At 40.4% G+C, this 498434-nt stretch overlaps 2 protein-coding genes and 2 long non-coding RNA genes across 13 annotated transcripts; 1 reads left to right on the top strand and 3 right to left on the bottom strand.

The window, feature by feature from the left end:
• Positions 1-15781: 15781 nt before the first annotated feature.
• Positions 15782-130625, bottom strand: GNG2 (G protein subunit gamma 2). Of its 2 annotated transcripts, XM_031679044.2 has the most exons (4): positions 130422-130625; positions 114639-114679; positions 38854-38969; positions 15782-16599 (listed from the first exon to the last, which is right to left on the bottom strand). In XM_031679044.2, the coding sequence occupies exons 3-4, from the start codon at positions 38938-38940 to the stop codon at positions 16471-16473; spliced, it is 216 nt and encodes a 71-aa protein (XP_031534904.1). In that variant the 5' UTR covers positions 38941-38969; positions 114639-114679; positions 130422-130625; the 3' UTR covers positions 15782-16470. The 2 variants fall into 2 exon arrangements, with proteins under 2 accessions (XP_031534904.1, XP_072819157.1); XM_072963056.1 differs by lacking the exons at positions 114639-114679; positions 130422-130625 and adding an exon at positions 93833-93917.
• Positions 130626-141967: 11342 nt separating this feature from the next.
• LOC140696925 (uncharacterized) lies at positions 141968-143239 on the top strand. The gene is made up of 3 exons (XR_012073606.1): positions 141968-142065; positions 142681-142799; positions 143182-143239. It is a non-coding gene; the product is annotated as an uncharacterized lncRNA (long non-coding RNA).
• A 39336-nt stretch (positions 143240-182575) lies between these two features.
• LOC140696926 (uncharacterized) lies at positions 182576-208514 on the bottom strand. The gene is made up of 3 exons (XR_012073607.1): positions 208408-208514; positions 198786-198878; positions 182576-182694 (listed from the first exon to the last, which is right to left on the bottom strand). It is a non-coding gene; the product is annotated as an uncharacterized lncRNA (long non-coding RNA).
• A 571-nt stretch (positions 208515-209085) lies between these two features.
• FRMD6 (FERM domain containing 6) lies at positions 209086-421212 on the bottom strand. Of its 9 annotated transcripts, XM_072963054.1 has the most exons (17): positions 420807-421053; positions 420446-420545; positions 301041-301142; positions 294382-294456; positions 244396-244641; positions 238384-238474; positions 236278-236381; positions 235230-235306; positions 232841-233027; positions 228163-228318; positions 224899-224964; positions 223937-224005; positions 221352-221526; positions 216671-217006; positions 215797-215928; positions 214188-214279; positions 209086-212085 (listed from the first exon to the last, which is right to left on the bottom strand). In XM_072963054.1, exons 5-17 carry the CDS (start codon positions 244492-244494, stop codon positions 211801-211803), a joined length of 1869 nt encoding a protein of 622 aa, XP_072819155.1. In that variant the 5' UTR covers positions 244495-244641; positions 294382-294456; positions 301041-301142; positions 420446-420545; positions 420807-421053; the 3' UTR covers positions 209086-211800. The 9 variants fall into 9 exon arrangements, with proteins under 9 accessions (XP_072819155.1, XP_072819153.1, XP_031534902.1 ...); XM_072963052.1 differs by lacking the exons at positions 301041-301142; positions 420807-421053 and adding an exon at positions 421195-421212 and having other exon boundaries at positions 420446-420542; XM_031679042.2 differs by lacking the exons at positions 301041-301142; positions 420807-421053 and adding an exon at positions 421195-421209.
• Positions 421213-498434: the final 77222 nt, after the last annotated feature.

Below are 498434 nucleotides of genomic sequence, written 5' to 3'. Positions count from 1 at the left end.
GAAGCTGCCTGTAACAGTCTGGGCCCCTGGCTGCACACTTTGACCTGGCCCTGATCTGCTCCTCCACTTACTCACTTAGGAGTCAATTAATTGTGGACTTTTAATGACTCTTCCCTCGGCTAGCAGATAAGCTCCCCGACCGAGGGGATGGTTTCTGCCTTGTTCACTGCTCCATCCCCAGGTTCTGGTGTATGGTACCCAGCATACTGTTGGCATTTAATAAATATGTGTTAATTGACTGAGTAGATGAATCCTTTCACTCCTCTGCTTAAAACCCTTCAAGATAAAGCCCCACCGGCCAGCCTGGTGCCTGAGGCCCTCTGTGTCTGAAGCCTGTCTCCATTCCTTCCCATCCTCATCCTGTCAGTCCCACAAAGCTTAGTGGATAAGAGTTCAGATTTTAGAATCAGAGGGCCTGGGTTCAAATCCCAGCTCTGCCACTTACTAACTGTATATCCTTGGGAGAATTATTAAAAGCTTTCTATGCCTCAGTTTCCTCATGTATTAAATGGGAATAACAATAGTGCTTACCTGGTAGGCTTGTGAGGATTAAAATTAGCTGTACTTATTCATCAACCTATTACATATATTCACATGTATACATATGTGTACATGAATTTATATGCATCAACATAATCTACACATATTGCATATATATGTGCATGTTAATTATATTAATATAATTAAGTATATTAATTCATTTGTGCATATATGAATTGATACACGAGAACCTGTGTGTGTGTGTGTGTGTGTGTGCACGCGCACACGTGCCCACAGAGTACTAGCAACAGTGCCTGGCAGACAGTCTATGCTGTGCTACTTTACACACCCTCTCACACTCAGTGCCTGAACTGTGCTGAACCAGCGTTGGTTCCTCAGTGCACCATGACCTCTCTTCTCCGCACCTTTGCACTTGCTCCTCTCTCAGCCTGGAATAGCCTCGTATTCTCCCTTTGCTTGGAGAAACCTTCCCGACCTTCAGGACCCAGGGCAGGTCACCACCTCTGGGGGGATATGGACCACCCTCCCTCCAACTGGTGGTGTGCATTTTCCTCCCCGCATCCCTGCGCCATGTAATCAGCTCCCATCTGTTGCCATGGGAGGCCGTGAGCTCCTGGAGGGCAGGGTTTGTGTTCCATTGCTTTGTAGCCCGTATCTAGCACCATGTCCCAGCTCCAGAGGTGCTCTAGAAATATCTGTTGAACAAATGTAAACAATCAAAATGATTTATAGGCAGGGCTTGTATATACACATGTACAGGTGGGCCGGTGACCCCTGTGGAGGTCCTGGGTCACCCACAGGAGAGGAAGGAGGGCCCAGGGTAGGGCCATGGTGCGAAGCCCCTCTATTTCCGGGTGGGGGGTTATCTGGAAGGGACAGGGCTAACAGAGGCGTGTGTCCAGCCTTCCAGGTGAGTGTCCTAGGCACATTTTGCTGTTCTTAACTCTGCAATGCTCTATCTATTCTAGTCATAGATTTACTCCTAATTTGACTGTGACCTTGGAAAACAAATTCTCAAAACTTCAGTGTCCTCATCGCTAAAACAGAGACCCAATCAGCTGCCCGGACTGGGCTGATACGTACTGCCTTCCCTTCCACAGCAGACCTGATGGCTTTTCACTGTGACGGTTCCGAGTGCGCAGTGTCCAGGCCTTTCTGCTTGTTAATTTGGGACACCCACCCTGAACCCTAACTACACAGTAAGCATAAGTGTAAGGTCATTTCCTCTTTATGTTCATCTTTACTTAATATTAATAATTTGCATACCACTTTCTGATTTATCCCCTAATCTGATTTATCCCCTAATTTTACCTACTTTTTTGCTAAGTATTTTTATTTAAATTGACTCACTTTTTGCTTGGATCCACTTTAGTTTTGTTCTAAACCAGAGTATCCTTAAAATCATGAATTTTATAGGCAAGCAGAACTTTTTAAATACACCTGAAAATACATACACTACTGTTTCAATGTTTGATATTCACCCTAGTACTGTCGACAACCACCTTGGGTAAAGGTGTGCGCGCCACCCTTTGGGGATCTCACAGACCAGCAGTCCTTAGAGTAATCCCTGGACCAGCCACATCAGCATCCCCTGGGACCGTGTTAGAAATGCACCTTCTGTGTTAGCTGATGCTATGGTAGTAATCGTTTGGAAATCTACATGTATATCAAATCAACATATTGTACACCTTAAATTATACAGTTTGTATGTGAATTATATCTCAATAAAACTGGGGAAAAGTTTTTAAAAATAAATGCATCCTCTCCAGCTCTGGATCCAAGTGTCTAAGGGCGAGGCCAGCAATCTGTGTTTTAACAAGTTCTGCAAGTGATGTGCTTAAGATTGAGAACAGCTGTCAGGGAACTTTGTGGGCTCTCACGAGCTGACGGCGTCTCCACAGGAGCTTCTAACGCAGACCCTTCCCTGAGGCTCGGCTCAGCCCCGCCTCCCATCAGGACCATTCGTCTGTCCTTGGTCCACCACCGAGACCAGAGCGACAGTGCGACACACACTGCTTTCCCTGCAGCTCGCACGGCTGGATCCCCACAGAGGCAGCTTCTTTTGGTACAATTTCCTTCCCACTTCTATTGTTTCCCGCCCTTTCAGGCGTTGAGTTGATTAAATTCAGAGGAAGAAATAGGTCAAATCCTCTGTTCCACAAAAACTAATTACCTTCTCTGTCCTCCTCGTTCTGTCCGTGAGGTGGGGGTGCTTGTCCTTCGCTGACCCAGCTTGGTCCTCTCTGTGGCCGATGACCCTGTCTGCAGGGTGGGTGACACGAGGCCCCCTGGGTATCCACAGGTACTCTAAGACACTTTCTGGTCCTCTGACGAGAGCCTCCACCCCTGGAGGGAGAGGCAAGGGCCTTGTAAGGATCTCGCTCTGCTCAGCCGCTGACCCTGCAGCACAGGTACCACTGCTGCCTTCACGGTTTCCTTCATCTCTCTTCTCCACTTACACCCTCCTCCTTGCTGACCTCAGCTATTTCGTGGCTTCAGCTGTGAAGCCTAACCCGTCTGTCCAAACCCCGCCTCTTGGAGAAGCTCGAATTCTGCACTTCCCTGGCTAGCCCCATCCTCTGGACCTCACAGCCAACCCTGCGAAGCTGAACATAAAACCTCTTCCCTCTAGCCTTCCGGATTCTCAGCTGGGGCCCTGTGACAAGAGATAAATTAATGAGAAAAAAACTAACGAGCTTATTCTCAGGTATACCTCATGTGTACGTACATGGGAGACACCTGGGGAAAACGAGTACCTCTCCAAGAGGTGGCTTAGAATTCAGGCTGAAATACCATCTTCATTAAAAACAAACAAAGGGTGCGGGAAGGCCAGTCATGGGGAGCGATGACCAGGAAAAGCACCTGTTTGTTATGCAGATTCAAGTCCCCGCTTTCTCCATGGATTAGAGTCTCCTGTGATTGAGGGTCACCCTTCTCTTCCCAGTACAGAGAGGGAGACACCCTTACAAATGGAGAGCTCCTTTGTAAATGTCAGTGTCCCTTACAGAAGGGTAGCTTCTGCTCTGTTGTCAGAGCTGATCCAATGTCTGCTGGGTTTGTTGTTGTTGTTGTTTTTAAAATACTCAGCTTAATCCTTTGCCCAAAGGGGCACTGTCCACAATGAACCCAACCTGTTCTCTTGTATTTCCCATCTCAGCTAACTGAATCAAAGCCTACTGTACCTTCCAAGCTTGAAAACCTTCTCTTCCTTATCCTCACACGTAGTGGGTCGTCAGAGCATGCTGATTCTCCCGCTTCATCCTCTTTATTGTGGCTTTTCCCTCCTCTCCATCCTCCTGGCCACTTTCTTTGTGAAGGCCCTCAGTCTGTTACTGCTGTTACAGCCTTCTGGGGGGAGTGGAATCCTAAATAACAAGTAGAATAATTAGCATGTTTAGCACGTTGCTGCTAAAACTTTTTCAGAGGCTCCCTTCCACCTCCAGAATCAAGCTCAACACCTCTGCGAACAAGGGCCTCGAGCACCTGGCCCCAGACTTCCTTTCCTCCCTTGTTTCCAAAGCACACTGGACTCCAGCCACACAGAACCGTCCCCACCCCTACCAGCAGGGGGCTCTGCAGCCTCCCTGCCTGGGAGACCTCCTCGCAGCTCCTCCTTTAACAGTTGGAGGGTTCCCAGCATCCGCGGAATCCTGGCTCTCATGTCAACCCTGTGCAGGTTCCTTGGCTTTTCTCTGCATCCAGCCAAGCCTAGGCCCTGTTGTCTGCACCTGCAGGAGCTCTTCAGTGAGGGCAGGGCCTCTGCAGGGCTGCTCCCTGCACGGAGGATAGGGTGGTCTCTCACTCACCCTGGCTGCTCAGCGCCCAATGTAGATACTCCCGTAAAACCAGCACTCAGGCAGCGTACGGAGATCAACTTTTTTCCTGATAAGTGTGGGGGAAGAAAAAGTTTTCCTTAATCCCCTTAGGGTCCTTGGCTGGGTCTCAAAACTATACTGACAGATTAACAAGAGAAAAGCACACTTTTTTTTTTGAATTTTCACATGTACATGGGAGTCTTCACAAGAGAATAAAGACTCAAAGTGACCAAACCAGGAAGCTTTTATACTTGTTAGGTAAAGAATCAATCAATTTGAGAAAAATTGACAAGACAGAGGAGTTCCGGATAGGGATAGTCCAACTTGGCGAGCAGTCCTCATTTTCCTCAGCAAGAATAAGGGTTAGTTTAACAAGGTTTGTTTGCAGATTCGTCTGGTGCCACCTCTGGGCTGACAGGAGTCTATCTCCAGTAAAGGGAGAATTTCTTGCCTTTAGGCAAAAAAAAAGGGGGGGGGAGTTTTTCTGAGTGCACGGCTTCTTAATTGTCTTTAGTGAAAAATAACTTCTATGTCAATGAGGCGTATTTTGGGGTGACATATTCTGGTTTATTTCACTGGATCCCTTACACCTGCAGGGTTCCCACATCCGAATACGAAGAGTTATAAACACGGCTCCAGTCACCCCAGACAAATCTGGAGGCCCAGAGCAGGCCCAACATTTGAGTCACCAGGTCGCTAGCTCTGCCCACCTCCCAGGCCCCTTAGACAACACTCAGCATCTTAAGAAGCCTAGAACCCAAACCAGTGATCCCCAACCCCCCAGCTTACTGTCTGTATTAACATGTCACTTTCTCATCAGCATAATTTTACTAGTCCAGAGACTCTTACCTTGGAAAAGCAAAGTGGTAAATCTTTGTTTCATTGTAGAAATTTCTTGCAAGTCTCAAGTCATCAGGAGACAGTTTACTTGCCAGACTGGCTTTACTTGGCTGTGTTCACCAATGCTAGCCCATTATACCATAATCCTTACACAAGCCTAACCAGGCAGGCCTCCCTGATCTGCCTTAAACCAGACCTCAAAGTCTTAATCAATCAAACCTTGCCCTTCCCCTGTCAAGACACTATCAGATTTCCTTATGGAGGTAAACAATGAACACAGCTTTGCCATAGAAACAGGTGGCTTGAAAGCCAGCATTCTACAAGGCTGTGTGTTCCAGGCTTCTCCTGCCTATCTAGGCAATTGTCAGTTTGCATTCAAAGCAAGTTTTGTTATCTCATCAAGTTCGACGATAAAGAAGTTCTGTATCTTTAGATGTTAACACCCATGTACAGGGAAGGGAAAAACTTGACCTAACATTGAGGCACTGCCCCGATTACTTTTGTCTCTAGATCAAAAGCTGCCTTTGCATGCGTGAGGTCTTGGGTTCAATCCCCAGTAACTCCATTTAAATAAATAAATAAAACCTAATTACCTTCCCCACAAAGAAAAGCCGCCTTTGGCTTCTTCCTGGCGTCAAAACCCACCTGAAGATGTAAACGCCATGATGAGATGCCTTCTGAGTACTGACCAGCAGAGGGTGCTCTTGAGAAACAGGACTCCTTTAGAAGCGTGTTCCTGTCAGGGACTGGAAAATTCCCACACAGGAGGCACCACTTAATTTTAATGATTGTAATTAATGGTAAATGCAAGCAGAGCTTCCACAGGACATAAACCAGAACAGCCACGGAGTGATAGAGAAGCCAAAGGCGGGAAATCCAGCGGGAGAACCTACCCAAAGTGGTGCTCAGAAGAAAATGTAAAGCCTCTGTTCGGGTTTTGCCTTCTTACAAAGACTCCTACGGTAACAGAATTTCCCCCCAAGTAATTCTGAAACCTGCCGTATTTAGGTCATGCTATGTTGAAGTCCTTCAGAACTTTTTACTCTGGGTTCCTGAGAAATTATTCTCAATGTTCATGCGGAAAGTCACTCTAAAACAAGAGTTGGCAATTTTTTTCTGGAAATGTTAGGCATTTTCACTTTTATAGTTTGAATAGTTTCTGCCCCAACTTCTCAAATCTGCTGTTGTAGCTCAAAAGCATGTCTAGTGGAGGTGCAACGGGCTTCCCTCCCTCTTTGTGAGCGAGGCCAGTTTTATATCCATTTGCAAATCCACACTGGTATTCCTGATCTCGAAATGTCTCTGCTCTGACGTTTGTATTGACCCTATTGTAACATCTGCCTGGTTTCCTTCTCAACCATGAATTAAATAAAATCTTTGACATGTGTTTATTTTACACCTATGTGAGTCATGATTTTTAAATTTTTGGTCAAAATTTATTTCTTAACATGCTGTGTAACTGTGAAATTGAATTCAGGGATGTCTTCCTAGAAAACATTTGAACAGCAGCCAGAGGGACAGCATAAAACACTTTTGTCTCCCTCTTTTTAAGTAATCTCTTTACTCAGATTCTGCTCACAACTCTGCCACTAAACAGCTATATGGTTTTAATGACACTTAAATTTTCCCAAATGAGGGGTTGGGCTCGAAAACTCGACAAGGCAGGCTTTCTCAAACTCTATGGTCTAAGGAATCCTTTTCACTTTTAAAAATTATTGACAAACTTCTTGAATTATTAAGACTTTGGTTTAGGCAGATTATATCTATTGTTATTTACCATATTAGAAATTAAAACTGAAAACTTTTCTTAACATATGCATTTATGAATTCATTGAAAATAACAATAAGAAACCTATTACATGTCAACATAAATAACGTTTTCCAAAACAAAAAATATCTATAATGAGAAGAGTGGCATTGTTTTACAATTTTGCACATCGTTTAAATAATCAGCTTAATAGAAGACAGCTGAATTCTCATCTGTGTGTGTTTGCATTCAATCTGATATGACAGCAGTATCATGTAGCCTCTAAAATCTGCATTCTACACTCATGAATGAGAGTAGAAGAGGCAACTAACATCCTAGTATTGTTATAACAATAGTTTGGACCTAGCGAACCCCCTGAAAGGAAGGATCTCAGGGACCCTCAAGAGTTCCTGAAACACTCTCTGAGAACTGCTGTAGTAAAGTGAATAAATGCAGGTGGGAGTAGTGATTTTGGGGGGGTGGGATGTACCAGTACCTCATGCCGACCCCCTTCTGAAAGTGACGGTTGCTTTCCCAAGCATTCTGGGAACAGTAAGCTTTTCTTCATGAGTGTGAGGATGTAAGTGCAGCAACACGTGTGGCTCTGTGTTCCAAGCTGGAGTGGGATGCTGCGGATTCTTGGAGTAGGGACAGGAAATGGGGTGGGGGGACTGGGGGAAGGAAATGAGCTCCATTCTCATCCTTTCCCAAGACGCCAGCTCTGGGTGAGAACTTGAAGCTGCATTTTCAAGAGCCTTCCTGGGATTCTTTCCTGATCCTTTTCTCCAAGAAGCCCCTGGAAGTGAAAGGGTGCAGAATCCTGTGAGTCCACCCCCACCAAACCCCCCAATCCCCTACCTCTTGTTTATAGAAAAGCTGACATCCCCCAGGCCTCCCTGAGTCACAGAAGCCCAGGCTCAAGCGGTTTATTAGGACATGCCTGCAGGCACTGGGGGATGGCAGTGACTCTGACCACCTATCTCAACGATTAACTGAGATTATTCCTTCATTTCCCTTTAAAACATTTCATGGCTGAACAGAATCTTTGGAGATGGTTTTCTGGGGGGATGGGATTGCAGGCATTCTGATTAAAAGCAGCTTTCCTTTTTGCTACCAAGGCTGTTGGCCCCAGGATCACACCCCTGCCCCTCCCTCGATTAGAAACCAATTACTCTTCTCTAAGTCCTAGGAGGCAGCTGCAGAGGAAAAAACAAGAACTGATAGAGCCCACCCAGTCCAAGACGGCGGAGGATTTGACCCAGTGGACCTGGAGCCTCGTTATATGCTCATTGTAACGTATTAGCACGCTAAATGACACATCCCCAGCGCCATGACACTTGATGATTACCATGACAACCAGAAAAGTCCACACAAGGACTGAAAAACTCGAACAAGAACTGATTGGCTCCATCGCACCTGGAAGGAGGACAAGATGGTGGAAGCCTCTCATAACAGTCCACGTGGCTCGACCCCAGTGGAGCTGTCCCGACTGCCCAGCTTGCCTAACAGCTCCCGACTCGAGCACCTTTTCCTCTCAGGAGCGCTTTTCTTCCATTTCCCCTTCTGAGCAATAAGATCACTGTTCACTTCATCCCTCTGCCTCTGCTGTGCGAATTCTTTCACAGTTGGTGGCAAGACCTCACACTTTGGCGGGCCTCCTAATTTAGGGGTCCCTCCATCTGCTAACAGAAGCCTCCACTGCCATTCACGCACCCTGCTTCTGACCCTTGGAGGGTCATGGGGCTCTGAGATCACAAGGGAGCAGATGCTAGAAAGGGAGGGATTTCCCCCTCCTGCAAGTCCTGAAGATAAAAGAAACCCTGGACCTTCCCTGATAAATCGCCCTTCTTGGTTTTCCTTGTGCAGGAACTATTTTCCGTGCCAGGTGAATACTTTCTAGGTCCCAAATGAATACAGTGAAGAAAAGGTTAAGTACTGTCAAGGAAGATTCGCGGGTTTCTTCATTCTAGAAAAATGATTCAGAAGATTGAAGTTTACAAACAATCTGCTTATTCTATAAATAAGATCAGATTCAGAACTTTTCTTATCACCTCCCTCTGAGGTACTTGCACTCCAAATTGTACTATAAGACAGTAAATTGGAGGTAAATTTTTGCAAATCAAGACAGATGCAGGTCCATGTCCTTGATTTCCCACTTAACAGCAGCAGGGACTTTGGGAAATGTCAGCCTTTCTAAATTCCTTGTCTATAAAATGGAGGAGAATTAGAGCGCCCCCAGTGCAGAGCCAGTGTCAAGGGCTTGGATGCAGTTAGTTTACTAGGGCTGGTGGTGAGGGTGATCTCAGAAAGCAGAAATGTAGGAGGAAAGAAAATGAAACAGATATGGAGGAAAAGCCAGTATGATGTGTTATTGGGCTGGTTACTATTCTGGTCAATTGAGACTCAGGCTTGCCAGAGACCCTCTGAGAAATCCTACGAGTGTACCCCCGAATCATCCTCTGAAAGGTGGGCGCCTGAGATATTTATCCAGACTCTCATCCTCATTGGTTGTGGACTGCCCACCCCCCCGGGGGAAGAATGAGTCATCACTATAGCTGTGGCTGAAATCAGAAGTGGGTCACTGGATGTGACATGAGTCCAAAGATGTCTGCTCTGGGAAATCAGTAATGTCCATGTTGTAGAGTTACTGTGAGAATTAAATGCAAGGGTGTCTATACAATGTTTAGCATCATGCTTGGCACATAGTTAAGTGCCTACTGAGTGTTCACTCTATGTTTGCTGTCACTGTAATTATCATCATCACTGTCATGATTTTTACCTTTGCACTTTCTTGAATGAAAAGGACAGGGGTACATTTATGGCTTAGGGGACTCCAGGAATGACGCATAGCCCACAGCCGGTCTCCTTTATACCATGATTACCTTGCCCTGTGGCCAACTGTTATGATTATTATGGGTTATTATAGTATTTTTGCTTCCTCCCTTTGTGTGTGTGTGTGTGTGTGTGTGTTGTCAAAATTTGGGTACAAGAAGGCATATTCTGTCATTTGCATGGGGTGGAAGAAAGGCTGCTCACCATCACTCTGCAGCAGCCCTGGCCAAACTTCCCCGAAATGATGGGAAGTTTCTCTGTCTCTGACGTCCATTCCACTGGGCCCTAGCTGCACGTGGCACCTGGGCACTTGAAATATGGTTAGTGGGGCGGAGGAACTGAATTTTTTCATTTTATTCAATTCTAGTTAATTTAAATCTAAATTTTAAAAGCTACATGTGGACACAGTGGAGGGCAATTAGAGATGGTGTTCTCAGTGGATAATGGAATGGACCCCTTCCCTGGGGCTGAAATTAAGGTAATGCAGTCAGCAGTGTATTTCCTCTGGCCCCTGGGCCCACAGGGGCCCCAAAATCTCACATCCAGGTTGGAAAGGGGCAATATCTTCTAGGCCAAGGGGCTGCCAGCTAAAGAGAATGAAGTCATGGGGCCCTTGAGCAGGAATTAGTCGGAGGAGAAGAGGCCACAAGCTCCCTGCAGCTTGGTCCAACCTTCCATGCACAGAGCTGACTGCTGACCATCGTGCGGGGAGAGCTTGGTTCTCGCTGCCTGTGGCAAGCTCACTAGACCAGTTTTTACAGTTATGCCCCTGCCTTGTCCCATTTCTCTGCGGGCATCTGTCCCGTGCTCAACCCATCAACAACCACTGCAGAGTACTTACTGTGTTCCCAAGTGCTGTGCTAGGTACTGAGTCACCGAGGAGCATTAAAGAAGGGCCTGTGCAGCTGGTGTTCTCTACTCCCTGGAAAACTATAGCTTACCCCGAGAGACCAGATTCTCCCCTCTTTGGATTGGTAATCCACCTCTGCCCTCCTCCCCTCAGCTTCCTGTGTCCTAGAACTTCTCACTGTGAGATAATTACCATTTATGTGTCTGCTTCCTCCACTAAACCACGAGCTCCACAAAGGCAGGGCCCGCGGTGTCTACCTTAGCATAAGCCTCCAACATAGTCAAATGCTAAGTTGTTTGGCACCGATGATAAGGGTTGAACAAGGAAAGTGACAGGTTAAGTCCCCAAGTCATTGACAGACAGCATGGAATTCAGACTGGGCTCAAAAATGAGATTTGTTTACTTGGGGAGTTGAGTGATGGCTTTCCTGAGGAGGTCACCTCCTAAGCAGATGCATGGAGGTAGGATAGAAGATGTTAGATTTACAGGAGGCAGGATGAACCAGGGGAGTGTTTAGGAGAAAAAGTAGGAATAGTTGTGTGGGCTTGACTTCCCAGGGCCTTGCCAGCCAGGCAGTTGCAAGTGTATCTGATAGGTTGACAGAAGCACTGGGAGCCAGATTACTCTGAGATGCTAGGTGTGGTGAGGTCTGAGTTACATCAGTGAGTCTGGCAAGATGTGGTTGGCACCAGTTATTTTTGCCCTTTACCTTTCTCTAGTACAAGTACTTCAATGTCCTTGGAAACTCCGTCCTGCCCATGTGGTGCAGTGACCCTACCTCTATGCCCAGGTTCAGGGATGAGTGGGTACATGAATAAGATCCAGCCAACAAAAGTCTTAGGAAGTGTCTCAGGGATACAGCCAGAGACTTTCACTGGAGCTGCTGTTATCTTTCTTCGGTCATTGTTAAACGGGTGAGATGTAAGCCTGGAGCTGCTGACACTCTCCTGATGCTTCAGGGAAAGAGCCTGTATGAGAATTAAACCAGCACAGAGGAAATCAAGAGTCAAGAGAATAAAGAGATGTCTGATGAGATCATCTGAGCACCTGGATCCAGCCGAACCTGAAGTGGACCCTATTTCTGGGCTCTTCCGCTTTAGCCAGTTTCAGCTAGGTTCCTGCCACCAGCAACCAAGAGAGTCCTGCTTATGAATACTCAGGGGTAAGTGGGATGGCTTAGAGTGGGAGGAGATGAGAGTCGGGGGTGACAGCGGTGGGTCACGAGGTGAGAAGGAGTGATCTAGACTTTTCCTCTCCTCGAAAATTGTGCCAGTGGGGCATAGTGATTCTTCATCACCTCTTCCTTCCTGATGCCCTTTACCTGCCTTCTTTCATTTGGCTTAGACAACTGTGTGAATCAGGTACACCTGACCCTTTTATAGCATGGAGAGTTAAAGGACTTGGCTAAGGTCACACAGAACCCTGGGGCTTCGTTCTCATTCTCTAGCTTATGCTGCATGGGCTCTTGCTTGTGCTCAGTATGCACTGAGGTCACCAGGTACCATCTCTCTGTCACCTTGGGGTGGAGGTGCACCCCGCCTCCAGCTTCTTTCATCATGGACGTGGAGAAATAGTAGGAGTTCATACTGAGGAAAGGCCCGGGCGCTCGTGACCCTCTTCATTAAAAATAAATTCTGCCTGAGTCTCCTGGTTCTAAATAGAAGAAAATGTAGATTTGGGGCAGAACCGAAGGGAAAGGGATTTCCCTTGGCAAATTATTTGCAATTTGTGGATTGGAGCTGACCCAGCTCCAATTCCCACGTCATCATGAGCGCTGTCGAAAATGTGAGCAGCTTATTAAAGAACCAGAGCTGGAGGCAATCCTCCCCCGGGGGCCCAACAGAACAGGAGCACAGTTAAAACCCACCAGCCGCCTCCTCCCAGCGTCTCAGGTCCAGGAGCTGCTGAGAGTCTCAGCCACAGGTCACATGTTCACTCCAGGGCAGCCACTTCCTATAGCTGTGGGAATAAGAGTCAGCATGTTTACAGTGAGTTTGTGCCTTTTGTGAGGCATAATGAAAAGCCAGCTGTCGCGAGTACTTAAATTAGTGGCCCTCAGCCTATAGCACGCAGCAGAGTGCATGTTCTTTCGCACAAATGCTAGCAGTTCTGAGTTTGGGGGGGCCCCAGTGTCTGCCTTTTTAATAGGCATTCCAGGTGATTCTGAAGCAGGTAACCCAGGGGCCACAGTCTGAGAAACAGTGATGTAAGTGGAGGAATCCACAGACTCCAAGTGGTCCCTTCATCAGAGGTTTAAAGACGCTTCTGTGGCAGGCACACGTCCCAGGAGATCCAGCATCTCCTTCTTTACTAACAGGAGCGATTACTAGCATCATGTGAGGGACATACAGAGGGCTTTCTTGACTCAGAATATCTCCGAGGAGCTGTGAATGTAGAGTGCTAAGTATTTACTTTCTCCAGTACTCCTTTCAAGTCACGAGAGCTTATGGAAAAGAGCCCTTCTGCGTTCATTTTGTTGTTGTTGTTTTTGTAAAGGAAAAGTCCCGCTGCAGCACACCTACAGCATGTTCACGTGCAAGTGTAGCTCACCTGTCCTCACGGCCCACCCAGCCTGCCAGAGCCTGGATCCTTCCATCAAACTTTCTCTGCCTCCCTCAGGGAGAAAGGCTTTTAAAGACAGTTTTTCCTTCCTTAGGTGCCTCTATTAACCTAACCCTAAAGAAAATCCATGAATTCCTGTTGCTTCATGCATCTTGTTACATGTCAGCATCTTTCTCAAATTAACCACAGAATGGATGGGTGAGGTGGTCCACAGGCCTTCACAATAAAATCAACTGCATATGAAATGAATCTGAAAATTCCATTTATTAAAACAAATACATTGTCCACATGGGATGAAAATGTACACATCACATTCAGGTTCTTCTGCTTTAACATTTCTGTATTCCCTTCTCTTTGAAAGACACACTCCATAGATCTCAAATAGGAAAAATGGGAACAATTCTCGAGCTGGGAAAACATTAATGTATATGTAACAATTCACCATTGCCAGGAGCAGCTAGAAGCAAATATTAAAAAAAAAAGTACAAAATCCCCTAAGACAGCATGCTTGGTTTCTCAAAATTCCTTCTGAGAATAGGAGAGTATGGAGAAATAGTTTTTAATTTTTCCTTGGTAAGCAATCTCTTTCAAATATTATTAGCAAAATTAGCCTCAGTTCAAAGTACTGATTCACAACCTCTGGCTTAAATTAAATAGCACTTGATTTAAAATAGAAAGAAAAAAAAGAAAGCAGATTTAATATTGAGGATGATGAAGACTGTTTTTTTTCTTAACAGAGTTTGCATTATAAATACAATGGTTATTACTACTGTTTAATGAGTTCCATGGCAGATTTTCATTACTATCCAATATATTACATACATAAATTAGGGCCTTGAATGATTGAGCTAAGTTTTCCTATTGGTTAACCTTTAAGATAAGATTATGCTGGTGAAAATGATTGTAAAATTTCTAAAAGAATTAAAACTCTTTAGAGGCATAAGTCATCAAAAAGTTATTTCCCTCTTAACAAGTAAAACTACCAGTAAGTCAAATCTCATATAAAAACTCTGGCATTATAATTCCATAAAGTAGGACATGAAATTATGAAAAAGCTAACACATTTTTCTTAAACTTAATATCTGATGGCTGTGTATTTTCTGCCTTCTTTCCCCTTTGATAAACAAGGTCAAATGCAATTTGGAACTTCCTTAACTTTTAATTACCAGAGTTGTATTCTTAAAAGTTTTAATGCCATTTTAATTGCTCCAAACATCTAGATTTACATGAAAATACAAAGAGGCCTTCTGAGAAAAATAAATGGATTATGGATTATGAAAAGCATCAGGGTCTTATAATAATGCCTTCATCACCACCAAAGGGTGCTTTATTCACAGTTGTTTTTATGTGACCACATACTCCATTCATATTTTGGCTCATTTGAAAAACGTGGTTGGGTTTTAACTGATTCCACAGTATTACTAAGCCAATGGTACAATACCGTAGTTTAATACTCTGCCAAGGTTTTTTCCCCTCTAAATCTTCATCAGTGTCCCATGACTGTAACAAAATCCCAAGGTTTGAACAGAAGTATCTGGTTACAGAAGTGCATTCATACATTTCACAGTGTCTCCCTAGGCATGAGTTTTAATTGGATGTATTGATTCTTTTACCATTATGCTCATACAAGGAGCTAAGGAAAATATTAATCAAGTCTGTTTCAAGATCTGTCCTTGGCATATTAAGCCTTTTTCCCTTCCTTTCCACCTTTTTTTTTTTTTTAATGGGAGGAAGAGAATGGAAAGAGAATAAAATTAATTCAGAAATGGACTTTTGGGATTTCGAAGCAAACAAGGAGCTGTAAAAGAGCCCTCATTTGCCTAGGAATGACACAGAAAAAAGTGAGAAGGACTTCCAGGGCCTCCCATTACCGGTGGAGGAAAGAGCCACAAAGAAATGTCACTTTCAACATCATCTCTTGGGGAGAGAGAACTCAAGTTGCAAGGGCGTTGTAAATAAAGACAGAGCGACTCTAATAAAGCGGAGAAAAACAAAGCAAAGGTTCTACTAAAACTTTTGTTCAGTGAAAACCAAAGGCCATCTCAGGGGCAAAAACAAAACTAGAACCCTTCGTGGTGGAGCTGCTGCGGGGCGGCACCTGCCCCCTTCTCCCTGGTGGGTGAATAGCCGGGATACTGAGAGTAGGGGCTAGTCTGGAGTCGTTCGGATATTTCTCCTGCTACTTCAACGAATGAGGGCCACGTTTCTTTCTCGCTAAGAAGAGCACACAAAGCCTTCCCTCAGTCTATAATTTCTGTGATTCAGGGAAAACGAATTTGCTCTTACTCTGCGACAAAAGCATTTCCCAACTAAGGGTGAATCCTTGCCTCTGCTGCTTGGCGTTACCTGGGCTGCCCTGGGTCCTGAATAAAATCAAAATGCTTTGGATGCTGGAAGATACATCGAGGAGGCCACCGTTGACTCAACCGTTAACTCGGAGGTATTTTAGGCAAGGCTAAGGCTCTGAAGTAACCTCAATTTCCAAGATACTGAGTGTTTTCCTCCCGAGCTTCATGTCTCTCATTCCTTTTCCAAACTTTATAGTAAAACAACGAAACTTCTGAATGGATGTAACATAGGGACATTTTCATGCAGTATTACTCAAAAACTGTCACAAATATATGAAAGCACCAGTCACAACACAGGATTTACTTTTACTTGCAGAATCAAAGCTATCATGTACAAATGTTAGGAATAGTGATAAAAGAACACAGACAACCGGCATTTGCTGTTATTATTACAATGAGGATAAACCACGGGGAACATCTCCCTAAACCCTTTGGGTGATCATCCTTGGAGTTCAGTTTTACACACAAGTCCAGCCTTATCCCTTCACTACTCTAATGGGGGTGGGGGATGGAAGGAGGGGCAGGAGAGAAGGGAAAAAGAAAAAGGCACAACGACAAAACATCAATGCCATTACACCGAACCGCGGCGACACTGGACGACTCAGCTTGTCAGAGGGTATTCTAAAGGCAATATTCATTCCAAGGTCATACATATCTTAGCTCAGTACAGCTGTCTGTTTTAATTTTTATTTTTTTTTAAATATGAAGCAGGAACATAAGGTTTGGGGAGGGAGCGGGAAAGAAATGACACCGATTTTATCTTTACACATTCCCCTCCTCCAGGCAGCTCTGCAGACATCAGATCTCTTAACTCGGGGTGTGGATCAACTTCTTTAAACATGCATAGCCTGGAGTTTCCAGGATGGTTCTCCTCCCTCTCTTTAAATGCTGTGGACTAGAAAGGCGCCCACTTTGCTAAAAACTCTACATCAGTGTCCCTGGAGCCCCGAGGCTCCTCAGGCCCCACTCGAAGACTTAAAGGATAGCACAGAAAAACTTCTTCTCCCTAAATGGGTTCTCTGAAGCCGGAACAGGCGTCAGGAGGGGATCTTCCTTGGCATGCGCTTCACAGTAAGCCATCAAGTCTGCAGCTGCCTTGGACACCTGGAAAAGACGACAAAACAACCAAAACTTTAGACCAGGCACCGACGAAAGCACTGGTGCAGGCGCAGTGAGTCAAGGCTCGGGCTTGGATGTCCAACTGCCCAGGTTCAAGCGAAGCAAGATGCTCATCTTCCATAAGCCTCTGTTTCCTCATGTGTGAAGAAGGGAGGATTGTTGAAAGCAGATCCGTGATTAGGGTGAGGTGAGGGAGGCACGGAGGGCACCACACTGCAGGAGGCGCTCATGGCCAGGGCCATGCAAGTATCAACACCATAGTTGTACAGCCCCTAGAGTGGGTGTCTCCTTAAATTCTGTGTGCCAGGTGGGTCGCTTCCCTCATCCTGGTCCCAGACCTGGCAGCAAGGATTAAATGAGATAATCCACGTAAATCATTTAGTGCCTGGCACAGAGTAAGCTTTCTAGGCATTGCTGTCATGCTGGAGCTGTGCCCCTCTCTTCAGGAACTGTGCTAGGGACGCCTAAAGCCATGCTGATCTCCTCTTTCCCATTTCTCACATTTTTGTCGCTCCTTGTTGGGAGTCGCCTGGGGTACCTTTCCTCCACAGTAGCAAATTTTCACTGCTTAGGGCAGATTTAATTTTGGGAAATAAATGACAAGTCATTTGTAACCACATCTGCGAACTAAGTGGATGATCCATTTGGGGTCAAAAAACCATGAAGTCAATAGTCAGTTTCTTCTATGACATAATACACTTGCTCTGGAATTTTCACTCCAAAATTTTTCCACATCAGCGTACTAGTACAATGGCCTCTTGAAGTGACTACTGAAAAGATAATCCTCTGTTAAGAATGGGGAGATTGTATTATTGCTAAAAAGATTCACTGCCCCTCCTTCTGTGAGGATTACACATACCCACACAATGACACCAGACTTGCTCTGGCCAACGAGATGTGAACAGAAGTGATGTGGGTTACTTTGGGGCAGAAGCTTCAACAACCAATGCATAGTGTGCCATGTTCTTTTCCCTTTGCCACTTTGTCCAACTGAAATAATTTATTGTGAACCAACCTTAGGTGATTCAGAGGTTTTAATAAAACGTAGTGGTCATCCTTCTGATTTGTTCCTTGTCCCAGGATTGAGTTGATTAGAACTTTTGTCACTTAAAGGCTTTTCGACTTTATAGTTTATTGGTTGGAAATGAGAATCAATTGCATCTTCTAATCCCATTAATCTTTGGATTTTTGGACTCTATGTTCCCTTTGTCTCAGACCAGATAGAGGCAATATTCCAGGTAGAGGTTACTTGCAGGTAAAATGATGTGGAGTGGCAGTTGACTGTAATGGACACGTGGTGGAAGAAGTTTATCTTTGTTGTCACAGGCCCCCAAGAATGGGAGGAGAGGGCCTTTTGTTACTGCAGCAAAACCTAGTCTACCCTGACTGATATAAAGAGGTACAGGTATTGATATGTGTGTTATTGTTTCCTCTGTCTGCCTCAGCAAAACCCAAACTAGGTGGCTTAAAATAACCAACAATTATTCTCTCACAGTAAGTGCTAGAGGCTAGAAGTTTGAAATCAAAGCGTCAACAGGGTTGGTTCCTACTGGAGGCTCTGAGGGGGGAATCTGTTCCAAGATCCTCAGCTAGAGCCTGGTGGTTGCTGGCAATCCTTGGTGTAACCTGGCTTGTCAATATCACTCCACTCTCTGACTCCACCTTCACATGGCCTTCACATGGTGTCTGTCTTCACCTGGCATTCTCCTCAGCGTCTATGTCCAAATACTCTACCCACCAGTCACTGGATCTGGCCACTCGAATCCAGTATGACCTCTTCTTAACTTGATTATCTCTACATACACCCTACTTCCAAATAAGGTAACAGTCTAAAGTTCTAGGTGGGCATCAACTTTAGGGGACACTATTCAGCCCAGTACAGTATATTTGTGTAAAAGTCACAATTTTTTAAAATTATAAATCATGTTTTATAGATCATTTTTATTTATCTTTTTTTTCCAGTTTTATTGAGATATGTGACATACTACCTTGTGTGAGTTTAAGGTTTACAGTGTAATGATCGGATACATTTCTATACTGTCAAATGATTACCAAAGGAGGGTTAGTTAACACCTCCATCACTTCACATAATTATTTTTCATTTTATTGTGGTGAGAACATTCAAGATTTACTCTCTTAGCAACTTTCAAGTATATAATACAGTATTGTAATCACAGTCAACAGACTGTACATTAGAACTTACTCATCTTACAACTGAAAGTTTGTATATTTTTTTTGACTGCCATCTCCCCATATTCCTCAACCCTCAGGCCCTGGCAAACACCATTTTACTCTGTTTCTATAAGTTCAGCTTTTTTAGATTCCACACATAGGTAACATCATTCAGTATTCATCTTTCTCTAATATCTCACTTAACATAATGCCCTCAAAGTCCACCCATGTTGCAAATGGCAGAATATCCTTCTTTCTCATGGCTGAATAATATTCCACTGTAAATATATAACACATCTTCTTTATTCATTCATCCACAGATGGGCATTTAGGTAGTTGCCACATTTTGACTATTGTGAATAGAGCTGCAATGAATATGCAAGTATAGGCATCTCTTTGAGATCCTGATTTGATATATGTATAGTTATGAAATAAAAATAAAAATGAAAACAAATAAATATACATACATATAGCAAAAGTAGGACTGCTGGACCCTATGGTAATTTTTAATTTTTTGAGGAAACTCTGCACTGTTTTTCATAGTGGGCCAGGCCAATTTACATTCCCACCAACAGTGCACAAGGGTTCCCTTCTCTCCATATCCTTACTAACACTTGTTATTGCTCATTAGAAATGAGTGTGAAGGGATATCTCATTTTGATTTTAATTTGCATTTCCCTGATTAGTGGTGTTGAGTTCTCTTTTCACATACCTGTTAAACATTTATGTCTTCTTTGGAGTAATGTCTCTTCAGCTCCTCTGCCCATATTTTAATCAGATTGTTTCCTTGTGTGAGTTTTTTAATATAAATACCTTTGGATATTAACCCCTTATCAGATACAAGATTTGCAAATATTTTCTCCCATTCCATAGGTTACCTTTTCATTTTGTTGACTGTGACTTTTGCTGTGTGGAAGCTTTTTAGTTTTGTGTAGTCCCACATAATTACTTTTGCTTCTTTTGCATGTGCTTTTGGTGTCATATCCAAGAAATCACTGCCAAGACCACTGTCAAGGAGCTTACTCCCTATCTTTTCCTCTAGAAGTTTTACAGTTTTAGGTCTTACATTGAAGCCTTTGATCCAATTTGAGTTAGTTTTTGTGTCTGAAATAAGGCAAGGGTCCAATTTCACTCTGTTGTATGTGATTATCCAATTTTCCCAGAACCATTTATTGAAGAGACTATCCTTGTCCTATTAAACATTTTGGCTCCTTTATCAAATATTAGCTGATGGTATATGCTAGGGTTTATTTCTGGGCTCTTGATTCTGTTCCATTGTTCTATAGGGCTATATTGAATGCCATACTGTTTTGATTACTATAGCTTTGTAACATAGTTTGAAATTAGGAAGTGGATGACTTCAGCTTTGTTCCTCTTTCTCAGGATTGCTTTGACTATCTGGGGTCTTTTGTGGTTCCATATGAATGCTATAATTAAAATTTTTTATTTTTGTGAGAAATGCCATTGGGATTTTGATAGAGACTGCACTGAATGGCTTTGGGTAGTATGGACATTTTAACAGTATTAATTATTCTGACCCATGAACACAGTATATCTTTCCATCTATGTCTTCTTTAATTTCTTTCATCAAAGATCTTATACTTTTCAGAGTATGGATGTTTCAAATCCTTGTGTAAATTTATTCCTAAGTATTTTGTTCTTGATGCTACTGTGAATGGGATTTTCTTTATTTCTTTTTCAGCTATTTCATTCTTAGGGTATATAAACACAAGTGATTTTTGTATGTTGATTTTTTTATCCTGCTACTTTACTCAATTAATTCATTAGTTCTAACAGGGTTTTTGTTTTGTTTTGTTTTGTTTTTTGGTGAAATTTTTAGGATTTTCTCTATATAAGATCATATTATCTGTGAACAGAGACAATTTTACTTCCATTACTATTTGGATGTCTTTCTTTTATTTTTTTCTTCCTTGATTGTTCTGGCTAGAACTTCCAAGACTATGTTGAATAGAAGTTGTGAGAGTGGGTACCCTTGTCTTATTTCTGATGTTACAGGAAAAGCTTTTAATCTTTCACCATTGAGTAGGTTGTTAGCTGCAGGCTTGTTATACTTAGAATTTATTATGTTGAGGTACATTCCTTCTATACCAAATGTGTTGAGAGTTTTTTTTTAAATCATGAAAGGATGTTTTATTTTGTTAAATTTTCTTTCTGCATCTATTGAGATGATCATATGATTTTTATCTTTTATTCTATTAGCGTGATGTATCACGTTTATTGATTTGTATACATTTCACCATCCTTGTAACTCAGGGATAAATCTCACTTGTTTGCAGTGTATGATTCTTTTAATGTGCTACTGAATTTGCTTGCTAATATTTTGTTGGGAATTTTAGCATTCATATTTTGTCAGGGATATGGACTTACAGTTTACACTTCTTGTAGTGTCCTTATCTGGCTTTGGTGTCAGGGTAATGCTGGCCTTGTAAAATGAGTTTGGGAGTGTTCCCTCCTCTTCAACTTTTTGGAAGAGTTTAAGAATTGGCATTAATTTTTTAAATGTTTGGTAGAATACATGAGGAAAGCTATCTGGTCCTGAGATTTTCTTTGTTGGAAAGCTTTTGATTACTGATTCGATCTCCTTGCTAATAATTGACCTGTTCAGATTTTCTATTTCTTCATGTTTCAGTCATGGTAGGTTGCATGTTTCTAGAAACTTATCCACGTCTTTTAGGTTATACAATTTGTTAGCATATAATTGTTCACAGTAAGCTCATTATCTTTGTATTTCTGTGATATCACTTGTAATGTCTTTCCTTTCATTTCCAGTTTTACTTATTTGAGTCTTTTCTCTTTTTTCTTAATCTAGTTAAAGGTTTGTCAACTTTATCTTAAAAAAAAAACCCAGCTCTTTGTTTCTCCTGATATTTTCTGTTGTTTTATGGTTTCTATTTTATTTTTCTGCTCTGATCTTTGTTTTTTGCTTCCTTCTGCTAATTTTGTGCTTAAGCTGGTTTTTCTTTTTTCTAGTTTCCATGAGGTATAAAGTTAGGTTGTTTATTTGAAATCATTCTTTTTTCTTAATGTAGGTGTTTATCATTATAGACTTCCCACTTAGAACTACTTTTGCTACATCACATACATTTTGGTATGTTGTTTCCTTTTTTTGTTTATTTCAAGATTTTTTAAATTTCTCTTTTGATTTCTTCTTTGACCCACTGGCTGGTTGTTCAGAGGTGTGTTGTTTAATTTCTACATGTGAATTTTCCTGTTTTACTCCTGTTACTGATTTCTAGTTTCATACAACTGTGACTGGAAAAGATCCTTGGTGTGATTTCAATCTTCTTAATTTTGCCAAGACGTGTTTTATGACCTATCATTTGACTTATCCTGGAGAATGTTCTGTGTACACTTAAGAATAATGTATTCTGCTGCTATTGGATGGAATGTTTTGTATGTGTCTGTTAGGTCCATTTGCTCTGAAGAATAGTTCAACATTTCTTTATCGATTTTCTGTCTGGATGATCTATCCATTGTTGAAAGTGGGGTGGTAATTCCTCTACTATAATTGTATTGGTCTGTTAATATTTGCTTAATATATTTAGGTGCTCTGCTGTTGAGTGTGTATATATTTATAACTGTTATATGCTTTTAATATAATGATGCATTTATCATTATATAGTGGCCTTCTTAGTCTCTTGTTACAGGTTTTGGCTTAAATTCTCACTCTTTAAGTGGCATTACTTGCTTATAAAATATTTTTATTGCGTTTCTATTTTTTTCCAGACATTAAGTTTTCTTTTTTGGTACACGAAATAGTCCTGAGGTAGGAATAGCTATCCTTCTTTTACAGATGAAAAATTTAAGCTCAGCACATTGCATGAGTGGTTCAAAGTTATATAGTATAGCACACAGCAGAAAAAGAGCTTGAAACTTAATGTTTTGCCATTAAGCCGCAATCATCTACATATAAATTACTCAAATGTAGGGCTAGTTCCAAAGGTTGATTTAAATTCTTTGTGCATTTTATGAAATGCTATTATGACGGAATGAAAGGAAACAGGCTGTTCGTTTCTTAACTTCCCTCAATGAAGGCAAAGAACAAGCTTTCAGAATCTCAATTGCTTTTTTTTTTAACTCTTTTGAGCCATAGTCACTATTACACCAAACAGAAGCTTAGCTGCAAGCAGCAGAGACTGAACAATAATAATATCTAGAATTTACTTGTCAACAAGAGATCCAGCACTGTCCCTACTCATTAGCAATGCTCACATGCAAATATGTGGCAAGAATTTTCAGAATCTTGGTACAGAAGGAACTACACTGGGCAAAATTTAATAGCTTACAGTTGCTTATATCTTACATTTGACATTTGATTCTGAACAATTTCCTTCTGAAAATAGAGAATGTGTTTTATCACGTTTCTTCAACTAGACTGCAATCTCCATTGGGTGATGGTTCAACACAATGTCAGAATCCTAGCAGTAATTAGAATAATTGCTAATATTTATCTGTTCTTGCTATATGTCAGAACTGTGCTAAGCACTTTACATGCAGTATTTTATTTAATCTTTATAATAATATTATGGGTCAAAAGCTATTATTATTCTCATTTTTAACATGTGAATTGAGGCTTCCTTAGGTGTTTGCCCTGGTTGTCACAGCTTGTGAGTATCCGAGTCATGAGTCTCAGTGTTCTTGATTTAATTTTTATGAATGCTCTTTTTAACCCATCATCCTTGTCCTTACCTTACAATGGGTCATAGCAATAGTCTGACTGGTGAATCTTCTTGTTTCTGACTATCCCTGCTAATATTTTTGCATACAGCTTCTTTCCCATCTCATATCCCTAAGTTCTTCTGTGAAGATTTCCCCAATAACTCTAGGCAATCTCTCCCTTTTCTATCCTGTAGGTTCTTCTTCCAAAAATATCTCAAATTTTGAAGGAGATCAAGATGGCAGAGTAGGAGGAAGTGGAACTCACCTCCTCTCATAAACACATCAAAAATACATCTACATGTGGAACAATTCTCACTGAAAGCTAACTGGAAACTGGCAGAAAGAGTGCTTTACAACCAAGGCTGAAAAGAAAGATCCACGTGGAATTGGTTAGGAAGGGAAGAGAGCAATCAAATCAGGACCTGTGCCCCAGGGAGGGGACTCAGAAGAAAGAGGAGAGTGCAGGGGCAGAGATCCTCCTTGGGGAGTGAGTGGTTCGAGCTAGACACTGGGGACCCCAGTCCTGGAGATTGACACAGGGAAGACAAGCCTCCTTGGCTGGTTGGAGGTTGGTGAGACTTAACATGAGGGCTGTGGGGAGTCTGAACTCCATCCACTTGGAAGAAACACATGCACATGCTTGTCTGCTCCTGAAGCAGAGTGGAGAGGTCAGACTGAAACTGGTTCATCTGTCAGTTGATTGTAGATGTGGTGGGTAGCTGACTGGTTTCCCGTGACCACCCCAGTGCACCCCAGCCTGAGCTGAGTGAATGCTCCAGCCCTGCTTACTTCACATTGCAGCTCAACACTGGAGTTAGGGTTGCTATGACAGAAAGAACTTGGCTGTGAGACACAGAGGTGGCTCAGACCTGAAGCAGTGTCTGAGCAGGGCAGGGCAGCCATCCTCACACAGTCAGCACATCAGAAACAGCCCTAAACTCTGAAGCTGGACAACAGCAACCTGCACCCTGTCTGATACTGAGAGCCCTAATGGGCTCCTCTTGCTCCAGTACTGCTCCCAAGGGTGCCAGTGCTGGGAGGAGGGAGAGCTCACACTTAAAGGGAACAAAGCCAGCTTGGACCCAACCTTCAGTGCTTCTGCTCCAGTAACTTGGGACTTGCCCCCTCCCCCATTAGGTCAATAACAGTGCTCAGAAGAAGGGAAGCCCTGGCTCACACCTGGCCCCACTCCTAGTCCCTCCACCTTCAACCCTACCTCCTACCAAGGTGATAGCTGCCAGCACACCCTGAGGAAAGACATGACTTATTTTCACATCAAATACAGTTCTCCCACCTAAGCTACTGGGCACACACAGACCGTACAGGGATGTGCCCACAAAAATATCTCAAATTTGTCTCCTTACTGTCATCTCTATTGTGACTACCCTAGTTCAATCCTCCATATTCTTTTCCATGATTACTGATAACCTCTTAAATAAAACTTTTCAAGAGATCTTTTATAGATTGAACATTTGTATCCCTTTTCTGTTCCAAATTCACATGTTGAAGTCTAATCCCCAATGTGATGGTGTTCGAAGGCGGGGCCTTTGGGGTGATTAGGTCATGAGGGTAGACCCCTCATGAATGGGATTAGTGGTCTTATAAAAGAGACCCCATAGAGCTCCTTTGCCCCTTTAACCAAGTGAGGGCACAGAGAGAAGGTGGCTTTCTACGAACCAGGCCCTCACCAGACACCACATCTACTGGCACCTTGATCTTGGCCTTGTAGCCTCCAGAACTGTCAGAAATACATTTCTGTTGTTCATAAGCCATCTAGTGTAGGGCATTCTGTTATAGCAGCTCAAATGGACTAAGACAGGATCCATGAATAAAATTATGGGTGTGGTCTGTGATGTTCAATGACAAAAAAAAATTACATTTTTTTTCACTAATCTCAGATGAAAATCTAACATTTCTTTCCATAATAGATGTAGACAACACAATATAGTAGCATTAACTGCTTCTGTGACTTAGTCACCAACAAAAATCAGATATTTTCCATCACATTACTGTTATTGCAGATATCTTAACATTTTATTTATGTTCTTTCACTTTATAAGTATAGGCTCACTATTATATCTTATATAATTAGCTAATAAAGAAGTATGTCTATTTAACTATATCACAAATGTTTAACTAAAAATATTCTGATAAGCTATATTTTAATAAAATTAGTTTCCTTTGTAATTTAAAAACATTATTTCCAGAAGGAGAACATATGCTTCAGCAGACTGTCAAACAGGTTTAGGGGCACAAAAATTTTTAAGAATCTCAGTTCTAAATAATTTCCCTACTTTTACCACCGTGCCAGGAGTAGTATTCTCCATATTGCAGCTAGAAACGTTATTTTTAAAATATGTGTTGGCTCATATCACTCCCCTATTTAAAACTTTCAATAGCTTCCCTGCTTTGCAGAAAGCCAAATATCATAAAAACAGCCTGTAAGTCCTGACTGCTTCGGGCCTGCCATCTCTCTAGGTGTACGTCGTGGTGTTCTTCCCTCCCACGGAAGGTCTCCTCCAATTTTGTGAGAGCTCCAAGTTCTTTTCTGCCTCAGAGCTTTACACACTCAATTCTCTGGAACATTCTTCTCCTCATCGCCTCACCAGGCTGGCTCCTTCTCTTCCTTCAGGAGCCAGCTGAAGTATCACCTCTTGGCAGAGTCTTCCCTGACCACCTCATCCAAAAATGACTTTCTTCATTATTCATTCTCAATGTACTCCATTATTTTCTTTCACAGAAAAAAAAACTCATCACAGTTTATAATTACAACCCTTGCTTGTTTATTTGCTGTTTGATATTTCCCTTTAGGCATTCTGCTCTATGAGGGCAGGAATCATATCTGCTTTATTTACCACTGTCATCATGAGTGCCGGCACATAGGAGACACTCAAATAATTGCTGAAGAAGTTCTCAAACATAATTTTATTCAACTACTCCATTCAACTAATATTTACTGAGTACCTAGTATGCCAGGCAAACAGACACACACACACACACACACACACACACACACACACACACAGAAACAAAAAAAAGGTTAACTAATATGGCAGACACAGTTCTGGAGGCTTGGAATAATCAGGGAAGAAAATAAACAAAGATTCCTGTCCTTGTGGAAATGATGCCATATTCTAGACCTCTAATTCTGACTATGATGGAGGAACAGAGACCAATTAAACCCTTCTGCTTTAACTCAAAAAATGGAAAAAATATATGAACAAATGTTTTTTAAATGGTGGGCAACAGGCAGCACAGGACAGGAATCCCTGAGAGAAGGGAGATGAGACAAGTCTCAAGAATGCCCCAGCTTTCTGCTTGAAAAGGGTTCTAGGCCCCAGCACAGGGAGGAGCTACCCAAAAAGACTCCAGGAACCTCCTTAAGCTGAGGAGAGAGTCATAGAGAAGAAAGAACTACACACACACACACACACACATACACACACACAGAGCTCTGGAGGCCTTCAGAGGATTCCTTTTGAATACTAATCAGCACATGTGGGAAAAAACTGCTTGAGGTTGTGCAAAGAATTTCAGAAAGGATCAAGTGAAACAACCCCTGGTGATCACACAGGACTGGAAGTTTGTGTCTCTATTGGCCAGAGTAGAAAGACCTCACAACACATGGATGATTAAGTAGAGCCCTAAAAGTGTATCTAGTAATGGTGCTAAATAGGCCTTGGTTAGAGGCTGTTGTGGACCCACCTATCAAAGCTTAAAAAATAAGCCTTGAATATGTCAAAATGTTTCCAAGTAACTTAATTGTACCACACTACAAAACCCCCAAATTTTTAAAGAATACAAAAAATGTCAGTATGCCACAAAATAAAATTCACATCTGGAATCCAGTAAAAATCCAGACATACAAATAAATAGAGGAAGAATCTCTCCCACAATGAGGAGAAAAATTAATTCAAAGAAGAAGACCCAGAATTGACACAGTTGATGAAATTAATAGACGAGGATGCTATTAAAATAGTGATTGTAAATATTGCCTATATAATTAAGAAAAAGAAAGAAAAACATGATTAAGAGACATGAAAGATATTTTTTAAAAAAACCCAAATTAAATTTCTAGAGATAAAAAACAAACTGGATGGAATTAGCACCAGATCTGACACTGCAGAAGAAAGATTAGTGAACTTAAAAACAATAATAGGAACTCTCCAAAGTGATACACAGGGAGAAAACAGCCTGAAAAACAAACAAACAAAGAAAGAACACTGAGCTAGAAGAAAAGTTTAAGTGGTCTAATATACACACAATTGGAGTCTCTGAAGGAGAGGAGAAAGATGGTGTGTGGAGGAGAGGAAAGAAAAAATATCTGAACATATAATAGATGAAAATTTCCAAATCTTATGAAAATTACAAATTCACAGTTTCAAGTTACTCAACAAACCCCAAAAGAAAAAATATGAATCAAACTACACTAATGCTCACCTTAATCAAATTGCTTATACAGTATTTGTGTAGATGGATGGAGAGAACAGAAAATAAAACATAATAAGTAGTTACAGAGAATGTTAGATGGTATTAAGTTTTATAAGAAAATGGAAAGTAGAGCAGAGTTAAAGGGATCAAGAGTGTGTGTATGCGTGTTGAGGGGGCATGAAAGACAGATTGCAATAGTAAGGCTTTATTGAGAAGGTGATCAATCTTTGGGTAAAAGCTTATGCAATCAAGGTTATGGTAAGAGAAATGAGGAGCCACTGACATATTTTAAAGAAGCACTATGGATGCTGTGTTGAGATGAGGACTCCGTGGGAGTTGAGGGTAGAAGCAGAGACTACTAGAGACTATTGCCATGATCCAGGTGAGGGGTAACAGTGGTTTAGAGCAGAGAAATAGCAGCAGAGGTGGTGCCAAGTGGTATAATTCTGAATAAGCAGCATTTGAATGTAGAACCATGAGGATTTTCTGATGAGTTAGAGATACAGTGTGAATGAAAAATAAGAATTAAGGCTAACTCTAAGTTTTTGGACTGATCAAATGGAAGGATGGAGTTGCCATCACTTCAACAACAGGGAGAGAAGTTTTTCGGGGAAGATCAGGAGTTCAATTTTAGAAAGGTTGAAACTGAAACATCTCTTAATGAGATATACAATGCTGGAGTTCAGGAGTGAGATCTGGACTACAGCCATAAATTTGGGACTTGAGGCCATAGAGATGGTACACAAAGCCTTGGGAATGAGCAAGATCACCAAGGGAGTACATTTAGGTAGAAAAGAAAGGATCGAGGATTGAACCCTGGAACACCTAATGTAAGAAGTCGAGGAGCGTAAGAGGAATCCGCAAAGGATATCTGGATGGAGCAGCCTCTGACAGTGGGGGTTACTGAGAGTAAATAAAGAAAGTGCTTCAGGACATAAGGAATCATCAAGCACGTCAAGTGCTGTCAATAGGTCAGGCAAGATGAAAACTGAGAATTATTAGATTTAGCAATCTGGAGTCACTGGTGACCTTGATGGGAGAAGCTTCTGTGGAATGGTGGGAGTGAAATGGGTATAAGAACAAATGAGGCCCCCTCCACCTCCTTCTTTATGAATAATTCAAGCTTAAAAGCTATGGGGGGACCAAGCACGGTAGTGTCCACACTAGGTCAGGGGCCCACAGGGGGGTGTCAGAGCTGGAACAAGGTGAGGAGAGCATCTGTGCAGAAGGCAGCCTGGTGAGGGAGCTGGAGTGGGATGTGAAGGCATCCATGTCAGGCAGAGAGGTTATGGAGGGGAGCTTGGTTCCATATATGGGAAGTGACCAAATAAGGATAAGGGGAGCCAGGTTTCTCATTGACAGTGAGGGGAGTTACAAATACGGAAAGCAGAAAGCTGGAATGAACCCTGTGGTGCAGGGTAGGACCCGGTGGTGTTGATATGAACTTGTGGTTACATAAGCATAGATACATAGATACAGAAATATAAATGTAAAACTGTGTGTGTGTGTGTGTGTGTGTTCTGTAACTCTGTCCACTGAGAGGACCCAGGAGCAGAAACTCTTGAGCAGTGAGCACACTTAGCACCCAGAGCTTGATTCTTAAATACCATTCTCAAAGGAACTAGTGCTCTGTGGAGAAAAGGATGATTCCAGGACTGGGGTAGGGATAATAAGAGGAACTTAGAACATCTTTTTGTGCTGAAAACTAAGAGAGTACTCAAGAAAGGAAGAGGGCATGTCAAAAGAACATAGTAGCCAATGATTTAGTCTGTGCTAATTTAAACATAAAAAATTGATGATGATAGTATCAGATTATAAACCATTCAATAAAAGGGGAAACCACAAGGCCATATTAATATAATTAAATTTTTAAAAATAGAATGTTGAGGAAAGGGGTAGTTATACAGTCTGAAATTCCTTCCCCCAAACTCCAAATACTTATTAACTACAAATGGACAAAGAATAACTGTACATGGAGAAACCTGGAAGACACCACCTTAATCAAGTAATTAAAATTAATATCACCAGTTAGCGACAATTTGAAATCAAGCACCACAGATAGAATGCAGTGAGATGAACACACCACCAGTCCTATGATATTAATGTCAAAGTTTTGTTACTTTAATTAAATCATAAAGAAATATCAGCAGATACACATCACTATATATAACATAGGTAAATAACAAGGACCTACTATATAGCACAGGGAACTGTATTTAACGTTTTGTAAAAACCTATCATGGAAAAGAATCTGAGAAACCATATGTGTATATATATACATATATATATATGTATATATAACTGAATCACTTTGCTGTATACCTGAAACTAACACAACTTTGTAAATCAACTGTCTTACAATTAAAAGAAAGAGAAATATCAGGCAAACCCAAATTGAGAGACGTTCTATAAAATAATGACCTATGATCTTCAAAAACATCAAGGTCATAAGAGTCAAGGAAGTCTTAAGGAACTCTGCCTGACAGGACAGCTAAATGCAACCCATGATTCTGAACTGGGTTCTTTTGCTAAAAAGGGACATTACTGGGATAATCTGCAGTACTTAAATGGAGTCTGAAGAGTAGACTGTAGTGATGTATCAATGTTAACTATACATGGTGATTATATTATGATTAAGTAGAAGAATGTTTTTACTTGTAAGAAATATTAAAGTATTCAGAGGTGAAAGAGCATCTGTTGGCAACTTTTCTCAAATTGTTCGGGGGAAAGCAAAATTCTTTGCATTGTACTTGAAATTCTTCTGTACCCTTGAGATTACTTCCAGAGTAAAAATAATTTTTCTAAAGAAAGGGAAAAGAGAAATTATTAAGAGTGAATACAAACAATTTTTTTTCAAGAAGTTAAGCTGCAAAGCAGAGCAAATAAATAAGGCAGTTGCTAGGGGAGGAAGTGGGGGGGTTTCAAGAGAAGAAATTTAAGTTTTATTTAAGATGGAGAGATAACACTATGTTCAAACACCAATGGAAATGATGAATTGAAGAATCAAAACTGGTGACTGAGAATGGGCAGTGAACTGCTGGAGCACATCCTTGATTAGGGAGACACTACCTAACCTGTTGTGCAACGAAGGAATTTACTTTTGATAAGAGCAAGGATCTCCCTACATTGACAACTGCTGAAACCCCGCTATCCAGCAACCTCATCCAACTAGGCTGGGGCTGAGAACCAGGGAGTGAGGGGAGAGGGAGTCTAGACAGTCCCAATAAAAGCCACCAGACTTGATTTTAGGCTCTGAAAATATAGGAACCTACTCTAGACAGATGCCCTGACAGCTCTGAGAAGTAGCAGTTATCAGTAAGGATGAAAACCAGACGCCAAAATTTACACAGTATGTAAGGCTATAGCTCCGTCTTTATTGCATAATGAAATTGAGACACATCTTAAAATTAATGTTGCAAAATACTTGCAAGCCATGAGGCCAAGAAGCACTGACAGGTCATCATTGCCTACACACGTGGGAAGCTGCCTGTGCGTTAAAAGTATCACTCATTCAATTACTCCTTCAGTTGAGTTGCCTGCATGAATGGAGCCATCCAGGGTTGACAATTTTAATTCGTTGCTTAAAAGGACTTCAAAGATCATACTGGGATGGAGGCTTAAAATGAGAAGTTATTGTGAACATTGACGGTGGCCTGTCACAAGCCTGGCAAGAAAGTTGAACACACACACAAAAAAACAAAACAAAAAAACTGCTACACTTCTGAGAAGAGATCATAAAATGTTCAAACTAGGAGAGACTGACCTGGTATTTGTCTAGAAAGGTCTTCTTACTCAGGTCAAAAGATGCTGGCTACTTTAAAGGCTTTATTTGTCTTTGAATCACTAATGTGGTTCATTGTCTTTGAATCACTAATGCAATTCAAGTAAGGGAAAATGAAAACATCTAGTTCGAGCATCAGTAAGTGCAGAAGAAACCTCAGGCTTCTTCAACATGCCTTGGAATTATACGGAAAATACAAGAGGTGCTACGGGGAGTAAGATCACGAAGGTCAGAAATGGAAAGCACCACGTGGCCATGATGCCCTGGTGTTACCACGGTTCCTGCATCTCTGCTGGTGGCCAAAGGCGAGTCTAGAGTGTCTCTCCACTGTGATGGTGAAGAATACTCAGGACCAAACTCTATTGTGATATTAGAGAAAGTGAATATTCTAAATAGTCTCCCCCCTCCCATTCCTCCAAGGAGATATTTAACTGAGAGTACATATAAGTAGGGTTAAAAAAAAAAATGGGAATAGAAGAATTAATTTTCAAAACAATCATCAAGAAAAATCCATGATTATTTAATTTAGTTTATTTAATAAAAAAAAGAAAGACATTCAAAATTATCATCCAAAACAGTTACCCTTTTAAGAAGGGAGAGCTTCATCTGGCCTGAAAAACTAGGCTATTCAGAAAAATTCATTTCCTAGGAATTTCAAATTATCAAGGTTTTTTTCTTTTAATGAATGTTATATAAGTGGAATCATAAAGTATGTAATCTTTTGCGAGTGTGTGTATGTATGTATATGTTTTTCCATGTAGCATAATTCTCTTGAGATCCATTCATGCTGGATATCAATAGCTCATTTCTACTTAGTGCTGAATGGTGATCTATTGTATGGATATACCACAGTTTGTTTAACCACTTATCCACTGAAAGACACTGGAGTTGTTTCCAGTTTGGGGCAATTTTGAACACTGTTGCTATCAACATCCACAGACAGGATTTTGTGTGGGCATAAGTCTTCACTTCTTTGGTATAAATGCTCAGGAGTGTGACTGATTGATCTTTTGGTAATTGTGTGTACAGTTCTTAAAGAAAATATAAAACTGTTTTCCAAAGTGGCTATGTTATTTTACATTCTCACCAAAATTATATGTGTTACCAGGTTTCTCTAAATTGTTGCCAGCATTTGGTGTGTCACTCTCCTGTTGTTTTTTGGTTTTGTTTTTTTGATCATGCATTCAGTTCATTGAATTATAGTCAGTTTACAAGGTTGTGTCAATTTCTGGTGTATAGCATAATGTTTCAGTGATACATATACATACATACATTTCTTTTCATTCGAAATGTCAAGGTTTAATCGTACTACCTCTCTAGTTCCTAGGTATAATGCACAAGGCTTGGTGCTTAACAAGTATCTGCTGAATTTAAAAAATTATATAACCCTAAAAAATGAAGTTTTCTGCTCAATTATTAATGAAATGCCTGAGTTCAATTTAAATTTTTTGTCTTATTTTCAGCAAAACAAGTGAATTAGGACTGGCCACCTATGAACATAGCCCTTTCCTCTATAAGTCCCTGACACACTATACCAATTTTACTAACCCTGAAAAATACTCTCAATTGCCCTATAAGGAAAATTTAATCTCATAATAAATAGAATGTAAGCATTTTAGGGAAGAGATGTTAAAACTTTCAGTTTAAATGCTGGAAAAATATTTGAAAACACCCAAACCTGGGATATCTGTCCCTCTCTAGAATGAAGCATGGTATCCAACTAGCCCATTTCTCAGTGCAGATTTCCCTGAAGTTCAATTCAGTTATGAGTCAATTGTTAGAAAGATGATTTAGTTCTTAGAAATGGTTACGTCTGGTTCAATAATTACATATATTTGTCAGTTAGAAAATCAGTCTTTTTTTGCTGAACTGTTTTCAAAGGAAGGTATACTATAAATGTTGGCTACTTATAATCTTACGCATGACATGAAACAATTTACATATCCTTAAAATGATCAATTCTGCCCTTCTTTTTGGCATTTCACTATATTTTCTCCTACTACTACGGTTTTATTTGGCCAATGACATTCATGCTTGGGAAATTCCAAACCATACATGCAACCGGAAATGTCACGCAGAATATAGTTCCTTGACATTCTTCGTACATGAACTTAAAGCTATACACTAAAAAAAGTGTTTCCTGACTGCCTGTGTATGTCATCACCAAGAAGTAGATGATGAGGTCTTTGAAGTAGAGGACTATGTAGTCTAGTTTGAAAAATGTATCTGATGAAGGTAAAATTAATTACTAGTAAATTGACTAGTAAATATGATCAGATGGAAAAAGAGACTCATGAATAAGTGAGGATTTCAGCTGATCCAAAATAGAGGGGTAAGATTTGGATAATGTCCTAGTCCACTTGGGCTGCGGTAAAAACAAAACAAAACAAAACAAAAAAAACAAAAAACCCAAATGGGTGGATTGTAAACAACAGAAATTGATTCCTCATAGTTCTGGAGGCAGGGAAGTCTAATATCAAGGTGCTGGCAGATTCAGTGCCCACTGAGGGTCTTGTTTCCTGGCTCATAGATGCCCTTCTTGCCATAACCTCACCTGGTGGGAGGGGTGTGGGAGCTCTCGAAGGTGTCTTTATAAGGTCACTAAGCCCATTCCTGAGGGCTCTGCCTTCATGATGTAATCACTCCCCAAAGGCACCACCTCCAAATACTATTCCATTGGGTGTTAGGATTTGGGGAGGGATATCAGCATTTAGTCCATCATAGATAGAAAAAATGTAAGGGGACGAGTGTTCTCAGTGAGGGACTCAGAATAAGGGGAATGGGAATATGCATAGCACATCCTTGGGACTGTGAGGAGAGCCAGCTGGAAAGGTCTATTGGAACCATTTGGGAGAAGTGAGAAATAAGTTTGACATTTTTCTGTGGAGCCAATTTAAGGAGCATCCAATTAGTTAAAAGGCAATCATTTCACCCATGCTCTTGACCTTAGTTTCCTTTTGGGCTTACATCTACATTACTCATGATGTCAACAATGCCCTCTGTTAAAGGGCTTCCTTCCAGCTGACAGTGGTTCTCACCCCTCCTTAACAATCCACCCCCTTCCCGTCTATATGGGTGGGTTAATTTCTAGGAGCCATGATTGTGCAATGGGGTTCAATTCTAATGTCAGTGGACTGAAGCTGCAGGCAGCTCTTTCTTGGTAGAACAAATATACCATCTAGGAATATGGCAGTGAGACTAAAAGGTATTAAATGCATCTATCTCTTTCTTCGTAGTGTGACAAGTGACGCTGGGAGTCATGGGCAGCCATCCTGTGTCCACCACATGGAACAGACAGCTGAGAAATCTATTCCTCTTGGGAAAAGAAAGAGGCAGACACACAGAGAGAAGCAGAGACATGTCACAGAGCACTTGCAGTGCCCATGGCCTTCCAGTTCTCACTTCCCCTGCTTACCCAGCCACATTTCTGCTCTTAGCTTCTGAGACGCCGTGTATCTTTTATAATCAATCCCTTCTTTCGGCTTAAGCTAGTTTGGGTTGGGTTCTATTATTAGAAACCCAGAGTCCTAATATAGTGATGAATAGATTTACTGAAGTCCTACTGTCCTTTGCTTTTATATGGGCTCTCTCGACTTGTGCTCGAAGGACAAGCTTTCTTTCACCAGCCTTTGCTCAACATCAGTGTATCTTGCTGTTTCATACATCTGAGTGCCACCATCTCCACGACCTCCCTCTGCCCCATCCCCAGTGCTGTTCCCAGCTTCCTTTGGTTTCTCTTTACATTATGCCCTTGAAAGAAATGCTAACAAAGAAACACAGAGAGGCTAGGAGTATCATTTATATATGCCTGAGGCTTATGAACAGATAATGGGTTCATTAGCCCAAATCTCCCAGGATCTGTGATGCAAAGGGATAGGAAACAAGAAGGTTTAAAAATGAATATACAATTCAGAGCCTCTCGTGGTAGGGCTACTCTAGGCAGCCCAAGATATTCTGGAGGCCCACCCTCTGCGTAAGGGACCCTCAACAGCTCCAGTGTCAGCTGTGCCCTGTTTCCCTTGCACCCTGTTGCCTCAGCTGCATTCGACTCTGCCACGTGGACATAAAGCCAATGCCATCTTTATAGCTTGAAGAGGTCACTACTCTTACTGGAAAATCACAAACCTGGGATCTTCAGAGAGAAGACTTTTCCATCAGACAGGATCATGCATAGAAAGTAGGTGGAGAAGCCTGAATAATCAGACGCCTTGAAGGGACTCCTAAGGGCAGATAACCAACTCTAAACTAGCTAGCTGGCAATTGTGCCAACAGTCACAGTTTTAACCAAGAGCTAGACTAAAAATAATCTGACACTTCACCACAGCATGCCTGCCTGGCTCTGATGCGCAGAACAAATGTTGAAATACTGGCTGCTGCTGTATTTGTAACTATTTAAGGTCTAATGACGTCAAGAGGAATTCAGAGATTTGAAAGTGACGATCACCTAGGAACGTAATCATGCGTTGTTTAGTTTACTAGGCTAACACTTTGTCTCTCTCATCATAGGGGTTTACTTGGTCTCTTCAGAAGTAGTATACGAAAGGAATCAGAATGAGGTGTTGGTTTCTTTCTGATGATATTTGGTAATTTATGCTTTTTGGATATCTTACTTATGCTAATAATAGATCTTGTTCAGTTTTTTGGAACCCCCTGACTAGAATAGGAGATCTTTGAGAGAAGGAATCATGTCTACATCTTTATCCAGCTCTGTATCTCTAGGACCTCCCAAGGCCTGGCAATTTAGAAAACACTCAATGACATATCTATTAGAAAAAGAAATACAGGAACAACCAAAAATCAGCAAAAATCTAACCTTATGATGAGGGTCTGGGCAAACTTCTTAAAAGATATAATTATTGAATCTTCTAAGAGTCATTGGAGTTGGAAAAGCAGAAGTGTAGAGAGGAGAAAAGAATGTTCCAGGTGTTCAAAATATCCATCAAGGGAACGAAAAGTGGTTCAATATGGCATTTGGGTGAGAAGAAGGAGATGAAGCTGAAAAGAGGGGCAGGGGCCACAAGGACCCTGCATACTCTGCTAGAGTCTGAATTTTATTTTCCAGGTGATGGGAATCATGAAAAGATCTCCAGGAGGAGAGGAACCTAATGAGGTAGAAAGTTGTCTTTGGCAGCAACATGGAGGGTAACTGATGGAAGGGATGGAGATTGGGTTGAGATGGGGTTGTAGGGATCAGCTAAGTTCAGGTGAGAGGTGATGAAGGTCTGACTATGGCTGAAAAGGTCTGTTTTTGTCCTGTTCTTCCCACTGTCTGCTTTTCATCACCACCAACACCATCGCGTCCTCTTTCAGGATGCAGGCCTGGGGATGCTGAGTAGTAACAGAAAATGCCAACCAAAATAGTGCTTTATAAACACTTTTGTCTTCAGTGGGCCACCCAAAAGGCAAAGTGGCATTTTCCAAAAGGTCTATGGGCAGAACTACCCCCTATCAGAAAAAAAAAAAAAAAAAGAACTGAAAGATTCAATTTTGGGGCCACCTCACTTTTCTCAGCAGGTGCTGTGCCCACCTGCCACATCGTAAATTTTTTTAGCAAGGAAATACAAAAGAAGAGGCAAAGGGAAAAAAGGAGAAGAGGAAGGTAATAAAGGAGCAAGGCAGATGGTGAGGAGCCTTTATCTCATTCGTAAATAAAGAAGAAGAATTAAAGCTGTTACAAGAAGAGGACAAGCTGTTGACATTTTGTGGCCCATTACCAGGACTCGAAATTTACAGAGGAGATTAGGGCTAGATGGAAAAATGTCTGTGGATATTTGCTCAGCTTGCTCGTGAAGACTAGCTCACTCTTCATGTTCTAGCACAGACCTGACAGGAATTACAAGGAGCAAACCCCTTCCCATTGGACCATGGTTCTCAACTTCAGCTATACGTTGAAATTAACTGATAATTTTTAAAAAATACTGATGCCTGAATCATACCCTAAGAGTTTCTAATTTAACTGGTCTACAGGGCTGTCTTAGAATTGGTCATTTTATAGAATCCCCTGGATGATGTGAATGTACAGGTGGGCTGAGAACCATTGCTCAAAGGCGGGGGCCAGCCAAGTTTTTCTCTAAAAGGCCAGAGAGTAAAAATCTTAGGCTTTGTGGACTACATGGTCTCCGCTGCAACTATTCCACCCTCTGTTGTAGTGTGAAAGTAGCTTTAGGCAGTATGTAAATGAATGGGCAGGGCTGTGTTCTAATAAAGCTTTATTGGCAAAAACAGGCAAGGGGCTGGATTTGGCTCCTGAGCCATAATTTATTGACCCTTGGAAGCACATTCCAAAGGATGGCTGGATTGTTCAGGTTGCTGAGTCAGGTATGGACAAAAAAGGAAAAATCTTCTAGTTTAAAAAAGGCAATTGGAAGAATGTTCTAAGTTCAGTAAAATGAAACATGTTTCTGAGTTGCATTTCATAAAATGCTCAGGTCTTCTGGGGAAGTGAAGCTTTGCTAACTAACAAAAATTTATCATCATCCTGCAGTAGCTATCTGTTAGTAATGACATTGTGTGTGTCAATTTGCACTGAAAATCTGCCAACAAAGGCTTTGGATTTAAAGTCGTGGCTCAGAATGCTAGATCCAACTCAAGGCAAAGCTGTCAGGTTAGATCTGGGGAGTAAGAGAAAGAAAGAAGTGAACTATGAACTTCCATTAACGCTGTATGCTGTTTGACTTCTCAGGAAGACCATGTGTGATTTCTGTGTTTTGAAGAAAAAAATCCAGTAAGGTACAAAGAAGAAAGAAAATAATAACCTGTAATGGTGGATAGAAGGATTAGACATGAAAGATAAGACATTAAAACTTAGAACCTACATCAGGATAGAAAAAATTAAATCCAAATAAGAAGGTCAGAGAAATGAGCTGGTGGACTGCTTTTATGGGTTTTATGGGTTCTCCAAACCCCTTGGCTAGAATTCTACCACGAGCCTAAGTTTTGTTTTGAATTCTACATGGAGAACAAGTTTTAATTTATACTGTCATTTTATTCTGAAGAAATCCAGAAAAGGCAAAGACACATTAGAAAAAATGAACTTGTGCCTAATCATTAAGTTTCTCTCCCACCATCACTGGCCTCATCACTATCCAGAGAAGAGTAGTCAAATCATAGAAAGCTGCAAGTCATGCTCCTTACAATGGAGGCTAGATGTGCTGTGTGAGTTACGCCATCCTCACCTTTATCCTGTCGATGTTGGCTTCCATCTTCAGCTGTTCTACCAGTTTCCTGGCTTGTGCTATGCTGGCGGTGTTGTTGCTGGCCATTGGAGTGCTGGGTGGGTTTTTCAGACACACTAGGAAAGAAAACAAGGAGGAAAAGATGCATCAGAGAATTCACCAGCTGCCAAAGGTATAAGGTCATCCTCACTGGGGGATCCCAAAAGAGTGGCTGTAGTCAGGCCTGGCTCCTCCAGCCATCTACACCCCCAATTCAGCACTCAGTCTAGCGGCAGGCAGATCAGAAGATGTGGTTCACTTTTCCGACTCCCTACCTCTGTCCTTCCATGCCTTCTTCAAAGAAAAAAAATTTAAAAAAAAGAATGTTCACTGTATCACAATACGATGTGCCACCACCTTAAGAAAGCAAGTTATTAAATTTAACTTAATTTATGAGATAAGTTCAAAATGGTAACTGGGTGACAATGTGCATCATTTTAGTGTTGTTACGTATTCGGTACTGCTACTGTCAGATGCTGTGTTGAGTGCTCTCAGAGGATGAGGAATGAAAGGTGAGTAGAGGCAGGAATGGTAAACTATACAATCCTTCAGGACTCACGATCCTATATTTGCAATGTTTTCTTGATGGGCTCAAATGCCGATTCTCTCGTTAACTGCAAGCATCTCAGTCTGTTATGCTGCAGAGACACTGCAATTGGAGGTGTGGCTCTTTTGTGTTGTTTATCCACCATCATTTTAAATGGTCCTTTCTTTCCACTTGATTTGAAATATGGCTAGATTCACAATCAATCACATTACTCATAATTCTTCAGGAACACTATAATGTCAAGGGGGAGGGACTGCTATGTCAAAACTGTTAATCACATCAATGAGTTCAACAGTGGTATTCTAAATTAAGTACAACAGACAAACTTTTATAAACATGGAAACAGAACATAAATGTTTAGAGAGGGGAGTTCTGTACCTGTGTAGATGGTGAGATGGTTTCTTTGTCTCTGGCTCTGCCAGAGTGGCTCTCACCCTTGCCCCCTACCCCTTCAAGTCCTATCACAATTTCATCTCTCTTTCAATGATTTCTTGATCCACCATCTCACTTTATTCCTGTTGTTCATCTCTGAAATTAGCTTATTTTATTTTCGGTGCCCATTTCCCCCACACTCTGACCAGGTCTTGATCTCTATGTCAAGGTGCCATATGCTATTTCAGGACCATCTGTGTGAATGTGTCCCTTGAGGTCACTGACGCCCAATAGTGAAGCAGCGTCTGAGAGCTGCAATTTAACTAGTGCGCACAACCAAAGAAATGAGAAGCATTAAACACTGCTTCAGTCAACACCAGTCGAATCTTATTCTAAACACATTAGATTAAAAACCGTGACTTCTGCTAGCTTTGGGGAGTATTTTTATCTAGGGATAAAGTGGGATCAGGCTACCATTTCAAAAAGGAAAGAGGGCATACAGAAAACCTGGGGAAGGAAGAATAACCCATAAGTTCAGTACATGGGTTTTTACTTATCTACTAAAATCAAGAAACAATTTTAATTACCAAAAAAGCAAAAGTCTACAGATTATCTTCTTTGGTTCTTACTTCTTGATATCTAGTACTTTAAGACAAAGTAAGAAATTAGGCATAACTCTCTGTAAACAAAGAAGTCCCTTCTCAGAGACTTATTTTTTAAAAAATGCTGCAAAAGCCACCCAGCCCAACAGCATTTACAGTACAAATTGGGAGATAGTTAGCTATTTCCTCAATTTATTTTCAAAGGTTTTGGAGACAATAAAATGGGTAGGAAGATGGAAAGAATTTTGAAGCCACAAAGATCTCTGAATTCTACTTTCAAATGCTTGAAGATCAAGGGAGTGATCTTGAATGTAAAAACAAAAAAATAAAAGGAGGCTTTAACGACTATGATTTCATCAGCATGGTTAGAGACCCAGTTATCTCACCCCTACTGGTAAATTACATGCTCCCAAATAAAATGAACATCTAAGAGCCTCATAACACTTCACCAGGCCAAGATGGAGCACTGACTTCTCCAGTAGGGTAGCCTAACTCTTTCATTCATCCAAAGATAGAAGGAGCCATGATCTACAAGCCCCTGGACACTGTTCTGTGAAGTTAACGTTTCTTCCAAACTACAGTTTATCACACTAAGATACAGACCATCACAGAATTACCAAATCCTCACCGGACCTGAGGGAGCTCTGGGAGTCTGGCCAGCTATTCTTCTGCCCTTGAATCTAAACCAGATCACACAGTAACCTGTGGCAGAGACCACAGCTTGCTTCTACTACGCCTCCTTTTCATTAGTAATAACAATTTTTTTATTTTTAACAGAGACCACAAGAACCCTGAAGTTTAGTTGGGTATATTTTGGTGAAAGATACATTCCCCAGCCTCCTTTCAGCATGATGTAGTTATATGACTACATCTTGGCCAATGAGATAAAAGCAGAAGTGTCCCTGAAGGCAAGGGATGGGCCTCTGCTTCCTCCTGCTACTGGCCTAGAAGGTATTCATGTTGACCACAGAGTTCCATCTTGAATCCTAGGCTACACTTCAGGATGGGCAGGAAGGAGCTGGGTCCTTACTGATACTGTAGAGCCACCATGCCAGCTGTGAACAGGCTACCATTTATGTGAAGAAAAATAAGCACCTATCTTGTTTACACATGGTGTTTACACACCATGATCGAGGGCTTCTCTGCTTTTGGCTGACAGATCTGCCATTAACTTACTAAATGACCCATTATTTTCACTTGAGTAGCTAGGAATGTCTAGGTCTTGATGCCTGTTTATGTTTCCTGGAGAAAGCTGTGGCTGTCCTGAGGGGGCTAAAATAGACTGTGTATGAGTTTTCTATTGCTGATGTAACACCTTACAACAAATTCAGTAGCTTAAGAAATATAAATTTGTTATCTTACAGTTCTGGAAGTTAAAAGTCTGAAATAGGTCTCACTGGGCTAAAATCAAGGTATTGGCAGGACTATTTACAATAGCCAGGACATGAAAGCAACCTAAATGTCCATCAGCAGATGACTGGATAAAGAAGATGTGGTATATTTCTACAATGGAATACCACTCAGCCATAAAAAAGAATAAAATGATGCCATTTGCAGCAACATGGATGGTTCTGGAAATCATTATACTAAGTGAAGTAAGCCAGAAAAAGAAAGAAAGACACCATATGATATTACTCATATGTGGAATCTAAAAAAAAGGATACAAAGGAACTTGCTTACAAAATAGAGACAGACCCACAAACTTTTGGTTACCAATGGGGAAAGAGGGTGGGGAGGGATAAATTGGGAGTTCGGGATTTGCAGATACTAACTACTATATATAAAAGAGATAAACAACAAGATCCTACTATATAGCATGAGGAACTATATTTAAAACTTTGTAATAGCCTATAATGAAAAAGAATATGAAAAGGAATATATATGTTTATGTATAACTGAATCACTATGCTGTACACCAGAAATTAACACAACATTGTAAATCGACTATACTTCAATTAAAAAAAAAAAACACAGGCTGCATTCCTTCTGGAGGGCTAAGGGAGAATGGTTCCTTTCCTTTTCTAGCTTCTAAAGCTTGCCAACATTCCTTGGCTCTTGGCTTCTTCCTTTGTTTTCAAAGCCAACAAAGGTGAGTTGAGTTCTCACTCTGCATCACTCTGACATCTTCTGAAGTCACCTCTGACTCTCCTCTGCCTCCTTCTTCCATTTTAAGAACCATTGTATCCATACTGGGCCCACCGTGATAATCTAGGATAATCTCTTGGGATCTTTAGGTCAGCTGATCAGCAATCTTAATTCTATTTAAAAACCTAACTCCCCTTTACAGGTTTCAGATATGTGAATGTGGACAACTTTGGAGGTCTTTATTCTACCTATCATGGAAGGGAACCTCTGTGCAGGCAGAGGAGGAAAGTGGGAAGGTTGGGTATTGAGATAGGAAAACAAGAGAGATGGGGCTGGAGGTAAGTCTAGAGATGCTGGGGAGAGAACACATAAAACCTAAATGGATTTACAGAGAAAAGTAGATGTAGGCTTTGGTTTGCACTTCCAGTTTTAGGAAGATACATCCTGTATGTGTTTGGTTTTACCATATGACCCAACAAAGTCTAGTGCCACTTTTAGAATCACTTAATGCTTTGTCCTCTTTTTCACATCCAGCTGCTCTCCCATAAAAGCAATGAAGAAATCCCCTTCCTGAAAAGTGAAAGAACTGCGGAGTCCTAGACCAGTGTTCCAAAGAAGTATGTGATACTGAGATTTATAAGAAATAGATATATTTGACCTATTTGTGGCACAGAGCTCCCAAGACCCTTGGAATCTCCTACAGTAAGACCAATAAAGGTCTTTGGTTATGTTAATGAGGTGACTTTTGGAAAGCCTGTAGGCAACGTGAAGATGGGGCTCTTTGCCAGGAACCAACCATGTGATTGAAGGGTTGGAACTTTTAGTACCCATCCCCCAACCCCAACCTCCTGGGAGGGAAGAAGGGCTGCAGGTTGAATCAATAGCCAGTGACCCATGATTTATTTAATTGTGACTACGTAATGAAGCCTCCATAAAAACCCAAAGGACAGGGTTTGGAGAGCTTCTAGGTGGGTGAAGGCATGGAGATGCTGGGAGAGTGGCCTGCCTAGAGAGGGTATGGGAACTCCGTGTCCCCTCTCCATACCCTGCCCTATGCATCTCTTCCACCAAGCTGTTTCTGAGTTAATCCTTCTAGAATAAACTGGTAATCTAGTAAGTGAAATATTTCTCTGAGTTCTGTAATAGTAAATTAATTGAAACCAAGGAGGAGGGCACGGGAACCTCTGATTTATAGTCAGTCAGTCAAAAGTACACCTAACAACCTGGGCTTGCGACCAGGGTCTGAATTGTGTGTGCTGGTGGCGAGAAGGCAGTCTTGTAGGATCGAACTCTTAACCTATGGAAACTGATGCTATCCCTAGATAGATTGTGTTGGTGTCAGAATTAAGTTAAATTATAGGACACCCAGCTAGTATCAGAGGATCGTCTGCTGGTGTGAAGGGAACTGTCAGGAACCTTACTGAAATATGTATTTTCATAAAAAGAGACTATGGTAAGAAAAAGTTAGCTTATCTCCCAAGCTAGAAGCCTGTGGTTTGTGCTGGCTTCACAGTTGAGTTCACGGTTCTCATCAGACTAGCATCTGTTTAGACAAATACTGTTGTGAGTTCTGTAGGTAAAAACTGGGTGAGGTTTTCCTTTCGTTTTGTTTTATGTCCTGAGAGCATGATTTTGTGACCGTAAGAATAGCCTCTGGTTTCTGCCAGCCGGAGGGTGCAAGTAATAGCTTGCATTTGGTGGCCAGTTGAATACACTGGATTCCAAGACATGAAGTCACAAGCAGTGTTCTCTTTGTCCAACCGTGCCAGTTCTCAGGGAACTTTATCATAAGGGGTCCTGGTCCATGAGAGGTCTTTGTTATCTCAGCCTTTATTGCCTTGTTAGTGCTGGAAAAGTCTCATTCTGTTAATGCATGCCTGGTGTCACAGATTAGTATGTCCAGGACTGGAAGCACCTCAGATTCCCATGAGAGACCGGAGACACTTCACTACATTATTCTTGCTGCCTGTGACAACAAAGGTCTTTGCTTTCTTAGGCTAACTCTGGGAATGAACTTTCTGGATCTTGTGAGGGCTGTATCTTTTGCACTCTCCTTTGATTGCATCCATGATTATGCCATTAAAACGGCTTATTGGTTTGAGTTGCTATTGACATTAATATAAGTTCCTACCCAGACACTGGATCCTTTGAACTGGTCATATTTGAAAGAAAGAAATTTTTTACAAGAGCTCTCATCCTAAATGATTGTCTTACTGGTACTATGGAAAGACGAAATTAAAAAGAACACAAAGAAATATAATGGCTAGCCTTAGGGACTCTCTCAACAAGATAAAAAAAAAACAGACATTAGACTTAGAACAAAAATTAAAGACCACATCCAACATAAATTCCCCTTTAAAAAATCTGGCCTCATCTCCTCAGCAAATTTCCTCATCTCCCTAAACTCCACCTTCCACAGAAAATACCTTAAACACCCAGCTGCCTGTTTTAACTTTCCTTTCCCTACAAGATTTACAGAGCGCACGCACTCTGACCTCTAGGCCCCAGGTATATAGGTTACTACTCGTGTAAATGCTGAAAGCCAGAAGTAAATTTAACAGAAGCACCCGGGACAGGCAGGAAGCTTCTCTTGCCTGTCCCCTACAACTCCTTCTTTCCAGGGCTCTGGAATCAGGCTCTGCCAGCTTTCTATACAATGTCCTTTGCAGACACATCCTGGACCTCCCACACAAAAATCCATATTCCCTAGAGAGCAACAATCTTTTAAATTGCAAAGCCCTTTTACCTCCTCTTTCAGAAGTTCCTACCAAATTTAAAGAGGAATTAAAAAGCTTAGTGGCTTTTTACAACCCTTCTCACAGAGGAAACAGACAACCAGAATTTCTTACAGGCCCTCCTATAAAATGGCCAGGAAATGGATCAGCTGGAGACTAATGTTTAGCAAATATATTACATTATATATTAAATATTATATGTAATACTTGTGAATATAAGCAAAGGTAGAGGCTTTTCCACCTAAGGTAAATTGGTCTAAGGTTAAATTGTGTACTCAGAAAGGAGAACGTTCAAAGGCCTTTACTGAAAGCTTTATACAGACTTTTCAAAGGCATACTGCATTAAGCCCTGAAGCTCCAGAACACAGACATCTTTTAATTTCCTCCTTAATAGGAAAATTTCTCCTAAATTTAAGAAGGCAAATTCCAAATAGTGTGTCGGGGTAGATTAGTCAACCAGCATTCTAATGGAAGCAGCTACCCAATTCTTTAAAGATAGCTTGCAGGACTGCAGGAGAAGAAAAGTAATTATAATTAATAATACTCGATTTGCAACTTGAACCTTTAGAAAAACAAAAGCATAACTCTGAGAGAGACTCAAAGTCCACTCAGACCTTTTCCCATTTGCCTTCAGGAATTTGCAGATATTTTAAAAAATCAAAACATTGAAAGTATAATTGTCTTGAACTTTAAAAAAAAAAAGAAAAAAGAAAAAAATTCAATAGTAATTACCCCAGACTTCTAATAATAGACAAATATACTCCAAAAGTCCTAGGAGAAAACTTATATTCTTTCTTTGTCCCTTGAAAATGTAAAGTGTTTGAAATGTAGACACTCCAGGAGGTAACTAAAATACAGCCCACAACAGCCTGAGGCTGAAGAAAAAGGGGGGAAGGGAGGGAATTTAAAAATACACACTCCTTTAAAAGCTCCCTTGCCCAAATCTAGTCCTCAGTGTTCAGAAGATCACATGTCAAGGCCAAACACAAATTTTAAGTCTTCTGTCCAACATTAATAAAAAGCTTTAGCCACTTGAGAGGGTAGACTTAACCTGTTCTGACTGACAGGGATAGAATTTAAATTCAACTGTTATTTATAAACAAGTGAGTGTTCTTTTACTCTATTCATGGCTAAAATTTTCGAATGAAAGCTATAAAGTATAAATGTATGTGATGTCTGTGTGATATCTTTCTATGTCTGTATGGTATTGCCATACTTAAATTGTAAACAAGCTCTATTTAATTGGCTTAAACTTCAGTTCTTACGAATTAAGTTTAAATAATTCTTACGAATTAAGTTTAACTCAAATATAGAAACTAACCTAAATGTTTTCAAGTTCACATGATGTGGGATAATCTTTGCTAAATAAGTGCTAGTTTAAGTTTGTTGGTTTAATTAAAATAGACATGTCTTCAGCATTATCAGCATTAAATATAATGCAGACAAGCAACTTTTAGTCTACTTGGGTAACTAGTCAAGTAAACTCATATTATCTGCATTGCAAAATTTGTAAATAAGAAAAATAAATTAAAATCATGGCTGGCTGCTTTGATGTCTCATGAAATTTTTATGAGTAATCTCGATATGACTGTTGGGAACAAGTGAATTAAATAAATGTTAGTAGCATAAAAATCTTCAAGCGAACTTTTCAATAATAATTATATTTCATGATGTCTACTTAAATAGTTTCCCAAATCTCTCTGGTAACTTACACCCTTAGAGTTTTAAGTTAAATTAAATGATAGAAATTTATTGAATAGCTAGATAATTTCCAAATGAGATAAAACACAGAAACATTAATTAGTGAACAAAAGTTTACCCACTTCTGGCTTCTTATTACAGAGAAACTAAAGATATTTGGGTTTATTAGTAAGCATATAATGTACCACATTGAAAGATACAGTATGAAGGAACATGTTTCTAGAAATTATAAAATGTATTCATAAATTCGCCAATCCAAATGCTGATATAACACACAGCTCATAACTGCTTACTTCTTGGTTTTTACTAGAAACTAATAAGGTTTCTAAGAATTAAAAATTCTAATTAATAAATGTAATTGAAACTACTAGATATAATAAGAAAAAATATGTGCAGGGAAAGTAGGTTGTGTTTTGGGGTTAAAAAAAGGTATGAGGTATGAAGACACATTTTTGTTAAGAGAAATGAAAGTAATTTTGTTCTAAAGTAAGGCTGATTATTTCACAATGGGTAAAGGGGGGAACAAAGGACAAACTAAATGAAAATAGAAAGTTGGGAAGCAAAAGAGAAAGAGAGAATTTTACCTTGTATAATCAAGCTAGCTAAAATTGAATTGTTAATATAAGGGTTTTAAAAATAAGCTTTATTATCAGTAGTGTGCTTATGTAAAACTAAAACTTAATTTTCTTTCCTTTGCTAAAAGGGCAAGTTTTATTGAACATTTGGTCTGCTCCTGATAAGAGCTTATGAAAGGTTTTTCTTTACCTCTTAATAAAGTAATCTGCCTAGGAAGCAAAGATTTTATGTTGTACTAAAGTAATTTTCTGTGCTTCATGCTGTCTTTGTCAGGTCTTTGATTACCTGAGTCTTAATAATAAAAGCTAAGATTTGCTTAAAACTATGTAATCTTTTGTATTTGCCTTTAAAATCTTTTATCATTTTAATTAAATGGATAATTAAATATTATTTCATAATTATCGATCCTATTTAGTCAAGTATCTAAACCCTTTGATATTTTTGACAAATTTCCCAAAATCAAATTCTGAATGAAGTCTTTTGACCTGGAAGTAACTTGGGATTTTCCAAAGGGTCCCTGACCTAGAATGTCACAAAAGATTTGTTCTCTCTACTTATTAAAAAAAAGGGGGGGGGGAGCAATGTTTAACTAATTAGGCTTAATTGATATGTTAAATTACATGGGAAGCATTGTCAAATAATAACTTAATACTTAGGCTTCTTTATGCTATATTTGTATAGGTATATAAGTGTTCCAAAAATTATTTGAAATTCCTGGAAATCTGATAAGTCTGGTATAATGTTATCACTAGTTATTATCTTAGAATGTATGTCACAGAAATAACCAAATTCCCTTGTGAATAGCATTGCCACAAGCTCTCATTAGATCTTTAACTCTGGCCATTTTAAATTCTTTTGTCATTTACAGTTTATCATTTACACTTTGATGGCGTTTACAAATGTGTTTCATCTTCAGAGAAATTCATGTGAAGGACTCTGAGAAGTACTATAGAATACAAGATTGTGATAACTTTCAGATCATACCACTGAAATGGGTAGAGATTTACAGAACTCTAAGGAAAACCGGATTCATAAAACTGCTAACAAAAGATTAAGATCATCAAGAATTAATTACACGGGACTGAATGAAGAGGATGATTATAATTTTCATAACTTTTTGTTTGAAACATTGCTGATTCTGTACTGTTTTTTTTCCAGATTTAAGGAAAATTTCTTCCCTTTTCTCTTAAGCTACCCATGACTTAGAACAATTTGGTATAGTACACTTTTTGAACAAAGATAAGACATTAACTTTTTCTCCCTACTTGATCCACTGAGAATTCAGAAATTTTCAATTGAGTATTCTTATTTTCATGGCAATTTAATTATTTGCATAAGTTGTACAAGTAACTGTTCTCCTTGTAACAGGACACAATTGGAAACACTGGTTATATTACCAAGGCTTTGACTGGAATGTCTTATTTAAGAGAGACATACGTAGGTTCAGATGTAAAACTAGAAAGCTTTAAGGAACTAAGGTTGACTTTATGAGCCAATAAAGCTCTTTGGAAAAATCAGTCAACCCTGCTTACAGGGTTCCTGGCAGCCTTACCAGGTAAGGAAAGTCACTTCCTGGCGGGCCTGGGAACCTCAGGATATTTTTCAGACCTCAAAAAGAGAAAAACCCAGCAAAATCTATAGGTACTGCTGGCAAAATCTGATAGTAAATCCTCTGCCTGGCTTCCAAGCCTAGAGAGGCTTTTAAGAGTTTAATCTGAGATTCCTTATAAAAAGGTCCAGCAAAGCAAACTTTGCAAGAGTCCATATTGTTAATCACTATTCTAGCTGCACTTATGTAAATAATCAGGCCAACTTTACTGAAACTAGACTTAATTTGTGAACAGATTAGTCTCAGTGTGCCTATCTTTGATAGAAATGGAGGTAATTACAGAGAAAAGTTTTCCTGCCCTACACTTTCTTCTAAGAGTTTTATAGTTTTAGCTCTTATGTTTATGTCTTTGATCCATTTTTAGTTAATTTTTGTATATGGTATAAGGTAAGGGTCCAACCTGATTTATTTATTTTGCATATGGATACCTAATTTTCCCAGCACTATTTATTGAAAAGATTGTTCTTCTCTATTGAATTGGTCTTATTGAAAACCATTTGACTACATATATGAGGATTTATTTCTGGGGTCCCTGTTCTATTCCATTGGTCTATGCCTGTCTTTATGCCAGTATCGTACTTTTTTGATTACTGTAGCTTTGTAGTAAGTTTTGAAATTATGAAGCATGTGATTCCTCCAACTTGTTCTTTTTCAAGGTTCTTTTGGCTATTCAGGGCCCTTGACATTCCATACAAATTTTAGGATGGATTTTCCTATTTCTTTAAAAATTATCACTGGGATTTTAATAAAGATTGCATTGAATCTGTAGATTACTTTGGGTAATACTGACATTTTAATAGTATTAAGTCTTCCAACCCGTGAACATGGAATGTCTTTCCATTTATTTATGTATTCTTTAATTTCTTTCAGTAATGTTTTTTAGTTTTTATTGTACAAGTCTCTTATCTCTTTGGTTAATTACTAAGTGTTTTATTCTTTTTGCTATTAGAAATGGGATTGTGTTCTTAATTACCTTTCCAGATTATGTATCATTAGAAATGCTACAACACTGATTCTTAATGGGGAGAAACCTTTTGCCTTCCACCCCTACCTGAGTTACCTGAGTTGGGAGTAACTGCATGCAATAAGAAGTGTCATTGAGGAGAGGGACTTGTAACTTGTGAACATAATGGGGTAAAGAAAAAGTGTTAACAGAATCCTAAGTGTTAGATGCTTAGGCACCTTCAACAGGCAAGCACGGACACACATCAGATATTCTTTGCTAATGTTTCTGTTTCATTTTACATGTAACCCAAATTGAGCAGAAATTATTTTTCTAAGAGAAAGAAATGGCTTCAAATGTACTGATCTCTGAAATGGTCAAAAGCAAAATTCTGCTGAAAAGATCATACGGATAGAACTTTAAAATACACACACAGACACATACACCTCTTAAAAATTAACAAACAAACAAAAAACCATTTTAGTTAATAAGAAACAGTGATTAATTTCCATACACCACTCCCCCTAACCCCAACAGCCCAGTCTTAGCACTGCCTTCTGATGCGCTGTTATAGGGGCCCAGACTGGCAACCAAGCTAAGGGTGGCTACACATCTGTGAATTTGAATCAGGAACTATAATGCTGCAGATTAATTCTTTCAGAATCCTATGGCCAACATCTCTTTTTAAAATTCCTAAGTTTACCCTCTGGAAATTCCAAATGCGATTCAATCTATTCTCCAAGCCCTACACTAGTATCACAAGGCAGTAGTTCTCAATCAGGGGAGGCACCACCCCATAGGAGGCGTGTGGAAATGGTCTGGGTAACGACAGTAACTAGGGGGCTACTGGCATTTAGTGAGCAGAGGCAGAAATTCTAACGCCCTGCAGAGTGACAGGCAACAATGAGTCATGCTGCTCAAAAGGCCCACAGCACCCTCCATGAGAAAGGACACTCAAAAAATAACCATAGAGCCATGAATGAAAAATCTGCTCCAAGAGAGTGCTCCACCTGGAAAGGTTCAGCTCACTGGGCTTTTATACTTATGTCTTATGATCCCTATTCCCTTCCCAGTGATGAATACGTGTAAAGTGCTCATAATTCTCAGTGCTATTATGGTTTTGGATATTTAGTCCATGTTCATTTGAAAAAAGAGCATAGTCTCTTTTTTGCAATGTGCTGATGGAATGAGATTATGCAGAGTTATATCTGCCAGTGAGCAAAACAAAAAAAAACCAACAAAAAACCCAAACAACACAAACCCCTAGAACAATTACAGAGCTTGTGTATGAGAGACTGGTGGAACTCTGCAAGAATGTTCTAATTATCCCACCTGAATTCCAAACCCAAGATTAATAACACAAGACATCTTATTCTTTTCAACTAATGAGAGTAGCCCCACCCACTCCCGAAAATGAGGGATGGGACTGTTATGGAATAATAACCATCAGATGAGTTTTCTTTTTCTAAAAATAATCCAGTATTTTAATTTCCTTCAGGAGGAACTTTTCTGTTAAGAAACCATACATTTTCTTGTCACTGAGGCTTGGGAATCAACACACAACCCCTTATTTCTGGTGCACGAAGATAAATAAATGTTTTGATCGTGGGCTCTTTGCCTTAGAGACTGTAGGTTAATTGTGGAGAATTCCATTCTGTTCATACTTCAGTGGTGTTTTTGAAAGCGTGGTTTCAGGCAGGCTTACCTATGACCTTTCGTTTTAATTACCACTGTGTGTTTCTCTGAACTGTGTTTTGATATTCACAGGAGTTGCTGGGGGGATTTGATTTATTTGTTTTGTACATTTGCAGGTTAGGATTACACTGGCAATAACACAATTTCTGGGTCTAGAAAACAAATTAGAAGTTTATAGTCTCCCAGTCCCATGGTGATATCTTTATCATTCTCATTTGTCAGTTAGCCCTATCCCTGGTGATTGGTTAGTAGCTCTTTTAAATTAGAGGACTAATTTCAAACTATTCCAATTTCGGATATTTCAGAGTTTCTACAATTAGTCACCTGGATAAATGTCTTTGTTAACCGTTTGTACCTACAACTCAAGATTTAGCTTTGTCATTCTGCCACACATTTTTTGATCCCTACTCTGATTTATTCTGCAGCAATTCAGCCCATCATCATCAAATGGATTCGATTCTATATACTGACTATGGTTAATATCCTTTCCTGTGAAGGGCTTTCAGAGTCTAAACACCAGTGAATTTATGAATAGTGGCTACACCGTGAGTCAAATAAGAATTGTCAAATAGCCTGCCAGGTTTCAGGGCAGTTTTTTGTCAGACATCTCCCTCTAATATCAGTTGGCCACTTTGACTTTAAAATACCAAAATAGCACATTTCAGTCTCTCCAACTCAGCAAACACAAATTTCCTTTTGGTTCTCCAGCCACTAGGGACATTTAAAATGAATAAGGGACTTATTTACGAAGCTCGGTGCTTCTCCCTCAAAACTTTCAAGGCCCTGGGTATCAGGGTGGAATGTATCTTACTCACTCACTTTTCCCCAATCATGTGTTTCAATGATTGGAGATGTCACAAAGATGTCTTTGGGGATGTCACAGAGTCACAGTTTCCTCACTTGCCTTCACTCATTTTTGAGAAGCAGCATGGAGGGTAGAGATGGAGAATGAAAAAGGAGAGGAGTACAGAGCAAAGGGGACTGGGACAGGGAGGGTGTGGCATAGGGTGTGTCCACATAGGCTTCAGCGCACGGAAGGGCTTGGAGATAGAGGGTATGGAGCACTGGCCTCCATGAGGCACTGGTTAGTACAGGATGAGGGGAGGGGAGCAGGGAGGGAGGCACAGGAAGAGAGCCTCCCCTGGGGAGTCTCCGGGAGCTCACGGAGAGCTGGACACCATGATGCTGGCTGAGGTGAAGAATTTATAAACAAAACAGGGGCCTTCCGAGTGACTTTCCCTTCCTCCCCCCCCCCCCCCCCATCTTTTAGTGCTTCACATTTCCGAGAATTCGATTTTACAGGCCAAAAGCTCTGTTCTTTCAGCAAAGGACCAGGAACTTATACTAAAAATGTATATTAGCTTATAAACCAAGGGCCAGCCATGTGCCAGGAACTGAGCCAAGTGCTTTAAAGCCTTATCCTATTTCATCCTCACAACAATTCAAGGGAAGTAAGCACTGCATCCCTAGTTGGAGGAAACTTAGATTAAGTCAGAATGTGAGTAGAAGGGTGTCTCTAAAGCAAGCTCCCCAGGGAAAGATTTTTCTTTTAGCTGTTCTCAATTCACATTTAGAGGCCGCAGGCTGCCCCTAATCTGGGGTCTATGGTATACGATCGGCCATTTTCACGCACATAATAGCGATTTTTATGGTCCGTGTAGCTACAGGGAGAGCTGATGCAGATGAGGGCTGATGTGGAAGCCGTACCAACCAAAGTGCTCCGGGCCAGCAGGGAAGAGAATGAACCAAGGGAGCCATCCACTCGGTACTATTTCCACAAGGTTTTGCTGGGATGGTGCCACTTACCAAATGGGAGAAAGACAAGATGATGTCTGACTTCCGCAAACCAGCATGAGAGCCGTCTAGGCTGTGTAGGGGCTAGCAAGACGCCATACAGCTTCCCTGTCTCACTTGGTGCCAGAAATCATTTGAAATGACAGCTCTCTGCTTTCCGGTAAACTGGAAACATCTTGTTTTTGAAACATCTCCATGAGATGCAGCCTTCCTCTTGGAAAGAGGATCATTGGTTAGCTGCTTTTAACGACCTTGACAAAAACACAGCCCTTGAAAAACGCTGACTCAAAGTCACAGATTTCATGGGTTTTGTAAAATGAAACAGGAATGAATGGGCCATGTTGTAACTTAAGAAATGAAACGTAAGCTTTTACTTCTTATCTGAGCCTTGGAAAAGGAAATGGCTTGTATCCGCAAATGGGTTGGCATTTTTAGATGTTAGATGGGCTTTGTTCGCTCCAAGGAAACAAGATTAGTACTTTGCACAGTGTATACTGGGTTTTCTTTCCTTTTCTTTTTTTAATATGGAAGCCCAGACCACGAATCAGAAGGGCTCCAACAAAAGAGGAATAATGAGCTTGTTTCCATAGAAATGGCTCTGCGAGCCCACTGATGTCTAACACTTCACAACAGGCAAGGCCGATCTGACAGGCAGCGGCCTTCTGCCTCTTTGTAGGAAATTATCTGTTGGTTAATTAATTTCTTTTTCTTAAAAACCCACAGCTTTAATCCTAAATCCTCAGTAGATCTCAAGCATTAGGCAGCCCTGGAGTCCGGGGAGACTCGCCTGCCTGAGCCTCCTTGTCACTGCTTAAATGGCCTCTTAGGCCTACAAAAATGGTGACACCAGATGTCCTTTGGCTGAACTCCCCAGCGCAGCTCCCCCAGTAAGAACTGGACCTCCTGCACTCAGGTTTGTTTGTAATCACTGTGTTGTCTGGAGATATTCCCAGCGATGCAACTGAGAGATGGTACAAAAGTGGGAAAACAGGTATTAGGAGAAGATGATTTGGTCTTTCTGAGCCTCAGTGGTTCAGCGGTCACATGGGGATAACAACTCCAAGACTGCACATGTGCGTCTAATATTTGTGACCACGTTTTGTAAATTTTGCAGTGCTGTAACAGGAGCGGGCATGAATAGAGAGAATGACCACCACCATTTATTAAGTAATTACTAAGCACTGTGGCATAAAAGCATTATACACATAATCGCCAATCCTCGCAAGAAGGAACATGGAAAAGGAAACAGAGAGTAAGAAAGGTAAAGGGAAAAAATCTGCGACTATTAAGTAAGACCTTAACAAATAATCTATAGAGCATGGGAAATCTTTTTCTCAGGGGAAGGTGGGTAAATCTTTACATCCAATTTTGAAATTTCTAATTTGTGTTGACAACCTTAAAGAGATACGATTATTTGAAAATTAACTGTGATGTAAGACAAGTTAACAAGGATTCATTGAGTGTTTCAGTGTGTGATCCAGAAGCACAAGTACATGTTATACTCAGCAAGTTCCTAAGGAAACCAGCCACTGGGTGGATGTGAATGCATCCCGGGCCACCTCAATCATTCTAGGAAGGCACTTTCTTTCGTCGGCTCTAGAGGGAAAGGCGCATATCCACATACGGTGTTTACAAAGGTGTTCTGTGGCCACAGAATAACCTTGCAAGCCTAGTACCAGAAGCCGATTGGCTTCTGCCTCTTCCTTAGGCTGATTTAATTTCCCATCTGTAAAGACCAGCAGAGGGTCCGTGCACCCATAGCAACCGTTTCCATCAAAATCTCCACTGCCTGCTGCTGCTCCACATCACCAGCCCTAATCTTCAGCCAAATCAGCCTGTTCTCTGTCCTCCCAGCACAGCTCCTGCCCGCGGCGGCCATGGCTCTGCCATCTCTCATGTCCCCTCACACGCACCTGTATTGTAGCCCCACACAAGCCTCTTTTCCTCTGAGAAATCTTCCTCGGTGACTACAGCACCCTCCTCGTCTCCTCAAGGCTACACCAGCCCAGGAGCTGTGCTAGCATAATCCAAGCCATTTCTCTTTTAAAAATACAGCAGGCTGACTGATGTTATTCATTATCATTATTTTGTCCAGGCATTGTTCTCATAAATGTTTATTAAACCTGCCATTCTCTCTCCAAAATTGCTCTAAATCTGTCTGTCTTTACTAGTTAAACAGGCATCCTGTTTAACCCAAAGGCCCTTGGACTTGCTGTCTCCCTTCTTTGGGGACTTTGCTGCATCGCCCCTGACGGCTGTCACTTTCTCCTTCTGGCTTACATTCCAATGCCAAGTCTCCAGACTGCACTCTCTAAAGCACCCCTGTCCAGCTCCTGTCATTCGCCTGCCCGTCACCCTGTTTATTTTCTTCAATGTATTATAATAATCTGAAATCACTGAATCAATTTACTGACCATCAGCCACAAAGACCTTGTCAATAGTGTTCATAGTAGGTGCTCAATAAATAACTCTTAAATGAATGGAAGACCTCCACTGCAGCCCCAGCACCCAGCTTTACTCACCCTAGATCCTCAGTAAATGTTTGCTACTCCTGACGAGGAGGACTCGGCACACAGCATCACTCACGTCCCTCGCCACAGCCCCACCAAACAGGCGCTCCTAGATACAGATTGCTTACACTGGCTTTCGTTTGGGAGCAAATAGGCTTACAGAGCATGTTTCCCAAAAGAGCACCTCCCAGACTCTTAACTATCTCTCATCTGATCTTCAAGTATCCCCACATTCTTGGTGGGGACAGATGAGAAGCTTGAGACTGGTCAACATGCTTCTCTCTCCTCACTTTTGGGTTGTTTTGGACAGCATCTACACCATCAATAACTTTTCCCAGTTGCAAAGTTACACAAATACTCAGTCTGAAAGCATACACATCAATCTGATACAGAGAGCTCCTCTGTAACACTGGCCTCTGGTCACCCCCTCGATAAATCTGTGACCATTCAACACAGACAGAAACCCACAGCCTTGAGAATGTAGCCCCGAAGGACTTGTCTCCTTTTCATTAGTTGAGTTTCAAGGACGGCAGGGAGCAATTCACTTTTCAAAATATATATTTTTCTTACAAAAGAAAAACACAGCCATTATTGGAAAGCTGAGAAACACAGAGATTCAGAAAACAAAAATCTCCTATAATCCTACCACCGAAAGTTAACCTTTACTGTAATTTTCAAGTGCCTCTCCCCCACTTGGAGTGCTTATTTCTGGTGTGTGATATCATGCTGGGAAGATAATATTAACTAATATACATAATCATTTGCTGGGCCCTGCGTAAATGCTGACCTTCTGAGATGTTTTCTCATTATTCACACTGTAAGACTTACCCCTTTTTCCCTGGCCCCCTACTTCCTTAAAAGAATGAAGTTATTTTAATGTTTCCCCATTACTCAAGTGTCAAACTTTCCATCATATCTTTTAAGGCTATTACACATCTTTGATATGTAGTACAGAGTCATTTTTTAATCTCTTAATCAATATTGTTTTTAAAACTACTGCTCAAGGGGCATAAAATAAATGGCCATGCCAATATCCCTTTGATTATATGGAGTGAATAAAAGAAAAATGTAAGAAATTAAAGGGAAAGGGACAAGTAACCTTTGCTTTTACTTTGTCCCTAACTAAGGACAACTATTGCCCCTGCTGCTTCAGAAATACCCTGGACTGGAGGTGAGAAGAATGAAGAAAGAGATTCTTCTCCACAGGATGGCTATTTATTTGCCATTTCTAAAGGGTAAAAAGAACTGTCTGAAATGTTGACTTGGGGACCTGTCATCTTACAGATACTATATTTTTTTTGAGTCAGATTTAGCAAGGTATAATGCATACACATTGAAGTTCACCCTTTTTCTCATGTACCGATGAAAGGGTTTGACAAACATGTATACATAGTCTTGAAACCACTTCAACTGTAGATATTATTTTAGGAGCTATTTAACCACCTGGGCCGCTCACTGTCTCCCCTGTCTAGCCTGCCCTCAGAACAAACACTTCTGAGACCAGTTCCCAGGTGCCAAGAGCAGTTTGTTCCAAGAAAGGAAAGGCTGTGAACCTGACTGACCTTACTTAATATACCATGCAGTTATTAAATCTCAGAATTTAGCAGGACCCACAAATTATCTTGCAGAACCATCTTCCCAAAACAGAGCTCGCTTTAATAAGCACTGATTTAATACACTTTAACCATTTGTGACACAGTGTTCGAAAACACCGAGAAGCACACGGAGCCCAGAGTGGCACTGTGTTTTACTGAACAAGTTTGGTCCAGCTTTGGCAGCCCCCGGGGCCCATGAAAGGAGGGCTTTTCTAGAAATAAGCCAGTTAGAAAATGGCTCCTTTGCAAATTTACGCCACTCACCCTTAAAGAGAGGCTAAATATGAGACATTTGAAACCCTCAGAGCCAAGACCCTAACTTAACAGATTAAAACAAAAACAAAAACAAAAACAAAAACAAACAAAAAACAAAAACAAAAACAAAAACAAAAACAAAAACAAAAACAAAAACTCAAGGGCTAGAGTGATTAAATAAATTACCTTAGAAAATGTAGCTATAACCTGGTGTCAGAGCCTGGGTTTAAGACACCTGGCTAGATGCACTTTTCACTGTTTCTTGAATACTTCTAACTTTTTGGTACTCCCTAAATTGAGAGCATTATTAAAGTTCAGATTTCTCACTAAGTTCCCCCCTGCACCCTACACGTGTGGTCCCTACTAGAGAAGCCCTATTAGGAGAATGTGGTGGCGGGGGGGAGTCAATGAAATAAAAATAATACCCTGCTCTCTCTGCTCACCCCTCACCACCCTATGGTGATCACCGCCCAACAGTGAGACATTCTAACTTATTTTTTGTACCATTTTTGCAAAGAATGTAAATAGCCAGCAAATTTGACTACAAAGATTCCTTGATGAGTGAGTTAAGAGTATTTGCTAAGCAGATCTCAATATTTTAATAAGATAGATTTAATGTTATGTAGCAGGAGAAAAAGATAATTGTGTGGATTTCCAAAGAATTTTTTAAGAGGATATCTCTTTTTAATAAATTTGGCATCTTTTGATGGATTATGTGAAGGGAAAGACAGGGGCATGGAAGTAGCAGAGCCATGAGGATGCTTAATGAGCTGACAGTCATGACACTCCAATGTTCATGAAGAAAATGTGAGAATCAGCGTAGGGTATTAGAGAGTGCTCAATTCTGAGGCTGGAGGTCTGGATTCGAGTTTCAACTTTGCTGAGTAATCACAGATGAATCATTTCAACCCTCTGGGCCTCAGTTTTCCTCTTCTGTAAAATGAAAGGATTGAGGTGGATGACTGCTTGATTCCTTTCTAGTTCTTTCTGCTTGCTGTTCAAGAGATGATAAGGTAGCTGCATTTCTGTCACTCTGTCATAGAACCCCACAGCTCTGGGACTCTCTCAACACAGTGAAGTTTCAACTCAAATTCCAAAACTAAATATCCAAGGAAAGCAGGTAAATATGAAGAAAAGCCCTATGAACAAGAGGATGCTGACTAGTTGAAAGCAGGATTTCAAGCTTCCCTTTCTCTCAAGTTCATTTCCTGTCTTTCCAGATTACTCCCACTGTACCCTGATTCCAAGATTTCAGGACACTAGTCCATTGAGCCTGCCACCTTTTCACCACCCCTCAAAACCCTCCTGTTCTCATGTGCCATCTTACCTGGCTCATATCCCATGGTCTCTCACGTGGTCACTCCCTTTAAACTCACAGCAACTCTGCCTCTTTCTCCCTCAATCACACCAGCTGATAAAATTCCCAACCCTGGGTGAATCCAGCTCTCAATCTGTCCTTGAGCAGCTAGGAGTGTTGAGTAAACGCACAACCACAAATTCACAGATACTCACTTCAAGTGGGTCCATAGTGCTGGCCAACTTTTCTTCCACGTTTCCTCAGTCAACTTCCAAAACTTCCAGGCTTTTTTCATACCCATCCTTTCTCCCCAGACCTCTACTATCTCTCCTCTCTCCCCATCCTCATTCTCAGCTGGTGACTTTGCTTCTTATTTCACTGAAAACACAGCAGCACCCAGGAGAAAATACCATATTCTCCCATGACTAATCGCACCAGTTTACCTGCAATGTACACTTCTATGCTCGTAAACTCTGCCTTCCCTTCTCTCATGAGGATGATCTGCTTGAGCCTTTTTTTTTCCTGTCTTGGTGAGGAGCCCCTTCATGTCACTATGGGCTCCCATCTTTTCTTGTCTACTCAAGGACTTGACCTCTGCCTTTTTTTTTTTTCATTTTCTCCTGCATCATCAATTTCCCCCTCCTTTTTATTGTAGCAATCCCATGCTAAAACATCTAAGAAAAACAACAGCACAACCAGTCTCTTGACTCTGCATGCCCTCCCCAGCAAGAAAACATTTTTTCTTTCCCTTACATACGACTTAGGGAACTTGTCTAGCCTCTCTGTATCCACTTTTCTTCCAGTTCTTTCTTGAACTGGAAAGTTCAAGAAAGTTCACTGCAAATAGCCTTTCCTCCATTACTCTATAGAAACTACATTTGTCTAGGTCACCAGCAGGTCTAGCTCCCAGTTGGCCAAACCCAATGGTCACTTTCTCAGTCCTCATCTGACTTGACCTTGGTCTTAGTTTGCTGTGGCTGCTATAAAAAATTACCACAAACTTGATGGCTTAAAACAGCAGCAATTTATTCTCTCACAGTTCAGGAAGCTAGAAGTTTAAGATCAGTTCCACTAAGTGGAAGTCAAGGAGCCAGCAGGGCCAAGCGCCCCCTGGACTTTCTAGGAGAGAATCTATTCCCTGCCTCTTCCAGCTTCCAGTGGCTGCTGGCATCCCTTGACTTGTGGCCACACCACTCCAGTGTCTGCTTCTGTGGTCGCACTGCCTCCTTCTCTTCTGCATGGAATTTCCCTCTGCCTTTCTTTTATAAGGATACATACTATTGGATTTAGGGCCCACCAGAGTAATCTAGAATAATGACTTCATGTCAAGAACCTTAACTTAATCACATCTGCAAAGATTTTCACCCTTATAAGGTCATATTTGCAGATTCCAGGGATTAGAACTTGATATCTTTGGGCGTCATTATTCAGCAACTATAACCTTCTAGCAGCATTTAACACAGTGCATCGCTTCCTTCTCCTTAAATACTTTCTTCACTTGACTTCAGGGATGCGGCCCTTTCTTTCTTGGTTGATTTAATCATTCAAAATTGTGCTAAAAGGCACATAAAATTTACCACTTTAACCATCTTTACGTGTACTTTAAGTGTACAGTTTAGCCAGTGCCTGGCCATGGAAGGCTTTATATAACTTTTTAAAATAATTAATTAATTAGTTAATTTAATGACAGTACTAGGAACTGAACCCAGGACTTCGTGCATGCTAAGCACGTGCCCTACTACTGAGCTATACCCTCCCTGCTAAATAACTATTTAAAGAGTGAATGAATGAATGAGGCATCTATAATGCCTTTGTCCAAAGAGTCATTTCCCAGAAGGGAGTTTGTTTCTATTGATCATTTGTAGACAGGCCTGGAGAGCTTTGGTATTTTGGAAGTTAAAAAAAACCTTATAGGAATTAGCTTTAAAGCAGGTTTCCTGTTGGACACTCTAAACACTGCCCTTACCTGAAGGTTAGGGGATTTGATGCTAAATTCTAAGTGATACTCCCGAGGCTTATTTGTTCCATTTAATTTTAGGCATCTGTATAGAATGGTAAGTATATTAATGGAAAGTTACCTTCAAGAACTCATACTGCATTTTCCACTGTTTTGGGGAACCACCTTTGAGGCAAACCAAAAACAGATTTGCAGATGAAGAAATAATAGATAGATCAGGTGACCTGACCAAGGTCACAGATGGTTGACTGCAAGCCAATTCTTATGTCTCCTGAGAACTAGTACTTTCACTAGAAAACCAGAAAAGAGAATCCCCTTTCTTACTAGGTCTTTCCTGTGAAAATGACTAATTTCTTGGCATAAAGCAGGGCCAAGGATGGAGCTCACAACCAGAACATTTTGCTTATGGTGGTGATGGGTGAGTTAGTCTCATGGCTACTGTGTCCCCCATCACCAAGGAACACGGCAGGTCAGGGCTGAGCAAGCACTTTGTGGTCCCAGAAGAAAGCAAAGCTGACTCTGCTGAAGAGGAATGAGAGTGTTCAGAACATATTTGTACAGTGTGCTAACCAAACACACTAAAGGAAGTACGCGCAGAAAAGTTCGAAGAGCGATTCATGCCTGGTTAGAATGTTATTCACTTGGCTGAGGGTTATTTACACTGTCAGGCATGCTGAGGCTAAGATAAATGGGACAGACAGCAGTGGTGATTACCAGTCTGTATAGAAACATATTCTAGAATTTCCAGAGATAAATGCTTTCATTACTGGTAAGTTTAAAATTAGGATGATACATTTACCTCTGGCTGGCAAGAACAGATCATATCATCCTAGCAGTTTTCCAGAGGCGTTAGAAATCTCCTACAAAAACTTTCATTTATCCATCAATTGGCATCAGAGCAATCTACATCAATTACTACTGCCCGCCTCATCTCTTAAAACCAGCCTCATCTTCTCCATGTGTTTTCTACCCTACTGAGCACAGAAGGATCCAGGGAGTCCCTGCAGCAAGATTTAGTCTTCTCTCATCCAAAGGAATATTTCCATGAAAATCAAACCAAGACTGAGCAGAAAAGAGAGGCAGGCATACTTTTAGTTTCACTACGTGGATATTCGTTAACCTCACCCATACTCTGTTACTTTGGCTCTAGCACACTTACATTTATGACTAATACCTGGTTATTCTTTCGCTTGGAAAAGTAAATTCTGCTGGCATTGCTAGAGAATTCTGTGGTTTATGGATACTCATTTTCAGAAACCCCATGTGTCTTTAAAGGCTGCATAGTGAGTGGCTCTGAATTCTGAGCACCCTCCCATCTTTTCACTTCTTCAGCAAATCTTAGGTGGGCCATACAGATCTGTGCTGTGTCCACCACTGGGGAGTGGACAGGAATGGGAAGAACAGAAGCGGTCAATTACAGCAGCTATTTAAAATAGCTGGAAAAGAAACAACAAATTGCTCTGGATCTAAGCCAGCTTACTCACTGGGCCTGTCATTCAGGTGACTCCCGATTAGGCAAATGAGCCCAATTCATTTTACAGAGATCTAATTAACGCTCTGACATTACAGAGTCATTTGAAATTCCTGGGATTTGGTCCGAAAAACCCGAACGTCAGTAATCCCACTGGCTTGTGAAATGCCTCTATTCTAAGAGTTTCACATATACACAAATGCCAGAATGGAATCTTACCTAAAAGTCTTTAAGAATTATTAAAGTTATGGTTTGGTAAGAAGAGAGTACATGATTTATATGAGACTATGATTCATTCAGTTCATACCACTTTTCTGTGATGGCACAAAAACTGGCAAAAGGAAAACACCCAACAGGGACTTCAGAGGAAATGGTATTTCCATGAAGTGCTCTGGTGTCATGACAGAACTTTATGAATCTCATTACTCAAAGGGGATTGGTTGTCATTTGCTAAGAATGTCAAAAGACTTGGCTTCAAAAATTTTCTGTCTTCCTGGACCTAACAGATCACTCTTCCTTAGCATCTGGGTGGTCTTATTTAATGTAACTGGGCAACTAAACAGAAGTCTTGCCAACCTTCTGGCCCTACTTTCCTTTCAAATCTCAGTGTAATCAAGAGATTTTGGGTTTGCCTACTTAACATGTCACGCAGTGTTTGGGAGCCAGGGATAGAACAGAGAACCAGACACAACCCCAGTTTTCAAGGAGCCCGCACTCTAATACAGACAGATCCATAAACAGGCAATTTCAACATGCTGCTAAGACAGGAGGAAGCCCAGGGTATAATGGAAGCATCTAGGAAGGGCACCTAATCCATTTCTTTTCCAGAGAGAGAGAGAGAGAGAAACAAAAATTAGAGTTTATAGTACTAATGCGAAATATAGTCATCTGTTAAGAATTTCTCTTTAAGTCTTAGGATGGTGGTTGCCAGGGGTTGGGGGTGAGGGATATGGGGAGATGTCAGTCAAAGGGTCCAAAGGTCCAGCAACAACATGAGTAAGTTCAGGGGATCTAATGTACAGCCTGGTGACTGTAGTTAACAATACTGTATCGTATACTTGAAGGTTGTTGAGAGAGCAGATTTAACCTTCTTACCACATATACACAGAAAAAGTAATTAGGTGAGGCAACGGATATGTCAACTAACCTTATCGTTGTAATTATTTTGCAATATATATGTGTATCAAGTCATTGCATTGCACATCTTTTAAAAATTCTTTTTCTTAATAATTTTTTAAATTGAACCTTAAATTCTTTTTAAGCCTTTTTTTGGAGGCAGGAGGTAATTTTGTGTATGTATGTATGTAAGTAATGGAGGTACTGGGGATTGAACCCAGGATCTTGTGCATGCTAAGCACACACTCTACCTGAACTAGTCCCTCCCCAACAATCACTGCATCATACATCTTGAACTTACACAATATTATAAGCTAATTATATCTCAATAAAGCTAGGAGAAGAATAATCTGGTGCATAAAGAGTCCCCCTGGAAAACAAAATAAGTACTCATATAAACTTGTTCTGCAACACCTGTGTAAGGGGCATTGTGATTCAATCTTGACTAATAAAACACTTAAGTACAAAAAATAATTTTTCTCTAGCTAATAAATGCAAAGCACTGAGGGCATGCTCAGTACACAAGTATACGATTAGTTCAAGTCATAGACTTAAAGGCAAACGACATGGTCAAAGTGACAGTGAGAAAGGCAAGGAACTTAATTTAAGTATGTGACAAAGGATGACAACAGAAGCAGAAAACAAAGACACGAACATTTTTCTCCAGCTTTGGACATGAATTGATATTTGATCCTTGGCCACAGGATCAAGACAAACTGACCAGCTGGAATTGCAATTTGAGCCAAAGACACAAAGCATCAGACCGCCTGACTTTGGAGGTCTCATTTGTTTCGTGTTATTCATCCAGTGGCAGCCGGATCTTAATTAAACTAAAGATCCTGACTTAACACAGGAAAATCTGAATGTGAAGAACTTTAATGCTATTAGATTGGGAAAAGGGATGAGAGGAAAGAAGAGTGGGGATGATGATTCAAAATGACCTCAGCTCCAGATAAGCAATAGACATTTGACCCCAGACAAAATTACTTACCATGTGGTTGGACTGACTACTCACTCAAATGCAATTATTTGACCAGGTAGAACTGCTAATGGTAAGGGGGACAAAAAAAAAGGAAGACCAACACAGTCCAAGGAGGAAAGACTCTTAATCCAAGAAAAGAAATCAGTTGAAATACATTTGGCAACTTGGCCTCAACTCAGTGTCTCTACCTCCACTAGCTGCCTCTTTCTGCCTGGAGAAGAGCTTACGAAAGGCGCCCATACACTGGGTTGCTGATCAGGCCACAACTGAATGAGCCTGAAAATAGGGAAATACAGATACCTGGCACCTGTATCCAAGTGTTTTCACAGACTGTTATCTTTTGGTGTCTTTAATACCTAGACTATTATAAACGTTAGTCTACTTTTTTATTGACTTAAAAAATAACAGTAGGTTACAAAAAAGAACACTGCAGAGAAAAAGAAAAGTTGGTAAAGGATAACAAAAATAATCATTCAAAAAATCAGAAATGTCTGACAGCAAGCAGTGTTGCAGCCATGTTCCTGTGTCAGTGGTTGTTTTGGGTCAGTCATGTGCTGGAACATTAAACTTCAGCCTACATTTCTGTCCACTGCACCCCTCCATCTTTCTCCCCCAGATTAGTCCAAAGCTCATGCTAGAGTCAGATATAAGTCCTCAGTTTTTTTCCTGATATATCAATCTACTTTTGCCTATAGTTTCTACGACTTGTTTAGAAGGGAAGAGACAGGATATTTTTAAAAGTTAAGATCTAAAGTCCACTTGCTTTGCTTTTCATGACTTTTCTCTAAATAAACTCATATATAATCTAGTGAAGTAGGGTGTTGGAAGTGAACATAATGTTCAGCTGAGGCCTTCACAAGACTTGGACGACAGCAAAACAACCCAGAGTAATTTATCATGGCCGACACCAGATCTGAGCACTCACTATATACTAGCAGATCACTTTTAAAAAATGGTACCACTTATATGTGGAATGTCAAGAAAAAAATGATACAAATTCTATTTGCAAACCAAAACCAGACTCACGGTCATAGAAAACAAACTATGGTTACCAAAGAGGAAAGGGCAGGGTGAGATAACTTAGGGGCTGGGAATTAACAGATACACGTTGCTATATAGAAAATAGATAAACAACAAGGACCTACTGTATAGCACAGGGAACTATATCCAATTTCTTGTAATAACCTAAAATGGAAAAGAATCTGAAAAGAAAAAAAATATATAGTATGTATTTGTATAACTGAGTCACTTTGCTGTATACCTGAAACTAATACTGTAAATCAACTATACTTCAGTAACATTTTTTTAAAAAAAATGGACACTTTTCATTCCTGATGTTCTGAGATCTCTGTTCTTCTCAAAACCTTATCCAACTTTGAAAATAAAAACACAATGGGTCACTTCCTTGGAGCCTTTCCGTTTTTGGCTCTACTCTCTCCTTGCCTCTTTGGGTACATTTAAGGCTTCAGTGTCAAGTCTTGCAGAAGAGAATTTGAGCAGCAGACCTCCAAGAAGGGAGTGTTCTCTGATTTTCAGAGGAGCGGACTATGAGTGCTTCTGGTCTACCACACTTTGTCTGTGATGTTTATGCCATCAGTTAGGAGGAAGTACAAGCAGACAGAATCTACCCAGTTCTAAGGTCATACTACTGCGTTTCTGTTCAATATTCTGCCAGGTACGAACTGGTCGAGTTACTTAAATACTCAGCCTCCGTTTTGTCATCTGTAAAATGGGAATATTAAAGTATCTAGTTCTTAGGGTTGCTGTCAGGTTAAGATAAGATGATTCATTATGTACAGTGCTAGAATAGTGCTCCACATTATATGCTTAACAGCTGCTGGCTGTTCTTAGGATGATGAACAGCAGAGAGGGGACAAAGTCTGCACTACCAGAAGTAGACAAGAGTGTATGTCTTTTGAAAGCTAAGTGGGACCAGTGTTTACTTTCAGTTATTTACATGTTGGGTAGATCCTCGCTTTGAGAAACACAATACTCAGAACTCTTCAGTCTATTCTTGGGGGTGTCTAGCAATCGAACATAAACGTCATCTATGGGCTTTGTCCTTTATAGAAACTGGGGCCCTCAGGGGCTGCTTCTACCTCAAATTCATTGTGCTGAACCACACAGAACTTTGTTCTGGCATTTGCTCACTCTTTCCTCTTCCTTCTCTCCTCTTATTTGTGATTCTCTCAAGCACCAAAGTCCCTCACCGAGGTAACACTATAGGCCTGATCTTCCTAAATGTCTTGCATTTCAAAATTACCTCTTCCTATGCCATTCTTCTTCATCTATTAACTAATCTCTACTAAAATGTGTTACTCAGATGATGTGCTGCTGATCTCAACTACAATTATTAATCGGGATGACTGATATTTAAATAGAACTTCATAATTTAATATATGTATGTATATGCGTGACTGGGACATTGTGCTGTACACCAGAAATTGACACACTGCAACTGACGGTACTATAAATAAATAAATAAATAAAACTTCATAATTTAATAGAGGTCATCCATGTACGTGATGTCATTTTGACTTCATAGCTGTTTTCTGATGGCAAAGCAGATGCTACCATTCCTATTTTCAGATTTGGAAACTGAGGCTCAAGTGAATGAACTGATTTGCTCTAGTTCACAAAACTATTAAGTGACCCTACATCAGGAACTCACAGCTTCTGATTTGGTCTGTGAAGCTCACCAAAACAGAAAGCTGGTTGTTTCAAGTAAGCCAGCTTAGGAAAACTAAGATGTGAATGTCTGACAGCATGTACCTGTCAAGAAACACATGCTTCTCAAAAGAGACACATGAAAAGGCTATTGAACTGATAATTATAGAATGAAGGTGGGGGTGGAGGATTTGAGTATCTCTGAGCAGAGAATTTTTCTGATTTTTGCTGCCTATTCCTGCTGACCTGTATGGCCAGCCCAAGACGGAGGTGTCCCAGGGTATCTGCTGAGTTTGAAGGAGGAATAAATCTGTGCCCTTAGGAAATCCGGGCCTTTCCTGTCACAAGCAACAGTTATGTTTCATTTGTATCTTAAATTCATATTCATTTTGCAATCTATTCCATGTCTAATATAATTTAAAAAAATAAGATAAGAGTGAAACTTTCACCATTATAATCCTGGTACATGGTTGCATTTTCCTGGTTTATGAAAGTACTATGAAATCCATTTAGCATCCCACAAATGTCTTTTCATTTAAACCTAAATCATATATATATACATATATATTTAAAATATGTATATATTATAAAATTTACATATTAATATATTTATTTAAAATATATATATAAAATATATTTACCAACACAAATTGAAAAGATGGAAATGTATATACATATGGGAAAAAGTGAAACTAACCATTTGATTTCACAGGTTCAAAAAAAAGCTGTGAATCACTAAACCGACTCTCTCCTTACCCCATAGCTCAGATTCAGATTTTCTGGAAGCTTGGTGATCTCTATGTAATTCTAACCTAAGACCCAAGACCAAGAGGGCTACCTCTTGGAATCGCTCCGCCTCACTCTGGGCACCACCCTGCTGGAAAGCCACACGCTGGCTGGCCATGGTACCACTTCGCGGGCCTGCGGCAGAAAGCAGCCTTAGGTTCCAACCATTTTTTATTTAATGCCTATTATTTTCTCTGCTCAGTTGTTATTTTTAAGTAGGGGTATTTTGTGAAAAATAAAACCACCCGGTACATGGGAAACCATAAAGAAAGTTATTTGGCGGAGACGACCGGCCTGCTAAGGAAATGGATGTTGGCCTGTTTAAAGGCCTGTTCTGGGTGAGCGCGGAGAGCCTCTGTGGGGCCCGCAGGCACCTTCCCTCCGCCTCCTCCCCCGCGCAGCCTTGGATGGAAATTAGCAGTTGCAGCCTGTGACTGGGCTCCATTGAGCAGTCCCACCCGCGGCTGGCCAGGAAGCACATACCAGCAAACAGAATGAAAGGGGCCTTTTATAAACAGGAGTCCGTTATTTCTTAAGCAGACTCCCACATAAAGACTGTTTTGTTTCTTACTCTCCAGGAAAAACTGAGCTCCTTCTGAACAGTCTTTGGAAAGGGAGGAGAAACTGAAGATGGGGAGGAGGCTCAACGGAGATGCTACAGGACTACGGAAGCGTCGGAGACTTTCCCGAGGAGAGCGCCAGTGTTTGGTGGCCGTCATGAGTGGGGTCAGGGTGTGCTGTCAAGGCTCAGAGGTGTTGGCTGGTCACAACCGCTTGGGGACTTCTTCCCCAGAGAGGGATCTATCCGTACAAGGCACACGTAGGGGGAATCCTAGTGCCCCCAAAATGCCAGGGAACTAGGTCTTCCCTTTAAGTAAGCTTGATTTCTTGTCTTTTTCCTCTCCTTCGCCTTTTCTCTAAAAAGCTACATTGTATATTTTACAAGATTCACAAGCAATTTTCTTCCCATCATACTATCCTAGTTTGCCTCTCTTTTACTAACAAGCATAATCCTCTAACACTATTCCAGACATTCCTCCAATCTGAGGAGCATGTAGGAAAAGGCTAGAGTTTCACAATTTGACTTATTTGGCTGTCAAATGATTATACACAGATGCACATGGGGAAAAAAAGAAGCTATATAGCAAAGTCTCAATTTATTCTTTATTAATTACACATGTAATAAAAATGCAGGTACAGCTGAAAGCAGGTGGTACCATTTATGCAGAAAATGCTAAGGGAAATAGTACAAAGAAAAACTGATAGGGTTTTAGAGATCTGGATGCATGGAAAAGTGAAGAAAAAATGATGCTGCTTATTACAAATCTGTATTAGTTTCATTAAAACAGAATCTCAGCAGTAGACAGAAGTCAACTGAAGTTAATGCTTATAATTTTTAATGAATTTTTTCATGATTTGAAAACTCCTCCACAAGTTTAATTTACGAGGTCCCATTATATTGCTTAAGAAGAACAGAAACTCATGGCCTTAAGATAATTCACATCTCAGCACCTCTGGTCACAGCATTAATCTCTCTTCCTTTGTTGTCCTGGCTGCAGGGGTGACAGCAATACGAAGGAAGCACTAGTTTAATATCCTGTACAAACCCCACACCCAGAGACTTAATTACCTGTCTGTGTCCTAAGGAAGAAGAGAGTCCCTGGGGGGATCCAATAAAGCATTCTGTGGTTAAGGCCCCCCTTCCAGCAATAAAAAGTTGTCCCTTTTTAAACCATGCTGAAACAAAGGGAAATTTGATAGGAATTATAAAAAAAAAAAAAAACACTCAGTTCCTGCACACCATTCTGTTTATCTGTTCCCTCCAGGGTCTTCAGCCTTCCGCCTCTATTGGAGTCCCATCCTTAAAGGAGGTAATTTCCTTTCAGAGGATATTAATGATAGTAACATTTAAGGCAGGTAAAATGAGGCAGGTACTATTCGAAGTATTTTACTCAAATTAATTAACTGAATTCTCACCCTATGTGATAGGTACTAATATTAACCCCCTTTTACAGTTTTAGAAATGAATGCATAGAGACATTAAGAAGCTACTCGAGGTTATACAGCCAGTAGATGACAGAGCTGGAATCTGAACCCTCATACTCTGGTTTCAGAGCCTGTACTTTTTATACCATACAGCCTTCCAGGACTTTGGATCTAAAAAGGACCTCAGAAATGGTCTCATTTTAGTTCTCTCATTTTATAGGAGAAAGAATGAGATTCAATGAAGTTAGGAGACTTGTCTTGGAATATAATGCAAGTTCTTGGCAAAGTCCAGAGCAGAATCCAGATCACTCTAATCCTAATGAAATGTGTAAATACTGCCCTCTTCCCTCCCAACCCTTAGAAGAATTCAGGTCTTCCTAAGGAGCCCAGTACCCTTTTCAAGATTCCACATTGCCTTTCATGTTCCCATGACCCCAATGACTGCAATTTATCAGGCCTATGTAAATTCATTCTGTCTTAGTTAAGAAAGATCCATATTGGCAGTAACACAGGTAAAATTCATTGTTGAGGCATTCTTGTTATCTTCCACTGTCTAAAAAGGATGAAAGGGAAGGAGAGACTAAGAATCATTCAGGGGAGACTCTTCTAACAGCTCAAAATCCCCAATGCTCACCTGACCCCTTCCATTTATAAGTTCTATCCAAATTAAGTCTTCCTATTATAACTCATGGCACCATGTTCCTGTCCTTCAGAGCACTTCCATCTAATAATTTGTAAATATATCTATAGACATGTGGTTACTTCCTATTCCTCCCCAGCTAGACTATAAGTTCCATAAGGACAGGGGCCATATCTGTTTTATTTGCCTATCAATGTATAGAACTTGGTATATAATAGGTGCTCAATTAATATTTGTTAAAAGAACATATGCCAAAAACTCAGCAACACAATGTTAAAAGATAATCTTAGTCTGCTCCATAACTTGCCTATTGGACACCTGTCTATTCTTCAGTGCCCATTACTTCACACAGTCAATGGACCATATCCATTACTAGGGCAGAACACGTGCTAATAGCCAAGGCCTCAATCAGCAGAAACGTAGCTGGCTTATGCATCTACCTTTTATTCAGGATCCAGGAAGCCACCAGGTTGGCTATATTGTTAAACCTCAATCATCAAACCAGGTAAAAGAAAAGGTAAGTCTAAAACATCTAAATTATGGAATTTATTGGGAGGAAATATACAGCTGGCCCCTGAACAACTTTGGGGTTAGGGGTGTCAACTCTCCATGCAATTAGAAAATCCAACTATAACTTACAGTCACCCCTCCATGTGCATGGTTCCTCCATATCTGTGGTTCCATATCCAAGGATTCAACCAACCATGGATCATATAGTACTGTACTATTTACTATTGAAAAAATTCTGCACGTACGGGGACCCACATAGTTATAACCCATGTTGTTCAAGGGTCAAGTGTATTACTTTTAAGTATTAGGGTAACTTAAAGTATGTGAGCAGAGTTTTCTGCTAAATAACCTCTTTAAGGACCTGCTTGAAAGACCAGATAAAATAATTTTTGTTTGGTATGTTCACTCTTTATATGTAAAGAGCTATTTCAAAAGACCTTAAGGATCTTCCAAAACAAGTTATTCTTTTAGTATTTTCAACATTACTCTTACAATCTTGTTTACACATTATTGCATTATAATCACTTGTATTATTATCCACAAAGAAAAGGTTTGCTGAGTAAAATTAAATGTCAGTCCAGTCACTATCTGAAACAAAACAGTGAATTAATAGAACTTACATCAGCAAAGCTTTTACTCTGAATTATAAAAAGTTTTCTAAATTCTGTTTCCCTGGTGATAATATGTAAGAATTTCTCCCCCCCAAAAAAAGAAAACAAAAAAGCCAGTAACATTTCGTCTTTTAACTCTTTCGCAACGAAGAAAAGAGATTCAAGTCAGTAGCGTTATTTTTGTGCCTAAGGAACCGATCTGCTTTAGTTTCTATTCTATAGCTGGATCCAAGTAAAAGCTGTCTTGTTTTTATGCTATATTAGTGTATTTATTTAGTTAGTTATTTTGAAAAGAATAAATTATTGGAAAGAGAGCCTGCAAAACACAAGGTAAGCCGTCTCTTGTAGGGACTGGGCCAGAGATGAATAATGGCTCTTTTATTTTTAGAAAATATCTTTGCATTAGTTGGGATGGATAGATATTTTAAAAATTTGGATTCAACCCTTAGCCTCATCTCATCCAGATGAAAGTGCAAATCTGCTCTCTTTTTTAAATGAAAAAGATAAAAGCCAATTTTACATTTTAAAAAATGCTCTCTCGGGGTGGGAAGGGATAAATTTAGGAATTTGAGATTTACAAGTGTTAGCCGCTATATATAAAAATTGAGTTTTTAAAAAGTTTCTGCTGTATAGCATAGGGAACTATGTTCAATATCTTGTAATAACCTTTAATGAAGAAAATATGAGAACGAATACATGTATGTATATGCATGACTGGGACACTGTGCTATACACCAGAAATTGACACATTGTAACCAAGTGTACTTAAATCAAAAAAAAAACCAAAAACAAACAAAAGCTCTCTCCTGGGACTTATGTCTACAAAGGGATGCTAAGCAGCAGACTTAGCCAAAAGCTGCTCTGGGCAGGGCAGAGAGAACAGTTCTCTATCAACGTGCATGACTACATCATGGTGACACAGCCAAATCTTATTAGGTCACAACCTTGGCAGCTGTCTTTATACCATCAGATAAAGATGCTTGGGGGATCGCCTCTATCCCACTGTATCCCACTGTTTCCCCCATCACTTCTGGCTCATTACCCTGTTCAGTTGTCTTCTCTTTTCTGGAGAGGAAGGGGAGGCTTGTTTATTAGTTTTTAATATAGTGTGTCTAATGACAAGTAAATGACCAAAAATTCAGATTTGCTTTTATGATTGAAATAAACATGGCTAAATAGCTTAGTGGGATGGTTTTTGTTTTTGTTTTAAAGCCTGATTTTTAGTTTCAAGCAACAAGAAAACTCCCTTGATTAATCTCACATACGTCTAATTAGAGGACATTCAGTATGTGTAGGCCTTATACTATTTGCTGGATGTTAAGTAATAAAAAAAGGCCTGGTTCTAATAAACTCAGCACCAGGTTAAGGTTCCAGCTCTAATTCCCTAGAAGAAACTGCATCTTGCAGGAAGATTCCAGAGCAGATTGCAGTATGCAGGAAACCAGTCACGTCATTGCCATCTGACAAATGGGATGCAATTTTCTTGTTCTTTCCTCCTGAGGCTCAGCAAGTACATCTATTGAAAAATTACTCCTTCTCTACCCCTCTTCCTGGCAGCAGCTGGGTTGTACTGCTGGTATTTTGACCAGAGTATTTGGGGACCGTTTTCACTTTTGATGGAAGAAATTTCAGAAAGGCAGTATCATTTTGAAAGGGTGAGGGATTAGCTGAAGTTGCGCCCACATGCTCAGGCTACCAAAGGTTTAGGCAAAGTCCATTAGGTCTTATGTTCCTAGCCACACCCTCCTCCTTTCTAGACACCCACTGCTCTTTTATTTTTAGAAAATACCTTTGTGTAAGTTGGAGGGATAGATATTTTTAAAATTTGCCTTACTTTTTGCAGACTCTGCTCACCTGGTACCCAAGCCAGCTCTGGACAAAGCTGGCAGTGTATATAAAACCAGATCTCCAGCAATGGGTAAGGTCTGAAATAGATTTTGCTTCTTAAGCCTTATAGCCAAGGACCTGGGGGACACTGGGCACCCAGCTAATGTTCCCTGCATCCTGCCCATTTGGCTGGGCCCTCTGCCAGGCCTCAACCCCCAAAGACCAGACCTTCCTCCCTGAATCTTAATGAATGCTATGAGGTAGAAGGCAGCTTTGAAGCTGGCAGATGGCCCTGGAATCCTGACACTGTTCACTACCTGACATCCCCTGTCCATCACATTGCACCTCTGGGATACCGACACCAACCTGGGTGTGGCCCCAGGCAGTGCTGCCCTGCCCCCACCACACAGCAGGCAGCTGGGTCTCCCTGGGCCCCACTCCTGCTCCTGGCTTCCTCCCCTCCCATCCACACCTGCTGAAGCTGCACCAGCTACAAGTTCTGTTCTCCCAGGAGAATGTGTTTAATTTCATTAATTTCCAATTCTTTTTTTCAGGATTATTTTGGTGGTGAAATTTTAGCACTCTAAGATGTTATAACACTGGTATCCTAGAGACTGAAATATGAAATAATAGCACAGAATAGGTCCCTGTGGGAAGCCAATGTGCAAATTTTCCCACCATGTTCTGCCAACGATGCACTGCTCTCAACTACTCCATAGATCTTCAGGGGGCAAATAATGGAGATGTTCCAGCACCCACTCAATTTCTGTGTTTTCTTCTGGCTAAAATAATAATAGATCTAAAACATGGCTTTCCAACTAAAATTAGCCCTTGGTTAGACACTATCTGCTACCACTCAACACAGGGAATTTCATACAGAAATAAAATGATATAGATAGAATGATGCATGATCTCATTAGCTGAATCGATCATTACTTATTCATTTGGTGCCTACTCTATGTAGTGTGTTGTATGGCAGGGGACAAAGAAAAACAGGAAGAGGTCCTGTTCTCAAGGAATTTATCTTTGAGGTTGACTTTTGTATTATTTTATAGTCCCACTGTATCCTTTCTATTTTAAATGCCTCCCTCTCTGAAAATGACAGTAATTATAGGTTATTCTTACAATAAATATTGTTGTCACTTGTCACCCTCTGTCACCTTCCCAGGAGAATGAAAAAGCCTGCTATCTTTCTACCTGAAAAAATAATCTAGCATTTGGTTCCAAAGTTCTAAGCACATGACCTTTAATTTACATATGTAGGTACCTTTCAAAGAACTAATTTAGAGCAATGCCACTTTTTTAAAAAGAGCAATTTGTCACAAAACATTTTAGAAAAATATTGATTTTTTTTTTGTTCAGGAGAAATTATTCTAAGGGCCTGAAATTCATAAAAGTTTTTTTTTTTCAGTAAAGAAGTCTCTTTAATCTGACTGGGGGGAAGGTGTTGGCAAGGATTAGAGTTTGCTTGAAAGGTGGTATGAGCCCGACCTCACACTGACAAGTCTACTCCAAAAGAGAACAGGCAGCTGTTAACACATGGTATTTACCCGTTGCCCCCTAATTTCCCATTTATCCCAAGTTCAATCTGTTTTCCTGATGCTTCTCCAAATCCCCCCATATCCCACAAGCAGCTTAAATGTCTTTTGTGAATCCATTTATACTCTTTGTTCTATTCATTTTATTTGAGGTAGTAACAGTTTACAAGGAACAAAACACATTATAAGTCAGTCACAATTATCACACTCAAATGCCTTCTTTTCCCTCATCATGGAGCAGAGGTGCAGTACGATAAAATATGTATTTCTCAACCAGAAATTGTCATTCTTTTCCGTAAGCTAGTTAGTGGCCTTTACTGGGCTCTTTTCCTTTAAGGATGATGCCCTTATTCTAAGAAAAGAACAAAGATGAAAGAGAGCTTAGGGAACAGATAACTGAACTGATTAATGTACTCAAGTCCTACACGTGGCCAAAATTTCTTAAAAGCTGAGGCACAATGGTGAATCCTGTGGGTTACAGTTTTCTGACAAAATGCCCCTGAAGTCAAACCCAAGGGGAAAATCATGAAGTGACAGGCTCTCTGGCCCTTGTAGGTGGCAGCGGGCAAGGCAGTAAGCCACGACGGGAGGGCATGTGTATTTTCTGTCCATTTTCCCCATTTTATTGAAAGAGATCCCACTCATATTATCTTCAGGTTTCTTTAAAGCTATGAGTATGTGGGTGAGTCTGGTCAATACTGAAGACCCAACTCAAATCGGTATTATCCAAAAACAAACCCCAAACCATTGTTCGAAAAACATCTGATCAAGTGAACTAAGCCACAGGTCTCCATCTGACAGGTTTCATCTGCCAAGAGTAACATCTCTCTCTGTTACTGGACCCACCAGATCATGGCTACAAATGAGCTCCCTTGAACTCCTTCAGTTAGGTATTCCACTGCAAATGAATGAATTAATTAGTGATAAGCACCTGACATGTGTTACTCATGTGGCCTATTTAAAGCTTTAACTAAATAAAAACTGAGGACATCTCAGTTTTTATGGTGTTACATGAGGCTAGCACTCAAGATGGTTTACCAAACTTCTTGCCAAACAGTTTCCATTTACTACAATCTCTCCTCCACCCTGGGCACCCTTAGCAGGGAAAATTCTTTAAGAAGATTCAGGGACAAAGGATTTAAGCAACAGCTACGGTCACTGTGGAGAGTGTTCTTTCATCAGTATTTCTTTATGCCTACAAAGCTGCCCAAGATGGCAGTCCTCTTCTGATACCCATTTTATGTTGCCAAATGGCCTCTATGCAATGGTACCACCAGGCCTGGCAGCCTCTAGCTGGAATGAAAGTGGTGACAGACATACAGAAGAACAAAAATGGAACCACTACATCCTCAAGAAACAGAAGATGACTGCAACTAAGTACCTTCTGCAAAAGTATGTAAAAAAAGCAAGCAAGCAAATTTTTAAGAAACCTTGAACTTTATACTTGATACAGTGACTCCCAGTATTAGGCACACATATGGAAATTCCTAGCCAAACAGGGCCCAGATAGACCTACTGAGTATGGAAAACTGGGTAAAAAATTGAAATTAGGCCAGAAAGAACTTAGTGTGTCCTATATAAAACTCATTCATACAAATAAAAAACAGTTATTTGGTTATTTGTAGACATAATATGGGCCTAAGGATGAAAATATGTTTGTCAAGAAACTTAATGAATTAATAGCATTGGCATTTCTTGAGGAAATCAGTGGAGAGATTCTCTTCTGAAAATAATCTTGAGAAAGAAAAATAAGCAATTAAATCAAACTGTGGTAAATGCACAGAACATTCTTGACCAGACTAACTGCATCTAGAGAAGTTTCCAGATCAAGATGGTTCTACTCAAGAGTTTTAACGAAAGTAAGGGTGAAATTGTGGAGCTATTGGCCAAAGCACTGTTAAAATCAGTAAATGTGGAAAAACTCCTGAAAATTGGACAAATTATTAAGGTAGTCAAAGTTCATCATATCAAAAGTATGAATAAAGCCATCAAAGGTTTATTTATTAACTCCTGTTAAGATATAGGACAGACTCCCTGGAAATTTCTCATTTTAATTTCTGAACAAAAGAGAAAAATTCCATTTGATGCAGTGATTAAGAGTGGTAAATACAGAAAACCAGCTACATAGAGATACTATATATATAACACTTTTTTTCATATAATACTGACCTTTTCCTGATTATAAAATAATATACATCACTTGAAAAGAATCTGGAAAATTCAGGGAGGAAATATGAGAAATATAAAAAGTATCTGTAATCCCACCATGTAGAGCTAAATTTTTAATGGCATGCTTTCTATTATTTTTCAGATATGAAATGCAACACATGAATGAAAAGGTATTTCATAAATACGTGCAACATTTTTGTTGTTATTGTTGGATCAGTTTCAAGGGAATATGTGGAGTACCTCGATCTGAATATTAGACTTAAAAATGTAATTCAAAGGTTGTAAGCCTCACTCCCACATTGACGTAAAGTTCTGCAACAGAACCAGCAGCCGTGGTACTTACTCCCTTATCTGGAGCACCCCTTTTCTTTCTATCTGTTGCCCCTGCTCCCTACAACCTCTCCAGGTCTCTGCTGCTCCTCATGGTCCCGTGGATGATGACATGGGGGGAAAGTCCACTAATCCTGTGCCGCCCTCCAGATCCCATCAATAGTAATTGTGTTTTTAATTCTTCCCCATAAACCTTATTTTTATTTTCCTTTATCTTCCCCCAACTTATTTTTTAAAATTGGAAACATAAAAGTTGAAAGAATAAAACAATGAACACCCATATACCACCCCCTCTAGATTTATAACCGTCACTTCTGTTTTCTGTCTCCCCACCCACCACTTGAAACTAAACAGCAGTAGACTCCACGTCTGAACATTTCACAGTAGCCTCGTTTTGAAAGCAGAACTATAAGGTTACAGGTTAAGCTAACTCCCAGCAGAATTCACGAACTTCAGCAGTTTTACTGAAATATTTACTTCAGCTTTCCTAAGCAATCTCCCACCTCAAGGAAACACAACAAAGCCAAACCAGGTAACCAAGATGTGGATTACAGCACAGTATCTGGTGCAAGGCTTTTGGAAAGGACTGGCCACATGATGTTGTCCCCCTGTGTGGTGACTTTGGCCTCAAATGAGAATTATTGACATATTGGAAGAAGGAATCTAGGCTGGTAACCCAGCAGGGAATAACTCTTCTCTAGAATGTCAGATTTGGTCAATCGTGCAATTCTGTTCTGAGAATTTCACCCCTGGGGAACTTCTGGTCTGAAGAAGCCCAGCAGCAATAACAATGGTAGGACCTCAACCCACAAGGGAGGCTTTGTCCTGGGTAGGGTGGTAGGTATCCCTGGACAAACCCTGGGCAGCACTCGCTGACCAGGGCAGCTGCAGCAATAGCAGGAAGCTACAGTCTCTCCTTCACCTAAGGGACTCAGGAGATTTCAATGAGGGCGTGTAACACTCTCAGGTCATACTCAGTATTCAGTCTCACCCACAGGAAATTAAGGGATTTGGGGGGTTGAGAGTGAGGGAGGAACATGAGGGGCACAAGGAGTGGGGTGGAGGATGGAGAGGCTCTCAGTCCTGCCCAAGGTACAAGGGAATCTTAGTGCCTTCTTCTTCCTTTTCTGGCCATTCCTATCATATTTCTCCCATCCTTTCTTCCCTCTGTCCCCCAAATTATGGAAGCTAACATTTATATATGACTGAGAAGCAACCGAGCAAAGCAGTTAAGACTTAGCTTGGACTCCAAGCAGTGGTGTCAGGATTCGAACTCAGACGGTGGATCTCCCAGGCCACATCCTTGGCCATTCAGCTCTGTGGCTTCCCAAATCAGGGCACAGGACACAAGGGAATGCCCGGGACTATTCCACACTCCAGGGCTGGGTGAGCATTCCTTTCCCTGCCCCACAACAGAACTTGCGCGCGCGCGCGCACACACACACACACACACACACACAGAGTTTTTATAAAGACAGGAAAGTAGCACACCAAGCCATGGGATACTTTTCGTTTCGCATGCTTGCAAAACATGCAAAACTGACCGGCAGCACTGACAGGCCCCTGGCCTAGTTCCCAAGCCCCTGACCACATTCCCTTCTCACCCCTCGACTGCACCCCTAGACTAATTCTGAAGCTAGGAGTGCTCAACTGTCCAACTCTTCGTTAAAGAATGACTCAAAACTGACTTGAGTGGCAGTGACGCATTTCAGAAATTCAAAAACTAGAGTCCAAAGGGAGGGAAAGTAGGTTGTTCTGGAAGCCCTGCCAGCTAATTCCATGTAGACAGGTGACCCATATTATGTCAATTAAGTGCTGCTTTAGAGGTATGCTGCAGTGGGCTTTTTAAAACATGGAACATTCTACGGTGATGTGGAGTAGGATTAAGGTTTGCTGAATGCACCAGAGCCTCTCCTCTGTAATTCAATGAACAGAATCAGGGATGGACTTTGGTTGGAATCCTCCCAGGTGACTGAAAGGCAAAGTGGGGAACAGACTTCTAAGTCCAGGAGGTTAGAACGGTGGGCCCCGGCAAGACTGCTCAGCCAATGGGGTGGGTGCCATATGCAGTAGCGGGTCCCAGCCCGTGTTCTGCCCACAAAGCCCAGGTGGACAATGAGGGGAAGGAAGTACAAGGCTAAGGATGCTATTGGGCCCTTCCTACCCAGCTTACATCTCTCCCTGTCAGCCCAATGTCCATCACTTCCCCTTTTCCTCCGTTTCTGCCCTTTGGAACATTTCCATATCCTGAATTCCTTTATTCAAACTGCTTCTTTCAGCAAAATGTGTAGGCCCTGTATGATGTGGCCCCAGGCACCTTCTCCAGCCTCATCTCTTGCTATGCCCCCTGCTGGCCACACTGGTCTTAGTCAGTTGCTCAAAACCGCCCAACGCCTTCCCACCTTAAGGCCTTTGCAAGTATGCTACTTGTTACTTTGTTTTCTGCCTAGCAATCTGACCTCATCTCATCCTTTAGATTTCCACCTTCCTGGCTCATTCCCAAACAGAACTACATTTGCAACTGTATTTGTGTTTATTTGGTTATTGTTTGTCTCCTCCCCTAGAGTGACAGCTCCACGTTAATGCCTATTTGGAGCCATGATCATATACCCAGGGCTGATGATAGTGCCTGGCCTACAGTGGGTACTCAACGGTTATTTGTTGAATGAACCCATGAATAAATGAATGGTCTCTTCAACTAATGTGAAATATTTACATCAGCTTACACATTAGTGGCTGATATCAAGGCATTACTTTCCTCAAACAATTTGCACACTCTTTAAAGGATCTTGAGTTCAAGGTGTCGGGCAAAGCAGTAGTGAGATGTTCAGGAGGAATGGTGGCTGGTGGTTGGGAAAAACTGGGGAAGCTGCTTTCCAACACCCACTTACCTTTGCATATATTCCATTACCACCCTCACCAATGCACGGACAGACACCTGAATACATCAGTTATGTCATGAAGGGATGAAGTGGGTACACATCCCCTGTGCTCATACTTAAGGCAGAGAAACCAACTTAGGCTCTGGACCTCTGTGCAGAGGGGGTGCAGCCACCTGGAGACCAGCCATCATGGGCCCCCTTTCACTCTCCCTGATGGTTGCCCTGACCTCACTGCAGGCCTTTTCTCCCTTTCTTTTTGTCACATTTCTCTGCCAAGTGCAACACCATACGCCTTCCTCAAAATCACACAGTAAGGTGCGTGAAGGGAAATAACGCTGACCTTAGAAGGCGGTGGTTTCTGGCACTTTTGTCACCACTGGGAAGAGTATAAATACAATATTTTTAGCAGACAATTCAGTGATATCTAGTAAACTTTTAATGTGCATACATTTTCACTCAAGAATTCACTTTGAGTGGGGAGGATACAGCTTAGTGGCAGAGTGTGTGCTTAGCATGAGTGAGGTCCTGGGTTCAATCCCCAGTACCTCCATTAAATACATACATAAATAAACCTAATTACCACCCCACCCCCCAAAAAAGAATTCATTTTGAAAATTTACCCTGAAGAAATCTCACACAGCACGCTAACATATATGTATAAACACGATTCTTATTTTGTCAAAAAATGGGGGACAAATTCAACTATCCAACAGTAGAAACTGGTTAGATAATTCTGGCACAGTTATTCTATTTGCTATAGTCATTCAACAGAATATTACACAGCTAGTAAAAAGAAAGAACTTATATAATGACATGGAAAAAGATCTATAATATACTATTTAGTGAAAAAAATTTAAATAAACATATTTTACAGTGATATTGAAATGTATGCTATTAACTGGTTTACAGTGATTCAAAATGTATCTTATTAACTCTGATAGTTTTTAAAATAAATAAATATTATTGTGCTATATTAACTATGGCTATAAGGAGTCTACATGGAACTTTAAATTTCTATATTATACATTATTAACTACTATCTACAGGCTTTATAATTGTATTTTACTTAAATACAATAATCAAGTTTATACTTTAAACCAAGATATAAAATTTGTTCTCAAAATATGATAGATCATTATTATTAATTTGATCAAGAAGTTGTCCTTAGACACAGAGGCTGTCGTCAGACTTACAAGGGATGTAGCTATCCAATACAAGGTTTCTAGAAAAGCTGGTCATTTGGACCTTTGGTAGCCAGCCTCTAAGAGGATCTGCTATAATTCCTGCCTCCTGGTATTCACACCTTGTATGACCAATAGGATGTGGCAGAAATGATGATATGTTACTTCTAAAATAGGTCATAAGAGGCTGTAGCTTCTGTCTTGGGCTTTCTCTCTCCTGGGGGGGGGGTCACCATGTTATGAGCAGTTACACCTAGAGGCCCCTGGGGGAAAGAACTGAGGCCTCCTGCCAACAGCCTCGTCAATGATCTAGGACCCAGATCCTTTAGCCCAGTCACTCCTGAGATGACTACAGTCCCGCTGACATCTTAACTGCAGCATCACAAGAGCCGCTGAGTCACAGCCGCCCAGCTAAGCCACTCCTGGATTCCTGACCACAGAAGCTATTAGATAATAAACATTTGTTGTTTGAAGACACTATGTTTGGGTTAATTTGTTATGGAGCCATAGATAACTAACAGAGGACCCAATCTACATAATTTTTAGTGCTGGTTTCCCAGTCTACACATACAGCCTTTTAAGTTATCATTCATGCCACAAACTTAGTTGCACATTGGTTTCTGCTTTGCACCAACCTCAAACTGGTAACAACAAGACACTAAAGTTAGCATAGGACGTTTTGTTCCACTAATGATGAAGGGAGGGGGCTAAATCCAAAGGAGGTCACCGGAGCCTGGATCTGATTTGGTCTCAACCTTCAAATGAAAATCCTGTGCTTTTAAAAAGATTTCTGCGTTTTCAAATCATTACTTTATTGACTCAGGCAGTGACTCAAATGAAATGTCATAAGAGGACACCCATAAGAAAGAGAAAAGGACAGAACAGCTGAAAGAGCTGTCCATTATTTCCTTGTAAGTGGAGTCTCTGATGAAAGGAGAAATGAGCTCCTTTCATATGTAGGTTTAATTCTGCTTCTCGCCCAGTGCAGGTAGGGAAATGAGCTTTCACTGTTGCAGTCTTTTCTGCTTTTATTGTTAGTGTGTGTTCTCACTCCACACCCTTATTGTCAATGGTTTTTAATCCAGCCATAAGCACTGTTCAAATAGTTCTAGGAATGGCCTTTATTTCCTGTTTTTAAATGGCTTACATATGTACTGTACATATTTGTATAACTGAAAAAAAAAACATATACATAAACCACCACCTCAAAAATCAATGAGAGGTTGGGAAGCATGGCCAGCACGTCCAGGGAGAACCAGTCTCTCCCAAGGCACCATTCTCTGCCAGCATGGTCCAAGGAGACTTGGCAGTGGACGCCAGCCTGAGAACAATCCAAAAGCTGCCATGCCTGTGCCTCTAGTATGGCACAGTAATCAAGTCATGGAGTCCCTGCAAGGGGGTCTCCAACAGGCTGCATGTAAAATATAGTCTATACACGTGTTCCTCTGTTTTCACAAATAAAAGGAGATGAAAGTGTGACACATCAAATGCAAGTTCATTTAAAAGCATTCTTCACAACCTAAATGCCCATCAACAGATGAATGGATAAAGAAGATGTGGTATATTACTGTATATAAAACAGATAAGCAACAAGGACCTACTGTGTAGCACAGGGAACTATATTCATTTCTTGCAATGAGCTGTAATGGAAAAGAATCTGAAAAAAATATATATGCATGTGTATGTTAAAAAAAAAAGATGTGGTATATATACACAACGGATATTATTCAGCCATAAAAAGGAATGAAATATCACCATTTGCAACACAGATGGGCCTAGAGATTATCATTACTAGATTACTAAGTGAAATAAGTCAGAGAAAGACAAATATATGACATCACTTATACATGGAATCTAAAAAAAATTATACAAATGAACTTTTTTTTACAAAACAGAAGTAGTCTCACAGACATAGAAAACAAACTTATGGTTGCCAAAGCAGGAAGAGTAGGGAGGGATAAACTAGGAGTTTGGAATTAACATTACATAAAATAGATAATCAAAAAGAACCTATTATATATAGAACAAGGAATTACATTCAATATCGTATAATAACCTATAATGGAAAAGAGTCTGAAAACAATATACATGTATAACTGAATCACTTTGCTGTATGCCTGAAACACTGTAAATCAATATACTTCAATAAAAAACAAAAAATAAAAGCACTCTTTAATTAATAGCTTTCTTAGTCAATGGATATTAAAAGTATAGCTTCTATTACAGAATATCCTAAGATTTGTACAATTTTATTTATAAAAAGACTTTTCCAGTTGACATGCTGAGAATCACTGTTCTAGAGATGCTACCAAGAGGTTAAAAAAAACTCTCGTTCTCCACTGAAATATAACTATTCTAATTCAGTTTCACCCACTCCCTGAATGAGAAAACTTGCTACATTGATTAAAGCAAATCATGCCCTATGCTTAAATTTACATTTACAGAATACACATTTTAAACAAAAAGAAGAGCAGTCTCATTATGCATTAAATATGGTATATAAATGTACCATATCATAATTCCTGGTAGGTAAAAAAATTCCACATGAAATTGTAAAATAAAGAAGGAGGAGGAAAAGAAGAAAAAACAGGGCCCTCGAGGGTCAGGTGGTAAGAAAGGCAGGGAGTAGAAACCCCTGCCTCGTATGGAAGATTCTAGAAACCTCAGGGGACCCTTTTACTGGCTTAGAAAGATGAAGGGAAACATGTCTGTCTCAGGTCTCTGTCATATGTGATGGCACTCTGCCAAAGAACACCCCTCTGTCGCTATAGGTGACACAGTTCCCTTGCATGTTTAGCTTCCATTCTTTCTGAGCTTGTCTATGGTTCAAAGTGAAAAAGTAAAGGTAATTAAAGTGAATCTAACTTCCCTAAATTTATTTTTATTGTATACTTTTAATCTAAAGGTATGTTCAGAAAAACTCGCTAAACCACATAGACAAGGTATTCAGGGTAAAAATCATATTGCAGTTTTAACCCAGATAACTACCATTTTTATTTTCAAGCTACCGCCTCACTATTGTTTTCAATTATGTGGTAAATAACCAGAAATGACAACCACCCACCCCCATTTCAAACATCAAAAACCATAGCTGTGTTAGTAAAAATTCAAAATAGTTAAAAATTGTTCTGCCAACCAAACTCTTTAAAATGAAGTGTTACTGAATCCCAAGTCCCCAGAAAACAATACCAGAGACTTCTAAAGTTGGGAGCGACAGCAAAAGGTAAATCACCATCGTGGACCAACTGCTTTCAGTCCCAGGATGATGGAGTGATTCAGGAGCTCAGCAGCAGTGAGCCAACACCCTGCCCACCCCTGCCCCCCCACATCCCTTCACACTCATGTAAACAAGGAATTTCCAGTGAAGAATAGTGAACAAGATGGCAAAAGAAAAAACTTTTAAATGCAGATGTATTTGCTGTCAAGGTCTGTCCAAACCTATTGTATCCAAACTATCGTGTTCTGTGTGTCCCCAGTTAGCTGGGGGATCAGGCAGATGTAGAGACTGAAGATACTGTCTCTTATTAACAGGCAAAAAGTGCCTCTGAAAGGTAATTTTTTAAAGAAATGAAGTTGATCAAAAACTTGGAAAGATGCAAATATGGCCCCCTAAATTGTATTTGAATCTCACAATGGATGTGGAGGTAGAAGCCTTTTAGAGGCTGGATGTTGGTCATGTTTGGGAACAAGCATTAGTCAAAAGGCTTGAGGTTTGTGTGGTCATTCTTTAAAAGTGGTTTTTATCACTCTCTCCTAACAGGAGGGAAAGGGGGATGTACACAGAGCAGCTGCAACAGTCCAGCAGCCCAGGCACCCACACAGATCCTGCTCCAGCTACCTGGTTGAGAGTGAGCGAGCCAGGACAGTAAATTTTCCCAACGCATCCCTATGGTGGCCTGAGTCACCACAAGTGAACCCCTCTCTATAAAAGGACTCTAACATAGGCTGTGCAAGATGATAAAGCACTTCTATCACTTTCTCCTCCTTGTCCTCCCTTGTTCCCAAGTTTTGAAGCAGAGGCTAAAAGTCCACTTCCCCAGCTCCCTTGCAGCCCAAGTGCTGGCACCTCACCCGAGCTGCTGCTCAGAATCTGATAGGGAAGCTACTAACATGGAGATCTGGGGATGGTGGATGTGGGTGTGATGGCAGCTACTCGCTGGGGGCATCGGTTCCAGTAGCAGAGTTCAAACACCAAGTGTCAGGTGTCAGTTGTGTGAACTGCAGTGTTTGCATCCCATAGAGGCAGTAGTCGTGTCTCCTGTGGACCAACTCTAAGGTATGATTTGGGTGTCATTTCTGACTATTCAGCCTCCATATGTAAAGAATCTCCAGCTCTCCTAGAGATTCTGTTAGTGTTATATATCCTTCTGGTAAATTTTCTCTGTGGTAAAATCTGTCCAACTTAGTTACTACTGCTTTTAACTAAGAATGCCCACAGTGGATAGTTCTGGGGAATAGGACACAGTTCTCTGACATCTGAGTCTTTGTTATGTCCAGCATGGGCTATGTGATTAGGAGTCAGGTCACAGCCACCCTGTCACTGTGTGAGTTCTCCCCAGTGATAGAACTGGTAGTAGCTGTCAGTTTCTGATCTAGTGGGGACATAAAGAAAAATACTGGATACATCGATTAAGATTCTTGCCATCTTCTTAGGATTTATTGTACAGGTCTACAATACATCTTAGAGGGAAAAAGAGAATAAGAGATCTGAAAAACTCCACAAAAGGCTAAATGTCTTGGAGGTCTCGAAATGTGTGTCTGCTGCCATGGGGGAGTAAAAAAAAAAAATTACAATAACCTAAAAACAGGTATTTTTTTCCGCCTAGCCCCACATTGTGACTGTCATTGATGATACTCGACCAGATGTGAACACCTACGTCTATGTTCTCACTAGAACCACACAGAGTTAATTCTTATCCTTCATGGTGATATGTTTTCTAAGTTGCCACAAACTTAATTAGTAAATACCGAAGCATTGCATCTAGGGGAAATACAGGGTTAGGCTCCTGAGAGCTTCAGGTCATGACATTTGGTCAATTGATCAACACATAACCTTGTGTTATGTGTGTTTCTGTTCATTAAGTCACCTTATCTAGTATACACTGCTGATTCCATAGCAACAGCACTGTAACGTAAGACTGAGGAAACCTACCTAACATACGTATCTTCTCCACAAGGCACAACATAGCCTTCTTGTGCTTAGGAACCCTAGACAGCATGTCAGCACTATGCTTCAGGGAACATTTTAAATAGTATAATCACCACCACCAATAACAATAATGTGAAAAACATGGTACTAAATAGACCATGAGAAGAACACTTTGTTTAAAGTATGAGAGCTGAAACAAAAAGGCAGAGTGCTGCTTCGGTTTGGCCTGAGCTGGGAATACACATGTTGAGCAACTCAAATTTTTCACTCCTCTGCTTAAGTCTGTGAGTGATTGTGAAAGTGCTGTTGAGTTTTGATTGGGGGTTACAAATACATTTTAGTACATAGGCAAATTCACAAATAAGGAATTGGCAAATAAAGGAAGGACTGTGCTTTGTTCATAGAAATATTCCTGATGCCACAAACTGCTTTTGAACATTGTGATTACACATCATCCTTTCGAACTTCTGGGTCATGAATGTGGGTGGAGCGATGTAAATTGCAAAGAGAAAACAATGTTCAGTTATGAGAAAATTAATTTGGGGTTGAATTTTCAGGTGGTAATCACGATCCGTAGTGATTTTCTAAATTAGCTATCCATAAAGGAGGTAAATGTTTCTTGCTCAAAACAAAACAAAAAACAAAAAGATTTCTTGTTCCGTCATTGGCAAAGCAGATTAACAAAAATTATACCCCAACAGTTTTTCATCTAGACGCTCTCTACTGCCCCTCACATTTTCATTCAATAGGTGTTGCTTCATTTTGAAACATGGCTACAAACAGAGTACACATATTAGTGACCATTTCTTCTCAACTTCTCTATGTAATATTCACATGAATCATTTCAGATGAGCTCACACTATTCCACTGAGCTGCCGGACATTTTGATTGCTTCCAATTTTTGCTGTTTTAAATAGCTCTACAATAAACATTTTTAAAGAAAAGTTTTCATTTAAAAAAAAATTTGTTTCCTGAGGCTAACTCCCCAGAACAAGTGAAGAAACTGGGCACCCCGATTGCTAGTAATTATAAATTAATTTATAATTAATTAGGAGCCTACAGAAAGTGGTGACAAGCCTCCCTGTTTCCCCAAAGATCCTTCAGCAGTGGCTTTATTTCTTTAATTTGCTAAATTTATAGGTGTGAAATTGCATTTTATTATTGTTTTAGTTTGCTTTTATTTAATTACTGGTGAGGATGAAGAGCTTTTCCTATACTGATTTAGTCATTCCCTAAGTCAATTAACATTTACCAAGTCCCTGCCGGGTGACCAGGAGGCCAGGTGTATGTCAGATCCTGTCCCTGCCCTTGGAGAACCCTACCTCTGCCTGCCTTTATTTTGTACAAACTACCTATTAAAATTCAGCCATCTGATTACTGGAGGCTCTGTTGTCTTTTAAGCTTTGAAAAAGCATTTTACTTATTCAAATTCAGACAATAAATCTTTACCTATTACAATGCCAATACCTTCCAAATTAATTTTTCCTTAATTTTGATGGTTTGGTGGAATAATTTTAATTGTTGAACAGACAGAAATAAGGAGTCATATTCAAAATATTTAATAATTGGCAAAACTAAATATCAATACATCATGTAATAAACCAGAAATACTTAACCAAAATATATTTAACATTCATTTTAGTTGCTGAATTAACTACCTCCTAAAATATTCCTAAGTGAGACATTAGAGAAAATGACTCACCAAAATATTCTAGAGATTTCCAGACTGTTTGTTGATTTTTACAAATTGTTGCTGTGATCTTAAGTTGTTGAAGCTGTCACCTAGCTCACTCAGCGATGTCCCTGCTCAGACCATAGAAGAATCACATCAATGACTTCACCATGATATGGACAGTCATTAAAGCTCTGATATCTTTGTTGCAGCCGGGCATACCACAGAGTCTTCACAAAAGGGATGCCCTGCAACTCTAGGCAGCCCTGGGGCAGAGAGAGCACAGGATGCTGCACACACTTCCACTCACTCGGTGGCTTCTGGAGCCACCAGCCTCTAGCTGGCACTCCTCCCAGGTCCATTAACTCCTCTGTAGCCACTGATGGGTGATGTCATTAGAGACTGTATCGTCTTAACCAAGAGATAATTTCTCTTTACCAACTGAAATGAAAACATTTCAGTATTTTAACACTCAATGCAGCCCTGCTACGATGTACCAGCTGATGATTAGCGCTGGTTACCCCATATTAAATGTTTTACCTGAAATGATTATCCAGACACGTAATCCCTGCTGATTTGACACCTGCTTAGATAAAAGAGCCTAAGCATTCCCAAATACTTAAGACGGTCCACCTGGTAGGATATGGGAACACACTGGAATCATCCTGAAATGCTCCACATCTGAACTCTGCATGCACTGGCTGAATACCTCACCCAAATGAACCAAATACAAAGTCAGCTGATGAGAGCATTTCAATGCCAGGAGGGACGTTTACATCACTTTTATTCAGTTGTGAATACTGAGTTTCTCTTTCTGACAATTAGACAACCAGTAGATTCAAATCTCTTTAAGGCCAAGTCCCTCTGGCTGGGAAGAACTTAGATCAGTTAAAGTTAAGTGACTGAGAAGTTTCTCCCTGATGACCACCCCACCACCAGTGACACAACCTCCCGCCCCCAGACAATCTGTCCCCTCTTCTGGAGAACTTAGAAACAAGGAAATGGGATTGCTCTCTGAGAGTAAAACTATTAAGTCTGTTATGAAAATTTTTCCAAAACTCAGAAATAAGGCAGGATGACTACTGTGCACCCTTCAATGTCACACGAGAACACTGTCTGACAAGCTCGTCCAGCTTCATCTGATACTGCAGGAGCATGGTTTTTGACTTACTGTTGAGATGGGCCTGACTCTGTAAAACTAGATATTCCCTTGTAGAAGATTGATCAATTACAAATGATTTTTTTTTCCTGGCAGAGATGTAAAAATTTGATTGAAAAAATAACCCCAAAGGCTATGCCTTACTGCCCTGTAGGACATTAACCAGTTTTGTACATAATTTGGCACTATTATTCCAGCATTCTTTCTCTCACTTATTATATATACTTCTTGTATTCTTTAATCAAGTTTTTCATTTGCTGTTTGCTTTAATGAGTTAATTAAATCTTTAACATGGGCTTACTATGTATTTGGATGAGATTCATGTTCTTAATTTTTCCAAAACTGACTGTAACAATCATAATTTAATGGGTTGCAGTGGAGATTTGCAAAGACATCATTGAAAAGACAGAATTATGTACTTCTAGACAGATCTGACTAGACTGACAGCAGTGACTCAAATGAATTCATTTCATTACCTGTCAGTCAGCAAAGTTGAATCAGTGAGCCAGCATTGGAAGCTTCATTAGTAAATGTCCATCCATCTAAGCACTGACCAAGGAGACGTGGTCCACTTGGAAGGTGCACCCCTATGTCTTCAGTAGGTAACCAGCCTGATGCCACTAACATACAAACTGTATATCTAGCTCCTTTTCCCCATTTTCATGCTCACTGAGTAGCCTCTGGATTATAAATCGGTTTCTCAGGCACGGAAATGATTCACTGGTCAGGCCAACATAAGTAACCCAGTCAGTTTGTAGTTTCATTTTTCACTGTAAAATAATAAATTGTCACTGGCATGCGGTTTTTGATTCCAGTTCTTTGTGGAACCTGACAGCATGTGTCTGTGTTGTGACTTCAATCAATTCTGGTTCTTCAACCAGATCAAGTTCCTAGGCCTGCAAGCTGTGGTCTACCCAAGAGCACGTGATTCCACCAAGGGAAATGCCAACTGGTTAGAACTCTGGTGACAGTGCTTCTCAAACTATCTGTGGTTCTGGATACGTTTTTCGTTCATTTGTTTTTAATTTCCAATCCCTTGTGGATCAACACTTTAATACAATGCAATAAAAATACATTACCAGGGAAATGCAATTTTTAAAAAAGTCATAGAAGATGAAGGCCCAGTTTTTTTAATCACAGATTCAAGAGAATCCAAATTACTCTGCAGTATAGAAGTTCCTTTTAGAAGCAGAAAAAGTTCTCAATTTACGTGCTCATCTCAGGTCCAGAGACTTTACCTCATCTGGGAATTTGTTAGAAATGCAAATTCTTGGGCCTCATCTCAGAACAACTAAAGCAGAAACTCTGGGGTGGGGCTCAGCAATCTGTGTTTTAATAAGACCTCAGGTGACTGCGATGCCTGCTTTCATTTTCATGAGCGTCACTCACATAAAACGAGTCACAAGCCTAAATGGCAAAAGGGCCAGGCAGGTACAGAAACGTAATTTTGACAAGATGAGGATTATAAGGAATGGTAGAGTCTCTGGCAGACTGTAGCCCTGATGTCCCACATAGAAGCCTTCAAATCCAGACACACACACAAACACACACAAACGCACACACACATACACACAGACACCCCTCTGGTCACATAAAACTTCTACTAGCAAGTGTCGGACCCCGTCTATTACTTTTTCTACATGTGGATTGATAGTAATCTCAGCCTTGATAAAATATGATGAGTTACCTTTTCCCAACAATTCCTTACCCTCATGATATTAGAAATTTAATCCTAAGTGTGTGAAACCTTGGTACTTGTGGTCTTTATTTTGTCACAAGAATCTGTTTCTGTTTTTAATTCACATCATTTTGAATTGTGAAATGTTATAATACATTTTTAATCATCCTCGACTATGTTTTTCCTTTGACAGCTTGAAAGTTCATTCTCACCAATTACTTTTAGAATAATTTTGTGATATTCCAGAAAAAGTGTTCTGTCAACATTTCGAATGAAACTCTTAACTTGGTTAACTATGAGTTCACTTGGTGATGGGTTAGGAAAAACAGGCTTTCAACTCCTACCCTAGCTTTGCTGCTCAGTAACTCTGTGGCTTTGGGCAAGATATTGAGCCTGTGAAATGTCAACAGCAACACCTCCCTCAAAAGCCTGCTGTAAAAAATTAACGAAACAACATAAGCAAATCACCTGTCAATTTCCAGGTGCTCCAGAACCTCACAGCCTTCTCCCTTATTCCCATTCTCAAATGTGGTAGCTCCCAATTAATAGTTGTCTTCATTCCAGGGAGGAAAGAAATGGAGAATAAAACAATCCCAAAAGTGATACATTTCTCCCTTTGTACTGCTTGTCTATGACCTAATTATTTTATATATAGTATTTCTATTCCAAATATTTTTGGGTGAGTTGTACCATGGTCATAAAATGTGACATATGATATACTTTCCTAGTTCTTATTGAATATTTCTATGTGTTCAAGTCAAGAATATATTTTTATAATTTTCTATATGTCTGGGAGAAAAAGATTTATTTTTTCCACTGGCAACAAAAATAAAAATGGATAAATTAGATTACATAAAAATGAAAAAATTTCTGTGCAGCAAAGGACACAACCAGCAGAGTAAGAAGGCAACTCATGAAATGGAAGAAAATAATTGCAGATCATATAAGGGGTTAATATCCAGAATATATAAAGAACTCCTACAACTCAGTAATAAACAACAACCCAATAAAAGGGCAAATGATTTAACATACTTTTCTCCAAGAAGACACAGAAATGGTCAATAAGCACATGAAAAGATGCTCCCAGTCACTAATTTTTGCTTTTGCTTGTGCACTTTTGCTGAGAATATACAATGGTACAGCTATCATGAAAACAGTATGGCTGTTTCACAAAAAATTGAAAATAGATATACCATATGATCCAGAAATTCCACATATAGGTATATATCAGAGAATTAAAAGTAAGATCTTGAAGAGATATTTGTACATGCATGCTCATATCAGCATTATTTACAATAGCCAAGAGGTAGAAGCAAACCAAGTATCCATCAATAGATGAATGGATCAACAAAATGTGATATATATACACACACACACATACAATGGAATATTATTCAGACATAAAAACAAATTCTGACATGCTACAACATGGATAAACCTTGAAGACATTATGCTAAGTGAAATATAGCCAGTCACAAAAAGACAAATACTGTATATAAATTCTTATATGAGGTACCTAGAATAGTCAAATACATAGAGACAGAAAGTAGAATGGTGGCTGCCAGGCGCTGAGGGCAGGGAGGAGGGGGAAATTATTGTTTAACCAGTATAGAGTTTCAGTTTTGCAAGATGAAAAGAGATGGATGGTGGTGATGGTAGCACAATGAGAATGTGCTTAGTATCACTGAACTGTACACTTAAAAATGGTTACAATGGTAAATGTTATGTTATGTGTATTTTACCACAATTTCAAAACAAGAAACCTCAAAAAAAAAACCTGAGATGTTTATTTTCCTTTCTCCACCCTTAATTTTGACATCAATCATAATCATTCTGCCTACTGTTAGTACCATTCTTGCTTTAGTTCCAACTGGGGCTTGGGCTGGGGATGGCCCCGAGCCCCAGGGAAGGGGCTGGTTCAGGGTCTGTGGGCTCAGCCAGAGAATGGCTGAACCTTGGCTGAGATGAGGCTAAGCTAGGGCTGATGGGCAGAAATGCTCTGGGAGAGGGGAAAACACTGGGTTCCCCCAAAGAGCTTAGAGGCAAACTCTTATTTGTCAGCAAAGTTTCAGGACCAGGAGTCTACTGCAGAGATAAGGAAACGTCTCATAAACAAGGTGGGACACGGTCCCTGAAGGTCAATTCCAGAGTTGAGATGGGTTTCCAGAAAGCTGACAAGGCATGGTCAGAGATGGAGGTTTCATCACAGCCACCCTTCCTCCCCTTTCTTTTTCATCCTTCCTCACAGCTGCTGAAGGCAAAATACATCAGAATCTCAAGGTCTTTCTTAATTAGCAGTCTGGGTCACCCTACCTCTTTTACTGTCGCTGAATCCTCATGGCATCATGGCTGGAACCCAGAAGGCAGAGCCGACAATGTCTAAGTGCTATAGTGAACTGTCAAAGAAGGTAGAAGGCAGCTCCTCAAAAAATTAGAACTGCCACAAAATCCAGCAATTCCATTTCTGGGTGCTTATTATAAGGAAACAAAAACCCCACCTTGAAAAGATATCTGTACCCCCATGTTCACTGCAGCATTATTTGGTAATAGTCAAGACATGGAAACAACCTATGTGTCCATTGATGGATGAAGGGATAAAGAAAATGTGATATACACAGACATACTGGAATATTACTCAGCCATAAAAAGAACGAAATCTTGCCATTTACACCAACATGAATGGACCCTGAGGACACTATACTAACTGAAGTAAGTCAGACAGAAAAAGACAAATACTGTATGATCTGACTTATATGTGGATTTTAAAAAATTTTTTATTGAAGTATACTTGATTTACAATGTTAGTTTCAGGAGTACAGAAAAGTGGTTCAGTTATACATATACATATATATTTTCTTTTCAGACTCTTTTTCATTATGTGTTATTATAAGAAATTGAATATTACATGTGGAATCTTAAAGCAAAACAAAACAAAAACCCCTGAATCTTAGACACAGAGAACAGACTGGTAATTGCCAGAGGCTGTGGGGGAGGCAGTTATACTATATGTGTGAAATGGGTAAATGTGATCAAAAGGTACAAACTTCCAGTTATAAGATAAATAAGCCCTGCGGATGTAATGTACCGCATGGTGACTACAGTTAACAATACTGTATTTCATATTTGAAAGTTTCTAAAGAGCACATCTTAAAAGTTCTTAACCCAAGAGAAATAAATTTGTAACTGTGTGGTGATGGATGTTAACTAGACTTATTGTGGAGATGGTGATCATTTTACAACATATATAAGTATTGAATCATTATGTTGCATGTTGTACACTTGAAACTAGTATGCTCTATGTAATTTACATCTCAATTTTAAGAAAAAGAAAAGAAAGTAAGGGACAATGACTCGGCTCTAGCATCACTTGTCTGGGAAGCTCTACCCTGCGGTGGGAGAGGTTGCAGGGTTACGGAGCTGAAGGACTCCGCGATGAAATGCACATTTGTATTCAGTGCACCTCCTGCCATTTTTTGTTATTTTCAACTCAGACAAAGAACTTGCCTGGTCTTTTGTGGCTATTTTGTTTGTTCCTTTGGGCTTTTGTTGGAGCTATTATTTTCACAATTTTCTCTTTCTTTTTTTAATGAGTGATCTTTTCTGCTTTGTTTCATATTACTTTCTTGTATTTTTCACTTTTTATCAAATCGGGATAATGAAGCAAGGAAAGAACTCTTTATTCCCGGCCAGGACTGTGGTGTTCCTTCCTATACTTACCCAACAGACATCTATCTCAGGCCCAGCAAAACCTAAATACAAGGACTATTCTACACTTAAAACTGTTTATGCAAGCCATTCAAAAGAATCACTAAGAAACAAAGAAACTCTCTGTCATTTCCTGTATAATTTAAATATTTCATAATCATTTGTAAGCAATAGTATTACCTCAAAGGCTGGAATAATACCACTCCAAAATTTTCATAATATGAGATCTGTAAGCTAGAATCTGTGGTCTCTAATAAAGGTAACCACAGGACAGAGGCAATTCACTTGAGAAACCATGCCGTAGATGGAAAATAAAATAAGTGAAAAACAATACCCAGAGAGCAAGAACCTACCAAGAAACAGAGTGTTAAGTCCATATTCAGAGGGTCTCTCTGCTGACTGAGCCCCTTGCATGTTGGTCTGCCTCCCAACAACCTCATTTCAAGGCAGGACTTGAAAAGGATGTTACTGTCATGGCAGGTATTTCCTGTTGCCTTCCTTTAAAGCATTATTCCTTCAACACATTGTGGGACAGGCAGCCTCCAACATGGCAGGGCCTACAACATGCTCTGTCTAGCTGGCCCCAATCAGCCCCATCTAGCCTTTCACCAAAGGAGTTCCCAGCCCTCCCAAAATCAGATAAGAGGGGGCCCCAAATTATTTCGTAATCTCCTCAGGGAAGTAAAACATTACAGCTAGATCTATGTCCCTAGAAGGCAAATGGATCTCTGATTTACCCACTTAATTTTTTCATCAGTTAAACTTCTCAATCCATCTCTCCTTCTTGAAGTTACCACTAGAGTTCTGATTCAGCTGCAAACTTGGTTCCAGCTGTATAACCTGCTCAGCTGACACCTCTAATTCTAACTTTCTAACTTTCTCCTCTTCACATCACACCTTCATTTCCACAACTCTCCCTGGGGTTGTAAGCGACATAGCCCTGCTTCCTACATCTATCTTCATTTTCGTTAGCTATAGGAGCCATCACTTTTACAGTTGCCTGACCCTAGGAAGTCTCTTTCCGCACCCCCAAGGTCGTCAAGCCAAGGAAACTCATACATTTCCTAACTGTAAGTGAATAAATGGTTTTGACTCCACTATATCCAGCCCAGATAAAACCTCACTGTCCAACTCTACTCAGTGTTAGTAAACCAGGAGGTATACAACATTTACTCCTAAACTTCAAACGGTCAAAGCTTTTCTCTGATCCTGAGGGCTCTTGGAATATACTCCACAATTTTCACTCTTGGAAGGATGCTTCCCGAGGAGAGACCTCGCTCTAATGTTACCACTTGTACGTTTTAACATTATTTGCTTGTTCCTTTTGTTTCTAACAGTTTCCCCCTTTATCCATTTTATTGTGATATTCTTAGATATTATTCTCAGTTTCCTTATAATTTGTTTAATTAATGTATCATAGTCCTTTGTATTTTAATATATGACCTTTTGTTTTAGGCACATCTGTTTCATGTGGCGTAATTAAGTTCATGTTTGTTATGATTGTTATATTTGGACTATCATCTATCATTCTTTAGTTCCTCTTATTTTTGCTATTTCTTATATATGCTTAATGCATGTATTAACTAAACACTATATATATTTATACACACTCCCTTCTTTCTTTTGAAACATGTTTGAAAGAAAACACTGAATAAAACTATTTCCACTTAAACCAAATCTCTACATAACACACACACACACACACACACACACACAAAATCATGACAATCATCAAATTCATTTTCCTGTTGTTTTCTAGTTATAGCCATAATAACAAACCCCATATCCTCAGCCTTTTTCGTATGAGTGAAAAAGAACACTTGCGTTAACAGCTTCTGCCCTTCCCCATCTTATCTCATTCTCTTTTGGAAGACTGCCTGAAATGATGTATTGTAAAAACTTCATACATAGTAGATGCTCCCTAAATATTAGTTCCCTTCCTCTCTTCCTTTTAAGGTTTAGATCACAATCCTTTTCTGCAGTGGGATGATGTGTTAGGAAGCACTGATCCCTCTTAAGTTAGTGTCTTTAGTATCCCATCTTGAGTTGACAAGGCTGCTTGCGATATGAAGTTCTTGTTTTGGACCCAAAGTGTAAGGTCAGTGACTATTTAGGGTTGGTGGGATATGTGAAAATGTTTCTTTAGCTTTCCCAAATGAATGACATCTTGCCTGGATCATTTTTTTCCCATAAAAAGAACTGCAGATGATTCACTCCCTTGGGGAGTTCATGTTCTCAATTGCGGCTGCATCTGAAATCATTATTTAAATGTTATCTGGACTTTCTTTCCAGATGTTTTAAAATTTCTTCCTCACTGAAGACTGAAAATATTATAAGTAGTAAATGCTTTGATATCTTTCTCTGGGTGTTAATTTCCTTTTATGGGCCAAGTCTTTAATCAATTCTGAAAACAATTTTACCTTAAATTGTTCATTCTTCAAAAACGAATTTCTTTTACTGGCTCAAGTACGTACTTCTACTAGTTTTAAGTTAAAACACTATTTTCAGTTTTCTATAAATGAGTTATTTTGATCTGCCATTATTCATACATGTGTATTTAAGCCATCTAATTTTGGATTTGATTTGGTAGTTAATAAGCATATTTCTTTAATTAACTATTTAGCAGTTATCAGTCTAAACTCTTTACTACTTCTAGAAATGTCCTTAATTTGTGATATTGCAATTTTTACCACATAGCCTTTGCTTCACGGCTTTATATATTCTTTCTTATCATTTGAGTATATTTTAGTCATTTTTTGAATTCTAAGGGAGACTTTTTGGTTGTTCTGTTTCAGACAACTTTAAAGTTTATTGTTCTTTTGTAACTTCTGAAAACCAGTTGGGTTATTTTGAAAATTCTTCTTTGACTTGTTTTTTGAATATTAAGGTTATGCATTTGAAGATTTTTGTTTGAGACATTTTCATTGGCATTTTAGTGAGTTTAATATGAAGAAGCCTATCTACATTGCTACCTAGGCTAATGGTTTCCAAGAGGTAAAAATATTTCTACATGTAAATTCTAGTCTTTAAAAGTAAATACAGGTGTACTGTAGATATTTTTTAAACTGATAATAAAATTCTTCCAATAAGTGATATTCCATATCTACCTTATATCTTGAGATTTTTATCTTCAAATGAGCCTCTGTACAACAGATAAAACTATGCTTCAAAGAAAACTGAAATGTAAACACAGTAATTAGTTTCCTCTAAGATTCTAAATAAATACATAAATCATGGCTAACCCCGAATTAAAAGAAACGGCATACCTAACCGCACAGAGCTCAGAGTACCACCTTCATCTGCCCCACAGTAGCAAAGCTGGAGTGAGGTCAAGTGGCACAAAACTCTTCTTTAACAGTCTTTAAGTCAACTTATTACATCTGTCCCTGGGGACTGGACTTAGGGGATGCTCTGTATTTTAGCCTGAGAATAAGATTTAGCCTTAAGAGAAGAAAAACTATTTATATTTATATTTATCTTTTATCTAGCCATTTAACCAAACTTCCAATTCCAAAAGAAATAAAAACTCTTATGTATTGAAGAATAAATACATTTTAAAAGAATATTCAGTATTTATTTGAAAGCCATTATAAAGTATTTTTAAAGTATATAAAGCAAGACTTGAGCAGAGAGAGACATATTTCCTGGATGAAAAAAACTGAGTATAAAAAAGTTGATCCTTTCCAAATTAATATATAATTTTAATACAGTTTTAATCAGAATCTCCAATGAGAATTTAGATTGTAACAAAATGAGTTTAAAGTTTATATGGAAAAATTGCCAAATAATACCAAGAAATATTTAAAAAGAAGAGTAAAATGGGACTCAGTTGCTTTTCTATATATTAAAACCTAAAATAAAACTATCATGATCAAGATAGTATCATACTGAAACAGGAATAGTAAACAGACACAGGAAATAAAAACCAAGATACAGAAACTGATACAAGTGTATATGGAACAACATATGACTAAGTTGGTATCTCAATTCGTAGACAAAATAAGTGGTGTCATCAGATTGGCTGTACATTTGAGAGAATATAAAATTATATTCATACCTCACACCATATATAAAATATATTCCAGATGGATTTAAAAGATGTATTTAAAAATAAATCAACAAAAGTACTAGAAGAAGAATTAAAAAGGGGTTTATATTAGCTTGGATGATAGAAGCCTTCCTAACACAAGAACCATAAAGGAAATGATATATGAGACTAAATACAAAAAAAAATTTTTTATGGCAAAAGATAATATAAACCAAATCAAAGACAATAGACTAGGAAATAACTGCATCATATGGAACAAACAATATATTACTGTCACTAATAAACTAAGCGCTCCCTACAAACTGAGGAGGCAAATAACCTTTAAAAGACATGGGCAAAGGATATGAAATCACAATTCACAGAAGAAATGCAAAGAACAATAAAAACATGTGAAAATATGCTCAACCTCATCAAAATTCAAGGGAATATAAATGAAAACAGAGTATCATTGCTCACTCAGTAGGGTAATAATAATGATGACTGCAACATGGAAAACCAGTAGCCTCACACTTGCTAATGGAAGCCTGAACTGGTATAACTTCCTTGGAAAGAAATCTGGCCACATATTTTTAAATGTGAGATACACGTGTCCTTTGACTCAACCTCCTGTGTCTCCCCCAGCTCCCCACTTTTGAGATTCAACCAGAGTGAAGCACTGGTATATAAGGATGGGTTACTTAGAGAAAACACAACCACAGCCAAGGGAGACAATGTTAATTTCTCTCCACAGGGGACAGTGCAGTGAATACTATGCAATTATTAACATGAGCAAGTCAGAGCCAACCTATGAGCTGAGGGAATGTCTGTGACATTTGTTGTGAAAATTTAGTTGCATGGTAGTGCTTATATTTTAAAAATCCTCAGAGAGGATATGCACACATATGTGACTGGACTGTATGAAATTGCAGATATTCAACTCCTTTTGATCTAATAAAATGGGAGTCTCCTAGGTCACAACCTAACATAAGTTATTACATATTTATGAGAATGATAAAATGTAGAATGATACACCCAGCATTAACACTGGTAACCTGGGGCGGGGTAAGGGAGGAAAGGGAAAATGAACGACTTCTTCATACATATTTGCACTGTTTCACTTGTTAAAAGTTTTGAAAATTAAAAATAACTAATAAAGAAAAATTTGAGGGAAAAATAGAAAAGAAACAAGATTCTTAGGCTGGCTATGACTTGAAACCCATCTAGGGGCAGAATCTACAGCAAAGGTCCATTTAACTTCATCAAATACAGTGAACAAAAACCAATTTATTTCCTTGTCTCTTTCAAAAAGATGGTTTAAAATAAAAACCCAACCAATTATTTGTTAACTAAAAAGAACTTCAGAATTTGCAAAGAGACTAGTAAAAGTGAAAATTCAGAGAACATTAAGTGTTCAAGTGGAGCAAGGGGAACACTTTAAACTGCTAAATGGAGAATAAATGGGTGTAATCACTTTAAAACAACCTGGCATTATCTAATAAAGTTGAACACAGCATATTCTATGACCTGGCACCTGAACTCCAAAGTCTACATCCTAGAAAAACTCCTGGGTGAGGACTAGGATACGTGTACAGCGTGTACTGTGCAGCATTTTCATGAGAGCAAAAAGCTGGAAGCAACTGGAATGCTCCAGATCGGTAGAATGGATAAATAAAGTGTGGTATATTTCATACAGAAGAAGAACAATGCTGATGTACTAATACTAGAAAACAATGCAAATGAGCGAACTCTAGCTGTACACATCCACCCAGATAAATCTCAAAATAAATGTTGGGTAGAAAAATCTAAGCCAGAGAAAAAGTATGATGCCATTTCAAAAAGAGGCTACGCTAAACAGTTTAAGAAAAAGCAGGGGAATCACAAATTAAAAGTCTAGATGATAGCTTTCTAGGAAGGAGAAAGGAAGAAGGGATCAGGAAGAAGCAAATAGGAGTCTTAAAAAGTGGTACTCATCAATAAAGCTGGGGGAAAAAAAGACAGGGAATGTACGTATGCTTTTTACTAATAGTCTTTAGTGTGTGTGTGTGTGTGTGTGTGTGTGTACTTGCAAATATTCTTTTGATGTATGGTATGTTTCAATCATGCATGCACGCACACATACACTACAGAATCTAGGGCAACGTCTGCTCGTGCCTACAAAGTCCATCCTACTACTGGAGAAGCCACTTAACCATCTTTTCATTGTAGATGCTTAATATATAATTGTATAGCTTTATTTTAGAGTAATACTCAAAGGAACGGCTCTGGGAGTCATGTTTTTCTGGGGCAAGGGTGAAATGGAAATTTCTCTCATGCAAATTTTTACAGTGCACCAGAAGCTGGAGAGACTATAACAGAAAATCCAAGATAAACACACACACTGACATAAAGTTTTTCAAGTCACCTTGGGAAAACTTTGTTAAGTTACAGCAAAAAGCAAAGGTAGCATTTCTAAGGAGAGTTACCTGGGTTTTACTTTCACCCTACAATTTAAACTAAATGACACCAAAACTCAAACCCTGGCTGGTAAGATTTGCAGAAGCTGGCGGTGGGGGGGTGGGGGGACACGTCTTTTCTCGACTACAAATCATTGAATACCCAGAAAAAATTCGATTTATTGAGAGCAGACCAGATGGAGCGCTATTTCTAGATATTACAATGTTGATCCTGATTCACAGCAGTCGAGCAGTTAAAAGCCTTCTATATAAGGCAGTGTTTCAGGTGAAGGAAGACAATTAGAAAGGGAGGAAGTCTGTCCTTTTTCCCATTCTCCACAGCTGCTGGAAACCAACTTTGTTCCTCTGACTGAATCACTGCTAATTCTAAGCTATTAGCTTATTTTCTTTCCCAAGGATTATTTTGAATATTTGGATGTCTACCTTACTCACTCTGTTCTGTCTACTGCTATTAGGAGTTTGGTAAATAATCTGATTTAGCTAAGATGCTTTACTGACAGGATATCCTGTATCTAGTTAACTAAAGCTAGAGGAAAGGGTGATTAGACAATCTGAATGCACATTATTTTTAAAAGGAAAGGAAAAGACAAAAAAGTCAACGAGGCTACAGGCCCTTTATCGTCTCAAGTAAACCAAAACAATATGATACCGAACTACCTCCCCAAATATGACTCATTTACAGATTTGACATTTTTACTTCCTACACTTTGCTCATGACTTGGAAATGCAGGTGCCACATGGGATCATGGATGAAGTAAACAGCTTTGAGTTTTCCCTTTAGCAAACAAAAAATGGGAAATTAAGTTAATTGCTGTTCTTGAGTGTTTTTCCCTAAGCAAAGTTTCACAGATTGCTTTCTTTTTTGAATAAAAGCTTTACTGAACTATAATGCATACCATAAAATTTTACCCTTTTATTTATACAATGGCATATTCATATTTACATATATAAATATATTTTTATTATATTTTATTTCTATATTTTAATATTTATGTATAAATATGTTTTATTTATATATAATTATATATAAATATATTTTATATTTTTATATATAAATATATTTTATTTATATATTTTAAATTTTATATATTAATATATATTTTAACTTATATACATATAAATATATATATATCATTATACCATTGCCTAAATAGAAGGGTAAAATTTTATGGTATGCGCATTATAGTTCAGTAAAACTAGAATCTGAGATTTGCAAATGTTAGCCACTATATATGAAAAATAGATTTAAAAAATTCTTATGTATAGCACAGGGAACTATATTCAATATCTTGTAATAACCTTTAACGAAAAAGAATATGAAAATGAATATATGAATATATATGCATGACTGGGACATTGTGCTGTACACCAGAAATTGACACACTGTAACTGACTGTACTTCAATAAAAAAAAACTTACCTTTTTAAAGTATGCACAATCCAGTGAGTTTTTAGAAAATCCAAACTTGTGCATCTATCACCACTCCAATTTCCAGAACATTGTCATCACCCCAAAAAGAAAACCAGTACCCATTAGCAGTCACTCCCCTCCTCCAACCTCATCCCCACCCCCCAGCTCCTGCAATCATGAATCTATTCTCTCCATAGATTTGCCTATTTGGGGCATTGCAATAAATGGAACCATATATCATCTAGCCTGTTGTGTCTGGTTTCTTTCACTTAGCAAAATGTTTTCAAGGTTCATCCATGTCATGATATGAATCAGTACTTCCTTTTTATGGCAAATAATATTCCAGTGTATAGATGTACCATAATTTTATCCATTCGCCAGCTGATGGACATTTGGGTTGCTTATTTATGATAATGAACAATAGAAAGCCTTGGAAGAAGAAGAAACTGGCCTTCAGCTCAGAACTCAACCCAACCAGGGAGTAATAAAGACAGCTACTGTGAAACCCACATTTATACCCAATTCCTGTAGACCACGTTACTCCTAGAGAATGTTAATAGAAATGTTAGCTGGGTAACATGGGGTAGAACAAATTTTTTTCTTATACCATTAATAAAGAAAGAAGAAGGGAAACAGAATTAAAACATAATGAGTAATATCCTCCAATAGGTGAGCTGATAAACAAATTGTGGTATACCAATATACTAGAATACTACTCGGTAATAAAAGGAATAAATTAGTGATACATAAAACATGGATGTGTCACCATGTACTTACGCAGAGCATAAGAAGCCAGACAAAAATGAACACATGATATGTAACTGCATTTACATAAAACTCTAGAAAATACAGATGCTTCTAGAGTGACCGAAAGCGGACCGGGGGCACCTGAGGATGGGGAAGGGGAAGGAGAGATCGCTATTGAGCACCAGGAAACTTTTGGATGGATATGTTATTTTGATTGTAGTGATGATTTCATGGATGTATGCAGCCAATAATCATCAACTTTAAATGTGTATCATTTACTGAATGTCAATTATACTTCAATAAAGCTGTTTAGAAACAGTGCTTTTAAAAAAGTGAGTATACCTCCCCAAAAAGTGTTTGAAGGTGTGGAAAACACTGCATATATGGTTTCAATTAGTTTTATAACAAGTTAAATTACTCTCATTTTACACACAAGGAAATTTGAATTCAGAAAGTACAGTAATTTCCCAACGTGGTCACTGCTGGTATTAGGCTGAGATCTCTTCTTCTTCTTCTTTTTTTTAATGGAGATATTGGGGATTGAACCAAGGGCCTCGTGCATGCTAAGCTACCACTGAGCTACAACCCGCCCCCCACTCCCACCAAATCTCTTATTCTTAACCCCAAGGTCCGTGTTTTTTTCACTACAACAAACTGCCTCTCACAGTTCCTGTTATATATAGACCCAACTTTTTTTCTGAAATCCTTGGGTCCCATTTCCCAACTTAGGGAATTTTCTAGTCCACAGAAGAGGCTTATGTTTTAGGGTGGTATTCCAAATTTGTTTTCTTTAGCCTATCATGCTATGCTGCCACAAATACCTCTCCAATTATGGGGATTTATCCGATTCAGTTGATTTATTCATTCTCAGTGGATCAGAGTGGTTAATCTGGATTAGACTGAGGCAAGTAAGCCTGGCCCCTAGGTCAAAGGAGTGAAAATAATTCATCTGAGATTAAAAGCAAGCTGGACAAAACCAACAACTGGCTACTCAACCCACTGGGAGTGGATCTTATACTTTTTAGGGACAAGTCACTCCTTTGATTATGGGAGTCCCAGGAAGTTGGACTAGTCAGAGTTGCCCTGAGGTGTCTACCTACTTTTTTTAACACCTCTTTCCCTAAACTTGAACTTTAAGTTGAGGTTGCCATGCCTTCTCTGAACAGGTCAGGCACAAGGTGGGTTTTCTCACCTCAGTACCTCCTCCAGATCCTTCACCACACAAACTCTGTCCAAATACTATCAATTGTATCTGGGCCCATTTGAACATGGGCTATAAACTTGATTAAATAATATTAATGAAAAAGTGAAAGTTGGTTAAAATAATTTTTTTGGTGAGAGCTAGATTTGGGGGAGAGAGAGGTGTTATTTTTTTCATGCAAGACTTTCGTGAAGGTTAACAGTGTTGGATATTCTCCATTTGCTCCTCCAAACCCATCCTCCATCCTTGGAGACTAAAATCCAATTGGACTCAGCAGCAGGCTGCCTTGTTCTTTCTTCCAGTTGGGACGGGTCAATGGGAAGCACAAAAAGACAGGAGAGAGGATAATCATTTCAGGATATGTTTCCCGGTATCTCTGCCTGCAGGGTTATTATAATCTGGCTATACCACTTTCCTGGAGCCACAGCTCCACTCCAGGAGGGCCCTCTCCTCTCAGTCCTCATCCCTTCAGGTCGATGGGTGGTAAAGGAGCCCTGGAGAAGCACACTCTCCCCTGCAGTTTCCCTATACTCTGCCCACATCCTTGTAAATATCCTCTTTATTAAACTCTCTTAAAATTAATCGACTGGAGGATGACAATTGTTTCCAGCACAGCTGACATTTTCTGAGGGCTAATAGTATGCTTGTTCAGAAAATGAACTTACCCCATGTCCTCAATTTTTTTGAAAACACTGACATTCACAGGGTTGATATTAAGCCCAGACAAAGATAAAAGAGTGGTAAGGTGAGGTATGGAGGGGTGTGGTCAAACAGCACCGATTCAATACCTTCCTGCATTGGCGATTTTGTAAGGCAAAGACATTTCAAATGTGAAATCTATATTCACATAGATTTGCAAGATTTGCAAGAAGGCAGCGGATATATTTCTCAGATTTTTAAAACTGAGAGATGTGAAACATTCAGCTTGCTACATCATGCTTCTTTATGCTTACAAATCATATTTCCATGGAGCCTTTGGCCTTTTTGCATATGCTATTCTACTTAGACTGAGGCTCTAAACTACTTTTTTTTTTTTTTTGGTTCTAATGATTAAATATAAAGAAAGGGATGTTTGCTACGATAAAAACTGCCTAAATATAAACAACAAGGTCCTACTGTACAGCACAGGGAACTTTATTCAATAGCTTGTAATAGCCTACAATGAAAAAGAATCTATATGTGTGTGTGTATAACTGAAACAGTATGCTGTGCACCAGAAACCAGCACAGCACTGTAAATCAACTATACTTCAATTAAAAAAAAAAAACTGCCTAAATGGCAACTCTAAGAAAAAGAACAGATTTCAGAGGTGCCATCTGTTTTCTTTCATTGAGAGGCCTTGTCATTTATAGTGAAAAATGCTGTTGAAGTGAAGCAGTGCTCCCTGTGTCATGCACAAGATATAATCTCAAGCAGATTTTGATGAGTTAGAGTTTATATCAAAGATGTAAGTCCACTAAGATAAAAGATGGATCTTGATCACATCTAAGCCCAAAACAACTAGCCTCCCACCCCCAGACTCACCTCAGCTGTATGACAAATCTGTAAAGCTCTTTTAAAGGAAAAACCTAAAATGTTGAACTATTGATATGATGCTTTGTTGATGTTGGCTTAGTCTGTGTTACTGTGTGTGTCTGTTAGCTATAGATTAGGACAGGCGATAGAAAAAAAGGAATTCCTTGAATTAACCCGAGCCAGCGAGGTAAAATCTATCCCTGTGTTTGTTGTGGGTATCTATTAGAACTTAAGAGTATTTGAAAGGGGATACCAAAAGAAAATCCGGGGACACTGGCAGCTTTCCTTTACTTCTGCATAACACCAGATGGCTCTTACAAAGCTCTCACTTCTTATTTTCCCAATGAGTGGTAATTTCATTCTTTCAGCTTTTCCTGGCTCAATGCAGCGTATCAATGAATAATACCATCTTGCATTTGTACAGCATTTTACAATTTACAAACTGCTTTCCTATTCATTATCTCAACTGATCTGTACTGCAGTTCCGGGCAAATATTATAACCTCCATTTTGCATCTGTGGAAACGAAAGCCCAAAGGTATCAGACAGAATTCTTTTAGCAGCAACTTGAACAAGGTTAGGTAAACAAGGGAAGTATATTGGCTCACATCAACTGGATTGATGGACTCCAGTTGTTAATGGGCTCTTTCCTTCTCTCTCTCTTTTGCTTCCCCTCTGTGCGTCAGACTTTACTCTCTCAGCAGACTGAAATATGGTCTTACATGATTCTTACTAAGCTAAGACTAGAAAGGATGGGACCTCTCCTCCCTCAACTTGAGTTGGAAAATTCCAGAGAAAGAATCTATTGGCCTTTGCTGGGTTGCATGTCCACTCTTCAAACCAACTCCTATAGCATGAGGATGAAATACTATGGCTTTCCTCTGGCCAGTACTACCAAAACAAACAGAACATAGACAAGGAATAGACATAGCCAGTGAGGAAACCGTGAGGAGGGTGTACGTACCGCATTAAACCACTTGCCCAAGGAGCAGAATTAGAACGACTTCATAACTGAATCAGACAGCAAGCCCAACCCTCTCCTGTGAACTTCCAGCCTGTCACTACCGGGACCACAAAGGTGTTACCGTGCCCCTCTTTTCCACACAGTCACCAGTGTGGTCTGGTTCAAGACTAAAACTTGAAAAGACTCAGATTCTCATCCTGAGCCAGTCCCTTGTCAGCTGTGTTCCGGGGCCAGTTACTTAACCTCTGGGAACACAGTTTCCTCCTTTGTAAAATAAAGTAAACAATTTTTGCATCACAGGGTCATCAGAAGGATAAAAGAGAGATAACGTACTCCAGATGACTTTGAAAATTATCAAGAACTGCCTTAAGGTTTATTACTAAAATTCTGTATGTAAATCTTACAGAGGCTAGAGATACACATTAACAGTCTTCAGCTGTAATCCTCCCTACCACTCTCAGTTAGAATCACGTTGGTTCTGACATTTTTACTCTTTCCATTTTAAAAAGTATAGTTCAAAAAGAAGCATCAAACGGTGTCACAAAATGAAAAGATTCAGTCCAGAAGAGAAGTTTAAGAACAGATGGTTTAATGGGACTTACCACACTCACCTTTTCAATACAGATTAATCAGGAGATGGAAAATTTCCGGAAGACCCACAAGAAACTATTAACAGTGGTTATCCCCAGGGAGTAGGTTAGAAGTTGGTGTTTGGAAAGAAACTCTCTTTTTCATTTATTCCTGTGTCTACCACTTGAATTTTCAAAAAAATCTTACACATATATTCCTTTCATAATTAAAAAAATTAAAAAAATTAAAAGCTTGGTTATCGCAGAAGAGAAAAATAGTATATACCTAGTATAGTGTCTGACACATAAAAAGCTTTCAATACATTCTTGCTCATTGATCAAACTAGGTATTTCTAGTTACCACCTATCCGGCAGAGTAAAATCAACTTCACTAGAATAAAAGCCAGCTTTCATCTCTGTGAATGTATGTTTTCCATTAGTCATACTGTGAGGAATGCACATCACCAACTGCTGAGGATACTGTTTTAAACTCTTCCACTTTCAAACACCAAAACTGAAACCCCCTTCTTAGCCCCCAGTTATAAAGCACAGTACATCTGGATGACGCTCAGCTCTGTTGCTGCTGTTCTCATAAGCACATTCATTAACATCAGAGGATGCTAGGCTTCTAGGAACCATTTTATGTTACAGCTGGGGGTTCGCACGACATTTTCTAAGAAATTAAAGGTTACACGGCAGCATATGCCAAAGCTAAAAGACAGATTTAAATAACATTTTTAAAAAACGCCGCAACAGCTACGAGGTTTGAATGCTGGGCACTGGCTAAGTGCTATACTGGTTGCCTAGTTACATCCCTGCAAAAGGTCAAAAAAGATGTCTCTAAATCTAGAAGGAATTAAAAACCTCAAAGTTTCACCATTAAACCAAGTACTGTGTGTGAACTCCTACACAGACATCCCTGAAAATAAGTGTCCATCGGACTTTGATCAGATGGCAGTCCTTGGGGGTATCTAAGGAGACAGTGTAATAAAAGATCTTCCTATATATGAAATTTGTTACCACGGTCACATTTCACTAAAGTTATGACATCTGAACTCTCCCCATTTTATCGTACCCATTGCGATCTGCTAGTACAGGATATTAAAAAAGTTTCCAACGTAGTTGTTACAACTTCTATCCCATGAGAGGTGGAAAAAAGTCCAGTGTTTTAAAATCATTAAACTTAAAAAAAATTTTTTTATTGAGATCAACTTTGCAAATTATAGGCCAGTCTCTAATCTAATAACAAAAACTATGCATCTTAATAATGAACAGCTAGTGTCTTAACACTCAGTCCTCTTTCATCTCCTTGAGAATTTCCTCATTAGTTCTGCCTGGCAGACACTTTAAGTCCTAATATTTTTTTTCTCAGGAATGGGACAATATAGAACAACAATTTTGGTCTAGAAATTTAACATGAGTGCATTAAAATGGATGAGACTTCTTCCAGAATTTGAGGATAGGGAGAAACAGTCTTCATTTTTTTCTTCCTCTTGAAGTTCAATCAATTTTTTTTTGAGGTAAAATTCACAAAACATAACATTAACCATGAAGCATTTTAAAGTGTACAATCCAACAGCATTTAGTACATTCACGATGCTGTGCAGTCATCTTGTCTATTGAGTTCCAAGACATTCCTGTTACCCCCAAAGAAACCCTGCACCCAGAGTAGTTGGGATCATCTGGATCTCCTACTTACATTTACTCTGTAATTTCTCTTTGGAAAGAAATGAAAGAATCTGAATTTAAAAGACAGCATAAGGATTCCATCTGCTTTTATTTCTTCTGGAACTTATTTGTTTCCCAAAAAAATCCAGCAGAGGTTCAAACCTGAAAGGAGGCTAGTCTTGACAAGATGAATCCAGGAATGAGAGTCCGAGAAGGAAGGAACCCCAGAAGGCGACTGAGAAGAATATCAGAAAAACTCACAATTCTATCCGAGACCTATACTTTTCAGAAACCCAGATCCTATCTCCATAACTGACAGTATTTGATCTTTTTTTTGCGAAGAAAAAAAGAATTGAAAGAGAATTCCTTGTACCTGCCAACTAGAACAGTTTGGAAGATAGGAAACAAGTAAATACATTATTAAAAAAAAAAAAAAAAAAAAAGACCACCAGCTCATAAAAGTCAAAGCCTATTCTGGGGAAGCTAATGTATTCCTCTTTCAAGAATACTTATAGTCCTCTTTGTCCCAGTGGCTTAGAGAATAAAAATCTCCAAATAAAGGTCACAGAAATGTACGAAATGAGGGCTTTCAGTATTTCATATTTTCAGGCTGGCTGTGTTACAGGTGAGGACAAGGAGGGTATTAGGGAAACAGGGAAGAAGGGGCTACTTAACTTACATCAGGGTAAGAAGCTCACCCTCTACCACTGGGAGTCAGGAAGTACGAAGTTCTTAGAGCTGGATAAGACTCCATCCTAATCCCTTCCCCTAGGGCATTCAAGATAGTCTTCCTAATACTTTTTATCTATTTCTGAATATTCCATGCTGTCTCTTAGGGGGGAATAGTTCTCTTTTGTTATACAAAAGGCAGGATTCAAGCTAAGAGAGCTCCATGGGGCTTGGGCAAACTTGGGTTTTATAATTTCCATACATGCTCACATGCTGAAAAAGATTCAATCATACCCTATGGTCACCTCAATAAGAAAGCTACCAAAGCTGCGGTCATCACAGGCATCACGTAGGAGTGTGTGGATAACACTGGAGAGTGAAAGGGCGGGCTGTGAAATCCAACACTCCATAAATATTGCTGGTTCTTCTAAGTTGATTTTAGACAAACATGTATATGTGGATACAGATTTTCCAAGGGTTAGGTTCACCCTTATCTTCAACCCAAACCCTGGGGGTTATTGTCATTATTTAATCTCTATCTTCATAATTCATCAGTATAACAGTCCCTTTCCATTGGAGCTGCTTTTAGATATCTAGGAGACCAAGGGTCCCAAATTGCCCGGAACTCCAGCAGTTTTAGTACTGAAGTTCCTAGATGCCAGAAAACTCCTTAGTTTTGGACAAATCAGGACGGTTTGTGACTCTACTGCTAGCCTGAAGTTTGGCACTCAGATCTGCATTACTGAAGTGTCTAAAAAGTGGACAGAAGGGGGACTTGACGCAAAAATAGCTGCAAAATTCAAAATCTCCATCAAAAATTGCTGGCTATATTCTACTCCAGAGATGGTTTTTAAAAAAATAACCCAATGATCCATTTCACTCTCTAGGCAAGCAAGCAGTGGTTGCTTACTTTGTGGGGATGACCTATCTAATGGATGTCAGAAATTAAACCATACTTAGAAATTAGCTATAATAAATGCCACTACAGTAAGGTTCTAAAATATTATGCTGTTTTCCCCCCAATTTCCACATTTTAGAGCCTAATAAATAAAGCATAATGCGATAGGCAGCCATAATGGCATAAAATAAAAATCTCACATTTCTTTGGTGCTATTTGAAGACCTGGGAACCTGCACATTGTAGGCAAACTCTCCAGAGTTGGAGAAATGCCAAAAGCAGCACACTCTCCAGAGGCCACACCCATAGTATCAGAAAGTCTGGCCAAGAAAGGAGCCCTTGGACTTCAACCTGTCCCCTTGATCCAATGCCAAATACTCCAAGACAACGAAAAGCCTTCAGTGCCTGTATCTACAAAACAGGATTTGCAGAGTCAAGACAAGAACTTGTTTCATCAACTTGGGAACCCTGACCCTTCTCAACACTATACAATGAAATATGAGGTAATCCTATCTCTGCTACCCGAGGCACACAACCTTTCTGAACAATTCATCTCTTTTACTTTGTAGTAGGCAGCATAAAACCCCCCAAATAGGTCCATGTCCTCATCCCTGGAACCTGTGAATATATAACCTTACACAGAAAAAGGGACTTTGAGTGTGTGATTAAATTAAGCACTTTGGTATGCGGAGGGTATCTTGGATTATCTAGGTGTGCCAAATCTTATTACATGAGTCCTTAAAGTCAAAGAACCTTTCCTGGTTGAGCTTAGAGTTAAGAGGTATGACTATGGAAGAAAGAAACACAGAGATGTAATGCTATTGGCTCTGGCAATGGAGGAAGGGGGACTCTAGAATTCTCCCCTAGACCCTCCAGAAAGGAACACAGCTCTGTCAATACTTTGCCTTTAGGCCAGTGAGATCCCTACAGAACCTAACCTGTAGGACTGTAAGATAACCTATTTGTATCTTTTTAAATCATGAAGTTTGTGATAATTTGTACAGCAGCAAACAAGAAATGAATACACCCTTCATCACTGCCGTTCAATTTGCATAATGCCTTAGCAGTATTTTGCTTTAAATCCCAGTATTTGACCATTTTTTACCTAGTGTTTAATTTGCTTCTCTGTACAGACAAAAAATAGATTTGGTGCTAGAGCAAATATACTCAAAATCCCTCCAAGAGTGCAAAACAATATTTCCTTTTACATGTCTATTTTGTTTAGTTTCTTTCTTTAGTTTGTTAGCACAGAGACCACTTACATAAGGAACTACTTTGCATAACTGAAACCAGTAATTTTGCAAGAAGCAAAAATGCTTGTAGGTAAGCGTGAAAACAACAAATAACCTCTTTAAAGGTGTATAAAGACACAGTAGTTCTCAATGTGTCCTTTGGGCGCCCTGGATGTCACAATGGCTGGAAGATACCACTGGCCTTCTGTGAGCCAAGGACAGGGATACCAAAGAATACAAGGAAGAACTGTCCCATTTCAACACACCAGCAACCCCCATTGAGAAACTCTGCTTGGATTGATTTGAAACATTTTAGGACATTCATCAGTATGAAAGATATCAACACCAACATCAGACAGGGAACATGAAATACTTATAAAACAGTCTTCATTATTAGTAATATTTGGTAGAACATAGGGATGTTTCAGCCCTTACCTGAAAGATAGTAAGTCCTTAACTCCAAAAGAACCTCATTAAGGGGTAGCAAAAGCTATACATGGTCTTATAAGCATACACACATATGCACACATGCCTTCCTTCTAGTAAGAACTAGACCAGAGAGTCTCAACCCTGACTACACATTATAATCACCTGGGGAGCTCTTAAAAACTGTAGATGTTCAGACCCATCCCCCAGAGATTCTGGTTCAACTGATCTGGGTAGGGTCTACATATCAATGTTTTTAAACACTTCCCTGGAGATTCTGATGCATTCAGGACGAAGAACCACTGCTCTCTACCCAACCATGAGCAGCCTACTGGACAAATTCACCTTTGTGGCCACTCCATAGATTTGTATCTGTTCCTCTCTTTCTGTATCTGTAGCTCTCCCAAAAGAGATGGCTGGGGGTTTTTCTAGATGTCCTCCACTCCTTCACTTCTCATCTTTAATAAGCAATTTCATCAGTTCTCCCATATTCAGCCCATCACTTCCAAACCCAAAGCATCTACTGGTCTCCTTTCCACTAGTCTTGCTTTACTTTTTCTCCTAAGAAGGTTCTGATTCAAGTAAATACTAAATACTTGTTGAATGAGTAAATGAATGAATGGCTAGCTTCAGTAAACTAAGTTAGGTTAAGAGAAGGTTTTATATTTTATTTGCATTTTGCTGTAGCCACTAAATAGTTAGGTAAATGAATAATTAACAAATATATGTATTTATATGGATGACTGAAACATTATGTTGTACACTAGAAACTGACACAACATTGTAAACTGACTATACTACAGTTCAAAAAAGTTTAAAATTCAGTGGTAAATTCAAACCACTGTCATATAATCCAATGCGGAAAGGACAGAAGCAGGTAGGGGTATAAGTGAAACAATACTGGTCATGAGTTGATAACTGTTTAAAGTGAGTGACAGGGATATGGAAGTTCATTAAATTATCCTCTCTATTTTGGTATATGCTTGGAATATATCAAAATGAAGTTACATTTTAAAATAGGGGTGGAAATCCACATCACTGACTAGAGGAAACTGTGTACCATGGTTGGGTAGAGCAAACACATTATCACCTGTCTCAGCCATACGGTGAACTTTCAAGTCTACAACCAGATTCATATAGCTCTAGCCATTTTCAAAAGCCAATTCAGCTTCTTCAAGAAGCCCAACTAATATCAAATTGACCTTTTAGTGTTATTGTTATTGCTGCTGGAATAGCCCTTTCAATGTCTACAATCAATCTGCTAACGACAGAGTTTATCCTTCTCTGCCCTAATCTGCTCTGACATCTGTCTTGTACCGCAAACAATCAATAATGTTTGGTGCTATAAGGATACATTCTGTTAAGGCAGTGACCTCAAAGGCTCTCCAAACTCAGGTTTTCAGAAGAACATGGGGGAAATCTGGGTGATAAATCTGATTTTAACTATCCTCAAGGAGAGCCTTTTTTTCCCCTTTAAATTTTAAAGTTATGTCATTATTGCTAAAGATTATGAATGTTTCCTTTTGATCCATTTCACATGTCAAACGCTTTCATCTATAGGATTACTTAAAATTTTTTTCCTCTTAACATTCTGGTTAGATTCAACATCCTAGAAAAAAATATTTCAGAATTCTTACCTCTTCAATTTCCAAAGCCGGAGGCTCACTGGCAGATCTGGCTGTTGAGAAAGCAGAGAAGAAAATGTATTTAAAAAAAAAAAAAAAAGGTGTGTGTGGGGGAAATAACATGATACACAAAAGCTGAAAAAGCAAATAAATGTTTCTGAAAACAGGGTTTGGTGGTGATGGCTGAGTAGCTCTAAGGGCAGAGGGGCTCGCAGGTTCACATTTCTGAGTCAAGAAACAGACATTTTTGTTAACTCTTTTTCTTTGAAGAAACAAGATTTGTGAAAACAGGAGTCCCTTCCTTTGTGTCTGTGTCCCCTAGCCAACAAGAAAAAATGACAACACAAAGTCGGCTTGGGAATGTGTTACAGCGGGCAGAGTTCTTGGTAACAGAGGCTGTGAACCGGTGAGTTGAGTATGAACAAGCCTTCCTCCTGACCTAACTCACCTAGCTCCCAGCAGGACCGAAGTAGCAGATGTGCTCTTGTTCCAGGTGTTAGGGAAAGAGCTGGAGTTCCACTTGTGTGCATGTAGCCCTTTAAGAGGGTAAATGGCACAAGCTAATGATGAAAAAACATCTTTAGCGTACAAAGCTGGACACACCTATACCCCTAGCTGCTAATGACCTCTGAGGATGTGGAGTAGAGTTGGCCTGTTTTTGCCTAGCACGAGTGTGGTTCATATCTGAGAAAGTTCCAATGCAGAGAAGCTTCTTTTCTCCTGAAAAGATACCTAGCACCCAGCTCAAAGGGAATTGCCCAAGCCTCAGGGAGTGCTTTATCACTTCTATTTGTTGTATCTCAGAACTAAGATGTACCTGGCATTTAGAATATTAAGACTGAAGGTAGAAATCAAACTCACATTGGGTCCTAAGACCAAAAGAACACTGGTGTCTCTGGAGATCGCCCAGTGCTTAAGGCTGGCGCGGGCGCTGAAATCTCAACCAAACTGATTATGTTCCCAGATGACTATAAGGGACCATATGTTTTTAAATGAGACAACGTTATTAGAAAACCATTATCTCATGATTAATGACAGCAAAGGGGGAAAAAAAAAACCAAGCCAAGGGCAAAAAACAACCTATTTTCAGAGAATAAACCCTAGGGATAACAATGATTAGTGGGACTTGCAAAATAAGCCTTGAAGGGTGCTCTGAGCCCAGAACTCTCATACATTACTGTGAGAGCACAAATCGGCCCAGCCTTTCTGGAATGTTCTCATCCATAGTGTTAGTGATGTCACTTCTTGACTTTACCCCCCAAGATGCAGAACATAGACAAGGAATTATTACCAATGTGTTAGAAGTAGTCTAAATATCAATAACACAACCTACTAAGTAAAACAGAAAAAGTCCACACAATGGCACTTTGAAACGATAAATACAAAAAAATTTAAATGATGAGGAAAAATACACACAGAATAAAGTTATGTGAAAAGAAAATACAAAATTATACACACAGTAGGATCTCAGCTAATTTCCTAATATCTATATATTTAGATTTATGATATTCTTCCAGTATACTTTCTGTAATATTTCATGTCATGTTCTTCAAATATATCACATAATATTTTCTGCTAAATGCTATACATAATATCTTCCTGGTATACACTTTTCTAGGAAAAAAGACTGGAAGAAGATACCTCAAAATGTAAAAAGTGTATTATTCCTTTTGTACAGAAAGTGGAAGTAACAGAAATGGCTAGATATGCTCCAATGTCTGCTTTTCTTCTTCTTCTTCCATGCTTGTAATAGAATTCTAAGCTAGGCACATACAAGTCAAGGAAAACTGCTTTTCCCAGCCTCCCTTGTCACTAGGTGTGTGGCCATGTGACAGAGTTCAAGGGGTGGCTGCAAAAGTGATTGGGGCAACTTCTGGGTCATGCCCTCCCCTTTTCAACTTCCTCCCCTGCTGCTAATTACTCATGGCAAAAATCCACCTTAGGCCATAAAGCAAGGGAAACATGCTAGGAATGATGGAATAACAAGATAGAAGGAGCCTGGGTCCCTGGATGATCTTGTGGAGGAGAGCTAGTTTATCAGCCCTGGACCACCCGTCTCTGTACTGTTACATGAAAGAGAAATAACTTCTAACTTCTGTCACTCCTGTGAAATCAGGTCTCAGTTACATGCAGTTCAACCAACAACCTAATTAATGGAAGGGGTCACTCTTAGTTTTTCTCTACACTAAGTATTTTGCAAATTTTCAATGATCACCATGAATGACTTTCATCATCAGAAACTGAAGTTAAGCACCGTTTACTGATCTTAAAAAAAATTAAGACAGCTTAGAGTGAAGTTTGGGTAACATGAGCCTTCTTCCCACATATGAGAGGAAAAGTGAAATCTACAGTTTTGAGTAGGAATTACACCATATGTCAGGATACAGATCACACAAAACTCCCTGTGTTTGCATGACCATTTAATCTCACCCCACAGCACTTTATTTCTCACCTTTTGAAAAATATTTTTAATAAGGAAAAGTTGTATAACTTTTCCTATAAAATCTGCAATAGGAATACTCTTAAAAAAAAAACCCCATAAACTCTAGTCAATGTATTATAATTATCCATTTAAGAGAATACCTAGACTTCTTAAATTTTAAAAGTCTTAAAAACCAGTTTTGTATATGCACTAACTCATACCTTTAATTTAAGGGTGTTGTTTGTTCTCCATATAGAATCAAAATGAATCACTCCTCAGTAATCCCATTGGCTTAATAACTCTGTTGACTGTCCATCAGCCAAGTGTAGGCTTTGATTTACCTTCCCCTGGAGTGGTGACAGATTTGGCAAAGCTCACATAACCTCCCTGGTCTCCTCTGTGACCCATGGCCCTGTATTATAAGATAACTGTCCAGGATAAAGGGGTCCTGTCTACTCCATAAAACAGAGAAAAGAGACTTGGTCTACTTGGGGATCAGATCTGAAACAAGAGCCTCACAAAAACCTTACTGGAATAATGCACTGAGGGTCCTTCAAATCTGTAGTAATGTTATGCCAGTGCCAGTTGGCACCTTTCAGAGGCTCATTAAAGCCCTGTGCACCTGCACACAAGACACTTCCCAGGTAGAGACTTTGGAGACTTATATGCAATTATTTATCAGATAAAGGACCTATTTTCCCCCCTCTTTCCCAAAAGAATGCCAAATGGTCCTCTTCTCCCCTGTGACTCACAACACCCAATATTAACATGGTTAACTTACATTCAGTAACAAGGGGAGGATGCCAGAGTTTCTTCTCTTCCCTCTCAGAATGACTGTGCCAGTGTGTTCTCAAGAAACCCCTAAACTCTCTCACACAATAGTCAAATTGAAGCTGACAGTCATCGCTCTGAATTCTCAGTTTCTCTCCCCCTCTTCCCTTTACAGGAACATAAGCAACCCAACTCCACAGGCCTGATTACCATGGTAACAACATGCACTGTGATTAAGAGTGTGTTTGTTTTTTCGAAAATGACTCACAGATTGTTCCCCCAGAAGCCCCAGACACACAGGTTTCTGGCTGGTTTAGAAAATCATCCAAAGTTTTCTTGCAAGTTTCTTACTTCTATTAGCAAGACTGGTGGGATGGAGAGTCATCAAATCAAATATGCTCTTCTCCTTAAGGTTGAAAAAAAACCCCACTTGGTTCCTTAAACACTCCAAGATTAATCAATTTAAAATTCAGGTTACTAATGAAATTAATTTGAGTTTGTACACTGGAGATAATTAATCTGTTCCTAATTTAAATAATTAAAGTATTTCATAATGTAGTTTTAGAGACCCAAATGAAATAATCAGGTGAAATAAAATCAGTAAAAATATCAAATACAATAGCCTAAGTCTGTGCATATTTGTTCCATCACATATACAGTGTTATAAAAGAATAAATGTTAAGTATTAATACCAAGATGTTTTTGAAATAACATCTAAAATGAAGGGATTTATTTTTAAAAGGAAATGTGAAAGAGTCCAGATATTTGGCAGAATTGTGGACTTACTCCCATCTGTTTATCCAGACATATTATTTAAGATCTTCAGTGTACTAAGCACCATTGTTTATAACTGAACATTGCAATAGTGCTCAGGGAAGACTATTTTCTTACTGGAGACAAAAGCCATGGGCATGGCCTAGTCCATCATCTTCTCTCAGATGCTTTGGGTCTCAAGACACCATTCTGGGTAAGTGCTCAGTGAGAGTGACCATGACGTAATGATCACATCAGGCCAAGAATTCACAATCCTGACTTGAGCATCACATTGACTCTCTTCAAAAAAATAGACACTGGTAGTTTTGGTATGTTGATTTCCCTCTGTATGAAACTGAAACAAACCTTATTTTAAAAGAAATTTAAATTATACATTTTAATATAAATCTCTTTAACTTAAAACTGTCTTCTGACGCTTACTTATAATACAACATATAATAAGCACATGCACACACACACACACACAATGACATATAGTCATTAAAAATTACTATCTCCAAATTGCTACACATGTTCTGTGCTGTTACCAATAATATTTTCTCTCTAGAGTCTGATGGGATAACTAGAGTGTATTAATCAGGATAGGTGAGGTTTTACTGTGGTAACAAAACACACCCCTCCTAATCTTTTAAGACAGAAAAGTTCATTCCTCACTCTCACTACGTGTCCACTGCAGGTCAGTGGAGAGACCATCTCTGTGTTGTCGTTACTCTAAGACCCAGGCTTAAGAGCTCAGCCACTGTTTCCACACTTCCATCACTGCCAATAGCCAAGGAATGCGCTCACATTCTGATGCTTATATGCTTCTTCCTGGAGGTGACAAACATCACTTTCGCTCACATTTCACTGGCCAATGCAAGACTTATAGCCACACCAAACTAAAGAAGACAGAGAAGTGCAAGCCTATCCTGAGTTGGGAAGGAAAACAGGACATACTTATGACTAAGCACGTGCATTACTAAACAGTGCAAACTGAGACTGTCACTTAATGAAGTCAAAACACTGACAACTGATAAACGTTTTATATACGTTATGTAATTATCTCCTGACAATTTTGTGAAGTAGGTATTGTCATTATTTCCCAATTTAGAGATAAGAAAACAGAGGCATAGAAAGTTTAAGCAACCTGTCTAAGACATTCTGATTCCAAATCAATGTTCTTTATTTAGCTACTGTGCTCTCCTGTGTATTAAGCCTTTGAATATTATTTTCCTACACTATAATACTTAAGGATTATTTTAAGACTTACAATAAAAAACAGATGATTTTTTAGCTTAGAGATTTTCACCCTTCTTAAATTTTTTATTAGTTTAATTAGAAGAAAATCTGGGGACTGTTCAATATCAAAGTATTTGGGGGGAAAACCTTTCCTTTGGGGAAAAAAAAACTGTTAGTGAAATTACTATAATGCCTATGTACAGAGTGGAGAGTACAGCTTAGTGGCAGAGTGCGTGCTTAGCATGCACAAGGTCCTGGGTTCAATCCCCAGTACCTCCATTTTAAAAAGTAAGTAAATAAAAATTAGAAATAAACAAATAAACCTAATTACCTCCCCTGCCAAATGCCCACATACAGTAACATTCTCAAAACACAACCATCATTCATGAAGTTTTAAAATAAATGGCAAAGGATCAAATTCAATTCTCCAAGGAAAGACTCTAAAATGACAGTTAATTTTTTTCCTGTTTAAGTTTTTCAAAATCTTTTTCATATGGTTTTGTACAGATCAGATAAATACCCTTCTTAAAAAGAGCTATGTTGGCAAAGGTTAGAAATTAACTTTTCCTTTCCTGTTCAAAAATGTAAATATAAGAGTAGGAAGCACTTAATCAGTTATTACAGAAAAGGCATTCCTACCATGAGTACTTCATCTCTTATGATGAGAATGCACAAAAATACACCTAGAGGCAAGCAGTCAAAACACTGTAATGACAGCACCTCCACAGCAATTTCCCCTTTTCACTATTCCTTCCTCACAAACGTAGCCTTCAAAATCAAATACCAGAATGGAAAGTAGGAACCACAAAGAAAATGCTCCATTAATGGAACTGCATCTGCCTCTGGAGTTGAAAAGTGAAATCCTATTTTCAAAACAACTCATAATCAGAAATTTCAGAGATTAGTTTTTCTTCTCTTCCGGTGCTGTAATCAACAAAATGCATACCTCTCTAGAGAAAGCCAGACTTTCATCTGTCTGACAGACACCATACACAGAACCTTGGCCTTTCTTGCTCATGTCTTGGTCCAGGGTGGATTTTATTTAGATCAAATTGATTTAAATGACCAGTCAGGAAGACTCAATTTAATTAATTAATTAATTAATTACTTAGTATTTCTATATTTATTTTAACAATGCAGAAATGCAGGGCTGGTTGCCTAAATTAAATGCCGTCCTTATTGCTTTATGGCCCTGATGTAATTTCTTTTGAAATCACTTGTCACAAAGGTTATCCTTTGCTTAGACTAGCTGCAGCCATTTTGTATTTTCTTCCAGGATTCTTTCTTCAGTCTACCTAGGTCATCACCAGCAACAAAAACAAGTTTTCTGTTTGTGTATCTATGTGTGTGTTTGCTTTTCTCAAAAGGGAATGCCTGAAAATACTGTTCAACAGAAGTTGTGTGATCTTGATAAGTTTTTTAACGCTTCTGAGTCTTCTGATAGCTCCACATATAAGACAGAAATAATAATAGTGGCAGATTCTATTGATGGCCCACTCGATAACCATTAACCCTTTCTTCCTTGCTAATAGAAGCCAGATCTTTACTTCTGGGGTCTGGTGACCATGTTCTTCAGAGAGGCAGGGCTGTGCCATGACCTCACAAGGAAACTTAAATTAGCCAATCCCAGCGGCATTGTCTGCCTGGCCACTAATAGGTAAGGCATCTGAGTTGTGAAGGTGAATTCTGCTGGGGGTGGCTTTTCTGTAACCTTAAAGAGAGGTACATGAGAATAAATGAACCACTTCACTGTACCTCTAGATACTGAAATCAGCCTGTAATTCTGAAATTACAGGAAGGGGAGCTGGCCTAAGAGGCTAAACCAACCTGCTCAGGATGTCAGAATAGGCAGAGAAAGAATTCAGGTTGCTAAGAATATTGTTCAGTTCTGAGTAACTCTGGACTTACCCTCCTTTCAGGAGGTCCTGAATAAATTTCCTACTGTTTAAGCCATTTCGGTACGATATTCTTTTACCAGCAGCCAAAAGCACCCTGATGGAAAAATAGTTCTCATCTCATAGGATTATTTTTAAAAAAACCAGTGAAAAACAGTGATGTGTATAAAGTATCCAGCACACAGCAGCATGAACAGAACGCTGAACAAATACTAGTTCTCAACTTGATCCTTGAGACCTGCTGATCTTCACTCATCCAAATATGAACTTGATACTAATGTAGCTTGGATGACTCTTCTGTGAGGTTTCCCCTGGTTCCCGCAAACAGAATTAAGGGCAGAATTTAAGGGCTTTCTCTACTTTATTCATCTAAGAGATCATACAAAGTACCTAAGGTTATTTTAAACAATAAGATTGGTGTTTAATTCAGACAACAATCCCTGTAGTATGGGCTGCAGTATAGAAAAATATAATTAAACAGAGTATTGATTGTGTATTTACACACTTTGATCAAAATTAAAACCCAATCCAGACCAAGGACTCAACAGCAGCAAAGGATTCTGCATTGGTAGTCTAGTTAGTTTAACTGAAAATCTGCCTTCTGTAGAGGAAAGAGATTTTATAGATTCTTGTGCAGGTGTGTGAGAAAGGCCACATTTCCTCTGGAATGCCACCTCACCCTTATTTCACAGAGCTACCTGCCCCCTCTCCCTCGAGCTGGGGAACCCTCTCCTTGCAGTTCGTCACATGGCTAACTCCCCACCATAATATAGGTCTCAATTCAAATGTCATCTCCTCAGACAGACCTTCAGGGATGACCCAACAAAAGTAAAATCCTTGCTCCCACACCAGCATGCACGCAATCTCTGTCCTTCAACCTGTTTCTATTTTAACCCATCTCAGCCCTTACCACAACTCAATATTTTCTTGTACTGTAATTTTTTTCTGTCAGTGGGGTCCAATCTTAGCTGATTCTGATCTAATTAGTCTGGGTTGAGGCTGCGCCATAGGTATTTTTTTTCAAAGTACGTCTCAGTGATTTCTAATGTGTAGCCAGATCTGAAAACCCTAGGTTTATGTTTACTGGGTCAGTCTCTCCAAACTCTAGAATGTCATTTCCAAGAAAACAAAGGACTGGCTTGTTTTGTTCATCCAAGTGTTCCATGGCACACTGCAGATGTTAAGACTTGCACACAGACTGACTAACTATATTGTAATTTTGTCAGTATTTGTCTGCTTCCTCAGCAGTCTATGAGCCCCTACAATATCGAGCCCACTCTGCAACAAAGAATGAGTGACTCAAGAAAGTTCATTAAATAAAGGAATGATCAACAAACTGCATTTGTGAACCCAAATGTTCTCACACAATAAAGCACAAATATGTGAGGTGATGAATGTGTTAGTTAACTGGCTGGGAGAAATGAATCCTTTCATAGTATATACATATATCCAATCACCATGATGTTCACTTTAAATATCTTACAATTTTATTTGCCAGTTGTCCTCAACAAAACTGAAATTAAAATCAAACAAAAACCCAAGCTGCATTTGCATGCTATAAGGAAGACAAATATGACATTGGGTGTGGCTGCAGTCCTCAAAGAGCTTGCAAAACAAGATTAAAAAAAAGGAGATTGCCATTATCCACACTAGAATGCATTAATTGCTGTGAGGAAAGAACAAAAGATGTCAGAGGAGGTGAAGACTTGCTATTTACTGGGGAAGGAATAAACCCAGGAAGGCTTTATAGAAGAGACAGCATTCGAACTGAGCCTTATAGGACAAATGGAATTTAAGTAGTCAGAGAAGAAAGATGATATGGGTAAAGTGTGGAAAGAGAAGCAGGAAGGTTCTTCGAGGGAGAGGCAAGAACACAAACAACAAATAAGTCCATCTGGAGGTCAAGAGGGCCAGAACTGAGACACTGGCTACCAACATGGGGAAGAGTAGATGGGGTCAAGATCCATTTCCAATGACAATGCAAACGACTATGCAAGTGACTGTAACTTGTTTGGTGAAGAAGATAATGAAACTGAGTTTTTCTAATTGATGGGCAGAGAGAATGGGGTGTCTTTAATACTCATGGAGTCAGGAGGAGCTGGTTTTGAATGGGAAAGGCAAAGGTGAGCACTGATTTGGACACGTGAGTCTCAGTTTCAGTAGGTTGGATGTTCCAGCAAGTTTGTGGTGCTTGATGTGCAAGTTTACAGTAGGTGAGAAAGTAGTATGGAGAATCAGATTTGGAACTGACCCACACAATGACAATGACTGAAATCACAGAAAAGGATCTAAAAAAGGGAGAGGGAGATAGAAGACTCAGATCTTGAGAACATTCATATTTGGGGAGCAGAACTTGGAGTTAATGGAGAAGTTGGGAGCCTTCAGAGAGGTGTGAAGGGTGGCATATTCTGCCACCCTGAAATATGCCTCTTTGGCATAAGGATTATTTTGGGTAGGTTATTTTGGGAAGTAGCAGACACAGGACAAATTCTGAAAACAGACTAGAAGTTACCTTTTTGTAAGGGGAATTTACACTTACGAAGGAAGTCTCCATTTGTAAGGGTACCTCGCTCTCTGTACCAGGAAGAGAAGAATGACGCCCTTGAGATTCTTGTCAATGGAGAGGCACCAACTTAAATCAGCATATCAAATCTTATTCTTATTTACCATGCTTCTCCTGGTCATCTCCTCATAACTTCTCCTCCTCTATTTTGTCTTCAGCTGAAGATAGTATTTCAGCCTGAATTCTAAGCCACTTCTGAGAGTTACTCACTTTTCCCTGGTATTGCCCATGTATCCATGAGGTACACAAGTTAATAAACATCTGCTTGTTTTTCTCTTATTAATTTGTCTTTTGTTACAGGGTTTCCAGAACTGAGAAGGGTGGAGGGAAAACTATTTTTCCACTCTGATAGGTAAGAAGATAGGAGAGGTTACAAAACTCAAAGGGAAGATTTGCTGGCAGCAGGTTTGTTTAATTTTTAATTAATTTAAACATGTAAACTAAGCATGTTTGGAGGCAAAGAGGATCAATAAAAAGAAGCAACCAAATATGTATGTAGGAGGGAGGTAGAATAATTGTCAGAACATAATCCCCTAGAAAGTGAAAGGAAATACACTGGAGAGTCCAAGTAGAGAGTTTACTCCTGGCTGGAAAGAAAGACTGTCCTAATTTGACCTTGGAAGGGAGAAGAAAATGTGAAGACACAAGACATTGCAAGGTAGTAAAGAATGAGGTTGAGTAATTCTGTAGTATATGGTTTCTCCAAAAAACAGAAGCTGAGGTCACCTGTAATGAACAAAGGGCATGGAGGCTTGGGTTTAATGGTTTTGATTGCAAATGCAAAGGGAATAGTAAAAAGTGAAATTTTTTTTTAAAAAAGGATTTTCAAAGAACAGCCATGGCCCTGTTGATGTTGCAAGGAATGTAGAGGAGAGCCTATCACTCCAGTTCCCAGACCCCCCCCCCCCATCAGCTCTACTGCCAGGCGCCTGGGGCAGACAATCATGGGAAGGTCTGACTCTGACAACCAGGATGGCAGGGCGACAAGGGAAGGCCAGAGAAACAGGGAGGAAGGGTCAAGTGACTGGTTTTTCCAAGCCTTTCCATTAAAGGCTTGGCCGTTTACACATATTTGCCAAGATAAAGGCTAATCCTGTCTTATCTTATGCCATGGTATTCAGTGGTACCACTTCTGAGAGATATGTTATCACTAGAGTTTGAGAATTGAGCTCCCTCTGTTTTAATGTTGAATGAAGTCCTCTAAAGATTATCTGAACACTGACTCCCCTTAACTATAGCTTGTTTTAACAAAAGAGTTTTGGAGAACCACATATATCCCTAGTGCTCTTACCTAAAACACCTGCATCTCAGTGCCACAGTGTCATCTTAACATTTGAATCAATTTGAATACAGAAACTCCATATTTCCATAAGGTATTAAATTTAAACATCACTCTTTTCTTTTTAAACAAAATAATTTGGTCTTACGGACCATTTTTAAAGTGACAAAGTATAAAGATTTTCTCTATCCATTTATCCTATGATGGAGGGAAGTAAAATGGAGATTGAATTGGGAGGTAAGGTATTAATCAACTGTGCAGCTCTAGAAAGGTAACAAATTGGGGGCCTATTTTATTGTCCGCCAGGGAGTGGTAGATACAGGCTCATCCCCAGGTCGTTTTTAGCTCTACCATTCTACCATGTTATAGGCCGGGACTAAGTCTTGACACAGCTCTGTAATTCCCCTCTCCCACCTGGGTCTAGAAAAGTCAGTCCCTGGTGCTCTCAGTAACTATAGGATGAATAGATGTGCATATTCATTATCCAACCCCCCTGTACACACACAGAGGGTATTACAAAAAATTAACATATACTCAGGAGCTCTTCAAACCATTCAAGGTCAACATCTGCACCCACACCATAAATCTCAGACATCATTGCTGTTCAACAGAGTCCTCCCTAATCTTCTGCCCAGATCTCCTCGGCTCTATCCATACCCTGCCTCACCAGTGACCAAATCAAGAGTGAAATCTGTGGTGGAAAATGAAACACGGGATTCTATATTTTCAAAAGTGAAATTTAGCATAGAATCACATTTCATTAGTAGAAACTTCTCTCAGAACCTATCGCTGTTGTTTTGCCCCTTTCCAAGTTAATGCTCCCCATTAAAAAGAGTTTGAAAACAAATGTTTCTCTTCCCTTTTCTGAATTTGCTACCTATTGGGCCTTGTTTCTCATGCAGCCAATGAGCAGAGGCTAGAAAGACATTGAGGTGACAGCCCCCAACCCCGTGCCTCCTTTGTACCTGGCCCTCACCTGGCCAGCAGGGTCATTGGTCTACAATAAGGGCTTGAATTTCACTCTAAGGGTCTTGATGTCACCATTCTCAGGATTTATGCGGATTTTCTTTCTCCTTTTTGAGTTTAAAAGTTACTTTTTAAAGCAGAATTTCACTTGGGTAGGATAATACCGGTAAATACCAGGGATTAAATACAAATATCATAAACATGATCTTTCTGACACACTATGTTAAGAGATCCCATCATTTAAAAAAGTCTCCTTGGAAACAATCCAATTAAAAAATGGGTAAAGGACTAAAACAGACATTTCTCTAGAGAAGACATACAAATGGCCAATAGGCACATGAAAAGACACGCAACTTCATTAATCCTCAGGGAAATGCAAATTGAAACCAAAAAGAGATACCAATTCACACCCACTGGGATAGTTACCATTAAAAACAAACAAACAAACAAAGGACCCCAGGAAACAACTGGTGTTGTGAGGGTGTGAAGAAACTAGAACTCTTGTGCACTGCTGCGGAAATATAAAATGGTGCAGCTGCTCTGGAAAATAGGATGGCTATTTTTCAAAAAAATTAAACTGAGTTACCATATGATACAGTGGTTACAGTTCTGGGTACCCAAAAAGAAATGAAGCAGGGACTCCAACAGATATTTGTACTCCCATGATCATAGCAGTGTTATCCATAGTAGCTAAGATGTGGAAGCCACCCAAGTGTCCATCAACAGATGAATGCATAAACAAATGTAGTACATACATATAATGGATCACTATTCAGCCTAACAAAGGAAATTCCAACACGTGCTATTACATGGAAGCATGTTAAATTAATTAACTCTAATTAATTCAAATTTAGTTAATTAATTAATTCTGAAGTGAAATAAGCCAGTCGCAAAAGGACAACTACTGTATGATTCCACTTATATGAGGAACTAGAGTAGTCAGATATATAGACATTAGGTAGAATGATGGTTGCCAGGGGCTGGCGGGGAGGAGGGAATGCGGAGTTAGTGTTTAATGGGAACAGAGTTTTGGTTTGAGAAGATGCAAAATCTCTGGAGATGGATGGTGGCGATGGCTGCACAACGATGTCAATATACTTAAAGCCACAGAACACTACACTTAGAAATGGTTAAAATGGGAAATTTTATGTTGTATATATTTTACTACAATTAAAAAAATATGTCTCCTGGAACCCTTGAGGGAGTGGCAAAGATCAAGAACATGCTAACTTTTCCTGCAAGCCATGCAAGAGAAAAAAATGACATCTGAGTACTTACTACGTACCAGGCAGGCACTCACATATCCATACACAAAAGCAAAAATTTAAAAAATTAAAAATAAAAAAAAACACAAAAAAATACCCTGATTATGTACTATTAACCCCTCTATACAGCAAAGAAACCAACATTCATAAGTTAATGTACCAGGTCAAGGAGTAAGAAGCAGCGCTAGGGTTCAAAGGCAGATTTGTCTGATTCTCAAAGCCTATGTTCTTTTCGCTCCACGATGCTGTTTTCTTCCACCCTCAGTTGTCTTTTGAAGAGGCTCTGTGCTTTGACTCTAGAGCTTTTATACATAAAAGTTGGGCCTGCCTTGTGAAATAGGCTAAAAAAGTCAGTCAACCAAATGCATTCACTCTGTGTCTACCATGAGGCCCACAACTGGCCAAGAAATAATGGAGTCATGTTTCCATTCTGCCATTGACCGTATGGCAGGGGAAAAAACACACACACACATACAGTTAAAATTTCAGTGTTGGCTGACTCCCTCAAAAGCCACTGAATCCTCTGGAGAAAAGCAGTATGTCTTAAATATTCCATACACCAAGAGTAAGTGGAAATAGTCCCATTCTACAGGAGAGGAGCATTTTCACCTTTCTCTTAAACCTCCTACCATCATAGGTAGTGATTTGCTGTTACTCACTCATGTGTGCTTCAAGCTGGAATGTAACAATTAAGGGAATGTTTCAGGCTGTGCAGAAAACAGGCATCTCTTAGATGTTTTCTGAAAGAGAGCAGGGAGCCTCTGGACGCCCCTGTGCCTATGAGCCAAGGTTTCATTTTCTTACTCTTTTGTGAAACACACAGAGAGGAGTAAGGCAGATTGTCCACACATCCCCACACATAGCAGGGTGTTGGCATTATCCAGTGAATCCAGACTGTAGATGAGTAAGTACCAGAGGGTGAGCCCCATCCTCATTCACACAGCCCAGATTCCCAACTTGCCATTTCATTTCATGATAGGCAGTGTGATCATGGAGCTGCAGTTAGGGGCATCCTGAATCCAAGAGCTACCTAAGAGCTCCTCTCTGAGAAGATGATCTTTACATTTTTCACACCACGAGACAAACAGGAACTGGATCCGTGGAGTATGCGGCGTGACTTGTTTTGCCCGCAGATTTGATTAAATTCAATGGATCTGTCAGGGGAGCGCCACTGTTTCAACACCAGCAATATTTCCCCTCTTAGTCATCGTTCAGGTTTGGTTTCATAAGTAAGCTCAGAAAACTAGACATTTTTTCCCTTTAGTACCCAAAGATTCTTATCTCTGAAAATGTGCTGCTACCCCATACATTTTGAGAAGCCAAATTAATTTCATAGAGATAGCATTGAAAAAAAAACAAAAAACAAAAAACTATCGCTCTTCAAATTGAGAATGATGATAAATGAGGAGGCATATACACTCTCCGTGCATAGTGTTTAAAACATACATTTTAAGAATTTATGGGTGTCTAAATACAACCTTTTTATTATGTTTACTCTGCTAAAAGCAGTTCTTTCCTTTGAAAATGTATCTCCTTTCATTCTAAAAATGCAAGACAAAATCTTTCATCAGTGATCATTTATGGCTTAACCACACTTTCTGTTGGAGACAAAAGCTTAATTTTTTAAATCATGCTACGCTAGGATATTAAACTCCTTCTCCTACGTATCCTGCCAAAGGAATCTCACAATCTCATTCCTAATCCGTTAGACCGGTTTACCGCACTTTTACGTATCATTCACAAATATGAACAAGCCACAGCCACAGGCTCTCAATAAGAGGACCCATTGCTTAAGAAAATCACACAATAAAAATCATGTTCTGATTTTACTATTTTGTCTATCTGTAGACTATGCAGGTAAGGAAACAACCCGGCAGCACTTTTACATGTTGTCTCTTACTGAGGCTAATAAGCACCTTGACATAGAGACGAATAAAATCTCTGTAAACATGAAATCCATATATGTATGGGTATCTGAGTCTAGACAAGTTAAACCTGCCACACTCCTCTGAGAAAGGATGCAACTTTAGGATACAGCCTATTGGCAAATGGTAGCTCTTTCTGAGGTTATCCTGAAAGCAGCTGCACAGAGCAGAGGGAGGAAGACATCGTTTTTAATGGTAAATACTGCCCCTCACATATGCAATTGCAGCCTTTGTTGGCAAATTCTGAGTACAAAAGGAGCTAACCATTAAAAAAAAGCCAAATCAGTCATCATGCCGCAAGACTAAAGCTACCCTAGTGCACTGTGTAAGAAAGATAATGCAGTTAACGTTTTCCACTCCTTCCACCCCTGAAACAGGACTGCACTGTTCAGATGATCAGCCTACAGCCTCTCAGCCCCAAATGATTTCAGCTGGGCTCTGCTTTTCTTCCAGAACTATGCAAACAGCTTCTTAACATTGAGTATGTTTTCCTGATGAGTCACCGAAGCTAAGCACTAATGAGGATTATTTTTTTAAAAAACAAAGGTGTCACAAATGTGGTCATTTCAAAAGCTTTCCTAACAGAACCCCTCCTAACCATGTCCCCCAACCCCGAGCCACTGTGCCTCTCTTTCCTTCGAAATCTGCCCTTAAGACGGCAGGCGGTGGTCATTTTTCTCACTTAAAAAGGAGCAAGATGAAAAGCGTTTCCTTTACCTTGGCTCCCGAGGCTGGCCAGAGAAGAGTGTCTTTTCTCCTCCCTCCGCGCGGCTGTGTGCAGGCGAGCTCCGGCGCAGCCCGCCCCGCGCAGCCCAACCCAGCCCAGCAGTAGTAGGAGCTGCCCACGGAGCGGCAGCCGCTGTGTGTATGTGTAGCAGCCGCGCCTGCAGCCCAGGGACTAGTCCCCACCCAGCTTTGTCTTCAGTCAACGTTCTTTTTACAGGAAGCAGCATCTCCCACTTCCTCCTCTCGCTAGCTGTGAGCTGCTTACTTCTTTCCCTCCCCTTCCATGTCAAGGCCCAGGGGAGCCCTCTCCCCTTCTGCAGGGCTGCTGACACCAGGGCTACAAGCCCCTCTCCCCCTTGTGCCAAGGTCCATCTGGTGCTGCCTGTTCCTTCCTGCCTCTTCTCATTCCCTCACCCTCACCTCCATCCCCGATCCCCTTCCCGGCACACAGTCTGCTTTCTTATCCTGAAGATGGGTTTGCTGCTGTTGCTTTAGGGGGTCGACAGCCCCCGGCCAGGTTCCGCCCCTGAGATCCAATACCGGCCTCCGTGGCTCTGCTTGATTTACTGTGGTCCCTATCAAGCCAGCGAGCTGGGAAAGCGCAGCTTCTTGCTGAAGTCTTTTTTTTTTTTCCCTGTGGCTAACATTCCAGACACTTAATTTCTCCAAGGTCCTGCGACCACTGCGATCTTGCTGAATCCATGTGCTCAGAGAAGAATAGCCCTGGTATGTACTCCTGTGGGGCACAGGAGATGACCCAAGTACTGCAAGGCTACCTGTGGCCTATGAGTGAAGACATATCCCCAAAAGATGCTCAGTGGTGGGAAGGGATGAATGAGGTAGAAACTAATGCTGTATCTTTTCAGCCCAGAAACAGAGTCCTCTTCCCCTTGCCCCACTCTAGTAGGGCTGAAAGGACCCTCATCCTCTTATCCTTTCCCTTCACTTTAGGAGGTGGAGTAGCATTAGGAGTAAGGGTACACAGACCATCCACCAGTATTTGAATCCAAGCTGTCATTTGTGACTGTATGAACTTGGGCAAATTATTTAACTTCTGTGTGATTTCCTCATGTGCAAAATGGAGGTGATGATAGTCCTAACACACAGCAGAAATCTGAGGAGTAAATGAAATGGTGCACAAAATGATAATGATCATTCCTGAAACCTAGGAAGTGTCCAATACATATCAGCTCTTGTTATTTTCAGAGGACACTGATGCTCAGAGACAGTGAGCGACTCGGGCAGTCAGCAGCCCAAACAGGACCAGTTCTTGGTTTCCCGATTGCCCACAGTTGGTATATTCACCACTAAACCTCGATACTCTTGGGTCTCTGAATTTATTCAGCTTTTGAGTCATTCTCCCCAAGAATGAACACAAGGTGCTTTGGGGAAGCTACAGATTAAGTGCAGGCTGAGAGCTGGGGTTGGGGGGATCCTTCTAATTCCCAGGCAACACCGTTGAAAAACCTCTCCTCAAGAATCAGTGCCTGGAAAGCTAATCTTCCTGCGCAAAATAGTTAATTCCCAACTTCACTTTTTAACACAGCCTTAGCCTTCCAGCAAGTAAACTAACAGGAAGTGATGGAAATCTAGGCTAAATGCAGGGTAACTGTATCGTCAGAGAAGTCACCAAGTGAGCCTTCCTAACCTGCCGTGGGGACCACAGCATATCAGCCTGGGAGGTACAGAATTTAATTTCTATGAAATGTTCTGCAGGATCCTACAGTCCCCAGGATACCTTTTGTTTAGATTTGATGTTCCATGAACAGAGTTTGCTTATTTCTTCCTGGAAATATTTTTATCAAAAAGGACCCCGCTGTCAACTCACTAACATCAGAAAACTACAAAATGGATCGTTTCAAGATTTAAAATGAGGAACTGCTTTTGAACCAACAGGAAATAGGATTGTAGTTTTGGGGGAGGACTGGATAAAATTCCCACAGCCTCCTATAACACAAATGAAGATCAGATATGAATTACCTCCCAATCAGGAATCTTGATGTCAAAAGTTATTGGGAGCTTTTAAATGAAAATTTAAATATATTATGACATCAAGTCTAAGAAAAATGAGAAGCGCAATTATAAATGGTTGGAAAGATTATGGAAACAAATCTTTGGTTAATTTTAAACCAGCAGATGCTGGTGTTAACTCTGGATTCAAACTGGTCTTTTTTTTTTTTAATCCTCTGTCCCCCTTTCCCTTTCTCACTCACTCTCTCAACCATCAAAGAGTGGCTGGTACTTATCTTTATGTCTACATAGGGACATCTCTTTCTGACAATAAAATCTCTAGGAAGTTGGCCTGCTGCCTTCTGATTGGTTCTTCTATCTCTGGCCTCATAAATCTCTCACTAGGTTACTCTGACCATTGCTGAGAAGTGCCAGCCAACCTCTCTTCAAAATTGAAAACTAGATTTTAAGATCTTCCTCTTCCTGTCTTTACCCTCATTGCTTTTCACTAATTCTAATAGTTGTTTTTCTGGAGAGAAAAGAAAAATGTGGAGGTGTAGACTGGCCAAGAGAAGATTAATCCAGTCCAGAGCTCTTAATGCAAGCATGGTAAGTGGACATACTGAGTCTGCAAAGCGTTCATTTCTTAAGAGATATAATTACATGACACCATTAACAGTTCACACTACCATGAGCCAGTAACCAAACGTGAGCCGGTACATAAGACAAAGGCCTGTAAAGTTCTTCAACATTCATCAGTGGCCCAAATTGTAGGCATCGATACCTTGTACTCACAACCACCTGGTGGAGGAGATGAATGGTAAAAAGGAGGCCATGATCTTGGCCTGATCTCTCTCCTGGATTACTGAGCACTCTAGCTGGATGTGCCTTGGAGTTCTTTAATATCAGCATTCCCCAAATCACACATGTTGCCTCACCCAAAGCTTGGTCCCCTTTCCATAGTCTCCATTGCATTTAGTGAGGAATATAAACCAGTCGCCCAGAGCAGGAATGTAAAAATAACATTACAACCATTGGTCTTTGTTACCGCATGTCTGATTTCGAGTTCCTCATCCTTCATACCCACCAGGAAACTCTCTTTGACCAAACTCCTCCTCTCTACTATCCTCGCCACTGTCTCATTACTGCAGTGCTTTGGTTTTCCCTCTATATTGTAGTAGAGGATTGGATAAAATTCCCCCAGCCTCCTATAGCCTGCAATACTTTCTACTTTGTCCTCCTATAAAGACAGAGTAGAGCTGGGTCTTCCTGGCCCTGTGAGTGCATGGTGCCCTGCCTCAGTCTCCATTTCAGCATTAACTATGTTATTTAATGAGTTGTTACTATGTCCACCTCCCTCCTCAGTATTTGAGCCCCTTAAGGCTAGGGCCATGCTTCATTCATCTTTGCTTGTCACATAGCAGGGAGCTAACAGATGTTTGTATAATGAAAAGACATAGCTGGCAGAAATTCCAAAACTGGTCTTATTTTCCTTTGGGTGCCTGAGGAGTAGGGGAAAAGGAAGTTTCTAATACGAGAAGTTGGTCATGGGATAAGAAACAATAAGCCATCTATTTTTTTTTTTCAAATTGTCTGCAGAAAGCCATGATCCATATATACCAAATCGTGAATATTTGTCATATAGGTAACCCTAAAGAATCCTGGGGCAACTCCTCATTCCATTTCTGCACTGAATTGCTTATAAAGAAGCACAGACTGGCAACAAAAAGAAATTTTTAAAATACATTTTAAAAAGAAACAGGAAAAAAAGGAAAGAAAGCCATTCCTTACTTGCATTTCCAGATGAACTTTAAAGACTAATTTATAATTTTAAAGAGACTAATTTCATTTTCCCCTTGTACCTGCATTCTCCAGTTTTTGCCACCTCACAGCTGTCCCAGAGCCCCTCCCATGCCAAGTCCTCAAACTCTTCCTCTGATCTCTTTAAATATTGTTCCTCTCTCTCTCCCCCCATTGCCATGCCCAGCTATTTCTTTACTATTTTGATTGACTTGCCTTCTGTGGCTAAGCTCCCCTCCCTACCCCCGCCCCCCGCCCGGCTTCTCTGTCCAGATCTCTTTTTGGGTATCTCTCTGTCCTTCCTTATTCTGTTGCTTCAGAGAGGAGCCAGAAACTGTACCAGCACTGCTGCTTCCTTGAGGGCATGTGTGGGCTGCGCTGGAGAGGGCAGAGTGAAATGGGAATAAGAAGGTGAATTTATATACTAATAAATTCTGTCCACTCATCTACTTTAATGATACATTGGCTTAACTGTTGTGCCAAATAGTAATCAAGAATAAATAAGTGAATCATTGAGCTATTATTTTATCACAGAAAATCTATAATTCCAGGCATTTCTTGGATCAATTAACAGGAATGGAAGTCTCTCTAAGACTGCTTAAAAAAAAAAAAGGCATCATAATAATCTGATCTGTGTGTCACAGGATCAGCCCCTCCCCACCAGACATCTGAGCCTACCTCCAGCTGCTAGGAGCCAAGAAGACTGAATCCTACTCTGTTTAAAGAGAGTCCAGGGGCAGGGCGGGCAGAACTCAGCCTTCTCCAGAGAGAGTCGCTGGCCCTCAAAAAATGGGAACTGTCAGTCTCCACTGCACAGCTCAGCACAAAATTAATAGAAAGAGGGGTTTGCTGAGCGATGGTCAGCTCTTCCTTCACAGGGCAAAGCATCAGAAGCATGAGTTCTCCCTTCCCTTTGCCCTGGGCAGGGCTAACAGGGGGGCCGAGTAGACAGTGTGAAGCTCCCCAGATTCTTCCCTGCCACTGCCTGAAATGTCACCCCAATGGAACTCATTTGGGTTGTATATATATGCTGTGTTATGTACTTAAAGCCCTAGGTGGAGGTTGCCATGATGAAAGAGTTCAAGAAACTTGCATTCGTAACAAATACAAGGGTTGAGGAGGGCTAATTATGAAACAGGAGGTCTGGCTGAAGGGGACACCAGGTATGGAGGGAGGCAGGCAGGAGATGGGGGAGGAGGTCAAACCAGAGCTGGAAGTTGGCAAGAAAGAGCCAGAGAGGCCCGGATGTGGATCCAAACAGCTGTGCTCAGGGAGAGTTTGGCCAGTTTAAGTAGGGACAAAGGCTAGACACTCCGTGAGTGGACGCTGCCTGCTTCTTATCTGAAGTTCTAGTCTTCCCATAAGCAGAAAATATTCCAAACCCTCCACCAGTGGAAGGTGGAGCTAGACCGTCCACTTGGGTGATGAAAGAATTGAAGCCAAAGGCATTCTTGCTGTTAAAAACAGAAACAGTCATTCTGCAAAATACAACCTGTCCCCTCTAAAAAGTCTCTGAAGATGCAAACAGAAAAGCAGAGACAACAGGAAACAAGCAACAAGATCAAGAGGGAGTCAGCAACGAAGTATGGCAGAGGTTAGAGAACGCTGTGCACACGCAGAGTCTGGGAAAAACAATCCTTTGAAAGGAAGGTCTGAATGAAAGGATACGAATCAGTGAGATTATTATCGCACATGTAAATCATTTTGAAGTGTCTTGAAAGAAAAGCTATATGATAATAACTCCAAACATTTGCAGGCCAGGCAGAAAGGTAAGATTTGGTCTTTCTGTGCCAGGTATGTCACCACACTATTTTGCTGGTAAGTAGCTTAGCAAAAGGTAGAGAATCAAAGGCGTCTGAGGGCATTCTGTCATCGCGTCTTTGGTCATATCCCTACTGCAAAGAATATTCATAGGTTCGCTTATGACCTTGGTCTCCCCAGCTCTAGTTTCCTCCTGAGTCTTAAGTTTCTCACTTTGAATCTTCCTGTGATAGAATTTCAGAAACAGAACCATGGGAGTTGGCGAGGGAATTGAGATGCCAAGTGTTAGATGGTGAATCTGTCTTCTCCTGAGTCCACTGGAGTCTAACTAGACTGAGTGCCCCCTGAGGGCAGGGCTCTGCCTCTCATCTCTGTACACTGTGTGTGTTCAGTACGTGTTTGTTAACTTTAAGTGAATCTAAACCGTTAGGTCTTGTGTAGGAAAGTTATGAGTACTAATGACCACTCTGAAGATCCAAAAATGTAGATTTTACAAAATTCTAAGTGAATGAGCAAACAAACCACCAAGGCTGCTTAAAATATGACCAAAAATGTCCCTGGGAATTAAAAAATGAGAAGAGAATGTGGCAAGAAGAAAAATGTGATATTGATGTTGAAACAGGAAAGACCCTGAAGTTACCAATCAAGTAATACTATTAAACCAGGAGGCAAAAATCTGTAAGTTACTGGTGTGATAAAGAAGTCTCACTATACATAGAAAGCTCTTAAAAAGTTTTGTTTGTTGGTGGCTCTTCTTGCAAATCTCTAAACTTAGAAGGTGCATTTTCAGTAATGCAATACATTTGAGATAACTTCCTATGAAATGTTACAAAAATGACTTGTTGCTTTAGCAAGAAGTTAGTCAACATTCTTTAAATATTACTTGTATGATTGTGCAGGGTAATTTCAGCAGAGAAGAAATCGCAAATTATTGACTTGGCAAACGTAGTTAACAAATAAACTTTCTTAGCAAATTACTTTTACTTACACAGTTTTCTAAAAGAAAATGGCTGGGTTAGTTGTATCCTTGCTCCTCCGCAAGTCACCTCTTATCTTGGTTACAGCTCTTACTGCACTGTGTTGTCATTGTATGGTTCCCTTTCTCTTTCCTCCACCGCGTGTGGAATTCTAGAACACACAGCCAGTGTCTTACTCACTGCTGTGTCTCTAGTGCCTCCCACAGTGCCCAGTGCACAGCACATACTAGGTGTGCAATAAGTATTTGTTGCATATATGAATGCAAAAGCATTTCAAGCGAGGTAGAGATTAATTTTAGGAGGAAAATTATAAGCCAAGCATCTGCAGATTTATTTGTAATTTAAAAAGTTAAGTCTTAGAGTATCATGTTAGTAAGCAAGTTTGTCATTATTTATAAATTGTCATTTATGGCTTTGTTTTCAAATGAAAAGAGTGGGTTACTTGCTCAAGACCAGTTATTGTTATTGATTCCTTCCCAGCTCAAAAAATACTGGAATTCACCCAGACCACAGACAAGCCATTTGTTTGCTGTTAAAATATTTATATGCATTCCTCCTAACTCCCCACCACCAACTTTTTGCATCTAAAAAGTAGTTATATGAGCTGAAAATTGACAGCATAACATGACTAAGAAAACCCCATCAATGCCCTAAAACACACTGGGCGCTCTGAAATAAGCGTGGGAAACTGTATTACCTGAACCTTTAAGTAAGGATCACATACGTCAGTGGTTTTATATCTTCAGAAGGCATCAGCAATAACCTCAAATAATATAGTCAAGGGGGAAAAAGTAGTACTTGCCCATGGCTGAGGGGACACCGCTAGGGAAAAATAAGACTTCAAGAAAGAAACTGAAGTGTTCAGAATGAATGGATTTGCTTAACTGTTAGTGAGACAGACTCTTATTTTATTCTGGAATAATAGTCTAAGGAAATTCATCAAAGACCCACCATTTGTGACCATCATCAGATAGGAAAATAAAAACACCTTCCTACCCCTAAATTTCTAGGACAATAACTGTGTGCTTATGATGGTTAGCCAGGGCCTGGATGGTGTCTGGTACATAGTGAGCACTTACTAAACCTTTGTTAAATGAATGAATGAACTTTACACGAATTACTCATATTTATAATGGGTGAAGGATGAGGTTTATGAAACAGCACCATACCCTAACCAGCCGAGCTGATGGCCAGGGTTAGGTTTAGAATGAATAAGAGAGAAAAGGTGCTGGTTCTGGTACGGATGGTGAAATTAGGTGCACCACATTATAAAAAGGAGTTACAACGCGGGGTGGGTATAGCTCAGTGGTAGAGCATATGCTTACATGCACGAGGTTACAGTACTCTATTAACAGAAAGAAAAGAAAAAAGGAAGAAAAGGAGTTACAACAAATGCTTCTGTGCAGATTTTGTGGGATGATAACGTATGCATACGTGGCATCAAGTCTTGTCTTTTCACCACTTTGACAACAAGCTTGTCTCCTCCACTCCGAGGGAACCTGCTTCCTAACATAAGGGATCAGCTTCTCCCACTTCGTATCTGGAAAGGTGTTACTAACACACTTTCTAGGGAGGAGAAAAACCACCCCCAAACCCACTCTAGATTTGGATGCAGTTGTTCCCGAGGCTGCCTTTTTCTTCTCACGGTCAGCCCATGGGCAGTTAGTCCTGAACATTGGCTCAACGTGGGGCCCAGGAAGAGTATTCTCTGCTTGCAATCTGTTCTCTTCTGACCGTCAGTAACCACAGGTCAGCAATCTCCTTAGCCTCGTAGGTGCCACAGAAATTCCCACAGGTACCCTTGGCAGGTTTCAGGAATCAACAGAAGGGAAATAATAGGGGAGATTAGGAAGGAAGGGTTTCCTTTTCTCGTGAGAACCATTTGATTAAATCAGACCTCTGAAAACAGAACTCAGTTGAGAATCAAATAAACAAAAGGCAATGCAACTTACTTTTAAGAGAAAAAAATACGAAAACTTGATCTTAAAATGAAGGGAGAACATCACCACCACCACCAGATGAAGAGGGAGAAAAGACCAAGAGGCAATTGTGTTGCTGGCAAAACTCCCAAAAGCAAATTCTAATTCACTGCATTTTGGGAGGGGGGGGGGAATAATCATTTAGTTTAAAAAGGGTGGGGATGTCACTGGAATTGGTCATTTTAAAACTTTTTATCTAAAAGTCTGAGTATAAAGTTTTACTCTTTATTTGAGTATAAATCATGTATTCAAATATACAAGTATTTATTGGAAGCTTATTAGGTGCCAGCAAAAAACAAAATAGTCCAAGTCTCTCATTTCGTGGAGTTTATATGATAGTAGGGAAATCAAAAATAAAAGAGTTAAAAAATAAATATTTGATATGTCAGGTAGCATTAAGGCTTGTGAGTAAAGGGAAACAGAATGGCAGGAATGCATATAATATTTTAAGTAGAATGGTCAAGGAAGGGTGCTGGTTATTCCCTGATTTCCACCTCCTCGCCACCCTTTCAGTTCATTCTCTACCATCTTTGTTTCGCTCTGTGCCCAGTAGGTATCTCCGAGACAGCCCCCAATCATTCGTGGCTCCTGCCATTCATACCTTTGTGTGGTCTCGTCCCACACTGACTCAGATGGATCTATGTGACTAATAGAATATGGCTGAGGTGATGGTGTGTAATTTCCAAGGCTGGGTTATAAAAGGCCCTGTAGCTCCCACCTTGGGCTCCTGGACCACTCACTCATGGGGAAGCCAGGTACCATGTGGTGAGGACACTCAAGTAGCCCTGTGGAGGCCTGTGTTAGGCATCCTGCCAAAATCCAGCAACGACTTGCCAGCCATGTTAAGTGAGCCACCTTGGAAGTGAATCTTTCATCCAAGATCAGCCTTCAGAAAACTGACATCTTAACTGCAATCTCATAGGAGACCTGGGGTAGGAAACATCGAGATAAGCCACTTCCAAATTGCTGACCCAGAGAAACTGTAAGAGATAATAAATGTTTATTGTTTCAATGCACTGTGTTTTGAGGTAATTTGTTATGCAACAACAGATGATTTGTATAGTACCCAGCTGCCTTGGACTGTGGTTTCCAGCTGTGTTTGGTCAACACACAGAAGGTGAGGTCAGTGTGTTTATTCCTCCACATTCTGCTCTGGTCCTGGTTTCCTCCCATAGTCACCACAGCCCCCTCTGGGCAGCCCCATGTGTCTGCGGCACTGCAACTCTCTTAGTGCTTCTACAACACTAGCAAGAGGCCTCCGAACATGTGGGGAAGAGGGTTCCAGCAGGTGCAAAGTCCCTGAATTCAGGGAATGCTTGATGTGTTCAAAGAACAGCGAGGAAGTCAGAGTGGGTAGAGTAGAATACACAAACAGGAATGTGAAGGGTGCGAGAACAGAGGGGCAGGCAGGGGCATGTCAGGTAGCATTTTGTGGGTCATGGTTGTGTTCTGAGTGTTCCGTCCATCCGTGGGTGGGTGGGGAGTGGTCTGAACAGGGCCACGGCATGACCTAACTTGCATCGTGAGACCAGGGTATAGGTAAGGAGACCAGACAGGAGGCTCTTTGAGCATTTAGAAAGAGGAGGAGGCTTGGGTATGGTGGGTAATAAAGATGGTGAGAAAAGACTGAATTCAGAATATATTTTAAAGCCAGACCTAGAAGAATTTGCTACTAAATTGAATGCGGGAGAAATAAGAGTAAGGAAGACTCTTAAAGCGAACGTTGAGGCTGGAATTGTTTACTGAGATCAACATAAGGGAGCCTGGTGGGGGCAGTTTGGAAGGAGGAGGCCAGAAATTTAGAGTTTGTTCATTTCATCTTCAAGAAAGGAAAAAAGTAATATTACACTGTTTAAAAAAAAAAAAAGAAGATGAGAAGTTTTTTTCTCACTTTACAAAGAAAAGGCTCTCCATTCACACGTTTCTAGCTCCCGGCCTACTGGGACACTGCCACTAGAAGACGTCTCAAACCAGACAGTGCTTTCTCAACTTGAGCTAGAAATGTGATTGGTTCTGGGTCAGTTCCGGCTCCCCAGAAGTCTGACTAAATCAGTCCAGGAGCCAAGTCTGTTCCTGGGGTCCAGGGCCCCTATTGTTTGCTATAAAACATAATCTGCCTATTGATTAAGGATTCTAATTATCTGGCTTATAAAAGGTCATCTCACTGGTTAACCCCTATGACTTTTTTTTTTCATTTGAAATATGACACCTTTCAGCTCCAGAAGCAGATGTGGCAGGAAACGACTTAACAGACACTTCCGTTTTTCTTGGGACAGCACCTTTGACCCACTTCCGCAGTTTGGGGCTCTTTTTACCATAAAAGCAGAGCTGTGCCCCCACCCCAAATGAGACACTCACTCTCCTTCTACAACATTGGTTACCTGCTTTTTCTCTGCAGACTCAAAGCTTTAGAGAGAACTGGGCAAGTGAGTGTGGAGCTGGAGCTCACAGACCTGCCTCTACAGACGTGCTAGGAGACCAAGGCAGCACCCTGGGCTCCGCGGGGAGAGGGCAAGCCTTTTGTCTCCTTGTAATGTTTGCCCCCGGGTCACTCACACCCTCCTCTACAGGACGTTTTGTGATGCCAGTACACAGCTGCCTGGATGCCAACAGGCATTTTGTTGTTGTTGTTGTGTTCATGATGACCTCTGTCTAAAAATTCTGGAGGCTTCCAGGAAGGGACACAGCCGACCGTGATAAAATGGACTTCTCCTCCCTGCCCCCCTCCGGTTACCATGGCGACTCTGAATGACTGATTTCCTGGTTGCCATGTAAATGCAGTGGGATCCCAGCCACCACACCACACAAAGATGTCAGTAAGAATAGTGAGAAAACAAAACATATCTAAAAAGACAAAAGATTTCATCTCAAGCCTTTTTCTCACACAAAGTAGAGGAAAGGAACCAACAGTAATGAGAAATGGTGCTCTTCCTGAGGGAGGCGCGTGTCTCTCCCTCATTGGAGGAAAGACTGGAATAAAAAGGGGAAATCCCTCATTTGTCACGGGAAGAGTTGGCATGGTGACAGGAAGACAGATGCCATTCTCAGGTGGCTAGAATCCGTCAGTAATCAGCCTGAGTCCCACTGAGAGGAAATCTGAAATATTTAACCAGGGTGGAAGAATTAAATTAGACTGAAAACAGAACAAAACAAAACCAAGAAAAACAGGTTTCATGGACATTTTTTAGAATTACTCTTATTTGTGTAGTTTCATAATTTTAAAATTAAGATTCCAAATTGTCTAATTTATAATATTTGCTGGATTAACTTTTATTTCTATCCAATACTTTTGGAGAAATAATAAAACACAGTTATTTTTCTATTTTTTTAAAATTGTGACACCTTGATAAAACCACATTTCAAAAATTGATGAATCCAGATTTCTATAACCTGGGTGTTATCTGTGTTTAGTAATATCTATAGAGAGCACTAGTATATTTTTAAAAACAAATAAAATGTATTTTATATTACTCACTATGCATACAAAAACTAAAATTGTTGATAACTCACTTCCTTGGATTTTCATATCTTAGAATCAAATGGCTTAAAATTAATCTGTTCTTTTTCAAAAAAATTTTTTTTTCTGCCTTACAAATGCTTCAAATAAAGGTTTTGAAAACCTAGTCAGGCAGAATTTTCATGGTGCTGAAAGACAAACACACAGAGCTCCTGGTGCTTTACTATTAGTTTTCTGTAGCTGAATCACGAAGTCATTTTTGAATGCGATATTGTGGGGGTGAGGGGTTAGAGCTGCAGTGAGCTAAAGCACGCCATGTTTTATAGATGCCAGAGAAGTGACACCAAGAGGGACTCCAGGGGACGAAGCGGACGGATCCTGGCCCAGTAACTGCCATTTCTTAATACGCTTTCTGGCATTCAAATCTGCCTCATCACAAAAGCCAGTATGTTCCAAACTGGGTCAATAGGTGTCACACAGGGTAAAAAGTTGGGGCAGGAAATTCAGGGCTCAAATAAGTTTGTAAAATCTTAGGTTCAATAATGTTATTAAACAGGTTGATTTACTGCAGAAGTTCTCAGAGCTTTTGATAGTCTGATATCAAAGGTGAATAGTTACGGCATATTTAATGGAATACAGACTAGGATAGGAAGGAGCCCTAGAGAATATGACACTTTCCCAAACACATCTTCTGAGCTCCTCAGATCATGCTGTGAGAGTTGCTCGGCCTGTTCCCTCTAATCGTAATTTAAAGATATATGGATTTTTATGATTTAAAATGACAAGATTTTAAAAAGTGACTGGCTCCATATGATTATTGAATTTAGTGCATAGCCAGATTCCTGAGAGACTGAAGATGAAGAAAAAAAAGAATTGAAAAAGAACCTACAATAAATCAGGTAACTTTCAGAATATCTACTTTAAATCTGAGCACAAGAGCACTTATTTCCCTTTTCAAGATTTTATTATAGCTTTCATAGAGCCAGCAGGTGGCTGGGCCCTCCACATTTTTACCTCACCAAGCTGAGTGCCTTCAGTCAGACTGGTTTATGGCTGGGACAGTCATGGAAACAGGATCGGAGCACTGATGGGGGAAACTGAGAAGAGGAAGCACAAAGAAGAAATATTTATTTTGCCTGGGTTTCCAGGGAAGTCTTTAGAAGAGATGTAGAGGGTGGCTGAGGGCCGAGTAAGAGAAAGGGGACTCCTGGCTGAGGTAACTGCCTGTGCAGAGGCATGTGGGTGGGACAGAGCCATGAATGGTTGGGCATGGTGGGAGCAAATGGCCGGGGTGTGCTGGTGGAGTCCACTGTGGATTGAAGAGGGTTGGGGTCAGTTTGGGAAGTACTTCCATGACATTGCAACCACTGTCGAAAAATGAGGAACCATAGAAGATTTTAGTCAGAGGACTGATATGACTAGGTGAGCATTCTGGAAAAACCATTCCATGACAATGTGGGGCAGGTTTTGAAAGGGAGGAAGGTGGATGGTGAGAGCAGAGTAGACACACCAAACACCTGAGTGGTTTCCATAGTGCTAAATGGTCAAGTGTCTGGTAACGTCAGGGAGGAGGTATCAGGGAGAGAAGAGCAAGAAAGAGGCAGCAAGGATTACTCTCAAGAGTAGAGCAACCAGAGTGGATGGTTACGCCTCCATCTATCCATTTGACAGTTATTTATTTGCATTAATATGAGAGTAATATCTCTTCTCTCTCTTTGCCCTAAAGACATTCCCTGTGATTTATGGTAAGAATGAGTTGATTAGCAGTATCTGATACTGTTCTGCTAATTATAACTTAGTTGGATTGTTGGTCTCTTCTGCTTTATGATAACATGGGTGGGCCTTTTACTGGAACACCTCGATTTGCTACTTTAGTGGCACCAGGATTAGCAGCAGAACTCTCCAGAGAAAGAGAAATTTTTTTTGTCTTCAATTTCGGTAAATAATTGTGCTCTGTGAGAAAGGGTCACACTTGGGCCACTCCTCTGGCAACTCAGGTCAAACTACTATCCTTTTTGGGGGGGGGTTAATTAGGTTTATTTATTTATTCATTTATTTTTGGAGGAGGTACGGGGGATTGAACCCAGGGCCTCATGCATACTAAACATGCGCTCTACTCCTTGAGCTAGTTACATTAGTTTTGGACCCCAGACAGGTCCGTGACTATTCTGGTAGGGACTCAGGAAATGGCATTCCTGTGCTGGGACAGTGAGTGGCTGGCTTCTCAGGACTGTTTAGATGTGCAGATCCCTGTGGCTGCTGCCAAGGAAATTGTGGCTGCCAATCACAGAGTCAGTTACTGAATCTGACAGCCCTAAAGGATGGAGAAAGAATAAATGCAATTAAGTACTCTGGTGAAGACCTGGGAAAGATGTTTTCTCTCTCACCATTGGTACAAAAATAACACAGTAAAATCAGACTTGTATAAAACTGATTTGAAGACATCAACACCAGACAAAAAGATTCTAATTGTACCTTCCTTCCTAAGTCTCTATGTCTAGACTAGATATTATCAAGACAATTGTCTCATATCTGGATAAGCTTTTAGTGTCCTGGCTCTGAAGAGGAGAGTTTTTTTTCAAGGACCTCAATTTCATTACTGTTTAGGTCAGGAGAGGGCAAATAAGCATGATGTCATAGCGTCCATCTAGGTTAGACAAAAAAGGAGTTCTTTTAGACAATGGAAAAATGGCATACTGCGGAGTATAAACTTTCCTAGGCAGAATGTTCAGAAATCAGCATGTTTCCTTTGATGGGACTCTCTGGGTGCTATGTGTGAAGACTTAATGCATGTTAAACATCATTTTTTTTTTTAGATTTTAATTTATTATTTATTTTTAATTGAAGTATAATTGATTTACAATGTTGTGTTAGTTTCTGCTATACAGTTAGTCATTCAGTTTTGTATATACATATATATACACACATACATATGTATTCCTTTTCCTATTCGTTTTCACTATAGGTTATTACAAGATAATGAATATAGTTCCCTGTGCTATACAGTGGACCTTGTTGTCTACCTATTTTATACATAGTAGTGTGTATCTATAAACATCATTCTTAAATATATTAGTATGTATTTCATATATAGTCTACTGGACATATTCCAATCTTTTTTCGTGACAGAATTTGCATTATCTGGGGGCTGTCATTAGGACAACCATTGCCCTTGGACAGCCCTAGTGGAAAGCATTTCACAGAATCTGTCCCCGCCTCTGCAGGCTGCAAGTCGAATCGGTTTTTCACGATAATTTCCTAAATCCTCAAGAATGATTTTCTCATTTGCCTCTCACTTCTTCCTTTTGTTTTTCCTTCAGGTGCCTTTCTCATTTTATTTTTTCAATAGGTCTGTTGAAATATTATCACGGTCCCTGAAGCCATATCACATGGGTTCAAATCCAAGCTCCCCGCTTACTGCTAGTTGTGCCTCATTGTTCTCATCTGTCAAATGGGGGTAATAGTGCCTTCTTAATAGGAAGGGTTATATTAATGGAGAAAAGCAACGGGCTATTTTCCTGGTGGAGGCTCTAAATGTGGGGTCCCCAGACCTGGGCAAATGTCAGAATTCCCTGGGGAAATATTTTAAAGTAGAGATTCCTGGGCCCACGGCCACCTATTCTCAGTCAGTCAGTCTGGAGAGGGGCCTGCTGTGCCTGATTCATGTGGTGACATTTAAGAACCACTACTTCATTAGAATTCTATCTCCTGTGATGCTGTCCTTGTCCCTTTCCCCTATTCTCCCGAGCTTCTTCCATATTGTCTCCAATGACAAGTCTCAGATTTTGTGAAGTCTGGTTGAATTGTCTACCAATGGTGACCCTTTAGAGAACCACCCATCTTCTTACTTATGAAACTGGTTTCATATTATACACTTGTGGTCACTCCACAGGATCTGTCAGTGACCTCTACCCTTGGAAAATAATGATCATATACATGAAGGCTCCAAATAATCTGCATTTGCCATAGTGGGCAGTGATGTGTTCTAGGCATCACATGTGTGTGACTGAACTGAGTTTCAGGGCTCCAAATACCCCAAGGTAGGAGAGCCTTCAGGGACTAGTTTACATAATGTAACTTCTCTAGAAGAAAGGGAAGTCTCACTTCCATTCATTAGCATAGGAGTTGTGCTAAGAGGCAGTCACTTAGAGTGGTGTGAAAAGTCAGACTGTTCTCCTGTATACTTGACCTGGGGCAGAAGGGCTAATGTGGCTTTCTTCTTTCTGCATCTACTCACTGGATGCAAAGCTCTGTTCAGCTCCACCGAGGAAAACTCCTAGAGGGGATGGAATGTGTGACAACTGAGGCACAAAATGGAAGAGCAAAACTAAAGATGCAAAGGATTTTAAGAGATGGGGACACAAGTAGAAGTGGGAGGACAAGAGAGGGACATCTCCAGAGGGCAGAGGTCCCTCAGGAGACTGGGAACTGAGCCGCTGAGGAGGCCGCTTCCTGAGTGGGGAATGAGACTGTGTCCAGGAAGGAGGGGCCATTGAACAGGCTCAAGGAGCTACTGCTGATTTTCTGTTGAAGGAAGATGTTGTGCAGAACATTTCATAGGTGTCATAGGGGACATACTGACGGAAAGACGCCAACAGACAGTAAAGGAACATGAAGTTTCTTAATGATAAAATGATGAGGGATAAAGAAAGTTCTGGAGTCAGGTGAAGCTGAAGCTAAGGTGCATGCCCTCTGACCTCACCACAGCCTTCCAGGTTCCCAGGCTACTTACTTTCTCAATCTATTTCAGCATAATTTTCCCTGCACAGCATCTCATCCTAAAATTTTCAAGACTGGACATCAGGGCTTCCTTTTAAGCACTTGTCAGCAAGAGATCCGACTCTCAGCAGGAAGATACAGCCATTATGGAAAACAGTATGGAGAGCCCTCAAAAAATCTAAAACTAGACTTATCATATAATCCAGCAATTCCACTCCTAGGCATATATCCAGAGGGAACTCTAATTTGAAAAGAGACCTGCACCCCAATTTTCACAGCAGCACTATTTACAATAGCCAAGACATGGAAACAACCTAAATGTCCATCAACAGATGACTGGATAAAGAAGTTGTGGTATATATCTACAATGGAATACTACTCGGCCATAAAAAATAATAAAATAATGCCATTTGCAGTAACATGAATGGACCTGGAGATTGTTATTCTAAGTGAAGTAAGCCAGAAAGAGAAAGAAAAATACTATATGGTATCATTCATAAGTGGAATCTTTAAAAAAAAAAAGACACAAATGAACTTATTTACAAAACAGAAATAGATGCACAGACATAAAAAACAAACTTAACAGTTACCAGAGGGGAAAGAAAGGGGGTGGGAAGGGATAAATTGGGAGTTTGAGATTTGCAGATACTAGCTACTATTTATAAAACATATTAAGTTTCTTCTGTAGACCACAGGGAAATACATTCAATATCTTGTAGTAACTTATAATGAAAAAGAATATGAAAATATATGTATGTACATGTATGACAAAAACATTATGCCGTACAACAGAAATTGACACAACACTGTAAACTGGTTATACTACAATAAAAGAGAGAGAGAGAGAGAAATCAGGCTTAGATGCCCACGGAATAAAAAACCTGAATGCCTAGTCTTTCTCTTCACTTCACATTTTCTGGTGCTTTATGTCTCTTATCTGATACGATTAGTTCCATGTTCCTTCCTGCTTCACATGGTAATTACTTGAATCTCTGCCTCACGTTCCCCTCCACAGAGCCTGGGACCATTAATAAACATCAGGATAGCAACGAAGCTTTCTCTTGTCTCTTTTGCTAGTTCCTCAGAGAGGGCATTCAAAAAGCTGAGTCTTGGTAATAATTCCAGGATCGAAAGCCTAATTCTACAGAGTGGACCTTCTGTTAATTTGCATTCCCCTACTTCGGCAAAGACCCTGCTGACCATCAGGGTCCCCACTCTTTTTAGCACGGAATTTATCTTTTATCCATTTATACAATAGTGGGTGGGCAGTAAGGTATCTTTAAACTGGGCATATAATAAAGAGTTGTTAACTCAGAGCAGACAGGAAAATGGGTCTCTTTGGACAGAGCAGAAATAAATGGAATGCCCTAAAGGGAATGGAAAAGAAAATCTATTTCCAGAACATTTGCATTCTATTAATGAGCACTTCAGGCCATGTATGCAATAACTTTGCATTCATTACAGCCCTAGTTGTGTTCCCAGAACCCACTTAGGTGACATCCCTTATGCTTTCCTTCTCTCCCATGAAAAAGATGCTACTAGAAAATTAAAGTGGCTTTAGCAACCTCAGTGTTGAGTAGCAGGTGTTTTTTTCCTTACACACTACCCAGTGGCGCGGGCATCCCCAGGACACATGCAAAGCCTTTTGCACAAGGCAGGGAAGCCTTTCTTCTGACTTGCTACCCTCTGGAGGGAGTCCCATTAGCACCAAGCCAGCCTTTCATCTGCCACCTGTCTCCAGCACTTGACTCTTGTCTCCCAGCTGGTTGACAAGCTCTGTGTTCAATCCCCAGGGAAGAGCTAGCTTCCACATGGCCCTGACCCCAGCAGGAGGCCCAGGGCAGGCAGAAGCCAGGCACGCCCAGGGATGGAGCCCATCAGCATGTTGGCACTCCTGCACTGTTGTGCAAAATCTACATGCTGAGCACCAAGGCACACTCTGGAGGATTTTTTATATAGAGAATAGAAGTATTTGCATCCTTCTGGCTAACAGAAAGCCAAGAATTCTCAGAGGTAATTCCTACTTTCCTTTCTCCCGTCAACCCTTAAAACACCCTTCTTCTGCCTTCTCCAAAAGCCTCAGTGTTATTTATTTAATGCATATTCTGAACAAAGTCAACATTCAACAAATCTTTGTGTCTGCCTTTTTTTTTTTTTTGTCTCTTCCAGTAATGGTCCAGAGAGCAAGACTGTGTGGTGAGGGGGTCTTAAAGGCATTCTGACACCCATGTTGAGTGGGTCTCAAGCCAGCTACTGTAAGCCAGGAATACAGTGCATCCTATATGACCCACATGGCCACCACTATCATTATAAAAAGAAGGGGAAAATGGCAGGGGAAGTGGTGGCAGTACTGATGTGATGATAATTTCATTCATCATCCCTGCAGCTGGCACACAGGAAGGATACTGTGATGAACTGGCTCTGGTGACACGTGAGTGATATTCTGTAGAATGTGTGTTCCTGGTAACTTTTCTAAAAATCAATATTGTCATTCTTCATGCCTCTCAAACATCCCCGCTGCCTGAAATTCCACAAATAATGGTTTTCATTTTTTGGATTTAAGGCTTCCTGACTATGGTTAAAAATTCCCAAGGGAGGTACACATTAGCCTTCCTCAGTCATCTCCACCTTAGTGTCAAGAAGCACTGGCCTTTTCCTACAGACTCAGTGCTGAGGGAGTAAATATTACTGTATGTGTATTCACAATCTTACCTTACTCCAGGTTGCCTCTTGCTATAGAGATAATAGGTATCAAGAATTAGAAGCTCCCTGGAGAAGTTAAAATGACTTACATTTGAAAGATGTTAGAAGAAATTCATGGACAAGAAGAGCTGGAGAAGAGTTTTGAGTGAGGAAAGAAGCATCAGTGAAAGATGAAGATTTTCATGGAATGTTTAGAAGAAAAGACTTAGGGGGATGTGGAAACTGTGATGAAAAGGGTTGGACACAGAGTCTTCCATGAAGTTCTCACTAGCAAAGACTCCTCCTAAGGCCCTGGGGCCCAAGTATTATATTCACATGTTCATTTTATATTCTTCTACATACAGACCACCCTCCACCCCAGATTGTAGAAGCTTCAGAACTCATAAATCTGAACTTTGAGTAAGTAAATCTATTGAGAAGTAAATGAGTAATGTTAAAAAATTTTCCAAACCTAGGAAGGCAAAATGCCTTTTTTGTCATGCCAGGGTCCTGTCTAATAAGCCTTCGTAAGGGTCATCTGAATTCAGAAGCATGTAAAGTTGTTTGACTTACTAATTTCCAATTATTTACCAGACCATTTTACGGTTCTATAAGGGTAGCCTTTAAACTTTGCAGAACACTGCTAATGCAAGTATTTTTGCCTATTGCTATGGAATGAATTGTGTCTCCACTCCCCCACCAATTTGTATGCTGAAGCTCTAAACCCCAGTATGACCATATTTGGAACATTTGGGAGGTTATTATATTAGGATGAGGTCATGAGAGTGGGGTCCACATGATGGGATTAGTGTCTTTATAAGATGAGACATTAGAGAGTTTGCTTTCTTTCTCTCCATCAAGTGAGGACATAGGGAGAATGTGGCCATCCTCAAGTCAGGAAGAGATATCTCACCAGAAACTGACCATGCTGACGTGGTGATCTTGGACTTTCAGACTCCAGAACGAGAGAATAAATTTCTGTTGTTTAAGCTACCTAGTTTATGGTATTTTGTTATGGCAACATGAGTTAAGACACCTAAAGAGAATAATTTTTGCCCTGTAGAAATGCAAATTATTTCTGAAAGTAGAAAAGAGACCCCCAAAGATAATGATTTAGTTCCCTGTGACAAATAAATTAGTTTTGTATCTGTCTTATTCTTGCACTCATTTTTGCTTTCACTAACTATATATACATTATATTCTTTTATCATCCTTGAACTGGCTTCATCATCATTTTAATGAGTTAAAATAAAAACTTTAACCCACACTCATTATGTATTTGTATAAGAATTGTTTTTAAATTTGAAAATACTTTTGACAGTGAAGAGAATCTTCAGGAATTATGCCACATATTGTGTAATGCATTCCACTTTGGTACCTCTTTGTGAGACTTCAGTAAAGATTTAAATTACTTTTTGGAGAAACAATTCCAAAATTCATATGGAACCACAAAAGACCCCAAATAGCCAAAGCAATACTGAAAAAGAACCAAACTGGAGGCATCACACTTTCTGATTTCAAACTGTATTACAAAGCTATACTAACCCAAACAGTATGGAACCACATAAAAACAGACACATAGACCAGTGGAACAAAAATCAAGAGCCCAGAAATAAACCCTTGCTTAAATGGCCAACTAATACTCGATAAGAAAGCCAAGAATTCTCAACGGAGAAAAGAGTCTCTTTAACAAATGGTGCTTGAAAATTGGATATTCACACTTAAGAGAATGAAACTTGACTCCTATCTTATACCACTTACAAAAAGTAACTCAAAATAGATTAAAGACTTAAACATAAGACCTGAAGCCATAAAACTCATTGAAGAAAACAGAGGGTAAGCTCCTTGACACTGGTCTCGGCAATGATGTTTTAAATTCACCACCTAAAGTATATGCAACCAAATAAAAAATAAACAAGTGGGACTACTTCAAATTAAAAAGCTTCTGCACAGCCAAAGAAACAATCAACAAAATGAAAAGGCAAACTATGGAAAGGGAGAAAATATGTGTAAAGCATATATCTGATAAGGTGTTAATATCCAAAGTATATTTTAAAAACTCATACAACTCGATTGCAAAAAACCAAACAATCTAATTTTTAAAAGAGACAAGGAACCTGAATAGGTTTTTCCAAAGAAGATATTCAAATTGCTAACAGGTACATGAAAAGGTGCTCAACAGCTCCAGCCGCAGGGAAATGCAAATCAAAACCATAGTGAGTTATTACCTCACACTTGTTAGCATGGCTGTTATCAGCAAGACAAAAGGTAAGTGTTGAGGATGTGGAGATGGGAACCTTTGTGCACTGCTGGTGGGAATGTAAATTGGTGCAGCCACTATGGAAAACAGTACAGAGGTCAGCAGAGGATGACTGAGTGGGCAAGGAGAAGGGGATGTTGTGGATGGTACTGACGAGTGCAGGGTCTACTCATGAGAGTGGACAGCTGAGGCAGGAGAGGACAAGACTGCAGGGCTGAGAGGCCAGGTGGGCAAGATGCAGCCATGGGGCCTGCGTGTACCTTGCTGCTGTCGTGAGCTGTTTACAGCTGGTGTCCATTCTGACTCATCAGTGCCTTTGCCCTGTGAGTGATTACATATTGTGAATACGAGTTCCGAGTCCAAGGAATTGAAAGGCTTACCATTGTGAACTGTGACAGTCCCAAGAATTGTGACAGGGGTATTTGGGGAGCATGAGGATGGTGAGCTAAGAGCCTTCAGGGAGGGGGGGTCTGCAATGCCTGCCAATCAAAACATTAGGCAGAAGGAGGAGGCTAAACCACCCCGCTGCCCTAGCCCTAAGCCCCTGGGGACGTTTCTGAAGGGTGAGTGCAGGACTACAGGGTAAGAAAAATCCAAAAAGAAGGACTTCAGGGGGGAGGAAAAAAAGCCCCCAAACAGGGAATAAGCAGAAACAAATTATACCACTTCACCATTTAGCCTTGGACCAACCCAAGCAATTGGCTTGGTCTGCAAACTAGGCTACAGCTTGTGGCCATTAAAATGCCCAGTTCACACCTGGGTATAATTCATTCTAGAATTCTCAGTGTGGCCGTGAGTCAGACAGAAATCATATGCCAAACTTCTCAGCCCAGCAAAAACGGCCTGTTTTCCTCTGCTTTGGTTAACATTTCCTTGATTTATTTCTTCCTCCCTTTCTCCTCCTTCCTCACTTATCAGTCAGAGCCAGGATAAGCACTTTCTATAGGTTTTCAAGGTTCTTCTGGTCCTGCTTTCCTTTATGATAACAGTTGGGTCCTGGAACCATTTTCAGGCAGGCACATCCTGCCAGGCAGGAGATCCAGGACTCGGAGGGGGAAGGTGGCCCATGTGAAAGAGCTCATTGCAAACCAGGACCATCCAGCCCTGTCCACAGTGGGGCAGCTTCCCTAGGCTGGCAGCTGCTCCGCCAGGCACAAGGCAGCCTGGCTGGAGACTGTGGCTTTCACCACACGGTGACGGTGACTCAGCTCCCTGAGGGATGGCGACAGGACTGTCTGGGACCATTAACCACAAAGGCACCAAATAACTCATGTTGAGATAGCTAGTCATTTCCACCAAGGCCTTTCCTCCCAATAATCCAGGGCTCCTGACCTAAAGACAAATGGTACCTGCCTCCTCCCCCATCCTTCTACACCCAAACCTTGATCCTGTATTACTCTCTTATCGCCTTTCCTCTGCTCCTCCCACTCTCAGTTCCTCTCTCCAAACCCTTCACCCTTTCATGCCCCCTGAAGCCAACATTTCATATTATCTTTACAATATCCTTCCACCACTGTAAACTGAAGCCTACCTTCTCCCCAGGGTGCACGATTTCTTGCCTTCATCTTCACTGGACGCTGCTGTTTCTCCCATCTGCTCCAGACGGGAGGTAGGAGTTCAAGTCAGGATTCACTCAGCTCCCTGGTGCTGCTTTTCCTTCATGGGCAAGCTCTGCCAAAGCGTATGCCACTGATGTTACCATTTTCTATCTCCTATAAACACTGAAGATCTAGATATGTGGTCTAGATCATAAGTTTTTCTCACCATGCCAAATCTTGACATAATTCTAGAATCTGTATCTGTGGACAGCCATCCAACACACCAGGGTTTAGTTCCTTGACCTTTTCAAATCTCAAAACTGAGCAAGTTATGATCTGGAAATGCTTGACATCAGAGGAAACCAGACCTTGTAGCTCTCTCACTGTGCCTGCTCTTCAAGTGATGGCCAAGACCAAGACTCCTTTTCTCCTAACTCAGTGGTTGTTAAGCTTTAAGAAGCATCAGAATCACCTGGCGGGCTTGTTAAGACAGACTGCAGAACTCCAACCGCAGATTTTCTGACTGAATGGGTCTGGGGTAGGGCTCAAGAATTTGCATCTCTGATTGGTTTCAAGGCAATGCTGACGCTGCTGACTTGGGGTCCACAATTTGAGAACCACTCTCCTAACGTATATGCCCAGCGGTTCCCAAATTAGCTTCGTGTTAGAATTACCTGGGGGAGCTTCAAAAAGTATGGAAGTCTGTGCCTCCTGTGTCCCATGCCTGAGGACTGTGGTTTAATTCACCTGGAATGTGCCTCGGGCTTTGGAGTTTTTAAAAGACCCTCAGGTGATTCTAGCTACAAAGGAATTTAGAAACTACTGATATCAACATCTTCTAGCCTCCCTTCCTTTCCCACCTGTCCTGGAAGACACCGTCAATCATCCACACCATACTTCCCACTCGGATATTCCCCCTCCCAGGGAACCTTAAACCTGTGTCAGTCCATTTTCCCACTGCTCCTAAATACTAGTCATCACGTGTGCCTGGGGAAAACCACACACCTTCCTGTTCTCTGACTCATCCTGGTTGTCCTCATCCATCGATCTTTTCACTCAGCTTTGGTTCTCTCTAGCCTCCATCTCTCTCCCTGAGAATCCCCAAACTTCATCATTCTAATCCCCCTACTTGAACTCTTCAGATGACCTCATCTCCTATTCATCAAGTAAAATTGCTTCCACCAGGCACAATCTCGTCCCATTGTCTACTCCACCCAAAGAACACATTTACCTGTAGCCACTTTCTTTTTAGCCCTTCATCTCAGAGATGATGTGTTCCTCTTTCAGCTCAAGGTCAGCGCCTCCACCCTCCCACACAAATCGCGGCGCTTCGCTGGCATTTAGTGTGATGAACGAGGTGCTCTTTCCATTCCCCTTCAACCAGCCCGTCTCCTGGCTCTGAATCTCCCTCTCTTCCTGACGGCTCTCTCATACAGGATCGCAGCCTCCATTCGTCAGCTCTTGCCACCCAGTGATGGCTGATTCAGGAGTAAATTCTTCCAGATGCCTCCTGTAAAGGCTTTTGAATTTGGTATTCTTTTTTCTTTTATTTTTTACCTCCTGCCTAGCCACGTGAACAAGGGACCCTGCTTGCACTGTCAACACCACACTTCTCTTCATTTCTGGAACCTGACTTCTTTGCTCAGTGTGCTAAACACTAATGAGAAAGCTGCCTCAGAAGCATAAAGCATTACATTAATGACACTTTTGCTTCAAGTATGTATTCAATACTCGACAAAAGGCAGGCACATAGCTCCTGTCCATACAATGAAGAGACAAGAAGTCCAGCAACCCTTTGGAAAACCAATTGTCCAGGGACTTGAGGGTCTCCTATTCACATGGTGACAACTCCAACAGAGACAAGGGGAAAAAAATGAAGGCAAATAACAAAAACACAGGAAGCGCAGTACAGGAAGGAAATCAACAAAGCAGACAGAAGAGTGTCTGTGTAGTTTTGTTTGCTCAGTTATTACAGTTAAACAAAGCTGGGTTTAGGAAGTGTGCCTGCATCAGCGCTGTGGCACAGGTGACAGACTGGGGCTCCAGGGCTGGATGATATACAGTAGATGTCTTTCACCGTGGCTTTGAAAAATCTTAACACTAATTTATAACAGAGTAATATTGTTGCTTCTATTGAAAATATGAAGTAGATCAGGAGGAACAACAGAGAAAGCTTTGATACTAATTTTCCTTCTAACACATTTACATTTAAAATAATGTTAAAGATTATATTTACCTAACATATATTTTGCATATATTAAATATATTTCTATAAAAATTTAAATTTTCATGTAATATAAAAACAGTTGATCTCAAAAGCATGATGCTTAAAAGAAAAAATTGCTAAATTCGACCATATCAAAATTTTAAACTTCTGTGCTGGAAAAGCTACCATTTAGAACATGAAAAGATAAGCCATAGACTGGGAGAAAATATTTATAAATCATATCTGTAAAGAACGTGTATCCAGAATATATAAAGAACTTTCCTAATTCAATAAGATAACCTCTTTTTTTTTAATGGGCAAAAGATTGGAATAGACATTTTATCAAAGATGTATGAATGGAAATAAGAACATGCAAAGATGCTCAACATCGTTGGTCACAGGGTTGTGCCAATGCAAACCATGGTGAGATACAATTACGTGCCCACTAGAATGACTAAAATCAAAACGACAGACACGACCGGGTTGGTAAGGATGTGCAGAAATGGGAGCTTTCATGCATTGCTGGCAAGAATGAAAAATGATATAGCCACTTTGGAAGACAGTTTGGCAGTTCCTTAAAAAGTTAAACATAAACAGAAGTTCCCATACGATCTAGCAATCCTCTCCTAGGAATCTTTACAAGAGACGTGAAAACATACGTCCACATAAAGATACAGATGAGCATGTTCATAGGAGCATTATTCATAATACCCCAAACTGGAAACTTCATATATCCATCAACTGGTGAATGTGGTAAACATTCATGAACAAAATACGGCAAATCCATGCAACGGAATAATATTCAACAATTAAAATGAAAGAATTGATTCATGGTACAATGTGGATGAAACTTGAAAACATTATCCTAAGTGACAGAAGCCAGACACAGGAGACTGTCTATTGTATGTTTGATTCCATTACGCAAAGTATTCAGAAAAGGCAGGTATATAGAAACAGAAATAGATCAGTGGTTGCCTGGGGCTGGGGGTGGGAGCTATAATGGTAAACGGGCCTGAGGAAACTTTCTGAGGTGATGGAAATGCTCTAAAACTAGATTATTTTAATTATGCCTCCTCGATGCAGCTATCTTTCCAAAAAGTTAACAATTCATAGGTCTTTAAATTACCAGCAAACCAAAGTTTTGTTTTTAATCACTAGAAATAAAACATGAGTAAAGACTTTTGAAGATGATATAAGAATAAACCACTCCTTCCCCCAAGTCTGGATTGTTGTTTACTGCACACAGAGAAAAGGCTTCTGGGAGCTGCATTTGACCTGACTGATATGAGGAACTGGCATCAACACCCAGACTGAGGAGTCTGCATTCATTCCTCTGTCCCCATTTCCCTTACGAAGCAGAGGAAAGCCAGAGGCCCAGACAGTCCACAAATGAAATCGCCATTCCTGACTCATAAGGGAGTTAACTCATTTTTTGTGGGATGCCAGTTATTTTTGACATCATCATATATTAACTACTGTTAAAACTTGTCTTGTTCATCCTCAAAGGCCATCAACATGGACTAGATGCACCAGTAGTATTTTTTGGTCTGGAATTGTACTGAAAGGTGTCAGTGAAACACCAGGACCATCTCCCATATTCCCTGAGCATCCTTCATGCATGAGGCCCTTAGGCTGGCAAGTCACATGACAAAGATGAGGCAGCCTCTGCCCTCAAGGAATTTGTAAACTGGCTGAGAAAGAAAGCTAAGAAATAGTTTTTTGTTAACAATTAGTAAATGATAAAAAGCCTTGTAAAATCAAGTTGAAAACCTCAAAATGTAAGACAAGGAAGTTGTACCCCTTTCTTGTTCTAACTTGAACATTCAACCATTTTATTAGAGAAAAATCTGGATCGCTTGGGTAATTAGGATTTGTTATGTTTCTGTGACTACTTATTTAGTGATGTTTTCTGGTCTGTTTTATAAATTGCATGAATGACAAAATTGTTTCATTTCCACTCAAGGTCTTATCAATAAAGCTGAGCAGTATGTGTGTGTACATGTGTATATGTATGTGCAGCTGCAAAATTTTCTCTTTTGTTTTTTGCTGATGTATTCACTTCTGCAAAATGACAATGCTGGTATTATGAGAAGTAAAGTCTTTGTTATAATGACTGAAAAGGGCACAAGGCCAATTTCCCAGTACTGTGCATGGGCACATGAGCTTACCTGGGCCTACTAAACCAACCAGAGGCCACTGGCAAGTGTTGCTAGGCACTGTTCTTGATTTTCCAAACAAGACCCAAATCTATAAAGTGAAGGCAGACCACCATCATATGTACTGATACTTCTTGATCCACACTCGTGGGAGGGAATGGCTGCAAGGTGACTCCTTTCCTGTTGGAAAGTCACCCTGACTTTTGAATAAATATATGAATCGCACACATTAATGATGGCAGCTGAGCTTCTGCAGACAAATTTGCATTCAGCTTATACAATGTTCCTCTAGTCTCTAAATTATTTAGCAACTGGCAGCAGTATGAGTCATTCATTGTTTAATATGGGGTCAGGATTGAGGTTTGGGTATGAATTGATGCCAATTAAAATAATATCCTCTCCATCTGCTCTCACTTCCATTGGATTGTATCTATAGACCTCCATAGAAACGGAAGAGGCAACATCACACGTAGGCAATACTAAACCTATCCTTTCTACCTGTGAATGTTCTTGGGGCTAAGGGATCCCTAAGCACATCCGTGCTTTTTCTATTTGCACATGCACCAGCCTAAAAGTCACTCCCAGAAATGGGAGTCTTTGTTTCCAAGGCCTAAGTTATAATTGGCCCCACTCTGCCCCTGTTTCCTGGAATGTCAGAATCTAAATTCATGTTCCAAATTACATCATGAGGTTTAGTTCCTCAGAAACACTATCCAGAGTTCCTTTTAGCAATCTTGCCTTGAAATGCAATACAACACAGAATATTATAATGTTATTAAAAATGATGCTTATATGACTCAACTCTGGCAAGAAAAAAAATCAAGTTAGACCTTTATTTTACATGACGTGTCAAAATAAATTCAAGTGGATAAAAGCATTAAACACAGCAATCCATCAAACCATAAAAATACTAGAAGGAAAGATAGCTAAATATTTGTCTGATTTATAGGCAGGAAAGCCCTTTCTAAGGTTGTAATCTATTGAAGAAATCATAAAGGAAAATATTGAATTTACTACTTAAATAGTAAAATCTATATATAAGTAAAAGTATTAAAATTAGAGAGTAAACAATAAACTGGAATAATATCCAGCCATAAAAAGGAAAAAATTCTGCCATTTGCAACAACATGGATGGACCTCGAGGGCATTATACTCAGTGAAATAAGTCATATAAAGAAGGACAAAACTGAATGATCTCATTTATATGCAGAATCCAAAAAAAAAAAGCCGAACTTACAGAAACATAGAGTAGAATGGTGGTTGCCAGGGGCTGGGGGAGTAGGACAAGTGGGGAGATGTTGGTCAAAGGGTACAAACTTACAGTTAGAAGATGAATAAATTCAGGGGATGTAATGTGCCCCATGGTGACTATAGTTAACAATACTGTATTGTACACCTGGAACTCGCTAAGAATATTTTTTTAATTTTTCATTTTTTAAACTGAAGTACAGTTGATTTACGATGTTGTGCTAGTTTTAGGTGTACAGCAAAGTGATTCAGTTCTACATTTATATAAATATTATTTTTCAAATCCTCCATTATAGTTACTATAAGATATTGAATCTAGTTCCCTGTGCTATACAGTAGGGCCTTGTTATTTACCTATTTTATATGTAGTAGTTTGTATCTGTTCATCTCAAACTCCTAATGTATCCCTTCCTGCCCCTTTCCCCTTTAGCAACCATAAGATTGTTTTCTATGTCTGTGAGTCTGTTTCTGTTTTATCTGTTCATTTGTTTCATTTTTGAAGATTCCACAAATAAATGATATCATATATTTGTCTTTCTCTGTCTGAGAAAGAAGGATGGAAGGTAAATGCTCACCCTGTGCTACAGTGAGAGCAAGCTTGTTTACTCTTCACACAGAAGGACCCACCCCACTCAAGAGCTCGTTCAGTAGAACCTGTGTGTTCTGAACTCTGCGCTAGGGTTTTCCTCTTGCTTCCAGAATGCCCCTCAGTTCTACCACCATCAGCCTAAATCCTGCACTTAGGCAAATGTTAAATTCTCAAATTCTATCAGCATTCTAGCTCACAGTGGTAATTCTAATAGTTAGCATTTATTGAGCCCTTACTATTGGCCATAATTACTTAATTGCCACAATAATGCTATGCAGGAGGAACCAGTGTTAATCCATAGATGAGACAACAGAGCTATTAAATAACAGCTATTAAATAACATTCCCATCGTCCTGTAACAAGAAATAAGTAGAAGAGTCATCTCTTTTTATTTGTCAGTCACTCATATTCTTAAAAAGTTGATTCCAATTTGGGAGCACTTACAAGAGATTCCCTGGTGTTTTATTTATCAGATGGTTGTCTTTAAGACACTAAAGTACCTAGCTGCGAGGAAATGTATCCACTCACAGTAACTAGTAGAGCAAATGTCACACGAAGATACTGCCTTTTGGAAATTTCTGGTTTCACAGGATGTCTTCATTTCACAGCATTATTATTTTTTTCCAATATTCAACTAATGTCCTAATTCTTCAATGAAGCTTTAGGATACAGCTTAATAGTCATGGGATGGTTTTAGTTTTTTAAAAATGGGTAGTTGTGAAGCTCTGGGAAAGATTCAAAAACTTTAAGACAGTTTCTGTAATTAAAAGCATGAAAATCATGATTTTTAAAGAATATCTAACACCACAGATATAGTTGATAGAAAGCACAGTACAATGCAGAATACACAATACCAACCCACAATTTAAATTTAAAATAATCACTTATAAATACATATTTTAAAAACCATGGAAATAAGTACAATAAATGTTAACAGTGGTTGGCTCTAAATGATAGAGTAATATGTAGTTTTCATTTTCTTTTTTATAATTTCTTTTATTTTTCTAATTTTTCTACAAGGAGCATGTGTTGCTTTTATAATCAGAGAACAACAACAAAAATTCATTCCCCAGTGAAAGAAACTAAGGCTCTTTGGGGGAAATGGTTGAGCCTATGCCTAAGGCAGGAAAAGTACAAGGTGAGCCTTGACATGTTGTTGTTTCAGAAAGTAAGGAAATGCTCGAAGACTAATGGGATTGTGTCAAAACATTCCAGGAACTGCCAGCTCAAAGGTCTCCCACTCGCTACATTTAAGTGACAGCATCAAAAATAATAATGAGTATAACTAATGGCAACACATTAAATGACTATGATGGGGAAAGAGAGAGAAAGGGAAAAAAAGACAGAAAGACATGCTGGATAAGAAACACCAATATAATGATAGAAATCTAATCATTTTGCAACTCCCAGTGTCATATTTGATTAAGGGAAGAGTGATGGATGGATGCTAAAATTATTAGGTGAACGGTTGCTGGGAGACTAGATAATATCATTTTACAAAGTATTTATTGCAAAGAAAAAAGATATTCCTTTAACAAGGGAGACATTTGGCAGATCTTTCCTCAGCCAAATGATCAAACTTAACATCACTAAAAGTGGGGCAATCTGATAGCATGCTCTCCCTGATGTGGTACAACATGATGTTCACAACACCTCTGAAGTATTCTTGGCAAAAATATTTAACCTGAACCAATCAAGCCTCAAGATCTAGCTTTGTCTAGATCACAGGTAACTGAGGAGAAAGAGAAGCTACTAACACCATGAGCAAATAGTAAGACAAATTCAGAAAGCAGTATACTCTGTAAGGTAATTGTCTTAAAGTCTCCAAAAAGTCAGAGTAATAGAAAGAGCAGAAGTACTCTATTTTTAATTTAGTATATTTTTTAGAGCAGTTTTAGGTTTACAGAAAATCTGAACAGAAAGCACAGAAATCCCATATACCCTCTCCCAATCCCTGCAATTTCTCCTATTATTAACATCTTGCAGTAATTCGTTACATCTTTACAACTGATGAACACACTAATACATTATAATTGACTAAAGTCTATAGTTTACATTAGGGTTCACTCTTTGCAAATGTGCATTGTATATTCTATGGGTTTTTACAAGTGTATAGTGTCATGTACCCACCATTACAGAATCATACAGAATAGATTCACTGCCTCCCAAAATCCTCAGTGTTCCACCTATTCATGCATCCATCTACCCTCTAAGACCTGCAACCACCAATCTTTTTACTGTTTCCAGAGTGTGGCCTTTTCCAGAATGTCATAGAGTTGGAATCATATACTATGTAACCTTTTCAGATTGACTTCTTTTACTTAGCAATATGCACTTCAGGTGGGATTACTCTTAAGAGTGACCAAGTATAGTAATGCATGAACTTAGATTGGATCCCAGTTTTTTTTAATGGATATAAAAAGACATTCTTGGGACAAGGGGGAAATCTGAATATGGACAGGATATTAGAAGATACCAGGGAATTATTAATAATTTCTCAGACATGATCATGGTGTTTTGGCTGAGTGGAAAAATGTCTTATTTTTAGGAGATGCAGCTGAAGTATTTAGACATGAAGTATCATGATGTCTGCACTGACCTTCAAGTGCTACAACAAATATGTGTGTGTTTGTATGTGTGTATGGTGGGAGGATTGAGAGGGAGGGAGAGAGAACAGGGCGAAATAGTATTATTACTGAAACTAGGAGGACAAATTCAATGTACTGTCACTTCATCTTTTGTATTTGTTTGAAATTTACCCCTTAAATATTAATGAATTTACCTGTATTTGCTGCAGAGTCTCTTTTGGGTCAGTTCTACCAGAATCATTAACTGTATTCCTCAACATGACTCTAAGTCAAGAATTCCTCCCTTAGTAGGGGTTTGAGGTTCAGACAAGGACGATTAGAAGAGACACATTGTAGTAGCCCCAGGGATTTCACAGATGCCACATTTTGGTATACTATAGAAATCAGCAAATGAAAATCCTGAATGCAGCTGAGAATTTCTTTGCACTTAAATTAAGTTTCCCAATAAAATTTCCTACCTGCACAAGTGTTAACCAGTTATATTTAAAAGGCATCACAAAAATGCCCAAAGTCACAGTCTCGCCTTTTATTCTATTTTTCTTCACAGCATTAACCGCACCTGCTATGTTACATACTTATTTGCTTGTCTCTCTTCCCATAAGAATGTAAGCTCCTTGCACTATCTATCATCTTAATTTCTAAATTTCACTTTCCAGCAACCACTTTTGATATGTCAACCACTATATTACTAATATTTAGGATGATGCCTGATTCATAAATGGTACTCCGTATGTACATTAGTGGATATTCAGTTGTTTCCAGTCACTCACTGTTACAAAACAATGCAGCAATACAAATTCTTGTACCTATATTCTCAGGCACTGGTGCATGAGTTTCTCTAACATATATTCCTAAGAGCTGTAATGCTGGATGAAAGGTATGACTGTCTTCAGAGTTACTGGATATTACCAAAGGGCTCTCTAGAGGAATCTACTTTTCATTTCCATGAGATGAAATCTTTGTGAGTTCCATCATTCATTTCTTTTCCGTCATTCATTCTTTCATTTATTTATTCATTTAACACGTCTTAACTGAGCACCTACTACATACCAGATACTCTCCTAGGTACTGAAGTCACAGTAGTAAACAAAACACATTCCCCATCTTCAGTGAGCTAATGTTCTAAGAGTGGAAGTTGGGGGAGGAAGAATGCAGACAATAAACAAATATATATGTCGGGGTTAGAAGTGTTATGAAGGGAGAGAAAGCAGGGTAAGACAGGAGTGACTAGGAGTGCTATCTTAGGTAGGGTGGTGTAGTAACCTTGGCCCCAGAGGCAGAGCCACAGGCCCACCATGAGTCACAGAAAATTATTCCCAGGCCTTGAGACCTTCTGGAAAGTGCCCTCCTGGATTTTAATATTGCTTAGGATCTGTGGCTCCCTTCTACCTTCCACTTTCTTTCTTTTGTAACAGGAATGTCTATAACCATTATCCTATGCCTGCCCCACCATTTTGGAAGCAGATAACTTTTCTAGTTCCACCAGTCCACACGGAGAGAATTTTATGCCAGGATGGCCCCTATCCACCATCTCCCCATCCCTAGTTTAGATGATTTAAATGATAAGATATAGAACTTCTGAGATGATAAGATTTAGATGAGATTTTGGTCCTGAACTGATGCTTTAATGGCTTGAGACTTTTGTGAATATTGGAATGCCATGAATGTAAGTCATCAACATGGAGATGGTATTGAACACCTTGGAACTGATTGAGACTAGCTAAGTAGTGGGTGTAGGTAAAGAGGAAAAGATGTCAAGAAACTTAACTCTGAGGGATGCCAATATTAGAGGTCATTAGGAAAAAAAGAAACTGGCAAACAAAACAAAAACAAAAACAAAAACAGAGAAGGAAGTGAAGTGAAGTGAAGTGGGAAGAGCACTAAGTACTATTTTGAAGTGAAAGACAATGGAGCAGAACTTGAAAATGCCTCAGGAAAATGATTTTCAAACTGAAATTCTCTATCTAGCTAATTTATCAAGCAAGTTTGAGGACAGATAAATCCTTAGAAATGCACCTCCCTTCCGCCCTTTCTCAAGAAGCTATTGGACAATCTGCACGGGAGTTAACCACCAAAGAGGACAACATGCAACCCAGAAATAGGAAATTCATTGTGGAAGAGGAACAGAGGACATTCCTAAGATAATGGTAAGGGGAGAAGGTCAAAACCTCTGGAAGAAAGGTGTTTTCCATGGGGGAAATGGAATTGGCAGTTCTCTGATCTACTCAATCAGAGTGCATTAGGAAAGTAAAAATGTATGTGAGTAGATACGCTTGTGTGTGTACATTTGGTGTCAGGGAGAGAGAGAGGATGAACCAAGTTTTAATCTACTATGCTATGCTGGGAACTCATTAAGTAATGATGTTCACAGCAGCACTATTTACAATAGCCAAGACATGGAAACAACCTAAATGTCCATCAGCAGATGACTGGATAAAGAAGCTGTGATATATTTATAAAACGGAATACTACTCAGGCATAAAGAAGGAAAGAATGCCATTTACAGCAACATGGATGGACCTGGAGATTGCCATTCTAAGTGAAGTAAGCCAGAAAGAGAAAGAAAAATACCATATGATATCACTTATATGTGGAATCTAAAAAAAGAAGACACAAATGAACTTATTTACAAAACAGAAACAGACTCAGACATAGAAAACAAACTTATGGTTACCGGGGAGTAAAGGGGCAGAAAGGGATAAATTAGGAGTCCAAGATTTTAGACGCTAACTAATATATATGAAATAGATACACAACAGTTTATACTGTGTAGTACAGGGAACTATATTCAGTATCTTGTAGTAACTAGTGGTTAAAAAGAATATGAAGATGAATTTATGTATTTTCCTATATGACTTTTATTGTGCTGTACACCAGAAATTGACACAACATTGTAAACTGATTATACGTCAATAAAGAATAAAATATATAAAATATAGCAATTGAAGAATATTACTCACTTAAATTCTGAAAGAAAGAGCTAAAAGGTTAAAAGCAATTGCTACTGAGAAACAGGAATCAGGAGAGGTGAGGAGTGGGGTCATGGGCTTTGGTTTTTTATTTATAAGCCTTTATATACAAATTGATTAGGTACATGCATGTATTTCTTTCAAAAAGTTAATTTAGAAAAAAGAACAGGAGATAGGTATTCTGTAAATCAAGTGAACCAAATTTCTCGAGAACAGTAAAACCAAGTTAGCTGAGGCCTGAGCATTGAACAGTGGGCTTCTCAAAGCGCCAGCTATCAGGCATTGGTAGGTGTTGGTTTGGAGGAATAGGATTAGGAGAGCCTGAATGAGGTTCAAGAAAGAATGGGAACAGTAAGTTTGTTTTCCATGTCTGTGAGTCTGCAGATACTGACACGACATTGTAAACTGACTATACTTCAAAAGAAAAAAAAAAGAGAAAAAAGAAAGAAGAAAGGAAAAAAGAATAGAAAAAAAAAAAAAAAGAATGGGAGGTAAGAAAACGGCCATGGCCGATGTCTTTAACGGGCTTGCAGGCAGTTTTCATTCCAAGGCAAACTTACCCATTTCCTTTGTGCTTCATGTTTACATTGTGTCCTTTTTAAGAAAGCATTTCTACATTTTCTTCTAAAAGTTAGTGTCTGTGCTTTATTTTTATTACTTTAAAGACATACATTTGTTAAAGTGAACATCTTGATTTTAAAATAAACGATGATGACACTCCAACATTCTTTTACCACAGTTTTCTAACTTCCCTGAACAAAAGGTCAAATCATTTTTTCTCAAAAAAGAGGATATCTATTAAGTATTCCTTTGGGGGGATGTCTGAATGGTAATTTGAAACAGCCCTTTAGCAAGTTCAAGATATGGAAGCATTCACTGTATTTTTATGGGAAGATAGTTCCCTTGAGGGAAGAACAAGACAGTACATACTGGTCTTCAGTGACTATCAAAAATCTTTATTCCTGGAACTACTGAATTGTAATGTAGACTTCCAGAGCCCAGTAGGGTTGCTAACCCCTCGCTACTTGAAATGTGGTCCATGAACTAGTAGGTCAGCCTCCCCTGGGAGCTTGTTAGAAATACAGAATCTCAGCCCCACATCAAACCTGCTGAATTAGAGTTTGCATTGTAACAGGGACTCCAAGTGCTTATTGAAGCTTGAGAAATGCAGTCTTAAACCATGAGACAGGGAAGTGTGCAAGAGATAAATCTCATAATTTTCCTCTTCTGAGTGAGGTGGTTCTCAAACTTGCCTGCATGTTGAAGTCACCTGGAGAACTTTAAACACTACTGGTGTCTGAGTCCTACTTACAGAAATTCTGATACGATTTGTCTAGAGTACAGTCTGGACACTGAAAAATTTAAAAGCTCCCCAGGTGAGTCTAGTGTGAGCACAAGATTGAGAAGCCCTGCCCCAGAGAACCTGTAAGTTAGGAAGGCTTTCAGCTGTTAAGTAACAGCGAAGCCGAGCAGTGGTGGCTTAAGTCAGTGATTCTCAAACTTTGCTGCACACACGTTTAGACTCACTTGAGAAGATTTAAAAACGCTGATGCCCAGGCTGCACCCCCAAGATGCTGATTTAATTGTCCTGGGGTGCAGTTTGGCGGTAGACATTGTCAGGCTGGTTTGGTAGCTCGGTTGCGTTAACTAGTGCTGAGCTCTCTCTCCCCTCTGTCTTCCATTCAGTGGAATTGTAGCTAGGATTTGCCAGCCTTCTTTGCAGGCTGTGTCGCTGTGTGCCTAAGTCCCTGCCAATGGAATGCGAGTGGAAGCGAGTGCCACTTCTGGGCCGGCCCCATGCAGCCTCTTAGGTGTGCTCCTCCATACTCTTAACCTTTTCTATGCATCATGACCAGAATAACCTTGGAAGTCATGTGTTGAAGATGGCTCTTACCAAGAGTTCCTACATGGAATTATGAAGAAGAGCCACCCACCAACCTGACACTCCCAGCAAGGACTGTTCTGTGAAAGAGACACAGTCATCAGAATATTTGTATTACTGGGCATTTAGCTATTTACCAAAAGTAATGCATCAGACACCTTTTCTTATCTTTGTAATACCCACGTGAGGCAAGTATCACTGTGTCCATTTTACATATGAGAAAGCTAAGACATAGCAAGGTTCAGTAACTTGCTTGGAATCACACAGCTAGAAAGTGGCAGAGAACAGATTTAAAATCAAGCTTTTCCTATTTCAAAACCCAGGCTCTTAATCATATCCTCCCATGGACTTCTTAAAGTAAGAATGCTCATAGTTGTAAAAAATAGAGTTAATAGAGTCTGTAGTTAAAGGCAGAAAACACCTGCCCTTTAAAGGCTGAATGGCTGTGCGTTTAGTGGCTAGTTGCTCAGTAATTTTTAACTGCTTTTTTTTGGCTTAGTAGGCCGGTCCCCTGGCCCCTTCTCTTTCACGAGTGTTCTGTATGTTTACATGTCTGTTCTATGTGCTGCCACTATGTCAGTCTTCCTAAAAAATGATCATCTCAAGGCACCTCCCTTCACATCCATCTTCAGGACCTACAAGTCAAAGCTCAAATTCCTCAGCTTAGCACCTGTATCCTGCACAGCGTCACTTCTGCCACATTCTATGGGCCAAAGCAAGTCATACGGTCAGCCCAGATAGACCACATCTCTTGAAGGGAGGAGCAGCAAAGAATCTGCGGCATCTTTAACTCCCTGCATCATCTGATTCCTTCTACACCCTTCTCCCCTTATTCTCCCAACCTCTACTCAATATTCCTTCTCAGTAGAGCCACATTACAGTGTTTAAGGAGTAGGCTCCAGGACTGGGCTTGCCTATGTTTGAATCCCAAATTCATCACCTACCTACTCTACTCTGTGAGCATGAGCAAGTGGTCATACCTCTCTGTGCCTCCATTATTCAACCACAAATTGGGTGCAGAACACAAAATCCCACCAGGCTGGGTGGGATTTACGCTCCAGGGAGGAGGGTGTTAGATGAAGGAATACACACAGTCCCCTAAGGAGTCATCCTTGCACCAAAATGCCTTGACTTAGTTGATCACATGAGGAATATTTTGGGTAGGGGAGGGCGTCTATGTGCTGCTTTCTTCTGAAAGTGCTCCCCTAAGACAGAATCCCTATTTCTGTAAAGCTGAACCCCTCATCCTATGCCCTAAAAGGTAAACTCAAAATCATCTCAAGTTCAGTTTTCCTAGTTTAAGAGTGCTTCACCTTCATCCTATCAAGCTTTAGACCTGCTAGTTCTTAAATGCCCTTTTTCACAAGGGCACTTTTCAGATCCAAAGGTGAAGCCTCCAGCAGAAGCTTGTCTGCAGGATTCTGAGTATTGGCAATTCCAATCTGGGCACACAGCACACTCAGCCCTGAGCAGCCATGATTTACAGCAGCAGAGTCTGGGCAGGAAATCCAGCAGCTCTCACTACGCAGGACAGAACACAGAGCCCACAGCACACAGATCAAGAGGTGAAGGGAGCGGGGCAGAGCCAGGGGAGTGAACTGGGAGCCCAGGGCAGATCTCTGTGGGTGGTGCTAGCCTCTCTCTCTGAACATTAGTCATATTCTGTGGCCATGAGTCCTATTTTTCCAGTTCCATTCTTTCACAAACAGGTTAATCATTGCTCTTACTAAGAGAGAGAGGAGGGGGAAAAAATGATTTAAATTCACTCGGAGGCTAAGGGTAATCATACGAATGCATTAGTTCAGATGTTATTTCAGGACAAGATTGCTATTAGACTGTCATAATTCATCTGAAAGTTCAGCAGTAAGCTTCCTGGCATGATTTATGATTTGTTTTACAGCAGAAAATATGCAAAGTGTAGTCTGAGAGATAAAGGAGTATGTAGAGCTTAGGTCTAAAATTCTGAAACAAATTTATTTCATGCCCTCATTGTCTTCAAGTTATATGTTTGAAGTAGCAAGCATGGGGATAGCACTGTGCTGGGCACTGGGAGGGGTGGGATACAGGAAAAGAGAATCAGATTTTTTTTAAATCCATACTGTGGTCAGTCACCATGATGGTACTGGATTTCTAATGGGCCCTGGAAGTCTGAGACTGTCCTCAATAGTTTATAACATGGCAGAGGAGATGGCAGGCACAGACATGAATGGTAACATATTCATGTTACTCAGATATTTTTCCAACTGTATGGAAGCATAATTAAGAAATAAAATTAGATATATGTAAGATATTTTGACAACATGATATTTTGATATATGTATACGTTATGAAATGTTTACCACAATCATCAAGTTAATTCACAGTTCTGCTTTTTTTGCTTTTCGTTTGTTTTTTGTTTTGTTTTGTTTTGTTTTGGTAAGAACGATTAAAATCTACCCCCAGCAAATTTCCAGTATACAATGCAGTGCTGTGAACTATGGTCACCATGCTGTACATTAGCTCTCTATAACACACTAATCCTGCATGTCTGAAACTTTCTATCCTTTGACCAACATTTTCCCATTTTCCCCATCCTTCACCCCTTGGAAACCACCATTTCACTCTACTTCTAAGAGTATGACTTCTTGAGAGAGTGACAAGGTTTATCACTGATGTAGAGGATTTTGCTGTTTGGATATTAAGGTGTGGAGATGGAGACAGGTATGTCACAGGGTCACACCTCTGTCCTACTGGTTACTCCTCTTCTGACTCAAGAGCTATATAAGCACAGGGAACTGTATTCAATATCTTGTAGTAACTTATGGTGAAAAAGAATATGAAACGAATATATGTATGTTCCCACATGACTGAAGTATTGTGCTGCACACCAGAAATAGACACAACATTGTAAACTGACTATACTTCCATAAAAATATTTTTTTTTAAAAAAAGAGCTACATAGTCAACCGGAATCATCTTGACACCTGTCTTTGTGAAAATTCCCCATGTGAACGTAAAAATGAATATTTCAGAGGATGATTAAGTCTTTTAATTTGCAGTCATCTAACAGCTAGTCAGGGAACTTGAGAGACTCCTGCATAAAGTGACTTTGTTCCTCGGGATACAGCACCCCAGGTTGCAGAATGAGGTGACCACAACCTAAATACAGATTTAATCTCAGAGCACAGCAGCATACATATTGTATTTAAGTTAAGAGTCTGCTTATAAATTAACAAACAATTCTACCAAACCTGATCTTTATTTTGCTCTGTAAATAAAAGATTGATAGTCCAAATTTTTAAAAAGGAATATGATTTCTTTAAAGACTACATATAAGAGACACATATGGTATTTGTCTTTCTGTGTCTGGCCTATTTCATGCAGCATAATGTCCAGCAGGTTCACCTATGTTGTCACAAATGACAGGAATTCCTTCTTTTTAAAGGCTGAATAATAACACTGAATATATATATACATATAACATTTTCTTCATCCGTTCTTCCGTTGATGGATACTTAGGTTGTTCCTACATCTTAGCTATAGTGAAAAATGCTGCTATGAATATGGGAGTGAAATATTTCTTCAGAATACTTACTTCATTTCCTTTGGATATATACCCAGACGTGGAATTCCTGGATGTTATAGTAGCTCTATTTTTAACGTTTTGAGGAACCCCCGCACTGATTTCCATAATAGCTGTGCCAATTTACATTCCCACCAGTAGTGTACAAATGTTCCCTTTTCTCGACATCCTCAGTACTTCTGTCTTGTTGTTAATAGCCATCCTAACAGACGTGAGGTATTTTAATTTGCATTTCCCTGCTGATTAGCTATATTGAGTACCTTCCATATACCTGTTGTCCATTTGCATTTCTTCTTTTGAGAAATGTCTATTCAGGTCCTTTAACCATTTTTCAATCAGGTTATTTGTTTTCTCACTTTGAGTTGAGTTCCTTATGTATTTTGGATATTAACTTCTTATCAGATACAGCTTGCAAATATTTTCTCCCATTTTGTAGGTTGTCTCTTCACTCTGTTGATTGTTTCCTTTGTTGTGCAGAAGCTTTTTAGTTTGATGCAATCCCACTTACCTATTTTTGCTTTCATTGCCTGTGCTTTTGGGGTCATATCCAAAAAAATCATTGGCTAGACCAATGTCAAGAAGTTTTCCTCCTGTGTTTTCTCCTAGTAGTTTTCTACTTCTAGGTCTTCCTTATGTTTGGGTCATTACTCCATTTTGAGTTGATTTTTGTATATGGTGTGAGATTTGGGTGCAATTTCCTTCTTCTGCATGTGGATATCCAGTTTTCCCAATACCATTTGTTGAAGAGATCATTCTTTCTCAACTGTATGTTCTTGACACCTTGTTAAAAATCAGTTGACTGTATAAGCATGGATTTATTTCTGTGCTCCCTATTCTGTTTCAGTCCAAATATCTGCTTTTATGCCTGAATCATACTGTTTTGAATACTATGGCTTTATAGTATATCTGGAAGCCATGGCATATAATTTGCCCTCCAAATTTGTTCTCCCATTTGTTGCCTCTAGCTTTGTTCTTTCTGCTCAGGATTGCTTTGGTTTGAGACAACAGATTAACATGAAGAAACACTTTGAGATTAAGTGTGAGTATGGATTGTAAGGGTGAGCTCGTGGTCACAGAAGCCCTTCTCAAGGAGCCGCACCCTGGATTACAGATATAATCTAGAGGTTGAAGAGTAAGGGCTCAGAGCCCAGGTTCAGGATCCAGCCATGTGAGTCTGGCCAAGTTACTGGATTCCTCTGTGCATTGATTTCTTCAGCTGTAAAATGGACAAGTTACATCTACCTCACAGGGTGGTTGTGAAAATTAAATGAAGATAAAATACTGAGACTTACCATCTCATTAGTATCATCCAAGTGCTAATTATTAGCATTTTATGGGTTTGATGGGCAGAGAGGAAGGAGAAGCAACAATGTCAAAGGCTTATGGTAGAGGATGACATAAGCCATCTGTCATAGGACAAGAGAAATCAGCAGAGTGTTGGCACTGACACTCCCACTCTCCTTTTGGTCGCTTGACACTTGGAGCCAGAGAGCGTGGGAAACAGAAACAGAGGGGAACACAGGATTTACTCTAGTCAATCTCTTGCGTTCCCTTTGACATTTTCAAGAGGTTCCTTAGAGTTTGGGTGGTTTTTCAGCTCCTTTTCCCTCTAACTGCTCTTTATTTAAATGTTGCAAGGGGTGGAGCCTGGCAAGAGGACCTTCTGGTCATTTCCTCCTAATCGGAAGTGATCTCAGCCACATTTGAACTCTCGAGGCACTTTGTTAGAACGACTTTCTTGTTTTAACCCTTGCCTTTTAGTATGTTTACTTTTGCACATCATGCACCCCAGTGAACTCCAAGAAGGTTAAGGCTTTGTATTCTGCCCACAGTGCTTTACACAGAGTAGCTGCTATAATTGTTGAAATAAGGAAAAGGTATTTGCTAGGATAAGTGATAAACCCACTACTTGGAAAAGAAGGTTCCAATCTTATATAGTGGAGGTCTTAAAATTTTCAGAATCCTGATCTTGAACAGGATTGCTGCTAAGTCCAGGAACTGGATGGATATGTTCAATTTGAAGGTAAAATGTGACTACTTGTTTTCATGTCAGATACCGGCATTGGGCAGACTTTTGAAGCCTCAGCCAACTTTGGGCAAGGAATGGAAGCCCCACACTGGTTTTCTCCCAAAGTCAGAGAGTTGTGAGCATAACTTGAAGGAAGGAATAGATATTTTAAGATCAACTGCACTTTCAGCCGATGGTGCTAAGAAACGTTTTCACTGTACAATATTTAAAAAGCAACTCACCATCCATATTGCAGTTTAGAAAATATCACAGGAGGGGAAAATATCTAGATAAATGTTGGATTCAAATTCTCTTTTCCAGTGATATCACTGTATAAGAAATTCTTATCATTCAAAACGGAAGTTTAGAGAAGTAGTTGGATATTTCCTGCATTTAATTCACTCATTCCCACTGAGCCCCAGGCCAGTGGGGATTAATACATGAGAAGGCAGTAGATCCCACTGAAAGGATTTCAGAGAAATAAGAGGTACAAGGTAAATCCCATTAACAAAGCAGATTGTGGCCTATTTGTTAAATATCGTTTTGAGGCTGGAGGCTATAGAACAGTGGTTTTCAATCCTGGTTGCACATTAGAGTCATTCTTTTTCACTCTTTGTTTTCATTTTTACTTTTTATTGAAATATGACATATGTTCAGTGAAGTGTGCAAATTTTAAGTGGAAAGCTTTATGAATTTTTACAAGAAGACCTACCCGTGTACAACATCAGATAGGATACAGAATACTTCTAGCACCCCAGAAGCTTCCCCAGGGGTAACTGCTCTTCTGAGGTCTATCACCATGGACAAATTTTGCCCACTCTTAAACTTCATATATAAATAAGACAATATATATACATATATATTATATATATATATATATATATATATATATATATATATAAATAGTAAGCATTCTTATGCACCTGGTTTTTTCTTACTGAATATAATATCTATATGATTCATCAATGTTGCTGCATGTATAGTTGCTACTTTCACATTATATGTAATGCATATTACATATATTATGTAGTATTCCCACATATGAATATATCACAGCTTATTCATTCTACTGTTTGGCTTTTTTTCAGGGTGAAACAAATGGACCTGTTTATAATATGCATGGAATATCTCTTGAAGAAATTCAACAATTGCTCTGGGAAGGAAAACACAGTGACTACAGGGCAGGGATGAGACAGAATTTACTATCTATATATGATTCTTCATAGCTCTTGATTTTGTAAAATGTATCTGCTACATATAATACATATAAATTAAATAATTAAACATTCCACTTAAAATTAAATCTTTCTTGTGTCTTGACTCTGGAAATTCATTCTACTATTGATAGACATTTGGATTGTTTCCAGTTTTTGTCTATTATGCATAAGGCTTCTGTGAATAACCTTGCACATGTCTTTTGGTGCCACAGACACCAAATTCTCTTGGGCATATTATCTAGGAGTGGAATTGCTGGGTCATAAGGAAAGCAAATATTTAGTTTTAGCAGTTACTGTCCAACATTTTTCAAGATGGCTATATTAATTTATCTTTCTCCCAGCAGTGTATGAGAGTTCCATTTCTCCATGTCTTCTCCAACAGCTGGTATTACCCAATTTTTAAAGTCATGGTTAGAGAGCATTATAAGATACCATCCCCAGAGAGTCTTGTGTAATTCTTTTGGGGCAGGACTCATGCATTGGTACTTTTGGAAGTTCTCCCAGGTTATTCTATTGTGCAGCCAGGGCTGAGAACCAGCCACCAGAATGATGTCCTAACTTGGCTGGCTATCAGAATCAGCTGAACGACCTTAAAAGATATAGGCTCTTAGGTCCTATCAGATTTTCCAGAGGAGAACCTGTGATTTTAACTAGTTCCTGGAGGCGATTGGGTGTAACTAGCCCTAAGTTAGGCAACCACAGATTTAAGACATGTTTATTAAAATTTTTAACTACCTTTTTTCCAACTGAAAAAGACAAATACATAGCAAAAAGCAAACAAAAAATAAAAAACAGTTTACTTACATACAAAATGGAAAGTAATAAATACAAAAATCCTCAACAAAATATTAGCAAACAGAATCCAACAACATAGAAAAAAGATTATAGACACCATGATCAAGTTGGGTTCATCCCAGGGACACAAGGATGGTTCAACATATGCAAATAAATCAACACGATACACTTCATCATTTCATCAAGAGAAAGGACAAAAATCACATGATCATCTCAATACAAGCAGAAAAAGCATTTGATAAAATTCAACACCCATTTATGATAAAAACTCTAATCAAAGTTATAGAGGGAACATCTCAAGGCAAGAACATACAATGGAGTAAAGACAGTCTCTTCAGTAAACGGTGTTGGGAAAACGGGACAGCTGCATGTAAAACAATGAAGTTAGAACACTCCCCACACCATACACAAAAATAAACTCAAAATGGCTTAAAGACTTAAACATTAAGACAAGACACTATAAACCTCTTAGAAGAAAACATATGCAAAACATTATCTGACATAAATCTCAGCAATGTTCTCTCAGGGCAGTCTACCCATGTGGGAGCCCATGATTGGGTTAACAGATTGTAACAATCCCAGCCGCTTATCTCCTTAAAGAAGAGGTGCTTAGTAACTGCCTTGAGGTTTTAGCAATGACCCAGGCCCCCAGCTATAAACTCTGGGCGGGCCTGCTGTTAGTCTTCTATCCCCAAAACAGCCTTGGGCTGGAATGGTAAAAAGCTGCAGACTCAGAGGTGAGAAGGCTGGTTAGCCAATGACGGGTAAGATCCCCTGAGGGGGCTACCTAAGACAGGCACAGCCTCCTGAGTCCAAGAAAAATCTTGTTAAGCAGCTGATTCTCATATGTTCTGCCCTGATAAGCTGAAAGGCTCAACACAATTATGATTCACCAAAAAGGGTCTTCTGACCTTGAGCCAAACACCAACAATAAACAAAGCCTTTGTACTCTTTGTGATCCCACCCTGTCCTTCCCTAAATTCCTGCTTCGACTGTACTCAATAAATACGAGAGATTTGAGAGGCTCGTGGAGTTGGCTCCCGATTCCCTCTCGCTCTCTTGACTTTTCCCCAGAGTCCTGAGTAATTCATTCCATCTTGGTGGGACTTCTGCTGGCCAGAACCCACAACTGGTGACGAACCCACATACCCAGGCAACAGAAATAAAAGCAAAAGTAAACAAATGGGACCTAATTAAACTTACAAACTTTTGCACAGCAAAGGAAACCATAAGCAAAACAAAAAAGACAACCTAAGGAATGAGAGAAAATATTTGCAAAAGATGAGACTGACAAGGGCTTAATTTCCAGAATATATAACTTAATAAGAAAAAAAAAAAAACTCAATTCAAAAATGGGCAGAAGACCTAAACAAGCAATTCTCCAATGAAGACATACAAATAGCCAATAGGCACATGAAAAAATGCTCAATATCGCTAATTATCAGAGAAATGCAAATCAAAACTACGATGAAGTATCATCTCACACCAGTCAGAATGGCCATCATTCAAAAGTCCACAAATGACAAATGCTGGAGAGGGTGTGGAGAAAAGGGAACCCTCCTACACTGTTGGTGGGAATGTAGTTTGGTGCAGCCATTATGAAAAACAGTATGGAGATTCCTCAAAAGATTTAAAATAGACTCACATATGATCCAGCAATCCCACTCCTGGGCATATACACAGAGGAAACCTTAATTCAAAAAGGCACATGCATCCCAATGTTCATAGCAGCACTATTTACAATAGCCAAGACATGGAAACAACCTAAATGTCCGTCGACAGAGGACTGGATAAAGAAGCTGTGGTATATTTATACAATGGAATACTACTCAGCCATAAAAAATAATAAAATAATGCCATTTGCGGCATTATGGATAGACTTGGAGATTGTCATTCTAAGTGAAGTAAGGCAGAAAGAGAAAGAAAAATACCATATTGATATCACTTATATGTGGACTCCTTAAAAAAAAAGAGAGAGAGACAAACTTATTTACAAAACAGAAACATATTCACAGACAGAAAACAAACGTATGGTTACAGAGTGGGGTGTGAGAAAGAATAAATTGGGAGTTCAAGATTTACAAATACTAACTACTATATATAAAATAGATAAACAACAAGTTTATGCTGTATAGCACAGGGAACTATATTCAGTATCTTGTAGTAACTTATGGAGAAAAATATGAAAACGAATATGTGTATGTTCATGTATGTCTGAAGCATTTGGCTGTACACCAGAAATTGACACAACATTGTAAACTGACTACACTTCATAATACATATTACACCATATCCTATGTTTGAATTATAATGCTGCCCAGAATAGCAGATATTATCTCTACATCCCATGAAAGACCATTTATGGCTGTATTTTATGTTTTACAGTGACTAATGTGATTTACAAACAGAATACATAGCAGAAATTTCATGGGAAAGTGTTTTTTCCTTCCTTCTCCTTTCCTTCTCCTTTCCTTCTCTACTCTTCAGATGTCTAGGAATTAAATCCAAATAGCATGGAGTCTATATATCCCCTGGTTGGTACTGTCAGAAAGCAGCACCAGCTGTCAGAAGAGGAAAACAAAACCCAGCCTCCCCACAGGGCATCATGGGAATCCTAAGGGCAAGCGGCCTGAGAAGGACGAGAAGAGCCCCCGTCATGGAGCCCATTTTTGTATCTTCCTGTTAGTAGTGTCATAGTGTCATCTTTTCATCCCCTCCTTATCTTTCAAGTATTTCTTTTGAAATATAATGTACATACGGGAGAGTGCACATACCGTAAGTGTGCAATCTGATAAAAATTTTAAACCTGATTATCTCTACATGATTATTACCTAGATTGAGACACTGACCATGACTAGGAACCGAAAATCCCCTTGAATTCCCTTTCAGTCTCTATACAAACCACACCCAACCAAGCATCATTCTAGTAATTTCTAAGAGCAAAGATTACTTTTACCAATTTTTATCATTAAAATAAATGAAATCATACAGGATGTACTTATTTGTGTCTGGTGTTTGCCACCCAACATTATATTTGTAGATTCATTTATGTCGTTGTGTATTGGTTGGTAGATTCCTCGCTCTTCTTGCCATGTGGTATTACAGTGTACAAATATACCACACTACCCATCCTCATGTTGACGAACATTTGCGCAGTTTACCTTTGGGGACTACTCCGAATAGTGCTATTATAAACATTTTTGTAAGTGTCTTTTGGTGAACATATGTAACACATTCGTGCATTGCTGCTGGCTCCTAGGAGTGGAACTTTTGGGTTAGAAATAAGCATATGTTTAACCTTAGCATATAATGCCAAACAGTCTTCCAGAGTGGCTGTGCCAACTTACACACCCCTCAGTAATGTCAAAGAGTTCCATTTGCTCCACGTTATCACCAACACTTGATATTTTCCATCTTTTTTAGTCATACTTGTGGGTGTATTGTGTTATTACACTGTAGTTTCAATTTGCATTTTCCTTATGACGAATGTAACTGAACATCTTTTCAGATATTGCTTGGCCACTTAGATATCATCTTTTATGAAATGTCAATTCCCTATCCTTTATTTTTAAAATCTTATGGTGTTTTCTTCTCTGTTCCTTTTTATTTCCTTGCTGTGTAAAGACTTCATCTTTCCGTCTGTTCTGACCCTAGGGAATCTTGATAACATTTGAATTTTTAGGGTAGCAGTCTTTCATTTTATTTTTGAGCCTGTGCTCAAAATAAGCACAGTATTTTATTAATGAGTATTTTATTTTATTTTAATGATAAATTGTTGGGGTGCTAAAGATATAAAACAAAGGACTTTTTTTCTTCAGAAACTTAAAATTTAGAAGCATAACCTACTAGGCAAAGGAAGTCCTGCTCAAAAGGTTTTCTTTTTGTCAGATAGATTAATTTAAAATGTGATAAAATGGATATAAAGTTTTTTTTAGTGAAATCCATACAAGATTACAGAATACAAGGTTATTTTCTTACTCAGAAAGCTTATATAGAATCATAGACTCATTAACACAGAGAACAGGTTAGTGGGTGCCAGAAGCAGGGGGTGGGGAGGAGAAATAGATAAAGGGGGTCAAAAGGGATAAATCTCCAGTTAAAAGATAAATCACTTCTAGGGATATAAAGTACAGCATGGTGACTAGTTAACAACACTGTATTTGAAATATTTGAAGTGTCTATTTGAAAGTTGCTAAGGGAGTAGATCTTAAAAGTCATCATCACAAGAAAAAAATGTAACTGTGCGGTGACAGATGTTAATCACACTTACTACGGCGATCATTTCACAATGTATAGATATATTGAATCACTACATTTCATAATGCATACATCTATTGAATCCCTGTACATCTTCAGCTAATACAATCCTAATGCCAGTTACATCTCAACTTAAAAAAAAAGCAAGAAAAGAAAATCCCTCATGAAAATATGACAGATTTTTAAATTGTCAGAATATTTGTTTTTACTTACTTAATTTTTAATTCAATAAAAGCTTCAAAATTACTTAGTGAACACTTTCATTTAAAAAGGGAAACAAAGCTGTCACCCTTCCCCTGCCCACATTACAGCCCAGTGAGAAAAAGCACTGAGGTCAGGCCAAAATCATAAAAACAAAAACTTTCAATTAATTAATAATTGCTGGTATGTTTCCATTTAAATATCCTTGCCTCATTATCTCTGGTTGCTTTTCAGACCGTTAGGTCACTAAAGTCTGCTCTGGGACAAAGGTTATTCCCCAGAAGTCAGGGGGAAAATTAGTGATTAAGGATATAAGTTAATTAATACAATCGTTCTGGCTTAATTATTTAAAGTCCAGTTTTCTTCCTCCAGCACACCTGAAAAAACACCATCCCCTAGCTATCAGAATTATACCAAGATCTGTAATTTTTCATGATAAATTCGTAGCTCTCACATACACAAAGGGAAGAATAGAACTCTGAAGGCAATTCACACAGAAATCTCTGTGTCAACGCACCCCTCAAATTCTGCATACACACACCCCTGCATATTTTTAAAAGATGGCCTCTCTAATATTAACAATGGGATTTTTGTTTCCAACTGGGCAATTTTAATCATTCTTTTAAGACATCTTTACCTAAAGAACAATCATTTTTTAACCATACTCTCTTTGAATACTGTGTGTTTTTTTTTACCATTTTAACAATTTTTAAGGTATAACTCAGTGTCATTAAGGACATTCATATTGTTGTGCAACCATCACCATCATCAATCTCCAGAATCATCTTCCTGAACTTAAACTCTCTTCCCTTTAAATACTCACTCCCTAACACCTCCTTCGCTCAGCATTCCACTTTGTCTTTATGAATCTGACTACCCTAAGAAACTCATATAAGTGGAATCATACAGTATTTGTCCTTTTGTAGCTGGCTTAATTCACTTAGCATAATGTCTTCAAGGTTCCTCCCTACTGCAGCCTGTGTCAGAATTTCCTTCCTTTTTTTAGGCTGAAGAATATTCCATTGTATGTACGGATCACATTTTAAAATCCATTCATCTGTTGACATTTAGATTGCTTCCACATATTGGCTATTGTGAATAATGTTGCTCTGCACATGGGTGTACAAATACTGTTTGAATCCCTGCTTTCACTTCTTTTGAAAGAAGTGAATAAAATCCCAGAAGTGGAATTGGTGGATCCTAGGTAATTCTACGTTTATTTTTTGAGGAACTGCCACAGAGGCTGCACCATTTTACATCCCCACCAGTAATGCCCAAGGTGAACACTGTATTTCAAATCCATCAAATCTGAATACCTTTTGTACAGATCACAAGACCTCAAGACCAGCATTTGTCTGTCTGTCTGTCTGTCTGTCTGTCTGTTTATCTATCTATCGATCTATCTATCTATCTATCTATCTACAAAGGTATTTAGAATGAAAACATTAATTTGCAACTAGTGGAAGCACCCTGAATGGGATGTTCCTAGCTGGGCTCTCTCTTGCTGTGTCTCTTACTCTTGCGAGAGGCAGGTCAGTAGGGGCAGAAATCTCATCCCTCCAACTCTGTAGCCAGAGGGACACGTCCTGGTGACACACCTAATTAGCCTAAGTGACAGAGATCTGGTCTCTTCCAGAGGGCTTTTCTGCAGGCTTGTAACTATCTTCTAGAGGTGGTCCCTGAACAGCACTGCCCAGAATGGCTTTTTATTTGCAATTTACTTCATCTTTGACAATCTAGTTGATTTCTCCTGGTTTTCCCCCTCTAGTCTTCTAATCAATATAATCATTTGTCTTTTAGTATTTTGGCCAATACTTGTCCAAGAATTTGTCCAGTGGGTTTCCTTGTACCCAGATCGTCCACACCCCAGGCAGGAAGTTGCTTTCTGAAAAACTTCCAGAAGGTGATCTGCATTTTGATCAGTATTTTGTTAGTTGTAATTATTGTGACCTTTGGAAGGGCAAGAAGGTTTTTTATACCTGAACTGTCTGGGCTGACAGACTTGCTCATGTTCAAGTCAGTTCATGGAGAACTGACTTTTGTCACTGCCTTTGGGGAGAGGTGGAGGTGGGGCAGAGGTTCTGTCAGGGGAGGGAGTGGCTCTCTGGAGCTGAGCCCCCGTATTTATTTGTACTATTAGAACCTGAGTATTTTTCTATGGATCCTTCTCTAGCTTCCCCTTTGCTTTCTGAAAAGTCCTCTTCCAAATACAGCTGTGGATTCTGAGCTGGATCCCCCTTCCTCACAGCCCTTGAATGGTGGGAGAGCCTGGAGCTCTCAGACCTGCTCTACTCAAGTTCATTCCCTAGGAGATTCCTACCAGTCTCCAGCATTAAAGAAACCTGTAGACTGATAACACTCCAGTGTGTGTCTCCAATCTTGTCCTCATCCTAAAACTCTACATTTGTTGATCCAACTGCTATATAGTATCTCAAATTGGATGTCTGAGAAGAATGTGGCACTGAACATATCTGAAATCAAACTCTTTATCTTTCCCACCCAAGTAAATGTTCACCTTCTCTCTTTCCTAGTCCAGTAAAAGGCTCCATCATTTATCCTGTAGCTTAGGCTAAAATTCTTACTGTAATCTTTGACTCCTCACTCTCAACTGTTACATCTGATTTAATCTGCAAATCCTGCCACTCTACCTTTAAAATACAGCCTTAAAGCCAACCCTCCTCACCTCCTCCACTGCTGACAACCTTCCCTGGTCACCACCAGCTCCTTCCTGGGTTCCTGCAATGGCTTCCTAACTGGTCACTCTCCTTCCATCCTTGCCCCTCTACAGCCTAATCTCCATCGGGTCCCCAACATTCGATCTTTTAAAAATGTTAGTCATATCCTGTCACTTCTGTTCTCGTACTTCTAAGGACTTCTCATTTTATTCCCAGCATGTCTACTGCCATCTTTGGTCCATTTCCCTTTTTGTAAGACTCATGTCTTTGTCATGACCTGTAGGTCATATAAGGCCCTAGGTGATCTGTCTCCGTCTCTGGCTGCCAGTCTCATCTTATCTCTTACTGTTTTTTGCCCATACACCTCTGTTGCACCCACACTGGGCTTCTGGATGTGCCTCACACATCCAGCACTCCCACCTCAAAATCTTGTAACTTGCTTTCCCTCAAGTCTGGAACACTCTTCCCACGGTTCTTAGGTGCCTTATTCCCTCATTGTGTTCTAGGTCTCTGCTCCTAGGCCAGCTTCCCTGGCCTTTTCTCACAGCCTTGGGTAGAATCTCACGCTCCATATGCACCATATGAAATCGCCACCCTCGTAGGTCAAAAATGGTAGAATAATATCAACTTCAATTGGTTCAATGTACACAGAAAAATTATTGTACTTACCTGTCATCCTTTATTCATTTACAGGCTTATTGTTTATTTATTGGCTTATTGTCTTTCTACCCTGGGAGTATAAGTTATCTGGAAGGCAGCAACTTGGACTGTTCACCTCTAGACAGTATCTGAAACAAAGAGGTGTTTGCACATCACGCACTGTACACTTCTTCCCTCTTCTGCCCTTTGATTCGTTAAGCTCATTAAACTGCTCTCTGTGCAATCACACTGTCATTTTTGGAGGCCACTCCCTCTCACTCCTTATCACGAGCCACACGCATATCCTCAGAATTTCAGTTTTGAGATCCTGCCATTCCTCTTCTACTGTTTTCTCTTTCTGATTGTCTGGTAACAGAATTAGACTGCACTTTCCTCTGAGTTTCTGAGAGCTGTGTACTCTCATTTAGGGTTCATATCAGAGCCTCTCCAGAATTGCTTTTCTTGGGCATTTTAATCCCCTGTGTGAAAGACACACCCTGATTCCCAGCCCCCGAGGCTCCTGCACTGCTTCAATAACCACTTCTTCCCAGGAGGCCAGAATTAAATCTAGGAGAAAAGTTCCTTTTGTTTCTTCCTCTTCCTCTGCAAAATGAAATTATCAGCAAGACAAGGTAAAAAATATACCATATGTTCTGCTTTTATACAAATGAGATTTCCAGTTGAAATTCAGAGGGCTGGGAAGTTCCCATTACTGCTATGACTTGCAAATGTGTCAATTCTGCGATCTTTTTAGGAACATATTAATCAGAGCTCCATCTCACTTAGCAGAGGCTATTATGTTCACTTATGGCATGCCAGGTGCTTTCCAAACCATTTAACAGTGGGTAGCATCTTTAATCATCAAGATGACAATGTTTAGGACTTTCCCCCCAAAAGGTACCCAAGGTCTGTAATTTGATTCCTAACTACACTTCGCTCAAAGTGATTTTTGAGTGTCATTGTTAATGAAAAAAATATTTAAGACACTTGTTAAAGATTCAAACCATTGTGAGGCCACAGGGATCACTGCAAAGGGATTTTACAGTTGGGGAGAGAAACTGGACTTGAGGCAAGTGGGAATTTATAGTCAAGGAGCAGGGTGGGAAGGGTCAGCGGATAGAAAATTACTAAGAGGAAACACTAGGGATAAAGGGGGTTCTGGCTACACTGACCTAACGAGATTCTTCCTGAAAGTAGGCCAGGGTGATCAGACAACACCTGTGGGATGGTGAAGGATGAGGGACCTGATCTAATATCCAAGGTGGTCAGTTAGTTAGCAAGGGTGGGGGTAGGGTCTGGTTAAACTGATTCGGCAGGGTTCTCTGTAAAACTAGATTTTACAAGGCAGCGCACAAATGGCCTAGGGGAAGTTTCAGGAGCCTGAGTAAAGTTTGGTCAAGCAAAGAATCTTTGTCACCAGGTTGCAAATGGGGGTGAGGGTGGGGGAAATAGCACAGAATAGGAATCAAGGGCCTGGACTTGGAGTCATACATATCTCATTTTGAATCCTATTGCTCCTATGAATGTTAGCTAGAAACCAAACCAGTCATTTTAACAGAAAAGACTTTAATAGAGGCAATTGATTAAAAGGGTCTCAGAGACCTGAAAAGGTAAAGAGGAAACACTGGGATATCAGAGACATAGTAACCTTAGAAAGCAGCACCTGCCCCCAGAACAGAGAGAAGAGGATGAGGTTATGAGAACCTGGGGGCCCAGAGTAGGACCCTTTATAACTGGGACCTGGGTCTCTGGGAAGGAGGTGCCCCTTGATGCTGGTATTTCTGAGGGGCTGGTTCTAGGAATGTGGAAAACTTCTGCTGCTGAGGTGAAAAGCCATTACTGGCCCCTTCTCCCTCATCCAGCCTTAAAGTCTCCTTCTAACGTGCCCACCAAGAGCCACGGACAAAGGAGAAACGTGGTTTGCAGAGTCCCAGCCTGAGCATCGCACAGCAGAGCAGAGGAAGTTTTGAAACAGAAAGGAATTGTCTAACCACCAGTAAAATGGCCTTACGTAAATGACATACCTCTTGAAGCCTCAATTCCTCTAGGTGAAGGATTAACCTCTCAAGGCTATTGTAAGGATTAAATGACTGATGGATACAGATCACTCAGTAACTGTTGACAGTAGCTTCAGATCTGGCTACATCTTGGACACCCCATCTTCAGCCTCACTTCTGCAGCCAGAGGGTGACCAGGAAAGAGAGAAGGAAAGCTGGAAAGAGGAGAGAAGAAAGAAGATGAGAAAGGGAATGTGACAGGTAGCCAGGCATGCGTAGCCACGCATATGTAGCCACTTTTAAGGGAGGGGTTTACCACCACCACAGAGAAGGGCCAAAGCCCTGTGGACCATCCCTGGGAAGGCTTTTCCCACTTTGAACAAATTACATGCTCCAAGAACTTTTAATGAGTCCTGGGCTGGGGTGTGTGTTATGATTTCTGCAAAATCATGGGAACGAATAAGTGTAGCCAGAGGTATGTGATCATTTTCTAAAACGTGAAAGCTCAGTGGCTTGGCAAAGGATGACAGCAGGAGTCTTAACGAGTTAGACCACAAATTAATCCTGCCTTGTTTCTCCTTTAACTGTTTTTTCCCCTGTGTCTTTGGCTGGCTCCAGCAGCTGTTCCAACTGCGTAATTAAGTCATTTCTAGGATTGCTGAGCAGCTGGGTCAGTACTCCATGTTCTAGTGATCGCTGGCTGCCAGGTTGAAGCTTAAATTAATATTCTGAACAGTTATCGAATTTAGGCTGCCCCATCTTCATGGAAGCTGGCAACCGGAAATGATACTGGTATTTAGGCTTCTACTTTGATCAATACATTCAAGGAGGGATAAAATTTAGAGCCAGCCTGATACTGTCAGTCATAGCTCTTAGACTTGCTGTTGATGTGAAAAATAAGGCTTAATTTGGTCCAAGGAACTGAAAATGTTACTGTTCACTCTGTCCTAGATGGGCAGGACCATCATCACCCCACCACACTGATGTGTCTCCCCTGCCTGTAGGCCTCATTTCCTTCCTGGATAATAAATGTAAATTCCCTATCTTGCAAAAGGGCCACGTTCTGGAAGTGTAAATTGAAATATGCTGGCTGTATAAACTTATGAAATTAGTTTTCCTGGAGGAAGAAACCTTAATTAAAGAGCTGCTTTGAAATAAGGAAGAGTAATAAAGCATTTTTCATTATGGTCACCTTGGCACCAACCACATTCGCTTTAAAGACCGAATTTCTATTTTCCTTATTTAATAGATGACTTGGATTAGCTTTCCCAACAGGTTCATTTCCAAAAAGTTAATGAAGTCAAGCTAAGTATATATGGTAAATCATTAGGGTTTCTGCTTAGAACCACCAATGTCCCACAGTCCTGGATTCTACTTTCTGTTTAGGGATGAGATGAGATTTATCAGAAAAATTAATCCCTTTCACACTAAATGGCTACATCCTCTATATTAGGAAATTATTGAACTTCAGAACCTCAGAGGAAACAGCACCTTCTCCATCTCCTCCAAATGAGTAAGCTTGACAGAAGATCAGGTTTTTTGTGACTTTCCACGATGAAGAACTGAACAAAAGCCATAGATACAGTGTATGAGAATCAAAACTTGGGAATTAAAAAGCTGATGTGTGGTAACCTCTCAGCAGCGAGTAGGGGACAGGGTACTAAGCATTTACGGAAGGCAGTAACAGGGAATAAAACTTAACTTTTACAGAATCCTTCTTTTAAGGGGAAACTATACCCACACTTTCTTACATGAGGCTTCTTAAGGAAAGAGCACAGCTTTTGGGGTCAAAGGCCTGGGTTTGTTAGTCTGCCATTGCCAGTCAGAATGAAATACAGGGTCTAGATTTACAATTCCTGCCTAAAACAATAAAAAGGAACTAGGAAAAAATGAAACAATGTTTTTCAAACTATAAGCATTAGGAAACAAAAAAGAATTGTGACTCTTGAGACACGAACCCAATTTTAAAAATGGGCAAAAGATTTGAACAGCCATTTCACTAAGGAAGATATATGAATGGCTAACGAGCACAGGAAAAGACACTTATCATCATTAATCACCAAGGAAATGCAAATTAAAACCACAATGAGATACTGCTACTTACTTAACAGAATGTATAAAATGAGGAAGACTGACCATACCAAGTGTTGACAAGGATGTGGAGAAACTAACTCTCATACACTGCTCATCTGTAAAATGAACACCCACTCTAGAAAACAGTTTGCAGTAGAGAATAACCTTTGTTTTGTTTGGAACACTATGACCTAGCCCATGGGGATAACCCATGCTGCAAGAACAAAGAACGCCTGCAGCAAGGGGACTACAACAATCAACCACACCCCCTCCCTTATTTTTTGTACAAAAGGAGCCTGTATTCTGACTAGAGCAGGATGGTTCTCCAAGACATTAGTCTGCCATCCTCTCCATCTGCCGGCTCTCCGAATAAAGTCACTATTCCTTGCCCCAACACCTTGCCTCCCAATTTATTGGCCTGTCGTGCGGCGAGTAGGACAAGTTTGGACTCGGCAACAATTTTGGCAAAGCCAGCCAGAAGCCTTGCTGCTCGTGGCCAACCAGGCCCGTTTGGGGAATTTTCAGGTGAGGCCCTAGCAGCTGCCAGGACCACCTGTCCTGAGGATCTTCCCTTCAAAATTCCCTCAAGTGGCACCTGCTGCAGCGCTTGGCAGTTGGAGCAAGGAATCGACATTTGGGAGCGGACGGGCTCCATATAGTAGGGTAAGTCGCTGGTGTGTACAGCCAGGAACTTTTCTCCTCTCCATTTGGGCTTTTTCTCTGGAATGAGCTGATTTGTTTTTGAGGGGTACCCCAACGGCGAGAGGAAATAGTTGTTGGACTTTTGCCCTATTTGGAACCGGTTCATTTGTTTCTTCGGATGCTAACATTTGTGTTTTGTTTGTCTTGTATTCTTGTATTAAAAAAAAAAGATAGGGAACATTTCAACTATCCCTAAAGAAGGTTCTTTGAGGCACACTTTGAAGAAGTGGTCTGATTACACGCAGCTATGAACCCGTGCGTAAGGGAAAGATGACCTCAGTTTTGTGTTTAGTCATGTTATACTTTGTTTGTGTTTTTGGTATTGGGGTTTATTTGCGCCTTTTGTGTCTTATTGTTCTTAAACTTATAGATGTGGGAAATACTCCATCTGTCCCTAAGGAAAGCCCTTTGGGGCGTGTTTCAAATAAATGGGAAAATATAGCAGTGAGCATCTGACTAAGAAAAAGATGGCATTTTACTGTAATACTGCTTGAGTGGTGTACACTTTAGGCTCTGAGGAACGCTGGCCTGGAAATTACTAAACCATTCTCCAGCTAGAACTGTTTTGCCAGAGAAAAGGTAACAAGAAGAAATACCATATATACAAGCCTTTACGAATTCCCATGATGAGGAGGGTAATGACTGACAGGGCCCGGGGCTCTTAGCCATTTTAAAGACCCCTATAACAATTGCCACCCAAGAGCCTTAGTTACCACTGACAGTGGGGTCTCAACTAGTGGACTTTGTAACTTCTAAACTTCTATCCCAGTACCGAGGATTCAACAGCTGTTATGACCTCTGGAATGCAAATTTTGAAAAAGGGAGTAATTGGGAAACAAATAGAATTCTTAAATGTCTTCCACAGAAGTTATTAAAAATGTTTAGCTATCTAGTCAGGCAACTTTAATTTGTTCTATCTGCCAAAAACCCAATTTGAATACAACCTCTTGTAACTGATGAGTCTTACACTGTTGTATCTGACTCATAGCTAAAAGTTTAAAATGGGAACTATGAAGTCTCTGTGTTTGTGTGTTTGTATGTACCTATGTGTGTGTTGTAGATATGTGGTATTGCCAAAATTAATTTGCAAAAGAACTCTGTTTAATTGGCTTAAAGAAAATTAAATGCTTATATAAATACTCAGAAATATAAAAGAAGCTGGCCAGAATGAAAATTGGGTTCATGTGATCAAAAAGATTATTCAGTACTGAACTGATACCTGGTATTTGAAGCTAGCTTAAGCCTATTGGTTTAATTAATATAGACATGTCTCAAGATTCATTAATGTTAAGCATAAAACTTCTGTTGTACTTAGGTTTAATAGAAGTCCAATAAGACATTGTCACATCTGTTACAAATTTGTCAGCAAGAAGAACAACTTGGAATAATATTCTTGTAAGTAACTTAAATGCAAATGAGAAAGAGCTTTTGGGTAAACTTTTAAGGAATGATTATTTCAGGAATGTCCACTCAAATGATCTCCCCAGATATTTGGTAACTTAAAATTATAGAGTTTTGCTAAATTAAGTTCAATTATGGAAGTTTATTAAATACCTAGGTCATTTTCAGATAAAATATCAAAACACTAATTGCTGAATATTGACTTCCTCTTACAGATAAACTAAAGATATTTAGAAATAAATATTAACAAATGTTTGGTGCCACCCTAAAATATTCTTTACTACTAAGGGAAACATCTCAGTATGCTAGGAAAGAAAGATGAATGCTTTCAGTGAAAGAAGGTATAAGGAATAGAATTACATTTTGTTAATGAAAAAAAGAGTGACTGTCCTAAAGCTAGTTGTTTCTGAATGAAAAAGAAAATAAGAGACAAAATAATATAGATAGAGAAAATTGTAAAAGGTTTGTGAAAGAGAAACTCCAAAAAAAAGAATTTGGTACATGGTCAGGATTGGCTAAATTTAAAGTAAATTTAGTTGATTAAATAAATCTTAAAAGCAAGCTGGTACAAGATGACTAGATTTGGTTCTCAGAGAACAAAGTTATCTTAAAATGTTAATCTTCTTTTAGTAACAGTTTGTAAAGTTTCTTTTACCCCTTAAGTAATCTGTTCTGTATTTACCCTTGAAATACTTTTATTATTAATATGTACTGTTTCACAGTGACCTATACTTTTATCTGACCAAGTATTTTGAAACTTTTTAACAAGCTTCCCAAATATAAAAATTTTAATCAGAATTCTTTTGGCCTCCAGCTAAATCTGGGATGCTTCAGAGGGTTCCTGAAATATCCCAGAGATTTTAAACTAGTAAGTTTCATTTGGTATGTTAAACAGCATGGGAAGTATTGTCAAATGAATAATAAATCTCCCTAGGTTACATTGTATGAAAAATATTATTAATATAGATATTCTAGAAATTATATAGAATCCTTAAAAATCTGGTATGTCTGAAATGTTACCAGTCATAATTCTGGTTATTGTGACCAGGTCTCTTTATCGATTACCGTGTAACTAGGTGCTTAACCATGCTTTTAAGTCTTTTGTCATTTATAGACAGTTATTGTTTTATTCTGATGCTTTTGCAAAATGCTTTTTCTTCAAGGAGATTTACTGGTTTCTAATTTCAAACTATAGCACTGAACTAAATTGGGTAAGAAGTTTTAAAAGTTCGATGGAAACTGATTTCATAAAACTGTTAACAAAAAAAAAGGATTAGTTACATGGGACTGAGTAAACTGATGGATATGGTTATAATTTTTGATTTTGTCTGAAATATAGCTGGCTTTTAATCTGAGTTCTCCAGATATAAAGAAGTCCTTCTTCTCAAGCTAATTATGACTTATAGCAGTTTGGTAAATTATACCTTTGTAAGCACCTAATGAAAGTTCTTGGCTTAAATTCTCACTTATGACCTTACTAATACTACTAACTACATTATTTGTATTTTGCCTGTTTTACAAAATTGTTGTTTCTTATATTACCAATTGTGTGACTGAGTGACTAGGTAACTTAAAACAACAGATCAGATACATACTTCTGTATGAGACCAATGATTGTAATAGTGTGACTCTAGGTATGGGAAAAAGCAACAAGAAGAAATATTCTCCTGGACCATAACAGACTAGTAAGACAGGTGGTCCAGAGACTTTTTACTACTGTTAATAAGGCCTAGTCCCATAATAGCACATTGAGTGACCTGTCAATAAAAATCCTCGCCTGACCTAAGAATAAGCATTCCTAAAACCGTGGGACAAAATGGTCATGTCAAACCATGGTCAAATGTCTGATCATGAGGCCACTCGCCATCTGCCTCTACAAGGATTGGATCCCGTTGGCACTTGACATCTACCTTTGCTTGGATTAAATCACGAGCCGCTGCAGCCGCTGACCTCCAACCCTCCCTGAAAGGAGTTCAGGGTGGAGATCAGGAATGAGGCACTCTGTGCTCTGAGAAAATTGGCTGAACAGGCCTTCAGATAGTTAGATATTCTCAGGAAAATATTTTATGAGCCCAAATTTTTGCATCACCTTATATCTAGAAAAGCACTAAAATCACTAATGGTAACATCTACTTTGGCCATTAAGGAGAAAAATGCATTTGAAAATCAAGATGGAATAACCATAATTCAGACATCCAAGGTAAAATTAGGTAACCAATGTAGATGTGACTTCAGACGAGTTTCTGCATAGCTGAGAACTTGAGTGTTCTGAGCGGTGTCAAAATTAGAATGCCACCAGCCATTCTCAAAGCAGTATCTGCTGGCAACTTGTAGCTACAAACTTATGGGTTTAAGTTCTCCTCTTGTAGTTAATGAGTTTCTGGATTCATACTGCCTGCTGTACTTCTCTTCCAGATGAATCCAGGAACATCATAACTGCCCTGGAGGACATTAAACAACAAGTATATAATGTAGGGGATTCAGAAGCATATGTGCAAAAAGTTCCAACCCAAGTTAATACCTGGTTTTCTGGTCTATTTTCATGGGTACCCCAAGGTCTCAAATCCATTCTTATAGGAATTCTACAGTTTCTGTTATCACTTCTGTTAACAGGAGTTTATATATATCTAATACTTAGACTGTTTTCCATTGTGTAATGTGTGGGAAACGAGCAGCTAAGGCTCTTCTGAACACCCAGCCACATGGCAAGATCAGGTTCACTCATTCCATTTCAAGAGCCCTGAAACGACACCGTCATTCAGCAGGAACATGACACCCATCTCCCTATTTCCATAGAAATAGAATAAGAGAAACTGACAGTGGGAATTTTGAAGGAGGATTAATAAAATGGCTGTACTTATGCTAACAGATTGCTTATTCTTATGATAGCCTTTAAAAAGGTCAACTGACCTGATTGACTGGTTGCTACTCACAATTACAGGTCCATTGTTAAAACTAAAGCTATTGATCTTACTGTTTCTACTTTATTCCAGTAATCAAAAGCTATAATCATGCTTGGTTTCTTGAGTCATCTCCAGGGAGAAGGTCACAGGACTTTAACCTTACAAAATAGCCTGAATTACCAAGAAGACCACACTTTGGGTGCTTATATGATAAAGAGATGGAGATGGAAAGAGTGACAACCGCTAGCCTCTATAAAACTGGGCGCCTGGAGGCATCATGACACCATTCTAAGTCTTCTGATGAACTAAATAGCAGAAGAATCTAGTGTAATTATGGTACAGTGGGAAAAATTAACATTAATAGATATGTATGGGGAACTAGAACCAAAACTCCAAGTTCAACAAAGTACCAAGGAGTTTTATTGAAATCAAATAGTTTCAAGTAAAGAGAAAGAGAAAAAAGAGAGATTATACTACTGACTAAAGATGCCCAGGAATGTTCCCTGACCAAGGCTGATCAATTCCATTCCATAATCATCCCCTTCTTGCCCCTTTTCAGCAGGAAGTAGCCAGAGGGGTAGTCGCCCCCTTTCCCACAAGATTGTGGAATGGACATTGACAGTGGGGAATTATAGTAGAGAATAACCTTTGTTTTGTTGGAGGTTTACAGGGACACCATGACCTGGCCCACGGGGATGGCTGCAAGAACAAAGAATGCCTGCAGCAAGAGGATTACAACAATCAACCACACCCCCTCCCTTATTTTTTGTACAAAAGGAGCCTGTATTCTGACTAGAGCAGAATGGTTCTCCAAGACATTTGTCTGCCATCCTCTCATCTGCCGGCTTTCCGAATAAAGTCACTATTCCTTGCCCCAACACCTTATCCCCCGATTTATTGGCCTGTCATGCAGTGAGCAGAACAAGTTTGGACTCGGCAGCAAGTTTAGCTACTTAAAAAGTTAGACATATACCTATCATAGAACCCAGATATTCCACTTCTAGATCTTTACCTAAAAGCAATGAAAGCCTACATCCACTACAAGGACTGGCACATCAGTTTCACAGCAGTGTTATTCATAATAGCCCCAAAATAGAAACATCCAAATTTCCATCACCAAGGGAATGGTTAAATTGTGGTATATCCATATAAGGGACTATTCCTCAACAATAAAAAAAGAATGAACTACTGACACATACCACAACATGAATGAATCTCAAGATAAATACATGGCAAGAACAAAGTGAGACAAAAATGAATGCATATTGTATGTTTCCATTTATATAAAAATCTGTATAAAATGAAAACTAGAGTGACAGAAGGCACGTTGCCTGGGGAAGGCAGTGTGGGGTTGGGGAAGCGGGAGGGATTCCAAAGAGGCCTGAGGGAGTTAATGGAGATAATGAATACGTTCATTATCTTGATTGTGGTGATGGTCTCACCATTTCATACACATCAAAACATACTAAATTTTACTTTAAATATATGCAGTCTATTGTAGGTCAATTATACTTCAATAAAGTTGTTTTTTTTTTTCAAAGCCTGTGTTCCAGTCAGTTGAATGATCTCGAACTCATTTCTTCACCTCTCTGAACCTGAGCTCCCTCAGGGGTCAAATAGAGACTCTAACAATAAGCCTCTCACAACCACAAGGAATTGTATTGGGTGAGACCCTGTAGCAACAGCCCTTAGAGAAGCAGTAAGTACATCAGGCCGGGAGACCATCGTGTCCTCTCTGTAAAGGACTTCATTTTCCTATTAATCTTGCAGACAGTGTTCTCTCTCAGATATGTTGTATCTTTCATATTCGGAAATCGAAGGATGTGATTTTTGAAGCTGTAATGAAGAATAACTTTTGTTTTGTTGGAAGTTTACCGGGACACCATGACCTGGCCCACAGGGATGGCTGCAAGAACAAAGAATGCCTGCAGCAAGAAGTCTGCAACAACCCACCACACCCCCTACCTTGATTTTTTGTATAAAAGGAGCCTGTATTCTGACTAGAGCAGGATGGTTCTCCAAGACATTAGTCTGCCATACCCTCGGTCTGCTGGCTTTCTGAATAAAGTCGCTATTCCTTGCCCCAACACCTCGTCTCCCGATTTATTGGCCTGTCGTGTGGTGAGCAGAATTAGTTTGGACTTGGCAACAATTTGTGGTTCAATCTCTTAAAATGCCTTTGTAAACAAAATCAGATAGGGAGAAATGAGAACACATGGGGGATTAGAAACAACAGTCCAGCATCTGCAGCTTTGTTGAGCGCTCAGGTACAAATTAGGCTTCCCCAGTAATCAAAGCACGTAAGTTCAAGCCATCCAGCCTATGTGTGCCCCCCCGCCCCCATTCACATGACACAAATTATAAAAAGTAAATAAATTAAAAAAATAAAGACCATATGCTTTGGAGTCACACTGATTCATCACTCATTGGGCCTGTGACTTTGACTCCCTCTTGCTGAGCCTCAGTTTCCTCACCTGTAGACCCACCATCCCATAGGATGACCATGAGGAAGAAACAGGAAAAGCACCTTGGGCAGCACTTGGGGGCAGGTGCTCAGCAGGACAGTTTCCCTAAGGTAACACACTAGATTGTGGTAGAGCCTGAGTAGGAAGCTCCTGGCCCCAGTTCAATTCCCTTTCCACTGTTCCGTTGGCTGGCAAGTCCGTGGCAGCAGGGTAATTAGACACCAGGTGCCTTAGCTCTCAGTCTGGTGTTCTTGCTGCTGTGCAAGATCACTTGGAAAAAAAAAAAACACCACCAAGAATCAGAATTCATTATTTAACTAGGGAAAACGGTACCTAGAAATAAAATCATACTGATTGAGATCAGGAAAAATCCCACTGGACCCTACTCCGATGCTATTAACTGCCAGTTCCGTTTCCAGTGTCTCTCCATTGATGCACCCTCTAACAGCTACTGCCTCTGACCCAGGAACCTTTCCAGGGCCGTACATCTGGTAACCCTGGTGCTGGCCTGGGCACGATGCTCTGGGTGCATAATTATTGTTGTGGCAGCCCTCCACCACAAGATGGCACACAACTCTTCTTCCAGAAGAGAAGAGCCAGGAAAGCAGTGGACATCTGAGACTAGGCATGTTTCAAATCAGATAAAACACATTCATTTTAGAAAGTTGCCTCCCTCACTCTGAAATGGTAAGGGCAAACCAAAAAGCAGGAAAGGAGATTCTGCTAAGGTACGAGAGATGACGGCAGAAGGGGAGATGGCAGTGGGAGACCCAGGAAAACCTAGTCCTTGGAAGATGGAGGACTAGCCTCCCTGGTGTTTGCATTTGGTCTTATTAGCTCCCTCTTTGTCCATATTCTTGTGGAGCTCATAACCCCAAAATAAGCTACATTTGGGGTCTCCACCCTTGATCGAGGGTATATTTGAGCCTTAACTAGACTTTAAAATTCCTGAATTCCTCTTCTACTCCCATGAAGATATGAATGTGTTTCTTATCTCTTTTCTCATAATGACAGGAGCATGTTTTTTACATTTTCTCTGTTGCTCTCTGTTGCTGCCTGTCCTCCACTTCAGACATTATCTATTGTGGTTACGCTGGTATAGGGTTATGGGAGTGGATTTTAATCTCCATCTCACCTTGGGTACAACTGGCCTGGGCTGCAGTGGCCCCATCTCCCCCTGGGTGGTGGCTCCATGAAGCCCTCTGGTCAGGGGGCAATCATCTTTCCACGTCCTTCCTCCTCTAACAGCTTATGAAAGGCATGTTATCGAACCTAAGCCTTGTAATATCTCCTCAGTAGCTTATAAATCACACTCTGCAAGCAAAAGAATATTTTGATTGCTTAAAGTAATTAGAAGGCCTGCACTTAACTCTGGTATCATTCTCTTTCCTATTAAATTTTGAGGAACCATGCTACAGACACAGAGACAAACAACTGCAATACAAACATGAGGGGACGGAGACGGTAGATTAGAGATGATTCTCAAAGACTGTGCAGGAGATAGCTAAGCCTAGGTGGGAGCAGGGGCTGGGGCTGGGACGAGGAAAAGTGTTCCCCTCAGACAGCACTGCAGGGTGGAAGGGAGTGAGGAACAGCAAAATGCAGCAACCATCACAGGCAGTTCTGTTGTGCTAGAGAGTGAAGTGCATTGATAAACAGCCCCTGAAATAGGCAATTGCTAGATATTGGGGCCTTGTGTGCCATATCAAAAGGGTGGGGTTCTGACTCCAAGTGATGGACTGAACCCCTAGAGAGTTTGATGAAGACAGTTCATATTTTAAATAGATGGCTCTACCTCTAAGGTGGAGGAGAGACTTAGGAAGGATATTCCTATATGTAGTTAGTATGCTATAGCAGTAATTCAGCAAGAGATGATGGTGACCGGAACCAGGACAGTGGTCAAAGGTATAGAGACGAGCATTTTGGCCCTCTCAAGAGGACCCCATCAATCAACTGAATACGTGGGATCAAGGATAACTTGTAAGTTTCCAGCTTATAGGAGGAAGAGTTGATTTAGAAGGAAGGCGATCAGACTGGTTTTGTGCATGTCAAGTCTGAAGTAGCTCAGAGGACACCCAGGTAAGATGACCACAGGCAGGTGGGTAGACCTAGTCCAAGCTTGAAGGAGGGCCCAGGCTAGTGATACTGATTTGGGAGACAGCTACAGGTAAGTGCAGCGAAAACCAGGAGAGTGGGTGAGACTGTTCTAGAATAGAGTGAGAGGAAGAAAAACAGTGGGTCAAGGAGGGGTTCATTGTTGATCCCTTAACATCAGTGTTTAAGGGATAAGTAGCAGAAGAAAAGCTACTGGAAAGAGAAATCCACAAAGGAGACAGAGAAGAAATAATAGTCAGGCCTAAGTAAAAGCAGACAAGTGCACTGCCCTGGACTCCAAATGATCAGGGACCCCCAAGGAGGAAGGATTTAATGGTTTCAAAGGCAGCAGAAAGGCCTACAAGATAAACACTGCAAACTCTCCATGGTATTTGGCAATGAGAAGGTTGCAGAAGAAAGATGGCAGGAGACTGGCAAGTGAATGGAAGCTGAGGAAGTGGAGACAGTGAGGGCAGGTTACCTTCTGGAGGGCACTGGATGAGAAGGGGAGGAGGGAGATGGGGTGGTGGGCTAGGGACTCGGCAGGGCTGAAATGGATAGAGGATAAAGGAACCTTTTGGGTTTTGTTTGGTTAAGTACATGTTCTTTAAAAAAAATTGGGGGGGGTAATTGAGTTTACTTTTTAACTTATCTATCTTTAGTGGAAGTACTGAGGACTGAACCCAGGACCTTGTCAGTGCTAAGCATGCACTCTACCACTGAGCTATACCCTCTCCTGTTAAGTACATGTACTTTTAAAATACATTTAATTTTATAGATTCACTGAAAGTTGCAAAAACAGTACAGAGGTCCCATGTATCCATCACCTAGCTTCCCCCAATAATAACATCTTAGATTACTGTAGTATACATTTTCAAAACCAGGAAATTGACATTGCTACAATTTACAGAGCTTATTCAAATTTCAAGTTTTTACATGCACTTATTTGTGTGTATATGAATAATTGTACACAATTATTTGCATAGATTTGTGAAACCACCACCACCACAATCAAATACAGAACTGTTCCATGAGCACAAAGAACTTCCTCAAATTGCCCTAACCCCCGGTGACCATGCATCTGTTCATCATCCCTGTGATTTTATCACTTTGAAAATAGTCTATAAATGGTACCATATAGTCAGTAACATTTCACTATTGGCTTTTTTTTTTCCCACTCAACATAATGCCATTGAAATCCATAACATTGCTGCAAGTATCAAGAGTTTGTTTCTTTTTATTACTGAGTAGTACTCCATGATATGGATATACCACAGTTAGTTTAGCTGTTCCCCCCATGCCCCACCCAAAGACTTTTGGTTTGTTTCTAGTATGGGGCTATTAGCCATAAAGCTGCTAGGAACATTGTGCAGACGTTTTTGTGACATAGGTTTACATTTCTCTGACGTACATGGCTAGGAGTGCACTTGCTGTATCATATGATAAGTATATGTTTAGCTTTCTAAGAAACTACCAAACTATTTTCCAGAAGACTGTACCATTTTTCATTCCCAACAGCAATTTACAAGAGAGCCAGCTTTTCCATATTCTCACCAGCATTTGGTATTGTCACTATTTTCTATTTGAGCTGTTCTAATAGGGGGATGATACAGGAGGCTTTGGTTGTGGTCTGTTTCCTTTGTTTGTGGGCTCATTTAGCAAAGCAGAGCCTTCGGCACGTTCATGGGCTGAGGGGAGGGAACGAGCAGAGGTGATGAAGTGAGGGTCCAGGAGAAAGAAGGTGGGTGCACCGAGTCCTAAGAGCCAGAGGAGCAGGGGTGGAGTGATGAATGAGCTTTGACGGCTGCGCAGTTGTCCTTAGAGACGGAAGGAAAGGATGTTAGGATGGGTGAGTGGGGAGAGATAAGTGAGAGGGTGAGAAGTTGACTCCAGCAGGAGAGCAGCAGAAAGAAGATTAGAGGAGGAGGCCCTGGAGGAAACTGTCGCCTGGAGGGTGACAACAGGCTCTGGAGTCAGGCGGATGCCAGTTCCCTCGCCTCCCAGCTATTTGACCTTGGGCACACTATCTGATTTAAGGACTCACTTTCCTCATTTACAAAATGGGGATAATAATGGATTGTTGCAGGATTATTGTGCGAATTAAATAAAATTCTATGCGCTTGGTGAGAATGACGATGATGATAATCATGCAGCAAATCAAAGAGCTAAACATTCCAGATAAATCCATAGCTGAAATAATTTGATCATTTTTGGCTCATACATCTTTCCACTGCTTCCCTCATGGCTGAAAATACCTTAAGGGTCGGAGCCAGATGTTTTACTTTTCTTTGTCTTCCCAGCATCCAGCTCAATGCCTTCCTCACACAGGTCTCAAGCTGCACGTCCCTTCTACTGACTCTGGGTCGAGCTTTCCTTTCTCTGCATTTGCTACCCTCCTTACATCAACTCCTCTTTCTTTGCAGTCACTAGATGAAAGAATCATAACTCCCTGATTTGGGCTCTATAGTTCCGTTCTGGAACTGCGAAAGCACGTTATGACTCATCATTAAAGCCAGGTGCTCTATTTCTGTTGGTTATAAATGCCCAAGAACTAAAAAGGAAAAGGAGATGGTGATATATTACTAGAGAGACTTCTTTAAATTACCTGTTTTTATGACCACTTGCATCCTGGGAGGGACTGAGCTTCAGCAAGTTGACAGGTTCAGTGTCTGGAGGCTGACTGAGTCACACCTTGACCCTGAGGGACAGAGGAAGGGCTGTTTCAGCGGCGCAGCTGGCTGGCTCCAACCTCAGAGCAGAGTGGGATCTGGGCTACTGAGGTAAAGGCAGCAGCACGAGTGATGAAAGCCACAGGCACACCTGGGTCTGGCGGCCAGCTTGTTAAGCTTGGCCATGCCCCCAACCTTAAAAAAAAAAAAACCTGTATTGTGAAAACACCCAACTTTTTTTCCTTGTCTGTCTGTCTCGGATGAGATGCAGAAATGCAGTTAAAATGCCACCTAGAGGTGTTAGGGGAGGAACACTGACAAAATGAATGAGTCAATGATGGAGGCAATACAAGGACTTTCGAAAAACCATGACCTGCAAACCACCCCCTCCTCAAATCGTCCCAGTCTTGGCAATAAAACCTCTGCTCACTTAGGCAGAGTTCATACTAACTTTTCCCTGCATTGCAAACAGCCAAACGCTCTGAGTCCTTCCTACCAACCACTCACTTCTGACCACCAGGGGTCAGGCTGCAGCCAGGAACCAGCAGCCACCCCGCAGAGTGGCGCTCCATTCTGTTCCCCCCAGGCCCTGCCCCGCCCTGCCTGCCCTGGAGCTAACCCAGACTCAGTCCACGGCATCCAGCAGTGGGAAAGGAAGCTGCCTGGAGCTGAGATAGGTCTCCTAGTGAATCATCTCATTCCCTCGTTTCCATTTGTTAAGTTTGAGAACTACTCACCTAAGAATCTTGTGTTTTGAGGGAGGGAGCAGGGCAGGGGCGAGCTTATTAAAAAGCAGATTCTGGGCCTTTGCTCATGGAGGCTGATTCTAGGATGGAGGGGTTGGGCCCAAGAATCTGTATTTTATGCAAGCTCTTTGGTTGGTTCTGACACAGGTGATGCAGAAACACACTTGGAGAGAATGCTTTAAGCTGTTGTTCCAACCCAAGGCAGTCCCCAAGCAGAGGGGTCCCACATGCCCTGCCACCCCAGGGCTGTCGGCCATCAGATGCATGGTCTCTGGCACACCTGAGGTGACACATTTACTCCTGGCCACATTAATAAACACCCAAGGTGGAATGAAGGAGGCTGGAAAAGAGGGAAGATTCTTGCTGCCCAGGGATCGAAGAAGACCCCTGCCAGCCAGCCCTGCCCTTTCCTGATGCCCTTTGTGCTCCTCATTCCTCTATTTCTGGGCACTGGTTTCCTTATTTTATCCCCTTTGATGTGCCTCCCTTCTCCTTGTTGCTCAGGAAAAAAGCATCCTGGATTTGGAAGCAGCTACGCCCTCTGCTTAGAATGTTTGTTGCCCTTCATTGGTGCTAAGACAGACACGGTCTACAGCGTGAGCACCCTGATGCTTTAACAAATTTTCAGGGAGGAATGGGAGTGAAACACAACATCAAATACGCACATCCACTGTTAAGATGCAGCCCAGTTCCAGAGTCAACAAAATGTGTGTTCTACAGCTGAGGAAAGTGTCTCTCTTGTTCTCATAATCTAATACTACTTGGTTCAATCAACTCGAATTCATCGAGTGCCTGTGGGGCCAACCTGTTCCAGGTGCTGAGGGTAGAGGGTTAAGCAGGGCTGACATTACAGAGTAGGAGGCAGATAATCAAATAATAATAATAATAAATGAATTAGGGAATCAGAGAGTTGGAGATCATGACGGGCTATTAGAGAACTAAATAGGGTCACATGGTAGAGACGTGATGGAGAGGCCGATTTCAGATGGGGTGTTCAGGGACCATTTCTGAGAAGGGGTCACGAAGCTGAGGTTGAAATGAAGAGGAAGACCAGAGGAAGAGCATCCCAGGTGGAGAGGACTTCCACGTGGTTTCCAGCAAGCTCACCTGGTACGTTGGCCCATGGCTGCAGAACTTTCACTCATCGCTTAACTCAACACTGACGGAGCACTTTTCTGTGCCAGGTGATGCCAAGTTCCTCAAAAGGCACTTGTAAGCAAGAAACGTGGTTTCTGCCCTCAGGAAGTTTATAACCTGGTGCACTTTTTAAAGCTAAGTTTCAGCTGACCATCAATTTCTAAATTTACCATTTATATTCATCGTAGAAAACCTGTTTCAGATTTTGGATGAGGATGGCCTTTGGATGAGGATGGGGAGGGCTCTGTGACCACAAACACTAGAACCCAATGGGAAAACCACAAAGAGCCTGAACACAGCATCTAGCGGCTCAGATAGAGAAAATAAATCTGGCCACTGTTCCCTCTCCCCTTTTGGCTCTCTGCTCTCAGCATTTCCTCATACCACCCCAGGGCTGCGTGATCTGGCTGAGGAGACATGGGTTCCAAAAGCAGAACCTGCATCTTCCATAACTGAAGTCAGCCCGTTCAGGTATTGTCATTTTTGGTGCTCCTTCGTGGGACTGAGCAAAAGTCTAGCCTCTGGAGGCCTCCTGCCCGTACTTCTCAGACCTTCGAGGCTGTCAAAGGTGAAAGAAAGACTTGTCTTTGAACCTCTCAGTTGCCTTTCAGAGGCTCTCACTGAGGATGAATGATGGGAATAAAAATTGCAAGAGTCTAAAGTAGAGCTGTGCTCCTGAGCCTCCCAGGAAAGGCCTGCTTCTCCTGTAGCATAAATTCACAACTGACAGATGCTGTCAAACCCATGCAAAAAAAGCAGATTTATCCCCTTCAGGTTTCAGAAGAGTTTCTTTTGCATCTGAACTGCTGGTAAAGAAGGAAGAGAAACAGCTCAAATAGAGAGAAGACTGCCTTGGAGTTACAGGCGGGAGTGGCCTGGAATGGGCTGGCACAGGGGCTTCTGGGAGTGGTTGGAGGAATGGATGAGGGCATCAGAATCCTGGCCTTACTCCTGGAGGTTCTCATCAGTAGGTGTGGTGAGAGGCCTGGAAATAAATCTATCTTTTAAAAAAGCTTCTTTGAGTCTTTCTGAGAAACACTCAGCTGTGTGAGCCCTTGAACTGGGGGACAGACTGATCAGCAGTCTCCAAGGCAGCTCTCTTCCCATCCTGACATCCTCTGTGTCTCCACCCCCTCCCTCAACACCGGTCCAATCTGCCACCCCACTTTGGGACATTAGCCCCCAGGGGCCTGTGGCTGAAACCTGAGTCAGCCCCAGTCCCCTGCCAGGTGGAGTAATTGACTTGGGCTGGTTTAGTAAAGGCTTTGGGTTACCAGACACCCATCTGCTGGCTGTCCTCACCAAGAAAATGGGAGCCAGATCGCTTTCACTGGGCATCCACTACACACTTCCCAGCATGCAGGGAGGAAGGGAGATCCAGCTGCCTTCTGGCACCTTCACTACAAACAATTCCCATGTGACTCCCCCAAGCCCTCTTCATTAATATCCCAACACTTCCCAGAATAGCCTGCATGCGTTGTCAGGCAGAGCCCACGTCCAGAGAACAGCCCCCTCCTCCCATCCTGCCTCCTGGGCTTGGTGCCCATGGACTCTGTTCATTGGAGACAAACTGAACAGCCCACTCCTGCAAATGAAGATTGATCCCCAACCCGCTGGCATCCGTTTTCTGGGCCTGTTCTCTTTAGGGTCTCTGGGAACCCAGGGTGCTATGCTAGTGACTGAAATTAATTTTATCTGCTTAAAAAGAAGTTTTATTTTTTAAAAAAGTAATACATCTACATAATTTGACAGTTGAATGTACTACAAAGCCTCTATCACACTAAGTGAAGTAAGTCAGAGAAAGACAAATACCATGTGATATCATATATGTAGAATCTTAAAAAATGACACAAATGAACTTATTTACAAAACAGACACAGACTCACAGACATAGAAACCAAACTTATGGTTACCAAAGAGGAAAGGTGGGGGAGGGATAAACTGGGAATTTGGGATTAGCAAATACAAACTACTATATACAGAGCAGATAAACAACAAGGTCCTAATGTGTAGCACAGGGAACAATACTCAATAGCTTATAATAACTGATAATGAAAAAAAAATATATATATATATACATACACATACACACACATATATATAACTGAATCACTATGCTGTTCACCAGAAACTAATATAACATTGTAAATCAAATAAACTTCAATAAAAAAATTAAAAACAAAAAACCCTGTACATACAAGGTAATTACATATCTTGTCTTTCATGCTACACTAATACTTCATTGTGCCTTTGTTTTCATATTTAACATATGCTGAAGATCTTTTAATGTCTATACACCTAAACTGCTTGTTATTTTTAACTGCTAAATACTATACCACAAGATTGCACCAGTATTTTTTTTGACATTTAGATATTACATACTTCTCTTTTCAAACCAACACTGTTAAGTCTTTTTTAAATATATTTTTATTTCTCTAGAAATAAATGAGCTGTAAGTTAACTTTATTCAGAATTGTCCTATAGTGCTGTACTAATTTATACTCCTATAAAAATTATGAAAGAATCTATTTCTTCACACTCTTACAAACACTGGATATTAGCAATTGTTTTAACTTTTGCCAATTTGGTTGGCCAATTTGCCAATAGGCAAAAAAAAAAAATCTTAACAGTATATTAATGTTTGGTTACTCTGTTATTGGTAAAGTTGAACAGTTTTTCTTGTACTTATTAGCTGTTTTAAAACTTTTCTTCTGTGAATTGCTCAATAATATTTTCTCCCATATTCCTACTGTGTTGGTTGTATTTCTTTTATTGATTTATACAAGCTCTTATATATAATAGATGCCAATTATTTGTTTGTTTTAAAAGTTGCACATATTTTCTCCCCACATCTCTCCCATCTTTAGGTGACATTTATTTTTAGGTAGTATATAGGAAAGTTAAAAGAATTTTTTTGTACTCAAATTTATCGACTTTGTTTTTGGTGATTTGTGAGAACTGTGTTTATTTGGGGAAAGCTTCCCCTACCCCAAGTTGGAAAATATATTTTTGTCTCCTGTCCTCTATTTTTATAGTTTAATTTTTAAATGTTTCTCTCTTTAATTAATCTATTTTTATGAGTTATACAAAGTTGATACCTAATTTTATTTTTCAAAAGAAACAGCTAATTTTTCTGGCACTAACCACTGAATAATCCCATCCTTCCCCTGTGATTTGAAACGCCACCTATTTCATATACTAAGGTCCTTTTTATATATTGGTCCACTTCTGGCCTATTACACTATTCTAAATCAGGAATTGGCAAACCATAGCCTGTGGGCTAACTCCAACCTGCTGCCTGTTTTGTAAATAAAGTTTTATTGGAACACAGCCATGTGCATTTGTTCACATATTGTCTATGGCTGCTTTCATACTACAGTGGCAGAGTTGAGTAGTTGCAACAGAGACCATATGGCCCACAATGCCTAAAATATTTACTATTTAGCCCTTTGTAGAAAAAATTTGCCAATCTTTGCATCAGTATTATCAATATCAAGAACTCTGTAGTGTGTTTTGCAGCTGGAAAAGTAAGTATGTTCTCACTAGGTCTAAATTAAAAAAAAAACAAATCTTGGCTAGTCTTTATAAATGTCTTTGGGTGAATTTTACATTTAATTGACTATTGATATGGTAGGGTTTAAAAGTACCAATTTTCTATTTGTTTTTTAGTTGTCCTATTTGTTCTTTGTTCCTTTTCCCTCTTTGCCTTCTTTTGGGTTTAGTAATTTTTATTATTCTACTTTATCTCTTATGCTTTTATTTTTAGTGGTGGCTTTAGAGTTCATAGGCTATGCCTCTAGGCTATCATAATCCACCTTCAAGTAATACTTCAACACTTCAAATATAGTATAAGAAACTTCTAACAGTATACTTTTATCTTTCTTTCCTGGTCTTTTTGCTGTTGTGGTCATACATTCTATGTTTTACATATGTTATAAACTCCATAATATACTGTCTTTACTTTTGCTTTAGATGGTCAACTACTTTTTGAAGAGATCTAAAATATGAAAAAAATTGTATTTTATATCTACCCACATATTTACCATTTCTGGGGCTCTTCATTCTTTGTGTGGATAAAGTTTTTTCATCTGACATTTTCTTTTTGCCTGAAAAACTTCTATTGACATTTCTTGTGCAGATCTGCTGGTGTTGAATTCTTTCAGCTTCTGCAGGTCTGAAAAAGGTTTTATTTCATCTTTGTTTTTGAAAGAGACTTTTGCTGGGTATACAATTCTAAGTTGACAGCACTTTTCTTTCAAAATTTAAAAAGGCGTGCTTTTTACACTAGGCAGGACCAGAACAACCTTTCATCGTGGAGAATACCCTTCTGAGTAGCTTATGAGATGTTCCATGTACTACAAAGTTTTTTTTCACTCTAGCTGGTAGGAACACAAACTATTTCCAGCCCTTTATAAGTTCCAGGGGTGGTTTTGCCCCTTTCTTGTGGTTCTCTCCCCAAACTCAGGTGCTTTCTTCACTTGTATGTGCTGATCAGCACTCAGCTGAAGACTTGAGGGGACCCTTCCGCAGATCTCCAGAATGTGTTCCCTCCGTCTCTCCCCCTGTCTTCCTCCTGCTCTTTGCATCTCTCTCTTCTCTGGTACTCTGTCCCCTGGACTCTAGTTATCTTGGCCTCCCCTAATCCTCCACTCTGCCTTCTCAGTTCAGGGAGATCACCCCTCCTTCACTGTGGCCTAGAAATGCTCTCCAGGCCAGATAAGGCTCATCTTGTTTTTCTCTTTTTGGGGCTTACTCTACTGCACTACCTGTTGCTGGATGTCTAAAAACCATTTTAATGAGTTACGTTTGTTTTGTTTTGTTTTTAGCTGTTTAAGGTGAGAGGGTAAAACTGGTTCTAATTACTCCATCATGGTTAGAATATTACATTTGGGATTTTGATTGGAATTGATGGGAAAATTTGACATTTACATCGAGTCTTTCCTTTTAGGAACATGGTATATTAACTTACTTAGGCCTTCTTTTAATTACTCCAGTGGCTTTGATGGTCTTCCACATTTATATTGATGTTGCATTTAAAGGCCCCCAAAAAGGCTCCTTACTTTCTCTCTTATAGCATCCTGTTTATATCCTGTAGCAATTCAGGGATAGAGTCTAAGAGGACCCTGGAGCTTCTGCTTTGTCGAGAAGCTCCTATATTGATCGTCTTCCCTGACCTCTGTGGGTCAGAAGAAGGCGGCCTGATCTTAGGGGCTGGCTTTGTCCCAGCCGACTCTTCCATAATGGCAGAGCAGGGCTGAGCAGCTCTGGATTGGGGCCCGGGTGTGGATGAGAAAACACTAGCAGCACCTCGCTCAGAACCCCAAGATAGAAACTGGCTTAGAGCCACTTCATGTTGGCCTGGCTGCTCTGAAGCTTGTTTCTACTCTTACATACTCTTCAGAAGTAAGATCTGAAGACTGAACTACTGCCCTGTTGGGGGTGCTATCATCTCTACCTGGTTTTGGGGGTCACTCTACCTACCTTATGTGTATGCTAGGCCTTTTCTCTGACAGATGGTTACTAATGCACAGAAAAAAAATCCCTAAGAATATCTCTGGGATAAACAGACATTTGAGGGCTAGTTAGGGAAGTTGGTGTTAAGTATTCTAAATATCAAACAACCAGTTTAGAAGCAAACTTGGAACGTAATTCCTTCCTAAGCTGGGAACTGTCTGAAATCCATCTCTTGCCATAATGACACTGATAAACTAAGGAGACCTTAACTGGCTACAGTTGATACCAGATGGATAAACACCCACCCTAAGTAATGAGTTGGTTAATTATAGCTGTGCCATGTTTATAGACTTGTTAATCTCTTGAGAATATATAACTCCATCACCTACAATGGCTCACAACATCTTAACAGGACTTTTCAGAGTTAAGGCTCCTCCATTAACTCAAAATACGTATCTTAAGAGTTAAAGGGTTGGGTGGAATTTAGTTTACTATTTTCATTACACCTCTGTGTGGGATCAACTTGTATAAAGCATCAGAGAAATGACAAGGCAAATAAAACAATGACAGGAGATTTCAAAATATTTTACTGGCACCCACATAACCCCCACCTCATACTGAGCTGGACAGTCATATGTATATGACACCCAAGTCTCTAGAATATGGGTGTGTTCAGACTTTCTGAGTCTGAGTTCTGTGACTCGCTTGAACATTGGTTCACCCTCTTGACAGCCAGGTTGGCAAAAAGGAAACAATGTCACTCTCACAAAACACAATATACCTGGACACTCTTGGGACTCAAGCCATCCCAAATGTGGATTATGCCAGTTCAAGAGGAGATAACTGATGGTCTAAATTGCTTGGGCTCACCTATAGACCACTGGGTTGCAATCCTGATGCATAGGAGCATCACTGGCAGGACTTTTAGCAGCACCATGCCCAACCAAGTCCAGATAAATCAGAATCTCTGGACTGGGCCCCAGGCATTTTTCTCCAGGTCATTCTAATGTGCAGCCAGGGCTGAGAACCACTGCTATAGACTAGAGTGGTTGAGGCCACTGTGCCAATTTTCAAGGTATTCATGCAGAGATCTTAATTCATAACATAAAGCCATAATTAACTCTTCATTCCTCCCAAGGACACTGCTAAGTATGGCAAAACTGCCTACTTCTCCAGTTTTTAGCTTTGGAGGGGATGACCGTGGGTGTAAGAGTGTGTGTGTGTGTGTGTGTGACAATCCCATCACTCTGCTTCCCATATAGCTTTTGAATCTTTCCCTTTTTCTCTCTGCTGCCACATCTTTAGTTCAAATCCTCATCGTCTGTCTAGTCTTGCTGCTCCCTGCCCACCTCTATCTGCACTGTTTCCATTATTTCTCTCAAACATCAAACACAGCTCTTTGCTCGCATAATCCCCTTCAGTGGCTCCTTGCTGTCCAGATTCTCAGTGTCTTCATCTGGGCCCCCAAAGTCTTTCACAAGTAGGCTGGGGAGTCATTACTCAAGCCAAAGGGTCTCTTGCAGGGCCCTGAATAAGCATTGTCATCTCTGGTTTTCAGCCCCTGCCTGGACAGCATGTACCTCACCCTCTTTTGCCACAAGTTCCCATTTAAGGCTCTTTGGAATGAAACCTTCTCTGATCTTCCCACCTCCCATCCCCACCTCCCAGGTCTTCACTGCCTGTGCCAAAGCAACATCTGATGAAGCCTTGTGCATGTCTGGCAGATAGCAGGTGCGCCAAAAAAAGTGTGAAAACAAAAAGTTCCATTTATTATGCTATCAAAGTTGCAAGTCTGTCTTTCCTATTAGATTCTGAGCTTTCTCTAAAAACAGTGGGTAACATGGTGTATGTAGTAGAAAAAAAGCAGCTTTTGGAGATGAATTTAGGTTGAAAACGCCCCTCTGTCACTTACTAGCTACAGGATCTTAGGCAAATTGAACTGTTTTCTCAGCTGCAAAAGGTGGGTGATCACACCTTGAAGGGTTGTGATGTAATATCAGACAGAGTACGGGACCAGATATTTTCTCCCCTTGCCTCCAACTCACAATTTACCAGACCCTCTGCAAGATTCATGAATAACACCCCCACTAGAAAGCTTTTGTTTTGTATTGTATGCTTCCAAACGCCCAAAGAACTCAATCCTATAGAAGTTCAATGTTAGAAGATTTGAAAACCCTCCCCTCTCCCACCCTAGTCGTCAGGGGCATATTATACCCATTACCTTATTTAATCCCCAGCAGTCCTTTGAATGATTCCTGCTTTACAGCCAAAACAGCTGGAGCAAAGACACGGTACTGAATTTTCTTTCAGGAGGGGAGCCGGCTTCTCAGGATCCTGACATTGACTCTGAGCTCTGGGCTCTGCTTCATGCCTTGTCGCCCTCACCGACGGTCCTGTGAATGCACACTTTTAAATGCAACCACTTGTTTTTCTGAAATTAGAACCAACTTTCCAATAATGACTGTTTAATGCGCAAAATTTAAAATAGCTATTTTAATTTAAAAAAAACGAAAACTATTATTCTGTTTTAAGAAGTAGAGAGTCCTTTCTGCCCCACATTTTGGGACTGAATGGTGGCTGACTGCCACACCCTCAGACTTAGCCTCTGGGAGCTTTGGTCCCGGCATCTCTAACTTGAGAAGACTAGTTCCTGCCTTATGGGAACGTGAGGCTCATGTGAGTTAACACATGGACTTCTAATCCATGTAGAGCAGGTCTGGCACAGGGCAGGGCTCAGCGTCAGCTATTAGCATCATCACCACAAGGGCTGTTTTGCTCAGAACTCTAACAGCTTGTCCTTTAATGTGCTCTACCATAGGAAAGAAGAACACAGAGAAAACATTCACTCTTACACTTCTAGCTTTACTGAGAAGTCTAATAATAAAAAAGGCACTTCAAAGACAAATAAAAAGTAACTTTATTGACTGCTAATCTTACCATGAAATTCCTATAAGAATAATTACAAAATAATGCATTTTTTAACACACTTTTGGTATCATCTTGATATGATGATCCTTTCACAGAAAGGATTATGTACAGTTTATGCAGATATAAAGTTCATTGTTGCAAATACAAATGTAGATGTGTAGAGGCAACATACACCAAATTGGTATACTGACTAGCAATGGATATTAACAAGTGCAGAAATAAATAACAGCTTTATACTTTTCTTTTCCTTTTTTTATTTTTTAAAACAATTTTGAAATACAAAAATGTCGATATTCAAAATGGATTTTCATATACATATATATAATTCTGTTGCAAACAGTGGGTCAAAAAAAGCAAAAATGTCCTTAGCATGTTTCAATTTTGAAAACCCATGAGACTTTTCATAAATCCAATTAGAAAGAGGGTGTGCAAAACCACCAACAATGCTGGCAAAATCCTAAAGGCCTGATTCTGTTTGAAGTAGAGAGAAAACAAAGTATAAAGCACTATGTACTTAATTAAATACGTTGTTCTTCTTTTTTCCTTGATGTTTAAACAAGAAACACTAAGAGCTAAGGAAATGCACCACATGACGGCCTGTGCTCTTTGCAGACAAACTTCATCAGGATTTGTCTCTTAAGCATCTATAAGACATGGTGGATTATTTAATGACTTATCAGTAAAACAGTCATTAGATGATCCTTTCATACTTTCATCTTTTACACAAAGATTGAGACAGTTTTATACATTCTGAGATCTGAAACTTTGGTTCTTTTTAAAATACTGGATAAAAGCAAAATCATTTCACAACTATAGAATTCTATAGAACTTTTTTCCTTTTAAAGTGTCAAGTTAAACCAATCTGACTAGGCTTGTGTATACACGCTGTCCCGTCACACCCACGTGGGGACATGGACATGCGATGGCAGCACGGGGGGCCTGCTCACGTTCTCCCCGTGTTTATAACACTGACTCCCACCCACGCGGAACACTGCAGGTTCTGCTGGACCCTAAATCTACTTCTCTGTTACCTGAAAACTTAACTTTGTATAAAAATATGACTGCTTCTTTAGAAAATAATATAGTATTTTTTAATAAAACCTGGTAGATAGAAAAAATGGTATATCAAAATATGGTAAACAAATGTTGTAAAATATGAAATCATTAAAAACATCTCATAGAAAGACATTGTGCTAAAGTACTTTCCTGAAGCGCCAGCCACGCTGTTACTGGACGTCTAAAGGTTAGTGAGCTCAGCCCTGACTGGGCTTCCCTATCTATCCTGACAGCAGTGGCAGTAACTCTCTTAAAAATGGCCCATTCTCAAACACTAACATTTTCTTCAGAATTAATGAAAAGACATCCTCTGGGTCGGTGGTTTACAACCCCAATACATACTAGCTCCATCTGGAAAACTTTAAAAGAAAAGGCAATTCCCCCTGGGTCTTACCACGAGAGACTGATTTAATTCGTCTAAGGTCGGATCCTTACAATTGCCACTTTTTTTAAGGCTCCCCAGATAATTCTATTATGCAACCAGAGTTGAGAACTACGGCAAAAGACATGAGAAAACAGCTGTTCTTAACTCTATATCTATCAGTTGATTGTCTGTAGGTATCATTCATTCAATGACATATCCTCTGTGTTAAACAAGAAAGACGACGTATACAAGACAGTCATGGAAGCCGAGATGAAAAGTTAGTTGGTAAGCTTTAAACACACATAAACACGCAGTCTCATGTATTTATATATGTATCACATACACGTATAGTCAGGGTATTCTGGTTAAGCAGAAACCGGGATTACCATAATTTGTTCTTGATTTAAAAAAATAAAACAAAACAAAAACCACCAAGCACGAATATATTCTAAGACGTTTCCATAGTTTTAAGAGATACTGGTTTGGAAATTCATGATGACAGGAACACAACTGATCCATTGCTGGATGAGGGACTCCACGGAGTCCAGACTAGAGCTTTCTGGAAGAGCAGGAGGAGGACATGGCACGGACCAGGCATGAAGGAGTCACAAGGCATCACAGCATGCACTGTCTTTTGGTTATTGCTTAATTCACATCTTCTTGACCCTGGGCTGCACGTCTGTGCTGGCCACATCTTTGGCGAGCTAGAACCACATGCTTTTGACCGCTTCATCCGTGTTCACTTTGGGACAGCCCCAGTGAGGTGGCGATGGTTACACACTAGCAAGGTCCCTCTGTTAAAAGAAGAGAGCCTCTTCTCTCTCTCCTCCCTCAAAACACCAGCATTTCAGGAGGGAGTGGTAAAAAAAAAAATTACAAGCAAACAAATACACCTAACAATGCCTTTCATGTGATGAAAAAACATGATGTTACATGTAACTGAACTAAAAAACAAAACAATGAAGAAATGCACCACAGTTCAATATTGTGAAGGCTTGGTAACCAGTAAAGCACATTTCCTTCCAAAGGATCAAGGAACGTCTGGGCACTTGTCTTGCTGTACATTCTCTGCAGTTCTTTTACTCCTGTGTAATACTTAAAGTGCAACTGTCCCAGGGCTTTTATTTCCATCGCAGGTATTATAAAGAAAGAGCTAAGTTTGGGGTAAAGAAAATATGGCACAAGGAATAAGTAAAGAAAGAACCCATGGCTTTCACAGCCTCTAGCAAACAGCAGGCTGTCCGCATAGCTGCACAGAGGCGTCCTTTATACAACAAACTCTGGAACTTCATCGTGGGTGAGATCCAGGGAAAAGTACTTGCTGGTTCTTTTGACTGGAAAAGCATCTTGGATGTTGACACACTGCTGAGCCAGGCAGCTGCTGCAGTAGAGGCCTTCCTCACCCAGTTCATGGCCACACCCAAAGGTGTAACTCTGAGCCGTGTCCTGACACAGACCCGCAATGCGCAAGAAGTCTTTCTGGTACAGTCTGATGTCGTCGAGGCTCAAGCTGTGTCGATCGGTGGAGGTCTTTGGTTTTCGACATATAGTCTGCAAGATGAGGGAAGGTTGAAACAACTTTTAAGAGTACAGACTAAAGTGAAAGTATAGTGATATTGCCCTGTACACAGAGAAGCTGCAAAATCACGAAAGGTTAAGGAATCCTTGCACATTAGAAAGTGGTTTCCAGCCTGTGGTTTCTGGGCCCTGAGGCCCTGTGGGGGGGAATGCTGCCGCCACCACCACCACCACGAGCAACAGCAGCCAACATTTACTGAGCCCTTATTATGTGCTAGGCCCCAGTGACTCATTTCATCTCCCCATCCGCCCTGTGAGACAGGTGCTATCATTCTCTACAAATGAACAGCCCAAAGCACAGACAAGTAACTGCAAGAGGAATTCAACTGTCTCCAACAGCTCAGGAATCAAGCAGTCACCCTAAAATAGGTAGAGATACTGCACAGGTAGAGATTCTGTTTCTTTGTTTTTCCATGAAGGCGTGGCAATTCAGCACAGCAACACTCTCACACTGTGGTCTGTTATTATTTTAATAAAAAATGGAGTGTTTCTTATTAATAAGAATAACAAACCAATTATCACTCAAGAAACACAGTTTAAAGAACTATTTTTTGAAAAGCCAGAATTCTTGGGTAGAAAAATAATACCAAGCGTTCTTGGTACAGAAAAGGTTGGGAGGCATGCCCCAGGATTAAGAGGCAGCTCCTCAACACTGCAAGGGTCGTATTCTGCCAAATACTTCACCCAGCAGGTAGTGGACTTCTAGAACTCATTACCTCAAGAGGCGGCGCTGGCTGAAAATATAAGTAGGTTAGAAAAATGACTCCGATAATGAATGAATGGAAGACACTTGATGGGTTATTTATGAAAACGAGGCAGTACATCTCTAATCTACTTTTGTTGCTGAACTCCACAAAAGCCAGCCTTGTTAGAATAAGATACCACTTTTGGAGCAACAGTGCTGGGAGGAAAGAGAAGTGAGTCCAACTTTTCACTAGGAGGTGTCATGTCTGAGCACCCCTGAAGATGACGGCCTCTTGTACTGACGCTGTCTTCCAAGGCACCACCACAGTTACACACACAGCATTCATTAGGTCATCGCCACAAATCCTCAAGGTGGGCACACAATGCTCTCCCTACTTCATAGGTGTGGAATCTGACCCTCAGCTGTGTCCTACAAACGTTTACATACAGTAAGAGCCAACAATGGCAGGGCAGGGATGCAAACCCAGGCAGGATGACCCTGGATCATCATGCCACATGTAGTGTTGTAAAGATTCCTCACTGGAGTTTCCAATATTTAATAGAATGTCATATTCATTTCACGTTATGGCTACTTAAATGGAAGAGGAAAACAGGACAAATGAGAAAAAGGGGAAGAGAGAGAAAAATACAGGAGGGAGGCAAAGACTGTCAGAATGCAAAAGAAAGAAAAGAAAGGAACACATGTAGAAGAAAAAAAAAAAAGACATGGAGGGAGCCCAAGAAAGAGAGGCACAGGAGAGAGAGCATGTGCTCAGAAGACAGAGATGAACATCAGTTGTAGATTATATCCAAACACTGCGACCATGAGTTTCAGAGTATTTTAATTTATCTCTATCTTCTGACAGTTTAATAGTCTAACCAGTGATCACAGGTTATCAAATGCTCTAGCTTAGCACAGTTTGAAAATTTAGTCTGAATGGAACAATCATACATTTCTGCCATAACACACCTAACAAGAAAACCACTCTCCCAACTGTTGAGGTCAATCAAAACAGACAGACAGACAGACAGACACACACACACACAGTTACCCTGAAGCCTGAAGACCAGAGACTTTCCATCTATATAAAGTATGAAACAAAGTACATAATTTATCCAAATAAAAACCAACTCAACTTCAGCAACTATTTACAGAACAAACAGAGAAGGTATAAGAGAATTCTTGAAACAGAAAAAAAAAGCCTCCAAGATAAATGGAACTAGCAAATAAATGGACACAAATTTAGACTAAAACTAGAATTTATGTATCTAGTAAGAATCATTTCCTTAAGGTTTTTAATTTTTGCTCTTTTATAATGTAACTGTAAGTTCCTATTTAAAATTCTCTATAACTTCACCTCTTGATTTAAATTCTTCAATCCCTTCCATACCTGTGGAAGAGAATCAGTACTCTGGCCACGAAGTTTGACAACCGTTTCCGAGGAACTGGAGGTGGAAGAACCGATTTCTTTCACAATCAACCCTAGAGTAAAACACAGAGGAAAACCAATGAAAATCTCAAATTATTCATACTCCCTGCCGCATATCTAACACACACTACTGCCAAGAACCAAAGGGCAAGTAAGTATCACCCATTCCTAGAAAATCTCACTGTGACCCTTCAGTGGCAGACAACCAGGGTGGGACACATTCTCTCTTTTGTCTTACAGTAAACAGGGAGCAGTGAGATACATGTGGGGTTAGAAGATGGAGTGTAGAAGCTGAATTATGAAAAATAAGCTTTTCATTAAGCTGTTCATGATGAAGTCAGGAATAAAAACAAAGACCGTGGGTGCACACACACTCAGGCAGTGAGAGCCTGTTCTCTGTGCAGCTATAACATGCACGTATAGAAATATACGTTGAAACGTGTATGATAAAGTAATTGGACAAAAAAGGGCAATGTCTGGTCTGAGAACTCGAAGCATGACTAGAGCAACCAGCCTGCTGAGTCCCTGTTGGTCAGAGTGATTCTCTGCTACCACGGGCAGGTTTGCTTCTGGCCGAGCCTCTGAAGGCCATGGTTTCTGCTCCATTAGCAAATGCAATTCTGCAGCAGAAAGTCCCTCGTACACCTGCAGAGCACTGCCAGGATGACGGGGACTGTGTGTGTTAACTTATTTATCCCTGATTCCCTGCCCTGGCACACGGCAGAGGCTCACGATCAGAGACCGTGAGCCTCGACAGGGCAAAGACAGGGCACTCCAGTTGTCACAGGGTCTTCCACTCAGTCAGTGCTCTAAATGTCAGAACAATACACACCGAGGTCACTTTGACAGTGCTGGTTCCTAAAGCGTATTCCTCTAAAGAACAGAGACTAACTCATGACATAAGACAAAAGCAATTACAAGTCTGAGGTTTAAAAATAAAACTCATACTGCTGCTAGTTTTTTTTAAGATAACATCTTTCATTTGTTAGAAATATATATCATGTAATATTATATAACCCCATAAAAGGGTTATGGTGAATACATATTTTCCAGAATAATTCATCAAATACAAAATTTAAGAATCTTTTTATGTCGACCTTTTAAGACACTTTTTCCTCCAGACTCCTCCTATACTCTGTATGATATAGTGGGGGAAAACAAAACACAACAAACCTGGAGACCCAACTTCCATTTCTAGCCACACAGCATTTATCCTCTCCAAACTATGAATTTTCTCATCTATAGAAAGGAGCTCAGCCTGAAGGGGCTCCAAGCCCCTTCCAGATGTATTATATAATTCTCTGATTATCATTTAAAATAGCAAAAAAAAAAAAAAAGGCAAAACCCTATCACACATGAGGTAGAAGATGCTAATTCCAATCCTGAGTGCTTTCTCTCTCCACTTTCCCTCTCTTCCACGGAAGGCACTGGATCCTGCAGTTTGCGACACTGACGCACTCCTGTCTCTGATCTGGAGCCCCCGCCCTGCCCCTTCCACTTCCCGGGGCACCTGCTTCTCAGTCCAGGACAGCCCACTTCCGAGGGAGAGACCCTTCCCACAGGAGCTCACCGGAGTGTCCGTTCAGCTTCCGCGACAGGAGCATGTCCTCCGTGATGTAGATGCACATGTCTGGGCTGACTTCCAGAGATTCTTCGTTCATCTGCTCCAGGTCCCTGGGGTCGTCAACCAACATCTCTATTTCTGACAAAGAAGAAAGAAAAGACATTTAGTGACATAAGGGGAAATAGCCACCAAAATTCGTAGCCACACCTTGAGGGAGGCTATGTCATGTTTTATATTTAAAAATAACTTTGCTCATGAGACACTACAACAGGAAGCTCTAGGAATAATTCCCAACTAGATGCTACCTGTTCTCTTTTTTCATAATATGGCTGTGATATCTCCATGTCTGCTAGCACCATGATTTGACTGTCAATTATTCTTTAAGAAAAAAAGAAAAGCTGTCCTAGCATTGCTGTGATGACAAAGGGCAAACTAAGACTAATGGGTCGTCTGCCTAATGCCAAAGCGGACGCTGACACAGACAGACTGAGCAGTGAAGCTCATGAAGCTCCCCACCGCACACATCTGCGTCCTCTCCAAGCGTTTAGTGACTCGATTTGAGAGCCACATGAATTCTATAGTAACCACACATATGTTCTGCAATTTTTCTTAACGGAGTCAATACATCTTTCCCCCAAACCTGAATGCTACAGAATTATTTGAGATGAAAAACAATAAAAAAAAGGTGCACACAAATACTGAGTTTGGCTGATATAGGCTGTAGGTCTTGTTTTATCTCCAGCCAAATGCTGTATTTCTTTCTTCCCTATTACGTCAATTCTCCTGAACCAATACTGGAAAAAAAGCTAAGAGAGAAAAAGCAGAGCCCCCGTGATGATGGGTGAGTGCTGTTAGCTCAGCGGGCCTAGGGGTAGGCTACCATCGTCCTGAGAATCCTCCTCCAGCCGGTCCTTGCCACCACTCTCCACACCGGAGGTGTGGGAGCTGCCGTGGCTGGTCATGGAGCTGCAGGTCTTCAGCTTGCGGTGGATGGCGCTGCCAGAGTATGCATCCTCCGGGCCCGCGTCCCGGGGCTTGGTGTCGGCCTCGATGCCCGAGGTGTGGGAGCTGCTGTGGCTGGTGGTGGAGTGACGGGACAGGCGCTTGTGCTTCATGCTGCCCGCGCTGCTCCCGCTGGCCCGGGACCGCTTCTCCAGCTGGTCCATGTCCAGGTCTAGGTTGTCGCTGATGTAGGACTCCCGGTACTGCTTCTTCTCTGTATGTGAGGAACATGGCTCATCATTATACTCAACCAAGGCAGAAGGAATGGTCGGTTAGCTTAGGGGAGTCCTCAGACCAAGAACAAGTACAATTTCACACTCAGAATTGAGTGACTATAAAGTGCTGATAATTCTGATAGGAGCTCAATTTAAGACTGCATAAAAGCCAGTAAAATCGATCTCAGCAGGGTGGGGTGGGGGGAGGTTTAAAGTACTCAAAGACTTTTAAAGCTTCAAACACTACAGAAGAGTGCTACTCAAAGTGTAAGATGGCAGACCACTTCTTGTCTGCAAACTGTTATTGGTCCACAGTGGAATAAGTTCAGGAGTTAAGAATAACCATTTAGATACTTTCAGAGCAATCTGACATTGCCAAGACACCCACTAATGTGATTCTGAACCTTGCATAAGTATCAGTATAAAAAATCTAGTCTTTCCCTACAGATAATTTCAAAAGCACTGCTAGAGAAATGGTTTAATAAATATACTTATGCTAATTGTTATTCATTTTATTTGTTCATCTGTTCAATTTGGCCTGTTGTTAGCTCTAACTGTAGAATACAATTTAAAATAAAATTATTCTTCTGAGAATTTCTTCCAAAACACTCTAAAATTTAGATTTTCATGGATGAAGATTGCTTTTCTCCATTTAGGCTGAATTAGATTTTACCATCTATTAAGAAAACATAGTAATCACTACTGGTTTGATGATTTATACCCACGTAGCCTCTGATTGATAACTGTTCTCTGATTTAACATGTCAGTGTCAGTGCAGCTCTAACCCGGCAGTCAATGACACAGTGTTGGAAAGACCCTTTTTTTCAACTGCTAAACTAATACATAAAGGCGTGAGGTTACAGTTGGGCTGCAGCTGTACAACTGACACAAAAATCACATTTTTGTGCTTTAGGTCAGAAATTTAAAACAAAGAAATGGTTTAGTTGCCTTATATTTTTAATACTGATGAGAAATAACACACTAGAAAAATGTTAAAAATTGAGACTGTGTTTACAGAATGTTAAATTGATACTATTTCAGAAACTGCTAACTACTGGACTAATTGGGGTTCTCAAGGGTCTTTTTTTAGGGGTTGCTTATATACTCACAATTTATTTATTTTGGGGGGAGGGGAGGTAACTGGGTTTATGTATTTATTTTTAATGGGTACTGGGGACTGAACTCAGGACCTTGTGCATGCTTAGCAGGCACTCTAGCACTGAGCTATACACACCCTACTTCAAAGGCCTGCTAATGGATTTATCTGTCTTGTCTCTTGGTTAAGTAAAAATACTTGCACTCTCAATGTCTGAATCCAGCTCTGAAGGATCATCACCACAGGCTTCCCCAGAGAGGCAAGGAATACCAGCAGAAAGAGAAGACACGCATTCCAGGATGCAAAATGGAAAAAGTGCTTGGACAAGGTTGTGTGCAGGTTTCTGAGCTCCAGCCTACTCGTGCCAATTCTAAGGAATCAGGACGAAATACAAAGGACAGTGTGAGTAGCCACACAAAAGCAAGCTGGAATCAGACACCAGAGCCTAACACTCATCACTTCAACAAAAGTGCATCCAACTACATCCAATATTTGAGGGCTAGACTGGGTTCCAATGATTCCTGTTTTCTGAAGACAATAGGAGCTGAGATGAAGATGAAGTGCTAAAGGGGTCTGCAAAATCCTCACAATTTCTATTCACTGTAGTGTCCATACAACAGCCATGTGGTCCTTGGAAGGATGGGAAGTGAGGAGAAAAAGTAAAAAAAAAAAAGTCTTAAAGAGTGTTGGAGTTCTAAGACAACTGGGAAATGTGAATCTAATGATTTAAAAGCTTTTCTACCTCTTTACAAATAGCCCTTTTACCCCCAAATTCCTGATAGATTTGAAGTCAATTATAGCTATTCTAAACTCACAAGCATTCTCACTAGAAGATTCTGCCAACTTGTTTTCTACCTAATAGGAGCCTAGTGTGAATTACGTCCTATCCACGGGGCAGTGCAGCCTTGGTGTTCCACGTGCTCGCTTCTGTCCCCACCCGAGTTCTTAATCACTTAGATCCTCTGCCAACATTTAAGAAGCTTCACATCACTCAGTTACAAAATAAGAGAAACAATGAAGTAATTCTGAAATTTATTCTAAGAAATGCAAAATGCAACCTCTCACCCCCTAGTAACCACTGGTGTCAACGGTGTAGATCATCAGCACACCACTGCTGTACTTCCTTTGTTGTGAAAGCCCAGGCTACCAGGATTTTCACATGCTATTTTGGAATATAATGCATCAATGTGACCTCGTGACATATGACCTAAGAAGAAGCCCCAGCTATTGAACAAAGCTGGGTTAAAGAAATTTTTTAATGACACAAAGCATTTTTTATCCATCTCTTCTTAACCCTGTAGGATTCTTGCAATCATTTTTTATTATAAAATGTGAAAAACATTTCAATCAAGATGACTCTAAATGAAACTTAATTAAAAATAAAGATTCTTTTCATGCTTTTTTTTGGCTAATTTTGAGAAAATTTTTTGTTGTTGTTGTTGTTAAAATGATGTAGTCCTTATGTATGGGTGAGGTAACTGGATTCAGGCCAAGGTTAGCCCAGGGAAACTTAGTTTCAGGCTTTCTTTAGATGTGGAGGGATCTCTCAGTAGAAGAAACTAAGGATGTGGAAGGAGGAAAAAAGCCATCCACCCCAAATCTATCTACACATATCCACGTAAATGATCCATCTACACCTGTGTCATTCCTGCAATGCTCTTACTCACACAAGCCCCTAAATGCACGACACTCCCCTCTTAAGAACTCAACGTTCTTTGTAATTTTGCTTTAAAACATATAGAGGAGTTTCATTCATTCTTTCAGGGTCTAAAGGGCTCCCGTTAAGGTCACCTAAACAAGAATTTACTAAAATGGTGTTGGCAGAGAGCTTCTGAAATAAATGAACTTCTCAAGATGCCAAGTCGGCCACTCAGAAATGAAGCCAACTTGGCAGATGATGGGCTCTGTGCCCAAGTCACCTATTCTCACAAAATTCCTTGGCGCTTCTATCCTGTTTGAATTCTTACTATTCACGTCGGCGTCAGAGAGATATACGCATTTGTTACCCTGATGAGTCATCCTGAGGAGAACTGGCAGTCTGTCAGCCGAGGAAGCCCACACACCTGACAGACCAATTCTCTCCTAAGACAGATGCACATTGGTGGCGAACAGTAGAAAATGATTCATGTTCTAATCGCTACTTAAATTACAGTGGCATCTCCAAACTGGGTCTCATTTAGATTGAGAGACAGCTTTTGAGAGAACTCAATCAGACACAAATTTCTATAAGGGTTTTTACTTGTAAGAGGGGACAGGTATTTGTCTTGTATCTATAGGAAAAGTGAGGTCTGAGAGGCCAAAATTTGTTTCTGACAAGGACCTAAGATATGAATCTGCATCCTAATGTGCATGCAAATATCCCAAATCAATTTGAATTACCAAAAATTACAACATAAATTTGCAACAACAACAAAAAAATGAAGACAAACCCCCCCCCCAAAATGTGCAAAGTAGCATTTTGGGGAGTCAGAAGTTGGAATGTGTTCAATGGAATATCCAAAGGGCACTAAAACTCAAGATAAAGGGCTAATCATTAGGTTAATACAGTAAAATTGAAGTCTGCTGTTAGAAGCCCCCATCCCTGTCTTCCTCTGCTTTATCATGTCCCCCTTTTCTGAAGCCCCAAATGCACTGCTCTATTCTGTGTCTCAGCAAAACTCCCACAGGACTATCTGACAAAATCCTTAATTGTAAACTTCTCTCTCCTTTGTTTGTCATCTGTGCTGAGCCAGACGTGGGGGCCTGCAGCAGTCAATGGGAGGCTGGAGACATTCTGTGACCCACCTTTATGGTCACTGTAACCTAAGGAATAATCACACTGGGAGGAATTCCAGATAGCCTGTGGATAACAGCACAAGGTGGAACAGGGAATAAACAAAGCTCTGAGATGCAGATAAAAGTTGATATGCAGATAAACCTTGGCCTGCACCTTCCTACAGTGGCTTTTTATAAGGATTTTCAAGGCAAGTATGGGCAAATTTAAAGAGACTGTCCTCAAGAGGCTGCCAAATGACAGGGATAACCTCAGACATTAGGACCAGGTGCTGTGGGAGGTGGGCCTTCAGGCCTTCCCCTGCCTTACAGGACAGCCTTGGGATGTAAACAGCAATGCTGCTGGGAATCTGGAGAGGCCCAGTTCCCAAGTCCCACTCCTCAGGAGACTAAAGCCCCAGTTCCTGGCAGCTTAGAGGAAGGGGCCCCTCATGGCAAAAGCACCACTGGCTTCCCGGCCCGAGACCCTGCAGTACCTTCGTTTTCCTCCAGCTTCCGAATGTGGCGCAGGACAGGCTGCAGATTCATGTAGAGGCGGTGGCTGTTGCTCAGGAGTTGCAGGAGGTGTCTGGAGCGCATGGGGCACCCCGTGTAGTATATGAGCTTCCTGGCTGAGGGCAAGCCATCTGGCAAAATCTCAAATTTCTTACCCTGTGGAAGAAAAGCCTCTGATTTGCCAAGGTCCTCTTCATTTTCTAGTTAGTAAGGAAAAACTACAGGTTCAGAAATAAGTGTGTAAAGCTCCAAGTAAAATTCTCTGAGGGATAAATTACTGTTTTCCCTTTCAAAAATGTCAAAGGGTTACCAAAAACTCAGGGAAGTGCCAAGCCAGGGTCTGCTGGTTCCATCTTTGGTTTCACTGGCTGGCCAAGCCATTTACATAATGGAGAAGAGAAGGGCCCATCATGAAAGCATCCTCAGGTGTAATCCCAACACCCTAACTCAGCAAACAAGACGACTCATTCTAGAAGGGTAATGCACTCAAATATTTGTTCAACACTTACAATATACCAAATGTTGTGCAAGGCCCTGAGAAAATAACAGCACATAAGACAAAGTTCCTACCCTAGTGTTGTGATATTTTGGTGGGAGGGATGGTAAAAAGCATGTACAATAATAATTGTTTACGATAAATTGTGGGAAGGAAATAAGTAAGGAGTTATGGCAGTGAACAATACAGGATACCTATTTAGTGTTTAGGAAAAACGAAAAGCTCTCCAGTTGGATAAAAGAGAGAACTGGAAACCAGAGGGCCGGTTGGAAGGAGGAGACAGGTGGGAGGAAGAAGAGATGTTAAGTAGAAGAACTATCTCTCCATCAGTAGAGGTATAAGGAATCTCATTCCTTAGGTCTGGGATCACTGACCTAAGGCGCTAAGTTGAGGGTGAGGATTCAGCAAAGTTCCTTACAGTTATGGAATATGACAAATTCCTTTAACTTTCCTGATAACAAATAGGGCAGCAGCACTACAGAAAGGAATAGTCTCAGCCAGAGAGGAGAGGCAGAGCAAAGAGGGAGGCGTATTTTAACTACACACTTCCAGTCAGTACAGAGCAATATGGGTTTGTGTAATTCAGAGAGGGATGGAATTTTTCACTCTGGGTTTTCTATTGCAAAAGGAACCCCTAGGGGATCTCAATGCTAGAATGGTTATAACTTACACTTAATGAGCACTAAGCATGTATTAACTCATTTAATCCTCACAAGTCTCTGGGGGCATGTTCAATTATCCCCATTTTGGAAAGAAGAGACCAAGACACAGAGAGATTAAGTAATTTGCCCAAGGTCACACAGCTAGGTGAGGCTGTAAGAAGAATCATCTGGGATGTCTGCTGAAATAGACTCCTGGTCTCCACCCCAGGCCGACTGAATCATAAATCTCTTGGAGGACAAGGATAAGGCCCAGAAATCTGTATCTTAAACAAGTTCCTCAGATGAGGCTGATGCACAAGCAGATTTAGGAACCACTGGGTCCAAGACCCTTAAAAAAGTCAATTTCTATTAAATGCATTTTATCACCACTTAACTGGGGACATGAAAGGGGCAAGTCAGGTAATAATTAGCTCATTTTCAAATAGATCCAACCCTTTCACAAATAGCTTGAACTAGAGTGAGGAGGAGGCAGGTCAGGTACCATTCAATGTATGAGTAAAGTGAAATCAGATTGAACTGTGCCCAAGTAATTAAAGTAATGTCAAGACAGAAACAGGTCTTTTGACTCACAGGGCAGTGTGGATGCTCTTTGGCAACTTTATTTATATAGGCCATCCTCCTGAAACAAAGAAGCACATGTGTCCTAATCCTTACCTTTCTCCTTTCTTTGTATATTTCTTCCCATAATTTCTGAACAAAGTGAAATTATGGGTTTTACTGATCACTTGATATACATACTATTAACTGTAATCCTTTGAACACTCCCCCAAAATGGATACAGCTACCAAAGTAGACAAATAGCTGGGAAAAATCAAGAATGTGCTCCAAAAAAAAGGAAGTATATCATTCTCAATAATCTAAGACTCTTCCTGTTATGAACTGCAGTCTTTTCTTTATAATGGTGAGTCTCAAATAGACATCAATAGAAACATCTTTTTATATCATTCTTTATTCTTTGCTCAAAAGAAGTTAACTTCTGAAAGAACTGGACAACCCCCATGCTACTAGTAATTTACCCTCTGAGTACAGCTTTCTGCTTCCTAATTCCTTTGTTGTAGGCTTTTCAAAACAATTCGTTTGGTGAATTCATCATAAACTTTTCTCATCACATTTCTTCTGCAAATAGAATAACTTAGGGTAGAGTGGTGGAGACTAGATACAAATTAAAATTAGTCATTTCTTCTGCTAAATAAAAGACTCTTTGATTTTAGGGTCACTACTGATAAGTGGCAAGGATTATAATTACAGCACATGCATAAGAACATAAGAAAGCTAACTATCTTCATCTTCAATTTTGAAAAAAAACATCAACTTTGGTGCCTGAAATAATATTGATTTAAAAAAACAAAACAATAAAATCCCACAAAAACAAACAACTGAGTATTTTAGTAAGTTATTTTAAACTTACCACAAATACCAACTTTCCAACATTGGTCCAAGGGAAATCATAAAGTAACTGTTTCTCTTCATCTAAATTCTGTGGAAAGAATTATGAGAGTTACTTATAACTCTTGTAAGTAATGCACGTAGAGTTACTGAGGAAACTGACAGACATTCTAAAATAGCTCTAACTTCTTTCCCAGAAAACTAAAATATAGTAATTAAAATCTGAAAGAGGTCCCCAATTCTCTTTGGAGACATGCAGACAGTAATTAAAAGAGAAGCGATACAATTCTGTCGCTTTTGGTTCCTGAGTGACTGCATTAACTGGCCCTTGCACGGCAATCTTTTCCCGTTTGGCCTAGCCCTAAATTTAAATTAAAAAAGTCCAGAAGACTCAGGCATTCAAGAGATGAGATAAGGCACTCAGACTTTCATAATTGGATATTTTGCCTATGTCAAAGATAAGACATCCTTATATTCTCCTAGGTCTCACAGAGAGAGGTATGCTCTCTCCCCCATTTATGACTGTGGGTAACACCATCCCACCCGCAAAAGAATGACAGCTACTACATATTCAAGGAACAAGTTTTACTGGAAAAGTGTAACGGAAATTAGAATGTCTGGTTGGGCATTGTATTAGAAAGTCTTTTTTCTTTCCACAGTTATAGATGTGCCAGATGATAAAAAGGATTATTAGAAATCAATGACATGCAAAGAAAAATATTTGGATATTAATGATCTGTTAGTGATGAATGTGGGCCAATCGTTGGCTTGCTGTTTCCTGTTCTGGAGGACTTATTAGCGTCAAGGACCTGACTGCTCCACCTCATCTGTCCCGCATCATCCATGTCTGTGCTAGACAAATAGAAAGTAATGACCAATCCATGGTTGGAAGTGGGCCAGTGAACCTACTGCAGAACCAGACAGGCACACTGTCAAAGTAGGGCAGAGTGGGTGCCATTTGACACTTACTTCTCATTAACTAACCTGAAAAATCTGTATTCCCCGCATGGTCAAACCAAGGGTCAGAGAAGCTTCAATTTCCCTTTTATCCTGTAGGAATAAAATTGTATGAAAAAGTATATTTTTCTACCATAATGAACAACTCAGCACCAAGAAAAGAGATAGAAAGATAAATTTTAGGATTAGAAAGCTTTTGACTTAAAATGACTTTGCTTGTGTTTCTGTATCCCTCTTTTTTCTATAAGATTTAAGAAAATCATGGGCACATATTAAATCAATAATGGTTATTTTCTACTTTTTAAATCTCTGAAATTTCAAAATATTAGTGTTCTCACTATATTATATACACTTTCATATCTGACAATATGTTAAATATTTGCATTATTGAGAACTCCAATAAGACTACTTTGTGCTTTTACACCATTTTTTTAACCTTCTATCTTATGCTTAATCTTTTCTCATATGTTAGAATCTTGAGCATAATGTCATAGTTATATTCTGAGATATACTAGACGTTATGGTTTAAAATTGGGTAAACCTCCCAACTCTGAAACCGAAGTTAGAGGCAAGCCTAAACAGTTAATGCTCTCTCATGAAGATAGCTAATAAAGCATTATATTCAGTTGGTTTGGAACAAAAATACTTATGTTTTAGAAGTTCAATTATCACTTGTCAATATGATATACATTCTACCAGCTAAACCATAAACTAAAAAAATATACTACAATGAACGTAAGGAAAAAAACTGTACAATTAAGAATGCATTCTGAACTTGGCCACATCTTTTAAGTGCTCATCTGTAATAGGTGGATATAAGGTTAAAGTTCAAAATAGAAAATAAATACAAGTGCTAAGTAACTAAAATATTTTCATTATGAGATTTCTCAATAAAAATAATATATGAGTATGTGCAGATCTTTACTACACTTAGTGCCAGTCTTTGCATGAATATGGAAAGAAGTATTTCTTAGAAAACACATCCTCACCTGGCATGGTCAAGAGAAGACACAGCCTATTTTCACTATTCAGGCTGTTTTCTAATATTCTTTACATCAATAAAGGTACATACAGTACAGGTTTAACAGAAGAAACCAATCCATCACTATGAATTTAGGCCAATTTCCCTTTCCAGGCTGTTCTGATTACTTCATGAAATAAGACTGTGCTCATAAAAATGCTGTTGTGTGTGTCTGAGCTGTATTACTGGGAAAGAGGCACAGCAGTTTTATTTTCTTATGTTTCCTGTCTTCTGTCTTCCTATCTCCATTTTATAAGCAGGCATTTTATAAGCAGGCCTTAAAGGAAGCAGTTTTAATGGCTGCCACTTGATTTCTTCAAAGAATGAAAATTCTGCCCGTAAGGAAACAATATATCTATTTGCCCACCTCACTCAGTTCATTATTATTGATCACCTTGTTTTAAGCACTCGAGAGTAATTCTCTATGCCATGTAAAAGTAACACACTTGAAGCAAATTCGAAAGATTCATTTTTACACAAAAGATGAACTGCAGATACCTACCTCACTAAAGGATTCTTAATGAGATTCCTTAAAATACCAAGCTTCTCTAGCAAATAAAAAGCAACTAACATTTACTGAGTATTCTCTACTGTGCCAAGCACCCCACCTGGTTATTTCAGATTCATCATCTTGTGGAATCTTCCCAGCCCACAGATACAGACTCATTCCCACTGAACAGCTGCCCAGGGGTGTAGTTACAGTAGCCTCGGGTCCGAGCAATGGTGAGCGCTGATGCAACGTTTCTAACTGATACCTGATTCCAATGTATCGTTCATACTTCTAATATATTTCCAAATATAAACTAATGGTAAAAAAGTCATTTATTTGCATTTTCTCATATAAATTGAGGTGTCACAGTGAACTCTCTTAAAAGAAAAAAGATCTCAGTTTTCTAGGAATTTAGATGAAGAGATCTTGCTGAACTCTATGCCTTTCAAAAATGACAGGGCATTATCAATGCATCTCTTGGGTATGGAAGAGAGAAGAAATAACATCCTTTGCTCTCTTATTAAGTTTTTTGAACCAGTCAGGAAAATTACCCAGCAATATAGCCAAACTACAGTCCAGTCTCTAATGGTCTAGTTATGCTAATCTTATCACAAAGGGTGTAGGAGAAATAACAAACCTACTAACAACCACGATAATGGTAACACAGCAACAAGTTTAACATCTTGCTTAACAGGTGCTGGGCACTGTTTTAAGCACTTTTCACCCATTAATTCCATTAGTCTTCAATAAACCTCAGAGGCTGGTAATGGAACATCCCCACTCATCTATGGGGAAAGGCAAAGTCACATGCCTAAGGTTACAGAATAAGAGGAGAAGCTAGGATTTAATCCCAGCAAGTTAGGTACAATAGCCCATTCTGAACCACCTCATCCTATTTGGTTTGAGAATACGTATACTTTTGAGTACTTAAGTGGGAATTCAAGAGTTCTTGCCACAGAAGTGATACTTGTGAAATAGGGAGAGGAGTGGGGGGGGGGGAGAAAGAGAAGACAGGGCATGATAAACAGTATTGTAAGTGCCACCCTGAAGAACCTGGTCCCAGTTATTATTGGGTATGTGACCTCTGATTCAGCACAGAAAAATGAGGCTAGAGACACAAAAACACAAAACACAAGGACACAGGACAACGAGAGTGACAAACTTGAGAGAGTCTGGGAAGCATGGAGCTCAGCAGTGTAAGCACACAGCCTCTCATCAAGTTGACCCGAGTAGAACCCTGGCTCTTACTAGTGTTGTGATCTTCGGTGCGTATCCTGGTCTGTAAAATGAACATTATAGTTCCTATCTTAGAGAGCCATGAGAATGTTTTAAAAAAGGGTAAACTTGCCCCAGAAACACAATACTCAATAAACGCTAGTTGCTGTGATGATGTTCTTATTACTAATGGATATAATGCAGGTATGGCTTCATTCCTAGGAGTATTAAAACTTACTGACCAAACAAGTTGCAACTGTTACTCCCCAAGGCAGAAATGCAGATTTGGGAAGGAGGAAAATAACTATTTCATAATCAGATGCACAATTTACAGCCACTTGTTATCTCAATATTAGAACCATTAAGAAGACTCCATCCCACTCCTAGGCCTGAGGAGAAGCGTCACTGAGTCCAAGATTGACCTATGGTGACAAAGAGCAGTTCAAATGAAACTCTTTTAAAAGCCCATTAAAAAAAAAAAGAAAAGAAAAAAGAAAAGACAACTGTAAATAAAAGCTCTTTCTGATCAAGAAGGTATAGCTGCAGACTTACTGCAGTTTTGTACCTTATACAATCTGTAGTAATGAACGGCGACGTCGTCCAGCCGGACGGCCTCTTTGATATATTTAAGATGAGCCTCAGAAGCTGTCAGTGCAAACTGATCTTTGTGCATGTTTGGAATGTGCTTCAGGATGTAGTCCTTCCCTCTCTTGGAAACAACCTGTTGGAATACAATAGGAGTGCAATGCAACATTTGTTGGAGGGATACAAGTACCACCCTCTCCCCCAAAATGATGAAGGGACGAGAACCAAAAATAGGCCATGTAAACTGGCTAATTTCCATTAGAAAACTCCCACACTTATTCTTTTTCGGACCATGTGTTAGGTTACCAGGCTGAATCAGCTAATACTAGAAGTTAGAGTCAATTTAGCTATAATACTCCATATCTAAGAAGAAAAATCACAAGGAATGGGAAAAGTATGTTTTCTTGGTTTTCAAATCATGAACAACAACAAAAAAAAACAGATCAACTTGCAAAATTTGGTACACATCATTGTTTATACTTGCAAAATTACTAGTGTCATGAAATACAACCACTGTCAGCACGTCTTAAGGTTCTGGATCCTACTTGAATCTTCTAAAATTATAGCCACAGAGTGGGAGGTTCTAAATGTTAATCCAAAGAAGGCAGCGGACTGAGAGGAATTCTCAGAAACACTTCTGTCTTTTGCATAAGAGGCTGATACGAACACTCTGTTTGAATACTATGAGAAAAGAATTTCACCCAAATATTCATTATAATTCACTGTGACTTCAGTTTTCACCGGTAAGTAGTCTAAGATTTTAGATATCAAGAAATATAGCATCCAGTAGCTGCAGGCTAAAAGAAAGGTGTTGATAAGTTAAAAGTTTTAGATGATTTCATTAAGATCATAAAATAAGGAAAGAACTACACAAAGTAAACAAAAAGCATTTTAGTGCTTAAAAGGATCAGAATTTTAAAATTAGAGAATTTTTAGTTTTTTAGCAATGTTTTTACAGACATTGATACTTTGTTTCTTCCCATGAATGTTTTAAGGAGAATTAAACATGAAGTATTAGATAATAATCAAGTTTTGCTGAGAACTCAAGTCACAGATGTTTCTTTCTAGACTCCGTTCACATGGAGATCATTTAAATCAGTGCTTATCAACCTTTTTCAGGTCAAAGAACCCATAGAAAATAATACTTGTAAGGGCAATAAAGTAGATGGTTTTGGGGATGGCAAGGGTCAAAGAAGCTAGCATCTCAGTCAGATGCCATGGCACACTAATTGGGAAGCTCTGATTCAAATGACCAAGAGTCAGTGGGCACCAGATGATAACTAGGAATGTAAATGCAGGCTAATTTTGGTCCAACAGACATTGATATGTAATAGCTTAACACATTTCGTGGTTTCTCTTCAACAACTGAAGCACTGTCAATCAGTGAAAAAAATTTATATTGAGCACCGTGATGTGAAATGCTGAAGAAACAGAAAAGTCTAAGTTTATGCCTGTCCTCTAGAATATGCTAAGAAACATTTTGTTTTACTGGGGGCAAGAGACAAACAGAGCACTTGAAAATAAAATACTTATGTTCAGGGTCTGATAGAACCCAGGGGAGGGGCACTGGGCACCAAGACAGTCTGCCCTGGGAACCACACCTGAACAGAGTCTCAGAGGACGAGCAAGAGTAAGCCAGGTAAAACAGGAGGTGGCTTCACCAGCTGAAGGAGCTGCAGGAAGAAAGGCCCAAAGTGTGAAACACCTCAGTAGGTGTAGAGATGCGGGAACTGCTAGATGTTTCTAGAGCATAACGTTCAAGGTGCGGGACAACCAGAAAGGAAGCTGGAAAGGCTAGCTGGGACCACATCCTGGGAAGTTCCGAGGTCATGCTTGGGAGCCTGGGCTTCACTCCGCAGGTGAAGGTTTAAATCAGAGGCAAAATCAACCCCTCTGCAAGCCATGGAGTGAAGACTGAAGCAGGGGCGACTCTCCACAGGAGTGCTGATGGGAATTGGAACCCAGGAATGAGAAGCAACGAGAGGGAGAGGGCGCTAAGCATTTAGGAAGTTAACAGCAACCAAAACACAAGGGAATTTTACTTCTTAAGCTGGGGGATGAGGAACCGAGTGTTTCTGTTAGAGGATGTTCTGGTTGACTGGACGTGGCAGGGAGAAAGAAGGGTGACGAGGAAGGTCCTGTGTGACTCTTCTGGGTAACCAGGTGGACAGCAGTGCCTCTAGCTGAGGTTGGGAACGCACAGAACTGAGGTGGGAAGATGAACCTGATTTGGGACATTTTGAGTTTGAGGTGCCTGTGGGTAAACAGCCATCTCACAGGCACAGGGCAGAGAAATGGATTTGGGAGGTGTTAGCACATAGGTAGTTGTTAGAAAGCACTAATTTGGATGAGATCTCCTGGGATGTGAGTGATTAAGTATCAAATGTAGTAGAGAAATTCAGGAAAAGAAGTGAGATGTGTCCACCGGATTAGGCAATTTTAAGGTCACTGGTGACCTTAGAGACAGCACCATGAGTGGAGGGAGCAGTGAGGAAAGAAGGCAGATGGGTGTGGGTTGAGGAGTACATGTCAGAGTAAAGAAGCTAAAAAATCAAATATACATCACTTTTACAAGAAGTTTTACTGAGGACGGAAGGTAAGAACGGTAGCTCTTATGTCCCTCCCTCTCTCTCTGCCCTGAGGATGGGGAGGTGTGAACCAAAGTCTGTTCCAACTGAAGCAGAGTTCATTTGAGCAGAGACTAAAGATACAGAAGAGAGACATCTCAGCAGAGACCTGGAGAAGAATGGGAAGTCCTATCAACAGGGTGGGGTGGAGAGAGGACAGCTGAGACTGTTGGTGCTTGAATAACCTGTTTTCTTGCTGAAGTTAAGGGGGTGGCTCCTCTCTTGAGAGTGAAGGAGATGACAGTCAGAACAAGGAGTTGACTTATGTTCGTTTCTTCAACACAGGAAAAGCTGTGAATTATCTCACCTTTTAAAGAGTAACAGCACAGCAGCATGTAAAGCAATGAAGCTAGAACACTCCCTTACACCATACACAAAAATAAACTCAAAATGGATCCAAGACTTAAACATAAGACAAGATACAATAAACCTCCTAGAAGAAAATATAGGCAAAACATTATCTGACATACATCTCAAAAATGTTCTCCTAGGACAGTCTACTCAAGCAATAGAAATAAAAGTAAGAATAAACAAATGGGATCTAATTAAACTTACAAGCTTCTGCACAGCAAAGGAAATCATAAGTAAAACAAAACGACAGCCTACGGAATGGGAGAAAATTTTTGTAAATGATGAAACAGATAGAGGCTTGATCACCAGAATATACAAGCAGCTCATACAACTTAATAAGAAAAAAACAAACAACCCAATCCAAAAATGGGCAGAAGACCTAAACAAGCAATTCTTCAAGGAAGAAATACAAATGTTCAATAGGCACATGAAAAAATGCTCAATATCACTAATTATCAGAGAAATGCAAATCAAAACTACAATGAGGTATCACCTCATACCATTCAAAATGAATGGCCATCATTCAAAAGTCCACAAATGACAAATGCTGGAGAGGCTGTGGAGAAAAGGGAACCCTTCTACACCGCTGGTGGGAATGCAGGTGCAGTCACTGTAGAAAACAGTATGGAGATTCCTCAAAAGACTAGGAATAGACTTACCATATGACCCAGGAATCCCGCTCCTGGACATATATCCAGAAGGAACCCTACTTCAAAATGACACCTGCACCCCAATGTTCATAGCAGCACTACTTACAATAGCCAAGACATGGAAACAGACTAAATGTCCGTCAGCAGATGACTGGATAAAGAAGCTGTAGTATATTTATACAATGGAATACTATACAGCCATAAAAATGACAACATAATGCCATTTGCAGCAACATGGATGTCCCTGGAGAATGTCATTCTAAGTGAAGTAAGCCAGAAAGAGAAAGAAAAATACCATATGAGATTGCTCATATGTGGAATCTAAAAAAAAAAAGAACATAAATACAAAACAGAAATAGACTCATAGACATAGAATACAAACATGGTTGCCAAAGGGGGGGGTGGGAAGGGACAGACTAGGAGTTCAAACTTTGTCGATACTGACAGGCATATGCAGAATAGATAAACAAGATTATACTGTATAGCACAGGGAAATATATACAAGATCTTGTGGTAGCTCACAGCAAAAAAAAATGTGACAATGAATATATGCATGTTCATGTATAACTGAAAAATTGTGCTCTACACTGGAATTTGGCACAACATTGTAAAATGACTATAACTCAATAAAAAAAAGTTAAAAAAAAAACAAAAACAAAAAAATTTAAAAAAATGAAAAAAAAACAGTAATTTTTTTCCCTTTGAAGGGGAAAAATGCTGCTAGAATTAAGAGTAAATAAGAAGGTCAAGGCCATGTAAATGCCAAAAGAAGGCTGGCAAATTTCAAGTTCCACCATCTATAGGATGGAGAGCAATCGTCTTCCTCCTTACCTGTAAGCAGGCCTATCGAGTACACGGAGAGACTGTGTGTACCCTGTTCTAAGGGGTGAAATGTGTATCTGCGCATGACAGAGGGTTTTACTGGCCATAAATCATCTGGGTTCCCATTTCTTGAATCATCATGAGTAGTGACACAACTGACTAGAAACCTGCTAAAGAAAACTCTTTAGAATTTGAAAACAGTGCCTACCCAAGATGGGAAGTAAGCCTCGGGCTCAAAGTATTTTCCATAGTGTTTATTCCTTTTGAAGTTCCCCAGGTCAGCCTGCAGGGCGAAGGCTGCCAGCAGGAAGTAGGCCTCCTCTCGGAGCACACACTGGGAATGAAGAACTTGTTTTCTCAGGTGCCAGTAATAATAGTATCTTGCTGCTCTGTCACTAGGAAAATAAAAGAAAACAGAACGCACATTTTGATGGAACAAACCAAAGGCATGTAAACAGAACCCAAATCCTGCTATCCATCTGGTGACAAGGCTCTTCTGTTACTGCTCCCTCCTCCCACCCTCCCCACTCACTGGAAAGGGGGAAGCTGCAGCTAACAGCTGATCTCCCCTGACTGCAGCCTCACAGAGGTCGCAGGGAACAGGGACCCCAAGTCAGATGACCCAGACTGCAAAGATAACAATCCCTAAGGCCTGTAACACTTGACTTACTCAGAGAATGGACAAAAGATCCGAATCATTCCACTCCAATGTGGCAAATACTACACAGAACAAGTTTTATAATAGAAGCCCAGGCATTTGTCGTCTGTATTAAAATAATTTTGCTACAATACTGCACACATGATATAAATGAGGATAAATGTGAGGGGACAATTATGGTTTTAATGTTATGAGGCCCCTTTTGGTTTTGTTTTTCATCTGAGCACATTACAAATACTCTAAGGCCCTTTCAAAAATATCTTGATTTATCTGCCCTACTAGAAAAAAATTTGCTTAACTATAAACAGTGGGTTTTCTTCCTCTCAGAATGAATGAACTGAAAACTTTCCTTAAATCGTTTTCTTTTAATTAAGTGGATGTTATGTTATGAGTGTGCTTTCACAGGCACATGTTGTAACAATCACAACGGTCCTCACAAATGGAAATGTAATAGTGCACTCATTACAATCCATTGAGGTCAGAAATAAATACAGTCCCCATTAAATACATTGAGTAAGAAGTGCTGACTGGGGAAAAACACGGTCAAGCTCCAAAATATGGCACAGGCAAAAAGAATGCCTCTGTCATCAAAGTAAAAATGCAAGAAAAAAAAATGTGTGTGTATGTATTTAATGCGTATTTGCCCCACTCTTATTTTTGGTTGAATGTTTATCTGAGATTCATAGCTCATTAATTGATAATAACAAAAATGTATGAGTTTATTTTAACCAAGATCATGTTTAAGAATGAAAAGTTTAAAAATAAAGCATTTATGTACTTTATTTCCCCTTGGGACAGAGTGCTTTCTGAGTACTTCTTTTTATAATGCTGACTATCCACAGTATTTGGACTAGCTCAACACTGGGGAAAGGGGCAGAAGTACAGGGCTGAATTAAGCATTTATTAGTCCCAGGGAGCTAATCAGTAATAATGTATTTTCTTTCTTTCCAGCACATTCCATTCCATTCTCATTAAGTAAATTGAGTAAAAATTTTATATAAACTGAGAATAACTAAAAAAGTTTCTCTGCCTTTAAAAAAATTCTTCATGGGCCAATTAATGTATTTTACTTCATAATTTGCATTTGGCAATAATATGAACATTAAGAGCAAATCTCAGATATAACTCATTAGTCAAATGTGTCTGTCTCTTTTACATGGAGCTTCTCAAAATTTAAAAATAAACAAGTAAAAAACAGAGTTCACATTTCTGCTATTTTCTATCAGCCAACAAAATCACCTCTGAAAATATTCCAGCACTGCATCCTCCTATACCAGTGATTAACTGAGCTTCTGAATTGGTGAATTCTGAGTCTGTATCATAAGCATAGTATTATTCATGCACCCACCTCCAGAAAAAGAATTACCTTCCCCTGCCAAACTGCACCTAAGATTCTCAGAGGGTAGCTCCATTGGGCATAACCTTAGCTTTAAAGCTACTGCCAAGAACAGAAGCAAGATCCCAAAAGTGAAAAGAAAACCAGGCTGTATAAACACCCTGCATTTTTACAGAACAGAGTTCTTGCTGCTGCCCCACTCCCCACCCCACCACCAGAAAACATAATCCACTAACTAACTTCTCCACTTTTCACAAAAGTGTTATTTAGTTCTTTCTTAAATGAAATATCTTTTTGGTGACTGATTTGTTATGGAAAGTGTGGAGTAGAGAAAATGTGAGCCAGTGATATTGTTAACATTTTCACTGACAGTCTAACATTATCATTCATTCATTCAACAAATATTTGAGTGTCCACTGTACCCCTATTTTAGGAACTGAAGATACATGTGTGTGCACAAAGATTTTTTTAAAATTCCTGCTCTTATGGACCTCATATTCTAGCGGGTGGAGACAAACAATAAACATGGGCACTTTATGCAGAACGTCAGAAGATGAGAGCTATGGAAAAATAAAGGTGCGGAATCTCTGCCTGCCCTCACACCTGATCAGTCGGCCGTTCTCCACGTAGTACTGCACGCGGAAGTGGATGATCATAGGAGGTCCAAATTGGTCAATACCCTAAAACAGGCACACATAAAAAGCAAGCTATGTTTAGTCACTTTGAAAGTAGGTTTCAAAAACAACAAAATACCATTATTTACAAGATACTACATTGAACAGTTTCATCTACTTCTCATGAGTGGGGGCTTGCAGTGGGTAGACAGTGGTCCCACAGGGATACCAGGCGTATGCAAAACCAGGAAGCTATAAAGTCTCATCACTGTAGCTGATACGCATTCACTGTAATGCCAATGACAACATAAGGGAAGATAAAAATAAATGCCAGTGGAAATTTCTAGCTGAGATCCAGCTCCTCTCTCAGCTCTGTCCCCTGTGGTGACCATTTGCTCCTCATTACAAATGTTCTCTTGTTCCTCTGACATTCCACATACCAAATTCTAACATGCTGTTTGTTTATTTAGACATTCATGTTCCTATTTTGTAGTTGGCTTTGATGTAGCCTTCCAGTTTACTCCAAGAATTCTTAAATACAAACTGGAGGATCTAGGATTAGAAACTGGGGATTATTCCTGATTTGCAAGAGTGATCCTGGAAACACTAGGTAAATTCCCACGGAATGCTCCCCCGTGTAAATGGAAGGCACCAGTTTGATGAAGTAACAAAATATCAAATGTAAGAATAGCAAAACTAGATTGTAGAATGACTAATAATTTCTAGAACATCAGTTTTGACAACTAACTTGGCCAAAGAAGACGAACAAGTACTTTTTTTTCCACGCTTTCATTTCAAAACATTATCCCAAGATTACTAAAAAGTTATTACCAGTATTATTTTAGCAGACATCCAAAATCTATCGTGATATGCTATAAGCTATTAATACTTCATTAATGTGACATTTTAGAACTTAAAATTCATTTCTCTTTCCCATTCTTTACCGTATTAAGTGTTAAGATATTTTTCTAATATATAATAGCTAAAATAAACCCTTTAAAAAGTCAAAATAATTTTGCTCATAAATGTAATCTCACCCAAGTGACTTCGTATTGTCGTACCTTGCTGGCCTCTTTCTTCCATTCTTTTGGACAATACTTATAAAGCTTTTGTGACAACTCCATATACACATGTTCATTGTCTGCACATTAACAAAAAAAAGGAGACAAAGTGATAAAGAAAGGCTAAATTTTTTAAAAGAAAAGAATATACAAAGAATTTTTTTTCAAAAAGCCTCAAGATTTATGAATGTACTCTGAATTCATGTATTATCAAGAAAACTCAACAAGATATTGAAGAATAAAACAGTCTATGGGGTAGATATTAATGAGATTCTTCATGAATTATCTTGCTTTTGCAATACAGAACACACACAATTAAAAACGTGTAACATTTACAAAAAGTGTTAGTAATATTCCAACACTTGCTTTTACTTAGTTTCTAGGGTCATTATAACTTACAGTCTAATTTCCAACATTGTGGGTGTTATTTGGTCTTAGAAAAACAAGCTCTCTCTCTTTCTCTCTCTCTCTCTCTCTATATATATATACATTTTTTTTAATACACTACCACTGTGTCTCTACCATCTGACAGTTCAACCACAGCTTTACACTTTAGGAATTCTCAAGCACACATCAATTCTGTAAAGCAGGTAGAGCAGTGATTTCCATCTGACATGAGACAAAGCTGAAACTGAGAGAAGTCAAGGGACATGTCTAAAGCCACATGGCTAGCCTGTGGTAGAACCAGAATCAGAACCAGGTCATCTGATTCCTGTTCCCATGTTCTTTCCCCATACTACAACCTCTTTTTTAAAAAGGACATCTTAAAAACTCTTATTCTGAAACCTAAGGAAGCTGTAAACTGGTTTTATTAGATTGACTTGTTAAACAACAAAGATAAATAGCCTGGCTGTAGCTGGAATAAGAATTAACTTTGAGTACAAAATGAAAGTAAAGTAATTTAGAATCTGTACGGCATCTTATTCCTTCCTGGCTCTTCCCTGAAAGAATGACTTAGGGCTGTACTAACATAAGGACAGAGCTGAGCATTCGTGTTTTTATTGCTTTCACTGCCACAGGAAGACCTGAAGAGCAAATGGTTGACTCCTCACTTCCTGATGTGCTCCCTGCTCCAAGCTCTCTGGCCTCTCCAGAGCTGTCTTTTTAGACTAAAACAGTTCACATTTTAGAACAGAACTGGTTGATCCATTGATCATGATACACTTTCCAATCTGCCAGATCTAAGCATTTTATGATACTAACCAGATCCTCAAGATTTCATAAGCCTTTAAATTTTAACCAATGCCAGCAGTAGAAAATGATTCATTCCAATTATAAAATATAAATATATTTCACACACAAAAAAATAGCCTCCTTGAAAAACTGAGCAAAGGTTTGAAAGGTTTTTGGTATCTAGAAGACTAAATTAGAGAAATCTTAAAATACGACTTGAAAGAAGAAAGTTTTAAGGAATGGCTGCACTTAAACTCTGGGAACTTAACTCTAACTAAGGTGCTATTGGGAGAGAAAGCTTATATGAAGCCCTTTACTTGAATCTTCTCACATAAAGTATACAGAAGAAACTGATCCCACATCCCCAAGTCACATGTTCTGACTGGAAAAAAGAGAAGGGGTAAGGAAGGAAAAACAAAATAAGAGTAAATTAAGAGATCACTCTGTTATACTATATATTCAACAGCAAGAGAACTTGAATAGAGAAAAGTCAGTTTCACTGTATCTAAATGCCTTTTAATGTCAAAAATTATAAAACAAATTAAATTACAAAACCATCCAAGATGTTTTCCTACTAGCTCCAGCTGCTCCCTGATTGCAAAGAAACAAAAATCAAGCTTGGTTCATTAAAATGTAAAAGAGCAAACACATAAAATCCAAACTCTTAAAAAGGAACCAATTTTTATGTTCAAATCATAATAAATACATGGCCCAAAATTCTAAATCTTATAAGACATACAGAAGAATTAGGTTTAAATAATGAATACTAGATTAAAAATGATAATCAGTTCATGGGTATTTTGAACATCACAATTATGTAACAATATGCCCAATTTAAGTTACAGCTATAAAATATCATTTCCTCAGGGAGAGTTGGCTAAATCCACCAGAAATGGGACTGAGACCTACTTTGTATAACACTGAGTCCAAAGAGGTGACAGTCCTTTAGCCTGAGTAGGTCACACACCTGGACCAGCAACTGGTGACACAGAATTTTAACCTGTAGGAAAAACAAAAACAAAACCCCCACAACTTAAGATAATAATTCAACCAAGTCCACACACTGAGCCACAATCAGGCAATGCAATGCATCCTAAATACACGCCTTGAAAGGACAAGCTGACACTAGCAAAACAACAGTTGGAAATCACTTTAATCTGCAGCTGTGTTTCACTAACGATTATTACAATACAAATGTCTACAACGTGGTAATGAAATACCAATGCAATCTTGTACAAGACTCATAAATCTCACGATACATGGACAAGGCCTTGGGTGCACAATAAATATGTGTTTCACAAGGAACCCAAAACAGCCTAATCAGTTTATCAAAATGATTCATTTGGCAAGTATCTCTACAAGGAAAGTTTTCCTCTTGATGGTCTGAGCAAAATGCTCATATACTGCACAATGAGTTAATACCTTGCTTTTATTTATCTTAATTAATCACTTTTATTGATATATCTTTTAAGTACCCAAACCAGTGTTTTTTTCTGGGTCCTAGTATAATTCAAACATAATAAAACCATATTAACTTGAAACTCTGGGGTTAAGTTATTCTGAAAAGTTACATGTTGAATGATAAAACAGTCTTTAAAAGGTTTTTAAAGTCTTTAAAAGTTTTAACGACTTTTCAAATGTTTGATGAAGTATTTTGGGGGATAGTAATTCTAATGAGTCTGCCTTGCTGAATTCAGAATCACTAAAGCTTAAGAGTGTTGAGATTGACATTAAGGACCATCCAGGGCAATTTCTTCATTTTAAAGAGGTAGGGGAAAAATAAAACCAGAAAGCTTGAAGTATATGTAGCTAGTAGTGGCAGAGACAGCAACTCACAACTTTGCTAATTTGTATATTATTTCTATGTGTACATTATTAAAATATGTGCAACATATCAGTTTATCATTTTAGGTACATATATTATGGGTGGCATTTCCTCTCACATCTGTACTATTAACTTGCAACTTCTTTCTTCAATTACGATGCCAGTAAGTTTTAACTATTACAAATTCTAAATTAGTAAACTCTGAATTAATGACTTTTTAATCATACCTTAAAATACAGCCCAGATTCAGAAAATTAAAAAATGCTGAGATCTGCTCAGCAGCACCAGGGACTCAGTGAAGCTGGGACAGTGACTTATTTTATATTCAGGATAAACAGCAGGCACTCAGTAAATGTCTGATGAATGAATGCCAGAGGCCTGATTCCCCTGTGGGCCCCTCACCTTCCTTCTGTTCCATGACTACAGACTACTCTCTGACCCACTAAGCAGATCATTTAATAAACGTGCCATTCAAGAATTTAGGGGAAATGTATCAATGCAAAGCCAACACCACTGGGAGGATACATTTGCCAGGAGGAAATCAGGATCATCTTCATTCACTCAAAAGACTTTGGATTTGAGTTACTATGTCACTGTGATTCCACTTTACAGATAACCTTAAATAAAGAAAATGATAAAGTAAAGGAAAAAGTGTCAAATGTTACATAAAACTGAACTATATACTACAAATTTTTGAGACTTAAAATCTCATACAGTCTAGGAGTTCTTTAATCCTTGGTTTTGACTGTATTTAAAAATGTCATATACAAAGTGCTCTAGATAAAATGTGATAAAGAGTTAAAAGAAAAATTCCAAACCCCACACTGTATGTAAAATAAACACTGTTGTAACTTTGTGTAACTGCTGTTCAAATAATGCTGTACATTTCCTCCATGCATCTCATATAATTATTCTTCTTCCTCTAGTTTAAATCAAGTACTTGGAGCCTACTGATAAAGCTCTTTAACATCTATCAAGGAAGTACAATGTTCTTGTTCAAGAACTGTAATTAAGTAAGGCTGTGGCTCTGAAGTTGTACCTGCTGTGAAAACAAATTTAAGTCTTTTGTATTTGCATATTACAAGTCTTTAAGGCTACATTTTAGCTGACTGTGAAATTTTTCAAGTTCTTTAATCTTCAGGAGCAAAGGGAACTTTAAAAACTGCTATAGAGTATGAGGTATTAAGAATAAGAATTAAAACCTTATCTAAAAATATACTCTATATGAAACTTTTTAATAAGAACAGCATTTGATTCTAAATGTCAATGGTTGGTTACTGAGCAAGAAGGTTTAAAATAAACTCCAGAAAAAAAATTGTTCACTCTTGTTTCAGAAGTATAAGCTCTTAGCCACAATTTACATCACTAAAATATTTTGTGGCTCTTACATTTACCATCATTTTATTTCCTAAAATTTCCAAGTTTCCACATTTAATATTTATCTAATGGATTAAAATCACTTAGAACAGTCCCCATTAATTTAACTAATGGAGAATTAAAAATGCTGAAAACACTAAATTTACCCCACATGCAGGAAGGCAACATTCCATCAACTATACTTGTCAGGGAACAAACTTTCTTTGTTTAAAAAAAAATACTTAGAAATGATTTTTTTAAAAAGAAAGCATTAATGAAATAGTCTTTGTTATAATTAATTTGTTCCACCACAACTCTACAAATACCAACTGCTACTTTCTGAAGACAAAAATAACACTTTGTCGAAAACAACAGTCCTTTGACAGTCCTGATTTGGTTTTCTAGCAGTGAAGGGGGCTCCATACTACTTAACCCAGTCCCTCCTCCCTCCTTTGGTCCAACAGCTTGCTAATGAGGAGTCTGGACATGGTAGGACCATCTACATACCCTGGAATAAGAACAGTATCTACATGGAGTTCAGACACTCCAGCAGAGTTTAATTAACAGAGTGCCCTAATAAAATGAGCAAACAGTTCAAAGAAATTAAAACAAGTGCTACTCTATTAAGTGCTCACTTACTGAGCAATTCCCAGGTCCCAGACATGCAATAAGCACTTTATGCCCATTATATCTTTATATGCTCGCAGTGTCCCTGTGAGGAGAGTAAGATTACCCCCACTTCATCGAAGAGGAAACTGAAGCAAAAAAACTAACTTGCCCAAAGCTGTACAGTAAGTTGTGGAGTAGTTCCCTGTGACTCTAAAGCCCTCCTTAATCGTGATGATATATGGCCTTACAGCCCATGATTATAGTCCTGACTATCCTGTAGAAATTCTTATACTAATTTTGCAAAAGAAGATAATTGAAGTGTAAAATTAATCTCTTATAGGGAATTACAATGATAACAGCAGCTACTATCTATGTGCTAGAAATTATGCTATTTGCTAACCCTTAACTCTCACAATGACCTTGTACCATAGGTATTATTTCACAGGCGAAGATGTTAAAGCTGAGGGAGGAGGTTTAATGAATTTTCCAAAAGTCACTCAGACATGGCATTTGAATTCTGGTCTGTGTCTTTTAAGTCCACTCATGTTTTCTCTTTAGCATACTGCCCCTTAATTATTCCCCATAAAGCAGAAAGGGAGCTAATACAAATCAAATACCTACTATGTACTAGGTACCAGACAAGTTGCTTTCACAAATGAGGAAGATGAGTGAGTTTAAACAACTTGTTTAAAGGTCACAAAACCAGTAAATTGTACAAGTCAAAATATAAATAATCTTATAACATTTCTCAGCAATAATGATGACAGTTGTATCATTATCACTAACAACCACCAACATTTACTTTGTCTTTACCATGTGTCATGTACTGTTCTAAGGCTTAGGCCGTTAAGACGATGTCCAAAAAACAGTCCATTAAACAGTTCTGTAGAGTGAAAGAAAGTAAGTGGTGCTAGCCTACATGTCTCTGCCTACCTGGCTCAAGATTTTAAAGTATCTACAGCACCCGTTCAGGGGATGTTGTTAAACGCAGATGCCTACGTCCTATGCTAGACTTATTAGATCAGCATCTCCAAGGAGTACAGTCCCACAGTCTGAGTATTTAACAAGCTCTCCAAATAATTCTGATGTATATCAAGTTTTAAAACCACTGATCCACAGGAACAAATGGACTGGCTATCTGCCGATAATAATTCTCCATAATTCTCTTCCTCAGCTGAGATTTTAGTACAAATTAATCAGCTCCTACTCTTCCTCACTCAGTTAGTCTCCCTTCCAGTTACCTGAGGTCAGTAAGGTTTTGCTCCATATCCTTTACGTGGATATAGACACACATATGAACATGTGCACACATATTCTACCAGGTGGAAAGACAGGAATGGAATGGAGAGTAGGTTCTCAAGTGCTCATGCTATATGTTTACGTACATTCTTAAAATTTAGTTGGTATCTTTTTTATATAACTGTATAAAAGAACTCAAAAAGCATATTCATATATATATGTAAATTACATTTTAATATATTTTGTCAGTGTCCATACTGGCAAAACATTGTCAATTTTAATTAGGCTTCAAAAACCAAATGCTGCAGAAATAACAGTCTATCACTTTACACGTCCAAAAACAACTTTGAGTACCCTGAAGAGGAATGTACCTATTCAACAGAAATTATGCCCAACAAATTGATAATGTTCATTCAATAGGCAGGTTTGATGCTCAGACAATTCCTGTGAGCAAAAACAAGGTTATATCAGTAACTCAAGAAAATGTGGTGACTGTCAGAATAAAACCAAAATAATCATGGTAATAAGCAGCACCTTTTTCTATATAAAGTTTTAATGGAGCTATTTAAATGTTATGCAGATTCAGTATACCATTTACAAATATTCTTTTGTACAGAAACTGGGTTAAAAATATAGTAGCATATAGCAAAGAAAACTAATTCAAGGCATGCACTAAGGCAATTTTTTCCTTAATTCCATTAGAATACAATCAGTGAAAGAAAGAATACGAAAGCTGATAATAGGAGAGGGGCTGAAAAACGCTAGGTATGACTGTGATGCCCATAAATTGTTTGGAAGTCTCTACCAAAGCTAAACATACGTATACTTGATGATTCACAACCCACTCTCAGGTATAAGCCCAGAAATGAATACATATGTGCATACACATAAAATACTCATAACAGTTTTGTCCATAATAGCCCCAAACTTAAAATAATCCCATATCCATAAATAATAGCTGGATAGAGAAAATGGGCATACTCATACAATGAAATGTTATACAATAATGAAAAAGAAAGAATAACTGTCACATGCAGAGCATGGATGAATTTCACAGGCCAAATGCAGAATGAAAGAAGCCAGATGCAAAAGTAAGCACACCACATTATTTTAGCTGCATGAACTTCAGAAACAAGAAAGTTACTCTATGGTGACAGAGGTGGGAATAGTTATTACCTTTTGGGTAGAGACTGTTGACTAGGAGGGATCACAAAAGATCTTTCTGGGGTGCTAGAAATCTACTATATCTCAAACTAGATGATGGTTACATGGATGTAATATACACTTATGAAAATTCACTGAGATGCACACTTAAGATTCCTATACTTTTGTACATAAATTGTAATTTAATTTTAAAAGTAAAAAAATAAAGTATCATATTCCTCAATGTTCAAGTTAAATAAGAGAGTTAACTCTGACTCATAAACCATAAGGAACAGCTGAGTGTTCAGATACAGAGCCTATTCTTGAAATTGGCTAGACTTAGGCTACAGGCCACTATTAAAACAATGATCACAATGCATATTAAAAAGCTAGCAACTGTATATTACCATTTCATTTGTGTAGGTGACAACTCAAAAGTATTTAAAAAGCAAACACATATATCAATAAAAATTATATTTCAATAAAAAATTTAAAAATAGCAAAGTGTTCGCAGTTTTCTATAATATAGTAACCAAAATAATTTTACTGGTGAGAGAATGTTGGAGGCAGCTGCACTTGAGCCATAATTCAAAGTTTATACCTGTGTAGATGACTTTAATTCCCTAATTCTGCCACATTATTAATGGTCTCATTCTGTCATGATTTTGCCCTTAGCCAAGTCATAACTTGAACAAGGTCACTGGTGAGAACATCACTATTTAAACATTTCTCAAGTAGGATCTACTCACATTTATGATGATGTTCAGAGATTCATCATTGGGAAGGAAAATACACACACTCCTACGGTCTTGCATGACTCTGTTGTTATGGAAGTTCAGTTTGTTCATTGTGTTGTGGGCTCTCTGGTGGTCAGGGCTGGGCTCCGAGTCCTCGGCAATTCCTCTGGTTCCGAGCACTCCAAAGCCAAACTCTGCTCGTCATCACACGCCCTTACAGGAAAAGCATCACGATGTTCCACTACGTAGGTTTCATAGCTGTAAAAAAGCCCGAAAGGAGGCCGTGAATGAAGGCGGTGAGCCTGGTGAGGACAGAGACGGGGAGAGGGCAGCAGTACAACTGCTCCTGTTGGCACAGGCGAGGGCTGCCTAGTTTCATCAACGAGAAGGCACCGAAATGTACTCTGTACTTTGCCCACTATCAACTGTGTCAGAACTTTCATTCACAGTCATGTATCAAACATGGAGCCAATGAGTGCCTCATACATTCAAGGCAGTACCATATACTGCAGGGCTCACAGAAGCAGAGGCCTGCCTTTGAAAAGTGTCCAGTCTCACTTGGAAGACAAGGAAGGGTTCTGAAATAAACATACAAAATGACAAAACAACACCGACAACAAAATTCTCAATCCCTCTCTTTTTCCGTCCATTACAATCAAACAAATAAATGCCTTGGCTCTTACATTATACTCTTTCTTCAACCACTGTGGCCTGGCTTCCACTTCCTTCTCTTCACCAGCATGGCTTTGCCACAGGAAGCTAGTAATCTCTAGACCATCAGCAGAATCCATAGGATTCACTTTGACTGATCTCTCTATGGATGACACTCACCAAGGCTGTTAAGCCCTCCTTGCAACTTTTTTCTCCCTGAAATTTTATGGTACTCCTCTCTCTCCTGATTCTCTAATCTGTCAATGCAAACTTAATTTTTCTATTTGATTTCACCAATCAACTAATGCATAGAAATAACGAGACTGCATATATCAAACCATATTTGTATACTATGGATTCTGGATACTGCTCATATTTAATCAGTTTATTAAAATATGTAATTTTATTTTTTAACTTCTCTCAGATTTTCAGTGTATACAATTGTGTTTGTAAGTAATGAAGATTTTTATCTCCAATTCTCAATAATCATGCCTTTTATTCCTCTTTCATGTCTCATTGTGTTGCAAGACCTTGCAGAATAATTCTAAAACAGTGGTGGATATTTCCTACTTTTAGTGAATGTGTCCAGTATTTCATATATTATTGCTAATATAACACTATTCAACCAAAGTATATTAAGACTACTTGCCTGTCAAACCATTAGTAATTACTTACATTGTTTCTTTCCAGCTATATTTGTGGAATATATAGGAATTTCTAGGAATATGGAATTGTCTTACCAGGCAGAAAGTATAATCGTACAGTTATAATAGAAAAGCTATTACTCACATATATCAAAGCATAAATCAGACAGAATCCTGGCCTATTTGCTTAAGGTTCAATGTCTACCTGTTATCGGCAAGAAGACAGGTGAGAATATATTCTTAAATGGCACCATGAGTAAATATAAACTAGTATTTCTTTTTAAAGTATAAATAAAATGCCACCCACAAAGGATCTACTCAAACTAAGTAAAAACAAATGATAATCTTATATACACTATTTCCTTACTAGGAAGGTGACCAAAAGCCCCTTTAGGAATATTCTGCTCTTCTTATAACATAATAGCAACTGTTTCACATCACCCCAGAGTGTCACCAGAGGTCAGTGCTACAGTTCTCCCCAGTATGGGATGATCAGCCTACCTGTTCTATTACCACAAACTAACTGCATACACACAAAAATCCAGTCACCCATTTGAAGAATGCACACTTTTAGTTTAACAGTACCAAAGCACCAGTTGGAGGACCAGTGCTGGGTGCATCAGGATTACCTGGGTGTTTGTAATAAATACAGAATCCTGAGCACAGTGACATTGCTACTTGCTTGTAATCTCCAGAGTCAGGACCTGGGAATCTTAATCTTTAAAAAAAGTTCCCCAAGTATCTCTGACATGCAGTCACACAGAGAAATCACACTTTAGTTAACAGAAGGAAGGTGTTGAGCTGAGGGTTCAATATAATACCTTGATAGTATACACTGGGAAAACATCTTGAGGTATAGAATTAGGGATAAGCAACATATGTGAAAGACAGCACACATCATCACTATAACGGAAAAAAAGAAAGTCCTCAACATTTTCAAAGGTGTAAATTCCTAAAACAGGTCAAATTTGTGTACTCAGAATATTTTCCTGAAAAATGTTACTAGGTGATCTAGGGATAAATAAGTTGGGAAAGCAAGATATCCTATACATACCCTCTCTTAGAAATTCAGAAAGCATTAAAGGCTCTGAGAAGTCCTGCAGGCAACTTCTTAAATTTGTTTAACTTAGTATTTCTCAATCTTACTTGGGCACAGAATATTTCCCCTCTCCTCGCAAGGTATCTTTACTAAGTTTCTATAGAATAATATTCTTAGGCATACTATTTGAGAAATAGTCTTAAAACTATTTCATTGTCAAATATAATTCACGGTAAATTTGTCGCTATGAATTGATATATTCCAACACTCAGGACTCCTCTCTGATATTAAAATCTTTTCAAGAAATTATAAGCTATGATTAAATGCATCTTATTTAAATTCAAACTCTAAAATGATATTAATTCCAATATAATTATTTAAACCTATATTTCAAATTTAATTACTCATATAATTTTCCATTTCTAATTAAACCAACTAAAGAGGGGTATTTCTACTGACCTACTTTCTAGACTTTAAAAAATAAACTAGGGAAAAAATATCTTCTGAGGTTTGGGATGTTTCCAGAGCATCATTGCAATAATTTTAATGTTACATTGAGTGAAATTTTTATTTATTGGTTTATTCATAGTTTAGATAATGCAGCATAAAAAAGGATAGCAGAGGATTACTGAAGAATATTTAATGAAAGTAAAATCTTTAAGAAGTAGTACTGCTTCATTGTTGCATTTTCTGCTTTGAGGATAGCAAATCAGAAAAGCCCTGAGAGAGAATTAGGATTTTACTTTACCCAGGCCTGCCTTTAAGCTGATTAAAAAGTTCCACTAAAACAGCAAAATACACGTATCTCTAATGTACTTCAGTATAAAATTAAATCTTAAATTGGAGAGTCCTGGGAGAGAGAATTAGACTAAATTTATACCAATTTTAATTGTAAAATTTAGCCTCTGAGCCACTGGCTACTTATTCTGTGTCCAAAGCTAAGTCCCAACTCAGTCCCAGGAAGGCACATTCCCTGCTCCAGGGCAGCCCTTGTCTATTCAATAATCCTGGCATAGATATCTATGAAGAACAAATCATGTCATAGTATCATATCTTCCAGACAACAAAACACTTACATAGTGATCAAACCCCATCCTGCCATCTTCATGAATACACAGCATACAAACAAAACGTTAAGCTATGAGACTTCCCCACCTGAATTTTACAGCCACATTATTGTAAGTCTCTTACTTCCTAATCAGCCCCATTGTTTACAAAATTACTTCATTTCTTTTAAGAATCAGTTAGCCACCACCCAGTATGGATACTCAATACTTATTTCTATTTTTTAGAAATTATTCAACATAACCTTTAAAACTGGGTCACCTTGGAATAAAAGGACAAACCTTAGTTCATTATACTGTATCAATACTGGTTCATTAGTTGTGACAAATGTACTATATTCATGGAAGATGCCTCAAGAGGGAAAGTAGGTACCTGTGTGGTATGGAGGAACTCTGTGCTATCTTTGCAACTTCTGTATATTTGAAAGTATACTAAAGTCAAAAAGTTTATTAAAGGAAAAAACAACCAAAGGCACCAGAAACTTCCTACCCACGTAACATGTGTACAGTCTCACTTTTAATGGAGGCAAAGGTGAATTCTCAATTATGAGATTGTCACCTTAAAAAAAGTGAAAGGGTGGCAATCTGATAAAGAAATTCACTATAATGCAAGCATAGTTATTAGACATATCTCAACAGTCAATGAAGTATCTTTAGTATCTAGCAAAGACAAGGCAAAAACTATCCTGGAAAACTGGACTGCAGAGATCCCTGTCTTCTAACTTAATCACTGCATATTTATGAAGCTCAAGTTACACACACAGTACTGGAATACTTACTTGCTGAAAAGCAGAATACAAAAGCAATAGAAGATGTGCCCCCCTATACCCAGGAATTCACCATCTAGTTAGGGATATAACACTGCCAAGACGCTTAAGATGATGATACTGTCCCTGCTTCCCAAGAGCACAGACTCTGATGGGCAATTCTTAAGGAAGAATAATAAATGACACTATTAGGTATGTGAATACTGTGGCTAAGATCATTTTGTAATAAACAGTATATAGTCTTTTAATGTATGGTGTCCTAAAAGTGACATCAAAATGCCCTTGGTAAAATTAGCTTTTTTTTTTTTTGATGTTGTTCACTCATTCATTCAGCATATATGCCTTAAACACCTATGTGCCAAGGGTTGTTGTAAGTGTTGAGTACAGAGCACCAAACAGAACAAATATCCTACTCTAATGGAGATACATAGACAATATATAATGTAGATGGTGATATGCACTACAAAGAAAAATACACCCAGAGCAAGTGTGGGAGTTGATGACAATAAGATGGTAGTGTGGATGCTATTTCATGAAGGGTTGTCATGGGAAGCACTTCTGATAAGCCGACATTTGAGCAGATACCAGAATTAAGAGAGGCATGTAATTTATTTCCTTCCTTCCTTCCCTCTAGCCATCCATCCACCCAAGGGAAGAGTTTTCCAAGTAGAGGGGACAACAAATGCCAAGGTTCACATACTCTTCAGAAGAGGCAAGATAGCAATGCTATCATACTTACTGTGTGCCAAGGGCTGATGTTAGGTACTCATGGTATATTAAAGCAAATCACCGACTCTTTGCCATGCTTCCCATTGAGAGGCAGAATCTATTTCCTCTTCCTTTGAATCTGGGCTGGCCCTGTGACCAGCTAATGCTCAGTCAGAAATTCTGCCTCACGGACAACTCACTTGTGCAAACAATGTGTCTGTTATTCTGAAGCACTACCTCTACACTAACGCTCAGCTCAGTAGCTTGCAGTTGTTCTTTTTCTTGTCTATCTCCTTTATTCAGATCTTCTTAGAGCAGGGTCACTAGCTATGTGGGTATGTGTGTGAATGTGTGTGCATGCATGTGTCAGTGTGTATTTTTAATCTCCAATGGCAGGCACATATGTTCATTAAAGGTGGGTTGTTTGGCTTACTACACACATGTCCTTGGACAAGGAAGATTCTCCAGTGGGGTTTCTTAACCTTGGCACTATTGACATTATGAGCCAGATATTCTTTGTAGAAAGGGGCTGTCCTGAGCACTGTAGGGTGTTCAGCAGCATCCCTGGTCTCTACCCACTAGATGTCAGGAGAATCCCTTCACCTCCCAGTTGTGACAACCCAAAACATCTTTGAACATTGCCAAATGTCAACCTGGGGGCAAAATCACCCACCACTAAGAACCAACTGCTGAGAACAAGTTTCCTTATAGAGTCACTATGGGGCTACTTTTTACCATCCAGCTGTTTTTTAAGTAGTAGTACAACTCTTACTAAACACACACTTTCCCACTAGAGGTTAGCAATTGAGTTCCAAACTCAGAAATCTGGCTTGAACCTTTAAGTGAAAAGTTTCAACCTCTTGAATGTCTAATGACCTCTATCTTCACAACAGCTTTGAAGTTTAGCCTTCTTGAAACTTCAGTTTTTATTGGAGTGTACTGCCAAACTTCTCATGTAAGTAGACTTCCGTTATTACTAGGTACTTGTTACTGGAGAGTCCTATATTTTGATCCTAGTACCTAGAAATATAAACACTGACCTGGAAACAAATGATACCTGATTTTTAATTTTTCTGTATACACTGTATTATGAGGATTTTTTTTCTTAAGGTCATTTGCTTAAAGACTCATTTTGGAACCAAAGAATTATTTTCCTCATTTAATTTGAAGAGTAAATAAATTGAACACTTTCTACTTCATGGCCAGTTTTGCAGTTATTGTTTTATCTAAAGAAGAAAGTAGCTGACATCTATCAACTATCTAAAGCCAAATCCTCTGGAAAGAACATCAGATTCTTTGCTGCTCTCTCCTACCTCTGACCATTGTTACATAGATAAATGAGGGACTGTGAAAAGCTTAACATCACCTCCTATACGGTTGAACCTCAGATGTTTAGAGACAATATGGACAGAATACTGATTAAGAAGATAGATTTAATGTGCCCAATCAGTCAAACCTGAATCCTACTCTAGATTCTACAATGTGAGCTGTATGTGGGCAAGGAACCTAATCTCTGAGTCTGACTCCTCTTCTGTAAAATCTGTACTATTGGCCTACTAGGATTATTGGTCAGATTAAGTGAGACAATACATATAAAGCATTAGATATCAAGTTGTTGGTGGCGGGGATGTTCATTAAAATAACAGTCATGAGTTGCCAGGTCATGAGAAGACACATCTACCACTGACTGCCAAAAAATACATATCACATAGAGATCAAGAATTTAGAGCCAGATACAGAAACTGGGCTAAACTCTGGGATGTCTACATTGAGGAGGAGAAGTTAAGTATATTGTTGCTTGTAAGTGGGACAGCTGCACTGTATTATGTATTGAAAAAGAGGAAGTGTGAAAGAGTACGTAGGTTCAAATGTGTGCTTGTTGACCAAATGATGGAATGTAAGAAACATCTGTTTTCATCTGCTTGGTACCATCTCCCCACTGGGGAGTGCCCCTCTCCCATTTGGTATTTCTAGTGGGGCTATCAATCACAGTGTGTCCCCTACTCTGGAAGGGTGAAGAGATGATGGAGGGTAGGGCTGTGACTCAAGGCTGACCAGAGTATGCCATTCTTCAGTCACAGTGCTTGGTCTACAGGATGAACATATAAGACAAGCAAGGCTAGAATCCCTCCATGAGATCTATTATACAAATGCTGATATGGAGAGGGCTGCTCATCTCTTTGGATTACTATTTGTGAGAATGAGATGAGCCTGTTATTGCTGGTAATCACCTTTACATGGTAAGAACTTTCCTGAAGAAGGAAGTCATCACAGAGGAAAGAGAAGCTCAGAAAGCATCCTGATTACATCATTTGAACCGCCACATCTAGCTGTATCTGAAGCCAGAGACTGTTCCTAAGAATTCCCACACAGTGAGATCGTCAGCTAATTCTGCCACTTGCAACTGAATGAGTCCTTTCTAACACAGCCCATCTGAACAAGCTGATTTACTGCTTGATACATTCATTCATTAATTCACCAACTGTCTACTATCACTAGCTACCAACATTAGTATTTATTTGAGAAAAAACATAGCTCTAAGTTTTAAAGTTTCTCTCCATTCTACAACAAAGGAGAACATTTTCTATGATGAATATTCACCATTAGCAAAGACCTGAAAGGCAAAAAAAAAAAATCTGAGCAACTGAAAAGTTCAGGTGGTTGAGTTGCTGTTCAGACACTACCGTTCTCCAAGAACACTATATACAGCAAGTGATTTATAGGTATAATGCATAAATTCATTTAAGGTAAACATAGTACACAGGGCAATTAATTCATAACCGTAACTTTCAGGAATATCTCATCTTGAATATTAATCTGTAGGTGAATAGTCATCTCTTATTAAAGACTACTATGTTTTCTTTACTGAATTGTGCCGAATATGCTTTTATTGTGTTGTTCATTTGTAATAAATTACAGTAGCTGAAAAAAAATGCTTTTTCTGCAAACAAAATAGCTAGGAAGCATCAATGATATATAATCTAGGAATTGGTCAGTTTACAGTATAGTAGTAGCAATTTTAGTAAAAATAGCTCTAATTTGGGTCCTATTCATAAATTAGGTAAGGGGAAAATCATTAAGCTACTTATCGAATGCAATCTAATATGGACTATAACCTGACTATAACATCATTACACCATACAGCTATAAGTAGCTGTGTATGTCACACAAAACGCAGTTATTGTAATATATAGTAATTGCATGTAAAGTGTGCAAATATGTAAATATGTATTTATCTATTTTAAATATGTAAGTATATGTATGTATTTTACATATACAGCATATTATATAAAATATGTACATATAATACAAGTAACAATTACACTTGAAATGTAATTATTTAATCGGTTGAAAGGTTAAATTTGCAAAGAGGCACTATAACGTGCTGCTTAAGCTTGGACTCTGCAGCCAGGCTGCTCTGATTCGGATCCCAGCACTGACACTTGCCATTTGGGTGCCCTTGGGCAAGTCTCCTTACATCCTTGTGTCCATTTTTTTCATCTCTGAAATGGAATTGTTGCAAAGATTATTAAATGGGTTACTCGTTTACTACCAGGTCACAATACTGACTTCCTAATATATGGTGGCCATAACCTATGTATTGTCATTAATCATATCTTGAGTTCTACAAGAAACAGTGTTTTTCTCCTATTAGTAGCTATTGGATTGTTTCATTTTTGTATTTAACTAATGAGATTTGCAGCACTTTGAAGCTGGGAATGGAAAAGAACCTTCCAACAAAAGTGCACATGAATTGGTACCAAGTAATGCTCATCATACTCTAATGAATAAAATTCTATAGCTAGTCTTTGGCTAGCTATATAGCCAAGAAAAAGGAGAAAAGGGATAATATAAGAAAGACAGGCAAAGAAGCTTTATATTGCAATACAGAGAAAAACTGGTGAAATCGATGTACATATAAAATGTAGTTAGCAGTATAAATCACTGCAACCAACATGACTCTGTAGTAAGAATCATAAAAATGCTTATACCTTTCGATTCAGTAAACCAACTGCAGGGAATGTATAAGAAGGAATATAATTCAACCAAAGCAATCACATTTTTGATCAAAAGTAATAATGAACCATTATCCATCAGAGTACGAACTGGGGGAAAAAATCTAAACAGTCTAACAACAGGAATGGATTAGAAAATTACAGTATATCAAAAATAATATCAATAATAAAAAACACCATTTACTGAGCACACTCCCCCAAATCACAAATACCTCCAGAGCCAAAAATTATCCTGTTTCATTATGTTTTTAGAACAGAATTTGCAAGAATAAAGTAAAGAAATCCCCTAAATAAAAGAGGTTAAGGGGGAAGAAAGAAAGAAAATAAAGAAAAAGATCACAAGTTTTTGTTAGTCAATGAACAAGCATAAACCAACTAGTACTCACTTTATTGACTCAATTACAGACATAAAGTAAAGAGTAATGATAGCAGTGGTACTCAAGGAAATGAAACCACCACTTTTTTTTAATGCTTGATATTAAAAACATATTTCTGCAAAGCACCATTCTGGTTATACGCTCCCTAAGCAGAACAGTAGTAAACATAATTCTGTTAATCAACAATTACACTGGCCTCCCTCCTGGAATTCATAAAAGAAGTAGTGGGGAATCTTCAGAGTTATTTTAAATATTTCAAAGTCTGATAAAATTAGCATATAATATCTCAAGGGAAATTAAAAGATCACTCAAATAATTTCAGCATCATTTTTAAGTGCTTATTTTGATAGCACAGTTTTACCTGCCAGATTAAAAAAAAAAGAAAACAAATGACTTAATTTATTTTGATAGACAATCTTTCCAAATATAAGACCCAAGGAAGGTTGGGGAGAGGAAGAATAACAAAAATGATCCTCAGTGGTCGAAAGGTTGGGATAGATTTAGTCGCTATATATACATTTAAAAATAATCTGAGTAAGAAAAAAACCCCTTCCATCTCATCCATCGTTCTAGTGGCCTTCTCCTCTGCCATACCTCCTCACTGTTCTCTCCTGGATTTCTAAATGTTCTGCTTGCCTCATTCTTTAAATCTGCCACCCCCACAATGCTGCCAGGGTGACCTCACTAAACTGTACACTTGATCTTGCACCTCACACCCCCGCTCACATTCTTCAGTGCTACAGCACCTCTATAGGATAACACCTCAACTCTACAGCACAGCAATCTCTCACAACCAGGTTCCCTCCTTCTCAGTGTGACTGTTCTCCAACTCATGTTTTATATTACTGCAGTTCTTTTCCTCATGGTTCCCTGAACAAGTCTTGCTCTCATATTTCCATACTTTGGACCATGGTGTTTCCTCCGCCTATAATACCCTCCTTGCACATTATTCTACCCACCACCCACCTCCAAGAAAGAAAAGTAAAATATTTTCGTTCTCCCTGGAAAACACAAGACACTGGTCTGTGCAGCACGTCCCTACATCAGCAGGCGGCTGAGGGGCATTCCTCCTGCACTCTCTTCCCCTGGTACTTGTCAGGAAGTCTGTCTCCTCAAAGAGGACTGGAATCTCCTCAAGGCTAGGATCTGCCAGCATCTCTATGATTCTAATGCCTGGAGTAGGACTGGGTCTGTAACAGGCACCCAGTAAGGTGTGCTGAATAGATTACTTAGAAATTTACCAGAAATGTGAATGAATTCCCTAGCAGAATCTGAAAAAAAAGGGGCACATATTAGCTTATTGCAAAACAGAAACAGACTCACATACATAGAACTTTAAATAATCTAAAGCCTAGAAGTAGGATGAGTGAGCCTGCAGTTTGACATGTCATCCAGGACCTAGTTTCTTCCTGGTACCTTGGAATCACCACACCTTAAAGTTGACATCTCTCAGAGTAGTCAAATAAACAAGAATGCAGAGGCAAACGAGAGTGCTGATACTCATCCTGACTGGATGTCTTCGGTTATAAGCACCCTGTCACTGGGCAGGGGCATGGAATAGTTTGATTAGTTGAAGCCATTCCGGGCCCACCTCCAGCTAGTAGGATCAACTTCCCCTGAAGTACGTGGACATCAAAACAAAAACCTGGGTACCTTTGGGAAGTTGGGAGATGAGAGGAGATGCTAGATAAGCAGCCAGCAAGAAGAACAAAGGCAATAGTAAAATTCATGAATTTTAAACCAAAGAAACTTGATTTTTTCATACCCATCTGTATTCAGAAGTCATATCAGGTTTAGCAACCAGGCACAAAAATTCCTTTCGACCAAGACGAATTTCTAGCATGACATCGCCAACAAAAAGTGCTGTTCTCAGGGAAAATCCTCCAACTTAGAAGCATCTGCTTCTAATTTCTACAATGAAATCTTTGATTCCTTCATTCATGGGACTTACACTCAATTCCCTCTGACACAGGAACTGCAGCTTTTTAGATAATAATTTTGCTGTGAAATTCTCATTATCTGGTGGTAGTATATGGTGCTCTTTAAAGACTGAATTAAGCATCTGGGAAGTTGCTAGCTTTCTTATAACACTGCAAAAGGAGTTTTCATGTTATGAAATAGTTCTTAATAACAAGAGTGAAATAAATGTACAAACTGGAAATGCAAAAGTCTATTGGCAGTAGACTAGATAAATAAATTATGGTACATTAAAACAATTCAGCAGCAAACATTAATGGACTACAGCTACATATTAACAAGTATGAATCTCAGAATCAGTGCTGAACAAAAAAAGCCAAGTTGCAGAATATATGCTATGATTCTTTTCCATGAATAGAAAGCTCAAAAACAGGCAACCAAACAATGATTCATTATACATATATATGCGGTAAGACTATAAAGAAAGGCAAAGGAATGATTAACCTCAAAACCATAATAGTGGTGCTGAGGGGCGGGGGGAGGCTGGGGTAGGGAATGTCTTCAGAAAGGGGCAGGGACGGTTTCCAAAGGGCTTGACTTAGCCTCATGACTGCCAAATTTTTTCCATGTAGTATAGAAGAAAGAAAGGAAGGAAGGAAGAAAGGAAGGAAGGAAAGAAGAAAAGGAAGGAAGGAAAAGAAAGAAAGAAGGAAAGAAAGCAAGAACGCAAGAGAAAGAAAGAAAGAAAGAAAGAAAAGAAAGAAAGAAAGAAAGAAAGAAAGAAAGAAAGAAAGAAAGAAAGAAAGAAAGAAAGAAAGAAAAGCAGGGACTTCAAATATTTCACAATTTAGAAAAGTAAAATAAGTCATAGGTACTGATGTTCAAATGCTGTGAATAATCACATACTGCTGATTAAACTTTAAAAAGATATATAAGAACCAGTTATACAAGGGTTAAGTCACAACCCACTGTAGTCACTGACCAACAATGCATCGAGAAAGGAATTCAGGACAAAAAAACAGGACAAAAAAACAAAACAAAACAGGACAGGCACACTGTGTTTTAGATAAACAAGCTCCTAAATAGATGCATGTCTCAGGAAGAATTTCAGTGACCCCAGATTCTTGCATCTTCCCATACATAGAAAAACACTAGACTCATTAATTTGAGATATCTGCTCTTCATGATTGGCAGTAATCTTTTACCAAGATGTATGCCTGACTCCCTGTATTTCCTAGCCCCCAAATTCATATATACATACTGGCTTCTCCCCTGCCTCTTTGGAACATTTACTCAGAGCTACTGAGCAGCTGTTTCCTGGGCTATGGTCCTCAGCGAGAACCTGAATAAAACTTAAAGCCACAATTCTCAGGCTGTGGTGTTTTTTTTGTTTAAGTCAACAGTGATACGTGCACGGGTTTCTATCTACTATTAAATGAAAAAGTAATGCAATAGAGGACAACCAAATGAAAACCTGACCACTGCATCAGATCTTAGAGATGGCCTACCTAATCCAACCCCTTAATTTTACAGGTTAAGAAACTGACACTTTGAGAGAATGACTGGGACAAGATGACACCAGGTAGTTTTAGGCAGTTGGTGCGCTTTTCCTGCCAGGATTTTTCTTCTCTAAGTTCAATTCGAAGACTCCCATGGGTAGGAAACAATTTAAACTAGTCTCTTTTCAGAGAGCTCATATTTTATATACTTAAGTAGAAACTTAAGAAACATGTTAAAATAATTTACTAAAGTAAACATACCCAAATGCTAGTAAAATCGGCCTTTTACTCTAAAATAGTTAAGAATTATATGTAAAAAAAAGTTTATGAAGCCAGAAAAAGACTTTGAAATGCCAAGAATCCAATTTTTACCCTTATACATATAAATTATGGGCTGAAATTATTTTAACCAGACACACCCAAATGAGCAGCAATACCAGGGCAGCACACACGCACACATACTGTCCACATGCCAAACGCGCAGAATGGTGTGAAGTGAGACTCACGGGGCCAGGCACTCTCTACAGTGAAAGATCAAAAGCACAGTCTACAGACTTCAAAGCAAAAGATTCCTCTGGACATTCTAACAAGGTTTTACAGTGCTACAAAAGTCTTATTTAACATCCCTTTGGGGGTTTTGCTGTGAATTCATAAGTTAGAAACAAAATTTTCACATAAATGTATAAAGACATCTAAAAATATCAATTTAAAATTCAGAAAAAAACAATGATTATTTTAATCACTAAAAACCCTAGAACTCTGATTCACAGTTTGAAAAGCCCTTAAGAGAAATGATAAATGTTTTGTTTTGTAGTTTCTTTTTCTATTGAAGTGTAGTTGCTTTACAATATTGTGTTAGTTTCAGATGTACAGCAAAGTGATTCAGATATATACATACACAGGTATCTAACTTTTTTCACTTAGTGTGATAATCTCTAGGTCCATCCATGTTACTGCAAATGGCAATATTTCATTCTTTTTATGGCTGAGTAATATTCCATTTCTCTCTCTCTCTCTCTCTCTCTCACACACACACCTTCTTTATCCATTCATCTGCTGATGGATGTTTAGGTTGCTTCCATGTCTTGGCTATTATAAATAGTGCTGCTATGGACATTGGGGTATGTATCTTTTTGAATTAGAGTCTTTGTCTTTTCCGGATACATGTATGGCTTCTTTATTATAGCTTCACAAAATATTTACCATTGCTATTGTCATGTAGGGATTCACCTCCAACACATTAAAAGACACTGAATCCTAACAAATCTTTCGGCTAACCATTAACCAGAGACCAACAATCTAAACTTTAAGAACATCCTCCCACCCACCCTCACTCTACTCCCATTCCCCATTCCCCTGGGGCATCATCAAATCATTAGCCAATCTAGCCTAAGGAGACTGAAGTGGCTGGTGTTATTCTGGAGAAACATGAATCCAAGACTGTTAAGACTGCTTCACTGGGAGCCAGGGCCGCAGCCTTAGGTTTTTTCCAAGGGAATCTTCAGTAAGAAGCTGGCTCTCCTCTACCCGCCATCCAGTGTTTAATTTCCTTGGCTTCTAGAAGATAACTAAAATGAATTTGCCTGTTCCATCAAGGATGATATCTTATTTTCCAGTGGTACTTACCTATGTAGTAACATTTCTATTTCCCATATACCAATTCATAGGCCTCTTTCCTAGAACTCTTCTTAAGTAGGATTTTGAAATAAGACACAAACCAAGGTCAACTCAATTATTATCCATATATTCCAAAGGAAATAGAAATAAAAGCCACTTAGCAGGGAACCTCTGGGCTCCCTGGTGTTTGAAGTCAACACAATCCAATAGTGAGTCACTAAATAGCCCAGTCAAGTTGCCTCCATTTCACCTACATGTTCATTGGATTTTCTGGTTCTATGCTGTGCATCCCTCCTGCATATTGCCAAAAGAGAGCATTCCTTCTTATAGCAATCATCCTCTAATGCTTTGAGAGAGACTTAAAGTTTGGTTTTAAAGGGTGTGGAGGAAGGAAATCAGAATTACACCTTACCCTACACTAACAGGGTTAATCCTCCATGAAAAATGGAACCATAGCTCAGTCTTGAAGGTTAAAGCTAAAAACAAACAAGCAAACCAATCAAACAAAAACCAGAAACCACCCTACCTCTGCTCAGTACTGCTTTTTCAATACGGCTCTAATCATGCTGGAAAGACAACCACTCCTGAGACTGACCTACAGACTTTCATCCTGGAGAAACCAGACGAGCAGCCTATGACAAGGTCAGTCATCACTCATGGCAGGACAACGGTCCACCACCAACAGTGACTGCATCGCTGCCACCTTTCTCCTTTAATCCTACCAAGAAAAGGCTATATTTTACCAGTAACTGCCTTGGAATCATCTCATTTTAGATCCAGAGGCAAAAGACTATTCAAGTGTCCAAAAAATACTCATTAAGAGAGAAGTGCCCTTTTTTGTTCATAACTTTCTCATTTGGACAAGTGAATTAAGAAAACATGGTTTGGTCCTAGTTGTGGGATTTCTAGGGAAAGCTGGATGAGAATTTTTTTTCAGATAGAAGGGTTGGAAAGTTGTAAGTTATCTACTGGCTTTGCATCTTCAGTAAAAACATCAAGAAATTCAGGAGATAAAATCCTGAAATTTCCTCTAGAGAGTCTTTCAATAACATCTTCCAATTGAATTCATCTATCTATGATTTGGAAATTATTTGCTCTAAGAGTATAAGAAGTCATGACAATTTATGAAAAAAAAAATCTACAGCTAATATTACACTTAATGGTGAAAGATTGAATGGTTTTCCCCTAGCACTGGAAATGAAGCGAAGATGTTTGCTCTCTTTACTCATATTTAAAGTTGGAGGACTTACTATCTGATTGTCAGCCTTATTACACAGGATACAACAGTAATCAAAATACAGTATATTATTGGCCTAAAGAGAGACATACAGATCAAAAGAATAGGATAAATAGTCCAGAAATTGAGCCATACATAAAAAGACATTTAATTTTTGACAAACGTGCCAAGGAAATTCAATGAAGGGATAAACTTTCAATACATGGTGCTGGAGTAATTAGAGATTCTTACAAAAAAAAACTGACTTCAATCCATACACAAAATTACTATGAAATGAATTACAGGTCCAAATGTAAAAGCTACAACTGTAAAACTTATAGAAACTTCAGTCATAAGATCTTTGTGATCTTGGGTTTCTTAGGGTACAAAAAAAACCATGAAACATTAACAAAAAAAGGAGAAATTGAACTTCTTTAAAATTAAAAATTCTACTCTTTGAAAGTCACTTAAAAATGACAAGGCAACCCTCAGAGTAAGAAAAATATTTTTAAAACATTTTTCTGATTAAAGACTTAAATTCAGAATAGATAAACAGCTTTTACAACTAAGAGAAGACAACTGTCTTTAAAACATGACTTAAATAGCCACTTAATCTAAGAAGATACACAAGTGCCAAATAAGCATTTTAAATGACACTCCGTATTATTAGTCATTAGAAAAATGTAAACAAAAGCCACAGTGCGATACCACTACACACACATACCACACACAAGAATGGTTAAAATTAAGACTGAATACAAAGTCTTGGTGAGAATTCGGAGCACCTAGAACTCTCAGACACTGCTGGTGGGAATGTGAAATGGTACAGTCACCCTGAAAAACAATTTGATAATTTCTTACACAATTAAATTCATTTACCATGCAACTCAAATTTCTCATTCTTAAGTATTTGCCCCAGAGAAATGAAAAGATATGTCTACCAAAGACTTACACATGAATGTTCATAGTAACTTCATTCATAATAGCTCCAAACTGGAAACAATCCAAATATCCATTAATAACATGAATGAATACACATATTGTGACAGCTGAATGCTACCCAACAATAAAAAGAAACTACTGACATAAGCAACAAAATGCATGAATCCAAAAAGCATTTCGCTAAGTAAAAGAAGCCAGATACGTAAGCAAAGCAGAAAAAACTACATGCACTGTGATTCTACTTACATGAAATTCTATAAAAGCAAAACTAAAGTTGAGCAGTTGTCAGGGATGGGGAGGTGAGAGGAAAAGGCAGAAAAGAGAGGAAGTGGTGGAGGGGGAGAAGCTAAAAAGGGGCTGTAATAAAAATTATTGTTATCTTGATTGTGACACAGGTCACATGATTATATAAATTTGTCAAAAGTCACTAAATAATCTACTTAAAACTTGTGAACTTTACTTTTACTGTATGTAATTTATATCATAAAAAAAGCTAATTTAAAAAAAATTTAATGAATCTACACATTCATGAAAGTGCCTTACGTGTTAAGTAATACATTACCTCAAACCCTTTGCTGCATGACGCAGGGGTATAAACAAAAGTGATACAATACATTAGGTAAATTGGCCAAATCCATGGCGTCAAGAAGTTTAAACCAGACCTTAGGATTAAAATGTCGGAAGTTATGGTGATTAGAAAAGACTGTAATTTTGAAGGATACTAAGGTTGGCCTTTTATGTTTATCAAAGGTATCACCTAGCAAAAATTCTGGAGAGACAAAAGAAAATTCCCTGTTAAACAAAAACTGCAACTGCAGTGTTTCTAATAGATAGTACTTCACTTGTCAGATGGTATAATTGTTCATTTATTTGTCTGTCTCCCCTCATCACTTAAGTTCTACCTTCCAGAGGATAGGTCTATGCCTTGTTCAATCACTGAATTTCCGACAAAATGCTTGGCACATTTGAATGAAATAACGAAATTCAGATGTTCTCATGGTAAATTATGTTTCATCTGGAAAGTAAGGTTTCCTACAGAAAGATGCATGGTAGATATACTTCCATAAACACTAGCACTATTTCATTCAAGTTTCACAGCCTTCTTTACTTCAATTCAAAGATAACAAAGTTCTAAAGAGAAATCAAGCAACTGTACGTAACGTCTCACCTTTAAATATATAATATGCAATCTTTTTTTAAAAAAACTTTTTCTTTTACTAACCAATCCTACAAATTAATAAGAGATTTGTTTCAAGGTAACAGCTGCTCTGAACAAAGGATTGATAGTGTGAAATTTTATGCATATCTTGTTTTCTTCAGACAAAATCCAATGATCTGGAATTTTGTACCAAGTTAAATGCATTATCCTGGAAAGTAGAATATGTTTGAAAAATTATCCTATTTAGTTCAGACTGACACAAAAATTCTCTACAGCAAAATCAATCTAAGCTAATTAAGGAACAAGTTGCTTTAGTGTATGGCAGAAATTAAATTGACTTTAAAAGTTTCTTAAAAAAAATCAAAATCAAAATGTTGCACCATATTTTGCAAACACTCTAAAGATGTTTTATAAACAGAGTGACTGTGACTGAGGTGGCAAGAGAAAAAGCACAGGTCTCAGAGTTAGAAGAAGAGTGTCATGTTCCGGTTTTGTCACAAACTGTATCAGGTAAAGGTGTCAAATCATACAAGCTATGTAACTTTTTCAAGAGGTGAAGCAGGAACAGAAAACAGAAGGGGGCTGAAGAAACAGAAGTCAGGGGAAGCTAAAGCTCCTATCGCAAGGAGGTCAAGGCAACAGCAGAGACGATGGGCGCCACAGCAATACAGAAGTTTTCATGTTAGGTAATCCCAACGATTTGTTTTCCCCCCAATCTTCAAGAAAGGTAAGACCAATATAAACTCTTCAATAAGAAAACATGACATCCACTATCATCTCATTCCTGGGCCACAGGGACATCGTATCAGCTCAGATGATCGGAGGTGCATGTCAAGTTAAGCTTACCTCCTCATGAACAACTTGATCACCACAGGAGTGGACAGCACCACCCGTCAAGCCAAGGAGAAAAGAACTGCAGCAATGGTTAAATGGACATGTCCAGTGGATTAAGCTTATGCCTTGGCCAACCCCAGGAAAGCAGAGGAAATCTGTGCACAGTCTACCCTCCTTATGCTCCCAGAAAACGGATGGCATGAGGAAATGAGAAACCTTGCAGGCTGGGAAGAAACTCTAAACTAAGGCATTTCAAAAGAGACCTTGCATGACCTTTTTTGGATGAAGAAATCACAGATAATTTCTATTGCTGCATTCTATTGTTAATTTAAAAAACTAATCTTTACTTATGGTCTTTTGAAAGTTTAAGGAACAAAATTTGTATTTTTCATAGCCTTTTGAAAATTTAATCAATAATATGTATATTGTTCAATGCCAACATGAAACCTGAATACCTATCACTGTTAGAGAAGAGTTATATTTCACTTATATGCCAGACGTAGGAGATAGGCAAATGGGCTTTCATAAATACATTTCTGCTACTTTTTTAATGGATCAAATGCCCCCCTGACTTGCTGAAGTTTTAAATATACATGACGGTTCTCTCACCTTATGTAGATCAGAAAGAATAAAGCTGTCATACTGTTAGGCCAGTAGTTTATTTGAGGAAATAGATTTTATACACGATTTTGATATTTTCTAATCCTTTCACAGCCTCATAAAAATCATAGATTACCATTCACTGGAAGCTAACCCTAAACAATAGTCTATTAAATCTAAAACAAATCTGATAGGCACTAGTTAATTACAAGATAGGGTCATTGCCCTCAAGAAACTCCTAATACAATTGGGGATCTAGGAAATATATATGAAAGGATGACTATATAAAGTAGTGTGTGCTGGGTTCCCATGAAGTGACACAGGCCAAAAACAGCTCAGTTTAGTGGAAGGAGAAGAGGAAGCGTGACCCCAAATAAGTTGGTATGTTTGACAGGACAATGGGGAGAACAATTTGGCTAGACTTAAGGAGCTTTGAGATGACACTGGAAAATAAGTATCTACAACACGACGATGGCAAGCTGACCTGCCTACCAGGGCAGTTAACAGAGGAGTGAAGGCTGCAGGATGAAAAATGCCAATAGCCATGTGGTCTCAATGTTGGAGGCCAGAGAGATCTCTGCCGGGGACTATGGGGGATGGCAGAGCACACACCCCGTATAAAAGGGGAAGCTGTTACGCTGCTCCAACAGATCACTGCCACACCTTCCAGTTTTTTTTTAAGAAAAGGTGTAATATTCCATTTTTTTAAACTTAAAATTTCTCAATTTTTAAATACTGGAAAATAAATATTTTCAACACTGCGTTAAAAACCAAAACATGTCTTCAGCCAATCTTGCTGGTGCGCCGCAGGCTCGCAACTCTGGTTTGGCACATTGGACTCCATGCTAAGAGATCTGGATTTCATCCTGCAGTCACTGACTTAAGAGACTTAACATGTATTTCATAATTTGCTTAGTTTTATACCTCTGCATACTCCAGTATTTACCATGTAAAACACTCAGCACTGCCAAATTATTTCACATTGGCCTGGTGTAAGTATTTCTGTTACAGGCCAATTCGTTCATTTAACTAACTTATAGTTAGTGACTTATAAGTTTCAGCTGAAATAACATACAAAATGATACTAATAAAACAGTGTTGACAGAGCAGTACCTAAGAGAATGCTGACATTATACGTGGATACAACCCACCAGAAACACACATATAATCACTGGAGTTCCACCTCTCAAAAAACATGTGCCATAATCCACTACAAAAGAAAAGTCCTTACTCTTTCCAGCATTTTCCCATAATTAGTAACTTTCTAAAGACTATTACTATACAGTACTTTCTTTTATTACCAAGCACTCAAATACATGTAACAATGTTTTAATTCTACAAATCACTATAAGCTTTTAACTATCCAAAAATAATATTTAAGCATTAAAGGTCTCTGTTTTAGCATTTTAAATAAGCTTAGAGAAAGAAAAGATAATTAGTATCAGAGACTCGTTGATTCTTTTTGATGACAGCATTAGAGAAAGTTAACATTATAATTCAAAGGTAATTCCGAGATGAGAAAATTCTTGGTGCATAATTATGATATAAAATATAGAACTATGAAAACTGCTTAATCACAGGCCTTGAGATAATTTTCACAATGAAAGTCATCAAAGTATAAAACAAACATTAAACAAGCAATGTTTCTATTACTCAGTTTGCTCTGGCTTCCGGGAACCCCTGACCTGAGCCATCTACTCCATGAATGAAGGCTTCCAGCCCAGTGGGGTACCATGATTTGTGGGCTGGTCAGCTCAAACCTGTCACCACTACTGAAAAGAAGCCACCTCAAAGCACATGTCTCACTGGGGCTCTGTTGTATTCTTTTCATACAAAAGGGTCAATGGGTTGAATCAAGAATATGACTTCACTTAGAAAACAAAACAAAATACTGACACAAAGTGACAGTGCTTCCAGGATATAGTCCTCTTCCAAAGGGATGCAATAAAGAAAAAAGAAGCTGCATTAGAATTGTCTTTCTATCTCAAAATAAACAGGCTATATACACTTTACACACTAAAGCCTTACCAATAATAACTAGGGGGAAACTCAAAGGCTCCCCATCCCTTTCAGAACCTGCTGAAGACCCTCACTGCCCCCAGCATTCCGAAGTCCTACCCCAGATTTTATCAGACATACTAAAACGTATACACATGATACTGAATATTTATAATAAAGAAACTCTACTGAAAATAAAAATTATCTTTCATAAGCTTTTCATTCTTGAGCCCACTCCACTGTAGTTTTTGTCTCCACCCCTCCACTAATACGGCTCTTGCCAAAGTCACCAGTGACCTCAAGGTTGCCAAATCCAATGAGCAACTTTCAGTCTTCATCCTACTTGACTTCTCAGCAGTACGTGATACCACTGATTCACTCTCTCCTACCTGAGATGCTTTCTTTACCAGACTTCAGGTATATTCTTTTTTTTTTTTTTAGGGGAAGAGGTAACTAGGTTTATTTATTTACTTATTTTTTAAGTGGAGGCACTGGGGATTGAACCCAGGACCTTGTGCATGCTAGGCAGGCACTCTACCACTGAGCTATCTCCTCCCCCCACTTCAGGTATATTCTTTTAATTTCCCTCCTATCCTTCTGACTGCACCTTCTCAGTTTTCTTTACTGGTTCCTCTTTATCAACTCAAGCTCAGCCCAAGTACCTCATCACAGAAAAAGTAACTCATAGCTCCTTCTTCCCATGGTGTAGGTCAATATAATTAGTATCTATTACTAATAATACGGCTACTTAGGGAAAGGAAACATTTAATTAGGTCCACTATGTTGGAAATATGTGCGTAATTCCTTTGGCTTCAGATACTTTTTTATGAGATATCTTCTCTTTTCCACAAACTGTAAATACTAATATGACCCAAGGCTTGGTCCATGGACTGCTTTCCCTGTCTACATATGTTCCCTATATTATCTCATCCAAAGATTTGTGTGACTTCCAAATTTCTGTCTCTAGCCTGGACTTCTTCCTTGAACTCCAGATTCCTAAATCCAACAACCAGTTCAACTTCTCCACTTGGAAGCTGAACATAACATGTTCAAAACAGCTCTTGGTTATCTTTCCCAAACCAGCTCTTCCATCAGATCCCCATCTCAGTTCATGGCAATTCCACAATTATGCAAAAAGCCTTGGTGTTATCCTTCCTCTGATCTCTCTTTTTCATATTCCTCAAACAGCTGGCCAGGAAATCCTATTGGTTTGACCTATAAAATAAATCTTGGTCATTTCTCACCACCTCCTCCTCTGTTACTGGCATCTCTCAACTGGATTATTGCCAATGGCTACTAACTTGTATTTCTGCTTCCATCCTTGACCACCCCACTCCATTTTTCTATCTCAACACAGTGGCCAGTGATTCTATTAAAATGCAAGTCAAGTCACCTTACTGCTCTGCTCAAAACTCTCCAACGATCTCCCATCTCTCTCAGGGTAAAAGCCAAAGTTCTTAAAATGCTCCACCAGGTAGGCTCTACACGATATGCTCCTAAACTTCTATAACCTCATGAACTACCACTCTGTGGCCTTCTCACTGGTTCTGGGACACCCAGGCACACTTCTGCCTGAGGCCTTCGCTGGACCCTCTGCTGGAATACTTTTCCCCTAGGAACCTCTGTGTGGCCAGCTTCCTCCCTCAAGTCATCTTCTCAGTATGTCCAACCTTGAGTACATTATTTCAAATTGCCAAAGGCCTCACTTCCCTCTCCCAGTACTCCTAATGTCCCTTACCTTGCTCTGCTTTTTCTTTTCCCAATCACACTTACTACTTTCTAAAATACTGTAAAATTTACTTTGCTGTGTTTAGTATGTTTCTTTCCTAACAGGATAGAAGCTCCATGAAGGCAGGACTTTCTCCCTTATTTTGCTCACTGACATATCTCTGGTGCCTAGAACAGTGCCTGGTACACAGCAGGCATGCATTATGTTGAATGAAGGAATGAATTTAATTAAACATTTAGTAATTTCAACTTCACAGTTCTCTTTTAATATCTGAGACTTCTATAAGATCCTGAACATTTTTGCTGCTCTCAGAAAAGCTCCTTTGTACTTGAAGAATACAAAGATCCCAGCCTGGCCTCATGGCCCAACAGGAACCCAGCAGCCCCAGGGAAGCTAGGGCCATCCTACCCTTGGCCTTCATTGATTCTGCTCCAGGATTCCACTGAGCACTTCCTGGGAAACATCTAATACCTCTCCATACACATATTTTGTGCCCCAACCTAGACAAGAAACACTTTGGCACAAACGTTTCCTAAGTTCAAGATATTACACAATGCATAAGAGGGCACAGAGTTATCTGGGGTAGGTCCCCCTCTCAGTGACCAGAGCAGAATGATACTTCATGATTATTCTGAAGGGTCCGGGCCTATTTTTACTGGGCTTGTAATTATGCTATTTAGATGTAAATGTGTCTTTCCAATGTGCTTAAGTTTGTTTTTCTTAAACACTCCCTTTGAAACTTTTAGACTATTAATTTTCTTAGAATGAATGGTTTAAAACTCTTAAGCCCTGGGCCTTATAAATCATAGAGGGGTCTGACCCACATTTTATAAATTGTGCCAATGGTGGGGGGGGTGTGGCTGGAAGAAATAAACAATTGCTTTATTCCAATAATAGTGGCTTTTTTAAAAGGACTCATATGAAATCTACCTGGTACAAGATCAATATACATAGGCCACTGGTACTCTTTAAAAGTACTTTGTACAATATTATTCATCATAAAGGCAATTTCTTAAACCTATAAATTTACTTTTCGGCAGCTGGAAAGAAATAATTATCAAGCAGGCAGAAGCTAGGGGAATGACACTGCTGCAAATAGGAGAATTAGGAAAAAAACTCAATTAGTGATCAGCAGGACATGCCAGCTGTTCTTAGTGCAGCCACACGGACTGCCCAGTGTCTGTGACTGAGAAACACTACAGTTTAATGCTTAATGCCATCAAGCAACAAAATAAAATCTTGTGAACAACTGCTTGTAAATAAAAGCTTAGGGACTTCCAAGAACTATAAACCTTTCTATACATCATTTCTTTCTGTATTCAGTAACAAGAGCTAACTTTACTTGACTGTTTACCACACATCACACCATGCCACTTACTTTACTATGCTATTTCGCTTAATAATCAAAACAACATTATGGGGCAGTTGCTATCATTATCCTCAGTTTACAGATGAGGAAAAAGAGGTTCAAAAAGTTAAGTAACTTCCCCCAAGGTTACACACTGGAGAACAGTGGAACCTGAGTTTGGACCCCAGGGAACCAATCTCAAAAATTTTGTTCCTGACATTTATGCTTTATTGCCTCTCTTCCATTTTGTCTTCAAAACTCACTACTCTTTTTTGTAGTAAGTTCAGTGAGCAATTTTATCAAGGTCATGGCATTATGGTGAGCACATTTTTTTGATTTTCTAAGATTATACATGCTAAGTTTTTGTTGTTTAAGCAGTATCTCATTTGAGCAAGATATATTATTTACTACCCATTTGTAAAATTCATGGTTTTTTTTTAACTTTTTTTTTCTTACCTTCCTAATGAACCTAAGTTTAAATTCTGAGTCTTTTCTTGAATCATGAAAATGTCCTTTTTCTTTTTAGGGAAACATGAAAGAAAACGTCTATATCAATAGTCTTCCTTTGCAAGCACTTTGCTTTATCTATTAGATTTCTCATAATCCTACATTTTACAATAAGTGCTTCTGGGGGATGGCAACAGATTTCAGCATCAGAATTTCACTGTTGTTTTAGGCACTGATACCAAAGACTGGATGTTTCCAGGGGTAGTTAAGAAAAGATAACTTGAAGGGAGTGGGGACAAGAGGAGGAAAAAAGGGTATAGCAAGGGAAGGGAGGCATAATGGCAGGAAGAGGCAAAATATATACCTTATTCTTAAGAATAAAATATTTCGAAAATATTTAGAAAGCAGGCTTTTGAAATTAGGGTCCATCTTAGATCATTTATGGACGAATAAAACAATGACTCAGGAAGGACTCAAGATACCACCTACTTGACACTTGTAATCCAAAGTCTCACCAGAGAGCCCTAATAGGAGATAGGAAAAAAGGGTTACAGAGAAATTCCAAGGGCTCCTTATGGGGATGGCGGTGGGGAGGCGCAGAGGTAGAACAGGGATGAGGAAGCATAATTCTGACTCACTGGGCAGGTCTGTTTCTACCTTAACAGAGCCACAGGACACCTCTGTGTGGATCAGAAAAGGGCACCCCATCCTCCAATACTGTGGACTCATTGCTTGGACTACACAGCAGAGGACTGAGTTTCAATCCTTAAGAGGGTGCTAGTCTAGACCAGACAAAGTCAGAAGCAGCTCCTACTCTTGGTCCTGTCATTAGCTGTGAGATTGAGTCACCTTACCTTAAGGATCTTTATCCCCTCACCTCTAAAAACTTAAGGGGCTGGCTATGACTGAAGGTCCCTTTCCTCTTCCTGATTCTCAGCTGAAATTTTGCAATATCCAGTTGGTATGTTCCAAACTATGTCCCTGAAACACTAGGATTCTGTGGACTGAGTTGTGCCTTTAGTGTTTCTATAATATTGCATTTTTTTTCTCTCATATTTCTGGTGTATTTTTCCTTTTAATCTTGAGATTATTCTCCTTTCAATTTCAAACTGCTCAATTTTTCTTGAGCCATCAAAAGCCACAATCAGCCCCAAACCACCCAAATGTCCATCAACAGAATGGATAAATAAACTGGGTATATTCATTCACAGAAATTAAGGAAAAAAGAAGTACCGCTACCTGACTCAATGCGGACATGATACCACTTTGAGTTAAAGAAGATACAGAGCTTGTATTTGACTGCATTTAAAAGTGCAGTCCAAGAACAGGTTCAAACTAACCCATGGCAGTAAAAGAATAGGTGGTCATCCTGGGGGTAGGGATTACGACTGTAGGGAGAAGCTTGGTGGGGGAGAAGGGTCCAGGGGTGGGGGGCTGACAATGTTCTGTTTCTTGACTTTGGTGCTACTTGCCTAGATATAATCAACTTTGTGCTATAAACTTCTGATCTGTGCATTTTTCTAGTTTATATAATTATTTGGTAACAAGTTCAAAGAAATAAAGCCACAGGGATACCCACCCTCTCCAAACCGAAGCCATCTACCTGAACTGGACAGCACAAGTGCTGCTACCTGTAGGGAGAAAGTTAATTACATTTCATTTAATATGAATCAGACAAAGAACTGCCTGAGAAGCTAAGAGAGAAACTTCATTAATTTCCTAAATTCTTCATTCAGAATTTGCTTGATTTTTATAATGCTTTCCTCCCTCATGTGAAACTGCAGCTATGTTAGTATAAAATACTGCTTTTCTGTCTTTTTATGTCGGTAAAAAATTACTGCTCAAAGTTCTATAACATATATGTACAAAGGCAAAGTTATTAGAAAACACCTGAAAATATCCCAGGATAATCTATTTGGAATATTGAGGCTCTAAATAGGCACTTTGGGTCAGAATTATCCCCATGATCACATTAATGGAATGACCTGGATAATGACGAAATCTCTACCTAGTTTCTTGCTATAAAGCTTAAGCTCTGCTACGTAAGGTCATACAGGTGGGGAAAGACATCCCAGAAAATGCTGTGCTCCAGACAACTCCAAGGAAGCCGAGTAAACACTGCCTCCTTGTTTGTCCTATATTTGGTTCAGCTGTGAATTTGTTTCAGCATCACATTTTTCTCCTCCTTAGATTATACAACCAGCTGTCAGATCACTGATTTCTTTCCCCTCCCCAGTATGCTATGGGCCCTCTTTGATCAATACGATAGAGTGCACGACTGCTCCATTTGATACATATGAAAAGTGATAGCAGACAAACCTGCATCAGAAGTAATTACACCACTAAGTCATACAAGATAACTGGAAGCACAGATTGTTTGTTTTTACTCAAAACTCTATGATAACTTCAGCCCCTCTGGTCCCACAGCATGGTAGGCAGGCATCAGCAGTTCTCCCAAATGCTGGGGGACTAATTAAATATTTCTCAAATCAACAGAGCTTCAACAAAAAAATGTTTCCAGTCTTTGAAATGGGAAGTGGCGGGGGCAGGGGTGGTAAGGACAGTAATAAGCATCAAGTCCCTGAACATTCTTTAACACCAAATTAGTGATTCAATGCAAGGTTTCCACGATAAATATCACTTAGCACTATTTCATATTGTATGAAGACCTTATAGGGCACATTAATCCCAATTCTTTTTCCTCAGCTAAAAAGATCTTACTCTTTAATTCCTACTTTTAAATAGAAAGCTCTCCCTACATCAGCCTTGTTCCCAATACTCATCTTTCTAAGTTTATATTTTCCTTGCAATTCAGTGTCCAGTACTCTATTTCTTCCTTCCTCTCAAACTATCTTTTTAACTTGTTTCTACTTATTTTTATAGGCCCCCAAAGCCTCTTCCTCAGGATAATGTGCAATTCAAACAGCCCTCTCAACTATCTCTATATCCAAGTTTAACTACAGAGGCCAACAATACCGTTTTTCCTGTTTGGGTCTCAGGAAAGATACATTTTAACTGAAGTTTCACCACTCATAAATTCCTTCTCTAAATCTTTCCTTTCCCTACTCTTACACTAGATTGTTTTATACACAGTCACAATGTCATCAAGTATCCAAAATACATAATTATAAAATCATACAAAAGCTTCCTAAAATATATCATTTTAAGCGTGTAACACACACCCTTTAGAACTCTGGTATTGGGAGTACAGGTTTTAAAAATATACTGGATGTTTCTTAGAAGTTGTGTTTCTTGTTTCTCAGTAAGAAGGAGGGTAGAGGATCATCACTGTAGAGGACCAATTGCTGTTATCACCACAAACTGTGTTACAACCGGATTCTACTGAAGACTGTAAACACATTTAAAACTTTCTTTTCTTTAAAAGAAAAAAGCTTGAATTGTATGAACATAGGCCAAAGCTTCTGTGCTTTGCCCGTAAGGATACAGGATAGTTTTAACTGGAGGTTTGTACCTCTTCATCAAAAAAAAAAAAAGGATACACAATACTGAATAACTCTAGTTTCCCCATAGGCTTCATCTATCAAACCAGGGCATTTATGAGGTTGGTATTAATGAGTAACAGGAAAAAAATCCATCCCTGTATAAATGCAGAAAACTTTCTACCCTTTAGAAGACTTAAGACAGCATTAAAATGACTTTAGAGAAGGCTGGTGAAATTTAGTTCTGAACTCAGAAACCACCTAAGGGATAACTTGTGAATGCCATCTGGGATCCAGGCAGCCTCCTCAACAAAAGGGAAAACTTGTTGAGATCATCCAAATCTAAAATTCACATACATTTTTACATCTGGACTGAATTAATCTTTTCTTGGTACTGGCTTTCATGTAATAAAATAATTGTTTGCAGATTCTATTTTTTTAAACCCATAGCCTTAGAAATCAAAATGTGCAACATCCAAGTTGAAAACTACAAAGAATTCCTTTATCAAAAAAGTTAGTTGTTAGATGGGACTCATTTACACTAAATTCTGAATCTGACAGCTCAGTCAAAAACAATTCTGTTTGAAACTCTCATTTCAAGCATCCGCCACAAAAGGCTACACAGTCTACTATGTCATACGTTCTGAAAGCCAAAAGCTTTGTAAGAGTAGTTAAAAGTGGAAACAGAGTTCAGAAACTAGAAGAAGCTCTACAACACCCCCCACCTCCTAACTCAGCGAGCCTAGGTGAATGAGTTTTTAAAGAATTTGTAGCTAAAAATTATTACCCAGAACATCGACATTTCACTTTCGAAAGCAGCGGTCTTCATCCTGGCCCACACTGTTTTCTTGTAGATCCAAGAGCATCTTAAATCTACAAGTTCAAATTATGTATTTGAAGCTGGCAGCTTACCCCTGTCACCCCCCAAAAAGGAGTGGGTAGAAACAGAGAAAGATTTCCTGTCCCTTAAAATGTCTGGAGCGCTGCAAGAACTGCTGATTACTGTGGTCCATCAGTGTCAGATCTCAGGCACTCTTACAAGCAATTCAAAGGGGGCAGAATTAGTTCATATTACAGCCAGTCTGCTTTCTGGAAAAGATATTCCACAGATAACTCGATAGTAGATATCCCCTGGGGGACACTTCTCATCTAATAACTCCAGAAGTCCATTTTAATATGAAATATAAATCCAGTATGTTTACAAACATACTGAAAGAGCATTCAAATGTCAGCTGTCTCATACTGTGGACTATTCATTTTTAACATAATACTTTTATTTCTCAAAACCACACCCAAGGAAAATGATTAAGTGCTATAAGTTTTATACTACAAAGGACAACAGCACAGGCATCGGTTTTCCTGCCTCTCTCGGCTGGTCTTCTCCCCTCCCCCACTCTACCCTGCAGGCAGTTTGTAGGTCTTGGGGTTGTTAAAATTAACTTTCTACAGTAGGCTGTAGAAATAATGCTGTAGATTCTAAAAAAACTTCTTATTCTTTAACATTGCTGAGTCTAAGTTTATGCCCTGCTCTAAGAAGAGAAATCCAAAAGTCAAAAGCCTTTTTAATGACAGATGCATTACGGAAAATTTTCCCCACAAAGTTTTGATGCTGTGAAATATCAACTCTCTGAAATCACAGAAAGGAAATGACTTACATTCTTGGAAAATGAAGCCACTGGCAGCTTTCTCCAACAGTATTCTCTAATCCCTAAACTACACCCTGTGGCAACGGGGAGTATTTCGTTCAACTACTAAATTTAAATAGATGCTTATAAAACCAATAAACAAATATCGTCGGATGCCAGGGAAGAAGAGACGGTATCCTACATGGAAAATCTAGCTAGAGGTACTCTTACTGCACATTGAAAAAAGCTGGAGAGCACAGGCTTAAAGTCAAAGGCAACCCGAGAACGCTTGCTGAAGTTTTCCTTCCCCCGCTGCGGGCAACGCACAACTCCTGGGGGGAAATACTAACCAAATAGATTTTTGCTAAGAAATCCAAACGAAAAGGGTGTCAAGGAGCTAACATTTCTTTGGACACTAGCTACACAACTGCACGGCCTGAAAATCTGCCAGCTTTCATTTCAACTTTAAATTATGCTTATTTTGACAGCTTTCCATTTCTTCATGCCTTCAAGAGGACGCCCTCACCATAAGGTTATGCTGTCCCGGGACTCCCGGTGCTGCGATAATCCCTACGGACCTCACCCGGGTGGCCCCCAGCTGTCCATCCCTGACAGGTCCTAGCCCTGACCCCTCCCCAGCAGCAGCTGGGGGTCTCCTCCGCCCGGGGCCGGGCCTGCGCTCCGCCAGCTCCTCCAGGAACCCACTCTACAGGCCGCGCCCCCCCCCACTCGCATCCCACCAAGGCCCCCTTCCGGCGTCGCCGAGCCCAAGCTCAGTCTCCGGCTCCCCCGACTAGGCACTTACGGGGACGGTGGAGCGAACGCCGCGATCGGGTCCCTTCCCGCAGCCGGGCTGTCCGGCCAGGCGCGCACACAACAGGCGGCACCGCGCAGTTTCCTAGGAACCGAGCGGGCTCAGGGGCTGGCCCCGGCGCCGGGTCACAGCGACGGGGCGCGACGGGCAGGCGCCCCCAGCACAGGGCGCCGCCGACCACCAGGGAGCCGAGCGCGGGCACCGAGCCCGGGGCGCAGCCGGCAGCGCCGGCCGGCCTCCCGCCCTCGCCGCAGAGGCGGCCTCGGGGCTCCGCGCCTCCTCCGCTGCCCGGCTCGGCTGCCCCGGGGCCCCGTCCTCCCGCCCCGGCGTAGGCGAACTCCGACTCGCGAAGAAGAGACTTTCCCGCCCGGGGCCCGACGCCCCAGAGCCGAGAGTGCGAGGAGAAGGCGAAGAAAGACGGGGAGAAGGAAACATTGCCTGGGCTGGGACTCGCGACTTCCAGAAACCCTCCCGAAGCCCCGTCCAGTCGCCGCTGCCGCCGCCCGGCCGGCAGGGGGCACAGTGAGCGGCCGGGGCGCGGTGGCCGAGCTAGGGGGCGGCCTCGGGGGACCCCAGGCGCCGGGTTCCTGCCCATACCTCGGAGAAAGTCCGGAGCACCAAGCGTCGGACTCCCGTCAGCTCTCCTTGTCTTCCAGCCGGCGCCGCGCCTGCCCCACTCCTCTCAGACCGTGGGCCTGGGCAGCCAGACGAGCGCTCCACGTCCGCCCCGCCCCCCGCCCACGCCTCCGCCTCGCCCCGCCCCCTGAGGCTCCGCCCCCCGCAGCCCGACGGTGGAGGGGCAAGCTGCTGAGCCGCGGGAGCCCAGCGCGGAGCTTGCAGCCGCACGTGGAGCGCCTGCAAGCCCCGCCCCGGGTCCAACCAAGCGTCCCGCGGAGGGGGGTACTGCGAGTCGGGGGCGGGAGAAAGCTGACGGAACCACGCCCCCGGGGCCCTGGGGAGGGAGACGAGCTGCAGAAGGATGCTGTGTTAGGAATGTGGCGATCTAGGTCTCTCTCCGCCCAACCGAGACCGAGGTGCGAGGGGACACTGTCAGCTCCCCCCCTTCTGGCCTAATTATTGGCCCTCTCCGACGCCCGGCCGCCGGCCCCCGGGACCTCTCCCTTCGGAGCCCAGTCGGTCTGTCCGGGGGCGGCGGTTTGGCCTGAGTTCCGTCTTACTAATTCGGAACCACGGAGGCGCGGCCACCGAGAGAGGGGGCGGTCCCAGCGGAGGAGGCTTCGTGATTCCTTCCTTCCCTCCCGTCCTCCAGTCCCGCAAACACCTGCCCACCCACCATTCGGGACGCCTCTCCTTCCTGGGTTTTATACTGGATCTAGGGAGCGTCGCCGAGGAAGCCAAGCCTCCCCCACCAATTCTGCCTCTCCAGTTCTTCAGGTAGACACAGCCTCTTTCTGCTGTGGTTTTAGTGCCAGAGACCCCTTAGAAATTATATTTGCCCGCTCTCGATGGTACCGAGGGGGCGGCGGGTGATGCAAAGGGCTAGTGGAAGATCTTTTTATGGCACTAAAACTCAAGTCAGGAGACGGAGGTCTCTTTGTCAATTTTGGTTGTTGGGTCTAGGAAAGGGGTAAGCTACGCCTCTCCACTCACCCTGCGCCCACTGGGACCAGCTTCTGGGGACTGGAGACAAGAGAGAACCAGCCTCCACCTGTCCCTCAGGCCTGCGACCCACAGAGCGCCAACCTCCTGGGCTTTACCGTCCTAGGTCTTCTGTTGACTGCTGATCCAGTGACACTGGCAGTAACGCCCCACAGGACCCCTTACTAAAGGAGTGATGGGGTGTGTTTGGATATGATGACAAGGAGACAAAGAATCAGAGGACCTAAGAAAGGACACTACCCCAAGTCAGATTTGTGCTGAGAAAGCCAACTTTAAAATTGCCCTACTCTTGATTCAAACATAAATATATAAAGCTAGCCGTTACTGTTTGAAAGCATGCCTGTGTGAAAGTATGCATGACAAATGAAACTCAACTTACTGTTCATCACAGCTGAAGCTTAATTGGAATAGTTGTCTCATTGACAGCTTTTACATTTTGCTAACCGTAACATTAGAAGTGAATATTAGGAACGATGGTTTTTGTTTTTCTACAATTGATGATACATTCCGAGCTTATTTCTGATAAAGCAGAGCAGTTTCTAAGGATATTGCACTCATGATTTAAAGTCATGACTCCATTATGGAAAGGAGGACAAGAACTATGTTCCAATGACTGCCTTTTAAATTAGCTGTATTTAATTAATAGGCTAAATTTAAAAATTGGTTGAGTGATTACAATGCTGGCATTTAAAAGTGGAAGATTACAATTTTTCACACATTTTTGTCTGTAATATGCATTCAGAATGAGTGCATATTGAACAGTAGTTGGTAAGGTCTTAAATTAATTTGATATCTAATGAGATAATCCAGCATTTCATATATGAAATAAATGAGATAAGTGAGGAATATATTGGAAAGCAGTTCCTAAATCTGATTTCTTTTTGGGCTTCAAGCATAAAAATCAAGCAGATAAAAAAAAATCTTGTTAGATTGTAAAACATTGCTGCAATATGAAGTGATTAGGTAACCCAAGCTGCAAAATATTTTAAGCAGCTTTTTTAAAACCTACATTTAAGATTAGGTCTATTGTCTAGAATTTGACTATAACAAAATTTCTTACATGAGTATTTTTTGAATCATAATGATCATTTTAGTGCGAATACCACAATAAACATAGACTCTGATATGATACATTTTTGTAAACTAAGTACTTTAAAACTCTTAAAATCAGTTTTATAACCCCCTGAAACATCATAAACTTCTGAAAGGATTGCTTTGGAAAACAACACATACTCCACTCAAGATGGAAGTGGAAATGGGAAAGGATGGCTTGTTTTAGATGTTTCTTATCAAAGGAAATGTTTTTCTGCGCTTATTACAATAAAGAATGCATTTTTGTAGGTAATCAAAGTTATATGATTCTTTTTAATGTTGAGTTATAGATATATTTCCATTAATATAATGAGGTGTTTTCCTAAAAATGAGACATTGCCCATCAAGTGAAACATCCTAAACACACCTTAAGCTAATATTTTTTCCACAGCATATAAATATTAACATAACTGTATGTTTTTGCTTTAGTTTTACTAGGAAAAAGTTATTCCATGAATTTATTGAGTACTCCCATACACCAGCCACAGGGTTAGACTCTGGGATTCTAATGCAAAAATATTTCTGAATCCTATAATAGTTTGAGGGAACAGGTGAGCATGTAAATGTTTACAATATACTTTAATGATTCTTGCTATGGTAGAGACATGCAAGAAGAATAATGGAGGAGCACTCTGTCCACTCAGATGGGAAGGATGAACAAAAGTGGGAACGAGTTGGTTGAGGTTGTGGTTCTTGAACTTGGCAGCCCATTGCAACCACCTAGGGAACTTTCAGAAAGTACTGATACCTGTGTGGCAGACATTTGTTTTAATTGGTCTGGGATGTGGCTTGGGCTTGGGAATGTTTTCATGGTCCCCAGATCATTCTAAGTGGAGACACATGTGGGGACTACGGGTTAAAGTATCTCAGGAAGAGGGGACAGAATGAGCAAGTGCATGGAGGTGTGTTTTTAAAGGACAACAGCCATCACCTCATTTTGTAATTGAAAAAGCTTAAGCTTTGGTGGGTGATAGTAACACATTTTGGTGTAAGGAACACAATTATATAGAAAACAAAGAGATATGAATGGCTATAATTTACATTCCTTTACAAGTATTTTCCAAACACCAGAATAGTATGTTGAGAATTAAGATCATTTCAGTGTATGAGAAGGAAAAAATTTAGTTCTTTTCATCTTTTATATATAACTCAAGGGTATTTGGGACTTATAGTATGTTTTAATGCTGAAATATAAATTCTAGTCAGGGGGAGAAGTCAATAATTTAACATACTAGCTTTTAAAGTATACTTTCCCCAAATTAAATATGGCTCATCATCCTGGCTGAAGGTCATAATAAAGAAATTAGGTTCATTTTTCTTTTTGGTAATTACTGAAGTTCATTTAAAAAGTAAAACAAAATGCATTTTAAAGCAAAATAAACTTAAGTAAGTCCTACTCTAAGATCTTAAATGGCCCTTTAGTTAACATATATTACTTTGAAAGACAAAATAATCTCATGTAGAAACTTAAATAGTGCAGTGAGGTAGTCCTGGTTTTCACTGACTAAAACTTAAAGTGCCCTTTTTATTATTCTCAATTAGTATATTATTTGTGTTCTGTAAAATAAAACCACTGAAAGAGATTTTAATTCTCAAAAAAGTCAGAACTGATTATAAGTCATTTAATCTAGCTATCTCATTATTATGCATCAGGAGTACCTAACCAGGAATAGAAAGAATTACAGGTGACCCTTGAACATGGATTTTTTCTTCAATAGTAAATACAACAATGCCACATGATCCACTGTTGATTGAATCTGCAGACACAGAGGAACTACGCATATGGAGGCAGTGAATATATATAGAGGGACAACTATAAGTTATACTCAGATTTTCAACTGCATGAAGGGGAGGGTGGGCACCCTTTGGTTGTTCAACTGTATTTTGCAGAGGCAGCGCAGCACTGGGATTAATATTATGTACCAGTCTAACTCGGGAAGATTAACCTTTACCCAATTTAGAGATACAGAGTTGAAAAAATTTAAATTCACAAAATTCTGTTCTCTGGGCCATCAAAGTTTGAGAAAATATTTTACAATAGTACAGCACGTAAAAATTTACAAGAGATATATTTGAAGAGCTGCTTTCTTTCTATTCCATTATGGTTTTAGTTTTACCACAAACATTACATTCCAGGTCCTTGAGGGCTTGAATACTTGAATACTCCAGACAAAAGTTTCTATAAGGCTAGGAAGACCAGGCCAGACTCTTCACTCTTGAGGAGACGCTGTTCTAATTGTAGTGAAGGTATTAGCTACCCAAAGTAGGATAACCCGGCACAGAGAATTGCACTGAGGTCTTGGAGTTGAAAGGCATGGTAGTGAGACAGGAGGGAAGGGGGCAGGGCACATCCATTAAAAGAATGACACAGCCATTAAGGATAGGGCATAAACTGGTTAGAACCAACTAGGTCCAAGATGGTGGAAGATTCAACTTCCAGTAGACCTTGAGCCTCATTATACACTCATTACAATAAAATTAGCCTTACAGATAAGAAGTACCCATCGTGTACCAATACCATAACACTTTCGATCAAGACTAAATAAGGACAAAAATCTCTCCTCCCCTCAGGAAGGTGAAGCTGAGATAAAAATTAGGAAATAAGACCCCAAACCCCTTCCTCCCCATTGAATATTCTGCCCATTCATTTTTATACTTCATGTAACCAACTTGCCAAAGAAACTCAGTGCAGCTATTCACATGAATTTGTCTTCTCTCCCCTTGAGAGCATACTATTGCTTAATAATCCTCGCTTTGCTTTCTTGACCTCCGTGTCTTGATTCTGAATTCTTTCTGTGATGAGACAAGAACCTACTCTCCGGTAACAGTGACAGAGGCAGTCCTAGGTTGAGGGTTACCAATGCCCACCAAAATGTAGTGAGGAATTAAGTGTGAAAATAGTACTGCTGCCTTATGCATGGGGCTTCACATTCTAGAGAAGATGGAGGACAGGTTGAAGGGTTTCTTGTACAGAAAAATGGCTAGTTGAAGGGACGAGACAAGGGGTAGACTCCCTACAGTATAAAACTTCCTCCTGTATGCCATTTCTGTGTTTATACAATGGATCTTCAAGGTCCCAGAGCAGTTTTTCAGCTCTGATTCCTTGATTACTCTCTGAAAAGCTGTAAGAAAACATTCCTACCCCCAGAGATGGGAGGCATCACCCTCCATTCCCCATGGAGGGAGACAGATGAGAAAGGAAAGGAAGTAGAACTGGTGACAGACTGGTTACTCTGAGTTATGCCTCAGGCACATTCTGACAGTCTTTATCTGGGGTAGTGTTCTAGGTGAGGTCACTTTCAAACACAAATGTTAACTGTGAAACTCTGATCAGTATTTACTGCCATCTAATCAATTTGTGCCTGAGACAGATAATACATATTGAACTAGAACACGGGGAGGTGTGAACATCCATCTCCCCAAAAACAGGTTTACAGCCTGGCTGATTCTGGCTTTCTTGAGGGAAATCCCATTTATGAAGAAGGTTTATGAAATCTGTCCATTCTGTTTGAATTTGGTTACCTTGAGTAGGTTGTAAGCACAACAAGGCATGTCTTTAAGCTTGTTTTTAGTTGCTTTAAAAAAGAATGATGGAAAAAAGTGCAAATAAGACTTGCTAGCTCTGGAATTTCTCAGGAGATTCACTGAGGCTAAAGGACTCTGTTGGTGGGGCCTCCAAAAGACACACTACCATTTGCAGTGGTGGAATTTGGGTTATAACACAAGGTCCTGGTATGCTGGTTATATTAACTGGGGGCATAAAGGGGAAAAAGTTATTTGTGAAGACCCACATTAGATCCCTGTCTTCCTTTCATCTGTTCCTAGTTAAGAAACAAAATCTACATTCACTCTTATTCAGTTTGGATGTGGAACCCAATCACAACAAAATCTTAAGAAATTCTTCTATAGGCAAGGCAGTCCTTCCATCTTTCTTTTTCAAGGGTAGCCTAATTCTATTAGCCTAAACAGAATTCTTATGGTCTAGTGCTTTGAAGAAGGAACAATGATAATTAGACTGTGGAGTGTGAATCAAGGCTTGTGAGATTGTTCTCAAAGGACCTCAGACTCGGACCCTGTTTCGCTCTGACAGGCCTGGAGGAAAAAGTGCTGGGTGATCGCACTCTTAACTAGGTCTAGCTTCGAAGGTTAAGACTCTCGCTGGGGGGTGGGGTGGGGTGGTGGAGATAGGCTTTCTTAGACATGTTTTCTTTTAAAATTTGTAACAAAGTATTTGTGATTCACATACGATTAAGACAAACATTCTGTGTCATTTCTTGAGCAGAAAAAAACAGAATCAGTAAATTAGTGACTTTCTCTTCTGCCAAGAGTTCTATATTGGATAATAGTTTCTGTCACTTTCATCCCAATTTCTTAAAAGATAATGGGGATATATACCTAATATATGATCATTTTATATACATACTGACTGAATATACAAATGAGTATAAAATATTTTATGATCACATCACTCAGTTTTTTATATTATTTTCACTATCTGAAATTATTTATGAATATGTTCACTTGTCTGTCAATTGTCTCTTCCTTTAGAATTTAAGCTTCATGTGAGCAAGGACCTAACCTCTATTAACTGCCGTGGCCCCAACATCTAGAAGTGTCTGATACTTTCTTGAAATGCATGAATCCTATAAATTATGTGTAGGGAGGGTGTGTGTGTTTGTGCGCGAGCACACAGGTACCTTGAGAGTGAGGTGGAGAAAAGGGAAAAGGCACTGAGAGAGAAGGGGAGAGGATTAACATGTTTTGAGATGGTTCTTGGACAGGTATCCCAGGTGGTGATAAGAAGGGATCAATCCCTTAAGAAGATTTTTGGTTGATTTGAATGGGACAATCATACACCAGCTAGTTCACCTAATGTTTATATTTAAAGTATAAACATATGATATAATGATCAATGTTCTATATCTACTGATATTCCTTTATATATATTTTGTTTCTGTTTGAGCCTTCCCCCTCCCTGCCTTTAACTATTCACTCTATAGCCTTTTGAGATATTTAGAAGCATCTTGGAGGGATTTTACTAGAGCAGTTAATCAGTTATTTAATTCCTCGCCAATAAAACATTCTGATGAGATACCCTTGGGCACAGAGTGGTTTGAGTTGAACAAGGGGAAACTTCCTTATCTCTGTACTTCCTTCCATTATTTTTCATATAACTAGCATTTATAATAAAGAATATATATGTATTTTTAACTATATTCAAATTCTCGTGAAAGCAAAAACCCAAGAAGAACAGCTATAAAAAGACATTATTAAGCACCTTTTACAAATATTGCCTGATTTTCACTTAGACTTATTAGGTGATTTTTTTAGATAGTGGTTTCCAAATTTGTAAATATAGCAGAACCATTTAAGAGCTGATGACAGGGCTAGGGATCTCAAAAAAAAAAAAACAAAAGCAACAAACTCCCCAAATGATTCTTACACCCTTTTGTGACTATATGGGTAGTTGCTCTGTTAATGCTGATGCTAAAGTAAGATTTAAATGAAGAGGCCAGAGAACCAAAATGTCCATCAACAGATGACTGGATAAAGAAGTTGTAGTATATGTATATAATGGAATACTACTCAGCCATTAAAAAGAATGAAATAATGCCATTTGCAGCAACATAGATGGACCTAGAGATTAACATACTAAGTGAAGTAAGTCAGAAAGAGACAGACAAATACCGTATCAGTTATATGTGAAATCTGAAAAAGAAAAAAAATGATACAAGTGAACTTATTTACAAAACAGAAACAGACTCGCAGACATAGAAAACAAACTTATGGTTACCAGAGGGGAAAGAAGGAGGAGGGTTAAATTAGGAGTTTGGGAATAGCAGAAACAAACTACTATATATAAAATATATAAACAACAAGGTCCTAAGGCATAGCCCAGGAAACTATATTCAATGACTTGTAATAACTTATAATGAAAAAGAACATACATATGTATAACTGAATCACTATGCTGCACACAAGAAACTAACACAACATTGTAAATCAACTATATTTCAATTTTTAAAATTTTAAAAAATAAATGAAGGGGCCAGGTTAGAAATACATTAAAAAGTTTAATTTGAAAGCACCAAAATACTTCAGGTACTGCTACCCTACCATCCCCTTCCAATGAATAAATATGTGTGTGAGGGGTGGAGATGAGTTAAGACGCGTAGGTAATCTTTTTATAACAGCAAGGACACTGACATCAGTGCCTCCAAATCAAATTCGGGAAGGGTTGCCTATTTTTATTTTTCTGTGATATGAATGGAGTGAAAAACTGTGATTATTTATTTAGTCAGTACAAAGCTGCTGACCTTAAACAGATTGCCAGTTATTTCTCCAGCAAAAATGGGTTTACTCAGGACCAGCAAAGAATAGCAATTTGGAATCTGCAACCATAGCAAGCCACTTGCCTGTCCCACACAACAGAGAAATGGGATCTCTTTTATAAAGGGGCAAAGGAAGTTGGGAGGGTTACAGCAGAGTCCTTTGAAGGAACTGAGAGTTCAAAGCTTAGTAGCTTTTCATTGGCTGAGCTCTTGCCAAGCAAGAAAAGGACGTCTTTTTTTCTTCCTGTTGGGCTCTGCTATCTTTGTAGGGCATCTTAGCTTGAGTCTATTTTAATTGAGGTTTCTGTTTATTAATTTTCACAAAGCCATTCAACATAAGACAAAGCAACAGAGCCTGTTAGTCTTAGTGAATAGCACGAATAACACATCCCCAGAAACATCACAACACAAAGTCCCCAGAAACTTCCACATGTATCTAATAGTGTGTAAGTGAATCAGAGTCTTATTTAATATTTTCATACATATGCTAATGGGCTGCTCTGAGAAAATGGAATATAGACTGAACAGAATATATAAATATCCCAGTTTTTACTTCTTCCCACGTCATAGCTTTCCTCTTTTAATGCTGCCTAATAAACGTTTATATATTTCATCCTTACTGCAGTGACCCTCTGAGGGCTTTGGATAGATAAGTACAAGGCTGCATGGAAAGATACTATTTTGTTCTGTGAATGACAAGTGACTTCAAAAGAGTGGTTTGTAGGAATGCAGTGCATTCAAGATAATAACGACAGTTGATTTTTTTTATTGACTACTGTGTCGCAGGTGCTGTGCCAAGTGTTTTAAGTTTACTATTTTACTTAATCATAAGTCACCCTATGAGACAGGTGCCATCATAAATCCTATTTTCCAAATAAGGAAAACAGGGCACAGATAGCATACCCAAATTTAAATAGCACTTTTTAGTACTGGAGTTTCTAAATAATTTTTTTAAGCAAAGTAGGAAAAGTCACATGAAAATAATGTCAACACCTACATTTAATAAAATTTTAAAAACCTGACACCTGCAGTGTCCACTTTCTTAGCAGTGTTTGATTTTCAGACAGCAAGTTTTGGTATCAGAAAACTTCAAGTAGTACCCAAGATCTTGCCCACTCAAAGGGATGCAAACCCAGATTTGTATGAGGGACAGGAAGGACTGGAAACAAAATTCTCAGCCCTGTTTCCAGTGGGTAGATCTATTTAAAAATAATTATAAAGAATTATATGAATTTATAAAGAATTATATATCATTTGGCAAGAAGGCATCAACAGGGCATTGCTTAATAGCACCCCTTCCACTCCAGTAGCTTAAGTCTGCCTGGGTTTTAAATTGATAAACTGAAGGAGGAATGACCAGAGCCCCCAGGTAAAGTGCCACTCCCTCTGCATTCTATCAGCCACTTAGCTTTTCCCCTTCAAGTTTCCAGTTACTTCATTTGAGCCATGGACACAGCATAAAGGAGAGAGTTGGACTATTAACGGGACATGTGGGGAACTGATGGCAGTCCCTGGAATCACCTCTGCCTTTAGTCTCTCTGGTTTTGTTTATCATTGCTAGAGCTGAGTTGTAAAACGTAGCATGTGACAGGAGACTCCTCTGTCAGCTGTGGCTCCCAGAGTGACTGTCAGTCCCAGGAGGAATCCCAACAATGCAGAACCACCCACAGCTGGAGGCTCCCAGTCTGAACGGGTGGTAGGGACCCTACTGTTCCCACTGACGTTGAGGACTGGGCACCACGCTATCCTATCTCGCTCAAAACCCATGGAAAGAATCTGGCAAACTATCTCTTTCTCAAATCAAAGATTTCCCTATTACTCTTTGCAACCTGGAGAACTCAAAGTCCTTGAGTTTCAAGAAAAGCCAGCCATTAAAATCCTTTGGGGGATTTGGGGAGAGATGAGTTAAATTGGAGTTAAAAATGGTTTTAGATGGATTTGTGGATTACCTTCATGAAGCTATAACGATATGAACTTGTGAATTTTATCTTTATCCTCAGTTTTTGAGATTGTCCCCATTATTTGTCATTCCTACTTAAAAAAAAATCCCTTTAGCTTTGTGACTTGATATGCTAATTAACAAGAAAAAAATGTTTTCCTTGTTCTCCACTCCCTTGAAGCTTGTTTTTAGACATAGGGCATTGCAAGTGTGTCTGGTAGGGCAGAATGTTGTTGCTAACTGTAGTCTTCTGTGCTGATGACATGCCATTTGCTTGATGTCAGTTTTTTCCCCCAGCAACTATTTCTGGCCAGTGGTATCACTCTTATGTATTATGCTTCCCCCTCCCCAAAATTGCAAAAATGTGTTTCTAAAATAAAGAAATGACACATACATTTAACATCATTCCTATTTACCTACTAAATGGGGACATGTCAATTATAAAATAAAATCAGTTTTTAAAGGGTTTCGCCTTAATGGTTGTTCTTTCCAATGTTTCTTTTTTCCCTTCAGTAGGAGAACTATTCATACAAATCAAATTTCCTGCCAGTTATTTTAAAGAAAAAAAGTTTTCTTTTCTAAATGGAAAATACAATTACTGTTTACTTAAAATGCTGAGGAATGTAAGGAAATAGTTCCAAATGAATCTGGCCTTGTCTTCCCTCCAGTTGCCTCGGTCCTTCCTTTCTCAGCCCTCTTAGAGGGTGGGTCTTGCCTCTCTCCCCTCAGGTCATTCCTCTCATCGTGCAGAATCAGGACATAGAAACAACCACTCCATGACCCACAGGAAATGAGCACTGTACCTTGTAATAATGAGAGACCTTCCAGAGGTCACATCCCACATTATGGCCTTTTCCCTCTAGATTTTATCTTCAAATTGGACCCTAAGTATAATAAGCGGCATTTGAACGGCATTGTGCAGCATTTAAACCACAGGCATTATCCCACTCGCCTCACAAAAACAGGACAGGGACTTCCTGAACCATCATTTTTAACACAAGTCAGCTTTTCACGTGGCAACTTCTCCAGAGCTGCCCAGAATGGGCCAATAGCACATAGCCAGACAGATAAATAGTCAACCTGAGGCAAATTAATGAATTGACCAATGTGATTTAGTTAGTTGCAGAGAGAAATAGAGCCCTAGGGTCGGAGTGGGGGCAGGAGCAGTCAGGCAATGATCCCGCCTGCCTTCCTCACTTACTCTACAGATGTGAACGTAAGTAGGTCAGAGTGAAGGGGTGGGTATATACCAAATGAACTCTTTTATTGTGTTTTTTAGTAGGAAATTTGTTTCCTAGATAAAAGATATTTGGGAAAGACCAATCATAGCTGCTTTATTAAGTGATGACTACATGACAGGCATTCTCCTAAGTGCTTTGCAAGTTCTTTTTTTTTTCATTTAATTCTTATAACTCCCACAAACCTGTGAAGTAGATAGCATTTCTTTCGTTCTTTTCTTTTCTTTTCTTTTCCTTTCTTTTCTTTTGTAATCACTTAAAGAATATGAGGTAATTGAATCATGGAGAAGTCCCTTGTCCTAAGATCTTTTTTCCCAGTTTTGTTGAGATGTAACTGACATAGAGCCTTGTATAAGTTTACAGTGTACGGTGTGATGATTTGATACACATGTATATTTTGAAATGACTACCACAATAAGGTGAGTTAGCATATCTATTCTTGTCCAAGTTCTAAAGCCAGGATTCAAACCCCAAAAATCTGACTACAGAGAATATGTTCTTAACAGCTAAATATGCTGCCTTGAGATAAAATATTAGTTAAAATATTAAAGGAAATGAGAGCATTTTAAATTGTTTTCCAAATGTACTTGTTTAAAAATTGAACAATCAAGAGCCTTTATTTACATGCCAATGATTTTGTTCGCCAGTACCTGGGCTCACGTAATTCAGAATGTCTCGGGTTCACACACTGGACCATGCCAGAAACTGCTTACTCAGGACTGAAATAGACCTGCACCAAGCACTGCTCAGGAGTCTCTGGGAGAAGAAGACTTGGAAAATACAATTTTAGAGCTGGAAATAAATTTATAAATGATTTAATCTCACCTTTTCATTTTGTAAATGAGAGCACTGAGGCTGCGAGAGATTATGTGACTTGATCAGGTTACATTTAGCTAACTGGTAGCAGAGCCAGGATTCAAGCCCCTTTGTGTCGTCATTGTTCGTTATACTCAGCTGCCTCCAAATCTATGAGAGAGAACTTTCTGCCTCCTTTTCCAGTGTTTTAGGAAATGTCAAAAGCTAATAGCCGTGTATTTAAATAGATTTATCTAAATTTATTTTTGCCTCTATTATATGCATTGGTAAATGAAAATGTGTTTGAATTTCCCCAGAGTATTTGAATTTCATGAGTTTTACATTTCCAACAAAGAGGCCAGGCTCAGCAATTTAATTTTCCTGGGCAAAGAGCTCTGATTAAAGCCTTTACCTTGACAAATAATTGGTTTTGAGAATAGAGGATAGAGATAATGTGGAGATATGACAAGCATTCATTCATTTACTCAAGCTGACATGCATCGCCTACCTATTATGTTTTAGGCACTGCGCTAGAGACAAGTCATACAGATATAATTACGACATACTTCTTCTTCTTTAGGAATAATATTTCCATTTCTTTCCTATCGGCAAAGGATCTGATATAGTCCTGCTGCTTTTAAATTGGGATGGTGTTTCCCATGGTGTATTAAGAATACTACTTGTGGTATGTCACATGATTTTAGATGGTAACAGATAAGTGTTAAAAAAAAAGTTGTGTGTCTATTTCTATGTATTTTAGAAAAATGAAAGCAGCTCACAAACCTGTATTAAATGGCGTTATGACTCAGGACATGCTAATCATGCCAGTGATCTACTTTCTACAGACCATATGCACCACAGCATGACGTTCAGGCACGTTCTGTAAACCTTCTGCCATAACATTTAGAAAGTATGACAATATGGTTTTTTTGAAAGTAGAAGATGATATGGATGAATAGCATGGACTCTGTGTACTGAATTTCTGTGCTCATCACTGTGTTCTTTTAAAAGAGCTATCAAAATGTCACTTTGAAAGGTTGACAATCATTTAGGATGTGAAGTATATAATACATAACTTTATTATGCTAATCACGTAGAGTAGCCATTCTTTCTAAGGAACTTATTTTCAGGTACACATGTTAGGAATTGATTAGGGTTATTATTTCTGTTGTTGGCTTTACAAATATTCTATTTGCAAATAGAATATTCCTTATTCATTATATGTTTGTCATTCCCTTCTAATTATGGCAGATGATTATTTACTTTTTCATCTTTAATTCAAGGATGTGCAACCGTGTTTGTATTACAAGCAGTAAACATCAAAACTAATCAGTAAAAACAAGTCATGTTAAACTTACTTGTTTAATGAGATGGTTGAGCGTTGAGTTAGCATCAGTAGCCTCAACTACATATCTGGGCAATAGGGTTTCGTCTACATTAAAACTACCTCATACATCTATCACACTGTTTTGTAAGCTCTTTAAAAAAGCTGTGAAGGACAGGACAAAGTGCAAAGGCTACAACAGGGGAAGCTAATATCTCAATTTTCCAACTAAAAATCCTGATACTACATATGATTTAAAAAAGAGAGAGAGTAAGAGGAAAAAGGAAATGGTAGCAGACTTTCAGGTTCAATCTCCAGAGAGTTTGAGTTAGTGGATCCGGGACTGATAAATCTGCATTTCAAAAAACTTTTCCTCATCAAAAAATTCAAGCCTCCAGAAAAATATTGTAAACAAAACCTCCATGTATCCCACTACTTAGATGGAACACTTACTAATATTTTTCCATATTTGCTCCTGTATTTTTGAAGCATTTTAAAGCAAATCCTAAATGTCATGGTATTTCATACTCAGCACTTGAGTATACGTCCTTGTATACTCAGATACCATCACATACCTAACAAAATGAGTAATAATTCCTTAGCCTTCAAACTTTCCACTTCTCCCCCAAATGTCTTCTTACAGTTGGTTTGTTAGAATCGAGGCTCAAACTCTGCATGTAGTTATTATACAAGTCAGTTTTTGCTAGTTTGTTTTCAGTTTTGTTTTTTAAATGAAGAATTTTCCCTTCACCATGAAACCAGGGCCTCAATCAGGCTGGCTCTCTGGGGTTTTAGAAAATAATCCAGAGTTAGAAAGGGTCATAGCTATCATTCCTCTCTCCATATCTTTCTATGCTCTGTGGTTTACTAGTCTGGGTCCTTATTGGAGATATCAGACAGAATGTGGATAAAATGCAAAGAGTTGCCTGGGTATGTGAACTTGGGCTAAGACAAGAAACTATACTCCTAAAGCAACTGCAAATTTTCTGTATCATCTTTTCCCAAAATGTTTTATAAAATTTTCTTGTGATTGAAAGTTCTCCTTTTCAAGCAGGTCAGGAAATCCCTGTACAGCATCCCCGTCTTGGAGGCTGATAATGCACATTTAATATATTCAAGTCCTTTTGGTGCTGCACAAATTTCACTCCATGTTCCCCAAATGTACTTGATTGTGGAGTTGGGTTTTTTCCCCCCACAGAGCACCTGTTAACATTTTTTTGGATGAAAGTTTGGGAAGGGTATTCATCTATGCCATAACTATTACTGCTTTTATTAGGTACATCAATAGACATTTGTTCTGGCAAAGCCCCTTGTAATCACTTTTGCTGGTTTTTCCTCACTCAGGGATCCTGTGGTGTAAACTGGTCTTTCTATTCCCATTCAAAGATAAGAGCTACTAAGTACAGGATATGAGCTGAGGAACAAGTCACTGCCAGAGTCAGGATTTCCTTTAAAGCCTGAAAATGTGAAGACTTAATTGGTAAAAATCCAAATAATCCCCAAATCCTAGAGTTTGTGTTGGCTGTTAGAGAAAAAGTAATTTCAGAGACTATTACTCATATTCTCGTCTCTCATCCCCGGTCCCTCCTACCACATTCCCACCATAAGCATGGACAGCCCCTAACATGATGCTCTAAGGAACAGAAGAACTAAAGGGAGGCAGTACCATTTCCCTTGAAACAAGGCATCCTAAAGATGGGTTACCACTTTTCCTTTCATGATGACCATATAAACATTTATGGGAAAAACCAGAGTAAGAGACACATAAAATCAAATATTCTTAAAGATGGAGATTAAGGAGAACTCCACTGTAGAATCTGTAAGTGTGTTTCTTTGAGACAGTTCCTCCAAGTACTCTGTACGTTCTTCTAAATGCTCCACTCCATTTACCTACAGCTGTGACCGCCACCACGCGGAGATGCCAGGTGGTGGTGGGTGGCAATGACATCAGTAAAGAGTCCACGTACCCGAGGGAAACAGAACTCTTACTCAAAAAATGTACCAATTTAATTCTAGAATTCTCAGTTTCTCACCCTGGGTGGTTAAAAACATCTCTGGACTTTCTCTGTGCTATCTGGGCAAGTGTTCAGAATGAACAATCTTTTCTCAGCTGGGGGAAAATCGACTAAGCAAGAATACCACTCCTCCGCATCCTTTCTGAGGCCTCGAGTTTGACTCCTAGTCGCCCAGGTTTGAACTCTGTATATGCATGGGAACCAAAGTGTGGGAATAACAGAAATCCTGCACCACAAGATAATTGTTGGCTGTATAATTTAGGTATCATAATTGACCACTGTAATTGTCATTGTTATATTTTTCACTCGTTAACATTTACATGAACTTTTTTCTCTTTGTTTCTTACAGTTTGCTCCCTTTGTTTATTTCTTCTCAGTTGGCAGAGTGAAATAAAATTGGCTTGGAAGTAGGTGACCTGGGCTGGAATCCCAGCTGCGCTTACTGTGTGACCTTACACAATTTATCTAACCTCTCTGAGCTTTCACTTCTTCACCTGTGAAATGGTGATTATAAATTTATCTCAAGGATTATGAGAATTTCATAATATGAAAAATATGAAAATGCCTCTCCCATATCCTGTACATGGGCAGTTGACAAATGTTGGGCTCTTTGTTTTGTCCTCTTCTTCTCTGCTTGCATTATTTGTCACTCAATTCCCATCATTTGGGGAAGAAAATCAAGAATAAATGACCTCCTGGAATTTGCTGTTTGCTTGTTTTCTTTGAAATAACACCAGTGGGCTATGAGGGGCTTACCATAAAGGGATGTGCTTCAATTTGCTGAAGAAGAAGAGTTGTATAGGAGAAACAGCTGGTTTATTGGCCAGAAGTAGGAGACGGTGAGCACCAAGCCTCTACCAGTGCCTGCCCACATCAAGTGCTGGAGTATGTGCATATGTTTAACTTACTGAATAGCTTGGCCAAAACAAGAAAATAGCAAATAAGCATTCCTTTTCTGCTTGTACAGATGTCAACTGTCTCAAGCTGATAAGTGAATTCTGGTCATTTTAGGATGCTTTGATCCTCCTGGATGGGTAAAATTAAAAAGACAAACAACAGTAAGTGTTGGCAAGGCTGTGGAGAAACTGGAACCCTCTTGTATTGCTGGTGGGAATGTAAAATATATTTGTTCACTTTGAAAAATTCTTTGGCAGTTTCTTAAGAAGTGAAACCTACCATCTTATCCAGCAATTTTGCTCTTAGGAATCTACCTAAGAGAAATGAAAACATGTATCACAGACATATATGTGAATGTTCACAGCAGCATAATTTATAATAGCATAAGACTGGAAACAATTCAGATGTCTATCAGTTGTGTATGGACAATGGAATACTATTCAGCATAAAAAGGAACAAACTACTGATGTGTGCTACGAACAAGGAGGAAATGCAGAAACATTATGGCAAGTGAAAGAAGCCAGATGCAGAAGACACACTGGCTAATTTCACATACATGTCTAACGAAGGAACATCTACAGAGACAGAAAATTGGTGGTCACCTGGTATTGGAGGTAGAAATGGGGATTAATCGAAAACAGGAATGAGATCTTTCTGAGGATGTTGGAAATGTTCTCAAACTGGATTGTGATGATTACATAACTCAGTGAATTTATTAAAAAGTCATTAAACTGTAGATTTAAAATAGAATTTATGATATGTCAATTAGATTTCAATAAGGCTGATTAAAAAGAATGCCTATTGTTATGCAATCATGAGATGATCTCTTTATCAAAAGTAGCATTCAGAGGCTGTGAAGAATATGATAATCAGGGTGTATTCCTGGAAATAGGCGCACATCTGTCTTTCGGCTCAAATATTCACTATTCTGTGACTTTGACAGTAAACAACCCCAGTGCTCCAGCTTTCCAATTGGGTAAGGCATGGAGCCATGAGTGGAGGAGGGAAGTGGGATTGAGTGACGTCAGCCACAGAAGAGAGGGCACGGTGAGCAGAAGAGCTGACCAGTTACTTCTGTGCACTGATGTCACCAGTGGAGATGGCCACACACACCTGCATGGACTGATCTTCTGCAAACCTGGACCCTAAATGCCCATCTGCCACGTCCTGTCTTGGCCAGCAGCCTCTTTTTGCCCTTCCCTCTTCCACTCCTGCTTTTTCTTGATTTCCATCCTCCCCTGGGCTGTCTTTCTAGCTCTTCAGTCATCTGTGCTCCAGGATGTCCCATCTGACTAGACCTTCTGAAGTGTCTTCACCCCTGTACGTAACAGTTCAAACCAAGGAAAACCCTATCTTTCAATTATTTATTTTTCAGTTATAAAACTTCTTTCTAGGTCTCATTCATAAACATATACCTAAGAAGCTAAGATGATTAATTTGCAGTTTACATTATTGAAGAAAACGAATGTGGGTGAGAATCTCAAAGAATAGTGAAGATTGACAATCCAGAGCTTGGTAAGTTAATAATTCTCCTTTTTACTTCATCTAATATTTCACAGGAAAGTTATCAAGAGAGAGGGAGCAATGTTATTGTGCAGATAAATGTGATACTTTCCTAATCCTGATGGTTGTAATTCTGCAGGCATATAAAAAATAACCAGAAATGGTGTGAATTTCACACACAAAATATGAGCTAATTTGGCTTTCAGTGCTTATTTAAAGTGGAAGCCTATTTAAAATCTACTTAAAACTGAAAATGCCCTCCCAAACCTATCTGCCAGTTGAATAACTTGGATTTTGTACTGTGTGGGTTTTTCTTCTACAAGAAGCTTAGAGTACTTTACAAAGAATAGTTAATTATTGCATTATTGTGATGTTCCAGGCACCTTATTGAATCTTCACAATGACCCTATGAGATAGGAACAATAATTACCCCAATTTTACAAATGAAGAAAGTTAGACGTAAAGAGGTTCTCTGCTCAAAGTGAGAGTTAATAAGCAGCAGTTAGGATTCAAGCCCAGGTCTTTATGACTTCAGAGCCAGTGTCTTCAGTCACTGCACCATGTATCTAAATAGATCTCATGATAATATCTTGTAATTTTTTTTTTTTTTTTACAACTAGGGAAGTTACAAGGGAACAAGGGCATATGACTCACTCAAGAACAGGCATCAAGTCAGGTCTTTATAGATTTCTGTCCTCGAGCCCTGGGCCGCCTCTTCAGAGCTTTATAAATTGTTCACCGGGCTGTAACACCCTCTTGAAGAGGACTCTCTTTTTTTCACAGGGGACTCACCTGAATTTCAGCTACAGATTCTCCAGACAGCCAAAGCATTTCAGACTCTTCATTTGCTGGAAATCACTGGAGGGGCTGAAAATAAAAAGACCATTTTGTGTTCAGGCTGCCAGATCATTAGAGCTAATTAACTAGCAATTTTGTTCAGTTTACATTTAATGCAAAGATTCTGGCATTCGTTACACTGAGGAAAAAACAGAGGAGATTATGGATCAAGAGCATTATCACATGGTAGATATATGCATGTATTTTGAGTAACTAAAGCTAGTCATTTGACTTAAGATAAATCATTACATATCAAATTTCTTTAATATCTCCCTTTGGTATGGTTCAGAGTTGTTTATCTTCTTAATCTGACATCAGGAAAGAATAGCAGAGAAGACTGACAATCCTGAGAACAGAGTGAATGATTTGCAGAGGAATATGCTTTAAAATCTTTCATTGCGAAGATGTGACTGCCACTACATTCACTGGGCAGAAAACCCCCGTCCCCAGCCTGATGTTGATAAGTAAAGAAACATTCATACAGCCTGTAATATGCTGCAGCTTCTCTCATTTTCCCTCTAGACTTCTCCAATTACAAGTTCAAATAATGTTACTCAGTAACTTTTATTTTCTCTCAATAAGAGAAATCTCACAACTCTACTCTGTTTGGCAAACAGACACAAAATAGAGTCATTATTTTCCAGGTCTTAGTACATAATCAATAACAGCTTCCATTTACTGAGAGCCTCCTAGGTGAAAGGCACTGTACTGGCTTCTCACATTATTTCTAATCTTGATAATTTGGCAAGTTGGATCTTCTTATTCCTATTTACAAAGAAAAAACTGGAACTGAGGGAGATTTAAAACTTCTCAAAATTCATGTACTTTTTCCCATCATGCTCCCTCACTCTTCCCCAAGCCTTGGAGAACCACTGAGGAGTAGATGTTTTGTTTTTGTTTTTTTTTTGGCTGCTTGAACAACCATTCATAAGTTGCCTCTTTAATGCCTGATATGAGCGTAGGAGATGACAATCCTTCCAAGTGAGACATGGACCTTGCTCTCCAGGAGCTCACAATTCAGTACAGAGAAAAGGAGAATAGAATGAAGTTAGTTCTAAGGAGAATGATTCAGGCAGATTCCACCATGGGATAATATACCCATACACCCTCACCCTACAAATTCATCTTGCTTTGAGGAAGGCAGCAATATTAAAAGTCAGGAATGAGAGTAGGGGTAAGAAATAGCCTGATTTGCACCCTGTGGGGTGATGCTGACCCCTACTTCTCTCCCCAGACTGCCCCACCTAAGCAGGTGTCCTTAGCACAAGGTATGGGACCTGAGGCTTAGACAACTTGGGCAGGGGTCAGGGTGTGGAAAGGGGGATATCTTTTAAGAAAAAGAAATTACGCATGCAAAATTGAGTACAAAAATGAAGAATTATTTAGGAAAGGGATGACAACAGGTAACTGAAGCTTTGGAGATTCGGGACTTAAAATCTCTTTAGGGTAGTTACCAGCTTACATAGAGATGCTTCCTGATTGTGGTCTGGCTTTCCCTCCACACCTACAACACTCTGCAAGTCCGGTCCCTTCCTGGCATTCATGCTGCAAGTGAGGAACCTGAAGCTTATGCTTCACTGGCTTCATGGTTCACCTAGATGTGGTACCACTGATAGAGGCTGCAGGAGAATGACTTGGATGTGCATTTTGGTTTGCCAGAAAGTCCCAGGTTATGCCTGTTATTCTTGTTTAAATTTTTTTCCAGTTTTATTGAGAAATAATTAACATACATCACTGGATAAGTTTAAGGTGTACAACGTGACGGTTTGATTTACATATATTGTGAAATAATTGCCCCAATACGTTCAGTTAATATCCGTCTTCTCACCTAGCTACGATAAAAAGAAAAGAAGGAAGAAACGAACAAAGGGGGAAAGTTTCTTTTTCCATGAGAACTCAGGATCTTCTTGTAAAAACTTTTCCATGTAACATGCAGCAGTGGAAGCTATAGTCATTATGTTGTCCATTACATTCTCAGTACTTTATCTTATAACTGGAACTTTGTATCTTTTGACCACCTTCCTCCAGTTCCTCCTCTCTCCTCCACCTCTAGTAACCATAAATCTGATCTCTCTTTTCTATGAGTTTGACTTGGTATTTTTGTTGTTTTCTTCAGATTCCACATATAAGTGAGATCATACAGTGTTTGTCTTTCTCTTTAACATAATGCCTTCAAGGTCCTTCCATGTTGTCAAATATATTTGGATTTCTTCAATTTACACACATATATATAGCTAAATATATAACATATATATAACACACACACACACACACATATATATATATATATGGTATGTGTGTGTCTGTACTCCAACTTCTTTATCCATTCATCCATTGATGGACACTTAGGTTGTTTCCATGTCTTGGCTATTGTAAATAATGTTGCTATGAACATGGGGGTGCAGATATCTTTTTGAGTTAGTGTTTTAGTTATCTTTGAATATATCCCAGAAGGGGAATTGCTGAATCATATATGGTAGTTCTATCTAATTTTTTGAGAATCCTCCATACTGTTTTCCCCAGTGGCTGCACCAATTTACAATTTGCATCAACAGTGCACAAGGGTTTCCTTTTCTCCACATCCACACTGGCATTCCTTAAGTCTTATCTTTTTGATGATGGCCATTCTAGCAGGTGTGAGGTGATATCTCATAGTGGTTTTAATTTGCATTTCTCTGATGACTAGTGATGTTGAGCATCTTTTCATGCACCTGTTAACCTTTCATATATCTTCTTTGGAGAAATGTCTATTCAAGTCCTTTACCCATTTTAAAATTAGCTTATTTGGGATGTTGCAATTGAGTTGTATGGGCTCTTTTTACGTTTTGGATATTACCACCTTATCAGATTTATGGTTTATAAACACTTTTCCCATTTTCTAGGTTGTCTTTTTATTTTGTTGATAGTTTCCTTTGCTGTGCAGAAGCTTTTTAGTTTGGTGTGGTCCCATTTGTTTATTTTTTTACTTGGTTGCTTGTGCTTTAGGTGTCAAATCCAAAAAAAAAAAATCATTACCAAGACCTATGTTAAGGACTTTGTTCCTATGTTTTCTTCTAGGAGTTTCATGGTTTCAGGTATTACATTTAAGTCTTGAATCCATTTCAAGTTAATTTTTGTGAGTGGTGTAAGATATGCGTCCATGTTTAAATTTTAGTAATTTCCTTTTCATTCTGAAAAAGCAGTCCTGGTTTGTCTGATAAATTGTATGGTTACCCTATTTATGCTGGACACCTCCGTGACTACACAAGCTGGTCCTAGGTGGGAGCTTTTCCATTCTAACTTTAGCATCTTCTTTGCCTGTCTGCCCCGAGTAGGCCTGTTAGAATCTCTGTTTCCCAGTCTTAAAGTGGGGGTAGTCACAGTCACCTACTTACTGTGAGTTGCAAGGAAGGTTCCTGTTTTGTGTTTTGCTCTCTTCTTAAAAGTCGTTGTTTTGGTATTACATAAATTAGGACTTAACAAAATTTTTTTGTCAAAGTTGTATAGGGGCTCTTTCATTTAGACATCCAAGAATCCATCAGTAATACCATCTAATCCAGTAGCTTCAGTCCTCTCTGTTGTGCTTTCATGATGATCCACCCATCTCTGAACTACCAACAGGGTGGAGCAGTGGGACCTTCAGGCCTAGTTTAAAAGATCAGCTGGGTGTCTGTCCTTTGGATGAAACATCGCATCTGAATGTGCTGGTGGAGCTAAGGAAGTGTTATCCGGACAACAGCTTGGACTTGGTGGGTCACAATGTGTCCATGCATCACTGTAAGAGACAGAAAAGCAGGAAAGCGAGGCAGAAAAGCTCCACCCCCACAAGAAGCTGGTTTACACGCTGGGCCAGTTGAGGATGACAACACAGCTCCGTTGTGGGCAGGCTACCAGATCCAACACAGCATTTCAGAGCCTTTGAGTCACACATCAAGCGCAAATAACTGGGCTTATTTTTCCTGCCAAAGTCACATGCAATGTCGAGGCAACATCAAAAAGTTTCTTCTGAGCGCTGATTCGGGCACATAAACAGTGGCGTGGTTCGATGCCACTCTGTGTTTAAAGTAATTATATGACAGCGCTGGAATGTGGTGATGTGAAAGCGCATTGCAGCAAAGTTGATTCTATCAGCAAACTCTGGCACGTCAGCTGGCCCGGATCCTGTTTTTCCCAGAATTTACTACTTCCTACTTGGGAACGGTCTCTGGGAAAGTCAGAACTTGAGGGCAAGTGGGGGTGTGCTGCCCAGCTCTCTAAGGCTGGGGCCAGCTTGCAACCAACCATGTCTGGAACACAGCTTGTGGATGTTGGTCCAGAGCAGCTGTGGTCGCCCATGTTCAGTAGGAGCCCTTGGAAAACAGCTGAGGCTGATGCGAGTGGTAGTGGCCTGGGTTTGTGTCTCACCCTGTCTTGCCAGATCCTACGGGGGTTCAGCAAGCTGGAGCGATCCAGCCGGAGAAAGGCTGGTGGTGTGGGCAAGGCTTCCTGGGAGAGGTGACAACCCTAGGCATGAAGATGACGGCTCTCAGGTGCTGGCTATAGAAGCCCTGCCTTCACGGGCCCAGGCACATGTCTGACTGGTAGAGTCTAACTTCATCCCAAATACAAGGACACACAAGCTCTTCCATCCATTTCCTCTTTGGAATCTTACCTGTCTCCTGGAAAAAGCCCTGGTAACCCCTCTGCCCTATGTTCTGGCACCCAATCCCCAACTGTGTGCCAAACTGATGGAATATTTTTGTGTCTGGGGAGAATCATTTCCCTTTATCCTCACAGAACTTCCTTCATAAGTTAGTGCTGGCAACTATATTCGTGCTAATTAGCTGCCCTTGATGGATGTATTTCATCCAGTTGTAAATTTCAGAGAAGTTCCCAGGCCAGTGGAAAAGTAGAATTCTCAGGACAAGCTGAGTGGAAATCAGGTTTGGATGACCTCCACAGACCGAGTCTAGCCAATTCCCATGGGGCTGAAACACAGCGTTCCCAGGGAGGCAAGTCAAAATCTAGTGGCAGACCTGGAAGAAATCTCATGGACACCATTTAGTTCGGTCGCTTTATTTTACAACGAGGGACCTGGGGCTCATAAAGGTGAATTAACTTGCTCCATCACACAGCTATTTACTGGTCACACTGAAAGTGAAAAGCATATGGGCCACATGATTGACTACAGGGCAAATATCTGCTTGTCTTCCAGGACAGATTAAATACAGTTCTCATAAGCAAAAGCCTTGTCTATTTTTCTCAAGTTCATCTTTCTTTTCACCTTCTCAACTGTGTTCATGGAGTAATACTATATCTCTAAAGAGACCATGTAGAATCTAGCTGATGAGATATTTCAGATATTCCAAAAAGCAAAGGTGCTGATGTAATTTTGGTAGGTCAGGGGAGCAGCTGTTGGAAAGGAGGAAGCTCCCCAAGCATCTGGACTGCTCTGCGTCCTAGGTTCTGGTCAGCCTGTCTGCTAGCTATAAGCCTTTATGCTCTGAGTCTGGAATATTCTGACTCTCCATCCATCTCTGGCACTTTCAGAGTAGTTAGGGAAGGTGGTGACTGCTGGGAGGTTTGTTTTATGGGGGTTTGGGGAAGGAATCTTTCTTGTTATTTTTATGACACCTCTTCCAAATGGTAGTTTTTCTTGCAAATGCATTGGCTTCAGATTTATTAGAAGTGAGAATCAGGATTTTCTCTTTTCCTTTCTTTATTTTTCTTTTCTTTCCTTTTCCTTTCCTGTCTCCTTTCCTTCCTTCTTCCCTCCCTCCCTTCCCCTTCTCTCCCTTTCTTCTTTATTTTCCTCTTTCTTTTCTCTTCCTCCTCCTCCTTCCTCTTCTTCACACCTCAAAGCTCCACTGTGCTGTTGAATAAACAGTCACCCACAGTAACAGCTTGTGGAAGGGATACTGTATCAGGTGGTCACTTGTTGAACCCTGGCCTCCTGGGCACATATGAAAGGTAAGTGTTCCTTTATGTCACTCAACTTTCATATAGATACTATGAATATTCATCATTTAATATAAATACAAGACAACTCTTCATTTTATAGATAATTAAGACCAGGAAGTTTTAGTTACAGAACTTCTGTCATGAGAAATTTCTGTTTTGTGTGCAGAGCTGTAATCTTTATGCTTAAGTTTAAATGATACCAAAATTACACTCAAGGGGTAATTGACTGATTACCAGATGACAGATTGTATTTTTTGCCTCACAACCAATTACTTGAAATTCTTTAAACATAGGGAGTCCAAGGATCACCCAGATTTCCTAAATATTACAACTTTATATATATATATATATCTCAGATGAAACTATGTCAGTTCTTCATAAAATGTACATTTATCATTGTATTATAATAATTACTGATAGCAATGGATTGAAATAATTTGCATTTCACTGAAATGATTACAAAAACAAATCACAAGTACTAGTCATCTTCCCCACCAAACCTGTTCCTGCAACAGGCTTCCTCATTTCCATCAGTGGCTGTACCACCTCCCCGACATCTCAGGCTAGAAACCTGGGAACCATTCTCAGCACCTCTCAGCCCTCACCCTTCACACTCCATACATCACCAAGTCCTGCCAATTTCACTTCCATGATATATTTGGACTCTGTCTATTCTGCTTCCCACCTCCACGTACCTTAGTCCTCCCAGGCCACCACCATTTCTCTGCTTCCCACCTCGTCTCTCGTCTTCCGCCCTTGCCTCTCCAATCTGTTCTGCTCACAACAACCAGGGTGACCTTTTAGAGAAGTAAACATGACCAAGTTGTGCTCTTGTTCCAAATTCCTCAATGTAGGTCTCTCTTGCCTCTTTTCCCTCGGCTCCCTAACCCCTAGCTGCCTTTGACCTTCTTTTGGTATGTAAACTGATCTGGAACATTTCCTCCTCCTCCCCTCCATCCCCACCCTACTGCTCCAGACACCAACGACTTTCTTTTCATCCTAAGGCAGGTCTTAACTGACTATCAGTCCTCAGGAAAGTTTTATACCCCGACTAACGTCGTTCTCACTGTGACTCTCAAACATACCAACTGGTTCTTCTCTTTCAAAACCTTCACCACAATTGTAAATTTTTATATTTGTGTTATAATATGCATATTGTATTATTCTATTACATATAATGCCTAACTTCTCTTGCAGACTATAAGCCCTATGAGGACAGACACCATGCATGTCCTGGCTAGGTATAGGCATATAATAAATGTTCAATAACTATTTGTGGATAAATGGATCATCATTGTAATGCCTGTGTACCCTGCGGGTTTTTTTTTTTTTAATTTTGGGGGGGTAATTAGGTTTACTTATTTATTTAATTAATTTATTTTTTAATGGAAGCACTAGGGATTGAACCCAGGACCTCGTGGATGCTAAGCATGTGCTCTACCACTGAGCTATACCCGCCCCACTACACTGTGTGTTTTATTTTAGTTTAAGGTACATGAGTGTTCTAATTCCCTTAAATTTATGTACCTATTGACTAGTTGACTTTCTCCCCCAATTTATGGATATTAAGACTGATTTAAAGAAGAAAAACAAGCTAGGAAAGGCGATTTAATGTCCTCAAGTTCAGAGCTGCCTAAAACAGAAAAATAATAATAATAACAACAAAGACGAACATTTACTCCTCTCTTCTGATGTTCCAGGAGTGTTCCACTCATTTAATTCCTGTAACAACCCTATGAGTTGGTAATATTCTTTTTTTTTTTTTAACGAAATGGAGGTTAGGGAACCTGCCCAGGGTCTTGAACATGTACATACACACATCGCATTAAACGTTTTTGACATAATAGGCATGCATTCATGTTAGTTATTGTGCTGCCATATTGAGTTTTACCCAGTCAGGTTTCCCATACTGAAGAACCCTGCAGGTAGCACGATTTCCAGTTCCTCTTGGTCATCATTTCCTGCCCCTATATGCCCCTTGCCCCTACTCTCCCTACCCTCCCTCTGCCCTTCCCTTCTCCTGTTCCTGGCTTTCCCTGAGGCTGCTCAGTAGGAAAACCTCTGACAGAGCCACTTTTCTGCCAGACTATTATATACATGGTCAGTGTTCCTACATTCCAAAGGTGGGTAAAAATGTGTGCAGAGAGCAGGAAAATTTGGCCAGAACAATGACTCACTGTGTACATGCAAAACGGTTCAATAATGGGTCACTTAGCAAGGCCAATGCTGCCCATCCCTAGGGGAAATAAGGGGGCGACCACACGGCACTCCTGTGACCTGGGACAAGCTTTCTATGAAAAAACAGGAGAGCCACACCCACCATCAACCTTGTCCTGGCTTTTTATTTCCTGGGCACGAAAGGTGATTTTCAAATAGGGCTGGGCGGGAAATGAGTTCTTGACTTGTTTATAGTAAGTGTGTACAGTCAACTCTAGGTTATCCAGCAACTAGTTATACAAGTGCTGGAGTGTCTGGTCCCTGACTTCTCCTAGTGGTTTACTTGTCTGTTTTGGTCCAAATTCCTGCTGATAAGAACTTCCACTAGCAGAAATATAGAATCCTGGTGGATTGGGCTGTTCCTTCCCTCCCTTGCTTCCAAGCCCAGCCTAGACTGCACGGAAATGACCTGACCCCTTCCTCATGCTCGGGTTTCCTCCAGCCAGTGTAAAGCCCACCTCTGGACAGTCCTGAAACCAGCCTCCTTTGCTGGCACAGCACTGCTGCTGGCAGGAAGAAATCAGCCCTTGCAGACTGGGGCTCTCTTACATTTATGATCTTAAGACTCACTGGCTTTAAGACGGTCTCAATTATTTTGCTTTTTTCAGCTTCCTTTTCCATTCCCCTCAGCGGCTGTTCCACACTGCTCCACTCCTTTCCTCAGCCCCCTTACTCCAGTCGCAGCCAGGAGTTCTCAACTTTTGGCAACTTGTTAAAATCACCCCATTGTGATTTTTAAAAAATCACAATGCCTTGGCTGTGTCCCAGGCTAATTATATTAGATTTTCTGGCAGTGGATCCAAGTATCAGTCTTTTTTAAATCTCCCCCGATGATTCCAGTGTACAGCCAAGCAATAGAACCATTGATTTGAAGCAGGTAACTTCCTCTCCTACTTCATCAGACAATGTGAGGTGGTAAAGCACCAACATCTCAAATTCCTATCTGCTCACAAGCTTTTCTATGTGCACATCCACCCCATTGTCCTTCCCTCTGGTCTCAGCGGTTGAGGCATCCCTCTATTTCAGGACAACTCTGTCCTTTACACCCATATTTCCACAATCGCTCAAGATCTACTTGTCTCTCCAATCTCTTCCCCTCTACTGGGTCTTCCCCTTCAGATTGTAAACAAGACTGTCTGCCTTATCTTTGAAAAGGTATCCCTGGAGCTGTCATCTCTCCATCTCTAGCCTCACCTCTATCCACTCTCCACTTAGGTCTTCATATTCTGGTCATATTCTCCGTAAATAGAATGCTTTCTTAGTTGGACTCAAACTGTATCTTTCAAAATTCGGGTCAGTTACTACACCCTCCACGAAAGGGTCCCAGACTTGCTGGCTGGATCAAGATTCTTCTATAGATTGTAGTATATTCAATTGACATTCTCTATTTATTTTTCTCTCCTCCTCCCTCCAATATAAGCTCCTTGAGGACAGAAACCAGGTCACTTTCATCTTTGTTTATGTTGGCACCTGGTTTTTTTGTAGGAATTCACCTATGCTTGTTGAAATGAATTGCAAAACAGTCTTCCACCTAGCTTCTTGGGCAGAATGATGTGGTCTGACCGGCTGTAGGTGAATTTCATTTAACCAGGCCCCCATGCTTTTTTTCCATATGAATAACTATCGTAGAAAAGACTTGAGGGCAATTATTGAGACATTCTTTTGGATTTCCTATTGTGCACAGAATAATGTCATATTTACTTGTTTAGGATGAATTTCTAACCAAATCCAGTATAGGAATCCTCTTCTCAGCATCTCCACACTTTCCAAGGCCACTGCCCCGACAAGAATGATCATTAGGAATCAGAAGAAAGAAGGACAGACAGTGTGGCTTGTACTTCTGATACTGTTCAAATGACACCTGCACCCCAATGTTCATAGCAGCACTATTTACAATAGCCAAGACATGGAGGCAGCCTAAATGTCCATCAACAGATGACTGGATAAAGAAGATGTGATATATTTATACAATGGAATACTATTCAGCCACAAAAACTGACAACATAACATCATTTGCAGCAACATGGATGTTCCTGGAGAATGTCATTCTAAATGAAGTAAGCCAGAAAGAGAAAGAAAAATACTATATGAGATTACTCATATGTGGAATCTAAAAAACAAAAACAAAACATAAATACAGATCAGAAACAGACTCATAGACATAGAATACAAACTTGTGTTTGCCAAGGGAGCAGGGGGTGGGAAGGGACAGATTGGGATTTCAAAATGTAGAATAAATAAACAAGATTATACTGTATAGCACAGGAAATATATACAAGATCTTATGGTAGCTCACAGAGAAAAAAATGTGACAATGAATATATATATATATATATTCATGTATAACTGAAAAATTGTGCTTTATACTTGAATTTGACACAACATTGTAAAATGATTATAAATCAATAAAAAAAGTTTAAATAAATAAATGAATAAAACTAAAAAAAAAAAAGAAAAATTAAAATTCATTCCCCGACACAGTCACTTTATTATAGAATCCTGCACCCTTTCTCTGCAGAGGCAGAGCTGATCTAGCTCTGCAAAGCAGCCAGAATAGGCAGCAGCTTACTGAAGTTTCTCTGTTTCCTTTTGTTTTCCTCTTAAACTCTCCTTCAAAAAGCACAAGTTACTCCTCAGTCATACTCCGAACGCGTAGCTCCCTCAACCGAGTAGCCAAATCCCTACCCTGGCTGACTAATTAGCTGAGTCAGTCTAAGAAATTCCTCAGCTGCCTAGCCCTTCCTTCCGCCAAGTTGCATAAAATTCATAGACGGCATGTATTCAGAAGCACAGGAAAACACCTGTGAGCAATTAACCAAATACCCTTGAGTTAGAGGCCTTGGAAATACTCTGATGGCCCTCAGACGGTTGGCATGGGTCTGTAATTATGTGAGACCACAACCACATCAACCCAACAGGCCAATTACAGGAAGGGTCCTTCTTTCAAATACAACATGATGCTTTCTCTAAAAATACTTCTGCCTGGGAGTCAGAAAGAAGTATTCTTTATAAGGGTGCTGCCTTAAAGCAACGACATATAGGAGTTTGGAAAAGGAGTGGCACCTCAGGCCATAACCACGACAAGGAGAAAGGAAACCATCTAAACCAATTTTTTAAATTCACTGAAATTAAAAATTGTGTTTAAAATTATTCACCTGGGAAATGTTGTGTATAACTCTATGTTTCTATATGGCCTAGGAAGAATACCTACAGAATTAATAAACCAAGTCTGCAACCAATAGTGTGTTCTGTGAAAATGTAAAAATCCACCCTTTGGCATCAACAGTCCACTACAGAATTATAAAACAAAAAGCTTTGTTTAATCTTTTCTTTTAGGTACAAGCGTGAATTCTCATTACTCTTCAGTAGACCTTACTTTATAGTCTATGTGACTAGAATATTTAAAATTAACCCCATGCTATTGAAGAAAGCCATCTATTTTCAGAACCAGTCTCAAAAACCCTAAGACCCTAAAAGCAAGAGTTCTTAGCCAAACATGGCTATGCTTAAGGAGCTATGAGCATCCCCAGAAATTCTAGAAAAAATTTGTGTTGGCACCTGGTTTTTTGTAGGAATTCACCTATGCTTGTTGTGTATGTGTATTTTTCAGGGCAGGGGAGTGAGGGGGGTGGGTGTATCTGTAGCTACACAGTCTAGTGCAGTAGCCACTACTGCACAGCCATACTGCACTTGATATATTGTAGCTTCAGCTGAGATATGCTGTGTTATAATTCCCACTGGAAGACTTAGAGTGATAAAAAGAATGTAAAAAACTCATTAATAATTACTATATTGATTAATATTGAAATTATATTTTGTATCTGTTATTAAAATATATAAATAAAATATATTATTAAATTTATATAAATAAAATATATTATTAAATATATTATTAAAATTAATTATATATTATTATTATAATAAAATATATTATTAAACTTAATCTCACCTGTTTCTTTTAATTTTTTTAAAATATGGTTACTAAAAAGACTAAGAACACACACCCAGCTCACAGTATATTTCTATTGAATGAGACTTAGTATATAGCATTCATCAGTTTCTAAAGGGCTCTTTTTCTTAGAGCAAAGAGGAACTTGCTGAGATGTCAATGCTCCTCTCTCATCCTGCAGATTTTTGTCTCAGTGGCCTTGATGGAGCCCAGCACCAGGAAGCTCTGGTGCTGGCAAGGCTGCCCGTGGCCCGCAACTGGAGACACACTGCCTTGGAAACCTTTAACATTCCTGGTGTTTTCAGGGACAAACACTGACCCACCTTCACCACTGGCACACAGATTCTACACTCCCTCCAGTCTCAGAGGTATGCGTATCCACAAATCTGCACTGTCTTCCTGGATTCTCCATGTAAAAATGGAACTTATTAGCACTTCTCACACCATCCCTCCTGATCTTCTATCTGGGTCACGGGCATCTTTGAATTTCTCTTTGCCTCATTTCCTGCCCACGCCAGCACATGCAAACAATCATTAAGGCCTATTAATCTTTCTAATACACCCTTTTGTGTTTCTTTGTCACCACGGCCTGGATTATCGTCCTAACCTCCCACCTTGCCTCCTTTTTTCAAGATTATCTTCCTCACTGCTGTTAGAGTCCATTTTAAAATCACAAATCAGTTTATATTATCCCCTAGTTCAAAGAGTATGTCATAAACTCCTCACTGTAGCCCAAAGGTCTGCCATAAACTGTCTCAATCCAGATTTCATCTTCATTTCTCCCCACCCTCCTCTACCACACACACCCACTCTAGCTACACCAGACACAGTCTTCTTTCATGCCTCCAAGCCTTGGCACAGGCACTTCTCTCTGCCTGAATGCCTTTCCTCCTCTTCCCTTTCAAGACCCGTGTTGTCACCACCTCTACTGCATCCACTTTGAGACTCTCAAAACACTTTGCATTGTTTCCATCATGGCACACATTATATTATATTGAATCGTTTGTGAGCTTCTCTGAGTTATTTACTTTTTATCTTAGCTGCCTAGTACAGTGCTAAGAAGTGTAAGAGAAATTCCAAGGAATCTTATTTGTATAAATCTTCCAAAAGTCAAGCTCTCCAGCCTCACAAAGTAGAGTTGGAGGAAACTTAGAGATCTCTGAGTCAACTCTCTCATTCCCTGATGAGCAAATCAAGACCCTCAGAGCTTACAGGAGTCCTCCCTTACTGAGTGCTTACTACCACGTTTCATCCTCATGATGTCCCATGAAGTAGGCATTTCTATCAGTACCTACTTCATAAAAGAGAAAAATGAGGTCTCTGTGTGTGTAAGCAATGTGCCCAAGGTCACATAGCTAGTTACCGGGTGAGATTAGACAGAATTCAGGTGTCCTTGGATTTGCCCTGGTCATCTTTCACCTTGTCTCACATGACTACTCACAATCTGAGGTGCCCCCTGAGTTATTCAACAAACACAAAGATGATACTTTACACAGAGAAATATAATGTTTTAGTGGAAATAACCACATTATGACAGTGAGACTAGTTTTAGGTTCAGTTTTGTCTAGAGTTTTCTTATCTATTAAATAAAGAGAATTTACACTAGCTGTACCCACTTTTAACATAAAACACCATGGAAATAACCTACATGTCCATTGCTGAATAAATGGATAAAGAAAATGGGATCCATACGGTAGAATATTATTCAGCCATTGAAAAAAGGAAATTTTGCTATTTGCAACAGCAAAGATGGATGTTGAGGGTATTATGCTAAGTGAAATAAGCCAGAGAAAGACAAATATTGTATGATCTCATTTATATGTAGAATCTAAAAAGGCTGAACTAATAGAGGAGAATGATGGTTGCCAGTACCTGACAGGTGGGGGAAATGGAGAGATGCTGGCCAAAGAGTACACACTTCTAGTTCTAAGATGAATAAATTCTGGGGCTATAATGTACAGCACGGTGACTATGGCTAACAATATTGCACTTTATACTTGAAAGTTGTTGAAAGAGTACATCTTAAATGTTCTCACCACACACACACACACACACAAACACACACACACAAAGGTAATCATGTGAGAAGATGGAGATGTTAGTTACCTTATTGTGGTAATCATTTTGCAATATATCTGTGTCTCAAATCATCCCGTTGTATACATTAAACTTACACAATGTTATAGGTCAATTATATTACAATAAAGCTGGAAAAAATAAAATTAGATATAAACATAAATTTAGATATATGAAAGTATTTAATGTACTCTATGATTTCAACTTGCAGGTACTTAGGCATTTCTTTTAAAACTATTCTGTTCATAATGAAAGTACTCTGTGCTCATGATGGAATACTCAAAAACTACAAAAATAAATAGGAGAAAAATACCACCACCAAGATCGCTATTAACATTTGATATAATTCGTCCCAATTTTTTCCTATGAATTTTTTAATTTGTTTGACATATTTGTGATCATATAAAATTTAAATCTGCCACCATTTTTTTTCATTTTCCATTATGACAATGGAAAACATTCTTCCATTATTACTATATAATCTTTAGGAGCATAACTTTTCATGGCTGCATAATAGTCCAACAACTACTCATACCATAATGCTCAGAGTGGCTGGATTCCTAATAGAATGATATTTAAAAGCATGAAATCCAGCAACTTGGTAGAATGATAGCATTAACAACTGACAAGAACCTCCAAGCTCTCTAGTCCACTGTTTCTTGAAGTGTTGTCCTCAGATCAGCAGCACCTACATCACCTGGGAGCTTGTCAGCATTGCAGCCTCTTGGGCCCTACCCCAGAACTACTGAATTCAAATCTGCATTTTAACTAAATAACCAGTTGATTTCTGTTCACATACTATGTAAGAAGGAGTAACTAAAAACAGTAGTTCTCAAGCTTGGCTGCAGTTTTGAATCATTTGGAAAGATCTTCAAAACCCTGATGTCCATGTTACACTGGAGACAAAATGAGAATCTCTAAGAGGGGGACCCAAGCCTCAGTCTTTCTTAAAGCGGCCCTGGTGATTCCAGTGTGCTTGAAAGCCATAGGAGGCCCTGAGACCCGGCTGACCTTAAACGGATGAGATGTTTAAGCATCCTGCTCTCCCTAGTGCTTTTCACAAGGTCCCTCTATACATTTCAATGGGAAATTCTGGTGAAACAAGACAACGCAAAAACAAAACAACACAACAGTGGAAACAAAATAAGACCTCACAATGCTTTTAATTTACATTGCAAAAATTCTTAAAACTTCCCGTTTGTGTTTTCCTTTTTTGCCCCTCCCTAGACTCCTTCTCCCTCCCCACCCCACCCAGGGATTCCTGGACTTGATTCTCTCTGGAGATCAGGCTCAGGGACCACAAAAAGAGTGAGTTCCTGTATCACAGAGCAAAGAAGCAGTAGAAAGACTACTTGATTTCTTCTCAGTAATCATATTTGTACCGGCACATTCTCCTACTTTCAAGCTCCAAATCCAGTTTCTCCTATACTCCTGTGTTTAGGCAAGCCGGTGGATTTGGAAGCTCCAGTTCTGTCTACACAATGCCACAACCATAGGTTGACAGAAAAGTCAAGGTCACAGTCATGAACTGGTTTTCTCAATTTTCTCTTCAATGAATTGACCACTTAAAAAACAAACACTTGCGTTAACTGGGAAGCCTGTGGCCTCCCAGCCCTGCAGAGCATTGACCCACATTGAACTCTGGGACCAGGAGGAGGATACGCTTTTTCAAAACCTAGGACTCAGCACTGTTTCCCTTTTTACAAAAACTGGGATCATAACCTGTACTCTGAATATTTTGACTTTTGTCGAGAATGTTATAATGGAACCCTGGGCACATGGCATGACACTTGGTCAACTAAAAATGATATTTAAATTTTTTAACCTTTACTCCCAGTGTTACGGACTTCAACCATCCTGGTTCTAATTGATTTCAGTGTTTAACCCCTATTTTATATCTGTCTTAAATTAAAACATTTATTTTAAAAACTTACATTTTAAACTCTTTACTCTTAAGAAGTACAAAAACTTTTAAACAGGTATCTCACTGGTCATTGCCAACTGAGTATAAGCATTTACTTCTTTTTCTTCTTGATAATCACAACAGATTCAAGATTTTTTTAGGGTCTAAAAAGAGAATGGGATGGGTGTATCAGGTCATCAAATCATCAGCTTATGAGATATTTTGAAATTGTCTGGAAGAGAGAAAGTGGTTCGAAGAATGGTGACTGGGAAAAAGGGAAGCTGGGGCATTTATGCACCAACACCCCATTCCCCTAGGTCCCTAGGTGGGGAGCTGCCCTGTGACTGAGGCTTTGCATAGGTCACAGGAGGAGCAACTGCCAACATGAGGACACATCTGAGTTGCTCAGAACCATTTCAGCTGCCACTGCGGTCTGAGGTGGGCTGCAGGGATGTAAGGCTGGCACCAGAGGTGGCGCTACAGCCACGTATGGAAGAGGAAGAGCCAGAACTCAGTTCTACATCTGAACATGACATTCCTGCTTAAAATTGCCATGGACTTCCCCGCTGCCTAGGCTGAGGGACAGGAGTGGGCTTCAGATCCTTTAAGCCCTGAAACTCTGTGTGATGTGCATTTTAGGGGGTGAGAAGGTCTGTAATTTTCATCATATTTTCAAAAAGGTCCATGACAAGTGTTTAAGAACCACAAACCAATCATTGAAAAGTCCACAAACGACAAATGCTGGACAGGGTGTGGAGAATAGGCAGCCCTCCTACACTGTTGGTGGGAATGTAGTTTGGTGTAACCGTTATGGAAAATAGTATGGAGAGTCCTTCAAAAACTGAAAACAGACTTACCCTATGATCCAGCAATCCCACTCCTGGACATACATCTGGAGGGAACTCTAATTTGAAAAGATAAATGCACCCTAATGTTCATAGCAGCACTATTTATAATAGCCAAGACATGGAACCAACCTAAACGTCCACCAATAGATGACTGGATAAAGAAGTTGCAGTCTGTTTATACAATTGAATACTACTCAGCCATAAAAAGGAATAAAATAATGTCATTTGCAGCAACATGGATGGACCTGGAGGTCATCATACTAAGTGAAGTAAGCCAGAAAGAGAAAGAAAAATACCATATGATATCACTTATATGTGGAATCTAAAAAAAAAAAAAAAAGACAAATGAACTTATCTACAAAACAGAAAGAGACTCACAGACATAGAAAACAAACTTACAGATACCAGGGGAAAAGAGGGGTGAAGGGATAAATTGGGAGTTCAGGAGTTGCAGATACAAACTACTATGTATGGAATAGATAAACAATGTCCTACTGTACAGCACAGGGAACTGCATTCAATAGCCTATTGTAATAGCCTATAATGAAAAAGAATATGAAAAGGAAAAAAAATCTAAAGACTAATGGAAATAAATCCAAGTTTTTTTTAACTGTTTTTTTAAAAAAAAAAGAACCACAAACCAAAAGCCCCAATCCTGAACATGGCAGGTTATGTGACGCACAGATGACAGGTCAGGCACAGTCCAGACTAACCGATCTCTCTCTGGAGCCTCACCTCCTGCCAGTGGCCTCCCTCCATCCTCCCCAGCTCAGTGAACACTAAGTTCCACTCATAGAACTTCTCACCAACCTCAAACAGGCCATAAGCCCTTTAACACCTCTTTGATCTAACACATGCCTTTCTCTCTGCCAGGAATGCTCTTCCCCCTTTGCCACTTCCTCTGCCCCTTCTCTGCCTGGTGAATTACCTCTTATCCTTTAAGACTCAGCAATAAAATCATCTCTTCTGCTGTGCCCCCCTCTCTTTCCTCCTTTGCAGGCTCTTCCCCAATGGTTTCCTGATCTATCCACATGGCGATGAAGGTGGTGCTTACCCCTGGGTGTTTTAACTTCATGTGCTAGTCTCTTCCACTCATCAGGGAACCCTTGAAGTCACAGACTACACCCTCACCACCCCAAACCATAACCTGCAACAGCAGACAATAATATTGATGCAGCAAACTGACTGGGTTGAATGAATGAAGGAATGGATGACCACATTTATCAGCTTGGCCACTCGTCTCCTTGGATCTAACAGAGAACCTGACCTTGGGAGGCTGGGATATTCATAACCAGGTTTCTGCTGAAGTTGTTAGAATCTGTCCTGGCCCAAATGTACATTTCTGGCTGATTCCTATACAGTTTTCCAGAACCACTATGGAAAACGAATAATCAGAACAAGTAAGGAGACTTGGAAATTAATAATGGAATTGCTGACATAAAAAATTTCAGGAGTCTTTGGAAGGGAGAGTTATAGAAATGTCGGTAGAGAAGGCAGGGAAGGCTGGTGTGCATGTCTCTCCCTAAGGCATCCTGGACACACCTTCCCACAGAAGCACGTACTTGCCACCCTGCATTGCAATGGCCAGCTGATTGGTCTGTTACCCCCAAGAGACCGGGCTTCCTTGGGAGCTGGGACTGTGTCTCTTTCTACCCCATCACCTCTCATAGTGCGTGGTACGTGGTGGGTGCTAACATACACATGTATTGAAAGACTGAATGATGAACACGTAAGGGAGTGAAGACAAGCTGTAGCTGGGCTCAGAGTTGAGGGAGGCTCTGTTGTAACCAGCTCTGAGGCTGGGGTAAAGCTGATGATGGCAAATCCCAGGGGCATCCCCCCTGGAGAAGGGCCGGGCTGGGGCACAGGCTTGTCCCTAGCTATTGGGAGCTTGCATGAACAGGGGAAGGGAGAGCTGGGCAGACACAAGGAGTAGAAGTGCCGAGAACTGGCAGAGAAAGAAGGGGAGGGGAGAGCTCAGCCAGCAGTTAATAGTTGGTGAGAAATTACTAGATGCCAGACCCTGCATTAAGGGCTTTTCCTGCATTCCCTCACTTAAAGAAAACCCCCACCAAATAGCTATCATTTTTACTACATCCATTTTCTACATGAAAAGGATAAGGCATACGGGTAAGTATCTAACCCAAAGTTCTAGAACTAGCTAGTGATGGAACTGAGATCTGAGGGGGAAAATGTCTGATCATGTTCCAATCACGGGGCTGGTGTTCCTGGAAAACAGTCCCATCTGTTGGGGGTTGGCCCCGCTGGGAGCCCAGAGTGCTCGCTGGGTACCACGGCTCTGGGACCCAGCTGAGGATGGTGGCCGAGCCCTTTCCCAGATTACTGCAGTCTCCCTTTCCCAGAAAATGCTGTGTGGGAGAGAGTAAATAGCTGGGTTTGGGGCATAATGGTTTGCTTCTGTTTTGTGTTACTGGATTTGATGCACAGAAAATTGCCCAGAACCTCAAATAATTACAGTAAGACGACTCTGCTTCCTTCACGTGGCCACAGCAGACAGGCAGGAGCCCAGAGACATTGCAAAGTGAGTGCTGCAACCGTCAGATGGGAAAAGGCAGGGGCCTGGATTGGGAATTTCGGACAGAACCGCGAGCACCACGTGGCACTTGGCAGAAATGGGGAAAGGCCTCCCCTACCCCAACCTTGAAGTTCACTGACTTGCTTCATATAAAAAAAAAATCACTTAATAAAAAGACCTTCAAGACATATAATTAAGTGGGAAAAATAACAAGTTGTAACACAATTCACATAGTGGGTACTACTTGTGTCAGGGAAAAACGCCACGAGACAGTCTACAATCTGGACAACCATTCCCTGTCTGCTAACAGGGTCTGTCTCAGAGGAGGGGGCCAGATGGGAGAGACATTGGCTTAATCCGTATCTTTTTTTTTTGCAGATTTCACACGACTATGATAATCACGTATCACTGAGCAATGAAACAAATAAAAATAAATTGGTTTTAAAAAGAGAAAAACAAAGTGAAAGACAACCCTGTTGTCTCTTTGTCAGTCAGGATTAGAATTGGTGCCTCAGTGACAATTTCTTTGGTCATCGTGACAAACCCCCCAGTGACCCCCTCAATTTTAAACTAGATGCATAATTCACTTCCCACCACCAGGTGCCTAGCAAACACCGATAGTTGTATAGTCTGTCCTGAGCCAGAAGAGACTGGAGAGGCCATGGGGTCCAGCATTATTGTAGATGAAGGAAGGGAGGTCATTGCCTTTCTCTGCCCTCCTCATTTTCCCCACTCTTCATCATTGGTTTCAGAGACTCAACCCTAGGGCTACTGAGATATGGATAATTCATGAATGAGCCCAGGAGAGCCAGGGTCACTTGGACAGTAGCTCAAGGCCAGTGTCTCATTAGGGCAGAGGTGGTGGGTGAGGGCTTGGGGGCCTAGAAATAGTTCTTTGGAAAGGGTCTGCCCAGTCCCCAGCTGGTGTCTGCATAGGTGTGCATAAATATGTGTGCATTTGAGTGTGTGTGCACACATGTGGATGGGTGGTTGTGTGTATGTGTGCATTTGTGAATGTTTTTGTGTGTATTACTGAATGTATGTGTATGTGTGTGTGAGTGTGAGTATATGTGTGGAATGGAGGAGCTTTCTTTCCTTAAGCCAGAAGCCCAAGAAGATGTTGCAAGGTGCTTGGAGACCTAATGACACATTCTTGACTCCTCAGAGGACTTCTTGGTACCCCACTGGAACTCAAGGATGGGGCAGAAGATAATCTTTACCTTATCTTGGAGGGAACACACTTCCCCTGCCTCTGGAAACTGACTCATCTCAGTTTTGGCTATATTGTCAATTTTCAATCAACACACCAGTTTCTCTGGCCCTCTGGAGACAACAGAGTGGAAAATGGGTAATTAACACGTTGATTACCACGTCACCCAAATCTGGGTGATGGTTTTGTTTCCTCGGGGACACCCGATCCACAGTGGGCAACCAACATGTTAACAGTCCCCCTGGAGTGCCTCAGAACATCCAGCTTCAGCAGTAGGGAGGACACAAGTTTCGGCACTCAGAGTTTCCAGCTCCTCCAGACACGCCGGCAGTAATCCCCTTTACAGATGAACAAACTATTTTGTGACTCCAGGTACTCCTTTTCAATAGGTTTCAGATTATATAATATAACCCACATCACATTATCAATCCTTGCAAAGTCCACATACCACCTCTAATCATAGAGGGGGCCCAGCTATAGAAAGAACCCTCTCCCAGATCCTACAGAAAATAAATCCTAACACAGTCTTGGTCTCCTGGATGTCTTTCCTGTGGGTTGGGGTATGGTGCCTCACTGCAGTGCCTTTTACAGTATGATATATGTTCTCTCTCTGCATCCTCAAGAGATGCAGAGAGAGAATATAGATTTAAATAGAACATACATCTTTTGGAGTAAGACATGAGCAATGTAATTATACAGACTCTAAATACTTTAGGCATGAACACATGAAGAGAGGATGATTTATTTCTCTTGTTTAACATAGCAAAGGCCTGCCTGTGCAGACCCATCCTGCAAATGGAATAAATAACATAATGCAAATACATGTAAAGAAATCTGCAGAGATGTAAACAGCATAGAAAAAATAAGGACTGTGTAATGTGTTAGATGAGTAGCCAGGCAGGGCGGGGTAGAGATATAGTGAACTTTATGAAAAAAAGGTTGTGTTTTTGGCTGTTTTTTTGTTTTTTTTTTACTCCTCATGTAGCTCATACAGGCCATTTAAGGATATAATCTCAAGGATTGGGCCATATTCACAGGCTAGTGTTAATAGTAAGCAATAGTCTAGGGGGTTGGGAATGAACGGATGTGGAGAGGGCCTGGGAGAGAGTCAAGGTGGAAAGTGAACTTTTCCCTGGAAAACAAGAAGGACAAGGAGGATGCAAAGAACATGACACACTGCAGAGTTTCCTCGCGGCATCATCCCACCCAAGGGCTGCTCCCTTAGTGTTTGTTGAAAGAGATACAATGGGCCATAGAATCTTCTCTTCACCTTTCCCGGTTCTCTTAAGCTTATTGTGTCTAGCCTCTTAACTTAACTTTAGTTTTTTTGGGTTTTGTTTTTTGGGTTTCTGGGGGTTTTTTTCTACTTTTTTTTTTGTAAGTTGAAGTATAGTCAGTTTACGGTGTGTCAGTTTCTGGTATATAGCATAATGTTTCAGTCATACAGGTACATACATATTCCTTTCCATATTCTTTTTCATTATAGGTTACTACAAGATATTGAATATAGTCCCTGTGCTATACAGTAGAAACTTGCTGTTTACCTGTTTTATTTATAATAGTTAGTATCTGCAAATCCTGAACTCCCAGTTTATCCTTTCCCAGCTCCTCCCTCCCCACCAACCGTAAGTTTCTTTTCTACTTCTGAGTCTGTTTCGTAAGTTCATTTGTGTCTTCAGATTTTTAAGTGGTTTTTTATCCCTGGCTCAGTCATTTCCTTGAAACAAGGTTATTTTAAGAATACTGTAGAATGATCTTTGTTTGTGCTAAGGCTGAATGGGCCAGCATTCCTTGTTAGGCTATTTACCTGAACTGGAAAATATGCTGGATGCACAAGTGATCAATCGCCCAATGCCTCTCCCCGAAGTCACCTCTCTCAACCCACCATGAGGTTCTGTAGCTTGCTCAGAGCTGAGTTCTAGGCACCTGGGGATGCCTAGCGCTTGTGTCCTAATAGACACGCCAAGCTGTTGAGCTCAACTGTGAACCGCCGGAACAATTTCCCTCCGAGAGCGCATCATCATGCACATGAGCACATCCTGGCTACGTCTAGCTGTCTGCAAGTGCTGCGGGTCTTAATGCAAGCTGCCTGACCATAGGACAAAACCAAGGGCTCTTGTGAGCCACTCTGCATCCCGTGTCCCGCATCCCTTGTCCTCAGAAGAGCTGGTGTTCTCCTGCCCTTACTGCCCACCTGCTCACACCTCCCCTCCTCTGCTCCTCCCTCCAGACAACTCACTTTAGGGACTTGCCTTCACTGCAGAAGGCAGGACATCTTTATAGCAAATATCCTTCATAAAAGATGCTGGAAACTGGCAGATATTTAATGCTTATGTGCCCGTCACTATATGAGTTGTTAGTTGTTTTGAAAGTATTATCTTATTTAACGCTTGAAAAAGTCCTCAGAGGATTTTTTCTTTTTCCTTACTGGAGAACTGAAAAACTGAGGCTCAAAGGGAGTGAGCAGTCCCTTCCAGATTGTAGAACTAGTGACAGGCAGACTTGGTTCCCAAACCCCAGTGGGGGTTTGATGCCAAGGCCCTTGTTCGGCTATCTCCCAGGAAAATTCATTTTGTTCCCCATAGGAAAGGATGAAGAATACCTAAGGTATTATAATTTTGTTCTATTTTTCCATCCATCAGAGGAAAAAGGGTTTTTCATTATACATTTTTCCTTTTTATAAAACTAATTACTTGTTTGCAGAAAATCACATAGGAAACACAGTGAAGCAAAAAGAAGAAAAAAAATCACTTGTACCCCACTACTCAAATAAAACACGCCTAAATTTTGGTATGGATCTCTGAAGATATATTTGATTAGAACACTTTTTATGGGTTCATGTTGTACAAAGAGTTAACGTTGGACACTTAATTTGATGCCAATAAGTGGTTCTACCACATTCAATTGTGTAGATGCACCACAATTAAACCAATACCAAATGGTTAGCCCTGAAAAGGAAGAAATATTGTTTGCTCATTTCATAAATGATGAAAGGCTGCCACCCCAAAGCATTAAAGCTAAACAGGAACAAACAAGAAAACTTTATCTAAATCAAGAGTGGCCAGACTTTGCTTGTAAAAGTTCAGGTAGTAAATAGCTTTGTGGGCCATGTGGTCTCTGCTGGAAGCAGTCACCTCTGCCATGACAGCACAAAAGCAGCCACAGACCATACGTAAATGAATCAGTGTAGCTGTGTGTCCACCAAACTCCAGACGCTAAAATGTGAATTTCGCATAATTTTCACGTGTCACAAAACAGTATTCCTCTTTTGATTTTTTAAAAAAATCATTTAAAAATGTAAAAACTACTCTGAGCCTGTGAGCTGTACAAAAACAGGTGATTGGCTGCAGTTCACCCACCCTTGCTCCAAACCATTCATTCATGCTTGGAGCCCATCACTAGACCCACAGATCAAGTTACAGAATCAATGAGAATTGTCTTTCCAACCCTTCCTTTTCCTGGATATTCTCTCTCTCTCTCTTTCTCTCCCTCCCTCTCTCTCTCTCTCTCTCTCTCACACACACACACAGTTGGTTGCCCCAAAGTCCTTCCTTCATAGGCTGGCCACCTTCTCCCCACGTTCCATAGGCTCAAAAATTACTTACATTTTCCCCAATTATCTTTTTGGGAGCATTTGGTTATCTGACCAAAGTGGTTCACATGATGAAATGGTTGCAGGCAGTGCCTCCCTCGGGGAATTTTCATTTAAGAGAAAATACACCGATGTAGGTAACTGGATATCAGGGAAGACATTTTTGAGTAGCAGGATATCCAGTTCTTCATTCAGGAGGTTGTTTTGGTGTCATGAAGCTGGTCACGAAGGCTAAGATGACTAGTCTAATGGGTACTTGCTATCTATAGTTGACCTGGAACAGCACGGCTCTGAACTGCACAGGTCCACTGACATGTGGATTCTTTTCCTTAGTAAATGCTACAGAACTACACTGTCCACAGCTGGTTGACTCCGAGGATGGAACCAGGACTACGGAGAACCATGAGTGTGGCAGGTGGATATGGAGGCTGAATCTAAGGTTGGCGCCCCATTCCCCACCCCTAGTTGTTCATGGGTCAACTGTAATTAGGGGAGCAGGACAAAAAAACTTAGAAAAATTAAACATTCAAACCAGGGGCTATTAACTGTCAAGAAAGGGATAAATAAATTAAACCTCTAAGCTCTGATGGAGACTACTGAATAATTGCCCAAGGGCATCAAACCCAGGCATCTGAGGTCGCTTCTTTATATACTGGTAGACACAGGGCCTTACTCTTTGCCTTTTGTGGAGAGTGTCTTCACAATATCCTCAGAGCTCTAGGCTTTTATCCAGCTATAGTCCTTACTTTATGGTTTTACTTGTGCTATTGTATTAAGCAGCAACCCAAGCTTTGAGGCACTTCTTGAGCCTTCCATGAAATAGCCAGAGATTCGTAAAACACCAAATAAGATGAGTTCACCAGTCCTTTGGTGGCTGGGCCAGGGAGTTCACCACTAACTCTAAGGCAACCATTGGACAAGCAGTGGGAAACAGGGCAACACGCGTGGGTGTGAAAACGTCTCCGGCAAAGGTCTCCTCTCACTAATAAGACGGAGGAAGGTAGGTTGAGTTAGACTGAAATCACAAGAAACCTTTCTTCCTGAAAGATGCGTCCTAAACTCCAGGGCAGTGAAAGCCTCCTCAGAGGTATCACAAAAAAGGAGGAGCAGAAAGGGGCCCTTGAGACACAAAAGCCAGCTGGGACTGAGGGGCTGTTCACCAGTGGCTTCCCTTGCAGTGATGTTTGCCTGACGTCCGTCCAACCCCAAGCCCAGCAATGGGGTTCACACACTGGAGCTCAGGTCCACCCCAGCACGGGGGAGACTGGGGAAGTGTCCACCCAGGAGACACCAGGAGAAGCCCCAGGGCTAGGAGAGGCAGCTAGAGGGTCAACATCTGGGCGCCAGACTATACCTGAAGACAAATGGTGGAAACTACATCTCCCCTCCATGTTCTAAAAATTGCTGCCCAGATACCCTTTTTTAAAATCACTCAATTTTCATTTCAGTGACAAGCACTAATAGGTCATTAAAATAATATGCATATTATTAACCCAGGGTATTGGTAACTGGAGCTCCCTGAAAGCCCTTGACAATGCATTCCTGAATCTGACCCTGGTTCTTCATCTGGCTCCCTGCCTTGGCCAGGGTTTGATGGTTCAGAGAACAGCAAATTGCCTAGCTAATTAAACTCTGCAGTTTTAAAAAACATTTTTCTCTCATGTCAGGCTGCGTTCATTGGGTATCACTTTCTTTGAGAAAGCCAAAAATAAATTCTGAGCTTAAGATATTGTAGATAAAATTGCTGTTTTAAGTTTTAAATTGCAGAAAAATAAAGGCTTACCATGGAAATTGTTATTTAGCTGTAACTGTGGGGGTGTAGGTACAATGCTATTATTAACCTGCTTTACAAATGCATGTGTCGGGAGCTGTGAAGAAAGGCCCAGAATCTGGTGGCCTGATGCCAGTGTGGATAAATATCCACGGTGAACTCTTCTCCCTTTGGTAATAGTAATTCTGTGTCTGTTTGTAGCCTCTCTCACCTTGGTTATAGCACTCTGCGAGAGTCAAGTGGGTTTCAGAAATCAACTACAAGGGAGTAGCTCAGATCCCCATTAATAAATAAATTATGCCCCAATCCCTGGTGCTCTTCTGAAATATGTTACTGAATGAAGCAAGAAATTAAGCCCCCGAGCTCCAGCATATCTTATTTGGCTATCCACTGTAATAACTCTGTGTCTCTATTCAAGTAACTCATTCCCTTTGACAAGTTAAAGGAAAGCTTGAGGTAAGGATGGGGAGAAATACAAACCAAATTGCCCCTTTGTAGATACCTTTCCTGGGGAAAAGTGAGAGTGCCGTAGTAAAAAAAAAAAAAAAAAAGAATGGTAGCAATGTCACCTTGTCTTTGTAAAGTGTAAGGAGTTTTCAGATTTGGGATTTCAAGTCTTCTGACAACTTTTTTGTTGTTGTTTTCGGGTGAGAATAGTGAGGAATCTGTGTGAGGGAGGTCCGGCTGGCCCTGGGGAGTGAAATGGAGACCAGAACTCCTGGTCCCTCTCAGAAGCCTGAGGACCCAGTAGTCACTCAGAGTGCAGGTCAGACTCCACAGGGAATCGTGCACAGTGAAGCAGGAGGGTCTCAAGGGCATGTCTTTCTGCATTTAACAAATAGAATTTTACCTGGGAGATCATTTATCATTTAAAACCTGACTCCCAAGCTTGAAGAAACACCAAGAGCAACTGAGAAAGCTCCTGCCTGCTTCCTTGGAAAAGCAATGAGTTATAACAAGTGAGGGAGGGGAAACAGCCTCCCACCTGCATCCTGACAACCTGTCTCATTAGTTCTCAGTCAGACTCCGCGGGCTCCTAAGGGGGCGGATGGTTTAGCCCTTGGGGCCACTTTCTGTGTCTGTGACTGCAGATTACCACGATGGTTTCTGTTTGTTTTGGGGTTCTTTTTGTTTCGGTTTTTCCTCCTCTCTATGGCAAAGCTATTTCTCTCTCTCTCTCTCCCTCCCCCCCTCCCCACCCCCCCAATCCTTTATTTGACAAAGATGACACCAAAGAAGAGCTGAAGGCAATTTCAAGCACGGAATTTTCTAGCTGGAGAGAAGGGAATGATGTAACAGGGCTTCTTTCCATTTCTTCTAACTCCACATTAGTATTAGCAGAAAAAGTTAGGGGCAGCAGCCATCTGTTTTCAGAACTTCTCTATTTCCAGGCCTTGTCTCTTTCCACTGCTGTCCAGAATTGTCCCTGGGTTTAGTGGCACAATGGCCTTGGGAGGCTGGTCTCCTCCATCAGGAGGCCACTCAAAACTCTTAGTGGGTTTGTGTGCTGGGTCCTTAGAATCAGAAGGATCTTAGAGCTCATTTGACCGTGGAATCTCTTCACCCCTCACATAAATAATAACTCAGATCTAACATTTATAGAACACTTACTGTGTATTGAGGGATGTTCTAAGTGTTTAACTTATATTCTCTCATTTGTTTCTCATACAGCCTCATGAACAAGGCACTATTATCACCCGTTTTACAGATGAGGAAACTGGGCACCGAGAGGCTCAGGAACTTATGATGGCTGTCTAGAAGGTGTCAGAGGTGCCTTTTTACACAGTCCACATTCTAGCCAAATTTGCTGGATATGCCCTAGATCTTCTGTTTCACGTCTTTGCTCACTCCTGTTCCCTTTGCTTGGAAAGCTGCCCCTCCTCCAAGCTCAGAATTATTCAAATTCCACCTACCCCTCATGGTCCAGGGCACACGCTATCTCCTCCAGAGAGCCCCTCCTAATTGCCTCCAGCTAGAGCCAATCTCCTTATTCTGCAACAGCGAAGAACTTTAATTGTGCCCTGTGCCATATTCTGCCCTTTATTTGCATCTTTTATCTTTAAAAACATAAGGTAAGCCCTCTAAGGTATGATGTGTATCTGATTTATCTCTGCACTCCCACATCCCCTAGCTCCTGCCTTGCCACATAGACATACCTGCTGCAGTAGTTATCACGTCAGGAAAACATGCCTGGATGAATATGCACACTATGTTATGTCACTTCGTGAAGTGATGCCCTCTTTAATATACTGCAATTAGGCTCGTTGGATATATTAATGCATATTTACAAAAGGAGTATTTACAATGTCTGTCAAATGCCACACAATTTTTTTCTGATGGGGAAAGGCTTTGTGTAGTGTATAAACCTGCGCCAACAGAGCCGGAAATCCAAGGACCCCCGGGCATACACGCAGGGCACTATCTGCCCACACGGGCCAGGAGTCACACTGCTCCTCTGCATTCCCTTGTCTGAAAGAAAGCGTTTCTGTCTAGCCTCTACCACCGCCCTTTCTGGGCCCATGAACTTTTGAACCAGGGCAGTGGGGCTCTACTAAGGGCGATTCTGTCATCCACCAATGTGCCCACACACGGCAAGCCGTGTTTACAGGCCACAGAAGCGTCACTGCTTAGCTGTGAGCCTTGGGGCTCAGCCACAGCTCCGGCCACCAGCCTCAGGGTGCAAAACAATTCCTCCCTTGTACACAGTGGTACATTTAAGAAGTCATTCTCGATGACATGTATTATACCTTCAACCACATGGGTAATTTATGAAGGAGTTTAAATTTCCTAATTTTCATGCAAGCAACAGGAAAAACAATTAGGCAAAGAAAGAAGTATATACAAAATATTTTGATCTGATAATCTGGCAGGCTCTTACACAGTAAGTATCACTTTAAAATAGAGGTTTAAATCAACTCCTAAACCCGGACTTAAACTGTTTGCAAATATTCACTGACGTCAATAAAGTGAGAGTTCTTGATTCTGGCTAAGCATCAGACTCTCTGTGGAATTTAAAACACACACACACACACACAGATACACACACACACATACACCAGGCAGACTCTCCCTCTGGAAATACCACAATTTAAAAAAGCTGCATAGTTCAGTCTGATGTGAAGTCTGGGTTGAGAAATTACTGTGACAAGAGAAGACGTAAAAGTAATAGGCAACTGTCAGTCCCAGGCTTGTCTCTTGCTGTTGCTACTTTTTAATCAAAAGGGTGAGGAAGGAAAATCAGTAAGAACATTAGTTCTGCAAGCGGCAAGACATAATATTTCTAGCTACAGGAAACAGCGGGTGGCCATGATTTCAACACTAGTAGAAGCAAAACATTTTTCACAAGTACAAATCAAACCAAAATACATAAAAAACCTTGCAAAGTCTAAAAAAAATGATAAAATTCAAGATTGGGAGCTCATATTTCATTCACATTCAAATACCATTAATTAATTTTTGGTCATACTTCAGTATTAAAATAAAATCAGAATGTTCCTAGAAATGTGCTATCTCCCAAGACTGAACCAGGAAGAAATAGAGAATATGAATAGACCAATTACCAGTAGTGAAATTGAATCAGTACTTTAAAAACTCCCAATAAACAGAAGTCCTGGACCAGACAGCTTCACAGGTGGATTTCATCCAACATTTAGAGAAGAGTTAATACCTATCCTTATCAAATATTCCAAAAATTACAGAGGAATACTTCTGAACTCCTTCTATGAGGCCAGAATCACCCTGATACTAACACCAAAGATACCACAAAAATAAAAGGGAAATTATAGGCTAATATCACTGATAAATATGGATGCAAAAATCCTCAACAAAATATTAGCAAATCACCCAAATCCAACAACACATTAAAAGGATCATACCCCATGATCAAGTGGGACTTATCCCAGAGATGCAAGGATGGTTCGATGTCCAAAAATCAATCATTGTGATACATCATATTAATAAACTGAAGAATAAAAGTCATATCATCATCTCAAATGCAGAAAAAGCTTTTGACGAAATTCAACATCCATCATGATAAAAACTCTCAATAAAGTGGGTATAGAGGGAATACACCTCAATGTAATAAAGACCATATATGACAAGCTCACATCTAGCATCATACTCAATGGTGAAAAGTTAAAAGCATTTTCTCTAAGATTAGGAACTGGACAGTTACATGCAAAAGAATCAAACTGGACTACTCTCTCACATCATGCACAAAAATAAATTCAAAATGGATTAAAGACTTAAATACAAGAAGTGAAACCACAAAAATTCTAGAAGGAAATGTAGGCAGTATGCTCTTTGACATCAGTCTTAGCAATATTCTGTTTGGCTATGTCTCCTCAGGCAAGGGAAACAAACCAAACATAAATAAATGGGACTACATCAAACTGAAAAGCTTTTGCAAGAGGAAGCAAACATCAGCAAAATGAAAAGGAAAAGGCCCCCTATTGAGTGGGAGAAGATATTTGAAAATGACGTATTCAATAAGGGGTTAGTATCCAAAATAAACAAAGAACTAGTACAACTCAACATCAAAAAACCAAACAACTCAATTGAAAAATGAGCAGAAGCTCTTCCTCAAAGAAGACACACAAATGGCCAACAAGTACATGAAAAGATGCTCAACATCACTAATCATCAGGGAAATGCAAACCAAAACCACAATGAGATATCACCTCACATCTGTCAGAATGGCCATCATCAAAAAGACAAGTAACAAGTGTTATCTTCGGCTCACCCTGATCAACTGCCTTTTTTATGAGACAGAGAGCCTTCCTCTTGCCTTCTATGATTTGGCAGATACAGCTGGAATTGACGCTATCAGGGTTCCCCTTTTTCTCTCTTCTCTAAATATTCTTTTTCTTTCTGACACTTAACTCCAGGGGTAAATCTTCACACTGTTAAAGATATTCTCATATTTCACTCTGGAAGCTGATTTTCTTCTCATCCTTACTAACATAATTGAAATTTACCAGTCTTCAGTTCCATTATTCCAGAGTTTCTTACCCTCTAGTCTCTGTTAAGGGAAAACTAAAGTGTTGTTGTTGTTGTTTTTTTAACTAATCTGGAGCAATGGAGCTAATAATATATATTATGTTCACAGGGAACAAATTTGAGGTCAAAAGGCTCTGAGCAGAAATTCCTGAGCCTAAAACTGGAACTCTAAAAGGCAGCATTTCAGGCCCTCAGAGTGAGAGGACTGATGTAGCTTTGGCAAGCTAGGTCTTTCAGAAATTCTCACATCATACTTTATAAGCATCTTCCCCAGTCTGTCTATTCCAAGAACCCTGTTTCACTGGTCCACATGGGCAGACTCCAGGTTTAAGATGGGAGTGGGGATACTGAGGCTGCAAGAACAACCCACCACTCCCTCTTTCTATTTCCAGCACAGTTCAGGTCACCTTCTTCTGTTGAGGCTGGATTATCCAGAGTTAACACAACAGTGTACCACTCAGTTCTTTCTCTTCTACATGAGTTCTGGAAGTTTTCTGACAGCACTTTCTCCAATGCAAGGAATGAAAAATCAAAGCAGTCAGCCTGTCTTTTGCTTAAAGCTCTGACCCAAGCCCTGCCACCTGTAAATAGCAGGGGTCCTTCCCAACCTATTTTTCATTTCCAAGTGTAATGAGGAGTTGGATTCCTGCTGTGGAAGAGGGGTAAGACGTGTACTCACTTCCTGTTCTTACTAAGTCTCTGGAAGAGGTACAAGAAATGCCCTGGGTTCATCTAGGTTCCATCAATAATTCAGTCCAGTATTTTTACCTCACACACCATATTTCACTGTCTCCCAAAGTACACCTGCTTACCCCAGGCTATTTGGCCCTATCTTTGGTTTGGAAAGAATGGGGATTCTATTCCTGGGAAGGAGGAATGGAAATTTCACAGCAGTGGAGAGGTGGGCTTCATAAATGGACGTGAAACTCATTTCAAATTGCCATCTTCATTTTGTACTTCAAATACCCAGTAAGTGTTCTGGTACCCAGAAGTCGGAGTCAGGCTTCACTGAGATTATTCTCTTTGGGAATGAAGCCCGTATGCTCCAGCAGGGCAGACAGAATCGACTGGATTTGCCATTGGAAAGCAGGAGTTCGCCCTGCCTGGCTCATCTGTGTACTGATGAGAGTCCCCCAGGACTGAGGGCAGGGACCTGAAGAAAGACCCTTGGGGGCACAGGAATTTATGTGCAGCAGCTAACTGCCAGCTGTTACTGACACAGTCCCGCAAACATTCAGTTCTGAAGAATGACAGGCACAATTTAGTAAGCCTGCATAGAGGGGGTGTTTATTTAAAAGGCTGGGGGTGGGGCAAGCTAAACATTTTAGATATATTTTGGAATTAGAATTGATTTGTCTTTGCTTTCATTTGTTCACATTCTTTAGGAAAAGGTGAATGATAAAGCCTCAGAAGGCAGACAGACTTTCCTTGGCCGGGTGAGAGGCTAACATACAAAACCCTCTTTGTCAGAGGGAAAACCTGGAGCGGTTTGCTGGTAGCACGTTAGAGCCCCTCTGCCTGCTCTCCTCTGCCCAGTTCGCCTCCTGCTGGAGGCGCAGGTGTGGTGACACAGGCCTCAGTGATGCTTCACCAAGTTGAGGGCAATGCAGTGAAATTCCATTTATCAGGATACAATGAAAAATGAAAAGCTGGTTTAGGCAGAGACTACAAAATGCACTGTGTACTAAAGTGAGTGACAAAAAAGGCATGATACACCTGCGGTCTCTGCCTACATCCCTCAGCTCCCATGCCAGAGCCTAAGCTGACTTGGAGAGTGAATCCTTAAAAAATAAGTCAGGTGCTGCAAGCAGGAACGCACAAATCTTGTCTTTCATGTACTTTATATATGTATAGAGGACATACATCAAAAAATCATCTGTGAGACAGTGTGTTAATTTTCAATGAATAATATTTACGAAATAGAAATTATGGTTTCCATAACAATTATAACTTTGCCTTTCTATGTATACACAGATTTTTAAAAATTTAACCCCATTTGCTGTAGTCCAGAGAAATGTGTCAAGACTCTGAAGCTGAATTAAAGTTACTATGGAAACCAAAAACGTAACCATCATGATTCAGAGCCCTCTAGATTCTCAACCATTGTGTTGTTCGGAAAAGAAAAATCTAATTTTTAATTAAATGAGCAGAACACCTGAAGACTTTGATAAGAAGGTTTTTCAAATGTATTTAAATATTATCTAACATGTTCCTTGGTGCTTTTTGGGTAATTTTCTCCAGGAACTGCTGGTAGATTTTTGAGAGATGGGTTAAAAATACAGTTGAGCATCTATTATATATTCAGACCTCTGTTCAGGGCTGCAGGGGATGGAGAGTAACACCTTACACATACTGTCTCTACACACAAGAAATGTCTTTCTCCTTGAGATCATTAAAAAGTCATGGACAATAACCCAGATACCTTTACAGAATCAATCAGCAACAAGGCATCGTACTTATACTTTGGTTGAGGGGCCCGAACCAAGAGCAGAGAGGGCCAATCAAGAGTACCTGAGCCTCCCAGTGAAGCTGAATTTGAAACCAAAATTTTTTGTAAATAACAATTTCTGCTCTGATTATAAAAGTAGTAGGTGCTAATTGTAGAACAATTTGAAAATATTGAAAATTTCAGAGGAGAAAGTTAAAATCTGTCATAGGTCGAATACCAATATTTACTTTTTGGTGTACTTTCATCTAGCTATTTTTTTTCCTATGGAGATATAAGTACCAGCAGTTGTCACATGATAGCGTGTGACTGTAAAGGTCACCATGCAAGCTGAAACCATGCAAAGGCGTTTTAACAATCAATGGGGAAAATCCAAATGTTTTGTGATTTTTTTTTCCTATGGAGATATAAGTACCAGCAGTTGTCACATGATAGCGTGTGACTGTAAAGGTCACCATGCAAGCTGAAACCATGCAAAGGCATTTTAACAATCAATGGGGAAAATCCAAATGTTTTGTGACCTTTAGCAATTTTTGTCAAAACATTAAAAATTCTCTTACTGTTGGTTACAAATGTCCAGGGAAATAGAAAAAATTCATATTTAGTGTTCTAATTTGAAGTATTAGAAATACTGAGAATTAAAGTGTTTCATTTCTTCGCAAAAGTAGTTGGAGTAGTGCTTGCCTATCTTTCACGGTGTAAGTTATGATACAGAACAATCATTTTTTTCTGTGACTTGGCAAATTATAATCCTCCTTTCTAAATTTAGGTCAGCTTCCAACATTTTATTTTTTGCATTTTCAATGATGTGAAATAAAGATCTTTGGGGATTCCTTTAATGTAGAGGGTTTTGTTTGTTTGTGGGTCTTTTTGTTTTGTTTTGTTTCGCTTTTTTGCCAGCATCACTTCCTCTGGGACATTTCCATCATTTTCCTCCTACTTTCTCACTGTTGTCAGTTTTGCCTTCCTTAAGTTCCTCCGGCTCCGTATCTAGAGTCTCCTTAGCAGCAGCAATGTCAACATCCCATGGTTAGATAGTTCTTCTATAATTCCAGTTACATTGATTCAAATTTTACTTCCATTGTTACCACTTTTCATTTTGGTTCCACACATGCATCATTGTTAATGTTGAAATGTTCAGTTTTTGAAATGCCATATGGGTTTATCACTAGGAGACAAGGAGGCAATACAACCACACACTTTGCTGTCTATACACGAACTGAATAACAGATGTGCAATGGCCAATGATGGACAGACTTGAAAAGAAGTGATATGATTGGTTACTGATCATGCAATGCTTCTGTCATTTACACAGTGATCTGTTGACTAAATTGCTAACAGTAAAGTTTTCCTTTATGCAAGTACTCACAGGTAATATGTTGGAGTAACCGAAATTTAACTTTGTTGATAGATTGCTGTTATTTAACTAACCCATGGTAACTGAAATTCATGTCTGTTAAGCTTGTGTAAAGCTTGTGCTGCCTGTGTGTGTATTTTTTAAATTATTTTTTTATAAAATTGAGGTTATGAATAGATAATCTTGCACCTTGCTTTTTTCAATTTAGCATTATATCATAAGGTATTAACTAGTCTCTAGTAATATTGTAGAATAACATATGTGATTGGGAAAATACCGAGGGAATGGTAAAAGGAGAGCTATGGATTGGCAGAGTGACTAGCTTCCCAGTGAGAAGCAGCAAAGGGAAAGGAGCAGATTGGCCAATGTTTTTGTTACATTGAGAAGAAGCTTAAGTTGGCTAGAATGTAGGATCTATGTTAGGATAAAAATAACAATAATGTCCAAAAGTCCATTTAAAAAATAATAGTAATAGCTAGCATTATTGAATGCTTAGTATATTCATGGTACTTTTCAAGCATTATCTCGCCTACTCTTCAAATCTTAGATGCTGCCATTCCCATTCTTACATATGAGGACACTGGAGCTCAGAGAGGTCACTGAGTTTGTCCAGGTCACACAGCTGTGTGACAGAGCCAGAAGTGAACCCAGATTCATATCGTCCTGCCCCTGACTGCTCTATAACACTGCCCAACTAAAGCATTTTTCAGTTTACATAAATCTTTTGCATCTATTGATAAAAGATGTGCAATTGGGCAAGTTGTACAAGATTTCCAAGGTGCGCTGAAGTCTAGCCTGTGCCACTAGCCAAGTCTGAGCCAGCAGACTGTGTACGTCCAGGAGGGATGCCTTTTTCTAATGAGCACAGAGGTGCAGTATAGGCTCGTCTTGGTCCTGATCAACATGACTGATTCTCAGCACAACCTCAGAACTGACCGTTGACAGAACAGTTAGGATTACTCCCATTTTATACTAAAAATAAAACCCCGAGGCTCACACTGGGAAAATGATTTATCTAAGGAGAGAAACGAACTGGTGAGGTAAAGATGTGGTTGAGGAAGGGATTAGATTCCAGACTGAGCAGATTTCACCTGCAGCAAAAGACAATAGGGGACTGTAGACATTTATAAATCAGGCTACACATCTGACTTCAGCAGAGTAAAATGGTAAGTCACAGACATCCACCTGGAGCAGATTCCCCTGGGCAGCTAGCTGGACGCCTTCCACCCGGCTAAATCATCTCTTTTCCAGAATTCCGGTTCCTTCTTGCATTTGGATCAGACCTTTGGAGACACCTTCATTTCCCTGGAGCAGTAAATAGTCACCAAGATATAAAAAGAGTGAATCTGAAAGCACATTTCCCTTCATCTCACTGCCTTCCATAACTGCACTTTATCGACCTCTTTTAACTAGAGAACTGTAATAACTGTTGTTACTACCGTGAGAATATCCAGGCCGAGGATTTTTCTGAGTATTTCTGAGCCACTGGTTATACTCTTAACCTTGCTGAAAAATGCTGTTGCATCTTTACATAAGGGACCCATAGGGGTCTACCTTTCCTGAGTGAATCTAGCAGTTCCTCTGGGAATTACAAACTGCACAAGAATCCTTGAAAGAAAATGACTCGGTAAGAACCAACTCATCCTACTTCCAAGAACAGCCAAATGGTTAGTAGGCATTAAAAAGCAAAATAAAATAAAATAAAAAATAAAAAAATAATCCCAGAGACTGGCCTGAGAAATGCGATTCAAAAAATAGGTTCCTAGTCTAATGTCTGGAAAATTCTAGACACTATACCTCTTGTTCAGAGCGTCACAAATCTCTCTGAGAGTCCTTCATTGTAGGTAAGGAATGTTTTAAATTTTTACAAAGCCAGTGTTTTCCATATATTTAGCTAAGGCGAGAAATTCAACATCAACAAAAATTTTTATTTTTTTCAATTATTATTATCCCAATGAACAAGAGTTCTTTGGGACATGTTTTGAGAAATGCTGGACCACGGCCATGGACAAATTTGGGTATGAACAGTTACTTCTGTCTTTAAACTCAGAGCTATTTCCTGTCTCTGAGTCCAGGGCTGGAGGGGCAGTAACACGAAATGGACCAGGAATGACAGACCTCTCCTGCTGAGGGAAGAACAGCAGTTTTCAAACCTCATGGTGCTTTGTGTGTGGGGCTGAGCAGATCGGCTTCTGTTCTCCCCTGCTCTTTTTTTTTTTTTCCCATTTGAAGTATAGTCAGCTCAATGTTGTGTCAATTTCTGGTATACAGCATAATGTTTCAGTCATACATGTACATACATATATTTGTTTTCATATTCTTTTTCATTATAGGTTACTACAAGATATTGAATATAGTCCCCTGCGCTATACAGAAGAAACTTGTTTATCTGGTTTTGTGAGGATTTTCTTGTATTTCTGAAGGGAGAGATATTCTGCCAAGTTCAGTAGGTATTCTGTGTGAATTAATCCATTTTTAGATGTAAATTTTTGGTATATTCGTGGGAGAGGGAGACTTACATGTCCTTCTTCTCTGCTGTCTTGGAAACTCCCTCCCCTCCCCTTCAACCCGAGCAACTGTGCTTTTATCTGCTCTAGGAATGGAGATTTCTTTGAGGTTTCATTAGAAAAATTTTTAGAAGTTTCCTTTGGCAAAACAAAAACACAGAACAATTTTTAAACCAACAATAAAAGACAAATCCAAAAGGGGAGTAGTGTTTTAAAATCCATACATGGAGCAAAAATCTAGAAGTGATAAATACTTTCTATGAACTTCTACATTCACTTAACCTCTCTGAGAATTGGTACTATGAACTTCCCTCAAAATCCAAAACAAACAAACAAACAAAAAACATACTTGAAGCACTAATCCCCAAGGGGACAGTACTTGGAGGTGGGTCCTTTGGGAGTAATTAGATTTAGATGAGGTCGTGAGGGTGGAGCCCATGGGATTAGTGCCCTTATAGCAAGATGAAGAGACCAGAGCTCTCTCTGCCTTGTGAGGACATAGCAAGAAGGAGGTCATCTGTAAACCAGGAACTGGGTCCTCACTAGATGCCAAATTTTCTGGCACCTTGCTCTTGGACTTGCCAGCCTCCAGATCTGTGAGAAATAAATGCTTTCTGTTTAAGCCACCCAGTTTATGGCATTTTGTTACAGCAGCCCAAATTAAGATGCTTGGTTTTCCTGTCTGTGAAATAGGAATGGTAATGTCACGAGGATTAAAAAAAGACTTTTGAAAAAAAAATAGATGCTAAATTTAAGGTAGAATGGAGGAGGTAGAGGAGCATGGAAAGAAAAGTGAACATCAGTTTTTGTTTGTCCATCATCTGAATGTCCTCCCTGTGTTTGGGGACATAATCACTGCGTATTTGGTTGGAGGCCAACTGGGTGTCTCCATTGAGGTCTTCAATACTGGAGTGAGTGGCGCAGAGGAGGCTGGGCAGATTCTGTTCAGCAGCAGTGGTACCAGCTACGGCAGGCAGTCCCTGGAAATGGTGCTGCCTGAGCCAAGCTGTTTGTGTGACCTGAGAGTTGGGCTGTGAACTTCCTTTGTTCCCCATCTAGGTTCTGAGTCTGGTTCTCTGGGCTTCCCATAGAGTCTGTGAGCTCCTCTATACCCTTCTGCTTAGCTCTTTACAGCTTACGTTAGTCAGAGCCCTTTCAAGTGAGAGCTGTGACAGGCACAGACGTGGCATATCAGAGAGTGGGCACGGGGGGGATGGTGGCAGACTGGGGTAGTAGTAGCTTGAGCAGAACTAAGGCTCATCACTAACACTTGACTTTAAGGGACTGGGTGAACTAGAATCCCTATCTGGGTCCTATTCCTGCAGATTCTCGAAGATATTTTATCAGAGGACAGTCTTTTATGCCCTCTGTAGTAATAATTCATAATTTTTGTTACATTATCAGGTAGAGACCTGTAGAACATCTCTTTTTATTTTGAACGTCTCCCTGTGCTTAGTTTCATTAGGAACTAATGCAACCTCATGTTTTAAAATGTCTTAAGATCAAATTAGATGAGAACAGAGTCACATAGGCAGCGAGAATGCCAGAGAACACAATAAAAAAGAAAGATAACACCCATGAAAAATAGTCTGCTAGAATTCTAACCCAAACAGCCCTTGAGTAGTGGGGACCAAGGGAGTTAATTTCCATTTTACTGCAGACTTCAGCCTTGCCTTTTGCTGTTGACTGCAGAGAGGAAAGCGGTGCAGGTCAAAGTGGTGAGAAGGACCCTCAAGGTTATCTTCATGGACAGGGACAGACAGGAATTTGGTGTCATTTATGCAGGGCCCCTTAGGGATTTGGGGGTGTTGCTGCCACCTCATCTGTATTTCTAGAGAAGTCACCTCACTCTACTTTTAAAATCTAGTGGCAGATGAAACCAACAGCTGTAAACGTTCACGTCTGGCTTATTCATGTACCTCAGGGAACTATCAAAAAAAGCTTAAAACTGCTACATGGTTTACGATATCTTTATAAAGACTCTGGAAAAATACAGCAGGTGGAAGCCTCACCGTATTGACTTGAGACATTAGAGTAGCGGTGAGTCGCCTCAAACAGCTCCTTCTGCTTTAGCTCAGCACCCCATGGCACTGAAGTTCTCCAGCCTTACAGAGATGACTGAAATTCTTGGCCAGTGACCCTGCCATTGGCCACCTCCAGCCTAAGGAGCCAACACCTGAGATGAAATCAAAACAATGAGATTATGGTTTGGCTGCCACTCTACTTTGATGGCTTCTAAGGTTGGACATTGCCTGTCACCACCAGCAACAACTCAGCTGAGCTATTAAACCCCAAACAAGATCTCACTTTGTTTAAAGATCTTTACATTTTTCAAACATTTGGTATACTTGTAATTGGGGAATTATGGAGTCATGGCAGCAATAATAATAACAATAATAGTAATAACAAGAGTCAGAGTTTATTGAGCATTTATTAAGTGACAGGTACCAAAAGTTTTCCAAAAGTTTCTAACCTTTAAGCCTTGCAACATGCAAGACAGATATTAATATTCCTATGTTTATAAATGAGGAATCCCAGACTCAGAGGTGTTGTATGATCCAAAATCATGGAGGTACCTGGATTTGAATCTCAGTCTAGTGGCCCCTCTCTCTGCTTTTAATTCCTTCTCACCCCTGCTTCAGAGGCACAGAATTTACTTTTGAACCATTAGCTACATGAACTCCAGAACAGGGTGACTTGCTTAATCTGAGAGTTCTTTGGTAAAAGCTGGATGGCCCCATTATAATTTTACATTATGAGACTGCATGAAAACGAGAAAGAGGTTATTCCCACCCTTTCCCTCTTCCCGGAACAAACTTGAGTTGTATAGGTGTGAGGGTAAAAGGTGGTTTACTGGGTGGGGGACTCAAATGTGGGAACGATCCAGGGGGCCTAGGGTGACCTTTACTGGAGAAGCAGTGGGGGACTCCTACGGTGAACAAAACCTGCTGATGTTACAACAGCAGCCACAGGAAACAGGGTACCAGGAGAGAAGGAAGAACTCTAGCTTTCTAGGCTGTTGTAGAGAAAAAACCTCATGGAACTGTAATGGGGCAGAGTGAAATCATGGAATGGTAACAGTTATAGCTACTATTTATTAAGTGTTTGCTGTATGTAAGTTCTATTCTAATTGCTTGACATGTATTAATTCACTTAATACTTACATTGCTACCTTCCTACACTGTTGGTAGGAGTGTAGTTTGGTGCAGCCATTATGGAAAACAGTATGGAGGTTCCTTTAAAAACTACAAATAGACTTACCCTATGATCCAGCAATCCCACTCTTGGGCATATATCCTGAGGAATCTCTAATTCGAAAAGACACCTGTGCCCCAATGTTCAAAGCAGCACTATTTATAATAGCCAAGACATGGAATCAACCTAAATGTCCATGAACAGATGACTGGATAAAGAAGTTGTGTGTATATATATATATGTATATGTGTGTATATACATACACACACACACACACACACACACACACACACACACACACACACAGGAATACTACTCAGCCATAAAAAAGAATAAAATAATGCCATCTGCAGCAACATGGATGGACCTGGAGATCATCATTCTAAGTGAAGTAAGCCAGAAAAAAAAAGAAAACTATGGCATCATTTGTATATGGGATCTATGAAAAAGACACAAATGAACTTATTTATAAAACAGAAAGAGACTCACAGACATAGAAAACAAAGTTATGGTTACCAAGGGGGAGAGGGGGTGGGAAGAGATACATTGGGAGTTCTGTATTTGCAGATACTAACTACTGTATATAAAATACACAACAAGTTTCTACTGTAAAGCACAGGGAACTACATTCAATGTATTGTACCTATAATGAAAAGGAATATGAAAATGAATATATGTACATACATGTATATGACTGAAACATTATGTTGTACACCAGAAGTTGACACAACATTGTAAACTGACTACATTTCAATAAAAAAAGAAAGAAAGAAAACTTCCATTGCTAGAAAGTAAGTACTGATTGCAGTGTCCTTTTATGGATGAGGAATCACAAAGAAGTTAAGCAATTTGCCCAAATCACACAAGGAGAGTTGGAGAGCAGGATTCAAGTTCAAGCCCTTTGCTTTCAGAGCTCACCCCCTTTTCCACTCTATCATTCAGCCTCTGGAGGAAATGAACACACATGAGGCTGACTGGTAGTAGATGACACAACCAAATAGAAGACCACGCTAAAGCAGACAACAGATATTAAAGCAAAACCGGGTTCAATGTCATCTCACCGTCTTGGCAAGGACTAGCTCACACACTAATGACTGTGGCAACTGCTTACTGGAAAAATTGCAGAGGACAATGGAATCTGATCATCATGTTACAGAAGATAAAACATGAACTGGGTATAATAGGTCACCTGGCTCTCACAGGTACTAACTCTGAACTCACGGCTGCTATGCCCAAGTGACATCTCTGCCAATTTCCCTCTTTCTTGTCAAAGCCACATCAACTTGGAGTCACTTTCCATCCCTTTATTAGTGATTAATTAAGTTCTCTCAATTCCTTCTCAGAAATTTTACCATCTCCACTGAGTTTTATGGGCTTCATCTGAATTTTGCAACAATGTCTCTCAGGTCACCCTGACTCTGTCTCTCCTTTCTAACCTGAACCAAATTCCTCTGCCAGATGAACCTCCCAGAGTGGCCTGAAACATTGGAACTGATGTTAAACAAGGAACCATGATAGCTGTGCTCTGTTCTAGCTCTGCCACTAGGTAAGTGACACTGGGGGAGACCTCTGGGTCTTTAGATTCTACAATCATCAAAGGAGAAGTTGGAGTCGATGCTCTCCAAGGTCCCTTCCAGTGCTGTAATTATATGAAGGCATGAATGAGCCAATTCTTTGCTTTTATACTTGCCTGTAGATTTTTGTTTGAATGTTTAAGCCTGATGCTCAAAGCCCCATATAAGTTTTCTCACACCACGGTGCAAGATAGTCATGCCATATTCATTTCCAAATCCCAGCTTTTCTTCCTGCTGTTCTTGCTTCCCAGAAAGTCCAATTCCATCTTCTTTGTAGCCTAAACCTTAGACCATCACTAAGGTTCTGCTCAAGGACCATATTTTCCACTGACTCCCTGAGTGACCTCTGGCTGCAACACTGCAATTCTCCATAAAATGTATGTGCATGGTTCTCCCTAAATAAAAATGTGATTTATATAACAGTCATGGACTCTAGGCTAAAACAGAGGCAAAAAAAAATTAAGTAAAATAGTGATGACTTAATTTGCATACATTTCATATAAATCCTGAGCATTGCGCATTTTATCATTATTTTTCCACAAATGTTAATCACAATAAAATGTGAAAACAGCCTTATCTAGATGTTTAAAAACTAAAAATTTATGAATAACATGATGTAAACTGATACATCCTTTAGGAGGAATTTTAAAATATTCTCAATGCCTCCCTGTTGATGATTCAGAAAAATGTTTCAAACATGATTAAATAATGAGTTGTTCCTATTTCAAAGGGAAAAAAAAATGTATGTGTATGGTAGGCAGCAGCCTGGACTCTGGAGGCAGACTGCCTGGATTCAGATCCTGGCTCTGCTGTTTACTAGCTGCTAGTTAACCTCTCTATGCCTCCGCTTCACCACGTGTAAAATGGGATCATAATAGAAGCTACTTAGTAAGATCACTGTGAGGATTAATATATGTGTTAGTATACGTAAGACACAAAGAGCTTCAGGCATGTAGTAAACATTCTATAAATGCCACCCGTTTAATTATTACAACTAAATTTCACACACTTTAAATAAATCTTAGAATTACTGTAACTTATTTTGCAGGAGGAAACAAGATCAGGAAAAACAAAAGGAGAACAAAAATCAGTCTAATATCAGTTCTATATCTACGGGTATTTCTGAGTGTTAGGAAGAGTGCGTTCACAGGAGGCATCTATCCATGACTCTCAGAATGGATAGCATATGTCTTCAGCTATTCAGGAAGAAGAACCACATTTATCCCTTGTGATGGACCAAAAAAATAGGGAAACAGCAACAATAATGCATAAGCAGGAATTGAAAAACTACAGCTCTTCAGTATCTGACATACATCTTTAAGAACACAATTCTTTTTTAAAAAACGCTTTCCTTTTACCACCAAATGCCTAATTTTAACGCTGAGGAGTCTGTTTCAGATCAGTAGGGCCCTTTCATCACTGTGTCGTTAGAAGAATGTCAGTGTGGTGTTGATGTAGCAGCCGTACCCGCACCGGTGGGTGACAGGGTGAAGCTCGGAGCATTTGGTGCCAGGGTGGGGAAGGGAACTCAGAGCATTGCCACCAAGTTCTTCTTCCAGACATGCATCTGGAGGCGGTCAGCGAGGACCTATGTGATACACCGAGACTTTAAACCATTTTGGTTTGGCAAACGAAGTTTCTGACATAACCAAACATAATAAGGATTCTGCAGCTATAGTCACTGGCTTGTCTCTAATGTCTTGATTTTTTTCTCAGTCTTTACAGCCAAATTGTAAGAGTTGGGAATGAGAACCTCTAATGGATTTCCTGGCACTATGTAACTTAATACATATTAAGATGAAAATCCTCTGAAAACGTATATGAAGGCCATTATGTTGACGAGAAGTTATCACAAGAAAGGGGAGAAAGTGAAAAATGTGTGTAGAATAAAACAATAAAAATTTCCTTATTTCATCAGCTTATCTTTTTACTTCTTTTTATTGGGAGTTCTAAACATGATCAAAGTGAAATGTGTTCATTTTGCCTTGAACCTTCTCACTGAGGGACTGAAGGGGCGTTTCTCGAATACTAAGCAATACGAATTTCCTGTAGAGCAAGTGAGCTCCCTTCAGAAGTGCTCTGGAAGGCAAAATTCACCTAGTTTTGTTACCTTGCTCACCACCAAGTCAAACAAATTCCCGATGTCAAGTTGGACAGGAAGAGGGTTGTGACATTAAGTGTGACATTCCACTGAAGGTGAGATGACAGGTATATTGTGTTTGTCAGACCACGCACGGCTTCACAAACCACTTCCTGTCTGTAGGTCGGTTTCACAGGAGACGCAGACCAAAGCATCCTGCTGCAGTAGCACGGGCTGCCTGGAAGGCTTCCTCGTGCTTTTGTACAGCCTTCAGAAGAGACGTGAGGTCTAGAGCCATAAAGGGGTCGGTTACAATTCCTGGGGTGAAAGCATGGCGAAACTTTAAAGTAATAAGTGTACTGAAGTTGGGAATACAATTATTTTCTTGAGTACTGATCACAGAGAAGATAAGATCATCTAATGATCCTACTCATCAAATGAGATGATCAGTGGGTCCATATGTAAGCTTTTTATTATTATTATTATTATTGAAGCATAGTCAGTTTACAACGTGTCAGTTTCTGGTGTACAGCATAATGTTTCAGCCATACGTATACATACATATATTCTTTTTCATTATAGGTTACTACAAGATATTGAATAAGCTACCTTGATGGATAATGTCATTGATTTCATCCTGGTCTCTACTGGATTATGACTTATCTCAATAATAAAGCAAAACAAGTCCCCTCCTGCCCTGCCACGCCCCTCCTCAAAAAAGCCAAACAGAAACAAATGCTAATGTCACTTTCTCCAGAATATTAGGGAGTATGACAAGACATGAGAGCATGACTTTGATCAGTAGTATAACATATTCACAAATACTTATTGAGGCTTATGTTGAATGCTTGTCTGGACGAATAACTGAAACACAGCTCTGAAGAGCTTACAGTCTACTAAGTCAAGTCTTCCTGTCTCAAACAGAACCCGCGTGGCCAGGTGGGGTTGCATATTCACAGCAGAGGACTTTTGGAGACGTCTTTCACCTGCTGTGGTTCCTGTAGATCATTTTTACTTTATGTCTTTGGAGATGAAATTATTTTCACACTATGTAGAGCTGTCTGGCTCAAACCTCACACATTTCATGAAAAAAAGAGAAATCATTTCCAGGCTAGAATGAAGTATAACTTTCTTTTGCTCAACTGAACTTTTCACAAGCACTACGGAGACTCCCTGAATTCTGGAAACACAGTAGAATGTGAGGTCAAGAATTTGGCAAGTATCTGGGGAAAATCAATTCAGCTTTAACTTAGCATTTTATTGCCTCCTCACAAAATGAACCCAGAAGACATAAAGACCCATATAAACTTACTGATTTACAACTTTCAAGGTATTTTCTGTTTCTCTTCAATGTGTTTATTTTGCTTTAAGTGTTTCAAATTGTTACTTCCTCCAAAAGGATATACACTGTCAATATTTCCAAAACATGAGAACTTCTCTAGCTGGGGCAAAAAGGAGAATGATTATAAAACTTCCTGGAGAGAACTTGCCCTATTTGTTTAATTCCCCTTCTAGACTGTGAGCAACTTGAAGGAAAGGATGCCTTGCTCATCTTTGTCACTAGGGGATGGGAGGTGCTCCAAAAATGTTTGTTGAATGAATGAATGAATGATGGATGGATGAACGTCTGGGTCTTGAAGAAGGAGGTAGTAAGTAGAGATGGAGGAGATGTGGAGGAGGAGGGAGAAGCATTTACACAGCCTGGGAAGTATGGGAAGATGTTGGGGGAGGCATAGTGGCAGGCTCACTGGCAGTGTAGTTGAATGGATAGGCATGGTGGCAGAAACTCTGCAGTCATGATGGGATAGACATCTGCTTTTCCTGGTACTGTGACAACTGGTTTATCTTTTCCACATTTTGTTCTGTTTAGTTTCTCAAGGCCATGCTAGCTCAAGCCCCATAATAGGTTTCCATCTGGCCCCTATATCAATTTATGGGTAAAGAAGCCAGTTTCAGGGGTCCACCATGGAAGGCTAGCAGTCTGTGCACTGCACAATTCCAGAGAGCATCCTCCCCATGCAGTACAATGTGCCACAGCCCTGTGCTTCCTTGATCTCCTGTATGAATGATGGAATACATTTACAAATTTATGAAGCCTGTAAAAAGAGACATACTTTTAAGTATCTTTTCTCTTTGTTCATTACACATTCTTTAAGACCTTCTGAGTCTTCCGTTTTCCCTGGTTGTGAGAGTTATATTGTAAAAACAAACTCTGTGTGTGTGTGTGTGTGTGTGTGTGTGTGTGTGTGTTGCCTCCACATTCTAACTCTCAGTGATCAAAGGGTACTGGCTTTGAACCCTTTCATACTGGAAGGAGTTCTGGTGGTGGAATGTTTGGGTTCTGATCCTGGTTCTGTCACTTACTGTGTGATCTTATGCAGGCTGCTTAGCTTCTCTGTGCCTCAGTTTCCTTACCTGTAAAACAGGAGTAGTAAGAGCTCCTACCTTACAGAGCTGATGTAAGAAATAATTTAACTAATCTGTGTAAAGAATTTAGCACATTGATTGGAACACAGGGAGTGCTCGCAGGTGACAACAATTCGGCTGCTGAAATAATTATTATTGCTAGTACTGGACTACCAGGCTTGGTCTGCTGAGTAGAATTCCTGAGTCTCGACAGCTAGGACTGCCCACCTGGGGCCTGTCCCTTTCCAAAGGGCAGGCAGAGATACTCACATTCTTCCCAGGCTGCTCATTCCCTAAGGGTTAACCAGACCATCCCCAGATGGGGGCTGTTACATCACAAACACACACACACATTCTCAGCACACACGCAACCCCTCTGCTCCAGGAGCTGCCAACAACAATGCTATAGCATCAAGATGTTGTTAGGGTTCCCTTCCCTGTGTCTTTTTCCATCTGAGTCCATTGAAATAGAACTGTTGGATTTGAGAGGGAAATGGGAACTGAGACCTAGGGACAGCTCATGGGGAACAGAATTCTGATAGGTAAAATGGTTTTTGGCAAAGGATGACCACCAGAAAGGAGACAGAGGACCAGTTTTGCTGTCATCTTGGTGGTAAGCGTGTGCATTGTCAGAGTGTGAAAGGGATGGGGCATGTGTTATGGAGAGTGACGTGGAAATCAACAGTCAAGTTGGTGTGGGGGGACTAGGGACAGGTAGGCAATTAGAGAGGGAAAATCCACTAGCAAGTTGAAGACCAGAGTCCAACAAAGAGTAAAGATCAGAGAATTATAACACTTATTCTCTCATTTAATCATTTACTCATTTATTGACAAATTGTTGTTGAGCAATGACTATGTGATCAGATGTGACAGATGCAGGGAACCAGTGGAGATCAGGGTCCTTACCTTCATGGAGCTTATGGTCTAATGTAGACAAAAAAAACACATTCTAGTGAGAAGTTGTACACTGGGAGTGCAAGGCATTATGAAAGTTGGGGGCTGAGATGTGGTCTAATGATTATTTTTATTTTGATGGTTGGGATGTGCCACAGGAGTGGAGCGAGATGCGGATGGAGAGGTGTTCAGGGGTAATACCATGAAGAACTTCTCAGGACCAAAGGTAAAGAAATCTGTTCTTGATTTTGAGGGTACTCTGTGGTGTAAGGCTTAACTGTCAGATCTCAAGGACTAACCCAGGGAGGGGAACTGGGTGGTCATTTTTTTTAAATGATATAAATATATGAAGAAAATTCAACTGAGCATATTAATTGGAAGGTCCCTCCTCCCTTATGTTGTCACAAGAGGTGAAGGACTGTCCCTGCCTAGAATGGGGCATTTTCCAAAGAGAACAGAATATCTTCAGGCCTTCCTAGCTCCCCTTCTGCATTCAAGCCAACCCTGGGGCAGCCTGTATGCTTGCTATGGGTGAGGTTTCATAAAGCTGTAAAGAAGAAAAGGAAACCTATCATTTATTAGCATCCTGGAGCCACGTGCAAATTCCTCAGCCTGGTCTTCAAGGTCATCCAACCTCTTCCACCTAAACTCATACTACTCCCCTGCGTGGATCCTCCCTTCCAGCCAAACAAGTCTCAGAACATGCTTTAATACCTCTGATCTGTCCTTCTTTAAAGGCTTAAGCTCTCTTAGACTCAATTTCCTCCCCCATAAACTGGGGACAATAATACCTTATGTAGGAGGTTATACAGGTGATGTGTCTGAAAGTACCTAGCACAGTGCCTGGCAGGAAAACATATTCAATATCTTGTAGTAACTTGTAATGAAAAAGAAAATGAAAATGAATATATGTATAAGAAACATGAAAGGACATGCTGTACACCAGAAACTGACACATTGTAACGGACCATACTGCAATTAAAAACAACAACAACAAAACATCATTAAACAAACATGAGCAATTGCCAAACTCAAGTTCTAGATCCTCGTCCACATGTCACAAATGTCAATACTCCAAGGTTTTCAGGGCTGGGCATGAGATGAGTGGTGAGACCTGGAGCACATTGGGAAGGGCATGCCCTGCTTAGAGGCAATGAACATGCAAAGAGACAAAAATGAAAACAAACACAAATCCATGCCCGTGTCCTCATTTGGCTTAAGCCCACCACCTGGGGATCCCGCTGACTTTTGCCTCCTTATGTTATGTTAGGTTATAAATATCCATCCCCAGGAAATTCTTTTTCATCCACCCTATGTGAACTTATTTTTCACTTACTTCACATTCTCCATGGTGTGATTGATATTTCAGTGTAAATGTTTTGAGTCTCAGGATTATTACAAGAATTAAATCAAGCTACATATGTAAAACCTAGGGCATGGCATATGTATTATTAACAGTGATAATGATGATCTTGTAACTGTTTTAAATTAAGAGACTAAATCTCTAAGAGTTCCAGGAATCTCTTTCCTGTTTGTTGACTTAGTGAAGAGCAATAATAGCAATAATAATGGCTACTATTACTATTCGATTCAGTGATTAACCACATGACAGAACTTGCTCTAAGGGCTCCATATGCCTTGCTTGATTTCACTTGTGATAACCCTCGAGGTAGGCTCTGTTAGTATCATACCAATTGTAGAGCTGAGGAAACTGAGGCATGAAAAGGTAAGTATCTAAGCCAAGTTACATAGTTGGGAAGCGGCAGAGTCAGGATCCGAGCCAGTTGGGCTGGCCCCACGGCACGTGTACTAAACCACAGCCCTGTGCTCACTCTGACCAACTTCCATTCATCCTCGAAGGCCCAGCTCACGTGTTACCTACTCGGTAACCTTCCACACAGAATTAGTTGAGTTACTCCATCTTCTGGACCCCCACAGCACTTTGAATATACCTCCCCTATAGCAATGATCACGATGAACATTATTGTTCTATATGTGTATTTATCTGTATGTGAGCTCCTTCAGGAAGAATCTGCAAGTTACTCACTGTTATATACTTAGCACAGGGCTTGGCACATATTTGATAGACAAAAATATGTGTTGAGATTTAATTGAACTACTAGGACCTCAGTTAAATTTGATGTTCATGATGAGAGTGGCTATGAGAGATGGAACACGGATGAATGGGAATTTCAAATGATAAGAACCACGGTGCTAAGCTATTGACTGTCTCTACCAGGGGTTTTGTATTATTTGTTGTTCTTTTCTGGGCTGGAGTAGCTAAAATGACTCCGATCTAAGATGCCTCATTAAACCAGAAGCCACAAATATTTTTTAGCGACATGTCTTTCCAACCCATACCTTCTGAGAAGTATTGGTTCATGGCAGATAAGATCTGTGAAAGCCACAGAAGAAACAAAGGCTGTGCTGAAACCTAGGCTACTTAACAACAATTGTTAGTATTTCACCAGAGCTTGCAAAACAAGCCGAAATAACGACTGACGGAGGCTCAGCTCCACCCCAACGTGAGCCAAGGATCCATAAGAGTGCCTTCTGTGGTGCTTAAAGTGAATAATCCTCCCCCTTCCATTATTTCATCTAAATCTTGCAACAGCTCAAAGGAGTAGGCAGGAGAAGCTCAGAGGAAGGAAGAGACTTGCCTAACGTACATGGCCAGTGACAGATGGAGTCAGGATGAGGACCTGTTTTCCACACGACATGTACACAACATGCCAGACAGGATGGTCAGAGTCGCTATTCAGTATGGGAGGTTCCTGTCTGCAGTGCCCGGATCCAGACAATGAAGACAGGAAAGGGTTATGAAGACAGGGAAGGCTTTTGTAGCTGATGGAAAATGGAAACCCTGAGGACTGGGCCAAGGGACAATCTGTTGAGGGTCAAAGAGAAGACGGAGGACATGAGTTAAGGGCTGGAAGGGCGTACTGGGTGGCACACACTTATGGAGACCAAAAAAGCTCCTGTCACAGAAGGAGGTCATGTGTTGAATTTTAAAGGATAAAGATATTTCAAAGAAAGAGATGCAATAGGCATGTGTGAGGCTAGAAGACAGAGGAATTTTCAGTTGGTGTGAATGGTCTTGGCAAACTACATTCGTGTTCATGTATGTGTTTTAAAGAACCCTTCTTTCTCTATGCTGTCATGATCTCACTAAGAGATACATCTGCTTCCTATGCCTGTGATCCCCATCGCAGTTCCCTGTTTCCACCTGTACTAGGTTTGCTGTCCGTACTACAGAAAGGTGGAGAAATCCACAATCAGGAAGTGATTTGAAAGTCATCTTTGATGTTGGCACATAAACTAGATATGAGTTTCCACATCCCTTGTTCCTCTGGCTCTTGCAGACTCTGCAAGCCCTGGTCTTGGATACTGTTCCTACGAACTATTCTCCTGTGTCTTGATGCCAGGCTTGCCCTGATCTTTGGTGTGTTCTGACTCCCCCTTGTCTCCAGTCTGTGGACTGCTCCTCTCCCCACCGCTGACCACAGGGCTCAGGCTGGACTTGCTCTGGGTCATGGCCACATCTGCTTGTTGCCAGTTGCCTGGTGCTGACAGGGGTCTCCAATGAACATCTACTTTCTTATAGAATGTGTAACCAGACCAGAAACAGTCTGAAGTAAGGTAGCATTTGCTCCATTTGGGAATAACCACTGATAGGGCATGGTCACAAAGATGCAGCTCATGTCCATGAGCTCTTACTGGTTGTAACAGAGAGAGAGACAGAGACAGAGACAGAGAGAGAGAGAGAGAGAGAGAGAGAGAGAGAGAAGGAGAGAGCGTTAGTGCCCAGCATCTTCAAATGAAAAATGAGGCCAAAACATAGTGAATTCCCAAGTACAGCTAAAGGCACAGCAGTTTGGGCAGCTGAATCCCATTAAAAAAATCATGAGAAAGCTCTGTATTCCTGCCATTGTGGTGAAGAGGGAACACAAATCTCTGAGGGTTTCATAAAGAAAACACTCTGTGACCCAAAGTTCTGTAAAATCTTTAAGTTCTGTAAATCTGCTGAAAACTGAGAGTTTTGGGTCCCCCGTAAGTCCATGAAGGACATCTTCCTACAGCCCTCACCTCGGGAGGCCCCAGAAGGAAAATTCCACTCCCCTCAGCCTCAGCCAGGGATGGCCTGCAGTAGAAAGTCCAAGCCAGGCGGGCCCCTCCAGGTAATGCAAGACCAGAAGTCCTAATGCCCAAGGAGTGCAGACAAAGCTGCCTTTAGAGTCAGAGCCAGTCTCTTAAAAAATCATTTCACCTCGTTAGATAAGGTTGAATCATTTAGCCTTAATTCTGTTCCTCCAAATTTTTACTTTAGACTGTCTCTGGATCTTAAAATTAAAATGTGAGCCATATTTTAAAATTAAATAATAAATCAAATCTTAAACATTAAAATTTGAGCCATTCTCAGCAATAAAGTAGAACTAATCAAAACGTTCCTGGTAGCCATTTGGGGTGACGGATGGGGTATCATCTCTCAAGGCCTAACAGAGTTATTTTTATATGCGCCATACTGTGACCAAAAAACTCCAAATTGGTCTTGCATAAAAGCAACAGGTTTACATTTCACTTTAGTAATACAAAATGCGTATAGATCTAAAAAAAGAGACCTTTTTCTAGGGTATTTTTAAAAGGCTCTGTGAATATCTGAGTTCTATTTTCACATATACACTGTTCTGTGCCTAGAATACTACGGGCCAGTAGACTCCAGGGCACGTTCAGAAGAGGGAACTAGAGTGGCCTTGCAGTGAGGAAGAGCCTACTGCACCTCTGAGTCTGACAAGACGGAGGCCGAAAGCAGAAAGGACTGGTGTTTACAAAACCATAAAGGACAGGGCAGGGCAGGCGCACCAGGACCTTCCTCAAGATTAGTCAAAGGTAGCTTTTGTATAAATAAAATAAACCATGAAGTCACACAGTGGCTAGTAATTCCATGGAAACTGTCATCCAAAGAGATGTTCCAATTAGAAAAGAATAGGTTGAAAAGATTGAGGAATTTAACAATAAATAAATATTGTGGGATTCTGGGAAAGTCTCACAGAAAGCAACCTTATCTTCTCCACCCCTTGCCCTCTAACACACACACACACACACACACACAAACTGTACCTAGTTGTGATTTTAGAGCCAGGCTGCTTGATTAGAGAGATAGCCAGCCTGAGGTCTGATCCGTAAATGGTGGCTCTTTGCTTCTTTTGTGAGAGGGATGCGCTCATCCGCCCTCCACCTTGCCTCCTGTAAAGCCAGGGGGTCCACACTCCTGAATTTAATAACTTGGATATAAAAAATAGGAGACACGGGGGTCATCACTGTAACCTGAATACAAAAGAGCAGCGTGAGGCTGGCTCAGCCGAACCCTCACGGGAACGCGGGACGCCACCAGAATTTCATTAACACAGCTTGAGACGCCTGATGCACAGTTCTGGTCTATGGCCTCCCTGAGATCTGGCGCCTCACACGGTTTCCTTTTTTGTAAAGTCCTTGAGAAGAGTAGCAAATGGATGAGGGAGGCGACTATTCCTGGAATATCTACTTCACCTCAAGACACTTCCTCTACCCCTTTTCCCCACTGTCCCCCTACCCTACAGGCAGAAGGGGCGAGAAAAGGCTCAGCAGGGCATCGGCATGAGATGATTCTGAGAGGGGGTCCCCTCACTGGCCTCTAACGCCTGCTTTCCCCCTAGTGAGTGCCTGGTTACCAGCAAGGGCACCTGAAGCAGCCACTGAGAACACAGTGGGGTTTGAGTAGCCCGGAACCCTCTCTCTGGACTCCCTGGTCTGTCTCTGCTAGAATCCTCTCCACAGAACAAATCTTCCTCAGACACAAAAGAGGGAAACAACCTTATTTGTAAATTCCATCTGTGTCCATAATAAAAGCAAGGGCCAGCGTCCAGGTAGAGTTTCTTTTCTTAGATAATTATTTGTGTGTGTGGCGGGGGGAGGGAGGGGGAGGGAGGTATGGCTATGGAAGAATCATATGAAATAATTTAAGAATATAAAGAAAATGAGCCTCCTTTCTCTCTCCCAAAAATTTACTACTACATTTCAAATGGGTCTATAAGCCTTTGACTCTTCAAGTGTGTATTGAAACAGAACAAAAGGATTCGTCTGAGGGAGACAGCATTTAGTTTACCTAGTCCATGGAAAGTAAAAATTCTTTGAAATCAAAGTGTTCCCTTTAAGGACTTTGTGTTCTGAATTCAACTATGTTCTCTTCTCAACCACCTTGGGCATTTGTTTTCAATAAGTCTTTGCAAAGTAAACAATTCAACAAAGGACCTCAAAACTGTGCTTCTGACCAGCAAAATAAGTACAGATTCCAGATGTTTCTCATTTCTCCGTGTCACTAATTCAAACTCAGAAATCTCTTGTTTATTGGACATTTACGTAATCCTAATGTTTCACATACCTCTCTTCCAAGAATCTCCTCTCCTGTTTCTGTATCCTTTCTCTTGCCAAAGCCATCTATGGGGTAATTTGTCATAGATGGAACAGGACCCTTCTAGTATATTCTCTCTAAGAAATATTTAAACTTATGCCCAAATAAGATGTTATAATCATATATTACTTTTATCTGTTTATGTTAGCATTTAATGAAAAGTTAGGAAAATTCCCTTTCCTGAAATCTTTAAAGATTGGACACCAGCTTTGCTTTATAAGTTGAACAGAGCTTAGGGAGGTAAATCACATTCAAGGTCTTCTTCAGGTCCTTTGATCTTCTGATGCCTGCACTTGGGTCCTCCAGCTGGACTTGTGGTTTTGCTCCAAGGGCTGGTGGGCATTAGAGGAATAGCAGAAGCTATTCTGTGCTCTCCTAGCCCTACAGGTGGGCTATGGAATGATGGACTTCCACACTTAATCGTGTCCCTAATTCTACCTGGTCCCGTGCTAGAGTCCCAGCACTGGCCAAGGAACTAGAACAGAGAACGGGGAGCAGACAACCATAGCAACACATCTTCATAGAAAATATAACCTAGTTGTGGTGAAATCGGGCAAGCGAGAGACACTTGCTCTCTTCCCTGTGTGCCTACTTTTAATAGGAGGAGGTCTGAGGTGACATTTGTGAATTTACAATTCTATTAATAAAATTACCTTTAATCCTGGCTGAGATTTATTGAGCCAGGCACTCTGCTAATTGCTGCTGGATGATCTTCATTATCATTACAACTATAGTAATAAGTAGATGCTATTACCTCCATTTTACAAATGAGGAAACTGAGCCTTAGACTCGGATGCCTACTTACTGAAGAAACACGCATGCTATAGAGAAGAAATCATGCATATCTTTGCAGATGAGGGGTATCTTAAACAAACGCATTATGTGGGTAGCAGTTGGCAATTATTTCAGAATGACAGCAACCGCAGACATATTCTTTTTAGGTTTAGTGGATAATTCATAAGTATTCCCAAAACACCAAATTACAGGAAGGCTGGACATGAAATGGCTGCTGGACAGCTATCTAGAGATAATGGATAATGTATGGATCTCAAACATATTCTAAACTACAGAGGACATGAGCTCCTTTGGGACAACACAATCCTTTGCAAATGACTCCAGGGGTGACAAGTTAACACTTCCAGCCCACACGAAAATGTTAACACTCCTTGTAAAGAGAACGTCCTCTGGATTTCAGGTATAAAAAGCAACCGTCACAGACAACGGGCACCCTTTTACAGCTGTGTCTTCTGTGACTTACAGAAGCTTTCCTCCTCAAAGTGAAGAAAGGAGTTACATCAATTACTCAATCGACAACTTCTGCTGAATACTTAGTTTTGATGGAGTCCCCTTTAAGTTGTCATAAAGACCGTATGTTTGTAATGAAGTATGATTTTGTGAAGCAGACTTTGGCTTGCTGAATGAAGAATGAACAAACCTGCAGGAAGGAGGAAAAGGCAATGGAGAAAAGAAAGGAAGAAGAGATATCAAATCCATCAGACTCCATCCATCCAGAGGAGACAGTTTCTGTTCCTTTGGTTCATGAAGCTTCTCTAAAACAGCAGTTCTCGAGCTTGTGCATCAGAATCACCTGCAAGGTTTGTTAAAGCCTCAGAAAGGGCCTGAGAATTTGTCCTGCTAACAAGTTCCCCAGGTGTGCTGACGCTGTTGGTCTGGGGACCACACTTTCAGACCACTGCTCTGCAATGGCTGGGGAGCCTGTTGGACTCTTCCCAGTTTACACTGCAGATATTTGTCCAAAGCTGACACTATGTTTGGATTTTCTAAACTTGGATTCTTTTGAAGTGAGCTTTACAGGTTCACACTTAGTACTTCTTACTTGATGAAATTTGGTAAGTTGCCAACCAGAAGCAGCTTTACGAGAAAAAAATAAAAGTGGATGGGAAGGCTTTTGAGAGAAGGGTAAGAGGCAATCAAGAAAGGAAATACGGGGGGAGGGTACAGCTCCGTGCTAGAGCGCATGCTTAGCATGCACGAGGTCCTGGGTTCAAACCCCAGTATCTCCATCAAATAAATAACTAAACCTAATTACCTCCCCCCAAAGCTTTTTACAACAAAGAAAGGAAATAAAAATTACTCTATCATTATAATTAATATTCACTTTGCACAGAGTAAATACCATTATCCCAAAGATATATGAGTTGTATTTTCTATATCACTTTTTATTAGCAACTTAAATTTGCAGATGAAGAAGACACAAATACATCAATACAGTGACTAGTAAAGATGGAAATTTCATGATTCAGCAATAAATTCCATTGAATAGAAGGTGACAATATCAGAGTTAGAACTAAACATCCTAAACAATGTTAATTAATGTTCATTTTGACCCAAGTATTGTTTAAGATAAGGCACTAATTTTAGTAGCCAAAGCATTACTTTTTTTTTTTTTTTGCATTCTAAACTCTGTTTCCTAATGCAATGAAGTGGTATGTTTATTTGATGATTTATTTCTTTTTTTGGATTACCAAAAAATATGAGGTAATTATAAGCACTGTAAAGATGTGTCTGAGAGGCATGCGTGTGTGGTGTTTGTGAGGATAAGGCATATGGAAAGGGAATTTTCCAGTAAAAGCACTTTAAAAAAATTATACCACTATTTACACGAGTAAGGGAGCAAATACAATGTTTTTCTTTGGTCAGGGAGTCAGTTCGCACGAGAGCTGGTCTCTGCACCTCTGCCTTTGTATTCCCCATCATACCAAGTTCAAGGTTACTTAGGGATCCATTGGGGACCCATGCTTCTCCATCTTCTTCACTTACAAGTGTGCTGGCCAATTCTAACCAAACTCTACCCCTACTCCCAGACACACTAATGGGCATCCTCGCACACGGGTCTGGCTCTTCTGGCTGCCTGCTCTTGGCAGCGTAGAGATAACTTGAATGTCTAGGACAATGCAAAACATTGCCTGCGGTGCTATTTCTCAGCCACCCCATCTCACTTCCATTTGGTCCAAAGGTAGTGGTCAGTCATTCCTGGAGCTTTGATACTTGCTCCACTTCTCCCCTCCCTCCACATCCATTTCTGGATGAAGGCTGATTATGCTCATGCCTCTGCCCCTCCAAATCACTCTGATGGCTCAGAGAGTTCTGACTTGTGCATGCAAAACATGACTTGACCTTTTTTTTTTCCTAATGGAGGTACCGAGGATTGAGCCCAGGACTTTGTGCATGCTAAGCATGCACTCTGCCACTGAGCTATTACCCTCCACCTGGTTTGACCTTCTTTAACTAGCCTACCATTATCTGAATGCCTAAATTGAGGGAAGTTTTCCTGCAGATGAGAGATGGCTCAGAAAGTGTTGCATTCAAAGTCAAGACTTGTAAAGGACCACATCACCTCCATTGGATTAGGACACATCCTACAATATTTTTATTCCAGAAGAGACATGATGAACTCATAGCCACTTTGCCAAGTGCTTTCTTCTTAAACATTTATGGCAAGCCACTGCCTCTCAGCTCAGCAGGGCAGGGTGCCCACAGACTCGAACTTGTCAGCCTGCCTAGGCTAGAAATTCAGGAACTTCAAGACACTAAGCTCATTTCTAGTAAAGCTATGTATTTGTGTGTCAGCAAAGATTATGCTCTTTTTCCTTTATTGAAAAAAATCTCAACTACATTTACTGAGCTTTGAGTTTGGCATAAAAGAGGTACAAGAAATGATTCTTGCCCTGGAAATGTTTATAATGAAATTTAAATGCAGGAATGAAGTCTGCACATGAGATATTAGAAACACTGAAAAAATGAGTAGAATTAAGCAAGAACCGTGCAGTGCAGACTGTGCAGATGTATGGTGTCAGAGAGCTGGGGACAGCTTCAGGAAAGAAGTGATTAAGATAAAGATTAAAGGATGCATATGATTTGTATAAAAAGATGGGTGGTCTTTTATTTATAAAATAAATGCACTAGTTTACACAGTACCACTCACTAAATATCACTGGAAAGGTCTGGAAATCTCAAACTGGTAACCAATGGGCCAAATAACTGTTTCATTCTACCAACATTTGCAGTGTTTTAAAACATGTGAATTAGCTGCCAACATTAATAAGTTGGAAGATTTTACATTAAAATGTATCATTTACATTCTCCCTTAAAAAAAACTGGAGAGTCTATCAGAACCTGGCCTACATTTCTGCATGGTAACCATGAACTAGAGCTGAGTGACACCCACCCACACTGCACGGGGCTCTAGCCCCGTCCAGTCTCCACCATCCAGACGGATTCCTATTGCTTCTCTCAACTAACCTGCTTTTGCTCACGGGTATCACCTATTTGGCGCCAGTGGGCATTTGAGCTTGTGAACCCTGCTATACATTATCAGCGCCTCCTGCACAGGGGGCTGTGACAAATGCTCCACTCCAACAAATTCAATCAAAACAAGTGATCCTGCCCTCTCAGCCTTGCAAGGCAAAGCAACTTACACACAGAAGGATACCTTCTAAAATATTATTCTCAGTCTAGAGAGAAAAATATCCTGGGCAACACATACAAAGAGTTGGGCTTTGGTTCTGCAAGTACTTTGGAGATCAAGATGCAAAATGCACATTCCACAGCGGGGATTGCCAGGCTGTGTTTGCATAGGAAGGACGGGTGCCTCATTAACTCTTTCAGTTCACTTAATGCAGGAACATCCATGTGAAGCAAATTTTACGTATGAAAATTTGGATTGCTGTAGTAGATAAATTGGATTATTCTATTTTTCAGAAAATTTACCTACTTTATGTAAAAGAGTTGTTCTTATATATTTGAAATCTAGTCAAATCTACCTGTAAAGTAGCCCTGTATGTCCTATAAAGTGAGAAACATCTGTGTGAATATTTATTGTGGACAATCAGCTCCTACTGCATGACTGAGGAAGTGTATGGAGCATCCAAACGACCAGCCTGTTAGACTTGGGATGAGTTTCATGCTGGTATTGGAATAGTCATTCATTCGTTCATTTATTTAGCCCAATGGGTTTTGTCTTGGCCCTTCTGTTAACCAGCTCTGTGAACTTGGGTAGATCCATTCACCTCTGCTGGTTTTGGTTCTTCAAATGGAGACATCATATTAAATTATCTCCAAGTTTCCTAAAGACGAAAACAGGCCAAGGTTTGAGATAAGGTGCCTAGGATAAAGGGAGACCATTCGTTCTGACTTTGAGATTGATCTGCAGGGCTTTGACTTTGGACATTCAATGTGCACACCAGTGCTGGCCTGACATTCAGCTTGCAGCCACCAGTAACACTACTCTGGTTTTCCACATCCACTTTCCCTTCTGACTGGTCCTGTAGTCCACTGGTAGATTCCCATGGCTGTTAAATACTTTGTCATCTCTGCTCATGATCCCCTAAGAAGCTTTCATTCTCTTTTTAGTTCTAATTTCCCCCTCCAGCTTAGAGGCTGAGACTTCACCGTCTCTGTTCTGGGACATTGAAAGAACAGGGGCCAACTTGTAACACCCCTTAAAAGAAAATACTGCATGATATTTGAGTTGCTCACTGTTTTAAGAAACAGGGAAAGGAAGTCCTGTGCTTTTTCTTTTCCTCTTTTCAAAGTTTACCTTGTCTTAACAGAGCACAGAGGGAGATTCTATTATAAAATTGTATTGGGGGAAGAGAGCATGACAGGAGAGGTTTTTTTGTTTTTGGTTTTTTTTTAGCTGAATAAGGGCCTATTATTTAGAGCAGAAGTCAGTCCCTGGAAGGCCCTGGGCAGCTGCTGGCTGTGCTAGCCTACCTGGCCCCACAGACTTTTACTTTTACTCTTTTTTTCCCCCAAAATAATAGATTATAATATGTTCAAAACATAAATAAATATATTCAGTTATAGTTGTAATATATTCAAAACGTAAATAAATTCTCCAAATTTCTACCTACCAGTTAACATTTTGATATATATACTTCCAGCAAATATAAACATGTATATTATGTACAGTTTAAAAAAAGAGATTATAAAAAAATGGTAAAGGGGGCAATATATGAGTAGGGGATTAAGAGGTACAAATTATTATGTATAAAATAAACTACAAGGATATACTGCACAATGCAGGGAATGGAGCCAATATTTTATAATAACTATAAATGAAGTATAACCTTTAAAATTTGTAAATCACTATATTATACACCTATAACTTATATAATATTGTACATCAACTATACTTCAATAAAAATTATAATTAAAATGTAATATTTATACCATAAATATTCATACATATATATACACATATATATGATATAAGCATATCATACACATACTATATACACTTATATACCATATACTGTATACACACATATATGTACTGTATAGATATACACACACAAATACACATATATCACATATATGTCATTTATAAACTCCTTATTTCACTAAATATGTTATAAGCATTTTTCTACTCTAGTAAATATGGAAGTTCAGATAATTTGTAATAACTATAGAATTCTCCATTGTATTGGCATATAATAATTCACTTAACCAATCCCTTATAATAGGACATTTAGACTTTTTCTCCCTATTTCCAGTTTAATGTAGTTGGGGGAAAAGTTTTTTTTCAAGCTGCTGGCAGAGTTCGACAAGGCAGGAGAAACAAAAATGGACTGCTTTCTATGATATGGGGCAGCCAACTCAAGTTTCTGGGTCAGAAAAGCAAGGGCGCTGGGGAGTCTCTGAGTTACAGATGGTCTGAGACAAGGCAGGAATCAGCATTTTAGATGAAAATATAAAATTCATATATGATAGCCTCACAGCAACATCTGTGACAAACCAGGAATGAGTGATTTTCAGACCAACTGGATGACAAGCAAATTCAACCAACTGGAAATCAATGATACTTCCAACATTTGATGATCACACATAATTGCTTGTTCATACACATGACCAAAATTCAGGAATTAAAACTTAACAGTAACCAAGATCAAGTGAAAACCTGATTTTTCCTTGTTGAAATACAAGCTAAGATTTTGCTTATTTTTTAAAAAGTCTATCATAAAAAAGAATTAACACAGAAAAACTAGTCATGTCAGACATACTAATAAAATGTGCCTCCCTCATGACTCCCATCTGAGGCCTGGCTCCTTCCAGCTCCGCTGCTTTTCCCCAGGCTTCTCCCTTCATTGTTAACGTGTGGGGCTGGGCTCTGTCCTCAGGGTGACTTCCTGCCATGGCATTCTCTGGTTCTCAGTGATCCACCCAAACAAAACAAGGACAATCATCCCACCACCATGCCCACCACTACTATCAAGAAAATTTGTCCATTTTGGAAGACAAAAAACAAAAAGGGGTTTTTCTTTCTAAGTGTTTAAAAATAAACCTCAAACTACCTTTGAGCCAGAAGCGTCCCAGGATATCCCACACCATCCATTCTTAAACCTGGCAGGCTCATCTGGCCCAGCTGTACCTTGAAACTTACTAGAGCTGAATGACAACCCCCCTCCATGGGTTACAGTGGTGCTTGGCAAGCTCACACCAAGTATAAGGACTTCTGGTGAAGAAGTCATCTCAGTTTGGGAAAAATGAGTAATTTGGCCATTTAATTTGCATTGTTCTGAAAGTTGCCAGACTTGCCCTGCAGGGCATAGTGTCAAAAACTTTCATCTTCCTTGGCTCCGCCTCCTCTCTCTGTGTGCAGAGCAGAACAAAGGGAGGAGGCCTCGAGGCAGTGCCATCCAAGGAGCCAAACAGAGGTCTGGGTTTTGAACGAACATAACTTTTCAATTGTAAAAGCTCTTCCACGGAAGCTTTCACTCAAGGCTTTTATTGACTTTACAAATGGGAAGGAGTCCAAGCTAGGGAGTATGCCATCGGAAGTTAAGTGGCAGGAACAGGTCTGCAACTATTCTCCCTAGGAAAGATAATTTCCCTGTGTTTTTTATTCCATACAAATACACTCACAGAGGACAGACACATTTCCCCATAGTCTTAATTTGGAAAGTATCACGCATGCTGGTAAGCTTGTTTCTGTGAGTGGCATGGTACCTGATTCAGGAAATACAAACTCCTGCATGTAAGTGAAGTCACCCTGTAACTAGCAGGTGAACTGCTTATCTAAACATTTGCTTTGTCTTATGCTTGGAAGAAGGCTGTTGTCCTGAAGCCTTTTCAAAAGGGCCCTTGACTCCTCTTTCTAAGGCTGTTTTCCTGCTCTTCAGAGGAAGGTTGTTAATTAGATCCTTTAAACCACCTTTTATTCTGAGCTAGTGCAGTTCATAATCTGTCTGTCAAAGTCGGCCTTGGCCCTGGTCAGCTCTCCCTCGGACCCCGGGGCTCTACGCTCAAAATGGAGGCGTCTTAAGCTCCCCGGGGCACTCCATTTCACCTCCTCTTTTCTCAAAGGACCCAATTTCTTTTTCGTCTTATCATTTGAATACTCTAAGAAAGAGTTTTTTTGTCTAAAATAAAGTTATACGGGTTTCTTCCCAAATTCATTATCACAGAGAGGAAACTGAGGATCTGAGACAACCTGAAATCATGTAGTGCCTCAGAGATCAAAGACACCAACACAAATGCACTTCCTCTCGCTCTAATAAGAAGGCTGTCCAGACTTAGGAATTTAAATGTTTAAAAGTGACGACAAATATGAGTACAGCGCAGAGAGAGGCGCAATAAAACCGAGTGTAAAACCTGAACATGACCAAATAAGGCTTGTAGGTAGAGAAATGGGGGCCATTCTGTGGACTGCGAGGTAATACCGAGTAAGTAGTGCAGAGAGTCAACAGAGCTCTAATAATGCAATCGGTAACGGGCGCATTCCAAGAAGAAATTTTCCACAGTCAAAAGTTTAAAAATCGGGTAAAAAACAATGGTTCTCAAGAGGTAAAGGCAATTGGAACCCAGAAAGTTTATCACTTGCAAGTGTGAGTTATTTATCTTGTAGGTTCTGAAAGAGCATTGTTTTAAAATATCTAAATGTATAGTTATAAAACCTCAGTATTGGTCAACAAACCTGGACCTGTCCAAGCCTGATTCCACCAAGTGTTTTCAGGGACCAGCAAGATTATCACAGACCTTCTCATCTACTTTCCTCACCTTCATCCTCCTTATCACATATCGTTACTGAAACACGTTTTTGAACAAAGTCATATTGCAACCACTATAGTTTTTCCTACTATAACACTAGTTCTTGATAGTTACGATTGATATGAAGGAAGTGATTTAAAAACATTAAAACATATCTAAATTTCTTTGACACATTGAGAGGTGGGGTCTTTGGCTCCGCCCCTTGGGTCTGGGCTGTAAGCGATAATCCCATCACTAATGGAATAGACGCTGCGTAGGCTGCATCAGGAAAGGCCAGGCAGCTTCCCCTGGCTCTCCAGGACACTCACTCCCAGAGGAGCTGGCCACCATGTCAGAAGTCTGGCTGTTCTGAGACTGTCATGCCAGAGGGGCCACTTATTGGCCCTTCAGTCAGCAGCCCTACTGAGCTCCCAGCCTGCAGTCAACATCAACTACCAGACGTGTCAGAAAGAAGCCTCAGGATCATTTCAGACCGAGTCATAAAGTCACGCCCAACTCTTGAGTCTCCTAGCTGAGGTCCCAGACATTGCGGGAAAAGACAAGCTGTCCATGCTTACTGCGTCCCGTCTGAATTCCTGACCTACAGAATCCAAGAGCGCAATAAATGGTTGTTTTATGCCACCAAGTTTTTGGGGTTGTTTTGTGATGCAGCAATAGTAACTAGAACAATCCATATTCACTGTGCTTCTTAATTCATCTACCATGTTTAATTCAATTCAGGTTATAAAACCTAATGCTGCAGGAAAACCTGTACTGACTCCAATCTTTGTCGTATGTTTTCCCAACCCAGTATGATTTAGCCACTGTACAGTAATTGCATGTGGGTGAGAGAGAGAGAGAGAATGAGTCGAACAATCTTTTGTAAAAAGTAAAATGGATAAGGTTCATCTAGGCTAACACTTCAGGGGTCTCACACAGTCACCATGCACAACTGACTTACACTCCTGCTTATTCAGAACTACTTTGGCACCAGGGTTTTTATGAAATTATGTCTCCAGTGTGTATAGACCTGGGCCAGCTTGAAGATCCCAGGGCACCATGTGGCCTGAACAATGCTCCTGTCATCCTCCACTATCTGATAAATGGCACATGTGTGACTACTGGACAGAGAGGTGGTTGTCCACTTGGCTGAGGGTTCAGTCTAATCTCTTGACCTACTTAGTCCTCAGATCCAGGAAACTGTTGATGAATACTTACATTCTGATCAAGAAAGCAAGATACTAATTTTTAGATCACAGGACCTGTGGATGTGGGGATAGGGCAGGTTAGAGATGTGCAAGTGGGTGATGGGTATTTACTTTGTAGTGGTCTGTGCTTCTCGAATTGTCATTTCTCAGCTCATCTTGAAACAGAAGGAGCAACCGGAGCCAGGTTTGGGTCCTGGCCAATAAAATAGACCAAAGTGAGAAGCTTTGATTGTGGTCAAATTCTACAGAATAGGAAAATAAAGTGAATCGGTAATGCTGGAAACATAGATTTATAGAATGGTTGAACAGCAGGATTCTCCTACAAGATCAGATTTCCCAGAAAGGATGAACTGAACATACTGTGAATTTTTTTTCAACGGAGATAAGGTTAAAAATGAGTCTATGTTGGTTTCTTCCTTTTCCTTTTCAATGAATCATGATACTGAACAGCTCAATTAAAACAGACTGAAAAGATCATAGGCATCGCTCAGAAGCCCTGGACCTTCATTTCCACTAAATGAAGTTGGCGTATCCATTAACATGGAAAACCTCCCTCCTGGTAAGTGAGTGCTCTTGAGTTCAAGACTATTTTTCTGAAGCTCATCAGGTCAACCTTAGTTTGAAGTCATTAAAAAACCACCCAAGCCATTTCAAGTTCAACATTATCCTTCCTGACAAGTCTACTGCTATTTGTTACTTAAATGCATGATTCACAGCTTCAGACTCTGTTGTCTACAGAGATACTTTCTTCCCCCGATCTTCTAAGCACTGGTGGTTTACAACACATTTCTAGCTCAGGGCCATAGCAGGCTCTAGTAAAAAGGCGGTCCCTTCCAGTGCTGAAGGGACCTTCAAATTAAATGGTTTGCTTTCACTCAATTTCATAGTCTAGCCCTCAATGATAAAACATGCCTTCTTTGTAATAGGGTTAGGGTCAGAGGCCACAAGAGAAAGACCATATTGATAGCCTGAGAAACTAATGCTGTCATTTATATAAAGGAATCACAGTCACATTAATTTCTTTCCTCTGTAGTCATGCATGGCTAGTTAGATTCATCTGAAGCCTCCTGACTCACCCTTGGAAGGCAGCTGGTGTAAATGGCTCTTGCAGAAGGACTTTATCTGAAAGGAATTGTTTAGATTGAGAGGGAAAATATTCTGTGCTCAGAATTTAGCTCAATCTTCCTCCAAACTATGACATTTCCAAGTGGGATGGCAAGTAGTCTTCTGATGGTGGAGAAAGGAGCTTACGCCCTTCATAGATGCCAATGGTCCAAGATTAATTTCATTCAATTAACTTTGTTTTTAAAGGGCAAACATCAGGTTATTTTCTCCCCAATACCAACATGATGGATTGGAAGCTTTTCTTAAGGAGGGACCAAGAGTATTTGGAGTTTGGAGAAATTCGGGGGAGGACAAGTTAGGGTAGGTTATGAGCACAACTCCCTCTGGAAGACTCTGGATACCTACAGAAAAGAGGAATCAAGGCAAAGCAGTAGGATTCATCAGAGATCACCTGCCTAACTGACCACCACACCAAGCCCATCAGGGTTGAAACTCTCCCATGCTGCTTCTAACACACTGTTGCCTGCCTACATCAACATTCCCACATTTCAGACTATCACTGCTCCATTCAATATGTAGTTTGCTATACAAATATATAGGACACTGGTATGAAAGTTTTAAGAGTTTCTTATCAGAGAATATTTAAAGTACAGGATTACACTTGTTTTTGTGTTGAGTTATGCCCATTTCACTGCAATAGGTGAGTCTCTGTTTCCTCACACTTAAATTAGGATATAGAAAAGAATGACACAAAATATAAGTTGACATATATTTACCCCATATCAATAAAAGTATTGCAGACTGTTGGTATCCACTCTAATGTGAGACACAAAAGGATTATGAAATATAGTCCTAAGATAAAAGAACTTCAAAAGATAAAGACAAGAGACTAGCAGAAATGTCATAAAAAGGAGAGGACAGAAAAATAATAAATTACTATTTGTAATGAAAAGGCTACAGATAAGCTTGCTTCCTTCTAGATGTGAACATGAATTTGCTTAAACTCACTTCTTAAAAACTTCCAGAGAAAGTGTTTCCAACACTTTGCATAAGCCATTTACACAGGCAGGCGCAGGAAAGTGGTCAAGCAGATGGCAGGAATTCTATGTGCTGGAAGAAAATGGTTATCTTAATTTATCCTTGATTAGAGAGAGATGAATGAAGGAGATGGAGAGTGTTCAAAGTAAGGTACTTGAGGGAACTGAAATGGGAGGGACTGGAGGGCAGAAAATTCAAGATAAGGTGGATAAGCAAAATGTGTGAAACAGGAAAAGAAAGCACATAGGCAGGAGGAAGGTTGGTGGAAACATGACAGAGGAGACAGTAGCTCCAACTGTAAATGCTAGTATGTCTGAGAATCAATCACCAGGGGAACATGTTTTGTTATTTTTTTCTTTTCTTTTTCTTTCTTTTTTTTTGTTTTTTGTTTTGTTTTGTTTCTTTGTTTTTGTTTGTTTGTTTGTTTTTAAAGCAAATACTTGGAACCCACTGCCAGTGATTTTGAATGGATTGGTGGGGACTAGAGCCTAAGAATTTACATAATAACATGCAATCTGAGAGTTTCTGACACAGTCCTAGTTAGGACCACATTTTGAGAGATGCTGAAAAGAATGATTGTTAAAGTCTTGCAGAAGAAGGCAAAAGATCATAACCCTTAAACGGAAAAAGAAAGAGGGGACAAATAATATTTCTTGGTGAATTTATAGATCTTGTTTCTCTTTTGAGGGCAGGTTGGCATCTTCTCTAGGATCAGAGAGTAAATACCAAACCAAATGAAGTCTTACTTGCTCTGCCATATTTATAAGCAACTGTCTCTTATCTAGCAAACTTGTTTACCTAGAACACAGTTAAGCTAAGAAATGGGGCAGGAAAAAAATGCTGCAGAGTGGACAAAACAGACTTAAGCAAATCCACACACGGCTCTAATAAATAACTCCCTTGTTTCAAGCCTGTTTAGTTTTGCTTTAGAAATGTCTAAAAACTTAGCTATTGGGTTTCTTAACTCATAGAAATTTAGATCATAAAATTTGGCAAGGAAAGGTGCAGTAGGGAGCCCTGGGGTGGGGGAGAGATGCTGGAGGCACAGATACAGGTGGCAGCAAGGGACGATGACTGACCTAATGGTGAAGATTAGGAGAAGCAGACAGGATTCCCTTAGAGGAGAGGCAAACTCCCTCAAATGATGAATAACACTGAAGGGCCACTGTGCTCGTGTATGTTATAGCAACTGGTACTCATAATGATGACCTCTAAGTGAAAAAAAAAAAGGCTAAATTATGTTCTGTATATTTTATTGAAAAAGGCATGGAATTATGACATTTTTGAAGGTTTCCAATTTAAAATGGCTAAAATGTTTAGCAGATCAGAAAGTCAGCTTTGGTTTTCCATATTATGTTTTCATTTATTCATTTGCTCATTAATTACTTTCCTTAGAGCAGGCAGGGCATCACACTAAGTGCCAGGAGAAAAGAAAATGGTCCTTCTAAAAGCCAAAGGTGAGAGTCTGGAAATGCAAGCATTTGGAGTTTAGAATGAAGGTCAGAGATCTAGATGTGGATTTAGAGCCACTTGTGTAGAAGTTTCAGCTGAAGCCCTGTGAGTACAGAGAGGAGGGCAGAGAAGGGGACAGGGCAGCTTAGGGCAGAGCTCGGGAATGACCTCGCTCTCCAACGATAAATACAGCATGACTATGTTACATACAAGATGCTCGTTAATCCTTGTAACAACTAGGATGAACTACGACTCGGGAAATTTGGACATAATTAGGGACTAAGTCTCCTTTGGAACATAAGAACAAGGATTTGGTCTAATTGCATAATAAGATCAAAAATAAGAGTTGCTGAGAAAGACAAGCTTGACTGAGGCTCCTTCTGGTAAAGCAATTAAGCAAGTATCACCACAGAGCAAATTTCAGTGCTTCCCTTTTGATTCTGATCATTAGGACTCTCACCTAATCATGATGTAAAATTTTGCAAGATACCGGAGCTATGAAATATTTTGGTGCTTGTTAAGAAAAAGAAATACCTTCTAAATATTCAGTGAATAATGAATAAAGCACATTAAAAGACAAAATGCCTAGTGCATTAAGATGCATCAATCCATTAAGCCAAGCAAACAAAAGCTTTCTAAATTTTACCATTGATGTTTGTGAGTGCGATGTGGTAATCAAGGTGGTGTATTCCAAGTTTGCTGAGATTTCCCCATCAAGTCTCCTGCTAAATCATATGAGCAGTAAAGGTAAAATGTGTTTATTCACCAAAACGTATGGAATATCTACTATACACAAGACCCTTTGGTAGTTAAGTGGCAGATACAAAGGTGGATAATGTTTAGTCCGGACTTGGAAGGGGCTTATGAGTAGCCGAGGTAGGTACAAATGACTACATCAGAAGGCAAGGGGTGATTATAAAGTGGCTTTCTCTTGTCCAACTTTTGAACAAATCATCCAAAGAATTTTGGACCTTAACATAGTGAGTAAACTGAACCCAGCATGTGACTGAGTTAACAGCAACGCCAACAGTTCTATCTCTTCTTTAATATATCACTATAATTTATCAGCTGCCTTTACAACCAGGGGCAGACCCCACAAGTATCTAATGAAAGCTACACACTTTTAAGTGTTTGGAATGAATCAGTTCCAAAGGCAATTTTTACATGACCTAGTTGTAAGAATCAAAGGCATATGATTTATATACACATATAAAAATATTTATTTATGTGTATACATTTATGTATAATAAATAAATAAAATTATATATAGTTATACAATATAATTATTTGTGTATTTGTATCTATACTATTTATTTATAATTATATATTTATATATATTAATATTGCCAGGCATATGGTAGGCAATCATTATTTACCTGTTGAATGAAAAATATTTAGAAGATAAAATTTGGTTTAAATTTGCTATGAACTACCTGCGCTGTACATTTGTGATGTGCACCAATTGTTATCACTTGAAACTGTTAAATTGATCACATTCTTTAGATAGACATAATCAGTAGAACTCTTCCTTGGAGGTTAAATGCTCTCCTACATGTATCTGAAGATCACGTATTCAACTAGAAAGTCAAGGGAATAAGGGAATGGGCCTTTGCTGGATGACAGCCATCTGGTGGTCCTCAGGTAAAACGATGCCTAAGTTTTCACATCACTGCCCTTTTAACCAATGAAGTTACTTGAGAAATCTTGCACCAGAGAGAAGAGTCTACAGTATATGGTCTAGTAAGTGTTAGTGTTTTCTAGTGCAATCCAGGGTGCTATTTTTAAAAATAAATGATAATTTTAGAATAGTTTTAGATTTACAAAAAAATTGTGAAAATAGTAAGAGTTCCCATATATCCAATGTCCAGTTTCCCCTACTGTTACTAGCTTACATTAATATGGTATATTTATCACCATTAATAAGCCCATATTGATATATAATCATTTTTATTAACTAAAGTCCATATTTTATTCAGATTTCCTTAATTTTTAACTTAATGTTCTTTTTCTGTTCCAGGATCCCATCCTGGACATCACATTGCATTTAGTTGTCATGTCTCCTAAGGCTCCTCTGGGTGTGGCAGTTTCTTAGAGTTTCCTTATTTCTAATGACTTTGACAGTCATTTTGTAGAATGCCCCTTTACTGGATTTGGTCTGATGTTTTTCCCGTGATTAGGCTGTGGTCGTGGGTTTTGGGGAAGAACACCAAAAATGTGGCGCCATTTTCATCACATCATATCAAGGATACATAGTATCAATGTGACTTATCACTGCGATGTTGATCTTGATCACTTGGCTGGGGTAGTGTTTGTAAAGTCTCTCCATGGTAATGTTACTCTTTTCCCTTCTTTTCATACTGTACTTTTTGGAAAGAAGTCACTTCACAGAGCCCCTGCTTAGGAACTGGGGAATTATGTGCCACCTCCATAAAGCTGGGGTATTTACATAAACTGCATGGAATTTTGCAGCATGGGAAACTTTCTTCTCTCCTACTTATTTATTTATTCAATCATTTATTTATACCAGTATGGATTCATGGATATTTATTTTATATTTGGGGTTATAATTTAAATACTACTTTATTTATTTTGTTGTCGAATTGTTCCAGCTTTGGTCATTGGGAACTCTTTCACTTGGCTTCTCTGTTCTTTTCATCTACTCTAATCATTGTTTTTTGTTTTATTTTAGCACGTCCCTACTTTCTGGCTCATAAGATGCTTAGGTAATTCTTGTATATTTTTTGCCACAGTCCTAGAATTATCCATTTCTCCAAGGATCCTTAGTACCTTTTATTGGAGAGTGGGTTTAGAACCCAACATCTAGGCACTAGGTGTACTTGCTGCTAATGGCTATTAATGGGTGCCATTTTGATGTTTCAGGGGAAACTTGCCCTTATCTTCCAAGAGGTTCTCGTAGTCCCACCTCTCCTTCCCCACTCTCCAAGCTCATAACCTGACCCTCTTCCTTTTGGCAAACCTCACTCAGTTTCTTCTTTTAGTTATTCATTAACAGCAACTCCTTCAGGGCAGTAACATTTAAAAGTAGCATTAGAAAGAGCCACCAGGAAAAAGGTATCTTTTGGAGATTTTTGTATCTCTTTGAAGTAGTTAGTAAGTATCCATAGAGAAAATAAGAAACATTCTTCTACCATAGGCAGGTGTTTCAGTTCTAGGCTTTTGGCTACATCAGGTATCTACCTCCTAGGAAAGGTAATCTTTTCTTACTAACAGAAAACTCAGCTTAAAATAGCTAAAACAATAAGAAAATTGTTAGCTAGTTCAGTGATCCAATAATGTCGTCAAAGATCCAAGATCTTCCGAACTTTCTGCCGTGCTTTGTCTTTGTCCTCAGGCTTAGATGCCCTCATGACCCCAAGATGCTTCCCACAGGTCTAGGTGTAATATCTAGATAGAGTGAGTCTACCTCTTGCCTTTGAAGTATGAGAACAAATTTCCTAGAAGCCCCCAGCAGATTTCTTATGTCTCACAAGCCCAAATTGGATTGCATGTTCCTCTAGATGGACCACTGGTAATTTAAATGGGATTATCATAATAGGCTTAGACCAAATAGAATATATCCTTGGGCTTCCCTGGGTGGGGTGGGGGGTAGATATCTAAATAAAATTGAGGTTCTATTAGCAGGGAAGAAGATGACCATTGGGTAGGCAACCACAAGTGTATAGTAGTAGAGCAGGGAAAGCATTATTATATCCCCTTATAATCCAGGATAAGTTCCCTTGAGATATATAGAGACATACACCAACACATCCTCTCAGAGTCATTATATTTCTTCATAGCATGTCAATCTTGAAGGCAGAGCTCGTGAAGGTAGTTTAATTGGAGGCTGATCTTAGAAAGCAAAAGTGAGGGACTACGGGCATGAAACAGGAAGAGAGAGAAACCAGCACAAGAATATATTATTGATTTGCCCACCGCTGTGGGCAACTGATACTTAATCCTGCTGAAACATTTTGAGAAGCTTTATGAAAAACATCTCGGAACTGCCCATCAATGGGATAAAAAGGGAAGGCATTAATTTATTAGCCTTAGTCTCCCGTTGATTAAAGGCAGCCCCATGGGTGTTAACTTTCCCCCACCCTAGGCTGGATAATTGTGACTTCTGAGCCGGTTCTCACACTTTAGCGTCAGAGAAGCCGTAGGGTAAGAAGCAGGAAGTAACCATTGGCCGAGGGGAGAGACTGTCAAATTATAGCTCTGTAAAGTTGGCCAAAGAGTGTCTGGAATTTGTTGCCACAGCAAAGGATGGATAAGAGTTTGGGCTGAGAGGATGTGAAAAAGAGGTGCAAAAGAAGAGTTGGAGGCATAGCATTGATCCTGATTATAATCATTCACCATCTGCAGGAATATTTAATACATCTCCTCCACTAGACTGCAGCTCTGTGAGGACAGGAATTGCATGGATCTGGATTACTTTTTCCATCCCTGTCACCCAGCACAGTGCCTGGAGTATCGGAGGCAATCACTAAAAGCATATCGAATGAATAGACAGACAGAGGGATGTCACAAAATGAAGGAAAAAGTAATCCAATTGCCAGATTCATCATTTCAAAAAGGAAGAGTCCAAGAATAGACTAAAAGCCAGCCCAACGTCCCCCAGTAAAGGACCCAGTCATCTGGGACCCCCTGGGTGTATGGGCTAGGTCAGAAGGAATGCACTGCAGAGCCTAGCTAGCGCTTGGATGGGAGAACACCTAAGGGAGGGCAGCCCTTCCTGCCCCCCTCAGCGTGACTCTGTGGGCTTCTGGAAGCCCCACAGGAGTTCTCTTTCAGGTATATTTCCTATGGAGTAACTCCTAGCATCTCTCGGATATCCAAAAGGTCAGTTTCTGAGTTTTCCTTGGTTCTTCTGGATCAGTCTAGTTCTGACCTGGCCCCACGGAGGAGCCATGGACTATGGTGCATGAAGTGGTCACCTGATCGGACCTGAACCCCAAGAATCTAGAATGGACTGGGACTGGAGCAGAGTCAGGTGTCCTCATTGCCCCAAAAGCGGCCACTCCATGGAGTATCACTTTACTTTGCATCCTTCTTGTGCCTCTTTTCTTATAGTTGTGGATTTACGACCCTTTGTCCCTTGAAGTTAATTCAAAGTTTCCAGGATACTGACTGTGTCAACCTCCATTCTTCCAACTCTAATACCTGCAGATGCTGTATAAGAAAGATAACTCACTATCCATTTCCTTCATAAAACATTTTAACTGTAAAAGAAAATGTTCTGGATTTCTTTCCCACGTTGATCAGGCGGCACATAATCCTCTGCTTGTATCTTGACGTAACCTGATCTAAGAACCTGTCTGATTAAAGCCATGTCTCCATCCTGCAGAGTTAAGGGCATTTATAGGAAGGAATATATTTTAATGACCATTGTGCAAATGCTATTAAGGCTATTACCCTGAAATGGTATTTCCCATCACTCAGCGGTGATTTGTCTGTTTTTGACATTTGCTTCCTTTTTAAAATGCTGTATATAGACTGTAAGCTCTAGCAGACCTCCAAGAGAAGGTAAATCTGAGCATTGTTTATAATGTAGTCCCAGGGATCTCTTTCAAAATGAGAAGAGCTTATACACAATACATTAAGACCTCTCTCTGATCCCCTTGCCAAGTCACTGAGCCAGTCAAAAATGTTGGCAGGTTCCTCTATTTGGACTGACGTTACCTACCGTAATTGCCCAGCAGAACTGACATCTGTGGATTCCTTCCATCCACCACGACTTCCTGCAGGAGCCACTGGGAAGCTGGGTCCAGTTTACAAGGTTCACAGGTTGTTCCCCTTGATGCTGGCAGGTACAGCCAGTCTTTGGAAGCAGTCATACACCTGGCATTCAAGCATCTAAGGTCTTTCAGGTAACTGAAATGGCTCCCTTGCCTGATCCTGCAGCTTAGAGCTCCCAGGTGACTACTGATTGACTTGTATACGTTAAGTGTTTTTATTACACATAAAATAATATTAACAAAAAAAGGATGGGAAGAAACTTTTGTAGTTTTAGATATGTTTATGACATAGATTATGGTGATAGTTTCATGGAAACATATTATCTCCAAACTCATCATGCAGTACCCATTAAATCTGTACAACTTTTTGTATGTCCATCATACCTCAATAAAGGAGTTTAAAAAATAAATGTAAATTAAGTGAGTTTCCACTATTTTAGAATTAGGAACATCACATAAATATTCAAATCTGGGGCTTCTTTTGAAAAAATCAGAAGCTCTGGCACCACTGGGTTTCCTATCGGTATGAGTGGGGCTCTGCAGTGACTGCCCTTTGGGAGGGAGAGGACACTCCAGTCTGGCAGAGAGACTCCAGCGGGTTTACATCTACATCATGTCCAGTCCAGTCCATTTCTCCTGTAAAATCCCTACCAGGTTCCTAGAGGCATCAGAGTTTGTGCCTATTGGCAGAGGATCCAAGTAACACTCATTACCCTTGTAACCTCTTTGCCCAGTTTCTGAAAACATTGCACTTAAAGCCCCCAAAGACAAAGCAGCTTTTAGATTTACAGTGCTGAGCTTGTCCAAACAGGATACCAATTCTAAGTCTGTGTGCAGTTCTAGAATGAAAAGTTATGACAGACAGGAGTCACCAATTCCTGTTAGTAAAGATCCACCTTAGTAAAGAACAAGGTTTTTCTTCCATGTAAACTTTTTTTGTGTGTGACAGTTTATCAATAAATTTCCCCCAGTTAAGGAAAATCCAACATGGAAAACTCAAAATTTACACAAAAAAATACATAGGATATGTTTGCTTATTTATTCCATATATGGAATGTAGGCCATAATTTCAGACCATTTCAATGAGGGACACATGGAAGTCATCCAACAGAACACGTGACTCCAAAGAGGTCCAGCAAAGGAGTGCTAAATGGTGTGGGTGGCACCTGGGCCAAGCAAACCGGGAAGGAATTCAAAGCATCCATTCTGCATGTTCAATGTGCCGAGTACTAAGGAAGGCAACCTGCAGTTCCATGAGGAAACTGAGCCTTAGGGAGGCACAGAAAACTAGCATTTGGTGAACACAGCCTGCTTGCGAGGCGTGGTACCAGGTGCTCTCACAGACGTTATGAAAACCGCCCAAGGTCATACCAGCAGTAAGTGGGAGAGCTGAAATTCAAACCCAGGTTATCTGACTTCACGTCCAGGGCTTCTCCAACTCACTGTGCCGCCCTGCTCCTACCTCCACGCCCCCAGCCGTGTCTCAGGAGCTCGCTCGAGCTGGGAATCAGGGATGCTGCCTCTTTAGCTGCTTTTTGGCACCTCAATATGTCATATACTGAGCTAGGTGCCAGGAATCCAAAGACCATAGGGGCATGGCCCCTGTCTTCAGAGCACCCTCCTCCGGCAATCAGACCCGGAATATAAACACCTCCTAGACACAATGATAAGCTCTTTAAATGGATTAAATGTCACAAGCCTGCATTACATCAGCGATTCTCAAATGTTGATGTCAATACAAATCACCTGGGTTATCTTATTAAACTGCAGATTCTGATTCAGTTCTGGGTGGCCAGATTCCCTATTTCTAATTAGCTCCTAGTGATGATGCTGTTGCCAGTCCTTGGACCACACTTCAAAAGCCAAGGTTTTATAGTACATCAAGATGACATGGAAGCCTGGACTTCTGAACACCAGAAAGAGTCAATCTTCATACATTCCAAAGTAAATATACCCCCACCAAATGCACTTTTCTTTTCCTGCTTCAGGGAAGCATCTTCACAGAAGTGGTTTTGGCATTAACTTGTATCTCCCCTATCTCCCCCATGCTTCCCCTTCCAAAACTTAGGAGTTCAGTTAAATTTTTTTTTTTCTGTTTCATACAGCTTCACCAATTTTCTCTCAAGAGAGGCAAACTGTGGCTTCAGAAATCCATTGAGAATGAGAAGCACTTCTAACAAGGGGCAGGGCTCCAGAGCTAACTACCCTAAGCCTGCAGGTTGCATTAGGAATTCATCATGATCACGTTTGCCTTGTACTGCGGACCCGCAGAGGCACCTGCAATTAATTCCGATGGCTACAAGCCACAGGGAACCTAACAACTTGTGGGTGATTAAGAATGAATTATGAATCTTTCATTGAAAAGGTCCCAGGAAGAAAAATGGGGACAGATGCCAGACATGTTTACATTACTTATAGGGCTTGTGAGCGCTTTCATTGTTAGCCATTGTGAGCACTTTCATTGACTTTCCGGCAATGCCTCTTTTTAATTTTTTCATATTTTTAAGTGGCACTTGTCCTTTGGGGCCATGGTTGGACAGCCTTAGTGCTACTTTTGCAAATAATGAGAATTCTTTTCTAAGACCCAGAAATCTTTGGGTGTCATGCTTTCCTAGGAGAAAAGAAACTGGTAATGATTTCCACTATTTGATGTTGGGCACACATTTTATTTTTCAGTAAAAGATGATTTCACAGCCACACCTCATTAACATGCTGTATATTTCGAAATGAATATTACAGGACATTATTTACCAATCCTGGATCGGTACACAGTTTCTAGTTCAATCACAAAAGACTCAAAGAAATTTTTTTTCAGGGCCACCCAGCGTGCAGTCCAATCTCAAAATCTTTGGGAAATATGCCCACACTCCAAAATGCTTACAGATGTGCCTCTTTTTGGTAAAATGAACTCCCCTATTTGGTGTTTCCTTAGCACCATCACAAGATTATTACATCATACTTAATGGTGATGATAAAGGTGAGCCTCACAATGACTAAAAACAAATCACATTTGGGTCAGACGCTGTAAGAAAGAAAGTTCTCAGAGGATAGAAAAATGGTTTACTTATATCAGTCCATAGTAATAAGCACTGTAGAGCTCTCAATATCCAGCGTCAGAAGATGCATTTGGCGAGGGCACGCCAGGCTAGGATGTGAATCATGGGCTGCCACTCCAAGACTATTACAGAATGTGCATACGCTATAAACCAGAAAAGGCTGCGTTTTAACCTCTGTGACTCATGCGTTATAGCCTGTGGCTTCAACAGTTGGTTAGGAATCAGGATGACACTGGGTGCAGGCTGAACAAACTTGCAGCCAAGAGAAACAGAAACAGCAGCTCCCCAGCAGAAACACATGATGCCCAGGGCCTCTTACACTCCCTTAGATGCTAGAATTATGAAACCTGTCCGTGGTGGATACTTTGGGCTAGAGGGGATTGTGCCTTTTTTTTTTTTTTTTGCCCTGGTGTAAATATTTAAACTTCTCTATAACATTTGAATTACAACTTACTTTCCTGGAATGAAATTCTAAAACTAATTGACAGCAAGTCTGCAGAATTTCGACATGCCTATAGGTATGTTTCTCTTATGGAAACCCAAAGCTTTTATCTCTCTCAGTTTTCACTGTTAGTGCTTCCCAAACCTCTAAGAGCTAAGGGTTTCTGGTTCTCAGTTAACAAGGAAGGCATCAAAAACATACTAGGAAGACTCACCTATTACCTGAATGTCAATTTGAAATCTGCCTGCAAGAGGTGTTAGACAAATTTTTGTCAGCATTTGCTTTGAAACACTCCTTTACCTGGGTTTCTCAAAATCGATTCCCTCTAGAGATCCTATCCCTATGTATGTTTCTTGATAACTAAGGTCTTTAATGGCATCAGAGATACTCTAGGCTGAAACCCAGCTTGAGAAGGTTTTTGTCAAGCAGTGTGATATTCTCTACACGTGTACATGAGTTATTATCAATATCTGTTCAACTATAATAAAGATGATTTATGGTGGACAATTGTTTTGTGGTTGTGAACATCCATCTCATCTTCCTAGTGTGATAGCACCCCAATTTTTTGGAGGGTGAATTATCTCCACCCTATTAGGGACAATCTGTTGAGAGGCAGGTCTCAAACTACAGTCAGGTGTGTTCAATCAGCGTGAACTTCAGGAGTTTTGCAGCAACTGTAAGAAAAATCATTTCCTGGTGGGCATGATTTTGGAAAGACTTTCCACTTGAAAGGTAGCGTTTGGATCTGCTGGGGCTGCCCCATGGAGCCTGGGAAAGAGGTTAACACAGCAGAAGGCAGAGAAATTCAGCATCAAAAGAGTCCTGCAGCAAGCTGTGTTTGAAAACAGACCTCTCCCAGGATTTTTACTTCCGGAACTAATAATTCACTTTTTTGGCTTAAGATACTTTCAATCAGGAATTCTATGATTTGTTACAGAAATCCAAAATTGTCAGATTTTTCCACCAAGTGGGAAAAATTGTTCATTTTTGTGTCACTTGCTATTTATAATGAAATTTCCACAAGCTGTCTCAAGGAAGACAAAGGAGGGGGTCAACACTTGGAGTTTAGGTATAATCCCCTGTTTTCATTTTTTCATGACTTTCATTCTTTTCTTTTTCTCTCTCATCTAATATTTTGTCAGGATTAAAATGCTAATAAGCACTTGGAATGAGTTGGTTAGGTTTTCATTGCCTTTTTTTTTTCCTGTCTGAGCTTAGTTTCTGGTGTGCTGCTAATAAAATTGTCAAATTGGGGCAAAAGGAAAAACAGAACATAGATGATTTATCGATCTGATAAATAAACAATTGAGACTTGGTTGCAATCATTTTTAAAAACAGATGATGATCATAATAAAAATAATAATAGCTAGCCTTTCTTGAATGCTTTCTGTATGGGGAACATGATACAAAGTGGTTGACATTAACTCATTTTATCCTTCAATCTATCTGGGAGGCAGTGGTGTGCTGGCAAATCAATTCTAGGGGATGGTGAGTGATATTTTAATTTATAATATGAAATATATATTTGGTCTTGCCCTTGTTTCTAGTACAGAGCTCCTAAAATCCTTGGACTTTAAGTGCTGAGAGTGACAAAGGTGTCTTTAGTTATGTTAATGAGGTGACTTTTGGAATACTCCCATCACCTAAGGATGAGGGCTGGCCAGCAGAGGAACCAACCACTTGATTAGAGGGTTGGAACTTTCAGTCCCATCTCCCTGACCTCTGGGGAAATGGGGAGGGCCTGGAAGTTGAATCAATCACCAATGGCCAATGATTTAATCAACCACGGCTTTGTAATAAAGTCTCCGTAAAAAACCTACAAGGACTAGGTTCAGAGAGCTTCCAGGTTGGTGATCACATGGAGATTTGGGGAGAATGGTATTCTAGAGAGGGCATGAAAGCTCCACACCCCTACCCATTCCACACACCTCGCCCTGTGTGTCTCTTCCATCCTGCTGTCCCTGAGTTATATTATTTCATAATAAAACAGTAATCCAGTAAGTAAAATGTTTCTCTGAGTTCTGTGAGTCACTCTAGCAAGTTAATTGAACCCAATGAGGGAATCTTGGGAACCCCTGATTAAGCCGACCAGTCAGATATCGGGGTGGGGGCAGTCTTCTAGGACTAAACCCTTAACCTGTGGAATCTCATGTAGATAGTGTAAGAATCGAATTGAATCACAGAATCCCCAGCTGGTGTCCAAAGCATTGCTTACCAGTATGAGGGAAACCCCTTCCCACCACACACACGTGGAAATTGGGTCCAGGAACCTAATTTAGGGAGGGAAACCTGATTTACAGAGTTCGCCAATTTCTGTGGTATAGATACTCCCACCATGGCTGGTTTCAAGTAGCCAATGATTTAAACGTTGGCTTGAAATTCTTTCGTCCTTAACAATTAGCCTTTGGCAGCCAGTCTATCCGAGACTAACACAGGACTGGCGGAACCAGCTTACCTAAACCAGCAGTTTGTAAACTGAGGTTTGTCCTACTCCAGAGCCCACACTCAGTCTCTGCACCCCTTTCCAATGGAGCAGGTTTTCACTGTTTATTTGAGAAAAGTATATGGGAATGCAAAAACATTTCAAATGTACTTTGCATTTAGATAAATTATACTTAGTGGGGCTATTTAAAGACCATTTGAATATTCTATATTTTATGGATTCAAGAGCAAGAATCTATATTAAATATGACATTTGTGTTAACCACTGAGTAACAGCCACCAAGCCCTTCAGCTACAGAATGTTTTGAAGATAATCTTTCTATGTCTAATATGTCTGGGAATGTTAATGAAAACTGAAGAAATGATTTAAAAAGAACAGAGTAGCAATTAAGGATGATTTATCAGCATGTTTCAGCCCTAAACATTGTCCTATTCAAGTGTTGCCATGTTTCTTAATCTTACTATAAGCCTTTTCAAGATGTTTTCAGACAATTTATGTGTGGATTTTGAGCCCATGAAAAATACTGAGTTATAACCAGGGGATTTAAAATCATCGTACTTGTGTGTATGTGTCTATATGTGCAAGTGTGTGTGTGCATTAGTAGCAAATATTCCCATACTATGGAAAATTAAGTAAATTATAACTGATAAGATGTTACCCACAGTAACTCCCTTTCATCACCCATGCAGGCCTGACTACAAAGTCTTTCTTGGCTCACAAGTAAAGGATTCTGCATATATTGTTTATTATTTCAATCTAAATCTGAAAGCCACAACAAAGTCAAATTGACAGCAATTGTAAACATTAGATAATTGACATCATTGCACAGCAGAGCTATTAGAGTTCACTGGATAACAGGCATGAAGGCACTTCAGAAAATTCAAGGCAGTGTACAAATGTGAGGAATTAGTATTGAGTAAAAAACAAAATCTCAAAAGGTAAATTTCTCAACAGCTCAACAGATTTGTAGCAAAGTAGAAACTTCCCTACTAAATACATATAATAGAAGAACTGATAACCAAATGTAGCTCTAGGATCTATATATTTTCTGTGTAATTTAAGAAGCATCATTTTAGCTTTTAGGAAATTTGATCATACCTCTATCCCCTACCAAATGTATAGAGAAAAAAATTCTCTGTAGGAAGTAAGATAGAATTTTATATGTGAATATTTATGTCATTTCTTAAGTTATAAAAACCTCATACCATTAAAAAATTGTTAGCTTTATTTAGGTAAGATAATCATATTGAGATTGTATTTTAGAAAGAGTTCTTATTTGTTGGGAGTTACATAATAAAATATTTAGAGATGAAATAATATGGTGTCTGAAATTTGCTTCAAAATATCTGGGAAGGGAGATGTGGCTAGAGGGCACGGATAAAACGAGATAGCCATGGGCTGACAGAAGTGAATCTGTGCTGATGGGCACATGGGGTTTGTTTGCTAGTCAAAGAGTTGCTGTATGTCTGACACTTTCCACAATAAGTGTTTAAGAAAACTCACCTCATATTAATATTTGAAACACTGCAGAACGTTCTGTGGGCTGAGTAAAACGATAGGAGAAGAATTCACTGCCAAAATATCCATTTTTACTGACCCGACTGACGGGTTTTTGTCCATTCTAGTCCAATCCACTCTCATATTGCTGCTAGAATTATATTTCTAATAATTAAATTTGTTTGTGAAACACCCTTCCTCAAAAGACCTCTTTTGAGGCCCCATTGCCTAAAGGTACAGTCAGTGATTCTTTTGTAACCCCACCACACTTTGCTCTTAATTCTCTTACAGAAACTTTCTGTGTGGTAGGACCTTTTTCTGCTCTCACGTTTTTGTCTCCTGCAAGACACTGAGATCCACAGGGACCGAGAACACATCTTCTTATCTTCCTATCTTCAGTGTTTGGCACATTATCTGGCATATGGTAAGATGCTCAATAGATTCTTGGTGAATGAAATGAATGTGAAATACAAATAGATTATATCAAAGTAAATGTTTAAAACAATGGAACCAAAATAGGTAAGTAATGATGACTAGACACTTAGTAGTTAGTTGCTTGTTGTATTTTTTCTCTAACTCTTCTAAATAATGCATGAAAGTGATTTATAATCAAAATTAAAGGTAAAACAATACTTTTACAAAAGTTAAAGTATCTTTAAACTGAAAAAAGCACACGTTCATAAAATGTTTCATTTCATTGCTACTTTTAGATATACACAGCTGAAATAATTCAACTACTAGGAAGAGACTATCCTCAACAGATAGTAATGCTATCTAGCAGTTCTCTCAATACAGGAGTGAATTGCTTCAGTGAATAATCATAATCAACTTGGGTGCTTTCCCACAAGAAAAAAAAAAAGAGAGAGGGAGAGAAATAGATAAATTGGATTTCATTAAAATTTAAACACTTTTGTTCATTCAGTGATACTATCAAGAGAGTAAAAAGACAGCTCAGAGAATGAGAGAAACTATTTGCAAATCCTGTTTCTGACAAGGGTCTAGCACGTAGAAAATATAAAGAACTTCTACAACCCAACAACAAAAAGGCAAATGACCCAGTTGAAAAATCAGCACAGGACCTGAATAGACTTTTCTCCAAAAGAGACATATGAATGGCCAGCAAATACATGAAAAAAATGCTCAAAGTCATTAGTCACCAAAGAAATGCAAATCAAAACCACAAGGAAATATCACTTCACACCCACTAGCAAGGCTATAATAAAAACAAGAGCAACAGCAATGATATAACAAGGGTTGATGAGGATGTGGAGAAATTAGAACATACACATGTTGCAGGTAGGAGTGTAAAATGGTGCAACCACTGTGCACAAGAGTTTGGCAGTTCCGTAATGAGTTAACACAGAATTAGCACATGACCTAGTAATTCCATTTCTAGGTATACACCCCAAATAATTGTAAATAAGTATTCAAACAAAAACCTTTACACAAATGTTCATAGAGATGCTATTCATAATAGACAAAGGAAGAAACACCCAAATGTCTATCAACTAATGACTGGATTAAAAAATGTGGTATGTCATACAATGGAATATTATTGAGCCATGAAAAGAAATGTAGCATTGATACATGCTACGTCATGGATGTACCTTGAAAATATGCTGAGTGTAAGAAGCCAGATATAAAAGGCCACACAGTGTATGATATCTGTAGGAAATATCCAGAATAGGCAAATCCATAGAAACAGAAAGCAGATCAGTGGTTGTCAGAAGCTGAGGGGATTTGCAGTGACTGCATCATGGGTATGGGGTTTCCTTTTGGAGTGATAAAAATGTTTTGGAAATAGACAGTAGTGGTGACTGCACAACACAGTGAATGTACTAAGTGTTACTGAAGTTACACTTTTAGATGGTTAAATGGTAAAGTTTATGTTATGCGTATTTTACCAAAGTAAAGAATGATGTGTTCTTGGTCCAACATCTAGATATTCTATTCTGGGGCTCCTCATATGGGGCTTGGGTGTATGTAGATAAGGACCCAGGTGATCTGGTACAGGTGGCCGATGGCACTTTGAGGAACATTGATATATTATTTCTACAGTTATTTCATTACTCCATGATAAAAGCCTCATACTATATAATTTAGCACCAAGAATGTCTGAGACATCACTTATAACTCTCCAAAAGTTCTTACTTCTTAAGATGGGAAACAGCAACTTTAATGATACTTCTCTAGGGCCGGCTTATATAAGCAAGCGTACCATCGCCCGACTCAAAATTTCCCAGGACATCTGGGGCCACAGTCCTGTTACATAATCAAAGCTCATCTCTCCTATGCTGCGATATCCTTTCCCTCTCTCTCATGTTTTCAAAACTTTTTTTCTTTCTACTGTTTCCCTCCTCACAGCCTAAAACCATGTACACATTTCTGTATCCTAACAAGGGATCTTCCTTGACCTCTGCTCAAATCTGTACTGAGCCAAGAATCTTGAAAAGCCAGTGGGTGCCTTCTCTCTCCACTTCCCTCTGCATTCCACCTCCCCACCCCATCCTGATTTAATCCTTGGGAAAACCGTAGGAGATCTGTACTGTTTTTATTCCATACTACTATGAAGAAGATAAGTCTTCGGATGGTTAAGTGACTTATTCAAGGTCATACAACTAGCAAATGGTAAAGAAAAAAAAAAAAGCAACCTCAATCTCTAGATCCCAAGCTCCTAGGCAGATCAAGATTATAATAAACTCTACCAGGATATAGGCTCCATGAGAACAGGATTTCTGTGTCTTAAATTAAAACAAAACAAAACAGTGAATACTGTTCTTTTCCTTGAATCTAGAAATGTACCTTAATTGATGCTCAATGAATATTTATGATGCGAAACAGTATATAAATGATAGGCAAGGCTTTGAGAGTAGAGGAAATCTAAGGGAAAAAAATCAAAGTTCAGTGGTCTTGACCCATTTAGAGATGTAACAGTTTGCAAATTAGCAAACTCAAGTAAAGTCATCCTGATTTGGAGGTCTGCCACCATCTTGTCCCAGGGAATTTTGTTATGTAGCAACTGGAAACTTGCCCATGAATATTCAAAAAAACCTCTGGTATGAAACACTTGCATCTAATCTGCTGACAGAGACTGAAAGAGTTCAAAAGAAAGGACTCCAAATTGTGACTTAGTTCTTTTATGAGAGGTATTCGGACATAGGAAGGAAGATAAGAGAGTGTGGGTTTTTGCATGGTGTTTACCTTAACCTATCAGCCTAAGGAAGTATCTAAATGCATTTGAGTGTTGTGCTTTTTATAAACTTCCTCTTCCATTCTTGTTTCAATGTAAATGCCTAGTATTTTAAAATTTCCTTTGAGAAGGTTTTTTTTAAAACCACAGCTATTAAGATATATTTTTCACTTTTGAATCATTTTCCTTTAAATACTATTTTGTTGACAGTAAAACAATGATTTACTTATGCAACTTATCCATAATTAATTAATTATCTATCTTAAACAACTTAGAATAAATATTCTAAATATTTGCACCCTGTGGCATAGGAGACAGAATGGAGGTATGAGAATCAGGATGAAATAAAAAACATGACACATGAGCTTAGTTCACTGTAAAATCTAATTTGCAAAATTGACTTGGCTTGCATTGTCTTCTTAAGACGGTCTAATTTTCACTGAGCCTCACACTCTCAGCCAGGTTTTGTGCTAGATGGTGGAGATAAACAGACAAAGCAAGGTGTTCCCTACCATGATGGTCTTGCAGCCTCATAAGGTATGTTTCACTGTATCTGAAAGATCTCAAAACTCCTGGAATAAAACCCCTTTTTAGATGTTGAAGGATCATCCAGAATACGGCTCAAAATGAAAAATCTCTACTCCTCAACCTTCGTTCACTGCAGGCAAACATTTTCCTTCTGTTTGGCCTGACAACTGGAACATGGATTTCAAGAATAGAACAGGAAGGTCATCACACACGAACAGGGCTGCAGGACCACCTCACCTTTGCGTCATCTTCCAGACCCCTTAGCTCCTCTTGCCTGTGTTCTCTGTTACCCTTAACCTTAAGACTTGCACCTGAAACACCAGAGTTGAACCCCAGACTTCCAAAAGAATTCCAGTTAAGGAACAAAACCATGTGATAACTATTGTCAGCGATATCTAGGAAGCACTCAGAGTGGGCAGTGGTCGGAAGGCTCTGGAGCACTCTTTCAGGAGGCCAGAGCACAAAGTGTGTTCTCGGTTGCAGTGTTCCAAGGAAATACTTTTCTTGCTAGTCACTGGAACAGCTGGTTGGGGATTTCCCTATTTTCGTTAGACTGAATTAATCTGGCAAGAAAAACAGATGAATCTTTAAAACCCTCCTCTCCCCCTCCCCCCAGCAAGTCAGCTGTACCTCGGGAAAGGTAAAAAGCAAACAAGAAGCCAGACTGGTTATTCATCTACCAATGACTCAGATGACTGGGTCTTCCTTTCTGGGTTTCCACCACCACGTAAGGAGATTTATGGGGGAAAAAGAAAACAAAATCCATGTTACCGGCTACACACTCAGTGCCTCTGCTCTCCAAATTCCAAATTCCATCCCAGAACTTAATTCCCCAGATGGAGGACAGATTGGTTATACAGATGGTATGTGCCCCACCTTCAATTTGTTCCTCCACCCACCCCCTTCACCCAGCCCAGAGTTCTTAATGATGGCTACATTTCTCCAATGCTAACCATTCATTCATTTTTTTTTCCATTCAACAAGTACTTGTTAACATCCACTGCATGCCAGGCATAGTGATGAGAATTAAAACAGTGAGAAAAATTGGACAGGGGTTTATAGTCTGTTGGGAAAGGATGACATTGGTCAAGGTGTAACACAAATGAGAGCATAACCTGTGTTGGTCAAGGAAAAACACAGTATGAGGAAGGTGTACATAAAAGGACCAGACAGGGACTGAGGTGGGGGCAGCTCAAGGAGATAGAGCTAAAGGATGAGTCAACCAGGTGAAAACATGCAGAATGGTGAGAGCTGGGCACAGAGAACAGCATGCACTGAGGCCCTGTGATAAGAGGGAGACTATAACATTAGAAAAACTGAAAGAAGATCAGAGAGGGTAGAATTCAGAGGATAAGGGGGAGAGTAGTGGAAAGTGGAGCTAGAGCTACCAAAAAAGAGACCTATTAGAACTCATAGGTGAGTTCAGCCAGGTTTCAGGCTACAAGATCAATGTCTGAAAGTCAGTTGTATGTCTACACACTAGCAATGAACAATCTGAAAATTAAACTAAGAAAACGATTCCATTTACAATAACATCAAAGAGAATAAAATACTGAGGAATAAATTTAACAAAAGAAGTGCAAGACTTGTACATTGAAAACTACAGAACATTGTTGAAAGAAATTGAAGAAGACCCTAGTAAACAGAAAGTCAACCCATGTTCATGAATTGGAAGAGCTAATATTGTTAAGATGGTGGTACTCTCCAAACTGATCTACAGATTCAACACAATCCCTATCAATATTCTAGATGATTTATTCGCAGAAATTAACCAACTGATCCTAAGATTCATAAAGAAAATCAAGGAACTCAGAAAAGCCAAAACAACTGAAAAGAAAAACAAGTTGAGAGACACATACTTTCCAATTTCAAAACTTACTATGAAGCTACAATAATCAAGACAGTGTGGTACTGGTACAAAGACAGACATATAGATCAATGAAATAGAACTAAGAGTCCAGAAATAAATCCTCTTATCTTTCTGGTTAATTGATTTTGACAAGGGTACCAAGATAATTAATAGGAAAAAACAGTCTTTTCAATAAATTCTGCCATAGCAAACGGACATTCATATGCAAAAGAATGAAGCTGGTCTTCTACCTCACACCATATACAAAAATTAACTCAAAGTATGTCATCAACCTAAATAAAAGAGCTAAAACTGTAAAATTAGGAGAAGAAAACATGGGAGTAAATCTTTTTAACCTTGGATTTGGCGACGGTTTCTTACACATGACAACAAATTCACAGGTGACAAAAGCAAAGAGAGAAATTGGACTTTGTCAAAATTACAAACTTTTGCGCTCCAAAGTACATCATCAAGAAAGTAAAAGGACAACTCACAGATGAGGAGAAAACATTCTCAAATCATGTATCAGATGAGGGACTTATATCTAAATATATAAAATACTCTTTTACTCAACAATAAGAAAAGGCAAACAATCCAATTAAAAATAGGCACAGTCCACACTCAAAAAAAAAAAAAGAATCTAGACACAAACTTTATACCCGTTATAAAAATTGACTCAAAATGGGTCATACACCTAAAGTAAATGCAAAAGAATAAAACTCCTGGAAGATAACAGAGGAGAAATTCTTAGGTGTGGCGATGACATTTGAGATATAACACCAAAGGCATAATCAGTAAAAGAAATAATTGATAAACTGAATGTCATTAAAATTAAAAGTGTCTGCTTTGCAAAAGACACCGTCAAGAAAAAGAGAAGACAAGTCACAGATTGGGAGAAAATATTAGCAGATGATATACCTGATACTTAGACTGTTCTCTAAAATACATAAAGTACTCTAAAACTCAAAAAAAAATTAAATAAAAACTGAAAAAAAAAGACCTGAACCGATAACTTACCAAAGAAAGTACACAGATGACAAATAAGCATATGAAAAGATGCTCAACATTGTAAGTCATTAGGGAACTGTGAACTCAGATAACAATGAGATACCACTGCACACCTAATAGAATGGCCAACGTCCAAAACACTGACAATACTGAATGCAGACAAGGTTTCAGAGCAACAGGAGCTTCACTGTCCTTCACTACGTAATAGACAAATAGACTGAGGTACATCCATACAATGGAATATTAGTCAGCATGAAATGAGCTATCAAGCCATGGAAAGACGTGGTGGAAACTTAAATGAAAGAAAGTGAAAGAAGCCAATCTGGAAAAGGCTACATACTGCATGATTCCAACGATATGACGTTCTGGAAAGGGCAAAACTAGAGACAGTAAAAAGTTCCGTAGTTTCCACGGGTTAGAAGGGAGGGAGAAGATGGAGAATTGTGAGATAGGCTGTGCGTGTGTAGGAGCAAGAGGTACACAGAAACTCTACGTACTTTCCACTCAGTTTTGCTGTGAACTTAAAACTGCTTTAAAAAATTAAAGTCTACGTTTAAAAAACCCACCCAAATAAGAAATCCCATTACCTACATCACTCCACGATGCAAAATGTTCTCCCTGAAACTGCTAGGCTGGCTTATGAGTGATCAAAACTAGAAACTAGAATATTTCCAAAAAACTTAAAAGAAATATGGACAAGAATTTGAGAAGACATGCTTTAATGGGATGAATTTTATGTATGTAAATTTTATCTCGGTGTTTTTTAAGGGGGTTTAGAAAGGTTGGCAGATACTAGACTTGGCAGGCACTGTGAGGCTCAGAAGTACTGAACTCCCCTGCCTTAACCAGAAGATGACTGAACAGGCTCAAAATGTCCCTGTAGCTCCCTGAGCCTTGGAAGAGAAAACTATCCAGCACATCTAAACTGCATAGCTCACGTGCAGTGGGGGATGAACGGCTGGGTTTCCACTGACTGTGGATGCACTGTCCACTGCTCTTCCCTTCCCCAGAAGTGGGATCTTTATTTCCTGACCCGCTGCTCCCAGGGCTGTGTTCTCTACTGGAGAGTACCTGGCACAACCTTCTCATCTTATCTGGGCTCCCGTTCCTCCATCCAGCTCATCAGTTTTTTGTAAAACAAGCAGGAAAGCATGCCCTTTTGGGTCACACCAATGACCCTGCTGCTCAGCTGCAGTGTAGGTCTTTGTCCAGCTGCTCCCTGCCCCACTTCCTGTGGCAGCGGATATTGATTTTTCTCATGACAAAGCGAGTATTCACCCGTCTGGGAGGCTGAGAATTTTAATCCCCAGTTTTCGGGGAAGCATCATGATCCTGACAACTTCTTTAAGTAAAATGCTACAGAAGGAAAAGCTAAATAAAGTGACTGCTGTCTGGGCAGAGGAGAGAGAGAGATAGAGAGAGGGAGAGAGAGAGGGAGAGAGAGAGAGAGGGAGAGAGAGCTTTACATAGACCTGACAGGTATTCAAAATAGGAAAAGTAGAAAGAAGATTTCAAAAAGCAAGCATCTCAGATGGTCCTCCAAGGAATGAATTCCCTGAAGCCAGGATCTAGGTACTTTTCCAATAAAAATCCAACCATCACAAGGAACAACTCATTGTCTAATCATCCGGCACTGTCATGACTGACCTTCAAGTGCTGGTGACTAAATCGCACGCTGCCATGGGTAGGGTGAGAAAGTCCCCCGTTTCCTCAGTGGTGATATTGAATGTGAAAATGCTGCTTATGTGGAGGAAGTTAGTTTTAGCATACGGTTCAGGAATAAAATAACCAGTTGGTAGCCTTTGGAATGAACTGATCTCAAGCCATTTGAACTGTGTGAACAAGTCTGTGCAGGCAGACAGGAACTGGGTGAGTTTTCTGTGTGCCCCCACCCTCCAGTGATTTGCCTTCTTGGTTGTGCAAGGAGCTGGCAGAGTTGCCTCACCCCAGCACAACACCAGGCAATCCAAGGCTGCAAGGTCAGTTCTCTCCCCACCCACCCGGGAGTGGCAATTCTGCTGGCCCTCATAACATTCTCCTCCTTTTGTAACAGGGAAGAACAAATCTGACTTCATATTAAATCTGTTCCTTCAGCTCTAAACCTGTGCTGTTTCCCGGGCTTAGTCATGCTGGTTCTGCACCTTTTGTAAAAGAATGTTGCCCATAGCCTGAAATATACAGGATCGCCCATTCTCAACACTCTGACCTTTAAGGTTTAACACTTTTCCATTCACACAGAGATAAAAAGTTGCAGAACAGAGAATAACATTTGTCTTGTTGGAGGTTTACAGGAACATCATGACCTGACCTACGTGGACAGCTGCAAGAATAAAGGATTCCAACACCTAGAAGTTTGCAACAACCAATCACAGCCACTCCCCTTTTTTAGTATAAAAAGAGCCTGAACTCTGACTTCGGTAAGATGGTTCTTTGTATACTAGTCCATCATCTCCTCAGTCTGCAGGCTTTCTGAATAAAGTGGCTATTCCTTGCTCCAACAACTCATGTCTCGATTTATTGGCCTGTCATACGGTGAGCAGTACGAGCTTGGACTTGGTAACACTATTGGTCTCACTACCATTGAGATAAAGGGATCTGCACTGAGGAAACTCACCAGCAGTGAAAACCGAAAATGAGGGGAGCTGACCAGTGTACAGTGACATGAGGCACAACCTCAGCAGGACCCAGAGATGCTCTCTGAACGCGGAGTAGAGGAGATGGATGGCATCCTAGGAATGGCCAGGGAACTTGGCCCTGAGGACTTGGGAATGTCCGCATTTTGAGGCCAGGACATTTACTAATAGAGGTCAAGAGGATGTTCTTTTTTTAAAAGATGGCATTAGTAGGTATGACAAACCAGGTAGAAATATCTGAAGATGGTTATTTCAAGCTTTCCAATGTGGTGAATGGGTTAAAGATCATCCACATTTGGTGAGACTCAGTAGTAGGTCCAGTAGGATGTAGACAGAGAGGCAGCCGAGAGCTCCCTGCATTTGGCATCTTACTCTGATTCTGAGCTAATAGCCTCGGGAAAAATAATTAATGAATGCTATTCAGGACGACTCATACAAATGCAATGTGGAACCTGTTTTTATCCAGCTTTTTTTTGTTTGTTTTCCCTAAGGCAGCTTTTCTGTAAATCAAACCACCCTGAGAAATAAATCCTGTAAACACTGCCAAAGAATTGCCAAAGGCCCTTCAGTAGAGCAATTCCCCACCAACTTGTCCTTTCCCAGAAAGAACTTTAGGCTCTTCTCGAAGCACAAGAACCTAAGTGGGCCTTGGCTTTGTTCACATGCCATTGCGATCCCCCTGAATGGTGTGCCCCTTGTCACAGGGTTACACCGAGGTAAAATTGAGAGAGCGACCAGAGGCGTGCATCCCAAGCACTGGCAAACATGGAAGACACAGACATAGTGTTTATAGGACACACCACTTTCCAAACTGTTTTAGGGGAACATTCTTCAGTGACCTCAAAGGACTGAATGTTTACAACATTTGCTGATGGCCCGGCACTGGGTTGACAAAGATTACAAAATGAATGGGCTTTAGGATAACCAAAGACCAAGTTCTGTCTTTTTACTGCTGTCACTGTTAGAAGGTTAATTGTGGTTTTCAGTACTGAACCCAGTTGATGACAGGTTCTATACAGATATGGCAGAATGATGTTGATCCTTCTATCTGAAAGACTCAGAAGTAAAAAGTTCCTAGAGACAAGCAATTTGCTTAAAGATTAAAGGTTTAATGTTGAAGAAAGTAATAAAATCCACAACTTCAGTTGCAGTATCTGTCACTTGTTTTTAAAACCAGTCAACAAATATTTACTGAATACATACTAAGTTTCTGACATGATTTATAGACACATACAAAGCAGTTAGTCTCTGCTATTAGGGGCTTAAAGTCATGTTGGAGGGTTTCGCATAAACACACACAAACACAATCCAACAATCCGAAATATCATGTAATCTCCAAATGAAAGGCACTGCTGGAAGTGATAATACAAGAAGTAATATTGGAGCTGCAAGGAGGAAGACTGCAGAAATTTTCATGGAGAGTCCCATATAAGGGGAAGAAAGAACTGACATTGTACCTGGTAAATATGGGGCAGGATTTTTCCGAGCAGAGATGAAGGGAGAAGTTATTCCAGGCAGGAGGGGAGTGATGGCCAGGCGTAAAAGGCAGGAAGGTCAAAAATGGGTCTAGGCAACAGGGAGCCAGCAGACTAGCCATGGCAAAGGGGATGAGGATGCAAATGGTGGCTCTTATGCCTCGAAAAGTAGCTTGAGTCAGACTGAGGACGTCAGAAGTACATAATATCCATTTATCTTATTACCGGTGATGTTAACCTTGATCACTTTGTTAAGGTAATATTGGCTAGGTCTCTACACTGCAAATTTACAAAAATCAATGGAGGAGATGCAACACATTTTTAAGTTTAATCTACATTATTAGCATTTTCCCATAATTACCTCTACAGAATCAACAAAACAATAAATTGAATCCAGTTGTAGCATTTGCCAGTTTCCGTGGTGTCAATTCTCCCACCGTGGCCAACATCAAGCTTCCAGTGTGACCCTTGAAAGTGGAGCTGGGAAGAGGTACCCAGCAGCACATCAGTGTACAGTAGGCCCGTCATCCCTGCAGGAGATGTACATAACCTCCAGAGCATAGGTAATAGCAAAACATCATGCAGTAAGTAGCATATGATGAGTACTTATTAGCTTCGTGTAGAATACAATTTACTGGTGAGTTTATATAATTTAATTTTTAACAGTGACTGTGTTTAACAACAGCCTCCCCAAATCCCTGAAAACCTCACAGTTGGCTCTCATGACCCAGTAGGAGCGACTCCAGACCCCGCTGCAGGCAACACTGCCCGGAAGCAGGTGGCCCACCCAGGGCATCCTGTCGCCAGGCTGGGAGTGAGCAGTAAAATCTCTCTTAGATCCCTGGGGTCTGGCATACGTTCCAGCCAGAGGAAATGTGTGCTTTAACTTGAAGAAAGAGTGAAAACAATTGTGTGGGCTCTTCATTACAAGATATGCCAGGTGCCTCTGCCAGATGAGATATTTAAGATGTGTCTCTCAGCCTACAGGGGTCTGTGCTGAGATGTTGGGACTAGGAGACAAAAACCCCGATTTTATACTTCTTACTTGCTTGGGGAGAAATTTCAGTTCTTTTTTCCACATCCTTAAGGGTGAGATGATAGCTGGTGGGTATAGAATAAATAGACAGATATAAGCAATACTGATAAAACAACTAGCCCAGTCTGTAGACAAAGTAGCAGTCACCCTCTTATGTATATGTGTGTGTGTGCATATATATACGACACACATACGTATGAATGCATATGCATGTGTGTATTTTTTAAGTAGTAGGTACTTCTGTAATGCTTACTAAATGGTAGTACTTTACATGCATTAACAACTCATTTAACTGTCATAAGAACCCTGCAGTATTATTGTTGTTGTTATTATTACCCTCTTTTAATAGCCACGTAAACTAAGGCATAGGGAAGTTACATAACTTGCCCAAGGCCAGAAAGCTGCTAGGAAGTGTAGTAGCCAGGATTAGAGAAGCCAAGTTGTCTACCACCATAATTAAGACGTGTTTCCAGACATTATAATGTGTTACTTTTCTTCTTCATTTAGAGAAAAGGCATGAAAAGGAAACACAAAACACCATATTCTGAGATTGATGGCTGTCCTGCCAGCACGTCCCACAAAGCAGACTATTGATTCTGTGTGTTTCAGAAGGAATGGCTTGCGATGGTTACAGTGAGTTTCTGAACATAAGGCGTGGGGAAGAGCCCTTAGAGTGAAGCTGACCGAGAGAGCAGCGCCCTTTGCCGGGAAAGTTCTCTGCTGAGCCCTTGACGGTGAGGACTGATGGCCATGCGAGCACTGAATCCACAAGGCTTCCTGGTTGCTCCTCCACTGACTGACTAGTTCTGCTGGAAGGTCTCTCCGCACTGACATGATGCAGTCCCATTCTACTCTGATATGAAGGAGTCGGAGCATATCAGAACAATCAAGTGATTTCATTTACATTTTCAAAGTAGGTATTAGGACCTCTGGTTTTTAAACTTTTTGTGAGGGGAGTAAGAAGCCTTTTGAGGGTTTTTTTTTTTTTTCCCATATGCAATTTTACACTGAAGTCCAATATCTAAAAGACAGAAAAAAAAGCAAGGCAGCTGGTTGTCACTGTTTTGGGGCCTCGGGTGGTGCTCTGCCTTTGGGGATATATTCAGTGGCTCCTGAAACATCTCCTAGAGTGCAGAGGTTTCATAGTCCGGATGGAAAACTACAAGCTCTGTTTTAAATGCCTCATCTTATAGCTGAAGACCTGAGAAACAGAAAGGGAAGGTGATTTTCCCAAAGCCACACAGCAGGCACAGCCCGGCTGAGAATCTGCCAGTTCCCAGTGCTCCTAGTGCCTTGTGTCTCACATCCTGGTGTTACTGACATTGCTGCTCTCTGGGGACCAGCCGGGGAGAGACAACATAGGTGTCTGTGAGCCAAGAAGTCACTCACATCTCTCAGCTGGTGACCCACTGGTCAAAGTGGGAATTCACCCGCCAATCCCAGGGTATAAACAGGAGAAACTGGCAATTGCTGACCAGTGTGGCTCTGCCACCCAGCCCTGATGAAAGGTTCCCATTCTGTCTACAGAACAGGTGCTGAGACGAGGAGTCATATTTTACAGTAATGGAAGCCGTTTTGATGTCTGCCTCGCCCATCTGTCTTCCATAAAGGTGCAGCAGGCTTCCCTCTTTATCTGGCGGGAAGATACAGTTATTTTTATTGTCAAGAGCATAAAATATATAGAGCCGCTTGAACAGGCTTTTTTGGAATGCAGAGAGTAGCTGCTCAGCACAAAGCTACTGTTAAATATTTTGTAAGGCTTTCATAATTCATGAAACCTGTTATTCATAGAGGTTTTTCTCGAGACCCCATTGGGAATCCCAGATTGCTTGTATCAGGAGCAGAGAAAGAAGACAGGGCTACTTTCCTTCTGGGTCTGCCTATCTGATCTATTTATCTCATCCCCCAAATATTTACATAGGGCTCTCTCGTGATTACTAACTTGCCTAGCGGTAACCTGTTTCTTGCCCCAGACTCTGGATGTTTTGGAATAGGTTGTTTAACTATCTCAAGCCCTGGTTTATTAATTCACGTAAAGGATCAGTCTGGGTGTTGTCATGAGGACTACACTGAATTAATGTTTATAAACCATGGTGATGTTCTCAGATGAAAGATGCTCGGTGAATATAAAAATACTCAGCCGTGATGATTAATGCATGGTCTTTGCCAATGAGATTATTTAAATGATGGAACAGAGGCTACTATTTTAATCACATAGAGCCTCACAGAAGTTTCAAAGCACTTTTCCGACACTAAATCACGGCAAGTGCTATTTAATCCTCACTTGAGAGACTGAGAAGTTGAAGCACCGTAATGTTTGTGCTTTACCCATGGGCAGGGGTTAAATTTTACTGTGGAAAAGTTATCAGTGTTGCATCTCTTCTGGGACACTGTTCCCCAGACTTATATACCTTGTCCCTCTTGCTGGGAATTTTGTAAAACATCCTCCGCTGAGGCAGTCTCCCTGGAGAAGGATTGCAGAGCCCACAGGAAATTCACTTAGCAAGCATTTATTGAGTACTGGAGATAAAAAGATGAGAGACATAATCCATGTTCTCAAAGCCCTTATGATTCAGAGAGAGGCGGAGGAGCCAGCATGTGTGATCTGACGTTGAGATAGGGCCACGCGAGCAAACGGGAGGAGAGGATCCAACAGAGAGTAAAGGGAGTGTAGGGACAACATAAGAAGCAATGTTCTGTTTGTTGGCAAATGTGCCTCGTTCATGAGTCTTAATTTAGGTTCCCTCAGAAGCAGATGTCGTGGCAAGGATTTGAGGTTTATAAAGAGGTTTATTTAGCAGGTAAGAAAGCACCGCTGGGTGACGGGAAAGTGAGACAGGGAAGAGGAGGCAGCTGTCATTGTGGGTAACCAGGACTTGTTTCTGGGGAGACACACACACCACAGAGCCATCCCCTCAAGGGGCAAGGTAGCTGGAGTGTTAATATCCCAACTCCTACCAGCTACTGAAGGGGGACTGCCCCAGGGGACAGTAACTCTTGCCTGTGGAGTATATGGCAAAGTGGGATGCAGACACCAGAGAAAGTCTTTGAATAAAGAGGTGGTGGCAGTTGTAAGTCTCGTGCGCACTTAGGGATAAGGGTGAGGGGTACCCGGGGTCCACAGTGACTGCTCCACCTTTTAAAGAAAATCACCACTGGAATGAAAAGTGCTCTATTCTCTAGAGCATCCCCTTGGCTCTCTGGCTTAGAGACAGCTATTTAGCTGTACATTTCAGTTGGTAGAGGACAGTCACTGTTAATAAGTGCAAGGACAACCCTGTGGGGGAGGACGGGTTAAGAAGGAAAGACCAAGTAATGACTTACTACTCATAATTGTACAAAAGACCCAGCTCTCCCCTCTTGCCCTTCACATCTCAAAATAGGCGTCTCCTCCTTGGCCTTCGTCTTGACCCTCCTGGTCCCCCCGCAGAACTCAGAGCTCACGCCTTTCCTGGTGGTTGTAACATCTACTTGAGCTTTTGTATTTACTCGTCCTTCTCCTTCAAGAGACTCAACTTCCTGAAGGCAGAGTCGTGCGTAACAGAGAAACTTTCAAGTGATGCATGTGACCTCCTTTTAAAGGAGCAAAAATTATATATCTTTTCTGTTTTACTACTTTCCCCTTAGAGCGAGCGTATGGGAGCAGGGGAATGTGCGCCGTGCTCCAGAAGAAACATGAGATGAGTCATGAGGTCGGCGGTCCTAATGCAACGAGCACAAAAGGAGACAGAAGGAAGTGAGGTCCACCGGAATGATGTGTACTAGCAGTTAAAATCAAGCAGTGAAAAGTATAACATCATGTGAAGAAAGAAGGGTCTTTAAAGACAAGCCTATCCACAAATGATAAATGCTGGAGAGGGAGTGGAGAAAAAGAAACCTTCCTACAGTGTTGGTGGGAATGTAGTTTGGTATAGCCGTTATGGAAAACAGTATGGAGATTCCTCAAAAGACTAAAAATAGACTCACCATACGATCCAGCAATCCCACTTCTGGGCATATAAGCAGAGGGAACCTTAATTCAAAAAGGCACATGCACCCTAATGTTCATAGCAGCACTATCTACAATAGCCAAGACATGGGAACAACCTAAATGTCCATCAACAGATGACTGAATAAAGAAGCTGTGGTATATTTATACAATGGAATAGTACTCATAAAAAATAATAAAATAATGCCATTTGCAGCAACATGGATGGACCTGGAGATTGTCATTCTAAGTGAAGTAAGCCAGAAAGAGAAAGAAAAATACCATATTGATATCACTTATATGTGGAATCTCAAAAAATAGACAAACAAATATATTTACAAGACAGAAAAAGATTCACAGATATAGAAAACAAACTTATGGTAAATGGGGGGAAAAGGGTGGGAAGGGATAAATTGGGAGTTTGAGATTTGTAGATACTAACTAATACATAAAAAAATAAATAAGTTTACAGTGTGTAGCTCAGGGAACTATATTCTATATCTTGTAGTAACTTATGGTGAAAAGAATATGAAAATGAATATATATATGTTCATGTATGACCGAAGCATTGTTCTGTACACCAGAAACTGACACAACATTGTTAACTGACTAGACCTCAATAAACATACACATATATATATGCAAAAAAAAAGCCTAAGACTCCTTTTCCCTTCCAATTTTACTTTCTTAAAAAACTGTTTTTATCAATCTAGCTATGTATTGTTCTATCCATCCTAGATTGTGTGTCCTTTAACAGAAGGGTGTAAAGAAGAAAAAGGGAAAATCTTCCTGTACCATAACCCCTGCTGACATAAAAATAAAATAACCCATATAAAAGATAAGCAAATCCAATGGCAGAGAACAGTACAGAGTGGAAAGGACCTCTCCATGCCCACAGCAGACCCTCACCCCCAAGAAACATCAGTCGAAGTTCTGTATAATTCCTTCCAGAAAATAAGTACACTGATAAAATGACAGCAGATAGCATTTATTAAGTGATTACTATGTAATCTGGCACTAATCTATGACCTTAACATATAGTAAATATTTTAATCCTTGTAACATAAATAGTTACATGCTTATCCCCAATTTACAGAACAAAAAGACAAAGGCACAGAGCTTGCCCAAAGTATCATATTGCACTCATGTGCCTAGTCAGAGGGGGAGGCAATGTTTGAACTCAAGAAGTCTGAATGCAGAGTCCAGTATAGTCTTAACCACTATACTGTGTATGCAAACCATGTGTGTTGATTGGTATATTTTGGTATATGTGTGTGTGCGTGTGTGTGCATATGTGTGTGTACAAAAACGGTCCACTATAAAACAGCAAGAAGCATGCATGGTCTAAGGAGCTGGGCCCTTTTTCCTACTCGGCATCTTTCTGGAGCCTTCACCCTTGACTTTGTCTGCACAAAATCATCTGCAAAACACATTTACTTCATCTTTGTAATATCCTTCTGCTTCCCACCATATGCATTTTATTGTGCACAATTTCTTCAACAGCATGGTTATGTAACATACTTCCAGACTGTAAACACCGAATACAGGCAATTTTAGTAAGTCTGTTTTACACTCAGGTGGAGCCTAAATCGCAGGTGTGCATGTGTTCAGTGGGTCACTTCATAAACAAGACTTAAGGCTCTACATGCCTCCTGGATCCATGCAGGAGTTATCAGTTGCTAGGGATGTTTTAAGGCAAAGAATTTAGGAAGGACCTTGAGGTTGTCACCATTTGATTCTGCGTCACCAAGAGCAGGTGGCCAATGAAAATAAGCTGGCCAGGCAGCCATGCAATAAACATTTATTGAAGACCAGCCATGTCAAGAGAATTGTGTTAGATGCCAAAGACGTCAAGGGCGTGGGTTCTGTTAACCGCCTAGTTCACAAGCTCACAAGCCATGGCTACAGCCAGTGGTTTTGCAGCTGTATTCTGAGTGCCCCAGGCTCTGGGCAGGTGCCTTCCAGGGCTACGGGAGGCTGAAGGGATGGTTCTGCTGGTCCTTCTTTCCTACCCTGTCCCACCAGAGCAGCTCCTCTCCTGCCTGTTTCATATACTGGGCATCAGCATAACATTTTATATTTATAGAAGCTTCCACTCTTCAAAACAGCTTGGAAGGCATTTCCTTAAGGTATTAGGTTTACTTAAAGCAAAAAAACATTTTTTATTCACTTTTGGTAAATTCTGCTTTTATCTTCAGGTAGTCATACAGCTTGAATGAACATATCATTTTATATTTAAATGCTTAATTTATTTTTTTCTGATTACATATTTATATACCCCTACTGTTGAGAATTTTTAAAGTACAGAGAGGTTTCAAGATTGTGGTCCTAGTTCCCCAAGATAATTACTGTTTACATTGTGCTGTATTTCTGTATAGTTTTTATTCTATGTGGATCATGTCTAAAATGCACAATTTTATAAAATGAGAATTTGCATGCCATCTTTGCACAGGTGCCATGCTAATCTCATATTGGTCCAATCTGAGTACACAGGGTACTACAATATTGTACATAAAATTCTATATTATGTATTGCATTTTCAATTTCTATTATATTTCAATTTGCCTACAGCAGGATTTCTTTTTGGTCTGAGTCCTCCAGGCCAAATCTAATTTGCTGTAGTTGCTGGAGAAATTTCTGGCACAGGAAGTATTTTCAGTCCAGGGGGATGTGCAGCATTCTCTATCTAAATCCCCAAAGGGGTGCACTTGTGCAAATTTGTCAAATCCATGATGATGCTGAAGTGCAGATACATGTGACTGAATTTTAAATTCATGCTCCATTTCCTAGAGCTCTTTCTAAAAAAGTAGAAGGGAAAACAGGCATTCTCATTATGGTGCTACTAGTCCTGAAACCTGGTGCTGCAGGATTTTATCACAGCAATATGATGGACAGACACCTAAACAACAATGCTAATTGAAACATGTAAAGCCTGTTTGCAAAGGCTAAGTTTAAATTGCCTATCATTTTGCTGTTTAACTCCTGCCTCTGCTCTCTGGATTTATGTCTTCACATGAAAATAGTCACACATAAAATATGCAACTAAAATGATACTGTTTGTATGTCATTCACAACCTAAAATTTTCTAGGTTAAGGCCAGATTATTTCCTGGCATTCAAATATAAGACATTTTATATAAGAACCCATTTTTGATTTGATGAGTGGTCTTGGATAAATCAGTATGAGGTGTGTTTAAGCCACTTTAAAAATTCTGCTAAAGAACAAATCTAAGGAACAGCTAAATTAAGAATGTCATCTTTTCACTTTACATTTCCAGAGATGAGTCATTTAAATGACCTTTAATCCTGGTACATTTTAAATGATTGTTACATTTAAAAATGTTCATTCTACACTCCACATTTCAGCTGCGTATTAAGTGAGTGCTCAGCACTGCTCGGAGAAAGGTCTACGTAAGTAGGTTTAAACCAGATGCAACCAAAAATGTGATTTGTCCAAAGATGAGCATTTGTGGTTCCTAAACATCACTTCTGCTCTTTACTAATTTGTCTTGGTGAGTTAAAGCACAGTCAAGCAATAGGATTTTAGGGATGAAATAAGACCTGATCATTTCACAGGATAAATTAAGCTCCCCACATGCCAGTTCCAATGCCAGGAGCCCCGTGAGAAAGGATGGTAGGCTGCCGGTCTCTATCTTGGACTGGCTTGTGTTTGAGCAGAGTCTCAGTGTCTTCTATAGACTAGATGTGAGGCTTGGACCCAAGATGTATTCCAGGGAAAAGAAAAGAAATAGATGGGGCCAAGCCTGAAATCTGTGTCTACAAAGAACACAGAGCCATTTGTTGAATTTGGCATCCTGAGGAGACTAATTCATCATATCACAGCATCTCTTTAGTGAAAATTCATCATCTCAGAACACTGGGTCCCTGCAAGGCTTCTTTCTTTCTTTTTTTTCTTCTTCTTTTGGTTGAGATTAAGACCTACTTCTTGGCCAGGGTTTTTGCACTTAAGTTTCTTAACCTGCCCACCTCTATCAACAAATCAATGCTTCTCTTCCATGGATTTAGATAAAGATGACGCCAGTCCCTGCTTTTAAGGCTATATATTCTCTCTTGGAAGATAAAAGACATAAATATGCAAATGTTTCCTGAAGATTCGAGTGCCTTGTGTTTCATATGCTCTGAGACACACTGCAGTGTGATTGCTGAAAGAATATGGACCTAATACCTCTTCCAAATTTTGTACCCCAGTCTTATTTTAGCTCTTTACATTCTACTATACCTAAAATACTTACTTGCCTACAAATTATACATAATACAAACACTTTGACTCTTAGTCCTACTTGAGTACATTTATGTATGTCATTTTATGATGTCAGCTTTTAAAATCAACCTTATGAACCCCTAACTTATCTATAACAAAATGTACCTATATTAGTGTTACCATTTACATTGGCCAAATGTAACCCTGTGTAACTAACCCCACAGTCAAGATAGAACATTTCCATCACTTCCAAAAATTCTTCAGATCCCTTTGCAAGAACATCCTCCTCATCTCCAGCCCCAGACGACCACTGACCTGCTTTCTTTTCCTACAGATTAGATATGTTCTTTTGGCATCATATAACACGCACTCCTCTGTGTTTATCTTTTTTGATCAGCATGATGTCTTGGAGATTTAGCCCTGTTGTTGCACAGATGAACAGTTCATTCCTTTCAAGTGCTCAGTCCATTATGTGGATCTGTCACACTGTCTCTTAATTTACCTATGGAGGGACATTCGGAGTGTTTCTAGTTTTTGCCTATCATGGGAAAAACTGCTGGGAACATTTACGTACAAATATTTGTGTAGACATATATTTTCATTTATACTGAGTATAACACCGAAGACTGGAATTCTTGGGCCACAGAGGACCATGTGATTAACTTCCCGAGAATCTGCCTAACTTTTCCAAAGAGGTTGCACCATTTTACATTCCCATCAGCCACGTTGTGAGAGCACTCGCTGCTCCACACCTTTTCTGATGTGAGCCATTCCGGTGGGTGTAGAGTGATGTTCCGCTGTGACAGATAATTTGTATTTCCCTCATGACTAATGAGGTTGAACATTTTTCCATAGGTTTACTAGTCATCCGTACATCTCTTCGGCTAAGTATTTGTTCAAATCACTTGTCTGTTTTTAAATTAGGTTGTTTGTCTTTCTGTTATTTAGTATAAAAGTTATTTATGTAGCTGGAGAAAAATTCTTTGACAGATACATGTATTGTGAATATTTTTTCCCATTCTGTGGTTTGCCTTTTCATTTTTTTACTACTGTCTTTCAAAGAGCAGAAGTTTTTAACAATGGCATTCCTTAGGACATAGTGGGCAGTAGGCACTGCTGTTTACAAGTAAGCTTTGCTAATGGGTGCAGAGAGTAGCTCTTAAAATCCGATGCCAAGGCAGACATGCTGCCTGTTTCACAATGACTGATCATGCATCTGTGGCAAAGAGTCCCAAGGCTTATCAAGCCCAGACTCACCAGTGAAACATCTGCCCAAACTTTGTGCTCCTGGGAGTTCCTGTCTCAATGACCACCTTCGTTTCTTTCCTTTCTCTCCAATCTATCTCCGCAGAAAGTCTTCTTCATTATGCAGGATGAGTCAGCAATGAGTATAAATACTATTTTATTGCAATGTGAGGGTCACCGTGACCTCCTGGTTACACTGGGAAAAGTAATTTAAAAGTTGGGTTTTGTTCTAGATTTCAGGAATAGAAATCTCTAAAAGATAGACCCAGAAAACTCAAAGCCTCCTCTTGTCTTTCAAAATTGGAACCCAGTGATTTTGTCCTTTCTTCTAAGAAAACTGGTGGCCTGTGTTTTATTCACTTCTTCCAACAAATATTTGTTAAAATGTACCATATCCCCAGCATCATGTTAGAAAAGCAAGGAATGTCTAGGGTGCCACGTATCAAATCACTGTTAATGAAACAGGGAGCATCTTGAGGACAGAAATCTTTTTCATTCTCATGTGCTCAGTATTGGCAGATAGGTTCTTATTAAATGTAGTTAATGTATGAAAGATTGTATGCATGCATGCATGAACAATGTCAGAGGGAGTCGCCTTGCTTGAGTATTCTGTATTTTCCATGATGGGAGTGTATTTTTATGATGGGAGAACTATAACCCTATAACCAGATAGCCATAACCACTCAAGAGAAAACAATGCTCTGGTAGCAATAAAAAAATCCAGATCTCCTGGCAACATCTCATTCAGAAAGCCAATTAATACATGGAGTATGGCTTGTATCATTTTGGTTCCTAATGGTTAAAAAGTCCCAAAGTGGGAAAGAATGCACAGGACCTCGGAAATGAGGAGGGTCACAAGGAAATTACTTTCTTCTTAGATTATATCAGAGGTAAGATCAATAATAAAAAGAAGATTGACCACCACTCTGACAAATAATGTTTAGTATGCTGAATAAAAAAGTTTCATGTGCATTTCTCACTGGCTCCTTACAACACCCCTGGGAAATAGACACAGGTCGTATTCGTACACTTATCCCCATTATATACTGCTAGAAATGAGGTTCAGAGAAGGAAAGTGCCTTGCCCAAGATTTTACAGCAACTTAACAGCAAAACAGACTTGCTGAACTCTAGAATTCTGTTTTCACTGCCCTTGGAGGACACCCCTCTTATGGACGGGGTGTCAGATGGTAGTCTACATCTAAGTCTACATTTCTCTCTTCCTCTTGACTTTTAAATAATATCCTTTGCTGTGCCATGAACTGAGATAAATTATCCTTACCAGAATGTATCTTTATTGTACACTCTGCATACTATTAAAGAAAACTCCACTGTCAAATAAAGCTGTGACACAATGCTTCAACTAATTCCACGGGGATGAGCCCAATGGAAGCCACAGCTCTGTGAACCTTCAAGTTCCTTTTTCTATGCAGACCCTTTTCCATAAAGAGTTAACAGGAACATGCTGAAATGATTGTTTTCTCTTAAACAAATGAAATTTCCTTAATTGTTTTTGTGTTATACTTGGCCAAGAAGAACTCCTTAGCTTAGAGCATCTGTTCAGGAATTTTATTGCCTTGGCTGCATAACTGTAGAGAGGAACTTGGGAGGAAGGAACTTAGAGCTACTAATCACCCCTTTTCAACCCTCCAAGGAGCAAAGTGAGGCAGTGCTAGCTGTGAGCTCCCACATCAGGACATACTGGAGAACCGCTTGCATTTGGAGAATGATCTTCAATTGCAAGCACGGCCATCATTGAAATAACTGTAGCTTGACATTAATCTTGTAGTGAGATTACATTTTAGGCCATTGCTTTGCAGAAGATGAAGTGTGTTTGCCTCTGCCTCGATAACAATGGTGTAATTGTATGCTTTGTAATTGGGTCCCAAGGAAGGAAAACTCAACTGTGTTCAGGATCGGGGCTGGGTAACTGAACAAATTTGAGATTCTGTTATTCCCACCAACAGCTGAGAGCTCTGACTGAGAAAAATTCAATTAATTCCTCTTTCTCAAATAGCCATATTTCCACCTTCTTATTGGTTCCTCTAATAGCTCATGAAGGATAAACAGCTCTTTTTATTAATGCTTCATTAAGAATTTTTATGTCTATGTGACAAGTGATGCATTCTTTGCACAGAATAAAGTACTTGGAGCCTTGATTCCAGCTGGTCTGGATTGGGAAACTCATTACCGCTCTTGGCCTGACTGCCAGAAAACTCCTCAGGGGAGAAATATGGCCTTGTATGTATGGAAGCACTCAAACCGGATTGGTCAACTTTTCTAAATAAGCCACTGGAAAATGTAATTTAGAGGGAGAAGTATATCAATCACAGATTGTTTTCTTAAATGTCCCTGTTATTTCCCAGTTTCAGATTTTAAGTATTTTTCATAACAAAAATAATCATTAAAGTAGGCAACAAAGCTCATCAGTTAGTCTTTTATAGCAACGTATTTCTGTAACGACAGGAATTGTAAATGACATTAGAAATCGAAGGTAAAATTACAAGATCCTTTACAGTCAGACAATTGATAATCATCTTGACCAAGTTCTAGATTAAAGTTACCATCTCTTGACTTAAAGATTGGCATCGGGTTAGACAAGGAATTGTTTCCAGTAGAGAAGATTAAAACGCAATTATGAATACATTAATCTTCTCTTGCCCTGGGACTCTCCATCCCATGATACTATTTGCATAATGGGTTACTTTGTTCCCTTTTAAATGTTAAATTTGGAACATTTTATTGTAAATGCCATCAAAAAATCAACATACCAAGTTCCAAGCCCACAGCTTTTCATATTTATCTGAGACTAAAAAGCAATCCATTTTGCCTATATTTCGGGAGGGCAAGCACTTTCTCATTTTGTTTACACATCCAAGATGATCTGACTCTAAAGCTCAAAGGGTTGTAAATATAGACAAATGGACATTAGTATTTCATTTCATCTACCCCACTCTCAACAAGACACACGCATGCGCACACGCACGCTTACCCTGCTCCTTTCTGCAGGCATCTGGAGGTGCCGTTTTGTTTGTGTGTTGGCTTCAGACTGCCCCAGCTCCCTCCCTGTCTCTGGTGTCTTCTACTCTGGTGTCTTCTACTCCGTATTCCCTAGTGGACACTTGAATCAATGCATGACTGCACTCTTTCCTCCCACTGGTCCCCAATGCAAATGGACCTGACCTATGTCTCATCGCCTGGATGGCAAAGAGCTAACTTAAAAACCAGTCTCTCCTTGCACATGGAGGATCCATTATTCAGCTCAAGTGGAGCACATTTCACTTTTTAAGAGGGTGTCTTGGGATACATAAACGCTGCATTCAGTCTTTTGTTGGGGGAACACAAGATATAAGGCTGATCAGTGAACAGATCTTTGGCAGGAGGCGAAACATCCCTGTTCTCTCTCCCACATGTCATGGAGAGGCACTTTCTCCTGTTCTCAGCGCAGGCCTGCCCAGGGCCAGGAGATGAAGTTAAGAAGCACCACAGCCAACCTGTCCTGATGTTTAAGAGTGGTGATCAGCACGGCAAACTCCCAGAGGGTTAGAAAATGCCCCCTCCCAGCCTGCAATATTCCTCTGAATTACTATAGTAACTATTTTGCAGCATCTCAGCCTCTAAGTACTTAAAGCTCTGCTTTTTAAAAAGCTGCTCATGATCTATTTGTATTAGCGCTGGCTTTCTTTTTTTTTTTTTTTTCTGGATTCAAACTTTGTTGACTAGGCTCTAGGTAAAGAGATTTTACGCTTTTTAGTGGTAAAAATGCAGCCTCCCTGATGGTTTTCCTCAACACAGCTATCCAATAAGCCAGTGGATGGGTCTCCTTGGAAACAGCAACAGCAGCTCCACTACTCTGTCTCCTAATGATGATCTCTCTGTGCCACCGGCTGCCTATTCCAAGCAGCTGCTGGCCTGACTAGCGCTGGACACTGGGAGGACCATGAGTAACGAGGAGCAAATCCGTGATCAAGGGGCAAGACAGGTGGCGGGAGGTAGACCCAGATGACAGTGGAGATTCTGCCAGACCAAGACACTGGCAGGGAGCGTGGATAGCTCTGTACAAGGTTCTGACAGAGGGGGCTACCAGCTGTTCTAACAGAAGGGGTCCAACGTGGAGCCCAGCCATGAGAAATTTGGGCAGTGTATATGCTGAAGTTCAGGAAGTTAGGCAGTGGTGCCTCACAAGGTGGAGGATAAGGGCCCTGCTGCCCGGCAAACAGACTAGTTAGAATTAGGCAGGTCTGAGCGGTAGAAGGGGGGCCAGCACTCAGAAACAGGGAAGGCATTGCTAAGACCTGGGTTTGGGGAGTAGGGGTGCGGTGGGGTTCCTGGGAATTTGGGAGCAAAGAGCAGAACTTCATTATCAGAACTAGATCACTGATGCATGGAGCTGAATGGGGGCAGGTGATGTGGGTCTAATTCTATCTTATAGCACAACTAACGAGGCACAAGAAGGCTCTAGGATAAGGGAGGAGACACCATCACGGCTGAGCCAGAGGTCAGAAACTTAGTTTGCACAGAAACACTGCTACTGTTTGATAGGAGAGAAAACAAGTTTAAAAAAAAAAAGCAACCCCCACAACTACCTTCTCTACCTGTCCTGCGCCTCCTACTGCTTCCTCCCTCTTCTTGTCATTATAATCTTAACAACTGCTCTTATTAATATCTTAAAAATTGTTGAGGGGGATTACTTTTGAAGAATATGCTGGGGTAGGGGAGAGCTTTGAGAACCATTTCCCTCTGTCTGCCCTGCTGCTTTCTGTTCAAGAGTCCGTTGTCAGTATTGGCTGCATCCAGGGTTCGATGAGCTGGGAGAGACACGTGGGAGAGCCTGTCCAAGAACCCAGAGATGATAACAGCGACCTTATACCACGTACTCATGCCCTTCCATGTGCCAGGTACAAAGTAGGACACTCAACATACATTATCTAATGTAACCCTGGCAAGGTAAGAATCATCCTTCTCATGTACACAAATAAAGCCACCAAGGCTCAGAGATTAGTGTTCCATCCGCCTAAGCTGCCTGCTCCCCATCATGGAAACTGGGAAAGCTTACAGACCTCTTGTCTTCTATCAGGACTGCAGAGGAGAGATGGGCCTCAGCTGGAGAGATGCCAGGGCCCTGATGTGAATAAGTGAGGAAGGCAGGGGATAAATGAAAGGGTGATGCTCTAGAACTTCAGACAGGCTGAGCCTAGGTCAACACTAAACTATTTTCCTATACAATTTTTAAAGGGTACTTTCCATTTACAGGTGTTACAAAATATTGGCACAACGCCCCGTACTGTATGGACAGCCTATCTTACACCCAACAGTTTGTACCTCCCACTCCCCCAGCCCTACATTGCCCTCCTCCCACTGGTAACCGCTAGTTTGTTCTCTGTGAGTCTGCTTCTTTTTTATTTTATTCACTAGTGTGTTGTATTTTTTAGATTCCACATATAGGTGATATCATACAGCATTTGTCTTTCTCGGTCTGACTTACTTAACTGACGGGTACTCAGACCTCACTCTGGGTAATTAGAGAAGCTCTTACTGATAGATGAACCTTCGTTAGTGTAAAAACACACATTTAGGGCGTCTGTGCACACTGATGAAATGAGTACCAGTTTCCTGTTGGAACATAAAACCTTTTGCTGGAGCCTCTGCCACCCATCCAGACTTGACATTGCAAAGCCAAAGGGGCCTTGACAAAGTAAGGCCTGACACACGGTATTCCTAGTAGGTGTTTAGTACCTGGCAGAACTGTGGATTGGGGCTGAGGGGGATGGAAACAGAATCAGCTCCTCAGTACTCTCCGGTGAAGAGTTGACAACATTTTCGCAAACGAAGCGGCAGCCACCTAGCGTGCCAGCTGACAGGGACGGCTCCCCTCTTCTAAGGAAATCGGAATATCCAGCCCGTTTGGCCATGGAGATCGAACTTCCGGTCAAGACTGGTCTCTACAAGGGGTGGTCAAGGGGCTGTGCCAGTTCAGAGAAATCTGGGGAGCGTGCGGAAGTGCAGAGTCCCAGGATGTTCTTGGGGTGACCCTGATGCAGACGGCCCTGTCGGGACACTTCGGGAGCGCGCAGCGCGGAGCTCCGCTCCCCGCCCTCACCCCCACCCTCACCGCACCGCCGACCTTCCCGGCGGGTGGAATCGATGTTGGACGCTCCTCAGCTCGAGAGAGCACGGGAAGAAAGCCCCCCTCTGACTCCCAGTAGCTGGCTTTCCTGCGCACGCCAGCCCCGCGCTGGGTCTCCGCGGTCCGCCTGCGGGCCGGCCGCCCAGGGGCCGCGGCGGCAGCGGGGGAGGGACTCTCGACGCCGGCTACCGACGCCCCACCGCTGAGCCCTCACCCTTCCTTTTCTTCCACTCTCGCCACATGACTAGAGCTGAGTGTGTTTCAGAAACGCGGGGCAAAGGAGGAAACTCACAGCCTGTTCTTTCTCCCAGTTTCTCTCCTCCACGGTTACTAGAATCCACCAATTTGGGCTGCATCCTGAAGACTATAGTTATATTTAATCCATCTCAAAAACAAAAAAAAAACGGAAATACTAAGTCCACCATCAGAAGAAGGCTGGACTTCCTTCCTTGGGTGGACCACCATCAAGGACAAGGAGTCGCTGAGGCAGAAAATTCCCCAGTGGCAGGCCTGATGGATGCTAGGACATTGTCTCCTGGGGACACAGTGATCGGCGGCAGCATTGCAGCAACCCAGAATACACGACTGCTCTGCCCAAGGGGGCCGAGCTCACTGTCCCCATTCTTCATCATCATTCTGGTAGCAGAGCTTCCCAGATCTAGGCGGTTCCATTTCACTTTGGCCCCCAAATTTGGAGCTGGAACATGGGAGGGATCATAAGATAATTGTCCTTTGGATAAGCACCTTTCATCTGAGGATCTCCAAGTGCTTTAAAATATTAATTAAATTGCCACAACACCTTAGGATGCATAATTACTATCCATTCACCACCCCCAGCTCCATGCCAACCCCTTAGAGATGAGAAACTTGGAAGATCGCCTGACTAGACTTCAGTGGCTGAGCTCATCCTAGAGGCAAACCCCAAACTCAGTGTCCTTCATCTCTAGTCTTGTCTCGAGAAGGAACAGCATGATGGAAAGGATCATGCAATGCCTATACATATATACTCCAGGAAGTACTATTAGTAGAAGAAAAGAATAAAATATGCATATTGAATTTATCATTTAATTAAAGAAACTACTCAATTAATCCTAATCAATTAACGAATCCTGTCCCTCCCAAGAAACTTAACTTCTTTCTGCTTCCATTTTCCTATCTATAAAGTGGTGAAATAATGGGGTTCCATAATCTCTTATATTACTCTACCATAAGCACTGACGGCTTGTCAAGTGGAGAGTCCTCTGACCTGCGAAAGGGGTTCTTGTTTCCCTGTAAGACGACATACCCTTACAATCTGAAACAGATTATCCCAATATATAACTTAACCCTGAAGAATTTTCATGATCAAAGCTGTTATTCATATTATCAGAATTTCCTTCCTCTTCATATTAGTTCATGGCCACTGGCTTGTATGATATTATCTTATCTGAATCAGCTGCCATCCTTTCTTTTTTGGAAAGCTGGTATTAAACCCACTGCCAAGGTTCTAAGTAAAAACTGTAGTCAAGACTGAAAACTGTTGGTGATTCTAAAATCTATCCCTGCCTCTGTTCTGTTTGAGGAACATCAGTTTCTGCTTAGAGGGACCTGGGACAGAGTTGCAGGTGATTAAGCTGCTATGTTAACAGCCTTTGCCAAGCAGTCCTCCAGGCTCACTCTGAGCTGCAGGCCACGGAGGGGGCCAAAGGAAAGAGACAATCCAGATAGGACCTGAAGACAAGCCAACAGAGAGGGGCGCCACACAGGAAGGTCAGACATGATGCTGTCACCGCAAAGACCTGTGGGGAAACGAGGAAGCTGAAGAAGGCAGCAGAGTGTTTCCGTCAGGTGTTAGCCATGGAGGTTTACTTTCCAAGGGAAAGGCAGATTTCCAAGTTCAAGGTGAGGAGACCAACTGCCAGGCATGTTTGATGGAGTGTTGAACACATGATCTAATGTTTAGATACTGAGATTTTTTAATAGTGTTTAAAAGAGACTAATGTGTGCTACTTATAGTACATCAACGGTGAATACTTCTACAGAGACCTCTTTTATAAGGCAAGTGAGAAACATCTACAAAGCCAGCCAATAGCCAGAGCAAAAATCTCTAGGAAGAAAATATTTTTGGATTTCTTTTAGAAATCCAATATTCCAAGAAATAACAAGAAATTAATATTCCAAGAAAAAACAGAAAAACAAGTTCCTGGAAAATACATATTTTTTATATATTTTATATATTTATGTATAGATTTTATATATTTAATATATATATTATATATATATTCCCACAGTAATGGGAATACTGTGAGTTAAGGAGAAACAGCCGCACAAGGAAGGCATGAACATTGATCTAACATTGAGCAGTTTATGATGTGCTTTCATGTAGTGTCTTATTCTGGGCTCTAAGCAATTGAATGTGTTACGACCACGAAGAAAACAAGTGACCTGTCTCAGGTTCCTGAGTTGGTAAAGTGGGCCCTGGAGTCAGCAAAACGAGTCCAAGTCCTGGGTCTGCTACTCCCTAGCTGTGTGACCTTGGTCAGTTCCCCACATCTAAAACCTCAGCTTTCTCCCATGGGTGCTGGGAGAATTAAATGAGACCCTGCACATAACAGGCTCAGCATGGAGTCTGGCACGTCATAGAACACACGCAGTAAATGTTAACACACATCACACGTCCAGCAGCCTCCCAACACAAGACTGACTAAAAATAAACAACATTCATATATATATGTATGGATATTCATTTTCATGTTCTTTTTCATCATAGGTTACTACAAGATATTGAATATAGTTCCTTGTGCTATACAGAAGAAATTTGTTTTTTTATCTGTTTTTATATAGTGGTTAATATTTGCAAATCTCGAACTCCAAAATTTATCCCTTCCCATCTCCTTTCCACTGGCAACTATGTCTGTGAGTCTGTTACTGTTTTGTAGATGAGTTCATTAGTGTCTTCTTTATGCTGTACACCAGAAATTGACACATGGTAACTGACTCTACTTCAATTAAAAAAGAAAAGCAGAAAAAATAAACAACGTTCAACATCTCTGAACTGACATTTCGAACTGAAGTGCTCTTCCAAAATGTTCTCTCTGGTTGCTGTGTCTGACTCCCGTGCTCTATTTTCACAAAATAATTTTGGACCATTTTGTTGGGAATGTCCTCAGGGCTTACGTAAAATACACACACATAGGTGTATTGTTATTGGTGGCAAATCTTGGTCCTTCTAGAATGGCCCCCTTTTTTTGTTGTCACTTAGAATTTGTCATTTAGAGAACTCTGATGAAGAAGAAACATAATCAAGAGGGGATAAAATTAAAGTATTGAGAGTGATGTGTGTGTGTGTGCCTTGCAAACCATCCCCAAAGGCAATTCCATGTGAAGACTTGTATACACATTTCAAATAATGTGGACAGTGGTGTTAAGGGCATACCCTTCTGAAGTCATTACTTGAAGGGTGTCCCACGTCTAAGCTTGACTTTTAAAACAAGATCTTTTTCAACATAAAAGTCTCTTTTTTTCTTTTAAATACATTTTTTTCTCTATTGAAGTATAGTCGGTTTACCATGTTGTGTTAATTTCTGGTGTACAGCATAATGTTTCAATTGTATATATATTCCATTTCACATTCTTTTTCATTATAGGTTATTACAAAATACTGAATATACAGTAGGACATTGTTGTTTACCTATTTTATATAGTAGTTTGTATCTGCAAATCCCAAACTCCCAATTTATCCCTCCAGCCACCCCTACCCCTCTAAGTTTGTTTTCTGTGTCTCTAAGTCATACTTAAAAGTCTCATTCTTTCATTGTCATACTTGCCCTGTTGGTCTCTATTCCCTTTTGAAATCAGGAACACACGGGAGGAAAGAAAGAAGGAAAGACCAAAGATAGAAAGAAAAGGATGGGGAGAAAGAGAAAAGCCCAAAGTGAAAGGACAAGTCGAGGCAGAGGAAATCAAACCAGCTTTAGAGACATCACAGAGGAATCAACCTTGTAGACAAGAGACCTTAATTACAGTTTGCTTTTAAGACATAACTCATACTACTATTTGCTTTGTGGGAGGGAGGAGAACGCTTGTAATGGGCTGCAATAAACCAAGGCTAGATCATTTTTTTCCCTTCTGCTCGGGGAAAAACTGTTTAGTAAAATACCTTCGCCTTTTGAAAAATTGAATCTTTTTAAAGAATATTTATTTTGTCTCTTCCATCGTCTTTTGGATGATCGTTCGCCACCTGTTCATTTCTTTGCTCTTGTCTCCTCGAGGCTCCCGGACAAGCCAGGGCTTGAGGAGGAGGACTTGTGGGAAAGGAAGGAAACACGCGGCGCTCTCTTATGTGAATAACGTGATTAGCAGAAAGTATAAAAGAGGCTTCTTCCCCTGTTCACAAAGCAGATTTTCTTCAGAAGCTGGCAGAGCTCCCAGACAATTTGCTCTGGGGACAGACTCTGGCTAAACTGCTGCCAGTGGTGGCCTCGGGGGCCTCTAGATTGATGAGTTGGGGCAGCAACAGGGAGGGGAGAGAGCACGAAAGAGGCAAGAGGTGGGGGAGGACTCAGCAAGCAGCACCAGGCAGGGCCAGCACCGGTGCCCTCTTGCCCGCCTCACTGCCAGGGCTTCTGGCTGCTGAAACCACTGTGGAGGGGCTGAGGGGCTAGCAAGGGGAGAAGCTGACTCCGGGGGGCCAAGACAGAGGAGCCTGAGTGGTCACAAGGCAGTGAAGACGGGGTGGCCCCAGTGGGCTGGCCAATGTCACTGGCCGTTTCAAGCTGCACAGAGCAGCTGGCGGGCAGAGTAACCCTGTTCTCCAGCACCAAGCAAATAGTGTCTCCTGACCTCCCGCCTGGCCAGGGGTCTGAGTAGGCCATCGTGTGGGCTTGAGGAATGAGCCAGAGGCAAAGGTGGCTGCCATGCTCCCGGGATCCAGCATTGTCACCACAGCAGTGCCCAGCCTACCCCTCTCAGCTTTCTCAGGGGAGTGTTTCCAACAAGCACTTACTCTGGAGTCCTTCTAACTGAACCGGAAGTCAGGCAGCACACTATGAACTGTGATGTGTCAGTGGGGAAAGGAGAGGGGGAAGGGGACCAAGGCTATGAGCTTCTGAAGCTACTGCCAGTTTCCCTGCTAGCTTTTAGCTCAGCCAGACTGGAACCCATGATAGGGAAAATTTTTTTAAAGATGACTTTCCCCTATAGGAGAATTTTGGAAAGGTCTGTGGCCATGAATTATTCAGGGTCACTAGCTGATTTAGCCCCCAGTGTCTCCCAGATACCCTCAAATGGATTCTTGGTGAGCTTGAATAGTAACAGAGAAGGTATGAGACACATTTGTCTCTCTGCTGCCTTAAGTGTCCACCAGCCAGGCTGCCCCGAGGCTACTGTGAATCTGAGAGCGGTGGTCAAGGTGAGTGAGCTGGCCCGCTGTCTTCTGCTTTCTCTGCTCTTTCCCCTAATAGAATAGCCCCTGTGTGTGTGTGTGTGTGTGTGATTATACAACCCATTCCTGATCATTTCCAAAAATTCAGAAAATACAGAAAAATGTAAAGAATGCCACCAGCTGGGAATCAGCACAATTGAGATGATAACACATATTCCTCATGATTTTTTCTAGGCTAATATTTTGAAGGGAGGTTATAGGATGCATATATTTTTATAACCAACTCTTTCACTCTACAATGTATCACAAATATTAGCCTTGCACGTTCATAAGTACAGAACTATATTATCATTTTTAATGGCTGTCTAATAATCCAGGATGAAAATGAGCTGAGATCTGTTTTAATCAACTGCCTAAAGTTACATCATTTCAGTTGTCACTAGATTGTTGCTGTTGGAAACAAGCATCTCTATCTAAACATCACTGAATCCCTCTCAGATCATTCCCTTAAGATACATTCTGTAACATGGAATTGCTGGGTCAACTCCTGTCATCTTTTTAAAGCCATTGATCCACCCTTTAAAAATGTTTCATAGCAAGCAGATCTCTACCAGTTTTCCATCCTTCCAAGAGCAAGCGAACCCACTCATTTTTCACCCTAACCCTCAACTCTCGGTGTTGTGTCTTTTTCATCTTTTCCAGTATGATGGTTGTAAGTGACAGATCTCATTTGCTGTTTGAATCTCGTGTTCAGTGTTTCCTCTTCTCCTCCTGCACCTCTGTCATCTCTGGGACCTCATTCTCCACGAGCATCCCCCTCCTTCAACGAGGAGCATCAGTGGAGCACTTCCTGTGCATGGGCACCACACTGAGCATCAGCACTGCGGGAGCAGCACCGTCTCAAGGGCTCCAGGAGTGGAGGGACGGCCTGGGGAGCTGAAGAGAGCTTCACAGAGGAGTGGAGATTTACTCTAGGTTTGATGAGAGCAGGATGGGAGAGGAAAAGGTCATTTAATGCAGGGGAAAGAGCATAAGTAAAGTCACTAAGGCTTGTGTTCCAGTGTGGCCAGGAGGTGGGATGGGGGGCATGGCCAGACTGAGATGGGCTCTGTGTGCTGGACGATGGACTTTAGACTATTCTGTAGAGATGGCAGAATTAAAGGAAGGGTTTTAGAGGAGAGTAGTGGTCAGATCTGTGTTTATTTTGGCTGTGGTGTGAAAGAGGAAATGAAGTGGGAGCAGGTGATGGAAACAGGCAGACCAATCAAAAGGCTGTTGCAATAGTCAGTATGAAGATGCTTAGAAAAAAAAGAAAGAAGTCAGGGGTGTCAGGTAAGGAGCAGAGAAATGAGTGAGATCGTTTCAGGACCGGTGACTGGGTAGGGGAAGTGGGGCAAAAGTTCCAGAAGATTTGGGCAAAAAAGAAGAAAAGATGGATTCAGTTTTGAATAGGCTACACTTTGGGGGCCCACTGGACTTTAGATAGATACAGCCACAGGGAGCTTGTAAGGATGGATTTGGGACTCTGGAGCGAGGCTGTGGCCGTGGGTGCAGATTTGGGAATCACTGGCACTCAGAATCCACACGCTGATTGCCAGGAGCCCTTCCTCAGCCCCTCATCCAGGCATGACATCTAGATGACTCCTCTGTCCTTGTCCCCAACCTGTGAGCCCCTTTCCCTTCTCTCAGAGGTGCTCAATTTGTAATGAGAAAGAATGGATCTAACGTAGCCAATTCATATACAAATTGGGAAAATAAGCTATTTATCTTATGGTGCAAACAATAAGCATTTTCCAAAGATATTTGTAAACACAAAGAAATGACTCCTTGATTATTTAAAAAATTAAAAACAGACTTAGTATATGATCCAGCAATCCCACTCCTGGGCATACATCTGAAGAAAACTGTAATTTGAAAAGATACATGCACCCCAATGTTCACAGCAGCACTATTTACAATAGCCAAGACATTGAAGCAATCTAAATGTCCACCAACAGATCACACACACACATACATACACACAATGGAATACTACTCGGCCATAAAAAAGAATTAAAATGCCATTTGCAGCAACATGGGTGGACCTGGAGATCATACTAAGGTCTTGGAGGTCATGCTAACTGAAATAAGTCAGACAGAGAAAAACAAATATCATATGATATCACTTATATGAGGAATCTTAAAAAGTGATACAAATGAACTTATTTACAAAACAGAAACAGACTCATAGACATAGAAAACAAACTTGCGGTTACCAAAGGGGAAAGGGGGAGAAGAGATAAATTAGGAGTTTGGGATTAACAGGTACACACTCCTATATATAAAATAGATAACCAACAAGGTCCTATTGTATAGCACAGGGAATTAACATTCAACATCTTGTAATAACCTAAAATGAAAAAGAATATGAAAAAGAATATATACACATATATGTGTGTATATATGTATATATATATATATATATAACTGAATCACTATGCTGTACACCAGAAATTAACACAACATTGTAAATCAACTATACTTCAATAAAATAAATAAATAAATACACTTTTTTTTTTAAAGGCTCCTTAATGGTGTGGCAAATGAGCGGGAGAGTATCTGGGGGACAAAAATCTTTCTGAGCTCTCTCAAGTCATGTTGATAAAGCACCATCCAACCCTACCCTGGGCTGGGGGCTCTGCTTCCCTGCTAGAGGTTCAAAATGCAAAGGCACTATTGGCCTCTGAAGGAAGTGTTCATAATTCGAGTTTGCCTTAAGACCAAGCTCTGCAACCTGAGACCTGCAAACCTGAGACAGGCTTAAGCCATGGGACCTGAAAAGGAATAGAGGATGTGGCACTGTGCCATTGGCTGGGTGGCTTCTCAGCTCTGGTTTGAGCAACTCGATTAGAAGGACAGGCAGTGGCTGTCTAAATTTAAATAGAAACACAGTGAAACAAATCTGGGTAGTTTTAGCCTACTCTGTTCTCTTCAGCATCTTAATAAATCTTTATCTAGAAAAACAAAAAGTGCTTTTGAGAGTCCTGCTGGGAGGGAAATGTGAGTGAGTGTCAGCTCTCAGCGTCATTTTTCAGTAGCTGACGGTCCAGCTGGTCTCTAGACTGGGGAAAACCTTACTCTGACCTGACCAGGAATTGCTATTTTTTTCTTAATCCTGTCTACTTTTCTCATTGGCTCCCCTCAAACCACGTCTGGTAACAGCTCTGGCTGGGCTCAGAGACTCAGAAAGGAACCGTCTACCTTGTCTGCTGCTTCAATGAACATCATTTCACGCACATCAGAATGAGTCTGCAGTGGACACACCTCGCTTACCAAAACCATTGAACGAACGAACACAATTTCCATTATTTCAGTAATAAGGACTTCGCTGAAAGGATACAACTCTGGAACAATATTTTGCTCCATGATATATGTACCGCTTCAGCAGGCTGCACGCCTTTCCCCTTTACAAATATGGATATAATTAACTATTAGTCAAACAATGAAAGGTTTCATAAACAAGCTAGCCATCTGAGGTATAGAGCAGTGGCACACAGAACATACCCAGTCCCCTGTACTCGGTCAGGAAACCAATGATGCAGAACGTGGGAATAAATGGCTCCCATCAAGGGCTGAAATTACACAAGATAAATCATAACGAATGCTCTAGAATGTTTGTTGCTGGAAATACCCTGAAGATGTTTATTTAAAATGACATAAACACCTCAAATGAGGAGGCAAGGCAGGAGAGAGCGGGCATGGAGAGATTCCAATCTCTTTTTCAGTACATAGGACCATTCTACACCCAAACTGCTAGAGTTTCTGGGCAGAGGAAAAGATTTCTGCAACAAAGGAAGAGGCAAGCTCTCGGCAGCCCCAGCTTCCTTAATGACAGGCCACCCTGAGAAGCTGGCAAGCGTCCTGTAAGTATTCATGGCAAAAATCCCTGCAGTATCAAAGATCAAAACGGCTTCCTAATTTAGGCCAACACTTTGGAGATTGTTGACACTTGCAATAGAAATTAACCTGGAAACGGCTCACTCCACCGCTTGCTGTGTGGGCTTCCAAGTGCAGGGCGCTGAAGGCAGGCGACTTGCACCCACCTATGTGGATGCAGCACCTTCTGCGGCCTCCATGTTTCTGCACCGTCATAAATCTTCTTCCTCTGTTAACTGAAGACACACTCATCACCCAGGCCTTTCTGTGCTCACTTAAACAAAAACTAACCAAGACAGAGTTGAGTAGCACAGATCATACTTGACTCAAAACTTTTCTCTTTACACGCACATTGCATTAGACTCCTTCCAGCTTGGTTTATTTCTTTAACGTTTCCCCATTATTTCCCCAAATGTGTAACTCCCAAAACCCTTGAAAGTGCAACTCGCAGTGACATTTGGGCAGATTTTAACAGACATGATTGTGAAGATGTCATCCTACAAACTTGGCACTTTCATGTATCCGAAATCTTGACGTGGCAGCGGCAGAACCAGAGTGACTGTTTTCTGTTGGGACCTGTGTGTTCTCCACTGGGATGGCAGGAGCCCCGTCCTGGTCTTCTAAGACACAGCACGCTCTCTGGTCAGCATCCAGCACAACCGAGCCATTATTTTCACAATGCATCAGAAAGAATATTTTCAACTTAACAAGCTCAGTTCAGATGTGAGAATCAAAGTGAGATTAACTAGAAGCAAGACCCCGCCATATACATTTGCCCTGATGGGGGAAGCTGATTGCCTTAGGAAAGTCAGGGTTCTAGAAGGACAGTTTCTACAGAAAACCCAAAGGGTCAGACACCTGAAAAGAACATACACACAGACTCTGGGATGCTGCCCTGATCTCTTCTGCACCCCAGGCTTTGTTTGCCCCCAACTTTGTGGCTTCTCCTGCTTTCTCTGTGTGTACACAGCTGTGGGACAGTGATGACAAGTGATGACAAGACCAGCCCTCAGAGCCAGGCTGCCTGGGCCCGGGCCCAGGCTCCACCTCTTACCTTCTGTGACCCTAGGCCCTTAACTCATTTCTCTGTGCCTCATTTCTCCATCTGTAAAATGGCCTGCTTTGAAGATGAAATGAGGTAACATAGCTGATGCTTTTGCACGATGTCTGACACTATAACCTGTCCCCTCCACCCAACCCCTTGCTGCTTGGTAGCCCATGACTAGTGCAAACATGGATGGATCTTTCTAAACATAAAGTAAAAGCAGCTTTGGAACGAAATTCCAGTATCTGCCTGTGGGACTTCGGGCAGATTCAGAGCAGTAATACTAGGCTAAAAAGTGCTTTATGTATAAATCATCTCATGTAATCTGTAAGATACCAATAGGAGATTTATACTAGTTATTCTTCAACTAATCATTCCTCCCAGGACCCGAACCTTTGTGTGGTTTCCTTGCATACTGACCCTGAGCTTGGACGTGTGCTTACTTTGGCCAATGGGATCAACAGGTATGAGCTTAGAGGCTCCCCCATGTCAGAAAGGCCAGCCTCCTTAGGGATGAAAGAGCACATGGAGAGGGAGGCCCAGCCCATCTCCATCCCAGGTGATCTTCCAGTTGAAGACAGCTGCATGAATAAGCCCAGGGAACACCAGCAATTAAAACAGCCAGTCAACTCACAAAATCATGAGAAATAATAAATTGTTGTCAAGTCACCAAGTTTTAGAGTTGTTTGTTATGCTGCCATGAGTAACTAAAACAGAAATTGGTGAGTAGGGTGCTGCCCTGACACAAACTGAAGACATGAGGCAAGGGCTTTGGGACCAGATGGCTGGCAGAGGCTGAAAGGGCAGTTAGGAAATTCTTCCTGGAGGCCGGCGAAAGGGCCACCCGTATTGCTGAAACAATCAGCTGAACAGTCATCTGTAGTCATTTGTAAGGTAAAAAATTCATATCTAATAAATTTGTGGGTCTGAGCTAAAGAAATTTCCAGGCAGAATGCTAGAAGTATCAATAGATTTTTTTTTTAAGCTTTGCAGAATATGGTACAGGAAGAGAGAAGATTTGAGTTAAAGAAGGAATCATTGAGGTTGCAAGCAAAATTTAGAGGAAATAAAGAAGGCCTGGGACCTGCTGCTTTGGGAAGTAACACATTTCCTCATTTCCATCCTCGCCAGCTGGCGAAGGATTCACAAAGGATGAAATGGTCTCACAGTAAAGATTAATCAAGGATATGGCTGTAAGGAGTGGCCCCTTTATCAAAATCTCTAAAAGACTTTAGGAAATGCTTAGCAGACCTTCTCAGCTGGACAAAAGCACTTCTAAGATTCATAGAAGCCTAATCCCAAAACAGCTCTGAGTAATCTGGAGCCAGGCTGCCCAACACAGTAGCCACAAACCACATGTAACTATTGGGCACTTGAAGTGTAGCCGGTCCAAATTGAGAGGTACTATAAGTGTAAAATACACCCTGAATTAACACAACATTCGAAATCAACTATACTTCAATGAAAAAATTAAAAAATGAATAAATAAAATAAAACAAAATACACCCTGGATTTTAAAAACTTAGCATGAAAAAAATGTAAACTATCTTATTAATAATTTTTATATTGCTTACATGTTGAAATGATAATATTTAGGATATTGTGTGCTAAATAAAATATACTACTAAAGTTTCTTTCACCAGTTTCTTTTTATTATTATTTAAATTGTGGCTCTTAGAATATTAAAATATATACATATGGTTCACATTTGTGGCTTGCATCATATTTCTGTTAGACAGCACTAGTGTGGAGGCCTGTCCCCAAAAGAACTGTAGGTATAGATTTTGTCTGATGAAATGAACAATGAGAGTCACAGAAAACCTGTAAGGTTTTTAAAGAAATTCTATCAGATTGGAGTAAGAGTTTAAAATGATACGAGACCTCTAGATCCCCAACTTTCCACAGTCAGGACGCAGGCTGAGAACGTTACTAAGCTGCAAACATAGGCTATTTATATTAAAACAAAGAAAAGACATCTCAGAAGATGGAGCCAAGAACCCAGAGGGTTCAGTCTAGAGCAGACCCAGGCCATAACCAAGGAACTCTGCCTGCTTGAGTAGGAAAACCTGAAAATACATGCCCCAGTAGACTTCAGAAGTGCTGTGGGCCTATTACTGCCATTGCCTCCTGTTACTCTATTTCTGAATGGAAATGTCTGCTGGGGTTACCATGTCCCCCTTTCAACACCCAATATTGGGTGTATGGTTTAGTTTACAAGCAGAATTTAGAGGAAATAAACAGAGCCCAGGACTTGTTAGGCTGGAAGGCAAGCCTTATCCCTGGTGGAAGAGGAGCTACGTACGAGGAATCTTAGCTAGGTTTGCAACAGATTCAGATCACGAGAGCATGGACTTAGAGCCTAACGTGTTCATTGGGTGAGATCTCAGGGGTCTGGGGAGAGTGGAGTGTATTTTTCCTATGGGGGGGCATTTAAATAATTGTGTCCAGAGGGTGGAATTGATGGATTAGAAATGACCACACATTATCTACGAATCTTCTAATTGAGAGGTAGAGATTATTCCTCCCACCCTTTGAATCTGGGTTGGCTTTTTATTTGCTTTGTCTAATAGAATGTGGCGGCAGTGATATTGTGTAGCATCCAAGTTCAGACCTCACAAGGCCTTGCAGTGTCAATTCTGGTCCTCTTGGTACTGAGAACATCCCGCTGTGACGAAGCCCACAATGAAAGGCCACCCCAGCTGTTCCATCCTTCGCTATTTGAGACGCCACACATGAGAGTGTCACCCTCTTAATCTGTAGCTGACTGCAGTCACACGAGTAGCCCCAGGAAAAGCCAGCGTAAGAACTACTCAATTAACCGAAGCCCTGTGAGGAATAATTAATCCTTGTTTTCAGCCGCTATTGCGAGGTGGCTTGTTCTGCGGCAACAGGTAACTAACGTCTATTCATGGTCTAACGGGGAACAGAGTTGAGCAGATGGGACAGGCTTTCCGGCAGAGGCATGACTTAGATTCTACTGTAGCTAGAAAGCTGTTACCGCCACGTTCTTCGTCACACAGTCCGCTCCAAAGCACCGCTCACAACAAGGCAGCTGGCTTGGCCCAGAGTGAGTGACTCAGGAGAGGAAGAAAGTGACCAAAAAGGAAGCCTCATCTCTTATAATCTAATATCAGAAGTGACACATTGTCACTTCTCCCATATGCTACTGGGCTCACAGACCAAGCCTGACGGAGTGTGGGAGGGGACCACACAGGGCGCTAACGCCAGGGGGACAGGGCCATTAGGGGCCATCTTGGAGGCTGGCCTGCAACATAAGCCAGTAAACGAATAAATATATTTCACACCCTACTCTCCATTTCAAGAATCTCAGAAGCTAGTTTTCCCATGTCCCCTATTTCTCCTCTGACCTATCTATTTATCATGGGCTTCACTCATTTCTGTTGACTTCCCCACTTGTCCCGTACCTGTTACCCCTGCCTCCAACCTCATCAGGCCATGGGACATGTCATTTCAGGTCTTCCGCACTCTGACGGGAGGCAGCTGCTGCAGGCGGCCGGCTCGGCCTGGCCCTCCGCTGGAAGGCGCGGTGACGGGAGGAGAGGCCCTCTAACATCACTACCCCCAGGACTTCTGCACCGGAGAACTACAAGTGAACACAGCTCAGGGAAGAGCAGGGCAGCCTGGAGTTGTAAGGAAACCAGTGCCTGCGTCTGTGGCTGGTGACAAGGTGAGGCTTCCGAGGAAAGCCACTGGCTATTTGTTATGACAGCTATAGATGCTGTCACACTATTTGACTCACTGACGTCCTCTTTGGAAAACACGCCCTCCAACCACAGCAACAAATGGAAGAAGCGCAGCTGAAATCTTTGAACCACCTCAAATGCTCGGTAACGAGGAATTGGCCCGAGTAACGACGAAATAGTACTCAAGCATGTCATTTCATAGATACTGACCCGTGTCTTTGAAATAAAACTGTGAGAAACACAAAGTAGGGCTTGTGTAAGTAAATACAGATGGCAAAGATCAAGGTTTGGAAAATCGAAAGTGATACAAGTAGATTACTGTTGCTTAGAATCTTGGGAGTTAAGTTCTTCACGTGAACACCGCTTCCTCGGAAGGCATCTGCCTCTGAGATGACTGGGAAACTGTCAAGCCTTAACAGCAGCTGATGCCCATTACCCAAGCAGCACCCCCTAAGTCTCGGTTTCCTCATCCACCAAACAGGCACCACATACCTAAATCCCAGGACTGTAAAGATTAATTGAGATGCGCCATCTGAGTCCCTCCTGCCCACTGGGAAGGGGTTTATAATCAAGGTGGAGGCAGTGCGGGGTAGGGAAGCAAGCTGGGCTTTGCATCCTGCCGCATGTTTGTGCTCCATCTCCACCCATGTAGCGGCTTTACTCTTTCCGATCCTTAGTCTTTTCAACTAGAAATGGGCCTTCCTACCTTACCAGGTTCTCTCAGGGTTAAATGTTGTATCATATGTAAAGAAGCTAGTAGAGTACCTGGCACATAGTAGGTGCTCAGTTAATATTAGCCCCCTTCCTTTTTGTGGCCTCAAATCTTCAACTCTTTTATTCTCTTGAAATAAAAATGAAAGACTAGAGAAAATCTTTGAAACTGGAAATAAGCAAGCTAAGGCCAAATTTCATAGAAGGTGATACTTCACTAGTTCATTGCCAAGTCACACAATAAAAATTGTTTGTAAGAAGTCTCAGGGGATGCGGCCCTGGGTTAACCAAAGGGCCGTCGAGTGGTCTCACTGTGGGGGCTGCTCTGAGCCCTTCCCTGGGATGTCTGGGCTTATAAGACAAGATCCACGTTACAGAAGAGTTTGCCTACAGGTTGCAAACAGAAAGGGGTTCAATGGGAGGATCCCTCAGAAATGACTATATGACATGACCTGTGAATTGTGGAGTCCCAGGGTAAACAGCCTGCAGACTTTACAAATGCTCCCCTAGAGGAGTTTCAGGAGTACCAGGAGGGGTAGTTGATGAAACAAAAACCATCCCTGAAGGAGAACGCTAGGTTCCAGGGAGGTTCTGGGGAACATAGTAGCTGAAAGTCAAGGGAAGGGAAAGAACAGGTTATGGATACTCCCAGTCTCCTCTTAAGGCTGGGGTCTGTGTCCGCAAACACCAGCAGAGTGGAAGTAAAACATACGCTCCTTTGGGATTAAAGTCAGCCCCAAATAGCAAGGAAAGAACAGGATGCATGGCCCTTGTTTGTAAACAAAGACCAAGATAAATGTCTGCCACCAGACCTCAAAGGGAAGCGCGACAGGCCACCTGCAGGGAGAAGCCACAGGCAGCAGAGTGAGCCCTCTGGTCTCCCTGGTGGTCTCTGGCAGACCTTTCCAGAGGCATCACGGAAGAGCAGGGAAGCTAAGGGGGCCAGAAGGGCATCTGTCCAAGCACCCTCTCACAGGTCTGTGCTGTCTTCTCTTGGCCAGTGTTCAAGCTAAACTTGATCGTCATTCTCATCACAGCTGTGTTGAATGCTTCCGAGTCAGGCAGTTAGATGTGAACCTCCCAACAACAGGTAAATAGCTAAGCCTCAATTTATTTGTCTGTATAATGGGGATACCAGTAGTCCCTACCTCATAGGTGGTTGTAAAGAATAAATGAGCACCTGATGTAAAGCTTTTAGCACGGGGCCTGCCACAGAGCCAATGTTTACAATGGGTAGGGGTTATTATTATCTTTGTTTTGTTGCTGTTTTTTCATTTCACTCACAGTAGCATTTCTCACTAGAACTGGGAGACATGACAAGCCAAGGGACCATCAATGACACTCAGACACTTTCCAGAGTGGGGACTGGTATTACTGGCAGCATCCAAGAGAAGCAGCAGGAACTGTGGGGAAGAAGTGAAGAGGACGGCCGTGCGCTGGTAATGAGGCAACGTGTGCATCTGCCAGCCTGGCTTCCGGGTCTGCCTCTGGTCAGCTGAGGAGCAGCTTCTAAGGGCAGGAGAGGGACCAGGGCTGGTCTGCAAGGAGCTTCAGTCACGTTTGCTGAGGGCTCAGGGGCCATTCACATGTGGTACAAAATGGAGAAGAGGGTCCCCTGGGAGACACCCAGAGAAGACTCCTCCATAGAGGGAGGGGTTCCGGCCACCCCCCTTACTCCCACAGGTCTGGGGAAGAAGGCAAGGCAAGAAAGGTGTCACCCCGGTCTGAGAGCCCGTGTGGCTCTAGGCCAGGTGTCCGGTCAGAGTCCAGCACCTCGCTCCCACCCAGGGACCTCAGGGCTCACAACGGCACCCAAATCTAGGAGTGCTGCCCTGCTGTTCCTCGGCCTCAGAGCTCTGGGTGTTTAGGAAGCTTGGGAGGTGCTGTTTCTTTTCCACAGGATGTCACTTCCAACTGGAAGACAAGATACCCTTTTCTAGCAGGATGGTATACCAGTAGTTCTGGCAACCAGGCCACCTTAGGAGCCCCATTGCAGTAACTGCACTAAATCTCTGTGGCTATCAGGTTCATTCTAGGACAGGGCCCAGAACACAGAGGTGCTGATTAATGTTTGCAGAATCAGTGTTTACTGAAGCGCATTTTAAAATAAGCCAGCTTCTGTCTGTATCACAGTGTGGCAAGAGAGTGTCTCCGCTTTCTCTCTCTCTCTCTGTCTCTCTCTCTCTCTCTCACACACACACACACACACACACACACACAATGGTAAACAACAGAAAACCTCAATGTTTGGTCATTTAATAAAGCCATGACACAATTCACAAATATTTTCTCTGAGAATGGATTCAGTAAGTTGCTCGCTCAAAACCTTAGTTTGCTTTTAAAAAGTAGATCTAAAAATTCTCCTGGAACTCCCTTTTGTCTTTTTCCATATTCCCTTTATTACTTCCTTCCATCATGCACACATCATATTTTACTTTTACAACACTTGGGATCTGGTTATGACAAACTCTGTAATGGCTCATCATATTCACTCTACAGTCTCTCATCTAGTTTCACTAAATTATATCCCTTATACAGAAGCACATGACCCCACAGTATATAAAAGTCTCCTTTTGCAACCCAGAGAGTGAGCATGTAATGGATATGAATGTAACTGACACTTACTTAATATTTCTGCCTCATAATGACTCCTTTTTTAAAAAAAAATTATGGTGGTGTCTTACAAAGAAGTCAATTGATGGGGTCTTGAAAGACTTCGAATAAAACAGTGCATCAAAAGGAGCCTGTCTTCTGGTCAGATCATCATCTGTGCTTTTCTGAGTGTTTTAACAAAGGTGACTGTGTGTCTGGTGTGTGAGACACACACGTATGTAAACATGCACAACAGAAGTGAATATCCAGAGAACACAGACGCTGCCTAACTCAAGACATGAGTTTCTTCCTGGCACTGATACAATGGCTGTTATACCGGACAACCCAAGGCACCCCCTCTCCAAAAAGGAAATCACAAGACACGTTCTCCAACAGTAGAACCAATCCTCTATTAGTCTAGGATGGTTTACAGACAGAAATCATATTATTTAAATCCTTTGTTGGTTCTGGGACCAACAGACTGACATTTGACATTAAATTTGCCTTCAAATTGTCTTTTATGAAAAACAAAAGGTAAGAACAACCATTCTTTTCCTACCTGCTGCTGTAGCCACCAGAAGCCCGGGTGCTGCTCTCCGAATGTCAGGGCAAATGTCAGGATTTAATCATCTTCAGCTCCCTCCTCCAGAACAGAACTACTGAAAGAAAACTTTCAATTGCTATGAGCAAACAGACTGTTTACTTCCCGCCCATCCTTTCTCATTCCTATGGCTTGCTGAGTGCCAGAGTAGGGTGCTTAAGGGAAGATATCTAGGGAGAAAGGGATAGACTTTGGGGGAAACAGAAGAGTGGGTTCCCAAGGCAAGAATGAGTTCACCCAATACCCTTCCTTCAAGGAAAGGAAAGCCCTCTTTTTCAGCTTTAATTTCTCATAGAAGTTCTGCCACGGCATTACTCACAGGTAATTACTGCATTGCCCCTTCACGAACGGCAGGCATACTTTTGGGGCGAGCCTCCAGATTTCTGATGCATGCCTGTACCTGTCTGCAAGGATATCTCCGTGCCTGGGAAAACTGGGAGGGCAACAAGCCCGCCCAAAGGGAGGACTCAGTCTAGACTGTTAATCATGTTCTTGGGATAAAATATATCACAAGAGAGGATCAGAGGCTGGTGTGAGCCCCTCCATCCATAGGGCATCAGCCTCCCTTATGGGATCATCTGGTTAGGGCTCAAACTTTTCCCAAGTAGATCAGCAGCTACGCTTTGTCAAGCGTCAACTTGTTTCCCCAGAGAGGAAAGGAGGAGCAAGGATTACTATCACAGAAGGAATGTGGTTTTCTTGCTTACTCTGAGCAGTCAGTGCAAGAGAGTCAAAGATGATCGATGTGCAACCACAGCTCCTTTAAGCTTCATATCTGAAATACAGCATTTAAGAAGACATTTCAGTGATAAGCAGGTGTCCTAGAGGCTTCATGCTTGATTTCATTTCTAGTTTACAAGAAGGTGGAGGTTGTACAGTAGAGAGGATAGAGCAATGGAGCAGAAATTGGGAAGTCTTGGCTCCGCCATTTACTATCGTGACTTAACTTGTTTTCCAAATAAGTAAAATGAGAAGACGGGGCTGCATGATCTGCACAACAGAACACCGTCTCAAGCTTTCCATCTATTCTACCTTGTTCTTGCGAAAACACTTCGGTTCTCCTCTGGGGAATCACTCCTTCCTCTCAGCTGGTTTGGATGGGATTGGTGCCGCTGCCAGGCTTCTTCAGAAACGTACCTGTGGCCACGGCCAGCCGGTCGGAGTCACTGGGAGATTCAAAGATGGGCTGGTGCCAACAGGAGTCATTTCCGGGACTTGCTGGGAAGAGGAGTTCTCATCTTGCTGTGGCCACTACTCTGATAACACAGAGTCTCGTGCTTCTGGTGGCCTCCTAGGGAAAGAGGGATGCGTGAAGACAAAGCCACGGCAGAGGAAAGCAGAGCCGAGAGATGGCAAGGGACCAAATCCTAAGAATGTCATTTGAAGACTTAGGTTCAGCCCTGACTGAAACCGTCATTTCCTTTGGATTTGTTAAAAATTTCCTTTAGTTCCTTAAGCCTATTTCAATTACGTTTTTGATGCCTGCCACTGAAAAAATTCCAGCTAATTTGAATCCCTTCCAACTGCCTTCTACCATCTAACACTACTGCTTTTTAAACTTTATTTATGTGTCTATTTTACAATATCATATTTTTTAAACTGAAGTATAGTTGATGTCTAATATTACATGTTACAGGTATACAATAGAGTGATTCACAATTTTTAAAGGTTAGGGTATAGTTATAAAATATTAACATTACTGCTTTTTAACATTTATATCTGCAATGATTCGGGTGGCATGGTGATGCATAAGGCCAATAAATTAGTTTCCTTTTGATGCACTCTTGGAAATTTTTTTTTAAAGGCTAAGCCTGCATAGCAGAGAAATAGAGAAGTAAGGCAAATTCTGGTGAAAGATTTAAAAACTCTCTATTCTTTTTGAATACAGCTCTTTGTAAAAAAAATAAAACCAGCACTCAAATAATGCACAATGGTGAAATGCAGAAAGTGAAAATCTCCCATAATTTTACCTTCCAGAAATGACCATGGATAACATTTTAGTGGCTTGCTATTCAAAATGTGATCCACAGACCAGCAGCCTTGGCCTGGAGCTGGTTCCAAATACAGAACCTCAGGCTTCAATGCTGTCTTGCATTTTAACAAGGCCTGGACGCAATCTGTACGCGCATCAAAGTCTGAAAAGCACTGGCTTAAAGTATCGTCCTCCAGACATTTTTTTATTGTAGTCGTCAGCATTTTGGGGCGCATATAATTTGTGGGCTTTTTTGTTTGACTGATTTTGTAAAGGAAAGACAAATAGGAATACATTGCCCATATTTCTGATACAATGTAATCAAAATCCTTTACAAACATAAGTAAACCATATACAGTGACCATATGCAAATTATGAAGGTGTTACATACAGATCCTAGGACACTACTCATAGTAGCAAACTATCCCAGGACAGGACACTCTAGAGCCGTGGTTCTCCAACTTGAGGGTGCACCAGAACCATCTGGAGGTCGGCCCCACGTGCACAGTTTCTGATTCAGGAGGATGGTAGGGTTGGGATGGAATCTGCTTTTCCATCAAGTTCCTGGGCAATGCTGATACTGCTGGTCCCAGAACCACATTTCACCAGTGTTTCAAAAATAAAAATGGCACAGGGAACTATATTCAATATCTTATAACAACCTTTAATACAAAAGAATATGAAAATGAATATATGTATATATACGCATGACAGGGACATTATGCTGTACACCAGAAATTGACACACTGTAACATTACAATAAAAAAGAAAAATAAAGTTCAAAAAAATAAAAATAAAAATGGTTTTACACTATATACATAAACATACTATATATACTATACTGAACCTTGCTTTTTTTCCCTTAATACTGTATCTGGGTCATCCTTCTACCGTCATCCATCCATTACATCTTTCTTTTTAAGGGCTGCAAGGTCAGAGATTTTTAGCTGATATGATAATATAGACTAAATGACAAAGAAGGGAATCTTCCACATAAGGACGAGCATCCCCACCACTGGACTCATCACTTCCAATGCTAAATAAGTGTCTGGGGTTTGAGTCCACAGATAAGAAAGGCTCTGGATGGACCAGGAAAGTGATCAGCACTGAGCAAGTGCCACTGAAGACACAGGTGTAAAATCTGGTTCCCCTAGGAGCTGGTCCGGTCTTTTTCTCTACACCCACAGCATCAGTTATGGTAACAGGTATACAGTGAGGAGCTCATAAGTGCTGTAGAGTTTGTGAATGAAAGTGCCCATGCATGCAAGTCACAGAGGAATTCCCTACAGAATCCTCGGTACGGAATCCCCCTGCCGCACCATACAGCTCACTGCTGGATCTCAGTGGTCAGATATTCCTCCTGAGTCCATTCAGACTCCCGGAAAGAAAGTGATACAGCTTGCAGACGTGACTGGAATGTCAAGGGGGCAGTCCACTAAACTCAGAGCCATAATTCTGATGTATTTCTGAGAACTACACTGACATGCTTCTTAGCCATCCTTTGCTTGACTGGTGGTACTTTCTGGATGTCTCCCATTGTGAAGATGCCCTGGGCTCAGACTTCTCCCCTCAGGAAGGTTAACCCGTCAGGAAGTTTTCTGCTCAGTTAGAAAAATACAGCCATATAAATAAAACATGAAGATTTTATGTGTGTGTGTGTGTGAGAGAGAGAGAGACATATATAATCCTCAGCTGAGCTTCACCTGTGCTTCTGTAGCCACATATGTAATCACCTTCACAAAGGGATGACATGACCCCAGTATGCCTAGAGAATCACATGTTGAATATTCTAATATAGAAATTAGAAATCTCAAAGGGCCACATGTTACATAAGAACTGCCACACATTGGCTCTGATATGGCCAATTCCTAGTTTTAAACTCTGCCAGGAAGACCTCATTTCGTTCACTCAGCAAGTACTTAATACACCTACTATGTGCCTGGTACCATGTTTGCTGTCTGGGACAGAGATGTCTGGGGGACAGAGATATCTAGAATACAGAGAAGAAAGGTATGTACCATGAAGGGATCTAGTGTGAAAGACAGACAAGAAAATCAAGAATTAAGCACCTGTGCATACAGATGAGGGGGTAAGAGGCGTACAGAAGTATATGCCTAACCCAGCTGGGGAGTCAACAGAGTTGGCTTCAGAAATGAAAATGAGCTTGAGATAAGTCTGCAAGGATGAACAGAGCTGAGTCAGGCAGGCTCCATGAGCACGTTGTGCCGGAGAGCAGAGGCGAGGAAGAGCTTGGCAAGCTCAGGAAGCCACACAGCGTTTGGTGTGGCTGGAGGGGAGCATATATGTGAGGACCTGAAAGGGGAGATGAGGCAGACGTTAGATGGAGTCCCCGCAGGACTGTCAGCAGGGATGTGAGCTGACCAGATTTGCTTTTCTAAAGACTCAGGAAACAATAGGGAGATGGGAACAGGAGAAGAAGACCAGAGCCAAGGGACTTAGCTTTGAGGCTCATACAGCGTCTCAGGCAGCAGCGCAGAAGCCAGCACTGGCTGTGAGAGATAGAGACAAGGGGAGAGATTCAACTGGAACTTGGAGAGAGAATGCACGGGCTTTGATGACTGGTTGGAAAGGGGAGGTTGGGGAGTAACAGTGAGGGCAAGGAATGAGTCCAAGGGGACACCCAGGTTTATGGTTAGGGTCAAGAGGGACAATATAGGGACAAAGAATTTTGAACAGGATTGAGTCAGAGGGTGAGAATGGGATGAAGGGATAGTAAGCGGCATTGTTCCTCAAAGTGTGTGCTGGATCTTGGGTTTGCCTTACCGAAAAAACATACATCTGCCCACAGAGTGCACAATTTAAAGGGCCCCTGTAGTAGGCTGGGTACTGTCTCCCCAAAATACATGTCCACCCAGAACCTCAGAATAGGCCCTTACTTGGAAGGAGGGTCTTGCAGATGTACTTAGGATGAGGTCCTACTGGATATGGGTGAGTCCTAAAGCCAACCATCACTGCTCTTAGAAGAAAAAGGAGAGGGCACAGAAAAGGTCAGGTAAGAGCCCTGCACAGATTGGAGTGATGAGGCTACAAGCAAAGGAACGCCAAGGACAGCCATGAGCCACCAGAATCTAGGACAAGGCAAGGAGGGATTCTGCCCTCGAGCCTTCAGAATGATCATGGCCCTGCCAACACTTTGATTTCAGACTTTTGGCCTCCAGATCTCTAAGAGAGCAAAATTCTGTTGTTTTGAGCCACTCAGTTTGAGCTACTTTGTTGTGGCAGCCTTAGAGAACTAACCCTGAGTCCCTGAGACCCTTTTGGCTCAAAATTTCCAGAAATTGCAGTATTACTCAGTTTTCTGGGAGGGTTTAGATCTCTGTCAAGTTGGGGCGGGTAGGGGGGAGGCTGTATCAAGCCAGGAAAATTCTCACATGTTTATACGATTCACTCTACTCCAGAGCAAGGCCCTGTGGGTTGAAAGATGAATCAAGTTAAGTCTGAAGACGGAGGTGGGGGGGGGATGCTGCTGGGGAAACAGGCCTAGGCGGGGTCTCAGAGCAGGCTGAGTCTGGAAAGTAGGGGCATTGGGTGCCCTGGCACTCACCAGGGTTCTTGGCAACAGGAAAAATGGTATTGTTATCATCACCTTACAAGTAAAGAAACTGAAGTTTACAGATGTTAAGCAACTGTATGAAGGTTACACAGTTAACCAAGGTTGGAGGCACATGTAGAAATCAGATTTCCGTACTCCTAGTCTAGGGATTTTCCATGGGACCCCGTGGCCTCCACCACGCTGTCTCTAGGGCATCATCTTGGACTGAAGACAAGAAAGAAAAAAGATATCAGCTATTGTCACAGAGCACAAATTTTCCATACAACTAAAAGGATTCCTGTAAATACTGGTCTCCATTTTAACCACTTCATGTGGAAATCCTGCCTTCCAAACAAATTATAAAAACGTGCTTTAATCTCCTCCCACTGGCATGGACATGAATCATGTTAATCTTTGTTAAACTGCTTTCATTCCTCAAAAGAAATGGGCAGAAAGTGCAGGTGTCGACTGAGGCAGCACATTTGGTGGCCCGTGGAGATTTGCCGACACTCTAGCCTGTGACAGGAGAATCACGTGGATGAGAAGTCAGTTTTTTGAGTTGCTTAACACATGGCAGGAAATGTGCTAAATGCTTTGATGTGTGCTCTCACGCAGGCTTCCGTCCTCCCCGTGATGTGAAGAGGTTTAATCCCCACATCCAAGATGAGGGAATCTGTGGTTTAGCGATCTTCTGGACTCTTCCTTATCAAGAAACCTGAGGACACTAGAATGCTGACAACTGTATCCCTGAAATACATGCCTGTTGAATGAGAATCTAATTAATACACTTCCATGTTTAAAGCCAAGCCAAGCCAGGGTCTTTCCTTGAGGACTCAGGGAGAAGGATTGTGTCCTCAACTGGCATGGACGGCTCTCAAATTTCTCAGCTCAAACTTCATGGCAAGTCAACTCTGAAAATAAACTTCTCATATAAGAGAATGTGATTCATAGGAAAGGCATCTTCCATCTTCTCAAAGCTGGTGGTTGGTGAGAGGCCCGCTAAGGCCCACAGTCTCAGGCTTCTTAAAAGCCTACCATACACAGATGCTTATGAGCTTGGTTAAACACTTGGCAAGCTCATCGAGACATCATGTGAGCCGTAATCACACTGTGTTCTTCTGAGGATCTTCCAGAGCATACTCTAAATCCTGTTTATTTCTCTTTGAGGACAAAAGTATCATGGGACAAACACTGATCCAAGAAGCCTGCTTCTCACACAGCAAGATGCTATCACGGCCCTTCATCGCTCAGAGGGAGCAACATCTGACTAACGTCAACCCAAATGCTCCCTCGTTGTCTGCATTGCTAAAGAATTTCACAACGGCTTTGTCAAGGGGCAGACATTGCACTTGGGCAGGCAGGGGAGGGCTATGGGGGATGTGAGAACTTGGTATCCATCATCCATTCCACTTGCCTTCGACTGTGCAGAGGTTGGAAAGCTAAAAGCTATGTTTCCCAGGCTCCTTGCAGCCTGGGTTCGGTTTGCAAATCAGTTCTGCCAATTAGAGGCATGTGTGGGAGATTTGGAGGATGGACGTGAGGGAGGGGCTGTTCCTCCTGCTGCTTCTACTCTTGCTGTTGGCAGACGGGTTTGCACAGGCAGGAGCTTTTCGGCAGCAGTGGTCCAGGGTCCAGTCTCCAGCAGTGTGCCCGCTGAGGGACAGTTCAGCTGGCGGCAGGGGAGCTTTCCTGATTGTGTCATTCAGCTGAGGTGATGTGTTCATGGAGTCAGCAGTTCCATCAATGAACTTCTGAGCTACACACCGTTCCTAACTGCAGCAGCAGGAGGCAGAGGACACTTCCCCTGGCAGGTCAGATGGTCATTTGTTCTGGGAGTCATCCTGGAGTCCCTGCCTAGCATGCCCTCTCCCAGCTTTCCCAGCAATTCTGAGATCTTCACAACGGTGTCTTGTCTACGGATAGCCCCTAGTCGCTATTTCTGTGATGAAGACGGAAGTTGGGAGCCACCTAGTTCACCATCTTGCTGATGTCACTCTCCAGAAATTTCTCAGATAACTCAGCCACCAGGCCTCCCCACACTTCAGTCGCGGTCCTCAGGAGGTCAGGTTTCACCCTCCAACAATTCTTAACGTCCTCAATTCCTGTATTAAATTTCTTTCTGCTTAAGAATGAGAAATGGATCACATTTCCCATGACTGAACCCTGACCTAGACCCCCTAAATGAAACGAGTCCTAAGTTTTTCTAGATTGTTTCTCAAAGTTTTCAGACTCTCATTAAAGTAGGGCTAATGTTGTTTTTATTTACTTCTTACCCTAGGCCATTGTTTTGGGATGCAGTGTTAAAGATAGAAATTTTAAATGGAAATGTTTGCTCTGTACATACATTTAACAGAGATTTGTTGAACATTTTCTGTGTTCAAGGCACTGTGCTAGACACCCATGTGCCAAGACAACATGGCATAACAGACGGCGTGCACTCCTCAGGAGGAGCTGATGTTTGGCTTTGCCCGAACCACGTGGCCTTTGGCAAGTTACTTAATCTCTCCAAGCTTTAGTTTTATCATCAGGATGAATACAGATACTAAGAATTACCTCTAGGATTATTCTAAAAGTTACCCAAAATATAGAAGTGTCCAAAACAGTATGTCGTACATAAGAGGTGCTCAATAAACCTTAATTCTCTTCCTTTTTCCTAAAACACAAAAATGAAATGGTATCGATTTAAAAATACATTTTGAGTCATCTTCAGTAGTATTTGCTTGTCATTTTCAAACCAAATTTTGTCACCTCCCTGATTGAAATCCTCTAACGGTTTCTCTTGGTACTTAGGAAAAAACTCAAACTCGTTGCAAGCCAACAAGGTTTTAACAAGCCCCTAACAAGTTCCCAGAGATGGCTGTATTATGCAGACAGACTGTCCCACTTTGTAAGACTTTTTGTTGCATTTCTGAAGTTTACTCTTCCCAGGGCTTCTCAATGAGCCGAGATGGAGCTGAAGACACCAGACAGTTCTGACTGTCTGGTAAACACGAGGCATGGGAATACCAACAGAGCCCTTCTTCTGGCCTGCTCTGCAGCAGTTAAAGCTTTGCTCTAGAACATGCATTGAGGAGCCCCTCCACTGGCTCTGGAAGGAGTATGTGGCCTTCAGCCAAACAGGGGTGTGGGCTTCAACCATCTCCATGACACCATGTGCTCGGGCTGGCTCCAGACAGAGGGCCTACATCCTGCCCACATGCCATGATATAAGCCCCAGTCAACATTTCAGGTGGTCAGCAAACAGCTCTAGGGAACATCTGGATTTGAGCCCAAAGTAGGTAAAGCTAGGTAATTCTACCGGGGGCAGCATCTCTTTCATGTCAGGGAAAGCACTAATCAAAGTCAGATGGTCATCCTTGGCTAGACAGGTTTTTCTTTTCTCTACTGAAACGATCCCCCTCTCTCCAGTCCCTGAAACTTCCACCTTCTTCGAAAAATAGCAAGAGCTGAGTTTCCCATCACCATACTGCATGCCTTCTGGTATACCCAGGGGAGACTGCAATTATAAGCATGATTTGAACAAACAAAATAAAACATAATACTAATTGAGGCCAGTTCCTGGAAAAACAAAAGGGCCTGTTCTGCATATGCCCTAATCTCTGTTTCTGATTTATTGGCTGAATGGCCCACTCCAGAAAGCATTTGGCAGAGCCCACGTGCCAGAAAGCATTCTCATGCTTTCCAGATTTCAGTCAAGTGACTGGGAGTATTCCTTTGACAGCACACACTTATTGTAAACTGGCCATTTTTCAAGACCCAGGAAATAACCTGTCTGCAGTGTAAGAGCTACAATAAAAGCCAACTTATTTACAAAACAGAAACAGGTTCACAGACATAGAGAACAAACTTTCGGTTACCAGGAGTAAAGGGGGTGGGAAGGGATAAATTGGCAGTTCAAAATTTGCACCTCTTGGGGAGTGATGGAAATGTTAGGTATCTTGACTATAGTGTGGTTTCATAGGTATCTACATCTACCAAAATTCATCAGATTGTACATCTGAAATATGTGTAGTTTGCTGTGCAAAATAACAATAAAGTTATTTAAGGGATTTTTTTAAAGCCAACTGGAATGATCAGAGAAAACATAACCTAGGGGATATCAACCTGGAATCCAAGCTGATTTTAACTCATAAAGAGTTTGTGTCTTTTACACCTTGTATATCTGCAAACAGTAGACACCTCGTGTTTTCACTCTTACCGTTCAAGTGCCATACCTACAAGAATGCAGCCTGCAGATTATTGTTTTAATTAAATGATCTTTGCATAACAGATGGACCAAGATGACACTCCCCAAAACCTGAGATTTTGGCCTGAAGAGATTACTCACTCCCTAATTATCTCCTCTTTACTTTTGGTCTTTCACATGTAGTTTCACAAGAATTTCCTTTGTTAACTATGCTTTCAGCATTGTGGTTGGAAATGTATTTCCTGCACAACGGGTTCCGGTGTTTACATTCAGTGGGGTGAAGTACACCACGTCCCCTCGCCACTGCATCACGACCCGCCACCACGACCACCGCTATTACCACTCCTCCCAGATAACATCGTTATCATTAGGGGGTAGATACTCCTATTATTCCAGTTTACCCATGAGGAAACTAAAGCATGGAAAGAGTTAGTAACTCACTTAGAGGTACACAGTTAGATATGGTGGTATTAGGGTTTGAACCTGGATAAGCCACCAGACTACTCACTATATATAAATATGATGCAACTTTACCCTCAGGCATCAATTGACCCCTGGACAATACACACATGAAAACAGATCATTACAGTCCTGGATTTTTCAACCAATGTTTGCCTTCCTAGCAAACGTTTTCTACACAGCAGGAATACAGATACGTCATAGATACAAGCTAAAAAACATTGGAGTAGATCCCTCCCTCTTCATATTCTTTCCCAATTTATTATTAGTCATTGTTCCCTGCCTGGCCATGTACTTTGGTCCTCAGAAGTCTCATTTTCAGCAACATCTTCAATTATTCAGCCTCAATTGTTCCCCAACCGCACATGTATTTGTCCACCTTGTCTCCTGAAGTTGGGCTCAGAAAATGTGGCACTAGATCTCGAGACATAACTGCCCTGTCTTCCATTGCTCTGCTGTTTTTCCCCAGCTTGTCACTTCCTTCCTCATAGTTCCTTGGCTCTAATTCTTACTCTCCATTCTGCCAACCAAGTCCTGATTATGGCTCAGCAGGGCAGTGGTCACAGCCTTCTCCCTGCCCTCCCTGACTTCAGCAGTCTGCTCCTTCCAACCACCCTGCCTCCCGCTCCCAGACTCTTTGTTAAATTACTCCTTCGACTCAAGTGTAGACAACTCATTGCTGAGCCTATCAAAATCCTAACTCCTTTGCCTGACTTGTAAAGCCTCCATAATCTCAACCCCACCATGTCTATTCAATTTTCTTTCCCACAAAGTCCAATACACACCCACTGAATCAGTCAGGCTGTTATCCTAACTGTAGAGGCACAACCCACAGGCTTCGACAACTACTATTTTTCCACCTCGTATGACGCCCCCTCCCATTGCTTAGGTCACCAGCTAGCTAAATTTTACCCATCATTCAAAGGCCCAGCTCAAATCTCAATTACTAATGAAACGTTCTCCACCACTGCAGCACACACTAATCAATTTTTTCTCTTACCTTCTACGACTTTGACAAATTAATAGTAATTTAAATAACAGTACTGGTGGGCTAATCTCTGTTCGGCACTTACTATGCACCAGGTCCTATTGGAATAAGTGGTTTTTTTATCTTACATATGAAGGAACACAAGCACTGGGCAGACAACTCAGCTTAACACTTCATCATTTGCTAATGATTTCACTTGTGTCACCCTGGTCTTCCTAACTAGCTTTCCACTTTGCTGAGAGCAGAGACTAAGATTCATATTTATGCCACGTCTTCCACCCAATTAGTGGAGTTTGTGTGTACTGGAAGTTACAGTACGGTCGGTTGGTTGGTTGTACACATTGACGTTACACAACTTTTAAAATTCCTACCCTGTAAAAGTGCCACCATGTTTGGACAATGTGTAAATAAATGCTAAACAACACTTTTGAACTCAACAATGAATGGTTTTGGACAATTCAGTCTACAAATGGCCCTAAGTGAGTCTCTCTAACTTACTTTCACCACATCCATCCTCTACACACTTGAAATGTATTAAAGGTTGGAAACACAGGTGAGCTGTCAGCAGTCAATGACAAAATAATCAGAATGTCTGAAGGGCTACAGGGCAGGGGAGGTTGCTAATTCCATCCTGGCCAAGAATTGGATCTTCTGGTTTTATTAAAAATCAGGTGGCGGCAAGATTTCCCCAAGTAACTAAATACTTGCACCACAATATGACAGAGTTTCTCCAAATCTTTTCCAATACTTTTTTCTTTTAACAACTACAGTTGATATAGACATAAATTCAGCAAAGATAAACATCCCAGTAAAGACAGGGAAAGATTATGCCTTAGATTAAAGCATTCATATTTTTCAAAAGTCACAATTGTTTCTTACATTCTGCATAGGCATAAATTCCAATTTTGAATTTTCACACCCACTCTATGAAGAACACCACATGTAAGAATTCCTGAGATTCCTCTTTTCTCTCACTTCAAATCAAAGCTTGAACTCAAAAGCCAAAACCATAGAGAAAAAATTTTATTTCAAAATTCTAACATTGGCTCAAGTGCAATTCATGAATTCCTGAGCAAACTCTCATAAGCTATAAAGGTAACAAATATTTTCTACCAACATAATCAAATGAGAAAACTTATCTAATCAAAGTCATTCTAGTTAAGTTTCCACTGACTACTGCTCACTGTCACTGATGCCAGCACTTTTCTTCACTTGAAAAAAAAAAATCAGATGAGAAGAAAGAAAACCATTTATATGTCTTGTCTCTTTATGTAAGTTCTTAAAACTTCAGCTTATCAGGATTTCCTTCATTGCCAACTGAAGCCAGAAACATAGCCCATCTGATCCTATAATAATTCCAGTTTGAGAGATAAACTGGCAAAAAGCATTCTCTTGGAGAAGTCAGTTTTCAAACTAAAACTACTTAGAGGAAACATCATTTCACATTAAATTACAACATTTTATCTCTTTCCCCCTAATTACAACCCCCCCCCAAAACCATCAGCACACTGTGGATAACTTGGAACATATTTCTTCTTCCTCTTTTATCAACCTTTGGGATTTATTTTCTGCCTCCTTTGTAAATCTGAAAATGAATTCCTACAGCCTTCGCACATAATCATCCCGTGGGCTGAATATGGAATTCCTGAGACACAACCTTGTCTTCTGGAACACTCTTCAGGGTTGAGGGGTGTAAACCCAGCTTGATGTTTGTTTCATTAGTAACCTGATCACTTCTATCTAAATGCCTGAAAGAGTCTTTCTTCAACTTGGAAACTCAAGTATCTTAAAAAATATATCTCAGGGGGAAGGTATAACTCAGTGGTCGAGTGTGTGCTTAGAATGCATGAGATCCTAGGTTCAATCCTCAGTACCTCCATTAAAATAAATCATAAAAATAAATAAACCTAATTACCTCCCCCTCACCCCAATTTTTTTAATTTAAAAAAAATTTTAAAAATATGTCGCTATATGGGTCTGATAATTGCAATTTTATCTCAGATCTTCTCCAGCTCAGGAGAGTTTTCTTCAAGTTCTTGGCCATTGTTTCCAGTATCTTGTTACATTTCTTCACTGGGAATAAATGGAATTCTCAGATTAGATCTGGGTTTGCTGTCTTTTTATCTGGTCCCTTTGTGTCTTCCTTTGTTTTCATTTTATTGGTTTGATTTCTGGTGAGTCTTCTCTGCATTGACTCTTTTTAGTACAGGGGGTTAATTCTATCATACTTTTGGCATATTTGCCCTCATTTCTTATTTCAACCTTTGCAAATCTTCCTTCATCCCAGTCTGTTTTCTCCAGATGGCCCCTGACTCCTGTCTCACAGTGGCGATGCCTTCTTGCATCTTTTTGAGACTACCAAAAATATGTCTGCTAAAATGTTTTTCTCTCCTCTGGAGACATTTATTTTCAGATGTATAATCTTGCTTCAAGTTTTAACTGAAAAGCTTCCTTTCCTTTATCTTGCAGGATTCTTTCCTTGGGCCCCTTTGGGCATTTTCTGTCCCTGCTGAAAAAGAGAACAGTATGTTCCAGCCTGGCACTTGCCAGTAGACAGTATTGGTGAAATCTTCACATTCTCTCACTTTCTTCTTGGGCAGAAGCAAAGAAGATCTGGAGGGTACACTGACTCATGTAGTGCCAACCCCAATTTTCAGCTATTCAGATATTCAGCTATTGCCAGTCTCTGGGCACTAGGCTGCCAGTCTCTGCTCTAATTCCTGTGATCTCAGAATAGGAAGAGAGACTGAGAGGTGACAGAGATTGCTGTTCTGTTTTAGAGGGTAGCACACAAAAGATCACACACCCTCCGAGCATGCATTGCCTCCTGCCGTCTTCTTGTCTCTCTCCCTATTTTGGGACTTTTTATTGCACAACTAGCTATTCCAGGACACAACACATCTCAGCTTATCTCCATCAGCCTCCTGCCTGTCGGTGGTCTGGGAGCCACAGTCTCTGAATACATGTGGAAAGGGAGAAATTGATGGGATGGGTGGGAGGTGTGACTCTGGATATGACTCTGACTGGCTCAGAGGACAGTTTCTTCCCAGTTGGACCATTTGCTTCTCTGGCCAGTGCACCTCCAAGGTCCTGAAATAGTTGGGAGCAAATGATGGAGGCAAGATACATTCACTTTCTATTCTCTTTCAGCACCAGCTGGGCTTCCCTGGTTCATTGCATGGAGAGCATAGTTAGTAATCTTGAGAATATGCTTCTTAATTTATCCCACTGACAATTACATTAGTAGACATATTCTATGAACTTCAGCATCTGGCCTTTCTCCATCTTAAATTTACACTTATTTTCCTGCTTTTTTCATTCTTTTTGTGTAGTTTCATGGGTATTTTGGGATGAAACCTCTCAGATATTACTTGTTTCCTCCTATGATAACTAGAGAAGTTTATAAATAAAAATTGTAAATCTTTCTAGCTACACTGGTCCAGGTAATCCATAATAGCCCGTGAATGCAACACAAGGGAAAAACAGAGATTTTTCTCATGCCACCCATTCAATCAAAGGACAGAGAAATCATGAATTATGCTAATAGCATTATAATGGCTCATGCTTTAGGCAGAGAGGGAAAGAAAGCAACAAGACTCAAAGTAGCCACAACCCTCTCAGAACCTGGGGGTAAGAATATGCTCTGAAGGTGACAGTACTATGAATTTAGAATGGGTGAAGTCAGCACCCCCAGGAAAGTTAGTGAGATTACAGCGTTTCCCAAGTCTGCAGCAGACAGAAGAGCTTGTTCATCCAACTGAACAAAGACAAATAAAGTTATTTCTCATATCCAAGAAAAAGCCGGGTTGACCCACATATCCTTAGGATTTAACTATTATTACTGTAAATCAATTTATAACCAGGTAAACTGTGTAGCCTCCTGACTGAGGGAATAATGAAAAACAGATAGTCAGCTTGGAATCTAGGAAAAGGGGAAGCAGAGAATGGGAATCTGCAGTGAGTCTCTAACCCTAAGAGAGAGAGCATCGTCTGACTAGTTGGACAAGCATTATCACCCTTTTGGCAGGTAGGTTCCCATGTTGGAAGTGGGGATTCTCATAACTGATGACTCTATTTCTAAGATCATTGAGATCCTTTATTCTGAGCCAGTGAGCAAGCTCTCACTTTCTACATGAGGCTTTCCCTCAGTTTAGGGGGAAAAATCTGGGTAGGAAGAATGTGGCTCTAATGCTGAATGGAAAATAGACCCTAAGCCTGGAGTTCAGTGTTAACATCTTGACTCCAGCTACAGTCATTTGATATGGAGAAATGACCCATGCCGTGAAAATAACATTCTGTATGCTTTTTTTTTTTTTTGGCCTGTCTTTCCTATTTCCAAATGGCTTCTGTGATCTCCCATTGCCTTCAATCTTAATTTCAAGCATTTGAATATAATTCTCAAGATGCTTCTCAAAGGTGTCACCCACCATTCCCCAATGGGAGCTGCTTCCCAGACTGGCCCACCTTGATGGCTTCCCAAACACCCACATCCATTCCTTCTTCCCTGCCTTTGATCACCCTCTCTCTTATTTGGAATGCCCTCTTACTTCCTCTCCAACCAACCCTTCTTCATGAAAACTTCTCCAGCTACACTAGACCTACTGATTTCTCCATTTCAGATGCACTGCTTAGCATTTTGAGGCTTAACTCTTCCCTGCCAGTTCTAAATTGCCATTGTAGGTTCCCGCTGACACTGTCATTATCCATCTTCTTCTCTGTTATCTAAGCTTAAAGAAATTTCATTACATAATGTTTAATTGCTTGTATATATGACTAGTGTCCCATATTTCTAAGGGCAGAGAAATATCTGAACTCCCCTCTCTACCTTCACTGCGCTGATCACAGTGATGATAACAATTAAGCACCCGAGCATTTTCCTGAACGAAATGAAATTTCAGCCAGTCCACAGTGTTACTGCCCGGACCTGGATGTGGTCTGCTGTGCATCTCTTTGCAGAGAGCTGGTTGGTACTGTAGGTCTCTCCTATGTGAAAACAAATGGTTCAGTGATTAAGAGTGTGGGTTCTGGGGTCAGAGAGTCTCTGAATTCAAATCTCTTTTTTTTTCTCTGCATACTTAGGGCAAGCTTCTTAGATTCCCTAAACCACAGTTTTCTCATCTGTAAAACTGGTAGTTCATAGGGCTTTGGGTAAGATTAAAAGAGATCATGTAAGTGACATGTTTAACACACATGGTAGGTGCTGGGTAAATGCTAACTTATGATTAGTAAGAAGAGTTCCAAGGGACGTCTTTATCTGTGTCACTCCCTTGAGAACTCTGGGAGAGCTCTAGGACAAGAGAAATTTTGTTGCATAAGATCTTAAGGCTTACTGGGATTAAAAAAAAAAAGTAATGAAAGCATTAATATTAGCCCCCAAACCAGGACTATCAGTCCTTAGTAGTAAGAGGGAGATAAAAATGCTTTCACTTCAATGTGAGTGGCGGGAGCAAGAGAGAGAATAAAGAGAGAGGACATTGCTCTAGGAAGGTAGAAAATTCCCTGAGACAGAGCCTAAAGCCCGTGCCCTGACCTGGGGCATCAGTCCACAACCAGCCGAGGAGGTGGTAGCCGAGACTCCAGAGAGTGTCTTCAAATGAAGTGAGGACTGGTCCCAACCTGTTCGCATTTCCTCAGCTGAGGGTGTATGAAACAGGAAAAACAAGACTCCCTCTGCAAGTGTGGACATGGTGCTCACTCACTGGCCAGACCACTCCAGGTGGTCAGAAGCTCTGATCACTGGAGGTGACCTGTCAAGTTCAGAGTCAGCTCGGGCCACAGAGGAGCAGCAGGGATGGTGCAACATGGGGTCAGAGTTGGAAACTGCAGTAGAAACTGACCACTGGCTGGGTCAAGGTGGCCCTTTACCACCTTTTAATATGAGCTGGGGTATGAAGTCGAACCAAAGTAAAACTGGGAGGTAGGTGGCTGAGAGCCACATAGAAGTGTGACTTAAGGCTAAGTCCCAATTGTCCCTAGGAGTATGGCCCCAGAAGACTGTGGCTGAAAAGAATTATCCTGGAGCATAAGCAGCAGAAGGACCGGCAGGGGCATGATCTCAGGCACCAACTTCTTCCCAGCGCCTTTACCATTGGCCTAGGTGCCCTCATCTGGATAGCCTCCAAAATGATTTAGCTCATTATTCTTCATTTGAAAATTATGTCCCAAACTGCTCAAGGGTATCAACTAATAAGTGTTCTAGGGGTAGCCATTAGGTCTTATCACATGTATGGGCAAACATTCTCCTGAGGAGGCATACAGTCCATCATTCTTAATTGAATCTGGTAACAGACTTAAAGCCCAGTCTGGGGATTAACATGCTAAAGTGGTTAAATAAAGATTCTTGGCGCCTGAGTGCTTGAGTCCTAAGAACATTTCAAAGATTCACACGACTCAAGTCAAACCAGAAACCTGGGTGAGGGGAACCGGGCTGCCATGAATTCTTGGCAGGGCTGCTTCCATTGTGAGTGGGAGTTCAGGTGAGCTGAGGACAAGGCTCAGGAACTGAAAAGGAGGGCCCCTGCTCATTCTCCTTGGACAAATGTTTCTCTCATGGCTAAAACCATTCCTCCAGCAGTTGAACAAAGGAATGGGATCCCGAGAACACCCAGATACTCTAACATGTCACAAGAGCTCTTCAGCCTATACTCTGCTGGATCCAAGGAAGGCCTTTTGCATCTGATAAACTGTGTCCTTCACTTACGGGGAACATTCTTATATTATTCTTGGGTAATTTCCACCTTTACTGTTTTTTTTTAACCTTTATTGTTTGCATGAGGGATCTCCTGGAGCAATTCTTTCAGGTTCTTATTATTTAGCTGCCTTTTTCCAACCCTGTTGTGTTCTTTGTCGTTGTTTCACTTACTGGGAGGTTTCTACAACTTTGTCTTCTGAATCTTCTTTCAACATATATATATTTTAAAATTTCCGGCATCATATTGTCATTTTCCAAGAGCTCCGAATGTTTCTTTTAAAAAGTAGTGGGGATTTTATAATGATAATAGGACTGATTTGTTAGGAAGACATAACAGCTACAAATGTGTATGCGTTTAATAGCAGAGCTTCATGATACATGACAAAGTTGACAGAATTAAGGCGAGGAATTGTTCCACAATTATATCCAGAGACTTTAGCATCCATCAGCAAGCAATTCAGAGAAAAACGAGATAAAACATCTGCATAGACATAGAAGGTGTGAACAACACTATCAGTCACCACGCAAATGGCATTTCTGAAACACAAAATACAAAGACTGTAGAATATGTATTCTTGTCAAGTACACAGAGCACCTTCACAAAGAAAGGCCATATGCTGGACAGTAAAATAGGTCAGGATATTTTAAAGGATGGAAATAGGCAGAGTGTATTTTCTGGCCACAGTGGAATTAAGTAAGAAGTCAATAACAACATGGTCCCTAGGAAAACCCCAAATATCTAGATATTAAGTAAACACTCTCCTAAACAATTCATAAGTCAAAAACAAAATCACAAGGGAAATTAGGAAATATTTTGAGCTGGATGAAAATGAATTCAGCTAAAATAGCTTTAAAATGCATATATTATAAAAGGAGAAAAAATTTAAAAATCAGAGAATGATAAAGATAAGGACAGAAATTAGTAAACTAGAAAATAGATAAAACAGAAAATTATCAAGGCTAAAAGACAGTTTTTAAAAAGATCAATAAAATGGGCAACCTCAAGCTAGACTGATTGAGAGAGAGAGAATGCAAATCACCAATATGAAGATTAAAAAGGGAGACATCACTACAGATCCTACAGATGTTTAATGATAAAAAGAATAATATGCAAAACTTAATACCAACAAATTCAACTATTTAGATTAAATAAAAATTCTCAAAAGATGAAATTTGCCAAAATTGATACTAAAAAAACAGAACATCTGAGTAGTATTTTATCTTATACAAAAATGAATTTGTTACAAAACTTGCCCCCAAAATAAAACTCTAGGTGCAGGTGACTTTAGTAGTAAATTCAATAAAACATTTATGGAAGAAGTAATACCAATCTTACACAAACCTTTTCAGAACATAGATGAGAAGAGAATATTGCCTGATTCATTCTATGAGGCCAGAATGACCCTAATACCAAAATCTGATTTTTAAAAACTCGCCAAAAATAAATAAATAAGTAAGACCACTATCCCTCATGTGTACAGACAAAAACTTCTTTACAAACTATTAGCAAATTAAATCCAGCAATATTTAAAAAGAATACTAAATCATGACCAAGTAGATTTTATCTCAGAATGCAAGGTTGGTTTAACATTTTAAAAAAAACCGAAAAAACAAATGTAATTCACCCCTATAAGCAAGGGAAAAAAAGGAGAAAAACCACAGGGTCATTTCAATAACTGCAGAAAAAGTATGTACAAAATTCAACACCTATTCATGGTTAAAGGCAGAAGAAAGTAAACTTACTGCAAACTGAGAGGTAGAGAATTTCCTCAAACTGATAAAGATCATCTAAAAAAAAAACCCTACAGCTAACATCATACTTAATGGTAAAAGACTGAGTTGTTCCATCCTAGGTTTGGGAACAAAGGAAGAATACATCACTTCTATTCAACATTGTACCAGAGGTTCTAGAAATAGGGCCAAAATAAAAAAAAAAAAAAGAGAGAGAGCGGGAGAGAAATTATAAAAGAAGTAAAAGTCCTTGTTTTCAGCTGACATGATGATTTACATAGAAAATCCCAGAGAATCTACAAAATGCCTATTAAAATCAGTAAGTGAATTTAGCAAAGTCATAGGATACAATGTTGACATATAAACATCTGTATTTATATACTGATAGCTAATGATTTAAAAATAAACTTTTAAAAAATTGAATTTTTAGTAGCACCAAAAAACCAAAATTGGAGTAAATCTACCAAAATATTTCTAAGACCTTTACACTGAAACTATAAAATCACTGCTGACAACAATTAAAGAAGACTGAAATGGAGAGTATATATGATATTCATGGATTTGAAGACTGAACACAGTTATTATGGCAGCAATTATCCCCAAATTGATTTTTAGATCCAATGAAATCCTTATCAAAATCCCAGCAAACTATTTTGCAGAAATTGCCAAACCAATTACAACATTTACATAGAATTGCAAAGAACCTAGAATAACCAAAGCAATTTTTAGAAAAGAAGAACAAAGTTGGAGTATATAGCTTTCTTAATTTTAAGAATTACTACAGAGCTACAGTAGTAGTAACAGTTTTATACTGGCAAAAAGACAGACACATAGATCAAATTAAAAATTTCTGCTCTTTGAAAAAAAAGAATTAAAATACCCACATGCAAGAAAATATTTACAACCCATATAAAAGACTTGTATCCAAAATATATAAAGAATTCTTATAAATCAATAGTAAGAAGACCTACTTTTAAAAGTGGGTAAAAGATTTGAACAAACATTTCACTGAAAATGATATTCAAATACACAGTAAGCCCACGGAAAGCTGCTCAACATCATTATTCATCAGGAAAATGAAAATCAAAACTACAATGAAGTTTTATATATCTCATTAGAATGAATGAAATTAAAAAGGCTGACCATATCTAGTGGAACTCCTGGAACTCTTACACTGCTGGTGGAATGTAAAATGGTACAACTATTCTGGAAAACAGTTTGATCATTTCTTGGAAAGTTAAACATACACCTATCATACAACCAGCCATCCCACTCTTTGATATTTCAAAAACATGTGCCTATACAAAGGCTTATACATATTCATTGCAAGTTTTTTTGGTAATTGCCCCAAACTAGAAACAACCCAAGTGTCTACTGATATGTGACTAGGTAAACAAATTGTGGATATCCACCTAATATCCATGCAACATCACCAATGACTCTAAAATTACCATACTGAGTGAAAGAAACCAGACCAAAAAAGAGTGCTTGTATGACTCCATTTACTTAGAATTCTAGAAAGTGCAAGTTAACTTATAGTTTCAGTAAAAATAACCATAGTTACCTGAAGATGGAGGTAGAAAGAAGAATGGAATTACAAAAGAGTAGGAGGAAACATTCAGGACTGATAGAAATACACATTTTCTTGATTGTCATGACAATTTCATGTGTGCATACAAATTTCAAAACAAATCAAATTGTACATTTTAAATATGTGTACTGATTGTTCATCAGTCATAGTTCAATAAATTTATAACAAAACAGAAGCACAACCAGAAACAACCATTCTGGTGGGTCAAAAATAAAAATAGCATTTTTTTCTTTTTCACACATGACAACAACTGTGTTAATTCTCTAAGAATGTTAATTGTATTTTCCTCCTATTTTCCATCTGTTCCTTACATTGTCTTCTTTCCTTCAGGTTTTTTTTCTTTTTGTTTATTTCCATTTCTTTCTTTCTTTTTTATTTAATATTGAGTCATTCTTTTAATTTCAGGTGGTTCTTGGTTGATTGGAAGCTTTATGTGTGTAGCAGGGGATGAGCTTGGTCACAGGTAGATTTCATCATTGGATGATCCAGCAAAGATCTAGCTTTTTTGTTGGTGGACTCCTAAATTTCAGTTTCTGCAGGCCATTTCTCTTGGCCTTGTTTGTTTCCCGACAGAGGATTCCTCCAGCCTCCTGCTCAGGGATGTAAGCATTCTGGGGTCAAGCTGGGTAAGATGGTAAGATCTATTGCTGTTCTTCCTTCTTATTTACAGACCCCCTACCTCACTACCACCCTGGGTTCTGTCTGAAGACCCCAAGTTCAGAGCCCCTCAGATAACACCTCTTGAGGTAGGATCCCCGCCTATGACTATGACGTGGAAGGCTAGGTGCACCGGCTAAGGGAGGGGTAGTTTTTGGTAATACATTCCAGCTCTACCCCAATCCCTTCCTTCAGATAAACCTGACTCTTCAATCTCTAGCTTTTCTTTTTTTTTTTTTATATTCTTTTTTTTTTTTGAAGTGCAGTCAGTTTACAATGTTAGTTTCAGGTGTACAGCAAAGCGATTCAGTTATACATATACATACATATATATTCCTTTTTTTTATAGATCCTTTTCCATTACAGCTCATTATAAAAAATTGAATATACTGCTGTGCTATGCAGTAGCCTTCCTGAAATTCTCTAGCACAAATTATCCGGCTTTCAGGACACATTCTGCTTTCTCTGTTCCAAGCTAGATACCACTTCACCTGTTTTCTGTCATCCAAAAATGTATCTTCTCTACTGTTTTTTCTTTTCCTGTTGTCATTGTACTGGGTTTAGAAACATTTGATTCCTTCACTGTCAGAAAAGTTGAGGTTTTTGGTTGGAGCAGAGATAAATATGAAGAGTAAAATTGTTCTCTCTAAAACCCCAAGGGAAAAATGATGACTGCATTTTAATATTGAAGTACAAAAGGTTATTACAGGCAATGAATCCATACATCCTCCACGAAGGCCTCCCACGTGTCCGGCGGGGCACTAGGTGCTAACAGCCCAGAGGCCTGTCTCCACACAGTGTGCCCACTGGGACTCCTCACGAATACCTGCTTTGAGGCCATTCTTAAGAGTTTCTGGCACTGTCAACAGCACGTCCTGTTTCAGGGTCTCCCTAGAGACTCCTGGGATCTTTCCTGTGGTTTCATTCTGGGCATTTATTTTTAATGTGGAAACAGCATGGCTTTCAGAGGCAGAAGAAATACTGCCAGTCAATACTGCAGTGTTATTATTTAGTAAACAGCTAACAGAATGGAATTGAGAAAATTCATGGAGAAGAGAGCAAAATATTCTAGTGAATCTGCTTGAAATGCAATAGGAAAAGTATGTAAACATGGCAATACTAGCTTCATTTTTATAACCACCTAACAAGGTAGTTTAGTACTGTCAGAACACATATTATGCACAAGGAAATGAAGCTACCGAGTGATTAAGCTAGTTGCCCAATGTCACACAACAAGTCACGGCAGAGATAGGACTGGAACTCTTGGCCTCTGTGTTTTCAGCTTGTTTCTTCACCTCTGAGTCATTCTTTCTATTTCTTTTAAAGAGACCAAAGAAGGTTACACTGATAAACGAAATACAGAATGGCCCAAGACCAAGCTTTTCCTCATCTATAGGCACATTGTTCTGATGAAGCAATTCAGAAAACACACACACTGATATCCAGCAGTAACCTTCACCTCTCAGTTACCAGGAACCAGGTAGGTGGGGTCTACCCACTTGATCTCAATGAAAAATTGCCGCACAAAAGCCCAGCAGAAGGGGAAAGCCCCAGCCCAAAGCCCCAAATTCAGGAAGAATTCACCTCCTCCAGAAGCCAGTTTAAGCAGGCACATGCCTGGGAAAATCCACACCAAAGGAAGAGCTGCTGAGTGAGATAATCCACACTCTTATCATTCTTATTGCTGACAAGGGTCCTACTCATACGTTAGCTCATTTGCACTCACAACAACCCCGAGAGGCAGGTATCACTAACACCAAACCCTTTAGAGAAGAGAAGAGGACCCTGAGGCTCAGTGATGTCACATGACTGTTTTGATCACATACTTAGTAAATGGCAGGGCCAGGCCCAGAGCCCAAGTCATCTGGACTCAAATCCCATGTGCTTCTCCAACACCCCATGGGGAGAGGTCTGTGACATCTGTTCCATTGGTTTGTGATGTTCCCTACCTTCCTTCCTCCCTCCCTCCCTTCCTGCCTTCCTTCCTCTTCCCCTCCCTCCTTCCCCACCTCCATCACTTCCTTCCTTCCTCCTAGTCTTTTCAAAAGAATTCCTTCTGATAAGTTTTATCATAAGAAGAACAGCTAGTATGTTTGCTGTGTTCAGCTGTGTGTGTTAGGCACCTTACATGGATTTGCTCCTTACTATTATCATCTCAAAAATGTAGATGAGAAAACTTAGACGCTGAAAGGGAAGTGACTCAAACTAGATCACCAGCTAGTAAGATGTAAAGTCTAGGATTTAAACCCAGGCAGTCTGACTTGGGAGTTGACACTTGTCAACTCATCACTAGCTTGCTTTCCTTTAATGCAAAATGAGAAGGAAAAAAAAAAAACAGCTTGACTTTTATATTGACCAGCAATTTGTGATAGGCGGAGTTTTTAGGAAAACTCAGTTCTTATCTGCTGGAGGCCTCACCAATATTATGGATGAGCCCTTTCTTTGAGCTAGATCTAGATTTCATTTTTTGTGACAAATCAGGGGGAAAAAAGATTTTGTAGTTCCTTTGATTTCTCATCTAGTACAGCACTAAATGACATGTAGACACTATCCACACTGGCTTCGGTGCTTGACTGGTGAGATTTCTTCATCATATGATATGTCTGAGCAGTTCTGGTCTCTATTATGGGGATATGAACACAAAGGAAATAGCCTTTGACCCACAGCTGAACTCTATGGACACAGCTGGCAATAGGTTTCAGAGTGGGAAGTTTTTTGACATCTTTTATTACTTCCTCTGGGGAGAAATTACAGGCAGAGGCAGCATCTAATCATAATTCATCTAATCACAATTCCATTGTCTCAATGCAGGCAAGGTCTACAGTCAAGCACCTTGCTATATTCTAAAAGCAAAAATAAGACAACAAGCAACTGTAATTCCTGGACTGAGAGATTTCTCATAGAAATTCTTTGAACAATGCAAGTCCCAATTGTTGCAATAGGTGTGCTTTATCTTTCTGGGAAAGGAATACACAGATCTTGTGTGGCTTAACTTAAATACACATGCCTGTTGTCAAAATTTGCCAATACCATTGGTTTCCCATGAGAAAGAGGGAAAAAATCATTATACAGCATTAGGGAACTTTGGTCCTGTTAAAGAAATTTGACCAAGGGGGTTCCACTAACTTTCATGCAAACTATGTCTGGGGAAGGATTTGTTTTTTCCTCCCAATATATCATGAACAAATACTTTTACTGTTAAAAATAAGTTAATGTTTTGTAAATAAGTTCATTTGTGTAATTTTTTTTTAAGATTCCACATATAAGTGATATCATATGGTACTTTTCTTTCTCTTTCTGGGTAAACAGAATCACAGACATGGAAAACAAACTTATGGTTACCAGAAGGGGAAAGGGGTTAGAAGGGGTAAATTGGGAGTTCAAGATTTGCAGATACTAAGTACTACATATAAAATAGATAAACAACAAGTTCATACTGTATAGCACAGGGAACTATATTCAACACCTTGTAGTAAACTATAATGAAAAAGAATATATGTATGTACATGTATGACTGAGACATCATGCTGTATGCCAGAAATTGACACAACATTGTAAACTGACTATACTTCAATTAAAAATATTTTAAAATAAAAATAAAAATAATGAATTACTAGAAAAACCAAATGAAAAAGTAACAGACAATATACATAGCACAGTTTTTTAAAAATATAATCACTTTATCATATTGCCATAAAGGTTTTTAAATGTTTAATTCTCAATTTCTGTACTTATCACAGACTGCTAACCCACACCTCCTGGGCCTGCGTTGGTCAGAGGACTGCACTTTGAATACTACCAGTTAGAACATGTTCAGGATATTGCTCTTACTTCTAAATTTACTGACTTCTTGAAATCAACCCATTGTTTCCTAAAAGTAGTTGGATATATGGTGGTCCAACATCCTTCACCAGCTTTAAAACTCTGCATTGCTTTTTCTAGAAAGCTTTTTAACAATGTGTATCAAGAACCACAAAATATTCATTCTTGACCCAGAAATTACACGTCTATGAATCTACCCTAAGGAAATAGTATCACTTATGCAGAGAGGTGTTAATTGCAGTTTTATTGAATAGAGTCAAGATTGGGAACAGCACAAAGCCCCCAAATGGGGGAACTGTGAAGCAAATTATGTTCCATGCTGCCCAGAGAAGCTTCTCCTACATGTTAGACCATGTCGAGTTCCCCGTGTATCCCGCCTCGTGATCCCTATTCTATTTCCTTTGTGGCAGTATTATAATTAATTAAACATCTGTGTAATTATTTAGTGACTTCTAGTACTAAGCCCTATTTCTAGCCCTATTGTTTTCTCCAACGCATCCCCAACACATGTGACAGTTTCTGGCATATAGTAGCTGTTCAATAAATATTTTTTGAATGAGTGAACACAAGATGTGTGAATAAATTCTGATGACAGGACAAGATTCTCATGATACAAGACTGAGTGAAAAAGCTGGGATGTCAGATTGTATTAACAGACATACAAGAGTACGTAAGCTACCTAAGGTCTTCTTAGGTACCCTCTTATGCTGGTTGGCAAGAACTTGTTAGAATTGTGTCAGAAAAGCTAAAGATCAGCATTATCTGAGACTTGTGAAAAAACATTAGCGTCAGCCATTGCTTTTTTAAGGTGTGTTTGAAACAAGGAGGAAAGCAAAGAACTCTGCTTGGGAAAGTTGGTGTAGTGATAACGGAGGGAAGAGAGAAAACAGAAGGGCCCAGTGACTTTCCTCCTTGTGTGCTAGTTCACAAGGGAGCCCCGCGTTCAGTCTGAAGAGGGCAGAGCAAGCAGTGCCAAGAGGGGCCGTCCCTTCCAGACTGGCCCTGCCCAGGGAGCTAGCGAGAGATGGCCCCGTCACTGCCAGTGGCCTCAAGAATCCACCCCTGCATGAACTGGATTCCAGGGCCTCAAGGATCTCAGAATTAAGGACAGTCATCTTTGAGAGATTACAAGAAGCAGAAAAATAATAATGGGGGGTGGGAAGGGATAAATGGGGAGTTAGATATTTGCAAATATTAACTACTATATATGAAACAGATAAACAGGTTTCTTCTGTATAGCACAGGGAACTATATTCAATATCTTGTAGTCACCTATGATGAAAAAGAATATGAAAATGAATATATGTATGTATATGTATGACTGAAACATTATGCTGTACACCAGAAATTGGCACAACATTGTAAACTGACTATAATACAATCTAAAAAAACTGAAAAACAAAAGAAAAATAATAACGGAAGACTGAGGAGGGTAAGGAATTGTCAGAGAAAGAAATGTTTGTTTTCTGTTGCCACAGAGAACCGAAGCAAAACCAATAGATTTCAGGTATAAATAAATAGATACAAGTGTCAGTGTAAGGGAGGGAAGTATTTAACCTGCTACCTGCACCATTCAGTACTTCCCTACATTGTCTTGTGCACCTCAGACGCTCTGTGACCTGCAGAGATGATGAAGGAGGGCTGGTGTGAGGTGTTTATCAGAAGACCTCTGCCATCCTTGCTAATTGAAGGAAGCTCTTCCATTCTCTCTGGCAGCCCTAGCTACAAAGCCACAACCATGGTCTCAGAACCACTGAGCCTGAGCATTTCAGTAGCACACCTCTTCATTTCCATCACCAGTCCTCTGTGCAGCTTAAAACAGCTGCAGACATCTTAAGAAAAAAAAACAAGAATACATAACGGCTTGTGAATCAAAATTCATACTGGGGGTGGTTGCTCTGGGCACAACTGGACACTACGTGATTCACCCTTTGCTCACCTCCACACCAGTTCAAGTGAAGGAATCAGTACGTAGACTAGAACACAGTCCAGGCTCCCTTTCAGTTCTTCTTCTTCTGTTTTTTTTTTTATTGCTTATCTTCTAGGTTTCCTAATTATAAATAATCAATCATCCAATTGGTTCTGGACTTGCATCACTAATGGTTTGGAAAGATAATACTGTGGTATTGACTGAGTTTAGAAAGACCAAGGAAGAACTGTCTCCCTATCTTCAAAAGACTTCTCCATTTAAAACACACCAGAAAAAAAAAAAAACCCTCGAGATACCAGGCAGTTTAGACTGAAGATACTAAAAGCTTGCAGATAAGATGCATAATCTCAGAACCTTCCATGAAAACTGTGAAAATGCTATCAGGATCATCTCCAGAAAATGCAGTTTACTGTGGAAATCTAATCAGTCATTTGGCAAACATTTCCCTGGACAGATAAGAGATTAGAGTTGGAGTGGGAGGGTGGGAAATGGGCCATGCAAGAAAGAAGGCCAATGAGTTACCCGTATTGATTATACCAACATAGCTCTCTTCTACTCTTCAAAAATTATTAAAAATTACAACATAGGAAGCAAAACAGGTCAAAGAGTGAGCAGCTGAATTTTAGAAACAAAGGAATCAATTTACTCACACGGAGTGCAAGTCTGCTTTTTACCCACTTTATCTAGCCCACATTCCAAGGCACCTTGGAAAGGTCAGTAAACAAACAATCATGTCAGAACCCAAGCATATCTCAGAACAAGCCCAGACCGAACTTTCAAGGCCCTCTGAGGCTACATGAGTCCATGATTTATAAACATTCACTATTTCGTCCGTTTGTCAATAAACATCAATAAGCATCTGTTCCATGTTAAAGCATTCATGCTGTTTATAACTCAGCCATTTTGCCCCGTCAACAGCTCCCGTAAGGAATATTGTTTTACCCACGGACTGGGGCCTTCATCCCATTACAGCAAGGGGCTACCTGCCCAGTTCCTAACACCTGGAGCCTACTCTACAACCAGGCATCTTATAAAGCACAATTCAGTTGTGACATTGAAGAATGATGGATGTTCAGGAAGCCCATCTGCAGGGTAGAAATTGGGGAACATTTTTTTTTTTTTTACTCTTTGCCACCTCATTAGCTTCAAGTGGAAAATATAAGGTTCCCAAAGTGCTTTAATAAACATAGTATAAAGCAAAGGCCTCAAGTTACAGGGACTGTAACTTGTCACATCTGTGTACTTTGTCAACCACTGCACCTGCCTTTCTGTCATGTTTTTCCCTAGTCATCATACACTTGAAGATTTACAGTCTTTTTAAAAAATTGCCTCTGTAGGTTTTCAGTTATTATTATAGTCAGAACTCTTATGGTACACCACTTGTCTATTTGTGAAGGTTCCAAAGGGGTTTAGCTCGTTCATTTTTGCAGTTTTGATAGGCAACTGCTATTATCAAGTGGAGGAATGTTATATACATAGTCTGTATGGATCTTTTCACTGTGGGAGAGGAATCTGGGGAACTGCAGTCCAGAGAAGTCAAGTGACTTGCCTCAGATCACACAGCATGTTAGAGGCAGAGTGGGGCCTAGGAAGTCAGCTCTCCAGATCCCATGTCCAGATTGCTTCCTATTTCAACTATATTTCTAGTGTTTTATACTCATTTATTAAGTTTGAATTATGTTTATATATCTGAAGTTTATTTACAAATTTTTTAATTGAGGCATTTTGATGCTTCAGTTCAGACCTTTTTTTTTTCCTCATTCATTGGAATTAGTGAAGCTTTCTGTACATTTGTATCTGAATTTGTGGTCCCTCTAGAAACTGACCTCCTTCGATAAAGCCAGTCAGTTTATCACTGTGCTATTCCTTAGAGCAGGACAGAAAGCGTCCCAGGCATCCTTTCAGCAGACAGTCCCCCTCCCTCCAGGAGTGAGGCCCAGCCATGAGTCTCCTGAAGCAGGACATGTGAGGCTGGCAGAGGCCCAGCAGGGCCCTGGAGAGTAGGATGAGCTGGAATTCCAGAATACAGTCAGCTTGCAGAGAGGCGAAGATGAGAGCCACGGGAGGCGGAGGAGGAGAAAGGAGGGACCCTGGTGGGAAGGGAAAGAAGTAGCAGGTGCCCTAAGGCATAGTCAGGAGAGAAATAAAGAAGGAAAGACAGGACAGACTGGCTGCATCAAGGCAGGCCAGAGGCCAGCGTTCAGGGGAGTCAGGTCACCTGGGACACACCCCATGACTCCAGGAGCCTGGGGAACAGGAGGCAGAGGATCTGTGCCTGGAGTCAGGGACCGTGTCTGCCCTGCTCACTTGGGCCCCCGTGCCCAGTGCCCAGCTCACAGCAGGTCTTCAGATACTGGGGGCAAGAGAAGAGGGATGGAGAGGGTTCAGGAACCCAAGCCAGAGAGTCTGGTTATTTAGGGGCTGTGATCCAAAAGTTGGGATAACAGCAAAAACAGCATGAAAGTGAATCAAGACCCCTGGGAAACAGCACACACTTCTCCCCAGAGTTAGAAAAGTGGGAGGCGAGTTCACGGCCAAAGGCAGGAAGGAGACAACAGGACAGGAGAGACTGGAGGACGTGGAGGGAGAGTCAAGAATAATTTTTATTTGTACTGACTATCTATGGAAACCTCCTTTTTCTACCACCATATCCCCAAAATAAAACACTTTTGATTAAAAAAATATGTTGTTGTTAACTGTGTCACATTGATAGTAGCATTTATTCCACTTTGGCTGGCCTCGGGCCTCATTCAGAAATGGCTTATGCAATCTGTAAATACTCCCATAGGGTGGTGAGCTGGGCCGAAATAAACACCCACCCAGAGCCCCCTCAAACCTAGTGCTTCCAAAAGCTTTTTATCAAGAAACGGCTTCCCTCCTTGACTCCCTAGCTTACATGTCTGCAGACACAGCCCGACCAGGCATCAGCCTGTTTCCTGCTGTTCTGGAAAGTGACAGGTCCATCAGGCCCCAGCCTGAGACCTCGCCTGAGTTTTCAGCCCTATCTTCCCCCTGAAGACAAGGCCTCTGTGGGCCTTTCACATCTTTGCATTGACCTGGCTCTGACAAAGAGGCCCAACCTTGAGGATGGATGAGAGAGCTCAGATTCCTCTACCTCTCCCTGACATTCTACCCCCAGCGGGATTCCCAGACCTGTGCTTTTCCTTTAATTCCCCCAAATCCTGAGACTCTTAATGCTGAGCTTGCCAATCTCTGAAGCAGTTCCCTGCTCCTGGGCCCCAGACTAAGTCACCTGACCCTATTTAAAGAAGTTGAATGACTCATCCAAGATCATCCAGATGGATAAAAACAAAACTCAGAGCTATGAATGCTGGTATAGTGTCAGGCACAGGCTAGCACTCAGTTGATAAATAAACATTTGAGAAAATTAAAATTGTCCTACAGATACAAAAATTTATAAAACACAGTATAAAATAAAGTATAAAAGGTCAAGGAGGTTATGGATTTTAAAAAGTCAGCTCAATGACCAGAGCAGTCAGATAGAATTATTGAAAGATCAGTAGTAGTGCCTTACAATAGAAATAAAAGCAAAAATAAACAAATGGGACCTAATCAAACTTATAAGCTTTTGCACAGCAAAGGAAACCATAAACATAATGAAAGGACAACCTACAGACTGGGAGAAAATATTTGCAAATGATGCAACTGACAAGGGCTTAATCTCTATAATATACAAACAACTTGTATAATTCAATAACAAGAAACAAACAACCCACTCAAAAAATGGGCAGAAGACTTAAATAGACATTTCCCCAAAGAAGACATCCAGATGGCCAAGAGAATCATGAAAAGATGCTCAGTACTGCTAGTTATCAGAGAAATGCAAATCAGAACTACAATGAGGTATTACCTCACACTGGTCAGGATGGCATCATTTAAAAGTCCACAAATGATAAATGCTGGAGAAGCTGTGGAGAAAAGGGAACCCTTCTACACTGTTGGTGGGAATGTAATTTGGTGCAGCCACTATGAAAAACAGTATGGAGATTTCTTTAAAAACTAAAAATAGACCTACCATATGATACAGCAATCACACTCCTTGGCATATATCTGGAGAAAACTTTAATTCAAAAAGATACATGTACCCCAATATTCACAGCAGCACTATATACATAGCCAAGACATGGAAACAATCTAAATGTCCATCAACAGATATTAGATGAAGAAATTGTGGTACACACACACACACACACACACAGGAATACTACTCAGCCATAAAAAAGAGTCAAATAATGCCATTTGCAGCAACGTAGATGGACCTAGATTATCTTACTAAGTGGAGTCAGACAGAAAGAGACAAATATCATATGATATTACTTATATGTTGAATCTAAAAAATGATACAAATGAACTTATTTACAAAACAGAAATAGACATAAAAACAAACTCACAGACATAAAAAATAAACTTAGGGTTACCAAAGAGGAAAGGTGGGGAGGAATAAATTAGGAGTTTGGGATTAACAGATACAATCACTATACATAAAACAGATAAACACCAAGGTCCTATTATACAGTACAGGAACTATATTCAATATCTTGTAATAATTTATAATAAAAATATATATATTCATATATATGTACATATATAAAAAACTGAATATATATATAAAATGAATATATATATATATAAAACTGAACCACTATGCTGTACACTGGAAACTAACACAACACTGTAAATCAACTATACATCAATTTTTGAAAATAATGGTGCCTTAAAAAGCCACTTCTTTGGAAATGGAGAGAAAGAACTAGAACAGTATTGCTTAAACTATGTTCTGTGGGATCCTAATAGTCTTGGGATTGACTAGCGTGCCTTGACAAAGCAGTGGCATGACCAGGTTAGCTTAGGGTGCTAACCTCCTCTTCGGTAGTCACAATGCATCTAAGCATATTTCAAGTTCTAAAAAGTTGTATAGTAAAGAAGCCCATTACATTTGATTAATCCTAATCTTTCCTAAACTTACTTGACCACTACTCTCTTCTTCTAGAGAATACTTCTTTGTTCTGAAAACACTAGGAAATTCTGAGCCAGATTTAGTTAATAGGTTTATTTAACTCCTGACTTTTTAATTCAATTACTAGCTAGAATGAAGCAGGCCCCTGGCTTTACACAGTTCACTGGATGATCATAAACCTTGTGTCATTCGAGAGTCTCTGATGTATGCCCTGCATTGAAATGCATCCTCATTCAGTGCCTTTTTTTTTTTAATTTCCAGGATTTCATAAAAGGATAGGAGAGTAGTCACATCACTTCAAAATGCTTTCCTTTGAAATCCATCAGTCACAGCTTGGGCATACTCTGGACTCCAGAGGGGGAGCTATAGCTGCTCGGGGAGAATTCGTGTCCAAAAGCACACCTTTGCAGGGAGTCAGAACATCCCAGGCCCACGACATCTGACTACTGGGCTAAACCTAGGGGTGGCTTCAGGAGGGTGGGCAGTGCCCCCGGCCACAAGCGCCACTGTAGTGGAGCTGGGATTAGAACTCGGGTCTCTTGGTGTCTCTGCCGGGAAGATTTTCTTGTCCTGGAATTATCTCCTTTTCTCAGAGTGATGGACTCCAGTCCTCTTTATCCTGGAAACCACAATGGAAAGACGAGAAGGAAATATGCCAAAATATGACCACTGCTTGACATAGAGGTGATATTTTGGTCTCAGTTCTATTTTTCTGCATTGACCAAAATGTCTACAAAGCGCATATATTGCTTATATGGCAGGGAAAAAAAAAACTATTTTTAAGATGAAAAAAAAAAAAGCAGCAGCAGCAGCAGAAGGTAAAGTCCATACCCTGGAAAGCATCAACCACATGGCTCCCGGTCGTTGATCAGAATAAGCAGAACTGGGGAAATGTCACGGCATCTCCCTGTGACACTTCCCTGGGGGAGGCGCCAGGCTGTGAGCAAGGATGACTCACAGCGGCAGCGCGGGGACTGCCCTGCTGACTGCGGGCGGGGCGTCGGCTCCGCTGACCGGCTTCATGCCGCTGTGGCTTCATGCAGACTGGTGGGGGGCAGAGCCCTGCTTCATTGCCTTCCGTAATTTCCTCTTAAAGTGTGTGTCTTGAGATCGGCTTTGAATGGCTCCTCAATAATTTCTAAACTGAACCTAACTGAATACACAAGTTTAAGTGGAAAAAATGTTTACTTTGCCTTTCTGTACTCATGCACCAACCTCCCACCTAGCAAAAACTTCTCTTCAGCCCAACTATTTCTGAAAATAATATTTTTAGAGGTTTAATCTCTATTTTGGAGTTCAAGCAAGTGGTAAATTGTTTATGTACAAGGTGCATTTGTGTGTGTGTATAAGTATGTGTTTGTATGTGTATGTGTGTGTCTTTGCTGCTATAACAAAAAATACCATACATTGGGTGGCCTATAAACAAAGAAATTTATTTCTCACAGTTGTGGAAACTGGTAAGTCCAAGATCATGGCTCCAGCAGATTTGATGTCTGATGAGGGCCCACTTCCTAGACAGCTATCTTTTTGCTGTGACTTCACACGGCAAAAGGGACGAGGGAGCTCTCTGTGGTCTTTTCCTAAAAGGGCACTAATCCCATTCATGAGGAATCCACCCTCATGACCTAAACATATCCCAAAGGCCCCACCTCCAAATATCACACTGGGAATTAGGTTTCAACAGATAAACGTTGGGAGGACACAAACATTCAGTCTCTAGCACTGTGCACACATGCTATTTGAATCTGACTCAGATCCTTTAATTCTAAAGGAAATAATTGGATAATTCTCTCAATCAAATAGTGTGCATTTAGTCAGCTCTGGAATATCTTTTTACCAAAGTTTTCCAAAAAGAACTGTATGTTCACTGTTATTTGAAAATACTCTGAGTCTTTAAACTATATTCATTCTTAAAAGTAGTGGCTGAGGTACATCTTCAACAGGTCCATCCTTTCTTCCAATATTTCATTTTTTTTTTACTCTTTTCCTGCTGACATTAACCACAGCCCTTTGTTTTGTCTTGACTTTGACCATGATGGTGGCTTATGCCTTGAGACACACTCTACTCACTGTTTCAAGACTCCGGTTCCTTCTCAGTTTTGTTTGTAGACTCTTCTTTCTTTATATGCCCCTTAAACATTGAAGTTTCCATGTTTCATTCTCCAGTGCTTTATTCTTGATCCTCTTCACTTTTTATTCAACAGAGACTCCCTGGATGATTTAACCGACCTTCATGTTCCTAAACAAACTCTATTTATGCTGATAGCCCCTAAATCAACTCTCTCTGGGTCAAAATTCTCCCATTCTTGAGCTACAGACTCATACGCCAAGTGTCTGCCAGATACGCACATCTGGATATCCTGTGGCACATCAAATTCAATATGTTCCAAATCAACTCATCATCTCCCAATCTCCCAAACTTATATCTTTTACTATTTCCCCTGTTAGTTGGAGAATCATCACCAAAGTAACCAACTATACCTATTTTCCCTGGACTAAGGGGCTTCCCAGCACGTGGGACTCTCAGTCTTAATAAGACAGTCCTAGGCAAACAGGAGTGGTCAACCCTAAGCACCACCCACTCATCATGGGGTCTAGAATATGAGAGTCATCTTTGACTGTCTTCCCTTTTTTAATATATATATTAATATATATATATATTTTAATATATATATATATATATACATATTCCATTTTTTCCCTCCTTCATTCTCCATGTCCTTCCAATTTAATTTCCTAAACAGTTATCAAACTCCTGCTCTCCTCTCCACCCCTAGCTCATGCCCTCACCATCTCTTGCCTGTTTTAGCACCCTAGCCTCCTAAAGTATGTCTCTGATGCCAGTCTTATTCCCCTTTAGATTCATGCTCCACACAGCTGCTGAAGAAACAGTTTCCAAACAGAAACCTCACCACATCTTTGCCCTGCTTAAACATTCCACGGGCTCCCCATTGCCCTTGGGATAAAGCCCAGATGAGTTACTGTGGAAAAGCCCTCCTTGGTCCCTCCAGCCCCAGCCTCCTTTTGTGTCACTCATTGAGCTGTGTAGGTGTCTCCACAGTCCAGACTCTGCTCATTCTCAGTTTTTGCTGAGACTTTACCCTGCCATGTCCTTTTCTCTCTACTTTACCTACCTTCTTCACCTGGTCAACTCAGATTCAAGGCTCAACTCCTCTGGCATCATTGTCTCTGGGTGGCCTTCCATAACATGTACATTCCACAGGTGCACTGGCTGCTCCTTCTCTGCACCTATCCCCACAGTGCACTCAGGTGATGTATTTGCCAGTCAATCTTTCTTCCCTTCTGGATTGCGAACTTCCCAGGAGCAGATACAGGTGCCTCCTTGATGGCATCTAGGATGACATCTGGTACAGGCAGACCTCAGCAAACATTCATGGAACGTATGTACTTGGAATGCAAACTGGGGGCCAGCAGGTCAGATCCAGCCCATGGTTATGGTTTATTTGGCCAGCAAGATTTCTTTTATAGCATCAATGTTTAAAAATCAGGAGAGCTCATCTAAAAATCGACAGTTTGGGGATCTCTTGAGAAGTTGAAATACCTGAAAATAGTAGGTTCATATTTTTCTGTGGTATTGACCTCATTAGAAAGGACACTTGCTCCCCATCTGCACAGTTCACTCTCAGCCTCCATCACTCCTGGGCCTAAGGGACAGGTTCCTCATGTCTGCTCTACTCTGTTCTCAAAGAGATATCTGGAGGAATTTTTTTGGTTGAGTTTCACTTGGGGGAGCTGCCAGATGCTGTCCAAAGCAGGTGGATTGCTTTTCCTTAGAGAGTAAAGAAATAGAGACCACCTTGGTGGGCCTGGAACATTTAGGGTGAGCAAGAAGTCCACCCTGGCCAGTGACTTCTGCTCTTGTGTTCTGCCTTTCTAGACTTCTATCTAATATTGAAACCATCATACTGTCATTGCTAGCTCAATTTTTGAAACTCAAAGAACTTTATTGCCAATTTCCTTCTATATCTTTCCCTAGAGAAAGCCGTATGAGAAGATGCTAGTGATATTATCAACATTACCATCTTCAAACCAGCCCTTTTAATGTTGCTATCTCATTTAATTCTTACCGCATCTCTAGGACAGTAAGTAAGTCACAGGGTCTTGGAGTAAGAGATTCAATTTCGTAAGTCTATTGAACTTTCACCACAGGTGTGATTGTTTTCATGCAAAACAGACAGCGATCATGTGCACAGAGACACCTTGAAAGCTTTTTACATCTCAACTGCTCACAGCTTTATGAATTTCAATGGTTCAAAAGAAGTTTATTTTTCACCACAGGCCCAGATGGAAATGGCTGCTGTCAGGAAGAGCTGAAGTCCCCAGCTGAGATAAAGCAGATTTCCAGGCAGAGGAAGTCAGGATTGGACCAACCAGTTCTGCCATCTGTTCCTCTGTGCTGACCCGAGAGCTGGCAGCCCCTATGGGACCTGGGGAATCATCCAGCTGTGGGTTTATGTTCTACTGGGATTGAATCCAGTCACTGTCCCTGACTTCCAGGCTTTGACCGTTAATCCTGTGCTTTTTAGTACATATTTATCAACAATAACAAAGTTAATTCAACTTAGTCTAATTAGGATCATTTGATCACATTCTTTGGGATCGCTGTGGATATTACCAAGCATGCCCAAGTCAGGACTTCAGATCCCTGACTGCAGGGCCTCCTTCTGTCTCAGGTGGCCTCTCTGGAACAGTGGGCCAGCCATTTCCCTGTGGCTGCAAAACTGTTCCACAGCAGCTCTGACAAACAGAGGACACTGCTGAGCCTGATCATCAACACGCCACGAGGGGAAAATTCATTGTATTCTGAGATTCCTTTTTCATGGGATGGAATCTCAAAATCAGCAGCAGATACTGCAGGTCCTTCTGTGGAACTGCCCTGAAGACTGACTTTTGTGTTTCTCCAGAAGAACCTCCCACCTAAGAATGGCCAGCTGCCAGACGCCGAATGCCACAGGGAGAGACTCACCCTTCCCACCATCCCTGCCCCCCTTGCCAAGAACACTGTGGGAAACTCCCTCTGAAGTCATACATCTCTTTTCTGGACTGTGACCCAGTCTGGGCATGACTGCGGCCACCAGCAGCTGGGCACAGCAATTGAGGGGCAGACATCTGTTCCACGGAGACGGCAGGGCCGAATCTTCATTTTAATGAGACTGGAAAGATGGGCTGCTATGGGTATTTCTGGGACAGGACTACATACACTGTTTGCCCATCTCGCCCATTTACCCAGTGCCTGGGATGAGATACCACAACTAGTCTGAACAAGCCTTCTGAGACTGACTGAACTCCTTTATCTTGACGGCAACCTTCCTCCGTGTATTTCTAAGTGAGAGAGAATGTCAAGATCAAACCTACATCAAACTGGGTGAGGTAACCCACTGAAAGTGGCTTTTCCCTAGGTCTGTAACTTGGCATTAGGTCTCATCGCCTGCCCCAATCTTATTGCATAAGCAGGATGATATTTGGGAGGTTTGTTTGAAAAAGAGAGGTTGGCTTAGCCACGGTTGGGAGGCAAGCCTTCCAGGTGCTCCTGCATGGCCGAACCTGCCCCTGAACTACAGCCAGAGCAGTGCAGTCCAACCTGCTCTGTACGTCACCATCACAAGCAGCGAGCTCCCAGGGCCCCTCGTTCTTTGTCAACAGATAACCAATTTGCATTTCATCATGAATTAACACCTTGCATTGAAGAGGAAGATCAGTCGACAATTACCCCTTAGACATGTCAACCAATTCACTTCAGCAAACTCTTATTGATCACTAGCTAAGGATTTCCCAAACACCAGGGTTTTTTTTTTAAATCAAATAAATGAAAGGAAATCACAAATAACCCCATCAAAGTGAAACTATGAACACCAAAATGGAGAGAGAATCTTAAAAGCATCTTGAGAGAAAAGACACATTATCGGTGAAGAAACAGCAATTAGAATGATGTTAGCGTCTCCACAACAACACTGGAAGCCAGAAAAGATAGGAATATACCTTCAAGTAGTGCGTAACTGTCAACCTCGAATTATATGCTCTCAAAGCATCTAAAACAATTGAGGCTGTGATAAGAATTGTAATCCAGTTGTAAATTAGGAGCTCCTAGAAAGCTAAGGGAGGAACAGCTGATTCTGCATGATGGTAGCATTGAGGGCTGGTGAATGGGACACGTGGCACAGAACTAGATTTGGATCCTGAGATGAGCAGGATTTAGGCAGCTGGGGGAGCAGGGATGCAGGGCAGATAGCTACAGTATCCTTTGTTCAAGTGAGGAAAAGGCCCTACCTCTAAGTCAGTGCAGCTCCACCCAAGGTGCCCAGAGTGGAGGCTGTGAGCAAGATGCCAGCCCTTCCTTGATTCCTCAGCTCGGTGTCCCTACACAGGGCATCATCTGAGCATAGGTATCTTGCTGCCCTGCACAGAGGTGCTCCCAAGAGAGAAGCCTCAGCCAAGGCCTAGAGGCACATGTGGAGGTTCTGGTAATTTCAGGCAATGGAAAACTGGTATCTACATCTGGTAAGAATGTCTTCTCCCTGGGCTCAGGCTTGGGCACTGGACCATGTAGGAGAACAGGCGTTTCTGTGAGCAGGAGAGGCAGAGAAATGAGAAAGCGAAGTAGGAACATCCAGGTTGATGTGGCCCTTCTAGAAGACAATCCATGTGACTTCCAAGGGCACCAGGGACCTATTAAGATTCCAAACCTAAGGAGGTCAGTCACAGTTTTCAATTTCCTCTGCTTCTCCCCGTGCCCCAATGTGGCCTTGCTGTTGCTCCCTACAGCCCTTGTGGGCCTCTGTTCATTCACACTTCTCCACTTCATACCATGCGATATGCAGGAGTTAGAAGCTTCAAAGGATTCCTTCTCACCCTCCTTGTTAAGTCCTGGATCTCTGACCCCATTTACCTCCTTGTATGAGGATAAAGAATCATTGTCTTTTGAAGGAACAAGTAACCTTTTCCAGTACTCCCTTCCAGACAGTGTGGAATTCCCTGGACAGCAGTGATGACCAGTGCCCCTTCCCCTCTGCCCAAGCTCTTCTGGAACAATGGGCTGGTGGCTTATTTCCTGTGATGGCCCTTCTCTCCAAGGTGTCAGCCATTGTTTCTTCCCTATGTCTGTCTTCTCCCAGACAAAGAGCCTCTGTCTTTTCCTTAAGGAAAAGAATGCCCCATAACCACCTTAATACTGTTAGGATTTGGCATAGTGCCTTCACTCGTCCCCGTCACGGGTGCCATCTTCCTGTGCTGTAATCCCCTTCACTAGAGCCTTTGCTTGAGGGTGAAGACCATTGCTTATTGATCATTGACACCATCCTCAGGGTCTTGGGTACTCCTGGATATCTGGTAGACACTCACTGAATTATGTCTGAAAGAATAAGTAAAGTTACAACCATATTGCATGCTTTCCAGATCATCCAATGCATCCTTGCTACTCTGGATGTGCTACAGACTCGAAAAACATGAAGACCAGAACCCCTAAGGCAGCCCCAACTTCTGAGTACATGTGTACACAAGAGAGAAACACTGCCCCAGTCTGTGGCTTCAGCATTTTCATTCTTTGCTCCTTCATATTCTCTCTTTGGGCAGCAACAGCCTCTTATCAATCTTCCAGCCTGTCCACTTTCTCCTCATTCATAGTGTGAATTTTCCCAAAGATCGAAAATGAGAGGCAAGAGCACTGGGAACACATGCCAGTCATGCCTCTGGTTCCCTCCTCTACCATTGCCCCAACTCAGATCCCCCCTGCTGCACAGATCCTGGGTTTTTTTTCCCCCCCAGGAAACATCAACTTCTCAAGAAAACTGAACGTCTTGCACAAGTGCCAGCACGGTGTGAGGCACACAACTGATTTCTGCGAGGTAGCATGGAAGTTAAGGGTGGGTTCTGCAACCTGTCACCCTGAGTCTGGATCTTAACTCCATGGCTTCTCAGCTCACGGCAGAGGGTAAGTTCCAACCCTCTCCATGCCTTTGCCCCCTGACCTCTCAAACGGAGGTAGTGATGTTACCTACCACTGAGGGCTGCTGTGATAATTAAATGAGATAATGAGTTAAAAATACCTAGTATGTAGTAAATGCAGGAACTGTTAGCTAGTATAATAACCATGATTTCACAAATATTTACAAAGTATTGGCAAATGCAAAACCACACAGTACTGGACAATGCTTTGATAGGTACATATTTTTTCACTTCAACACAGAGCATTTACAGGGTCTTCTGTGTGTAAACTGCTGAGGGTACAAAGATGAAAAGCACCAGAGATTTTTTTTTTGGAAAATATTCTTTTTGTGCCTTTCCCCTATAACCTGTGTTGCTATAAGGTGTCTCTAATAAAGTGATAGTCAGCAGGTATCAAAAAAAATCTTCTTTCATTAAGTCCCTTAATCTTTTGGGTCTCAGTTTCCTCTACTTCAAAGCCAGAGGGTTCGGCTACTTAACCTTTAAGGCTCCTTCTAGCACTAACAGTGTATAGTTTTAGAATCATGGGGATTTGGTTGTTTGTAAAACTCTCACTTCTATTGCAGCATCTTTTTCCCCCCTACTCTTCTGATGGACCAGGGAAGCCCACAGGAAACTCAGTTTTGAGGTCACAAAGAAGAGGAGCCCAAACCTCTCAACCCAGACACAGCCCCTGGCTTTGATGACAACAGGACAGAGGGAGCAGAGTTCTCTGCGGACCTGGGAAGCGGGTACGGAACTGTCCAGGAGGCTGCTGGCTTGAGGTCTCTATGGGGGAGCCCAGCAGCAGCCCCCACCCAAATCAGGCTGATTGTGGGGGCACAGTGATCTGACCAGGAGCCAAGAGATGCTTTCATACTGGGCTCTAAGGAAGGACCATTCAGCCTCTTGCTGTCTTCCAGAATAATCCAGCTTCTCCCAGCAGGGAGCAAAGCTATGCAGAGATTCCCTGAGACTTGGATGGTCACTTGGATGGCCACAGACCCTCACTTTCTCCCTGGGTCCATTAAACAAACAGAAAAACAAATAGTCCGTCAAAATCAAGCCATCTCCCGGCCCCTGCGGTGTCTTAATGGTCGTTCCAGTATTGCTGAAGTTTTCAAGCACATTACGTTAGGAGGGAGGGAAGAAACATCTAAAAGGAACATCTCTAAGGAGGTGCTGCACCTCAGGCTAAAAGGGAATGGATCAGGTTGTGGGTTCCCTGAAAGTCGACATTGATATCCAAGACCTCTCAGGCACACAGACGCTTCCACACCCTGCCAGTGGCATGGGCATTATTCGCCAAAGCCATTTAAAAAGCCGTTTAGAAATCTGGAGAACGAAACCCTAAGGGCTCAGCCACTCCTTGCCAAGGCCAGGAAGGAGCTGGCTCTCCTCCTCACCTGCGCCATCACCCTCGGGGCAGAAAGGGCCTTTGGAACCATGGAACAAAAGATGGGTCATGAATCCAAACTCCCGAGCTCCCTCCCATTGTCATCAGCCCCATGAGGGCTGGCATTTTACAAATCGATTGACCTCCTATACTGCTAACAATTGAATTGCGACTGACGGTACAGAGAAAACAGGAGAGGAAAAACGGAATTGAAGCATCAACCCCATTTCACTTTCTGGCGACTCTGCACAAGCAACCCTTTGTGGGCCGATGTGGGAACGTGCCCCCGCCTTCCTGGCTCAGGCAGCCCTCAAGGGGACTCTCGAGAGGGTCTGATGTTCCCCCAAATTATCATCAAATCTCTTGACAGTGGGGCCAGACCCACCGGGAAAAACATTCTGTCAGACAAAAACTCACAACTTATGGAAAAAAAAAAAAAAACGGTCAGCTTAAAGGGGTTTCCCGTCCCCCTTTGCCCAAAATATTCACCCGCAGAGTTTTCTCCACAAAAGCAATCATCCTTTTCCCCCCACATTCTCTTTTTTTCTTTAATATAAAAAAAATTTATTGAAGTGTAGTTGATTTATGACGTTAATTTTAGGTGTACAGCAAAGTGATTCAGTTATACACATACATACATATATTTTTTTTTCTTTTCAGATTCTTTTCCATTATATGTTTTACAAGAAATTGAATATGGTTCCCTGGGCTGTACTGTCTACCCTTGTTGTTTATTTTATATACAGTAATGTGTGTCTCTTAATCCCTAACCCCTAATTTATCCTTCCTCGCTCTTTCCCCTTTGGTAATCATAGTTTGTTTTCTGTTTGAGTCTGTTTTTGGATGTAGAGATTATTATATTGAGTGAAATTAAGTCAGACAGAGAAAGACAAATACCATATGATATCACTTATACGTGGAATCTAAAAAAAATGATGCAAATTCTATTTACACATTCTATTTACAAAAGCAATCATCTTTGCTACTTCTCTACTACTGGGAGACAAGACAGGCTCCAGCATCCTGGCAAATGCAGAGGAAACACTTCCCTACTTATTCTTTCTGTAAGGGGGACACTGCTTCAAAGGGACCTGACGACAGAGAGCTTTTGTACCCTTTCCCTTGAAAGTTGGAGACAGAGGCTGTAGACAGTCAGGCTTCTGGAGAGAAGGGTGTGGCATGAGGCCCACATGGGAAAGCCAATTACTGGTCCTGTAAGCCAATTGGAGTTGCAGCCCAATTGGGCCCAGAAGGACCACAGATGCAGTGCACACCGGTGAAGGTATAGCATTTCATTTTATGAAACACAGGTTTTTTTTTTTAATATGTTTTTGGAGACAAGAGTCTGCGTAATTTTTGGCAGCACGAACCTTACCATATGCTGAGAGAGAGTGAGGGTTGAATAACACGCTGCCCAGTCTTTTGGTGTGTCACAGCTGAGTCACATCCAATCTGACACTCAGAGAATATAAATAGGAAAGATTTGGGGAGAAGAAATCTGAAATCTGTATGTTGGACTTTTCCAAGTTCTTGCTAGGTTGTGCTGTTTTCCTTTGCGGTCCTGGCTGTGATAAAACAAAGTCAGGAAGAAGAGCCTTTGTTCAAACTTTTGAAGATCTTGGATACATTAGATTGGGCGAGCTTGGTTGAAAGACAGAGAATAAACATTCTGTATTTCTTAGAATGAGGTGGAATGTGTGTTTCCTAGGCCAAGGGTGGGGTGAAGGGAGAGATGCTTATGGACTGTGGGCATCAGACTGAAGTCCTATGGGGCTAGTCCCACTCTGGTGCCTTCTAGACCTCATTAAGTACAGGGAAGCCAGATTCATACGGCAATTCCTGAACCAGGAATCTGAGCTCAGAAAACATCAGGGCACGAGGCCAGATGTTGTTGAATTCCTCTATTCTGCACTCTGTGGCTCCCTGACAAAATGATGCATGCCTTTGTTGGCTTTTCTTGCTGTTCTTCTGAGGTGAAACAGAGTTTCAACATGCTTTATACCAAAATGATTACACTAAAGAAGCCTGGCATATAGTTACCCAGAAGGAGGCTGCCCCAGAGGAGGGAGAACTGACCAGAAATGTTTAGTTCCAAGCCGTGGACGTCAGGTGACCCGGGAGAGTCAACATGTCAAGTATGTAAACAAATATTTCTTAAGAACCCTATAAATGTGAGAGGCATAATTCCTGCCCCGGGAAGCTTATAATGTTTGTTGGAGTGGAAGAGGAAGGTAAGAGATAAATATTCAGCAATTAGAACAGAGTAAAACTGGAGGCAAGCAAAACCAGAGGCTCTCCAGGAGTTTGCCAGAGTGAAATCCAGGACCGAAGCAACGTATGAGGCTATTTAGTCTATTAGCTGCAAGGCTCAAGATTAGTCTTCTTTCTGGACGTCTAATTTAATTAGCACTGTAACAGATAAGTTCTAAAATTACTATTTCTCATGGTATGGAAACTCTTGATAGGGCTTAGAAAAAAGCATGTGTGTATCAGAGAGAGAGAGAGAGAAAGGAAAGGAGGGGAGAGGAAGGGAAGTCTGGGGAGGGAAAGATAGAACAAGAGTGTAAAGGAGGAGAGAAAGGGGCCCAACTTAGGTCACTCCTCCACCCCCCCACCGGAAACCACTAAGCACTTCCTACAAACATCAAAATTATTGTAGCCACTGTCATCCACACATGCTTTCAAGTTATCCAGATGTCTGAGAAGATTTAATGTGCTTCACAGAAGCAGCTAAATGAAAAGGACCCTTGCACCTGGACCTGTGGGACTCCTCAGTTTTCGGCACACACACAAATAGAGGACAGCGAGCCTGCCGCCAGGAGGGGCCTTGAGAACCTTGACTTTTCAGGTGCTCAGATACAGAACAGAGCTGGTTTCTGTATTTATCAGAGTGGATAGAGATCGCAAAGATTAATTATGTCATTAAGTATCATATAATTACCAGGCATATTTTATGTACTGTGTATTTATGGCAATTTTCTAAAGCAATTTCACATCATTATCTTATATTATTCCCACCACTAAGATTTTTATATGTTTTTTCTGAAATTCAGTAGTTCCATGAGGAGCTCAATGCACCTTCTTCAGCTTAATTCTACCCTTAATATAGAAGGAGGGGCAGATAGCCTCAGAACTCTAAGTGCTTAAATTTAGACGTTTGTATTCTCTGTCTCTCGATCTCTCAGAGTTTTATGACACAGAATGTAAAACTAGATCAAAGCCTCCACATGAAGATCACAGAATAAAGATATTTCAATTCAGCTCCTTTCCCTAAGGCCAATTAAATTTTAAAAAAACAGGAAAGAGAAAAAAAAAAACTCCATCTTGAATGAATCTTGGAGATAACCACAACTCCAAACCTCAGTCTTTGAGGAATGGATGCCAAAAGGAGTGAAACTGGGACCTGCAAGAGGGAAGACAGAAGGATAGACATAGACCCCCCACAGATCGCGGACGGACAGAGTTCTCCAAAAAGGGCGTGACCAGCGAGTTGGCTCCCAGAGCAGAGACCTGCCCTGGGGATGTTCTCATGACTCAGTGAACTGGATGGGAAAGTCTTTGAAACATGGTATTTAAAAGGAAGCTGTTGCTACCCAACCCCACTTTCCATCACCATAACTTAAGAATTCTTCAGTAACTGACCGGCTGCCATTCAATATGCAAAAGATAAGACTGACATGGCCTTAATTTCCAGAATATATAAACAGTTCATACAACTTAATAATAAAACTAAACAATGCAATCCAAAAATGGGCAGAAGACCTAAACAAGCAATTCTCTAATGAAGACATACAAATGGCCAATAGGTACATGAAAAGATGCTCAATATCGCTAACTATCAGAGAAATGCAAATCAAAATTACAGTGAGGTATCACTTCACACCAGTCAGAATGGCCATCATTCAAAAGTCCACAAATGATAAATGCTGGAGAGGCTGTGGAGAAAAGGGAGCCCTCCTACACTGTTGGCGAGAATGTAGTTTGGTGCAGCTGTTATGGAAAACAGTATGGAGATTCCTCAAAAGACTAAAAATAGATAATCCAGCAACCCCATTTCTGGGCATATATCCAGAGGGAACCTTAATTCAAAAAGGCACATGCACCCCAATACTCATAGCAGCACTATTTACAATAGCAAAGACAGGAAAACAACCTAAATGTCCATTGACAGAGGACTGGATAAAGAAGCTGTGGTATATTTATACAATGGAATATTACTCAGCCATAAAAAAATAATATAATATTGCAATTTGCAGCAACATGGATGGACCTGGAGATTGTCATTCTAAGTGAAGTAAGCCAGAAAGAGAAAGAAAAATACCGTATCATATCACTTATATGTGGAATGTAAAAAAAAGACAAATGAACTTATTTACAAAATAGAAAGAGACTCACAGACAATAGAAAACAAACTACGGTTACCAGGGTAGGAAGGGGGTAGAAAGGATAAATTGGGAGTTTGAGATTTGCAGATACTAACTAATGTATATAAAATATATAAACAAGTTTATACCATATAGCACAGGGAACTATGTTCAATATCTTATAATAACTTATGGTGAAAAGAATATGAAAATGAATATATGTATGTTCATGTATGACTGAAGCATTATGCTGTACACAACATTGTAAACTGACTATAGATAATATAAAAGAAAGAAAAGCCGCCATTCAAAATTAAGTAATAATCAGAAGGAAATCAGCATGCAAAAAAGTTGACGGCTATTGGTTTATAGCATGAAGTTTCAAATTTGAAAGACAGGGGTTGAAATACTTTAAAAGACTTCATAGCAGCCATTTGAGAAAATAACTAGCTTTAAGTCTAAGGTTTATCCTTATAAGAGACCATCCTCACGGTTGGCCAAGGGAAACAGATTTTTAGGAAGGGCAGCCGTTTGGTGAGCTCCTGGCTATGGCTGCACCTGTAGTTTGTCAAGTCGAAGCTCCTCTGCCAGTCCAGGGATCTGAGGGGCCTGTCTCCCCAACTTTGGAGGCAGCAGAGTAGGGCGGGACTTGGGAGCTGGCTTCACAGCTGTGCTTTTCTGCACTGGAATGCCTTAAATCAACTCTGTGGTTCAAGAGGGTCCTTTTTAATGGCCTCAAAGAACTTTCCAGTAAACTTGAGTCATCAAAATGCTGTCCAAATATGTGTGGAGGCCTGGCTGAACCCAGCTCAAAAGGCTCTAAGAGCCAATTCAGGTGACTCCAGTCAGAAGCCCACTAACTGGGAAAAAAAAAAAAGTTGCCTTTTCATTTGAGTTATCACCAAAACCCAGCTCTTTCCTGTGTTGCCTGAATTACAGGCATGGTTCCATGTTGATTCTCTATCGTGCTTTTTGCACCTCAATTACACTGGAGGGAAAATCACTGAGTTTTAGGGTTAGCGTTAGCAAAGATAAAAAACCAAAACCCCATGCATAGTTTACATAATAATGATGATAATATATATATTTTAAAACATTTGTTAGACATCTACTATATGCCAAGTAAAGAGCTGGTGGTCAAACCTAGGTCTGGCCGATCTTGAAGTTTTAGAATATGGCACCCACTGCCTAGGGTGGGGTCCTGGTCCTACCATTTGTTCTCTGACCTTGACCAGGTTACTTAAACTTTCTGAGCCTTAGTTTGCTCGTCTGAAGAATGGGACTAATTAATACCTAATTTATGGAGTTATTGCACTGGCTAAATCCAATATATGTAATACGTGAAGTACTGTTCAGCACAGTGCTTGACACATTGTATGCAGTCGATATAATTCTTGCTTTATCTTTTTACTTGTTTATTGTGGTAAAATATACATAACATAAAATTTACCATGTTAACCATGTTAAGTGTACAGTTTTGTGGCATTAAGTATATTCACATGGTTGCACAGTCAACATCACCATCTGCCTCCAGAATTTTCCATCTTTCCAAAGTGAAATTCTGTACCCATTAGACAGTAACCCCCCATTCCCGCAGACCCTGGCAACCACTCTCTGTCTCTAGAATTTGACTATTCTAGGTACCCCAAGTGATATCCTATAGTATTTGTCCTATTTTGTTTGGCTTTTTTTTTTTTTTACAAGTTAGGCTGCATCTGTTTGGCTGTATGGTCTGTATCCTTTCTTTGACACCACTCTGCCTCCACAACGCATCTTTAGCAAAAATCTTAGTTCTCCAGGGCTTTCTATGACTGGCTTACCTCACTCCCAACTCTTCCATGAGAAAAGAGCTAACAATGCATGCAGGAGAGATTCAAGTCATGATCATGGGATTTCTGATCCAACTGACTGATCTAACATACTACTTGATTTTTAGAATAAAGATTATAACCCATCAATTCAGCTTTACCTAACCAATCAGAGTGACACTCATGCCATCTAAACTATGGGATAAACAACCATTTTTAGATGTGTCTCCTGGATCATTGAAGATTTAGATGCATAACCATCAACATTTTAATTTTAAACATTTAAAAAGGAAGTATTCCTTAAATGAATTATATACTGTTCTGTTTTTTCCCCTAACCATCATATATTCAACGGGTTAAGTGTCACTTCATGATCGTTACAACTAACATCAATGATCATCTACGCTTCAGTACAGTGATGGTCTACTGAAGTTTGCTGGATCTTAATTCACACTCTAAACAGCCCCAGAGCACTACATTTTTTGCTCTTTTGGTTGCATGAAATAAATAGGGTTTTTTTCCTCTACTCAATTCCGAGTGATAACATATCTGTCTAGCTCTCCCCTCAAACATTCGTGTCATTGCCGAGGGTGGAGTCAAACGTTTAGGGGTCTGAAGCCTATACTGTTGAGCAGGGAGAGGAGAGGAGCCCTTTAAGAAAAAGAATACAAAACGCTAAATACAAAATTAAACAGCAAATTGGACAGTGGGAGTATTTCTGAAAGACACTCCCACTCTGTGACAGCTAACAGTGATTTAACAACACACAGGAGTGACTGTAAAATATACAAACATATTCTAATAAACCCGAATCGACCTCACTGAGCTGGAGCTCAAAACTGCCTGTGGCCACTCCAGTGCTCTCTGACGGGAGGGGAAGTCAGAGTGGCAACAGGCAGTCCCAACCAACTGTGGCTCAAACATCTTACCTTCGCAAATTTTAGAAACCCGATGACCTGGTGAACACGTTACTAGGGTTTCTTGCTGTGCATCTGCCTCTGTAGAGATCTGACGCAGGACTACCCCTTCTCCCCTACTATGAGCTAGAAAACCAGAGAGGCAAACTTGATAGAGCTTTGTATGAGGGAAGGATGCGTGGGCTCTGAACAAAGACTAAGGGAGTAAAGCATAGGAATGCACTTTGGTGCACAGAATCTGAGACGTGAGCATAAAATGTCTCTGGTTTATCTCTTATTTCTGTGTTTCACTAGGTGAGAAAAAACTAGTTGATTCGTTAGGGTCATTTTTTAAGAGCATTCCCTTAGTATGAACAGTTTTGAATGTGATTTTTGTTAAGGTGAACAGGACTATGTGTGATGGGTACTCTTTTCAGGTGTAAAAATTTAAGACTTGGCCTTTTAAGGTTTCTAATAAAAGGCGAAAGGTATTTGTGTCTCACTTTGTTCTTCTTTAAAAGTCATTTCTTTTTAATTTTTAATTTTTAAATAATTTGTACCTACAGGAAAGTTGCAAAAAGAGTTCACAGTTTCCTGATATCCCTCACCCGGCTTCTCCGACACTAACATCTCACATCACCATACTGCAAAGGATCAAAACCGGGAAATTAACATTCACACAATGCTACTAACTAATCTATAGACCAGTGGGGAAACTGCAAATAAGACCTGGTTCAGGATCCAATCCAGGATTCTACATGTATTGCATGTTTGTCACCTCGACGTGTCCACTGATTTGTGACAGTTCCTTAGCCATTTCTTGTCTTCCGTCGTCCTGACATTTTTGAAGTGTGCCAGCCACTTCTTTTGTGGAATGCCCCTCCATTTTGGTTTGTCTGATGATTTCTCGTTATTATGTATATTTTTGCAAATACAGCATAGAGATTATGCTGTGCCTGTCTCCATGCTGTACCATTTCAAGGGGCAGACAATATCCGTGCCTTGTTACTGCTGATGATAACTTTGATGATCGGGTTATGATGACATCTGTCAGGTTTCCCACTATTAAGACATTATCTTTCCCTTTGGAATCTCTAGGAGAGAAACTTTGAAACCATGCAAATAATCCTTATTTTTTAAATTGTATTTTACTCAGAAATTTTAGCACACAGCGATGGCTTTTGCCTGCAACAGTTACTACTGTTTTTTTAATGGTGATTTTTATTTCTATCATTTCATCTACCTTTATTAATCAGAATCCTACTGTAAGGAAGAGTGGTCCTTTCACACCTATTTCATTATTCATTCTACTATTTACATCAATTTGGACTCAAAGATATTTTTATTTTGTGGGGTATAATCCATTTACTATCATTATTTTATTGCTCAAATTGTCCCAGTTTTTACCACCTAGAGCTCTTTCAAGTTGGTTGGTATCCTTTCAACATGTCCCTGTCAGTTTTTGAGTACTTCCTTATTTTCTGGCCCCACAAGACGTCCTAGACTTTCTTATATTTTCCCTGGCTTGATCTTAACCAGTCTCATTCCCTTCTGGTTTATTCTTTCTTTATTAGTTATGTAAAAATGAGCAGATATATGGATGTGTTTTTAATGTCCCATTTTTTCTTTAATTAAGAATAGAGACTCTCCGCACTTCACTTTTTTCATTTAGGAATCACTCCCTATCATTTCATAGATTCGATTTACTCCTTTTTACAGATACATAGTACTCCACGTGTGGATGACTCACAGATTATTCCATCACTTTCCACCTTATGGGCATTTAGATGGTTTCTAATACTGTGCAATTACAAATGATGCTTCAGTGAACAACCTTGTACACACGTATTTTCATATCATTAGACACGTACTTGGGGTTAGATTTCTAAAAGGGAAATTGCTGGGTCAAACAGTAAGCGCATATGTGGTTTTGCAAGGTATTGCCAAATCTCTAGAAAGGCTGTACCAGTTTTTTTTGAAACAAGTAATATATGAGAATGCCTATTTTCTCACTGCTTCACCAACAGAATATGCTGTCAAATTTATTAATTTCAGCTAATCCAATAAGCAAGAAATGGTATCTCAGTGTTGTTTACATTGTATTCCCCCAATTATTAGCGAATGTGACCATCTTCATGTGTTTAAAGGCCATCTTATATCTTTTTCTTGTGACCTCTCTGTTCCTGCATGCAAAAGCCAGCAGCAGACATGGCCACAGACTTTCAGATCTGGCTGCTGGGATGGGCTCTGCCCTGTCAGTTGAGCTCCAGATGGAGCCCTGTGACTTGCCTGCTCCCTCGGTATTCGCCATACCCCCAGCACACTGGGAAGACAGAATTCAGTTCCCCCCAGAGACTGAGTCCTTGATCCTGCATTTCAGTTGGTGCCCTGACCAAGCTCAATCATCTGGGTATTCAAGGCTATGGCTATTTTTACCTTTCTTGTGTCAATAAAAACTGTTTCGGGGGATGCTTAAGAGCAATCTCTGTGTTTGGCGTGGAAATCATGAAGTTAACAATTAACATGAGCCCGGGGTGTCTTGAAGCTTGAGTTCCAAGCTTTAGTTCTCATGTCTCCTGCTGCTAAAGGTCATTCAACTCATCCCTGGCAAAGGTCTACACAGGGGAATGACCCCATGACTGATGATTCTGTGTTCCAGATCACTCTAAATTCCTCTGCCTTTCTGTTTGCAAAAGGAAAAGGGAATTTTCCTGAGTTTCATTTGAATTAATCATGTTGAGCAGCTCTTCAGGAAAAAAAAAAAAAGCAACCTTACGAATCCCAGGTTTTCTTTAACTGCCTGGAAATACACACCTGAGGCATCGTCTCTAGTGTGTGGTCAGGCTGGAAAGGGAGCTGGGTTTATCCACTGAAGCTAAACCTTCACCAAAGGCAACATTTCCACTATTCTCTTTTCAATACTGGATCAGTAAGAACTGGGTCCATGTGAATAATAGTGCCATCACTGTGTCTTAATCTCAACACTTCCCTGCAACTTTCTTGTCTTCTTTAGATTCTCTGAATCAAGAGAGATTGTTGTTGTTACTACTCATGTAGCACCATTATCAATTACACAAGGAAATACCTTACTTTGCTGAGAGTATCCAGGGCTGGAAAGGGAATCATGCTGTACAAGCCTTATTCCGATCACGTAGCGTAACGGCACCCTCACAAAGTGGGCGCGTTTAAGAGGCGCCTCCTCTCCACGTAAGCAATCTCACCAGGAACTCTAGCCTGACACCTAAAAACCATTCTGCTTGCAAATGGCCTCAATTTTTTACGTAGGTGACACTGAGGAAAACTCATCTATCCTCAGGGTCCCCTTTCCCTTAAACTGCTCATAAATCCATCTATAATTTCAGGAAAAAATGGATAAGTGGAAAAATAGCTAACATAGTCTATCATTGACTTCACATGAAATTCAAGGCCTTGTTTGTATTATAGCTGTATTTCTGAGCACCTAAATCTAGGATGTTTCAGTTAAGGACCATGAACTATAAACTCAAGTTCACTTTCCACTGCAACTTTGATTAAGAAAGAGAGGCTATAATTGCAGGTATTAATCATCTCAAAGACCTTTGCCATGCATGAGGGTTTCTCTGACTTTGATGTAAACAAAAATGTTTCAAACCTTTCAATTTCTGTACCAGGTGGCATTACTGGTGACTTTTTCACGGCCCTTTGAAAAGAGATCCAATGAATTGGGAGCAGATCAATTTGAACGTTTCATGGAAAACAGCTGTCAGGGCCCCTAGCATACCAAAATTGCTCAATATTGAGTGAAACAAGGAATCTATTTTGGAACACTTTCTAGCTGGAGTGACCATTTTCCTCTTTGTTAGCTTTGAAAATCTCTTATCAGGGCCATGGCTTAACCATTAATAAGAAAAACACAGGCTCCTTCTTCAATGCTGAAATTCCCTTGTTGAACTTGGTCAATCACAGGTCTGGTGGCTCGGTGCCCACTGAGTCATTCCGACACTCTTCTGGGTTAGATGTTGAAAACAATAACTTAAATTGTCTCCAAAAAAAGATATTTAAAAGTCAGTATTATATATCTATATATATCTATGTAGATACCCTCATAAACACACACATGAGCTGTCTTCCGCACTCATACATACTCCACACGTGGCCAGCAATGGCCTTACAAGTATAATAAAAGTCCCTTTCAGCTCCTCTCTCTTTAGGGGTTCCTATTTCAGAGCCACACCACAGAGTCTTTGTGTGCCAAGTTCACAGGAAGCATCCCAAGCATTCTTGCCAGTCCTGTGGCTTGGCTCACGCAGCTGGGGAAAAAGGTCCCTTGAAGACCAGTGGCAATGCTGCATCCTAGCAGCTGCCACCCAAGGGGAGCAAACACCGCGCGGTTCATGTTTTGTACGGCTGCTTTTCATGCAGAGGGAAAGATGAGAGAAGTATTCTTACTGGGGAGTCCTTTCGGTTTGATTTACTGGGAATGAGGGGCAGGGCACAAGTTCTTTTGAGGATTCCCTGTGGTACGTAAACAGTGTGACTTTCTTTTTAACTACCAGGAATATGTGAACTTCCAACCAAGGTTATGTCCAAACTTTAAAAATAAAGGAACTGAAGAAACAATTCCCGTTTGCATGGAGCTGCTACTTCTCAGCTTTCGAGACACTGTAATGGGCATTGTGAGTGGCAATGGGTTCGATCCTTTGCCATTAACAGAGGTCAGAAAAGAAGACTTTGAGGAAGGTCAGCGAGGCTGAACTGCAGCTGGAGGAAGTGAGTGACTGTATTTACAGTCTGAAGATGGAGCACATTTCAGCTTTTCACACAAAGAACGCTTTCTTTCTGCTTTTAGCATGTCACGAAGTCGATGTGGATAAGTTCTAAAGACTCAGAGGGATCTGTTGCCAAGTTGTAAATCCAAACTTACATGTCATGAATTTCACCACTGTATCTCTCGTTCCACCGGAACAGCCCACGGCACGGGACGTCCTTGGTCCGGCAAAATCACATTGAGCACAAAGTGTCTACAGAGTTTTATAGGATGAAAGAATGGACGCTGTGCTTTCTTTCCTTCTTCTCAAACTTTATGCATGTAAAATGGGCAGGCATAACTAGGAAGCTAAGTTCCTGAAGATGTGCTGGTAATGTAGACACAAAACTTTACACCCCTGGGTAGCAGGTATAAATCTAGCCGGAGTCAGTGGTGATCAAGAATAGATAGGTGAGTTGCATGTTTTTTTCTGAAAATTATCTCTCTCCATTGAGAGTTACTATTCCACACACCATTACAGTCACAAAAGCCCACAAGTGAAAGGGAATTTAGAGACAATGTAGTCTAATTTCCTCATTTTACAGACATCAAAAATAAGGCTGGGAAAAGATATATGACTTGCCTAAGGTCCTAAGAGCTAGTGATGTCAAGGCCAGGGATAAAGTCAAGGTTTCCTGACTGGTATTCCAGTGTTTGTTCTCTATAAAGTCCATGACATTTTATTGAATGTTATGGATTATTTCCCGAAAGTGCATGGGATGTCTTTGCCACAGAAAAGTAATTTACTTAGGTGGAAAAATGAAGTAAATGTTGGGTAAGACGTGGATAAGGGGCTGGGGGAGGGGGACTCTTTGTAGCTACCCAGGTAGACTATTTCTGAATGGCCAGGATGCACATTAGAATCACCTAGGGGAGAGTTCCTGTCATTCTGCCCTGTAACAAACTACCACAAAACTTAGTAGCTGAAACCAACAGCCGATTTATTAAACCTTGCAATTTTGAAGGACGAGAATTTGAGTAAGGCTCAACCAGGTGATTCTTCTGCTCCCTAGGGAGGCAACTGGGATTACTTGGTGGTTTTAGCTGGTGGCTGGACTGGTTTGGAGGATGCAAGATGGCTTTACTCACTTGCTTGGTGCATTGATGGGAACAAACGGGAATCTGGGGACACAATGTTCTTACATGGCAGACGTCTTCCACGGTGGCTCAGGGCTCAGGAAACTGGTGGAAATGGCCATTCCTTTCAAAGGTCAGGCCCATAACTGACCCAGTGGTGCTTCTGCCACTCTCTATGGGTCAAAGCACAGGCAAGACCCACAGAGAGGGAAAACAGATCCACCTCTTACTGGGAGGAGTATCAAAGACTTTGTGGGCATCTTTAGTTGACCATAGTCCATCCTCTAACCACCAATTATTTCTATTCCTCTGGTAAACAAAATACACTGCTTCCCTCCCGTGACCTCCAAGAGCTTCATCTCATTATAGCAACAGGCTCAGCTTAAAGATCCAGGATTTCATCTTCTAAATTATGTCCAGGTACAGATAAGCCTAATCAAGTGTGAGTCTCTCAATCTGACACCTGTCAGCTAGAGACCCAAGCTGTCTGCCCCTTATTATAGTATTGACATAGATAATTGCAGCAGACACTCAAGTTCAAAAGTGAGGAGAGGGGGCAACAGGAGCCACAGAGAAGTAACTCGTCCACAGCAATTCTGACAAACAGTTGGGCACATGTAACTAATTCCTTGCTGAGGGTCCTGATTTAACTGGGTCTGGGGTGGAGCCTGGCAATGGTATTTTATTTGATTCCCAGGGGATTTTAATATTTAGCCAGAGTTGGAAACACTGGTGTAGGGAGTTCATATGGCACCTTTAATGTGAATAAATGGGGAAATACTTAAAAAGTTCAAATATTTCCTAAAGTATGTTCTCATTTCTGGCAGCAACTAATCATCTAGGTTTTGGGTTTTTTTTTTTTAAATGCAAATTTCTTCTCTCATTCCAGACCTACTAAACCCCAAACCCTTTTTAATAAACATTCCCAAATGATTCCTATGCCACTACCAGTTCAGATCTTTATAAAAATCCAGCTATATTTTGTGAATTTCTGAAGAATGTGGTAGTATTGAACCTCCAGTGGGGCACTGATAAATGGTTAACAACCAGCTCTTCGCGGAAGAAAAAAGCTTGATTTGTTGCGGTTACCAGTTTCTATGGTGTAAATACTCCCACACTGAGTGATTTCTGAGTGACCTCAGAAAACATGCAAAATTTCTGAAAATACAAAATCACCTCTCATGAGACAGCACCAGCTGACTAGTGTACCACATCTCACATCTCACACGAAGTGAAAAATCCCTGTAACGACGCAGGAACAGGAGCTTTGACGTAAGACTGTCTTGGGTAAAAATTCGAATTCTGCGACTTATTGGCTGTGTGACCCTGGACATGTTAATTGACATAAATAAAATGGAGATGATAATAATACCACTTTGTCAGATTAAGCTTCCTTTTAATCACATACTCCCAAAGTGCTAGGTACTTCCCCTAACTCAAGACTCTTCACACTTGCATAAGTTCATTGTCCACCTTCCTCCCAAGCCTGTGAGCCGCACGAAGCAGAATCTCTCCTTTGTCTTTTGCACCCATATCCCTGGTCATCAGCGAAGTGTCTGGCATAGAGCAAGGGCTCAGGAATCACACGCTGACCAAACAGGACATACGTGCCCCACTCTCTCCTACTGCACCCGTGGCAAACATTAGTAATTAAACATGACACTTAGACACTAGATGATACATCATTTGAGAAAAATGGCACTCCTGGAAGCCTCTACCAACCAGCTGGAACTAGCATAGGAGAAAAACCTATCTTCCACCCTGCTAGGAGCTCTGCTACCAAGGGAGCCTGCTCCTCAAGGGAAAAAGACCAGCCAGGTCTCAGAACCCAACTATTTTAAGTTTTCTAATTAAAAATAAAATTCTGTTTTATAATTGGAGTTAGGAATTAGACCCTAATGTCTGAGACGGAGAGAAGAGAAGGAAGATAAAGAGAAATTGGTTAACTGTTCCATGTTTCCGTCAGGCTGATTCCAGTACAGCTCCGATTTCCCTGTGGTCATTTTGATCTCAGCCAAATGCGGCTTGGTGGGCTCTGAGCTAAGTCAGCGGGATGAAGGATGCGGGCGTGAAGCCAGCCGTCAAACTCCGTCCCTGACACTGGCCTCTGAGCTGGAGGCCTCACTGCCAGTTCAAGATCCAACGAAGAAGGAAGTAAGAAGCCTTGGACCTCAAGAGAAAGTTCTCCACAGTAGAGGAGCTCTCTTCGACAGGAGAGCTAGAGCGGTCCCATGCTCCGGGACCATTCGTTTGTTCCGCTCACACTTCAGAGTACCTGGCACCTCTGACCCTACTTCTGTAGCTTACCTGCCTCAGAGATTATTATACCACTCATGCACTCAGCAAATATTTGTTGAATTCAAGATTTCTCCAATGTTCATAGCAGCACTATTTACAATAGCCAAAACATGGAAACAGCCTAAATGTCCATCAACAGGTGACTGGATAAAGAAGAGGTGGTATATTTATACAATGGAATACTACTCAGCCATAAAAACTGACAACATAATGCCATTTGCAGCAACATGGATGCTTCTGCAGAATGTCATTCTAAGTGAAGTAAGCCAGAAAGAGAAAGAAAAATACCATATGAGATCGCTCATATGTGGAATCTAAAAAACAAAAACAAACAAACAAAAACAAAGCATAAATACAGGACAGAAATAGACTCATGGACAGAGAATACAGACTTGTGGTTACCAGGGGGGTAGAGGGTGGGAAGGGATAGACTGGGATTTCAAAATTGTAGAATAGATAAACAAGATTACACTGTATAGCACAGGGAAATATACACAAAATGTTATGATAAATCACAGAGAAAAAAATGTGACAATGAGTGTGTATATGTCCATGAATGACTGAAAAATTGTGCTGAACACTGGAATTTGACACAACACTGTAAAGTGATTATAAGTCAATAAAAAATGTTAAAAAAAAGATTTCTAGGCATTGAGCAAATAAAGTGCAAATATAGTCCTTTTCGAGGAGTTATAATCCACTCAGGTAAACAGCAAGTGCGTAAACAACCACAGTACAAGGCAGAAAGTCACGTTTTTCATGCAAGAACATAGATTAACAGCTTCAGAGCATTCTGAGAGAGCACGACCTAACTCTAGCTGGGGGCAACGGCTTATACAGATGGACGGGGGAGGGCGGAGGAGGGTAGAGGTGGTAGAAACACGGGGGCACAGGCATACTGCGGCTGAGATGCAGCTTGGCTGGACAGAGGGCACAGGAGAAGATGTGATGGAAAACAAAACTGGGACATCATCAGTGACAGACTAAGGTACAAGAGCAGTGAAGGATGTTGAAAATGAAAAAGTAATAGTTATAACAAACAATTCAAGAAAGGTCACTAGGCGGTAACGGGCCACAAGGACAGCAGAGGGAACACAGAAAATGGGCCACTAGTTAGAAGACGATTATAATAACCCAGAAGTGAGGGCCTGGTTTTGAGCAAGAGAGTGAACAGGCTTGAGATTCAATGTGGAGAGTAACGGAGAGGAGACAGTCAGTGTGTCTCTGAAGTTCAGGGTCTGGGTGGCTGGAAAATTCATCCATCCAGTTACCAAGTAGTCCTTAAGATCTTGCCATGTGCCAAGCATTGCTCTTGGAGTATTTAATGCTGAATAGAACAGACTTAGGTCCTGCTTTCTGGAAATCAGACCACAGACAAGTAAAAGATAAAATAATCACAAGCGGGGACAAGTGCTATGCCGAAAGCTAACAGGGCAATGAGGGAGACGACAAGAGGAGGGCTCTACTCAGAGAGGGTGGTCTGGGGCAGATTCTCTGTGCCAGTGACATCACGCGGAGCCCAGATGATAAGGAACCACTCCTAGAAGGTGGCTGGGTGGGGAGGTGGGGAGCGACGCACTCTAGGAAGAGGCGTGATGCTGAAATGGAACCCAGGGGTTAGAAAAGGGAAGGTGAGCTAGGCAAACATTGTAGATGAGGGTCCAGTGGGCACTCAGAAGGACATATCAAAGCAGTGGCTGGAAACCCAGGACCTCAGCTCAGAAGAAAGGATTGCCTGCATGGAGGTGATTGGGGAAGCAGGACTTTGGAGGGGGCTGCTCAAGGGAGAGGACTGAAGATACACAGGCACATAAGACATGGAAAGTGGACCCCCAAAATTCTGGGGTGTACAGAGTCAGCCCTGGGAATCCTCAGGGGTCACAAGCCCAGCCTGTTAACTGAGAGGCAGAATCGAGGTGGTGGAGAGAGAGCTGATAATTGGAGTTCATGTGGGGCTCTCAAAGGCCAAGATAATAAAATAAAAAATAAAAGAGAAGGAGCAAGGCTGCAGCCAGTCACGAGCCCAGGTAGTGGCACCCAGTACACCCAAAATCATGCCCACTGCACAAAAGCATGGGCAGTGCTGCTTGGCACAAGCGAGAGAAAAGGAAGGAGTCTCGGGAAACAAAAGGAGGAAGGGAAGGGGCTGGAGCCGATGCTGCCCAGGCTGAAGCGGATACAGATGGCCCTGGCCGAGAAGAACACGAGCTGGAATTCCCTGCTTCAGCTGTTTTGTGTGAAAGCTGGTCCTGCCCGAGTCAAAATGCATGATGTGTTCACAGAAAAATGCTGACCTCTTGTTCTCCCATGAGTGAGTAGAGCAGGGATGGAGAGGGGAGTTGTTCTGGAGAAATCTACAACTGAATTAATGGCTCAGAAAGGCTAGGAGTGTGATGACAGCTGCTTTTTCTCACACTTTTCTTTCCAGTTCTTGGAGACACTTTCTTTCCCTATCAGCTTTGCTGTTTGTTGCTAAAGAGCAACACAACACATGGGGACTTTTAAATGTGCAAGAATGAGAAAGAGAAATGTCTCTTTGGAACACAGTATTTGATAACAAGACAGCTATGAAGAGGGGTTGAACAGCCCGATGCCATGGGGCTCCCTGAAGAGGAGGGTGTACCAAAAGTCACATGTCCTTAGAAGAGAGGATGTTTTCTGGAATGTATCTGGGCATCTGTTACTGAACCAAACTTGGATCCACTTGCTTAGCGCCCTGCAATAAACTCTGCACTTTCCTTCCCCACTACGCGGTGTCAGTAGATTGGCTTCACTGTGTGTCTGCAAGCGGACCCGAGTTTGGTACAAAAATGTCTGCCTTTGCCTTTCCATTGACGCACTCTGAGTCACAATTTCCGTACAATGCAGGACAAGGATCTGAACTTAAATGATTGATTTTGCCACATTTTTCACTTTCACTATACTCTTAGTAATTCTGACAGAAATTAGAGAAAACAATCTCACTTAAGGGCTTGCTTGGACTGTCTGTACCCAAATGTGGACTTGGGCGGTTTGTCTCGGTGAAGATCTTGTCACCCAATGAAGCAAAATGTTCTATTTCCATATTCCTCCCGAAGTCTGATCAGCAGCTTTAACTATTGTTCGTTCACATCCCGGAGGATGAGTAAGAGAATGCAGCAGTCTCCTCCTTCAACACCCCAGCGAGGCTTACGCACCTTCTCAATAAAATCAGCACCATGCAGTTCATGCCTAACAATTACTGCCCAAATTTTCAACCATCTAAGCAATATGACATAGAATTTACTGACATATATAATGCTAACATGTAATGCTCTCTCATTCACACGTTATTTCGCATATACAGGTTCTTTCTCTAGCAAGGTTGTAAGCATTTTGCTTTCTAAATTTTCCTATATCAAGCCACAGGAAAGCTAGATACATTTTTACATAGGCTAACAGCCCCGTTCTCCAGATGTGAGTAAGCTCATTACTTAACCACAAGAAGCGTCTAGTGAGAACAAAAAGGGCAAAGAAATTAGATAAACAGGTGAAACTGGTGAAGCAGGCCTCTCCTCCAACCCACCCGCTGATACAGAAGAAAGGGCATGCCCTGAATCACTCTCTGATTCACTGAGATGGTGGTGACAAACTCCAGAACCTTCCAAAGAGACCAGCGATGCAGTAGAATGAGCTCTTCTAAGAGTCTGGGACGGGGAGTTTAACCCCCTCAGAGGCGAGCAGAAGACGGATAACTGCTCTAACGTGAAAAGAGGAGAGTGGCCATCTCGGGATCTCAGTTCCTGTTCCAGGGCAAATGCTTCTGGTCCTAGTAACACCGCCAACCAAAAGGGGCCAAGACTTAAGGTCCACATGCAAGAGGAGCTCCACCAGAGGTGAGATGAAGCCCCCAGCATGGCAGGTGGACTTCCAGGTAGGGAGGGCTGCAGCACATGGCTCCTTCATAGGGCGGAGAGGCATGTTGTGTACCCAGGTAAGCAAAGAGCCAGAGAGGCTCCGATGAGGACCCAAAGCCTGGAGACCTGTGAGGATGTAGGAAGGAAGCAACTCCCAGAAAGGACTGGTTTATCTCCATTTTATAAGGTGACCATATCCTGAGCCTGGACCATATCCTGAATCAGTCAGAGATAAACAAGTCCAGAATCTCAGTGACCCAGCACAAGGGTTTCTAGCTCGCTCACACTGCAGGTCCAACGCAGGCTGGGAGAGGGCTCTCCTTGCTATACTCACAGGGAGCCAGGCTGATGAAGGCTCCTGGTTCACCCAGCGCTGGGAAGGGGACTATGGGAACTGGACACCGGCTTATAAAGCTTCCTCCCAGAAGTGATGCACATCACTTCTACTCAGTCTCATTGGTCAAGGCAGATCATGTGGCCATACTTAACTTGAAAAGGGCAATGAAGTCCAATCCCACCATGTTCCTGGAGGGAAAGATTCATGAACAGTGCTAACGACTGCCCTCTACACTGCAGGGGGTCCTGCTGACCCAGAGGACAGGATCTACTGAATTCAGCTTGGAGAAAATGTTTTCTCCACAAATGCAAAACTGACTGAAAACTGATGCCTGCTTGATTTCACTTCATCATTGTAGTATTGCCCGAATAGTAAATGAAAAGATTCAGATTTAAAACATTTCTAAATGTTACTAATCAATTGTATTGCAACAAGTGGTTAAATGGTAAATTCTCCTTGGCTAATTCTTCCCAGAACACTTGAACAGAGCAGGTTCCTCCCTCTCTTCCTCTCTCACTTCACCTTGTTAATTCCCTTCATAGAATTTATCATTATTTGTAATCATTCATTTTTCTATGTACTTGTTTATTTAAAATTTTTCAATAAATTGGAGTAATTTCTATCCTAATTATAGAAGATTTAAAATATATAAATATCATTCTCTAACTACTGTTTGCCATCCTTGGCTCATTAAATTGGTCATTCTGAGTGCTCAATAAATCATTACCACTGTTGCAGCTGATGATGATAATATGGGAAAAATACATGTTCTACTGCCATTTCATGAAATAAACAGAATTATGCATATTAGTGGATCCTTAATTAATTCAGTGAATAATTTAGGTTTATGATGAATTTGGGTCATTAAAAAAAACAGTTCACTTAAATTCAATATCCTCTTATTAAGGGTATAAGAATAGACTTTGATAAAATAGGTACTGAAAGCAGAGCCAGCAAAAAATCTTTCCCTTCCAGATCATGACTAAAATTATCAAAAGAATATTAAAGTAGAGGAAAACCCACATTGGCCCTGGAAACCAGGAAGAAGTACCATCAGTATGCCACGACTTCAAGGAATTCCTAATTGATTGAAGATGGAAGCAAATTAAAGGAAAGCCCTAGGTGATGATGTGGAAACTTCCTTATTGAAAAGAACAGGATTTTTCAAGAAATAAGCAAAGGGAACTCGTACACAAATGTTCGTGTCAGCATTATTCATAACAGCCAAAAGGGAGAAACAACTCAAATGCCCAGCAGACAAATGGATAAACAAAATCTGGTATATTTATATGATGAAATATTATCTGTCTGTAAAGGAAATGAAGTTTGATACATGCTAAGCACGGATGAATCTTAAAAACATTATGCTAAGTGGAAGAAGCCACACACTATGATTCCATTCATATGAAAGTCCAGGTTAGGAAAATTCATAAAGACAGAAAGTACATCAGTGGTTGCTTAGGGGTTGGGAAGCAGGGAGTGGGGAAGTGGGGGTGATAGTTAAAGAGTATGTGTTTCTAAGGTGATGAAAGTGTTCTAAAATCTGGGGTGGTGATGGTTTGGTATATTCTGTACATATACAAAAAATCATCGCATTGTATATTTTAAATGGGTGAATTGCATAAGGTATGAATTAGATCTCAATAAAGCTATTAAAAATTAAAAAGAAAAACAATACAATTCTCTCCAAATCCTTAATAGTTTCTATTTTACTTGCTTCCAGGAAGTTCTGTATGTCAGTAACTACATCCAAATTTCTTTCGTATTAGACGTAACTCTCAAATCTAACTTACTTTTTTCGCACTCAACTCCTTTCTACTCTTTCTCAATTTAATGCTGGCTATTTGGGGAGGATATACAACACCCTTAATAAATCCTTGCCTTGAGAATGAGTCTTCGAGGGATTTAACTCCTCAAAATCTGTTTCCAACTTGGTTTCTTGCCCTTTGAGCTCTAAAGGCAGTCAACTTTTCCTACTTGAAAAGCCCCAAATTTCTGGACTCTATTTTCCTTCTTTCCTGCTTTCAAGACAGACAGTTCTTGCCTGAGCCCTTGCTCCTAAAACCTTGCAAAATGCAGCCACGTCCACTAGCAGACAGCACTGACATTCTTTTATCCAATTTCTTCCCATAGAACTCTGGGCTCATTCAGCACTTTGTCTACCTTTCCAGTTATCACTGACAAAATTTCTCTAAAACATTTTGCCATTGTACACCATGGGTCTCCATCCTTTAGCCTTCAATGCCAGTTTCCTTGCTGCCCACTCCCCAGCTAGTGAGACAGTATTATATGTTGTGGTTTTGTTGTCATGATAGCACCCACTTTCTTGACCGTTTCTTGCATTCGTTCACACCAGCTGCTGTGCCATGAGCAACTGGGTGGCTTTATGTAATAGAAGTTTATGGCTGTCTTACATATAATCCAACTGACAGTGCAGAGGCTCTGCCTCGTGAAGGTATTTGAGGTCTCAGACTAGCAGAGACTCTGCCCTTTCCCCCATGGTTTACAGTGTTGCCTTGGGCACTGCCACGCAGACCAGAGGAGCAGAGGAATCATTGACTTCACTTTCACCATATTCTTTTAGCCAGAACTGCCACACAACCACACTTAACACCAAGGAGAACTGGGGGCCCAGGAAGAAAACCAAATGGGCTTGGAGATGGCCAGACTGTGTCTGAACTAGTTCTATTAATTCCAGAGACTTTCACATCGGTCTAAACAAAAAGATCAACAAAATATCTATACTTTCAATGAGAGAAACTTTAAATAAATATGATATAGAAAATTTTAAATTATAAGGATGACTAAAGACATACCAAAAATACACACAAAGAGAAAGAAAGGTGGTCATATTAACATCAGACAACAGGTACCAAGGCAATTGACATTAAATAGAAAAAGCACTGGAGGAAATGAACTGCTACATCAGACTGTGTAAAGTGACAATTGGAGGTATAAGAAAAAAAGATGGTAGAAACAGTACAGTAGTGAAGACTTTAACGGACTATTTTTTAGTTCCTGACAGATTATAAAACCAAAAACAAAGAAGCAGAGTATTTAAATATTTCATAAAGTTAATTTAAAGTACTGTTCCTTCAAATTGAGAATGCACATTCCTTTAGCATGTGCAGAAATGTGCACCATTCTCAGTCACCAAGAAAACCCCCTAGTCATATTGCAATGAAATTAGAAGAAATATACTTAACAAAAAAATTTACATTCTCATAATACATGTACACATAAGAAAAAGCTATAAACCTAAAACCAAAATTCCACTCCCTTATGTAACTCTTGTGTCTAAATGATGAAAATAACCATGATACTTAAATTCCCTAGGCTTCAGGGAACAGAAAGAAATCAAACTATTGATTTATAGGTGGCTGCATTACTGGATAGAACCGTGAGGATACAGGGAGGACTAGGGAGGTGGGCTCTAGCAGATATCTAACAGGAGGACCCACTGTAGAAGTCTAAGCGGGAGATGACCGGAGCGGGGGACCAGCAGACTGAGCGTGTGGATTTCACCTCAGTGCTCCACCATGAACCAGCTCAGGCACCCTCCACTGACTGCTTCCTCCTGCATTCCTCCAGCTGGCTTCCTCCATCTCCATCTCTTGTCTTTACCCTACAGTTTCAGCTTTTTGGTGAATGTGCCCTAAACGAGGTCCTTTAGGACCTCCCTACTCTTGCACTGTAAGAGGACTTTTCAATTCTGCTTCTGCTGTGCTGTCTCTTCTGAGTGTTTCTGAATTTAAATTCTTAAGACATGGACTCTCATTCGTGAGCTCATCCTTCGCTTATGAGAGCACATCTTAGGTCCCTGGCCAGCCGGTGGATTCTCTGGGGCCTCTATGTACCTCTCACCCAACAGGCACAGACTGAGGGGAGGAGGAACTAAATGGTATAAAATCCATAAAATGTGGATGCCTAATGGCTGCAAAGGTGAGTTGACTGCCCAGGAGGAGTCACAGGCATGGCAAGCCGGATTACAAGTGTTTGTTGAATAAACAAATGAGGAAACTGCTACGACCAGGTATTCTGCTGGATGCTAACTACATGGTGTGTGACCCCTACAAATCACGATGCAGTTTTCCACAACCCGCATCTACAGACATGGAAAGGGATTCACAATACAATGTTGATTTTAAAAATCAGATTACAAACTGGATTTATTCTGTTTTTTGAAAAATAAAATGTTTGTGTGCATAAGAAAAAAATCTAACAAGATATAGAACACATGAACATGTTTAGCCGTGGTTTTCTCTAGTTGATTGGTTGGGTAATTTTAATTTCTTCTTAAATCGTTTTGAAGTGCCTGTACATATCTAACATTGAGCTTATACCAGTTTTTTTTTTATAATCAGGATAACAAAGCTATTTTTATTAAGGGATGGGGAGTCTTAAAATAGGTATACCTGGTGAACCTAGTAAACCCATTTCAAAGAATTTCTCCGAGAAGAATAATTGGAGTTACGCCCAAACATATTTTTACAAGAAAGTATAAAGGTTTTTTTTCTCTTTCTAAAAGGAGAAGCTATTGAACCTTTCTGAGGCTCCATGGTTTCTCTATAAACATGACTGGAAAATGTGGCTCCTTCACATTTTCTTGGATGGTCCCAAGAAAATCCTATAAAACAAGCCAAGCACTGGCTTTGAGACAAAATAATGTATATGTATAGGTACGCATGGTTGGCAGTGCCCTCACCACAGAAGTCAGGGAATTGGAATTGGGGATTGCTGGACTCCTTGCAGAGAAAAGCAGTTTTTTTCATGTCAATATCAGGAAGCATTTTTTCCTCCAGATATCTAGTATTCCTAAGCTTTTCTGTTATGAAAATTTGTTCCCGAAAAGGATCTGAAGCTAATCTTTACAAAAGTGCAAGAGATAACAACGTGACTGTGCACTGGAACACCATAAAAATTCTTCCTCCTTTCATCTCGACACATGTATCAGGAAGCTTGAAATGTGATCCACAATAAGCATTTTAACAAGCACGCCAAATAATTTTTATGGAATGAGTCTTAAGATGACACTGTGAGAAATACTGCTTTAACATGCCATCTCAAGCACGGACATTTGCATTTTAACTAGACTGGAAGCCTCGACTTCGAGGAGTAAAGTCAATATTTCTGACAGCACGGTGGGCTAGAGACCCTGATCAATTCTACTGCTGGAAACAACTAAAAACCCTGGATGCCTATTTTAGCATCTTTTAAAATTTGTTGATGAGCTGTCCAGAAAGGAAGACATTCTCTGAGGCCAAAAAGAAAAAAAGAAAACCAACCAAACAAACAAAAACAAACTAAATTTGAAGCCAGAAGCCTAAGCAGAGCACTTCGGTTGGCTTTTGCTCTCAGGGATGTGCCAACCCCGGGTAAAACTGAGTATCAGTTTCCATATTGCAAAGGGTTCAGGGAGAAAGACAGCCCACAGACAGTGGGGAGTCTAATAAGAGATCCCCACTGACGCTGGAGTTCACACGGCTACATGCTCAGTTAAGAGCAGACTGGATGTAAGCCTGTCCCCATCCCTGGGTCATGGAAGGAAGAGAATCTTTCTCAAACTGTGGGGAGAGTGGGAGGGAGAAATACTCTCCCTTCAATCTCCTTAACCACAAGCCAGATTTCATGTGGCTTCTTGCTACCTAGGTCAACAGGAATATTTGGTTTAAAGTGTTTTAGGGTCAGTGGTTGCCCAAAAGACCGGCAGAAGCAAGAGAAAATTCTCTCTGATGGAAATCATTTCTGACCCAGGTGCAAAATATTGCCAGTGATCAAGTTTTCAAAATGTGAGCTCTTATAATAAAAAAATCCCCATATACATACAAATATATAGAAGATGTCAATATCATACTGTATTACAGTATCAATGAGTTCTGCAGACTTGATCTTTGATATACGTGCAGTTTCACCACCTCCATCTTCACCTCCCTCACCCTAGTTCAAATCATTATCATCTTTCACCTGTACTGTTTTCAGGTTCACAATTTTAGATACATAATATATGAACAAAGAATTCTAAAGCATAGTATTAAAAGTGCTGTTTTAGAACAGCATTAAAAATATAGAACTATATATCTAATAAAAAATGTGCAAGGCCTTCATAGAGAAAATTACAAAATGTTATTTCAAAGATAAAAAATAAATAAATGTAGCATTGGATCATGTTGCGAATTGGTTAACTCAATATTGTAAAGATGCCAATTCTCCTAAAATGTATAAATTCAAAGCAAGGCAAATCAAAATCCCAAGAGATTTATTTTTAACTTTTCCCTTTTGTATGCATATGGGAAGGTATATAACTACACAAGCTGATTTAAAATGCACATGGAAGTACAAAGAACTAAAAGTAGTGAGGATTATCTTGGTAAAAAAAATTGGGAGAGGAAAAATTTTCCTAATAGTATATCAAGAATTATTATAAATAAACAAATGGGACCTAATGAAACTTACAAGCTTCTGCAGAGCAAAGGAAACCAGAAATAAAACAAGAAGAAAACCTACGGAATGGGAGAAAATTTTTGCAAGTGAAACCGACGAAGGCTTGATCTCCAAAATATATAAGCAGCTCATACGACTCAATAAGAAAAAAATAAACAACCCAATCCAAAAATGGGCAGAAGACCTAAACAAGCAATTCTCCAAGGAAGACATACAAATGATCAAAAAGCACATGAAAAAATGCTCAATATCACTAATTATCAGAGAAATGCAAATCAAAACTACAATGAGGTATCACCTCACACCAGTCAGAATGGCCGTCATTCAAAAATCCAAAAATGACAAATGCTGGAGAGGCTGTGGAGAAAGGGGAACCCTCCTACACTGCTGGTGGGAATGCAGTTTGGTGCAGCTACTATGGAAAACAGTGTGGAGATTCCTCAAAAGACTAGGAATAGACTTACCATATGACCCAGGAATCCCACTCCTGGGCTTGTACCCAGAAGGAAATCTACTTCAGGATGACACCTGCACCCCAATGTTCATAGCAGCACTATTTACAATAGCCAAAACATGGAAACAGCCTAAATGTCCATCAATAGGTGACTGGATAAAGAAGAGGTGGTATATTTATACAATGGAATACTACTCAGCCATAAAAACTGACAACATAATGCCATTTGCAGCAACATGGATGCTCCTGCAGAATGTCATTCTAAGTGAAGTAAGCCAGAAAGAGAAAGAAAAATACCATATGAGATCGCTCATATGTGGAATCTAAAAAACAAAAACAAACAAACAAAAACAAAGCATAAATACAGGACAGAAATAGACTCATGGACAGAGAATACAGACTTGTGGTTACCGGGGGGGGGGGGGTAGAGGGTGGGAAGGGATAGACTGGGATTTCAAAATTGTAGAATAGATAAACAAGATTACACTGTATAGCACAGGGAAATATACACAAAATGTTATGATAACTCAGAGAGAAAAAAATGTGAAAAAAAAGAATTATTATATAGCTACCTCAAAGCAATTGTGTATGAGTAACGGATAAAACAGAACAGAGCACGCGTAGTTTACGGCAGAGAGAGACTGCAGAACAGAAAAGAAAGGATGCACTTCTTGAAAAAAATGGTACTGGAACAATTGGAAATCCATAAGGAAAACCAATCAAATTGGATCTCTTCCTCACGGCTTACGTTAAAATCAATTTCCAGGTGAATTAGATACATAAGAGAGAAAGGCCAACACTTTAACATTTGTAGAAAAAAAAATAGAATATCTTTATGATCGTGGGACAGGAAAAAATTTTTTTAAATAAGGTTTAAAAGCACAAACCTTAAAGGAAAGCCTTGGCAAACACCAACGATACTAGAATTAAGTACTTCCATACATCGAAGGGCATCATGTAGAGAATAAAAGGACAAACCACCCAACTGGGAGAAGACATTTGCAACAGACACAGCTGACCACAGTTTAATGTTCACAATCTATAAAGAGATTCTACAAATTAAAAAAAAAGGAAAACAATCAAAGCTTGAACAGACATCACAGAAGAGAAAATGCGCCAATAAAGTTGAAAATATCAGCCTAGTCGTAGTAAGAAAAATGCAAATTAATAATGCAAAAATAATTATAGTATTGCATGCCTACCAGAAAGGCAAAAATTAAAAATTCTGAAAAAAAGCAAGTATTGGTGATGATTTCAACACTTACCACTGGTGGAAATTCAAATGGGTGCAATCACTTTGGAAAATAATTTGGCATTTTCTGACAAATTTGAAGATGCACAAGCCCTGTGATTCCACATCTTCCCTCCTAGGAATAAACCCACAGAAACTCTTGCACATAAGTACCAGAAGACCCATGCAAGAATACTCTCAGGAACACCGTTTAGGGATAGTAAAAAATCTAGAAAAAATATCATCCGTTGTAGAATAAAGTTTAAATTGTGGCATGTTCATTCAGTACAATTACAGCAATGAGACAACTGAATGGCAGACACAAGAACATGAATGAAGCAAGAAACACCAGTGATTTTTCAAGGCTGTAGAACACAGTATAATTCCACTTAGATAAAGTTCAAATATAAGGAAAACCAAATAATATGTTTCGGAGACAAATAAACATGAAAGGTAAAATCTTAAACAAAAGCAAGGTGATGACCAACGTGAAATCAGGGTAACAGTTTTCTCTGAGAAGGAAGAGCAGGCAAAGAAAGGACTTCTAAGATAAACTATTTTTCATAAACCAGTACACGGAATCATTGTTCTGTCTTATATATGTTTTATGTATCTATTTTGTAACTTTCATTTTGAAGCTACTTTCAGATATTACATACTCCTCAAAACAGTGAATTTCTCTAGGGTATTTCAAGCTTTTATAAGAAATTGGGAAAGAGATTGAAGAGGGATTCTGAGAACCTTCTCATCTCTGTGACCTGTGGGTATGAAAAAGGGTAAGTCCCTCTGACTCTCCTGATCTCTCGCCTTTTTAAAAACCTGGAGTTCAAAAAACTCCCCAAGTCTCCCACAGCCATTTGAAGCCATTCTTTTCAAGGCCATCGTGGCCCAGGTCACCCCAGTCTTTGTAAATGAACACATTTACCTACATAATGTTCGCCAAACGAGTATAAAAACCCTCAATGGGCAGTGCCAACTCGTCTTAGCAGAATTCGCCCAGACCTCATCCCACTGGCCCACCGACTTTCCTGGTTATTCAAACACCCTCATGTCGACCCAGTTGCCATTAGCTCGGCTCTTGTGATGGGCGACCTGGTTGGGCCACATGTTTCTGCCTCATCTTCAGCATCTCTCTAACTGCCGCTCTTTCAGCCTGTCCTCCAGTCCATTCCTGAGCCTCATGCACCCACCATCTCAACTGACAAACGCACTTGGGAGGAACAATTCCGGCCCCCTCAGACACCCACCTCCCCACCCCAAAGACAGAGGAGAGCAGTTGCTTCAAGTTCACCATAATATAGTGATTTCACATCAGTACGTCTGCCAGCGTCCCCCATTCAAGCCCTGTTGACATTAGCAAGTTGAATACTTCCACCGGGAAGTTCCAAACAATGGAAAAACTCTTCAGAGAAATTGATGACTGGGTTACTTTTGGCCTAAGCTGGGGGTAGGATGGGCACCCCAGAGCACCCGTCCAAGCACCACCTGATCTGGTCCTCTTCCTCTCTGAGTTCAGAATGTTCCTCACAGAGGGACCTTGCATCTAACAGACTGCTGCCCAAGGAACTTGTTGCTACAACAGAAACTCCCAAACCATGGAAACTGTTTGTGTCGGCCAGATCCAAAGCTCAGCGATACACACAGCTGAAAAATCAAGTTGCCTTAATCTTGCATTTTTGGCTCATTTTGCCTGGCCACATCCTAAAACTAAATGAGTTGAATTACAAAATGAAAAATAAATTTCATCCGTGGGAACTGTTGCTATTGTCACTGAAAACAAAGGGAAGGTATTTGTCTGCCATGTCTTGGAAGGGGGTGAAGTCATTGTTTTAGAAGAAAAGATCAGACTTAAACTCCTGCCATATACAGAAAAATGAAGTTGGTTGTTTAATTAGACTCCCCGGTAAAAGGTCTCTTATTATTTTAAACTGTGTTTTAAAATATCAAGGCCAGGGAAGCCTTTCTGGGGAACAATTTGAAAATGTGTATTTAAATTCTTTAAAATGTGTATAATTTTACCCAGGAGTTCCAACTCTAGGAATAATTATGAAAGTGCCCCCAAAGAATTATCTGCATGGGTATTTAGTGCTGCATTACTTTTAACAGTGAGAGGGGAAAAAAAAAAAAAACCTTTAGATGCCCAACTTAGGAAATTGGTTAAATAAATTACTGCATACTAAAAGTGTTCTTTAAAATCTACATCGCCCCCTGGATTAACCAAATCTCTCTATTCTTCACATAAACGTATTGTCTGATGCCCCAGCATGGCGAATCCCTACCACCGGTAGGCTCTCTTTGGCTGCCCCACACACTTGGACTCCCACTACATGAGTTGCATGCTCACCAGGAATCAGTTGTGTTTGTTCCCAAACCTGTTTATGCTGCCATGGTTTTTACTGTAATTATGTGATTTAACTAAATAATATGTACACCAATGAAATGACAGAAGAGAGATTTTTCTTTCTCAAGATGCTGTATTGAATGTTCTAGAAAGACTGGATAAAGTTGAGAGAACCAAAAAAAAAAAATGCTGTTGAGTTAGTTGATAGTGGACAATTGCAAAATATTAAGGGAGAAAACTGTAATAATGCCAGAGTCTTTTCTTTAGATTGGTAAATATATCTTAAGCTGCAATAAATGGATTGGGGGATGTTGTAAGTTAAAATAAAAGGTTTAAGTTACTCTGATCAAATTGGATGTGACATTACTGAACATCCATATGGTAGAATACTAGTCAGCTGTTACAAGTTAGTATGCAACTCCACGGATGGACTTAGAGGGTGTTATGCTAACTGAAGTATGTCAGACAGAGAAAGATAAACACTGAATGATACCACTTATATGTAGAATCTAAAAAAAATACAACTAGTGGATATAACAAAAAAAAAGAACCAGACCTACAGATATAGAGAACAAACGAGTGGTTTTGGGAGGCAGGGGCGGGAATGTAGGGGTTGGGGAGTCGGAGGCACAAACCACTGGGTGTAAGACAGCCTCCAGGATGTCCTATACCATGTGGGGAACACAGCCAATATTTTGTAACAACTGTACATGTAAAGTAAACTTTAAAAGTATATTTTAAAAAATTTAAAAACAAAGTAAAAAAATTAAAAATAAACTCTTTAATTCAGACTAACTTTTCCTCTTGTTAGTCCTTATTAAAATAGACCTTCTTATAGCATAAAAGTTCTCCAATGGTAAGAGTTGCCTTATTTTTCAATAATCAGTTTAGATTGATCATGGGCAACTCACAGTCTCTGTTTTTTGGTTCTCTACCTTGATTACCAAGTTTTCTTAGCTTGCTGTTTCCTGGGTAAAGGAGAAGGACATTGAGGCATGGGGTTGTAGGCGCTGCTGAAATTATGCAACTTGAAAGGTCAGTATAAATACCAGCCATGAAGTTTCTAACAGGGGGACCAGCAAAATATGCCCTGTGGGCCATACTGGGACTACTGCCTGTTTTTGTGTGACCCACAAGCTAAGTTGTTGTTAACATTTTTCAATGGTTGGAAAAAAAAAACAACAAACAGGAGAATATTTCATGACTCATGAAAATTCTGTGACATTCAGACTTCAGTGCCCATAAATAAAGTTTTATTGGAACATAAAAAAAAGGAGTATGCAGAAAAATAGATGAGGAAATGGAAAAATGTTTATGGCACATTTATTGATAGGTACAACAAATCAGTTATAGAAGAATATATAATATAGAATCTTGACTTTGTTTAAAAGTATGGATTTATGCCTGAGAAAAACCCTAAAGGGACATATTCCAAAATGCCTTCAGTGGTTGTGTCCGGGCAAGCATTATGGGAGGCTCTGGCTTGGCTATGGAGTATCACGTTGACCCTACACAGCAGCCCGCAGAGGGGGGGTGAACAAAACAGAGCGGTCTGGCAAGACAGGAGATGCAGGGGGTTGCTATCCACTTTCTGCTTCCATTTCCACTGCCTCAAACTGGTTCCAGTATTTTTCTGAGGCCTGGGAACATTCCTGGCTATGGTTCTCCAAGACACCCAGATTATTAATTCCTCATTTCTGCTTCAGCTAAGTTTCCTAAGCTTGGTTTCTGTTACAGCAACAAAGAATTTAACTAATACAAACAGCTAATAAACAGATTCACTTTTAAAAACAAACAAGTGCACACACTAAAGTTCAGGTTCTCTTGACGCATGTGTGCAAACACATGAGTCTGAGGGCTCACTGATTACCCTCAGGGGCACTGAAGCTGTGCCAAAAGTGGAGCGGTCCATTCTCTCTTGGGTATTCATCTTGAATCTGACAAGGAATAAACCTGAGAAGGTGTGAGAGCCCATCTCGGGGTCTGGGAGAGCCAGTAAGTGCATTCCAGCAACCTGAGATCTGGGCTGATGGCTTGTCAAGGTTGGACCAGGGCACTGACCAACACCAGAGGTTCTTGTTTGGCACCATAGTTCCTCCTCAATACAGGGGACAGGCATGTCACCCCATGTCTACAGTTGGGGCCCACTGAAGCCGGCATCAGTTGGACTTAACTGATACATTCTAAACTTCACTAAGGACATAATGTGCCAGTTGAATTCTGTATTTTTCTTGAAAGTTACCTTTGATATCCTCCACTGAATGAACTGAGAAGCTTGTTAAATGCCCCTTCTTGGCCCTCACTCCAGGCCTACTGAGTCAACATTCTGAGTAGGAGGCTTGAGAAGCTGCATTTTTCCAAGCACATTATGGGATTCTGGCAGACGCTGGTGTCTGAGAATCACTGTCCCACCATTGTGTAAGCATGAAGTGAATGCTGCCTTATCTCCTCTGAGTTAGGACTAAGTTATACAGCACTGAACTTAGTTCTTCTCCTGACTTCAATTTGCTCTGTGATCTTAGGCAGAACATTTAACCTCCCTGGACTTCTGTGTCCTCCTTTGTATCCTGAACGGGGCTGGAGAATAAATAATCTCTACAATCCCCTGCTGCATGAAAAATTTCCATTTCTGGGTTGTGACTGATTCTTTTTTATTTGAAATGTGCCTAAAGTCGTTTCAGGCTTGATAGTGGGCTTTAAATAATAGTTGACTGATGGCTAAAAAGCATGTGTCCATGTATGTAGTGCATAGCAGACTTTGAAGACCACCAAGAGTTAACTCTGTAATTGCAGAATTTCAGGGTTTCTGGTCTCAGTACTAAAATATCAGTTTCCTTCTAATTCATCATAAACCATTAAATCATTAAGACAAGAGATTTGGCAATTTTCTACCAGGGGATACAGGAGAGATGTAAGAATGACTTGACAGTTTTTCACTCTGGTTTAGAAACCACTTCCTAAGTAAGCCACCATCATGACCAGGGTAGCAGTTGGGGAAGGAATTGTATGATTTAGTCTCCAGATATTATGATTCTGCTCTAACCTAGAAAATGTAAGGGATGAAAAATGATACCCAGAGAAGTAAATGACTGGTCTAGTTGGAGCAGAGCAGCAGTTCAGGAACCCGGTGCTGACTTCTTGTCCAGGGCCCTTCCTCTCCCACCACTGAAGGCCTGGTTCCAGGACCATCAGGCTGTTCCTAGGACCTGGGGCCTTCCAGCATCAGAGTCTTCATTTTAAAACCTCTGTTGTTCCCTGGGGTAAACCACGCCCAAGGAGGGGGCTGTTTTCACGTTTTCCTCCCTGGGGGTGTGGAGAAGTTGCAACACTCGCAGCCCTAGGCCACCCTCCTGAGGCTCCTGAGGCAGCTATGCAGGGAAAAGGCTTGTTATGTTCATCCACGCGGTTCTCTGTCTCCACACACACTGACTGGTGCAGAATGAGGTAGGAGTCGAACTCTGCTGAAACATGCCAATTCAGGCCAATAATAGTGGTGGCCCATCTGGGTGCATGGACTATGCACGTGGGCCTGCAGAGCTGTGCTTCTGGCCGGGATTCCCTCGCAAATTTTTACTTTCTTATTCCCCTGTATTTTTGCCTTATATGATAAAACCTCTCATTTCTACTTAAATTTTTTGTATTTCTTATTCCTTTTCATTAAAGGTTATTATAAGATATTATATATAGTTCCCTGTGCTATACAGAAGAAAAAATTTTAAACTCTGTTTTTATATATAGTGGCTAACATTTGCAAATCTCAAACTCCCAAATTTATCCTCTCCCACCCTCTTTCCCCCAGTAACCCTAAGAGTGTTTCCTATGTCTGCAAGTCTGTTTGATTCAACAATTTCACTAGTTTTGACAAGAGCTGGGCTGAAGTTTACTCTGTGAGAGTCAAATCAATAATCTAAATAGAATCAGAATAAAAATTCTAAGAAAATTCTCTTAGGTAACTGTTTTGGAAGCATAGCTTTAGGTATTAGTCCTCTGACTGAACCGGGAGCACAGGTGGGCACTGTTAAGGCTATAAGAATATCATAATTTCAAACTGTTCATCAGGGTCAATTCAAGGAGAAACAACACTTTACAACCTAACTGATAACTGCAGGTACTCAAAAGTAATGAGGTTATATTTTGGAAATAATATTCTAGTGATCGGACACTTTTCTAACGCAGACTAGTAGGTCTACTTTAATCTAGGTTAGTGAGGTCCTTCTAGGCTTACATGCACCTATAATGGAAGATTTAGCACATTCAGGTGGTGGCTAATGTCTACTACCGGAAAGTAGTAGATTTAACATTTGTTGAGCATTTATTATTTCCAAGTAACTGTGAGGGATGAAAGATTAGCTACAAATGGCTCCTGGAAGCAGTGGCCCAACAGACGAGGGTGGGAGAGGCACAAAGATAGACTGACTTACCACAAAGCAGAGGGGCGCCCTTCCACAGTGTCTGAAGGAGGTAGGTGAGGGAGCAGTCAATTCTGTCTTGGAATGAAAAAAGGACAAGGCTTCCAAGAGAAGAGCTGGGGCCGGGGCCCCAGTGGAGGAAAGCGCTCGAGCGATGGTCCATGAGTAATTAAAGGTCTCGCCCTCACTCAGAGCAGTGGGCAGCTTCCTGTGAGTCCAGGGCTTGCCCATTTGGGGTGGGGGCCAATGTGTGGGAAGCAGAACTGGAGAACTGGGCTGTGGCCAGACCAGGAAGAGACTTTGAGACCGTTACAGGGAGCTTGGCTTTATTCTGTAAGCACTGGGGATCCACTGACATTTTTTGAGTACAGGAGTGAGCAGACCTCGGTTTGGGGCACTCTCTTAGGCAGCAGTGGGTAGGATGGTTTAGAGTCAAGAAAACCTGGAGACCATTGAGGAGGTAAGGGGGTTCACTGTCCCTTTTATTCCCAATCTTCCAGTTTCACTCTTGTCTTCAGAGAGGATTATTAGCATGTCAGGATGCAAGTTTTTGAATCTAGAAAAGTTATAAATTAGTTTTATCATTATTTCTTTGTTCCAAAAGACTAGTGATGAGAGATTTTTAGTGCTCTTTTTATAACCTAAGGCCCTCTAGAGTGAAACAGCTGAATATGCAAAAAACATACAATTTGTTCAGTGTATAAATATTGGCCATTTTCAATTGACATTGTGACATTAACATGTTTTTGATATATAAATGTATAAATGAGAGAATATTCTTTGAAAAACTGCCATTAATGCATCTCTGTCATTCTGCAATCAGCTGCTAAGAGCATTCCACCACCAAGAACAGAACTAAAGAAAATTTGTTCCACCGTGTCTACAGACCGTGACTTCTACCTTGGGGCCTTGTGGACTGAAATGGACATCAGCTTTCTCCAGTGTTCATGGGAGGGTACCATGGTGGAGGGGTACAGCTAGATCGTTCCACCTATCTCAGGATGGCCCCGATAATTTAAACATAAGTGCCAACATCTCCACACCATAAGTGAGCAAACAGACCAATGCTTTCACTGACTAGTTTCAAGATATGCACCTAATGAGTTCCAAAGCGGAGAGAAAATCCTGATCTTCAGAATTCTTGTTATATATCTAAGTGTAAATATATAACAACTTTCTCCTAAAGATATTTCTCCCCTTTTATCCTAGAAAAAACACTATGCCCAAATGTTTCCAAACTTTCTCCTGGAACTTCACACTTTTAAATATACCAAATATAACCAACTTACCAGCAAAGCAGGTTACAAAGTACAACTCATTTACGCTCCTACTCTTGAAGAAAGACAGAAAAGATTACTATGTAAAAACTGTCTCTCGCCCGCACAGATCATCATGGCTACTCACACACACAACATGTACTCGGACAGTATTTCAAAATTTTTGAAAACTTCCCAACTCTTGTCTCAAGCTCTAGGTCTGAACCTGAGTACAATCTTGTGGGATCAGAGGGGAGGCATCTGAGCTAACTTGCTGATCTAACACTTCCTCCTCGCCTACAGCATAAGCCACAGACATCCTATAAAAGGGGGCCTGCAGCTGTGCCCTGTGACGGGGGAGCTCGACCCAGGATGGCTGCACCCCATCTTCTGCTTGAAACTCTTTTTGTCTCAGTTTCCTTCCTGATGTCATACATCTAGAATCTGCCCAGGTCTTCTGGGTGGACGACTCACTGGGC

Source organism: Vicugna pacos, chromosome 6 (genome assembly GCF_048564905.1).
Source record: "Vicugna pacos chromosome 6, VicPac4, whole genome shotgun sequence".
Classification (NCBI taxonomy): Eukaryota; Metazoa; Chordata; class Mammalia; order Artiodactyla; family Camelidae; genus Vicugna; species Vicugna pacos.
Note: the sequence above shows the minus strand (reverse complement) of the source record. Positions and strands in the feature narration are given on the sequence as shown.

What these genes read in the sequence shown, in the direction of transcription:
- GNG2 (XM_031679044.2), bottom strand. Translation starts at nt 38,940, where the DNA reads ATGGCCAGCAACAACACCGCCAGCATAGCACAAGCCAGGAAACTGGTA. An exon ending in CCAACATCGACAGGATAAAG is followed by an intron (nt 16,600 to 38,853) that starts GTGAGGATGGCG and finishes CGTCTTTTCCAG; the next exon opens with GTGTCCAAGGCAGCTGCAGA.
- FRMD6 (XM_072963052.1), bottom strand. Translation starts at nt 244,494, where the DNA reads ATGAACAAACTGAACTTCCATAACAACAGAGTCATGCAAGACCGTAGG. An exon ending in CTCTGAACATCATCATAAAT is followed by an intron (nt 238,475 to 244,395) that starts GTGAGTAGATCC and finishes TTTTTCCTACAG; the next exon opens with GTTAAAATTCTGTGTCACCA. An exon ending in AGGCTTACTTCCCATCTTGG is followed by an intron (nt 228,319 to 232,840) that starts GTAGGCACTGTT and finishes GTATTCCAACAG; the next exon opens with GTTGTTTCCAAGAGAGGGAA.